The sequence below is a fragment of the Carcharhinus amblyrhynchos genome, chromosome 2 (assembly GCF_965287045.1).
Source record: "Carcharhinus amblyrhynchos chromosome 2, sCarAmb.v2.hapA, whole genome shotgun sequence".
Classification (NCBI taxonomy): Eukaryota; Metazoa; Chordata; class Chondrichthyes; order Carcharhiniformes; family Carcharhinidae; genus Carcharhinus; species Carcharhinus amblyrhynchos.
In genome coordinates this window covers 95,711,842-96,249,246 of record NC_137325.1, presented here as the reverse complement: position 1 = coordinate 96,249,246, position 537,405 = coordinate 95,711,842, and the positions used below count along the sequence as shown (strand labels likewise).

At 41.2% G+C, this 537,405-nt stretch overlaps 3 protein-coding genes and 1 pseudogene across 5 annotated transcripts; 1 reads left to right on the top strand and 3 right to left on the bottom strand.

Moving 5' to 3' along the window:
- Positions 1 to 31,887: 31,887 nt before the first annotated feature.
- Positions 31,888 to 103,139, top strand: vopp1b (VOPP1 WW domain binding protein b). Of its 2 annotated transcripts, XR_013889181.1 has the most exons (6): positions 31,888 to 32,040; positions 83,227 to 83,285; positions 88,385 to 88,462; positions 91,911 to 92,062; positions 97,729 to 98,462; positions 100,973 to 103,139. XR_013889181.1 is itself a non-coding variant. In XM_080209510.1 (5 exons), exons 1-5 carry the CDS (start codon positions 31,987 to 31,989, stop codon positions 97,920 to 97,922), a joined length of 537 nt encoding a protein of 178 aa, XP_080065636.1. In that variant the 5' UTR covers positions 31,888 to 31,986; the 3' UTR covers positions 97,923 to 103,139. The 2 variants fall into 2 exon arrangements, 1 of the variants encoding a protein (XP_080065636.1); XM_080209510.1 differs by having other exon boundaries at positions 97,729 to 103,139.
- A 24,188-nt stretch (positions 103,140 to 127,327) lies between these two features.
- Positions 127,328 to 184,482, bottom strand: lancl2 (LanC lantibiotic synthetase component C-like 2 (bacterial)). 2 transcript variants are annotated; one of them, XM_080209490.1, is made up of 9 exons: positions 184,155 to 184,481; positions 168,324 to 168,441; positions 164,577 to 164,784; positions 161,634 to 161,781; positions 159,123 to 159,269; positions 153,611 to 153,793; positions 150,280 to 150,456; positions 140,495 to 140,567; positions 127,328 to 129,015 (listed from the first exon to the last, which is right to left on the bottom strand). In XM_080209490.1, exons 1-9 carry the CDS (start codon positions 184,323 to 184,325, stop codon positions 128,939 to 128,941), a joined length of 1,302 nt encoding a protein of 433 aa, XP_080065616.1. In that variant the 5' UTR covers positions 184,326 to 184,481; the 3' UTR covers positions 127,328 to 128,938. The 2 variants fall into 2 exon arrangements, with proteins under 2 accessions (XP_080065616.1, XP_080065623.1); XM_080209497.1 differs by lacking the exons at positions 127,328 to 129,015; positions 140,495 to 140,567 and adding an exon at positions 143,033 to 143,638 and having other exon boundaries at positions 184,155 to 184,482.
- Positions 173,254 to 173,407, bottom strand: LOC145362147 (U1 spliceosomal RNA; annotated as a pseudogene).
- Positions 184,483 to 241,679: 57,197 nt separating the features above from the next.
- egfra (epidermal growth factor receptor a (erythroblastic leukemia viral (v-erb-b) oncogene homolog, avian)) lies at positions 241,680 to 501,968 on the bottom strand. The gene is made up of 28 exons (XM_080209479.1): positions 501,758 to 501,968; positions 331,169 to 331,320; positions 328,258 to 328,444; positions 324,674 to 324,802; positions 321,709 to 321,777; positions 319,525 to 319,643; positions 312,945 to 313,086; positions 311,586 to 311,702; positions 308,082 to 308,208; positions 306,887 to 306,960; positions 304,833 to 304,923; positions 299,939 to 300,138; positions 296,468 to 296,600; positions 293,566 to 293,656; positions 291,069 to 291,226; positions 290,503 to 290,541; positions 286,080 to 286,221; positions 280,748 to 280,870; positions 277,435 to 277,533; positions 273,667 to 273,852; positions 261,779 to 261,934; positions 260,179 to 260,254; positions 256,796 to 256,942; positions 255,169 to 255,266; positions 253,236 to 253,403; positions 251,431 to 251,475; positions 246,821 to 246,929; positions 241,680 to 246,400 (listed from the first exon to the last, which is right to left on the bottom strand). The coding sequence occupies exons 1-28, from the start codon at positions 501,843 to 501,845 to the stop codon at positions 246,000 to 246,002; spliced, it is 3,666 nt and encodes a 1,221-aa protein (XP_080065605.1). The 5' UTR covers positions 501,846 to 501,968; the 3' UTR covers positions 241,680 to 245,999.
- Between the last annotated feature and the right edge of the window lie 35,437 nt (positions 501,969 to 537,405).

Sequence of the window (537,405 nt, the reverse complement as noted above, 5' to 3'; positions counted from 1 at the left end):
CGATCTCAGCGCTGACAGATTGGTGCGTGCGCAGAGGCCCACTTAGTGCTATGCTGCCAGTCTCTCCAGCAGGAATAGTTCCCATCCACTGATTTTCAGCCTGATTCACACTAAAGTACTCCACAGTGCTCAGAGTATGGGAGATTCATTTTAAAAATCCGCTGAAGAAGCCAGCGGGACTTACTCCAGTTTTCATGCAAATTCGACACTTAGAATTTTTTTGGGATAATTGCCCTCCATAAAAGATTTGACTATCACCAGCAAGATTGTATCCAGGTGCAAGTTCAACATTGTTAGCCTATTCACCAGTGTACTGCTCAAAGAAGCCATACATATTTGTACCATGTCACTATATGGCAGCACGGTGGCACGGGGATTAACACTATTGCCTCACAACGCCAAGGATCAGGTTCGATTCCCAGCTTGGCTCACTGTCTGTGCAGACTCTGCATGTTCTCCCCATGTCTGCATGGGTTCCATCTGGGTGCTCCGATTTCCTCCCACAGTCTAAAAGATGTGCTGGCTAGGTGCATTGACCATGCTAAATCCTCCCTCAGTGTACCGAACAGGCGTTGGAGTGTGGAGACTCGGGAATTTTCACAGTAACATCTTTGCAGTGTTATTGTAAGCCTACTTGTGACACTAATAAATAAATTTTAAAACTATGGCATGGCAATCTACATATTGTCTGAATCTATATTTATTGAATTTATGAACTCAGCAACCAATGCAGTTGAAATCAGTTTTAATGATAGCATGCATGCCAGATAGATGGTGTTGCTATGAGATCCCCTCTAGGCACAGCTCTCATAAACATCTTTGTTGGATTCCATGAGAAGCACTTCTTTAACAGGATGACACCTAACCTTCTACCCTTTGCGTATTTCCGATACATAGATACTGGGTGGAATCCCCTGAAAAATTCTAAGTGTCATATTCTGTGAAAACTGAAGTAATAGATGCTGGTCTCTTCAGTGGGTGTTCAGAAAAGAATCTCTCGCACTCAGTGCACTGCAGAGGCCACCAGTGTGAATATCATTAAATTTCAGGGGGTGGGACTTATTCACACTGGAGAGGCTGAAATCCGCACGCTGAGTAGTCCACTGCACATGTGTCAATCTGTCAGCACCTAGATCGGCACATGCGTCGCAGTGGCCCCGCACTGATGGCCTCTCAATTGCTTGATTGCTGGCCAGCCCTGCAACCCCTACGATGTTGGCTCTCCATCCCCCCACCACCCAATCTCTGTCCCCCTCCAAACCATTCCCAGGCCCAGCCCCGACACCCCCTCTCCTGGCCCATCAAGATCTCTAGCTCTCCTCTCCTGACCCCCCAGTCACAACAACTCCCCTGCAGTGCCAAACACCCCCACCCTCAGCAGGCTGACCAGTTCTGCCAACTGACTCCCTCAGCCCACCCTGATGGCTGGTCTCCCTGCTTCCCCCACCTATCCCTATGCAGTGTGCCAGTGGGATCCCCCTCCTCGACTAATTGCCCCCTAGGCACCATCCCATCAGGCCTTACCCCCTTCAGTCCAGGGCCTGCTAATTATATTTAAATTATATTAAAATAACCACATAAATGGTCTTTGTACCTCCCCACTGATTTCCGGTGTGGAGCAGAAGCTGGGAAGTCCGGTGCTGGGAGATGCAAGCAGGGCAAAAACGCTCACGCGAACCCTGCAAGTCGACCAACACGAGAATCTTTGGTCCACTGCGCCAAAAATGTAGCATAGCGGGATGGGAGACATTATGTTTGCAATATTTAAATCTGCAGCTGCACATAAGAATTTCCTTACACACCTTAATCCACCCTGAATACAAATTCACTTTGAAATGGAACAATTAAATGAGTTCTATTTGTCATGTTTGTTGAGAAATCTGTCAGCAGGTTCTCTATTACTGTTTGCTGCAAGCCTACATTCACTGGTCAATATATGCATTAGGATTCGTATAGTTCCAAAGGGTAAATAATTGGTCTTATTGGCAGCCTTGTAAATAGGGCGGAGCCATTTGCTCACCATGCAACTTTGATGCTGAAATAGGGCACACAAAGCCATCTTACAGAATAATGGCTACCCTGATCAGATCATTGCTTGCAATGTATCATGTAAACTCATGAATGGGTTTAAGGCCACCACTTTTGGTCCTGAAAAGTGCCTAGTTTACCTCACATTACAAAGTACTGACCTTGTATGCAATCAGCCTGTACTTGCAAAAATAAAAACACGGGGCAAGGTTTTCCAGTCCTGCTCAAGCTCAGTGAATCTTTCAACGGTCTGTCAAATTTTCCATCCCACAGTGAGCGAAATCTGAAAATTTATCTCATAATGTCACCATTAGATGTGATTCTGCGATTGGACAAGTCTTGCTGAACAATCCTGATTGTGCTAAGAAATACACTTGCAATCAATTTAAGATTAACAGTTAGGTTCACAGTTTGGCTCACTTATGCATGCTAAAACTACATTTAGTCACACACAGGGCCCTGTCGTTTATAGACCAATGTCCATACATTGCACTTTTTTAAACTAAATAAAAGCTTGGAGTCAGCCATTCCCAGGATAATTCCCCATGGAAATATTTTAACCAGAGTTGATCTCTCTGCTTTGAATTTAAAGAACACTTGACAGTTAACTGCTTTCCATGGTAATGCCTCAACCAATCATATAAAAGCAAAATACCACAGATGGTGGAATCTGAAACAAAACAGGAAATGTCGGAAAAACTCAGCAGGTCTGGCAGCATCTGTGGAGAGAGAAAATAGAGTTAACATTTTGGGTCCATGTGACTTCTCCCTCTGCCATCATAGCCCACCTGCCAATCAATCAACACTTTCTTCTCATGCCATATAAATTGTTGTTCACTTTATTTTTGGTATCCTTGCATATTCTCTCTTAATAAGTACAAAATGAGATCAATACTCAAGTTCTGTGCTATCAAAAGCCTGGTTTTAATAAATTCAGATGAATATAATTGCAGTTTTCAGACAATTTCACCATTTAACATTCATGATGAAAAGTAAGTTTATTCTGGTCTTAAGAGAAATATACACTGGTCTAACAAGCAGTCAAGACATTTCTGTCTGATTTCACTGGACTCTGCGTTTTGTTTTCTTAACTTATGTTATAAATTGCTGTAACTTGAGATGAGTGGAGATAGGTTTACTCTTTATTTGCACAACCTTTGTATTAAGCAAAAATCAGGGCAAGAATTACAAGTTAAATTCAGAAATATTCTTTCCAATTAACAAGACTTTGTACACTTAATATGTGTTGATATTATTTGGCTGCTTCTGTAGAAACATACAGTTATTAGTCAGTGTTATCAATGTACTCCCATGTGACCTTGCAAACTGTGCAGAATGCATACCAGGAGATTGACAATTAGAAATTGAATTGTTATTTAATAAGAAATAATATTCCCTCCCCAAACATTTTGTTGGATCAATGAACTCTCTTTACAGTAATGCTAAAAGTACATTATGGACAGGATTCTCTGGCATCCCTGCAGCAATTTTTTCGGCGCAGGAGATATCATGCTGTTGGCCAGCGGCAGGATCTTCTGGTCCTGCTGCTGTTAATGGGACTTCCCATTGATTCCACCCCACGCCACCAGGAAACATGCAGCAGAGTTGCACCATCAGTGAGACCAGAAGATCCCGCAGGCTTGAAAAGATGGATTTGCCGTGCTAAATTGCTCCTTAGTGTCGGGGGACTAGGTAGGGTAAATGCTTGGGGTTATGGGTATTTTGGTCGGTGCAGACTCAATGAGCCAAACAGTCTCTTTCTGCACTGTAGGATTCTATGATTCTATGAAAAGCCAGAGGATCTTGCTGATTGACTTTGGTTCCAAAATACTGTAATATAGCCAGGGTTTAATATAATTCTATGTGCTCCTCATCTTAATTTGCCCTCTCCACCATTTTGATTAATATACTCCTGAGGTAGCAACATCTTTGATTACTGTCTTGTTTCCCTTGCTACAAGACAGTTTTTTGATCCTTCAGTTGGGATATGATCAGATTAAGGAGAAATAGTGACTAATGTTTAAGAGTAATTCATTAGTTTTAATGTGCTTTGGCATGCTCTGAGGATGTGAAAGGCACTAAATAATGTCACTTATTTTCTTAATGACTTTCTAGACTTGGTAAACAATGTTGCAAAAACATCACTGCATCATGATTATGATATTCTATGGCTTCCTTCACTCCTCAAACATTGTTATCATATTCTATTTCCTATGCCAAATGAAAAGGAAAACATGCATTTATATAGCAACTTCCATAATCTTGTAATGTCCCAAAGTACTTTACAGCCCAATGTAGCACTTTTAGAAGTGCAGTCTCTGCTATGATATAGGAAACACAGTGGTCAAATTTAAAACAAGTGTGAACATGCAAACCCAACTGAAGGATCCATATTCCATCAGGTACATGTTTCTTGTTTAAACTTCTAATTATATAAACATTATATTTCAGAGGCTGAATAAACTAGGCTTGTACTCGTTGGAGTTTAGAAGAATGAGGGGAGATCTCATTGAGACGTATAAGATGATGAATGGGATGGATAGGATAGAGGTGGAGAGACTCTTCCCACTCAAAAAAGACAGTAGGACTAGGGGGCACAGCCTCAAGATAAAGGGGGGGCGGTTTAGAACGGAGTTGAGGAGGAACTTCTTCACTCAAAGGGTGGTGAATCTCTGGAATTCTCTGCCCGTTGAAGTGGTGGAGGCTGCCTCGCTAAATATTTTTAAGACGCGGGTTGATGGGTTTTTGATAAGAGAGGGGATTAAGGGTTATGGGGAGAGGGCGGTAAGGTGGAACTGAGCCACGACAGATCAGCCATGATCTTATTGAATGGCGGGGCAGGCTCGAAGGGCTAGATGGCCTACTCGTGCTCCTATTTCTTATGTTCTTATGTTCTTATATTAAAAGGATTTTGAAAGAAACCTATATAAATTCAGGAATTTCCTGGGTCAGATGTACAAGCAATTTCTTGCTCTGTTCTGAGGAGCCAGAGGATTCGGCAAAGTTAGAGCTGTAAAAGACCTTAGGTGCCTGCATTAATATTAAAGGATCCTGCAGTCTCCCGAGCTGTAACAGATTGGAGGGAAAGGCAGCCACTTTAAGGAACTCACGACTGTTAATGCAATTTCCTGGAACTTACCACCATCATTCAAATGCTGGACCCAGGATGTTAATAAGTGGAACAGAGAGAAAAAAAATCTTACAACCAATTTCCATCATAAAGGACAGACAGCGAGCAGCTATTGAACAGCCAGTGCCAATCCTGGTGGGGATGGAAGGAGGAAAATTCTGCTTGGAGCTATTATGTATGATTGCAGAGAAAGTCATTCTTCTTTATGTTATAATATTACATCTTGTTTGTGCTCGCCTAACTGTGCTAACACATATATATATAGGAAAGTAAAAGTGTTCCAAACATCTCCACAGCTGACAAATCACTTTTTGAAATGCTGTTACATTGGTGTGTCCATACTTTTTTTTAAGCCAAAATTGTCACATTGGTTGAAATATACTTATCAAAAGATGGGTTTGCATTTTATCTCTGTAAGTACTTAATTAAAACAACAATCTTTGTAACTACTATGTTATTCTGTCTTGATATAAATGTGGCCTGGGTTAATATGCCTAACATAAGCCACTTGTGATGTATATGGTTCCTCCTTTAATCTCAAGACAGTTAAAAGCACGCATACACATATATACATAGGAAGCTCATGGAGAAGTCATTGGTTAAACTCAACTGCAGACTGCAGTGAAAATGTAAGATTTAAACAGAAAGGAAGAGATTTAACTTTGAAGAGGAAAAAACATAAAATACACCTGAAATTTTTTATCCTTGCAGGTTTGTAAAGACATTGCACAAGACTTTCTGGTCCTTTGAACTGATGGGATCTTCTGGTACTGCCAAAGCTAGCCCCCGTGGTGGGTTCCCAGCGGCAGGGTGGGTGTGCCATGCAAAAGCCCATAAACTCTAGTGAGACCAGAAGATCCCACCAGCAGCCAGTGGCTCTCTGCATCTGCTGCAAGGGCAGGGCTGGGGGGTGATTGGGCAGAAAATCGCAGACAAACACTTGAACTGAATATGTGCTCATCAATGGTTGCTAAAAGGGGCAAATATAAATTCATACACAAGAACCCATATCTGCAAACAGAAAAAAATGTTCAAATCTTGTGCCTTTTTGAATTACCAGCAACTGCCAGCAACACCCACATACCACAAAAGAATAAAGTAAAGTGTTCACAGGAAGCAATTTTTTAAAATTAGAGTGACAAAATAGAGTCAAGATATCTGTGTTATTGAAAATTAAAACTTTTTTTTGAGAGTTAAAGACTGACAAATACCTTACTTGCATTGGTAACTATGGAAACGTAAGAGATTTTATTTTACACTTGGTCTACTGTAGTTATTGCCACTGATCGACATATATTACATCATGATTCTAACTGATTGCAATTATCCATGGATGAGATATCTAAATATGTTTCCCAGATTGCTTCTGCCTTATCATCTCCATTGTTTAGAATGACTGAGAATAGCCACAAAAAAACACTTGTTTTATTTAGTCCGAAGCAAACTTTCCATTTTTTTTCAGTCCTGTTCTTCCCACAGCCATTTACTAATTGCAGAGAGAGAGGGAGGTAGGGTGAGTAGTCAGAGAAGCTAGCTTTCCAATTTGGCACTTTTCCTGTCTCCAATTAACACCACTATAACATGGCTCAGATTGTCATCATCTCAGCGTTGCAGCAGATTGAACCTGTTCCCAAAGCCCAGTTGTGCAGTGATGCATCCGCCACCAGCATTCTCATTATTCCTCTGGCTACAGCATTTCACTGAAACTAAAAGCTGTTAAGCACGGATGGCATTCATGAAAACTTATAAAATTCTAATAGTATTAGACAGGGTAGATTGAGAAATAATGTTCCCGTTGGTGGGAGAATCCAGAACTAGGGGTCATAGTTTGAGGATAGGGAGTAAACATTTTAGGGCTGAGGTGAAGAAAATTTTTTTCACCCAGAGTGGTGAATGTATGGGTTCACTACCACAGGAAGTAGTTGAGGCCAAAACATTGTGTGATTTTAAGAGGTGGTTAGATGTGGCTCTTGGGGCTAAAGGGATCAAGGAATATAAGGGGAAGATAGGATCAGGATATTGAATTTAATGATAAACCATTATCGTAATGAGTGGTGGAGCAGGCTCAAAGGGCCAAATGGCCAACTTCTGCTTCTAGTTTCTATGTTTCTATGGTCCTAGCAAAGTGTTAAAGATTTTACAGTCTAATTGGAGTTTCTTAGGAGTCAAGTGATCTTGAAATAACAAAAACTATTAGACCATGATGCCTTCCACTATCCTATCTATTTAATCTTCAGAGGCAAAGTTTTACATAAACTCCCTTAGACCAAAGGATAATCAATAAAATTATGAAATATACTTACACCTTTGCTGAACTGCCCTTAAATACAGTCCTCCATAGATAACACACCCCTCTCCTATAACCGCTGTTATACAGGGTTAATGTTGGACTGAGTACAGATGTGAGGAGGCACTTCACTGAGACCTAAGGTCAGTGTGGCGTTGACAAGAAATGGGTAATGGACATAGCTCCTTGCCCACACCTTTTACTGTATATATGGGCAGTACGGTGGCACAGTGATTAGCACTGCTGCCTCGCAGTGCCAGGGATATGGGTTCGACTGCCTGCCATGGGTGAACATACAGAGTTTTCACACTCTATTCATGTCTACTTGGGTTTCCTTCGGGTGGTCCAGTTTCCTCCCACAGTCTGAAGATGTGCAGGTTAGGTGGATTAATCAATGCACAGGGTTATGGAGATAGGGTGGGGGTGTGGGCCAAGGTAAAGTGCTCTTTTGGAAGATCGGTGTGGACCCGATGAGCTGAATTGCCTCCATTTGCATTGTAGGGATTCTGTGGGATCTGAATATAGTTACAAGTACTTAATAAAGACTTGCTGTTAACCTAGTAAAGACTACAAAGGCTTTATGACACCATTCTGTAACCAACACCTTCTCGACAACTATCCCCTATGAAAATTTAATCATCTTGTCCAATGCACTTCTCTATCATTTAAAACCTCATTACCAACCAGCCATGTATCTAAAATAAGCAAAATACTACGGATACTGGAATCTGAAACAAACAGGGCATGCTGGAACAATTCAGCAGGTCTGGGCAGCATCTGTAGGGAGAGAATGGAGTTAAAGTTTTGAGTTTGTCTGGCTCTGCATCAGAACTGAAAGAGGGGAAAATCTGTTCAAAATTACTGTAACTGGAAGAGACTGCACTAAAGGTAAACTTAAGATCAAGAGATAGATGATCAGGAGCCGGTTTGGTGGGGAGGGAGAGGGGGTGAGAAGAGGAGGAGTGTTTTTGAATCGAGGCAAAAATAAATGGAACATCAAAAAATGGGGTTAAGGTGGAGGAGAAAGTTGTAGGCAAGGTTGTCATGTGACTATGTGATGATGCAGTCATACCTAGCATCACATGGTGGGAGCGCCCCAGATTTCCCCAGGACCTCGGGCAGACCACACATGTTTTCATACGGCTGCAGAGTTAGTTCAATAAACTTACTGTTATTTCAGTCCTCGTGGTCAGTGTTACAGCGAACCACAAAAAACTACGTGGTGTCAGGGCTGGCAGCATGGTGCAAAGACTTCAAACTATTGACCCATTAATTTTCAATAAAAACATAGCAAACAACTGGGAAAAGATTGAACAGAAGTGGCACATAATCTGTGATGCAGCGCTTTATGACAAGTCAAAAAATGTACAGGTGTACACTTTGCTGAATTTAGCAGGTGCCCAAGCAATAGCAAAATTCTGACAATTAACCTTCGAATTTGATGACTAGAAAGAAAACCCTGAGATAATTTTGAAAATATTCAAAGCCACGTGCCTTCCGGTGAAGAAACTTTCTCAATCGCCTGTAATTTTCATTTCGCCACTCAAAAAATACAGAAGTCTATTCAATATAATGTTGCCACTTTGAAAAACTTAGCGACAATATAAGCATTTGGAAATTTTACAGCTGGGTTTCTTGGGGATTTGTGGAATAACAGTGATGCAGCCCAGAAACAATTACTATGACAAAATGATTTAATGTTACAGTCTGCAGTGGAAATGTGCATGCTCAACAGTCTGAGACATCAAGCATAGAATTTAGGTGGGAAATGGTGCAGCTTGGGTGGGATAATTTGTTTTTGCAGCATAGAGGGCGCCCTGCATCAACTGCACCATCTCCTCAAACAGAGCACTGTGTTTTGCATTTGGAAAAAAATGCAATCAATGCAACAAATGGAACAACTTGGCCAAAACCAATAGGCCCAACCGACAACAACCCCTTTCTGTTAATTGCAGCATATCCGCTAATTGATTTCTAAGGGTTAGGCGAATTAGCAAGATCAATGAATTACAATTCAACCCAAGTAGTGTGGTTACGGAACCAGCATCAACGATGTCAACACCAACATTGACATTATATTACGTAAGTGTGGAATCTGCCATTGAAAAGGCGAGATCTTCACTACCCTACATGTACTCTCTAGTCACGCCAGGCTTTGAGTTAAGACCAACGTTGGAGCAAAATGTAATGTTTTTGGCTAGGGAGTTATAGCCAAAAACTATTGGAGACAGATCTAGATGTGAAATTGGATCCTGAATAGTAGTCCGACCTTGTAGCTTATGATGGAAAGACAATCACTGTTGAGGGGGTAACCACCCTTTGTTGTGAATCAGAATGTAAATCCACTGTTAGGACTTCAAGATAGTATCATGCTAGGGTTCATTCATCTTAGTGCAGCATGCATAAAAAATGGCAGCCCAATAGCCTTTGTCTCCAGGGCATTCACTGACATTGAGATTCGTTGTGAGAAGGAACTCCTTGCATTAGTTTTTGCATGTCAGAAATTTCACAATTTCATACATGGTCGTCCCACAATCATCGAAACAAACCACCAACCACTCATAACCATCCTGAAGAAGTGTCTGCACAGTTGCCATGCATAATGTTAAAGCTATAGCATTATAATAGCAGTATCGTATACAAAGGCAGAAAGGCCTGATGCCCTCTCCAAGAGACTTCCTACCTGTGGACCATAAGAACATAATAAGAACATAAGAACAGAAGAACTAGGAGAAGGAGTAGGCCATTTGCCTCCTTGAGCATGCTCCGCCATTCAATAAGATCGTGGTTGATCTTTTAATAGATTCAGCTCCACTTACCCGCCCATTCACCATTACCCTTAATTCCTTCACTGTTCAAAAATTTATCTATCCTTGTCTTAAAAGAATGGATAAATAAGGGTCAGGCTGATCGTGAGGCAGATATAGATATAATGGAAATAGAGGCACTGTCACATCCAGGAGCTTAAGCAGGCTTTACAAGCAAACATGACATGCACATGACTGCTTGACATCATAAAGAAAGGTTATTGTTCATGAACTGCATATATTATTTGCCTTCAGAAAAGAACTAACCATACAAAATAGCCTGACCCTGCATAGACAACAACTTTTTATTCCACCTGCTCTCCAGTGGTACTATATCCAACTGCCGGACGAAGGGAACTCTGAGCTGGAAACAGCTAAAGCCAGGGCCATACAATTACTGTACTGGTCTGTATATGCTGGTATAGAGAGGACAGTATCAAGATAGGCACCTTGTAATTCACTAAAGCTGCTCCAAGCAAAGGAATCCACTACAACAGCATGAGGTCCCAGACCTCCCGGGAGTATTCACAGCAGTTGGTATTTTTCAGGGGAATGATAAACAGCACTTAATCCTTACTGACTCATATATTATGTGGTTCAAACTCAACTACCTTCTAAAGATGATCAGCAATTCATTGATTATCCAGCTCAAGAAATACTTTGCCACACATGACATCCCGTATCGAATCATGACAGGCAACACTCGAAAATTCGTCTCTGTGGAGTTTCAAAATTTTGTATATACACAGACTTCAAGCACATCACAAGCAGCCCCCTTCATCTATAGTCAAACGGGCTAGTAGAAAGAACTGTATGCTCAGCCAAACATCTCTTAGAGAAATGTGCATGGGACTACATCGAATACTATGTCGCATTACTTAGCCAGTGTAATCTTCCATAATAGGATCTGCCTTCATGTGTACGGTGACATTTTTCCAGGGACACTAGGACCATGATTCCCACTACCAACTCTCTGTTGCAGCACAAACTTGAATCTTATGTACAAGATGCACAGTTGCACTGCAGACTGCGCAACAAGTCATGTTACGATTGACATCTCATAGCTTTAGCTTCCTAGCACCAGGCCAAATGGTCCAGATCCAGACCCCACATGGCCATGACCAGTTGGCACTGGTCAACAACAAGGCCCCACACTATAACAGCTACATGATAGAATCCAATGTACATAATTGCTGTCACCTTTTGCGAGTTTCAGAACTATTACCAACAGCTAGCATTGCAACTCAACTGTCTTGCCTTGCCCACAGGCCCCCCATAACCACGTTCATGCAAACCCCATCAGAGTTTGATACAGAAAGTTTCACATTTGTACAACACACAGTCAACATGTCTCTTGAGTCCAGCAAAATGGCCACTGGCCATAGAACAGTATCTCCTTCACTTGTTGGTGTTATCTCATGCTTTGGGCATCTAAGCAATATCGAGATTTCGCTACCACATAGTTTGGGCTGATGAATATTGTGTTATCTTCTTGGTGTTCCCTCTTACCATGTGTTGAAAGAAAAGGGAGAAGTACATACAATGGGAAATGCAGCAAGTTGCAAGAGCCCAATTTGTGCTCCATTGTTCACACAAACTATTGTATGTGCGCTGTTGAATAGCTAACTACTTTTGTGCATATGTGACATATATAGCTTTCATTGTGTACACTGTTACATCCCATACCACAGGGGGCCCAAACTAACTGGGGAGGATGTAGACCAGGTCATCACATGATAACTTGATGACACAGTCACATTTAGCATCACGTAGCAGGAGTGTGGCAGATTTTCCCAGGACCGCAGGGAGAACACAAGTGTTCTCTTACAGCTGTAGGGATGGTTAATTAATAAGAACATAAGAAATAGGAGCAGGAGTAGGCCATCTAGCCCTTCGAGCCTGCCCCGCCATTCAACAAGATCATGGCTGATCTGAAGTGGCTCAGCTCCATTTTCCCACCTTCTCCCCATAACCCTTAATCCCCTTGCCTATCAAAAACCTATCTACCCGCGTCTTAAATATATTTAGCGAGGCAGCCTCCACCACTTCAACGGGCAGAGAATTCCAGAGATTCACCACCCTTTGAGTGAAGAAGTTCCTCCTCAACTCAGTTCTAAACTGCACCCCCCCTTATCTTGAGGCTGTGCCCTCTAGTCCTACTGTCCTTTCTGAGCAGGAAGAGCCTCTCCACCTCTATCCTATCCATCCCATTCATCATCTTGTACGTCTCAATGAGATCTCCCCTCATCCTTCTAAACTCTAACGAGTACAAGCCTAGTTTATTCAGCCTCTCCTCATAGCTCAACCCCCTCAACTCTGGTATCAGCCTAGTGAACCTCCTCTGCACTCCCTCCAAGGCCAAAATATCCTTGCGTAAGTACGGCGCCCAAAACTGCACACGGTACTCCAGCTGCGGCCTCACCAGTGCCCTGTACAGTTGCAGCAAGACCTCTCTACTTTTATATTCAATCCCCCTCGCTATGAAGGCCAGCATCCCATTCGCCTTCCTGACCACCTGCTGCACCTGCAGGCTGGGTTTTTGCGACCCCTGCACAAGGACCACGAGGTCCCTCTGCACCGTAGCATGCTGTAAAATTAACGTTACTAATGTTCTTGTTGTAGTCAGTATTACAGCAAACCACAAAAAGCTATAAACATAGTCCAAAGTTGTTTAACTCAATGTCTGGAATCTTGTGGCCATTCATGCTGATGGGATTTTCCCATCCTCGTGCAGTGAATGGACATTTTCTGGGTGTCAAATTCTCTGGCCTTGCTGCAGAGGGAGCATAGTATGAACATCTTGTAAGATTGTGCCCAGTGTTGAGCTCAGAATGCCGTAACCTACTTAATCGGAAGGTGAAATGCTGCTTTTCCAGCTTGCACCAGGCTTCATTGCAGCATTGCAGCAGGCCAAGGATGGGCATGTGGGCATGACATGTGGGCATGACAGCATGATGCTGAGTTAAAATGGCACGTGATAGGAAGATTGGGGTCATGCTTGTGGACTGATTAAAGGTGTTCAAAAAAGTGACCACACAGTCTGCTTTTAGCCTTCCCAATGTAGAGGAGACCACATTGGGGGCAGCGAATACAATAAACCAAGCAGAAAGAAGAACAAGTCAAATGCTGCTTAACCTGAAAGGAGTATCTGGGGCCTCAGATGGTAAGATGGGAGGAGGTAAAGGGGCAAGGGTTGTACCTTCTGTGATTGCAATGGGAAAAGGATTGATGGAGGAATGGACCAGGGTGTCATGGAGGGAACGGTTCCTGTGAAAGCTGATGGCTAGGGGGGAGGGGAAGATGTGTTTTGTGGTGGCATCATACTAGAGTTGGCAGAAGTAGCAGAGGACAATCCTTTGAATGTGAAGGCTGTGGGTGTGGAAAGTGTGGACAAGAGGGACAATGATGTGATTCAGGGAGGGAAGAGAACGGGTGAGGTATTTATCTCACTCCTGTTTTAGAGGAATTAAGTGATACAGCCTCAACTGCATTTCCTGAAAACCACTTTACAAATTTCTTAGAAAAACATAATAATATTTATTAAAACTGAATGCACTGACATGTGTTTAACAAAAAAATTTGTCAAATATGTGCTGATTGTATATCACAAAATAAATTTAAAATGAAAGGAACCCACGTTTTGTCTTCAGGTTTCTGGAGGGGAACATGAATCTCTCCTCAATCATGTCCTTTACAAGATTCATCAATCAATTCACCAAACAATCACAAAAAGCTCCTAGTAAAATTATAACACCCATTGTTGGCATCTGGTTACAAATGTCATCCAACATATATGCAGCACGTGTCATTACAATTAAGAGCAACAATGGTATATTCATTTGTGTGTGTTGTATAGGTGAACCCATTGAGACTATTAAACAAACCAGAGAGTACAAATTTTACGACAACAGCATCGTGCAATATTGTTAATTTGACAGGAAAATATCCCAATAGTTATTTATAACATTATGTAGACAATAACACTGATTTTGGTGGCTACCTCATTAACATGTTCTGCAAATTGTACCATATGTATACAGTGACAATGAATTCATAATTGGAGAGAAAGATTCAATTCTTTGTAAGAAAACCTTTCGGGTTTTGTTTTAAAATTTCAACTATCTATTCAGTATAAAAAAGAAAAGCCATCTCCATACTGCAGCTCACATTGTTTCATTGTTGGGCAGTTGTTGAAGGGAAAGAGGAGAGAAGGAGGAAGGGAGTGGAGGAGGACAGGGGATGGTCCCATTCACTTGCTCACACTTAAGCTCGCTCCTCCCTTGCTGGACACAATGATACTGCACTCATTCACCTTGTTCAAGATAACTCAGAGTCACTTAAAGTGAAGGTCCAGTTCTAGGAATATCTGGTGCTCTGGCTGCGGATGACAGCTGGATCTGGCCTGGTGTAAGGCTGAGTGACAGTTGCCCGAGGCCTGTTCCAGCCTTGTTGTTGGCAAAGACTCCCGCTTGTCCTTTCACTTTCTGTTCCCTCTCTTTGGCCTCCCGGCAGATGTTGTCACAAATCATTCAGTGCAGCCAAAAGACCCTTGCATGGTGACCAGCATGAACAGCTGCAAATTACAAAAACTGTATTCAGGTAATCTTTGTAACAAATTCAGATTAAAATGAAGCAGGCCCTTTGTGTGAGTGAGTGAAATCCATTTCGGATATGACGTGCTTATACATACCTGCTGTCGTTTACGTTTGTGTTTGAATTCTAAACAACCTATAATGTTCAAACTAAGAGGATTGAAGGGTCCAATTTTATTTTAACTAACCCAGTAGGGATATGCTTGGGTTGGATGTTCAATTCACACCCCTGCCAAATTTACTCTCCAATGACATTATTTACCTTTTTAATCGACCCTGCTAATGTCCAGGGCCAGCTCCGAACATTCATAATATATTATTTCAGGCTGTTACTGATCTGTGGGCAGCTTGATGATTTCCTATTGAGCTTTGAAAAAAAGAATTGGAACTGAAAAGCTACCCAAAGGTAGAAAGAAACAGCAAGTATCATTGAAACTAACTTGACAGCTCTGATTTTGTTTTAAAGCCAGTCTTTCAGATCTGAAGCTCTAGTTGCTGAGTCTGGTCAAGAGTATTGAGCAAAGATTCCCCCTAGCCTCAGGGCTCTGAATGTTTGTACCCTGGGGACTCCCCTCTTCCAGGCCCTGTGTTTTGACCCCAGTTGACATTATATTGGATGGGAAGGTCCCAGAATGGAACCCTGGCTTAAAAGCCTATAACTTTAATTTTGTTTTGGAAAACATGGATAAACAGAGTCACAGGAGTATCTTTAGGTTTTACCAGTGGAAAAACAAACACTGTAAATGTAGACTAAAAGACATTCCTCATTATGATATACAACATTATGGGCAGCATGAAGGCACAGTGGTTAGCACTGCTGTCCCATAGCACCTGGGACCTGGGTTCGATTCCCAGCTCGGGTCATTATCTGTGTGGAGCCTGCAAGTTTTCCCCATGTCTGCATGTGCTTCCTCCTAGTGCTCCGGTTTCCTCTCTCAGTCCAAAAGCCATGCTGGTTAGGTGCATTGGCCCTACTAAATTCTTCCTCAGTGTATGTGAGCAGCTGCAGGAGTGTGGCAACTAGGGAATTTTCAGAATAACTTCATTGCAGTGTTAATGTAAGCCTATTTGTGACAGTAATAAATAAACTGAAAATTTAAACTACTCTTCACCCTGATTATACCTTCTCAAATGTACACAGGTTTTAAGAATAACATGGGTCACAAAACACATCTTATGTTAAAATATTCTCAGTAAATATGCAGTCCATGTAAACCAACAGGCCAACTGTGGTCAGAGGTATCCCACTCTGAAACCAAGTAACAGATTCCACCTAATTGAACGTTTGTGAATTCCTCCCCAAATCCCTCCAGATGATTGTAACACTGCGGGTCAACTGGCCTCATCGGACTCTGATCTTCACATGAGTGTTTCCAAACTCCATTCTTGAAAAGACATGTCTTAGAATCTACCTCCAAACAATGTTTCTCCTCAGCTGTTTTCAGCAACAATCCACTTCCAGGATTTCCAGCCCTCCCAACAGTATTCCACTGTCTTGAATTTCCACATGCATATTATCTTCCACACAATCTCTTAGGTACCCACCTCACTGCTATTGCTTCACAAGTTGCAGTAAGGTGCCACCATACGTCGATTTAGCTCTGAAATCTGGTTCCTCGCTTTAAATCTGGTTACTACAGCTGATTATTAACTCAGAGCACTTTCTGTGTCTTCTACTTGTATTCCAATTAACAATATCTTGTTAATTGGAATACAAATATCGATAATGTTCTCAGTAAATATATCCAATATCGGGATAGGGATTGGCTCTAAGAGCTGGGTCGGTCGGGCTGGGGTGCGAAGCAGGGCTGGGCACGTGCTGTGGCTGGAGCTTGCTCTGCCCTCCGGGGGTTTTTTTTGTAGGAATTATGGTAGGAAGGACTACTACTTACATGGCGAAAAGTTGCAGCATGCTACAGTGCAGAGGGACCTGGGGGTCTTTGTGCATGAGTCGCAAAAACCCAGCCTGCAGGTGCAGCAGGTGGTCAGGAAGGCGAATGGGATGCTGGCCTTCATAGCGAGGGGGATTGAATATAAAAGTAGGGAGGTCTTGCTGCAACTGTACAGGGCACTGGTGAGGCCGCAGCTGGAGTACTGTGTGCAGTTTTGGTCGCCGCACTTACGCAAGGATATTTTGGCCTTGGAGGGAGTGCAGAGGAGGTTTACTAGGCTGATACCGGAATTGAGGGGGTTGAGTTATGAGGAGAGGCTGAATAAACTGGGCTTGTACCTGTTTGAGTTTAGAAGGATGAGGGGAGACTCATTGAGACGTATAAGATGATGAAAGGGATGGATAGGGTAGAGGTGGAGAGGTTCTTCCCGCTCAGAAAGGACAGCAGGACTAGAGGGCACAGCCTCAAGATAAAGGGGGGGCAGTTTAGAACGGAGTTGAGGAGGAACTTCTTCACTCAAAGGGTGGTGAATCTCTGGAATTCTCTGCCCGTTGAAGTGGTTGAGGCCTCCTCGCTAAATATATTTAAGACGCGGGTAGATAGGTTTTTGATAGGCAAGGGGATTAAGGGTTATGGGGAGAGGGCGGGAAAGTGGAACTGAGCCACTTCAGATCAGCCATGATCTTATTGAATGGCGGGGCAGGCTCGAAGGGCTAGATGGCCTACTCCTGCTCCTATTTCTTATGTTCTTATGTTCTTAAATTCCAGTTCCTTTTGTCCCTTTGACTTCAACCTCCCTGGAACCTCTCTCTTCATTCCATGGTTTCTAGAACTGCTTTTTCTTTAGTTTCTCGGATCTGCTTTCTTCTCATTACTTCATTGTCCTGCTTTTTGGAGAAGCAATGAGAGCTGTTTCCTCTCCAGCTACTAAGCTTCTACCCCCTTGGTCCAGTTAAAACTAAACTCAAAACATCTTTCTAACTTAAATATGGCTACCGGTTGCTAAGCAAGAGCTCAGCCCTTCTATGTTTTCTTTTCACAGTGTAAACTCTTTATTCATCTATGGAGCCTCAGTAATAGTTAGTCTGTTCTTTCCTTTTTAGCTAAAAGGGTTTAGGGAAGCAATAACAAAGGACAGGATTTTATGGGACCTGCAGGAGCTGGATAGGTGATGGGTGTAGTTGTAAAAAATAGGGTAGGTGAGCAGTGATGTGCCTGTAACCACCTATCACCATGGCATTTTGCCAACAGTGGGGAAGCTGGAGAACAAACTTTCAGCCCACAGCCAATTGTGCAACTTAAGTGGCTGATTAAGTGTCACTTCCTGTCAGCACTTATATTTTAATAGCGATGAATGGGCCCTATAGTGCATGATGAGTCCATCTGGTAAAGACTAGCGGCCACTCTACAAAAGGCCTACCTTTTGTAAAATAAGAATCTGCATGGGGTGGAGGGACAAAAGGACCTAGGAATACAGATTAACAAATCATGAAAATTAGCAATACAAGAGTACAGATGATGAAAACTGCAAATAAAGCATTCATGTTTAATTCTGGTAGAATAGAATTGAAAAGTAGACAGGTTTTGCTGAATCTCTATAGAACTTATTTAGGGTCATATAAATCAGCAAGTCAGGAGAAACTTCTTTATCCAGAGAATGGTTAGAATGTGGATCTTGCTACCAAAGGAAGTAGTTTCCATCCCACATTTCCAGCAATTTGTCATGTAAAATGTCATGAAAATTAAATGTGCAAGGCAAATCCAACTAATTATGAGTGCTGTTGACAGGAATTTTTGGACCATTTTAGGAAATACCTATATATGCAGCAAAATCTAAGTTCCATTGGAAATTGTAGGGAAATAGCCTGCTTCTTATGTCAAATAATTCAAATGACAGGCAAAAAAACCAGGATGATGTAAAATGCTGGAAGACCACTTGTCTTGTTCTTGACAGCTTTCTCTCCTATTCTGAACTGCAATGAGTAAAAGTAAAGTTTTAAAAAGTTGAAATGTTAATGAGTCATATACCCTTGATGAACAGATTTCCAGATTTCTGAACAACTGGTAAGTCATTGACATGTCTATTTTAGTGTAAATACAATGAGTATGACTGGAAAGAAAAACCATCAATAAATGAAAATAAGCTTGTGATATGCAGTGAAGCACCACCTATTGTCTGCAGACCAGTAACTTCACTGGGAACCTCAAAGTTGATACAGAAAAAAGCAATGCTGCAATCAGCAGCAACACCGTTCAATTGATTCTTTGCCTCTATTAGATGTACAACCATGTACAGAAGGATACTGCACATACAGGTGAATCATAAGTATCTCTGGGTACTATGAAGCTTAGAACCTTACAACAATAATATTTTGATCTGAATTATAGCAAGGTGAAAAGAACATCAATCTCGCTATCTCTAGCACAAATTAGATTGCAACATGAATGTGACAGATTGGCCGAGAGCCAACAGACATCAGCATTGACTTTCACCCCACAGCCGCAGAACAACAGACAACATATTGTGACAATATAGGCAATAGCTTTTGGGAATCAAAACAATTTGCACCATGCTATTTCTTTATTCCAGAATTGTTCTAAAAGTTGCAGTGGGTCCACCTACAAAATCGATGAAGGGTCATCCACACTCAGTACGTTGCTTCTTTCTCTCCCCACAGACACTATCAGACCTGCTTAGATTTTTCAGCGCTTTTTTGTTTCTGTTTCAGATGCCAGCATCTGCAATAATTTGTTTTTATCCACCTACAATACTCTTATATCCATTTCAATCCCTCTTCTTCACTCAAACAAGAAAAATGACATGATCATTACTACTGCAGAAAATGCAGATGCATGGGATTGAGGGTGATTTAGCAGTTTGGATCAGGAATTGGCTAGCTGATAGAAGACAGAGGGTGGTGGTTGATGGGAAATATTCAACCTGGAGTTCAGTTACAAGTGGTGTACCTCAAGGATCTGTTTTGGGGCCACTGCTGTTTGTCATTTTTATAAATGACCTAGATGAAGGTGTAGAAGGATGGATTAGTAAATTTGCTGACGACACCAAAGTTGGAGGAGTTGTAGACAGTGGGAATGGATGTTACAGTTTGCAGAGGGACATAGATAAGCTGCAGAGCTGGGCCGAGAGGTGGCAGATGGAGTCTAATACGGAAAAGTGTGAGGTGATTCACTTTGGTAAGAGTAACAGGAGTACAGAATGTAGGGCTAATGGAAGGACTCTTAGTAGTGCTGACGAGCAGAGAGATCTCGGGGTACATGTGCGTAGCTCCCTGAAAGTTGGCACCCAGGTTGATAAGGTTGTTAAGAAGGCGTACGGGGTGTTAGCTTTTATTGGTAGAGGGATTGAATTTTGGAGCCGTGAGGTCATGTTACAACTGTACAAAACTCTGGTGCGGCTGCACTTGGAGTATTGCGTACAGTCTGGTCGCCGCATTATAAGAAAGATGTGGAGGCACTGGAAAGGGTGCAGAGGAGGTTTACCAGGATGTTGCCTGGTATGGTGTGAAGGTCATATGAGGAAAGGCTGAGGGACTTGAGGTTATTTTCATTAGAGAGAAGAGAGGTTATGAGATGACCTAATTGAGGCATACAAGATGATCAAAGGATTGGATAGGGTGGACAGTGAGAGCCTTTTTCCTCGGATGGTGATGGCTAACACGACGGGACATAGCTTTAAATTAAGGGGTGGTAGTTATAGGACGGATGTCAGAGGTAGGTTCTTTACTCAGAGGGTAGTAAGGGCGTGAAATGCCCTGCCTGCAGCAGTTGTGGACTCATCAACTTTAAGGGCGTTCAAATGGCCAGTGGATAGGCATATGGATAACACTGAAATAGTTTAGGTTAGAGGGTCATTAGGTTGGTTCCACTGGTCGGCACAACATCGAGGGCCGAAGGGCCTGTACTGCGCTGTAATGTTCTATGTTCTATAATTACCGATGAAGAGGGCCATTTGGTTTGCTTTGAATCATACCATGATCCCTCTTTGTGAAGAAGGATTTTCTAATATTAGTCTTAAAGTTGAATCAATGCCCTTCAATGATCAGCACTGGACACAGTGAGCTGAACTTTTGTTCTGGATCAGGTGCATTTTTGGGTCCTGACGCTAATTACCTTTTAGAAGGTGGTGGTGAGTTACCTTTCAGAACCACTGTTGTCCATGTAGAATCATAGAACCGCACAGTGCAGAAAGAGGCCCTTCGGCCCATCGAGTTTGTACCGAACACAATCCCACCCAGGCCCTACCCCCATATCCCAACATATTATTACCCACTAATCCCTCTAACCTACACATCCCTGGACACTAAGGGGCAATTTCTTAGCATGGCCAATCAACCTAACCTGCACATCTTTGGATTGTGGGAGGAAACCGGAGTCCCCGGAGGAAACCCACGCAGACACGAGGAGAATGTGCAAACTCCACACAGACAGTGACCTGAGCTGGAAATCGAACCCAGGACCCTGGAGCTGTGAAGCAGCAGTGCGAACCACTGTGCTACCATGCCATGTGTTGCTGGAATATCTACAGGACTGTTAGAAAGCAGTTTCCAGGGTACCTTATGCCCAGCATGATTTTCTTTTCTCTCTGTAAAATATTTTTTAAAATATTTATTACTTTATGACGTGACCATTTCTTGCAAGGCCAGCAACTACTGCCCATCCTATTGCTCTTGAACTGAGTGGCTTGCTAGGCTATTTCAGAGGGCAGTTAAGAATCAACCACATTGCTGTGGATATGGAGTCATATGTAGGCCAGACCAGGTAAGGACGGCAGATTCCCTCCCTTAAAGGACAATAATGAACCAGATGGGTTTTTCCAATAATCAATGATAGTTTCATGATATCATTACTGAAGCTAGCCTTAGATTTCAGATTCATTAATTACATTTAAATGCCATCAGCTGCCATGGTGGAATTTGAAACACAGAACCTTCGTATGGGCGTTTGGATTACTATTCCAATGATATTATCACTAAAATTACCACCTCCCCTTATTCTTTTAGAAGTTTCTCCCAAGTCACAGTGATGGTGCTCACAAGTTAATGCAAGTTTTTTTTATTAACAGGCTAGTCAGTGGTCAGGATGTGCACTTGCCGCCCAATTAAGAATGCCTCTGAAGACTTTTTACACATTTCAAAATAAAACGAGGCTACAGTTGCCAGGCTGTCAGACAGAGCTCAAAACCCTGGAATTTGCTTTCTAATAGTACTGGGGATGTTCCTACAACACATGGACAGCAGTGGTTCAAGAAGCCAGCTCACCACCACCTTCTCCAGGACAAAAAGTGTTGGTTTAATCAGCAATGCCCGTTTTCCATGAACAAGTGGAAAGATGGTCTCCAGCTTCAGCTCCAGCCATTTAGCAATCATAGCAGGGATGGTGGGGTACAGCGCAAACTATGTGTTGGCACCTCTGCTCTGCCAATCAGTGCATGTACAGTAGCCTTATAAGGCACTTAATTGGCTATCTGCTGCTTACCAGTACCACATAAGAACATAAGAAATAGGAGCAGGAGTAGGCCAACTAGTCCCTCAAGCCTGCCCCGCCATTCAATAAAATCATGGCTGATCTGAAAGTGGTTCAGTTCCACTTATCCGCCTGCTCTCCATAACCCTTAATTCCCTTATTGATCAGAAATCTATTTACTTGTGACTTAAACATATTCAGCGAGGTAGCCTCCACTGCTCCAATGGGCAGAGAATTCCAGAGATTCACCACCCTCTGAGAGAAGAAGTTCCTCCTCAACTCTGTTCTAAACTGACTCCCCCTTATTTTGAAGCTGTGTCCTCTAGTTCTGCTATCCTTTCTAAGTGGAAAGAACCTCTCTGCCTCTACCCTATCTAGCCCCTTCATCATCTTATATGTCTCTATAAGATCACCCTTCGGCCTTCTAAACTCCAATGAGTACAGGCCCCATCTACTCAATCTCTCCTCGTAAGCTAACCCCCTCATCTCAGGTATCAACCTGATGAACCTTCTCTGTACTCCCCCCAAGGCCAATATATCCTTTTGCAAATAAGGGGACCAAAATTGCACACAGTACTCTAGTTGCGGCCTCACCAGTGCCTTGTACAATTGCAGCAAGACCTCCCTGCTTTTATATTCCATCCTCCTCGCGATAAAGGCCAACATTCCATTTGTCTTCTTGATCACCTGCTGCACCTGCAGACTGGGTTTTTGCACTTCATGCGCAAGGACCCCCAGGTCCCTCTGCACAGTAGCATGTTGTAACTTTTCACCATTTAAATAATAGTCCATTTTACAATTATTCCTTCCAAAGTGGATAACCTCACACTTGCCAACGTTATACTCTATCTGCCAGATCCTCGCCCACTCACTCAGCCTATCCAAATCTCTCTGCAGACTTTCCGCGTCCTCCATGCAATTTGCTTTCCCACTCATCTTTGTGTCATCAGCAAACTTTGTTATGCTACACTCGGTCCCCTCCTCTAGATCGTGTATGCATATGGTAAACAATTGAGGCCCCAGCACCAATCCCTGCAGCACGCCACTAGTCACCAATTGTCAACCAGAAAAGCACCCATTTATTCCAACTCTCTGCTTCCTGTTAGATAGCCAATCCTCAATCCATGCTAACACTTTACCCCCAGCTCCATGTACCATAATCTTCTGCAGCAACCTTTTGTGAGGCACCTTATTGAACACCTTCTGGAAATCTAAAAACACCACATCCACCGGTTCCCCTCTGTCACATCTTCATAAAAATCCAGTAAATTCATCAAACACGACTTTCCCTTCATGAATCCAAGCTGTGTCTGCTTGATCAAACCATTCTTTTCCAGGTGTCCTGCTATTTCTTCTTTAACGATGGATTCTAGCATTTTCCCAACTATGGACATTAAGCTAACTGGCCAATCAGCCGACACTTCCCCGAGTCTAGCGAATTTTGATAAATTACTACTAAGGCATCTGCTATTACTTCTGCCATTTTTTTCAGTACCCTGGGATGCATTCCATCCGGGCCCGGGGACTTGTCTACCTTTAGTCCCATTAGTCTACCAAGCACTTCCTCTTTAGTAATAGCAATCGTTTTAGGGACCTCGCCCCTTACAGTCCCACGACCGTTAATGTTCAGTAAGCTATTTGCGTCCTCTACCGTGAAGACCGACACAAAAAACTTGTCTAAGGCCTCAGCCATTTCCTCATTTCCCATTATTAAATCCCCTTTTCATCTTCTAAGGGTCCAACATTTACTTTAGCCACTCTTTTCCTTTTTATATATTTGTAAAAACTTTCACTATAAGTTTTTATATTTTGCGCTAATTTAGTTTCATAATCTATCTTTCCTTTCTTTATTGCTTTCTTAGTCGTTCTTTGTTGTTTTTTAAACCTTTCCCAATCTTCTAATTCCACACTAGTTTTGGCCACTCTGTACGCATTAGTTTTTAATTTAATACTCTCCTTTATTTCCTTCATTATCCATGGCTGGTTATCCCTTTTCTTACATCCCTTCTTTATCACCGGAATATATTTTTGCTGAGTACTGAGAAAAATCTCCTTAAAAATCGTCCGCTATTCCTCAGCTGTCCTACCAACTAGTCTGCGCTCCCAGTCTACATTAGCCAATTCCGCCCTCATTCTATTGTACTCCCCTCTTTTCAAGCAGAGGACACTGGTTTGGGACCTCCTTTCTCACCCTCCATCTGTATTAGAAATTTAACCATATTGTGATCACTCATCCCAAGAGGATCCCTCACAAGAAGGTCTTTAATTCTACCTGTCTCATTACACAGGACCAGATCCAAGATAACTTGCTCCCTCATAGGTTCTGTAACATATAGTTCGAGGAAACTATCCCGACAGCATTCTAAGAACTCTTCCTCAAGTCTGCCACATCTGACTTGAGTCAAACAATCAATATGCAAGTTAAAATCCCCCATGATTATTGTTGTTCTGTTTTTGCACGCATCCATTATTTGCTTGTTTATAGCCCGCCCCACCACAAAGTTATTATTTGGGGGCCTATAGACCACACTGATGTTATCTTTTATTAACAGAGCTACCCCGCCTCCTTTTCCTTCCTGTCTATCCTTCTGAAATGTCTGATACCCCTGGATATTCAGTTCCCAGTCCCGGTCACCCTGCAACCATGTTTCTGTAATGGCGACTAGATCATGCCATTGGTACTGATTTGCGGCATCAACTCATTCACTTTGTTTCAAATGCTACGTGCATTCAGGTAAAGTGCCATAGTAATGCTAGCAGTGTGCGGCTGGTAAAGGAAAATTGAGGGCCTGCCTGCCTCCATTGCTGCCAGTCTACCCTTGCAAATTTGAGTTTAGTATTTTAGGTATAGTCTGACAAGAGGACTACTGATTGCAACTCCCTCAGGTTTGTACCTGTTGTTTTGTTCTTCAACTATATATTGTAAATTACAGGTACAATTAAAATATGGCAGTTCATAGGGTGCAATACATATCAATTTAGTTAATTGCAATTCATCCCACTCTGAAGTGTGTCACTCCACTTTCACTGTATTTGCATTTACATTACATTAAATATTTCCTGAAACATTCAGCTCAAGGTGTTTTATACTGGTGCCAATTCCTTTGTTAATATGACAATATGTAACCCCAAACTGTGGACTTTTCCAACGGAGCTACTGCGACAGCTGGACCCAACTTCAGTGCATCCCTCAGCATAGTAATCCTGAACTTTGGAAAATATTAGCCTGCAACATTCTGCTGTGGACTGATCCTTGCTAAATTGGCTAAATAACAAAATCCACAAACTAATGTAGCACTTTCTGACCCAGAAGCCCAAGTTGAGGTGGAATAAAAGATTCTGCTTATACAATGTGTGACAAGTATGCGCAATATGGTGTAACAAGATATATAGCTTGTTCTTCATCTCTTATAGCTAAATGCATACAAGGCTGCACACCCTATTAGGAGGTACCTGAAATATTCAGAATATTCATTACATGTACCTAAATCTATACACCAGAGGAGCTGAAGGCATAGTACCATTTGAGACAATGGCTGGAATTCTCCACTGTTGTAATTGCAATTCCAAATTTTCCATCATTTTCATTAAAAGCTGACAAGAGCAGACGCCAAATATTCAGGTTTTGGCTTTTGGTGGCTGAATTACAAAGTATATCCCAGTGTTGCTAATTAATGAAAGGTGACTGTGTACCTGTGCCCTGGGAATACTGATACAGGTACACAGTCCACTTATATAACATCAACCTGCAATCATTAAAAGATATGTCACATGGTAACTACATAGATGTGTGCCAAGCTATGATACGTATTGTTGGTTTAGTTTAATTCCTGTGGATCAGATACACAGCTACCCATAGTGGATACAATACTGTTTAAAGGACAAGTGCTGGAAGTTGGTGGATATTGGTAACTGCTACTTTCAGTTGTTGCGTTCAGAAGCAATTACACTTTAAATGGATGACTGCAGAATAACTAGAGGGAGCAAACGAATGTGAATAGGTTAGGCAGCTTATATGGAGAAAAACACTAATAGAGGCTTAATGAGCTGAATGACCTATTTCCCTGTTTTCTTTTGTCTTGCTCAGAATTGAATAGGCTCATTAGAAAGTCAGCATGATATTTGGTGTATACTGAGATGATTTTAATCCCATCCTTGGTCAGTGAAAGATGGGTTAAAATCATCTGAATCCCCTTACTGGTTTGAGGCTGCATCAACCTTCTTATTGACATTTAATCTTCACCAATTCTGAAGTTGGCTGGGGCTTCCACTTCTTGACTGAGCCATTAACTTGAGCTCTTCTATTAGGGCAGTAAAAGCAGTGCTTTAAGGAAAATGAAAAATGGATGCAGTCATCAGCAGGGGACTACCAGGAGCAGTCAGAGAGCACAATAACATAAAATAAAGGACAAAACCTTGGAGCAGTACATGGGCCATTCCTTCATGGTGATGACTTCCTCCTCTGAGGAGAAACAAAAAGAACGCACAAGAACTCTATTAAGTAAAATTATTGATAATCATTACAGTACTGATAGATTCCAGTCCTTGATGAGTTCAGTAGTTACTTGCAGTACAGTTTATATCTGCAAGTCTATGTTAATTATCATGTTACTCATTGTGAGAGTCTCTAGTGAATTTAAACAACACAATGCACTCAAAACCAATTCTAAGAGATTTGGAATAACATTTCAGACTAGGGTATTATGTTTAGGAGCAAGGCCTGTGCCAGGTTGCTGATGGCATTAGTAGTTAGTTTTGGAAAAATGAACTGGAATTTCGTAGAGTCGGGAAGATTCCACGGACCTTTAAAAATAATGGGCAGGACCCAGATGGGAAAGTCCCATTTCCAAATGCAATTTTTGCTGGTAGAAAAAGGGAGTAGGGCATGACTCACACAGGAAAGAAACACAAACTCAGCAGGGCCATTTCAATTCAAACAGATTCCATTTTGGCTGTTCCAAGGGCCTTAATCTGCAGTGCCAGAGTCACAAATTGATGGAGTAGGTGTAGATGCTCTTGAAGGGTGGAAAATGGCTGTATAACTGTCATGTTTGATGAACTCTAAAGAAAAGAAAGAAAACTCCCTTTTTAATCGGGGATTGGGACCTGAGAGTTCAGAAGCTATGGTCCCAGTGGGCCTCAGCAGTCTCTGCATATGTGTTGATTGTGGAATGGCCACATATGCGCAATTCTGTGCAGTTCTTTCTTTTCATTTCAGGGTTTCTGTGCATGTGCCTGTTGGAGAAGAGTCGCCGTCTGGCGTGTAGAACCAGTAATATTGCCTTGCTGAACTTCAAAGTCTCAGTCTGCCTTTTTATTATCTGATTGGTAGCCCCTCAGATAAGAGAGTTCTGGCCTACACTGCGTTTGCTGGAAATTCTGTACTATCACCTATAAGACTGATTCATCTCTTCATGCCTATTTCACTGTGTGAAGTCAACACCACCAGAAAAGTGAATTACCCAGCATCAGTTTTTCACTCATTGACTTCTGTGAAGGATACCTCATTGGACTTTGATTCTAAAACCCTCATGAAACAATATTTATTTTTTTCTGTGGACTCTACACTGTAAATCTTTTTGCTATGCGTTTGGCAAGGTACCTCACAAGAGGTTATTGCAGAAAGTCAGGGGACATGGAGTTGGGGGTAGGGTGTTAGCATGGATAGAGGATTGGTTGTCAAATAGGAGGCAGAGAGTGGGGGTCAATGGGTGCTATTCGGATTGGCGGTTGGTGACTAGTGGGGTGCCCCAGGGGTCGGTGCTGGGGCCTCAGCTATTTACCATTTATATAGATGATCTGGAGGAGGGAACCGAGTGCAGGGTGTCGAAATTTGCTGATGACACCAAGATTGGGGGAAAGGCAAATTGTGCGGAGGGTGTGGAGAGTCTGCAGAAGGATCTAGATAGGCTGGGTGAATGGGCCAGGAAATGGCAAATGGAATTTAATGTTGGCAAGTGTGAGGTGGTCCACTTTGGTAGGAAGAATGGTAGGAAGGACTATTACTTACGGGGCGAAAAACTGCAGCAGGCGGCAGTGCAGAGGGACCTCGGGGTCCTTGTGCATGAGTCGCAAAAACCCAGCTTGCAGGTGCAGCAGGTGGTCAGGAAGGCAAATGGGATGCTGGCCTTCATAGCGAGGGGGATTGAATATAAAAGTAGGGAGGTCTTGCTGCAGCTGTATAGGGCATTGGTGAGGCCGCAGCTGGAGTACTGTGTGCAGTTTTGGGTGCCGCACCTGCGCAAGGATATTTTGGCCTTGGAGGGAGTGCAGAGGAGGTTTACTAGGCTGATACCAGAGTTGAGGGGGTTGAGCTATGAAAGGCTGAATAAACTAGGCTTGTACTCGTTAGAGTTTAGAAGAATGAGGGGAGATCTCATTGAGACGTATAAGATGATGAATGGGATGGATAGGATAGAGGTGGAGAGACTCTTCCCGCTCAAAAAAGACAGTAGGACTAGGGGGCACAGCCTCAAGATAAAGGGGAGGCGGTTTAGAACGGAGTTGAGGAGGAACTTCTTCACTCAAAGGGTGGTGAATCTCTGGAATTCTCTGCCCGTTGAAGTGGTGGAGGCTGCCTCGCTAAATATTTTTAAGAAGCGGGTTGATGGGTTCTTGATAAGAGAGGGGATTAAGGGTTATGGGGAGAGGGCGGGAAAGTGGAACTGAGCCACGACAGATCAGCCATGATCTTATTGAATGGCGGGGCAGGCTCGAAGGGCTAGATGGCCTACTCCTGCTCCTATTTCTTATGTTCTTATGTTCTTATACCTTTTTACGCTATTAATACAAAGGAAGCAGTATTATGATCCTCCTCCTGAATTTTGAGTGTGTGTAAGTAAACTAACCCTTTGGGTTCATCCTATCTTGAATTCACTATTAGTAGAAAATTGGATCACATCAAAGTTGAGTGGTTGAAAAATATGCCGCCACTTGTAAAAAGGGAAACAAATCAAAAACACCTTTCTGTTTGCAGGCAGGTGGTACAGTCTGAACTAACCTCCCTCCCGTCTATAACAAGGTCTATAAATTGAAAGAGCTTAATCAAAGTGAATAGGAAGAACCTCTTTCCCTTAGCAGCATAGATTTAATGTGATCGCACAGGAATAAAGGGAATTGAGATTTTTTTTCATCCAGAGGGTGGTTGGATTTTGGAATTCACTGCCTGGAATGGTAATGGAGGCAAAAACCTTCATTGCATTTGTAAAATACTTGATACACACTTCAAGTGCCATGATCTACAAGGCTGGAATAGGAGGTGAAAAGTGAGGTTACGTTGTTTGCTCTTTTTCAGTCCATACAGGCACAATGGGCCAAATGGCCTCCTTCTGTGTGGTAAAATTTCAATTAGCCATGATGTTGTTATTGATTGGGAACAATGATTTCATTACACCGGGTTACATGATTTTTGATCTCAATGAGAGGTGTTGGAAGAGAGAATAAATGGACAACTTAATATTAAGGGATTTTGCAATGCTTTACATTTATGACAAAGAATTAAATTGATTGGGATTTATATTGCATAATTAGAAGTGATAAAGAGATGGAATTACTTAAGCGAGAATTAACAAGTGTAACATCATTGCAGATTTCCAATTGTCCCTTAGTTCTTTTGCAAAATATATTTTAGAGGAAAGCATATGCTAGAAAATGCAGTACTGAACCTGTATATGTTAAATCTGTCAACTCCAGCTTCTGTGAACTGAAAATATTTATAATGCTGCTTTCGCTTTTGTCTTACTCTGCCAGACTCACTACTTTCTGTCTGAATGCTCTCTTATTTGGTAGGTTGCTCCTCTGAGTGTTTTGAGAATGCTTTTGCTTATCCACATTTGTTAATTTTATTCACAATGACTCTTGACTAATTGGATAAATACAAAATGATTTTCAATTTGTCATTAGTAATTTGAATATAAAATTAATTTTTCATGTTGCTTTCCAACACACTGTAGCATCAAGGATTTATAGTATATGGTGATAGTGATTTCAAATTCTTCTGTGTGGACTTCTTGAAAAGATTACCAAATTCACAGGGACATCCTATTCCTGCTCTCAAAAACCATTGTCAGCCATGCAAAAGAAAATAGTGTTATAATTTAAGAATTAGTAATGTATTTGTTTGCAGTAGCACTGTAACGAAATCTATAGATGGAAGGAGAGAGACCAGATGAATATGAGGAACCCACGAGAGACTCTTGCAGACCCAAGTTTGAAAGTCAGTGAACTATGGCAAGAATAAAAGATACCTCCATTTAAATTGCTCATCAATTTTGCTTTTGATCAATAAAAGCTGGCATAAGTAATTATTTTGAAACCAAAGTTATTGAGGACTTTACTGGACACATTTCCCAGTGGATGTCAAGTTAGTATTGAACTATGGAATTGCGTTTGTTGCTCTTTGATTTTCATGGTGGCATCAAGCTCTAACTTGTGTGTCACACTATGTTTAATTTTCTTCTCTTAGTGATGTCTGACATCAACCTTATGTTAACATAATATTTTCAATATACTAATCAGATCACCACTTATCCAAATAATGTCTCAAAAAACATTATCAAACAAGTATTCTACAGCATCCAATTCAGAAGACTCCTTAGCCGTTAGGTAACACTCTTCTCCAACACGTTACAGACAATTTTTATTCTTTTAATTTCAGCTTGACACTTCTCTAACTTTAAACAAGTGCAGCTACTAATCTTCATCCATTCCCTTAGTTCAAGTTAGTACTTTCCTGTTGCAGTTAAGGCACACACTCTCTTAGCACACATTGTCCAAGTTAACAGTCTCTTACACCCACACCTCAATTCAACATTTCCAGATTCACTCCTCTCACCCAAAAAGCTGCAATTCAGCTTCTGCTACTTTGTACTCTCTTTCATTGCCATATATTTCCTCCTTCTTCCATTTCCTGCCACACATTTTCCCATCACTTTCCTCTTTGTTGCTATCCATTTACCTGTTTACCACCCACTTATTTCCTTCAATTATCATTTAGTCCCCCACGTACATGGACATCAGCAACTTGCCAAGGCTTATACTGCAGCGCCCTCCAAATCTATGACCTTTACTATCTAGAAGATCAGGGACAGCAGATGCATGGGAACACCACCACCTGCAAGTTCCCCTCTAAGTCACACACCAGCCTGACTTGGAACTATACTGCCACTCTGGTGTATTAACATAACATGGACTGCAGCCTTGGTTCACCACCACCTTCTCTAATGGGCAATTAAATGCTTGCTTTGCAAACAACATCTTCACAGCTTTTTATGTAGTTAGGTATCCATTTCAATGCCCCTCCCTTTATTACGTTGATCTTTCTCTACACCCTAGCTGCAACTGTAACACCATATTCTGCACCCTCTCCTCCCCATGTACTCTTTGAACGGTATGTTTTGTCTGTATAATGCACAAGAAACAATACTTTTCACTGTATGCTAGTACATGTGACAATAATAAATCTAATCAAATCCAATTTGCTCCCTCATTAATCCCCCTCAGAGTAAGATGCTGCCACCCCGGCTGAGACTGGCTGGGATCAGCCTGCGCCCAGTTGGCGTGCGCGAGGACCGCTCCATTCGGGGCGACCGTTGGTCGGGCGCGCGGACACGGGAGGCGCGGCCCCGAGCCCGGCTCTGATTGGACACGAGCTTGCAGGCTCGCTCCCGCCGTTCGTTTGCTCGCTCGCGCAGCGCCGCCCCCGCCGGGGCTGAGGTCGCCGGCAATGGGAGACAGGTGAGCCGCTGTGCTGTGGAAGAAAGGCGCCATGCTCCCCAGGCCCAGCTCGGCGGTCAGCTGTCTGATCTTGCTACTGTTTGAGGTGAGGTATAGCGCCCAGGCCAGACCGGGGGGCAGGCAAAGACAGGTGCTGCTTTACATCTGACAGATCCGGCTCCGAGCATCTGTAACGGGAACCGGAGCGGCCGTTAGGGAGGTCGGGCTCGGTGCCTGGGGTCTCCGAGAGGCCGGGCTCTATACCCGGGGGCAGCGGGAGGTCGGGCTCGGTGTCCCCGGGAAGGGTCGGGCTCGGTGTCCGGGGGCAGCGGGAGGCCGGGCTCTATACCCGGGGGCAGCGGGAGGTCGGGCTCGGTGCCCGGGGACGGCGGGAGGTCGGGCAGATTGGGTCGCTTTAAACTGTCTGATCAGTCGCGGAACGGACGGAACGTTCCCTTCTTGCGTTTGAACCCAGTGCTGTCCAGAACCTCTCCCTTTCTCAGCATCTAGCTCCTTCCTCCACCTTCATTCCCCACTCATCGGAAAGTGGTTTGTGTAAGGCCAGAAGATTTGCAGACAGGATGCGATGTGATCATTGCTTTAGTAAACCACAGGTTGAATGTCAAAATTGTTCCTTTTTTAATTGTACGAGTGAGAACACTTCTGCCTGTTGTGATCATTACCTAAATTTAGAGCAGAGTTTGTGGTGGTCCCAGAAATGTGATTTCTATGAAACTCACCAGTACCCCAAAGAACCACATAACTCACACTCTTTGGCATCATCTTAACAATTTAACTGTTTAATTAAGCAGCTGCTTGGTTATGTAAATTGTAAATTATGTAAATTGATTATAGGGCAAGAAATTACTTTGGGCTAACCCTGGAATTTACTTTCCAACCTGTAACTCTCCCCATCTTTAAAAAAATCACAACTTAAAAAAAATGTATTGGTATACCTAACCTTGGCCTGAGATCACAGGCTAAGCTTTTGGGTTTTATACATGCCTTGCAAATACTGTCCTCTTCTCTGTACTTGGAGTTGTGTTACTGGGGAGGTCCCTGGTGAATGTATGCTTGGGAGTTTTTAAGTTCTTTTGTTTAAAATAAATATTTTGATTAATATGAGGAAGAGCTTTTGTACACGAAGGGTGGTGGGTGTCTGGAATTCACTGTCCAACTTGGTGGAGGCAGAGACCCTAAACTCTTTAGAAATTACCTGGATCTGTACCTTACGGGACAGGGCTATGCGCTAGTAGCAGGAAGCTGGGATTAGAAAGGGTACCTTGGGCTGACATGGACAAGAGTGACCAAATCTCCTCCATCTGTGCTGTGATTTTTCTATGGTTCTATTAGCAAGGTAACTATGTGGGGTTACAAGGTAAGCTTGGATAAAAGTTGGTGCAAGACTTGATGGGCCAGATGGCCTCCTGCACTGTAGGATTTTATGATTCTGAGGCTGCACACATTGTTTTCTTGAGCAGCATTGCTGAAGTAATGTTGGAACAGTATCTTGAATTAATATGGTACTCATAGCAACAGTGTTTTCACAGTGGTATTACCTAAGAAATTCTAGAATATTAATGAAGGAATTATGATTTATCCTTGTAAGAATTGTGCAAAAGTGTTGGAGGTGATGGAGGTTTTACAACATCGCTGCTCTTCAACTCCCTGGTGGTAGAGAATAATACTGTTGAAATAATTTTGTTGAGTTTTAGGAGATTGTCCTGTAGATAATATATATCTTACTGTGCTCCAGTGACTGTGAGAGATGGATATTGAGTAGATTGTAAGACATCTGATTTTAAAAAACTACTTCGCTCTGCTTTTGAGTTTGTTAAAAGTTCAGTTAACCAAGTTTATGGTAATTTTGACTTTAGCCATGTGAATGGTAGTACAGCTTTAAAAAGGCAAGAATTGAGCCACTTGACACACAGTATTCAGGCTGTGCTTTTTGAGTTGCGGTGCTGCTACAGCTTCTGGTCAAACATTACCTCTGTGGGGAGAGACCATGGCACTGTAGTAATGTCACTAGAATAGTAATCCAGACGTCCAGGCTAATGCTTTGGGGAAATGGGTTCAAATCCCACCACAATACCTGCTGGAATTTTTTTTAATTTTTGGAAAAAATTTGAATTTAACATTCATCTAAGTAATGGTGACCGTGACACCAACCATTGATTATTGTAAAAATTCATCTGGTTTGCTTTAGGAAGGAAACCTGCCATCCTTACCTGGTCTGACATGTATGTGATTCCGGCCCCACGGTAATGTGGTTGACTGTTAAATGGCCAAGCAAATCACCAGTTCGAGAGCAATTAGGAATGGCAGTAAATGCTGGTCTTTGCCAGTAATACCCAGATTCCACAAAATAATAAATGAAAGAATACATTTTAGCAGTATTGGTGCCATTGAAGGTTGGGAAGTGACTGGATGTTTTTTTTGTTCAGGGTGGTTATTACTTGGCATTTGTTTGGTGCGACTTCCATGATGGAGAGGTTATTATCTTGTGGAAAATGCTATGTTGGATTTGATACTTTGGGCTGAAGATGCTTGCAAATATTTTTGAATGTGGTTGTAAAAGCAGTAACTTAAGATGGCATGGCCTGGTGATCTACCTGCAGTATTAATTTTGCAATATTAAAATAAATTGAGCTCCCCTAATACCTCTACTGGTTAAGGGAGTATTGATGAGGAAGAGCTCTGTTGGGGTGCGCTCTGCCAGAATGACAGTAGAATAGCTACAATTGGCACTAATAATGGCTTGGGGGGAGGGGGAGGGGGGAAGAGAAAGACCGGCAGCAATCAGCCAGGTTTCTGATTCTGACAGTACAGCTATCCAGATGGAAGCGCATATGGTGTCACTTATAATCCAATCCCCTATCTATGCCCTCACATAGAACTGTATAATTCCCAAACAAGGAATCCATATTCAGTGCATCAGGGGTGGGGGGGTGGTGGTGGATGTGTTGGAATTCAGAGTTTTTCCACTTCAAGTCTACTTCTATAAACAGTTTTAGACCAAGCAATGGAAATGCAATGACCAAGTACACTCTGAAGCAACTTTGCAGTCTTGCATTCAGACATTGACACTTGAAATATGTTGGTAAATGAAAGTAAGCAAGGATTTTTTGAGAGTAAATTGTGTTTGATAAAATTAATGGAGTTATTTGAAGTAATGGGTGGGGAGGGGGAGTCTTGAGGATAATTTGATTGAAATTGTGTATAAAACTTTAAAAGCACCACAGTGAATTTATGAGCAAAATTACAGCCCTTGCATTAAAGGGACTGGCAATATGAATATGAAATTGAGGAGCAGAGTGCTAGAGAGTGGTGGTGAAAAGTTGATCTTCAGATTGCAGGGTGGTGTCCCCAAGGGATTGGCGCTGGAACCACCGCTGTGGGTTGATCTTCAGACCACAGGGTGGTATGCAGTGGTGTCGTCCAGGGATTGGTGCTGGTTCCACTGCTGTTTAATATACATTAATGCCTTTTGGCTAAGATCAAGTGTGGAATTGACATGCTGTGCTTGGTTGAAGTCATTAGGTTACAGTTTAGCTTCATTTGAAGCTGTTTTTAAAAATGGCATCTCGGGCTTTTGGCTAAGGTGCAAATGAGATCAAGCCTTGGAGGAGGAGCTATGCCTACTCCAATCAGCTTGGATCATGTCGATCCAGCCCAAGACAGGAGGTGAGAGCCCTGTCTTGTCAGCTTGGATTGGGAATGTCTCAACTCGTTGCAACTCTGAATTGGACTTGATTTGATTGAATTGGAATAAAAACAAAAAAAAATTAATAACCTAGACTTGGATATACAGGTTAAAAGTTTGTAGATGATACAAAACTCAAATGTCAAAAACAGTATGGATAATAGTAACAGAGGATGGGAACATATTGGCAAAATGGATAGACACATGTCAGATGAAACTCAATGCAAAGAAATGTGATCAGAAATACACTGTCTGAAATGGTGATGGAAGCAGAAGTAACTTTTAAAGGGAAATTAGATAAATACTCAAAGGGTAATGGCTTGCAAGACTACAGAAACGAGTAATGGGTGTGGAACTAATTGTATAGTGCTTTTAGAGAGTTGCTACGGCCATGATGGGCTAAAAGGCTTCCTGTGCTTTTTGCTTATCTGCAGTGATAGCCTTATGACCAAGGAAAGCTACATTTTGATCAAGGATAAGGTAAATTTTATTATGTTGGTACTTGATAAAGATGAGTTTTTGGGTATGAGCAAGTTTACTGTCACACAACACAAGCTTATATCATTGGAGAGTGCAGAGCATAAAGGCTTCAACTCCCAGTGGGCCTTGGAGCTTTTGTTTATGCGCAGACCAGAAGTGGGCTTCACATGCACGTACTGGTGTTTGGCTGGGTTGTTGAGAAATCTGTGGACTTCGCCATTTATTGTGTCAAATGGTCTGCTTGACTACAGTTGGCTTTTGAAAGGATGTTGATGTATGAGATAGATATTGTAAATTGTTTTATCTTTCTGATATAGTAAGGTTTATTTTTGTTTGTTTAAAACCCATGGAATCTTGTGACTTTATTCTCAGATGGTGAAATTTCAGTTAAATAGAAAGTAGAAATGGGATTAGGCCATTTGGCCCTTTGAGCCTGCTGTGCCATTCATTTTGATGATGGTTGATCATCAAATTCAATATCCTGACCCCCCCCCACCGCCATATCCCTTGACCCCTTTAGCCCCAAGAGCTATATCTAATTTCTTGAAATCAGGCAACACTTTGGCTTCAACTACTTTCTGTGGTAGTGAATTCCACACATTCACCACTCTCTGGGTGAAGAAATTTCTCCTCACCACAGTTCTAGAAGGTTTACCCCTTATCGTCAAACTATGACCCCTAGACTGGACTCCCTACTGTTGGGAACATTCTTTCTGAATCTACCCTGTCTAACCCTGTTAGAATTTTAGAAGTTTCTATGAGATCCACTCTCACTATTCTAAACTCCAGTGAATATAATCCTAATCGACTTAGTCCCTTTCCATGAGTTCAATAAAAAACCTGGAATCAAACGTCTAATGATGATTATGAAACCTTTGTTGATTGTCTTAAAAATCCATCCAGTTCAGTAATGTCCTGTAGGGAAAGAAATCTGCTGTCCTTTGTCTGGCTTGCATGTGACTAGGCAACTTTAGACCCACAGTAAGGTCTTTGACTCTTAAATGGCCTCTCAAACCAGCCAGTTCAAGGGTAATTGGGGACGGACAAGAAATTCTGGCCCAGCCAGTAATGCCACGTCCCATGAATGAGTAAAACTAATTTTTTTCCTTACAATTTGCAACTTCTTCGTGCTTCTGGTGGAAGATGCACCTGTTGGAAGTGTGCAGTGAAAAATAATGTAGGCTCAGCTTGGATCAAAAGCAAGTCTGTGCCTGCTATTCAGTCTAGATGAGCAAGACTCCACATGCCTACTGGATTGATTTTTTTGGAGCATTCATTCAGCTATGAGAATTTTGTTAAACTTTTATCTTCATGCGTTTCATATGACTATTATGTTTCACCTCTTATAGCAGTGCAAAATATTTTTCTGTTGTTGCATTGAATTTGTGCTGTGGGGGAGGTTTCCTCTGTGCATTGATGCAGAATTGTAAGCATGCCTTAAGTCAATATACAATTTTATTATAGGTAGCGCAACAGAGATGTATTCCATTCTATATTTTTTTCACAGTTTGACCTCATCAATACAATGCCAAATTTTGGAATATTTTACAGTCCAGTGAACTTTTTTAATTCTAATGTTTGCGTTTGCAATATGGTAGTTAACAAGAAAATCACTGGCAGTTGTAGACTGTGCCATTGAGCTCAGAGTGTGTAATAGATAAATAAATCTCAAATGCAGCGTGAGACAGATATACAGTATATTTATGCTTCAACCTTTTTATGCTGTCTAATAGCAAAAATTTCCACCTCCTCCCATGAATATCTAAATGGTCCTGTCAGTTTCCATCTATGTTGATTTTAGACCCTCTTTTTGACTTAACAAAAGGTTAGTAGACTTGAGATTTCCCAGTAACCAACAATTTTAATACTGTTCGATCAGTCATCATGAGATTAATATGAGCACTATTAATTCACCTATCTCCTACTTTCAACTCCATCTGCAACAGTGTGCTGGGGATCTAATGAAAATTATATGTTGGTGTCAAGTAGATTGTTGTCAGCTTCTGAGTTTGAAACTTGAACTGTGTAGATTTGAAGCCAGTAACTTTACTGTAATACAGCTGAAGTGGTAAGCAAGGTGGGGAATAACTGATATGTGGATTTGAATTGCATAATTGTAATTTGAGGCATTCAGATATTGTCTTTGTGAGATGACAGTGTGAGATGAGATTGACCTATTTATCAATTTTGCTTCAGTTTATAATTTAAACTGTAGTATTTAAGTTGAACACATTATGTTTTTTGTTATTTTTCATATTTAATGACAGCCACTAAAAAGAATCCATTGGACCTTGTTACTTAATAACATTCAGAAAATAAAACCTAAATATCTCTTGATTATGTCTGCTGCAAGTTTATATGGAAATAATCTACAGCTTGGTACCAAAAACTTCTGTTCTTAGACGTTATATCCCCCGCCCCATATAACAGTTGTTAAGAAACTTAGTTGAAAACGCCATATTAAGACTTGCCATGTTTGCTACCAATTTCTGTTATGTTATAGTGGCAGGCTGTATTCACACAGTAAGAACCTTAGTTTGTAATGTTTGTGATGGCAGTGGGGATTGTTTAAATAATCAATATTTAGTTTTCAGTTCTGCCATTTCAAAAGAATGGTAAGAGGCAGCCACTAACCTCTGCTTGCTACTGGAATAACAGTCAAATGCAGCAGTTAGAGGTGGATGATTTGTTGTTGTAGCCAGCCTCTTTGATCATGAATGTATAAATTTGTCATGCATAAACACTTGAATATGATGGGTATAATACTTGGACAATGCATACACTCATTTGTTTGTGCACTGTACACAAGCAGTACTGTATGGAAAATGAAGAACATTGACCAATGATTTTAACTTCTTGTAGCTTTCCCAGTGAATTAAAAACCTGATAAAAGTATATGCGCAGAGAAAACAAATGGCTTGTTGCGTGGAATAAAATTAATGGATATATGTTCACGGAAAAACCATTGGTGCCACTCTTGGAGGAGGTGCTGGGTTTGGGGGGAGGGGTGTGAGTGAGGAGTCCAAGGCATTATTAAACAAACAAAATTCAGTGAAGATAAATATTCGTATTAACTTTAATCTTGAGGGAAGTCAAATGTCAGTCTTTTTAATGTAAATTTAAATTATTCCTTAGGAGGCTAATGCTTTTGAATATATCTGAAAACTTAATCAAAATAAGTAATTTATTCCCTAATCCAAGCTGTCCTGACAAAATTAGAATGATAAGATATGATAACGAGAATTTTAGGTCTCTTATGGCAGGAATATGCATTTGTAATATATTCACATGGAAAATGCCTTTGATAGACATCAAGATTAATTCCCTTTTATTTTGAAAAGTGCATATTTTTAGTGGACAGTGTTAGTATAATGTAATTGTACATGTCAGTGTTTTGTGCTGTGTACAATCAAGAGAAAATGGTTAGAAAGACCTCCAGCCAACTGATTTAGAAAGGGTGTCCCAATTTGCAGCCTGCACAGATTCTTTCAAAAATAAAAGCATGTTCTTGAAATTTTCAGTGCTTTAAAAGGACAGACATTAATGACTAATAGTATAAAGATAATACATATAGCTCTTTTTTAAACAGAACTTATATATTGAAAAATCAGTGTTTGATAAGCATGGAAACCACCCATCAGAAGCTTTGATCTTGTAAATCCTGCTTTTATTCAAATCTGCCATTTTGGAATCTTTAAAACAAACTGTAATAACAGTAATTACACAATTAAAGTGAGTATTTGTGATTAGATGTTAAAATTCAATTAAATAGGACATGGAATAGCAATGATTCTGTGATACAGATGGCATATTTATATGGTGTTCACACTGGACTTAGCACAATTTGCTCTCAATAGCCATTGGATGGTATGCTGGAGGTTTTGTAGCTCGACTGAGTCAGACATGCTCGCCAGCTGCCATTTTTGGAAACGGAGATATTAGTGTATTCACTTTAGAAGTTATTTTGTATTTTTATTTGCAAAATAATATTTGAGGAACCACAAAATGACACATGGGTTTGGCAGACTACTCAATGCCACGTCCTATTATTTAAATCTAGCCTGTAGTAGCCAATCTTTAATCAAAATAAGTCTTCTGCTGCTTGCCAATTTGAAATTTGCTATGAATCAGACCTCCTACATTAAATCTGCTGAATTTTTATTTTTGAAGTACTATAACCACTGCATCTTAAATATGTTGAATTGTGAATTCAGCAACATCTTACTTGAGTTTTATAAGATTATGTTTTGATTTGTGTTTCTGAATTTTGAGTAAAGGAAGTGGGTTATGTGATCTGTTCTGAAGTCTACCTGACAGTAGGCCGGGTTGGGGGGGAGGGGAGGGGGTTGATTGTTAGAGAGTACATAAGAACATAAGAACATAAGAAATAGGAGCAGGAGTAGGCCATCTAGCCCTTCGACCCTGCCCCGCCATTCAATAAGATCATGGCTGATCTGTCGTGGCTCAGTTCCACCTTCCCGCCCTCTCCCCATAACCCTTAATCCCCTCTCTTATCAAAAACCCATCAACCCGCGTCTTAAAAATATTTAGCGAGGCAGCCTCCACCACTTCAATGGGCAGAGAATTCCAGAGATTCACCACCCTTTGAGTGAAGAAGTTCCTCCTCAACTCCGTTCTAAACCGCCCCCCCTTATCTTGAGGCTGTGCCCCCTAGTCCTACTGTCTTTTTTGAGCGGGAAGAGTCTCTCCACCTCTATCCTATCCATCCCATTCATCATCTTATACGTCTCAATGAGATCTCCCCTCATTCTTCTAAACTCTAACGAGTACAAGCCTAGTTTATTCAGCCTCTCATAGCTCAACCCCCTCAACTCTGGTATCAGCCTAGTAAACCTCCTCTGCACTCCCTCCAAGGCCAAAATATCTTTGCGCAGGTGCGGCACCCAAAACTGCACACAGTACTCCAGCTGCGGCCTCACCAATGCCCTATACAGCTGCAGCAAGACCTCCCTACTTTTATATTCAATCCCCCTCGCTATGAAGGCCAGCATCCCATTTGCCTTCCTGACCACCTGCTGCACCTGCAAGCTGGGTTTTTGCGACTCATGCACAAGGACCCCGAGGTCCCTCTGCACTGTCGCCTGCTGCAGTTTTTCGCCCCGTAAGTAATAGTCCTTCCTACCATTCTTCCTACCAAAGTGGACCACCTCACACTTGCCAACATTAAATTCCATTTGCCATTTCCTGGCCCATTCGCCCAGCCTATCTAGATCCTTCTGCAGACTCTCCACACCCTCCGCACAATTTGCCTTTCCCCCAATCTTGGTGTCATCAGCAAATTTCGACACCCTACACTCGGTTCCCTCCTCCAGATCATCTATATAAATGGTAAAAAGCTGAGGCCCCAGCACCGACTCCTGGGGCACTCCACTAGTCACCATCCGCCAATCCGAATAGCACCCGTTGACCCCCACTCTCTGCCTCCTATTTGACAACCAATCCTCTATCCACGCTAACACCCTACCCCCAACTCCATGTCCCTCGACCTTCTGCAATAACCTCTTGTGAGGTACTTTGTCAAACGCCTTCTGAAAATCTAGAAAGACCACATCCACCGGCTCTCCTCTATCCACTGCCCTAGACACATCCTCATAGAACTCCAGTAAATTTGTCAGACACGACTTCCCTTTAATGAAACCGTGCTGTGTCTGTTCTATCAAGCAATTCCCTTCAAGATGCCTCGCAATTTCCTCCTTAATGACAGATTCTAACATTTTACCTACCACAGACGTTAAACTAACCGGCCTATAATTCCCCGCCTTTTGCCTGGCACCCTTCTTAAACAACGGTGTAACATTAGCCATTTTCCAATCATCCGGCACTTCACTGGAATCCAGCGACGTCTGGAAAATAACCACCAAGGCATCCACTATCACCTCTGCCATTTCTTTCAGAACCCTCGGATGCATTCCATCCGGTCCTGGGGACTTGTCCACAATCAGCCCCTCCAGTCTGTCGAGCACCGCCTCTCTAGTAACAGTAATGTCATTAAGACCCTCCAGTCCTACCACCTTTCCATCGCTAACACCCGGCAAATTATTCACGTCCTCCTCCGTGAAGACAAAAACAAAAAAGTTATTCAATACCCTAGCCATATCCCCATTCCCTACCACTAGGTCCCCTTTCTCATCCTCTAAAGGACCAACGTTCACCCTAGCCAGCCTCTTCCTTTTTATATATTTAGAAAAACTCTTGCTATCCTTTTTTATATTAAGCGCTAGCCCAGCTTCATAGTTTCTCCTACCCTTTTTTTATCAACTTCTTTGTCAATCTTTGTTGACATTTAAACCTCTCCCAATCGTCTTCTCGCCCACTACTCTTAGCTACTCTAAATTTCTCCGCTTTTAATTTAACACTTTCCTTCACCTCCTTCGTTATCCACGGCTTATTACCTCTCCTCCTACTGTCCTTTTTGACCATCGGAATAAATTTCTGCTGAGCACCAAGAAAGATCTCCTTAAAGATCCTCCACTGCTCCTCAGCAGACCCTCCCTCCAACGCGCTCCCCCAGTCCACATTCGCCAATTCTTCTCTCATCCTACTGTACTCCCCTCTATTCAAACAAAGTACGCATGTCCGGGAACCCACTTTCTCCTCCTCCATCTGCACCAGAAACTCCACCATACAATGATCACTCTCCCCAAGAGGATCCTTCACCGCAAGGTCCCTAATTCTACCCGCCTCATTACATAGCACCAGATCCAAGATAGCTCGCTCCCTCATCGGCTCCAACACACACTGTTCGAGGAAACTATCCCGGCAGCATTCCAAGAACTCCTCCTCGAGCCCTCCGCGTCCAACATGGGTCGACCAATCAATATGCAGATTGAAATCCCCCATAACTACGGCCGTCCCATTCCTGCACGCTGCACTTATTTGCGCGTTAACAGCCCGCCCCACCTCCAGATCATTATTTGGGGGCCTACAGATGACACCCACCAGCGTCTTCCTCCCTTTGCTGTTCCTAATCTCCACCCACAACGATTCCACCCTCTGCTCCTTGGCTCCAATATCATCCCTTGCTACCACCGTGATGCTATCCTTAATCAGCAGAGCTACGCCCCCCCCTTTTCCCTCCTGCCTATCCTTCCTAAACACTTGATAGCCCTGTACATTCAGCTCCCAGTCCCTGTCACCCTGCAGCCACGTCTCTGTAATGGCCACCAGATCGTATTCATTTGTGTCGATCTGCGCCACCAGCTCATCCACTTTATTCCGAATGCTTCGTGCATTCAGATAAAGCGCTTTCATCCCAGCCTTCACCTGGACCCTATTTGCCGTAACGCCACCAACCATACTCACGCCCCCTACCCCCTCTATTATTGGGACATCCTCGGCCTCTTCCCTTACCTGTACCCTCTCCTTAACTTTAGACCTCATAACATCACCTACCCTCGCACCCTCCCCCCCCCTACTTAGTTTAAAGCCCTGCCTACAGTCCTCTTTACTTGATTCGCCAGCACTCTGGTCCCAGCGAAGGCTTGGCTTGTTTTATTGGGAAGGAGATGCAAGGTAATTACTTTTGAAGACAATAATAGTCTCTTGAGTTTGCAAGTCTCCCAAAGGTCTAGAAAGATGCTGAAGATATTGGGTTGTAAACAGTTGTGCTGTAAACTGTTCATTTACTTTTAAGATGAATGACAGTTGACATCAAGAACAGCTAATTAGCATTTCTAACTAGATGCAAATTGACATTGCAATGGGGGATAGAACAGCGGATTTTGTTTTTGAATCAAGACTTGAACTTGTAGGATGGTGGGAGCTTGGCCCTCTGTCTTGCGAGAGATGGCAGAGAACACATCACTGCTGATTTTGGCTGCCCTACAGCCAGTTTACACTCAAATAAGCATTGATTGGCGATGGGTGTGGCTTCCACTCCTCATCTGGGAGGCAGCTGTGCCTTGGGGAGCTACTTGCTGCAGTTGAGGCTGGGTGGGAAATGATCCTTAAGTGGCTAGTAATTTCACGTACCTGCCTAAAAAAACAGCTGAGGAGGGGAGTGTAAAATTCTGGCCCAGGTTACAGGTTTGAATATCACACAGCAGAGAAAAGCATCAGCTTGGCTTCCTAAATGCAATAGCCACATGCAGTAGGGAGCTGGTCTCTAGTTGGGGAGGTATATCCTACTGTCATCTAAAGATTCTTGGACATCCCTCCTAATATGGCAAGGGAGAGATGAATTGTTGGAACAGGTGTTACTGCTGATGGTGGATTAAAGGAACTCTCGGAAAACAAAGTGGTTAGAGACAGTCACTTGAAGTTAACATGAGGTGGAACGAGGATATGGTAACCCATTGGATGTTGGCAGCAATAGTGGACTGTTTTATTTAATGATTATGATACTGGGGAGAATGTACTATATGATGAGTACAAAAGAGGAATGTTTCTTTCTGTAGTTTGAAGTATATATTGCCTACGTACGAATTAGGATCAGGAGTAGACCATTTGGCCCTCGAGCCTCCTCTGCCATTTAATAAGATCATGGCTATGTGATATTAGCCTCAATTCTACATCTCGTGTCCCAATAACTTAGCATTCCTTCTTTACCAAGAATCTGTCAATCTCTGCCTTTAAAATATTGAAAGATTTTACTTCCATCATCTTTTCAGGAAGAGAATTCCAAAGATTCATGACTCTGAAAGCAAAGATTTTACCTCATCTCCATTTTAACTGTGTGACTTCTTATTTTTAAACAGAGACCCCCTAGTTCTGGATTATTCCCTCCACATTATTCTTGATTAATGAGGGGATCAAAGATTAAGGGGAAAAGGCAGGAGAATAGGGATGAGAAAAAAAACAGCCATGATTGAATGGAGGAGCAGACTTGATGGGCCAAGTGGCCTAATTCTGCTCCTATGTCGAATGGTCTTCTCCACCCTGTCAAGACCGCTCAGATAAAAGATGTCTTATTCTTTTAAACTCCAGATTGCTTAGCCTGGCAACCTTTCCTCATAAGACAACCCATAATTCAAGGTAGTCTGCTAAACCTCCTCTGAACATTTTGCGTTGCATTTACATCTTTCCTTCAATAAGGTGACCATTACTGTACACAGTACCCTAAATGTGGTCTCACTAAGGCTATACTTCAGTTAGACAAAGCACATCTACAGTTGTATTTGATTCCCCTTGCAATAAATGATGACGTTGAATTAGCTTTCCTAATTATGTGCTCTACTTGTAAACTAGCCTTTTGTGATTCATGCACTAAGACTCTGATCCCTTTGCATCTCGGAGGTTTACTGTCTCTCACTATTTAGGTAACATGCATCTCTTTTCTTCTTCCCTAAATGGACAATTTTACATTTTCCCCCATCGTATTCTATTTACCAAATCTTTGTCCACTTACTTGATGTGTCTGTATGTTTTTGTAGCCTCCTTATGTCTTTTTCACAGCTTACTTTACTACCTGTCTTTGTGCCATATGCAAATTTGGCAACCATCCCATCCATATTTTCATGCAAGTCATGTATATAAATTGTAAATAGTTAAGGTCCCTGTGGCACACTACTCATTACATCTTGCCTTAAAAAGATCTATTTAAGGCTAATCTGTTTCCTTTCCTCTGGTTCTACCCATGTGTTTTTATTTTAAGAACATAAGAAACATAAGAACATGAGAAATAGGAGCAGGAGTAGGCCTTCTAGCCCTTCGAGCCTGCCCCACCACTCATAGCTGATCTGAAGTGGATCAGTTCCATTTTCCCGCTTTCTCCCCATAACTCTTCATTCCCCTGTCTATCAGAAACCTATCTACCCGTGACTTAGGTATATTCAGTGAGGTAGTCTCCACCACTTCAACAGGCAGAGAATTCCAGAGATTCACACCCTTTTGACTGAAGAAGTTCCTCCTCAACTCTGATGTAAACTGCCCCCCCCCCCCCCCCCCCCGAGGCTGTGCCTTCTAGTCCTGCTATCCTTTGTAAGCGGGAAGAATCTCTCTACTATCCCCTTCATTATCGTATATGTCTCTGTAAGATCCCCTCTCATCCTTGTAAACTCCAACGAGTACAGACCCAGTCTATTCAGTCTCTCTTCATAGGCTAACCCCCTCATCTCCGGTATCAGCCTAGTGAACCTTCTCTGCACTCCCTCCAAGGCCAGTATATCCTTCTGCAAGTGCGGCGACCAAAACTGCACACAGTACTCCAGCTGCGGCCTCACCGGTACCCTGTATAGTTGCAGCATGGCCTCCCTGCTTTTATATTCTATCCCCCTCGCTATAAAGGCCAACATTCCATTCGCCTTCTTGATCACCTGCAGACTGGGTTTTTGTGATTTGTGCACACGGACCCCCAGGTCCCTCTGCACCGTAGCATGCTGCAGCTTTTCGCCTTTTAAATAATAATCCCTCCTACTATTATTTCTATCAAAGTGGATAACCTCGATCTTGCTAACATTGTACTCCATCTGCCAGGTCCTCGTTCACTCGCTCAGCCTATCCAGATCTCTCTGCAGACTTTCCACACCCTCCACGCAATTTGCTTTTCCACTCATCTTCGTGTCATCAGCAAATTTTGTCTCCCTACACTCAGCCCCCTCCTCCAGATCATCCATGTAAATGGTAAACAGTTGAGGCCCCAGCACCGATCCCTGCGGCACTCCACTGGTCACCAACTGCCAACCAGAATAACACCCATTGATTCCGACTCTCTGCTTCCTATTAGACAACCAATCCTCTATCCACGCTAACACCTTACCCCCAACTCCGTGAACCCTAACCTTTGTCAGCAACCTTTTGTGAGGCACTTTATCAGTCGCCTTTAGGAAATCTAAAAACACCACATCCACCGGTTCCCCTCTGTCTACTGCACTAGTTACTTACTCGTAGAAATCCAATAAATTCATTAAACACGACTTCCCCTTAACGAATCCGTGCTGCGTCTGCTCGATCAAACCATTCTTTTCTAGGTGCCTCGCTATTTCTTCTTTGACGGTTTCTAGCATTTTTCCAACTACAAGAAGTTAAACTAACCAGCCTATAATTCCCTGCCTCTTGCCTGCTACCTTTTTTAAAACAGCGGTGTAACATTAGCCGTTTTCCAATCTATCGGCACTTCCCCGGAGTCCAGCGAGTTTTGAGAAATAATTACTAAGGCATCCACTATCACCTCTGCCATTTCTCTCAGAACCATGGGATGCATTCCATCCGGTCCCGGGGACTTGTCTACCTTCAGTCCCGTTAGTCTATCAAGCACTACCTCTCTAGTGACAGTTATTGCATTAAGGCCCTCATCTCCTACCATCCTTCTATCTTTAATATCTGGCAAACTATTCGTGTCCTCCTCCGTGAATACCGAGGCAAAAAACTTATTTAAAGCCTCAGCCATTTCCTCATTGCCCACAGCTAAATCCTCCCTCTCATCTTCCAAGGGTCCAACATTCACTCTAGCCAGTCTCTTCCACAGTTATCTTTGATGTGGCACTTTTATCAAATGCTTTTTGGAAATCGAAGCATAGGACATCACTGGTTCCTCTTTATAGGCAGCACACGTTACTTCTTTAAATATGATTTCTCTTTCACAAAGCCATGTTCGCTTCACCTGATTACCTTGAATTAATTAAATTGCCCTGCTGTAACTTCCTTAGTAATATCTTCTAACATTTTCCCTGTAACAAATGTTAAGCTAACTGGCTTTCTTCCTCCCTCCATTTTTGAATAATAGTGATGTTTACTATTTTCCAATCTAATGGGACATTTCCTGATTCTGGGGAGCTCGGAAAATTAAAATCAATGCATTGCCTATCTCACTAGCTACCTTTTTCATGACCCGGATGCTTGTCAGCCTGCAGCTCTAACAATTTACTCAATATCACTTCTCTAGTAATTGTAATTTTCCTAAATTCATCCCTGTCTTCCTTTTCCTGGTTTTTACCTGCTTCTGGAATGTTACTTGTATCCTCTATAGCAAAGACTAATGCAAAATACCTGTTCAATTCATCTACCATCTCCTTGTTTTCTATTATCAACTCTCCAGCCTCATTTTCTATATGACTAACACTCATTTTAACTTGTTTCTTTTTAAAATATTTATAGAAACTCATACTTTCCTTTTTTTATATTTCTGGTCAGCTTTCTCTTGTAGCCTTAATTTTTTCCTCATTATTAGCCGCCTATTGCTGTTCCTTATACACTGTCAAGTCTCTGGCCTGCCACTTGTCTTTGCACAGTTTTATGCTTTTGCTTTAAGTTTGGATCTATCTTTAAATGTTAAGTTAAGCACAAATAGTGTGTCCATCTTTTGGACATTTTCTGGCTTGTTGGAATGTATCTATTTTCTATATCCTGAAATATCCCCTTAAATGTTTACAACTGCATCTCTGTTGATCTATCCCTTCACCTAATTTACCAATTCACTTTAGCCAGTTCAACTTTCATGCCCTCGTAATTGCCCTCATTTAAGTTTAAAAACATATTCACAGATCCACTTCTCTCTGTTTCAAATTGAATTTTTAATTCAATCGTATATTGTGTTTGCTGCTGCCTGTGAGGTCATTAATTAATCTCACAATGCCAGATCTAGTATGTTCTGCTCTCAGATTGGCTGAAGATCATGCTGTTCTAAGAAATTCTCCCCAAACATTCTATGAACTTCTCATCCAGGCTACCTCTGACCATCTAATTTTTCCAATTTACAAAAAAAAGTAGGTAGTCAGTAGTGCATTAATCATTTGTTACGGTAAATGTTTTAAAACACAAAATCTTATCCTTTTCTGCCAATAACTGGAAGTTCAAATTTCTTTTCAAACCTTATTGATTTCTATGAAGATTGTAACAACAGGCCTGCTTAAAATATTTATGATGTCTGTGTAGTAATGAGGGTGTAGAGCTTAAATCATTTTAATTGCAGGCAAAGGCCAAACTTACACCAGTTTTTTCAAACAGCACACTTTATAAATACACCACCAAATAGGAGTTGCTGTCTTTGCTATTAATTGTTTGTTCACCTTTTGAATTCTGGATTATTATATTTAGCTGAACTTCAGCAGAAAAAAATGCTTTAATAATAATGGCTGTCATAATGTACCATTGAACTGATGCACAGAACACACATACTGTTTATTTTTCTTAAAACATTTTCTAGTACCAAGCAAGTTTGCTAATGCACTCAATCTGCACATAGTTAAACTGAGGGAGAAAACTGGAGCACCCGGAGGAATGCAGACTCCACACACGGTCACCCAGGTCTCTGTTGCTGTGAAGCAGCAGTATTAACTATTGTGTTAACATGCTGCCACTCATTACTGGAACATTGTCTCTGAATGGTTTCTCATTCTTGTTGCTTTTCTAGTAATTTGCAGAATCCATTGTTGGAAGGCATTGTTTTCTTGATCACTCATTCCAGTATCTTATTAAGATAGAGATTTTAAAAAAGAATCTGAAGCACAATCAGTTTGAGTATGATGGCTGGTGAAAATTTTCACTTTACTACTGGATGGATCATCTGAAAAATCATGCGACATTTCTCTTTTATCAAATATGTCTCTTGCTTGTTGAGGAAGGTGAATATTGAAACTGGTCATTAAGATGTTCATGACAGAAATCTGATCACCAGGTGGAGGAAGCTGTCTTGGAGCTAATTACTCAAATAGGTGGAAAAATTGGGATAATCATTGAAGCCCTGGGAATTAAGGATAATTTATAGAATTTTGATTTCTCCTGAGGTTTTTAAACTTCAAAGTATTCGCATTCCAAAAGAATCTAAATACTAATGTTTCATTATAGCCCTCTTAACTGCATTTCTGACTATGAATGACTTCACAAGGCAAGTCATCCCGATAGTCAAGTTGATCTTTATAGTGTTTCTATACCTTGTGAGCTTGCAGTAGTTTCACCCAGCAGACTGGTTACTGAATATTGAGAGTTGTTGGAGTACTCTATTCACTTTCATACAGCATAGCCACGAGATGGGATGTGTAATAACAGTGATGATGCATCAAATTTCCTTCCATACAAGCCTGCGTAAGTTCACTTTATGGAATTGTATGTCACCATAATGTGACATCAGAGTCAACTATCCAAATTGTTGTCAGTCTAAATTGACTATAAGTTGTACTTGTGATTACAACAGGATTACTGCTTGGAGATTTTGAGATACTGCATTTGTATAATGGGTTATGAGGAAAATCCTAGTACAGCCATCTTGTTCTCTGTTACATAAACAGGTTGAAGCCCTCTTATTTAAAGAGATAAAGGTTGAAATCCCAGTTATCCACCAGGAGGATAAAGCCACAAGATTCCACGATTTTAAACAAAATAAACTTTTATGGTCAGAAAAGTAAAACAATCTACAATATCTACTGTATTCTTTAATATTCAGAATTAATGCGAGGTTAAATATGAATTAATGAGCAAAGTGTGATTGAACACCACATTGCACATAAATGGCAGATATGATGAGGTCAGATCCCACAGATTCCTTGGCAGCCCACCCAATATCAGTGACCACTGAGGTGTCATAAAATTTTGTTAAAACTCAGGTAGGAGACAGAGGTATTTCACTGGTAGGACCATTGAGTATAGAAACACAGAAGGACTTAGGTGTGCAAGTTCACAAGTCCTTGAAGGTGGCAGCACAGGTGGAGAAGGTGGTGAAGAAGGCATATGGTACGCTTGCCTTTATAGGAAGGGGCATAGTGTATAAAAGCTGGAATCTGATGTTGCAGTTGTATAGAACGTTGGTTAGACCACATTTAGAGTACTGCGTAAGGCTCACCTTGTCACTTGCGTTGGAGCTATTGGGGATCTTCCATTAATGTCTGTGTAGCCTGTTGTATTTCTATTTGTTTATTGATGTCTCCTTTTACATCCACAGGTGATTTGGTCTGCCTTGTTGGCCAACAAGGAGCATACACGCGGTGGGTCGTGCGAGGGTTGCTCTTGGATGTTGCTTCGAGAGTTGCCTAGTGCTTCACGTCCGTTAGTGTACGCTTAAACTGGACCAATTGACGGGCAACTCGTCCGCTCAGTGACTATCACTGTCAGTTGTGCAGTTACAGGGACTGGGTCGGATCTCAGGCTTGGATCAATGTCTGTGGGAGTTTGCACATTCTCCCTGTGCTTGCGTGGGTTTTCTCCAGGTGCTCCGGTTTCCTCCCACATCCCTAAAATGTGCTTTTTAGGCTGATTGGTGTAAATAAATTGTCCCTGAATTGGATCTCCCTTAATCTGGCGCACATATAATTCCCTAAATTTGCACCTCCTTTATTGTGGAGTTCCAATAGAGGTAGGCAAAAATTTCGATGATCGATGGAAGACTTGAATAAGGCACTCACTGCTAAAATGGGCGGCGCGGGCTTGGAGGGCCGAAGGGCTTGTTTCCTATGCTGTGCTGTTTTTTGTTCACTAGTTAATTTTGGGAGATACAGCCTCTGAATCCTCTCAAAAGATTTGGATTGTCTCAGCAACTGCTCAGATCCTAATGGTTCAATCACTTTTTCTGACACTGTGTCCCATGGGATTCACAAAGTTGCACTCCAGTCTGGGTTTCTCCAAATTTGAGCAATAAATGGCTTCGTGGATATGCCATGATAAAAAAGCAGAGAGTAAAGAAGAGCCAGGATGAGTCGAGTACCTTTTGCTGGCACGTAAACTAGGATCAAGCTGTGTCAGACCATTTAGGCATACTAATGTTGCACAGATTAAAATACAACAAGCAGCTTTAAATAGTAAATGCCTTTCATTTGGCTGATAGCTGTAGATTGAATCGTTCTCACTTATCTAAATGTTTAAGTATATCTAGTTTCTTTGATTGTCGTAATTATTAAGAAAGTAATGATTAGTTGATGCTTTGCCTCCAAAAGCTTTTACTTCAGCCCTTGCCTATATTCAAAGTACTTTTATTTATAAGACTGACACTGAGTTCTTGAAGCAATTTAAATAATACTAATTTGTGATGTTGTAGAACAGTTTGATGCTTGTTACACGAGGAATTTGCTCATATGAATTTTTTGGGAAAAGAACCCTTCAGAGAACTAGCTGTTTTAGGACATAGATCTATGTATGAAACATTTGTAATTCCACTGAATTTTTAGAATCATTCTATTTCGTTCACACATGGTTTATGATGTTAGGATTTGTTAATGATATGAGGATCCAATTGCTGAAAGAATCAGTGGAACATTGTTGGAAATCAAAAAGTTAGAGAAATTTGCAGTGCAAGAGTGATATGTGGAAGTTTTTTTAATTCATTTGTGGGACCTGGGTGTTGCTGGCTGACCGATATTCATTGCCCATCCCTCGTTGCCCTTGTTCAGAGGACACTTGAGTCAACCACATTGCTGTGGCTCCAGAGTTGCATGTAGGCCAGACTGATTAAGGATGGCAGTTTTCCTTCTCTGAAGGACATTATTTAACCAGATGGGGTTTAATGATCATCAATAGATTTTTAATTCGAGGTTTTTAAAAATTGAATTCAAATTCCACCATCTGCTGTAGTGGGATTCGAACCCAGATCCCCAGAGGATTAATTGAGTTTCTGGATTAATAGTCTAGTGATAATGCCACTAGACCATTGCCTCCCCTCGAATGTGAGGAAATCAGATATTTTAAAAATGTATTCTAATCATTTGTTCAAATGATCAATGAGAATAAGGTAAAGGGGGTTGCTGTTTCAATTGCTTATTTTCTCTTCCAATTGTGCCTGGCATTTTCATTTCCCTTTTCCTTTTAATGCTGATAGTTCAGGAGAATGTGGTTTGCGTGACAGTGAGAGCCAATGGCTCTTTGCCCATTGTTAAAATTTCTTCATTCTCAGAACATGATTCTGTCTTCACCCAAATGTCCATGCAAACACAGCCATTTTGCTCCTCTCTAACATAGAGACATTTGGGTCAGTCCATTATAAGCACATGGGTCTAAACTTGGGAATTTTCTAGTCTGTATGAATTACATCATTCATTTTGTTTAACCACAAAAAAAGTTTGCTCTCAAGTTGAGGAATGTTGCTTGGAGAATATAGCCCTTCTAATTTCATGCATTCCTCAGGCACTTCCAGGTCAGTTGGAACACAACACACTGCAGAGTAATGTTTCTTCAATTTTGCTCCATGAATGCACCTTTTTTAAAAAAATGGTCATAGGTTGTGGGCGAGCTAGATCAGCATTTATTACTCATCCCTAATTGACTTTGAGAAGATGGTGGTGAGATGCCTTCTTGAGCCATGTGTTATTGGAACATCCATAGTGCTGTTAGGAAGGGAGTTCCAGGATTTTGACTGAGCAACAGTGAAGAAACAGCAATATAGTTCCAAGTCAGGATGGTGATGTGAAGGGCAATTTGTAGGTGGTGATATTCTCATGCATCAGCTGTCCTGAGCCCCACTACGTTCGTGACTTTTTCCGTATCCCACCCCAGCAAAATTGTGGTCTGTAAGATTGTTAACTAATATTGATTGATGGATGTATTGGATATAATCCATACCAGCAAATGACTGGACTGAGACCTGCCAAACTAATTTCCAGTAGCTTGCAAACAGAAAAGACTTTCAATGACCCATTCGTGATTGTTTTAAACCCACGTACCAGACAGGTGAAAAAAAAATGCATGACTACCCTCAATATATAATTTTACCAAGTGTTAAGAAATTGGTTTTACAACCTAGCTTGTGATTTTTCTTCTTTGCAAGAGGCAGGGTTATAAAACTGGAATCTGTTCATCCTTGGCATGATACTAGAAGTGCTTTTTGAAAATATTTTTATTTGCCAGATTGTCAGTAGCTGAATTGCAGCATTCGAGATTCTGACACCATGAATGCAAAACAAAGTGTTTGTGATTCAGGTCCAGAGAAAAGGAACAAATTATGTAATTAAACATTGTTATAATTCAGATCAGAAACTCCAAAGTATTTTATGAAGTTTGCCTGGATCATAAGTTTGCATTTTGAATTTGGCTAGGGTAAGCATGAGATATTTTACCTCAGGTTTGATTCAAATGACCCACGAGGTAGGGAGTTTTTAATCAAACAACGTTTATTTAAATATACAGTTAACATGTATAGAAAGAAAACTAGCAATAATTTTTACCAATTACAAACAAGAAAAAAAATCATGATATTGTATAAACCTTAACAGTTAAGCACCAACCCAATGAAACAAATCCCATGAACAAAACCTTTGCCACAGGTTTAATAAAGCAAAATATGAATGCTCACATGATGCTGGAACCCAGTTCAATGGATGCAGAATTGAAACTCTGACTTCCCAGTCTTGTAACTTCTAGCAGCCCTTCGGATATACATCCAGAATAGTTTGAAGTCAGAACAGATTCCCAGAATACCAGGAAGAGAGAGAGAGACTCTAGGCAAGCCAACCATCACCAGCAGCAGATTTTCCACTCCAGGAAGGCCAGAAAACCTGCTTCCAGTTAGCCAGCAGACTCTATAATACCGGGGAGAAAGAGAGAAACACTGCTTTCGGTCTGATGACAACCCTCTTCCAAACCGAAAGTAAGTCCTTGAATCCTTCTGGGGAAGAACCAGCTGACATTTACTTGTTGATCAATGCCCCCCCTGCCTCCCCCCTCATAATGCAAGGTCATAAAAGATCCCAGAATAAAAATAAACAAAGCCCCATTTAAGCCATTGAAGTAGCAATTAAAGGACTTCTAGCAGACGGCCTGGCAACAATGAAAAAAAATGAAAAGGCCTGCTTACAACTTCAGAGAATATGACTTTAAAAAATTCAAGTGTTTGTTACAAATAACTTTTGGTACTCGAAATTGATCAAATGTGGCCTGAACGTGTCTGAGAGACAGAGCAAAAGCTCACTGCTAAAAGCATTGAGCCTTTACCTGTCTCTCAGACATGTTTAGGCCACATTTGAAATATTAGGGTTAGGGTTTTGTGCACTCCATTATGGGAAGGTTATAAAATCAATGGAAAAAGTTCAGTAAATAGTCTCAACATCAGTATATCTTCACTAAGATATTACCAGGAATGAGTGGGTAGAGTTGGGTTGATAAGGTTGAAAGATGGCATGAGATAATCAGAATTATGAAGATATGTGGTATATTAAATTTGATATTCAGTGGCATTACCATCACTGAATTCCCTGCCATCAGCATCCTAGAGATTATTATTGATCTGACACTGAGCTGGACTAGACATATAAATACTGTGATTACTGGAGCAGCTCAAAGGCTAGGAATCCTGCAACACATAACTTGCCCAAAGATGGTCCACGAACTACAAAGCACAAGTCAAGAGTGTAGTGGAATACTTCGACTTGCCTGGGTGAGTGCAGTTCTGACAACACTCAAGAAGCTCAACACAACGCCATCCAGGACAAAGCAGCCTGCTTGATTGCTACCCCTTCCCTAAACATGCCATTGGCAAACAGTGACAGCTGTGTGTACTATCTCCAAAATGCACTGCAGGAATTCATCAAGGTTCTTTAGGTAGCACTTTCTAAACTCGTGCCCTTCTACATGGTAGCGGTCAAGTTAGTACAGGTGTTGCATGTAGAAGGACAATTCAGTCATGTAGAGGGAATCTAAATGTAGAGCCAGAGGAAATGGGTAAGGTATTAAATGAGTACTTGGCGTCAGTATTCACCAAAGAGAAGGACTTGGTGGATGATGAGTCTGGGAAAGGATGTGTAGATAGTTTGAGTCATGTTGAGATCAAAAAGGAGGAGGTATTCGGGTTCTTGAGGAAAATTAAAGTAGACAAGTCCCTAGGGCTGAATGGGGTATACTCCAGAATACTGAGAGAGGCAAGTGAGGAAATTGCTGAAGCCTTGAGAGAAATCTTTGTATCCTCACTGGCTATAGGGGAGGCCCCAGAGAGTTGGAGAATAGCCAATGTTGTTCCTTTGTTTAAGAAAGGTAGCAAGAATAATCCAGGTAATTACAGGCTGGTGAGTCTTACCACAGTGGTAGGGAAATTATTGGAGGGGATTCTTCGTGACAGGATTTATTCCCACTTGGAAGTAAGTGGACGTATAAGTTGCCTGGTATGGGGGACATTAGCTATGAGGATAGGTTTTGCGTCTCATGAACTTGATCGAGTTTTTCGAGGAAGTGATAAGGATGATTGATGAGGTTAGGGCAGTGGATGTTGTCTACATGGACTTCAGTAAGGCCTTTGACAAGGCTCCTCATGGCAGACTGGTGCAGAAGGTAAGTCGCATGGGATCAGAGGTGAGCTGGCAGGATGGATACAAAACTGGCTCGGCCAAAGAAGGCAGGGTAACAATGGAAGGGTGCAGTTCTGAATGGAGGGCTGTGACAAGTGGTGTTCCTTAGGTATCGGTGCTGGCATCTTTGCTATTTGTTACATATACAAATGATTTGGAGGAAAATGTAACTGGACTGATTAGTAAGTTTGCGGACAACACAAAAGTTGGTGAATTTGCGGGTAGCGATGAGGACCATCAGAGGATACAGCAGGATATAGATCAGTTGGAGACTTGGGTGTAGAGATAGCAGATGGAGTTTAATCTGAAGAAATGTGAGATAATGCTTTTTGGAAGGTCTGATACAGAAAGAAAATACACAGCAAATGGCAGAACCCTTAAGAGTATTGAAAGGTAAAGGGATCTGGGTACACAGGTCACAAAGTGACAATGCAGGTGGAGAAGGTAGTCAAGAAGGCATATGGCATGTTTCCCTTCATCGGCTGGGGTGTTGAGTTTTAAAATTGGCAAGTCATGTTGCAGCCTTATAGAACCTTAGGCCGCACTTGGAATATAGTGTTCAGTTCTGGTCACCACACTACCAGAAGGTTTTGGAGAGGGTACAGAAAAGATTTACCAGGATGTTGCCTGGTATGGAGGACATTAGCTGTGAGGACAGGTTGGGGAATCTTGGTTTGTTCTCACTGGAGCAATGGAGGTTGAGTAGAGACTTGATAGATGTGTATAAGATTGAGAGGCATGGACAGAGTGGATAGTTAGAAGCTTTTTCCCTGGGTGGAAAAGTCAATTAGGGGCATAGGTTTAAGAAGCGAGGGACAAGGTTTAAAGGATATGTACGAGGCAGATTTTTTACACAATGAGTAGTGGATGCCTGGTGAGTAGTGGTTGCCGGAGGAGGCAGTGGAAGCGGATACGGTAGTGACTTTTAAAAGGCGTCTTGACAAGTACATGAATAGGATGAGAATAGAGAGATATGGTCCCCGGAAGGGTAGGGGGTTTTAGTTAAATCAGGCAGCACGGTCGGCACAGACTTGGAGGGCTGAAGGGCCAGTTCCTGTGCTGTAATTTTTTGTTCTTTAACAAGAACAGCAAATACTGGGAACACCACCATTTGAAGGTTGCCCTTCAAGTTATTCACCATCCCGAATTAGAAATATATTGTTCCTACAGTGTCATTGGATCAAAATCCTAGAATTTGCTCCCGAACAGCATTGTGGGTGTACCTACACTTCAGGGGCTGCAGCATTTCAAGATGGTAGCTCACCACTGCCTTCTGAAAGGCAAGTAGAGACGAGCAGTAAATGCTGACAAAACCAGCAATTCCCATGTCCACTAAATGAATTTTAAAAATGATTGAATTAGAGGTGAGAGAAGTATCTTTGTATAGGGGCTGGTGAGGATTTGAAATTTTCATAAACCATTGTTGAAACTAAGCTTTGTTTTGGAAATTTCTATATTTTGACAAACCAGAGGAACAATGAAAAGCTGTAATGGGCAAGCAAATAAAAAGTTGAGTTTGGCTAGAGAAAATTTCAGATGTATATTCAGTTTTGTTTTTATGCTGCACAATTCAGTGATGTCTCTTGGACAATATAAATACTGGGGATCAGTGACCACTATGAAATTAAATGTCTTTTTAAAACTCCTGTTTGTATTTTTAAGCCCATTGAGATCATAATCTGATCAGGCTGTGATGACCTAACTTAAATAAATCCGTGTGGATCATATACACTGTGCTTGCGCTAAGTGAGGTCGTGCATCAGGAGATATAAACAGTAAATTAAATCTACCGGAGAATTATGTCAGTTACTCATTGCAGCCTTCTTATGCCCCCTTTTATACAACTGACTTTCACTGTTAAAAAGCTATGAAGTGGAAAGAGGTTGGAATCTTTTTTTCTGTATTTCAGACAAATGTCCAGTCAGCTATCTCTCAAATAAGGGATTATCTGGATATCTGAGGGTAGAGTCTGACATAGTTAGAAGTGTACGATTTGGCTTTCAATCCTGCTAGGAGCTATGTGAAGATATTTGGTGTGGGAATGTAGGTGTTTAATTCAGGGGTTGCTAGTACTTCTTTCACTTACAGAAACACACACACACCCTTTCTTAGGGTAAGTGGTTAAATATGTTCAAGGCTGGATATGCAGATTTTTAATCAGTAAGGAAATCGAACATAACATAAGAAATAGGAGCAGGAGTAGGCCATCTAGCCCTTCGAGCCTGCCCCGCCATTCAATAAGATCATGGCTGATCTGAAGTTCCACTTTCCTGCTTTCTCCCCATAACCCTTCATTCCCCTGTCTATCAGAAACCTATCTACTCGTGACTTAAATATATTCAGCGAGGTAGCCTCCACCACTTCAACAGGCAGAGAATTCCAGAGATTCACACCCTTTTGACTGAAGAAGTTCCTCCTCAGCTCTGATCTAAACTGCAGCCCCCCCGCCCCCTTATCTTGAGGCTGTGCCCTCTAGTCCTGCTATCCTTTCTAAGCAGGAAGAATCTCTCTACCTCTACCCTATCGAGCCCCTTCATTATCTTATATGTCTCTATAAGGTCCCCCTCAGCCTTCTAAACTCCAACGAGTACAGACCCAGTCTATTCAGTCTCTCTTCATAGGCTAACCCCCTCATCTCTGGTATCAGCCTAGTGAATCTTCTCTGCACTCCCTCCAAGGCCAATATATCCTTCCGCAAGCGCGGTGACCAAAACTGCACACAGTACTCCAGCTGCGGCCTCAAAAGTACCCTGTACAGTTGCAGCAATACCTCCCTACTTTTATGTTCTATCCCCCTCGCTATAAAGGCCAACATTCCATTCGCCGCCTTGATCACCTGCTGCACCTGCAGATTGGGGTTTTGTGATTCGTGCACAAGGACCCCCAGGTCCCTTTGCACTGTAGCATCCTGCAGCTTTTCGCCTTTTAAATAATAATCCCTCCTACTATTATTTCTGCCAAAGTGGATAACCTCGCACTTGCTAACATTATACTCCATCTGCCAGGTCCTCGCCCACTCGCTCAGCCTATCCAGATCTCTCTGCAGACTTTCCACACCCTCCATGCAATTTGCTTTTCCACTCATCTTCGTGTCATCAGCAAATTTCGTCTCCCTACACTCAGCCCCCTCCTCCAGATCATCTATGTAAATGGTAAACAGACCACAAAGGTTTTGGGGATAAGTAGGAAAGTGGAATTGAGGATTATCATGCATGCCGACACATCGCTGGAAGTTAAACAAACTTCATACTGTTTTCAAACAAAAATCTTTTGGCCATTATCAAAGTGCTGCTTGGAGAAAAAGTGAACTGAAGCAATTTTCTTAGCTTTTTTTTAACTTATATAATAGACCATAAGCATAGACAAGGGTCATGGGTGGAGAGGGGACTCATAATGTTAAAATGGCAGCGCAGGCTCATTGGGCCGAAGGGCCTGTTTCCCGTGCTGTGTTGTTCTTCGTTCTTTATATCTAAGGATTGTGAGTTAAATTTATATCTTTGCAGAGTTGGTTTCATGCCTTGCAGCTCTTATCTGTTCTTAACAGTCATATATTGCAGCACTCTTTTGGAAAGATTTGCGATTTTTACAATTAAACCAGTAGATCTTTTATCAAATGTATAATCCTTAGTGGAACTAACCAATGGAATCAATGTGAAATGCTCCATTTCAATAAAGCTAGGTTTGTTTCTAAATATTTAATCTCAAGAAAATAAACAATGCTTGTTTGTATAAAACAAAGCATAGGAATAAGTGTTTTACGATTTTGAATGTTCTTGATATTTTGATATTGGCTTTATGGTAAAGTATAAAATGTTTCTGGCAGGCAGTTTTAGAAATAAATTCTTTATATGATGGCATTGGAAGGTCAGTATTTTATTTTTTAAAAGACATGTCTATCTTTGTGATGTGCTTTAACATCAGAAACAAGACTCAAAATATTTTTTTAAAACTGTTTGATTTTACAGATCAGAACTGTACAAATGCACTGCCTCGTATCAGAGCTGCACTGCTCAGTCTCCCGAACTAGAAAAGTTATTTCTTCCCTGGTCTTTGTCAAATGAGCTTTTCCCAGTTTGGAAATAGCTGAGTGCAAAATAGAGAATACATTGCACTTCAAGCCCATTAAAGGGAAAAATCAGTTACAACTCCAACTAGAAATTGAAAGTCCGTTATTCCCATTGATAATGCTGACAAGTGCAAGCTTGGAAAGGACAGCTTTTGCCTTGTCTGTGATGTCCAGTATTGTTGAAATTGCTAATTGTCAGTGTCCAAACCCATATGAATATTGGCCAACCAGAGAGCATGACCTAGTATTGTGAAATGAGATTGGAGTAATTAATCTCATAGTGAATGCCCCCCTAGATAGCTGTGACCATAATACGATTGAATTTTACATTAAGTTTGAGGGAGAGAGGAGTAGGTCTGAAATTATGGTTTTAAACCTAAATAAGAGCATTGAGAGGGCATGAAAGTTGAACTGGCTAAAGTGAGCTGGCAAATTGGGTTAAGGGATGGGTGAATAGAAATGCAGGGATAAATATTTAAGGGGATATTTCAGAATGCACAGAATAGAAGCGTTCCAACAAGTAAGAAAAAGTCGAAGGGACAGATCCTCCATCAATGGTTGACTAGAAAGGTTAAAGACAGAATCAAACTTAAAAAGGCATAAAACTGTGCAATGACAGGGCAGAGCAGAAGAATAGACAGCATATAAGGAGCGGCAAAGGATGATGAGAAGATTAATAAGATGGAAAAAATAGAGAATGAAAGGAAGTTAGCCATAAATATGAAAACAGATCATTAAAAAAGCAAATGAACAAAGTGAATGTTGTCCTATAGAAAGTGTGTCTGGAAAATTGATAATGGTAAAAGGAGATGGCAGAAAAATTGAATAGATATTTTGCATCATTCTTCACTATGAAGGATACAAGCAACATCCCAGAAGCAGCTACAAATCAAAGTGGAAGGAAAAGAGGTGCTCAGGAAATCAATAACTATCATATAGTTTAAACTAGTTTGGCAGGGGGTAAGACCCAAAGCAGTAGGGAGACAGAAGAGAGGTTGAGAATAGCATGCAAGTTAAAGAGAGCACATTAAATAGTAGCAGTGTCAGTAATCCTAGTACTAGACAGGTCAGATAAAAGCGGGGCAGAGAATAAGGGCAATGCAGAATAAATTGCATTTATTACAGTGCAGGAGGTTTAATGGACAAGGCAGATGAGCTCAGGGTATGGATGGGTTAATGACACTGGGATGTTATAGCTGTTACTGAAATATGGCTAAGGGAGGGACAGGACTGGCAACTCAATGTTCCGCGGTACAGTTGCTATAGGAAAGAAAAAACAGGAAGTGGTGGGGGTGTGGTGTGATGTTGATCCAGGCGAACATCATGGCAGTACTGAGAGGGGATATTTCTGAGGGTTTGTCCACCTGAGTCTATATGGGTAAAACTGAGAAATAAGAAGGAAACACTTTGATGGGATGTACTTTATGCCCCCAAATAGTCAATGGGAAATTGAGGACCTAATAGGTGAGGAGGTTACAGATAGTTCCAAGAAAAGTAGGGCAGTAATGGTAGGGGATTTTAACTTTCCCAACATTGACTGGGACAATCATAGTACTAGGGGCTTGGATGTAGAGAAGTTTGTAGAGTGTATTCAGGAGGAATTTCTCATTTGGTGTGTGGATGGCCTGACTAGAAAGGGGGCAGAACTTGACTTTCTCTTGGGAAATAAGGAAGGGCAGAAGGTGCTAAAAGTGTTAGTGAGGGATCACTTTTGGACCAGAGATCATAATTACATTAGTTTTAAGATAGCTATGAAGAATAGCTATTAAGATAGCTATGAAGGTGTTTGATAAGGTTCCCCATGCAAGACTTCTTGAGAAATGAAAGGGCATGGGATCCAAGGGGCTGTTGCCTTGTGGATCCAGAACTGGCTTGCCCGCAAAAGGCAGAGAGTGGTTGTAGATGGGTCTTTTTCTGCATGGAGGTTACCAGTGGAGTGCCCCAGGGATCTGTTCTGTGATCCTTGCTGTTTGTAATTTTCATAAATGACCCGGATGAGGAAATGGAGGGATGGGTTGGTAAGTTTGCTGACGACACGAATGTGGATAGTTGTGGAGGGATGTCAGAAGTTGCAGCGTGACATAGATAGGATGCAAGACTGGGCGGAGAAGTGGCAGGTGGACTTCAACCTGGATAACTGTGTAATGGTCCATTTTGGCAGGTCAAATGGGATGAAGGAGTATAATATCAAGGGTAAGACTCTTCAATGTAGAGGATCAGAAGGACCTTGGGGTCCGGCTCCAAAGGACTCTTAAATTGGCCTCACAGGTAGAGGATGTGGTTAAGAAGGTGTATGGTGTACTGGCCTTCATCAATCGAGGGAATGAGTTTAGGAGTTGGGAGATAATGCTGCAGCTTTATAAGACCCTAATCAGACCCCACTTGGAGTACTGTGCTCAGTTCTGGTTGCCTCATTACAGGAGGGATGTGGAAGCTATTGAAAGGGTGCAGATGAGATTTACAAGGATGTTGCCTGGATTGGGTGGCATGCCTTATGAGGATAGGCTGAGGGAGCTCGGTCTTTTCTCCCTGGAGAGATAAAGGATGAGAGGTGACCTCATAGAGGTGTGTAAGATGTTGAGAGGTATAGATTGGGTGGATTCTCAGGCTTTTTCCCAGGGCTGAAATGGTTGCTACGAGAGGACACAGGTTTAAGGTGCTGGGGAGTAGGTACAGAGGAGATGTCAGGGGTAAGTTTTTCATTCAGAGGGTGGTGGGTGAGTGGAATTGGCTGCCGTCGGTGGTGGTGGAGGCAAATTCGATAGGGTCTTTTAAGAGACTTCTGGATGAGTACATGGGACTTGATAGGATTGAGGGTTATAGGTAAGCCTAGTAGGGAGGGATATAATCGGCACAACTTGTGGGCCGAAGGGCCTGTTTGTGCTGTAGTTCTAAGTTCGGCCCAAGTTAAGATTCTGATTTGGGGCAAGGTCAATTTTGATGGTATTAATCAGGAACTTTCAAAAGTCTGTTGGCAGACAAGGAGATGTCTAGTTTTTTTTTACAGATAATTCAATCTTTTATTAGCTAGGATTACAGATGTTATGTCACAACTGGCAAAATGTTAAAGTAACAAAGTCAATGTACAGACCAGAGGAGCAACAAAAGAGGACATAGTGAGTGTAGAATGGCCACGGCAGCAAGCGATTATGTTCAGGCATAGCCTGGGGTTTATGGTACAATACTGCTGGTTAGTTTTTCCACCAAGATGGGAGGTCTGAACAGGCTGTTGCAGTTGGGTCTCAGTCTGCTCTGCTGTTCCTCTTCATACTCTGGATAATCGCCGCAGTTTGAATGGTGTCTATCCCTTGCCCCATCGGGAATGAATCCTAGAAATTCTGGAGAGGCAGAGACAGTACAGGAACCACTTAGCTTCAGCCACTGTGGTGGGGTTGGTCTCGCACGTGGCCTGTCGATGTTAGCGGTGTGAAGGTTTGGCTCCCCATCCACCACCTGTTCGGGAGCTCGCACACCCTCTCTGTTCCCAGCAACTTGCTTTAGAGCTCTTCTCATTGTATCTGGCAGGAATGAAATTTTTACCAAAGTTGCCACTCTGGAACACGAATGGTCTCAAGGCCTCTCTCAGAAGTGGCTTGTGAATCTCGGGCTCCAGATCCATGTCAAATCAGCTAGGAGATGGGCTTTGCTTGCAGCCTGGGGAGTTGGTTTGGCTTCACTCTCTGCACTGCGGTGACATTTCCAAACTCATCAAACGTTATGCTGTTGTTAATTGGCTGTTGGCTCTTCTGAATTTTTAGAACATTCTGGAAATAGGAAGTCATCTTATAGACTTCATAGGGAGGCATAGGAGACTCTTGAGTACAGGGTTCCAAGGCTTCCTGTTGGAACAACTCCTTTTCTGTCTTGTCCAAAGACTAGGTAATGTTCTTCCGCTTGTCTGAATATAGAGTTTCCTGAAGGGGTTTATACTTTTGTATTTTCTGCTTGACTATGATGGGTGTTTGTGGTTTGTCTGGTTCATCAGCTTCAACAGTTTCCTCAGCCGCCTCCTTTTCTGAATGTAGGTAGTAGCCCATTAGCTCTTTGCACAGTGGAGACATAGCCCCTTGGTGTTGGGGCTGATTACGCCCACACTCTGGTCTGGCTTTGGCCCCAGCAGGGATTACGGTCTGGCTTTCATCCTCACTTCCCAAACAAACGCGGTCTGCAGGAACCTCCTTGAGAGTTTCCTGTTTCCCCAAGGGTGGTGTTGATAGATTCCTTGTCAAAGGAATGGAGCCATGGGACCAGCAATCAGTGGTGCAGGCAATGGACTCCTTATTTTGCCAGGACGGATCCAAATAAACATTTCTGTCCCTGGAGTCTTGTGTCAGGAACTGCCATTCAATAATCTGCAGGATGGCATCCTTGACTTGAGAGATGGTAAATGGCAACAGCTGCTTTTCAATATAAACTCTGTAACAAGCATCCAGCGCCTGATTCACAATGTCATCAATGATGTCCCCAACGTGCATCTCATTTTTCCCATTGGCCACCATCAACTGCCAGTTGTTTTCTGTCGATCAACCTGATACAATTTTCTACCTGCGGGGTGCTCACTGGTGCTGGAACCATCTTGAGTTTTTTTGAGCCGAGACCTTTGTGCCGCAGAACATTGTTCTCTCTGGGTGTTGCTGCTCCCAAAAGAGATGTCTAGTAAGTGGGAGGCTTTCAAAAATGTGTTAAACAGGGCTCAGGATAAGCACATTCCTCATAGAGCGAAGGGCAAGGCTGGTAGATGTAGGGAACTGTGGATGACTTGGGATATTGAGGCCCTGGTCAAGAAGAAGAAGGAGGCACATGACATGCATTGGCAGCTGGGATCAAGTGGATCCCTTGAAGAATCTAGAGGATGTAAAAGTAGAGTTAAGAGCCAAATCAGGAGGGCAAAAAGGGACATGAGATTGCTTTGGCAGATAAGGCAAAGGAGAATCCAAAGAGCTTCTGCAAATACATAAAGGGCAAAAGAATAACTAGGGAGAGAATAGGGCCTCTTAAGGATCAACAAGGTCATCTATGTGCAGATCCACAAGAGATAGGTGAGGTCCTAAATGAATATTTCTCATCAGTATTTACTGTTGAGAAAAACATGGATGATGGGGAACTTGAGGAAATAAATGTCTCAAGCAGTGTATATATTTAGAGGAGGTGGTACTGGACGTCTTAAAGTGCGTCAAGGTAAGTAATTCCCCAGGACCTGATGAAGTTATCCCAGAAAGTTGTGGGAGGCTAGGGAGGAAATTGTGGGTCCCCAGCAGAAATACTTGAATCATTGACAGCCACAGGTGATGTGCCTGAAGATTTGAGAGTGGCAAATGTTGTGCCTTTGTTTCGGAAGGGCTGCAGAGAAAAGCCTTAGAATTACAGGCTGGTGAACCTAACATTTGTAGTGTGTAAGTTGTTTGAAAGTATTTTGAGAGTCAGGATCTACAGGCATTTAGAGAGGCAGGGGCTGATTAGGGATAGCCAGTATGGCTTTGTGAGTGGAAAATAATGTCTCATGAATTTGATTGAGTTATTGAAGGGGTAACCAAGAAGGTAGATGAGGGCAGTGCAGTCGAGGTTGTCTACATGGACTTATTAAAGCCTTTGACAAGGTACTGCATGGTAGGTTGTTGCATAACATTATATCTCATGCCACCCAGGGTTGGGTAGCCAATTGGATACAAAATTGGTTTGATGACAGAGAGGGTTGTTTTTCAAACTGGAGGCCTGTGACCAGTGGTGTGTCTCAGGGACTGATGCTGTGTCTGCTGTTATTTGTCATTTATATTAATGATTTGGATGCAAATTAGGAAGCATGGTTGGTAATTTTGTGGGTGATACCAAAATTGATGGCATCATGGACAGTGAAGAAGGTTATTTAGGATTGCAATGGGACCTTGATTAATTAGGCCAATGGGCTGATGAATGGCAGATGGAGCTTAATTTAGATAAATGCGAGATGGTGCATTTGGTAGATTGAATCAGGGCAGGACTTACTCAGTTAATGGTAAGGCACTGGGGAGAGTTATAGAACAAGAGATCTCAAGGTACAGCTTCATAGCTCCTTGAAAGTAGACTGGTGGACATTGTGATGAAGGCGGCATTCAGTGTGCTTGGTTTTGCTGGTCAGAACCAGTTGGGACGTCTTGTTGAAGTTGTACAAGACACTGGTAAGGCCACACTTGGAATACTGTGTACAGCTCTCCTCAGCTTATTATAGAAAGGATATTATTAAATTAGAAGGAATGCAGAAAAGATGTACTAGGATGCTATTGGGACTTGATGGTTTGAGTTATAAGGAGAGGCTGGATAGGCTGGGACTTTTTTTCCCTAGAGCATAGGGGCTCTTTGGGGTTGGGGCTCTGTCGGGTCTCCTAGAGCATAGGAGGCTCAGGATGATCTCACAAAGGTCTATAAAATAATGAAGGGCATTGATAAGGTAATTAGTCAACATCTTTTCCCAAAGGTAGAGGAGTCTTAAACTAGAGAGCATAGGTTTAAGGTGAGGGGGGAGAGATACAAAAGGATCTAGGGAGTCAGTTTTGTTCATACGAGGTTGAAAGTGTCTGAACAAGCTGCCAGAGGTAGTAGTAGAGGCGGGTACAATTTTGTCTTTTAAAAAGCATTTAGAGAGTTACATGGGTAAGGTGGGTTTCGAGGGATATGTGCCAAATGTGGGCAATTAGGACTCAATGGTTTAAAAAAAGGGCAGCATGCACACATTGGGCTTGAAGGGTGCTTCCATGCTGTAAATCTCTATGACTTTATCAGAGAAGTGGCATTGAGTAAATTTTCAGAGTTCTGGGCTGACAAGAGCCTGGGTCTTGATGGACACGATGTTAACTCCCCAGATTCGGGGAAGGTCCCATTAGATTGGAAGATCCATAGAATCCTTACAGTGCAAATTCAGGCCATTGGACCTATCGAGTATGCGCTGACTCTCTGATAGGGCATCTTACCCATGCCCTATTCCTGTAACCCCAAGTATTTACCCTGCCAATTCCTGTAATCTGTACATCTTGGGACACTAAAGGGTGATTAGCATGGTCAGTCCTCCTAACCTGCACATCTTTGGACTGTAGGAGGAAATTGTAGTACCCGTAGTAAACCTATGCAGACACATGGAACATAGAACAGTACAGGCCCTTCGGCCCTCAATGTTGTGCCAAGCTATATCCGAACCTAAGATCAAGCTATCATTCTGGTGCGCTCCATGTGCCTATCCAATAATTGCTTGAAAGTTCCTAAAGTGTCCGACTCCACTATCACAGCAGGCAGTGCATTCCACACCCCAACCAATCTCTGAGTAAAGTATCTACCTCGGACATCCCTCCTATATCTCCCACCATGAACCTTAAAGTTATGCCCCCTAGTAACAGCTACATCCACCCGAGGAAATAGTCACTGCATGCCCACTTTATCTATCCCCCTCATCATCTTATAAACCTCCAATAAGTCGCCTCTCATCCTCCTCCACTCTGAAGAGAAAAGCCCCAGCTCCCTTAGCCTTCCCTCAAAAGACCTACCCTCCAAACTGGGCAGCATCCTGGTAAATCTCCCCTGCACTCGCTCCAATGTGTCCACATCCTCCTTATAGTGAGGTGACCAGAACTGCACACACTTCCAAATGTGGTCTCACCAAGGTCCTGTATAGTTGCAGCATAACCCCACGGCTCTTAAACTCAAACCCCCTGTTAATAAACGCTAACACGCTGTAAGCCTTCTTCACGGCTCTATCCTCTTGAGTGGCAACCTTCAGAAATCTGTGGATATGAACCCCAAGATCTCTTCCTCCACATTCCTCAGAACCCTGCCGTTGACCCTGTAATCTGCATTCAAGTTTGTCCTACCAAAATGAATCACCTTGCACTTATCAGGGTTGAACTCCATCTGCCACTTTTCTGCCCAGCTTGCATCCTATCGATCTCCCTCTTGGTGTCATCAGCAAATTTCGACACCATACACTCGGTTCCCTCCTCCAGATCATGTATATAAATGGTAAATAGCTGAGGCCCCAGCACCGATCCCTGGGGCACTCCACTAGTCACCAACCACCAATCCGAATAGCACCCATTGACCCCCACACTCTGCCTCCTATTTGACAGCCAATCCCCTATCCACGCTAACACCCTACCCCCAAGTCCATGTCCCGTAACCTTCTGTAACAACCTCTTGTGCGGCACCTTATCAAATGCCTTCTGAAAATCAAGAAACACCACATCCACCAGTTCCCCTCTATCCACCGCACTAGACACATCCTCATAGAATTCCAATAAATTCGTCAGACGTGATTTCCCCTTAACGAAACCGTGCTGCGTCTGCTCTATCAAACAATTCTCCTCAAGATGCCTCGCTATTTTCTCCTTAATTACGGATTCAAGCATTTTACCTACAACAGACGTTAAACTAACCAGCCTATAATTCCCAGCCTTTTGCCTACTACCCTTTTTAAACAATGGCGTAACATTAGCCGTTTTCCAATCTTCTGGCACTTCCCCGGAGTCCAGCGAGGTTTGGAAAATAATCATCAAGGCATCCACTATCACCTCCGCCATTTCTTTCAGAACGCTTGGATGCATTCCATCCGGTCCTGGGGACTTGTCCACCATCAGTCCCTCTAGTCTGTCAAGCACTCCCTCTCTAGTAACAATAATGTCATTCAGGCCCTCCACTCCTACCATCTTTCCATCGCTAACACCCAGCAAACTATTCACGTCCTCCTCTGTGAAGACCGAAGCAAAAAAGTTATTCAAGACCTCAGCCATTTCCTCATTCCCCCACCACTAAATCCCCCCCCTCATCCTCTAAGGGTCCAACATTCACCCTAGCTAGCCGCCTCCTTTTTATATATTTATAAAAACTCTTACTATCCTTTTTGATATTTAGCGCTAGCCCAGCTTCATAGTTTATCCTTCCTTTCTTTATCGACTTCTTCATCATTCTTTGCTGATATTTAAACCTCTGCCAATCCTCTTCTCGCCCACTACTCTTAGCCCTCCCACTCCAGGTTCCTCTGCAGCCCAGATGCGACATCATGGACCCGAGCACCAGGCAGACAACACACCCTTCTGTGCTCTTTGTCATTGTGACAAAGGACAGCGTCAATACCCTTAACCACACTATCCCCAATTACCACTACATTCTTTTTTACCTTCTCTTTGTCAATGTTCTGTGTCTGCATCACTGTACTGTGTGCAGAGTTTAGAAGAATGAAGGGAGATCTCATTGAGACGTATAAGATGATGAATGGGATGGATAGGATAGAGGTGGAGAGACTCTTCCCGCTCAGAAAAGACAGTAGGACTAGGGGGCACAGCCTCAAGATAAAGGGGGGGGGGCGGTTTAGAACGGAGTTGAGGAGGAACTTCTTCACTCAAAGGGTGGTGAATCTCTGGAATTCTCTGCCCGTTGAAGTGGTGGAGGCTGCCTCGCTAAATATTTTTAAGATGCGGGTTGATGGGTTTTTGATAAGAGAGGGGATTAAGGGTTATGGGGAGAGGGCGGGAATATGGAACTGAGTCACGACAGATCAGCCATGATCTTATTGAATGGCGGGGCAGGCTCGAGGGGCTAGATGGCCTACTCCTGCTCCTATTTCTTATGTTCTTATGTTTGCTCACCTACCTCACAGCCCTTGCTCTTGTCCACACTGGAAGCAAGAACCTCAAATCTGTTATGCAGATTGAGAGGCTGAGGCATCCGGTCCCCACCCTCAGTCCTCCGGACCCCACCCTCCTCTTGTTCCTTACCCTTAGAGTGAGCCAGTCCTGGGGGGGGGGGGCGGGTGGGTGGATGACTCTTGCACCCCATTATCAATGGCACCCTCCCTCCCCCTGATGAGCCTCAGTGTCTGAAGCTCAGAGGCCAGCTCATCTACCTTGAGCTGTAGCTCCTCCAGCAACCCTGCACTTACTGCGGACATGGTTGCTGGGAGGGACCCTGGGGCCCACCACCTCCCACATCAAACAGAAACAGCACAGCACATCACATGCCCCTCCATTATTCCCCTTTAGTAATACTAAACACAGTTTTCGAGTCAAACGTACCTGGCCCTTTTCTCCAAAGCCCTTTGATCCTAAGCCCTAACTGCTCACTCAGCTTCCCTCTCACTCCGCTGCCCACTGTCTACAGCAGGCCTCCTTTTAAAGTTTGTGGGTCAAATGGCTGCCTCCTGTACATATAGGGATTTGATGATTCTATACAAGGAAGCAGACAGTAGGTACATTGGTCTTTTTTAGGTTGGCAAGATGTAATGAGTTGTGTGTCACAGGGATGAGTGTTGGGACCTCAACTGTTCACACTTCATAGAAATGACTTGAATGAAATGATGAATGGGAGGATTGCCAGATTTTTAGATGGCACAAAGATAGGTGGAAAATAAGTTGTGAAGAGGATATAAGGAGGCTACAAAAACACATAGGCTAAGTGAATGGCAAAGATGTGGCAAATGGAGTATAATGTGGGAAAATGTGAAAATGTCCATTTAGGCAGGAAGAGAAGCATATTTAAATAATGAGACTGCAGAGCACTGAGATACAAAGACATCAAGAGTATCTTAGTGCATTAATCACAAAAGGCTAGTATGCATGTCAGGAAGTAATTAGGAAAGCTAATACAATATTTTTATTTATTGTGAGGGGAATTGAACATGAAAGTAGAAGTTATGCTTCAGTTGTATAGGACACTATTGAGACCACACTTGAAGTACTGCGTATAGTATTGGTCGTCATTTAAGAAAAGATGTAAATGTGTTGGAAGCAGTTCAGAGATGGTTTATTAGACTTGATATCTGGAATGGGTGTGTTGTCTTACAAGGGAAGGTTGGACAGGCTAGATTTGTGTCCACTGGTGTTTAGAAGAGCAAGAGGCAACTCGATCAAAACATATCAGATCCTGATGGATCTTGAGAGGTTGAATGTGGGAGGGTGTTTCCTCTTGAGAGAAAATCTGTAGTTAGAGGGCCATTGTTTAAAAATAAGGGGCCAACTCATTAAAATGAAAATGAGGACAATTCTCTTGAGGATCATGAGTCTTTGCTAGTCTGTTCCTGAAAAGATGTTGGAAGCGTAACCTTTGAAGGTTTTGAACATATAAACTCTGCGTGAATCAGTGTCTGTCAGGCGGAAATGGGAAAGTGTGAGTAGCAGTTTAAGAACATAAGAACATAAGAAATAGGAGCAGGAGTAGGCCATCTAGCCCCTCAAGCCTGCCCCGCCATTCAGTAAGATCATGGCTGTTCTGAAGTGGCTCAGTTCCACTTTCCCGCTTTCTCCCCATAACCCTTAATCCCCTTGCCTACCAAAAACCTATCTACCCGTGTCTTAAGTATATTTAGCGAGTTTGTTCTGGGATCACACGTGCCTTTCTATGAAAGGTTTTGTTTATTCTCAGTCTAGCCATGGAAGGGACACCATTTTTAAAGAAATGCCTTTTGTCAGATGAACCATTACCACCTGGCTATTAGCATTTTGTTTCATCAACTTCTCCTTGAACCAAATCAAGCCACCTTGTATCAAACGTGAGCTACTGTTGTAAGGGGGGTAAAGCATAAGAAATCCCAACAAATTTTCTGAAATATGAATACACAGCAACTGCTATCTGTTTTGAAGTCAGATGGGGCATTTGCAAAAAAAGTAGTTAATAGCACAAGATAAGCAAATGTGCATTAGACTAGAGTCTGAACAACGATCCTTGTTCATCACAACTAATACTGATCTTATTGGTTTCACAGACATTGGCCATTAATATTGCTGAAGTTAGAAAAGCAGCAAAAATAATTTACTGAGTGTAGAATGGTCTATATCGAGGTTAGGGATCAAAGCCCAAGGTACAAATTGGAACTTTAGATAAATGCCAGCTATTACTGTATGCATTTTCAAGGTCTGCCATTTCTGATTCCAGTTCTTTGAGCATTAGAACATGCAGGAAAACCGTTCTGATTGCTCAGAATGCATGATGGCACATGCTGTGCCTGAAATCTTGCACTTAAGTAACAAAGGAAACTTGTTTTTGTAATTTTATATAATCCTTCTAATGCCTCATGCTGTGCCACCCACGACATACCAGCTGAACACTTATTGGGCTGAAAATGTGTTCTAAAGCCATTGTTAAAACACTCTCTAATTGATTTTCTTCGTTTTCATTTCCTCCCCAATTTGTGGGTTCTCTTGGTGCCAAGGCAGCCTAAAATCCAACACACTACACAGAATATAAAAATAATTTTACAAGCTATCTATACCTGTAAATGGATGTGCTATGTTATTACTGACGTAAAAAATATAAAGCTCCTAATTCAGTTGGGACTGAATTGGCTTTTCCTCTGGTTCTCACCCACACATGCACAAATGTGGGTGATGTTCTTGCCTATGGACCCTCACATTCTCTCCAGGCTGTGTTGCCATGGTGCCAACATCTTACCAATTTGACATTGGTAAGGATGTTGGACCATAAGTTGAAATTGAAACGAGTAACAGTTTCACCTATACAGTGAAACAGAGGAAAAATTTGCCTTTTTACCATGATAAAGTAAAACTTGGCAATGTGTTCCAGTTTTATGTTTTAAAAATGGATCCTAACAGATGTTATGCTAATAACCATGACTGTTTGAAAGTCTGGTTTGCAGTTTTGGTCCTAATTACTGTTTACCATAATATATACTTTCTAAGTAGATACCTGCAGGTTTAGCACTCATGCACTCTGGTTAGAAATTTTTTGTGGGCCTAATTCTCCGCTCTGCTCATCCAATTCCACCAAACATGTGGAGTGTGCTGTAAGACATGGGCACATTTAAGGATGGTTTAAGCACCAAGTGAGAGGACACGTTAGGTTTCAGGCAAGGCGCTGCTGGCCCTGTCCAGGAGGCCCAAAGGGAAAGGAACATCCTGTAGAGAGGAAGGAGTTCACCTCTTCCCCCCTCTATTGCTTTCCTCCAATGGCTTGTGCTGCTCTGCCTGGCTTAATGTTCTCCATACGTTCTTGCTGCAGACCAAGGGGTTGATGACCAAATGTTTCATTTCTCCTGCTGACCCTTAAATGTTAGAGTAGTGCAACAGTTGCCTTTTTAGATGAAGCCCTCAAATAACTTACAGAATAAATGTTGATAAAAGTCTTGACAAAATATCCTAAGAAGTCTTCCGAAGTGTTTCAGAAGTCTTTTCAAATTTCCAACAGTAAAATGAACAGTAAAGCAGTCTACCTTTCAGTCAAAAGAATGTAACACAAGAACTAAGAGCAGGAGTAGGCCAACTGACAACTCGACTTGAAATTCCACCTTGGCCGGCCCTGTGGTTCTCTGATGTGTAAAATATTCAGGGAAAGTTCTAACCACCGCCCCCCCCCCCCCCCCCCCCCAAATCCCCATCCCATGCCGCCCCACAGGGTTGCTTTCCACCTACTTTAGAGGGAGGTTAATACACCTGAGGAGCTATGTGTTGTGAGAGTGAGATTTCCCAACAAGAATTACGACTGTCAACTGTTTAACAAGAAAGGATATAATTGGAAAAGTACAAGTTTAATACGCACACCATTACTCGTACTCAAATTGTCTAGAATCTTGCTGGTGAGGAAGGGATGTCTTTGTATCACCACAAGTTGCTAGATTTGCTTCATTGTTAGCCTTGTAAAAATAGCTTTTTCTTGATCTCCCCTCAAGTTCGAGTGTCTGTATCTGTGCTTTAATTGCCAATTAAAGTTGCTACTTGTACTTTTTTAATGACTAGATTTATGTTTTTGCTGCTCAACCCCTTGAACTTGGATGTCAGGCTTTAGTAAATCTGGCAATGTGCATTGAGATAGGATTCATTAATGACTTAATGGTGAATGTGCCCCCAGGTAGCAATGACCATAACATACCTGAATTTCATATTCAGTTTGAGAGAGAAAGGAGTGGATCTAAGACTAGTGTTTTAAACTTAAGTAAGGACAATTATAAGGGCATGAAGGCAGAGCTAGCTAAAGTGAACTGCGAAATTAGGCTAATGGATGGGTCAATAAAGGTCTGCTCCAGTAGCAGACAAGGAGCAATTTCAGAATACTCAGGAAAGACACACGAGAAAGCGAGAATCTAAAGGAAGGACACTCCATCTGTGCTTAACGGAGGAAGATAAACATAGTGTCAAACTGAAAGAAAGAAAATTCCTCACAGAAGAATGGCAGGTCAGAAGATTGGATTGGATTGGGGGCTATACTAGATTTAGTTCTGGGCATTGAGCCGGGTCAGGTGGTTGAGGTTGCAGTAGGCGAACATGTGGCTAAAAGTGACCACAACTCCGTCTACTTTTGGATACGAATGGAAAAAGATGAGAGCTGTCCTAAGGGAAGGGTGCTAAATTGGGGGAAGGCTAGATACAGCCGGATTAGGCAGGAGCTTAGGGATACAGACTGGGATAGGCTGTTGGAAGGCAAGACCACGTTAGGCATGTGGGAGTCTTTCAAGAGAAAACTGCAATGGGTGCAGGAAAGGCATGTGCCGGTTAGGAGGAAGGATGGGAAAGGTAGGATTAGAGAGCTGTGGATTACTAGAGATATAGAAGACCTGTTAGGAAGAAACGAGAGGTGTATGTCAGGTCTAAGCAGCTGGGAACAGAGAGAGCGTTGGAGGAATACAGAGAGAGTAGGAGGGATCTCAAAAGGGGAGTTAGGAGAACAAAGAGGGGGCATGAGATGGCTTTGGCAGGTAGGGTTAAGGAGAATCCAAAGGCGTTTTACTCCTATCTTAGAGCAAAAGGGTGGCTAGGGGTAAAATCGGTCCTCTCAGGGACTGACGTGGGGAATTGTGCTTAGAGGCAGAGGGAATGGGGGAGATCCTGAATGAATACTTTGTGTCAGTATTCACAAAGGAGAGGGGCTTGATGTCTGGTACGGTCATCGAGGGAGTGGTAGACCAATTGAAAGATCTTCCGATTACAAGGGAAGAAGTGTTGGAGCTTTTAGGTAGCATTAAAACCGATAAATCTCTGGGGCCCAATGGCATTTAGCCTAGGCTGCTTAGGAAGGCAAGGGATGAGATTGCTGGGCCTCTGACGCAAATCTTTGTCTCTCCTTTGGACACAGGTGAGGTCCCAGAGGACTGGAGGATAGCGAACGTGGTACCGTTGTTTAAAAAGGGTAGGAGGGATAGCCCGGGTAACAATAGGCCGGTGAGTTTAACGTCAGTGGTAGGCAAGTTGATGGAGAGGATTCTTAGGGCTAGGATGTATGAGCACTTAGAGCGTTGCGATCTGATTAAGGATACGCAGCATGGCTTTGTCAAGGGGAAGTCTTGCCTTACGAATCTGGTAGAATTCTTTGAGGAGGTGACAAAAACGGTCGACGAAGGATGAGCCGTTGATGTTGTCTATATGGATTTCAGTAAGGCGTTTGACAAAGTCCCTCGTGGTAGGTTGGTAGAGAAGATTAAAGCTCATGGGATACGTGGCCAGGTATCTAGATGGGTAGAGAACTGGCTTGCAAAGAGAAGTCAGAGTAGTAGCGGAGGGGTCCTTTTCTAGCTGGAGGTCTGTCACTAGTGATGTGCTGCAGAGCTCAGTACTGGGACCTCTTCTCTTTGTAGTGTATATAAATGATTTGGAAGAGGGAGTAGGTAGTGTGATCAGCAAATTTGCTGATGATGCCAAGATGGCTGGATTGGCAGGCAGTGAGGAGCAGTGTCTGGCAATACAACGGGATATTGATAGGCTGGTTGATTGGGCAGATACATGGCAAATGGAGTTTAATCTGGATAAATGTGAGGTGATGCATTTTGGCCGGAATAATGTAGGGGGGAGTTATATGATAAAGGGTAAGCCCATAAGGAGTATAGAATCGCAGCGAGACCTGGGGGGTGCAAGTGCACAAGTCTTTGAAGGTGGCAGTGCAAGTGGAGAGTGTGATGAAGAAAGCCTATGGTATGTTAGCCTTTATAGGAAGGGGTATAGAATATAAGAGCTGGAGTCTAATGTTGCAGTTGTAAAGAATGTTGGTTAGGCCGCATTTAGAGTACTGCATCCAGTTCTGGTCGCCTTACTACGGGAAGGACGTGGAGACTGTGGAGAGAGAGTGCAGAGGAGGTTTACCAGGATGTTGCCTGGTATGGAAGGACTGGGTTATGAGGAAAGATTGAATAAATTGGGGCTCTTTTCCCTTGAAAGATGGCGACTGAGGGGGGATCTAATAGAGGTATATAAGATTATGAAGGGTATAGATAGAGTAAACAGAGGTAAGCTATTTCCTATGATAGAGACACATAGGACAAGGGGCCATGGGCTTAAGGTGAGTGGGGAGAGGTATAACACAGATATTAGAGGGAGGTTTTTCACACAGGTTAGTGGGGGTATGGAATGCTCTGCCAAGTAAGGTGGTGGAGGCAAACACGCTAGAGTATTTAAGAGTAACTTAGACAGGCACATGAGTGGGTTGGAGATGGGTGGATATAGGAGATTGTTTTAAATAAGGGTCATAAGCATTGGGGCGTCCCTGGTAAGGTAAATGGATATGGTACAATAATAATGTTTTTTTTTCCTTTTCATTCACAGGTTTTAAGTTGGTCCGCCTTGTGCCCAACGAGGGGCATACACGCGATGGGTCGTACTCAGGCTGCTCTTGGTTGTTCGAGACTGGCCTAGTGCTTCATGTCGTTAGTGTGTGCCTAAACTGGACCAGATACTGGGCAAGACGACAGCTCAGTGACTATCACTGATTGCTGTGCAGACACATGGATTTGGGCCGGTGTCTGTGGGAGTTTGCGCATTCTCCCCGTGCTTGCGTGGGTTTTCTCCGGGTGCTCCGGTTTCCTCCCACACCCCAAAGATGTGCTGTTAGGCTGATTGGCAGTAATAAATTGTCCCTAAATCAGTTTCTCTCAATCTGGATGGCCATAAAACATTAGACAAGGGTCGTGGGTGGAGAGGGGGACTGGTGGTGTTGAGATGGCGGCGCGGGCTTGTTGGGCCAAAGGGACTGTTTCCCGGGCTGTTTTTGTTTTTTTTGTTCTTCTTTGGAAGCAAAGAATGACTAAAAGATTAAGAAGTGAGGGATTAGTGTGAGAGAAAATTGGCTAGAAATCTTAAAAAGTAAGAATTTCTACAGACATTTAAAATGAAAGTAGATTCAGCGTTGATCCTCTAGAAAGTGAGAATTAGTAATGGGCATAAGGAAATGGCAGATGAATCGAACAGATATTTTGTATCCCTCTTCACGGTAGAGGATACAGATGACAACTCGGAAGTGGTTGTGAACTGAGAGATTAAGGGGAAGGAGGAACTTAAAGCAATTGCAATCACCCAGAAAGGATACTGAGAAAAATTTTGGAACTTAAAACTGACAAGCCCCCAAGTATTAATGGACTTCATCCTGAGGCCTTTAAAGAAGTGATTGCTGAAATAGATATTTTGATTTGAGTTTTCTGAAATTCCCTAAATTTTGGAAAGGTCCTTTTAAATTGAAAAGTAGCAAATGTGACTCCTCAATCCATGAAAGAAAGACAGAAAGCAGGAAACTACAAACCTGTTTACTTAACCTCTATTGTAAGAAAATTTCAGGAACTTCTATTGTAAGGAAATTTCAGGAATCTGTTATTAAAAATAAAGTTACAGTGAGGCACTTAGAAAATCTCAGTACAATCAGGAATGGTTTTGTGAAACTATTTTGTTGGAGACTTTTGAGAAAATAACAAGCAATATGGACAAGAAAAACCTGTGGATGTGCTGTACTTAGATTTCCAGAAGGCATTTGACAAGGTGCCACACCAAAGGTTACTATGCAAAATAAGAACTCAATGTGGTGGTAACATATTAGCAAGGATAGTGGATGGTTAGCTAGCAGGAAACAGAGTAAGCATAGATAGGTCATTTTCAGGCTGGCAAGATGTGATAGGGATCAGTACTGAGGTCTTGGCTACTTACAACTTGCATTTGGCCCTATTATCCTAGCCATTGATCTATGGTTGCTAAATTTGCTGAAAGCACAAATATAGATAGGAGAGTAAATTGTGAAGAGGGTATAAGGGGTCTACAAAGAGATATAGATGAGATTGAGTGAGCAAAAATTGGCAGATAGTGTATAATGTGGGATGTGTACTTGTCCGCTTTGGCAAGAAGAATAGAAAAGCAGCTTATCATTTAAATTGTGGAACCCTTGAGGTACAGAGGGATCTGGGTATCCTGATACATGAATTCCAAAAATTATGTGGGTGCAGCAATTAATTAGGAAGGCAAATGGAATGTTGTAATTTATTGCAAGGGGAATTGAGTACAAAAGTAGAGATGTTTTGCTCTTGTGATGTAGGGCATTCTTTGTCTCCCTATTTAAGAAAAGTTATAAATGTATTAGAAGTAGTTCAGAAAAGGCTCACTCAACTGATAACCAATTATTCAGGGCTTTGGTGATACCACACCTAGAATATTGTCTGCAGTTTTGGTCTCCTTATCTGAAGGAGGATGTTCTTGCTATGGAGGGAATAGAACTAAAGTTCACCAGACTGATACCTGGGATGATGGACATATGAGGAGAGATTGAAGTGATTAGAATTATATTCATTGCCGTTTAGAACAATGAATGGGGATCTCAAAAATCTATAAAATTCTAACAGGACTAGAAGGGGTATATGCAGGAGGGTGAGGTGAGGAAGTCCAAAACCAGGAGTCACATTCTAAGGATAAAGGATAACATTTTAGTGCTGAGATGAGAAATTTCTTCAGCCAGGGAATGGTGAGCCTGTGGAATTTATCTACTACAGAAAGCAGTTGAGGTTAAAACATTGTATGTTTTCAAGAAGACTTAGATAAAGCTCTTGGAATGATGGTTATGGTGGGGGGGGAGTGAGAGCAGGTTACTGAGTTGGATGATCACCATGACGATAATTACCACACAACAGACCTGTGTGAAAAGTTATAGCTCATAGAATACAAGGGACAGTAGCGATGTGGATACAAAATTGTTTGAATACTAGAAAGTGGAGAGTAATGGTCAATGGATAGTTTTCAGGCTGAAGGAAGGTGGAGTTCCTCGGGTTGGTATTGGGACCCTTGCTTTTCTTGATTATATGTAATGATTTCGATCATGGTGTGCAGGCAGTAATTTCAAAGTTTGCAACTGATGCAAAACTTGAAAGTATTGTAAACTGAGGAGAATGATATGGAACTTCAAAAGGACATAGTCAAGTTACTGGAGTGTGTAGATAGGTGTGTACAAGTGTGAGGTGGTGCATTTGGTAGGAAGAACACGGAGAGACAATATAAGGGGTACAATTCTTAAGGGGCGTGGGAGCAGAGGGTGTATATGTATATAGATGATAGGTTATAGGACAGGTTTTCGGAAAGAGCAGTTAATAAAGCATGTAGAATCCTGGGCTATATTAATAGAAGCAGAGCATATAAAGTAAAGTTTATTAGTCACAAGCAGGCTTACGTTAAACATCGCAATGAAGTTACTGTGAAACTCCCCTAGTCCCCACACTGGCACCTGTTCAGGTACGCTGAGGGAGAATTTAGCATAGCCAATGCACCTAACCAGTTCATCTTTCTAACTGGGGAAAAATTTGGAGCACCCAGAGGAAACCCATGCATACATGGGAGAACATGTGGACTCCACACAAACAATGACCCAATCTGGGTCCTAGGTGCTGTGAGGTATCAGTGCTAACCACTGTGAGGTTACACTAAGTTAGACCTCAGCTGGGTACCACATTATAGGAAGAATGTGAATGCATTGGAGAGAGTGTACTCTATTCTCTTTGAAATAAAGGCCAACACTCCATTTACTTTCCCTATTCCCTGCTGAACTTGCATGCTAGTTTTTTAGGATTAATGCTCAAGGACCCCCAAATCTCTCTGTCTTGCAGTTTTCCACAGTCTGTCTCCATTTAGATGACGTTCAGCTCCTTTATTCTTTCTACCAAAGTGCATAACTTTGCGTTTTCCTACATTATATTTCATCTGCCAAGTTTGGCTCACTCAGTTAACCTGTCTATCCTTTTGTAGAAATATTTTGTCTTCCTTATCACTTGCCTTCCCACCTATTTTTGTGTAATCTGCAAACTTGGCAATAGTATATTTACTTTCCTAATCTAAGTCATAAATATATAGTAAGAATTGTGGCCCCTGTGGCACTCCACTGTTAGCAACTTGTCATCCTGAAAATGCTCCTCTTATCTCCCTATCAGTTTGCCAATCCTCTGTCCATGCTAAGCTATCCCAAACACCATGGGCTTTTATCAAGTAGCCTTTTATGTGGTACGTTATAGAATGCTTTTTGGAAATTCAAGTATGTTACATCTGATATAATATCCATCGGGTGGCACAGTGGTTAGCACTGATGTCTCACAGCGCCAGGGACCTGGGTTTGATTCCTAGCTTGGGTCACTGTCTGTGTGGAGCCTCCGCATTCTCCTTGTGTCTTCGTGGGTTTCCTCCAGTTGCTCCGGTTTCCTCCCACAGTCTAGGGATGTGCTAGAGAGGTGAGTTTGCCATGCTAAATCCTCCTTTAGTGTACCCAAATAGGTGCCAAAGTGTGTAGATCATGGGATTTTCACAGTGACTTTATGTAAGCCTAGTTGCGACATTGATAAATAAACTTAATGGTTCCCCTTTATCTAGCTCAAAAAATTCTAGTAAATTCAGGCATGATGATTTCCTCTTCATGAAGCTATGCTGACTCTGCTTGATTATATGTATTTTCAAATGGTCTGCTATTACATCCTTGACAGCTGTTCCTTCTGTGCTGTAACGATTCAGTTAACTGGTGTCATCTGCTTTGCCATTGGGAAAAAAATCTAAGCAAGTCTTGTCATTACCAAGGATACTGATTAATAATTTTCGTGGAAAAATGGACAGAATGCAATATTAAATCCTGAAAATACTTGCAGTACTCTTGGGAGGATGAAAATAAAATGTTATTTATTCAGTCACAACAAACCAATTAATTGTCAAGTGTGACCCTCTACATAACCATGATAGAATTCTGAAATGGCACCCCAAACTATTGCTAAAAGTCTTGGTGTCCCAGCTAATAAACACAATTTAATTTATTTAACCTTATTGTGATGATGCTGGTCATTGATTAAAAAAGTAGAGATTATTCTGATGACATCAATATCAATGCATAATGTGCAGGGAGAAAAAGTAACCTTACCAGATAGATATGATCCCTGTATGAGCAAATTTTTAAAAATTGGTTAACACTTATCTACCAGTGAGGAGCAAGTGGAAGAGAAAGGCAAAACCTGGGTAGCAGGCTGGATGTGGCATTGGGACAATGGGAGAGAAGAGTCAGGACACTCCTCCAAGCATATTTGAGAGAGAAAAAAACACAAACATGTCATTACTTAACACAAAAGCATTTGAAAACAATCTAGTAATGACGCCTGTGTTTTATGTTAGATAATCTTTCAAAAACAACTACTGATGGGAGAAAAACCATTAGGTGATCTGTAACGAGAATTTCTTGGGGTGTCCCATTGTAGGGTCTTGTACTCAGCTGATCTCAGCAAACGCAAAGACTTGCGAAAGGCAGTATGCAGTTAAAGACGTTCTTCATTTGACCAGAGAGATAATCAGAGGATTCCAACTTCTCTCTGACCTTGCATTACATGGGTATAACAGATATATATTTCTAAAGATTTGATCTTTCCTGTCACCCAACTGGAGATTCCACTAATACATTTTTATTTACTTTGGTCAATAACTTCCAGCAGAATTAGGAATTTATTTGTTGCCAACCAAGCCAAAAGAATTCCCCCCCCCCCCCCCCCCCCCCCCCCCGCCCCACCTAGTAGCTTAGCCTACACAAATCCGTTCAAGGGTCGCCCCTAATACCTGCAGTCCTGGGAACCAGAAAGGAGTCATCGTCTCTGGTATGTTTGCTCTCCTTTTATCAGTGGGGTTGAGTTTGTTATTCATTACTGAAGCTGAATCCTTTTATTCATTTCAGTAACCTTGGTTGCTTGTAGTTGACTGTCCCGTTAATAGAATATACTTCATTGTTCCAAAAGAATGTGGTCTGTCTAATTAAACTTATTTCCCGTAATGCTAAGAGGTGAATTGCTTTAAGGTGAATTTGCTCACAAGAAAATACAAAAATACAATTTAAATCTATTAATACTTGTTCAAAAATGATTATATAATATGCTTATACAGACAATATCCTTGTATGATATATAAGTGAGGCACTGTGATACCTTTGGTATATATAAGGCACACTGTGGTCTCTATTTTAAACTAATCTGCTTGTTTTAGTCATCTCAAAAGCAACAATATCTGTATCCCCTGCTACGTGATCTTTAAAATTAAATAAACCCCTTAGTTTCAAAATGAAAAGGATAGAGGCCAGAGTGCTGAGATTGCAGATAAACAAGGGTAGGCAGGGAAAGGTGTTGCAGTCATGGCATCAGCTGACGTTTGATACATTGCAACGGGCTGTTGCAGTTGGTGAGGAGAGTCACTTCCTATAAACAAAGAAATATTGTCACTGTAAATATATCCTGGACATTTGATTGAAATGATCTACATATGAAATGAATCTCTTAAATATTATCCACAAGTAATGTACCTTTTTTTCTGGCAAGTTAGCACCTGATGAGTGAAGTACTTAATATGGTTCCCACTGATCTATAGGATGTCCTAGTGAGAGGATGTGAACAAAGTTTATAATAGGGTGGTAGCTAAGCTTAAATGAAATAGTCTGTAGTGGTAAATAAAAAATATGAACTTCTTAAACTGGCTCAGTAGGAAAAGTATTTGTTGTGTTAAATTATAGGTTTTGATGATTAAGTGAATGTACTTCTATGATTAATGACTTGATAATATGCTACCTTGCAGGGTTAAATTATAAGTTTTGATGATTAAGTGAACATGCTTCTGTGATTAATGACTTGAAATTTGCTACCTTGCAGGGTCCAATGTAACAGTGATGTTTTTATTATTTCCTCAGAGTGCTGCAGCTAAAAGATACTGCTGGTATGTGGATGCAGGATATCCCACTTATTTTATGTAAGTACTCTAATGAGCAGCTTAATGCATGTTCTGGAGCTCAGAACTTATTTTACCGTGGAAGTGTAAAGCTTAGAAGTACAAAACTCGCAAATGGGCAATGTGAAGAGATCAATGTCAGATTGGCATGCTGTAATTAGTTCCTCACTGATTCTAAACATTTTTACATGTTGATGTTGCTTCACTTGCTTAAAACCTATACATTTCTAACTTTTCCAGTTCTGATGAAAGGTCATCAATGTGAAATATTAGCTCTCTTTCATTCTTCACAGATACCACTTGAATGTCCGATTATTTTACTGTTTTATTTCAGATTTTTAGCATTTCCAATATTTTGCTGTTGTATTAGAACATATTTACATTCAAGACAGGAACATAGGAATATGAAACGAGTCGTACCGTTTAGACCGTTATGCTTATACTACATTCAATGAGATCATTGTTGACCTGTGATCTAACTCCCATATATCTGTCTTTGCCCCATATCCAATAAATACCTTTGGTTAGCAATCTATTCACCTTAGTTTTAAAATGATAGTTGATGCTAGACTAATCAATCTGTGCACAAGAGTTTCAAACTTCTATCATTCCTTTGCATGAATAGGGTCCTTTTCTTTGGTAAACGAAAGCTCATTAAGCTTTCTGCTAAGCAAACACTTGCATGGCTAAAATTAGTAATTATTCTGCTTTCCAGCATCTGCTGTATTCCTTCCAGAGGTACCAATTGCTTATAACAAAATACTGAATCTTAAAGTAGTCCCCTTAACATAAAATATATTAATAGCAAAGTATCATCACACCTAGTACTAGTTTCCCCAATGAGCAGGACCTGACTGTCAATCTATCTTGTCTGTTTCTCTTTGCACCTAAAACTTAAATGACCACTTAACCATTTATGTTCCACATAATACAATTTAAATTGTAAAGATTGCATCAAAGCCCATTGGATTTTAGCATTTCTCCAACTACAGACGTCAAGCTAACTGGCCTATAATTCCCTGCCTTTTGTCTGCTACCTTTTTTAAACAACGGCGTAACATTAGCTGTTTTCCAATCTTCTGGCACTTCCCCAGAGTTCAGCGAATTTTGATAAATAATTACTAAGGCATCTGCTATTACTTCTGCCATTTGTTTTAGAACCCTAGGATGCATTCCATCCGGTCCCAGGGACTTGTCTATCTTCAGTCCCATTAGTCTACCAAGCACTACCTCTCTAGTAGCAGTAATTGTATTAAGGACCTCACCTCCTACCATCCCTCTATCTTTAATAATCAGTAAGTTATTTGTGTTCTTCTCCATGAAGACGGACACAAAAAATTTATTAAAATCTCAGCCGTTTCCTCGTTACCCACCATTAAATCCCCCCTCTCGTCCTCTAAGGGTCCAACATTCACTCTAGCCAGTCTCCTCCTCTTTATATATTTGTAAAAACTTTTACTATCATTTTTTATATTTAGAGCTAGTTTAGCTTCATACTCTATCTTTCCTTTCTTTATCGCTTTCTTAGTCATTCTTTGTTGTTTTTTAAATCTTTCCCAATCTTCTAATTCCCCACTATTTTTAGCTGCTCTGTACGCATCGGCTTTTAACTTAATACTGTCCTTTATTTCCTTCGATAACCATGGCTGGTTATCCCTTTTCTTACAGTCCTTCTTTACCATCGGAATATATTTCTGCTGAGTACTGAAAAAGATCTCCTTAAAAATCCTCCACTGTTCCTCAGCTGTTCTACCAACCAATCTGCGCCCCCAATCTACATTAGCCAATTCCGCCCTCATCTTATCATACTCCCTCTGTTCAAACAGAGGACACTAGTTTGGGACCCTACTTTCTCACCCTCCATCTGCATCAGAAATTCAACTGTACTATGACCACTCGTCCCAAGAGGATCCCTCACAAGAAGGTCCGTAATTCTACCTGCCTCGTTACACAGGACCAGATCTAAGATAACTCGCTCCCTCGTAGGGGAAAAAAATGTACAAAGCTGCAAAGATTAGGGGTAGACTGGAAGAATGGGAACAGTTTAGAAACCAACAAAGGATGGCTTAAAAAAAAAGAGAGATTGAGAGAAATGTAGTAAGAAATAGAAAAACATACAGTAAAGGCTTCTGCATGTATATAAAAAGAGTAGCAACAGTGAATGTTAGCCCCTAAGTGGATGAGACAGAGCCCTTAATAGGGAACGAGGAAATGGTACAGACTTTAACCAAGTATTTTGCATCTGTGCTCACAGTGGAAACACAAAAGGCATCTCAAGATTAGAAAAGCAGAGGGCAAAATAGAAAGGAACTTGAACCAATCGCGATCACTAGAGAACAAGTGCTAGGAAAATTAATGGGACTGAAGGCTGACAAATACCCTGAACTTGATGGCCTGCATCTTAGGGCCTTGAAGGAAATGGCTGCAAAAATTATGAATGTTGCATTCTAGATGATGGAAAGGTCCCGGGGATTGGATAAACACAACTGTAAAGTCACTATTCAGGTCAGGAGCAAGACGGAAAGCAGGAAACTGGAGGCTACTCAGTCAAATATTTGTTGTTGGGAAAATGCTGCAATTCATTATTAAACTAAGTAGTAGGACAGTTAGAAAATCATAATTAAATAATTTTTAATATAGAGTATAGTTTCAAAATCAGCTGAATCATTTCAATTATTATCTGGCAATGAGCCAAAATTGCATTGTATTTGGCTAAGAAGACTTTTCAGTCAAAGTTTAAAAAGGTTGTTTCATATCTAGGGTGGAATTTTCTGTGCAATCTGCTGCATTTTAGTGGCCCACCATTGGCCGATGATGAAATCTCCTGGTCCCACCATTGTCAACAGGTTTTCCCGTTGAATGCACCCATCACCACAAGGATATGCGCCATTGACAAAACTGGAATATTCTGCGAGTGTGAATGGCCAGAAAATTCCAGCCAGTGTTGTAGTAATGCTGATTGTCATTTCTGAAAGCTGCAAGTAATTTGGACATCTTCACTATGGTTGAGTAACATGGCACAAATCTGACAGTAATTGCACCTGAAGTGACCCTAAAATAATATGATTAAGGTGGAAAACTTAAATTTCTCACTGTTCACTAAGAAGCATTAAGGCATGTTGGTGAGAAAAAATAGAAAATGATTTAATATTGGCAAAGCTATGCTATACCCTAACTATAAATTGTTGCTCACAGAGTAAAATTTAGAGATTTTCACTCACTACTCTCTGTCATAGACAAAGCACTCATCTCCCTGAAAATGTGCTGCACTAAGTTATAAGCGTTCCATGTATATTCAATCCTTATATTCACAGCCCTAACAGGACAAGGGATCAAATATTTCCCTCACCTCTCACCCTCTACCCCTCTTTTTAATGAAGTGAATGCAATCACATGGTAATGTTATATTGTGAATTTGTGTTGATTGTTTTTAGATAGATAAAGAACAAGAACTAAAAACATATTATATCTTTTTACTTGTAATCTATGGATGCTTTTTTTAAATAAATAAATCTCCCTTATTCTGTTTTCAAAACAATTTCTTACATAGTTGTAATTGCACAAATCACCGTTCTATTTCGTCTTCATTTGCTGTTTTGCCACTGACATGTGCAGGATTAACCCACAATTGTTAGACTTTATAACGTGGAAACAATAATGTAACCTTTACAGATTTTTGTTTATAACATATGAGCCTAAATTAGGTAAAGAAATGAAGAAAAACTAAGCAATTACAGTCAGTCCAGGGATGAATGACATCACTCCCACAGAAACTCTTAAGGCAATTATGGATATTAATTTTTTGCAAAAAAAAACTTCTCTTCCTGGAAACTCATTGAGGGGGGAATAAGACCAACTTTTAAGCTGAGGTGAAGATAAAGCCGCCAATATTCTGTAGTATAAATATATAGAATGATGCGGTGGGGAGGGACAAGGGAAAGAAAAGGATTGATGATCTTTCGATGGTAAATGTTAGAGCAATAGCATCAACAAGGGTGAGATGTGGAGGTGCTGCCGTTGGACACATGACTGCAGTGGCGTTAATCCCACCCTCAGTGATAGACAGCTTGGTGAACCATACCAACAATAACGGGAGGGGTGGCCCAACTGCTGATAGACAACAACGCATTCTAATTCACATCCAACCCCTCACCCTTGAACCATAACCACTGCAATTGGATAATCTAGATCTATCTGATTATTGCTACTGTTTCAATAAGGCAATAGTGGATTTACTTTTAATTCTGAAGTGGTGCTTTATCCCAACTCCCCTTTCTACGTTGTGCAAGAGACTTGGTGCACTCCACTGGATGAAGCAAAGAGGTCAGAGCATCAGCACCAGTTGGACTTCATGTGTTGCCACTCACTTTCCTGCTGTTTTTTTTCCTGCATTTTGGGCTTAGTAGTGAGATACGCTTGAATGTATCAGCATGAAGCATAGGAGAGAAACATTCTATGATTGGAGGAGCAGATTCCACATACTTCTCTCGTTGGTCAGTCAAGTGATTGAATTTTCCTATACCTTTTGAGAGCAAAGGGAAATCTTGTATTTTTTGAACCCTGAAGATCAGGACACTTCACAGACAATGAAATACCTTTTGATGTGTCATCACAGTTTTTGTGTAGCTAAACCTGGTTACTGAGTTGCACACAAGAAAATGCCGCAAGCTGAAATGAAATGTATGGTCAATTAATTGATGGAAAAATATTTCTCCACAGAACTTCCCCACTGCATGGGATAATTTCATGGGCCTTTTTATCTCTATTTGTCTGTTTGGACACTGGTCTAACCTTGGGTTAATGTCTTGTGTTGAAAGGTTACATCACCAGCAATGCAACGCTTTTTCTATATTATATTTGTTGTCAGCTTAAATAAATTCTTAAATGCTGTAGTAGGATTGAACCAGAAACCTTCAAATTTGGGCCCAAAAGAGCTAACATCTGAATAAAGCTGATACTTAACCTCAGAGAAAATGATACAGCAAAATAGTTAAGGCTGATATCAACTGCATTTATCTGTATTAAAAGGACTCAGTGGTAGGGCTATAGAATAACAGTGAGCTGTGCAAACTGCTAGTGTATTGACCGATGTATCTTACATAATGTGTTTTTTTTCATAGATGTCGTGCATATGAGGACTGTTGTGGCACAAGATGCTGTATGCGAGCATTTTCTATTCAACGGTTATGGTATTTTTGGTGAGTTTTTAAAAGAACAACTATTATGCACATTAAATTGGTAGATTTGGGGACAGGCAAGAAACCATATATCAGTACTCTCCGATCTTCTTTCTGTCTTCAATTTCCTGGTATAATTTGGAAAAAATTACTCGCACTTTGCAAGTCTGCCTGCCTTTTTAGTCTGCCTGCCTTTTTAGTCTGCCTGCCTTTTTAGTCTGCCTGCCTTTTTAGTCTGCCTGCCTTTTTAGTCTGCCTGCCTTTTTAGTCTGCCTGCCTTTTTAGTCTGCCTGCCTTTTTAGTCTGCCTGCCTTTTTAGTCTGCCTGCCTTTTTAGTCTGCCTGCCTTTTTAGTCTGCCTGCCTTTTTAGTCTGCCTGCCTTTTTAGTCTGCCTGCCTTTACTCAGCTATAGTTCTGGTTTACTCAAACTGATATTTACAGGCTGCTTAGCAATTTAATTGAACTTTTTAAATCTGTAAACTAGAGTTAGACTTTCTGATTTATACATTTATCAAGCATGCAAATTGTATGCAAAGCTTCTGAATGAAGGAAAGGAATTAAATGTGTTATACTTTGTGAATCGGAATGGCTAAGAATGAAAGGTTGTACTGTTTTCACTAAAAATTAATAGGTGGAAAGTCAAAGCAGTATCCGTGGCAGGGGTCTTGCCAAGAAAGTGATTTGGTTCAGAAGCAGTGGTGTACCCCAGGTTTAGTTTCATACCTTCATATTAAATTTTATTTCATTTTGGCCTATCCTCCCCCTCCTTTACTTTTCCCTCTCCACCTTTTAAAAGCCGTTTTGAACGTTTATAAAAACTAAATTGTGGCTGGAGTGTTTTTTTGCCTCAGCCTTATTGGACTAACATCATCTTGCAATATTACCCTCATTTCATGAAGTTCTCAGTGATGCTAAAATATATCCACCTTTCCATGTTATTTTCAAGGGCAGTGTGGAGAAAATTACTATTGTTTCTTAATAAACTTTCCACAATGGGCCTTGATGTTTTCTTGTGAAGTACCATTATCTGTTGGTGATAATTGTTCAGTACACTGACGTTGGTGCCTATAGAATAATAAAAACAAAGTAGATAACTAGAATTGATTTTTTAAGACTGAAACATAACTTCTAGGAAGGGCTCCAGCTGGTTTATTTTGGCAGTTCTGAACAGGAAAGAAATTAGAAATTAAGCTCTCAGGTTCTCACAAATAGCAAGAGGAGAGGAAGCTTGGGGGAGAAACACTTTCTAAGTTTGTTGGCAGGAATACTTCTCCAATTGAAGCAGGCCACATTGCAGTTTCTGTATACTTAGTAGGCCTGAAGACTGTTTTGTATGTCCATTTTGAATTGTCATATTGTTTCATCGGAGGTTTGTGAAAAGCTGATTAGTTTCCAACTGGCTTGCTAACAGGAGACAGAGTAGTAGTGGAGGGGTCCTTTTCTAGCTGGAGGTCTGTGGTGTGCCGCAGGGCTCAGTACTGGGACTTCTTCTCTTTGTAGTATATATAAATGACTTGGAAGAGGGAGTAAGTGGTGTGATCAGCAAATTTGCAGATGACACTAAGATGGCTGGATTGGCGGGCAGTGAAGAGCAGTGTCTGGCAATATAACGGGATATTGATAGGCTGGGATATTGGGCAGATATATGGCAAATGGAGTTTAATCCGGATAATTGTGAGGTGATGCATTTTGGCCGGAATAATGTAGGGGGGAGTTATATGGTAAAGGGTAAGCCTATAAAGAGTATAGAAACGCAGCGGGACCTGGGGGTGCAAGTGCACGTCTTTGAAGGTGGCAGTACAAGTGGAGAAGGTTGTGAAGAAAGCCTATGGTATGTTAGCCTTTTTAGGAAGGGGTATAGAATATAAGAGCTGGAGTCTAATGTTGCAGTTGTATAGAACGTTGGTTAGGCTGCATTTAGAGTACTGCGTCCAGTTCTGGTTGCCTTACTACCGGAAGGACGTGGAGACGCTGGAGAGAGTGCAGAGGAGGTTTACCAGGATGTTGCCTGGTATGGAAGGACTGGGTTATGAGGAAAGATTGAGCAAATTGGGGCTCTTTTCCCTTGAAAGACGGCGACTGAGGGGGGATCTAATAGAGGTATATAAGATTTATGAAGGGTATAGATGGAGTAAACAGAGGTAAGCTATTTCCTATGTTAGAGAGACACAGTACGAGGGGCCATGGGCTTAAGGTGAGGGGGGAGAGGTATAACACAGATATCAGAGCGAGGTTTTTCACACAGAGGGTAGTGGGGGTATGGAATGCTCTGCCAAGTAAGGTGGTGGAGGCAGGCACGCTGGAGTTGTTTAAGAGTAACTTAGACAGGCACATGAGTGGGTTGAAGATGGGAGGATATAGAAGATTGTTTTAAATAAGGTTCATTAGCATTGGGACGTCCCTGGTAACGTAAAAGGATGTGGTACGATAATGTTTTTCTCTTTTAATTCACAGGTTTTAAGTTGGTCCGCCTTGTTGTCCAATGAGGGGCATGCACGCGATGGGTCGTACTTGGGCTGCTCTTCAATGTTCGAGAGTAGCCTAGTGCTTCATGTCTTTAGTGTGTGCTTAAACTGGACCAGATGCTGGGCAACACGACAGCTCAGTGACTATCACTGTTTGCTGTGCAGACACATGGATTTGGGCCAGTGTCTGTGGGAGTTTGCGCATTCTCCCTGTGCTTGCGTGGGTTTTCTCCAGGTGCACCGGTTTCCCCCTACACCCCAAAGATGTGCTATTAGGCTGATTGGAGGTAATAAATTGTCCCTAAATTAGTTTCCCTCAATGTGGAATGCCATAAACAATAGATAAGGGTCATGGGTCGAGGGGGGGACTGGTAATGTTAAAATGGCGGCGTGGGCTCGTTGGGCCGAAGGGCCTGTTTCCTGGGCTGTTTTTGTTGTTGTTCTTCTTCAATTCCAGTTAAAGAAGTGGTCTGTGATAAAACCAATGACATTATTCTGGTCTGTGAGATTCCAGGTCAAAACAACTTGACACATGTTGCAACAACTGTAACAGTACACAGACTGATGATATAAAGTCATAAGATGCAGAAGTCTGCTTGGCTGGTCATACTTGTGTCAAGCTCTTTGAAAGCATTCTGTCACCCTGACCTTTTCCTCATATTCCTGCAAATCCTTTTTTTTAAATTTAAAGTATAAAACATTAAAACAAATATAATAGCATAGCTGAGTTTATGGTGGAATTCACTGGCCTTTCATGCCCCATCCCCGCTGCCAGCGAGGACAGAAGTGGCACTCAACCAAATCTATCTTCACTGCAGCAAGACCAGAGAAACCCACTGGTGTAAATGGCTAGAGAATCCCACCCTACCTCTCTTTTTATATACTGGCAACAATTTTTTAAACTTACTGTTCTATCCCTGAACAGAAATACATAGGTGAAATGAGCAAAGATGGTGATGCTAGCTTATATATATGATTCCTCAATCTGTTATCCCTTCTTGAAGGTTTCTGTTGATGATGGGGGTCCTGTTTTGTTGTGGTGCTGGTTTCTTTATCCGGAGACGACTGCATCCTCCTCAACTGACTGATGATCCTCCATTTACAGTGGGTTTCACCAGGCAACCTGTTAACACAACTGGATGTCAGACTGCAGGAAGTAAGTATATTATGTTAATTCAAATTCCAGGTCCAGGTGGCCTAAGTTAGAGTTTTTTTTTGTTATAAAAAGGTTTATATCTAACAGAATATTACATAAACAATGAAATAATTACCTGATTCAAAGTCCTTACATTGTTGAGTCTCCCTTGCTCAAACAGTTCAGTAAGCTTTTAGCTACAAAACAATTAAAGTAACAAGTTTGCTCAAATTCTGGGAATTGATTTATTGTAATATTGATCAGAAATTATTGAAACAAATAATATAAAAAACTGGTATTCACCATTCTTGCTGACATCCAACCCCCAAAATCTGGTCTCATTCCAGATTCAATGCTGATATGTCAGGAGCTCACTGCCTTCATGAGGAAATCCACTTAGTCATAACTGCCTCCCAACTCAACTCTCACATTGCCATTTCTCCACTCACAAATACATTATTATCTCAATGGAGCCCACTCCCTGATCCCTGTCCCTCTCCCAATCCAGATTTGACAGGTCAAATGCCGTTTCTTGACTCCATATTCACCAATATTTGTTGACCTCGCATTGTCATTGGACGTTGTGGACACTTTTTTAAGAAATATTGTACAACCCCTTCTCAAACAGCCCAAACTCAATCTTTTCACTTCCTTCAACTGCCTTCTCATTTCTAGTCTTTCAATGGTTTTGAAGTATATTGTTGCAATATCACTTTCCCTACATTTCACTTAAACTCTTGAATCTGGTTTGAGACCTGTCTACTTTACTGACTGCGTTAGTCAGGACCTCTTGTATTCTTTGATCGCTCTGCACCTTTGCTGCTATTGATAGCTTCATTTTTTTCTATCATCTTTCTTTGTCATGGATTTTCATGATGCTGAACTCTGTGTCCCATTGCCCCAATCTTTGTCCACCTCCTTTGTATTATCGATAGTAAGATCATCAGTTGCTGGGCCATCATCAAATCAGATCACTCAAGTAGCCATGTGATGGGCACCATTGGCTTTCTGCTTTATCTTGACTTTTTCAGTCCAAATGCCAAGATTGAGCTTGGATTGTATTCCATTTTTCCAGCTAATTTGAAGCCTATATTGTAAAGATCGACATGGTTGCATTGTATTTGTGACCAAATCTATCTTTAACATGCTTTTTAATGTCTAGATGGGATGGTCTCTTGTTGCAAGTAACTGGGTGATTGTTTTGTGATTATCAAAGGACAGGGTAACATTTTCTTTTGAAGCTGTTCTTTTTTTGTTCAGTGACTACTTTTCCAAATCACATGCTAACAGCTAGGTGATCTTTCAAGTTGACGTTGACCTCTGGACAAATAGCATGCAGATTATTGAGAGTGACTGTAAATGTTCTGGGTGGTATTATTGATGTGCTGTAAAATACAAATGATTGTAGCAGGCCCGAGGAATAAGTCAGTATTCTCGACTGTTTAAACTAAAATGGCAGGGGGGTGGAAACCTATGCAACTGAGTCAGGGAAGAGGGAAACAAGGACAAGCATAAAAGACAAAGGGGAATAAGAAAAGTGATAGGCAGAGAAATCAAGGGCCAGAATCAAGCAAGGCCAGAGTGAAAAATAATGGTAACAGGACAAGGAATGTTAAAAAGACAAATTTTAAGGCTTTGTGCCATAATGCACAGAGAAGTCTCAATAGAGTAGGTGAATTAATTGCGTGAATAGGTATAAACGGGTATGATATAATAAGATTTATGGAGACATGGCTTTCAGGTGACCAGGGATTAGATTTGATTTATTATTGTTGCATGTATTAGGGTACAGTGAGAAGTATTGTTTCTTATGAGTTATGTAGACAAAATTTACCATTCTTAGAGTAGGGGAGAAGCAAAGGACAGGGTGCAAAATATATTGTGTTTTGAAGAAGGAGTTAGATATCACTCTTGGGGCCAAAGGGATCAAAGGATATGGGGGAGAAAGCAGAAACCAAGGTTACTGAGTTGGATGATCAGCCATGATCATAATGAATGGTAGAGCAGGCTCAAATGGGCTAAATGGTCTACTTCTATTTTCTTGTTTCTGTGTAGCTTTTGTGCTTTGTAAAATGTAGCAGTTGTATAAATATTTCCACTCAAAAAATTGGTGCAGAAAATCCTCACCTTAAAATCTTATTCACAGTGTTAAAGATTATTCATGGGAACCTGAGAATTTACTCAAAGAATGCTATTTGCAAGAACAGATCAGATTTATGTGGGTACAATTTTGTCTTTTAAAAAGCATTGGGACAGTTACATGGGTAAGATGAGCATAGAGGGATGTGGGCCTAATGCAGCAATTGGGACTAGCTTAGTGGTTTTAAAAAAAGTTGGCATGGACAAATTGGGCTGAAGGGCCTGTTTCCTTGCTGTAAACCTCTGACTCTATAACTCTCTACTGCATTGAATAAGCAGGAAAGTCTCTAACTTAATCTGAATTAAAAACTGAATAAAATTTCATATGGAAATTCAACCTATTTTACTATAAAATTTGCAGATTACATATCTGAAATCTCAGTCTTGCATTGAAAACAAAATCAGCTTTTCATTTGCAAGTTTGACATTTACTGAACTGTAAAACTAAATTGACATGCATGTTCACTTGTCACTTTGAGGTTTGTTTATATCTTGCTGATAATGTTTGCTGATGGGCATTAGTAGCTTGACATCAGGAGGATTCCTCAGTGGAAAACACATAGAACAGAAACTGTTACTTGAAACTTATGAACTCTTTGTCCAGTAGCAGGCAAATATCCTGTTGGAACATTTCTGTAGATTTGAAAGCCAGCAGTCAACATAAATTGACTAAAAGGAAATTATTTTGTTTGAGGATAACAAGACTTGCAGAACGAAGATAATTTTCAAACCCACTGCTATTTCTGTTGTCAGAACTTTGCTAATGGTTTTGGCTAGGAAACAGGAAACACATGTATTATCATTTAGCTCTCAATTTTTAAAACTAAACATTTATTAAGAAAATAGTTAGAAAGCATTGTTGTCTCAGGGCCATTTCCTCAGACACTTAATTTGGTTTTCTTTTCTAGAAAAGTGTGTTCCATTTAGTGGATGTAGTTTATATGGACTTTAGTAAGGTGTTTGACAAGGTCCCACATGGCAGACTGATACAAAAATTAAAATCACATGGGATTCTGGGTGGGCTGGCTAGATGGATACAGAACTGGTTTGGTTACAGAATGGAGCAGCGCTCCGAAAGTTATTAATGGCGTTTGCTACCAAATAAATCTGTTGGACGTTAACCTGGTATTGTGAGACTTCTTACTTGGCTATAGAAGACAGAGCAGGGATGGAAGAGTTTTCTTAAAATGGAGATCTACAGTTGGTGGTATTCTTTACGGATCAGTGCTGGGACCTTGTTTGTAGTATATATAGATGATCTGGAGGAAGATATGGGTGGTCTGATTAAGTTTGTGGATTACGCAAAGATTGGTGGAGTTGCTGATAGTGCCGGTGATTGTCAGAGGGTACAACAGAATGTCGATAGATTGGAGACTTGGGCAAAAGAAATGGCAGTGGAGTTTAATATGGACAAATATGAGATGTGATGCATTTTGGAGGATTAAATTTAAGTCTGAATTATACTGTAAATGGCAGAACCCTTAAGGATATTAACATACAGAGGGAACTAGGTGTGCAGGTCCACAGTTCCCTAAAAGTGGCACTACAGGTGGCCAAAGCGATTAAAAAGGTATAGCGCATGCTTGCCTTCCTCAGCTGGGACTTTGAATACAATCATGTTGCAGCTATATAAAACCTTGGTTAGGTCACATTTGGAATATTGTATGCAGTTCTGGTCACCAAACTATCAGAAGCTTTGGAGAGAGTGCAAAGAAGGTTCACCAGCATGTTGCCTGATCTCAAGAGTGCTGACTATGAGGAAAGGTTGAATAACCTAGAATTGTTTTCACCTGAAAGACAGAGACTGAGGGGAGACCTAATAGTGGTCTACAAAATTGAGAGGCATAAACACGGTAGATAGTCAGGGGCTTTTTCCAAGGGTGGAAGAATCAATTACAAGGGAGCACAAGTTCAAGATGAGAGGGGGAAAGTTTTTAACGCAGAAAGTAGTGGTGCCAGAGGAGGTGGTGGAACCAGACACATTATAGGATGGGAATAAAGGGATATGGACCGAGTAAGGGCAGAAGGTTTTTTATAGTTTAGTTAGGGCATCAGATCAGCACAGGCTTGGGCGGCTGAAGGGCCTGTTCCTATGCTGTACTTTGTCGTTTGGACCCAAAAGCCACCTAAGAAATAAAAACAAAAATACAGCCCATCATGCTTGTAGCTTTAATTTATATTTATCTTTCATTAAGAATGAAAGAACGTAATATCCACCTCAGCACTAAGGCCTAGGCTTTATAATCCTAATCCAAACACAGCCCACTTTAATTGTTGGTGATATAATAGGAGAAGCTATGTCTAAATGTATTGATATTGTTTAAAGATAAAATACTTTATACACTTGTCCCTCCAAAAGATATATGGCACTACATAAAACCAAAAGAATAATGACCTTGCCAGATGTGACTTGTCCAGATCAGTCGCTGTTTTGCATATGATGTGGAAATAAAGCATTTATCCATTTTATGATGCTTTCTCAGTTTAACTGGACTTATGTATATATCTCACAAGAGCATACACATTGATCAGCTTTGAAATGTCAATGTTGGATTGTCTTGACCACATTATCCTATTGTCAAGAAAAAGCAGCAAAACATATCATTCTGAGAAGGTAGAAATCTGTAACTGTTCATCCTTTTTCTTAGATTTAACGCATTAAAGTGGCCAGGCTTTGGGTTTACCAATTCAGTACGTTTGAAAAACTGAGAGCACACAGGAACTTCTTAACATTTGTATGTTTTTAGCAAGACAAATAATGCACAAATAGAATATCTACCCATAGTCATTGTGTTAAAGTAGTTATTACACACCAAATTGTGCTAAAAGCATCATTAATTAACAGGGCCAACCATCACCTTTTCCTAGTTTCCTATCCTTTCAGGATGAAAAAGTTAAAGCCAGGAATACCACCTTCCCCTAATTCTGTCACTCGCCCAACTCCCAGCACTCTTATTCAAAGTTGTTCTCCAGTGCTAAACTGCATTAAGAGGTCTGTATTTACATACTCTTAAACTAAAGATCTATCTTAGCTCCAGGTGCAGAGAAAACTAATTTAAGCTAGTTCCTTTAGTTAAATAACTTGACTGCTCTTCATTGAAGTGCTAATGTATCCTTGCTTAAGCCTGGATGAAAATTAGAATTTCAACAGTATACTTTGTTAAATGTCAAATACAATCAAAACTAGATTTTTAAAAAGAGATTCAGATTCCATCACTCATTCAACTCTTGCCACTCTTGTTCAAAGTTGCACTCCAGTGGGACCTTATCCTTCATTATATGCATTCAAGTTGTTGCAGAAATACGACTGAAAATAATTAAATCTTACGTTTCTTAGTCTGCCTAAACCAGGCAAACAACCTGTTATTGTCACTATATCATTGAATTACATATTTTGACTGATTAACTTTCTACATGTAGTTTTTTTTTAGGGCATCATGATTGGCATAGGCTTGGGGGGCCCGAGGGCCTGTTCCTGTGCTGTACTTTTCTTTGTATTGCTTTTGAGTGCTAGTTATTTGTGTAACCATTTTTTTTTTTGCTTACAGGCAGTCAGACAGGAATGCAATATTACACAGAACCTGGAGCACCTGTTGTTAATCCCATTGCATCAACTTTTCAAATTCAGCCAAATTTTCCTCTACTCAACCCAGCCTACCCACCCCCACCAGCCTACTGCAATCAGCCGCCACCTCCCTATGAGCAAGTTGTAAAAACCTCAAATAAGGAAGGTGAAAGATAAATGTCATGTTTTAGTGGATATCACTCTCAGACTGTCAGCTTGCCTTCTACAGAATTATGGGAGAGGTGCACATCTCTCGGGATATACACTTGACCACAGTGCACCTCATGAGTTGCATTTAGCTCTGATGCTTTTGATAGATTAATGTACTGTAGATCCTCCAGCATATGTGATCAAAGCTTTGTAAGAAATAACCTGTTCTATTTCAAAACTGAGGATGTAAGATAGGGAATTGTATAATCTTTAGTAAACCTAAAATTCTGTAGAAACTTTGTAAAAAGCTATTTCCCTTGAAGATGGTTTCTAAGTAAATTCTGTTCACTTTAAATCACTATTGTGGCTATGTTTTGGTCAGATTAAAGTAGAAAAAAAATGCTTTCTCAGTTTAACTGGATTTATTTATTGGTGGTTAATGTACAATTGCCAGAAGGTATCAGTAATGTGGATCTGTTAATAAACATACTCAATTTGTCAGCCAATCTCAAGACATTTAAAAGATTTATGTGGAGGAAACTGAAATGAACAATGTGCTGTGAAGAAGTAAGTCAAAAAACGTTTTTAATCTATAAACCTTTTTTAAGTTCATTTAAATCTCAATCTTGTTCGCATACACATTGTTACACAAAATTCAGGTTTGCTATGACTAGCTACAGATGCTTTATCCTGGATGTATGAGATTACCCCATCCATTTTATTGTAGTGAATGGAGAATGGTTTGTTACCTTGAAATACAGTACGTTCATGAATAAGTAGACTTTACTAATTTGTTTTGAGTGTTCAATGTATTTTAAGTTACTGGTAATCACAGTGAGATGAAATCAGTAGTGTTACTAATAGAAAAAACCTTACATGACTTTTCAGCTGTAGCACAGTGCTGCTCTGAAAGCTGCATGACTCCATTTTGGTTATACTTATTTAAAAAAATTAAAAACAAAACTCCAGAAAATTTATAAATTGAAAATGTTCTATTTTAAAATAATAAAATATCTTTTTATTTATAAAATGTTTTCATGTTTGTCCTGAGTAATTTTGAAAATTAATTCTGCATACAATGGTGAAAAGAGATAACTTGGATTTTATTTGAAATCAAATTCAACAAATGATTTAAATTTGAATTTTTCCATAATTTTTCATTTAATGCAATAAAAAGTACTAATTGTTGGAGCCATACAGCTTGAGCTGTTTTGCATCAATGCTGTTTAGTCATTACAGACTCCTTTGTTAAAGGAACAAGTTGCAAAATAATTTTCTCAAATTCTGAAACTGCACCCGTTCCATGTCTTGTCAATTACTGGAACAGAAAGAACCCTGCTTCAGTGCAAAGAATCAATGTTGAATAAATCAATAGTTGCACCATGCTAACACAGCTGCTGCAATAACATGCATCAGGAAACAGAATCTTTCAAGAGCAACAGTACTACCAGGTTTTCATGTTTTTCTTTTTCCTAAATTGCCTACAAATTCATATGGCATTAAAATAAATCGTTCTCAATCATATCCCTGTACTTTTTTTTACAGGCTGCAGAATTGTTAATAGTCCAATCCTAGAGCTAAGTGTTTTGATTAGAAACCTATCATAAAATGATATGGCTTACAAAAAACTATACTTCTGTATACATATTCACACATACACAGTACTAAAGTGATGACTTTTGCACATAAATACAATAATTTGAACGCTGTGTGCAGATTTGGAGGCCTTATGGGAAATGTCTTGGTCCCCGACAAATGTGCTGACTTACTGGGCTGATGTTAGAGATGAAAGAATAGTTATAATAGGGAAAAAAAATGTAGGTCTGTAGGGTAAGAGTGAGTGAGACTAATTGCATCACTGTTTCAAAGAGTTGGCAAAGGCACAATTGACTGAATGGCTTCCTGCAGTGCAGTAAGATTCTGAATGTTGGAACCCGGGTTGTATTCGCCAAGAGGCTAATGGTGAATGTGGTAGAAATGTTTAAAGTTCTTGAAGTGTCAAGAAGTTAAACAAGAGACTAGGTTTGATTTTTTTGCTTCTGTTTGGGAGTTTAGTGCGTATCTTAAAATGTTAACATCCCCTATACACACTTTTTTGACTACTGATAATTGTATGTGGTTTGTCCTAGAATTTATATCATTTGCTGTACCCAAGGGAGGTTCCATGTTGGGAGGACAAAATTAAACATTAGCCTTGTAGTGAAAGGTTATTTCCATTGGGGAGTAAAGCAGTACTAATCCAAAATAAATATCTCTTACTAAGAACTAAAAGGGAACATTTCCCAATTTGTAACATAATATTTCAAAAGTACTTAATTGATTATAAAGAGCTTTGGGAGAGGTGTGAGATACACTATACAAATGCAAGTTTTTTTTATGGCAAAGGTATATTGGGTTACAGAATTCATTGAACTGGAATCAGTCACACCATTTTAAGAGGGAATTAGGTGAACACTTGAAACAGGATTTGGGGCAAAAAAAGGAATTTGGGTTAGAGTCGATTTGAATGATCTTGTGCAATTTTTGATTTGCAAAATCAGGAAAATGTCATGCGAGTAAATGGCTCTGAGGTGGTGCTAACATTGCACCAATATGATGGGCTAAATGATCTTTATCTGTGCTGATATTTCTATGATTGCATTTCTTTGCATTAATCCATGATGGTGACCGTTTTGTGTGCATGGCTGTGTGGCTTATTGCTGCATGTTTGCTTTAACCTGCGCATCACCCCCCCACCTCTTACCTAGTTCTGTACATTAATCAAAAGCTTATTGTTATTTACCACTTTTCATGATGTAGAGATATGATGAATTTTGCAACTTCATCCGCCTAGTCTAGATTTGTAATTCAAGCATGGAAATTGGTGAAAAATCCTGCAGATTTCTCAATAGTCTTCACTACTATTAGTGGTCACTTTCGCAGTTTTCGTTCCTTCCACTACCTCAATCCAAGCCGTTCTTTTTTGTGTAAGGTTAAATGAATTAAGTGTGCACAAGCTATTTAATTATGAAAGGAATTATGGCTGCATCTAATCCTAATCTTGTCCTTATTCCAAATCCTCGCATAATTTCCAACAGGCATTTATTTCGAGAAATAACCGCATGAAATATAACTAAAGGTACGCTGGGGATGAAAGGGGGATAAATTTTGCATTCAAAATGCTCATTTTCCTTTGCCTGTACTGCTACTACTGATGTGAATGACAGCGGTAAAGAGATTACAAGGACAGAGCATGATGGGAAAACGCAGCAGATCTGGCAGCATCTGTAAGGAGAGAAAGCTATTAACATTTCAAATCCTTTTGGCTCTTTGCCAGAATTGAAGAAAAGGAAAATGTATTAGATTTTAAAATGTAACACAGAGATTGCAACAAATGTAAAGAGATTGTTGTTTTGATTATACCAACTGAGTGGGCGTTTTGATAAAGTTACTGGCTTCCATATGTGTGCTGGCTAACTCCATGATTATCCAGCTTTTAATTTAAATGGACAGGAAAACCACAAACAGACAAGGCTGGGAAGGAAAGCCCAGTCGGGGCTCCAGACTTAACTTTTATCTGACAGTATTTGAAATTGTAAATGGTTTTGTAAAGTTGCAGTTTTTTAAAAAAAACATTTTGGATTAATAGCAAACATGCACAGAGCTCTTGCAGTTTGAATTCCAAACTCCCCTCTTTGAGTTTATTACAATTGTGGGATTCAAACTAAACTCAGTACCTTTTGTAAAGTTGTGTTGAAAATGAGTCCACATAAACTGTTGTTCTACTGCAAATTACTTTGGGACAGATGCTTTTTTGACTTACCACCGAGCAGAGATGCTTTAGTAAAATATTGTTCTAAAGCAGCTTGCTTCCTATTTCTTGCTTTAAAAACATTTTATTTGTTCAAAAACAGTGCTTTCAAGTGGAATAACGTTTATAGAAAATAGTAAAATATATTGGATTATGTTAAAGTGAATGTGTACAGTTGATTGTCCAATTTCTCAATATTGCTTGCAAAAATTGCACTTCTGTATAACAATTTTCTATCCATGATTTGTTCTGTAAAGATGAAAATTGGCCATTGTCTAGGTTATTGTTGTTAATATGTAAAGCTCAGGGTGCCCACCAATCTTTGAAATTGCTAACCTTACATATAAAAATTAGTTTAAGATGCAATATATTTAAAGTTGTCAGTTTAATAACATTGTCTTTAGGGGTAGACCCTAACATTTCTGTATTACTATAGGCTTGAATTCTAGTCCTCAATATTTTTAGATGGAAGGGGAAGTCTGTAGTTTAAATGTCTATTAGAGATGTTAACATTGGACTTAAATGGAGACTTTATGATTAGCGGGTTTAAGGGATGAAGAGTTGTAAGAGTAACTGAGGGACATTTTTAGTTTTGAGTGGCAAGTGGTTGAGTGCAAGCATAAAAATATGAATCAAAATGTTTAAGATTTCTTAATTTGTAAATTTTAAAAATTACATAATATATTGACTTTCGAGTTCAATTAAGGCATTCAAGGAAGTTTGGAAAAAATTCTCTTCAAAAATAATTATTAGTGCCCTGTTTGCATTTCTCCAGGTCATGCTTGCCAGCGTGTAGGTCACCAGTATTTACCCATGTTTGCATTGACCAATGCTAAGTGTGAACCTAATAGTAAAATTTAGCATTGATGCAATTAGAAATTTTATTAAGTAGAACTTAAATTTTAAAATTCAGAAGAGCTATTTTCTGTTGTGCAGTGAGACTTTTTAACAATCTGGCATTTACATCTCACTTTTAATGTCAAAAAAAATCCTAAGGCACCTCACATAAGAATAAGGAGTACTGAGATTTTAGGAGGGATGAAGAAGAGTTGGTCAAAGAGGTAGGTTTTAAAGAAAGTCTTGAAGAAGATGGAGAGAATTGAGGACATCTTTTCATATCTTGCCTCTGACTTGGGTATTTGAAGACGTGGCTGCCATTGGGAGGTGACGGGAGAGGCAGATAAACAAATGGCCAGAGTCAGAGGAACAATATTTGCACTTGGAGGGACATTAGTGAGCTGAATTATATAACAGAGATCAAGAAAGATTAAGTCATTAAAGAATCTCAATGTAAGGCTAAGAAATTTAAAGTTGAAGTTTATCTTTTGGAATTGGTACAGATGTTAGTTTTAGGTACAGAAAGTTGCCTAAACATTGCCTACAATGTTGTTAATACAATGTAACCTGTTAAACCTTAATGCTACTTTTACCTTAATAAAAAAAATGTTTGCGTGCATTGATTCTGTTTCCTTTATTCTGTAATGAACTGCAGCAAGAGAATTAGAGAATGATCCATAACTTTCCAGCTACAGAGAGGGTTATCCCAAAGATATGCTTGGGCATGCTCCCTCCATTGTAGGACATTGTCCAGTAAGTTCAAATTTTTGTAAGGCAATTGCCATACAATGGGACTGACCTATCTGCAAATACAATATAAATTGGGAGTCAGTTTAGCTCAGTTGGCTAGACAGCTGGTTGGTGATGCAGAGTGACACCAATAGCATAGGCTCAATTCCCTTACCTGAGGTTATTCATGAAGGCCCACCATCTCAACCTTGCTCCTCGCCTGAGATGTGATCCTCAGGTTAAATCACCACCAGCCACTTTCCCCCTCAGAAGAGAAGGCTATGGTCATATGGGACTATGGCAACTTTATCTTTACAATATAAATTGCAAACGTTGGATGGGCCCGACTGCTTCAGAGTAACAGTTAGCCAGAAATGGATAGAAGAATTGAAACTAACAACTTATGGGTAACTAACTAGTGCTGACTAAACCCTGATTCCCAACTATCCTCTCTCCCTCAGAGTATGAATACCCATTACTCTGTTCCACCAGTACCATTAACCCCCCCCAAACACCACAAGCTTCATGCTTTCATTCCTCTACCTCAAGCTGCCCTTTACAGAAAGCCTCGAGCAATATATCATTTTCACCTGCCATGAGTTGCAAGGTTGGATGTGAAAGAAACAGCTTCATTTTCAGATAAGTAACTAGGGATGGAATTCCCCCCAACTTGTCTGTGGCAAGAGGCTGTGGAGAATCTGGCAGGAGCTAAAAAGTTGCAAACATGTTGGCATAAAATCATTTTGCAATCCTCCTAAGGGCAGTTTGCTCTACCTGCTGGCTGATGTTATGAACAGCAGCTGCATTCATTTGAACAAAGAAAACAAAAACAGCCATTTTAACATTACCAGTACCACCGCCCCCCACTCCACCTGTGACACTTATCTATTGTTTTATGACAATCCATATTTGCATCTAATGAATGCTTATTAAAACAGCTAGTCACCAGAATCCTGTCGGGCCTTCCAATCTTGTGCCACAACTGCAGGAAATCACATCAGCACCAAACCCAACAGGTAAAGTGGCATTTACAAGGCAACTTCAAATTAAGTGCAACAAATGGCTACCTGCCAAAGTGCTGCACTGCTCCTGATGTGCTGAACACCTCTCTGCTAGGTAGGGCAGTTTGTGTTCTCCATCTCCATGCTGAGCTGATCTTAATGGAAAGTACTATCCTCCTATGGCACCATCTCAGTTCAGTACTAGACCTGGGGTTGGGAAGTTCAGGGTCAAACACACCTCCCCCCACTATCCAAGGCACCACACTAGACAACACTGGGCTTTGGGACTTGTGCAGACACTGCAACAAAAGTCCAAAGTTCAACCAGGGCTGATGAGGCCATGGAAGGAGGCTGTAGTGTGACAAAGACTGGGGAGGGGCCAAAATGGAAGGAAGGCCATACAGGGTAAGGTGAGGGGCAAGGTGGTGGATGAAGAATTGGAACAATGGAAGGCAGAGAGAAGACCGAGGGGTGGGAAGCTGGACCCTAACGTGGCTGCATGAAGCAGACAAAAAAAGGGTGGGGGGGGTTGTCAAATGGAAAGCAGCTGTTTTACTAGAAGGGGATGAATGCAGATTATGGGGTAGGGGCCCATTAGTGTGATACATTAGGGAAGGTTCATACAAACAGGTTGCGACTGCATTGGTTTGTGAAGATTACTGTTGTCAATTGTCCAGGAACTATAATCAAAGTTTCCATTTTAAGTTCAGTGGCTGACAGATGTAGACAGTCTTGCTGTGAAATGGAAAGAAGTCACACATATGGACAGTACAGGGGCTATTGACTTTGCAGTCAAAAGTGTGGGAGGATCGTTAAGCTAGGCTTTGGAGCTCCTTGGAATGCATACTCACTTGGTGCCACTACAATGGACAGGATCCAGGTCAATTACACAGGCTGCATACCCCATTGTCCTGGAAGTAACAGCGAGTCAGATTTCTGAATTTGTTCTTTTGAAGGAGTATGCACAACTCTTGATTCCTCGTATCAAAATTGGAAGAGCTTCATAGTGGAAGACAGGAATGAAACTTTGGACAGTGAAGGCTTTACTTAATGTGGCACAGTTGAGGGGAGGTGATGGCCTAGTGGTATTAGCTTGTTAATCCAGAAACTCATCTAATATTCTGGGGACAGAGGTTTGAATCCACAGCAGATAGTAGAATTTGAATTCGATAATGACACAATCAGGAATTAAGAATCTCCTGATGACTGCAAAACCCTTCTTGATTGTCAGAAAAACCCATCTGGTTTGCTAATGTCCTTCAGGGAAGGAAACCTGTGTCCTTATCTGATGTGGCCTACACGTGATTCCAAACCCCCAATAATGTGGTTGACTCTCAACTGCCCTTGGGCAACTAAGGATGGGCAGCCAGTTTCATTACTTGTGTTATCCCATCAATGAAAGGGAGTTACAGGTTAAAAGTAAGGCCATTCATCAGTGGCCAAACAAATTCCATTCATTCACCATGAGCAAACAAGTGTTTATAATTATGCTAAGTTGATGAGTGGAGGTTAATGCAATGGTTCAATTATGTGTATCACAAGCTATTCCTACCCCGGGCTCCAGCTATCACATCAATGGAATAGAATGCTGTTCACCATGTGTGTGTATTAAAATCCCAGCAGTAAGGGAGCATGAGGAACAATGCAATTTAAGTGCAATGCTTGGCTGCCCAACATAGCTCTGTCATTCATACTTTTATACTCAACGCTTAAACCTTTCTGGACTTCAATATCTTATTTCAGAGAGGAGACAAAAGTGAGAATAGATCTAGTGGTCCAGAGAGCTTTTCTATGAACCTTCATTCAAGGCAGGAGGGAACAGTCCCAGCATATGCCTCTCTGTATGTGGAACAAGGCCAGTGGAAGCATAAGCATCAACAGGAGGCTGAGGAACATAGACCAGACAATGGAAACAACTGGCAGCACCAAGGGTCTATTATCTACAAGTCTCCTTTCTATACATGAGTGAGAGGCAGTGCAAGACAAGGTTGTGATTGTCCTGAGAGTTGGTCTATCAGATATATACATGTTTTGAGAAAATATGAGCCTCTGTGGCTGGATTGGCGGGCAGTGAGGAGCAGTGTCTGGCAATACAGCAGGATATTGATAGGCTGGTTGATTGGGCAGATACGTGGCAAATGGAGTTTAATCTGGATAAATGTGAGGTGATGCATTTTGGCCAGAATAATGTAGGGGGAAGTTATATGATAAAGGGTAAGCCCGTAAGGAGTATGGAGTCGCAGCGAGACCTGGGGGTGCAAGTGCACAAGTCTTTGAAGGCGGCAGTGCAAGTGGAGAGTGTGGTGAAGAAAGCCTATGGTATGTTAGCCTTTATAGGAAGGGGTATAGAATATAAGAGCTGGAGTCTAATGTTGCAGTTGTACAGAATGTTGGTTAGGCCGCATTTGGAGTACTGCGTATAGTTCTGGTCGCCTTACTACCGGAAGGACGTGGAGACTCTGGAGAGAGTGCAGAGGAGGTTTACCAGGATGTTGCCTGGTATGGAAGGACTGGGGTATGAGGAAAGATTGAAGAAATTGGGGCTCTTTTCCCTTGAAAGATGCTGACTGAGGGGGGATCTAATAGAGGTATATAAGATTATGAAGGGTATAGATAGAGTAAACAGAGGTAAGCTATTTCCTATAATAGAGTCACGTAGGACAAGGGGGCCATGGACTTAAGGTGAGGGGGGAGCGGTACAACACAGCTATTAGAGGGAGGTTTTTCACACAGCGGGTAGTGGGGGTATGGAATGCTCTGCCAAGTAAGGTGGTGGAGGTAAACACGCTAGAGTCCTTTAAGAGTAACTTAGACAGGCACATGACTGAGTTGGAGATGAGTGGATCTAGGAGAACCTTTTAAATAAGAGTCATTAGCATTGGGGCGTCCCTGGTAATGTAAATGGGTATAGTATGATAATGTTTTTTTCTCTTTTCATTCACAGGTTTTAAGTTGGTCCACCTCGTGTCCAACGAGGGGCATACACGCAATGGGTTGTACTGGGGCTGCACTTGGTTGTTCGAGGTTGGCCTAGTGCTTCATGTCGTTAGTGTGTGCCTAAACTGGACAAGATACTGGGCAAGACGACAGCTCAGTGACTATCACTGATTGCTGTGCAGACACATGGATTTGGGCCGGTGTCTGTGGGAGTTTGCGCATTCTTCCTGTGCTTGCGTGGGTTTTCTCCGGGTGCTCCGGTTTCCTCCCACGCCCCAAAGATGTGCTGTTAGGCTGATTGGCAGGAATAAATTGTCCCTAAATCAGTTTCCCTCAATCTGGATGGCCATAAAACATTAGATAGGGGTCATGGGTAGAGAGGTGGACTGGTGGTGTTGAGATGGCAGCGCGGGCTCGTTGGGCCGAAGGGCCTGTTTCCCGGGCTGATTTTGTTCGTTGTTGTTGGTTAGGAGGCTTCCTCCTACCAGTGGCCCTGAAGAAGTCAGCAGCACTCAATTTCTTTGCCTCTGGGTATTTCCAGATAGCAGTTGGGGGATTTTGTGGTTTTTCACAGTCAGCAACACATCAGCTTTCCTGCTTCTTCTAGGTTCCTAAGAGCTCTGGAAGCAATGGCCTGCACCCATGTGTGTACAGGCTTCCTGTTAGCAGCCTTTGATGTGCGTCAACTACAAAAGTTTCCATTCAGTCCATGTGCACTTGTTGTGTGATCATTGGAAGCACATCCCAAATGTTTATGCATCGTTCTGTGGGTGTTGCCATGACTCCAATATCTTCAGTCATTTTCAGGTGCCTGGGACATTTGAGGGGCCAGAATGTCTGCAGGGGTCATTGCTGGGGATAAGGGCTACCCATTGAAACACTGGCTCGTGATTCTGTACGTTGCCCTTGGACTCCAGCCACGGAAAGATATAAGGTTGTTCATGCTGCCAAACACTTCCTCAGAATAGACGTAAGGAGGCTGCAGATGTGATTCAGATGCCTGGACCGCTCTGGTGGTTCTCTGCAATATATACCAGGGAGTGCTTACTGCATAATTGCAGTTTGTTGATCCCTTCACAATCTGACTATGCAGAAAGATAAAATATATTTGAAGGTGAACTGGAAAATGAAGATGAGAAGGTGCAAGAAGTCCTGGGATGTGCTGAGGGACAACATTGGCATCCTGACGTCATGCAGGTTCCAAGAGGAGAGTCCGATCATTAGAAGCCATCTCCTCTAACTGCTAAGCCATTTTCTGACTTCTGAAGGAATAGCCATATCATTGGTATGTGGACAGGTCTTGCATTCATACTTGGGCCTTAAGTGCTCATAGCTCTCTGGGGGTCAGATCTTAATTGTGGTGATTGGAGTCCTGATAATCCACTTTCTCTGTCAACTTAAAGCCCAGCAATGTGCATTGAGACTGGACGTTTTCTATACAATGAAAGGATGCAACACTTCTGCTAAGGAAGTGTGGATTAGCGTAGGACTCTCATTCTCAACATAAGAACATAAGAAATAGGAGCAGGAGTAGGCCATCTAGCCCTTCGAGCCTGCCCCACCATTCAATAAGATCATGGCTGATCTGTCGTGGCTCAGTTCCACATTCCTGCCCTCTCCCCATAACCCTTAATCCCCTCTCTTATCAAAAACCCACCAACCCGTGTCTTAAAAATATTTAGCGAGGTAGCCTCCACCACTTCAACGGGCAGAGAATTCCAGAGATTCACCACTCTTTGAGTGAAGAAGTTCCTCCTCAACTCCGTTCTAAACCACCCCCCCTTTATCTTGAGGCTGTGCCCCCTAGTCCTACTGTCCTTTCTGAGCGGGAAGAGTCTCTCCACCTCTATCCTATCCATCCCATTCATCATCTTATACGTCTCAATGAGATCTCCCCTCATTCGTCTAAACTCTAACGAGTACAAGCCTAGTTTATTCAGCCTCTCCTCATAGCTCAACCCCGGCATCAGCCTAGTAAACCTCCTCTGCACTCCCTCCAAGGCCAAAATATCCTTGCGTAAGTACGGCGCCCAAAACCGCACACAGTACTCCAGCTGCAGCTCACCAATGCCCTATGCAGCCGCAGCAAGACCTCCCCACTTTTATATTCAATGCCCCTCGCTATGAAGGCCAGCATCCCATTCGCCTTCCTGACCACCTGCTGCACCTGCAAGCTGGGTTTTTGCGACTCATGCACAAGGACCCCGAGGTCCCTCTGCACCATTGCCTGCTGCAGTTTTTCACCACGTAAGTAATAATCCTTCCTACCATTATTCCTACCAAAGTGGACCACCTCGCACTTGCCAACATTAAATTCCATTTGCCAGTTCCTGGCCCATTCACCCAGCCTATCTAGATCCTTCTGCAGACTCTCCACATCCTCCGCACAATTTGCCGTTCCACCAATCTTGGTGTCTTCAGCAAATTTTGACACCATACACTTGGTTCCCTCCTCCAGATCATCTATATAAATGGTAAATAGCTGAGGCCCCAGCACCGACCCCTGGGGCACTCTACTAGTCACCAACTGCCAATCCGAATAGCACCCATTGACCCCCACTCTCTGCCTCCTATTTGACAACTGGTTCAGGACACTAGCTGTAGCATTTCTTGTAAGACACTTGTTTAAAAAGACTTTTTAAGTGAAAAATTAACCTAAGTTAAATGAAAAAAGACAAAAATCTATGCTAGTTACAACCTCAGGAGTTCCTAAAGTGCTTCAACAACCAAGGAGTTTGATTTTAAAGTGTAGTCATTACAGCCAATTTATATACTATTGAAACTATATTAGAGCCTTATCAGCATTTTTGCCATATATGCACACTGGGTCAAAACTGGGAGTGTTTCTTCGGACCCTGGAAAATTACAATGGGCCATTGTTGCTGGGTCTATTTCCCTCATTTCCCCCCTCAAATGATCTACCTGAATGAGCCTCCCATCTGACTGGAAATCCTATGGGAAAACCAAGTGTGGCATCAGGCCTCACAATTGCAAATTGCTCTTCACTGTAAGTACTGGCAATTAGCTGGCTGCCAAGGAGTCAATATTAACCCCACCATGATTATCTATAACATTAAAGGCCTCGACCATTGTTCATGTTGTTGTTTGAGTTTTTGATGGTAGTGATTGAGGTTTAAATGTTGGCTAAGATTGCATCTTTGAATAATGCCAGAGAAACGTGTATGTTCACCCAAAAGGGTAGATGATGCTCTGGCTATATCTTTCATCTAGACATTGCATCTTCTGACAATACTATACACAATAGTGCACTGAATTTCAAACTACAAAAGGATCAGAGGGATGCTGATTTGAGTCTATTGTTCTGCCCATTTCACAATCTGGGCTCCACTGCAAAACACAAATGAGTTGTTCTGTGAATCAACATTTTTATATTTCACTGGACTAATTAGGGTTAAAAGTAAATGCAATGGAGTTTTGCACAGAGTATAAAAATAGGCCCAATTTTCCTGTGCTAATTCGCAGGGCAGTAACTAAGAACTCAGAGCTATGATGGAGACTGTTTCTAAGGAGCTCTTTTGGGTAGTAGCCAACAGCCTAAAATCAAACAAGCTATTTATAATGCTACAAGTCCTTAAAACTTACAACAGGACCTGTTTTGAGTGAGTGCCATCTCTAAGTGATTTGAAAGCATTTAAAGAGCATACTGCAGAACTATATTAGGGCCTATACATTTATACACAATGGGTCAAGAGTTTTGGAGTGTTTTCCAGACCACAGAAAATCACTATGGTTGTTGTCAGCTGGGTCCCCTTCCTTCATTTCCCCCTCAAATGATCTACCTGCATGAGCTTCCCATATGACTGGAAATCCTATGGGAAAGCTGAATGTGACATCTGGTCTCAAAATTGTGAGCTGTTCTTCACTCAGTACTGGCAACTACTAGCTGCAGTCCAACGCCAGCATACCCACATCATAACTACTAGCTGCCCAGAAGTCAACATTAACCCTATCATGATCATCTAGAACATTAAAGGCCTAGGCCATTGTTCATGTTGCTAAGCCTGGGTCTCTCATCTATTTGTAAGAATTGGGTTATTTTGTCATTGCATGTTGAGAACTCCAATTGAAAGAAAGTTGATTTAAAAAAAGATATTCCAGCACCAGGTGGCACTGCTGCTGCTCCATAATGTGTTGCCAATGGTTGTTCCTCAGAGGGTAAGTTCCTATTTTACATTTATTTTTAACTTCTCATTCTCTGCATGCAAGTTTTTAATTTTCATCAAAAAATATTTTACAAGCAGGTTGAGGCCAAATAGTATATGAAACAGGAGTGAATCTGGATGAGGTGGATTTAGGACAGGAGGAGAGTCAAGGTACAGCACAAGAAGCTTAGGGCTGTGTGGGTACGTGACGTAGCAACAGCACCAAGAGATTAAGGAGTACTGCAAAAGGAAAGCATAGAATTATGGAACAAATGGGTAGGATAGCAAGAAAGGATGAGGAAGGGACTTTATAGGAGTACCAGAGTAGGATACTGTTGTTGTTCGAAGAGATGGAAAGCAGATTTCTTGCATTCTGGTCAGATCTAGTTCTCTCAGCTCTCACCACCCCCAACTTGTAATGTGCCTCTGATCCTGATCAAATTCCCCCACATACACCTTGTACAGTTTACAGAAAGGAGCTACCCTCCACTCACCCCCTCACCCTGCCCCAACTGAGGCAGGGAGGGGGAAGCATAAAATTGCAAGGACAAGGTTCTGTCCGGGATCCCACCTGCTCTGACCCAGAGCAGTTTGACAGGGGACAGACAGAGCCTCAGACACAAAACCCACCCATAGCTTCTATCAAGGTCTTAAGTGGCCACTTAAACATCTTTTTCCACCTAGGCTCAGTTTTGTGGCTGGCAGTTACCAGTTGGATCAGGGTGCCAAATAGAGAAAGTTAACAATCTGAGTCTTGGGTGGGTAGCAGCACAGGGAGTTGAGTGGTGCTTCAAGCTGAAGGCCCCATCAAATTTGGGGCAACTTCTCCTCAGGGACCTGGGATCTCAGGCCCTCCCTTCATCCCTCCCCCACTGGTTTACCTCCCAAAATGGAGATTGCCTCTCCCTCCTGACCCCCAGGGCATCCCCTACCCTCTTGACTCCAAGTCTCCTGGTACTGAATTCAAGAGTGGTCCTGGGACTTGGGCTTGGACATAAGATTTTAAGACATAGGAGCAGAATTAGGCCACTTAGCCCATCGAGTCTGCTCCATCATTCAATCATGGATGATATTTTTCTCACCCCATTCTCCTGCCTTTTTTCCCATAAGCCCTGATCCCCTTATTAATCAAGAACCTATCTACCTCTGTCTTAAATACACTCAATGATCTGGCCTCCACAGCCTTCTGCAGCAAACAGTTCCACAGATTCACCACTCTCTGGCTGGATGAATTCCTCCTCAGCACTTTAGGTTGTGCTGTCTGGTTCAAGTTTTTGCCACTACTGGAAACATCGTCTCCATGTCCACTCTATCCAGGCCTCGCAGTATCCTGTAAGTTTCAATAAGATCCCCCCTCATTCCTCTAAACTCGAGTATAAACCCAGAGCCCTCAACCGTTCCTCATACGACGAGCTCTCCATTCTTGGATCATTCTTGTGAACCTCCTCTGGACCCTTTCCAAGGCCAGCACATCTTTCCTTAGATATGGGGCCCAAAACTGCACAATACTCCCAATGGGGTGTGACCAGAGCCTTATACAGCCTCAGAAGTACATCCCTGCTCTTGTATTCTAGCCCTCTGTACATGAATGCTAACATCGCATTTGCCTTCCTAACTGCCGAATGCATGCTAACATGGAGAATCTTGAACAAGGACTCAAGTCTCTTTGTGCTTCTGATTTCCTAAGCATTTCCCCATTTAGAAAATAGTCTATGCCTCCATTCCTCCATCCAATGTGCATAACCTCACACTGTATTCCATCTGCCACTTCTTTGCTCACTATCCTAGCCTGTCAAAGTCCTTCTGCAGCCAGCCCCCCTGCTTCCTCAATATTACCTGTTCCTCTACATATCCTTGTATCATCTGCAAACTTAACAGTGCCTTCAGTTTCTTCCACCAAATCATTAATGTATATTGTGAAATGTTATTTTCCCAGCACTGACCCGAGGCACACAACTAGTCATCAGCTACCATCCTGAAAAGGACCCCTTAATCTCCATTCTCTGCCTTCTGCCAGTCAGCCAATCCCCTTTCCATGCCAGGATCTTACCTTTAACACCATGGGCTCTTAACTTATTTAACTTTCTTCTATGTGGCACCTTGTCAAAGACCTTCTGGAAATCTAAATAAATCATGTCCACTGGTTCTCCTTTATCTAATATCTAACTTCCTTGTTACCTCCTCAAAGAACTTTAACAGATTTGTCAGACATGACCTCACCCTGACAAAGCCATGCCGATTCAGTCCTATTTTATCGTGCACTTCCAAGTACTCTGCGGTCTCATCTTTAATAATGGACTCTAAAATCTCGCCAATAACCAAAGTCAGGCTAACCTGCCTACAATTTCCCATCTGCTGCCTCCCTCCCTTAAATAGCGGTGTTACATCAGCTACTTTCCAGTCCTCTGGGACCCTCCCTGCCTCCAGTGAATCCTGAAAGACCACCACCATTGCCGCCACAATTTCCTCAGCTATCTCTTTTAGAACCTGGGGTATAATCCATGCAGTCCAGATGATTTGTCCACCTTCAGAGCTTTCAGTTTTTCCAGAACCTTTTCCTTAGTGATGGCCACTACACTCACTTGTGCCCCTGACTCTCCTGGAGCTCTGGCATCCCACTGCTGTCTTCAACTTTGAAGACTGATGCTAAGTATTCAGTTTGTTTGCTATTCCTTTGTTTCTTATTATTACTTCTCCAGCCTCATTTTCCATTGGTCCAATGTATATTTGTGTCTTTTACCTTACATTGAAAAAAATTCTTCCTATCTGCTTTTATATTACTAGCTAGCTTATACTCATTTCATCTTCTCCCTTCTTATTGCTTTTTTAGTTGTCCTCTGCTCGCTTTTAAAGGCTTCCCAATCCTCTGGCTTCCCACTAATTCTTGCCACTTTGCTTGCTTTTTCTGCAGTGCTGTGCCTGGAGAGGTTGGAGATCTGCTCTCCTATCTAATTGGCTCTCCAAGGCCAGATGGAAGTGCTGCCTGCTGCCAATCAATGCAGAATTAAGCATGAAATGGCAGTGGGCCTCAGAGTTGGCACTTACCATCCTGCTAATTCAGGCCAATAGTATCAAGCAGATTGCTTTCCCTCACTCCAAAAGAAAAACTGCCAATCTCATTGACCTACAGCCATGAAAGGATTGATGTTTGGAAACTCAGTCTGGTAATGTCTGAGAATTACTTCTCAGCCTAACTAATGTTGCATACTCACTGCAGCTCCGAGAAAGAAATATAAGAGGAAAAAGGAAGGAGACACCGAGGGAAATGGCAACAAAGCAGAAGATACCCTAGATTCCAATTTGTATTGGCTATTCCAGGGGTTAGGTCGCCACGACGATCTCATTTTTTAATGCCTAATGTGATGGCAGCACACCTTTTGTTTTATATACAACTAAATAGCAATAAGAATCATCTATATGAAGTTCCAGTAAGAGCACTACAATGCATGAATTATGAGTATGCGAATCCCGACGCAAGTCCGGTAATATATGCAAGTGACCTGGACTCATGTACAGGGCACAGTTTAAAAATTTGTAGATGGCACAAAACTTGGAAGTACAGTGAACAGTGAAGAGGATGGTCACAACTTTGAGACAGGCAGGTAGACTAGGAGGATCGGTGGCAAAATCATAGAAACCTACAGTGCAGAAAAAGGCCCTTCGGCCCATCGAGTCTGCACTGAACACGATCCCACCCAGACCCTACCACCATATCCCTACATATTATACCCACTAATCCCTCTAACCTACGTCTCCATAGACACTAAGGGGAAATTTCTTAGCATGGTCAATCAACCTAACCCACACATCTCTGGACTGTGGGAGGAAACTGGAGTACCCGGAGGAAACCCACACAGACATGAGGAGAATGTGCAAACGCCACACAGACAGTGACCCAAGCCGGGAATGATAACAGAATTACAGCAATACTTGGTAGAAGACCACAATTCGGTTACGTTCACCTTAGTGATGGATAGGGATAGGCATGAACCTCGGGTCAGTAGTTTTAGTTGGAGGAAGGGTAATTATGAGGCTATTAGGAGAGAATTAGGAAGCATAGGTTGGACTAGGAGATTACAGGGACTGGGAACGTCCGAAATGTGGAATTTTTTCAAGGAACAGCTACTGCGGGTCTGCAATAGGTATGTCCCTGTCAGGCAAGGAGGATTTGGTAGGGCTAGGGAACTGTGGTGTACTAAAAAAGTTGATTCGTTGGTTAGGAAGAAAAAGGAGGCTTATGTTCGGATGAGGCTTGAGGGCTCAGGTAGTGCATTAGAAAGCTTTAGATTGGCTAGGAGGGAGTTGAAGAGGGAGTTAAGAAGGGCTAAAAGAGGACATGAGATGACTTTGGCTGATAGGATTAAGGAGAATCCTAAGGCGTTCTATAGGTATGTCAAGAACAGAAGGTTGGTTAGGGCAAGATTAGGGCCAGTTATAGACAGTAGAGGTAAGTTGTGTGTGGAACCGAAAGAGATTGGAGAGGCATTGAACCAATATTTCTCTTCGGTGTTCACGCAGGGGGACATGAATGTAGCTGTGGAGGACACTGGGGTGCAGGGGTGTAAAATAGAAAGTATTGCAGTTGAAACCGGGGATGTGCTGGATATTCTAGAGGGCTTGAAAATAGATAAGTCCCCTGGTCCGGATGGGATTTACCCTAGGATTCTCTGGGAGGCTAGAGAGGTGATTGCAGAGCCTCTGGCTCTGATCTTCAGGTCATCGTTGGTCTCTGGTATAGTACCGGAAGATTGGAGGACAGTGAATGTTGTCCCATTGTTTAAGAAGGGGAACAGAGGCTTCCCTGGGAATTATAGACCAGTGAGTCTTACTTCTGTTGTGGGCAAGGTTTTAGAAAGAATTATTAGGGATAGGATTTATAGTTATTTGGAGAGTAATGAATTGATTAGAGACAGTCAGCATGGTTTTGTAGCAGGTAGGTCGTGCCTTACTAACCTTATTGAGTTGAGAAAGTGACCAAAGAGGTGGATAGGGGTAAGGCAGTTGACGTGGTATATATGGATTTTAGTAAGGCATTTGATAAGGTTCACCATGGTGGGCTTCTGCAGAAAATGCAGATGTATGGGATTGGGGGTAATCTAGGTACTTGGATCAGGAATTGGCTGGCAGATAGGAGACAGAGGGTGGTGGTTGATGGTGAATATTCGTCATGGAGTTCGGTTACGAGCGGTGTGCCTCAGGGATCTGTTTTGGGGCCACTGCTGTTTGTAATTTTTATTAATGATCTGGATGAGGGTATAGTTGGGTGGATTAGTAAGTTTGCTGATGACACCAAAGTCGGTGGTGTAGTAGATTGTGAGGAAGGGTGTCATAGTTTGCAGGGTGACTTAGACAGGTTGCAGAGCTGGGCCGCGAGGTGGCGGATGGAGTTTAATGTGGAGAAGTGTGAGGTAATTCATTTCGGTAGGAGTAACAGATGTGTTCAGTATAGGGCTAACGGGAGGACTTTGAATAGTGTGGAGGAGCAGAGGGATCTAGGTGTATGTGTACATAGATCCCTGAAGGTTGGGAATCAAGTAGATAAGGTAGTTAAGAAGGCATACGGTGTCTTGGCGTTTATTGGTAGGGGGATTGAATTTAGGAGTCGCAGCGTCATGTTGCAACTGTACACAACTCTGGTGCGGCCGCACTTGGAGTACTGTGTGCAGTTCTGGTCCCCACATTACAGGAAGGACGTTGAGGCTTTGGAGAGGGTGCAGAGGAGGTTTACCAGGATGTTGCCTGGTATGGAGGGGAGGTCATATGAGAAGAGACTGAGGGATTTGGGGTTGTTTTCGCTGGAAAGGAGGAGGAGGCTAAGAGGGGATCTTATTGAAACATATAAGATGATTAGAGGTTTAGATAGGGTGGATAGTGATAGCCTTTTTCCTCGGACGGAGAATGCTAGCACGAGGGGGCATGGCTTTAAATTAAGGGGTGGTAGTTATAGGATGGATGTCAGGGGTAGGTTCTTTACCCAGAGGGTGGTGAGGGATTGGAATGCCCTGCCTGCTGCGGTTGTAAATGCGCCTAGTTTGGGGGCGTTTAAGAGATCTGTGGATAGGTTTATGGACGAAAAGGGATTGGTTTAGATTAGTGGGTCAGTATTTTTTTTTTAAAAAACTGGTCGGCGCAACATCGTGGGCCGAAGGGCCTGTTCTGCGCTGTAATGTTCTATGTTCTATGTTCTAAGATAGAAATAAGACAATTTAAATTAGAGGCCAGAAGCCAGTATGCGGAACATTTCTTTGCAAACCCGAGTTGGGAAGTCAGGTGAGAAATATGCAGTTCCTGACTAGGGCAAGTAGTAACAGGAAACACACTAGTTAGAGACAAACATTGCTCTGGGCACAATCAAGACTTCAGGATGATGGTGTCGCCTCCCTGGTGCCAGGGTCAAGGACGTCAGAGCAGTTGCAGGACATTCTTAAGAAGGGTGAACAGCCAGAGGGCTTTGTACATGTTGATACCAACAATGTAGGTCGGAAAAAGAATGAGGTCCTGAAGTATGAATAGAGAGAGTTAGGCAGAAGCTAAAGTGCAGAACGTTTAGGGTAGTAATTTCTGGACTATTGCCAGTGCCACATGCTAGCAAGAGTAGGAATAGGAAGATTAGACAGATGAATGCTTGAGAGCTGGTGCAGGGGACAGGGATGATGTGTTCAAGAAGAACAGGTTACACCTGAACTGGAGGGAGTCTAACATCTTGGCGAGGATATTTGTTAGAGCCACTTGGGAAGGTTTAAATTAGTTTGGCGGGGGTAGGACCCAAAGCAGTCAGGAAACAGAAGAGAAGGTTGAGGATGGCAAGGTAATTAAAGAGAGCAAAGAGGGCAGTGTCAGTAATCCTAGTAGTAGATAGTCAGGCAAGAGAACTCGAGATTAAACTGCATTTATTTCAATGCAAGAGGCCTGACGGGCAAGGCAGATGAACTCAGGGCATAGGTGGGTATGTGGGACTGGGATATACTGAAACATGGCTAAGGGAAGGGCAGGACTGCAGCTTAACGTTTTAGGGTACAGATGCTATAGGAAAGATAGAACAGAGAGGAGGGGGAGTTGTGTTTTTGATTAGGGAAAACCTTATGGCAGTACTGAAGGGGAAAATTTCTGAGGGTTTATCCGCTGAGTCCATGTGAATGGAATTGAAAAATAAAAAAAAAGGGAGATCACTTTGATAGATTGTATTATAGGCCCTCAAATAATCAGCAGGAAATTGAGGAGCAAATATGTAAGATTACAGATAGCTTCAAGAAAAATAGGGTAGTATTAGTAGGGGATTTTAACTTTCCCAACATTCACTGGGACAGCCAGTGTTAGGGGCTTGGATGGAGAGAAATTTAAAAAAGTTTATTAGTCACAAGTAAGGCTTACATTAACACTGCAATGAAATTAGTGAAATTTCCCAAGTCACCACACTCTGGCACCTATTCGGGTCAACGCACGTCTTTGTGTGGGAGGAAACTGGAGCACCCAGAGGAAACCCATGCAAACACGGGGAGAATGTGCAAACTCCACACAGTGACCCAAGGCAGGAACTGAATCCAGGTCCCTGGCGCTGTGAGGCAGCAGTGCTAACCACTGTGCCATCCCATGTTGAGTATATTCAGGAGGAATTTCTCATTAGAGGGGGCAAAACTTGACTTCCTCTTGGAAAATAACGGCAGGTGACAGAAGTGTTAGTGAGGGATCACTTTGGGACCAGTGACCATAATTCCATTAGTTTTAAGATAGCTATGATATAGGTCTGGCCCAAAAGTTAAAATTCTAAATTGGGACAAGGCCAATTTTGATGGTATTAGACAGGATCTTTCAAACGTTGATTGGGGGAGTCTGTTGGCAGGCAAAGGGACGTCAGGTAAGTGGGAGGCTTTCAAAAGTTTGTTAATCAGGGTTCAGGATAAGTGCATTCCTTTTAGAATGAAGGGCAAGGCTGGTAGAAGAGGGAATCCTGGATGACTTGAGATATTGAGGCCCTGATCAAGGAGGAGGAGGAGGAGGAGGAGGAGGAGGAGGAGGAGGCACATGACATGCATAGGCAGCTGGGATCAAGTGAATCCCTTAAAGAGTATAGGGGGTGTAGGATTAAAGTTGAGAGAGAAATCAGGAGGTCAAAAAGAGGACACAAGATTGCTTTGCCAGATAAGACAAAGGAGAATCCAAAGAGCTTCTACAAATACATAAAGGGCAAAAGAGTAACAAGGGAGAGAGTAGGATCTTTAAAGATCAACAAGGTCATCTATGTGCAGATCCACAAGTGATGGGTGAGATCCTAAATGAATATTTCTCATCAGTATTTACTGTTGAGAAAGGCATAAATGTTAGGGAGCTTGGGAAGTAGTGATGTCTTGAAGAGTGTATACATTACAGAAAAGAGGTGGTGGAAGTCCTAAAGTGCATCAAGGTAGATAAATCCCCAGGACCTGATGAAGTGTATCCCAGAACGTTGAGAGGGGCTAGGGAGGAAATTACAGATCCTCCAGCAGAAATATGTGAATTATTGACCACCACAGGGCAGGTGCCTTAAGATTGGAAGGTGGCAAATGTGTGCCTTTGTTTAAGAAGGGCTGCAGGGAAAAGCTTGGGAACTACAGGCCAGTGAACTTAACATCTATAGTGGGCAAGGTGTTAGAAGGTATTCTGAGAAACAGGATCTACAGGCATTTAGAGAGACAAGGACTGATTTGGGACAGTCAGCATGGCTTTGTGAGTGGAAAATCATGTCTCACGAATTTGATTAAGTTTTTTCGAGGGGTAACCAAGACATTAGATGAGGTCAGTGCAGTCAATGTTGTCTATATGGACTTTAGCAAGACCTTTGACAAGTTCCCGCATGGTAGGTTATTGCGCATAGGATCCAGGATGAGGTTGCCAGTTGGATATAAAATTGGCTTTATGACAGAAGACAGAGGGTAGTTGTAAAGACTTGTTTTTCAAACTGGAGGCCTGTGACCAGCAGTATACCTCAGGGATTGGTGCGGCTCCACTGTTATTTGTCATTTATATTAATGATTTGGATGAGAATTTAGGAGGCATGGTTAGTAAGTTTGCTGGTGACACCAAAACTGGTGGCATAGTGGACAGTGAAGGTTATCTCGGATTGCAATGAGATGTTGATCAATTGGGCCAGTGGGCTGAGGAATAGCAGATGGAGTTTAATTTAGATAAATGTGAGGTGATGTATTTTGGTAGATTGAACAGGGCAGGATTTACTCAGTTAATGGTAGGGTGTTGGGGAGAGTTATAGAACACAGACCTAGGGGTACAAGTTCATAGTTCCCTGAAAGTGGATTCACAGGTGGGCAGGGTGGTGAAGGTGGCGTTCAGCATGCTTAGCTTCATTGGTTAGAACATTGGTTACAGGAGTTGGGATGTCTTGAAGTTGTACAATGCATTGGTACAGCTGCACTTGGAATACTGTGTGCAGTTCTGGTCACCCTATTATAGGAAGGATATTACTAAACTAGAAAGATTATAGAAAAGATTTACTAGGATGTTACCGGGACTTGATTTGAGTTATAAGGAGAGGCTGGTTAACTGGGACTGTTTTTTTTCCCCCTGGAGTACAGGAGGCTTAGGGGTGATCTTATAGAGGTCTATAAAATAATGAGGGGCATAAACAAGATAGATCATCAACATCTTTTCCCAAAGGTAGTGCAGCCTAAAACTACAGAGCATAGGTTTCAGGAAGGGAGAGGTACAAAAGAGAGAGGAGATACAAAGAAGGATCCAGAGAGGCATTTTTTCCATACAGCGCATACTGAGTGTCTGGAACAAGCTGCCAGAGGTAGTAGGAGAGGTGGGTACAATTTTATCTTTTAAAAAAAGTATTCAGATAGTTACACGGTTAAGATGGGTATAGAGAGATGGCCCAATTGATCAAGATCCCGTTGCAATCCGAGATAACCTTCACTGTCCACTACGCCACAGTCTTGATGTCATCTGCAAACTTACTAACCATGCCTGTTAAATTCTAATCCAAATCATTAATGGGATCAAAGGTTATGGGGAAAAAGCAGGATTAGGCTATTGAGTTGAATGATCAGCCATGATAGTAATGAACGGTGGAGCAGGACTAAATGGCCTCCTCCTATTTTCTATGTTTCTATGACATCACAGGGTTTACAAATGTGGGCAATGGGATGAGCTTAATGGTAAAAACTGGGCTGCTGGACTAGGGCCTGTTTGTATGCTGTAAACCTCTATTACTCTAAAGTAGAAGTGGTGAGCAATCCAACTGTGATTGTCACAGTTTTGTTATCTTTCCTATCACTGACTTTAAGCTATATGATCTATAATTCCCTTGCACTTGTTCAATTTCCCTTTCAAAAAAATAGGAATATTCACTGTGCACCAATCCTCTGGTTCATTTTCTAAAAAATTGTTTTATAGATATGTAAAAATGGTTCATAGCACAGCTATCTCCTAACTTTTAATACGCAGGGATGCATGCCATTTGGATCAGTTTTTTATCTTTACATTCTATTATCGATAGTTAGTTTTATCAATTGCCCTCTCAATATCTGATCTGAGGGCACACAGGCAATACAGCCTTCTTACTGATTACAGAAACAGGAACTTAAAACATGGAACAAAGCCATTTGAGATGTAAAATTTGTACAGCCCGACAAGGAGCCATCCAGTTTAATCCAACTTTCCAATTTTTGGTCTGCAACCTTGTAGGTCCCAGCACTCAAGTCCTCCTAAACCACTCTTTAAACTTGGCAGGGGACAGTTTTCAGCCCATGTTTGGTGTCAGAGAGAACAGTGACTTGTGTGGAAAATCTGGAGGGAATTGGGAAATGTGATTTCCCAACCCCTCCCTGGTGACATCACAAGGTTCACACCCACAAAGGCCAAGAATCTAATTTCAATATTTTGGAATATCGTTATCCAACACCCCCACCCCACAGCCATATGGTCTCCCCTTCAATGAATATTCAAACCTCACCAACAATGACTATTACCCGAATGGCTGTAAATTGGGTGAGGGAAGTGTGCAGTGGGACCAGGGCATTCTTGTGCACCAGTCACTGAAGGTAAGCACACAGGTGCAGCAGGTGGTAAAGAAGACAAATGTCATTTTGGCTTTCGTTGCGAGAGGTTTTGCATACAGGAGCAGGGATGTGTTGTTGCAATTATGCAGGGCCTTGGTGAGGCCACGCCTGGAGTATTGTGTGTAGTTTTGGTCTCCTTTTCTGAGGAAGGGAGTGCAGCAAAGATTTACCAGGCTGATTCAGGGGATGGAGGGATTGATGTATGAGGACAGATTGACTAGATTAGGATTGTTTTCACTGAAGTTCAGACGAATGTAGGGGGGGATCTTATAGAGACTTATAAAATTCCAACAGGACTAGACAGGGTAGATGCAGGGAGGATATTCCCCATGGTGGTGGCGGTGGTGGTCCAGAACCAGGGGTCACAGTCTGAGGATTCAGGGTAGACTATTTAGGATGGAGGTGAGGAGACATTTATTCACCAAAAGAGTGGTGAACCTGCGGAATTCATTATCACAGGAAGTAATTGATGCAAAACATTCAATGTATTCAAGAGGGGCTGGATATAGCACTTGGGTGGGATAAATGGGATCAAAGGTTATGGGGAAAAAGCAGGATTAGGCTACTGAGTTCAATGATCAGCCATGATAGTAATGAATGGTGGAGCAGGCTCAAAGGGCTAAATGGCCTCCTCCTATTTTCTATGTTTCTATGACATCAAAGTTTACAACAGCTTTTTAAAAAAAATGAGATTCTGTCGTGGGAATACTCCTGGGGGTAAAAGGTAAATATAGCTCCGGCAGTGAGAGACATGCCCAGGGACAAGTTAGCACTGACATGTTGGTTGTGTTAAGCTAGTAGTGCCAACTTGTGCTAAGGGAGCAGTGCTAGGGCTGGGCCATCAAATATTTGCTTTCAGGATGTTGGTGATATTGGCATAATCACATTAAATGCTCATCAATAGGTGGTCTGAGTTGATGACAGATCTTTTGCTTGAATCCTTGATAATGGTGCAAACTAGGGCTGAGTGGCAATTGTATTTATACTTGGAGTGATTTGCTAAGCCCTTTAAGATGACATTGAGAGAATGGAATTATTTGCAAGGTAGTGATAATAGGTTCCCTTCCCTCCAAGATACCACTCAACTAATTAGGTTTTTTTAGAGCAACTGAACAGTTTATCTAAAAAGAAATTCTATGCCAATATACTAGAGATTTCCCAGATTTACTGAATTAAATCTTACAAATAAGTTGCCATTCTGGAATTTGAACTAAAAACAAAAAATGCTGGAATGACTAAGCAGTTCAGGCAGCATCAGTGGGGAGAAACAGTTAACGTTACCTGATGAAAGATAAATATTTTCAGCATCTTCGGTTTTTAATTTCAGACTTCCAGCATCTGTTTTATTTTGCTTCTATATTAATGGAATTTGAACTGTTGTCCACTGAATTGCTAGACCAGTGCCATCACCACTGCACTTAATGAAAAATACTACTTTTACGTAAAGAAAATTAGTTAATGCATTGTTAGATGAGAATTTACAGCAAATGCAAACAGTAGATTGAAATGATCTTGCTTTATCCATTGAACAACTGCCAAGAACTTTGGTGCTGTTACTACAAAACAAAGTGATATATAACAAGTAAACGCACCTTGAGTTAGAAGATTATGGGTTCATATCAAACTCCAAGATTTAAGTACATAATCTAAGCTTCAATCTAACACTTCATATGTTAATTTGGATTATATACTTCAATTTTAAAGATTTTAATGCATGGTCAGACATGCTATCTGGTAGACATAATTAGAACCAAGGTCTGCATCAGCTGCTGAAATGAACATAAAAGATCCCAAGGTACAAATCAAAGAGCATGGAGACCTCCCACTGCTGCAGCAAGCGTTCATCTCTCAAGCAACAGTCATTTATCTTACTGCTACATCAAATACATGTTGTCGGCAAATTCCCTGCTGTGCTTGCCTACATAACATTATTTGTACTTCAAGATTAATTAATATGAAATGACTTGGAGATATTTCTCATACACAAGGGGCGGCAAGGTGGCACAGTGGTTAGCACTGCTACCTCAAAGCACGAGGGACCCAGGTTTGATTCCCAGCTTGGGTCACTGTCTGCAAAGTCTGCATGTTTTCCCCTCGTCTATATGGGTTTCCTCTGGGTGCTCCGGTTTCCTTCCACAGTCTGAAAGATGTGCTGGTTAGGTGTATTGGCCATGCTAAATTTGCTGGAGTGTGGCGACTAGGGAGATTTTGACAGTATTAGTGTCACAAGCAGTAAGCCTGCTTGTGACACTAATATATAAACTTAAAACTTAAAATTAAATAAAGACAAAGTCACCACAGTTTCAGAGGACCATAGGCTGCTCTCATTTGAAGGGGAAAGCTGACTGGTGGTGATTTAACCTGAGGATCACACCTCAGGCAAAGGGCAAGGTTGAGAAGATGGAGCCTTAGCCGATACAGGAACTGAATCCATGTTGTTGCTCTGCAACGTGAACCAGCCATCCAAGTATAAGCTTATCAACTCAAATCTGATGGATTAAAGATTTCTTTTTAGTTCTAGATAACTTACTTATTATATTCAAATTAAATGCAGCAAAAGACTATTTTTGGTATTTAGAATTGAAGTACACTGAATTATGTGCATTATGGACACAAATGATCACTTGCATTTATTTATACAGTACTTATAATAAAGTATCTCAAGGCACTTCACATAAGCATTTTAAAAACAAGGATCGACACCAAACCACAAAGGTGATGTTAGGGAGGAGGACAAAAGCTTCTTCAAACAGATAGGTTTTTATGGCATGTCTTCAGAGGTGAAGAGCAAAATAGAAAGGTAGGCAGGTTTAGGGGGACTACTCCAGAGTTTAGGGTCTAGATATCTGATGATGTGGTCACCAATGGTGGAATGATGGAGGCGAAGACCCTAGTAACATTTAAGAAGTACTTAAGATATGCATTTGCAATGCTAAGGCATACAAGGCTACGGGCTAAGTGCTGGAAATGGGATTAGAATAGTTAGGTGGTTGTCTTCATTTAAAATTTAAGTTTTAAGTTAACCAACATAGACACAATGAGCCTTTTTCGGTGCTTTATATCTTTATGACTAATTAAAATTTGAGTTGCTCAGAAGACCAGGTTTAGGTAAACACATATTTGTGGGTCTGGAGATTAGGAGGTGGGGCAGGACTTTAAACAAGGATGAGATGTTTGAAAATTGAGGTGTTGCTGGATAGGAACCAATATAGGTCAGTGAGCATAGGAATGAGGGGTGAATTGCATTTGGCAGGAACATGAACATAGGCAGAAGAATTCTGGATGATCTCAAGTTTATTGAGTAGAATGTGGAAGCTCACCAGGGTGCATTAAGATGGTGAGCTGAGGCAAGGTTGGATTTGAGTGGTTGTGAGAGGTTGAAATTGACACTGTTAGGTGATGGCATGAAGATGTGATCAGAAGAAGTTCATTTCAGGATCAAATAGGACACCAAGGTTGTAAACCTGTTCAATCTCAAGACAGTTGCCACAGCGACCGAATAACTTTCATTTTTCAAAAGGTTTAACTGAAGGAAATTTCTGGTCATCGCTGGTGGTCAAGAAAATGTGATGGTGAGGTAGAACTTGACACCGCCAGCAAACGTGAAAACCAATGTTGTGTTTTTGGATGATGTTGAGGACAGTAGGTGCGTGACAAATAGGAGAGCGCCAAGATTAGATCCTTGATGAACATCAAAGCAATGTTGAAGCAAGGAGAGAGATAATTGCAGAATAAGACAGTTAAGAATGGAATCAGGTGTGTACCCAACTGGTTGGCAGTGGAAAGGCATCCACTGAAAAATGGCTGAAAATCAACTAGCCTTTGGGTGGACAGGCTTATGACTGACTTTACAATTTGGGCGGTGCGCAAAAGAATATAGTTGACACCACATAAAATCCAGACTAGGGAGTTCCGGAAAGAATTGGCACAGATTTGGGAGGCAACAACTTATTCAAGGGCTTCAGAGAGGGAAATGAGGTTGAAGATGAAGCAGTAGTTTGCAAGAAAGGTTTTGTAAGAAGGTGATGACGTAGATTTAAAGGTAGAGGGGAACAGTAACTTAACAGTGTCAGCTAACATAAATCATGAAATTTATAAACCCCATTTTCTACATCAGTTACTGTGGGTCTCTGATGACAAAATTGCTAACATTGGCCATGCTAAATTGTCCCTTAGTGTCAGGGGATTAGGAGGGTACATATGAGGTTACAGGGATAGGACCTGGTTGGGATTGTCATCGGTACAGGCTCGATGGGCCAAATGGCTTCCTTCTGCACTGTAGATTCTATGATCACAACAGCCAATTCTTCATATAGTGAGAAAAAAAAGTGGGGAAGTAAGTCCCATTGTTTCAGCTGATTAAGAAGCAATTTGTTCTTTAGTAGTTTATGTGTATTTAAATTGGAAGTACCTGTAAATTGAAAGTCAGAACAAACATTCATATACTATACACAATCCTTATGGAATATGGTATGCTAAATATGGAAGCTTTTTAACAGTTTGTTGAACATAGCCTTTGGGGACATTAACCAGGCTTCAATAAGCAGTAGCAGTGACATTCAATTGTCTCGCATTTTGCTATTCTAATGATAATCTCCAAAGAAACTCCATTCAAAGATCTAAAGATCTTCATTGTTTATCCCCTTCTCAACTTCACTTAAAAAGGAAAGGAAATCAGTGGATGGTAGGTATTTTGCATGCACGGCCATAACTCCATCAGAAATACAAGTGTCGTGCAGCAAGGGTACTTCGCCTGGGTGAGATGTTATGGGAGTAACAATTTACTAATTTAATAAAACTATGAAATAAGAATATGATATGAAAGGGTACTTTGAACAGAATTACTCAAACTTTTCATCCCTTGAAAGCTACAACTTCCCTAACTTTTTTTAAGGAAGTACTCACCCATAACCCTCTGCTGTTACTTTTTCTACACTTTTATTGCTTTGTCTGAAAGATATAAGAACCATTTACATGGAATAATCAATACAGATGGAAAAACAAAGTGCTGCAAATACACAGCAAGTGAGTCATCAGCTGAACAGACTTCTCGTCAGAAATGTCTCACATTGGAAATACACCCTCTTTCACTTTTGCCTATTACAAAAGCATGGATTGAGGAAAATGTGAATTTTAACAGTCTATATAGAGCAATTCAGTTACGATAGTGGCCAGATCACAACATGCCTGTCAACCATTACCATCTTTCATCTTGGGTGCATCTCCAATAAATCAACAAATGAAGCAGTATTGGAACAGCAGAAGGAAAAATAAACAAATACAACACTCTTGCAGCTTATGCTACTCAAAAACCTGCATATAAAATTAGCACTACCATTAAAAAAAAAATCAAATGACAGCAAACGTCATAGAAGGTTCAGCTTGGTTTACAGTAAGGACAGTAGCAATGATAATCTACTATAATATAGCTACACTAATGACTGAGCTGATCAGTTCATATGTCACTATTTTTAAAAAGAGACTGAAAAGATCACATCAAAAAGACTGAAAATTTGAACCTCTATTTCACAATATTACTTTACACATTTGGCATTTTATGGTGAAGGAATAAACTAATTTTGTTTTAGTTACATGGACAGAATTGGCACTCATGTTTAAAAGGTTGGCTATCTTAACATTTTACTTTCTCTTCAACATCAATTCACTAACATTAATAAATTTCAGTATATTATTTTCCTCTAGCAAAACAATTGCTATAGGTAAACAAGCTTAGTTTACCGATTTCACAAAAAAAGCTTGAAATTCTGGAAAGGATAGTTCTTGTCCAAAAAACCCTTCCTCATTTCTGTAATATCTGCTCTTTTCCAATCCTTATAAAAAGTATTGAACCAACTGTTATAATCATGTAACACCTACTGTAATTCAACAAAATAAAGAAAGCAAGAGAGAAACAACAGAAAATGAGCAAGGGATCAAAATTACTGTTACACAAAGCTAGTGTGTAGGATTATTTTCCCTCGACATAAATCATTTGAGAGATTTAGCAAAGGTAAACTATGTTTAATCTTGATGCTAACGTTTTTTTTGCAAGTCTGCAATATGACCAACAACCCTGACTAATTGAACAATTTTATGAGCCTAGTTTTACAGGTACATCCAAGCACAAATCAAAAGTAAATTGGTACCAGGAAATCAATAATCACCAGTTTATGAGCTTCTTCACATGCACAAAAGGACATAACCACTATAATGGAAACTTTGCAAACAAGATGGATTGCATATAAACAAGAACAAAGACAGCCACTGACAACAGATTTTAAGCGTGCATACAATCAAACCCCGAAGTAAGGACATATTAAACTGATGAACTGAAGTGCCACACTAATGTTAAGACAAAGAAGTTATTCAGAACTTATGTTGCCTCCAATGTCTTGGTTCTTGAGATAGTGGTGGTTTTGGCCTGTGTATTCATAAAGGAGGCACTAATATGTCCCGCTCTCCACTGAAAAGAAGTCCTCCTAAATCAGATACAAAATCATTCAATCTTCTTCCAGCATAATATTGTTGTACTTCAGAGTTCCAAGGCTGGAAATCGAGATGTCTCTGGGTTCAGCATGTCCGACAAGAAATGAATAGCTCCAGCCATCCCTGCGGAGGTCAAGGCAGGATAGACAATACAATGCATAATTAATATTTTATTTACACAAGATAAAACAGAAAATATGCTTTAAAATGGCAATTAGCAAAATATGAAGCATTCTTTTTCTGAATGTATAGCAATAAAAATGCTGCCTGTTTTAATTGATTATGGTTTATGTAGCATCTCTGTACATGGCAAGGTCATTAAATATCAAGCATGCGCAAAATGAGTATAATTCAGCAAAAAAAATTACAGAACATTCATAGAATCATACAGTGCAGAAGTCGTCCTCTGGCCCATTGAATCTGCACCGACACATGAGGAATACCTGACCTTCCATCTAATCCCATTTACCAACACTTGGCCCATAGCCGTGAATGTTATGACATGCCAAGTTCTCAGCCAGGTAATTTTTTTTTTTAAAAAGGATGAGAGGCAACCTACCTCCACCACCCTTCCAAATCACCACCATCCTTTGAGTAAAAAGCTTTCCTCACAACCCCTTCCCAACTCCCCACACCCCCTCCTGCCCATCACTTTGAACACAGTCCCTTTGTGACTGACCCTTCAACTAAGGAGAACAGTTGCTCTTTATCCACTCTGTCCATGCCTCTCAATCAGGTTGCCCCTCAGCTCTTTTCTGTTCCAACAAAAACAACCCAAGCCTGTCCAATCTCTCTTCATAACTTAAATGTTCCATCTTAGGCAGCATTCTGGTGAATCTCCTCTGCACCAACTCCAGAGCAATCATATCCTTCCTATAACGTGGCGACCAGAACTGCACACGTTACTCTAGCTGTGGCCTCAAAGTTCTATACAACTCCAACATGACTTTTTTGCTTTTATAATCTAAACTTCAAATGATATAGAAAGTGTCTTTTTCACTATGTGTCTTGGTGCTTATGAATGCCTATGTGTCTTTTTACTATCCTAACATGCCCTCCCATCTCAAGGGATCTGTGAACAAACACGCCCAGGTCCCTTTGTTTCACAGAGCTTCATAGTGTCATGCCATTCACCGAATACATCTTGTCAAATCATTCCTTCCAAAGTGGATCACCTCACATTTTTCAGGGTTAAATTCCATCTGCCATTTATCAGCCCATTTGACCATGCCATCTATGTCTTATCGTAGCCCAAGATGCTCAGCCTCACTGTTAACCATCCAGCCAATCTTTGTGTTATCCGCAAACTTACTAACCTACCCCCTACAGTTATCTATATTGTTTATATAAATGATAATAATAGCGGACCCAGCACACATCCACTGGTATGCCACTGAACACTGGCTTCTGGTCACTAAAGCAGCCTTCTGTTCTCACCCTCTGATCCTACAACTGAGCCGATTTTGAGTCCACTTTGTCAAATTATCCTGTACCCCATGTGCATGTCATCTTTATCAGTCTTCCACCTGGGACCTTGTCAAAGGCTTTGCTGAAATCCATATAAACTACATCAATTGCACTACTCTCATACACACATCTGGTCACCTCAAAAAATTCAAATTTGTTAGACATGACCTCCCCTCTGACAAAGCCATGCTGACCACTCCTAATCAAGTGGATATTCATCTAACACAATCCAGAGTATTCAAACACAACATTCCCATCTGTAGCGATACCAGTTTCCAAATAGTCTTAATCTGTATTCTGCCCACTGCCCCTTTAATAACCAAGTACTTATCCAACTCATTTTAAGATTTTGGGTCTGCCAAGTGACGTGCTCAAACGCAATAACAAAACTTGAGAGGCTCTGAGCCAAGATCTTGAGAAATTCACATGCAATTTCATTCATCGAAAGTATTAAAATTACAAAATAGGACTATAGTAATTAGCTTGAATTAGCAACAGTTCTCAAGTGATGAGTGAAATGGCTACCTTCTCTGAAATTTCTATAATTTGCTGCTGTATTGAGCAATTTCAATGTTTGAAGAGGTAGAAAAGGGAAATAATTCCACCACAAGACATAAATTGGGGTAGGAGGGATGAACATAACACCTAATCGTTCCCAATGGCTGTTGCTACATGCATGTATTTATATATCATCACAACCTAGCTGATGTTATCTGCAAGGGTGACCCAACCTGGAAAACTGATTCATGCTGGTGTATAATTTTAGTTTATAGAAATGGTATGAGGAGTCATATACAAAATACAGTGAGAACAGTAGCCAGCCCAGTATTAATATAATGTTTAAAGACTATTTATTACGATAAAAGGATATATATGAACAGGACTATGATGAACAGGACTATGATTTGGTAGGAATAATAGTAGGAAGGACTACTACTTACAGGGCGAAAAGCTGCAGCATGCTACGGTGCAGAGGGACCTGGGGGTCCTTGTGCATGAGTCGCAAAAACCCAGCCTACAGGTGCAGCAGGTGGTCAGGAAGGCAAATGGGATGCTGGCCTTCATAGCAAGGGGGATTGAATATAAAAGTAGGGAGGTCTTGCTGCGACTGTACAGGGCACTGGTGAGGCCACAGCTGGAGTACTGCGTGCAGTTTTGGTCGCCGCACTTGTGCAAGGATATTTTGGCCTTGGAGGGAGTGCAGAGGAGGTTCACTAGGCTGATACCGGAGTTGAGGGGGTTGAGCTATGAGGAGAGGCTGAATAGACTGGGCTTGTACTCGTTAGAGTTTAGAAGGATGAGGGGGGATCTCATTGAGACGTATAAGATGATGAAAGGGATGGATAGGGCAGAGGTGGAGAGGTTCTTCCCGCTCAGAAAGGACAGCAGGACTAGAGGGCACAGCCTCAAGATAAGGGCGGGGGGGGTAGTTTAGAACAGAGTTGAGGAGGAACTTCTTCACTCAAAGGGTGGTGAATCTCTGGAATTCTCTGCCCGTTGAAGTGGTGGAGGCTACCTCGCTAAATATATTTAAGACGCGGGTAGATAGGTTTTTGGTAGGCAAGGGGATTAAGGGTTATGGGGAGAAAACGGGAAAGTGGGACTGAGCCACTTCAGATCAGCCATGATCTTATTGAATGGCGGGGCAGGCTCAAAGGGCTAGATGGCCTACTCCTGCTCCTATTTCTTATGTTCTTATGTATCCAAGATAGTTACGTATAGGGGCCACTAAACGCACCCATATAGGTTACGTAGAAATTATCTTTTTTTGATCCAAAGTATATTTACAAGATCTGAACTTTAAGACTTCCATCGTCCCAAACAACATCCAATTCAATAGATAAGTAAAGGCCAGCTTATGGTTACCATACTGTATATGATTGAGGAGTTATTCTGGGGGCCATTTCTTCTTGGTTCAGTGAAGATATGAGGTAGGATTTTATGGCCTTGCTCGACTAGAGATCGAAAAAATCCCGCCTGACATCAACGGGCTTTCCCCATTGTCCGCTCCTCATCTGCTGGTTCCTGTAGCGGACAGGGTGGTAGAATTCCAGCGATGGTTTCGCCTGCCTCCACAAAAGGTTTCTCCACTCTTGCTTCTGGTCTGCTAGCCTACACCAGTTTACAGGCTGTCAGATGGAAACTGCCAGTGCTGTTAAGTATGATGATCTGGGAATTTAATCCAACTAAAATGAAGAAACTGTGATACATTTCCAAGAGAGGATGGAAGGGAACAGGCAGATGATGACATTCTCATGAACCTGCCATCTTATCCTTCTAAGTAAAGGTTTTGGAAGAAGCCGTGGCAAGTTGTTGCAGTGTATCTTGTAGATAGTACGCACTGCAATCTCACCGTGCCAGTGAGGGAAGGAGTAAATGTTTAAGATGATGAATAATGTGCCAATGATGCAGGATGTTTTGTCCTGGATGATGTTTAACTTTGAGTGTGATCAGAGCGGCACTTGCAAATAGGATGTTCCATCACATTTTAAACTTGTGACTTGTGCCTTCTAGATGATGGAAAGGCTTTGAAAAAAAGCAGTGAGTGAGTTATTTGCGTCAGAATGACCAGCTTCTGACCTGCTCTTGTAGCCAGTCTTCATATGGCTGGCCCAGTTATGTTTCTGGTCAGTGTTGACTCCCTAGGATGTTGGTAGTGGGGATAGTCAGTGATGGCAATACCATTGACTGTAAATGGAGGGGCTAAATTTGCTCATTAGAAATGATCATTGGTTGACATTTGTTTCATGTGACTGTACTCTCTACAAGCCTGAAGGGGTCATGAATATAGGGAGTTAGGTAGAGAGTTAAGGAGAAACGCAAAGGTAGTAATCTCAGGATTGCTGCCTGTGCCACAAGAAAGTGAGAGCAGGAATGGAATGAGGTGGAGGATAAATGCGTGGCTGACGGATTGGAGCAGGGGGCAGGGATTCAGGTTCCTGGGTCATTGGGACCTCTTTAGGTGCAGGTGTGACCTGTACAAAAAGGACAGGTTGCACTTGAATCCCAGGGGGACTAATATCCTGGTGGGAAGGTTTGCTAAGGCTACTGGGGAGATTTTAAACTAGAATGGTTGGGGGGAGGGAATCAAAATGAAGTGACTGGGAGAGAGGAGGTTAGCTCGCAAATAGAGATTGTCGACAGTGTGAGAGGGAGGATAGGCAGGTGATGGAAAAGGGGATTGCTCAGGCCGAAGGGTTGAGATGTGTCTATTTTAATGCTCGGAGTGTTATGAACAAAGTGGATGAGCTTGGAAATGTGATGTGGTGGCCATTACAGAGACTTGGATGACTCAGGGGCAGGACTGGATACTTCAAGTGCCAGGTTTCAGATGTTTCAGGAGGGACAGGGAGGGAACCAAAAGAGGTGGGGGAGTGGCACTGTTGATCAGAGATAGTGTCAGGACTGTAGAAAAGATGGATGCTGTGGATGGACTGTATATGGAGTCTCTGTGGGTGGAAGTTTGGAACAGAAAGGGGTCAATAACTTTACTGGGTGTTTTCTATAGGCTGCCCAATAGTAACAGATATTGAGGAACAGATAGGGAAACAAATCCTGCAGAGATGTAACAGTAACACAGTTGTCGTGATCGGAGACTTTAATTTCCCAAATATCAATTGGAATCTCCCTAGGGTAAGGGGTTTAGATGGGGAGGAGTTTGTTAGGTGTATTCAGGAGGGTTTCCTGACACAGTATGTGGATAAGCCTACAAGAGGAAAGGCTGTACTTATCTCTCAGTGGGAGAGCATTTTGGGGATAGGGATCATAACTCTATCTCCTTTACACTAGCATTGGAGAGAGATAGGACCAGACAAGCTAGGGAAGTGTTTATCTGGTGTAAGGGGAATTATGAAGCCATCAGGCAGGAAATTAGAGGCACAAATTGGAAGGTTTTCTTGGGGAAAACGTACAGAAGTAACGTAGCAGATTTTCAAGGAACGTTTGTCCGGAGTTCTGCACGACAACGTTTCGATGAGACAGGGAAGTTTTGGTAGGTTACAGGAACCGTGGTGCAAGAAAGTTATAAGAATCTAGTCAAAAAGAAAAGAAAAGCGTACAAAAAGTTCAGGGAGCTAGGTAATGTTAGGGATCTAGAGGAGTATACAACTTGTAGAAAGGAGCTTAAGGAGGAAATAAGGACAGCCAGAAGGGTTCATGAGAAGGCTTTGGCAGGTAGGCTTAAGGAAAACCCCAAGGCATTCCACAAGTATGCGAAGAGCAAAAGGATGAGATGTGAAGAAACAGGACCTATCAAATGTGAAAGTGGGAAATTTGTATAGAACTGGTAGAAATATCAGAGGTGCCCAATGAATACTTAACTTCAGTATTCACAGTGGAAAAGGATCTTGGTGGTTGTAGTGCAGGCTTGCGGCGGACTGAAAAGCTCAAGTATGTTGACATTAAGAAAGAGGATGTGTTGCAGCTTTTGAAAAGCTGCAAGTTAGATAAGTCGCCAGAACCAGATGGGATGTACCCCAGGTTACTGTGGGAGGCAAGAGAAGAGATTGCAGAGCCTCTGGCAATGATCTTTGCGTCATCAATGGAGACAGGAGAGGTTACGGAGGATTGCGGATGTGGTTCCTCTATTCAAGAAAGGGAATAGAGATAGCCCAGGAAATTATCGACTGGTGAGTCTCACTTCAGTGGTTGGTAAGTTGATGGAGAAGATCCTGAGAGACAGGATTTATGAACATTTGGAGAGGTGTAGTCTGATCAAAAATAGCACAGCTTTGTCAAAGGCAGATCGTACCTTACGAACCTGGTTGAGTTTTTGTGAAGATGTGACTAAACACATTGACGAAGGACGAGCAGTAGATGTAGTTTAGATGGACTTCAGCAAGGCATTTGATAAGGTCCCCCTTGCAAGGCTTATTGAAAAAGTGAGGGGGCATGGGATCCAAGGGGACATTGCTTTGTGGATCCAGAACTGGCTTTCCCAAAGGCAGCAAAGAGTAATTGTAGATGGGTCTTTTTCTGTACAGAGATCGGTCACCAGTGGAGTGCTCCAGGGATCTGTTCTGGGACTCTTGCTCTTTGTGATTTTTATAAATGACCTACATGAGGAAGTGGAGGGATGGGTTGGTAAGTTTGCTGATGACACAAAGGTTGGGAGGTGTTGTTGATAGTTTGGAGGGATGTCAGAAGTTGCAACGAGACATAGATAGGATGCAAGACTGGGCGGAGAAGTGGCAGATGGACTTCAACCTGGACAAGTATGAAGTATGGAGAGGTATAGTCTGATCAAAAATAGCATGGCTTTGTCAAAGGCAGATTGTGCCTTACGAGCCTGGTTGAGTTTTTTGAAGATGTGACTTTTTGACAGGTGAAATGGGGTGACAGAATATAATATTAAGGGTAAGACTCTTAGCAGTGTGGAAGATCAGAAGGATCTTGGCGTCCGGGTTCATAGGACTCTCAAATCGGCTTTGCAGGTGGAGGATGTGGTTAAGAAGGCATATGGTGTACTGGCCTTCATCAATCGAGGAACTGAGTTTAGGAGTCGGGGGATAATGCTGCAGCTATATAAGACCCTGGTCAGATCCCACTTGGAGTACTGTGCTCAGTTCTGGTCACCTCATTACAGGAAGGATGTGGAAGCCATTGAAAGGGTGCAGAGGACATTTACAAGGAGCTTGCCTGGATTAGGTGGCATGCCTTATGAGGATAGGTTGAGAGAGCTCAGTCTTTTCTCCATAGGAACATGAAGGATGAGAGGTGACCTGATAGCAGGGTATAAGATGTTGAGAGGTATTGATCAAGTGGATTCTCAGGGGCTTTTTCACAGGGCTGAAATGGCTGCCAGATGAGGACACAGGTTTAGGGTGCTGGGGAGTAGGTACAGAGGAGAGGTCAGAGGTAAGTTTTTCACTCAGAGGGTGGTAGGTGCATGGAATCGGCTGTCAGCAGTGGTGGTGGAGGCAGATTCGATAGGGTCTTTTAGAGACTTTTGGATGAGTACATGGGACTTAGTAAGATAGAGGGTTATAGGTAAGCCTAGTAGGTAGGGATATGTTCGGCACAATTTGTGGGCTGAAGGGCCTGTTTGTGCTGTAGTTTTTTTATGTTCTACTTCCTAGAACTTGCTGTGTGTGGGTATGTCTTTATGGATTCAATACCTGAGGCATTGCAAGCAGTACAGAACACTGCAATTAGAAAATATTCTCACTGTGACCATTTGAGGGTGGAAGATCATTGTTTATGGTACCTCCCATAACTTTGCTAATGATTGAAAGTAGGGGGAAGGGGCATAAATTGATCAGGTTGAATTGTCTTGCTTTGTGGATAGGACATATCTATTCAATTTTTCACTTAAGTTGGCTTGATGTCAATATTATAGCTGTACTAGTAGAGGTATTGCTAGTTCTGGAGTACCAATCTTCAGCACTTCAGCCATTGTTATCAGAGCACATAGCCCTTGCTGCAACCATTGTGATTGCACATGGAGTGATTGAATTCACTGAAGACTGAATCATATAGACCCAAAACATTAACTCTTGTTTTTCTCTCCACAGATACCGCCAGACCTGAATCTTTCCAGCATTTTCTGTTTTTATTACCTTAGGAAGAGACTGAGGTGAACCATCTGCTTGGCATTTCTGGCTATAGATATTTGCAATGTTTCAGTCTTGTCTTTTGCATTAATGCTGGACTTCACGATCATTGAAGATAGGAATATTTGTGGAGTATCTGTTTTGTTGTTTAATTGTCCACCAACATTCACGACTGGATATGGTAGGACTGCAGAGCTTAGATCTGATCCACTGGTTGTGGGATTGTTTTGCTCTGTCCATAGCAGGTTTCTTTCACTGTTTAAAATGTACATAATTATATGTTGTATCTTCAGATTATCTCATTTTTAGCTATGCCTGATGCTGTTCCTGGAATCTTCAATAAACAAAAGCTTGATGATAATGATAAAGTCAGCATGGGTCATGGAGGTGGAATACAATTCTATTGCTGCTGAGTGTTTCAAGAAAGTCCAGTTTTGAGCTACTGGATCTGTTCTGCATCTCTCTAATGTGGTGTTGGTGCCACACTATAGAGGGTACCTTCAGTGAGAAGATAGGGGCTGTACCTCCACAAGGACCAACTGATGGTCACTCCTACCAATATTGCCACGAATAGATGCATCTACAACTGATAGGTTGGCATGGTGAAAGTCAAGTAGGCTTTCCCCTTGTGTTAGTTCTCTCACTACCTCCTTTCTCTCAATCCAACAGCCCTGACTGTCACGGTGCTGTCAAGACACTCCTTGTGATGAACATTAAATTCACTACTTAAAGTACATTGTTACCATTGGTGCTTCTTCCAAGTGCCATTCAATATGGAGTTATGAAATTTGAAGAATTAAATCTGAGTGCAATAAATCTGAACCAAAACTTTAGTGCGACAATCATTTTGTAGTCTGAGCCAATGTTATTGAGCATAATAAACTTAACGTGGTCAGAAGTTATTTTGTGCTTACACTATAAAGATATTTCAAGAACTAAAACCAGTTATTGCATTATTGGAAACCAACCACATCATTAAATAGACAGCCTCAAGTGTGAAATAATTAGAGAATAAGCAATTAATCAATATATGTATTAGTAAGAATGATAATATAATCAATACAAATGTTTATAATTTTTAAAATTATAAATGCTTAACAGTTGCTTTTAGAATAGTATTAAGTTATGAGAATTGTAAAATGCTGACTTCCCAAGCTGTTTAGAAAGATAACATGAATTTTGTTGGCCTTGACTGCATGAATGAATAGGGCTTTATTCAGGCTGTCACAATTATAAAAAATTGACAAGACAGGTTATGTGAACTGATTACTGTTCGACCCTTAGGTTATAATAAAAGTAATAACGCTGGAATGTTCCACTGTTTGCTGAAATTTCCATAAGTTAAAAATAATTTCTTGGAAGTGATCAGAATATGCAATTCCTCACTACAAAACTGTTCAGTTCATAAGTTTTAGAAGGGAATTGTAGTTGTTTTAAACAATGATTTTAAGAAAACAGGAAATGGTGTCCTTTGAATATTAGTTAACTCTAGTGGGAAAAAAATCTTGGATTAGAAAACGTCACAGCATAGAAACAGGCTAATTCCCCAACAAGTCTGCACAGTGTCCGTCCCCTTAAGCCAGCAAGTCTTCATTCTCCAGCTCACTCACCATTTCCTGTACTTTTAAAAAAGTAATTTTTTTTAAATGACTACAATTCCCTTCTCCAAGAATTTATGGACTGAACTTTAACAGTTTTGTAGTGAAGAACTGCATACTCTGATTACTTCCAAGAAATGTAATCCAAATGTCTGGATGAACGATTGGAGATAAGAGTTGGGGAGCCAGCTGTTGGGAAACTTAAATTCAGTTCATTAAGTTTGGAAAAAAATGTGATATCAATAATGGTAACCTTAGAACTATGAAGTTTTTCACTTCATGTCATTTCAGAATGAAAATCTGCTACTATGATCTGATTTGACCTATATGTGATTCCGGACCAACATCATCCTCTAATGACCTAGCAAGCCACCCAATTGTATGAACTGCTATGTAAAACAAGAATTAGAATAAAACTAGGTGTTTTCCAACTTCACATGACAAGTTAAAAGGTATTCTTCACTCTGTTCCTATGGAAATAAAATTCTCAGAAAACATCATGTTTTTCCAAATTGCATAATTTCTTTTGGTGTCCTTTACATAGCAACATGGAAACTTGCAGCACAGAAGGCAGCCACTTGGCACGTGATACCATTGCTGACTTCTTGAAAGAGCAGTCATGCTTAGTTCCAATATTTACACTTTTTGTCCGTAATCCTACAAATTCCTGTCCAACTCCCTTTTAAATTATCCATGGAATCAGCTTCCAAAGCCTTTTCAGGTAGCTTGTTCCATATATCACCAACTCAAAATTCCTTATTTTCCTTCAAGATCTTTTGTCAATGTTTCTAAAATTTATTACCTCTAGTTTTTGGCCCAGCATCATGGGAGAACAGTTTTCTTTATCTACTCCACTAAAATCTTATTTGACCTTGAAAATTAAGTTCTCTTTTAATCTTCTCCATTCCAAGATCAGTCTTAAACTTTTCAAACTTCAAGATCTTCATTTCTGCTAGACCTTCTCCATACCATTTCTAAGGTCTTTACAAATTTTCTGATGTGTTGTTCAGAATTGTTCATAATACTGCAGTTGAGGTCTAACTAGTGATTTATAAATCTGTGTTATAGTCTATGTCTCTGTCCACAAACCCACATAATCTATATACATTTTAACTTCCTTATCAACTTGCCTTGCCATCTCCAAGGATTTCAGACATGAAAGTCTCTCTCTGCTTACCTACATTTTTCAAAATCATGCCATTTATGGTCTGCTACCTTTCTGTATCCTTCCAAACTGCATCATCTCACTTTTCTACTTCCAAATCCATTTCTGTCCATTTCAGCATTCTTCAAGCCATCATGAGGCTTATAACTATTTACTACGTTGCTAATTTAAAATGTTATTTTTAGCCTACTTACTAATTTGGAAAAAAAAGGCAACGACATGTAAATTGTTCATGTTACTTTATTTGATTTGCACTATAATGTTGACTGTCAATTGCTAGTTTTGAAAAAACAATTAATTAGACTTGTGTAGACTATTTGTTTGTGATTGACAGATTTTTCTAATTCAGTTGTACTGTAACTCTTTCAGGAATGCAGTGTGACTTACACTTCTGAAGTGTGCCACTTTTAACTGATGTATATTCCACTCCACCCCTTAGAAATACAGTGACAACATTTTGGGGTTCAAAGGCCTATAACTGTGTAAGATTTTTCTTTGTACTGCTATCAGAACAACTCGCTGCTTTAGTACACTGGTAATACAGTTTGGAATTACAAGCAATTAATGCTAACAAGTAGTCAAGTTAAATTTGGAGCAAAGTTGCAATTCAGAAGCTAAAGTACTTTTCTTCAATGCTTCAGAACACTAATCCAAACATAACATTTCTGACAAACTAGTTAATTAGGATTTATCTATGCCCTAAATAAAACAGCTACAGTAGCACTTGTTTTCCCTAAACATATCACTGCAATGGCAAAACAAATTTGGATTTGGTTAACCTTAAAACATTTTTAAAAAACCCATATTGCTCAGGGCATTACCTTCAAACAAGGAATAGGGGCGGTCAGGGATACGGCATCCATGTGTTCCATAATCCAAGCACCATTCAGCAAACTGTAAAAGCAAGCAATATTTGGATGTTTCTTGCCAGAAGGATGAGTATCATTTGAAACATCATAATCACACTATTATGGTTCGGCTCCTCTTTGTACATTTTAAAACTGTTCATAAAAGTAGGGTGGGAACATAAGAACGTAAGAAATAGGAGGAGTAGGCCATCTAGCCCTTCGAGCCTGCCCCGCCATTCAATAAGATCATGGCTGATCTGAAGTGGATCAGTTCCACTTTCCCGCTTCCTCCCCAAAACCCTTAATTCCCTTGTCCATCAGAAACCCATCTACCCGTGACTTAAATATATTCAGCGAGGTAGCGTCCATCACTTCAATGGGCAGAGAATTCCAGAGGTTCACCACCCTTTGAGTGAAGAAGTTCCTCCTCAACTCCGTTCTAAACTGCGCCACCCCACCACCCCCCCCCCCCCCACCCTTATCTTGAGGCTGTGCCCTCTAGTCCTGCTATCCTTTCTAAGTGGGAAGAATCTCTCTACCTCTACCCTATCCATCCCCTTCATTATCTTATACGACTCTATAAAGATCCCCCTCAGCCTTCTAAACTCCAACCAGTACAGACCCAGTCTATTTAGTCTCTCTTCATAATCCAACCCCCTCATCTCCGGTATCAGCCTAGTGAACCTCCTCTGCACTCCCAAGGCCAAAATATCCTTGCGCAAGTGCAGCGACCAAAACTGCACACAGTACTCCAGCTGCGGCCTCACCAGTACTTTGTACAGTTGCAGCAAGACCTCCCTACTTTTCTATTCTATCCCCCTCGCTATAAAGGCCAACATTCCATTCGCCTTCTTGATCACCTGCTGCACCTGCAGACTGGGTTTTTGTGACTCGTGCACAAGGACTCCCAGGTCCCTCTGCACCGTAGCATGCTGCAGCTTTTTGCCTTTTAAATAATAATCCCTCCTACTATTATTTCTGCCAAAGTGAATAACCTCACATTTGCTAACATTATACTCCATCTGCCAGGTCCTTGCCCACTCGCTCGGCCTATCCAGATCTCTCTGCAGACTTTCCACACCCTCCACGCAATTTGCTTTTCCACTCATCTTCATGTCATCAGCAAATTTCGTCACCTTACACTCAGCCCCCTCCTCCAGATCATCTATGTAAATGGTAAACAGTTGAGGCCCCTGCACTGATCTCTGCGGCATTCCACTAGTCACCAACTGCCAACCAGAATAGCACCCATTGATACCAACTCCCTGCTTCCTATTAGACAGCCAATCCTCTATCCACACCAACACCTTACCCCCAACTAGTGCACCCTAACCTTCTGTAGCAACCTTTTGTGAAGCACCTTATCAAACACCTTTTGGAAACCTAAAAACACCACATCCACCGGTTCCCCTCTCCCCACCACACTAGTCACATCCTCATAGAACTCTAATAAATTTGTCAAACACGACTTCCCCTTAACAAATCCGTGCTGCATCTGCTCGATCAAACCATTCTTTTCTAGGTGCCTCACTATTTCTTCTTTGATGATGGATTCTAGCATTTTTCCACTACAGACATTAAACTGACCGGCCTATAATTCCCTGCCTTTTGTTTGCTACCTTTTTTAAACAGCGGCGTAACATTAGCTATTTTCCAATCTTTCAGCACTTCCCCGGAGTCCAGCAAATTTTGATAAATAGTTACTAAGGCATCCGCTATCACCTCTGCCATTTCTTTCAGAGCCCTGGGATGCATTCCATCCGGTCCTGGGGACTTGTCCACCTTCAGTCCCAATTAGTCTATCAAGCACTACCTCTCTATTGATAGTAATCGCATTCAGGCCTTCATCTCCTACCATCCTTCTATCTTCAAATAGGTCTCATGTAAAATCTCCTTTTCAGCAATTTCATGCACAATGATAAAGTGTTACACAGAACTAGAATTGCTCATATAGACTAATGGTGGACCACACCACTGGTTTGAGGCTGCCTGCTGCAAATTTCAAGTTGTCAGTGTTGCTACGTCTAGGCACCACAAAGTGTTGATTAGGAAGCTGACCCCACCTCTCCTAGCTTTGCCTGAGGCCACTGTACAGTCCATTTGATGGATTGAGAAGCCCTCTGGTTATAGGGCACTGTCCGGTGAAGCAGGAGTGAGCCATGTCTCTGTGAAATAGAGTACACAGCAGTCCCTCAGTTCTGGTTCTAAGTTCATCTGGCTTGTTTTCCAGAGATTGGACATTTGCAAACAGTGGGGGGGGAGGGGCTGCATTGTTTCACTCTCACCTACAGCCTGCACGTTTTCCACGCTTCCTGGTGTCTGCTTCTTTGAGCCTGGTAACTATATCTGTACAGATAGTACAAGTTACAAAATCTAACTCAATTTCCAAATGTTCAAAGTATATGTTTACAAAGTCCATGTAGACTAATAGATGAACCGTGATCAGACATACCACACTTCAAAACCAGATTTCCATGGATTTCTCAACAACCATCCTCCAGACACTTCTCACACTAAGCCAACTGTTCTCACCAAAACCTTATGTTTCCTCACAAGGGCTTCCAATCTCCACATTTGAGCAGCTCACCTTGGAATTCTCTCCAAAATGACGCTTTCACTCTGATGTTTCTGCCCAAAAGGTTTCAAACTCTATTTTCAAGGTTCCTTTTCCTGGATCTGTATGTGCATTCAAGCCGTACCTTCCATGCATTCTCCCAGATATTCTACTGGGCCAAGTAGAATAGCATGGCTCCAAATGCCTGCAGAAAGAAGTCATCAGATCTTCTGGCTTCTAGCAAGCCCACTTTGCTCCAAGTCTGCTCCCTACAAGCTCTGTTTCTTTACTTTGGAGCCCTTTCCTCTGCTCCTTACTTTGAATTTAATCAGAATCTGTTTCAGATTCTCGTCCTTGTTCCGTGACTACTTTTCTGGTACCCATTTTTGTGCCGCTCCCTGGTTTTCAACAGTTTCTTCTTTTCTTTGGACTCTGCTCCCCGTAGCTCCGGTCCTGCTTCTTTTAGTAATTTTGCAGAATATCATTCTCTTTTACGTCACCTGACCTTCATTTTTGCACTGTTTTGTTTTTGTTTTCTTTTCTCATTCTGTGCAGGTGTGGACCTGGCTTCCAATTAAAAAAAAACAAAAAGCAATGAAGTGCATGTGAGCAAGGCTGTTTACCGACCTGGAACCAAAAAAAAATGCACCAACACTGCATGTCTGGCCGTTCACTAGCCAGCACAGGTTGTAGGGTGGAGGGAAGTTGTTAAGGAAAAGAAAATCCATGGAGGCTTCGACAACGAGGATGGGAATTTAAAAATCTGAGCCGCTGTGCCAATCTAATCAGCGAGTTTGGTTCTTGGACAGGGGAAGAGAAGCAAAAAAAAAAATCACAATGGGATTGGACAGAAGAATGGGGCGAGTTCATAGCATCATAGAAACCCCACAGTACAGAAAGAGGACCTTCGGCCCATTGAGTCTGCATCGACCACAATCCCACCCAGGCCCCACTCCCACATACTTCACCTGCTAATCCCTTGAGCCTACGCATTCAAGGGCACGAAGGGGCAATTTTAGCATGGTCAATCTAACCTGCACATCTTTGGACTGTGGGAGGAAACCGAAGCACCCGGAGGAACTCTCACAGACATGAGGAGAATGTGCAAACTCCACACAGACAGTGACCTGAGCTGGGAATCGAACCCAGGTCCCTGGAGCTGTGAAACAACAGTGCTAACAACTATGCTATTGTGCCGCCCCAAAGATGGTACTGGGTCCAGCGTCCCCTGAAGAGCAAAGCAGCAGTGCAACAGGACAGGAGCAACCAGTAAAAACTGGGGACATTATTTGGATAAAGTGGTGAAAGAAAAATGTTGCAAATGGTGAATGAAGGGGCAGAGACTTGGGATTCGCATTGTTGATGCAGGACGGGAATGTACCATTGGTAACAGCCTGACATAGTGCTGTGAAGTTGGAAGGATGTTGCTGCTCCTCTGAGAAATGTAACTTTTTTTTTGTGTGCCCAGACTGCTCAGTGCCCTTGCTGTTGTACACAAGTTTCAAGTGACCCAGGCAGGGAGATAGCAGCTGCTCTTGCTATTGTACACAAGTTTTATGATAAGCCTGCTTAGAAATGTAGTTGACCCAGCTTGTAATTATGTTGTGTCTTTAATTTTGTGGACTTTTGCCTAATATAGTGAAGCCTGCACTAAAGATATATTTTTTATATTCATTATATACTGCTTATATGTGTCATGTACTAACATATTATACATATATATGTGTTATACAACTTATGAGCATAGATTGTTATACCAGCCCACTAAGCTTAACTTATCTTGCCAGCCTGTACGTTAGCTAAGGGCTAAATCACACATGTCAATTGCGGCCTCGAGATAACCATGAAGAAATGCCGAGGCAACCATGTTCCCATGACGGAGGACAACCCCACAGCCTGGGAACCTGCTGAGAATGAGAAGATGCGTATGTGACCAGTGGGGGGGAGGGGGGGAGGGGGTGTGTGTGTGTGTGTGTGTGTGTGTGTGTGTGTGTGTGTGTGTGTGTGTGTGTAAAAATATATGCTCTTAACTTGTATTCAGAGAGACGCCTGGGGAACCGCTGTTAGGTGATAGGTGTATCTTCCAAAAGCTTTTGAATAAACTGCTGTACTTTGACTCGAAGATGAGTGGAAAAGCGAATTGCGTGGAGGGTGTGGAAAGTCTGCAGAGAGATCTGGATAGGCTGAGCGAGGACCTGGCAGATGGAGTATAATGTTAGCAAGTGTGAGGTTATCCGCTTTGGCAGAAATAATAGTAGGAGGGATTATTATTTAAAAGGCAAAAAAGCTGCAGCATGCTATGGTGCAGAGGGACCTGGGGGTCCTTGTGCACGAGTCGCAAAAACCCAGTCTGCAGGTGCAGCAGATGATCAAGAAGGCGAATGGAATATTGGCCTTTATAGCGAGGGGGATAGAATATAAAAGTAGGGAGGTCTTGCTGCAACTGTACAGAGTACTGGTGAGGCCACAGCTGGAGTACTGTGTGCAGTTTTGGTCGCTGCACTTGCACAAGGATATATTGGCCTTGGAGGGAGTGCAGAGGAGGTCCAGTAGGCTGATACCAGAGATGAGGGGGTTGGACTTTGAAAAGAGACTAAATGGACTGGGTCTGTATTGATTGGAGTTTAGAAGGCTGAGGGGGGAATCTTATAGAGACGTATAAGATAATGAAGGGATGGATAGGGTAGAGGTAGAGAGATTCTTCCCGCTTAGAAAGGATAGCAGGACTAGAGGACACAGCCTCAAGATAAGGGGGCGGGGGCAGGCAGTTTAGAACGGAGTTGAGGAGGAACTTCTTCACTCAAAAGGGTGGTGAATCTCTGGAATGCTCTGCCCGTTGAAGTGGTGGAGGCTACCTCGCTAAATATATTATAGTCATGGGTATAGGTTTCTGGTGGACAAGGGAATTAAGGGTTATGGGGAGAAAGCGGGAAAGTGGAACTGATCCACTTCAGATCAGCCATGATCTTATTGAATGGCAGGGCAGGCTCGAAGGGTTAGATGGCAAACTCCTGCTCTTATTTATGTTCTTATGACTCACAATTAGTCTCAGAGGTATCTTTACCTACAACAAATATCCATTTATATGATTCATATGTTTTAAGAATGTAACTTTTAGTAAGGGGGTGTAAACTTTTACACAAACTAAATGAAAATGAATTGTACCTGGTTTAGATCAGTTTTATAGATTAGAATAGAATCCCCATAGTGGAGGAGGTGGCCATTCGACCCATCAAGTCTGCACCAACCACAATCCCACCCAGACCCTATTCCCATAATTCCACATATTTACTCTGCTAATGCCCTGACACTAGGATCAATTTAGCGTGCCAGCCAACCGAACCTGCACGTTTTTGGACAGTGGGAGAAAAACGGAGCACTCGGAGGAAACCCACACAAACATGGGGAGAACGTGCAAACTCCAGAGTGACCCGTCAGCGGTAAACCCGAGTTTACCAAAGGGTGGCCTATGTTTATTCAATAAAGTCAAAAGGTGGAAGTAGGAAAACGCTAAATCAAGAGTGGGTGACTCCTCTTAAGCTTCTGGGTCTCCGGCCTCAGGTGACTGTGTGGAGTTTGCACATTTTCTCAGTGTGGGTTTGCTCCAGACGCTCAGGCTTCCTCCCACAATCCAGAGATTTGCAAGTTAGGTAGATTGATCATGCTACATTGCCCCTTAAGGTCCCAAGATGCGTAGATTAGATAGATAAGCCACAGGAAATGTGTAGGATTATGGGGATAGAGCTTGGGTAAGATACTCTATCAAGAGTCAATGCAGACTTGATGGGCCGGATGGCCACTTCTACACTATATGGATTCTGAGTCTCACGAATGGCAAAAAACCCTGTTACAATCAATTGAGGAGGAAGGGTAAATCCTGACATGTCTCTTCATTGGTTGCAATAGCTGTTGAATTTTACCTGTGTAGGTTAGGTGAATTGGCCAGATTGGATTGCCCCTTTGCGTAGGCAGGATGGATAGGGTAGGGCGGAGGAAGGCAGCCTGTTGTGACGCTGCCGAAGAGTTGGTGTAGAATGCCAAAATGACCCATTCTCCATAATAGGGATTGTATGATCTTTTTGATAAGCAGGCAGTGAATAAATGTGCATAGTGTTACTTAAGAGGAACAAGAGAATTGTATAAAAGATGGAAGTTTACACATATACCTATAAATTTGAAAAAGGTCTTACTGAGCTAAACTCAATTGTAACAAGTTTGCGGTCCAATAAATCCAGGCCCTGGTGCTGATGTAATATTGTTAACCACTACTGCAGGTACTATAAGCTTAATAAACTATGAAAACTGAACTCAAAATGCAATTTATTGATTAAGAAGGTAGAATAGCCAAATCAAATAAAAAAAATTCCGCAACAGTAAAACTGGAGCCAAGTAGATCTGTGTGGATGGTTTTATGATTTGCTGTTAGGAGCTGCCCTTTTCCTTTACAAATTGGTCACCACATGCTCCTCACAATCCTACCCTTGATCCCTCTGATTTTATACTGTGCAACATATAAAATTATAAAAATTAAAGATCTGTAAATTTGGTTACTGTGATCTTCTCCATGGAGGACTGAAGCCAGATCTGCAGTATTCTTGCACTAGCCTTTTGATCTCAGCAAGTTAATTAACTCAAAGAACAAAGATCCATGTCAAATCCTCAGATATGATGCGGAGATGCCGGTGTTGGATTTGGGTAAGCACAGTAAAAACTCTCAACACTATGTTAAAATCCAACAGGTTTATTTGGTAGCACAAGCTTTCGGAGCACTGCTCCTTCATCAGGTGAGTGGTAGTTGTGCTCACAAATAGGGCATATAAAGACACAAACTCAATTTACAAGATAATGGTCGGAATGAGAGTCTTTACAGGCAATCAAGTTTTAAAAGGTACAGAATGTGAATGGAGAGAGGGTTAAGCACAGATTAAAGAAATGTGTATTGTCTCCAGCCAGGACAGTTAGTGAGATTTTGCAAGCCCAGGGAGTTACAGGTAGTGTGACATGAACCCAAGATCTCAGTTGAGGCCATTTTAATATGTGCAGAGCTTGGCTATCATACGTTATCATGTAGTATAGCAGAAGTGTTTTAGTATAGAAGAATTTTTTTTAAAATGGAGAAATGTAGATAGGGCACGCTGCTCCTAGCAGTTGAAAAGTAAATAACAAAGATTCACTTCTCGGATTAGTGGAGGAGGCAGAAATGATGGTAACATTTACTGTTAGGCTGGATGTAGCAAATTAAATTGAAGGGATATGGGAAAAGGCAGATAAATCTCCAACACTGGTTGGACCAAAGGGCTTGCTTCTATGTTGCAATATCTTTGTACAATTAATTTACGTAGCAGTAAGAGACTTCCATTATAAGGGACTGCTTGTAAACAGTACACATTAGGCTTTAATACAGGCTTTTGCAGCCAATAAAATCTAGGTCAGTATGTCTTTCCTTGCAAAAAAAATTGAAAACCGATCAAAACTGTGCCCCCCAAAAAAAGTTTCAATCTAATAGTAATGTTATTATGATTCTAAGTATTAAACAGCGAATTTTCATTGCATCTTAAGAATGAGCTCTCTCAACCCCTTTGTATTGTCAGACTGCTGGTCCAACAACCAAATCTGAATGAACCTCAATTTCCTCCAAGTAAACACGGGAATCTTTGGTCACTGCAAAATATCCTGCCCTCACTGCTTCCTGTCTATGGGGAAACCAGATTATTTGTTACTTCAACATCTCTCTCCCTAGTAATAGACTAAGATCAATCTAATTGGTTCACAACCTTTGTTATATTTTGATCCCCAGGTGAACTCCTGAACTCATATCCATGCCATCATTCAGACTGCCCTGGCTGGTCACGTACATTATCTTCCATAGATTAGATGTATTCAAAACTCTGATGCCCTTGTCTTAACACATACCAAGTCTTATTCCCCAGTCACGTCTGTTTGCTGACTTACACTGATTGCTTGACTGCCAATGTCTTGATTTCAAAATCTGTTTTTTTTTCAAACTCTTCATGGCCTCTGCTCTATCCATCATTGTCACGTTTCCAGCAGTACAACCTTCTGAGATATAGGCACTCTGATTCTGACTTCTTGTGCATCCCCAATTTTAGTTGCTCCATGATTGGAGTTTCCTTGCTTTGCCCCAAGAACTGTAATTCCCTCTCCAGCTCACATTCCTGTTCTAATACATTGCTTAAAAACAATCTCTTTTACTAAGAATTTGGTTATCTGATATATTATCCTTACCTGGCTTGGTGTCATTTTGCGTTTTATGTCCCCGTTGTGCCTTGGAACATTTCATTCTGCTAAAAGGCTCTTCAAATACTTGTTGTTGTTGAACGTCCTATTTGACCTCAAGCTGAGTTTGACACCAGGACTTTATATTTCCCTCTCCAAAATCACAGATCTCCTCCGCTGCTTCACTTACTGAAGCCTATATCCATACTGTTGTCAACTCTAGGCTTAATCATTCCCAGCTCTCCTGGTCAGATCCTTCAGTTCCTCATTTCCTACCTTGCTCACCCATCACCCCTATTCTTGCTGACTCTCCATTACTCAAAAAGGTGCCAAATTAATATTCTCATTTCAAACATGGACTTACTCCATTTTTGTAATTTCCACCAGTCTTCCAATTCATCACCATCTGACCCCAAAACTATCTGTTCCTTCCCATGCTTTCAGCTATCTAGGGGCCACAGACAGAAACTCCCTCCCTATTTCTTCACCTCCCTCTTCCCCCTTTTAGGCCCCTCCGAATGCTACTTTGACCAAGCATTTAATTACCATTCTATATTACCTCCTTTGTCTAAGCATCAATTTTTGTCTGAGTATCACTGTCAAGTGCCTTGCAAGGGCTGGTTAGTTTAGTTGACTAGAAAGCTACAGCGTGGTGCAGAATAATGACAACAGTATGGGTTCAATCCTGTACTAACATCCTGAAATGTAATATGGGGAGGGGGGGTGGTGTGTGCGTGTGGAAAGAAGAGGTTTTCAGCCACATCTGCCCAGAAAATTTCGCCTGAGGTTAACAGACTTTCACATGTTCCGCCCTTTGCCCGCTACAATTCCCAAGGCAGGCAGAACGAGAAAATTTGTTCCAGAGAGTGAGCAAAATGCCTCGGGAAGCTTTCCTAAGTCAACATCACATCCATTAAAATAAATTAAAGAATCTATATGTTTTAATTAGGATAATTTTTCATCTTACCTTACAGGCTCTGTAGAGATACTTTTTGTCCCGAGTTAACTTGTATAGAGAGAGGAAAGAGTACCCATTTCCTGCAGTTCCATGGCAGATTCCATAACCCTTTCGCAGCAGCCCTCGCTGCCAGATAACATCACTACACTCCAAAGCATCCTTCAAGTACTTTTCTTCTTTAAAAGTCTGTTTACAAAAAGTGAAACTGTTTAAACTTAAAGATATTCTCTCATCTGGTGAGACAAATGCCATAGATGACAACATGACTCTGAAGCCTCCAGAAATATTTCCAAAAACAGGGGTCGCCTTATAGAACAAATACACAATGTTAACCAATGGTGTGGATAACCGCCATGCATTTTCAAATGTGTGTGGGTGGGGCAGGAGAGAGAAAAAAAGAGAAAAAAGAGAGAAAGAGAGAGAGAAAAAAAGAGAAAAAGAGAGAGAAAGAGAAAAAGAAAAAGAGAATTCATACTAAATTAATATGGCACAGTTTATTATACAAATAATTACACATTTAGGAATTATACAGAGATACCAAAGTGTTTTTAAAAAAGTCAATTTAATAGTCTTCAGCATCCGATGCAAAGACTTCATTGGGGTTGAAGTTTTAAAGTTTATTTATTTGTCACAAGTAAGGCTCACATTAACACTGCAATGAAGTTATTGTGAAATTCCCGAAGTCACCACAGTCCAGCACCTGTTCGATTCAATGCACCTAACCAGCACATCTTTCAGACTGTGGAAGGAAACTGGAGCATGTGAAGGAAACCCACACAGACACAAGAAGAATGTGCAAACTCCACACAGATAGTGAACCAAGCCAGAAATTGAATCCATGCTGTCCTGAATTCTGAATCACTTTGGCTATTCCATCATAAGGCTCCCAACTCCAGGTCAGACTTGATGCTTTCACTTCCAGAATCATCCAAAACAAATCTTCCTGTGGCCACTGAATTAGATATTCTGTATTTCTGGATGATTCCCAAACACTTTGTGACACAAAGGTCATACCACGATTTGATAATAAAACCACACAAAACATCAGGCAGGGCAACACACATATTTCCAGTCTTTTGTGAAGGATTTTTCTTCATCAACCATCACCAATTCAATTTGGCATGATCACGAATCTTGAATGGCTTGTGGACACCTGCATCCAAAGCTTGAATCAGGGACATTAGACCTCCTGGTATAAACAGCAATGTGGATGTTATTTATTTGCAGGCATCTCTTGATATCTCTTCAGTCATATGGAATCTGAAGACATCCCACATTCATAAGTTGCATTTTTTTTTAACCTAGGACACACTATGGATGCATAACTTTACTCCATCCAGCTATTGCTATACACATACACAAAATCTCCTGCAGGGAACTTGGATGTTCGCCAAGTTCAAAAATTAGCATAGTTTTAAACTTTGTTCCACCACCGAATCTGGTCTTCTGATGCCCTGCTGTTTTAGTGAAAACTGTTTTTGAATCTTACCATTACACATTTTCGCTGCCAGGCAGTTCAAAATTCATGGGTTCTTCAGCCATGTTGCAGATGAAGCATAATAGGTACTTACGCTTTTTTGTCGTTTTCCAATGATTTGTCATCAAACACTGGTAATTTTGGCATCAAGGTCTCTTGTCAGTCACTAAACAAGGTTGATCTTCTTTAACAAAAACAGAAAATGCTGGAAAATCTCAGCAGGTCTGACAGCACATGAGAGAGAATAGAGCCAATGTTGAGTCTGGATGATTCTTCAGAGCTTGGTCTTCTTTTGCAACACTGGAGTATTTTGTTCCATAAGGCAGCTACACCAAAGTTTGTTCAGCTAGGATTTGATTTGGTCCGCTGACGTCCATGTTTAGGCACTGCATCTCTGATGACAATGTAAACATTCCAGCAAAGGACCCATTTGATAGATGCTTTGCAAGATTAGGCCAGCGGCTGGTCCTTGCCCTGATGGCATATTTGGTCTTGGGCATCTTTATGGCAAAAACCTTCTTCTGTTCTTGTACCAGTTTTTCACTTCTATTAAATTCCCTCACTATAGCACACTTGACAAATAAGTACATGTTACTACTTTTAGCTTGAAAGCAGTGTCATACTTTGGTTGAAGGGCCTATTTCTTTTCATCACACTGGTCTGTGTGTGGGCATATTTTAAATGCCCACTCACCTTTGCAACACAATCCACATCTCCTACTTGATCCCATGAGCCAACTTACAATATAAAAGTTAGCAAACATGCATTTATGGCAAAAAAAATTGAGGTTGACTAATAATGCAAGTTTTGAAAATGAGGTTTGGGGGGCGTTTATGCCATGTATAATAAAAAGCATGATTTTTGATGTTTAAGAAAAGGGTTGCCTCACTCATCAGGTCAGTCCATCGCAGTCTATGGTAGGTACTTAAGGTTCTTCCATGAGGTGTGGAAACTACTTGGTAGTGATCCTTCACTGCCCTTGAAAAAAATGGTGAGCTGCGTTCTTGAGCCGTTGCAGCTCACTTGGTGCAAGTACATCAATAGCGCGGTCAGAAACAGAGTGCTACAATTTTGACCAAGTGACAGTGAAGGAATGGCAATATTGTTCCAAGTCAGCAGGGTGAATGGCTTGACAGGGGAACCTGCAGGTGGTAGTGTTCCCATGCATCTGTTGCTCAAAGTCACGAGTTTGAAAGATGCTGTCAAGTGACTTGGTGAATGCTGCAGTGCATCTTGTAAATGGCACACTGCTGCCACTGTCTCAGTTATGGAGGGAGTGAATGTTTAAGCTGCAATAGCGTACAGGACGTTTTTAATAACACTTGCTTTTGAAGGTTTGAACTGCATTTAAAATGATAAGATGTCATGCTCATTAGACCATTACATTTCTTGAAAATGTAGAAAATCCCAGTTTAAACTGTGGGTGGATGCACTAGACATCTGTTTCAACAAATGCATACCACTAATCCATTCTCTATCTTGTGCACTGCACAGCATTGCAGTATTCACTGTCTTTATCTCTCAATATTACACATTTCTTCAGCCACTGCAGAACATCTATGACAGCAGCACAATTGTGTGGACATAGGATATCTCTGTCATCTCCTGTAGAGGATGGATTGGAAAGAATTTCAATTACATCATATTGTGACTAACATTATGCTAATTTATTAGACTCCCAAATAAAATACAATGCATGTTTAGTTTGCTCTAGAAAGCAAAGTCATCACCTTCAATTTGCCCTTCTAGTTGATGAATGAGAGCCATGAGAAGAAAAATACATAGTTATACTAAAGTGACTTTGGGTAACAAATAAAAAGCAAAATCAAACGTGAACTTTCCATGCAACCTTCAAATACTAACCTTATATGATTGTATCAACATATGTATAACACCAGGAGCACCATGGCACCAATGGACCAGTCTGTCAGTTTCATTGCTCAATGAAGAAGGATAATTTCCAGACCTAAACTTTTTATGTCGCACATAGTCTACACTAGGTTTTACGAGTTCCATCAAAGTCTCTTGGTCCAACTTTGAGCCTGGCTGGAAGAGGAATAAGTTCTTTTAAAAACAAAATCTAGTAAATGTCACTTAAAGCATCCTAGAGTTTGAAGAGATTAGATGACACCAGCTACAATTTCATTAGACTGAGTAGTAGGAGTGCAGCATGCATCCTGGGAGTTTACTTAGGAGACAGTGGGGGAAAAAAAAACTGAAGTACAGCAAGACAGAGGGCTTTAGGGAAATGCAGGACAGTGGGATCAGCTTTGGATTGCCCTAGCAAAGAGCCAGCACAAGCATGATGGGATAGATTTAAGAACATAAAAATAGGAGCAGGAGTAGGCCCCACCATTCAACAAGATCCTGGAGGGAGTGCAGAGGAGGTTTACTAGGCTGATACCGGAGTTGAGGGGATTGAGCTATGAGGAGAGGCTGAATAAACTAGGCTTGTACTCGTTAGAGTTTAGAAGAATGAGGGGACATCTCATTGAGACGTATAAGATGATGAATGGGATGGATAGGATAGAGGTGGAGAGACTCTTCCCGCTCAAAAAAGACAGTAGGACTAGGGGGCACAGCCTCAAGATAAAGGGGAGGCGGTTTAGAACGGAGTTGAGGAGGAACTTCTTCACTCAAAGGGTGGTGAATCTCTGGAATTCTCTGCCCGTTGAAGTGGTGGAGGCTGCCTCGCTAAATATTTTTAAGAAGCGGGTTGATGGGTTCTTGATAAGAGAGGGGATTAAGGGTTATGGGGAGAGGGCAGGAAAGTGGAACTGAGCCACAACAGATCAGCCATGATCTTATTGAATGGCGGGGCAGGCTCGAAGGGCTAGATGGCCTACTCCTGCTCCTATTTCTTATGTTCTTAAGATCATGGCTGATCTGAAGTGGATCAGTTCCACTTTCCTGCTTTCTTCCCATAACCTTTAATTCCCTAGCCTATCAGAAACCTATCTACCCATGACTTAAATATATTTAGCGAGGTAGCCTCCACCACTTCAACGGGCAGAGAATTCCAGAGATTCACCACCCTTTGAGTGAAGAAGTTCCTCCTCAACTCCGATCTAAACTGCTCCCCCCTTATTTTGAGGCTGTGCCCTCTAGTCCTGCTATCCTTTCTAAGTGGGAAGAATCTCTCTACCTCTAACCTAACTATCCCCTTCATTATCATATGTCTCTATAAGATCCCCGCTCAGCCTTCTAAACTCCAATGAGTACAGACCCAGTCTATTCAGTCTCTCTTCATAATCCAACCCCCTCATCTCCGGTATCAGCCTAGTGAACCTTCTCTGCACTCCCTCCAAGGCCAATATATCCTTCCGCAAGTGCGGCGACCAAAACTGCGCACAGTACTCCAGCTGCGGCCTCACCAGTACCCTGTACAGTTGCAGCAAGACCTCCTTGCTGTTATATTCTATCCCCCTCGCTATAAAGGCCAACATTCCATTCACCTTCTTGATCACCTGCTGCACCTGCAGACTGGGTTTTTGCGACTCGTGCACAAGGACCCCCAGGTCCCTCTGCACCATAGCAGGCTGCAGCTTTTTGCCTTTTAAACAATAATCCCTCCTACTATTATTTCTGCCAAAGTGGATAACCTCACACTTGCTAACGTTATACTCCATCTGCCAGGTCCTCGCCCACTCGCTCAGCCTATTCAGATCTCTCTGCAGACTTTCCACACCCTCCATGCAATTTGCTTTTCCACTCACATGTCATCAGCAAATTTCATTACACTACACTCAGCTCCCTCCTCCAGATCATCTATGTAAATGGCCCCAGCACCAATCCCTGCGGCACTCCACTAGTCACCAACTGCCAACCAGAACAGCACCCATTGATTCCAACTCTGTTTCCTATTAGACAACCAATTCTCTATCCACACTAACACCTTACCCCCAACTCCATGCACCCTAACCTTCTGCAGCAACCTCGTGAGGCACAATATCAAATGCCTTTTGAAACTCTCAAAACACCACATCCACCGGCTCCCCTGTCTACCGCACTAGTCACATCCTCATAGAAATCCAACGAATTCGTTAAACCCGACTTCCCCTTAACGAATCCGTGCTGCATGTGCTTTATCAAACCATTCTTTTCTAGGTGCTTCGCTATTTCTTCTTTGATGACAGATTCTAGCATTTTTCCAACTACAGACGTTAAACTAACCAGCCTATAATTCCCTGCCTTTTGTCTGCTACCTTTTTTAAACAGCAGCATAACATTAGCCGTTTTCCAATCTTCCGGCACTTTCCTGGACTCCAGCGAATTTTGATAAATAGTTACTAAGGCATCTGCTATCACCTCTGCCATTTCTTTCAGAACCCTGGGATGCATTCCATCCAGTCCCAGAGACTTGTCTACCTTCAGTCCCATCAGTCTATCAAGCATTACCTCTAGTGACAGTAATTGCATTAAGGCCCTCATCTCCTACCATCCTTCTATCTTTAATATCCGGCAAACTATGTGTGTCCTCCTCCAATGAAGACTGAGGTGAAAAACTTATTTAAAGCCTCAGCCCACCGCTAAATCCCTCCTCTCGACCTCCAAGGGTCCAACATTCACTCTAGCCAGTCTCCTCCTCTTTATATATTTGTAAAAGCTTTTACTGTCATTTTTTATATTTAGAGCTAGTTTAGCTTCATACTCTATCTTTCCGTTCTTTATCACCTTCTTAGTCAGTCATTCTTTGTTGATTTTTAAATTTTTCCCAATCTTCTAATTGCCCACTATTTTTAGCCACTCTTAACGCATTCTTGCTACCATGCCGCATTTGGGGCGGCACGGTAGCACAGTGGTTAGCACTGCTGCTTCACAGCTCCAGGGACCTGGGTTCGACTCCTGGCTTGGGTCACTGTTTGTGTGGAGTTTGCACATTCTCCTTGTGTCTATGCGGCTTTCCTCCGGGTACTCCGGTTTCCTCCCACAGTCCAAAGATGTGCGGGTTAGGTTGATTGGCCAAGAAATTGTCCATAAGTATCCAGGGATGCGTAGGTTAGAGGGATTAGTGGGTATAATATGTAGGGATATGGGGGTAGAGCCTGGGTGGGATTGTGATCGGTGCAGACTTGATGGGCCAAAGGGCCTCTTTCTGCACTGTAGCGTTCTACGCATCAGCTTTTAATTTAATACTCTCCTTTATTTCCTTCGATAACCATGGCTGGTTATCCCTTCTCTACCATCGGAATATATTTCTGCTGAGTATCGAAAAAGATCTCCTTAAAAATCCTCAGCCGTCCTGCCAACCAATCTGCGCCCCCAATCTACATTCACCAATTCCACTCTCATCCTATCATACTCCCCTCTGTTCAAACAGAGGGCACAGGTTTGGGACCCTACTTTCTCATCCTCCATTTGCATCAGAAATTCAATCATACTACGATCACTCGTCCCAAGAGGATCCCTCACAAGAAGATCCCGAATTCTACCTGCCTCGTTACACAGCACCAGATCTAAAATAGCTCGCTCCCTCATAGGTGCCGTTACATACTGATTTCAACTTTGCAAGTGAAATCAAGTGTAATGTCCAATGTTTTCATAGAGATGACAGTTAACTTTGTTTATATAATAAAGACAAAATACAAAAATTCAAGTGCTGTGGATACAATCAATAGGTCAGTCCATAACTATCTAGAGTGTAGACGAGTTCATTTTTCAGGTCTAGAATTCTGATATCACCATGGGTGCTGATCAATCTGAACATATTGCAACATTTTCTATTTTAATTTTGGAAATCTTAATAGATCCTTTGCACTGTTGGCAAATCCTCAACATTTGAATTTGAAAGAGAAAAGCCTGACAAAAGTTTATAGAAAAAAATCGTAGAATCCCTACAGTGCAGAAAGAGGCCATTTGGCCATCGAGTCTGCACCTACAACAATTCCACCAAGGCCCTATCCCCATAACTCCATGCATTTACCCTGCTAATCCACCTGACACTAACAGACAATTTAGCAAAGTCAATCAATCTAACCTGCACATTTTTGGAGTATGGGATGAAACCAGAGCACCCGGTGGAAACTCATGCAGACACGGGGAGAAAGTGCAAACTCCACAGTCACCCAAGGCCAGAATTGAACCCAGGTCCCTGGTGCTGTGAGGCAGCAGTGCTTACCACTGTGCTTCCATTTTTGTTATAAATACTAATTTATATGTCATTTTATAGTTACTGGTGGACCTGAATATTACCAATATCTGGAATTTTTATATTTAAATAAAGAATATGTCACAACTGCTGAGTCTTAGTAGACTTGTAATACTTACTTCTTGGGAGAATCAATTCTTTGTTCTTCTATATTTAATTGTTATGTTCAAAGAATTAAAAGAAACGGCATCACATTGGCTCAATAGGTTATAGTATTTGACTGAAGTTGTGTGCTTCAATGATTAGAAGGTAGATTAGCCCAAATTGTGTATCAGTGGCTAACAAATGGCACAGTTTGTTACACTTGCCCACAGAAAGTCTGTGGGTTTTTGCAAAGTGATTTTCAATTACAGAAAATCAAAATAGCTTGCCACCTTCTACAGATATAGACCTGAGAGAGAAGGGCAACTGAGAATGTATTTTCTTTACCAATAGATTGAAGAATCCTACTGATGCAAATAGGGGACAAGCCAGGAAGTGCAAGTTAGAATATTTGATTCAAAGTAAAATCATGCATAGAAAGTGAAAGAAAGGAGGCAAGAAAATTGGGATTGAAAGGAAAAAAAGACACAAAGAAAGTGAATTTCCAAACACTTAAAATTTGAAAACGAGATGCCACACTTTCAAGAATAACTTCCAATGCCAGAGAGATTGTTTGGAAATAATTAAGATTCAACACAGCATTAAAAAGCCACTTACACTCAATTGGATAAATCCCAAACTTTGGCATGTTTAGTGTGTAACCAGTGGGCAAATACCATAACTTCACACCCTTCAATGCTGAACCTGAGCAGGATACTGTTAAAGAGTGAACCATGTGGGGAAGCAGGGCAATCGGGATAGCAACTTCCAAATTTCCGTGTTTCATTTTGCATGTATCTTATTGGAAGTCGGCTGCCTGATTTACAATTTAATGGTAAGCACTGATTGCCCAGCATTATTTGTGCGGCCAAATCCAAACTAAAATATTTGCTGCATCTTGAGGATTGGGCCATTTTGACTTCCCATGCATTCATGCAGCTGGTCATAATGTTATGGAATTTTTTTTCTAATTTCACTAAAGAATATACCACTTGCCCTCAATCAATTATTATTGTGTCTATTGGACTAGTGAATTCTGTTAAGATAAATAATGCATTGATGCTGCATGGTATTAGAATTCATCTGCTTTGATTACATCTTTGAGGATAAATGAAAATCAATCCAAATTTTACACTCAAAACCAACCTGCATTAGCATATAGTAGATCCCTGCTAAACCATGGGCTGCTCCAACATATTGTTTTTTGTGCCACTGGTAGAGAAGAGGACAGCGTTCAGTTTTGCGTTCTTCCTTGGAAAGATTTTTGCCAGATTCAATAATGGCATTGACCACCTGATGCCAAAATTAGAGTGGGGGAAGGGGGAATGGAGGCAGAAAATAGAAAATTTGTGGTTAAAAAGTCTGAAGCAGTTGAAAAATGTTAGAAACTCTTATAATAAATGATTTGTAAGGCATCCTATCAACTAAAACATTCAAATATTAAAATGCAAATACAAGCACCATATGCTTCAGTCATCAATTCCTATAAGCCAAAGGTTGACAAAAGGCCTAGGAAACTAATGATCACAGCAAGACAACAGTTTTGAATACCACCGAATTTTTGTCCAAGTTTGCAGGACATAGCAACCTAGGTTCAGTGGCCAGTGTTACAAATCAACGTGTGATATAAAAAAAGATACCTGGGCAGGCATGTCCACTGTGTAAAGAGGTGGTGGGTAATATCAGTTGGAACTGAGAATGGATTACATATTCAACATTTACGGTAACAGAACAGGAGAAAAGTCTTTCCCTTTGGTGAATCAGTCATTAAATCATTGGTCCAGCATTTGCAGGCAGTGAAAAAAGCAAATAAAATGAAATGGATAGCTAAGGGCATGAGTTACAAATCTAAAAATATTTGGTCATGGCAAATTAACACTGAATATTTGAGCCATTGACAATAACCAAGAGGATCATTGGAGATGAACCAATAGATTGAAAACAGGCCAATGTGATGTCCATATTCTATGAAAATGCGACAAGCCAGACAACTATAAATGTATTCACGTACCAGGAGCGAACTTAAAAATCGAACCCCCACCTATTAAGTACCAGTTAACGTTGCTTTAGTGGAGGAAACATCTGCCTCGATTAGCCTCCTGAACTTGAGTAACTGACAAACCAAACACTATGACATTCTGTACTTAAACTTCCAAAAAGCATGTGATAAAAGTTTCAAATTAACAGCTGACACGAACTTAAATCTATGAAGTTTCAAGGCAAATTTGGGAATGGATAGGAAATTTGACCGGAATAAACTAAAGCGTAGTTGGGAACATTTGCAATTTACATCAACTTAGATTCAGGAACTCATGGCAAATACAAACAGTTTGCAGTTTCATACCAGAAACCAGAAGGAGCAGTGACAAATGAAGAAGATGGCTCAAACATTTCAGAATGAGTTAAATAACATGTGTAGATTGGCAGAATGGGAAATGAAATTTAATATAGACAAATCGGGTATATTTTAATTTTTGAGACATTAATCCACGAAGATCTAGGAGACTTAAGCATGTAGAAACAATGTAGGATAGCAAACAACTAATCCAATATAACCTTGGGAGCTACACAGACAAAACAGTTGAATAAAACAAAGATTTAGCAATCAGGCCACATCTCGAATATTTGATACAAGTTGCTGAAAAATCAGAAACAGATATTTAAGTGCAGAAAGTAGTAATAAGGCTAACCTGATAATCAAAGGGTCAATTTATGAAGATGGCAGAGTCTAGAAAGGAAATATCTGAAAGTAATCTTGAGATTATATAATTAAGCAAGTGGAAAATAAAAATTTGGAAAAAACAGATTCCACAACAGGGCTCCTGCAAAAGTCTTTTTTGGGGGGAGATGAATTAATTTGATCAAATCTCATGCACAAGCATCGGACAATAAATCAAGAATTGAAAGGAATGCAAGGTTGAGATTGAACTAGTGGTCCTCATGAGTGAATTATTTGTGGAGCACAGGAGAGAATCCATACAAAAAAGTACATATTCAAGATCTTGTGATTTTCCAGCAGCTTCCACAACTCATTAATGCCAAGTATAATGTCGTACTGGCATTACGACATTGTCCCAGAAGCTCAACCTCGACACAGCTTTAACATAAACAAGATAGCACTACTGTGCCCAACTGCAAATGTTGTGTCACGTGCCTTAATTCTGGTCTATCCAGTATGTACACTAACTTTCTTCCATTAAAATGTATTTCAACCAGTAAAGAAATTACTCCAATACCTTTATCTGATTCCCAGGGAGCGTATTATCTTTGTAGCAACTGTTACAAAAGAAAACATTACAATCAAAACTGCATTATCAAGACCTCATAATGAGCACTTCAAGTGAATGACCAGTCAATGTAGTCATGGAGGCATCCACTGAGGAAACACGTTGGCCAGAATCCTGGAAGAATGCTGCTTCTCTTCAGATAGTGCTGCAATATCTTTAGCACTCAACCGAACAAACAGGATCTCATCATCTCCAAAAGAAATGCTTTTCCAACAATGCAGCACTTCAGTGTATCACTTAAATGTCAGTTTAAGTATATGCTCAACTGCCTAAGTGACACTTCAACCCTGAACATTATGAATTGAGGAAAATCGATACTTGTAAGAAATATAACAATATAAACCTATTAAAAAAAAGGTAGTTTTCTTACCTCCTGAATAACAGAAAAAGGAACAGTATCGTGCCCAATCTCTGTATTCACATATAGTAAGGCATATAAATATCCAGCTCGGCCATATAGTAGCTCATCTGGGATATCAGAATCCAAACAAACAACAGTTCTCTGCAGTTGTAATAATCTAATAGGTGCAAGAAAAATAATGATCATCAAGAAAAAATAATCACACGCACCTGAATAACTGCCTTAAGGGTTATGATAAAATATTAAGCCAGTCTTGACAGAAAATTCTACACCAAAGCATTTTTACACAATTGGATACTTGTAATGCTGATCTCACTCTTGACATATTTTTTATGTCCAAAATGTCAATGTGATATGTCTAGTGTTTGGATGCAAAAAAGTCTGTGGTTTCTTTGCTTTTGAGTGGCTGTTTGCTTCTCATGTTAGCCTAATTACTGGTTAGCAGCAATGTGAAAAAGAAAGCCAAATGTTTAAGTCTCACCTCACGGGGAAACACAAATTGGGTCCCTTGCAGATTCAGGCAAGAGCTTCAGAGGAGGTCCAAAAATGCAGTGTGGAGGCTGTCTAGCATGTGGACATGCCCTGGCAATTATGAACAAACTCCCAATTATAGGTATATACTTGCGGATACCTCAGGAGAGTTAAAGGCTAAGAGATCCCTGACAAAAAAAATCTAGAGTTGAGTCCAAAGGTACATTGATGTCCAGATAGGTCAGGCTGGATCTTCCAGTCTCCAAATTGGTGGGAGACTCAACATACTTTACAAGATATGTTGTACACCCTGCAGAAGTCCAAATGCACTGGCCGTGGGAATTCCCCAGGAAATTTGAACTTCCAATGCACAATTCCCCCGCTCCCCAGGGCCCTTTGAAAAAAGTTATGTGGCAAATGCTATATCGAAAAATCCCAATTTCACTCCTGACTAACTACAGAACTAATGACTCAATCACTCACATTGAACTTCAACTTACATATTCCAACTCTGGGTAATGCTAGACCACTTAAACTCAAACACGGGGAACCAGCATTCCTACAGTATTTGCACAAACTTCAGTCATTACTAGTGGCAGGGAACAGTGCCCCAGGATATGCAGAGTGCAATGACTGTGGCCATGCACAAGAACAAAAGCAACAACAGCTATCGAGGCATCACCTTGAGCACAGTTGGTAAATTATTTGCCGATACTGCCCTCAAACTGCAAATTTTGACTGAACCCATCACCTCAAATCCCATTGTGTTTTCAGAAATGGAAAATCCACAATGAAATGATTTTTTTAGGCCAGCAACTGCAAGAGAAACGCCATGAACAAAGGAAATAATGTCTTCATCAATCTCGTCAAGTCTTTGACCACGTGAGCAGAGATGGTCTATTTAAGCTGCTGAGCTGCCTGCCAAAGCTGTTCAAGGTGATTTCTCTCTATGACAACACGATGGGCAAGAAAGCTATGACGGAACCCTTTGAGGTCCACAGTGCAGTCAAAAGGGTTGTGTTCTGGCACTAACATTCTAGCATTTTCCTCCCTTTGCTGTTGCTATATGCCTTCAAGTCATCTACAGAGGATGCCTACTTACAAACAGAACTCTTGGAAAGCGATTAATTCTCGCTCACTTCAGGTCTAAGACAATGGTGCTCCAAATCCTCATCAGAGAATTGCTCTATGCTAATGTTACCACATTTAACGTTCCTTGCAGAGGCACACCTTCAGTGGCATATGGACAGGTCGTCTCACACCTGTGAAGAGTTTGATTTAACCATTATCAGGAAGACAAATGCCATGGAGAGAATCTGGAACAACAGCAAATCTGACTGAGAATACCAAACTGAGTGTCTACCTAGCCTGCTTACTTGGTGCATTCCTCTATAGTGCTGAGACTTGGACAACAAATGCTAGGAAGGAGAAAAAGCTGAACACTGCAGTGATCATCCATCTGCAAAAGGAATAAGCTGGACCCAGTCTGTCTTCAACATAGGTTTAGTCACAAAACTCATTATGGTAGAAATGCAGACTACTTTCCCCATTCATAGTTTCTCCCACACAGTTGGGAACTGGTTCTTATATCTGTACCCCAACTTCCCAAGTAATATCAGTTTCACTTGGCATTCACTAAATTGTCACAGAATTTACACCATTAACAATTTCCACGTTGTGCGTCAGATATATTTCTCAGTGTCTCTTTGCAGAACAAGATCACTAATTCAAGTAGCCCTGGACTATGCTAATTCAATCAACACCCAACACTGCTAAGCCAACATCTGCGCTAGCTTATTGACATTCAATAGATGGGTGATGGCTTTATATCCAAAGGCTTTCTGTAGTGACCTGGCCACGACTTCCTGAATTAACATACCTCTGTTACAAGGACATCTGCAAACGAGTTACGAGATGGCTGACACTGACAACTGGCAGACAGTCACGGATAGCTGTGACCTCTGGTGGCTGACTGTTAAGAGGTGAACAGAAATGAAACACTCAACTGGGTGAGTAAAGGGCCTAGGTAGGAGAGGCCAGAAAACTGTATCTCTTTTCAACCCACGGAAAAGTCTTTCTCTGCAACAAATGTGGCAGAGATTGCCATGATATAATGCAGCTTTTAAGCCACACCTGGGAATCTTAGCACAAAGTCGACCACTGCAATCCAAGCCATTATATCAAGATGGAAGGCTGCCACCACCAATGCAGATTGAAAGCTTCAGTCAGAATTAGTAGTACGTTCAGCCAAATGCTTAGATCATCCATGTCAAATATTAATATGTACCCAATAGTGCTAAATAATCCAGTGTGACATTGTCTAGAAATGCATTTCTAAATAGCAACTGAAAAATACATAGGATAATGAGTTTGATTAACTTACTTAAAAATTGTAAACTTCTTAAAGTTTCAGATAACTAGATTATTTTTGAAATAAGTTAAACGGTGAACTTGCCAAAAAATTAAAATCGATGTCCTTACTTTGTGACACACTCCTGTGATTCAGTTTCATTCTTCAACTTGTGGTGTACAACAGCACCAACAGCTAAAGGTCCTGCATCACCACACAGAAATGTGACTCTTCGACCATTCAGATTACGCAGAGTCCTCTTCACATAATATAAAGATCGTTGGAGATGTGCTGTCTCCTGTGTTACACGGAAACACTGCAGATAAAGGAGGGCAATCCCTAGACCAAAAAAAGTTCCTTTGTAGTTAATTCAAGTCAAAATCTTCAAAACAAAAATAACATGTCATACTAGACCATGTAAATTTGTCTCATGATTAATTATTAATTCAAATATGTCAATCCATTGACATCTTTCGAAATTAGCAACAGACTTTTAATCTCCAGGTCTGAAGCTGATCTAGAACTTTGAAGGGTCCTAATTGTTGCATTTTACACCCAGACAAACTTATTTTCATTTCTGATAAATGAAAGTAGGCATGTTGTGTTCTTCTCTGATTTTCTGTTATATTTCTACGCATCATAATGATAATATTTAGAGTCCAGAACAATAAGCTAAATAGTCCGTTGCAGCAAGGGAAAATGAGCCTTTCAGAAATTTATTTGAAGTAATCTGCAATTATTGAAATAACTTCTCAACCCATTAATAATCTTCATTTACAAAAATTCTGATAGATTTTTAATCAATTTTTTTTCCAACGTTTTCAAAGTCAGAGCTCTGGAAGTGGAATGATTTTGATTTGTAGTAGGCTGAAGTCAACTGGAATACCCATCTCGGGGAGGGCAAGAGTCCAGAAGTTGCTGGAAGGACAGAGGATCAGCGGATTCTCATCTCTTTAAGGATCCTCCTCAAAACCTTTCCCAAGATACTGTCTAATTCCACTCCTGTGTGGTGTCTTGGGAAGTTTTCCTACATTTAAAGGATCCGTACTTTATTCCCAAAATGATTACCTTGCTTCCCCCCAACCCCACAATGATTATTAACTGGCATCAATCTCGTGCATTTCAATTTTACCAGTAACAAGTAAATGAACACAAGGAGAATCTGCATGCATTGAGATTACTAGTTTAAGGTACAACTGGACCGGAATCAGCTGGGAAGTCACAGGGAAAGAGTTAGCAGGAGATGCTTCTTGGATTGGTTGAAATTAGCAAATCGTGTTCCCAAGCATCTATGTTGCAGGACATTCTCTCTCTTTATATGTTATGCATGATTTGAGAATAGAAAATTTACAGAAGATAACGAAGGAAATGTAGTGAACTGTGAATCAAGCAAGAAATTGTAAAATGATACAGTTTAATGTAAATGATATAATTATCTCTATAGATACAAAATGGAAATAGAATGGGGGAGTGGTGTAGGAACCCAAAGATTCTGCTCATTAAAAACAAACTTAATTGCAAGAAATGGCATCACGGTGCCTTGACATAATGCTTTTAATGTCCCAAGACAGACAATGGCACATGACTAGAGGGATGATTCAAGGTCTAGCAATAGTTCATCAAGATGATACTAAGAATGAAAGAATATCATGACATAAGCTTGGGCTGCATTCCCTAAAGAGGTGTCGATACAAGAGATGGTCTTATTGAAAAATAATTTAAAAAGGAAAAAAAAAACTTTGCATTCACATAGCTCCTTTCATGTTCCTGCTATCTGATACTTCAGTGTAATCTTAAGCTCACAGGTCCCATCTGACTATCTTTGTTTCAGCTGGAAATTAAGCATTCTATGATACAATTCAAAGGACAAAGAACTCAATGGTTAAGGTCCTTAATCACCTTGCTTTTTGTTGAGCCAGAGGCAAAAAAGGTAATGCATTCAGATGATGGTAGATTTCTCAAGTACAACCAATCCATGAATAACTTAGCATTACATGTGTTCTCTCATGACCAAAGAGTCCTTTGCAAGATTGGCATGGACAGCCTCAGTTCTTATTGGATATTTGCCTTCCAAGTTGTATTTTCTGGAGAGTAGTCTCCATGCTGTTGAGTCCAGCACAATGTAGGATCATAGAAGAATTCCTACATTGCAGAAGACCATTCAACCCATCAAGTCTGCACTGACTCTGACAGAGCATCTTACCCAGGCTTTCTCCCAGTCCTATCCCTGTTAATCACCATGGTTAATTACTTTAACCTACACATTTTGGGATAGTAAGGGACAATTTAGCATGGCCAATCCACCTAATCTGCACATCTTTGGGCTGTGGGAGGAAACTGGAGCAGCCAGAGGGAGCCCATGCAGACAAGGAGAATGTCTAAGACAGTCACCCAAGGTAGGAATCGAACCTAAGTGCCTGGCAGTGTGAGGCAGCAGTGCTAGCCACTATGCCACTCTGCCACCCTCATTGTTTGCTATTTTGTCCTGCCATCAAGTTCTCATGATGGAACTTAGGTGTTTTTGGTGGAAGTACCCCAGTCTTCTTCGGTGGTGACTATGGCATACATGGAATTCTGTGCATACAGCATGATGGTTAGGGCATTAGAGTGGTATGGGTTGATTTTAATCTTCAGCTTAATGCTATCCTGCTTCCAGACATGATCACAGATTTGGCAGAGCAGAAACGCATTTGTCATGCAACAGAAATTTAATTGTAAAATACAGTTCATTGACAATTTCTGAGCTGGAATAAGATGCCATTAAAATGTAAATCAATCTTTGTGGCAAGAAACAAAGTGAAAATAAATAGTGAGAAAATAAATATGCATCTGAATAAATATTACAAGTTCCTATCATACGTGGACAAGTAACAACTGTGAGCTCATTTGTTAAATCAGGGGATAACACTGTCTAGGTAATAATGTTAACATTTAACTTTAAAAAGTAGTAATGTAAACATACAAAGAAAAATAAAAGGTAAAAATAACAAACTGATGCAAACCATTTTCAATGATTAAGAGTATGGTTCCAGCACAAGTAAACTGGGACTGTGGACTGGCTAAGCAAACCGCAAATGAGCAATGGAAGGTTTTCAAGGCAGAGGTTCTGCAGGCAAATTACCACATGGAGGAAAGTTAACTCCTTGGATGGCAGTGAGATAATAAATCAGATTTACAAAACAGGCTTATAACAGAAGTCAGGTACAGGAAACAGTGGAAAAGTGCAGAAAGAATTGGAGTATAGAACAAAGGCAAAGAGCTTGAATGAAAAGATAACTAACTTAAGAGGAAACTAAAAAATCTTTTATAAAAGATAAAACGTAAAAGCAGGTAAAATGGTGATGAGATTAATTAGAGATAAAGAGGAAATCGTTTTGGAGACAGAGGGCACGACAGATATGCTGAATGTGTCCTTTGCATCCATCTTCAAAACAAAAATATCAAGTTATGGTTGCAGTAGCAAATGAATGAGAAATACTGGATAGGATAAAAATAGAAAACATTTCTACATAGTTTGGCATCACTCAAAATGAACAAGTCACCTAGTCCAGATGGGATGCATCTTCAGTTCCTGAGGGAAGCTGGGAAAAACACAGCACCTGGACCACAATGTTTCAATACTTTAAGGATATGGGGGTGGAAGCACTGTAAGATTGCAAATGCTACACCCCTTTAAATAAAAAAAGGAAGTGGATAAAGCTGGCAACTACAGGCCATTCTGACTCATGTTCACACCAGTGAAGGGCCAAATCAATTCTTGTTCAGAGAAGCAAAGATTAACAAGTTCAATCCTGACATTTCCCATGTACAGTGGATAAATTTGGGGAATTATTTGAACTCATAAGACAGTGACTATAAAGATACTGCAATGTTCTCACCTGTCCAACCAGTATAAGCACAACAGTCATGAGGGTCTGCAGTCTTCAGACCCTCTTCCATCTGTATCAGGAGGTCCTTGATTTTATGTTTAATCCGCTTTATGAAGGCCGGATTGATCTGCAAAAAAGTTATTATTGTATTTTCATGTATTTTTCAACATTACAACTGCAGTAGTATAGCAAGAAAGCCTTGTAGTTAAACAAACTTTTTATTGCAATTTTTAAGAACTGTAAATTTGCCTTCCACATTCCAAAAAGGATAACAATTATGATAAATGTATACCCAATGTAAAAATATGATAGACCAGGCACAAACATCCCCAACTGGGATGCAAAGAAAATATACAGATTGAAGAAAGCAATTTAAAATTGTGAATGGAATTGCTCATCTGGAGCACTGCAATATTTGAGACCCCCACTTCAAGATATGTTATTGGAAAAAGTTCTGCAATTGGTTAAAAAGCTCAGATTAAATTCAGTAATCACAACTGCCTGTGCAATAGAGGGTTGTGGGTTTGATCTCCAATTGAGAGACTGGAAGTACATAAATAAGAACATAGGAAATAGGAACAGAAGACCACACAGCCTATTGAGCCCGGTTATTCATGATGGTGACTGATCTTGGTGTTCAGTTCTATTTTCCCACTTGATCTCCACATCCGAGACCCAAAAACATGTCTATCCGGCCTCAAACGTATTTAACAATGCTAGAAGCTACATATATTATTATTATTACAAATGGGCCTGTCCTTTGTACTTTTTCAACTAAACAAAAATAGGTGACAGCCATTCTCTGCTTCATTCTCCAGGGCCATGCTCTGACCAATCAGAACAAACCTACCTGGCTTGAACTAAAAAAAGCTTGCCAGTCAACTTGCATTCCCTCATGACAACGTCTATATCAATCATACTCCACTTGCCAATCAGCATTCCTTCCAAATGGATGACCCACTCTGAAATTTCATCTTTCTAACTATCTATCTAATACCTGGTTACTGTATATAGTGCAATATATGGAATTGAAATAAGATCTGCAATCTAACTGAAATAATAATGGATTCTGGAATACAGACCATTTGCGTCAAAGTAACAGCCTGAGTATACTTGTAACTTGGCACATATTTACAATGCTCGTTTCAGTGCAATCATACATTTTAAAACAAAAAGATATTTCTCAGACTCATCAAAACCTACAGCAAAGAATATAATCAAGTTTTTATTGGTGCCTTAGCCTTTTGTTTGGTGCTTTCTAATAGACTAATTTATTTTGCAATTAAGTGTTTTCAATTCTTAAAGTTATATCACAATTAAACCAGGTGTAATCCAAAAATTACTGACATCTATTTCCAGCCCCTTATTTTGTGAAAGATACTTTAAAAAAATAAAATCAGAGATGAATATCCAGCCTGGTGAACATTTGCCGCTTGTTGCAATAACCACTAGGGACTATGAGAATCCATCTGCTTACTACCATAACATGAGCTATATTTGGTTTAAGAAAACAACCAAAGAGATTTGATTCTCACAGATGGTGGTGACTTTTATGTCATTACACTCTCCAAAATACACACATTTTTGCATGTGTTCTGTTTTAAATGCACATGTAATGCATTGATCACATTTGTTTTCATTGATGTAAAGACAGTGTATTTGATAATTGTTCAACAAAATTGGATGGCTATTTAATGAGTAGCACAAGAATGAGAGTAGACTATTTCATGCCTCTAGCTTACGCTGCCGTTCAGCGAGGCTACAGCTGATTTGCAGTGTAATTCCACATACTCATTTTTGTCCAATACTCCTTAATATCTTGTAGATTGCTAGGTTTTTGTTGTCCCAATTAGAAATTAACAATTGACCTAGTATCAATTGAGTTTGCAAAATAGTTTCAAACTTCTGTCACACTTGTGTAGAAGAATTTCCTACTTCAATCCCAGAGAGATCTGGCTCTAAATTTTAGGTTTTGCCCCCATGTCCTAGATGCCTCAACCTACAAAAATCAATTCTCTCTATTCCAAATGTCCTCCTTGATATCTTAACTTTGACCAAATCACCACTAAACCTTCTAAATTTCAGGGAATACAACTGTAACTAGTGTAACTGTAACCTCCTTGTAATTTAACCTTTGAAGTAGCGCTATTGCTCTAGTAAATCTATACTGCACTTTCTCCAAGGTTGGTCAATCCCATCTACTATGTGGTGGCCAGAATTGCTAACAAGCATCTTGGTTTCTTAGTACCTATACAATTATTAGTGTTAATATAGTGAGCCATGCAACACAGTAATAGGATGTGGCCACCTACTAGATTACTGTTGTCCATTATATTAACCACTATATGTGGCTCATTGCATTTCTGATGAATATATAAAAAAAGAGAAATGGGTACAGTTGGGAATGTAATCTTTATGGTCATTCACATGGTGCATTCTGTGCATTTTAATTATTAGTGTTGGTATACTGATAAGATGAAAGCAGTTCAGATGAAAGGTCATAAACCTGAAACAGTAACTCTAATTCTTTCTCCACAAATGTGCCTCCTGATATTTCCAGAGTTTTCTGCTTTTATTTGATCCTAAAAGCATTGTGTGCCTGTGCTTTTTTTTAATTGATGTGGAGATGCTGGTGTTGGACTGGGGTAAACACAGTAAGAAGTCTCAACACTAGGTTAAAGTCCAACAGGTTTATTTGGTAGCAACAGCCACTAGCTTTCGGAGCGCTGCTCCATCAGGTAAGTGGGAGTTCTGTTCACAAACAACGGTATATAGAGACAAACTCAATTTACAAAATAATGGTTGGAATGTGAGTCTTTACAGGTAAACAAAGTTAAAGGTTACAAATCTTAAAGGTACAAAGTGGAGAGAGAGTTAAGCACAGGCTAAAGAGATGCGCATTGTCTCCAGACAGGACAGTGAGATTTTGCAAGCCCAGTAAAGTCGTGGGGGTTACGCATTGTGTGACATGAGCCCAAGATCCTGGTTGAGGCCGGCCTCATGTGCAAAACATGACTATCATTCTCTGCTCAGTGACTCTGCACTGTCATGTGTCATGAAGGCCACCTTGGAGAACGCTTACCTGAAGATCAGAGGCCGAATGCCCATGAACAATGATGTGTTTCCCAACAGGAAGAGAACACTCTTGCCTGGTAACTGTTCGTTCATCTGTGTTGCAGTGTCTGCATGGTCTCCCCAATGTACCATGCCTCGGGCCATCCTTTCCTGCAGTGTATCAAGTAGATACCAAGTTGCAAGAGTATGTATCATGTACCTGATGGATGGTGTTCTCACGTGAGATGATGGCATCTGTGTCAATGATCCGGCATGTGTTGCAGAGGTTGCTGTGGCAGGATTGTGCGGTGTGGTGTTCTCCTACTGTTTGTATTCCAGAAGGCAAAAAGTGGGGGTGTGGGGATGGCCTTGGTGAAATGTTCGTCTTCATCAATGACATGTTGAAGGTTCCGGAGAAGATCTTGTAGCTTCTCCGCTCCAGGGAAGTACTGGATGACGAAGGGTACTCTGTCCACTGTGTCCCATGTTTGTCTTGAGGAGGTTGGTGCAATTTTTTGCTGTGGCGTGCCAGAACTGATGATCAATGAGTCGAGCGCCATATCCTGTTCTTATAAGGGCGTCTGGAGGCGTCTGTTGCAATCCTCCTCATCTGAGCAGATCTTGCGTATACGGAGGGCTCGTCCATAGGAGGCGGCTTCTTTAACGTGTTTAAATGGAAGCTGGAGAAGTGGAGCATCATGAGGTTATCTGCAGTACAGTGAAGTGCTGAGGTGACCATCCTTGATGGAGATGTGTGTGTCCAAGAACGCAACCGATTCCAGAGAGTCTGATGGTGGGTTGGAACTTGTTGATGTCATATAGTTGATTCAGTGATTGTTTACCTTGAGTCCATAGGGGCTGAGGAGGATCACAACAGCTACAGCATCTTCTCCGGAGCCTTCAACATGTCATTCATGAAGCTGTAGGCCACCCCCAAACCCCCACTTCTTGCCTACAAACAACCGCACAATCTCAAACAGATCATTGTCCGCAGCAAACTACCCAGCCTCCAGGTGGACAGTGACCACGACACCACACAACCCTGCCACAGCAACCTCTGCAAGATGTGCCAGATCATCGACACAGATGCCATCATCTCACGTGAGAACACCATCCACCAGGTACATGTACATATTCTTGTAACTCAGCCAATGTTGTCTACCCGATACGCTGCAGGAGAGGATGTCCCAAGGCATGGTACATTGGGGAGACCATGCAGACCCTGCGACAACGGATGAATGAACACCACTCGACAATCAACAGGCAAGAGTGTCCTCTTCCTACTGGGGAACACTTCAGCAATCATGGGCATTCAACCTCTGATCTTCAGGTAAGCATTCTCCAAGGCAGCCTTCATGACACATGACAGTGCAGAGACTGATAGCCAAGTTCCATGCACACGAGGACAGCTTCAACCGGGAACTTGGGTTCATGTCCATAATCCCCACAACTTGGCTGGGCTTGCAAAATCTCACCTGTCCTTCTGGAGACAATACACATGCCTTTAACCTGTGCTTAACGCTCTCTCCACTCACGTTATCTGTATCTTTAAGACTTGATTACCTGTAAAGATTCACATTCCAATCATTTTGTAAATTGAATCTGTGTCTTTCTATGCCCTGTTTGTGAACAGAACTCTCTCTTGCCCGACGAAGGAGCAGCGCTCCAAAAGCTAGTGGCTTTTGCTACCAAATAAACCTGTTGGACTTTAACCTGCTGTTGTAAGACTTCTTACTTTTATTTGATCATTGACTGCTTTACTTCCTTAGTGACTGACTGGGTGCAAATTTAAACAAGTGAAATGCATTTGCCCAGATTATGTGAAGTATGACAATTTCTACTAACATTGGCACATATGGCTCAAATGATGCCGTACAACCACATTTATTACCAGTTGGCAACTTTTACTACCACAAATTTTGCAGTCAAGTATCCCGCATTTGGGGACATCGCAGGCGTCAGCACACCCAACGTGCAGTGGGCTAGCCTCATCCTGAGCGAACCACCTGCTTGATCATGGTTTCACCCGAGGTTAGCAGGAAATCTTGAGGAGAGAGTAGTAGTGAGTAGTAGTTAAATAAAAATTCCTTGCCCTTTCTTTTCTGCTCAGCTGCCTGTCCCCTGTAATAATTCTCCTGAGTGAGGGAGGAAAAATGGAAATCTTTAGAAAAGCTTCAGGTATCATATTAAATCTGCCTTTTACAAAAAAAAATCTAGATTCAAGTAAATAACTTGAATATGCTGATTTTTTTTGGAAATAAAGATGATCAAAAACACAATTGAAAAGCAACTATTTGAAGTGTTGCAATTTAAACTTGTTATACATCACTGCTTTTTGATTTCACCTGCCACTTTTAATTTCTAACTCTGAATCCATAACTGAAAAAAAACGTTATCTTAAATGGTATGTAATTATAATCTACAAATTAGCAGCTATACACTAAATTGCCTTTCAAGAAATTTTCCTGAACCTTGGACCATGAGTTCTCGAATCATCAGGTCTCGAGTGAAGAGGCTCAATCAAGTGGAGACTCCAATAGTACACTCTGCAACTGAGAGATTCACCAGCATACTAAAACTCCCAGACTGTATTGGTAGCTGCACACTATCACAGAATATAACTCCTAAGGGCTGCCACTTTCTCCTCTCTATAATACGTTACAGCACACAGAGGGTAGAGGGTGCCTGGAACTCGCTGCCGGGGGAGGTAGTGGAAGCAGATGCGTTAGTGACTTTTAAGAGGCATCTTGACAAATGTATGAATGGGATGGAAATAGAGGGATACAGTCCCTGGAAGGGTAGGGGGTTTTAGTTCAATTGGGCAGTGTGGTCGGTGCAGGCTTGGAGGGCCAAAGGGCCTGTTCCTGTGCTATAATTTTTTGTTCTTTGTTCACAGGGTGAGTTTATAACAGAATGTTGTACTATGTAATTTGAAACAAACTGTCTTGAAGTCCAGCACTGATTTGCTGATTGGATAAAATACAATTTTCTTTCATATGCAACTTATCATTTGGGAATTTTGTACCAAAGTTGCTACAGTTAATTCCTAATTCTACTAAACAGGCAAGTCTTAAAGTGGCTTTAATTCTATTATTTCCCAATTTAAAAATTCTGAACCGTAACCCATGACCAGCCCTTTAGGAGTGAAACATCAGAGGATTGACTAATTATTATGCATTGGTCCTTTTTAAGATGTCAGCTTGTCTTTTTGAAATGCTTTAGAAATGTTCTTTTAACTTTTAGGTAATATTTTTTCCTGTTCTTGGGATTGATTGTTTAAATGTTGGTCATAAAGCTAGGTGAATCCCCTAGATCCTAAATAGTGTCATTGGTTCTATTACATTTGCAGATGGGACATCTGAAATGTCTTATTCAAAGAACAGGAGTTGTAACAACAATATCCTCAGATGCTGCACCAATGTATCATTTTAGGTTATACAAGCATTACACTGCTTTTCAAGAAAGAAGGGAGAGAGAAAACAGTGAACTACAAGCCAATTAGTCTAACATCAGTTGTTAGGAAAGTACTGGAATGTATTATTAAAGAAATCTTAATGCATGTGAAAAAGCATGGTATGATTAAAATAAATCAACGTGTATTAAAGGGAAGTCCTGTCTTGGCAAGTTTTTTTTGAGGATTTATCTAGTACAGTAGCTGTAGTAGACAAGTTATCATTTGATAGTACAGAAAAAAGACATCAACCTTTTATCTTGCATTCATCAGCACAATTCACAAAAATACCAAATGTAAAGGGAACAACAATTTATACTGCATGCATGAATTTGAATTCAATATATAAAAAAATCTGGAATTAAGAATCTACTGATGACCATGAAACCATTATTTAATGCCGTAAGAACACTTTCAAGGAGCTATGAACCTGTACCCTTAGGTCCCATTGTTCTGTAACTCTCCCCAGTGCCCTACCATTAACTGAGTAAGTCCTGCCCTGGTTCAATCTAGCAAAATGCATCACCTTGCATTTATCTAACTTAAACTCCATCTGCTATTCATCAGTCCACTGGTCCAACTGATCAAGATCTTGTTTAAGAAGGGGAACAGAGACTTTGCCGGGAATTATAGACCGGTGAGTCTTACTTCTGTTGTGGGCAAGGTTTTAGAAAAAATTATTAGGGATAGGATTTATAGTTATTTGGAGTATAATGAATTGATTAGAAATAGTCAGCATGGTTTTGTAGCAGGTAGGTCGTGCCTTACTAACCTTATTGAGTTTTTTGAGAAGGTGACCAAAGAGGTGGATGGGGGTAAGGCAGTTGACGTGGTATACATGGATTTTAGTAAGGCGTTCGATAAGGTTCACCATGGTAGGCTTCTGCAGAAAATGCAGATGTATGGGATTGTGGGTAATCTAGGAAGTTGGATCAGGAATTGGCTATCAGATAGGAGACAGAGGGTGGTGGTGGATGGTAAATATTCATCATGGAGTGCAGTTACGAGTGGTGTGCCTCAGGGATCTGTTTTGGGGCCACTGTTGTTTGTAATTTTTATTAATGATCTGGATGAGGGTATAGTTGGGTGGATTAGTAAATTTGCTGATGACACCAAAGTTGGAGGTGTGGTAGATTGTGAGGAAGGGTGTCATAGTCTGCAGGGAGACTTAGATAGGTTGCAGAGCTGGGCCGAGAGGTGGCGGATGGAATTTAATGCGGAGAAGTGTGAGGTAATTCACTTTGGTAGGAGCAACAGATGTGTCGAGTATAGGGCTAACGGGAGGACTTTGAATAGTGTGGATGAACAGAGGGATCTAGGTGTGTGTGTACATAGATCCCTGAAAGTTGGGAATCAAGTAGATAAGGTTGTCAAGAAGGCGTACGGTGTCTTGGCGTTTATTGGTAGGGGGATTGAATTTAGGAGTCGCAGTGTAATGTTGCAACTGTACACTACTCTAGTGCGGCCGCACTTGGAGTACTGTGTGCAGTTCTGGTCCCCGCATTACAAGAAGGATGTGGAGGCGTTGGAGAGGGTGCAGAGGAGGTTTACTAGGATGTTGCCTGGTATGGTGGGGAGGTCCTATGAGGAGAGACTGAGGGATCTAGGGTTGTTTTCGTTGGAAAGAAGGCGGCTAAGAGGGGATCTTATTGAAACATATAAGATGATTAGAGGTTTAGATAGGGTGGATAGTGATAGCCTTTTTCCTCGGATGGAGAAAGCTAGCACGAGGGGCCATGGCTTTAAATTAAGGGGGGGTAGCTACAGGACGGATGTCAGGGGTAGGTTCTTTACCCAGCGGGTGGTGAGGGATTGGAATGCCCTGCCTGCTGCAGTTGTAAATGCGTCTAGTTTGGGGGCGTTTAAGAGATCTCTGGATAGGTTTATGGACGAAAAGGGATTGGTATAGGCTAGTGGGTCATTGTTTTTGTAACTGGTCGGCGCAACATCGTGGGCCGAAGGGCCTGTTCTGCGCTGTAATGTTCTATGTTCTATGTTCTAGATCCTGTTGCAATTGGAGATAACTTTCTTCACTGTCCACTATGCCATCAGTCTTGGTGTCATCTGCAAACTTACTAACCATGCCTCCTATATTCTCATCCAAATCATTAATATAAATTATAAATAACAGTGGACACAGGCATTTAAAGATGCAAGGACTGATTAGGGACAGTCAGCATAGCTTTGTGAATGGAAAATCATGTCTCACAAATTTGATTGAGTTTGTTGAAGGGGTAATCAAGAAGGTAGATAAGGGCAGTGCAGTTAATGTTGTCTATATGAACTTTAGCAAGGCACTGCATGGTAGGTTGTCGCATAAGGTTAAATCTCAGGATCCGGGGTGAGGTATCTAAATAGATATAAAATTGGTTTGATGGCAGAAGGTAGTTGTAAAGGGTTGGTATAAGATTTATATTAGATATAAGATTGGTTTGATGACAGAAGGTAGTTGTAAAGGGTTATTTTTCAAGCTGGAGGTCTGTAACCAGCAGCATGCCTCAGGGATTGGTGCTGTGTCCACTGTTATTTATCATTTATATTAATGATTTGGATGAAAATATGGGAAGCATGGTTAGTAATTTTGCAGATGATACCAAGATTGATGACAGTGGACAATGAAGAGTGAAGGAAGTTATCTCCAATTGCAACAGGATCTTGATTAATTGGGCCAGTAGGCTGATGAATAGCAAATGGAGTTTAATTTAGATAAATGCATCACCTCGCATTTTGGAAGAGTGAACCAGGGCAGGACTTGCTTAGTTAATGGTAGGGCAGTGGGGAGAGTTATAGAACAAAGAGATCTAGGGGTACAGGTTCATAGCTCCTTGAAAGTAGTATCACAGATGGACAGAGTGGTGAAGAAGGCATTCAACATACTTGGTTCCGTTGGTCAGAACACTGAATACAGGAGTCGGGACATCTTGTTGAAGTTGTACAAGACATTGATGTGGCCATATGTGGAATACTGTGTACAGTTCTGGTCACATTATAGAAAAGATATTAAACTAGAAAGAAAGCAAGAGAGATTTACTAGGATGCTACTAGGACGTGACGGTTTGAGTTTGAGGGGCTGGATACACTGGGACTTTGCTCTCTGGAGCACAGAAGGCCAATGAGTGAACTTAGAGATCCATAAAATAATGAGGGGCACAGATCAGCCAGATAGTCAACATCTTTTCCCAAAGGTAGGGGAGTCTAAAACTAGAGGGCATAGGTTTAAGGTGAGGGGAGAGATACAAAAGGGTCCAGAGAGGCAATTGTTTCCACAGATTGGTCATTGCCTGGAACAAGCCAAGGTAGTAGTAGAGGTGGGTACAAGTTTGCCTTTAAAAAGCATTTAGACAAGTTCATAGAATCATAGAAACCCTACAGTGCAGAGGGGCCATTTGACCCATCGAGTCTACACCTGCCACGATCCCACCTGATCCCTATCCCCATATCCCTCTAAATCTAAGCATCGCAGGACACTAAGGGGCAATTTTAGCATGGCCAATCAACCTAACCGTCACATCTTTGGACTGTGGGAGGAAACCTGAGCACCTGGAGGAAACCCTTGCAGATACGAGGAGAATGTGAAAATCCACACAGATAGTGACCCAAGCCAGGAATCGAAGCCAGGTCCCTGGAGCTGTGAAGCAGTAGTGCTGACCACTGTGCTACTATGCCACCCATTTACCCAGTTACATGAGTATAGAGGAATACTGGGCAAATGCAGGCAATTGGGACTAGCTTAGGGGTTTAAAAAAAAGGCAGCATGGATAAGTTGGGCCAAAGGGCTTGTTTCCATACTGTACACCTCTATCACTATAACCTGAGTTCTGAAATAGCAACAACTGCTCATTATTTGTTCTGGAAGCAGAACAAAACCAAGATTTGAAATGGTTCACCATTCTTTATTAGTTTTAATATGGACAAATGCTCAAGACAGGATACCCATTTTTTATTTTGGAATGCTCATGATTTCACAAAATTAGGAATCTCATTCATGAATTCAGAATGATGCTGAAGCTTCACCACTGACATGCTTAATTTGTCCATAAATAAAATCAGGAGTTTTGCTCTGGAGTTCTTGTCCAATATTTATTGGTGTGGAGAGGACTTTCTTACTGCCTTTGTTATCATTTGCTGTTCAAACAAGTCCAGACATATTTAATCCATTCTTATCCATGTCTAAAATCCATGTCTCCTGCATTGGGCTGTATTGTTTTATGGTCCCATAACACTAGTGTTCATATTTATGGATGATATCTAAATTGCCATACAGTATTTCATTCAGTCTCTCCTTTGGTCAATGCTTTTCTTCTTCCTTCTGAAAACTCAGGGATATGGGCCATTCCGACATGTACAGTATTATGTGGGAAACTTTTTTGGGGGTGGGGGTGTTTATATTCCTCCTCCTGTGCAGGAACTTTGCTCATCATGCCGCAACACCCAAAAAAACTTGGCTCAAGTTTTAATAAAGAAATCATTTGTATTTACTTTGTGCCTTGCACATTCTCCAACCATCCCAAAAAGCTCTCTCAGCCAATGAATTACTTACTTGTAGTAAAGTATGGAAACACAGCAATGTACACAAGATTCTATACGCAGAAACTAAATTAAGAGATATGTTTTAGTGCTAGGATTTGAGGGATGAACGTGAATAAGAAAGCTTTGACATTCATTCTAGGAGCTTGTGTCTTTTTGACTCAAAAAAAAAATGGCATTTCCTACACTGCAGTGGTCCAGGACTAGAAAAAAATGTCAGCTTAGATTCAACATCCCAGATGGAATGAACCCTTGACTCAGATTCAAGAACACATGATAATATTTTCATGTAAAATGCTTCTTTTATTCAAATTCTAGGAAAGCCACAATGTAGGCAAATGAATATTTTCAAAATGACAATTAAGTTTTAATATTGGCAGTAGCTGTTATTAAAACTGCTGCATCAGTTATCATCAGCTGTAGATTCAAGTGAGTCAGATAATCTTTGATTGCTTTGTTGTAATTGTCACCGAGAAAATCATTGATCCTTTTGAAAAATTTGTGAGCAGCCTAGAAGTTGTGAAGATACTAATGGAGTACATGGGTCCGTAGCAAGCTGACCTGCTTAGTTTCAAGCTAATGCTTTGCAATAAGCCCAAATTGTTCCAAAAATGAAAAAAAAACTATGTTTAAGACAAAAATGAGCTTTTAAGTGTCTCATGCCAAATTTGTAAAAGAAGTCAACATGCCAGTCAAAGGAAATCAACAGTGAATCAAGGTCAAGAATTTACCAAAATTAATGTAATGACAATAATAAAAACAATAATACCAGAGAATGACACATTCCCATGGCCAGATTTCCTCAATTTCCATCCTAGACTTTAAAGCAAGTGGGTGAGAAGATTGAAAATGCCCTAAATTTAAATCAAGTTTTCTTTGAGGGAGCCACTTCTAAAATTAGAAATTTGCACACCACTCCACAATGTTAAAAAAAGATGAGATGGGCAAAACAGAAAATTAAACTAGTTAGCCTAACTCCTCAGATAGGTCGAAAACATTTATCAAAGTATTGGGCAGAAAGTGACAGTGTACGTTGAAATGTATCAGCAAGAGATAAGACAGATTAAGTGAAGGAGCACAATTGCAGCAAATGGATTTCAACATAGGCCCAAAGTGGATAACTTCAGATTTGCCTAAAAATAATGGAAGAAGTTACTTTCTAAATGAACAAAGGCTAGAAGTAATGGTAGGCCAAATAAACTTGGGAGAGACAGCTACAATTTATGACATTTTAACAGTGAGACTGTGCATGTCACATAACTGATGTTAGCAACAGGTAACATATTTACTGTTCCCACAAAACAATGCATCAAAATTTCTGTGGTGAGCAATTTTGTATCCACACAAACTGCAGCAAAAATAGAAAATTACTTGATTTCCAAAAGGGTATTTCATTAAAATTCCAAAGTTGTGGCATTCAGGACAAAACTTGGGTATAGACAGGGAACTGTCTGAAAGGTAGGAAATGACAAAAGGTTAACATCAGCTTGGATGGCAAACACTGATGCTAATAGGTAGGGCATCTCAAGGATCAATCTTCAATTCACCACTGCTATTGACTATAATCAATGCCTTAGAACACAGAAAATAAAATACAAGTTAGTTAAATTTTCAATTAATATTGAAGTTGAAGGACTATAGGATGAGCTAGAAAAGTACAGCAAGAGCTATTTAGTCTTGGTCACTGAGAAAATTCAAACACTGGCAGTGCGGAGGCAGCCAAATGGTTGATAGTTTTATGCATTTAATTTAAGTATCTGGAAAAACTTAAGATCCTTGGGCTTTTCAGTCTGGGACAGAAGGCAATCGAAATGTGATCTTTTAAACCTACACAAAAAAGTAGCACAGTAAGAATTAATCCAAAACACTACTTTAAATTTAAAAGTAGAAACAGGACAAAGGCAGGGGTACAAGTTAAATGGTTATTTTCTCACAGGAAGTTCACGAAAGGATCAACCAATATTTATCCTAGAATCCCACTGCTAACAGTACTGTGGGTATACCTATACCACATGGATTGCAGCGATGCAGCTTATCACGACCTTCTCAAGGGCAGTAAGTCCTGACTGACCCAACAACATCCACATCCAATGAATGGACATTATAAAAACGTTAAACCTTTCAAAAGGCGTGTGTCAGGGCAAAAGATCCCAAAATTGTTTAAGACATGAGAAATGTACACACAATTATAGATATCAGAATCCCTACAGTGCAGAATGGGGCCATTTGGCCCATCAAATCTGCACCGACAACAATACCAGCCAGGTTCTATCCCCGTAACCCCACACATTTACCCTGTTGACCCCTCTGACCTACGCATCCTGAGACACTAAGGGGCAATTTAGCATGGTCAATCCCGTTAACTTGTTGTTCTGGGTTGATGAATTTAGATGTTCCAAACCTTCCTCATCTATAAATAGTTTTTGTGATCACTGATCTAAGCTAATTTCCCCCTTTTCTTCTCCCCTCCTTCCCCTAAATTATGATTTATTAAAAAAGTATACAAGTTGCCTCCTTTAACAGTTTAGTGTTTTTTGTTTAAAACAATGTCCCAAGACACTGGAACATGATGAAGCAACATTAGACACCAAATTACACAATACTGGTGCAACATGGGGGCACAGTGGCTACCACTACTGCCTCACAGCTCCAGGGACTGAGTTCCATTCCCAGCTTGGGTGACCGTCTACGCAGAGTTTGCACAATCTCTGACTGCATGGGTTTCCTCCAGTATCCTCCTACAGTCCAAAGATGTGTGGGTTAGGTTGATTGGCCAGGATAAATTGACCCTAGTTTCAGGGAACATTAGCAGGGTAAATGTGGAGTTACAGGGATAGGGTAGGATTGTTGTCAGTGCAGATGCAATGGGCCAAATGGCCTTCTGTATTGTAGGGATTCTATGAATATTAGAGCAGAAAACCATAAGCTTGGTCAAAAGGTGGTTCTTAAAATCTTAAAGGAACAGAAGGCATCCAGCTTCCAGAAAAAAATGATCAAGTTGCCTAGGAGGTAAACAATAGAACAGGGTCAACCAGAAGTTAATTATAGGGTTGTGTAGGTTCCTGGATCTGTGTTACAAGCAGTTTGAGTTTAGTTAGTTTTGAGCATGATGAATGCAGGTGACATCTCTTTCCCAAAGAGTTCAGTGGAAATTGTGTTTGCGATGGTTAAAAAAGCTTCTTTTTAAAAAATATGTAACTGAAGGACTGCATTACTTGAGAGTTGAACTTTTGGGATAACCAAACTGAGGAAGAGATTAATATGCAAGACTCCAGAGATTAAGAATATTAGAATCAATAGAATATTAGACCAAAGATCACGATGTTGAAAACGCAAGCAAAGCCCAGGTTAAGTAAGGAGTCTACAACCATGGGACGGTTGAAAATTTAGAGGGGAAATCTTACTAGGGGTAAACAGCAGGCCCAAGAAATCTCAATCTTGATATGAACTTTTGAAATAGTACTCAGACTATGTGGTTAATCTTCCAATTTCTGACAAGCACATGATTTGAATTACTGGGAGTGCAAGTCAAACATGTAGACTAACATACAAGGCTTTGAACCAAATGCTAGAAAATGGATAAGAGATCAGTGCTTGATAGTGCAGACACAATAGACCAAAGGGCCTCTTCCTGTACCATAAAACTCATGGCTGAGAAGGAAACTAGTCTAGATTACAATTATGTTCATAAAACTCAAACCATACTGAATGTTATAAATATTTATGTTCCTTTGTTTTCTGTCTAGTAAAAATATTTTTGCTTTAAACTAGAATGTTATAGCTTTTTCTCAGTAAATACTAATATGGCAGTGTGGTTAGCACTGCTGCCTCACAGCACCAGGGATCCAGGTTCGATTCCCTGCATGGGTCACTGCTTTTGTGGAGTCTGCATGGGATTCCTCCCAAAGTCCAAATTGGCTATGGTAAATTCTCCTCGGTGTACCTGAACAGGTGCCAGAGTGTGACGACTCAGGGATTTTTCACAGTAATATCACAGATGTTAATGTCTGCTTATTTATGAAACTAATAAATAAACTTAAATATTTCAGATACCCCAATCATGTGAAAAAATGTGTTTCAGATGTCACAATATGTAGATGAGAAATAAGAAGAATCTATCCTTGGCAGACGCCGGAGGTAGCAGCGTAGGAGCATGAAGAGAAACAGGTGATACTCTGGTTGTGATCAGATGGATAAGAATGGAACCAGGTAAGAGTGTTTCCACTTAGCTACATGACAATGGGGAGGTGCTGGAAGAGGATGGTATGGCCAACAATGTCAGAGGCTGCAGTCAGGTCCTGGGAAAAGGAGGGATATTTTACTTTTGTCACAAGCCATAGGATTTCACTTGTGACTTTAACTGTGTACACATTTAGTCAGACCTCCCACTGCAGCCCTGGAAGAATTCGACAAGACGACCAGAACACCCCAGCGTGCACCGGCATCAAGGCCAGCTCCCGGGGTCAGATAATCTTTTGGGCTGCAGTAACTTCACGTTTCCTACAACATTGTCAGTCACCAGTTTCAGCGGCCGATTTAAAAAAAGAAATAAATACAGGACACCCTCCTCCCCCCCACCACCACCGTTCCTCCTCCCTCTTCCATACCGAGAAGGGAGGGAATCGCGGGGGGGAAATCACAAACCCAAAGAGAGGTCTGCGGAGGATCAGCGGCGATGTATATATTTTTCCCTGTTGGGAGTTGGGGGGGTGGGAGAAGGAGAGACAGCTCGTCCCGCTCGCCCGGGCGGACAGAGGCCTCCCCGCTGTCCCCTCTCTAACAGTGTGTTGCGATTGTGCCTCCATTACCTTGCCCTGCGGGTCGAAGCAGTCAGCCGCCTCCTCTTGCTGCTGCTCAGCCCCAGCCACGCTGCTGCTGCTGGCGGCCCCATTGCCTCTGCTGTCCGGGTACGGGTTACAAAATGAGCGCTCCTCCATCTCCATCTCCGACTTCAACCGTTTGGACATGGTCTCTCCCATCACACCCCGGGGCTACGGGGGCCCCGAGCGGGACAAAAAGGGGCGGCTCGCGCTCTCCTTCCCTCCGCCCCGGGGGCAGCAGCGACAGCGCGAGGCGCCCAACCGCCCGCCTGGGACACTATACCTCTCGCGCCCAACCGCCCGCCTGGGACACTGTCGCCCTCGCGCCTCTCGCCGCCACTGGGAGGAGGAGGAGGAGGAGGAGGGAGGAGGTGCTCCTACAGCGGGTGCACCGTCTGCTCTCACTACACAACACAAAAATCAACAGCCACTCCCTCTCTGTCTCCTTTCTAATGTGCCCCTAAACCCTGGCTAAGTGTCAAACACCGCACATACAAAGCCAGGTTGTAAACAGTCCTGACTATCACCTCCACTCAATTAATTTGTAAGTCAATCACTGAATCACCAACCTCCTCCCAAATTCACTTATTTCCTCCTGGCTTTAATCACCTTCACGCAATTAATATGCAAGTCAATCGTTCCTCATCTTTGAATCAGCACCCCCCCCATTCACTTATTTCCTCATGGCTTTAATTAAAATGCACTGCTTCGCTTCCCTTCCCTCCCCAAATTTATTTCATCCCTCATATTTTGCACTGCAACATTATATGCCCTTCAAATGTGTGTTGGTGAGCTATTTTATATCAAAAGAATACAGCTAGTGCGCGTTTATTCCGTTTCTTTTCTATTAAATACAATGCAGCATGCACAAGTCACCATGGTTTTCCACAGTAATTAAGTGACTATTAGGTTTAATTCTCCCAACATATACTCTTCCCTATCAGTAAAACATGTCGTTAACACTTTTTTATTCATAATTAAGGCAGTCTGCATAAAACGACATGCATCCTCCCACATCCTTGATTTTAATAAAAACTCGAAGAACTGTGTTTGTAATTTTTTAATGCTGGTTTCTTCAAAGCAGGATTGTATTACAATCTTCTCTTTCTTATGCTAACAGAACACCACAGTCCACTTTCTAGCGCAGGAACCGTATCGCCTGTTGTATTGACAATGCAAACAAACCTTTCCATTTCTATTTAATCTCACATCAAACACCCTAGAGGTCATAGTGACAGATCGTTTCGTTTTAGAAAAGTAATTGAGGTACGAGATATTCAGAAAGGATTTTCATGAATTACTTTTCTATTTTGTTTTACTGTTGTAATACAGATGAGTTAGTGAAGGGGGTTGGGCAGCTCTACAGAGCCATCATGCTGTTTGAGGACAGACATTGCTCGACCGCTGGACCACTCACTACTCAGCTGAACAGATGGTGCTTTTCTTATTTCAAATGCATCACTCTCAATTCTACCTAGAGCAGTAAATTCATTTTTTAATTTTTTTTGTGTTGAATAAATTTTATTTAATCCAAATACAATAATTTTTGTGTTTTTTTTCTCCAATTTTCTTTCTGATTTTCTTCCTTCTTCCTCTTCTGAAGATGATCATTTATAATAAGGTAAAGTTTCAAGGGTAGCAGCAACCCTTTACTACTTCACTTCAAATTAATGGAAATTGAAAGATTTTTGGGCTGTGGCACCTATTATACCTGAACCCGAAACTGTACTTAACTGTGGTCCATATGTACGGTCTTTCAGCTGTGCTGGCTAGATACTGTGCCACATTTTCCCCATCTGAGTAGCACCAAGGTTAACTGAAGCATCATTCTATCTTATCTGAATAATTAACAGATTAGACAATTAACTGGGATTTTATGGGGTTTTAATTTATTTTTTCAGGGGAGGAGGGCGTAGTTGGCTAGGCCAGCATTTATTGCTCATCCCTAACTGCCCTTGAGAAAGTGGTGATGAACAATTCTCTTGAGCCGCTGCGGTCCATATGGTGTAGGTACACCCATGGTGCTGTTAGGAAGGGAGTTCCAGGATTTCAACCCAGTGACAGGTGAAGGAGTGATGATGTAGTTCTAAGTCAGGATGGCGTGTGGCTTGGGGGGGAAATTGTAAGTGGTGGTGTTCCTGTTGCCCTTGTCCTTCAAGGTGATGGAGATATGTGTGGCTTACTCACATCAATAATCAGTCCACTTAATTGTTCAATCTTTATGGCTACCAAATAATTTATGGCAAAACTATTGTCTACATTTTCTACTGAATATTTAACTAGCAAGACTGTTTACAGTAGAATCAACAGCACAGTTATATGATTAGATTGGCGTTCAACCAAGAACCACTGTAGTATTATAAAATCAGAATTTGTAAATTCACTTTGATTTAGTCCCTAACATCAGTTCAAAGGATTGATCCATATATTGGTACATAGTAATAATGTAAATGAACATCGGTTAATTGACTGAATGGCATCAGTCTAATCTGTCCTTGGACTTTCAACTCATACCATTAAGTAGATTTTCAATGCACCTGACTGTTTGAATAAACCTACTTATGGCATGTGAACTATCTCAATGCAATCCAGAGCAATTTTTTTGTTGATAGGAATGTTGAATTCTATGGGTGCAATCTTCTGGCACTTCATGCCGAGCAGGATCTTCACGTTCTGCCGACAGCACACACCCATCATGTTTATCCCAGCAGTGTGGGATGGAATTGACAGTGATGGGACCAGAAATTCCTACCATGACCATGACACCTTCTGCTGAGATAAATGCCATGGGGAGACCGGAGAATCCCGATGTACGGGCGCGAACTTCCAACTCTGTGGTTTCCCTGTGTGGGTGGAATCAATGGGAAATCCCATTGACAGTGATGGAACTAGAACATCCTGCCGCCGGCCAACAACATGACACCTCCTGGCACTGAGAAGAATGCTGCAGGGTTGCCAGAGAATCAAGGCAACAGGTTTTGAGGGCAACTCTGGTGTATAAGGGCATCATTTCAGTCCTTTATGTTCTAATTCCGCAGAGCTAAAATAAATGGATATGAGGTGGTTTTGTGCTGTACTGCATCATGAAATTCACTCTGAGGAAACCTTGATCTTATTTTCCTGAGCAACACGAACACTTGTGTCCCTGTAGCTACAATAACTTGCCTTTATATAGTGCTGTTAACATTATAAAACATACCAATGTTCTCTATAAGGAGCAATATAAAACAAAATAGGACATAGGAGTCACATCAGGCAATATTAAGTTAGATGACCAAAAAGAAGTAATTAACACATGTCTGAAAGGAAGCAACTAAAGACACAGGAAAGCTTGAGAGGCCTGAGAACAGATACCTTGGAGGGTTGTGGCGTCAAAGAGGATTACAAAGATAGGGAGAGATTTACAAAATAGAATGAGAATTTAAAGATCAATATGACCAGGTGCCAATGTGGGTCAGTGAGCACAGAGATTATAGGTGAATAGGACTTGATATGAGTTAAAATATGGGCAGCAGAGTTTTGGATGATCTCCACTTTACAGAGAGTAAATATGGGAGACCAGCCAGTAGTGCATTGGAATAATCATATCTGGAGGTAACAAAGGCATGAATGAGGTTTCAGCAGTAGATAAGCTGAGACAGGGGCAAAGTCAGGAAATGTTACAGAGATGGAAATAGGTGATCTTGCTGATGCTGTGACTATGTGAACGGAAGCTAATTTTGGGGTCAACTAGGAGACCAAGTTTGCAAACAGACTAGTTTATTCTGATTGGGAAAGGGATACTGTCACAGAGATGTGGATGAAAGTAACTAAGCAAAATTAAGATGTTGCAGATTTCTTTTCATGAACTCAATATCAACCATTAGCACCGCTAATGGTTCATATTGGGGTGCGCACGGCCTGAAAATCACACCCAACTGTTGTTTCTGTTAACCATAGCTACATGTCAGTCATGATCTAATTGAATGGTGGAACATGTCAAGAGGCTTCTGTTTCTTTGCTCCTCTAGCCATGGTTAGATGTTGCTTTCCTATTATACTGTGACTACCTTTATAAACATTAAGGAGAGAAAAGGAATTAGAGAGAGAATGGCATTGAATTATGATCCTGATTATATTGACGACTTATTTTTTGAATTGAAGTGCGGTTAATGACGTAAATAATAGAATCACTTATTCCATGTCTTCTACAAGGCCTTACTATTGCTTCTTAAATTTCCAAATAACTGCAAGATCAAAATTTGAATTAATCTTGAAATGAACATAAGGAGACCTGTCTTTCTCAGGGATCAGTGCTGGGTCCACTGTTATCTGTCAGTTATTTCAATGATTGGATGAGAATATAGGCGGCATGGTTAGTAAGTTTGCAGGTGATACCAAGATTGGTGACATAGTGGACAGTGAAGAAGGTTATCTCCGATTGCAACGGGATCTTGATCAATTGGGCCAGTGGGCTGAAGAATGGCAGATGGAGTTCAATTTAGATAAATGTGAGGTGATGCATTTTGATAGATTGAACCAGGGCAGGATTTACTCAGTTAATGATAGGGCACTGGGGAGAGTTACAAAACAAAGAGATCTAGTTCCTTGAAAGTGGAGTCATAGTGGACAGAGTGGTGAAGACGGCATTGGGCATGTTTGGTTTCATTGTTCAGAACATTGAAGACAGGAGTTGGGACGTCTTGTTGAAGTTGTACAAGACATTGATAAGACCACATTTGGAATATTGTGTGCAGTTCTGGTCACCCTATTATTAGAAAGGATATTATTAAACTAGAAAGTGTGCAGAAAAGATTTACTAGGATGCTACACAGACTTGATGGTTTGCGTGATAAGGAGAGGCTGGATAGACTAGGACTTTTTTCCGTGTAGTGTAGGAGGCTGAGGGATGATCTTATAGAGATCTATAAAATAATAAGGGGCATTGACAAGGCAGATAATCAATATCCTTTCTCAAAGGTAAAGGAGTCTAAAACTAGAGGGCATAGGTTTAAGGTGAGAGGGGGGAGATACAGAAGTGTTCAGAGGGACAATGTTTTCGCTGTCTGGAACAAGCTGCCAGAGGTAGTAGTAGAGGCGGGTACAATGTTGTCTTTTAAAAAGCATTTAGATAGTTACATGGATAAGATGGGTATAGAGGGATATGGCCAAATGGGGCAATTGGAATTGGCTTAAGGGTTTAAAAAAAGATGGCACAGACAAGTGGGACCGAAGGGCCTGTTTCCATGCTGTAAACCTCAATGACTCTAAGACACTTGGATAATGATACAGTGTGATTTCAGATCTAAAAATGCAGACAAATCCAGACCTCTTAGTTAATAAACTGACAATAAAAATATAGTAAGAAGTCTCACAGCACCAGGCTAAAGTCCAACAGGTATATTTGGTAGCACAAGCTTTCGGAGCAACATTCCGAAAGCTTGTGTTATCAAATAAACCTGTTGGACTTTAACCTGGTGCTGTGAGACTTCTTATTGTGCTTACCCCAGTCCAATGCTGGCATCTCTACATAATGAAAATATACCCACTAAGGAGGTAGACATTCTGAAGATAATGAAAACAAATATTGAAATGTTAGTTATTCAGATAAATGATCAATTCAAATTCAATGCTATAACTTCTCCTGGTACATAGAGGACACACTACTCTTTTTTTTATACCCAAGATGAGCTTCTGACCTCATATTTGTGCCATTGCTACAACTGTCTATTTCCATCTCTATAACATTGCCTCTGTCTCAGCTCATTTCCTGTTGAAAGTCTCATTCAAGCCTTTGTTATCTCTACTCATGATCCTAGTTGGTCTTCAATATTTTACCCTTCATAAACTTGAGGCTATGCAAAACTCTGCTATCTGTGCCTTAAATTGCACCAAATTCCATTCACTTATCACCACTGTGTTCGCTGAACTACATTAATTCCCAGTCAAGCAATTATTGATTTAAAATTCTCATCTTATTTTCGAATCCCTTAATTCTTTCCACCCTCCCTACCTCTGTAATCTCCTTCAGCTCCACAGCCCTTTGAGATAACTACAATCCTTTAATTATGCCTCCAAAGCATTCCTAATATTGATTAGCCCACCATTGATGGCTGTCATCAGTTGCCTAGGCCTTAAACTCTGGAATATCCTGTCTACACCTCCTCTGCCTCTCTATGTCACTTACTTCCTTTAAGACACTCCAGACAACCTACCCCTTTGACCAGGTTTTTGGTCCCAATATTCCTTACGTGGCTCAGTGTCATATAATGCTCTTGGGAGGTGTCTTGGGATGTTTTATTATGTTAAAGGTATTATATAATTATAATTTGTTTTGTTTTATAGATTTTATTTCCATACACCCCTCTATAATAATTTTCCAAGACACAGGAAAACTGTCCCTCCTTTTCTTCACTCAGGATTGCTGATTCAAGCTTGTTAAACTTGTAAGCCTGTATTTTATTAATGTTTACAAACCAAAGCCACCTTGCCATCTAGAAGATCATCTGATTTTCTCATTATCTTATTCTTTTCCATAACTGTATAAGAATACAGCCATACAAACGATACATAACAAATCTTTGCTTTTGTCCTATGTTATTCTTACTGTTCATTCTTATACCCTACTGTTTTTTTTTGAATAACTCTGGTTCATATTTTATAATTAAGTAATGAGGATTCTGCATCAGTAAAATTGCCTGTTTTCCCATTCTCAAAATCATACCATTTAAAACCAGGAGAACTGCGAATTAAAGAGAAATTTTAAACAATATCCTCAAAATATGAGGTAGTTTGTAACTCCTGTAGGCACAGAGGGAAACTTTGAGAGGAATTCTGACCACACTGAAAAACACGTTTTGCAGAGTATGAAAGAGTTTTCCAGCATTTCCTGTTTTTATTTTGTTATGAAAGAATTAATCCTCCCTGTCTGGACTCTGGTAGCTGTGCCCCCTTCAGTAGAGGTTGTCAAAATAATTTTTCCCTTAGTCAGAAATGGAGACTTCATTTTAGTGCCCTATTAAGCAGCACTCTCAGACTTAGTCGTGCCGACGTCCAAAGGGCATAGTTTAAATGCAATATTTCCAGGTAATCAAGCTGGATTTGAAACCTACAAAATAAGGTTTTGAATTTAGAGAAAGACTGCACCAATACATTATAACATGGAGAAATACTGCTGTGTCATTGTTGGTTGCTCAAAGTTAGCAGCTTCTGCTACAGACCACTGCAGGAGAAAAATCACACTCTTCTTAGGTATGGGTTTTAACTGGGCTTTGCTTGCTTTTAATAAAACAGTTTAGATTCCCAAATGTCTTTGTCTGTTTCAAATGAAGGCACATGCTTTGACTGACATGATTGCCTCAACAATCTTTGACTCTGCGAACTGTACTATTGATTTAACAAATTTCAACGAATGTGGTTTGAAATCCTCTGACAATTTTAGTTACGTTCTCCCAGTAGTGTACAAGACTGAATGTAATTAAACATTTGAATAATTTAAGCACAGTTGACAGAATGTGATGCTGCAACTGAAGATGATATAGGACCCAGAGTTGAACCATTAATTCATTTAATTAATCATTTTTGATGCAGTAAACATGTCCTGTGGTTTCTAAAGCAATCTTATTGGTCGATTGTGTAAAGGAGTAGTAAATTTGATTTACATAACTTAATATACATGCAAACTTTACCTATTATGTCTATAATAATTGTGAGCATAATGTGCTCTTCTCCCATTGAGAATAAAATGTAAAAGAACACACTTTCAGCGAACAGGTCAGGATTTTCTGGTATAGATGCAATTAATCACAGATGGCTGAACATGAGTGCAAAGATCAACTGAAGTCTGGTGAGCTGATTGCACATAATTTTCCTTAGTCAACATATTATTGAAATTATTCATAACTGTATTACCGTGCAGGTAGCTTAGCATTTGCATTGGACAATTGAAATTCAAAGATATGAGGATTTAGGGAACTTTTTTTGACAGCCTTTGGTAAGGCTCAAAAGACATTGCAACTTTGTGACTGCTTTGGTAATCTTAGAAGGGGAAGGAGATAAGAAGTGACAGAAAATGAGATGTTAGGAAACCTAATGTGCAGGCATAAAAGAAACAGAGTCTGGAAGGTGTGACAGGACAGTAAAGTATAAAAGCTGACCTACTGTTTGATGGCTTGAAATGGAGAAACTTGTGAGAATGGTAGTGCTGGTTCCATATCAGGATACTGCCCCAAAGATCATTATTGCTGCAAATCTGAAAGGAATTTGAGGTAGATTTGATGTTGCAGCTCACTACCTCTGATAGTGGAAGTGGCAGGAAGGCCCATTTAATCCACTGATTTTAATCCAGTGATTGGGTGACGGTGGTTCACACCATGTGGGCAGTCGACAAGCACATCCTGAAGCATTAGCTTGCAGGCTCACTGTGAGGGTCCCTCATTCAAAGGCACTCTGTACCTGAAAAGAAACACAGCATCAGCAACAGTGTGGCCCATCGAATGGGCTGCTGAGATAGGCCCCCGCCTCTGTTGTTGAGCTCTGTGAACTATCCTCTCTGAGACAGTCTTCCACAGCATTCAATTGTGCCTGGGTCTTTCCTTGTTCAGAAGCTTTGGGTGGGTGTAACACTGGCAGCATCATTGCCTCACCAGTGGCACTGTTGAGTACAGGAGTCAGGATGCCCTCCAACTCCACAAGATTCTACCCAAAAGAGTACAAAAGCAAGTAAATCATGACTAACCTTCACCCTCAATTGAAGCCTTGTGTCCAATTCAGTGCACTACACTTTTGGAAAGATATGAAGGCTTTGGAGAGGGCACAGGAGACTTATTCCAGCTTCTAGAGATGACAAACTTCAGTAATGTGAATGGATTAGATGAGCTGGGACTATTGTCCCTCAAGAAGACAATGTTCAGAGAAGATTTGATAGATATATTCAAAACCATGAGCGGCCTGGACAGAGTAGTTGGAGAGAACTTGTTTCTGTTGGCAAAAGGATTGGGAAACAGAAGGCACCATGTTAAGGTGAAAAAGTAAAAATCTTTTTCACTCAATGGTTGGGATCTGGAATGATCCACCTGAGAATTTGGTGGAGGCAGATTCAGACATGGCTTTAAAAAGGGAATTGGACAATAATCCGAAGAGAAAACTTTTCAGGGCTACAGGAAAACAGTCGGGGAGTGGGACTTTTTGAGGTGCTCTTTCAGATAGCCAATAAAAATGATAGGCCAAATGGCCGCATTTTTTGCTGCATCATTCTGTGATTCTATAAGTGTGTCCTTGGCTGCATGCTGGTTACAAGGTTTTGCAAGAAATGATGAGGTCTGCCTCTTGTTTTCGCATCTTGTGAAGACAACTCTCTTTGGATATTGTCATGAATATCGAGACCTACATATCTAAATTTTTCATAGCCTATCTCTGTGGTGCCTCTCAGCCCTATAATCAAACCTAAAACTCCACATTCAAGATTCCTCCACCTCTGTTTTTGCTCTGGCATTGGCAGCCATCAGAACACAGAGTGCTATCTTCTAGAAATTCTTCTCTAAATCCATTCATTTTCTCCATCTCCCTTTGTCCCTTTGAACCTCCTTGAAATGTACATACAGATTTTTGATCTACAGAGGAGGTTAGGGTTATGGGGAAAGTGGTGATAAGGCCACAATCAGACCAGCCATGATCATATTGGATGGAAGAGGTGGCTTGATGGACTGAACACCTTCCTATGCTTCTATTTCTTATCCTGATCATCTATTTGACCAAGTTTTTGGTCAAACAAAGCCTTCATTCTTTAGCTCAGCATTCATTTTTGTCTGATTGTGCCTCTATGAAATGTCTTTAAAGTTTTTAAATGTTAACAGTGTGATATCAATGTAAATTGTTGTTTGTTGTTGATGATGTTTCCTACTTTACAATAAAAAGCATCACATACAGTAATTGATTAGTCTTCTACCAAAGAAAATCAGCATTAACATTAGTTCAACCGAATTTTACCAAATTAGTCCTAATGTTATGCATTTCTTTTTAAAAATGCCCCAATAACATTTTTTAATGCAATTTATCCAGATGACTATTAACTGACTATAATGTGTTTTACTAGACTTGCCTAATTAGAATTTTGGACTTCTTATTAAAGCTATAAAATTTAATAATTAAACATTTTCACATCAGAACTTGAATATTGCAGAAAAGAGGCATGTTACTGAAACTTTTTGTCTTACATTCATCAGAACAAGGAAAACAAATTACAAATGATCACAATAATTTATACCACAAGAGGAAAGGGTGCTGCTCGGTTGACAAGTTGATTCTGATTAGATAAGGATTTGTCATGGAGAAAACAGGGAACTATAGGTTCCCCAAGCTCCCAGGCATGTCCAAAATTTTGCAAGGCTTGAACATATTAGGTAGAATTTTCTAGCCGCTCACTTCCTACCACCACTGCCAGCAAGGACAGGGAATTTGGTGCTCAGCTACATCTCCGTTTACTGCTGCAAGACCAGAGAATCTCACTGCCGTTGAACAGCTGGAAAATTCTGGCCATTCTTTTAGTTTGCAGAGAACAATTCCCTGTGTGTGATAATATGTTCCTTCTAGCTAGTGTAAATAAGCTATGTTATGACCTTGACTGATTGCTTTAAACTAGTTGTTAGTATAGCTGTAGCACACTTAGGATTGTTCAGCATATGTTTCCAAATTACGGAATCATATCCAACAATAGGTGTCGTGTTTTGGGTTTTGCAAGTGCGGGTTGGTTGGGTATAGTCTGTACTCTGTCTTTTACTCATAATCAAAGGATCACAAAAGGTCTCAGTGATTCGCTGATCAAATCAGACAGCATGTTCCTTCGGTTGCTCATAATAGGCAGGATATAGGCCACACTCAACAAGCCCGTGCTTTTAAAACACAAAAGAAAACATCTACTGATAGATGTGATTCTGTGATTGGACAGCACTTGCTGAATACTCCTGGGTGCTCTAATAGCTACACTAACAGCCAATTTAAGATAATCAGTCAAACCCATAAAGTGGCTCATTTACATTTACTAGAAGCAACATTAATTCATATGTAGGAATATTTTCTGTGCTAACAAAAGGAAGATATTCAAACCTTATGCCTTTTTGGAATTATCGGGGAGCTTGCTACAGTTTCTCATTGCTTTCCCCATGGCAACACCTCGGCCTATCAGAGTTGACTTATCAAACAATTAGCAACCCTTTCTTCTGTAGCATAAATTGTCGCAACTGTTTGCAATTTTACATTCTTGCATTTGCCCAGTTGAGTGCAAGATGAAAAGCATCAGCAAACTACCTCTTTTTTTCATAAGTGTTCTGATCGGTGCAAATTAATTGAAGCAAAAAAAAAGGGTCAATTCACCAATTCTTCTTCTTCTTTGGCTTCTTCTGAAAAGAAGCCAAATTGGAACCATGATAAAAAGCAAAATACTGTGGATGCTGGAATCTGAAACAAAAACAGAAAGTGTTGGAAAATCTCAGGCAGGTCTAACAGCATCTGTGGAGAAAGAATAGAGCCAACGTTTCGAGTCTGGATGACGTTGGCTCTATTCTCTCCCCACACATGCTGTCAAACCCAATGAGATTTGCCAGCAATTTTTGTTTTTGTGTTAAAGCGGAACTATATCGCTGTAAGTAAGAACATAGAAATGTAGGAAATAACTGTAAGAGCAAGCCATTCAGCCCTTCCAGCCTGTTTTGCCGTTGTGCTATCATACGATTATGGCTGATTTTCTACCTTGCTGCTTCAATCCCATATGGCTCAATTCACTGAGTATTCAAAATTCTATTGTTCTCTGCCATGAATATATTCAACATTTGAGCACCCACAGTTCCCTAGGATTGAAATTTCCAAAATCTACAACGCTTATAATGAGGAAATTTCTCCTCCTCTCAGTCCTAAATGCCCCTTACTCTGTGACCATGACCTCATGTTGTAGACTTGCCAGTTAGGAGGCATCTTCCCAACAACCAACCTGTATTTTTTTAATCCTTTTTTTGGGCTTTAAATGTCACTAGCTAGACCACCATTTATTGCCCTTCCCAGTTGCCCTTCAGAAGGTGGTGGTGAGCTGTCTTCTTGAACTGCTGCAGTCCCTGAGGTGTAGGTACACTCAAAGTGCTGTTCAGAAGGGAATTCTTCAATCCAACGACAGTCAAGGAATGGTGATACACTTCCAAGTCAGGATGCTGAATGACTTGGAGGGGAACATCTAAGCGCTGGCATTCCCAGGCATCTGCTGCTCTTGTCCTTCTAGATGAAAGTGAGTTTGGAAAGTGCTGTCTAAGGAACCTTGGTGAGTTTCTGCAGTGCATCTTGTAGATGGTACACACAGCTACCTGTTTGTCAATGATGGAGGAAGTGAATGTTTGTGGAAGGGTTAGCATCAAGCTGGCTGCTTTGTCCTGGACATTTTCAAGGTTCTTGAGTATTGTTGGATCAGCACTCGTCTGGGCAAATTGAGAGCATGCTGTTACAGTGGACAGGTTTTGGGGAGTCAGGAGGTGAGTTACGCGCTGCAGGATTCCTAGCCTTTGATCTGCTCTGGTAGTCACAATATTTTTGTGGATAGTCTAGTTCAGTTTCTGGTCAGTAGTGACCCCCAGGATGTTGATAGTGGGGGATTCAGTGATGGCAATTCAATTGAATGTCAAGGGGCAATAGTTAGATTCTCTTATGTTGGAAATGGTCATGCCTGGCACTTGTGTGGCGAGAATGTTACTTGCCACTTTTAAGCCCAAGCCTGGATATTGCCCAGGTCTTGCTGCATTTGGACATGTATTGCTTCATCCCTGAAGAGTCACAAGTTATACTGAACATTGATTAGTTATCAACGAACAGCCCTGCCTCTGATCTCATTTTGGAAGGAAGGTCATTGGTGAAGTAACTGAAGATGGTTGGGCCTAGGACATTATCCTGAAGAACTCCTGTAGTGATATCCTGGAACTGAGATGATTGGCCTCCAATCACCACAACCATCTTCCTTTGTGCCAGGTATGACTCCAATTAGTGGAGGGTTTTCCCCCTGATTCCCATTGACTCCAGTTTTGCTGGAATTCCTTGATGCCATACACTCCATCAAATGCTGTCTTGATGTCAAGGGCAATCACTCTCACCTCACCTCTGGCATTCAGCTCTTTTGTCCGTGTTAGAACCAAGGCTGTAATGAGTTCAGAAGTTGAGTGACACTGGTGGAGCCCAAACTGAGTGTCTGTGAGCAAGTTATTGTTGAGTAAGTGCTGCTTGGTAGCGCTGTTGATGACCCCTTTTATCACTTTATAGATGATAGAGGGTAGACTGATGAGTTGGGAATTGGTTGGGTTAAATTTGTCCTGTTTTTTGTGTACAGGACATGCCTAAGCAATTTTCTACATTGCTGGGTAAATGCCAGTGTTGTAGCTGTGCTCAAACAGCTTGGCTAGTGGCGCAGCAAGTCCTGGAACTCAAGTACTATTGCTGGAATATTGTCAAGGCCCACAGTCTTTGCAGTATCCAGTGTCTTCAGCTGTTATTTGATATCACAGAGAGTGAATTGAATTGGCTGAAGTCTGACATCTGTGACATTGGGGACTCGGAAGAGGCCAAGGTGGATAATCCACATGGTACTTCTGGCTGAAGATTGTTGCAAATGCTTCAGCCTTATCTTTGCACTGATGTGCTGGGCTCCCCAATCATTGAGGATGGATTTGTGGAATCTCCTGTCCACTGAGTTGTTTAATCATCTACCATAGTTGGATGTGGCAGGGCTGCAGAGCTTAGATCAGATACGTTAGTTGTGGGATCACTTAGCTCTATTACTTGCTACTTATAATGTCTGGCACTAACATAGTTCTGTGTTGTAGCTTCACCAGCTTGATACCTCATTTTCAAAAATGGCTGGTGTTGCTCCTGGTATGCTCTCCTGCACTCTTCTTTGAACCAGGGTTGATCCTGGTGTAATGATAGATTGGGGGTATGTCAGTCATGAGATTGTGGTTGAGTGCAATCCTTCTGCTGTTGATGGTCCATTGCACCTCATGAACGCCCAGTCTTGAGTTGCTAGATCTGTTTGAGGTCTATGATATTTAGCATAGTTGCATTATGGAAGGTGTTCTTAATGTGAAGTTGGGATTTTGTCTCCACAAGGACTGTGCTGTGGTCACTCCTACTGGTATTGTCATGGGCAAATGCATCTTCAGCATGCAGGTTGGTAAAAATGAGGTAAGTATGTTTTTCCCTCTTGTTGGTCCCTCACTTTCTGCCACAGTCGCAGTCTAGCAGTTATGTCCTTTAGGACCTGTCCAGCTTGGTTTGTGGTGGTACTACTGAGCCATTCTTGGTGATGGACATTGATGTCCCCCACCCAGAGGACATTTTGCACCCTTTCCACTCTCAGTGCATCCCCCAAGTGGTGTTCAACGGTACGTGGTAATCACCAGAATGCTTCCTTGCTCATGTTTGAGCTGGCACAATGAGATTTCACAGGGTCCAGAATTGATGCTCAGGTCTCCCAGGGCTATTTCCTCCTGACTGTATGCCACTGTGCAACCACCTCTTCTGAGTCTGTCTAGCCGGTGGCATAGGTTCTACTAGGGAACGGTGATGGTGGTATCTGGGACATTATCTGTAAGGTACGAGTCCATGAATATGAATATGTCATACTGTTACTTGATGAGTCTGTGAGACAGCTCTCCCAATTTTCACACAAATGCCCAAATGTTAGTAAGAATGACTTCAATGTCAGGTTCATTTTTATTCCATTTGTAGTGGCTTACTAGGCCATTTTAGAGGGCATTTAAGAGTCAACCACATTGTTGTGAGTCTGGACTCACAAACCAGGTAAGGATGACAAGTTTCCTTCCCAAAAGGAGATTAGTAAACCCGATGGGTTTTTCAACATTGTTAGACTTCTAGATGTTTTATTGAGTTTTTAAGTTCCACCATCTGCCGTGGTGGAACTTGAACCCGAATCCCAGAGCATTAGTCTGAATTGTTAGTCAAGCAACAATACCACAATTCCACTACTTCCCCTCAAGAAGCCTCTTAAGAACTGTAGATGTTTGAAAGAGATACCCTCTCAATTTTCTAAATCCTAGGAAACAATAGTCCAACCCATTCAATAAAAGCAAAAAACTGTAAATGCTGGAAGATTGAAATGAAGACATAAAATGTTGGAATAACTCAGCATGTCTAATGGCAAGAGAGAAACAGAATTAATAGTTCGAGTCCAATATAACCCTTCTTAGGAGATAGATCCTGAATACATCAGTGAAATCTTTCTCCCCGCTTTCAAAGGTAGTATATCTTTCCTTTGGTAACAAGACCAAAGCTGTCCTCAGGTAAAGGTCTCAACATAGTATGAATTGGAGATCAGCCTTGATCTCAACAAGGCTTCATTCAATTATGGTAAGACTTCTTCACTCACTTTTTTTTCATTTGCAAGATGTGGGCATCGCTGATTAGGCCAGCATTTATTGTGAATTCTTAATTGCCCTTATGAAAATGGTGATGAGCTGCCTTCTTGAACTGCTGCAGTCCCTGCGGTGTAAGAATTGCGTGTCTTTTTCTTCTGAAGCAATTGAATTTGGTAAAACCTAGCAATTAAAATGTGTGTGCCAAGAGCTGTGCAAAAATTATGAAATCAGCCTGTTAAAATGGAGGACAGATTTGCACATGCAAAGAATTAGATCAAGAAGATCGCCTTATTGTGAGATTTTGAACTAGTGTCCTCTGAATCAAAATGTATTTGTGTAGTTTTTATTTTTAGAAGGAAAATGTTGCCAAAGATGCCCAGCACTTCTACTGTGTTTAAGTTCATCAAGAAGAATTTACAGATTAAAATCAACTTCTTCCCTGTATCTGTATCGTGTCTTTGACTCTTTTTTTGCCTGCCTTTGCTGCACTGCACAAGATCTTCTTGTAAAGTGGCACAAAACATGAGACATTCAGCCAAGTCCCTCAGCCAAGTACTGTTCCTTACTTACCTGCTGTTCCCCAGTTGGTTGCTGCTGTCTTCAGGCTTGCTGTAGGCTTGCTAAGGGCAGATTTCCAACTTTCCATTGCATCTCAGCAGGTTACTTCCATTTTATGCTGCTTTGGCGCCAACTACTAGTTGCTACAAATGAACTGACCAAGGAAATACAAACGTGAGCACTGAGACAGGCTCAATTCATCGTTCAATGATGTAAAAAATGTTAAAGCTATCCAATGGAATATGCAGTGATATTTTGTATTGTCCAGTGCAATTGACTTTTTATGCCTATTTGAATGGTGGCATCTAACGTTCAGAGATCAGTTGCCTTTACCTTGCAGTGGCATCACTAATGACAGTACCATCTTTGGCAACAGTGTTGTTACATAATTATTACGGCTGTGCTGCCAAGAGCAGTGTGAATAACCTACCTTGAGAAACTGTTACCCAAACTATGAGTGGCAGCAGAACTGGAGCAGCATGCGAAGGTGCTGCCAACAGCAAAGTAGGCCATATGGAGAGATTGTACATTGAATATTAGATCTTTCCATACATTATCTGGTCATTATAACATTGCTAGTTTGTGGGACCATATCATGCCCTAAACAGCCACCCTGTTTTCCTGTAATAAAACTGATTTTACTTCAAAAGTATTTAATTGGCTATGAAACAGTTTGCAATGTCCTGAGGTCATTTTAAATGAAAGTCTTCTTCTTTGTCTTCCTTTCAGATTCTATAGTATCAACATCCAAGAAACACCATCACTTCTAGTTCAGGTGATTCTGCAAAAGTCAAGTTCTTTCTTGAAAATCATTCTTTTTACCAGCTTACACTGGAGTAACTTCTAAAAACCTACAATTAGATGCTTTCAACCTACTTCCTGCACATTTTGGTAAGCAGGCACAATGAACACCAATTCTTCCCTAATATGTGTCTGACCTATCTTGCTATTTCCAGCCTGAATCACTGAGTCAATTTTAGAGAAATATATTTTCCTCTTGGGAGGAAGCTTTAAAGCAGACATTGATTTTAAAAGATCTCTGGTTCATACTATTTTGTTTGAATGCTTCATTTGTATGTTTCCTTTGATTTACCATTCACCCTTACACTTGCTGTACTCCAGTAATAAGTTAAGGTGTTCAATTTGAGCGCAAAGTTGTGGTGGTTATCATTTGCATTCTTTAATTATGATATTCTGGTAATGATCTAAAATTGTATAAAGATGTAGAAAAATTAACATGGGTGAAATTGCCCAGTCCATCACACAAACCAGCCTCCCAGCCATTGACACCATCAAAACTTCTCGCTGCCTTGGAAAAGCAGCTAACATAATCAAGGACCCCAGGCACTCAATACATACTTCCACTTTCTTCTGTCAGGAAAAAGATACAAAAATCTGAGATCACCTACCAACTGACTCAAGAACAGCTTCTTCTTTGCTGCCACCAGACTTTTGAATGGACCTACCTCACACTTCGTTGATCTTTCTCTACATTCCAGCTTTGACTATAACACTACATTCTACACTCTCTCTCCTTGCCTTCTTTATGTACGGTACGCTTTGTCTGTACAGAAGAAACTATAATTTTTACTGTATACTCATACATGTGGTAATAATAAATTAAAATGAGTTGTCTTTTTTTAGGTGTTACATGGTGACCTAAAAAAATCATGAACTACTTAAAGTTTGGTTGCTGTCTGCCTCACGGTGCCAGGCCTTGGGTGACTGTCTGTGTGGAGTTTACATGTTCTCCCTGTATCTGCATGGGCTTCCTCCAGGTGATCCGGTTTCCTCCCATACTGTGGGTATGCCGGCGTTGGACTGGCGTAAACACAGTAAAAAGTCTGACAACACCAGGCTTTAGTCCAACCTATTTATTTCATAATATACTCACAAGCTTTCGGGGTTAGCCCCTTCGTCAGGTGAATGGAGAGTTCTGGCCTCAGACAGAGCATATAAAGCACAGACAGTTTAGAGATTACTGATTAGATTCTAATCTATTCATTCTAATCAGTAATCTCTAAACTGTCTGTGCTTTATATGCTCTGTCTGAGGCCAGAACTCTCCATTCACCTGACGAAGGGGCTAACCCCGAAAGCTTGTGAGTATATTATGAAATAAATAGGTTGGACTAAAGCCTGGTGTTGTCAGACTTTTTACTGTGTTCCTCCCATACTCCAAAGATGTGGATTAAATTGATTGGCTATGCTTAATTGCCCCTTGGTGTCAGGGGGATCAGCAGGATAAATACATGGTGTTAGGGTGATAGGGCCTGGGTGGGATTGTTGTTGGTGCAGGCTTAATGGGCCTCCTTCTACATTGTAGGAATTCTATAGTTGTAATTTTCAGCTATTTTGTAAAGTTTGAATATTGTCTCTAAGGAGCTGTCTAGCTGGTGCTGAAGTACAGGTGCATGGGCAGCAGTGGAGTGACAGGAATTCTCCATGGATCAACTCTACCCTGCTAGGGCAGCATCTCAGGAATTTTATTGATTGTTGGAGAGCAGGCTGATGGACCACTATAAGCCCTATTCAGGGCCAAGTGTTTGAGTTTGCGAGGTAGCAGTCTCAATTTCCACTTCAGCACTCAGATCTTGGAGAGAGGCTGTTTGTGCTACAATGGAACCAAGTGGTAGCAACCATCACATGCTGCATCATGGTGAGTCCCACAGTTGACGTGTTGGAAAGAATGGGCTCTAAACATTGTGCAAAACCCTGTACCAAGTTGGAACTGGATTCCTCCATCCTCCTTGACACTGAGCGCTGACTTTTTGGCAGGCTTTCCAGTGCATTGTGTAAGCATTTGTACACCCATCTGCCTCCTCCTTAACTTGACCCATTGAATTTCTCACCTGAGTCCTCTGCAGCAAAACTAATCTCTGACCTCACCTATTGTTGGGCTTGTATATTTGCCCATTCCCAACTCTCCAAACTTTAGCTCCTGTACACTTGTTCCCACTGTCTCGGGCAGCACGGTGACTCAGTCCAAAGATGTACAGGGTAAGTGGAGTGACCATGCTAAATTGTCCTTTAGTGTCCCAAGATGTGTAGGTTTAGGGGATTAACAGGGTAAATATGTGGGTAATGGGGACAGGGTCTAGTTATGATGCTTAATTGGAGGGTCGGTGCAGACACAAGGGACCAAATGGCCTCTTTCAGTACTGTAAGAATTCTACTCTAAGAATTCTATGTCTTTGTCTCAGAATGTGCAGATCCCTCCGCTATTCAGCCTCTAAAGCAATAGTGTCACTCTCTGAGTTGCTAGTTGAAAGTGTAAGATCAAGTAACAATGTATTTTTATTTTCCCTGTCTTCTTCCTCCACTAACTGGGAGGCTTCCAGTTCCTTTTGATTTGAATTGATTTGGGCTTCCAGTTCTTTGCTATCCGAAATGGAAAATGGACAAGGGTTTGATTATGGTTAAGGAAGAGAAGAAAAGTGGTTAAAACATTCAGAAACAATTGTCCTCCTCCATTTCTGCCTGCTGCTTCCTGTTATATGCCACTTTCTCTTGCCAGAGAGAAGGAAGTGTGCCAGAGACTGGCATGCAATACGCTTGAGTAATATGACTGTCATGTTTCATAAGTAGCTAATGGACGGAATTTAATCTGGCTCCCAGGAGCAGGCTGGGAGGTGGGAAGCTGCCAGCCATGTTGTTGGAGAGGAGGGCATTTTGTGGAATGCTCATCTACTTTCCATCTTCTGCAGTTCGGCCCAGGATGGAGCAGGTTGAGGATAGCTATCCCAGTCAGATACCACTCAGAGGCCTTCCTCTGGTTAATTAATGGGCAGTTAATTATGCCCGTCTTAGTGCCACAGGTAATAGTGGTGGAGGGGTCTTATGCCACATGGCGATGCTGCCCTAACAGCTGGCAGCATGCTTGTAGGCTCAGGAAGGGAGGGCCCTTTTGATCAGGCACCCTGCGTCCCATGACGGGCCTCAACTGTAGGAGTAGCCATCATCTTAGATAAATATCTCTTGCCTATACCAGTGACTCCACACCACTGGGGCTGCTTGACTAGCCCTATTGAACCTAATGCACTCACCTGTGATCTGGACCCTATTCCATGTTTGCTTATCTTCACTGGCTGCAGTACCATCAGTGGCCACTACTCCTGATGGCACTACTGAGACTGAAGAGCTACTAGCCCTCTGATTGGCCTGAAAAGTATGCCATCCCTGATGCCAGACAGTGAATTGCTTGATGGCTATGATTGTTTGGGGCCTTCAGGAATGGGCTGCAGCAGGGTTGTCCCAAGCTTTCCTGACCACTATCGGGGCCACCACTGCCTCAATTAAATTCAGCTCAATGTGTGTGAACTATGAGTGTGAGTCTTGCATGTGAAGGTGAGAGAAAGCATATGAATTTTGTGGTTGACTACTGTTAGAAATAGTCAGTAGATGGGTGATAGGAGGGAAATGAATTAAGCAGTGGTTGAGGCTTGTGGTATAGTTGGTAGGTGTAAAGATACTTGTTCACCAGTTTAGGGAAAATCAACTCATTCATTTATAGGTTAAAACTATATAGAGGCTTGCAGTCTCATGGCTGCAATCTGCTCCTGTTCCTTGATTTGGTTTCCTGGGTTACGTGATCCTTACTCTGCACATTGATCCTTAAATGAACAATCACCACTGTAGGATATAGCATTTCAGATAAGCTTACTCGCTTTGATAAGTCATGTCAAGTTGTTAAACTTCTTCTTGTACTGCATCCTCGTTCTTGCAGCAATATTTCCATCAACTATCTCTTCCACTATTTGTTCCCATGATCCCTCTCATCATTTATATAGATGGTGCCTTGCACCCTTGATGCCTCTCCTGCTTTTCACCTCTTCCACCAAGACTTCCAATGCATTGTCTGAAACTTTGATGAACACTCTCTGGCACGTTCGACCATTCTTCAAAGTATCACAAACCAGTTTGAATTTTGGTAAAACATCCATCATTTCTTGAAGCCACAAAGCATCACTCCCATAAAAGGTTCTGGCTACTTTCATGTAGTGCTCGCCAGTCATGATGCTGTACCTCCCAAATGAGCAGCAAGGAGAGCACTGGATGCATGCAGCAATCACTTAAAGGAATAGGTAGCACAAATGAAATGTAACAAACATAATTCCAAAAGTGTGCATGATATCATAATTGTATTAGGAATTTAAACTTGACCAACATCCCTTATTGAGATTGCATTATAATGATTACAGGCCCTTTGCTTGTCAAGAAGCCAAAATGCTTCATATTTATTGAAAAATCCATTGTGCTTAGCAAGCTCGGTTGTTATAAAACCAGCTGGCTTTTCGAAAATGTGTTCTCGAAGTCTTCACTTATCACAAGGAACAGAGCCATCTGGCAGCCTATTTAATACATTATATACAAAATAAATGATTGCTGTTGGAAAAGGTGAAAAATATATTACGAGGATGAACTTATACACACCTATTTGTCAAACTTAACTCTAATATTGATATGTGGAGATGAGATTTCATATTTGTAGATCTAGCCTAGTCACTATATTGGCAAATCTTTCTTCATCTCATTGCTGTCTGTGTGCAAAACAGCTTCCACATTTGCTTATATAAAAATAGTCATATCACTTTAAAGTGATTTGTAGCAGATAGTCTTACTTTTAAAGCTCAGGAGAGATGAGAAAAATTACCCAAGGTACCATCTGACCGAGCATTGCAGAATAGTACTGAAGCAATATTGAGATTAATGAGGATCACAAGAAAAAACGTTCAATGACTAAAGCCATATCCGGCACAAAGGAAGATCACGAAACTTGAAAGTTGCTCTTTAAATGCAACCTCATTCTCTGCTCCAGCAGCTGATTTCCCCACCATCAACATCTTGGGGTTTGACAGTGATCTTAAGCTCAGCTGGTCCAGCCATATCAACATCCTGTTTACAAGAGCAGGACAGATGCAGCACTCACTGCTTACCTCAATGGTGCAGCTTGAACAACATTGAAGAATTTCAACAACATCCAGGTCAGGGTATTTACTTGATTGGCACTCTGACTGCTGGTACACAGTGCTGCAGTATGTACAATTAGCATGGTGCATTGCAGCAACTCACAAAGGTACTTTTGACACCACCTCTCTAACCTGGGACCTTAACCACCAAGGAGAACAAGAGCAGCGAGTAATGGGAACACCATCATCACCTGCTCCCCTCCATGTGAGGCCAAACTCTGTAACTGCTTGCTTCTTCTGGAACTTGTGTGGAATGTGTCTTAAAGCTGTCAAATTTTCACACTCAGGGCAAAGATACAAATCTGCCTAACAAATTTGGCAAAAAATTTGACACAGATTAGTGAACAAGCAATGAAAGTCCATTACATTTGGTTGGATACATATAGAAAGTCTTTCCTGTAATGTGCACATATACTCGTGTTAACAAACATCATATGTCGTTGGCAATTTATTGAAAGGCTGTTAACGTAATGCAGACACAGTTGTCAAATGTAAAAAATAATGCACACTGGAAATACTCAGCAGGTCTCACAGAATCTGTGGATTTTACAAGTTGATGACCTGTCATCGGAACTGGAAAAAAATTAGAAATAGCATGGGTGGAATTCTCCAGAAGTTCATGCCCTGATGCTGCTGTCAGAGACAATGGAGAATTTGGCGAGCAGCCAAATCTCCGTTCATTGCAATGGGACAGGAGAATTCCGCTGGCGTGAATGGCTGCAGAATCCTGCCCTTCAGCTTTTAAATGAGTGAAAGGGGGAGGGTGATTAAAGAGCAAAATGGAAGGTCTGTGATAGGCTGGAAGACAGGAGAGATTAAATAACAAAAGGTTTCATGCCTTCTGCAGTCTTCTGATGAGACCCAACACCAGCTCAAGGGACACCACCTCTTTCATTAGCCATATTACAGTCTGCTACACTCAACAATGTGCTGACCATAATCACTACGCCCATTTCTTTCCATTTTCTTTGATGTTTCAGTTTTACTTGACTTTATCTCTCGTTTTTGCTTTTGGACAGCAACTGTTCATCATTTTGACATTCACACCTCCTCAAGATACATACTTTATTTCTTGGCCATGCACTACCAGCCATTTGTCATTTAACTTTACTTGCTAAAACCTATTTTTTTTCCAGTTCTGCTGAAAGGTCATCAATCTGAAATGTTAACTCCATCCACAGATGCTGCATTATCTGCTGAGTATTTCCAGCACTTCAGCTTTTACTTCTGATTCCCAGAATCAGCAGTTATCTAATGTTTTTTTCTTTAGTGTTTCTTCAGCTGCTGGAGGCAAGTGATTTACAAAATACTTTAAATTTTTTGGTTGGTGTCTTGTCCTTGATCTGTGCAAATTCTGAAGTGGCCAGGTTGCTTTAACTTCTATGCCGCCTTGTCACCTGGCAGAAATTTAAATCATTGCAGCACTCCATTCAGCAAATTTCCCTTTCTCTCTGTCAGAAGCTGCAGGTGTAAGCAATCCCCTTTGAAGTCCTCTGACAGAGACAAGATGTAAACTTTACCTGAGGGTGGGGTGGGGTGGGGGTGTCCAGTTTGCACAGCTGTGCACTCAGCCCCAATGTACGCACATAGCTTTAATTTGAAGTTGCTGAGGCTTCCCAGAAAGCTGAAGTTGCTGAAACTCTCTCCATTGCATGTGAAACTTTTGATAGTTAATAAATTCAACGTGCAGTGCCTTGTAAAAGATTCAGCTTTCAGCCCAATGGACTTCTATCATTCTTCAGCCAGCCTTGTTTTTCTTTATTTCCCTTCATAGTTGATTGTACATCAAGTACCCCCTTGATCCTGACTGCAATGTTGACAGAGTCTAAGCCTGGTTGACAATCTGTGGTTTAATTTCCTCTTTGAAATGATTTTCAAAAGAAGAAGTGAAAGATCCCATCCAAAATATTTGTTTCCCTGCTTCTGCTATTCCCTCATTCCCCATGACAATTTCTCCTATCTCTGCTTCTAAGTGGTCAACGTTTACTTTAGCTACTGTCTTCCTTTTTATATACTTGTAAAAGCTCTTACAATTTGTTTTTATATTCCTGGCTAGTTTACTCTCATGTTCTATATTTTCCCATTTTATACATTTTTGGCAGCCCTCTGCTCTTTCTAAAACACTCTCAGTGCTCAGATTTGCTATTGTTTTTTGGAACATTGTAAACCTCTCCTTTTAATCTAATACTTTCCTTAAATTCCTGAGTGAGCCATGAATGGGTACTTCTCATCTAGATTTTGTTTTTTGAATGCAATGTCTATTTGTTGACCATTTTGAATTGTTTCTTTGAAATGTTTCATCATGTTCACCTGATGAAGGAGCAGCACTCCAAAAACTCGTGCCGCCAAATAAACCTATTGGACTTTAACCTGGTGTTGTGAGACTACTTGCTACGCCCACCCTAGTCCAATGCTGCAACTCCACATTTAGGATTTTAAATTTAGGATACTTGATAGTGATTGGAATATTTCACTTTCAAATTTAACATGGAAGTCAATGGCATTGTGATCAAGCAGCTTTGTTTACAGGGCTCTTTGGCTTTGTTTAACAGTGACATACCTGTTGCTAATCATGCTTCACATTCTTCCTAGTGTCATTTGTCCTTCAACCATTCTGATCTTCTCTACATAAGTCTGGTAACTATACATAGTTAGCAATCTCCCAATTCCCAAGCCTGCCTGTCTCATCCTGTAGCTCAATGTTCCATTGCAACATACTTACTTATTTTCCCAAAGTGAACAAATTTCTTATCTTCTAACCACAGATCCCAATTCCTTATTCATTCATCCATTCACAAACTTTGAGCAATTTCTTGTCATACAACTACGAAACAGTACTTAGGCACCAATTAGTCACTTTAAGACATTGTGATTTATGTACTGGATTATCATGTTTGCAAAATAAAACAGAATTTACACCAATATAAAACAAAGCACAATACTAAACAAGTGGATTTATTCATCAATCATGTTAGTTGAAGCATTTCTCCCGCTGCTCTGCTTAACCTTTTCAACAGTACTCCATTAATGTCTCAAGTTCTATTAGCTATGATTTGAAAAAAAAAATCTTTCATGGGGTTTAGGCATTACTGCCATGCCAGTATTTATTGCCAATCCCTAATTGCCCTTGAACTGAGTGGCTTGCTAGGACATTTCAACAGGAGTTAAGTATCAACCTCATTACTGTGAATCTAGAATCTAATGCATGAATATGCATAAAGTATTTTGGATTGTATTAGGTTTTTGGAACTTTAGTGATAAGATAATTGTATATTCAATAAATAATGATGTGGATCATTAAAAGGAAAAAGAAGCACACTTTCTGTTCATTTTGTAACTGGGATTTAAATTTATTGTTAAGGACGCTGCTGATGGTAAATGCCAAGTTTGTTCAAATCCCAGAAGGGAAACTTGAAACAACTACATATTTTGCAGTTTGTAAAGAGATTTGAAATCCAGAAAATAATGTCCTGACTCTTTGTGATGATTTTAATAAAGTAAATTCTTATTAAGAATTAGAAAAAAAACAACTAAATAAACTAGAAGTACATTTAACTAATATAATGGCTTTACATGGTATCACTTTTTAAACAGTTCCAAACAATTTTAACTACATTCAGAGCTAATTCTCCCCAAATTGTTCCACAATCTTTTAGATTTTGAGATCTATAAAATCTGGTAATTGTTACCACACAGAGCATTTATATCTCTTGATAATGCTCCTGAGGTAAACCAACAGCTTGCTTTCCAAATCAAGCTTTCTTCTCGCACACTGCTTGCTGAGAGGTAAACAGTTGCTTTTGCTGTTAGCTGAGATCTAAAGAAACAGCTCCCTGCACAAGTTTCAGTATCTCCTTAAATACATTTCTCCCCCAGACTTAATCATCTTCATCTCTTTATTTTAGCTTTTAGAGTTTAAAAGCAAAGTAAACTCAGTTTATGCAACTTCCCTTTGACATCTTCCCTTCACACCTAGTATTTCTTCTTTTGATCCCTTAACAACCTATTCAAACCCATTCATGTTCTGTCCCCATTATTACTAAATTGTCTTAGGTTGACATCTGTTTGCAGTATTGCTAGGCTCATGAACATATTAAATTTCACAGTCTCTGCCTCAATTATCTTACAATTTCCATAGTGTAATATATAAGGAGCAGCAGAAGATATTCCAGTTTCTTGGATTTCTCTGATATTTCCCTGACACTAGTTCATACTGATGGAATCAATGTTTTCTTGCTTTACAAAGGTTGAAATGAATCTTGAGCAGTATCAATTCCGTTCCGAATGGTCAAAGTTCACAGCACAGCTTGCTTAATCACTAGAACAAATGGATACTAAGTTGACAGTTCAGCTCATATGTATCCATGTGAATGGTGTGAGAAATTGAAAACTTCCATTGTAAAAATAGGGATATTATTCAATGTTGTGGCTTAAAGGAGAGCATCAGGGCAGAGCAAAAGAGTTATATGTGAACTGGGAGGACTTGATCCAGTCACTGAGGAACAAAAATGAGCTGCCTCTTTCCTCAGAAAAGAAATCAAACAAACCTTCAGCAAAAAAATGAAAGTGATTATTGGATTGCACATAGCAATACAATGAATATTGAAGAATATCTCGAGGGAAGCCTAGTATGCAGTAGATTGTCAACATGTTATGCCAAGGGTAGCGTGATAATGAGTTGGTCATTCTTCAAAAGAGTATCCAGTCAGTACTGAGTGAAACTGATAATTGGGGATGAACAAACATGGGTTGATCTTGTGTATCTGCTTTGGTTCATCACATAGGAGCATCGGCAGGAGCTGGGGTAAGTTTGCTATTCACCTTTGGCATATATGAAGAAACAATAGCCCCAACCTTTACTGAGGTGAGATTTGCAATTATTGAAGGAAAAATTCTGGTTGGGGATCACCATGAAGTTTTAACTCCAGAGTGTGCATTGTTTTGTCAACATGTTCCTGCCTGGAAGCCAAGCTGATTGCCAGACTTAGAAACATAGAAATAAAGAAACATGGAAAATGTATAGCACAGAAGTAAGCCTTTCAGCTATCTGAAAAATAACTATTCAAACGAATCATTTTCCAGTTCTTGGTCCATGGCCCAAGGTTACAACTTCAATTGCTTTTCTAAGTATTTTTAAATATAATGAAGGAGTCTACATTTCTGCACTCCCTTCCAGGCAGTGAGTTCCAGAACATCAGGTGGAAAAGTTTCTCCTCAATTCCCCTCTAAGCCTTCTGTCAATTATTTTCTCTGCCCCTGACTATTGACCTCTCTGCTAAAGGAAATAGGTCTTTTTATCCACCTCATAAATAGGCCTTTTTAAAATCTCAGTTGAATCTTTCCTCAACCTCCTCTGTCCCTAAGAAAACAAGATCAACTCATTCAATCTTTCCTGATTGCTCAAATTCTCCTTTCCTGGCAACATCCTTGTAAATCCCCTCTGTTCCTTCCCTATCATGATCACGTCCATCATATAATGCAATGTACTGTACGCAATACTCTAAGGCCTATCTTATTCTAGCTTAACTGCTTTCATATTCTATGCCTCAGTTAGTGAAAGAAATTATTCAGTATAAGTTTTCAATGATCTTATCTATCTTTCTGCTATTTTCAGGGATCTGGCGTTATGAATGCAAAGGTCTTCCTATCTCTATACTTCTCAGAATCCTACCATTTATTTTGCATTCCCTTGCTTTGTTTGCACCTACCCTAACCCCACAATGCTTATCTCGGGCTTCTACAGTGTGAATTCCATGTACCACTTTGCTGTCCGCCTGACCACTCCATTGATATCTTCCTGCAGTCTGCAGTTTTTTTTCACACTATCAACCAGATGGACTAGTTTTGCATCATTCTGCCCCCTGTTGAGCTCTGGAGAAGAAGCCATGGCCCAGGAGCAAGAGATATTATGCAGCTTGGGGTACAGATTGCAGAAAGGTGTAGGGAAAGGGCTGGGGGGGGGGGCAGGGGGGAGATGTTGATTGTGAATAATGCGGTTTTTAGAATCTCTGGCTGATTGTGGTGGTTGGACAGATATTGAAGGGAGAGATAGGTGTTCAGAGAGAGATCTGAGGGAGCGATAGGGCTTAGAGAAAGATAGGAAGGAAAGACGAAGTTTAGAGAGACATTTAAGTGATGTGATGCTAGTGAAACTTATGTTTTTAAATCATATTATTTGAAGTTAAGCAGCTTTAGTTTTGTTATTGTTGCTGAGGTGTCTGCTCAAAGTCCTTTTATTGCTGTTTCAATGATTTAAATGGGTTTTTGTTTATTTTTAATTTGGGTCCAATGCACTAACTTGGAATTTATGATTGGTTGGCAGGTCAAATATTTTGGACAGTTTTTTGTTTCTTCAGTTGGAAAGTGTTTGGATTTAAACTAAAAAGCAGTGTTTCTCTCTCTCCCTGGTATTGTGAATTCTGCTAGCTAGCTGGGTGCAGGTCTCCTGGCCTTTCTGGAGTAAAAATTTTGCTCTTGGTGGTTTGCTAGTCTCTCTCTCTCTCTCTCTTTCCTTGGTATTTAGGGAAGCTGTTCTGACTTCATGTTTGTCTTTGTGTACCAAGAGAACTGAAGCCTCCAACCAAAGGACTAAGTTCCAGCATCACACAAACATTTGTATTTTCTGTGCTAAATCTGTGGCAAGGGTCTTGTTGATGGGATTTGCTTGGTTGGAATGGTATTTAGCTGTTAAGGCTTATACAATATCAAGATTTTTTATCTTGTTTCTAAATTGGTAAAAGGTTTTGCTAATTTTCTTTCTATAAATTTTAACTGTATTCTTAAGTTAACTTTGTTTGATAAAGCTCCCTAATGGGTCATTTGAATCATACCTGAAGCGAAACATCTCATGCTTACCCTAGCCAAATTCAAATGGTAAAACTTGTGATCCAGGCAGACTTCATAAAATACTTTGGGGTTTCTGACCTGAATTATAACAGTCACTAAATGTATTCGAGAAAAAGTTTTTTTTAGATTTTAATGGCATCACAGACTGTGGGGAGAAAGCAGGAATATGGCATTGAGAGGGGATCAGACATGATCACATTGAATGGTGGAGCATGTTTGAAGGGCTGAATGGCCTACTTCTGCTCCTAGTTTCTATCTTTCTAGTGGAGGAAGAGATGGGATCAGGGAGAGATCTAAGAGGAGATGAGGAATCATAGAGAGATCTGAGGGAGAGATGGAGCATTAGAGAGAATGATCAGAAGGCACAATAAGGAGTTTGATGAGAGTGATTGATTGTCAGGAGGAATCAATGATCGTGGGGTTCTGGGGGGAGCTCATTGAGGTGGGGAGGTTTTACAGGTCAGCTTGTTAGGCCTGGAGGAAACACACTTGCTCCTCCTACTCCATTAGTAGTGCTGTTAATGTAGTTACCTAATGGTTCCAACCCTTCTTGTCTCCTATCTGCTGTACTTACCGAGGCTCAGAAAACTGAACAATTATGGTTAAAAATAGAAGGGTTGTTAAAATTGAGTCACAAAGTCTCCTTAACAGATTTCAATGAACTCAGGATCATAGACTCATAGAATCCTACAGTGCAGAAGGAGGCCATTTGGCACATCGAGTCTGCACTGACCACAATCCCATCCGGGCCCTATCGCCATAGGCTTTATCAAACATAGTTAATTTAAGAATGCAGTAAAAATTTATAGAAAGAAAATTAGCAAAACCTTTTACCAATTTAGAAACAAGATAAAAAATCTTGATATTGTATAAGCCTTAACAGCTAAATCCGATCCAGGCCCTATCGCAATATACACTTACCGTAGCTAGTCTCCCTGACACAAAGGGGCAATTTAGTATGGCCAATCCACCTAACCCATACATCATTAGGTTGTGGGAGGAAACCAGAGCACCTGGAGGAAACCCACACAGACACGGGGAGAATGTACAAACTCCACATAGACATTGACCCAAGCAGGCAATTTGACCCAGGTTCCTGGCGCTGTGAGGCAGCAGTGCTAACCAGTGTGCCAGCATGCCACCCAGGTTTGGAATGTAATGTGGATTGATAGGATGGTAGACGTCTACATTTATCAATATTGGGCCCATTTTTATGGGCCTAAAACGGACACAGCAATAATCAATTTAGTGGTGCATTTTGGCCACAGCGAGATTGGTCAGGGACTTTTGAACAAATGGCCCTAGAAGCCTCTTGAAATTAACCCAGGCCTCGATTCAATGCTGAAATGAAACCTTGCCAAGAATTCAAACTGGGGTTTATAATTTCATATACACACAAACTCTGGCTGGAATTTCTGGATCTTGAATAACTTAGCCAGTAATCCTCAAAGGAGGTAGTGCAAAAAAAAAGCCCAAAATCTTTAAACAGTCTTGTTCTTGTTTTGTGGATTTGGAAGAAGCAGGAATATTCCTGCTGCCTTCACAAAACAAACAGCAGGCCATCATTGGCCTGCTCTTCCCTCATTGCCACCCCCAGCACCTACACATGGCATGAAATTGCTAAGCTCTGAAGGGCAAGCTTTATCTCTGTACTTGATTAATAATTTTGGGAGACTCACATTAGCATGAGTCCACATTATGTATCTGCCCAAAATTTATGACCATTTGTGAATCTCTCCCAGAGTGACTGGTGAAGGAAAATTGGTCAGAATAAAGTTCTGATGAAGGGTCATCCAGACTTGAAATGTTGGGTCTATTCTTTCTCCAAAGATGCTGTCAGATCTGCTGAGATTTTCCAGCATTTTTTGTGAAATAAGTGGAAGAATGTTCATTCTGTAGCTGCAAGCTTTTAGAATCTGACCTTGATTCTGACAATACAGGCAAAGTGTGAATTGCTTTTGACAAACAAACCTGAAGGATAGCTATATCATATTTGATAAATGTTTTTAAAAGTTGTAACAGCAATAAAATACTTAGCAACCGTCCTTGCAAAATTTGAAATCAGAACTCGGCTGCTACTTAGTATAATCATGAAGATTTACAATAGCACTGATGGTGTTCCCTGCTGTGTAACATGTTATGCTGATGATATTACTTAATTCAGCTGCTTCGAAACATTCAATTCACTGGCTTCCCATCTTGGTTGCAGAAATTTTAACAGCCTGCTTAATTGAAAGTTGTCAGTTTTTAATTTGCTGTGAGACTTCCAAGATGAATTACATTGCTTGTTACTCAGAAATATATCAGTGCTCAGTTCTTTACCGCATGTTCCCTGGAACCCGTTGCGAGTGTTCCAATTCTGGTTTAGAGTCTGTCTTCAGACAGTTCTGATGCCTTTACCTGGATACTTGACTTACCTGGATAGAAAAGTCTTATTAGAACCATAGAAAAACTACAGCACAGAAGGAGGCCATTTGGTCCATCTTCTCCATGCCAGCCTGAGGACACCCAGGCGCCCTTTCTAATTCCACCTTCCTGCACCCAGCCCATAACCCTAAGGTGCAGATCAGGTACTTTTTAAAAGTGTTTAGGGTCTCTGCCTTCACCACCAACTCATGCAGTGAATTCTAGACACCCACTTCCCTTCACCTAAAAAAAATTTCTTCCTCATGTTCCCCCCCCCACCTGACTACCCCTCCCAACCTGACCAACACCCCCTCACCAGATTACCCCTCCTGATCCAACTACCCCCCCCCAACCTGACTACCCCTCCCAATCTGACCATCCCCATCCCAACATGATTACTCCTCCTAACTCGACCACCCCTCCTGACCTGACCATCACTCCCTGACCTGACTACCCCTCCCGATTTGACCATCACCCCCTGACCTGACTACCTCTTCCAACCTGACCATCACCCCCTGACCTGAATACTCCTCCTGATCTGACCATCACCCCCTGAACTGACTACCTGTCCTGACCTGACCATCACCCCCTGAACTGACTACCTGTCCTGACCTGACCATCATCCCCTGACCTGACTACCCTTGGTAAATCTACGACATTCAGCCCAGTTCACATACTGACAGGTCCTGGTGGAAACATCAGAATAGGTTCCCTTGGAGCTCATACAGGTGCACCTCAACTTCTAAGCTGTGTGTAAGTTGCAGCATTGTTGCAGCCCTCAATCATGGCAGATTTCTCAATGTTGACCAGGTACTGGGAACCACATGAATCGGGCATTAACTTATACTCCTCAAAGTGAATTGCACCCACAAAATGTTTTGTGGTGATATTTATTCATTGCTGGATGAGTTTTATAGAATAAAGAATTCAAAGTATGTGGTTGATTAAGAAGAGTAATTATCACCTGAAATGCTTGTGTTTAATGTGGCCAGTTTGTCTTTTAATTCAAGAGGAAAAGTTTGCCACCCACATAATGGGATCAATTTTGTTTCCAGCTTGCAATGGGCAGGTAGTGGGCGGCTAGTGGACAAGTTGCCCACCCAAGAATAGAATCTTCCCCTCCTGCCATCAGCAGGATACGTAGCAGTTGGGTACGAAAAATATAGAGGGAGGCAAAAAATCGGTTTCCTGATATCCAGGAACCAGGTAGGAATTGTTTCATCCTGAAATTCATGGCAGCCTGACTGTAGGTTAGGTCTCCAGCTTCAGCCTTCTGGGAGCTCATTTTGCAACTCATGTGTTCTCATTAACATTCCAACAGACTGGAATTGTGTTGGTGGATAAAAGGTGGTGGAGACAATTTGAAATTAAGCATGCACCGGCCCGAGACAGAAGCAGCTCCAAATCAAGGCAATGTTCAATGTCTCTTTTTCACATCCACAGGTGATTCGGTCCGCCTTGTTGGCCAAAAAGGGGCATACACGCGGTGGGTCGTGCGAGGGCTACTCTTGGATGTTGCTTCGAGAATTGCCTAGTGCTTCACGTCGTTAGTGTACGCTTAAACTGGACCAATTGACGGGCAACACAACAGCTCAGTGACTATCACTGTTTGCTGTGCAGATACAGGGACCCGGGTCGGAGTTTGCACATTCTCCCCGTGCTTGCGTGAGTTTTCTCCGGGTGCTCCGGTTTCCTCCCACACCCCAAAAACGTGCTTTTAGGCTGATTGGTGTTAATAAGTTGTCCCTAAATTGGATCTCCCTTAATCCGGCTCACATATAATTCTCTAAATTTGCACCCCTTTATTGTGGAGTCCAAGAGATGTAGACAAAAGTCGTAGGTAGAAGGAGGATTGGAATGAGGCACTCACTGGGTGTTAAAATGGGCGGCGCGGGCTTGTGGGGCCGAAGGGCCTGTTTCCTGTGCTGTGTTGTTCTTTGTTCTTTGTTCTCAATGCCCAACTGCAAAACATCAAGATGTGGGGAGGGTCTGCTCAGGTGGATGGACCTACAGGGAAACCCAATAATCATGTGGAGAATGGGATGGGAACTTTCTCATTTGCCATTTGGTGAAGGCCATATTGCAGCAGGTCTGGTCTAGAGAGTTCTCATAGCAACAAGTTCACAGCAAGGTGAAGAGTTGCCGTTCTCTCTGAGCCACTGGCTGCTAGCTCCAGGCAGGCTTATGGAAGAAGGGGAAGGAATTGGAGGGACCTACAATGGGCACACTGGTGAATTATTGCCCACTTGCCCACTGTGAACATCCATCCTCATTCAGGGGATGTGGACATCACTGACTGAAGCAGCATTTAAATGTGCTTGAACTGAATAGTTTGCTAGGCTGTTTCTGGAATCACTGGAATCTGGAATCACTTTTTTTTATTCATTCATGGAACATGGGTGTCGCTGGCTGGTCAGCATTTATTGCCCATCACTTGTTGCTGGTCGAGGGCAGTTGAGAGTCAACCACTCTGGAGTCACATATAAACCAGACCAGAAAAGGACGACAGTTTTCGTCCCCTAAAGGGCATTAGTCAATCAGATGGATTTTTACAACAATCAACAGTGGTTTCAAGATCACCATTAGACTTTTTTTATTTAATTCAAATTTCACCATCTGCCATGGTGGGATTTGAACCCAGGTCCCTAGATCATTATCTTGAGTCTCTGGATTACTAGTCCAGTGACAATGCTAATATGCCATTGTGTCCACTTAATCATAACAGCGCATTGTTTCTTATTGATTGTTCCTTATCCTGTCCAAACATTATAACAACTGGAGGAATTGTCTAACAATCACAGGTAAAAAAACTGAAGTCAATGGGAATCAGAAAGAAAACTCAGTTCCTCAAAGTAGTGTCCAAGGCCTAACCACTTCCAACGGCTTTATCAATGACCTTCCGTCCCTCATAAGGCCAGAAGTGTGGATGTTTGTGAATGATTGAACAGTATTCAGTAGCAATCATGAATCTTCAGATACCTTTTGAGTCTGTGTCTGCAAGCAGCAAGACCTGGACAGCATTCAGGTTGGGCTGATAAATGGCAAGTAACATGTGAGTTGCAGAGAAGGGAGAGGTTCAGGGTAGGTATGACAGATAGATATGTTTGAAACTGGAGCACTAAATTATGTATGTCTGTTATCACTGCAGGATTTGTACATACCTATGAGTTGAACATAGCTTTATGTGAACAATTTTGCAGGCCTCCTTCCATTAATCCTTACATTCATACAATTACTTGCCAAAGGTAATCCCATGGCAGTAATGTTTACATCACTGGTTGTGTTATCTGTTTTCCCCATTATGAGGAAAAAGACAGACTTTTGTAGATTGGAACTCAAGGTCTCAAGAGCTCTGGGCAAAGCTTTAATGGTGCAAGTGATGTTTGAGCTTGGACCTCAGCCAAAAAGAGCTCTGCTGATGAGACCAAAGCTGCCCAGGTTCTTAGGAAGTAAGGTGAAATTGATAGATTCCTGTAAAGATGCCCCAAACTGTGCAGGCTGCTTGGCACACTCTCAAACAACCACATAAATGCTGATGCTGATCGAACTATCAAATTACAATAGCTGATGAGCTGAAAACCCTGTACTCAGCACATGTTACACTGCTTCTCTGACCAGAAGGCTGCCACTCCTCTTAATCTATTTATGGTTCATTATCCTCGATAAAATTTTGAAGTCAACAAATGTTGTCTACTGTAATTTACTGACTGATTTTCTCTCCACTCACCCCACCACCCTTCGTCCAGACTGAAGGATTTCTTTCAGCCCCCTTTCTCAATGATGCAGCTCCTAGTTGGAATCATATCGCTGTTCTTTCACTAATACTTGGTCAAAATTCTGGAACTGACTTTTGGAGAACACCATGTGTAGCCATATAGACTGCAGTGATAAGATGTCTTGCCAGTACATTCTCAATGATAATTACTCTGACTCTTACTCCTCCTCCTGTCTTGTGCAGCTGAGCTGCACACACAGTGTCATGAACTTGGCCATGGCTGCGCTCCCCAGAGAAACTATTGCTCTCACCCTTTTCCAACACAGATAAATGGTTCATACATGAGATGCACTCTGGAGCTTTCCTGGCTACCTTCCTCCTTCTGACTGGTGGTCACACATTCCCTTTCTGACTGCACTTCCTTAAGCTGTTGGGTGACAAGTAAAGCACAAGGAACCACATATATGAAGCATGATACATTTTGCATTTATGAACATATGAAAGAAGAGCAGGAGTAGGCCATTCAGCCCCTCAAACCTGCTCCACCATTCAATAAGATTACAATTGATCTGATTGTGGCCTCAACCCCATTTTGTTTCATATCCCCCATCGTCTTTGACTCCTTTGCCAATCAAGAACTTACCTGATTCAGTATTAAAAAATATTCAATATTCAGTATTAAAAAATATTCAATACCTCTACTGCTCTCCATGGAAAAGAATACCACGGATTCACAACACCCAAGGGAAATAAATTCTCCTCATCTCCAAAGCCTATCTACCATCTACAAGGCACAAGGTCAGGAGTGCGATGAGAACTCCCCACTTGCCTGAATAGGTGCAGCTCCAACAACACTCAGGAAGCTTGACACCATCCAGGACAAAGTAGCCCGCTTGATTGGCACCACATCTTCAAACACCCACTCCCTCCACCATTGACGTTCAGTTGTAGCAGCGAGTACTATCTACAAGATGCACTGCAGCAATTCACCAAAGATCCTGAGACAGCACCTTCCAAACCCACGACCACTTCCATCTGGAAGGACAAGGACAGCAGATACATGGGAATATCACGACCTGCACATTCCCCTTCAAGCCACTCAATGTCTTGACTTGGAAATATATCACTGTTCCTTCACAGTTGCTGGGTCAAAATCCTGAAATTCTCTCCCTAATTGCAATATGTGTCAACCACACTGCATGGACTGCAGCAATTCAAGATGGCTCACCACCACTTTCCTGGGGACAATAGGGATGGGCAATAAATGCTGGCCAGCCAACTTTGCCCATGTCCCATGAATGAATAAAAAAAAGGAGACCTCTTATTTTGAAACTGTGTCTCCTAGTTCTGGTATCTCCTATTAGAGGAAGCGTCCACCCTGTCAAGTCCTCTCAGAATCTGCTGTAATTCAATAAGATTTCCTCTCATCCTTCTAAACTCCAGTGGATACAGTCTTGTACTTCCCCTCATCAGTCAAGTGAATTTTCTTAGAACAGCTTCTAATCCAATTATGTCCTTTCTTGTTACATGTACCTAGGTGGTTTTGAATTTTAAGAAACTTTCAAGAAGAAAATCTCAAATGTACAACGCTAGAGTTGTTTAAGAGTTACTTAGATAGGCACATGAGCGGGGTGGAGATGGAGGGATGTAGGAGACTGTTTTAAATAAGGTTTAGGAGCCTTGGGACATCCCGGGGAATCAAGTGATTCCTATGGACCTTCCAACATATTTTCTGGCTCACATGTTTCACTTGGGGATTCCCTTGAATGTGTGTATAAGGATGTGGATGATACTAATGTTTTTCTCTTTTAATCCACAGGTGCTTCGGTCCGCCTTGTTATCCAACAAGGGGCGTACACGTGATGGGCCATACGAGGGCTGCTCTTGGATGTTTCAAGAATGGCCTAGTGCTTCACGTTGTTTGTGTACGCTTAAACTGGACCAGATGCTGGGCAACACGACAGCTCAGTGACTATCACTGTTTGCTGTGCAGATACATGGATTTGGGCCAGTGTCTGCGGGAGTTTGCGCATTCTCCCCGTGCTTGCGTGGGTTTTCTCCGGGTGCTCTGGTTTCCTCCCACACCCCAAAGATGTGCTATTAGGCTGATTGGTGTAACAAATTGTCCCTAAATTAGTCTTCCCTCAATGTGGAATGCCATAAGCATGGATAAGGGTCATGGGTGAAGAGGGGACTCAATGTTAAAATGGCAGCGCAGGCTCGTCGAGCCGAAGGGCCTGTTTCCCGTGCTGTGTTGTTCTTTGTTCTTTGTTATCCGGACACCAAGGAACTTTGGGAACTCTATCTTCAGAAGTCATCCTAAAACTTCAATATGAAAGTAAAGGGCCAGCTGACTAAAATAAACTATTTTGTTCCATCTCTGAATCAGGCTGTGGAATGAAGACCATGTGGCCAAGGCTGACACTCAGACAACCTACTGAAGACATGCTTCACTGTCATCACTTAAAAAAGATGTTAACTCCAGATCTTGCTCAGGTGACATAGGTACAAGTTAAAGGTCCAACAGCACTATTTCCTTCTTGATAATTGGTGACCATTCATCCATTAGCCAGCACTACGAAACAATTGACTTTTCAGTGGAAATCCCATTTACATTTGTAAATTTGATTCCTGCTGAATGCTCATCAAAGTTCGGACAACAGCAAGGAATAGTCCTGATGAGATTTACCCTCTTGAGCTTTCATTGCAGCCAGCATAATCAAGGACCCCATGTACTCCGGACATATTCTCTTTCACCATCTTGCGTTGGGAAGAAGATACAAAAGACTGAGATCTGAGATCAATTGACTCAAGAACAGCTTCTTTCCTGCTGCCATCAGACTTTTGCATGGACCTAACATATATTAAACTGATCTTTCTCTGCACCCTAGCTGTGAATGTAACATTATATCTCTTTTCCTTCTATCCTATGTACTCTATGAACTGTACGCTTTGTATAGAGTGCAGGAATCGATGCTTTTCACTGCACCCCAATAAATGTGACAATATTAAATCAAATCAAATCGTTGTTGCGTGGCAATAACTGGTAGGTCTGTCCATGTAACATTGCTATTGTGCTTCAAAGTTGTGAAGTGTTGAGATGCCTTATAACTGTAAGTGTCTCTTTATTGAGTATTTTTATCTCTGCAAGATCATTGTTTGAAAAATACAAATTTTATATTTTCAGTGAGAAAGCTATGCTGCTCTCTTATATTTAAGTAATTATTGATAAGGCGTAGTTTCTATGTGGGCAATTACATTAAGTAAAGCAAAAGTTCAACAATTAATTATAGCAAAATAAAAGTGAAGTGCAATGCCAGGCTGGACCCAAATAGAATAAAAAAGTTATTAAGATGTGCAAGCAAAAATGTTTTTCTCCCCATTAAATTTCTCTCTGCAGTGATTTCTCAGAGTATGGTTTCCCTAGTACCTTGCTCAAAATGACTATTATCCTTAGCCTTGATAACAGGTACAGTCAGGCTATTATATCACGGTTAGCATTACAGCTGATTCTAATGTTCTCACACATGCACTGCAATAAGGGTCACTGGGAAGTGATTGGTAGCGAGAACTTTACCCAGTTTTTTCCATCCATATCCAGAGACACTAGGGCCTCATTTAATTTGATCATCGGTCAGCTGACAGTCACTAACTCAGCACAGAACCTGAAACCTACCCTGTATGTATGGCTTAGCTACAACTAGATAAACTTCACTGCCTCACCAGGGGAATTGCACAAGTGCTATTTTGATTTCACTAATGCAACACAAGGTTAGCAAATGAAGTTAATATATTAAGTCACAGCAGGCCATTCCATCGTGACAGGAGATGGCATAGCATGGTGGCTCACCTGGATTCATTATAACAGAATAATGAGGGGAGCAGATTTAGGCAGATAAAATATACAGTGCTTGAACTGTATAGAAAGAAGTGCTGCAAGTTTCACTAGCAAGAAGACAGTAATGAGAGACAATCAATGTCTCCTCTACCCCTGTCCATATGGACCCTCTCAAAACAAATATTAAGGTGAAGGAACTGCAATTTTGTGGAATAAAGCAGTTTCACAAATGACCTGATTTTCCACTTTTTGTGTTGATGATACCAGCTGTATAAATTTGGCACGGCAGTTTTTAATTAAGGGCGCCTTTCATTTTGGGCATATCTGGAGATCTGTCCTAAATGAAATGTGATGTTCCCCGACCCCAGAGGAAATGCAAATTGTAGTGATTTTTTTCAATTTGACATTCATAGAATCATAGAAACCCTACAGTACAGAAAGAGGCCATTTGTCCCACTGAGTTGACACCGACCACAATCCCACCCAGGCCCTACCCTCATATCCCTACATATTTACCTGCTAATCTCTGTAACCTACGCATCTCAGGACACTAAGGGGCAATTTTAGCATGGCCAATCAACCTAACCCGCACATCTTTGGACTGTGGGAGGAAACCGGTGCACCCGGAGGAAACCCTCACAGACACAAGGAGAATGTGCAAACTCCACACAGACAGCGACCTAAGCTGGGAGTTGAACCCAGGTCCCTGAAGCTGTGAAGTAGCAGTGCTAACCACTGTGCTACTGTGCCGCTATGATATTGCAATCATTGCACTGACAATGCTGAAGACTGATGAGTACAAAATGTTTTCCATTTCTCTTGGTTTGACTTGATTAATGGATCATACATTAAAGAAGGATTTAAGTAAATAAAGTAAGAGTGATCATCATCGTTTCAAAAATGAATTTCAGTGACAGTGCAATGCCAGGTACTTAAGCCATATGTTCCAATAACTAGTAGATCATTTCAGAAAGCACATACATCCCTTTGGCTGTTGACAATAGCCAGAGTATTGGCCATACTCAACAAACCCATACTTGCAAAACCCATTATGTCTTCTGTTAGATGTGATTTTGTCATTGGACAGTACTTGTTGAACAATCGTGAGTGCATTAAGAATTACACTAACAACAAATTTAAGATTACCAATTGAACTTGCAATGCATGCTAAAATATATATATTTATACAGTAGACTGGCAGACCCCCTCCCTCCTCCCATGGACACTGGGACCCCACCTTCATGACAGCTTGTTCCCCCACCCCCTCCCCAAAATGGGCCACTGACATCGGAGAATTGGAGCCTTCCTGATGGGTGCCCTGCCTAACCCCTGACATGCCCCGCCAATGATCTCCAACATGCACCCCCATCATGAATCCTGACATACCTGCCATCAAGAATGACTTCATGTGCCACCCATTTACAACTGCTCTATCAGACCCTGTCCCCTTACATCCCACCTTCATGACCCCCATTCAGCCCTTAACCCAACTGGCACACTACCAGGGTGTCTGGTCACCACTGCCGGTGTGCAGACTGGGCATTGGCCAATGGGCACTTCCCAGCCAAGTCCCCAAACACCCGAGGCTTCAGTGACTCCTGAGTTCCCTGGTGTGACCATTGTGCCAGGTCTCTGCTAGTCGTGATTTGTGGTAATGTGACCTTCTGCTGGAGAGGTGGGAACATTCTGGGAGGGGGTGATCACGTTCCAAACTCACTAATGAGATTGAAATGCAGTCAATTTCCTGCTAATTTGTGTCGTGCCCTCTTTGGGTGTGATCTTGTTGGCACCAGTAGAAAGGCACCGGGACGATTACAAACTATTTGGCGCTGGGCAAGAATCGATTATTAGGTCTGGATGCTATTTTCCAGGATCAGTGCGATCTGTGCCAGGCTCAGCGAGGTCAGAAATCCACCTCCATTGTCTCTGCGGCTACCTGTTTTAGAACTCTAGGCTCATCAGATCCCAAGGATTTGCTAGACTTTAGTAGCTTAAATTGCTCCAATACGTTTTCTGTGCTGATATTAATTTTTTCATGCTTTTATGCCCCAAGGCTGTGTCAATTTCTGGTATGAAACTTGTTTTTTCCTGTTGTTAAGACAGACATAAGTATTTGTCTCCGCTGTTTCTTCATTCCTCACAATAATATTTTCTGCCTCTGCTTTGATTGAGGGGGGGGATCAATTACTTTAGCTACACATTTAAAGCTCTTACAACTTGTTTTTAGACTAGTTTGGCTAGTTTCTGGTTAGTTTGCACTCATGTTCTATTTTTATCTGTTTCATCAACATTTTCAAGGTTGTTTGCTGGTTTCTAAATCACTTCCAATCCTTCGACTTGCTACTATTTTATAAGTGCTTTTTTTAAATCTGATTCTGTTCTTAACTTCCTGGGTAAGCCACAAATGAATTTTTCTTGGTGATTTTTTTGTTTTTCAATGGAACGTACATTTGTTGAACATTTTGAATTGTTGCTTTAAGTGACTCCCACTATTCATTTACTTCCATGCTTTTTGTCTATTTACCCAATTAAGCTTAGTGAGTTCTCCCTCCATACCTATGTCATTAGCTTTGTTTGAGTTTAAGATTCTTTGTGATTGGAGCATCTTATTTTCAAACTTCAGTGGTATTATGATCACTATTTTCTAGTGGATCTTTTATGGTAACATTACTAATTAATTCTGCCTCATTTCACAACAACCATTCTCAGATAGCTTTATCCCTAATTGGTTCCACAATATAATGCTCCAAGAAACTTCTAGACCACTCTAACCATTTGATAGATCCCATCTATATGAAAACTAAAGTCCCTCACAATTGTTACATTGCCTTTGTTACAAGCTTCAATAATAGTTTGTTTAATGTCATGTTAATGACATAGCTATTGTTAGGGGGGCTGCAAACTACTTCCACCAGTGTTTATCTATGTTTGCTAATTTCCATCCATATTAATTCTACTTCACAATCTTCTGAGGACAGGTCCTTTCTCATTAAACAGTTGGGATTGCTGCAGGGTGAGTCATCGAGGATTTAGTGAGCTGCAGGCAGGCCAAACGTAAAGGATGAATCATTTATCAGCTCACTGGAGGGCAAGATCACAGATGGGTTCTGCTGCAGAAGACTCAGATGAAGATCTCAATGGGGTCACAGACAGGAGTATGCTGATTAACTTGCACACTGAAGTGCTGGGTATTGAATGGCCTGTAAGGCCATTGCCGCTTGCCACTGTCAAGGAACATGAAGAGTCCGGCCCCCAAGTTGGCAGAGTGCATGGAGCACTGCTTGCCCTCCCCACAGCTTCTGCTCCATCTCTCAGTTGTGTTGTTGACCAAACAGCGCTATTAATGCTGCTCCTAAACCTACTACAACCTACTCTTCTGCCCAGTCAATGTGAGCATATGGCAATACTCCATGGCAAATCCAAGAACTCATCATAAAACCTTCAAAACACTCCAGTGTACTTTAAAACACTTTGCAATAGAAAGAAGCTCTTTAAAATCATCTTCCCTTCAATTTGGGTGTGTGACCCTATAAACAATAGGTGTTTTTTATAGCAGAATGCCTATTGTTTGCAGAAAAGAGTGAATTTATTATATGGACCTACATGGTGCAGATTTGCTACCCTGTAGTCACATTTAATGGCACTATTTGTAAGAAAATTTCACCCCCAGAAAGTCATTCTGCAATTAGTATTTTGATAATGAGAAGATAGTGTGTCCATTTTGACACTGATAGGAATAATGAGAAGAGTAGTTTATGTGAATGATGGTTATAAAATACTTTTATCTTTTTTCTTTGAGTTGTGTTACAGATTTCACCCAATGTCATATTTAAATAATACTGCTGTCAATACCATTAGCTTCATTGCCCTATTATTAAACAAGGTTCATGGGTAAAGATTCTAAAGGGACTGCAGCTATTTGTGCTACGTAAGTATGAAGTTTTCTGGCCTATCATTGGATGGGAGCCCATAGAACACAGTCTCCAAAATCTCAAGCTGCTTGATTCAGTAATGGCCTTGTGAGTTTGACATACTGTATGTTTAAGCAGGAACAATGTTTACTAGATCAAGATGAATCAAACGGTAGCAAAACTTTCATCAGGGAAATTAAGGTCAACGATAAAAGTCTTAACTAGCCATTGCAAAAGTCTATGGACAGAAAAATAGCCATATATAAGTTGAAATACAGCATGAAAAACTGATAGCCCAAGGGACAACTCTTCCTGAAGAGTAAACAAACTGCTGCCTGAGGAAGAGACTAGTCATTGATCTGAATGGGGAAACCTGCTGACACATGTCCCAAACACATCATCAGTGTTTTAGTCATTCATTTAAAGTTATTATGTGTGATTTAGTAGAATAGGCCTGGTTGGGTCCAAGAGAAAGAAAACTAAGATTGAAGGTAAATAGTTCTTACCCGTAAAATAGTGCCACAATTAAATTGCATGGATGGAGTCTTCTCACCGGGTTTTCCCTAACACATTTTGAAAGATTCAGCATAGGTACAATGAGCCTCTTCCTGTGCTATATGGTTTTATGAGTAGCAGGAGTGTGATCAACAAAAGCTTTCCAAGATGTGCATGTTGATTAACAGTAACTGTGTTGGACATCAAACTTAACACTCTATATCTGAACAAACCAGCACTCCCTAAAGCAGCAAGTCTCTCCTGGTCACATGGCAAATATGCTCCCCCACTGCCTCAGCAAGATTATTTTTTAAAATATTTTTACAACAGCTAAACAGATGTTTTGTTCTCTGTAATTCAAAATGCTCAAGGCCATCCAAATATGTTATAGATGATCAAACTGGCTTTTAATTAAAGCTTGGAATTTAATTATCTTTGGTTATACAAAAACAGTGACAGTGGAGCTCAGGAAGTCGTGTTGTTATGTCACTTTCTCTGATGGGAATTTCAAAATGCATTACCAAGGTAATTTTAACACTTTCCAGTGAATTCAAAGGGATCTAATGAAAGAAAGCTTCTATTTGCTTTTTGTGGGGACTTATTATGTGAAAATTAGCTTCTCTAGTAATCTACATAACAAAGGATTGTATTTCAAAAGCAACAAATTGGTTGTAAAATGTACAGTATATTTTGATGGTGTGCAATTCTGCCCTTTCTCTTCTGCCCCTCCTCTACCTCATCCATCTGTGTAGGCATCACTGACTGGGCCAAAAATTATCATGCATCCCTTATTGCCCTGGAAATTGAGTGTTAGGCCATAAAAGAATAACCCAGATCACTGTGAATCTGAAGTCAAATGTAGCAGGACCAGGTAAGGATGGTAGATTTCCTTCCCTAAAGGACATTAGTGAAACAGATGGGTTTTTATGACAATCAACAATGGTTTCATGGTCATCATTAGACTATTAATACCAGATTTTAATAAACTAAAATTGCACCATCTGCTGTAGTAGGATTTGAACCCAGGTCCCCAAAGTATTACCCTGGATTACCAGTTCAGTGACAAGACAACCACACCACCATCTCACCTGCTGTGCTCAGAGAAACAATAAGAGACAACATGTTCTTATGGCTGATTTCTGGAAAACTATGGTTCCATTTCTTCAGTCAAAGAAGGGCAGTGAAGGTTTAGGAAAGGCTTCCAGAATCATAACAGCAACAGCTTGTATTTTATATAGTGCTTGTAATGTAATCAAACATCCTGAGACACTTCACAGAAGCATTATAAAATGACACTTGAAATTAGGGCAGATGGCATAGTGACACAATGGTTAGCACTACTGCTTCACAGTGCCAGGAATCTGGGTTTAATTCCTGGCTTGGGTCACTGTATGTGCGGAGACTGCATGCTCTCTCCGTGTCTGCATGGGTATCCTCCAGGTGTTCTGATTTCCTCCCACAGTCCAAAAATGTGCTGATCAGGTGCATTGGCCATGCGAAATTGCCCCTCAGTGTACCCAAACAGGCACCAGAGTGCGGCGACGAGGGGATTGTCACAGTAACTTCATTGCTGTGTTAATGTAAGCCTACTTGTGACACTAATAAATAAACTTTAAACTTTAGGTAATGAAAAGCTTGTTCAAAGTGGCAGCTTTGAAAATGTGTTGGAGCAAGTCAGAAAGTTTCAGGGAGGGAGTTCCTCAAGTTGGCAGCTGAAGATGTAGATAGTAATGGTGGAGCAATTGCATGGAAAATTCTCAAGAAAATTTAATTGGAGGAGTCCAGATATCTCAGAGCATTGTGGGGTTGGAGGGGATTGCAGGAAAAGGGAGGGCTGGAGGAATTTGAAAATAGAGATGAAAGTTTTAAGGTTGAAGTGTTGCTTGACTGGAAGCCAACGTAATTTGGTGATCACAGGAGAAGGGTGAACAGGACTTTAGAATTTTAGGATATGGGAGGCAGAGTTTGGGATGACTTCAAGTTTACATAAGAGAGAACACTGGAGGCCAACCAAGAGTGCATTGGAATAGTCAAGTCTCGAGGTAGCAAAGGCATGAATAAGGTTTCAACAGCAGAAGACTGGGGGTAGAGCCTGGTGATGGTACAGGGGCTGCCTCAGTGATGGTGTGGATATGTGGCTGGAAGCTCATCTTGTAGTCAAATGAGACTTGCAAACTATCTGGCTCAGCCTTAGACAGTTATGAGGGAAAAGGATGGTGGTCAGGGAATAAAGTAAAGGAATAGAATAACACAATCATTCAGTGCAGAAGAGGCCCTTCAGCCCATCGAGTCTGCGTCAACACATGAGAAACACCTGATGTCCCACCTAACCCCATTTGTTAGCACTTGGCCCATAGCCCTAAATCTTATGACATGCCAAGTGTTCATCCAGGTACTTTTTAAAGATGTGAGGCAACCCGCCGCTACCACCTTCCCAGGCAGCATATTCCAGACTGTCACCACCCTCTGGGTAAAAAATGTTTTCTTTACATCTCCTTAAACCCCCTGCCTCTTATCTCATGACTGAATAAGAGGAACAGCAGCTCCTTCACCACGCTGTCCATTTCCTTTGTAATCTTGTACACTTCGATAAGGTTGCCCCTCGGTCTTCTCTGCTCCAATGAAAACAACCCAAGAACATTATCATAATAAACCTAAATTAAAAGAGAAAATACCCTGAATCAGTATACTTTACTGTATATGCATACTCTTAATGAACCATGTTTAGATAATGTTACAATCAATGGTTTTATATCAGATCATAAGAAATAGATGCAGAGTAGACCATTCAGCCCATCAAGCCATCAGTACCATTCAGCAGAAAACAGTCAAGGGGTTCCTGCTGGGCCCTCTGGGAAGCTCAACTGAAGGAGGTTCCCATTATGTGTGTTGGAAGCGGGTGGAGCACAGAGGCCTTTGAAGTGGGAGGGGCACTTGGCTTTGATGGGGGAGCAGCCATTGAAGGGGGAACATGCATGAAACCATTGTCAATTGACATAAAAATACATCTGTTTCATTAATGTCCTTCACGGAAATCTGGCATCCTTACCTGGTCTGGCCTACATGTAACTCCAGATCCACTGTAATGAGTTTGACTTTTAAATGCCCTGTAGAGAAATTGAAGATGGGCAATAAGTATTGGTCTGGTCAGCAACGCCCACATCCCAAAAATGAATAAAAAATAATTCCTTTTTTTCCTCTCTCTCCATTTGAATGGCACCCTGCACCATCATGCTGTGGTCAGTTCGCTCACTACCACCTGCAGATTCAACTCTTGTCCTCTCAAACTGAAAGAACATTGAACTTGTTGCACAATTGCTAGGGCTGGGGCTCCTCCATTGTTATCTTCTGGATCCCCAAAACTGCCTCTCTTATAGTCAAATCCATCTTTTCCCAAGCACTACTATATTTGAAAAAAGTATTCGGATGGGTGTGACTGTCTCCTGTAGCAAAGTGGCAATATTCAGATAACTATGGACCATCAGTTATTATATTATATGGCAGATTTTGAATAGATTCAACACTTAGATAAATTATTCCTAAAACCTTACTAAGGTAGTGAAACAATTCTATCGGAGTGAAAGCAGCCTCAAAAATTAAAATAGTGTCTATTATAGAGGGTATGAATCATAGAATCCCTATAGTGCAGAAGGAGGCCACTCAGTCCATAGAGTCTGCACCGATCATAATCCTACTCAGGCCCTATTCCCGTAACCCCACATAGTTACCCTGCTAATCTCCCTGTCACTAGGGTTAATTTAGCATTGCCAATTAACCTAACCCTCACATCTTTGGACTGTGGGAGGAAACCCAGGGGGAGAAAACGCAAACACCACACAGACAGTAACCCAAGGTCAGAATTCAACTAGGATTCCTGGCACTGTGAGGCAGCAGTGCTAACCACTGTGTCTACTATTCAGTATTATAATTTTTTTGTTTGGTATAGAATCCTACAGTGCAGAAAGAGGTCCTTCGGCCCATCAAGTCTGCACCAAACACAATCCCAACAAGCCCTACCCCCCTATGCCTACATATTATACCCAGCAATCCCTCTAACCTATGCATCCCTGGACACTAAGGGGCAATTTCTTAGCATGCCCAATCAACCTAACTCACACATCTTTGGACTGTGGGAGGAAACCCACGCAGACATGAGGAGAACGTGCAAACTCCACACAGACAGTGACCCAAGCCGGGAATCGAACCCAGGTCCATGGAGCTGTGAAGCAGCAGTGCTAACCACTGTGCTACCGTGCCGCCCTAGCTAACGTAGCTAATATCTAATCACTCTTGTAATCTGCACTCATTTTTCTAGCTCTTGCATTAAACTGTTGCTGTTTACATGCTGTATTTTGACATCCCACATCAATTGAAGATATTCTTTGTATTTACACTTTGGAAGAGTTCCATGGGGGAGGAGTGGGTGGGGGGAGTTTTCTGACCTCGCTGCACCATTAGTAGATTGCACGGATCATGGAAAATACTGCGCAGGCCTAAAAATCTGTTTCGTATCTGATACCTAACAGTTCGCGATTCTCCTTGCCTCTTTCTAATGATGTGAACTGGTTCTTCCCAGAAAGGTGTGAGGCTGATTAGCATATTTAAAGTAGCAATTAAATATACATAGCCTGTTCAAATCCCAACCAATGGAATTCACTGGCCTTTGGGCACAGCTCGACAGCGGCGAGTATCACTACTGGCGCAATGATCATACCAGAGAGGTCAAAAGCCACTGAAGCTGTTGGATGGTCAGGGGCATGGTGGCACAGATGGCAGTGCCCAACTGGTGCTCTGATGGTGCCCAGTAGTGGTCACTGGACAACCTGACAGTGCCAATAGAACACAGCCAGTGTGCTAGGGACAGTGCTGAGGTTGTGGAGCCTGAGTGGAGGCCAGCATAGGATTGCAATGCAGTGGGGGGAGGATATGATGGAGGTGGGGATTGTGCAGGGGTAGATTGTGAAGGCGGTCTTGATTGGGGAGCATGTTAGGGCTGGGTAGGGGGCTCATCCGGAGGGCTCGGATCTGGCAATCTGTGTTGGGGAGTGAGTGAGGGATAATGCCGTTGATGAGGGCAGATTCTGATTTCCAAGGAAGAACGAAAGGGGTCTCAGTGCACTGTGAGATTGGAGCGCTGTTGCGAAATGCTACCTGAGCGCTCAGAAGCCAGGCTCACCAGTGTTTTTAGGGCTCCCCTCGCCCTTCCCCTCCACCACTTCCCCAGTAGTGATACAAACCTCCCGACTCTCCAAACAAGTGATGTAGTGTGGGAGGACTGCGATGCAGTGCCCACCTGAGAAACTGCCCCATGTTTTATATCATATGGTTATTCCTCATGTGAAATTACTTATAGCACCTCCTAATTCTGGAGCAGGGCTAAGTGATTTATTTCGGAATTGGCAGTTGCAGAAACTTCAGTGGTGAATTTGATAGTTCACATTCCCAAGCTCAGTAGTCCTGTTACTGTAAATGGTAGCTGCATATAAATTTAGGGATATGAAATAAACAACAAAAAGTTCCTCCAATGCTTTAATCATTTTATACAGTTACAAGCTGAGACAGGGTGGGCATCAGGTACAAACTCAGGTTTGTGTTGCTTTTGCTGAGTTCAGTTACAGCTGTAAGCTTTTGTCTGAGTGTTACAGATCACCTACAAAAGGACTTGAAGTCATGGATGATTTGAAAGCAGTTCACTAAGAAGCAGCTATGTCGGTGTGGTACTTAAGTAGTCAAACAACCACCCTTTTCGGATTGGTTGAAAACTGGGAACCCTTGCATAATAAGCAGGAGCAGTGGCAAAGAGTAGCAAAGGGAGGAAACTGGAGAATGTGAAATGTGGAAAGTGGAATGGGGGAAGTTGTGATTAGCAAGCACAGCAGGGAAAAGGAGATTGTGATTGGTGGATCAGAGAGGGTGGGATTGCTGTCAATGATGCATGTATGTGCGGAGGAGGTGTGGGCAAGGTCAGTAAACAACTACTTCAGAACATTCTCGGAGTTTCAGATTCATTTGTGGAACTTTAGGCACTTGTGGAAAGTTGCTCATATCATTTTAAAGCTCTATGCAATTTCAGTTCAGTTTTATGTTGCTCTAGCTTGCCTGGTGATTGCACTGGCCCTGCTAGTTTGGCACATATTGAATCAAAATTGAGAAGGAAGAGTTCATAGGAATTCACAGACATAGTGTTAGGGATTGTGTTTTGTTACTGCTTGGGACTTATTCTTGAAGTTCATAGCTACAGGCTGACTAACTGTCTCGCTGGAGTAAATACACATCTCTTTAACCTGTGCTTAACCCTCTCTCCACTCACATTATCTGTATCTTTAACACTTGATTACCTGTAAAGACTCACATTCCAACCATTATCTTGTAAATTGAGTTTGTGTCTGTATATGTTTGTGAACACAAGTCCTCACTCACCTGATGAAGAAGCCTGAGACTCTGAAAGCTAGTACCAAGTAAATCTGTTGGACTTTAAACTGCTGTTGTGAGACTTCTTACGATGTCAATAGATCCATGGCATTCAAAAATGTCTGCTGATCTGTATAGAGCACTTTTATTTTTGAGGTTTGGAATTGAAGCATGTGGAAGAACTCTCAATAGCCAGAGCAGCAAAGTTTCTGATGGTGGACATGTAGATCATGTGGTTGTGTAGATTCAATGTGATTATCTCTTAAAGCCCTCAACACAAACACAGATGGGCAATAAACCCCAGGTCTGAATTACTGCAAGGGGTAAAAAAAAGAGCAACTTTAAAAATTTTACATCACTGGTTGAGGAGCTTGCTTTAGTCAGTGGAAATGTGGAAGTGAGTGTAAAGAAGGACAACTTTTATTACACTCAAACGTTTTGCAGACACATTAACATAATAAAACCTAACTTCGGCACTGAAGTGGGAAAGCACCAAAGAACTTGAGTAATTGTGACATTTGATAATCTGAGGTTTTGTTTGCAAAGTCTTATAATTAGAAGTTGTTATAATTTTTGGGGTGATATGATTTTGAGGAGGACTGTAAGTGTTGCACTCTGTCAGATTGCATATGGCAAGTGACTTGTTTTAGTATTCATTTGTAATCCCAACACGGACAGCCAATGGCACAGAATAACAGATGGTGCCGATTGAAGACAGAAGGTTGCAGTGGGGGAGGGGACAATGTTGCTTCAGAAATACTAACTTTTCTTCTGTACAAATTTGGCAGAAAAATCTCTTCTTTTCCTCCAATTTGCAACAGGAAAAAGCCAACATAATACATAATACAAAGGCAAATACTGCAGACACTGGAATCCATAATAAAATCATTCAATACTCAGCAAGTCAGGCAACGTCTGTGCAGAGAGAAGAAACAGGGTTAAAATTTCAGGTCTTTGACCTTTTATTCAAACTCAATCCTAATGAAAGGTCACAGGCCTGAAATGCTAACTTTGTTTCTCTCTCCACAGAGACTGCCAAATTTGCTGAGCGTTTCCAGCATTTTCTGTATTTATATTTAAGTTTTAAAGTTTAAAGTTTATTTATTAGTGTCACAAGTAGGCTTACACTAACACTGCATTTTCACTAGGTGAAAATCCCCTAGTCGTCACACTCTGATGCCTGTTCAGGTACACTGAGGGAGAATTTAGCATGGCCAATGCACCGAACTGTTAAGTCTTTTAGACTGTGGAAGGAGACCAGAGCAACTGGAGGAAACCCATGTAGATATGGGGAGAACATGCAGACTCTACACAGACAGTAACTCAAACCAAGTATTGAACCCAGGTCCCTGGCACTGTGAGACAGCAGTGCTAACCACTGTGCCAACTAAATATATAATTATCACATTGGTTTCTAGTTTTCCCTTACTTGGACTAAATGATACAGGAAACCATGTAAAGATGGGTCAACTTGGACATGCTGAAATTGGAATCAAAATAACAGACACCCTGCCAAGAGACCTTGATATTCTCAATGAAAGTACAGAGGTCATGATGGGAATTACATTTTAGTGAACTCTTGTGCGACATTGCATTAAATATTTATCATGTCTCAACAGGAAAGGGACAGACAGCAAAAGAAATGAGGCAGTTGGCAGGATAAAATAAAAATCTGATATATTTTGGCTGCAATCTTTCAAATGTTATGTGATTTAAGAAAGTAATATGAAATTAACTTGAACAGAGATAAGTCAAAACATAGAATGTGAAGAATTCTGGGAATGAAGGTGGTAAGGCAATTTGTTGTTATAATTCGTTGCTCATTCTCCGAGTAAAGGACGAATCTGGAGACAGCCTTTCATTAACATAGGTTTATTTATAAAACCCATAAAATCCTTTTTCCTCGCACCTCCCCCATCCCCCCCCCCCCCCCCCCCCCCCACACACACACACACACACACACACATTCTTACATATGTTTAAGAATGATGCCCCAACCTTTCACCAATCAGTTGCAGTTGCTCCCACTTACAACTACAGCATTCACCTCGTTGTGACAGGATTGCATCATTAATATTTATTAGTTTTATACTAAAAAGAAATGGATGTCTATAGAATTGCCAGAAAGAGGGCATTCAGCCCATCATTTCTGTGCTGGCTCTATGTGAGATCAACTGATCTGGTCCCACTCCTGCATCCTACCCCATAGCCTGCAATTTGTTTTCTTCAGGTAATCATCCAGTTCACTTTTAAAAGGCACAATTTAATCCACACCACATTCTTAAGCTGTGCATTCTAGATCCTAATCACTTGCTGCATTAAAAGGCCTTTTGTCTTGTCACTGTGGGTTCCTTTGCCAATCATCTTAAATCAGTGTCCATTGCTTCTTAACCCTTACACCATTGGAAACAAGTTCTCCTTATCCACATCTCCAGATCCTGTGTAATTTGGAACACCTCTATTTAATCTCCTCTCACCATTCTCTTCTCCAAGAACAGATCCCGATTCTCCAAGCTATCCATGTAACTGAAATCTCTGACCCATGCAAACACATGTGAAAATCTTTTCTGTACCCTCTCTAAAGCCTTCACATTCTTCCTAAAGCGTGGTGCCCGGAATTGGACTACTCCAGCTGTGGTCAAACAGTGTTTTAGAAATGTTCACCATAATTCATTGCTTCTGTACTCAAGGATGGGAATTTATGACCCAGCTCATCTTAAAACTGGAAAATCCTACCCAAGGTTAACAGACCTTTCTATGGTCAGCCCCTGCCCGCTCCGATTCCCAGGCCAGTGATATTCCGGCCAATACCGCTATCGTAAAACCCAGGAACACTTTTTAACCAATTTATCAATGTGATCTTCCACTTTTAATGATTTACGTAGTGACATAGAAAATGGGAGAAGGAGGAAGCCATTTGGCCCTTCGAACCTACTCCACATTCATCATGATCATGGCTGATCACCCAGCTCAGTAACCTGAACCCACTTTCCCTGCATATCCTTTGATCCCCTTCACCCCAAGAGCTATATCTAATTCCTTCTTGAAAATATGCAGTTTGGTCTGAACTGCTTTCTGTTGTATTGAATTCCACAGGCTCATCACTCTCTGGGTGAAGAAATTTCTCATCATCTCAGTCCTAATTTGTGCATACACAGCCTGTGAGGGATTTTTCTCTCTTTGGTGGTGGAAGGTGGTGCACTGCTTGTTTGCAGCAGGATCTTATGTTGTCAATGGGGTTTCCCATTGAATGTATCCCTCGCTGCTGGGGAACCTTGGTGAGTGTGCGTCGTGAACGGCAGCAAGATTTCAGCACCCAAATCTCTTTGCTCCGACTCCCTCTTTAGAATTGTATCCTTTAATTTATATTGCCTCCCTTGTTCTTCCTACCGCTGTATTACTTCTCATTTCTCCACATTAAATTTCATCTGTTACATGTCTGCCTATTCCACAAGCTTGTGTCTTTTTGAAATCAAACCCATAGATTAACACATTTAAAGACAATAAAGCAGATTAAAAGAAAATATTCTCCAGATTTATGCTCCACTAACTGAAGATGAATTTGAAATAAAAATAGAAAATACTTCAAATGTGCACTGGGTGAATCATATTTTAAAAAACTAGGTTTATTATGCTACAATGGCATACCCATTTCACTGGCAATGATTTTAGAATTCAATCTCACAGTCCAAGCAGTGCTTTTCCCAGGGTGGAGTTTAGTTAGCAGTAGAATTCATTGCTGGTGAACAGCACTGGATTAAAAGCAAATGCAATTCTCAAGCATGTCTTGCAGCATAACTTTAGTATTTAATTACCATATTCAACTATTTGGTGCCACCCAGTGGTTATCTTTTAATTACTTCCAACAGATGGTTCCACAGCAACTGCATGGGATGGATTTTCATTTTTTTAGGAAAATTTTGGGGCATTTAAATTATAAAATGCTGTGGAAGATCTACCAACTGAAATGTGCCAAGGAAATTGTATCAGAACTTTTCTCAAAAATGCCATCAACCCCTTTAATGCCAGCTCGGATATTAAAATCTCTGCAGGCAGCATGGTGGCACAGTGTTTAAGCTGCTGCTGCCTCACAGCGTCAGGGACCCAGACACGATTTCGGCCTTGGGTCACTGTCTGTGTGGAGTTTGCACTTTCTCCCCATGTCTGCTTGGGTTTCCTCTGGGTTCTCCAGGTTCCTCCCACACTCCAAAGATGTGCAGGTTAGTTGGATTGGCCATGAATTCCAGAGGTGAGGTAAGAGTGACAGCTCGTGGCATTAAGGCCGCAATTGACTGAGTGTGGCATCAAGGAACCCTAGTGAAACTGAAATCAATGAGTATTGGGGGCAAACTCTCTGCTGGCTGGCACTTGGAAAAATCGTTGTGGTTGTGGAAGGTCAGTTATTTCAGCTCCAGGATATTTCTACAGGAGTCCCTCAGAGTAGTGACCTAGGCCCAAATATCTTCAGCCGCTTCATCAGTGACCTGCCCTCTGTCATAAGGTCAGAAGTGGGGATGTTCGCCAATGATTGCACAATGTTCAACACCATTCATGACTCCTTAGATGCTGAAGCAGTCCATGTTCAAATGTTACAAGATCTGGACAATATCCAGACTTGGGGTGACTAGTAACATATACACACACGTATAAATGCCAGGCAATGACCATCACCAATAAGAGTGTTATAATTCAGGTCAGAAACTCCAAAGTGTTTTAAGTAGTCCACCTGGATCATTAAGTTTTGCACTTTAAATTAGACTAGGATAAGCATAAGCTGTCTCACTTCAGGTACAATTCAAATGACCCACTAGGCATTTTTTTATCAAACAAAGTTTATTTAAGAATACATTTAGAATCATAGAATAGAATCATAGAATCCCAAAGTGCAGAAGAAACCCATTCAGCCCATCAAGTCTTCACCGACCACAATCCCACCCAGGCCCATTCCCGTAACTCCACATATTTACCCTGTTAGTCCCTCTGACACTAGGGTCAACTTATCATGGCTAACCCACCTAACCCATACATTTTTGGACTTAAGAATGTATAGAAAGAACATTAACACTAACTTTTATCAATTACAAACAAAAAACAAAACAACCAAGATAATGTATGTCCCTTAACAAAATATCTAAAATGTTCCATCTCAAACAAAACTTCCAATAGACAAAAAAACCCTTTTTCTGAGTTTAACACAGCAAAGATTAAACTCATGTAATACTGGGACTGAGTCCTTTTCAATAAATGATGCAATTCTCTTGAGGCCACACACAGACAGCTCAGAACAACCTCCCAGTGCATCAGAGAGAGACTCTGGTTGAGCCACCAGCGGCAGATTTTGTACTTCAGAAAGACATGAAGCCTTGCATTTGGCTAATCAGCAGAATTTCCAAAAAAAAATAGAGAGCTAGAACCATTTTGTTTCAGCTTGATGTGCCTTCCCAAACAGCCAAACAAAAATTCACTAGGAAAGAAAAAAAACGATCCAAAACACATGGCTTTCCTCCTAAAAATACAGGGTCATAAAAGATCCCAGAATAAAAATCAACAAACCCCATTTAAATCACTGAAAAAGCAATAAAAGGACTTCTACAGACAACTCGGCAACACTGAGAGCTGCAGAGAACATGATTAAAAAAAAAGCATTTCTTAAAGGTACACTAACATCTAAAGACACACTCTAACCACCATCCCTTGACACTTAATAGTGTTACCATCGCTGAATTCCCCACTGTCAACATCCTCAGGATACCATTGACCAGAAACTCAAACTGACTTGCCATATAAAAACAGTGGCTACAAGAGCAGGGAAGAGGGTTGGAATACTGCGGCAAGTAACTCACCTCCTGACTCCCCAAGGCTTGTCCACCATCTACAAGACACAAATCAGGAGTGTGATGGAATACTCCCCACTTGCCTGAATGGGTGCAGCTCCAACAAGATTCAAGAAACTTGACACCATCCAGGACAAAGCAGCCTGCTTGTTTGGCACCACATCCACAAGCATCCATTCCCTCCACTACCAATGCTCAGTTACAGCAGTGCGCACTATCTACAAGATGCACTGCAACAATTCACCAAAGATCTTTAGACAGCACTTTCCAAACCCATGACCACTTCTGTCTAGAAGGGCAAGGACAGCATGGGAATACCACCACCTTCAGGTTCCCTTCCAAGCCACTCACCATCCTGACTTGGAATTATATTGCCATTCCTTCTCAGCCGCTGGGTCAAAATACTGGAATTCCCTCCATAACATTGTGGGTCAACCAAAAGCACGTGGACTGCAGCAACTAGGGCAATAAACGCTGGCCAGCTAGCAACCCCCATGTCCCACAAATTAATTTTAAAAATTGCCCCTTAGTATCCACAGATGTGTAGGTTAAGGGATTAACCATGGTAAATGTGTGGGGTTACTGGGATAGTGCAGGGGCTGGTCATGGGTAAGATGCTCTTTTGGAGAGTTGGTGCAGACTCAATGGGCTGAATGGTCTCTTTCTGTACTCTAGGGATTCTATGGATCTATGGTAATGATAGGGGCAGGCAGGCACAATCCAACATGCCATTCCACATCCCCTTGTTAACAGTACAGGTGTAAAGTGTATCTAAACAAGAAGGCAAGTGGTTTCCGGTCAACTGGTACTGCTACCAAGAGCTTGTATGAAAGTTTTAGATATAATAATTTAGAATTCACCAACAATTGAGGTGGACAGACATGGGATGAATTAGGAACACAGTAGAAAGATATAGTGGTTCATGATTCTATCAGATACTAGCTAAATGGGTAACAAAAAGTAAGCCATAAGTAGGTGGAATTTCACCGTTGGGTGTACTTGATTCTCTGAAACCTCTTAAATTGTGAAAAGCTGCAACAATCAGACAAAATGATGGCATTTGGAAGAACATGCATCATCAATTCTGAGTATGTTCCTAAAGGGAAACACAGGCAGAAGTAGATTGAAAAGAACATGAGGAAACAACTAAGAAAAATCAATTCAAGGGATGTTGTTCAACAATCCTACAGTCATCGACAATTAGAACGTTTTAAAACAATGATGCTGAAAATGCAAAAGAAACACATTTCCAAAATCAATAACCTCTTCTCAAATATGATCCTAAATAGATGGACAAAGTATGACTGAGGTAAAGCAGTCTCTGTAAATCTTACAGTGAGCAAGGAGAAGGGTCTCATTGAGATTAACAAATGAAAATGTAGAAACGTATTAAAAGGTTGATCGGAATATAAACTATTTGCTGAGATTAAGTGCAACCATATTTTCCCTCTAATATATGAATGTTAGGAGGGCAGCCAGAGGAGGGAATAAAAATTAGTTGCATTTGGCCTTGAAACAGAGGACTAACATGAGCTAGTATTCTAACTGAATACTTCCTCCAAGGATTGATAGGGAAAGGCATTAGCAAGACTCTCAAACAAAGATATCCACGTAAGAAAGTTAAATTATATTGAAGTCCTGCACAGATTAGTGGGTTAGAAAACAAATAAATTCCCAATGATATATGGTATTTATCCCAGAGTTCCAACAAATGAGGGAGCAGAGGGACTGACAGTCACTTGAGACTGTCACTGGGTAAGTCACCACAGATAGGAAATAGGCTAAAGTGATGCTAATGTTTTAAAAAAAGTGACCAAACAGATGACAACATGCTTATTCCATTTCCAAAATAATATTGTGGGATTTTACTGACTTGCCCGCTCCAGGCTCGTGGAACGGAAATCTCTGTTGGCCTTGGTTGGGATTTTATGATCTCACCCGAGTGAGGTTGTAAAATCCCAGACAATATTTCAAAAAACTCATTCTTTTGAACACCTGTCACCTTAACCTGCCTGTTTCAGTATTGACTGTCCTAGCTTTTTGTTTAAATTATTGCAGCTGATAAATTATAAAAAAATTGACATTCAGACAAGAAAATTGTCCACTAAAATCAATTAGTAACAAAAAGATCAACACCAAACCAAGCTGTGTCCATGATGTTTCACAAATCTTTTATTTCATGCGCTAGTGGTTTTATATTTCTGTGGAAAAAAAACAAATTTAGTAAAATATATGCATACAAAAATGTTACTGTCATGTAAATACAGCATGTAATTGGATTTTATGCCAGGAGTTTATAAAATGGCAAATACAGATGATGCTGGATTGGCAGTGATCTGTGGTAATGTTTATTTACAGAAAGGCCAGAGTAACCTACTGCTATACGTAATTGTGAAGAGTCAAATGATTCCTGTTAAATCTAGCAAAACTTCCAAATATATCCATGAAAGTCAATGTGCTTAAAATCTTAAATGTCTGTCTTATCTTAAAGTAGCAGTTAAAATATTTGACAAGTTGTTGTTTACACAGTGGCATACATTTCATTCATGTTTTTGAACTCAATATACATATAAGCATTTACTGTTTTCTCATTATCAGTACATCATATAAAAAGGATTTCACTTTTGTACAAATAGTGCATCACATCAACATTTTTCTTAAATTACTAAATCTCACCAACGCTTGCCTGCAAAAATATACATTTCAAAAAGGTATGCTACCCATATTGTTGATGTTTTCAGTTACCCTCATTTCTATTATCCTTCATCCATATAATTCAGCCATCTTCCACACTTTGCAAACGTTACGTCACCTTAATCAAATTTATTAACACATAGAAGCAGTATATTAATGGTCATCATGTGAAATTGGTTAGGAAAAGCTGAAGATAGAACCAGAAATTAGGAAGGCCACAAAATAAAGTTCAGCTATGAGTACTGCGTTGGGATTGTTCAACACAGCACCACAGATCACAGGCAGATGAGACATCGGACAGGGAATGGAGGCAAGGAGATCAGAAGAAAGGGCAAGAATGGCTCTCAGCAGGTTGCCCTCTTCTCGATGCTAGGTGCCTTGATCAGACCGATTACCTGCTCTCCGGAAGCCCACATCCAAGGTTTGCTTTTAGGACTCTGAAGTGGCAATATCACACCATCCCCACCTCAACTGCTGTTTGAATAACTGTGAACAGTTGTGAGATGCAGCCCTTAGATGGTCATTAATCACTTAAGGTGCTCAACTGAGATTAGGGTGGGAAGATAGTCCACAAGCCTTCCTACCCCAGATGTATTAAGATAGAGGCAGGAAGGTGCGGGGTTCTTACCTGACACCCTCCCACCCAATTAAATGGCCTCCAAAAGCGGCTCAGGGGAGTGCAGTAAATTCCACCCATACACCCCATTCCGTTTAGCTCCACCTGAGCATTGTGACTGGCTGCAGCAGTCACAAGTGAGAGGTTTGTGGCACATCCTAGCAGTTGGTTACAAGAAACAGTGGCAGTAGTCAGCATTCTTGCCTTCTCAGTTATAAGATGGCAGTCAGAGAAGAAAATATATTTCAGCTTTGAATGAAACCAGCCAAGAATAGTCAGCACGGAGGCTGGCTGGGAATTAAGTTGCTAGATGCAGCTTTTTGGTTACCCTGACCAGATTTTCTTCTGTTGAAAGGAGATAAAATAGATGATTTGAAGGATAATTTAGATTGAAATTAAGGTTTCAGTTAAACTATAGCGTTTGATGAACACATTATAGGAAAATTTGGATCTGGGAAACAAAATTGATGGGATGATGGAGATCATTTGTGGTAAAAAAAGAAATTAGTGCTGGTCACTGAGCAATTTGGTAGAAGGAAGAGGTTCCTGCAAGCAATGGATTACTGAGACATCATGAGTGGAAAGGGTGCTGAGATCCCAAATTCTGATTTGTTCACATTTAAATGTTAACTTTTGACAATTTCCATCTGAGCACCATTATTTGAATATTCTGACATTGAAGATGGGAGGATCATTAGTCTTATTGTTCCCAGAATCACGGAACGATAAAGCATAGAAGGCAGCTATTTTTCTTTTAAATTTCCTTTTACGGAATGTAAGTGTCGCTGGCTGGGCTAATGGTTATTTCCCATCCCTAATTGCCCTCCATTTCAGAGGGTATCTTAGAGTCAATCATATTGCTGTGTGTCTGGAGTCACACGTAGGTCAGACCAGGCCGCCAGATTTCCTTCCCTAAAAGACATTAACAAACTAGTTGGGTTTTTACGACAACCGACAATGGTCTCACAGTCATTATTAGACTTCTAATTTCAGACTTCTTTGGAATCCAAATTTCACCGTGGTGAGACCTTGCTTTGGGTCTCTGGAATACTACTCCAGTGACAACACAACTGCGTCATTGGTTCCCCCTACTTGGCCCATTCTATATCTGCCTGCTACTCACTAAGAATCATTTAGCAAGCGCTCCTAATTGAATGAGATTCTGGCTGTTCATAGCAACAAATGCAGTTAAAATGATTTCTACTTTGTCTCACAGCAATTGTCTGCCATGGCTGCAGACTGTTGATGACAGGCGCACAACCACCTAAATTGGAATGTTCACCCAAGAAATTAGTGAGTGAAAAGTTGAAAAAAAAGACATAATGATTACAATTAGCAACAGGTGCACTCCTGACCCGGGGGAGAAACGTTCAGTTCTGTTTTGCCCATTCAGTCTTTCTAAGCATCCCAACAGAAATCTGATTTAGGTGTCATTCATTTTCGTAGGGAGAAAAAGTGACGATAAGGATGTTGGTCAGGATTGTATGACCCCATCTGACCAGTGGGGTATTGCAGACCTGCCAAAGTAAGTGGTAATTTAGATGACCCACCACATCCACCAACTGGGGGATGTGCTGTGATGGGGCCATAAAGTCTTGACCATTGCCTTTAAAAGTTACACAATTAAGTTTGGATCCTCTAACTCACCAATGACAGAGGCCTTAACTGTGGCACAAATGCTGGCCTGAGGCAATAAAGTGGGTATGGAATCTTGCTCTGTATTTTAAGTTCTTTCAGGGAAAGTGATCAACACAGATGCTCAAATGTGAGGTTCAGAAGTAATGTATCACATTGAAATAGTGGTAAAATAAATAATGTGTTAGTTTAAAAAAGTAGGTGAAATTTAAGATCTTTATATTTAGTTCTAACCTAGACTACATTTTACAGACTAGTCATACTGTATTGTAAAAATGGATACCTATGAATAAAGGCAGAACACACTAGAAATACTCAATCGGACAGCATCGTGGAGAGAAAGAAAGGGAGGAAGATAAAGATTTGGACAAAGGGTCACAAGTTCTGTGAAGTTAATTAACATTATCTTCCTCTGTACAGATGCTGACTGACCTGCAGAAAGTTTCCAGCATTTTCTGCTTTTGTTATAGGTCTTCAGCACCTGTGGTATTTTACCTGCGATATGAATAAATTTGGTTTCATCTCAACGATAATCGCTGTTACATTTCAGAACCTTATTCTCAATCATGACTTTGCAACAAAGAATGGAAAGAAGCAAACTTAAAGGCTGTAGTAAAAACAGAAAATGCTGGAAAGCTGGGTGGTATATTGGGTTAAGCTACAAGGAGAGTTTTCTACTTTTAGAGTGGAGGGGGCCATGCTAACACAGGAGAAGATTAATATTGCACTTAATCACAGTCATAGGTAAGATTTGGGTAGTTTTGGGTAAAGCAAGTTGTGATTTTACCCCATATTTAATTGAAGGGAAAGTAAAGTGGCAAGTTAATAAATTGTAAAGTCTGAAGATACATAAATCAACAGGAGGAATCAGGAGGAATTAGCTTATGTGACATTCTACAAAACACATCACTGGTACTTTGTTTATCTTGCTCTTTGATCATTGTTGTGATTTTTCCCAGTGATAGCCAATACATTTCAATGGCCATTTTACCTGGATGTTGAGATTTATATCACATAATCATATATATATATTTATACATACATAGAACCACTATATTGAAATACTAAGAAAGAATTTTTGTAAAACCTAAATTACTTGCATGTTATATGGTATTGTGGTGAGAAGAATCTGTTCAGCTATATGGAAGGAGACATTGTGAAACAAAACTTGACAGTATGCACCAGTTTCTGAAATTTGAGTTATGACTGATTTCACCTAAAACTTTACACATTATCTACATATATCAAAAGTGTAATTTAGTGATAAAAAACAAAACTGGAATGTTTCTGAAAAAAAACTACAGCCTATTCCATTTCTAGGTTGCTTAAACCTAATTTGAATTGTCAGGGTAAAGTTCCATCACCAGTAATATCTTAATGATTTGTCATAGTTAGGAGGAAATATTCACATTGCCTCTTCTGCCTAGTCCCCTCCATGGAAGGATTTGTAACTGCACCCCAGCAATAGTTGCACCATGCAATCGAGAGTCATCAGTTGGTGTGTGTTAATGTTCTGCTTGGCCCATGTCATACTGTAGAATGTATCTGACCAGTAGGTGGCAATACAACACCAAGATACTCTGGATTCTCTGCTGCAGCATTCAGGATGTGACCATTCACTTTCGTGTGTTTCGGAAAGAGATTCTGCTGGTATTCAGGATTGTCCAGGCTCACATTGCGGCTTGTATTCTGGCCCCAGTGATTCGGATGCTGAAACCCCGCTTTGCTGTTGGGTTCGCAAGCATTCACATATTCTGGGTTCTTCCCTATGTCGGGGAATGAGTTCAAATACTGGGAATCAGTAGCAGGACCACTGCCATTATGGTTGAGGGGTATAACAAGCTCTTGGTAGCCTGGGTTTTCCATATCAGAGACTGGGCTTCTCAAACTATTAGGAAGCGGGTTTCTTTTAATTTGATTGATGTATTCTGCAAACACAAAAAGGGAAAACAAGTTAACAGTCTCAGCCACAGAAAATAGCATTCACCTCTCCTTGCTCCATAATTGTGAACAGGTAAGACAAACATATCATATGTTGGGACAGATTTTCTGATTTTTTTTATGTCACATAAATGAGACACAGCTTAAAAACCTACATTGACAAACATATCGTTTTTATTAAAATTGTTTAAATTCTCATAAATTGATCAATTGAGGCTTATTTGTAGTGAAGTAAACAACTGATTGAATTACCTGAATCAAAAAATCAGCCGAGTACAGCAAGCCATTGCATTTTCCTCAACGTTTAAGTAATGGTACGAAACAATGCAAGTCACAAATGTATTCATTGCCAATGATTTATTTCAAGTGCCAGAAGAGGACAATAATATTGCATTAGTTGCACAAACCTGGGGCTGGTTGGAAACATGTATTTATGTCAACGTCATCAGGGGGCATTGTTGGATCAGAGCTGTAGCGTAAAATTTCACTGTCTCCTCTCTTTGGGATTCCTTGGTGCTGCACAATTAACAATAAAAAGGGAAGAAAACATCATGGAATTGTTGACTTGCCTTACACAACTCAGAATTTTACATTGCTAGCAAAAACTAAGTCATATTAGAATGAATTGCAATATCATACTTTCAGTTCCTTTCATGAATATGCAAACAGATGAATTAGGAGCAGGAGCAAGTCACTCTCAAGCCTGCTCTGACATTCACTGAGATCCTGGCAGATCTAAACTTCACATTCCCATCCACCCCAATTAACTTTCACCTCCTTGCCTCTCGAGGGTCTATCTACCTCTGCCATAAAAACGGTCAATGACTCTGCTTCCACCATCTTTACAGGAAGAGAGTTCCAAAGACTTACAACCCTCTGAGTAAAGAAAAGTCTCCTAATCTCTGTTTTAAATGGGTGACCCCTTATTCTTAAACAGTGACCCCAACTTTTAGATTCTCCCGCAAAAGGCAAGATTCTCTCCACATCCCCCTTGTCAAGACCCTTCAACATCTGATATGTTTCAGTCAAGTTGCCTCTTATCCTCCTAAACACCAGCGGATAAATCCTAGGCTGCCCAACCTTTCCTCAGAAGACAACAAATTCCAGGTACTAGTCTAATAAACCTTTCCTGAACTGTTTCAAATGCATTTACATCTTTTCTTAAAGAAAGAAACCACAGTACGCCAGATGTGATCTCACCAATGCCCTGTATGACTGAAGCACAACCATTCTACTTAATATTCAATTTCCCTTGAGCTTCCTTAATTATTTTCTGTATCTGCATACAAGCCTTTTGTGATTCAGGCAAAAAAAGCAAATGCAATGTGAGAGAAAACATTTTTACACAAGTGGTTTGGGTCTAGAATGCACTACCTGGAAGTGTGGTGGAGGCAGGTTCAATTAAGGCATTTAACTGGGCATTAGATGATTATTTGAATCAAAATAATGTGTAGGGGCACAGGGAAAAAGCAGGAGAATGATCCTAAGTCATAATGCTCATTTTGAGAGCCAGTGGAAACATGGTGGGCCAAATAGCCTGCTTGTGCACTGTAATAATTCTGTGATTCTATTTACCAAGAGACCCATATGCCTCTGCATCTCAGAGCTCTGAAATCTCTCACTATTTAGATAATACGCTGTTTTATTACTCTTCCTTCTTCACATTTTCCACATCATACTCCATTTGCCTGATTTTTCCACTCACTTAATCTATTTATACAATTTTATAGTCTCCTTAGGATCCATTCACAACTTATCTTCCAATCTTTGTGTCATCAATAGATTTAACTATATCTTTGGAAGGTCAAGGTGTAGGGGCAATGTGTGCAAACATATCTTTGGTTCTTTCACCCAAGTCATTTCTCTAAATTGTAAAATGTTAAGGCCCTGCACTGGTCCCTATAGCACACCACTCGTTATATCGTACCAACAAGAAAATGACCTACTCTCATTTTTCTGTTAGCTAGCCAATCTTCTATCCTTGCCATTACATTGCCCCTACACCTTGACCTTCCATTTTCTGCAATAATCTTTGATGTGACACTTTATCAAATGCCTTCTGGAAATTTAAGCACAGTACATCCATTAGTTCTCCTTTATCCACAGGAAGTTCTTCAAAGAACTTCCTGGCACTCACATTTCCAACCCCACATCTAATGGGCTGGAAAAAGGCAGCCCAAAGTTTTCTATTTACAATAACTTCACCATCTCCAAGCTGCACCATCATGAGCCAACTTCAAAATTCTTGTCCAAGCTTTCATATTTCTCCATTCTCTTACCCTACTCAATCTTCTCCTGCCTCAAATGAGTGGCAAATGTTGTTCCTCTCTTCAAGAAAGGAGAAAGGAAAGACCCTGGTAATTATAGGCCAGTTAGTCTTACTTAAGTGGTTGGTAAGTTAGTGGAAAGGGTCCTGAGAGATAGGATTTATGACCATTTGGAAAGATGCAGTTTAATCCAGGATAGTCAGCACAGTTTCGTGAGGGGTAATTCCTGTCTCATAAATTTGATTGAATTCTTTGAGGCGGTAACTAAGTGTGTGGATGAAGGTAGAGCTGTTGATGTCGTATACATGGATTTTAGTAAGGCGTTTGACAAGGTTCCCCATGGTAGGCTCATTTAGAAGATAAGGATGTGTAGAAGGAAATTTGGCTGATTGGATAAGTAACTGGCTGTCTCATAGAAGACAGAGGGTGGTGGTGGAGGGAAAATTTTCAGACTGGAGGCCAGTTACCAGTGGTGTACCGTAGGGATCAGTGCTCAGTCCTCTGCTATTTGTGATTTTTATCAATGACTTGGAAGAGGGGACTGAAGGGTGGGTTAGGAAATTTGCTGATGACATCAAGATTGGTGGAGTAGTGGATAAGGTGGAGAGCTCTTGCAGGCTGCAAAGAGACATTGATAGGATGCAGAGCTGGGCTGAAAAGTGGTAGATGGAGTTTAACCCTGATTAGTGCGAGGTGATTCATTTTGGTAGGACAAACTTGAATGCAGATTACAGGGTCAACGGCAGGGTTCTGAGGAATGTGGAGGAACAGAGAGATCTTGGGGTTCATATCCACAGATCTCTGAAGGTTGCCACTCAAGTGGATAGAGCCATGAAGAAGGCTTATAGTGTGTTAGCGTTTATTAACAGGGGGTTTGAGTTTAAGAGCCGTGGGGTTATGCTGCAACTACACCGGAAGTTGGTGAGACCACATTTGGAATATTGTGTTCAGTTCTGGTCACCTCACTATAAGAAGATTGTGGAAGCATTGGAGAGAATGCAGAGGAGATTTACCAGGATGCTGCCAGGTTTGGAGGGGAGGTCTTATGAGGAAAAGTTGGGGGAGCTGGGGCTTTTCTCTCTGGAGCACTGGAGGATGAGAGGTGACTTGATAGAGATTTATAAGATGATGAGAGGGATTGATAGAGTGGATGTGCAGAGACTATTTCCTCAGGTGGATGTAGCTGTTACTGGGGGTCATAACTATAAGGTTCATGGTGGGAGATGGAGGAGGGATGTTCGAGGTAGATTCTTTACTCAGAGAGTGGTTGGGGTGTGGAATAGACTGCCTGCTGTGATAGTGGAGTCGGATACTTTAGGAACTTTCAAGTGGTTATTGGATAGGCACATGGAGCACTCCAGAATTATAGAGAGGGGATAGCTTGATCTTGGGTTTGGACATAGCTTGGCACAACATTGAGGGCCGAAGAGCCTGTACTGTGCTGTAATGTTCTATGTTTTACATTTTAAAATAAGTTTGGTTGTGAAGTTACTAAGACCTGAACTTTTGCTTCGGGTATGCAGAGTTGGGAGAATTCCAGCAGTTTAGATTTTATGGGAGTCTTGCATCAGCACTCACCCCCCCCAACCTCCCCACACTCCTCATGTCACCCTCCCCCAACTCATCCCCTGGCCCCTCACGCCAACCTATGCCCCTCCACCCAACCCCTACTGCCTTTATGTTCCCTAGGTGGAATTTTCCACATTCCCCCCGTGGCTTGTTTTGTGGCAGTGGAAGCGTCCCATCATTGGTCAGTGGTGGGATCTTCTGGTCTGATGTTGTCAATAGGGTTTCCTGTTGTATTCACCAGCACCTCTCCACTCCCCCCCCCACCCCGCCACCCCGTGCTGGGATACCCGCAGTGGGGTTCACTGTCGGCAGGACCAGAACATCCTGCTGACGGGAATGGCTGGGAAATTCCAGCTCTATCTCAACTTAGTTGATGGAGAGTCTCTATGTCAGTGTGCAAATTCAGGCCTATGAGTATATGGGTAAATAATGGCAGCCATTTGCACAGCACCAGCCAGGCTCCTATGTTACACTACCCTGCTAATTTTAAACTTTAGGAACCAAGATGTTGCACCAATACCTAGGGCTCTAAACAAAACAGAATTAGGGCCATTGTCTGTTGGTTTGGGTTCAAAATTGTATTCCTCAAATGTACTATATTAATAACTGCAATCTGAGTGGTTTGGTGAGTTGGCAAATTGTTGCCTGCATCCAAAAATCTAAATAATCTGCATTAATCGACAGAAAGAATGTAGCTACCCTGAAAAACAAATTCCTCCTTCTACTCTTGATACTTGAAGGCAACTGAACTAATAAGCGAGTTAATCAACCCTCCATCTTATCTATTAGATTTTAAAAACAAAGATCACTGAATTTTGATGCTATTTTTATTTTTTTTATCACCACTCATTTTAATTAACTTAAATAGTCCTTTACTAAGTGAGCTTGCATTGAAACTTTCACAGTAAATGACCTTGTGGGATTTATAAGAATAGAAGCACTTGTCCACTTGCCAATCTGGAAAACGACATCTTTGGATCTGTCTGAATTAATTGATTAGGTTAGTAAAGTACAAAAAGCTTGGTTAGGTGCTGAATGTTGTTAAACTAATGAGGTCTTGTGTGGCTAAATTCTCTATTGATTGAACAAAATGCAACTACTGTTTAATGTTTCTTTTTATCTGTGCTGATAATTAATGCAGCCATAGTAAATCGGAGGCATAAATTTGCTGTTCTACTTACGCCATTTCTGCTAATTAATGTTGATGAGTTGTTGCTCGTCATGCTCTGTGGGCAAAAATCACAAGGAGAAGATGAGTGATGGGAAGAAACATTGAGGAAACAAAAAATAGCATTCAAAGCTCTTGTGGCAAGATCCTTTTAATTACTCGGTTCTGCTAAATTAGAATCTGGCTTTTGTTTGCCAAATGGGAGCAGCTTGTGGGGTAAGGTGATGTGCTAACTGCAAGCAGGAGTAATAGTACATCATGCTGTGCAGGACCATCAATCTCAGCATTTACTGTGTAAACCATCAGACAAAATTGAATGTCAGTGACATGAATTCACAGGACCGTGATCCGTGTTCAGAATTTATTATCATGGGGACAGGATCACATGATTCAGGCATGGGAGTGGCTGCATTTCTGCAAACTCTGGTGTTCCTCATCGTATAATCCATTTTAACATCCTGACGTACAACCCATAATTATTTCATCCTGATGTGTGTAATCTCTCCTGGAAGATCCTGATCAAGTTTTGGTGATGGAGAGATGTCAGGAAAATCCACGTTTGGTTGAGGCAGTTGGAGACGGCCAGGGTAGGGCTCAGTTTGCAGTGGCAGTTTTGCTGGTGAGTGGGCCTACACTTTGGTGGTGTTGTAGATCTCGGGATAATGGGTGTATAATTGTGAGTGAAACTGTGAGTGACAGTCTCGGTTCCCCAGCACACACTGTCAGTGCTCACATTGATGAACTGTGAGATATTGTAACTGTGCATGCCCACCACAGGTTTCCTGATGGCGAGGGGTGCATTCAACAGGAAACCCCATTGACAACAGCGGAGCCATCAACAGTGAGTGCAGCACTGCCTCCTGCTGCCATGAAACACACCCCAGAGGGGGAGGAAAATCCCACCCATTGTTTATTTGACTTGCTGTATTTCTTACTTCAATCTTATTGCCAGCTTTCTTTCACTTTTTTTAGTTCCTGTTCATTGCATTTAATTAACCATTCTAATGTACATTTCCCGTTTAAGACTGCGCTGCTCAGTAATGATTCTTCAATCTGAATGGTTAATGAAATAGACTATTACTTGCTCTACTTACATGGGTCCCAGATCCCCTGTGAACAATACAATTCAGGAGCAACAGTAGATGATACTGTGCTTCTCTGAATTTCTGATAATGGCAAGATCCAGGGCTTTTGCCCACAATGAATGTGTGGGCCAGTGTAATAGTGTAATTATCATGAACGACCGGTGGCGTTCATTAGCCGCTGACTGCAAAATCTCGGCAATTAACAGCATTTATAATCATAAGGTATTGAAAAAAGTATTTGCATATTTTTCCCAACAGCTTCGACTAAGCCCTGAGCCTGAAACATGAAAATGCAGTGATAGTGAAAGCTTTACAATTCCATACAGATAAGTAAATTATGACTATAATTGCCTTTTGTTTCAAAATTGCATGGAATTAAGTTTAACAAAATCTGCAGTTAGCATAGAAAAATCATTTACACTTGCTTTAAGAAACAATTATTAGGACTGCAGCCTTTGAAGCTTTGAAACAAAGGTTGACCTTACCAGCAATGCTCACATCCCATGAAAGAATAATAAAGAAGGAACAGAAGTAGGCCATTCAGCCCATCAAGCCTGCTCCACCATTTAATATGATCATGGCTAATAGGATATTTGAATGTCTTTTACCCACACTGTCCCCATAATCCTTCACATCATAGTTAATTGAAAATCTATCAATTTTGTGGCAATAGATTCTACACAATCATGCCAAAACGATGCTGTGAAATTAATTCAGAAATTGAGAGACTCACTAATGATGCACATAATGGTGTCCTTGATGTGGAAGGGCTATTGAAGAATCCTGGATGAGGAACAAGGTATTCATCAGCATCCACAATATCTTCCATTTCTTCTTCCTCCATTATGGTGCGATAAAATCTTGAGTCAGTTGGACTTGGTAGGTGCATGTGGTCATCACCCTAGCAGAACAATCAGCCTATTAAAACTTCCTTCCTAACCCTGATGCAATTAGAAATTGGTTTCTATATACACTAGGAAGTCAGAGATTCAAAAGAGAAAAGAAACTCCACAATTTCTGAAGGTTTCCAGAAAGACACATCTAAATATCATTTTTTGTGATGCTATTCCAATCTTGTACAGTTCTTAAAGTAACACATAATAATTTATGTTCGAGCACTAATACCTTTTGGAATATTCTCTCTGGAAAACAACCAGAGATGGTAGGTTTGAACTCCACAGAGCAGCAATTAGAGTCAGATTGCCATTTTACCCCTAGTTTCTTGCCCCAAAACCCTTCCGGTCCTTTCTCACCCAACTTTACAAGTCAGGCAGGTTGAGAGCTGTATCATGCAGTGTGCTCCTGGAGACTTCTGGATTTGTAGGTAAGGAAGCCATGCCCCCTTTTTTCACAGAAACATTTGCTGTAAATCAGGTAGGTTTAACATTCTATCACCTTTCGAATCAGGGAAAAGATAGATTTGTGAGATGAGTAGGTAGGATCTGGAGGTGGGGGAGGTGGAGGAGGTCAGAGAAGTCAGATGGTTGGAGGGCAGCTTTTGGATGGTTGGTGGGAGATGTGGAGGTCAAGCAGTGAAATACAGTTGGGGATGTGCATAGATGGGTATGTGCACAGCAGGGGTGTGCACAGGGGTAGGCACAGTTGGGGACATGTGCAGTTGTGGGCATATGCAGTTGGGTGTCGTTGGGGAGAGGTTGTTGTCAAGGGTGGTGGAATGTCTCGTGGGAAGAGAAGTTGGGGGGTCTAGCGGATATTGGGGATGGTCAGGGAAGGGTGGGGAGGGTTGTGATCCTCTGGGAACTTGGGGATGTGGAGAGTCCTTTGTGGGGAGTTGAGGGAGGTGTCCTTTTGGAGGTCCTGGGGTTGTAGTGGGGTAGGGTGAGGGGCATTCAGGGGTTCTGTGTGAGTCAGGGGACAGGAGATTAGTACAAGAGTTACCCAGAAGTCTGAAGTAGTTTTAATTCTTCTAACTTTTTCTGGGCTGTATGACAGCTGGAACAATCCAAAGTTTGTGATTTGAGTCACATTTTTGGATAGTTCCTAGTGCAGGGCAACTTCCGATGGGAAATTTGCACTTCCTGGCCAATTGCTGTGCAAACCATACTGAGGAACTTCGACTGGGGTGGGGAGAACTGTTTGTGGTGTTCCCCAGCATTTCTTTGAGGTCTATCCAAGATAACTGTCCTGGAGTTTGGAGATTATGGGCCTATATTTCGAATGATTGCCCCATCTTGTTAGCATAGACAAGCATTTCACAATTTGCAATGTCATAACTGTAAGCTTCAGAAAATACCAATGTTTCGTTTGGAACATTTTAGCAAGTTTAAAGTCTTACAACTGACAGATTCTAGTCAAGCTATCAAGATATAGAATGTGATGTGATCTTGGGAGTGCTACCAAATAACCTAGTGTTGTGAGACTTCTCACCAAGATATAGAACACCTTTCACTGAGCACTCTGCCTGAAGTGTTTACACACTACACCCATCACATTGAAGCTCCTATACAGAGACCACATTAAGATATCCAATGAAATAGGCAGTGATGGTCAGGACCCACTTGTCACTTTGACAGCAGTCAACTGTCACTCTGCTAAAGTTCATTTGCTTACTGGAAATCTAGAAGAAGAATTTGCCTTCAGATGAACAACACAATAAACAGCTTTCTTTGCTCTTGTCAGTGATCTCTGATATCAAAGTCCCTTACCTGAATAACAAGGTAGCGTGATGGATCTCGGGCCATTCTGGTGAATTCAGACGTTAGCTCACGGAATCTAGGCCGACTTTCTGCATCAATCATCCAACCTAGTTCACAAACATAATTAAGGAGGCATTTCACTCGGAAGTTACTGATGGAAATGTATAATCTCGAATTTCACTGGATTAAACTCCTAGTCAGCACACATTACTTGTATAATCCCAATTCCAGTAGAAACATGTTTAACTATTCATTGTCCAGCATTACAAATCCAGCATTTCAACCCAGGCCAATCTCTTCCTACTAACCACCTACTTGTAAAGAACTAAAACTCACGTCTAACTAAACTTCTTCAGTTAGATTCAGCAGTTACTTGAGTGGAGTGGCACGGTGGCACTGTGGTTAGCACTGCTGCCTCACAGCACCAGTGGCCTGGGTTCAATTCCCGGCTTGGGTCACTGTCTGTGTGGAGTTTGCATATTCTCCTCGTGTCCACGTGGGTTTCCTCTGGGTGCTGCGGTTTCCTTTCACGGTCCAAAGATGTGCGGGTTAGCCATGCTAAATTGCTCCTTGGTGTCAGGAGGACTAGCTAGGGTAAATGCATGGGGTTGTGGGGATAGGGCCTGGATTGTGGTTGGTGCAGACTCAGTGGACTGAATGGCCTCCTTCTGCACTGTAGGATTATATGATTGAAGGTGCATTGATGAAAAGCCAAATCTACTTGCTTTGACTCCAAACTTGTAGCACGATAGGCACATTGATTGTTGAATGATAATTACTCATTTATCAGGATTTATTGTTGCACGGATATGCGAGGGGATGACATTGTTCTGATGAATGTGTTTGAATTTTATTCATCATGTTGAGAGAGGAGGCAGAAGCTGTTTGCGTCAAACAGCATTCAACCAGAGCTAATTAAAATACACAATGTAACATCAGATATGAGTGCCTGACCATAAAATACCTATTTACAGGAACAGATCGTTCATTTTTTGAAGACCATTGTAGATAGCCAAATAAATGAGGACTAGAAACAGGCGCCAAAAACCTCTGACCTTGCCCGTGGCTGGGATTGTCTGGTGCCGCTGCAGTGAATAGGGTTTTGGCTGAGCACCAATTTCTCCATTCTGCCTGGCAGTGGGACGGCCACAGATGAGATCGGAGAATCCTGCCCAGGGTGTGTTTCTTTTCTCTTATTCTTCTCCCCAGTTTCCCCTGCTCCACCTGGACAATTTTGGGCCAAACTCAGTTCTAAGTATTCATTTATGTTGAGGCAAGATTTCACTTTTCAGCATCTTACAGAACTAGTGATTCCCCATGGGTGATCTTAGGAAGAGGGTGTTGGCAGGTTATTTGACATTGAAACACATGATTATTCACAAATTCACCAGTTCACTACAGATTCAGAGTAAGAACCTGACGAATTATAGTAAACCTCTTGAGATCAATGAATTAATCAAATCTCAGGGATAAACAGCGAGGTTTCTTGGTATGTAGGGATTGTTTCCAGAATAAATAGTGCATTTACAAAAGTACCACTGGGGAAACAAAGATTTTTCAACTGCCATATATGCCTTCTCCCCACCTCCCAAAAAATAGGAATATTTTGATTATATCTAACCTATGAGCAACTTACATTTAACCATGATCATGTACACGTCAATTGTACAGATTGGAGGCTGTGGTAGCCGTTCACCCTTCTCCAAGATAGATGGTATTTCACAGGCAGGAATTCCATCATAAGGCTTAGACCCAAATGTCATTAGTTCCCAAACGGTCACACCTAAAAATAAATAATGTAGCTCTAAATATGGAATGCTTAATCGCAGGTCTCTGGATAGTAAGCAAAACAATTAATTTCTTTATTTTCTCACTTCAGAGTTATTGAAAGCAAATTGTAGGCCTTTAATCTTCGATACATCCCCATCTTCAGTGAGACAGCCAGCCTTGGAACTAACCATTAGTCCTTCCATTTGCACTCTATAGTAAATAAGTGAGGTACTTACCACATCTTTTAGTCTTCTCTAAATGGTGCAACTAGAATCCTATCAGACCATTATGATCATACACAGTCTAGACAGAACAAGGCCACCAAGTCAAAGGTCCCAGAGTCTGCTAATTTGATCAACATCCACTCATTTCTAAGCAATCATGTGCACTGATTTGGCCAGATGCATCAGATGGATGATAGTATTATGTTCAAAGAACCCCTGCATGGTGACCTGGTCACTGGATCACGTCCTACTGGGTAACTGTAACTCTACATGGAGGCTCTGAAAGTGATACCTGAAGATGGTGGCCATTGACACTGACAATTGGGATAGTTGCCGATGGTTGTCACTTCTGGAAGCTGTTTAGAAAGGCACTGAAAGAGGTGAGCAGAAACAAAAGTTCAGCTGGCCAAGAAGAGGGTCAAGAAAAAACCCAGGTCAGTGAATTTTGCACCCTCTCAGCCCACTTTCTTCCGCAGCAGCAAATGTGGTGGAGACTGCCATATCAGAATGTTTAATGAAGGATTGATCACCATTTGTATAAATTATAATCTCATGAGATGGAAAGGGTAAACTACTACTACTGCTTCAATATGCAGTCAATTCAAAGAGGTTAAAACAACTTATTTAGAATTTAGGTCAGAGGCTAGGAATACTGTGGTGAGTAACTAACCTCCTAACTCCCCAAAGCCTATCCACCATTTAAAAGGCACAAGTCAGGAGTGTGTTGGAATACTCTCCAGTTGCCTGGCTGGGTGCAGCTCCAACAATACTCAAGAAGCTTGACACTATCCAGGAAAAAGCAGCCTGCTTGATTGGCATCACATCTACAAACAGCTACTCCCTTCACCACCGATAGTCAGTGGCAGCAGCGTGTACAATCTACAAGGTACATTGCAGCAATTCACTAAAGATCCTTAGACAGCATCTTCCAAACCCATGACCACTTCCATCTAGAAGGACAAGGGCAGCAGATACATGGGGACGCCACTGTCTGCAAGCTCCCCACAAAGCCACTCACCATCCTGACTTAGAAATATATCGCCGTCCTTTTGCAGTCACTGAGTCAGAATCCTGGAATTCCCTCCCTAACGGCATTGTGGGTCAACCACAGCACATGAACTGCAGCATTTCAAGAAGGCAGCTCACCACCACTTTCTCAAGGGCAATGAGGGATGGGCAATAAATGCTGGCCAGCCAGCGATGCCCATGTCCCACAAATGAATAAAAGAAAAAGGCATTTCCCACGGAGTCTGATAACCTGGCAAATATTTCCAAGAAGTCGTCTGTTCTAGACTCACAATACAATACCATATAGGAGCAAAGTCATTTCAATGTCAACCTCACAGAGTTCAACTTTGCTAAAAAAAAGACATAATTTTTATAAATTAACACTCAGTACAGAATCTTGTTTGAAAGGAGAACAAACTGGACAATCGTGGGTGAAGGTCAAAACCCCAATTAATGGCCCATTGAATGAAAGTGGCTTAAAAACAAACAACATAAGGGCCAGAATTTTCCAGCTGGGCCACCAGGATTCTCTGGTGCTGCTGCAGTGTACAGAGATTTGGTTGAGAGCCACATTCCCCATCCTTGCTGGCAGTCGCAGCCTGAAGAGCCAGAGAATTCCAGCCAAGATGTAATCCACTGAGAATAATGTTCAGTCTCTGCTTCAGATTGATGGTCTTTGAAAATACAGCTGCCAATCAATCAAATTTAGAGTCTTATGCTTTAGAGAACGATTTGACAAAAATATTTCGGGTTTCGAATATCTAATAATGAATAAAAGCAAAATACTGTGGATGCTGGAATCTGAAACAAAAACGGAAAATGCTGGTAAATCTCAGCATGTCTGACAGCATCTGTGGAAAGAGAACAGAGCCAAAGTTTCGAGTCTAGATGACCCTTCATCAGAGCTAATGAATATATCTAATAATGAATGTTTAATTTAGTTAGTCTCAAGAATAAAGAGATTCTTGGCTATTTTTAGGGTCTGGTCATCTCTGACCTTACTGTCTCTCACCACTCACATCCATACCATTCCTTAAATGCTAATCTTTAAAAAAAAATGCCCCCCAAGTCACAGCTGGATTTCTGAACTTTCAATGGTCTAGTCTTTGCCCTCCATTCACTTCTACAGCTGCAGATCTACAGACCTCACTTCTCATGCCACCCTCCTGCCACCTCCCTCCCCCTTAACCTGTTCCACAACTGGTGCTTAGGGAAATTTTTACTCTTTCACTCTGCTCAATCCATCTGGTCCAACCACATAGCATGAACATAAATCCCTAATTTTCACTTTTCATAATCTCAGGGCGTTTCAATCAAGTACTACTGAAATTCAGTCACTGTTGTAATGCAAGGAAATGTAATAGCAAAAATCCAACAGCAATGTGATTAATAGTCAGATAATCTGCTATAAGGGGCTGGTTAGCCCTGTTGACTAAATGTCTAGTGCATCGTCTGGAGTAACACATGGGTTCTTTTCCTCTTTCTGCTGATGTCGACTGGGCCTACTCACTTGCCCTACCCGGTTATAAGTAAAAGGCATTGGCAAATCAGCAACTTAACAAAACAATCCGCCAAGAAAATAGCTCAGGAGGAAGCAGCAGCAGATAATAATTGAAAGACCTGACTTCAGGCAGAGCGTGCATCATCATTATCAATCTGTTACAGCGGTGATGACTGAGGAAGGATTGGCTGGCCAGGACACTGGGAGAAGACCAGGTGAACTCTGTTACTTCCATGAGATTTTTTTACCTGAGGTGATAGACAGGGCATTGTTTTGCTGTACCATCTAAAAGGACATCTCAGTACTACATGGTGATATCAGCATACATTTTGTACTCATTTGACTAGGGTTTTATTCCACAGATTTCTGACTTCTAGCCAAATGCGATCGCTGAGACAAGATTTAAACCTTAGTGAGGATAATAAGCCTCAAAATTCAGAACACTATTACTAAGCCAGTGTTGAAAGGCAATGGAGCATTTCCCAAATTTTAATAAGTGTAACTACTATCACTTACCATAACTCCAGATGTCACTCTGATGGGTAAATGTCCTTTGAAGGATCGATTCCAGTGCCATCCATTTGATGGGTAACTGCAAAGAAGAGGAAGATAATTTTTATTTTGATAATTGACATCAAAATTAAATAGTTGATTCACAGATCCAGTTATTAAAGGAATTTGTAAACAGATGGAAACTATTTACACCAGTGAGAGGGCCCTGAATAAGGGGGCACAACTTTAAAGTTAGACTTCAGCCACTCAGGAGTGAACTCAGGAAGCATTTCTTCAGACAAGGGGTAACGTAGAGCTCTCCCCCAAAAAGCTGTTGAGATTTAAGTCAATTGAAAATATTAAAACTGAGATTAATGGATTTTGATATTCAGGGGTGTGGAACCATGATGTATATGTGGAGTTGAGCTACAGATCAGCCAGGATCTAAATGAAGGGCAGTACAGGCTTTGGGGACTAAAGGTTTAATCCTGCTCCTAAAAATTCTTTGTGATTTATGATAGAGTTGAAGAGCAATATGGAATTGTCAAATCTGTTTAATATGAACAGGTGGAGCAGTTGTGTAAGGAGTAACAGATACATAGATTTGAACTCCAGAATGCCAAGAGGCTGATCTTCTTGTCCCTTGCACCCCCCACCCCCTCCACACACACACACACAACCCTCCCTCTCCTTTAAAGAGTTGATCTTGTTAATTTTCAATTCAGTTAAAACGAACAAAATAAAGGTCATCTTGCTTCGAGGGAAGCAGTGGTATCAGGGAACCAGCTCACTAATTAATGAGCATTTGGCAGGACTGACTTTATATTTGTTAGTATAACTTTTAACTCAAAGTAGTTTAGGATGAATATTTCATATTATTGAACTGTGCTTGCCTATTCAACATCAATAAATTTTATGCGCAGCGAAGATGCAAGTCAGAACTTCCTTTGCATTGTAAATCATGTTTAAGTGTTTAAAATACAACATGGAAAAAACAATGAAATTAAGCAGACTTGTAATTAATTGGGGCGGCACGGTGGCACAGTGGTTCATACTGCTGTTTCATAGCGCCAGCGGCCTGGATTCGATTCCTGGCTTGGGTCACTGTGCAGAGCCTACATGTTCTCTCTGTGTCTGCATGGGTTTCCTTCCACAGTCCGAAAGACATGCTGGTTAGGAGCATTGGCCATGCTAAGTTCTTCCTCGTTGTACCTGAACAGGTGCCAGAGTGTGGTGACTAAGGAATTTTCGCACTAACTTCATTGCAGTGTTAATGTAAGCCTATTTGTGATACCAACAAAATAAACTGGAAATAAAATTTTCATATGAGACTCTTTTTTATTGTTACTTACTTTTACATTTTAAATACCTTGCACACTGATCAGCGCTCTGCTACACTGTTCTTCTATTTCTTTGCCAATTTTGTACTGCAAGATTAGCCATTCAGTGACAAGAGTTTTTGGGACAGATGGTCAACAGTCACCTCTTATTTCTCAGTGAATCCACTACCGATGTTAAGTGACACTAGTGTTGAATTACAGTGGAACGCACAGTATCACTATCCATCAATAATTCATCAGTACACCTGTGCTCCATTCTAGCCTCTTATTTTGAGAGTTCTTACTTTGCCACCATCTTCGTGGTATTCTTTTTCATCCACATCCAGGAGCCTGGCAAGTCCAAAGTCAGTAATTTTTATGTGATGTGGAGTCTTTACCAGGACATTCCGTGCAGCCAAGTCACGATGTACCAACCTTCGCTCTTCCAAATAGCTCATTCCCTGAAAAAACAAAATATGTGTTTGTGCTGTAAAACTTTGGAAACCAACTTTAGAGTTATTTCCACTAAACTCCCAAACCAGGAAGTATGAAAGAACGCTACCATTCCCCTTAATTTTTGCCCATATTGTCTTTAAATCTATATACCTTCTGCAGGCAAAATAACCAGACGCAACATGATTGCAACTTTATATCAATAACCCTTTTAGACATGCCCTAACCAAGGGGGCCTCAAAGGGACGCAGTGGCCTAGTGGTATTATCACTAGACTATTAATCCAAAAACTCAGCTAACATTCTGGGGACACGGCTTTGAATTCCGCCACGGCAGATAGTGGAATCTGAATTCAATAAAAAGAATCTGGAATTTAAAATCTAATGTTGACCATGAAACCATTGTCAGAAAAACCACTTTGTTCACTGATGTCCTTTACAGAAGGAAATCTGCCGTCCTTACCTTGTCCGGCCTACATGTGACTCCAGAGCCACAGCAATGTGGTTGACCCACAAGTGCCCTGAATAAGGCCAACCAGGGATGGGCAATAAATGCTGGCCAGCCAGAGACACTCATATCCCATGAATGAATAAAAAAAAACACTGCTTTATGACTGCTAGCAACTTTCCCTTTGAAAGTCCTTTATTCCCACCAAAAAAAGGGAACTAGAGCACATGTGCCTTCCCAAAACAAAGAGGTTGTGTGTGCAAATTCAACTGAGGAGGGGAACTGAATCTACATTCCTTCATTTAATGGCCTGAATATGGATTATGTCTCAATAAAATAATTTTCTTAAAATTTATAATTCAAATATTAATTTAATAGAAGCTTGCCTCATATCTTGGGACAGATTTTCCTTCCAGGGTTGGGAACTCTATGGTGGGACTGTTACTGGGTTTGATCCTGCCTTGGGGGCAGGGGGGTGTTGTTAAACAAGAAGCAGTTACAGCCTTCAATTTTCATGGCAGCAGGCAGCTAATGGCTGTAAGAGGGGTCGGGTAGAAAATTCGTGGCCACTGGCAAGAGAATGGAGATGTGAAAGTGCAGGTCTGACTTAAGGCAGGGCATGGTATTACTCCGTCTGGGAATTGACTGTAGGAATGAGTGCAACAGTAACCAGCAAGGAAAGGTAAAGAGCTGGCATGTTGAGTACGACCACTGGTCTCTTTGCAAATGTCAATTTAGAGGTCCTTCATGAATAAGTGAAGGAGGAGGAGGAATTCTTCCTTCTAGAGGATGGCAGAAGAAGGCCACCCTCCCAAGTCAGGCAGTCACAGGCCAAGGTTGCTGAAAATATTATTAGACAAAGTATCATCCAGAGGAACCACATCCAGTGCTGATAAAGATTCAATGGCTGGCAACACAACATTATTCACTCTGGCAACATAAGTTCAACGTTAGATTCTCGTGACAAACCTCTTGAGTATTCCTGTATTCCTGTGTCCTGTAGACACTCTAGCTGAGAGCCTAAGGGTGCTTGCTGTCTCTGAATATTGGAGGACTGTGTGCCCAGGGTACTAATAGACCCTTCAGTGAGGCTCAGTGCTGTTGAAGACTTACTAAAACGGATATATGTAGCTTCCTATCTTCATGTGCTGTGGCATTGATCACAGCCAACGAAAGAGAGGGCATTTCCAGGACGAGAGGTGCCCCATATCATCACTACTACAAAGGAGGAAATGACGGTGATTACCAGGGTGGCATTCACAAAGCAAGGTGGGAACAGCAAGATGGATAGTCCTGGTGGAGAGGATGAAAATATATTGCAATTTGTGGATGAGCACTGCAGCAGCCAGTTCTCATAATCTCTTGTTGTGTCTCCCACAAACTCTGATGTTGAGAGGGAAGGACAGTATCCTGTGTCTGCATCAGGGCAAATGTCAACATCAGAGACAGTGGGTGGGATTTTCCAGCCACGTTCCAAAACCGGAAAATGTCACCTGAGGTCAATGGCCCTTTGCATGGTCCGCCTCCGCCCACTATGATTTTGGTGGCGGGCGAGAGGAGAAAATTCCCCTCAACAATTCACACCTTACAAGCATCCTTCCACCAGCTCAGTCACAACAGTGTGTCCTTGAGTGCAATTAAATGGGTGTGACTGGATGACAAGCAGATCACATATGAATTGGACGTGATGAGAAAGACAGAGGCAGCTGTGGGCAGCCTGCAAGGGATGGAGGACAGCTCCATCTGCTCAGATGGTTGCAGATAGAGGTCCTTCGAACTATAGGAAACAAAGATCTACTTAGACCAACAGCAACTGATTTGCCCACATACATCAAAGCTCTCCAAGGCCATAGGTTGAAAATGGAGAAATCCAAATGGTTTGTGTGCATGGTCTTGGTTCAAGATTTTGAGCTTTCACCTTGAGATAGTGGCCAAACCTCATGGAGAGCCCATATGTAAACAATTGTGGCCCCAGCTTTGATCCCTGTGGCATCCACTAATTCCTGGTTGACATCCTGAAAATGCCCCTCTTATCCCAACTCTCTGTCTTCTACTAGTTAGACAACCTTATCTTATCAAGTAACCTTCTGTGAGGTACCTTATCAAATGCTTTTTAGAAATTCAAGTATATTTCATCTACTGGTTCCCCTTTATTGATCCTGCTCATTACCACCAGAAAGAATTTTAACAAATTTGTCAGGCATAACTTCTCTTCATGATGCCATGCTAACTTTGCTTGATGTATGTATTTTGAAATACTCCGCTATTACTTCCTTTATTAAAGATTCTAACATTTCTCAATGACAGATGTTAAGCTAACTGGCTTATAGTTCTACCTGTTCTAAGTTGAAAATAGTGGCTTGCATTTTCCCTCTCAGGTCAGGATCGCAGAGTTGGGAAATTTCCAGGCTCTGCAAAACTGATCTAGCAGAAAGTGGCCTGGAAGATCAGATTTTCATCCACTGCCTTCCTTCATATCCTTCCCATCTGAAAACCTGTCACCATGGCATTGTGGATCACAGGGGCCTTGTAATCAGGCAGAAATTCTGATTAGCTATCCTTTAGACCCAATCTCCCATTCTATTCTACCACGAATTTAACTGGACCATTCAAAGCACAACTGTTTACAATCTGATATACTTAACACTTTTGTAGGACTTTGAAGACTCACAGTCTATCCACTGTTGGAACACAAACTGCTGCCTTTGTTTCTAAGTGTCAACTTCTTGCACCTTCATTCCAATTCAAACGTCCTGGGTCACCTTACCCAAGGCTTGCTGTTAGGCAGACTTCAGGACAAGTCACATTTGACCTTGCATTTTACCTTCATTTTATCTTAAACATAGTTCTAAAACCTAACAATTTTATACATCTCAGAATTGTAACATTATAATTAACACTGAAACAAACTGACTGCAATAAAATTCACGTTCTAATTCACAACAGCGAAGACTGTTTTGATGTCATTTTCAAATTAACCTTTTAAATTAACCTTATTCTGGTTACAATAAAACCAGTTAACAGCAATACTGCATAAATTATTAGTGTACTGTAGATGTGACCCACACTTGCTGCTCGATTTGCCCTGAGGGAAAAGGTAATTAGCTTGGACAACTGAAGTTGATGAGGGCAGCAAGGTTGAACACAAAATCGCAACTGAGTTAGGAGAGTTACAATTTAGAGTGCAAAATGCATTCCACCAAAGAGGATATTTGTAGAGGCATTGCATCAGCAAGCACAATGAAATATTTCTTGCACTCCCAGAAACAGACGAAATATTGGTTCCATACTAGCAGAGAGCTGCAAAATAATTGCAGTCAAATTAGTATCTTTACTGCAACAGTATTTCTTTAAATATAGGATTTCTAGTTATTCCTTCCCAAATACCTCAGCACACTCAAAACATCTCACTCTGGAAAAAGCTACATAGAGCTCTCCATGTGTAAAGACAGGCCAAGAGATACGAGGGTTGTGATTTGTCACAGAGGGGGCAATTCTCCCAGAAGTGCTGAATTGTTGAGAAAACTGGATTAGATCACGACTGTTTATTTAGTGCAACTTCACATGCAAATATCCCCACACTGTGCAGTGCAGAGGTCACAACTGTGAATACCACTGGGGGGAGGGGGGATGGTGGAGGGGAAGGGGGAGGGGGAGGGGGTTGGGGGTGAGGGGTGGGGCTTATTCATGCCAGAGTCTGATAGTTCTGGAACTCTGCGCATGTGCAGTGGCCCCGATCTGTCAGTTTCTCTGGCACCACCACAATGCTGCCGCTCCAGTCCCCCCCCCCACCACGGCCTGATCGCGACCCCCCACGACAATTTCCAGGCCAGGTCCAAAACCGCCCCGGTCCTGGAGCACTCCGTTGTCCAACCCACCCACCTCATTCCAGCAGACATGCCCCCCACCCCCCCCCACCCATCCGGGGTCAGACTCCTCCCACTGGGAGGCAGACTGCACCCCTCTTCACCAATGGAATGTATTCTTGTAATTTCTCTAGCAGATTTTCTAAAAGCTTTTCACTCAAATCAAGCCAAACCTCCTTTTAGCATGAATAGCTTGTCAATAATAAGTTATATCAAATAATTGTCCATGTCATTTTGTCACACTTAATGATTTCCATCATCACATCCAACCGCCCAGGCCATCAACTTTCATTTCTTCCATTTCCAACATGTCATCCTCACCCTGTTCTTCCCATTCCCATCCCGCCCATCACTCCTACCCATTGATGTTTCTTCACTGTCGCTGGGTTAGAATAATGCTACTCTGAAGCTTGAATTCTTATCAAAGACTTAGACAGGGAGAAAGCTTGGTAGTTAGGATGCTGTTTTCTTCAATGGTCAATGCTAAAAAGATAACAAGCAGATTTCTTGGAAAGAGAGTGTTCAAATCTCTTCAGCCAGGGTAACTTTGTTGTTGGGTTTCTTTTACCTCTTGCTATGTTTGTTCTTCACTACCCTCCAATCTTGTTTCTACCACCGCTACCAACCATTGGCAGCCGTATGTGTGACACACACTTTGGTCCTAGGTGCGTTCCACTTATCTCCACGTATGCAAGGCACCACCCACTAAATAAATCAACCAATAGAAATGTCCTTAAAATTGACCAATTAGAACAGTCTGGGTAGACGAAAAAATGAGTATTGTTACAGGTTTTGGAAAAAATGCATCACTACTAACAATTTGCTTTCGTTCCATCATCACATTTCTTAAGTTTGTTCCATTATAATGCATAATTGAATACCACCTTTACTAATGAAGCGTACTGTCCAATTAATAATGTAAGTCATATTATGAACCAAATAAAGAACTGTCAGGATAGCTAAGCATCATTATAATTAACTGCACTGAGGAGATAGCAGTTGAAATGAATGTTTGCCTGGAATTGAAATGTCCTGAACTGAATGTAGATTTACACTGGCTATACCACTTGTACCAAACAGATTATCTCAGTTTTCCAGCAATTTGGTGAACGTAAATACATTGAGTAGCTTAAAATCTATTCCTGTTGAAGCTTAATGATCCCTGTAGGCTGCTGAAAACTTCCTTCCTTGAAATCTTATATTAGGCATCTCTTTGGACCCCTTTAGAGACAGAGTGGGCTAATAGTCTGTCTTCAGAATGGGCACGCCCTATACCTGGTTTGTTCATCCCCCTTTGAAGCTTTATGTGCAATATTCCTGTTAAGTTACGCAAATATGTGACCATGTAGAGCCTAACAAGTACTGTGCAGGCATTTTTCTGTAATAAACAATGTGCTACGCGAAAAACATTGAATGGATTGCACACTGAGCCCAAATGGACTGCACATAACGGCTAAATTTTAAAGGGAACACTACTCATGTGAACTGCAATTTGAAACAAAATTGCATAGTGCCCATGTTATGTCTCCTGTGAAGCCATACTAATAAAAGCTGTTTTACATGTTGTTAGTAGCAAAGGCTGTCACTGAATACTCTTTAACCAAGGTACTGGGCCTCTATCCTGCTCCCAAATAGCTTCTGAAAAACAGATGCAAGATAGCAGTAATGGGAACTAATCTATTGCTCCCATTTTGCTTCTTAATGGTACTAAACACAAATTTCCCCTGTAGATTTTTCTGATGTTTCTGCTTGAAGAGGACTCAGCAATGTAATTTTCATCCAAGTGAATGATTGAGAACATTGCATTCGATAGTCTCTTTTACAGCACCAGCAGTTCAGAGGCAAACTATTCATTAAAGAAAACCTAGCGCTACTGAATTCAACACCTTGTACCATGCCATCAAGAATAAAAATAATAAAGCCTTGCATTCAAACCAGTGGTACTAGTAGTCTGTTATAGTTTGCTCAGGGAGTCCAGGTTGCTGTGGCAACTCGCACTTTTTATACGCATGTTGAGTCTGGAGTTATAAATGGTGATGGTGGCGGCTCCAACCTTTTTTTCCATTACATGGTTGATCTGGAATCTCTCCCACTTTTACTGCCTGCCAGCGGTTTGTGTTGAAAGAATTTTCAGGTTGGTAGTCAACTGTTTGGCCATGTTATGAATGCATCTTTTAAAAAAGTAATTTGCTAGAATGTGGACTTTGCTGGTTAGGTCAGCATTCATTGTCCATCCCTAATTGAGAAGGTCTTTCTGTGGCCATCTATCCAGGACTCAGACTAAAAGTCAGAGCTTCTGGCTCAGAGACAGAGAGGCTAACCACTTTACCATAAGATCTCCCTATTAAAACTAGTACCCTCCTCCATTTCTATTAGTGAAGACTTTTCAATTCATCCCATAATGGGAGAGAAACCCCAGGTAGTAAACCTATCTGAACTCTCCATTGTACAGCAGCTAAATCCTGATTTAGAGCCGCAGTCCACAACATTAGCTAAACACACACAACTTGCCTTAAACACTCTGTACAGTATCAGTCTATGAAATGCCATAGCCTGCACTTTGGCTGAACCCGGTGAGTAACTGTATCCAAAAATTCATGCTTAACACATACTTAATGAAAAGTGGCAAAGTTTGAAGGATTAAAGAAGGAATAGTTTAAGTGCAAAATTCCTGAATAAAGTAATAAAGGATGCACTTAGAGATAAATTCTTTTCTGACATGTTATTTTATATGTCAAAATATGTGAACTCCTTTCTTAGACAAACCTTTTCAACTGTATGTGGACAAATTTCAAAATTTAGCTATAGTTTATTCTTCAGACAGTAATAGGTTACTAAATTACTAAAAAGCTAAGATAGGGGAGCTGAACTATCAATTTTTACACCATAGGCCTTGGGGGAAGCAGTTACCATGCACAGAAAGAATATTTGATTCCAATCAAATGATCCTGATTTAGCAGATCTGTTCTGTCCTTTTTACTGGAATCTGAGTCCCAAGAAATACGTTAACGGAATAGTTTATAATATAGTCAATCGAGGTTTATTAGAGCTGCAATACTGCAAATATCGACAACCAGCAGTCATGCTGAAACAAGGAAATCTTGGAAACACTCAGCAGGTTTGTCAGCATTAGTGCAGAGAACGAATGAGCTCTTTCAGATTACTAGAATCTGCAGTTTCTTTTGTTTGTCATGGCAAAAGTTATTATATGTGGATATACTTTTGCTGTGGGGTTGATAAAATAATTGGGTGTTAACCTTTGCATCTGCTTTGAAGCTTATGTGGAAATGATCTACAGACACATTCAGAGCGACCTGCATCACACCAGCACCACTGCTTTGATTACTGGAGATTTTGATGTTATTGTTGCCATTTTATGTCACAAATGCACAATTCCAATATGGGACAAGCCTGATGCCAATTTGGTAAACACCAAACAACTGGCACTCTTTACCCACTGGCACCTTATTTTGCCATTTTACCCACACTGTGCTAAGGGCCTTTGTTCAAATAGGGAGATCAAAGAAGCCCCAGAGTTTGGGTCTCTGTGCTCATCATATTGTAGATCCTCCAGTAGAACCCTGCGCAGTTAGTGTTCTGATTTCCAGGTATTTAATTGTATTGGATCATGAGAAGGAAATAATGGGCCTCTTAATCTGTTATCTGAGTTCAATGGGGAACTGGGTAGGAAGATCATTGGCCCTAGAGTACTGCTGGGGGCTTGGAAGTGATGTCGGGATGGAGAGAATGGGATTGGGGGAAAGGTTGGGCCTGGGACTGGCAGGAGATTGTAGGGGGCGGGGACAGCTGGAGATGGGAGATCCTGGGGTCGGAAGCAGAAGTGTATATGCATCAGATGCCATTTTGTTCCCCAAGTGGTATCTACAACACCCAGACAATGGGCATTATTTATTCCAACTGCAGGTCCAATGTCTACAGACATTATTAGAATGTGGTTATTGAGCATTGGAGAGGAGTTATGGTCAGGAAATCCAGAATAGTAGTTTTCCCCAAATACTGTGGAATCTTAACTCCAGGGCATGTAAAACAAACATCCAGACTAGAAGCAGGAGTAGGCCATTTGGTCTCTCAAGCCAACTCCACCATTTAACAAGATCATAGCTAATCAAATTAATACCTTAGCTCCACATTTCTACCTACCCCTGATAACCTTTCATCCCTTGCTAATCAATAGAATCCTGCTCTAGAATATTCAATTCCAAAGACTCTCGATCCTCTGAGAGGACAGATTTTTCCTCACCTGTCTAAAATGGGCAACCCTTTTTTAAACAGTGACCCTGAGTTCTAGATTGTCCAATGAGACGAAACATCCACTCCACATCCACTCTGTCAAGACCCCTCTGGATGTTAAAGGTTTCAATCAAGTCACCTATTACTCTTCTAAACTCCAGTGTATATACAAGCCTAACTTGTCCAACGACCTTTAATCATAAAGCAACTCATCTATTTATTCCTGGTGTTAGTCCAGTAAACCTTCTCTGAACTATTTTACATCTTTCCTTACACAACGAGACCAATGCTCTACACGGTACTCCAGACATAGTCTCACCAGTACTCAATACAACTGAAGCAAAACCTCTCTACTTGTTCACTAGCTTGCCCATCCTACAGCCAATCTGCCTGATAAATTTGATTGCAAGCCAGGCACAGAAGGCTGTCTACATGTAGGTTCAACAATGGTGGTCATTTGTGGAGAGTGGATAGACCACGTTGGGATGGGGGCAGGTTTAGCGAGCATTGGAGAGGAAAATAAAAGATGTTGTGGGAAGATCATGGAAGTGTGGTCAGGGGAATGAGCTCCTTTACTGCATAGCTTGTTACACCTGAGGGAAACACCAATGTCATTTCAGTTGCTTACTGTTACAAAAAGCTATGCTGTAATTACACTTATCTTGTGGATTCAATCTTTCTAGCTGCCATGGGTTTCCAAGACCAAGAAAATATGGATAACAGTAGTTAAATTGAAAATCTTTTTAAGATAGAGGTATTTCTTGAAAAGATTTCAATCTCTGATCTATCTGCTGAAAACGTGTTTGTCATCTGTCCCTTATCCAAGCTCCATTAAAACTTGGGGTAGGTGAGCTCGAGGCTGGTTGGGGTTGTGTTTGAACTTTCTGACACATATAATTCTCACCTTTCCTAATCCTCCTGTTTCAGATTTTTAAAGTTACCACCAATTAATTTTAATGTCATCTCACAGTCTGTGGACTTGCATTCATTGGCACTTTAAAGAAATATTGTTTAACCACAAAGCAGACATTTTCTTGAACAATTTCTGAGTATACACAGTGCCATTAACTGTAAAAGTCTCTGTCCAAAACTATAGACATAACTGAATAATAATTATTGATCATTCTCCTGACATAGACACAAAGGTACTCCTCAGGCTGAGCTAGCTGAGACTCTTTATAAATCAGGTTCAGCATCTTCATTTGAAATAAGAGAAAGAAAAATCACATGTGTATTTCCTTACTTGAAGCTAAGTTGTCTTTACTTTGGATATCTCCTAAGCCATTGTCAGAGTTTGATCCCATGCACCTCTAAACAGGTTACCACTGTGGTACGTGATAAAAGCTACGCTGACAGATATTTGTTTTCTTCCCAAACCACCACATCTGGGCTGCAGCTCAGGGTTTTAATTTTGCTATTAACAATGATATTCATCATAATAGAAACATAGAACATTACAGCACAGTACAGGCTCTTCGGCCCTCAATGTTGTGCCGAGCTATGTCCAATCACAAGATCAAGCTATCCCCTCCCTACAATTCTGGAGTACTCCACGTGCCTATCCAATAACCGCTTGAAAGTTCCTGAAGTGTCTGACTCCAGTATCACAGCAGGCAGTCTATTCCACACACCAACCATTCTCTGAGTAAAGAATCTACCTTGGACATCCCTCCTATATCTCCCACCATGAACCTTATAGTTATGCCCCCTAGTAACAGCTACATCCACCCGAGGAATTAGTCTCTGTACGTCCACTCTATCAATCCCTCTCATCATCTTATAAATCTCTATTAAGCCGCCTCTCATCCTCCTCTGCTCCAAAGAGAAAAGCTCCAGCTCCCTCAACCTTTCCTCATAAGATCTACCCTCCAAACCAAGCAGCATCCTAGTAAATCTCCTCTGCATTCTCTCCAATGCTTCCACATTCTTCTTATAATGAGGTGACCAGAACTGAACACAATATCCCACATGTGGTCTCACCAACATCCGGTATAGTTGCAGCATAACTCCACGGCTCTTAAACTCAAACCCCCTGTTAATAAACGCTAACACACTATAAGCCTTCTTCATGGCTCTATCCACTTGAGTGGCAACCTTCAGAGATCTGTGGAGATGAACCCCAAGATCCCTCTGTTCCTCTACATTCCTTAGAACCCTGCCATTGACCTTGTAATCTGCATTCAAGTTTGTCCTACCAAAATGAATCACCTCACACTTAAGGAATTAAGGGTTATGGGGAGAAAGCGGGAAAGTGGAACTGATCCACTTCAGATCAGCCATGATGTTATTGAATGGTGAGGCAGGCTCGAAGGGCTAGATGGCCTACTCATGCTCCTATTTCTTATGTTCTTACTTATCAGGGTTAAACTCCATCTGCCACTTTTCGGCCCAGCTTTGCATCCTATCCATGTCTCTTTGCAGCTTGCAAGAGCCTTCCACCTCATCCACTACTCCACCAATCTTGGTGTTGTCAGCAAATTCTTCCTATCATTTCCCAAGAGTGGAAATGGGAGGCGCAGTGGCACAGTGGTTAGCACTGCTGCCTCTCAGCACCAAGGACTCAGGGTTCAATTCTGGCCTTGGATGACTGTGCAGAGTTTATATGCTCTCCCGGTGTTTGCTTGGGTTTCGTCCAGGTGCTCCGGTTTTCTCCCACAGTCCAAAAATGTGTGGCTTAAGTGAATTGATTATGCTAAATTGCCCCTTAGTGTCCCAAGATGTGTAGATTAGATGATTTAGCAGGTTAAATATGTGGGCTCATGGAGATAGGTCCTGGGTAAGATGTTCTGTTGAGGAGTCAGTGCAAATTCAATAGGCCAAATGTCTTCCTTCTGCACTGTTTGGCTTCTATGACTCTAAAAGCTTATAATTGTGAAACTTCTTACGTACAAGGTATCAAGTGATTCAATATAATATGATCTCAGGTGAAGGTGTAGGAAAATTGCATTCATCTGATACCTTACTGTGCTTTAAAATTGCTGATTAAAGGCAGCTAGGAGTAAATAGTTTTGTAAAATTCTTCCTCAGTTAGATTACGAATTTGCAGTCCAGTTGTCACAATTAGATTTAGCATAGTTAATTCACATATACTATAAAATATATGCTGATTTGTTGACTACTTAAGAGGCAAGAACCAAATCTTTAACGTTAATTGAAGAGTTGCTACGTAAAGCTACCTTTGCTATCTGCACACACCAGTTGAGGAGGTACTGGGAACCAATATGCTCTTTGTTTTCCCGCATATAGTCCAGGAGACAGCCATAGGGCATCAGCTGTGTGACAAGTTGTACAGTCGAAGTGAGACAGATCCCCAGTAGTCGGCATACATGGGGATGGTCGACACTGGCCATCACGTATGCTTCCTGCAGATAAAAAACAAACAAAAAAATGATAACATATCCTTGAATTAGGTAACCGAGGCTAAACTGTTATAACACTAGAAAATAAAATTACGCGGCTTCTACAATGGTTTGGAGGATTAATGGTATATGTAAGGCTCCAATTCAATTTCTAAGACTTTGAATTCTCCCCTCTATGCTGCTCCTCAGTGAGATCATTCGAAAACAAGACAGGTCCAACATGTATGCTGATGGCACCCGACTCAACTCTCTCAACCCCTCCATTTCTCTAAGTTGTCCGATGACTCATCTGACATCCAGCACTGGATGAGCAGAAATTTTCTCCAATAGTGGGAAGACTGAAGCCATTGTTCGGCCCTGAGTTAACAACGTGATCCCTCCTCCTGACATTGAGCTGAAGCTGAACCAGACTATTTGTATTTTAAGCCCTGATTTTTGCAGAGGTGGAAGGATTCCAGAGCCATTTAAATATGGGAGGTGGGGCAGGATTTCAGGACTACCTCCCCATTCTCATGGCTCTCAATTTTCATTGCCGCAGGATACAACCTTGCACCTTGCATTCCCATTGCAGCATTGAGATCAGGGTTGGATCACACTTCAATTTTCATGGAGTTGGGCCTGCTCTGCCATAATTTTTGGCTCACGGATCTCAGAGGAGGCGTGAACCATTGTCTGGCTTTGGGAACCTCTTGAAAGCTAAGTTCAAAATAACTTACCCATGTCCCCATGACCCCTCCATGCCACCCTATGGACCCTTAAAGCTCTTAGTCACCTGCACTAATATTTCCTCATATGACTATCTTTTTAGATTTGATAACTCTCCTGTGAAGTGCCTTGGAGCTTTACCATGTTAAAAGCATGATGGAAATACAAGTTGCTGTTGTTGTTGTTGGGGCTTGTGGGATGCAATTTTCCCCCACAGTGTCAGCATTTCTAGGCTGAGGGAACAAATGATGCAGGGCTCCTGATCAGTATACATAAAGACAGGACTGGGCTAGACTGTGATACTTGGCCCTCATCATTAATGTCTGCATATGCTTAAGTGAGGAATCAGAGTCACCAGTACTTCTGGAGGCAAAACTCTAACATGGTCGTTTAATTATGTTACAAAAGATTTAGAAAAGAAAATTCAACATCGACTCACTGTCTTTCCTTAACAAATGCAACGTTTTGCCACAATATGTTAAGGGAAGCTTAAATGCCTTCGGTTTCCCAGAAATCGATAAATGCCTTAATCCATGTCAAGCACATAAAGTTTGATTAATGGTCTGTTAAATTCTCATTGCTACCTTCGATAAATTGTGTGTGCTTTTTTCTGAAGGTCTCCTCAAATCCTGCTTTCAGGCCATCATTCTGTGCTTATATTTGCTTATCCAGCAATCAGTGCACAATGACCTTGCTGTATTATGCCCGACATTCCTGGAAGCTCTCCTGGGATTTGCTTTGCAGTAATTAATTTGTGGACAAGTCACTGGCAGAAATATGAAGATTATGAGAATGGTTCTGTCTCTTCATCTTGATTATACTATTCTTGGCATCGAAATTATTAATAACCCTGCTAGGCCTCAGCCTATGGTGGCTCTGATAAATGACTCTTCTTCTGTGCAATTTTGTAACATTTCCCCCTATCAGAGCTGAAAATGATGTAATTTATAAAATGTCAGTATTGATCTCAACCAGTATTATGATTCGAATTTCTTGTATAGGAATACTAGCCTTTGCATCTTAATTGACATTAGCTCTGTTCTGCCTGCTCTTTTTGAGTATGTCCCTACACCTTATTTTCTAACCCATGAGCCATACCACACAGGATGGACTAGTTATGATAGATTTTCCTACGTGAAGCCACTTTGGAAAAATGTCAACCCAAAAGTACTATAGAATGGTGCATAATAGGTCTTGTGAATTAATATGAAACTTCTAACTTATGGAAGTTAGGCCACTGGGTTTTTATCAGTTCCATCTTATTGTTACTACTTATTTTTATTAAAGGTATTCCACATACTGTTTTTCAAATATAGTTGAATCACAATGTAGAATCAATGGACAGATGAAATGTGCAAACTTATCAATGTGTTAGCAGTTAGTTCCTAACATTCTAACATTCCTTTCGAGTGATCTGCTCTATGGAGGTAGGTCAGTGATTACAGTATGTGAATAAAGCATGGTTCCACTGTTTTGGGAACCATTTGAATTAAAAGCTATGGCTGATTTTACCAGGGTTGAGGAAACACAGCAGTTAAAGGGAGGCTGCCATCACCATCCAGGGATGCTTTTGGTCAGGAAGACCGTTTCCTTTCAGCAGAATCTAACCTACCTCCTCACTGTCATCCTCCAAGTCTTCTCACTGTGCCTGAGTTTTACCACTGACTTACCCTCCCAGCAGCATTACAGCCACTCAACAGAGTAAAAACAGAGTTAATTAGATCTTGCTGTTAAATTCTGCAGCATCCCTGCATTCCTGGAATTGCCATGATGTGGCTGGCGATGTCGGTGTTGCACTGGGGTAAGCACAGTAAGAAGTCTCACAACACCAGGTTAAGCAGACTTCTTCCTGGAATTGCTCAGTTGTAAAATATATGCTCACATCCTTCCCATAAATATTGGGAACATAGGATTTACATTTGCCATTTCTATAGCTCTCTGATTGGAGCTGTCAATTCTAATCCAATTTTCCTTGCCTATTTCAAACTTTTTATCTTTTCCTCCTCTTATCCAATTCAAATTTCTGATTTTGGTAGCCAACTGTGATGAAGTATTCCGTGCTGTGATAAGTACCTGAAGAAATTGCTTCTCATGTTGTCTTTCATTCTTCTTGCAACAATCTTAAGTCTATGTCTCTTGTTACTCATTCAATCATCTTCAATAGTAATGCTGTCAAAACCTTCCTTTGTCATTTATGAACTTACAAATAGTGTATCTAAATGTTGATGTCTCTGATAAGGTAGTGCTATCGACAGTACAGAGCAATGGTTTCTTGAGAAAATACAAAAACTACTCCTGGAACCTGCCCCATGACAACAGCTAGAAAACTTTTCATACAATTGCTCACAGGAAATCACTGCATAATTCATAGAGCCAAGAAATGTTATTGCAGGAAGCAATTCTTGTGTGCTTGCCTGAGCGAACATATGAATGAACAGAGATAATTCCCTTCAATAAAACAAAAAAAGGAAATGCAGGATTTATCAGCGAGCATCTGCATATTGAGAGCTGCACTTGTATCTGTATCAACTTGAGTCAAAACCACAATCAGACCTTTTTTTTGGTCAAAGTAAAACAGTAAAACTGGTACAAATAGATGAATCATGAGCTTCAGCCAAGCTTGAAGACATAACCAAACAGAGCCAGAACGGAATTTGAGCCCTGGAAAAGAGTGTACAATAGAAACATAGGAAATTGAACGTTGCTAATGCAATGTGTCATAAGAAGGAACAACTGTCATTTAATCAGTTTGGATTTAACTAGCAGCAGTAGACTTCTATGCATTTTCCCGTATCAAGTCCAAGTTGATGAATAAATCCTACCATTGAAATACAGGGTAACAAGATAGCTGGCATTGCAACAAGCACAATATCCACTTACATCAAGGATTTCTTTATTCGCTTTCGGCGAGGTTGCTTCTCTCAATACTTTGATGGCAACGGGGATTTTGACATTTTCCCCCTCTGGATTCCACAAGCCCTGCAGAGGTAATGAGATTTTAAAAGGAAATCAAAAATCTCTTGCCTCATTCAAGCATTGTGATTGAATCTTTCAAACATACACTGAACACAATATTAAAATGAAATTTCTTTCTTTCACTGCCCACATTTGGTCAAACCATAAAAAGAAGCTTCTGTAGTCAAATATGAAAATTTCAATACATTTTACAGCAGTTAAATATAAAAAAATGCATGTTTATTTTGCCAAAGAGATTAGATGAAAAAAACATCACTGCAGTGGTATCAAAACAAGCTTGGAATTCAGCAGGCCTTTTGAATTTGTCCACTTGAGTTCTTTAAATGAAATAAGCAATGAAAATGAAGCGGACAGAAAATATATCAAATGAATAAAATTCAGAAATAAAAATCGCTGCTTAAAACTGCTTAAAATGGTTAGCACTACTGCCTCACGGCACCATGGACCTGGGTTTAATTCTGGCCTTGAGTGACTGTGTGGAGTTTGCACTTTCTCCCAGGGTCTGCGTGAGTTTCCTCCAGGTGCTCTGGTTTCCTCTCACAATCCAAGGATGTGCAGGTTAAGATGATTGGTCATGCTGAATTGCTACTTAGTGTCGGGGGATTAGAAGGGTAAATACATGGGGTAACAGGGATAGGGCCTGGGTGGGATTGTGGTCGGTGTAGACTTAATGGGCTGAATGGCCTCCTTCTGCACTGTAGGGATTCTATGATTCTAAATCTATTTGACATCTTTTACACATGTGCTATAAAAAAAGGTCAGTTTTTAAATGGAACTTTACCTGGTGGGAATGTCCTTTGGAAATTCAGGTAGAGTCTCAAAAAGACTTCATGGGATTTTCAACACTAAAAATGGACAGAACATCCTACAGGGCTCACTGTCCTCTGCATCAAATTTTTGATTTGACCTCCAGTGGGAAAGGTTATATGCCAGCGGGACAGATCTGCTAAATTTTCCGAGATCTCAAAAATCTATTAGCTGTTTCTATTGAACAGCAGATTTTTTTTTTACCTTGAGGAACTGTTTTACAACTTAATAATGGGATGTAGTTTTAGATCTAAACTCCTGTTTACTTTATAGGAAGATTACAGATGAGGCACACCATCTTAATTCTTTCACCCAGAAAGATCTCGCACTGTCACTCCAATGTGCAGTTTTATCTTGAATGATTCTAGAGTTTTACCTTACTACTTCATCAGACTCTTGTGATTTACTTTTAAAAATTTATTCATGGGATATGGATATTGTTGGCAACGCGAGGGTGGTACCATAGCACAGTGCTTAACACTGCTGCCTCATAGCACAAGAGAGTTGGGTTTGATTCCCATCCTGGGAACTTTGTGTGGAGTTCTCCCTGCGTCTGTGTGGATTTCTTGCAGATGCTCCAGTTTCCTCCCACAGCCCAACAATGTTAGGTTAGGTGGATTGGCCATGCTAAATTGCCCCTTGGTGTCCCAACATATGTAGGTTAGATGGGCAAATATGTAAAGTTTTGGGGAGAGGCCCTGGGTGGGATACTTTGTCAGAGAGTCAGTGCAGACTCTATGCCAAATGGCCTCCTTCTGCAACGTAGGTATTTCATGATTGTATTGTCCATCCCAATTTGCCCTTCATAAGGTAATGGTGAGCCTCCTTCTTTGACCACTGCACTCCTTGAGCTGAGTTCCCAACAATGCTGATAGGTAGGAATTTTAAGCACTATTCTGAACTTATCTTCATTCCCTTAACAATCTTGCTTAACTCTACTCCTCCGCTTCTCTCTTCATTCATCTTGCCCCATACTGATCTGAGATCAGTCTTTATTTACAGTACACTTGTCTCTCACTAGTCCCATCAATGTTGAACTCTATCCCTTGCTCTCTCATCGCCCTAGTTAGCCAACACTTGAATATTAAACCCTCCCTTCTTGACTAATATTCAAGGAATATGGGCTCCCTTTGCCCAGACATGGTTGTCCTATCCAAAATCTCATTCCAAAAAAATCCCACTTTATAATCTCCTAAATCCATAAATAAGGTTTGTCACTGAGCTCTGTGATCACCTCTCATAAAATTTTCAAACCCTTTGATCTGTTTTCCATCTTGTCCACAAATGAGACTTCTTTAGTGAATGGTCATTGGTGATATCCAGTGTGATGCAATTTCTTGAAAGTCTGATTCAACAATGTCCTAAACCTCCTCCGACTTGACAAAAGCTTTGGGCAGGATTTTCTGTTCCTTCCGCATGCCGTGATTTCCGTGACAGAGGTGGTTTGCCATTGGACACCAGTGCGGTCTACTGGTCCTACCGCTATCCATAGCGTTTGTGTGGCTACAGGTCCCACTGCTGGGGAACCACTGCGGGGCTCTCCTTCAGTGAGACTGTAAAATCCCACTGGCAGAAACAGCTGGAATATCCTGCACTTTGTCGCTAGTTTTCTATCCTGCAGCATGTCCCATTTGCCCAGTGCCCCCTTTCCATACCAAACTGCACTGACTCCCAATCTCCCAGAAGGCCAAATTGTAGATCACTGTCTTCATTTACAAATTCTTCTATGACCTCATGCCACGTTACCAATGTAGGCTCCTTTTGTTCTATGTCCTAGCTTGTCTCCTGTACCTCCCCAACTTTGTCTCTCCTATGTCTCTCCCTTTCTTGTGATCCTCCCTCATGGTGCAGTTTTCACTTATGCTAATCTCAATAAAATTTCCTCACATCATTTACCCATCTGTTTTCGAGCATTCCCTCAAATTCACCTTTTCAAATGTACTTTCAATTAATTCAACTCATCCACTACTGTTTTGCCAAGTGAAAATGTTTGGGAAGCTTTATCAGGTTAAAGATTTTGTGGAAATGCAGGCTGTTGATGGTTTAACAGGAATTAGTTTCTCTCCAATCCATTCCATCTTTAAGTTTAAGCTTACTTATTAGTGTCACAAGTAGGCTTATATTAACACTGCAATGAAGTTACTGTGAAAATCCCCCCAGTTGCCACACTCCAGTGCCTGTTCGGGCACACTGCCAATGCTGCCAACCAGCACGTCTTTCGGATTCATGATAATTATTAATAATAATTTGTTGTGCACTTTCCCTTTAAAAATGACACATGGGTCAATTGCTCTGCCTTTCCCACTACAGTTGAAGTTAATAATGATTTTTGTTATACATCTGGAAAATGTAACATTTGAATTCTTCAACGATGTTCTCTTTGCTGCAGTATGCCTGACAGATCGCTTACCTTGTATACTGTGCCAAATGCTCCAGAGCCAAGCACTTTAATTTTCTTGAATTCTGTCTCTTTAAGGATCCTTAGAAGGGCCTGATTGGGAGCAGCTCCACTGGGGGTTAGAGGCTCAACCAGCTGCATCAAGAATAAACTCACAGTCAGGAAGGGCCATACATACTCACTCCCTCAATATTACAAGTCACACTGTGAATTTACAATCCTTTTTACTTAGCGTGGGGAAGGAGTGCTCTGATTGCTACGAACACTGACTTTATAAACTGCTTTTGTACCGTGGTCTAAATTGTGGGAAAGTGAGTTAAAATGGACTGCTTTCCCATGTCTGATTTTGGAAAGTGTATTTGGTATTCCTGTTGACTTGCTGCACTGGAGTTTGAGATTTGGTCAAATGCTGCATTGATGTCAAGAGCAGGCACTCTCACTTTTTGAATGAAGCTCTTTTGTCTCTGTTTGTACTAAGGCTGCAGATTGTCAGGAGCTGAGTTTGAGATTCCAAGGGCATACAGACTTTTAGTCTGTGTATGTGAAACATCATGACAACATTACTAATACACACTGCTGCTGTATCAGCATGTTTACTTGCCCCAGGAAGATCACCAGATGTGGAGAAACATTTAAAAAAAATCTAGTGCCCCAGTTTACTGACATGGGAAAGGAAATTCCCAAATACGCCTTCATGTTGTTGCTGATTGCATGGGATTCTTTTCTGGGAGACAGCAGCTGAAATATAATTTAAAAGCAGCTATGTGTACAGCTATAAAAGAACAGGTTTATGATTTTAGCAAACACATGTGTCTTGAGCTTATGCTCAGCGTTGAAGCTCTGCCCATTGTTGTTGCCCGTGAAGATTTCTGCAACATGGCTATTTTGCAAATTTTTCAGCCAGAACTTCCAATGCCACTTGAAGCATTGATGGGTCAGTGCCAACATCCATGAGCAAGACGGTCAAGCACAAGGAAAAATGTTTGAAGGCAGGATACACTGTATTCAGGTGAGTGGTTAAAGGTCTCAAGTCTTTCAGTAATGAATGGGTTAGTGAAAGGATGAATAGGTGAATGGATGAATGGGTGAGTGGGTAAGTGAGTGAATGGGTGAGTGGGTAAATAAGTGAATGGATGGGTGAATGAATGGGTCAGTGAGTGAATAGATGAGTGAATGAATGGATGAGTGGTGAATGGGTGAGTGGGTGAATGGCCTGAATCAGGTGGAGAAGGCAGTGCAGTCCCCACCCTGGACCCTCCCACCGATTTAAATGCTTCCTACATCCAAACTTGCAGGAGGTGATAATAAATTCTACTCAATAGGTGGGAGATAGTTTAATGGTGGGTGAGCACAATGATGTGGAGTTAAATTGGCAAATATGCAAAAGTCCAATCCAAACTGCCACAAATGTACTGATTTCCACTTTAACTGAAGCCTGTGGGGGAGTGATAACGTTCTGAAGAAGTCAGTAACCGGCCAATTTTAGGTTTCAATAGGCCCGTGGGTGCTTGGGCTGCCCAATCCCTCCACTGGGTTACATAAAATTTCAGAGAGGTCAGGGTTGGGCAGATAGCCCCTGACTTAAGTGAATGTAATTTAGTGTTTATTTTTAAGAAAGTGTGAAACTCTTGATGGATTCACGTTACACAAAGGCTGGAATTCTCTGACCTCGCCCATGGCTGGGATTCCTGGGTCCCCTTGCAGTGAATGGAGATTTGGCTGAGCACCAAATTCTCCATTCCTGCTGGAGACGGTAGTGGGGCACATGAGGCCAGAATTCCAGCCAAAGTGTTTGTACATATGGGTGCTTCACTTCACACTATGTCTGTATTGTGCTTAGTTTACAATGTGAAAAGCAAACGGAGCATAGAGAAGGACTGAGCTCTTGCTCTGCAACATGGGCCACATTTAAGTTAGAAAGACCTTGTGGCAAGAACCTTTTGGCTGCTCATGCCAACAGGATCTTCTGGTTCTGCTGACAGCACACTCCCGTCGTGGGCTTTATGACAGCGAAGGATACATTCAACAGGAAACCTCGCTGACAACAGGGGAACCAGAATATCTCAACACTGACCAATGGCTGGCTGCCTCTGTCACCAGGAAACATGTGGCATGTTGTGTGGAAAATCTTTGAGTTTAGTTTTAATAGGACCCAAGGCAGTTAGAGCTTAGCAGCAAGAAAGGAAACAATTCTCACAGTTCTGCCAGAAGCAGAAGCAGGACAATGCAGTAATGGGAATAAAAGCAAGTCTCATAAACTAAAGAGCAGATAGTTCTAGGAACCAGGGAATGAAAAGAGAGGTTCTAAGAAGAATGAAGTCAAAGGGACAAAAGGAACTAGAATTTGTACATTGAATTCAAGTAAAATGCAAAGAAAGGGTTCTGTGCTCACAAGACAGTTTCAATAGTCAGATTTGAAATAAGGAACCAGATATCAGAGGTAAAGCAAATGTTTGGTGATAACTTACTACAGCCAGTGAAGCAGTATAATTCTCTTGGTGTGGCTGGGTACCTAAGAGATTGTATGGAAGCTTGAATATACATGATAATCCAGGACACAGGAATACTGAAAGGAGAGTTGGAAATCCTGAAAACAGCTCAGAGAAACCATTGTTTGAAAGAAGATTCTAAGGCATGTCTTTTCAAGAGCAGAGTTTGGGAAACACTCATGTGGATGTTTTTCCATCTTGGTGATTCCCTCACCACCTGCCACAGACTTAGTCTGGCAACTATGACCTTTGCAACTTGGCAGCTCAGACAATACTTGCTGACAGATATTCAAGTCTCCCACCCAGAGTGGGGGGCGGGGTGGATTTGAATGTCAATCACTAAAATTCTGCACCCTTGCCATCTTCAGTGCTACAAGTCAAGTGCTGTTCAACATGTAGAGGTGCTGATTCATCAGCTGAGGGGGGGGTGGGGATGGTGGTATGTGGTAATCAGCAGGCAGTTTCCATGCCCATGTTTGATCTGATGTCATGAGACTTCACTGGTTCCAGAATCAATATTAAGAACTCCAAGGGCAACCCCTTCCTGACTGTATACCACTGTGTCACCGTCTCTGGTGGGTCTGTCGTATTGGTGGAACAGGTCATACCCAGGATTGGTGATGCTGGTGGCTGGGCCATTGTCTGTAAGCTATGATATTATGGGTATGATCATATTGGGCTGTTGCTTAAGCCTGGGACAGCAGTCCAAATTTTGTCAAAAGCCCACTGATGTGGTAAAAGAGGATGTTTCATTGTTGATAGGGCTGTGTTTACCTTTGCTGTTTCCACTTACTGGATCATCTGATTCCACTCAGATGAAAGTAGCAGTCAAGTAAGCTGATTTACTGGTAATTACCACTGTGGAAAAAAAAAATCAGCAAAGGGCAATTGCAAGGCAAAAAGGGAAAATAAAAGATTAGTTCAAACTGATGTCCCTTTCAGATATTTGAAAAAAATTAGACACAGGAACCTTGATGTGCCACTGTGGGCAAAGCCTCACCCAAAGTCACAACATATGAAGTGGAAACTTACTTCTGCAATTATGGAAAAATTGATGAAGTTGAACAGGCATGTTGCCTGATGTCAATCTGTTCCTAAAGTATAGGTGGCAAAACATAGTGCGCAGCAAATAAAGTCACACAGAGTTCATATGCTTCACCCACCATTAATAGCACCTCACAAAATCAGCTCATAAAGTGAACCAATTGAGACTGGGAATTATTTGCTACCTCGTTCGATTGTTGTTTTCACTCTATCAACCTTTGCGTCTGTTACTGAAGTGATGTTATGTTCACTGATATGGATTGTTTCATACCTTACATACTATTTTACTATCAGAGCTGACATGACAAGTGGGATTTTCCAGCCTCCCAGCCATGTGTTTCTCAGCGGCAGGAGGTGGCACACTATTGCTGTCAGCGGGATGCTCTGGTCCCCATTGATGTCACCCCAAGCCGCCGGGAAACCCGCAGGGGAGGGTGTACTGCTGACGGGAGCATGGAATCCTGCTGGCATGAATGACCAGAGAATTCCAGCTGACATTTTTGTTCATAGCTGTCATTTTGCTGTTTTTTGTAAGCAGTCTGATTGCCACAATCGGCATTTTGATCAAAGTGAAGTTTTCTGCACCTGTGCTATATATGGTTGTTCCACTGATTCTCAGGCTCCCTGAGCTCTGTCCTCTCTGCCACTGACTTCCTTCAATGACAAAGTCACACATAGACAAATAAATTCATCATTGCCTCCAATGGGCTAGCTCAGCTGAATGAAGAAAATAATATTTGAGGACTGTGATCTCAGATCTGAGACTAAGGCCATGATTCGCCAGGCAGCAGTGATCCCCAAACTCCTAAAACTTTGAAGACTTGAAAAACCTATTGCAAGCACCTCAAAGCTCTGGAGAAGTACCACAAGCGGTACCTTCACAAGACCCTCCAAATACAGTGGAAAGAAAGGTAGCTCAATAGGGGCGTTCGCTCTCAAGACGACATGTCAAGCATCAAGGTACTAATCTCCCAAAAGCACTCCACTGTGAGGACATGTTGTTCATAAGCCTCAAACCAGATTCCTGAAGCAACTCTTCTATTTGGATCTTGGTCATGGCAAGAGACTGACCGAAGAATGGTGGAAATGCTTTATGAAGTCCTCAAAGCATCCCTAAAGAGATCAAACATCCCTGTTGGCTGCTGGGAGTCCTTGGCTTGTGACTGACCAGAATGATGAATGAATGAAGGCACTGAACACATCAACAGACTTTGTCAGGAAAACACAGAAGTGGAGTCGAGGCATTTGAAAAGCTACTGAAACTTCCAAACATCCCATTGGATCAGCCCTTCCAACACCATCCTCCCCACAGGCAATAGAGGCTGCAGATCGCACATTGGTCTTGGTTGCCATCTCAGAAGCAATGAATTGAAGTGGAAGCAAGTCATTTTGTTCTTGAAGTGCTGACTAAGAGAAGACTTATTACCTCTCCATTTTAGTTGTATGGTCATTAAGTGTCCAGTATGTAGTATAGGATTGAAGTCACACATAGACTAGGTCAGGTAGAGGTGGTAGGTTCCCATCCCAGAAAAACCCAGGAATTCTGATGGTAATTCAGCAGATTTCAGTGTCATGTTCCAGTGTTAATCTACAAAATGAGTGGATTTTTAAAAGATTTTGATTTGCTATTGCTATGTTGGAATTTGGCCTGTGGAGTACCATCACCGACAGATTATACAAACCCCTCCAATAAAATTACTAAACTGAGTTTTAAAGGGCAAAGGTTAAAACTAGTTTTTATTTATGAAGCCACCAAATCACCATGGCTTCAGCCTTCAGTTTTATGAAGAAAAATTCTTGTAGTTGGTTACCTCTCGTTCCTGCAACAAACGTCTCAATGTACGTTTCTTTCTGACATGCCTTCTCCTCATGCATACTGCAATTAATAAAGCCACCATGACTACACCAAGAAGGCCACCGACAATTCCAGCAGCAATGGATGGGATACGAGAACTGGAAAAGAAAGAGAATCTATGAGAACAACATTCCTTTGCTTTACATTAATTTAAGTTTTCACAATTTTGTTCTCGTAAGTGTTGCCCATTTCAAACGTAATTGAGAAATGACATAGCCAGGTTTAATAGTAAACTGGATATTTGCACTTCAACTTATCACAATGTCCAGGGTTGGGATCTTCTGGTCCCGCCAAAGGCAACCTCCTGTGACAGCTTCCCTGATGGTGGAACAGACAAGCCGTGCAAAGTGCCGTAGACATCAGAGGGACCAGAAGATCGAATGACACCTCTGCTGAAGGGAAATATGCTGCGCGGGGTGAGGGGTGGGGGTTGCGTTAGTATCCTGTCCCTACTGTTATTCTATTATCATAGTTCTTAAATCAAAATAGAATAATCTAAAAACATTTCTGTCTTTAATATTAGATCAGGGCTGAAATGGTTGCTATGAGAGGACACAGGTTTAAGGTGATGGGGAGTAGGTACAGAGGAGATGTCAGGGGTAAGTTTTTCACTCAGAGGTGGTGAGTGGAATCGGCTGCCATCAGTGGTGGTGGAGATTAAGTCATGATTTAACTTGCTGAAGAACTCAGTGCCAAGTATAGGGTTTTCCTGTCATCTGAAGGAGCTGTTTACCTATTGTGAATATTGGTTAATTAAATGGGCTCTTAGTAGACAGAAACAGATATTCCTGAGTGACAAAAATTTGTCTACAGATTACCAAAAATCCTAAATATGCATCCATTTCCTTTTGTTGTGAATTTTTATGAAATTTTTTTTTGTCAATGTTTCAAATGATCACCAAGAAATAGTTGCCTGTCACGATGCAGTTCCAGGCTTCAATCACTTATTGGCATGTGATTCACATCCTCTCCAGCAATAGTTCGTCTTTCTACCTTTGTTGGGAGTTTGCCTCTAATTTTCAGATGTTTAAATCCTATTTTTTGGCCAACAGACAGGATACATTGATTGCAATCTTGTATTATGACCCGGATTCTGGTTAACTGTCAGTTGATTTAAAATCACAGATATAGCAACCCTATTCAAGAAAGGAGGGACAAAGAAAAATAGGAAATTATTGGCCAGTTAACTTAATAACTGCAATAGGGAAAATGCTGAAATCCATTATTAAAGAAATAGTAGCAGGACATTTAGAGGAACATAATACAATCAGAAAGGGTCTACTTGCTTTTACAAAAAGAAAACTGTGCTTGACAAATTTGTTGGAGTTCTTTGTGGATATAACAAGAAGGATGGATAAAGGAGAACAAGTAGATGTAGTGTATTGGGATTTCCAAAAGACAATCAATAAAGTGCCACATAAAAGGTTACTACATGAAGAGACGAAGGATGAGAGGTGACCTGATAGAGATTTATAAGATGTTGAGAGGTATTGATTGGGTGGATTCGCAGAGGCTTTTTCCCAGGGCTGAAATGGTTGCTATGAGAGGACACAGGTTTAAGGTGATGGGGAGTAGGTACAGAGGAGGTATCAGGGGTAAGTTTTTCACTCAGAGGTGGTAAGTGGAATCGGCTGCCATCGGTGGTGGTGGAGGCAAATCGATAGGGTCTTTTAAGAGACTTCTGGATGAGTACATGGGACTTGATAGGATTGAGGTTTATAGGTAAGCCTAGTAAGTAGCGATATGATCGGTGCAACCTGTGGGCCGAAGGGCCGTTTTTCTATGTTCTACATTTAGATATCTTATCTACCAGATAAGAGCTCATGGTGTTAGAGATGAGACATTAGCATTGATGGAGAATTGCTAACCAACAGGAAACGGAGGCGAGATAAATTAGGTTGAAATTGTATCTAGAGGTATTCCACAGGGGTCAGTGTGACACCTCAACCATTCAGAATCTACTTTAACGACTTGGGTGAAGAGGCTGATTGTATTGTAACTAATTTTGATATGATACAAAGTTAGGTAGAAAAATAAGTTGTAAGGAGGACACAAAGAGCCAGTAAAGGGATATAAATAGGTTTTGTGAGTTGGCAAAAAAAGTGGCAGATAATGTGATGTTGTCTACTTTGGAAGGAATAATAGAAAAGCAAAATAATATTTAAATGGAGTGAGACTGCAAAACATTATAGTATAGAGGGATCTTGGTGTTCAAGTACATGAATCTGAAGAAGTTACAAGTAATTAAGAAGGCAAATGGAAAGTTGGCCTTTTTTACAAGAGCGATAGACTATAGGGAGGTCTTGCTACAACTGCAGAGCTTTGGTGACACCTCACCTGGATTACTGTGTACATTTTGGGTCTCCTTACTTATGAAAGGATATACTTACATTGGAAGTTCAAGAAGGTTCAATAGACTGATTACTGGAATGAAGTGGTTGTCTTATGGGGAAAGGCTGAACAGATTGGGCCTGTACTCATTGGTGTTTAGAAGAATGAGGGGTCATTCTGTTGTAACATATAAGATTCTGAGGGGACTTGACAGGGCAAATGTTGGAGGATATTTCTTACCGGGGAACCTTGAATTGGGTGCTTAAAAAGAATAAGGGGTCTCCAACTGAGATTTTTTTTTTCTCTCAGAGTCATTAATTATTAGAATTCTCTTCTTCAGAGAGCAGTGAAGGAAGGGTTATTGGCTAGAATTTTCTGGCTGTTCATGTCCTGCTGCTGCTGCACGCGAGTTCAGAGCATTTGGTGCCCAGCCAAATCTCTGTTCATTACAACGGGACCAGAAAATCCTGTTGGCGAGAACAGCTGGAAAATTCTGGCTATTATCTTTCTCAGTCTTAAATATATTCAGTTTTTTTGAATCTACAATGGAGTCAAGGGTTATATTGGAAGTGGAGTTCAGGCTGCAATCAGATCATCCACAGTCTTACTGAATGAGAGAGCAGGCCCTTTGGCTTGAGTGGCCTATTTCTTGTAGTATCTAATTACACAGTCAATAAATTTATTGATTTTTCTGCTATGCACTTCCCTATTTGAATTCCCTGCGTTTGCTGCTTGAGAAATCAAGGGGGTATCTTGCAATAATGTAAGACCTTTCATGAACTTGGGTGTTCATGAGTATTTTACAACCAATGATGTATTTGATGTAGCGCTGTCATTGTTGAAAATAGGAAGCACAGCACAGATACTGGCCAGAATTTTCCAGCTGTTCTCGCCAAAAAGATTTTCTGGTCCCGTTGTAATGAACGGAGATTTGGCTGGGCCCATTTGGATAGAACAAGGATCCACAAACAGCAATGATGTTTTAGTGATGATGGTGAGGGATAAACATTAGACAATAGGGAGTATTTCCCTGCTCATCTTCAAAATACAGCCATAGGTTATTTTTCTGTCCACCTGCAAAGGTAGATGCAGTCTCAGTTCAACTTATTTGAAGTATGGATATGTTGGCTGGAATTTTCCAGTCCCGCTGACGGTGAGCTCCCGTTGCTGGTTTCCTGGCAGTGGTGGTCCATACAATGAGAAGACAGATCCTGCCGCCGGCCAATGGTGGGCCATCTCCACCACTGTGAAATGTATGGCGGAGGGTACAGAAAATGCCGCCCATTGTTTTAGTGGTTCTGACAGTCTCATAAATTTAATAATTGACTGATGTCTACTTAACTGCACTGTGATTGTTCATAGGTATCACTTTGTTGCCAGTGAGCTGGGATGTATTTGGTTTAGGCTGGCTTGCATTGGTTTTTGTGAGTTTACTGAACCAGCTGTGATTCCATGGTGTTTAAAATAAGTTTTTTTCCAGTATTTTTAAATCTCTGACTGCAGTTGGCATTGTTTCTTTCAGCAATTGTTACTGGGTGAATTGTTGTTATATTCTTTCGAGGTTATGGAGATGAAACTCCTCAAGGTCTTGTTTCCCAAAGCGCAACATCATAGGTGATCCACTGGTAGAATCATATGTTTAAATGTATAGCATTTATCCAATGTGAATATTAATGAAATATTGCTTGGTTTGTTTAGCTGAAATTTGACTTTAAAAGTATGAGGCTAAACAGCAGATCTCTGAAAGAGCACAAGAACTTCTGGTCCAAATATGCAGATTACATTATTATAACACTTGAATAGAATGAACTATGGAAGTGCATCTGCTTTATAATCATAGCATTAGGACAACCCACAGGGAAACATCACCAACTATCTTTCCTGCTATTTTCCCTCTGAGTCATTAATTGTTTTTATTTGCAAATTTGCTGCCATGCTGATTTTTAAAATACTAAATGGTGACAATTATAAACTGATGTCAAAAATTAGCAGTGATCATCAGATTTAGACAAGATTATTGAAATCATAAATTTGTTGGAATACATTACCTCGTATGTTCACAATCCTCAAGTTTTGGTCCTTTACACCTGTGACATAATAAACATTGAATTAAATACAGATAAACAAATATTAAATTACTTACAACAATTTCAAATCTTACTACAATTGAATCATTCTCCCCGGCACAGTAGCACAGTGGTTAGCACAGCTCCAGGGGCCTGGGTTTGATTCCCAGCTTGGGTCACTGTCTGTGTGAAGTTTGCACATTCTCCTCGTGTCTACATAGGTTTTCTCCAGGTGCTCTGGTTTCCTCCCACAGTTCAAAGATGTGCGAGTTAGGTTGATCAGCCATGCTAAAATTGCCCCTTAATGTCATGAGATGCATAGGTTAGAGGGATTTGTGGGTAAAATATGTAGGGATATGGGAGTAGGACTGGGTGGGATTGTGATTGGTGTAGACTCGATGGGCCAAATGGCTTCTTTCTGTACTCTAGGGTTTCTATGATTTCTATGATGAATTCATGAAGGCATTCAAAATTAGTCATTCAGCATCCTTTAGCATCAATTTAAATAAAGTAACTTATAAATTAACATAGAATTAAACAGTGCTTACTGTTGGGTGCAATTTGGGTGACATTGCTGACAATTCTTTTGCACATCGGGGTATTTCCAGATCAAAGTATTATTTTCTCCTGAGATTCCAGAGGGGCAACTGCTTACACAGCGTGGGCCATCTTTAAAATTTGCACATTCTTTACACTTTTCGTTGCTCTAGTTAATGGAATGAATAAATGAAGACAGGTGTCAAAAGACAGAAAAGCAGCGTATTATCAAGTCCTCTTGAGCATAACTTGCAAGAGATAAGTTGGATATAACTTATTTAACAGATTAACAGTGACTTCCATAAAAGCAAACAGTATCTTTTACATTATGAATCAACAGTGTTAAATCTATGGTGCGGTAACAGGAAATTATCCTTTAGCTGCCCAGTAAGAGCAATGGAAATAATTTTTCTCCATTTGATTCAATTCTTTGGACTTTACCGCAGATCCTGGTACATCGCTTAGACTCAAAGTTGAAACTAAACTCTCGCCTCAATAGGTCTTTAATCAAATAGAAGTTAACTTTATGTGCTTGATTTGGTTATGTATTTGTTAAAGCGACTCATCTTTCAGTTTAGCGCCACCATTCACTTTTCAGATACCACCATACCAGCGGAATAATATAAAAAGGATGAAGTACTGACATATCGTGGTATTGGACACATCCAGAAACAAAACAGATTCGACTTTTGGAACCTTCATCAGAAATTTATAATTCAATTGCAGTTGCAAAACTTTAAAATTATTTGTAATATTCAAGGAAACAGCAAAAAAATCCTTTCCAGAAACTGATTTCTGAAAACAATTAAAGATAGGTGCCCCGCGAACTAAACATAGCAAAAAATAACCTTTCAGGAACGGAACCTGTTACACAGCAATTCTGTCCTTCCTTTCACAAATAGTTTTCTGAGGAGAATTGTTGAGATATGCCAGTTACCCTCCACCACTACTGATCTATTAATTCATGAATGTGTTTATATCCACAAATTCAATACCATTAAACGAGTCCGCCTGATTGGCCAGGAAACCATCCTTCCAGTGGAATGGTGGCACAGTGGTTAGCATTGCCAACTCACAGCTCCAGGTTTGATTCCAGCCTTGGGTCACTGTCTGTGTGGAGATTATATATTCTCCCCGTGTCTGCATGTGTTTCCTCCAGGTGCTCTGGTTTCCTCCCATTGTCCAAAGATGTGCAAGTTAGGCGGTCTGGCCATGGTCAATTGTCTCTTACTATCCCTCGGTGTGTAGGTTAGATGGATTGACCATGGTAAATGTGTGGGGTTACAGGCATAGGGTGGAGAGAGAGCCTGGGTAAGATGTTGTGTCAGAGAGTTGGTGCAGACTTGATGGGCTGAATGGCCTCTTCTGCACTGTAGGGATTCTGTGAGAGATACCCAGGGTCTGGATTTTCAAAGTGTGGTTTGAACTTGACACCTGGAAGGTCCACAACACCCTCCTGAGCCCATTTTAAAATCCAAATTGTCCAACTGACCAGGAGGTGAGCTCAGCAACAAAATTCAAGATGCTGCAAACTGAACTACAACTAAAATATGAAAACCGACATGAAAATGTAGCTTTCCATGCAAATTATGGAATGATACGATAGTTGTTTCAAATTATGAAGAAAAAGGTTGATGGAAGCAGAGTAGTGTGGGATGAAGAACAATGCCATGCTACAAGATTATATGCAAGAACAGAGAACAAAATAAACAGTTTTTCTATACAGAGAGTGGGAGAAATTGGAACCACTGCCTATTTCTAGGTGTAGAACAGGGACAAAAATATCAATTTCCTGGTGCGGTTTTGTGAGCATCAAGGATATCTAAAATCTATCCAACATGACAGTGAGTTCAGTGGTATTTAGGCATCTATATCAGAGTAGGCTGGATATGAGAATTCCCTGCCCCAACCCAACACCCTCCAAATTATTTTTCTCTACTTTCCCCAGTCTCACTGACCACAGAATAATTATGGCTGAACTGTCGCCAGGCTTCCACTAATACTTTTAGAATCGCACTAATTCAATGAGTATATTTATTTCCAGAGAAGAGGCAATCTTTGTTTTGTTATATTAGAAATCAAACATTTTCCCCATCAATCTGCAACACCATTGATTGGCATTCCAATAGTCTGCTACACTAAAATTATTCATAGATATTAAAAGTCTCTTAAAAGCAACATGCTCTCCTTCGTGGTGTTTTACCTATTCCCCACCATTTTAGTAGTTCTGTTTTGAGATGTAGACACAACGGATGGGATTTTACGTCCTCACTCAGGCAAGACTGGAAATTCCCGCCCAAGGTCAATGGAGATTTCCATTGTTGGACCCTCACCCATGCCGATTCTGTGGTGGGTGAGGTGGCAGATTTCCAGCCACCATTCTGGTAATTTTATTTGCCGTTGTATGCAGTGATTTAGCATTTAATAGTGAATAGCTCCATCGTGTGTCAGCATGTATTTGAATACTGTGTTATTTTTCAATTTTGCTCATTCCTGATTTTGACTTACAGAACCAGTGCAGGTTTCTGACCCATTCTGTGGTTTACATTCTGCATCACATCGAATGCACTGTTTTTGATCCACATACTCTCGTATCTCCCTTCGCAGAAAAAAAAGAGGACAAATTAATAGTTCAAAATTTAAAATCTGAAGAAAAGTGTTAACAATTACATGTGCCTAAACATTTTGATACCAATATTTCCTCCATATAGATTAGTGCACCCCAAGGCGTTGATTAGATAAACTTAAATAAGTAATTTTGGAATAATCTGAATGCAAAGAAACAAGAAGGTGATGTTTTTATCAATTTGCATTGCATGCAGAGAAGAGGTGTAAGGGCCCATAAAATACAGCATGTGCTCAATCCACCTATTGTTTTTTGCCTATTGTCTTATTATCAGGAGCACGTGAATCCTGGTGACCATACCTTCCACATGAAACAAGTAGTGGCCATTAATATTCGCAAACAAGGGTCAGATTAGATCATTTATTTCACAAACCATTTCCTCCATGCCTCCTGCTAATGGTCACTTTATGCTCCTACTCAACAACCCTGGGTAGCCACTGCATACAATATTAAAATACATCCTTGGTTGCTTTTGAGAGATGTCTAGAGTTTTTGAGTTTTTCTCTCATTAGGCTGTGCTTTCACCTTTAAAGTTTGTGAAAGTGCTTTTAGCTGCTTCTGTGACTCTTAAATTAGATTGGTTGCTGCTTCACATTGCTGCATCAGTCTGCTGTGTAAAAGTGCACCTCCTCTTTTTGTTACTGCAGACCCCTTGAGCAGTGCTTATGCAATCTGAATTGGCAAGGTGACTGGAACTGACATTTCACAACTCATCTAGTGACCTGTGGAAAAAATGTATGGACCAGCTAGTGTTTTTGCCACTCACCTCATGCCTAACACTTTCTCCCATTTACAGTTTGTATGTAGAAAACGCCTTCCAAGGATACAACAGAGCATTGAGAGAAAGAAAAATAAACTCGAGAAATAAGGTCTAACCTGCTCAACAAGGGTTACTTTTCCTCTTTGGATGTTAAAGACAATAGATTTGAGAGAATTATGTCTGTTATTGGATTTTAGTAAAGCAATACTTGCAATATGGATCGGAATTCTCTGGCTGTTCACACACTGCCACCGCTACAAGCAAGAATGGAGAATTTGATGCTCAGCCCAATCTCTGTTCACTGCAGCGGGACCAGAAGATCCTGCTGGCATGAACGGCCAGAGAATTCCGGCCATTGTCTTTTCAGAATAAAACTGGCCAATGGAACAAATCAGCTGCTGTCCAAAGTGGGAATTATTCTTACTTTATGCTGATATTTTTGTGCGTAGAAAAGGAAACTCAAACGCTTAACCCAACATAAATCCAGGGACTTGTTTCACCCCAATAACTTACTCAATCATCGTCATTTCAAGGATTATAGGTTACATCCGATTTCTCTGTATTTGTGAATGTGACGGGGCTACAACCATCTACACTTTAGTCGAAAGATTTTCTTGCTTTTTATACTCACGATACAAAATATCTAAATTTAAATAATCTTAGTTGTTTATTGCTATACACAGACTGATTCCACTGGGAGAAATGTTGCAGAATAAATATTTACTGCAGAGTATCTTCTTGCCTATAGCAAGGGCATTTACTTTGCTGAAATAGATGAATGTCAGACTCCTGGGAAAGTGCATTATTGTCAAGCCAACACATGAAGGGGAAGATATCACTCAAGTGTTGATATTAGCACAACAGGGCAGAATAATTATGTTCAATTCAAAGTTGTTTAATTCAACTTCTCACACAATTCAATTTCTGGTCTGAAATTACCATTTTCCTTTTCAATTTACATTGTTAAGTTGTATTATGGTACAATACAAATTTCAGCAGGTTGTACTGAATCCAATATCTAAGTTCTCAACGAAATGACAGGTCCATCTGGTAATGGGTTTTGGCAGATAAAGGTGTAGGGAAGGGTTACAAGAGACACTTATGTATCAATGATTTTTTTTCAATTTGTTGGACTCAGCCAAGGCATATACAATGACAATAGCCCTTATCCTCATGCTATACAAAGTTATTTTTAGTGGAGATTTAAATGGAAATTTTAAATGAGTTTTACTGATATATATTGGCCAGAACACATGGAGAACTCTCTTGCTTCTTTTTAAATTGTGTCAATGAATCATTTGTTTGAAGTTAAGTTTTTAAAGTTTTTTTTAAAGTTCATTAGTGTCACAAGTAGGCTTATATTATCACTGCAATCCCCTAGTTGGCACACCGGTGTCTGTTCAGATACACTGAGAATTTAGCATAGCCAATGCACCTAACCAGCACATCTTTCAGACTGTGGGAGGAAATCGGAGCACCCAGAGAAACCCATGCAGACATGGGGAGAACGTGCAGACTCTACATAGACAGTCACCCAAGCTGGGAATTGAACTCAGGTCACTGACGCTGTGAGCCAGCAATGCTAACCTCTGTGAATTTGTGTGCATTTCAAAGGGTGCCTTGCCTTAGCATGCCATCTGATAGTGCAGTGCACTCTCAGTACTGCATTGAAGAAGCAACCTGATTATGGGTGCTATTATGCATCCTACAGTCCAAAAGATGTGCTGGTTAGGTGCATTCCCCATGCTAAAAAAAAATTCTCCTTCAGAGTATGGGGACTAGGGGGACAGTAAATTCACTGCAGTATTAATGTAAGACTACTTGTGACAATAAATAAATAAACTTAATAAACTTAAATGGGTTCCAGATTGCAACAAATTTGGCAGGTTCCACCAGGGTTGTCACTGGCTGCTGGAAAGTTAACACTTTGGATGCCTGTCATGCCCCCCAAAACAATACTAAAACATCTTTTAAAGGAACTGTGGCCTCATCATATATTCCAGTTCATGTTACATTGTACTTACCCTTCCAAAATGTTACATCTCTCAACACACTCTATTCCGCGGACATAATATCTGCAGGAGAAGCATTGTGAGGGTCCAGGGCCCCAGCAGCCATCGTCGGAACATAGTGAGTGGCAGACTTTATTTTCAGCAACTAGGCAGGTAGAAACAAGAAAGAACTTCCACATTTGAAAAATGTTAACAGTTATGTAGTATGCAAGAAATACACTGAACTAGACAAATGTGACTCATCTTAACTGATAATAAACAAGTTGACAAGCTTAGTGCTTCTTAACATGAGTAGAAGTTGCCGCTAACTGTTGGGATTGTGTACTCGGAGGTGAGCTTCCCAAAATGTATCAAAATTTTATTTTCAATAAAACAAAAGTCTAAACAAAAGGTGAGTTGCAGTGGAAAATTAAGTAAACACTAGGAAGCAAATATCAATGAATTGAGAAAAATGGAGGGGAATAATATTCCAACAGATAGATCACACATAGGAAGCCTGTGTCAGAATACGCACCAAAAAGATAAATGTGTGGTTCTGTATCAGACTTTCGAAAAATTCTAGAAAGTACAGAACTAAGATTTGGTCTATTGATCTGGTCTTTACATCTGACAGGCAGGAGTCACCAAATAATCAAATCCATTGAATCTACCCATTGGCAGAATTTCTGCACAGCTACATACTATCTGCCAGAAGGGCCAGTATTTGAGTTGCTGTGCAAGATGCGGTGGGCCGATTTTACCATCAAGTTGCGCTTGTTTTCAGGCATGAAAACTTGGTAAAATCGAGCCTGAGGCGAGTAGCGCAATCTGCACCCACCTCCACACTGGTTCCCCCTTTAACAAGACTTGAAAATGAAAGTGGGAGGGGTCCGCTGCCACTCTGCCTGAGATCAGTGAGAGAAAGGGGTTCACTGCCTCTCTGCCTGAGATCAGTGAGAGAAAGGGGTTCGCTGCCTCTCTGCCTGAGATCAGTGGAGAGAAAGGGGTTCGCTGCCTCTCTGCCTGAGATCAGTGAGAGAAAGGGGTTCGCTGCCTCTCTGCCTGAGATCAGTGAGAGAAAGGGGTTCGCTGCCTCTCTGCCTGAGATCAGTGGAGAGAAAGGGGGTCCGCTGCCACTCTGCTTGAGATCACTGGAGGGAAAGGGGACAGAATGAAAAACAGATGGAGAAATGTGCTTCAAACATGGAAGCTACTCCAAGCTGTTAGCCTGTCAATGAGAGTCTTACTGGACTAGTGAAAATTGCTGCAGGATGTGCCAGGTTGGCACTGGCATCATCAGGGTGCCAGGGTACTGCCAAGGGAGTGGGGCCTGAGGGGGCCAGGAAGGGGATCATGAACAGAGTGATGAACGGGGGGGCATGAAGAGGGTCATGAAGGGGATGCATGAAGGGGATCATGAGGCAGGGGGATGAAAAAGACTCATTTGGAGGGCCCCAAAGCCCTGATGACTACAATCTATCTTGAGGGAGGGGGGGTACATCCCTTCAGTGAGGAGGGGGGAGTTCTGATGTCTGTGGGAGGAGGAAGGGGAGTCTTCAATTTCATTTTGAGATTGGAATGCTCTTTAAAAATGGTGCCTGATAACTGTGAAGTTGAGCTCTCTGAAGGGTGGGGTGCAAAACTTGCTCCTCTCCTCAAAAAACAACTCAGTAGGAAAATTGCAACCTGATTCATACATACACCGCATTTCTCTCCCAAAATGACACTTAAGGTCATATTCTCCAGCCAGATTCGCCAACTCACCCACAGCTGGGGTTCTCTGGTCCCACTGCAGCGAACGCACGGTTGGCTGAGTGTCAAATTCTCCATTCTCGCTGGCAACAGTGACAGTCGGAGAATTCTGGCCTGAGCCATTTTTTGGGAAAATTCTGCCCAATGTTTTAGTCCTTTTGACTTCTTCAGAGTTTTGTTTCTCTGTTTTTCTCTCTCCACAGATGCTGCCATACCTGCTGAACTTTTCCAGGATTTTCTGTTTTTATTTCAGATTTCCAGCATCTGCTATATTTTTCTTTTATCTTATTATGTATTACTGCCTGAGGACGCCAACATCAATTTAATGAGATTGAGATATCATGTTTAATATGATCAGGACAATAAATTAAGATTCCAGCATATTGCACATAAATACATGCTGGATACCTATACACTCCTGGCTTGTTCCCAAAGATATTGAAATGCAAAGATTTTCTTAAAATCATTCAGTAATTATTATGTTACTGAAGTATTAAAATTGGTGATTATGGGCATTAATCTTACCAAAAAAATGGCAAAATGTCAGGATCTGACTGATCACCAGATAGAAACATAGAAAAGTACAGCACAGTACAGGCCCTTCGGCCCTCGATGTTGTGCCGATCTCATGGCATTTTGTCAAAAAAACACAGGGAGGCATGACTCACACCATCATGTTGAGGGGCAGGAAAAGCCCAGCTGCAAAAAAAAGGGAAAAAAAAACTCTCCCCTGCAACCCACCTCCAAGGTTTCAGGTACTCCCCCATCACCCTAAGCAATCAATGCCGGCATTGGACTCCAACCCCCTTCCCTCAACCCTCGCCAACAGTCAATGCTGCCATCAAACCACCGCCCTCCCAAACATAGTCAATGCTGGCATTGGCTCCCCCTTACCAAACAGCCACTGCCGCTATCTCCAAAGCTCCAACGTCCACTGCCCCCAACACCACAAATAATTGAGACCATTACCCCTCCCTTGAGGCTCCCACTAAAGTCAGCCCCTGGCACTGTCAAGTTGGCATTGTCAAGTTGATATGGTGCCAACCTATGCCAAGGACAGTGCGGGCCACTGCCTGGCCATGTCCCTCTTCCGTAGGGGCTATACACACTTTTGCATTGTGTGTGTGTGTTGGGGGGGGGGTGGAATCCCCACCAAAGGTTCCCAACTGGATGAACCTGTTGTAAACATTGCAGATGTGAGGTTTGAAAACACAGCAAGAGATCAATATATGGTTGTGGAGGTGGGGGGGAGTCTTTAATTATATTAAAATGTATGTTAATGTATTGATTGTGTCGCTTGCAAGGGGTGGCGAAAATCTGAGATCTTGATCTCACCGGTGAGATTTCTGGTTTTTGTGTTTTGCTGGATCTTGAGCCACCGCTGCTGATCCCACAGACGGAGAACATGGGCTCAAGATTGCTCCCTATATGTGTAAACCTGGAACAGCCATTTTCTGAGATATGATTCATCATTCCTCCAATTAAGGAGTAAAATCCAGATCTAGCTTTCTTTTAAAAATATGCTGGTGCATTAAAATTATTGTGAGCAGCTTAGTGTTCATTCCACATTCCAAATGGCATGAAGCTTTACTTTAGAAAGAAGTTTATTTAGCAATCCTTTTGACGTATTCAAACAAATCAAAACCAAAGTAGTTTCCAGAACTCCAGGGCCAAATAAGATTTAAACAACTTCTAAGTGACAACACAAAACTCCCAATGCCAAGAAGTTTTTAATCAAAGTTATCCACTTACTGCATTTTTCCTTTGGTTTATTTTGTGATATTTTTGATGATTGTCTGCTAGATTTGAAAAGCTGCTCCCAGTGTATGGTGTCAGCATAGCAGAGTCTCACGTTATTGACGACATTGACTTGACCATCACTAATCTCCTTAAGTGAACGCAATCCCAGAGAAGTAATGTTCAGCTTCACCAAAGCGAATGATATGCTGTTACTAAACATGCACAGAAATGCAAAGATGTGAGGCAAAGAAAACTACACCATATTAACAGACAATTGTTTAAATCCAAGCTTAAAGGTAAGTCATACTCACTGACACAAACGAAATGGACAATCATACATTTTACAAGTAACCTTGTTCCTGAGTGAAGTACTGCACTCATCATCCATTTCTACATTCTTAGTGCATTATACTTACAGTTTTTAATGTTCAAATCAACAAAAATCAGTTTGAAGTACATTTATTTGTGCAAACCCATATTCCAATTTCAAACTGCGTGGCACATTTATTACGAACCTTGTTAATTTATACCCATAAAAGAACCCAACATCTTGTATGGAAGAAAATTGGCTGTACATTTTCTGCATTCCAGCAGTGAATAAACTACTGCACTGGCAGTAAATCACTTTAGGACATCCCAAGGTCATGAAATTTCATTTCTTCCTTACTTTGTCTTCAGATGTGATGCAAAATAAATACTAGACTTAAACCAGCTACCAAAACTAATGAGAATTCTAAATAAATTCCAGTTTTATTTAGAAAAATGCTGCAAGAAAAAATGCCTGAGGGTTTAATTTTACATTTTTGCTAAGCTTTATTCCCCCCACTCTGGCTGTCCATTCAGGATTGTTTTACTTATCAACACTGGAATTACTGAAATATCTAGTCTGTGATACTACAGATAAATCTCCATCCATAATATGCAACCATCATTTTTGGCTACTATCTTGTGACAGGAATCAACTTATCAACAACCCAGACACAAATCTGAAATTAAGACTAAGATTGCGAGCCTGGTATTTTGAGTTTGTCTTATAACTCATTAATGCACTGACTCATTTCTGCAGTTGGCTTTTTTTAAAGAGGGAGATGGAGGTTTCTTTTAGGTCTTTTTACGTCACAGTCCATTCCCTAATTAGGGAAGATAGGTTATCTACAAATTCTATCCTACTTCTTAACTGGCCAGAAGGATTCATTGTTGGATGCAGTGTCTTTGGATTTTCAGAAAGCTTCTGACAAAGCCCCACATAAGAGATCAGTGTGCAAAATTAAAGCGATGGGATTAAGCTAATATATTGGCATAGACTGAGAATTAGTTCACAGACAGGAAACAGAGTGGCCGATTCTGCACCCGTGTTCGCTGTGAGCGTAAATGCATCCTGGATACAAAATCATAGAACCACAGAATTATAGAGCATACAGCGCAGAAGAGATCTTTCGGCCCATTGAGTCTGCACTGACGTAATAGAAACACCTGATCTCCCACCTAATCTCATTTGCCAGCACTTGGCCCATAGCTCTGAATGTTATGTGCCAAGTGTTCATCCAGATACTTTTTAAAGGATGTAAGGCAACCCTCCCAGGCAGCGCATTCCAGACCGTCACCACCCTCTGGGTACAAAGGTTTTTCCTCGCATCCCTCCCTAAGCCTCCTGCCTCTCACCTTGAATCTATGTCCCCTTGTGACTGACCCTTCAACTAAAGGGAACAGCTACTCCTTATCCACTCTGTCCATGTCTCCCATAATCTTGTACACCTCAGTCTGGTTGCCCCTCAGTCTTCTCTGCTCCAACAAAAACAACCCAAGCCTACCCAACCTCTCTTCATAATTTAAATTTTCCATCCCAGGCAGCTTCGTAGTGAATCTCCTCTGCATCCCCTCCAGTACAATCACATCTTTCCTATAATATAGTGACTAGAACTGCACACTGTACTCTAGCTAGGGCCTGACCGAAATTCTGTACAACTCCAACATGACTTCCCTGTTTTTGTGACCTATGCCTTGATTGATAAAGGCAAGTTTCCCAGATGCCTTTTTCACCACCCTACTAACATGTCTTTCCGCTTTCAGAGATCTGTGGACAAACATGCCAAGGCCCTTTGTTACATGGAACTTCCTCGTGTCCTACCGTTCATTGAATACTTTCTTGTCAAATTACTCTTCCAAAGTGTGTCACCTCTCACTTTTCAGGGTTAAATTTCATCTGCCATTTATCTGCCCATTTGACCATTCCATCTGTATCTTCTTGAAACCCAAGACACTCCGCCTCACTGTTAACCACCCCATCAAATCTTTATGTCATCCACAAACTTACATCATCAATGTCATTTATATAAATGATGAATAATAGGCGGCCCAACACAGATCTCTGTGGTGCACCACTGGACACTGGCTTCCAGTCACTAAAGCAGCCTTCTGTCATTCCCCTCTGTCTCCTACAACTGAGCCAATGTTGAATTCTGGATCCCTTGTGAATTTATCTTCCTTTAGTCTCCTATGTCGGACCTTATCAAAGGCTTTGCTCAAATCCATGTAAACTACATCGACTGCACTACCCTCATCAGCTCAAAGATTTGTTAGGCATGACTTCCCTCTGACAAAGCCATGCTGACTATCCCTGGTCAAGCTTTGACTCTCCAAGTGGAAACAGTTGGTCTCCTTCAGAGGTTTCTCTAATGGTTTCCTTACCAGTGATGTGAGACTCACTGGTCTGTCGTTCTCTGGTTTATCTGTACAAACCTTCTTAAATATCAGAACCATATTAGCTGTTCTACAGTTGTGTGGCACCTCCCCAATAAACTTGTTGGACTTTAACCTGATGTTGTGAGACTTCTTACTGTGTTTACCCCAGTCCAACGCTGGCATCTTCACATCTTGAGATCCCCTTGGCCAGAGAAGAATTGAAAATTTGAGTCAGAGACCCTGCAAGCTCCTCCCTTGCCACCCACAGCAGACTAGGGCATAATTCATCTGGAGCTAGAAATTTATCCAATTTTAAGGCTGCCTACACCTCCAATACCTTGACCTTCCCTATTTGCTCAATTTGCTCAAAAAGCTCACAGTCTCTCTGCCTGAATTCCAGACCATCGTCCTCATTCTCTTGGGTAAAGATGGATATGAAATATTCATTCAACACTCTACCAATGTCCTCTGGTTCCACCCATAAATTTCCACCTTGGTCCCTGATGGGCCTTACTGTTTCCCTGCTTATCCTGTTCCCATTGATATATTTATAGAATATCTTGGGATTTTTCCTACTTTTACCAACCAGAGCTTTCTCATATTCCCTCTTTGCACTCTGAATTGCTTTCTGCACTTTCTATACCTCCCTAATGGCTCCACTGATTTTCTCTCTTTGTACTTTTTAAAAGTCTTTCTTTTCCTCCTCATTGCCCCACTCTGTCAGGTATAAATCACAGCCCCAGATCTTTTCTTGTCAAAGTGGCTGAAGATCTGGTCTGAAAACTTGGATGTGCAACTGGAGAGACTCACGCCTGCCTTCAGTCAGAGCCTGACACTCTGACAAATTATAGGAAAATTCCACCCAGAGAGCAGCAATAAATGGGTCTTTTCAAAGTCACCGACAGTGACTAGTGGGGTTCTGCAGGAATCAACACTTGGGCTCCAGTTATTCACAAAACACATCAATCATTTAGATGAGGGAACCAAAATTATTATTTCCAAGTTTGCTGATGACACAAAGCTTGGTGGGAAGATGAGTGATGAGGGGTATGTTAAGAGGCTTCAAGGTGATTTAGACAAGTTGAGTGAGTGGGCAAATACATAATACTGATGTATAATGAATTTAATGGATGCAGCTAATATGCTGTGCACCTTCCTTTCCAGATGTTACAAGTGTGGCAGCTATGGTAACATGAAACAATTCTTTAATGAAAATGTACACTTTGATTGTGTTCGCAACACAATTAACTTAATAAATGACTTCCTACCATTAATAAGTAGTTCTTCATAGAGTCATTGAGTCATACAGCACAGAAATAGGCCCTTTGGCCCACCATGTCTATGCCGACCATCAAATATCAATGTACGCTGATCCCATTTACCAGCACTTGGTCTATAGCCTTCTATAGCCTTCTATACCTTGGCAATTTAGGTGTTTGTTCAGATGCTTTATAACAATTGTGCGAGTTCCTGCCTCTACCACCCTCTCAAGTAGTGCGTTCCATATTTTCACCTCTGGGTGAAAAAATGTTTCCTTAGATCCCCTCTAAGCCACTTACTTCTCACCTTAAACCTATGGCCTTTGGTCTTAGACACCTCTGCCATGGGGAAAGGATTCTTAAAATCTACCTTAGTTATGCCTCTCAGTTTTGTATATCTCTATCAGATCCCCTCTCAGCCTCCTTTGCTCCAGGGAAAACAAACTCAGCCCATCCAGTCTCTACTCATAGCACAGGGGTGGCACGGTGGCACAATGGTTAGCACTGCTGCCCCACGGTTTCAGGTTCGGGGTTCGATTCCCAGCTTGGGTCACAGTCTGTGTGGAGTTTGCACATTCCCCCCATATCTGCATGGGTTTCTCCAGGTGCCCCCATTTCCTCTCACAGTCCAAAGATGTGTGGTAAAGTTGATTGGCCATGTTAAATTGCCCTTTAGTGTCCTAGGATGCATAAATTAGACAGATTAGCAGGGTAAATTTGTGAAGTTATGGGGATAGGGCTTGGGTGGGATTATTGTCGGTGCAGACTTGATGGGTCCAACGGCCTCCTTCTGTACTGTAGGGATTCTATGGTTTCTATGTTTCAATAGCTGAAACTTTCCATCCCAGGCAACATCCTGGTGAATCTCCTTTGCACCTTCTCCAGTGCAATTGCGTCCTTCCGATAAGGTGGCGATCAGAATTGCACACAATTCCTATTAAACTACAGCAAAATGTATCACTTACCGATGTTGTGTCCGGCCACGTATAATTTCAAGATTTTCAAAAACTCGAAGATCTTCATAATGGCTTGGCCAACTTTGAATGAACAAGAACCCTTGTGAAAACAGAAGTATGTCAATAAGGAATTCCATCATCAAGTTTGTGAAACTTCATGTCACTAATCTATATATTGAAGAAACTCAACAAATATGACTGCATAGATTTAGAGTTTGTCAATAATCTGTGCTTTCCAGTTTGATTTCCCCATTTTAAATTGGCTTTAATAAATAGTAAGTCAAATATACCTATCTTAGAAATGAATCGTCTATACATTGGTTCTCTATTTCTAACTTTCAGAGAAATCCAATATGTACAACATAGTTTAGGAACGCAGGAAGAGTGACTGTACTCAAAATTGGTTACCATGGAAGAGAAAACTAGTAGGGTCGAGCCATTGCTTTCTAGTGCAACTAAGTAGCCTGGAAATGGGAAAAGATATCTCTCCAAGTTTTCATTGGGATACTGAACAGTGTCAAACAAAAGGTAAGCAGTCAAATTAAGTAACAAAGTGGATGGACGACCTGGCTTAATTAATGAGCTGGGCAAATGAAAGGCAATCATTATTACAGGTTTACAAATGCAAAATCATGACATTGGGAAAGGCTAATAAAAAGTGGCAATATAAACTAAATGATAAATTACTCTGCCCAATCATATTATGATTTTCTAAGTGCCCCATTATCATGCTTTTATTAATAGTTTCAAGCTCAGAAAAGAGAGGGTGAAAAGACTGATGAAAATTAACTACTTTATGTAGAGGTGGTGGCACACAGGTTAGCACTGCTGCCTCACAGCGCCAGGGACCCGGATTCAATTCTGGCCTTGGATGTCTACTTGGGTTTCCTCTGAGTGCTCCAATTTCCTTCCACGGTCCAAAAGATGTGCTGCTTAGGTGCACTGGCAATGCTAAATCTTCCCTCAGTGTACCCAAACAGGCGTCATAGTGTGGCGACTAGGGGATTTTCACATTAACTTCATTGCAGCGTTAATTTAAGCCAACTTATGACACTAATAGATAAGCTTTGGAGAAAAAAACTAGAGGGTAGTGAATGTATTGAATGGACTGACAAGGGAGACATGCAAGCTGCTTACATCTGCAAATAGAGATTTGGATAAGTATTGGGAGAAAAATGTATTAGAGGGGTCCAAAAGCTCATATCCCATCATATCCCTAATGGGATATGTTTATAAGACAGTGAAACTGAGGCCATGATCTGTAATTTTTTTATTCCTCCTGTGTACATATTGCACTGTTCTGAAAGTTAAACACAGCACTGCCTAAAGTATTAAAAATACATTAATAAAGAAAATCATAATATCGGTGTGTACACATTCCTTTGTTCCAATATGAAAATAATCAGAAACGACTGCCTCACATTTCATGCCTTGTATTATTTTTCCACAATGATACAGCTATGATTGGTACTTTTCATGTGGGAAATTACAGAGCCTTCCATCTATAGAGAATTTTTAACTTTGAACGATGTCCTCAGGCATTTCATAACAATGTATTAAAAACAAGCATGCTGAAACATTCTGAAGCTCAAACACATTTCATCACTACTCTGATCTAAGTTAGAGCCTTGATTCCTTTTTCATATGAACAATTATAAAATATAATGCTTGAAATATATTTTTCATAGCTTTTTTTTCTCAAATCAAGCACAGTCTTGTATTTTAAACTTAAAATTTGTTTTGCTGTGGTCGAAATGGACCGCTTAAGGGCCGACTTAGGCTCAAGGTCTGGAGTGCTGCTTGAAACCTCCCATTGCTCTCCCTCCCCCAAATAAAACTAAAACTTCAGGCAGGTCAGAGGTGGGTGGGCAGGTGATGGGCAGAAAGGCCACCAGCTGGATTTTATGTGCTCTCTTGCCTTCAAACCGGCTGACAGGGGAGGATATATTCCAGCCTAGGGTGTTGAGAAAGTGATAAATTACATTCCTGGATCTCTGCAGAGCATATCTTTACAAATAAAAGGCATTTTGTTTTAACTGGAAGCAGTTTTTGAATGAACCAACCTGTTATTTCTTTCACAGTTCTGAAGACATTCAGTTTCTCTAGAGACAGGGCTGTTGTATTTGTGAAAGGATCACTAAAGTGGGAAAGCATGAATTACTATGAGTAAAACAATCTGGTTTCAATTGAATTTACACACATGCGGCAGCAATTCCTGTAGAGTTGCAATAGTTCTTCTTGCAAAATTTGCCTGAAACCAGCCAAATCAGCGAAAATAATTGCGAGTCGAGATGGCGTCCAGTGTAGAGTATCTGTAATTTTTGCAATTGCTTTTTTCTTTAACATTAACATGTAGGTGTTGCTGGGAAAGTCAGCACTTATTGTGCATCCCCAGACACCTCCAGAAGGTATGACGGAATTTTCTAGCACCTTCTACCAAGGGGCTACCGCGCCATTGAAATTTCCATCCACATCGGTACAATCGGAAGATCCCAACTGTGCAAAGAGCTGGACAAATCCAGCTGGAGCTTTTATTCATAAGTGGGTCATCTTTAAACAAATGGTCGAGATGAAAACAAACTAAAAGAATACAATACAAGAGGATCTACAATTAGGTGTTTTCTCCTTCACAATTTGAGGAAAAGAGTGAGAAGGCACACTTCTCAGACAAATTGTCAAAGGCAGGACCATCGTAAGATCTTCTGTGTGAACAGAAAATGTTAACAAAACTCAATCAATTCTGGTGAATAGACATATATAATGGGGGAGTATCATTCAAACAAGTCTAACTTGGAATGTGATAACTTATTATTGATGTATATATAAGTTTGTAAAATATCTATGATGAATAGGGAAGGGGTGATTTTTGCTGAATCTGGGAATGCAACAAAAAATTTTAAATTAATAGTTATTCAAAATGAACAAAGCAGAAACTAAATTTAAAAGTCAATGGAATTTTACAAAAAATCATATTTAAAACCAACATCTTGCGGACCAAAGTTTTATGCCTCAGCGACTAGATGGATGAAGAGATAGATAAGTGGCTTATCAAAAAATCATCACGGCTGCAAGTGCTGAATATTGCGGATGATACAAAATTCAGCAGATTTAACAAATTTCATGCTGGGTTGACTAATTTCAGAACATATGCCACAAGTAATCTTTAGTTCCATCCCTTAAACCTGCAAGGAATCTGCTCAGTCATTCACCAGGCAGGATGTAAAGTTACAATATTTGAAGAAAAAATAAATTATTTACCCTCTGAAAGCCAATTCCATAATGACGACATTGCCATTAATTTTGGTGCAATTTTTAAAAGAATCAATGTTTGAAGAATTGATTGACATTGTATTCTTGAATGGTGGCACTCCTAATCCATTGCAATCTGAGAGAGAAAGGAGAGAAAGACATTTATAAATGAGCAAATAGTAAAAAGTGGCATGTGCATTTCCAAATCAAGACTTGAATTTATATAGCGCTGCTCATGACTTCTGGATAATCCAGAGTGCTTTACAGACAATACCATACTTTTGAAGGTTAGTCCCTGTTCTGACATCAGAAACGTGGCAGCCAATTTATGCACAGCAAGGTCCCACAAACAGCAATGAAAGATTGACCAGATAATCAGCTTTAACAATGGTGCTTCAGAGAAATATATTGACCAGGGCATTTGGAAGAACTTCCCTGCTCTCTGCAATGGTGCCATGGGTTTTTTTTTTACATCTACATCAGAAGGCAGGCAGAGTCTTGATTTCATATCTCATCAAAAAGGCAGCACCTACAGTAATGCAGCATTCTCTCGGCTCTGCACTGTAATGTCAGTCGAGATGATGTGCTCAAGTGTCTGGAGAGAGGTTTGAACCACTTCTTGTGATAACTTGAAATGTGTGGCTTGAAGGGGTAGTGGAAGCAATTTCAATTATTATCTTTCAAATGGGTACTGGATACATATTTGAAGGGAATTGGGGAAAGAGTAGGAGTGTGGGATCATCAGATAGCCCTCGTAAGGAACTGACAGAAAGAGAATGAGATGAATGATCTCCTTCTGTGCTGTATTATTCTATGCTTCTAAGTCACAACTTTCGTGTTGAGCTTTGGCAGACACCATGAATGATTTACCCCTAGGAGCTAATGGTTTACAAAAATGATGGTGTGCAATACATTTTTTCTAATGGTAGTCATCCCAATTTAAGTGATTAGTTCACATTTTCTTTACATCAAAATTAGTCAATCAGCTATGTGATTACTTAGCTGGAGAATTTGAGATGTGGGGGCAATCTTACCAAAATTTGGCAATGTGATGGTTCCGGCGAGAAAAATAGAGCAGATCTCAGAGATAACCCTGGGAACCATTCAGAGAAGTTAGAACTCAGGAGAAGTCCCTCGGAATCTGAAACCATGGCAGAGGATTGCCGGTTCTGTACTGGAGATGGAGCACAGGTGAAATCCAGGAAGCCATTTATAGGTTGGTGCAGCCATGAGAGGAATCCATGGGCAATACCAACTTAATAAGGTCAATGGTCTGTGAAAGAGTTGGAAGTAAGCTAGTAGTTAGAAGCAGGAGTGCAGTTTTGTGAATCCCATGGAATGCAAACCCAGGACAAGAGAATTAATCATGAGACGATGGTCCTAGTCAGATTAGCTATTGAAAGAATTCAGGGGCTAGATTTTCAAAATTGAAATGTGGAAACCCCTTGTGAGAGAATGAGACTGTGATTCATAATGATCACTGATGTCTAGTTGTGAGAAATTGGGATGACCTACCATTAAATGTGAAATATTCAACCACAGTTTGCCTGTGAATTCATATTTACCTCATGTTAATTCTGAATGTTAGAGTATAAGATATATATTGTAAATTGATTTACTTTTAAGATGTTGTATAGTGAAGTTGATTTTGTTTGTTTAAAACCATGGAATCTTATGACTTCATTCTAGTGGGTATCTAGGCTTTCACATTTTATCTACTTTAAACCAAAAGTTACTGCTCCCCAACTCCTTAATTTTGTGCTATTTGGAATTAAATCAAAAAATTTACAGCAATTTAAAGAGAAGAGGTATATAGTTGCTTGGAACATATGATTTTCTCTTGTACAGGATAATAAGATGGGAGATTGAAGTTCTATAGTGCCACCAGTAGCTAAGGAGTGTAATTATTAGGCAATATGTTTATGTCTGCAGCTTCCATTATAAAGCTGGTCATCGAATTCAAAAGTTGACACATCTTTAGAGTTCTTGAAGTAGGGTTTTGTAGACAAGGATATTTTTAAAATATTGTGTTTATCATATGAGGGATTTGACATATGGAGAGAGGTTGATAAAAATAAACCAATATGCCTGTGAGTTTTTAAGAATGAGAGATGACATAATGGAAACATAAAAAATTCGACACAAAATTCCAACCCCAAGTTAACGGACCTTTAAATCATCCACCAAATTTTCTGTCCTGCCTACTACAATTCCCATGGCGGGCAGGACAGGAAAATTCTGCCCAATATTTGTTGGATACTCAATGCATTAACATTCATTGGGTTGGACCTACATATGATCACCATTACAACATTCATCTAGATCAGTAATCCACTTCTCCTGAGTAAATAGAGATTCTTATCCATTAATATGCTAACTGGATGTGTTGCTTAATAAATTCTAAATGTGTCTATTCAATCTTTTGTAGTTCTTTCATTAAATCTCTCAATGTGAACATCATGTAGAATCAAAAGGTTACAGCTTATAATGAATACCCTGAAGATAATGAACGCTTAATCAAACTGTGCATCTCTCATTTCTCCATATAGAAAGATAAAGTACACAATTCCTAACATTAGATAAGGCAAACATGTAAATTGTATAAAACCCAATAATGAATTTCTAGCCTGGTGCCTGTTTTTAAATATTAGTCACTAACCATTTTCTACATATTTTCTCTAATGTAGCATGCTCAATCTACATACGGATGAGTGAAAAGGAGAATTTTTCATTTGTCCCTCTTACTGGGGTTGCAATTAAATAAGGTCCTCAGTCTTCTTTGACCCTAGTTACACATTCCAATTAGCATTTAATAGCACTCCAGAATCTCAGAGATTTCCATCAGCTATCAATTTCCTTTGCCTTATAAACCCTTGCAGAGCAGGTTATATAAATATTCTGTTCTTCTTCTCTTGGAAACAAGTTCACAGACAGTCGCCAGAAGACATCAGGAAAATCAGTGTCACATGGAAGATGAATTGAGACGTTTATGAGGTACCAAAACTTGAAAGTGGCACTAAAATAGGAGGTAGGGTAATTCTTTAGAAGTCTAAAGAAAATTGTGAGGGAATACTCAAAACGCTGGAGAAATCAGTTAAAAGTGGCAGACGGAATTCAACATTAGTAGGTATGGGGTATTCTACTTTGGGGATGGTCTAATAAATATCTTCAAAGATGGGGTAAGGAAAAGGGAAACAGGCCATTTCCAGTAATTGAGGGGATGAAAAGATTGGCTGTAGATACAAGATTAAATACTATAGAATTAAAACAGAGCAAGAAAAACTTATTTTCATTTAAAAAATGAGACTATTGAAACTGTATGAAACTATGTCAACATTCAAAATTGGATTGGAGAGGTGGATGAAGGAAATGGGAAGAAAAAGAGTTGGGAGCAGGATGAATAAGAATGTTTGTATAGAGAGCAAACAATAACACAGCTATTGCACAATACAACAGCTGATTTGCTTAAAGTCATACTTCATGTTATATAAAGGATGGTTCAGAGATACCTACCTTTTGGACATGGTCCATCACATTTCTTACACCTTCTCAGGTTCCCTTCATCCACTTCATATGTACCAGGGCTGCAGGTTCGAACACAGGAGCCGAGGTCTGTTACCACAAAGTTATCTAAAATATGAAGAATGGAGGTTGTTACAATATTCACAAGTGGCTTCAAAATTCAGTTTATGTTGTTCTGTGAAATTCAACAGGAAAACATTTGGCTTCATAGTTTTGAGCCAAGTGTAAAGCTGCTCAGGTGACTATAAATTATGTTTATTTTCATATTTAAGTTAACTCTATCTTTAGGGGAGACAATGACATGATGGTAATTTACTGGACTGGTAATCCAGAGATCTAGGATAATGCTCTTGGGCCATAGGTTCAAATCACACTACAGCAGAATTTAAGTTCAATTCATTGAAAAAAAGCAATAATTGAAAGTCCATGGCAACTATCACTGATTGTCAGAAAAATCCATTTGGTTCAGTAAAGCTCTTTAGAGAAAGAAATATGCCTTCTTTACCCGGACAGGCCTATATACGAGTCCAGACCCATAGTAATGTGGTTAACTCTTAACTTTGAAAATAGTTTAGTAAATTGCTCATTTTGAGGGCAATTAGTGATGGGCAACAAAGGCTGATCTCATCAGTGAAATCCACATTGCATCAAATAATTTTTAAAAAGATATTTTTGTCAAAGCTTTTCACCTTGCACAAATCAGGACAGTTTGCAAGAATATCAAATGTAAACTGATCAACAATTTATACTGTATGAGAAGAGAATGCTGATCAGTTGGCAAGTGGGCTCTGATTGGTAAAGGTTTTGCCATGGGGAATGCACGACTTGATGGTGACAAACAGCTAATGTAAGATATTCTTGTTAATGTATGGTATTCTTGTGAATATCCTGATGAGTGCAAGAAGAAAAGCTTCAATGAAAATGTCTCTTTTTCAGCAAACTCAAGTTCTGTACTACCAAGTTGCTACTTATTAAAAAGGCACATTCTGATAATGAACCTAGCATAAATATCAATGTTAATCCCAAATATTTTCAACTGTGCGTTCATCTTTGTATAATATACTCCATCAGCCAATTTCACCTCAGGATTCTTGGTTCCCTTGACCCCCAAATCCACTGGGAACTAGACAGCTCCCACAATTTGGGTTCTCATGTTGTTTGACAGGCAATAATGACAAATAATTCATACAGAGGGCTTACAGAGACCAATAATCTCCCAAAGCAAGCCATTAGCTGTTAACTGTGAACATTCAATATCAGTCTATAGTTAGTCTGCCATTTTCATACAGAAATCCCTATTGGTATCAACTACTGCCGAAAATTAATATTTCCAGAACTTATACAACTTACGGGGACACTTTTTTACACAGGTTCCTCCATAACTGTATTTTCCTTCTGGATTTGGTATCATTTGAAATGTGCTTGAATCGTAGATTTCCAAATGAGGACATGACTCTTTACAGGTGTTTCCATCACTGAACCTCTGACATGCCTGAGAAAAGAAATCACATTCAGCACATTTAATATACTTGCTTTCTTATGTCAGTCCATTCAATACACTTGGTGCTGACAGTACCATGCTTTTATTATTAGGGTCAGTGCAATACCATAGAAAGCGGCAAGTTATGTTAACATTCCAGGGCAGTTTTGAAGGTCACTAGAAAACAAAACTGAGAATTTCATTTCACCTTAGACCCATAAAGCCAGCAGTCAGAACAGAACGTTGAAATCCAGCTACTTGTCTTTAATCTATAATGAAACTGGTTACATAAATCACAGTTTAGATGATTGGTAGACTTCACTGTAAAAATTATTGTTGTCAGGACAGCAAGAACTATATTACCTTTTGTAGCAAACGGGCTTGCTTTTGGAAAAAAATACACAACGAAGCAAGGAAGTTGTGATAATCCTTTATGAAACACTTGAGTTTTGTGTCCAAGGTTCCTTAGGCAGCACATTTCAAACCCATGACCATTACCACCTAGAACGGCAAAAGCAGCAGATACCTGGGAACACCACCATCTGGAAGTTTCCCTCCAGTCACTCATCATCCTGATTTGGAAATATATCATCATTCTATCACTGTTGCTAGGTCAAAATCCTGGAACTCCCTCCCTAACAGCACTGTACACCTCAGGGACTGCAGCAGTTGAAGAAAGAAACTCACCACCATCTTCTCAAGGGCAACTAGGGATGAGCAATAAAAATACTGATTGAGCCAGCTTTGCCCACATCCTCTAAAATGAATTTTAAAGAAAATTCTATTTCACTGGTGTGACATTATGGGTTTCATAAGCAAGATTCCCTATGCTGTTTGCAGAATCATAGAATGGTTACAGTATGGGAAAAGACTATGCAGTCCATTGTGTCAATGCTGGATTTCTGCAAAAGCAATTCACCAAATGCCATACCCTTCCTTCTCCCTAGAGTCTTGAGCCTTGTGAACCTTTCCTCCTCACATAATCATCTAATTTGCTTCTGATTGAACCTGCCTCAACCACCCTCTCAGGAGGTGCATTCCAGATCCTAACCACTCACTGCATAAAAAGAGTTTTATTCTCACTTTGACATTGCATCTCTTGCCAATCATCTTAAATCTGTGCACCTGAATCTTGGTCCTCCCATCAATAGGAACAGTTTCTCTCTATCTCCTCTGTCCAGAACCCTCATGATTCTGATTGCCTTTCTCATATCCCCTTTCAACCTTCCCTCCACCCAGGAAAGCAATCTCAACTTGCCCAATCTACCTACATAGCTGACTTATCTGATCCCTGGAACCATTCTTGTGAATCTTTTCTGCACCTTCTCTAATGCTTTCACATCCTCCCTAAAAAGTGGCATCCAGAACTGGATGCAATACTCAAGTTGAATTTTATACAGATTTAACATGACTTCATTTCTTTTGTACTCTATACTCCTTTTTAAAAAGCCCAGGATTTATTAGTTGTGCTCTACACCTGTCCTGCCACCCTCAATGCCCCGAGATCCCTCTTCCCCTGTACCATGTTTAGAATTAGATCATTTAGTTCATAGAGCCTCCCCTTGATCTTCTTATCAAAATGTACCACTTCACACTTTTCTGTATTAAATTCCATCTGCCGCATGTCTGCCCATTCTACCAACCCATCTTTAGCCCTTTGAAGTTTATCAAAGTTTTGTACCATCCACAACTTTTGAAATTGCATTTTGTACACCACAGCCTAGGCCATTAATACATATCAAGAAAAGCAGGAGTCCTAACACTGACCCAATTCTATCTTCACTTTAAACTTTCCTCCTGTCCAAAACAACTTCATCACTACTGTTTCCTGTCACTCAGCCAATCTTGTATCCATGTTTCTGCTGTCTTTTTTCATCAGTGACTTCTAACTTTACTCACAAGGCTGCTGTGTGGCACTTTATCAAATGCTTTTTGGAAGTTCGGTCAACTCATTACGTTTATCTACTTTCTCAGTGCCTCATCAAAAAAAAAGCAAGCAAGTTAGTTAAACTTGCTTTTAACAAATCCGTGCTAGATTTACTCACTTAGCCTGCATTTGCATAGCTGAGCCAGGATGGCTTAGGAACCCTTTGAAAATGGCAGCTGAGAGCTGACTCCAGCTTTCTTCCCAGCGCTCACCCTCTGCTCTGCACCATTCATGTTTCCAGCATCTTTCACCAGCAGGATAAGGTATGGGCAGATATCCCATATACAACATTCCAGGTCTTGATGGCTCCATTGCACAGTGCGCAATTTGAACATCACCCCACCAATTTTAGAAAAGTCAGGCCCCTTTATCAAGTAGACATAGTTTGTGGCCTCTAGTGGCCACCAGTCTGAAGTAAAGAATAAAACAACACTGCTCCTGGAATTCTTTCATTGACAGGTTTTCAGATATTTTAAAAAGATCTTTCAGTGCAGAATGAGGCCATTCAGCCCATCAAGCCTGCACCAACAACAATCCCACCCAAGTCCCATCCTTGTAACCACCCCCCCCACCCCCCGTATTTACCCTGCTAATCCCCCTGACACTAAGGGGCAACTTAGCATGGCAAATCAACCTAACCCGTACATCTTTGGAGCGTGGGAGGAAATCCGGGAGAATGTGCAAACTTCACACAGACGGTGGCCTGAGGCCGGAATTGAACCCGGGTCCCTGGTGCAATGAGGCAGCAGTGTTAACTACTGTGCCACCATACCATCCTTTAGTGTCACAGGTGAGATGCATTTTAATTGCAGTGATTGATTATAAGGATTTTTCTTGAAAAAGAGTGTTGACTGTTACATTGATCAGCATTGTGTCAATGTTGAGTTGCATTAGATTACTTCCCCCAGTGGGAAAAGTGCTATTATGCATTCAAAATTGAAGAAAAAACTGTCTGAGACCTCTAATGTAATAACATGAAGTGATTTAAATGCCCAGAGCACTTTCAAAATTAAAAAAAAATCTTCTAAAAAGTTCCTTGATAGAGAAGAAAAACAGATCCCAAATGCTGGAATGCAGTGACTGACAGGGCATCCAATGCAACTTAGGAAAAATATAGCCCTCTGCTTTTGCAATTTCAATAGATTTTATTGCTTGTGAACTGGAAAACTTTTTTTACAAGATCGAAGCCCATGAGGAATGCTTGACCGGATTTCAAAAGTCCAGAATCATAGCTGAAGGCTGTTCAGACATTTCGATTGACAATTTTAAGAGGTTATGAAAGGATTATCTATCTTTAATGTAGTTAGTAAATTAGATGTCTTTTTTTTCCAACAGATTAGCCATTTGAATGGATTTAATTTTTTTTGGAATGACTTTTTTAAAGGAAAGTCTTCTTCAATTTGGTGTTTGTGAATGAGATTAGATTGTTAAACATTTTTAAAATATTCATTTTGAAGATATCCTGAGGTTTGCCCATAATACATACTGTCCATTGAGGATCCATGGAAGGGTGAGAGAGTACGGAGAGGAAATAGAAGATATAAAGATTCACAGGATATATTGGGGAATGGGGATATGAGGAAGTATGACTGCATAGGGCATATGAGGGGTTGTCGAGAGAGCATTGGGGAATAGAGGTGAAGGGTAAACATTTGTGAGCCTGGCATTTATCAGTAAAATTGAGCTGAAACCAGAAAAGAGAGATGATTGTTCCAGCCTGCTGGCCCAGTCATCCACCCACCTTCTTTGCACCTCAGGCCTGAGGTGATAGGCCTGAGTCGATCCCACCCCGCCTCTCTGGAATGAAAATATGACGACAGATCCCTTTTAAAGGGGATGGGTCTGACAAGTCAGGAAGCTTCTTGACTGGATCTTCCTATCACCACCACGAAAATCTGGTCTATTGTTTCTAGAAGGTTCTCCACCACTGACATTAAACTGGCTGTTCTGTATTTGCTGGCCTTATTTTTACAACTTTTGTCCAAGATGTGTAACTTTACAATTCTCCCATTCTGTGGCATCACACCTGCCTCTAAGGAAGATTGGGAAATTATGGCCAGTGCCTCTGCAATTTCCACTCTTATTTCTCACAGTGTCCTTAGATGTCTCTCATCTAGTCCTGATGACTTATTGTATTTAAAATAGCCACCTATCTAATACCACCTCCTTATCAGTTTTAACCCCATCTAGTATCTCAATTACCTCTCTTTCACTATGACTTGATAAGTCATAAAGATAGATGCAAAGTACTCCATATAGTGCAGCAGTCACACACCATACCTTCACGTGCAAATTCCCTTCTGAATCCGTAATCTGCCCTACTCCTCCTTTTACCACCCTTTCACTATTTATATGGTTTTGTAATACTTTTGGATTCCCTTTATGTTAGTCTCTTCTCACGCTCTTTTATTTTTCAATTCCCCTCTGAATCTTCTATTTCCAATCTAATTCTCAATTGCATTATCCACCTGATATCTGTCTTCAGCATCCTTATTTTCGATATCTTTCATCATCCAGGGAACACTGGATCTATTTTCCTGACATAACAGCCCATGAGTTTGTACCTTGACTGTACCTGAACTATTTCCTCTTTAAAAGATGCCCATTGTTTAGTAACAGTTTTGCCAGATAATCATTGATTCCAATTTATTTGGGCCAGATCCATTCTCATGTCATTGAGGTTTGCCCTTCCCAATTGATTATCCACAGTTTTGTCTGTTTCCCATCCCTTTCTACAGCCAATCTAAATCTTATAACACAATAATATTGTCCCTTAAATCTTCTTTGTTGACACTTGATTGAATTAACCAATCTTATTCCCGAGAACTAGGGTTGGCAATGTCTCCTTTCTCATTGGACATGTAACATGCTGCTGAATAAATGTCAGGAACTGCCCCTCTCTGCCATTTACATTATTACTATCCCAGTCACTATTTGGATAATTTAACTTTCCAATTATAAATACTTTAATCAATGCATTTCTCTGCAAATTTATTACTCTGCATCTTTCCCACTAGTTGGTGACCTGTAGGGCATGGTCGTAGTGGTACTGTCTCTGGACAAGTGATCTGGAGACCCAGAGTAATGTGCTGAGGATCTAAGTTTGAATCCCACCACGGCAGATGGTGAAAGTTGAATTTAATATAAATCTGAAATTAAACCATTGTTGTAAACAAAGTAGACATGTAATGCATTGCCACTGCCTCTCAAACTTCCACTGCTATTTAACGTCCATTTGCAGTGAGAGTTCCTGGAACTCCAATGTCCCTGGGGCCCGGGGGTGGGGGGGAGGACTCCCCAACTAAGAGGGATATTCAAAGTAAAATGCCTCCTCCTCCTTTTCTGCCCAAGGTGTGGAAAAGTTTTATTGTCACTTACCCACCCTATCTGGACCCCTCCCGCCAACATAGAAATTGATGCTGAATGGGATAAGGCCCTAATGTGGCCACTTGAAGATCTTACTAGATGAAAGGACGGGTTTCTCATCTGAGGTCCTGCCCACCCAAGCACGAAATTGTGACTGGGTTTGGGCAGGAGAGTTCCCATCCATTCAACCTCCCGCCTATGTTTTGTACATCATGAAATGTTCCGGTTTACGTTTTCTTCCTACACAGTAAGCAATATTACATTTTTATACTTGGGCAGAAGTTGGACTTAATATCAATCCAGATTCTTTAAATCCCACAGCAGATAATCCCACAATAGGGACAGCATGGTGGCACAGTGGTTAGTCCTGCTGCCACCCAGTGCCAGGAATCCATGTTTGATTCTGTGCTTGGGTCACTGCCTGTTCAGAGTTTGCACATTCTCCCCATGTCTGCATGGGTTTCTTCCAGTACTCCAGTTTCCTCCCACATCCTGAAAGACGTGCTGGTTAGCTGCATTGGCCCGAACAGGCACCGGACCGTGGTGATTGGGGGAATTTTATGGTAACTTCATTGCAGTGTTAATGTAAGCCTTACTTGTGACTAACAAATAAACTTTACTTTACAAACACCATCATGATTAATAATAGCAATTAGATGGTTATTTGATGCACCATGGCATCTTAAATCCTCACAGTCACCCAGGGAAAAGGGAAGTAAGAAAATACACTTTAATCTTAAAGGACACTTTAATACATTTTTAAGACCATGCCGGGCTGCGCGGTAGCACAGTGGTTAGCAGTGCTGCTTCACAGCTCCAGGACCTGGGTTCGATTCCCGGCTTGGGTCACTGACTGTGTGGAGTTTGCACATTCTCCCTGTGTCTCTGTGGGTTTCGTCCGGGTGCTCTGGTTTCCTCTCAAAGTCCGAAGATGAGCGGGTTAGGTTGATCAGCCATGCTAAAAAACATTGCCCTTAGTGTCCTGAGATGCATAGGTTAGAGGGATTAGTGGGTAGATATGTAGGATTTTGGGGGTAGGGTCTGGGTGGGATTGTGGTCAGTGCAGACTTGATGGGCCGAATGGCTTCTTTCTGTACTGTAGGGTTTCTATGATTTCTATGAATTTATTAGCAGTGATAGATTATTAAATTACTTACCAGACAATCATATTCTCTTGGTCCAGTGCATCCCGAAGCACACTGATTGTGGCAACAGTCGCTTGGGTTTGGTCCTCTACATCGACCTGAGCACTGCTGAGCGCAGATCTTCTTTGTGACTGAAAATGTGGCAGAGATTGGTAAAATAATTTCCATTACTTCTGATGAAATAATATAATTCTTATATAAACCCTTGAGGCTGATATCCAAATAAGCACTGTTGTCATTGGTATCATTCAGATAGTGCACTCACTGCATCCAACAGGGACATTGCTCTAACTTTCTATCCCCTGCATTTATACAGGGTTCAAGGTTGAATGATGGAAATATGAAAATAAGTGAATACTTTAGACTTTTTTTTCCATTACCTTTTGAGAATCAGGGAACATTATGCTGAAATTACTCTCAATTGGTTTCAATGTATGAGGTACAGTCTGCAACAGAGTCACTTTAAGATGTGATGGAAAATGGAGATGAAGGGCAAAAGGGATTTGCTTATTCAAACATTTATGTATGTAATTAGCATTTAGCATAATCATTAGTATGAGGAGGCAGTGGCGCAATGTTATTATCACTGAACTAGCAATCTAGAATCCCAGGGTTATGCTCTGGGGACCTGGGTTTGAATCCCACCATGGTGAAATTTGAATTAAGTACAAATCTGGAATTAAAAGTCTAATGATGACCATGAAACCATTGCCAATTGTCATAAAAACCATCTGGTTCTCTAAAGTCCTAATGGGGATGGAAATCTGCCATCCTTACCTGTTCTGGCCTACATGTGACTCCAGATCCACAACAATGTGGTTGGCTCTTAAATATCCTCAGGGATGGGCAATAAATATTGGCCCAGCCAGTGATGCCCACATCCCATGAACAAATTTTAAAAAACTTGCACAAGTGCATTTCCTTATTTTAAATTTCATATTTAAACCATAGGTAGGTTTATTGTAACATTAAATGCTTAGAAAAATGAAAACATTGTAATATTTACCTTTCCAGAAAACTGGTTCTGCCATATAAAACTGAGATTACTTGTCTAACAGCAATACTAGTAGCAGCTATTTTGGAGTGCTGACTTTACGACTATCATTAAAACAAGAGACCAATTGTTTACCCCTCAAAGTTAGGCTAATGTGAGCTCTTATACACAAATCGTGGAAATCCTTACTTGCCTCAATATTTTCCTCCAGTTACAAATCTTCAAGCTTTTAGAACCCACGATCTGTATTAATTAGTTGATCAATAAGTACTGATGACTTTGTTTTCTTCCTTACTTTTCTCAACATTGGCAGCATTCTGCAATAAGTCTCTTCTTGGCCTTTTATCTTAGTTTTACAATAACCAAACTGAAGTCATATTTATAGTTAAATTTAATATACAGCAGTTTAGCTATATGTTCAATATTTTAAAACTCCTGATCACATTCCCTACAAATCTCCTTTCCTCCTCATAACTCAAGTGATCTAAGCCACAACATCAGCTGTATTGTCCTTAGTTTTACCCTGGGCAAGACAGCAAGACATCTTGGACTTAAAGCAATAACAGCAACTAAGCTAATAGAGGTTTCATCTTGCTCCATTATAAGGAACTTATCATGCAACATTTTGCATGGCATTTGGTGGTAATCTCTATTCCTCTGTGATTCATGTTTGCTGCACATCAACCATGCAAAATATCACTCAGACATTTATGGGATGACAATTGCCCTAATTATCACAAATGATGACTAAACTCTTTTTAATCAAACCTATTCTGGAGACCAAATCATTGGAGTTTTTAGGTTAAATTTTTAAGTTTAATGTTTATTTATTAGTATCACAAGTAGGCTACATTAACATTGCAATGAAGTTACTGTGAAATCAGCTGAAGTTTCGGTTTAAACAAAAGGGACAAGTACAGTGGGATCTCGCTGAAAAGATTGCTAGCGTGGACATGGCAAGATATCTTTCAAAATGGCAAAATCTTGATTTAAGCATGTCTTAATTTCTCAACTGTCCTTGGAGTAGATATCCTGTACACTAAAGGTGATGCACGAGTCTCTACATAGCGTGGTGTTTAAAAGCTGCTAGTTGAATTCCCACTGATGAAGAACAATCCAGTAAGAAACCACAACTAGTATGGTTGACTTTTTAAACCTGAAGTTACAAATCATCATTTGGCAGTCGAAAAGTTCACACTTACATTTCTGACAGTTCTCTAAACCTGCGCCCCAGCATGCTTTATTTTGGCACTGTGAGTGACATTCTGAACCTGTAATCCAAAGAAATAATGATCATACAACTTTACTACAAAACAAAATGAGTCCTAAAGATCAATATTAAAACATCAGTTATAAAATAGGTGGCTGAAATATTAATTATCTTCCTCCTAAAATGCTGAATCAAAATATATGTGCCACAATTGACGATGAAGGAAAAACAGCAGATTTAATTACTTTCTGTAAGTATTCAAAGTGAAACAAAACAATGCATTTAATATCTTGAAGTATTCTGATCTTCAAGGATTGCTTTCCCTTGAATATGTAAAACAACTGTGTGAAATTAATGTAAGAAACAACCAAAACATTTACATTTAATAATATACATTATGTCCTAACATACAGTATGGGAGGGTAGCAAAATGGTATGTTGCATTCATATTTTAACATCCTTTGTCCTGCAAGGATAAGATGTGCTTAGTGCAAAACCTGCTATCCTGCTGACTCTCAATTCTCTGGGCCATTGTGACTTGTGATCGGAGCTAGTGAGCCCGGAGAATCTCTCCCCTTGTCTTGTGGAAATAAACATTATGCAATTGACAGTATAGATCAGAGAAACAAAACTGTCAATAAAGCCAGGTTTTCCCTGAAGCTCATGCCTTTCAACAAGCTAATGGATTTCTGGGCTCTCAGCCAAGCTTCAGAAGTACTCTTGGCTGAAAGCCCAGGCATCCATTGGAGTACTGATTAATTCATTGTTCATTGCTGATTCCATTGAAAGATCTGAGCCAACTTCTTTTGGGAATGGCTTTGGGCTTTTTAACATTCTCCCTCTAGCATCATCCTCTTTCTGCCCAGCCTTGGACTAGTTAAGGCAGCGGCTGCCAGAAAATCCTATTCCAGGCAACCTGGCAATGCAGCCAGCTTGCGACACCAGGATTAGTCCTGTTTCCTGATTTTTGCCTCCAAGATGAAAATCTGGTCCAAAACATCTGGCTCAAAAGTGTGTCTGAGTGGGTCTCCTCCGGTTTCCTCCCACAGTCCAAAGATGCATGGATAAGGTGGATTATCCATGCTAAATTGCCCCTCAGTGTCAGGGGGACTAGCTAGAGGAAATGCATAGGATTATAGGGATAGGGCCTGGGTGGGATTGTGCTAGGTGCAGACTCAATGGGCCGAATGGCCTGCTTTTGCACTATAGGATTTGACAATTTTATGATTCATTCAAAATCTCTACCATTTCTTGTCTCACATTGTTTAAGGGACCAACATCACCTTAGTTACGCTCTTCCTTTTTGTATACTGTTAGAGGCTTTTACCGTCTGTTTTATATTTCTTGCTAGTCAGTTTCATGATCTATTTTTGCCCTTTTGGTCAGTCATCCTTTTCTGAATTGTATAAATATTTTGGCCTCACACTTCTACATAGTGTACACCTTTAATTCTATTTTATACCATCTTTAACTTGTTTAGTTAACCATGGATTCTTCTAGAGTCTTGCTTGCTGAATGGAATATGTCTTTGTTGAGAATTACGAAATATCTCCTTAAATGTCTACCAACTACCTCTAATGGTTTAATCTATTTTCCAACTGACTGTAGCCAATTCTATACTCATATCTTTGCAATTGCCTTTATTTACGTTTAAGACACTAGTTTCAGACTGGGGTTTTGCACCCTCAAACTGAATGCAAAATTCTATCGCGCTCTGATCTTTTCTTTATTAGGAAGTCATTAATTTTGAATTATTACACATTACCAAACCTAAAATAGCTGGTTCCTGGTTGGTTTCTATGACGTATTATTCTAAAACACTATCCTGAATACATTCTATGAACTTGTCCTTGAGCAGGCTTTGTTCATTTGTTTTGTCCATTCCGCATAAAGTTTGAAGTCACCCATGATTATTGGAAACCTTTCTTACAACCCCCCATTTTTTGAGTTGTACTCTATCCTAGAGTGTAGCTACTGTTAGGGGTCCCTATTGCTTAATCCTGACATTGATTACTTTGCCCTACTCTTTCTTATCTCCAGCAAAGACCTTAATCTTGCAAACAAAGATCATTTCTCACTGCGGTACATATTTCATGCTTTATTAACAGAGATACTCCATCTCCTCTTCCTTTTTGCCTGTATTTCCGAAATGTCAAGTAACCCTGAAAAGTCATTTCCCAACTTTGGTCACCTTCCAATCATGTGACATTCTGTACCCAGAACAAAAATCAAAGCTGACACTCCAGTGCAGTACTGAAAGAGTATTGCACCATCAGAAGTCCTGTCTTTTAGGTAAAACATTAAACCAAAGTGCTATCTGCCTTCTCAGTTAGATATAAAAAATTCTTTGACACTATTTTGAAGAGAAACCGGATTAGTAACCACAGTGTCCTGAACAATATTCATCTCAACCAGTTTCATCAAACAGTTCATCTGTTTACCACATTGCTATTTGTAGAAGCTTCCTGTGGCCACATTGCTTCCTACTTTATAATAGTGACCACATTTCCAATGTAGTTAATTGGCTGTAAAACATCTTATGACATCCGATGGTCTTTCTTTTTTTAATGTTTCCTTCTCCTGCTCAATATCCAGAAGCCTTGTGAAGTAACAAACACAAGGTGTACCACAGAAATATAAATAGCAGCCCCCTGTAATTCTGCAACCCTTCATGAAGAGGAAAGGCTAGCAAACACAATCATAAAAAACTGCAAATATTTACACAAATCTAGTTCATGCAAGACCAAGATATAAACTGAAATTAGTTTTGAAAAGTAAAATGCATCTTTACTTTAGTCATTGTTGCTCAAGAAGTAATGTTGAATGTAACATGTATACATCAACAGGTTACAGAATGAAATGAAAAGATCACTGAAACTATGAATGGTCTGTTTTTTTCCTATTTCAGTCTGATTCTCATTTTCATGAAAATAGGTAAAAATAAATTTTTTGCTTACAATTCCTCGCAGTGAAGTTCATTACCATGTTCGCCAGCATGCTTGGTTTCAAAATGTCATCCCACTGAATGGATCGCAAGTGACAGAGCTGCGGATTAGAGGCAATTTTAACACTGCCTGATAAAATTTCTGAAAGTTAAAAATAAACAAGTTAGTCAAAACATGGCCACGGAAGGATGTGAAATTACACAGTCTTCCATCAGTTGAGGAAAAGATACAAAAGTCTTAGGTCATGTACCAATCGACTCAAGAACAGCTTTGTCCCTCCTCCAGCCAGGCATTTGAATGGTCCTTATGTTAAGTTGATCTTTCCTGACACCATAGCTGTGACTGTAACACTACATTACACTTTCTCTCATTTCCTTCCCTCCATGTACTCCATGAATGCTTTGTATGTATAGCGCACAAGAAACAATGCTCTTCACTGTATACCAATAGATGTGACAATAATAAATCAAATCAAATCTTAAGTCCTTTTTATCCAGCCTTTCTCCAGCTCCAGTTGAAGATAAATTCATTCTAATTCTTCTTGTGTTCCTGACACAGTTGCATTTATTGCTCAACCCTGTTTGCCCTCAGATGTTAGTGACAGGCACTGAAATTGAGCTTCAGCCAAGCAATTTGATGGAACTTGGTAACTTATAAGGCCAATTAAGAGGACAGTTAAGATCCAACCATGTTTATGTCGGACAGAAGCCACATATGGACCAGGCTGAGCAAGGATAACAAGTTCCCTTTCCAAAGGGTGTTAGGGAACCAATTAGGAGTCTTACAACAATTGAATAGCTCTATGATCACTTTCATTGGCACCAGATTTTTACTTTCAGGTTAAAGGAAACTGTAGTCAACTTCTCAAATGTGGGATTCAAACTTTTATTCTCTTGATTATTAATCCATTATTTGCAATATTCCTACACCACCACTAAATGAGATATAGGAACATCATTCTCTCCTTCCTCTCCCAATGGCTATTCTTTATGTGTAAGCTTGGACAGTAAGTTTTAGAAGGCTAAGTGATGGTGGGACAACATCCCAAAAGCTTGATCCTCCCAGTTGTACATTTTAAGGCCTCATCAGATCACAATCAAAAACAGAAATGTTGGACAGTTTTCCTTCCTGTAACTCAGGAGTATTGAATTTTAATAATCACTGCCTTGGTTAATTCTAGTGAATTTCACAAAAACATGATCAACATGTAATCCTCCTGAAATATACATTTAGGTTAGACATAGATATAGAATTCTACAATGCAGAAGGAGGCCATTCAGCCCATCGAGTCTGCATCAGCCACAATCCCACCCAGGCCCGATCCCCATAACCCCATGTATTTACCCTCGCTGAAACTAAGGAGCAATTTAGCATGGCCAATTTAGCATGACTTAATCCATACGTCTTTGGACTGTGGGAGGAAACCAGAGCACCTGGACAAAACCCATGCAGATGCAGGGAGAACATGCAAACTCCACACAGACAGTGACCCAAGCCGGGAATTGCACCCGGGACCCTAGTGCTGTGAGGCAGCAGTACTAGCCACTGTGTCACCCAAAGTTACTCATTGGCATAGCAGAACCAGCCTCTTTTTAAGGGTTCTCAATACATGTGGGTGGGCGATGAGCATATTTGCCTTTGAAAGCGCCAAAAAATCTGCAAAATTCAACAACAAGATAGCAAATGAGAGAAAAGTCACTCCCCTACGTGGAGGAGGCAGCATCTGTGAGGAAGGTTCTGTCTCTGCCAAGTTGGCTTCTCCAACTCCTCTAATCACAGTTTTCCTTCCTCCCAATCTGGCTGACCTTCAAATGACAGAATCGATGATCGGAAAAGCAGCGAAAAGAAGAGAAGCAGTGATTGGAGGAGCTGGATGAATTATTCAGGCCAGTTCCATCCCTGTTATAGAGGAAATGTTTGGCTTGCACCATCCAATTAATGGATAGCATCCAGGAGGCCAAGGAGAAGAACTAGGAAATGAAAAGGGAAAGGAGAATCCACTGGTATAGATGCCACAGCAGGCCTGGGGGAGTCATCACAGCCTTGCAGGAATGTTGAGTGAAGTGACATGACCTCTAATTCTCAAGGCAGTGGTGGTGTTCCATATTTAGTAGACGTGAATCATCTAACAAGAATCACTGTATGCAGGAGATACATAATGTTTCCCAAACTCAAAGTTGAAATCAGAAACATACTACATTGTCTCAATGTTTCTCTTTTACTTGCTTCAGATTCCATACCAATAGACATGCCTGGGATTTTTTCTCGTCAAAGAATGTCTGCCCAGAGGGACATCATCAGCACTGGAAGATTTATGCAAGTATAGAAGATAAACATGGTATGGGCAAACAGTGGGAACTGAACATTACCTGACAGAAGAATGGATACAGCTGAATATTTTAGATGCAACTGCTGGTTCAGATTTTTTTTTAAGAAACAGCAAGACAGGAAATAGAAAGTTTCTATTTCAGGAAACATGTGTTATATAACTGCCATATGATCATCTGGCTGGCAAATCTGTCCTGAAGTGATGTCAAGCAAAGGGGAGGGAGTTTCCAGCAAAGTAAGTTTGAGTCACTTTTATGCACTTCGTAGTAGTTGATTAAGAAGGAGCACCAGTAATATTACAACATCACGATAAATGTAATACACTACAGTGGCTCTGGTAATTTTCTAAGAAAAACTTATGTTGTTGATATTACATATTTATTTCATAGAAAAAAATGTCACCAAATATGTGTCTGTTTGTTTTAATCTGGAATAATACATCTTCCTGGTTCATTTATAGTCATGCCAAAGTCAAGACTCTACAATAGGCCAGCTTTGTGCTCCGCTATCATTTAGACAACATTATTCTGCAGTGATGACTTATGGTGTTCCAGTATATGCTGAAAATCCACTTAAATGTTTCGAGAATATCCTGTGAGAACACTAAATGTACATTCTATAGGTTACAAGCTACTGTAGAATGCTACAATTCATCAATTAATTAAAATATCCCACTATTTAAATGACGTATTACCACAATGTGTATGTACTAACACAGTTGACTTAGAGATTACTTTATTTTTCTTCCTTCCCAATGGAGTTTCTGCTATCAAACATCATTGGTTGATGGTGGGATGAAGGCCCATTCCCAGGGTTCAACCAATGAGGCACAGTTGCCAACTGCTGAGGAGAGTGACTCTCGAAATTCCCTTACCCCTTTTCCTCTAATCAATGCTCCTCTGAATCAGAGTTGAGATCAAGAATTCACCATGTGGATAACTGGAAATGCAAACTCATCTTCTTCCATGTGATTGTACAAATCTGTCATCTCTACCACCTAGAAGAGCAAGGACAGCATGCAAACACCACCAGCAGATGCTTCTCCAAGTCACACACCACCCTAACCTGGAAATATATCCAATGTTATCGCTGGCTCAAAATCCTAGGATTCCCAAACTAACACCACTGTGGTTGTACCTACACTGCATTGGTTCAACCAGGCAGTTCACCACTGCCTTCTCAATGTCAAATAGGGATAGGAAATTTACTTGGTTGTTTCGTTTAAAACACATTCATCATTTTGCATTGATAAAACACATCAAACGAACCTGTGAGATTTCGTAAAGGTAACTCATTAAGTCCAATTTTGTCTTCCTGATTATAGTTTAACAAAATAACAAGAGCAAAGCTGTCTTCGTAAAGCTGGTGACCGCGGATGATCCTAAGGTTCTCCAGTGGGATCCTTGAAATTTCATTGAGGCCTATGAGGACGTAACCTGAAACTTCCTGAATGCTCTGGAAATCAATAGAACATACATAATGTGTTACACACTCTGAAAATCATTTGTCAGTAGAAGCTGGTCAATGTTAAAGAACGTCTAATGATACATACATTCAAAATGCTGCAAAAGATATACAAGTTATAAATGTGGAATACTTATTCATGTTTGCAGTCAATTTCTCTCTTCTAATTTTCTGCACTGATCTCCTGCAAAGATCCTTTGCACAGGTACTATACACAAGGCATCAGTCACCATTCAATACCTCACTAAAGTTCCTAAGGTTTTCTTCGCCTCTACCAAGGCAGAATGTATCACAGTATGGACCGTAATGCGAAGTTCATAAATGTAGAATGGAATCAAAGGAAAATGTTGGATAGGGTCAGATGATGAATGGGGGAGATCATTAAAATGTGGGAGAAGCCATAGAACTGTACCACAGAAACTGCTGCCGAGACTGGTATTACTTACTTATCTGGATTTAGAATACTTGTTGCTTTGAAATGACCTGTATAAATTTGCCGATCACCAAATTCAGCAGAGGGGATCAAAAATAGAATTGTGGCCAAACAAATAACATATGCTAAGTACACCAGGGAGAAGCTGAGTGCATCAGGGAGCTAGCTCAATGGGTAGCAAAGGCGTTTACTGTGGCTAAATACAAAGTAAAGTGAAGGAAATAATCAGTGGGAAAATAAGTGAAACTTTTCTGGCTCCAAGATGCAGCATGAGGAAAAGACCTGAGGGGTTTCATGTTTCAACATTTCTGCCTATTTTTCATGGAAGAATTTTGGAGTAACTTATATTAAAATGATATTTAGTTAACATGAAGGTTAAATCCACTTGTCTCAACAACCTGAGAATGTAGGTTAGAACTAGACAAGAAAGCTGATAAAGCAATTCTTCCATATGTAACTTCAGTCTGAGGTGATTGAAGTTTATTTAGGCATTCCACACCTAAGCTAGAACTGCCAGTGTCTGGAACAGTCCATAGGAGCAAGTAAGACTGCCAAACCTTTCATTTAAGTTCAGGTTTCACCAGTTGCAGTCAATTCTCTAGTCTGAAGATTGCAGTTAGCCTCCCACCACCTACAGTGTAGGATAATTCTTATTTTCTATATTATGACGTGTATTACGGCATTATGCCGGAGTTGAAATTTGCTGTAATCATTATTCTATTTCCTTACTTATTGCTTGTAGTTAAAGCAATGTAATAAATTATCTTGGCCTCAATGATGGCAGGTGCAAACTTACCATACCCAGACCAAATAAACAGCAGTTATAATTGCTACAAGAACCAGGTCCAGCACATGAGACAATAATAATACATGAGGTAACAATGAGTCTGAAACTTAAGATAAATGAGACTTCTTTTTAGTGGACTAAATGGGACAAGTATACACACAGTTTCCAACGTTATCAAGTAACACTGGATTAGATTATCACTCTATAATTTCACTTGGCGACTCCTGTAAACATTGGTTATATTTTGATACCAATTATGCGGTTTGACGATTCAGTGAGTGGCAGTGAGCAGATGTCCTCTTAACGAAAACATTTACCTTCAGCTCAAGCTCTGATTAGTTCGACAGACATTCTGCAGGATTTACATTGATAAACAGGTAAATGCCATTGGGTTCTTCTTCCCACTGTATTCAGTGTAGCCAATTTGAGCAAATATACAAGTAGGTATTGAACATAAAAATGTTCATTTCAATTTACATACAGAATTTAATTTTTACCTTTCTTTTTCAATTTTCTCCCTTTATGTTCACTTCCGACAATTGACCTTTAGTTGCAGGGTCTCTGAGTACTTAGTTAGAAGCCAAGGTTACGCATTGTTCTACATTTATGTTTCATGGCACCTACGCATGTTGATTTAGCTTTTGCAAATTGTAAAATGTTACATTTCAGAACATGGTGCATTGAAACTCTACGGTTGTTCTTTAAATTATATGTTAAAAAATCAGGAGTTCATGCTCCATTTCAGAGACGTCAAAATACAATTTCAGCTGACACTTCAATGCAATGTAGAGGCAGTGCTATATTGGTGAGGGTGCTATCTTCCAGACAAGACTAGGCTAAATTTGTCCTCACAAACAGACATAAAAGATTCCATGGCACCAAAGAAGATCAGAGCAGAGGAATTCCTCTACTGTTCTATCTAATATTTATCAGATTATCAGATCATTAATCTCATTGCTGCTTGTGGGACCTGGTTATGCACAAATTGGTTGCCACATTTATTTACATTAAATGGGCTCAAAAGTACTTCACTAGCTGAAACATTTATGAACATTCTGAGTTTATGTAATTTTTAACAGTTTTTCTACTTGAGAATTGACAAACATGTGGCAAGTGAATTGTTCATAACTGTCATAATAAGTGCAAGAACCTATGTCCAATAACTCACAATTCCTTTTCTGGAGAGCACTGCTGACTTCCCAAGCCATATGATTGATGTTTTTGGAACATTTTGACTTTAACGCGGCTAATTAAGTGGAAAAGAGGGAGAGAAGGAGAATGAAGAGAAAGGCAATGTGAATAAAGAGAGCAAGCAAGGCAGAGAGAGAGAGGGAAAACAAAGAAATTGAAAATAAATATGTATCATGGAACAGGCAAGTCCATAAGACAACATGACAGGCATGTTACACTATTTCTGCTGCTGAAATACATGACTGAACTCAGCTTTGAATGTGAAAAACATAAATAAAGCATAAATTTAAAAGAAATATTTTACCTTAAGGAAGGACGCATCGTGGTATGGTTGCAAGAAGGTTATCTCTAGATTGCCCATCACTACCTCACAAGCATTGTAAGTTCTGTAAAGAATGTTGTAATGTTCATCCACAGTTGACAACAAACTTAGTTTGTTTTCAGTACCCGAACAAACTGCAATAACAAAAGAGAAACAAAATTAAGGAAACAAATACTTACATATTTGAACAATCATTAAGCTAAAACAAATTTATTGCAATCCATTCCGATCCAACACAAATGGGCAGCATGGTGGCACAACGCTTAGCAACTGTTGCCTCACAGCGCCAGGTACTTGGGTTCAATTCCGACCTTGGGTGACTGTCAGTGTGGGGTCTGCATGTTCTCTCTGCATCTGCGTGGATTTCCTCTGGGTAGTCCAGTTTCCTCCCATAGGCCAAACGTGTACAGGTTAGGTGGATTGGCCATACTAAATTGTCTCTTGGTGTAGTTTAGGGGGATTAGCCCTGCAAATATGTTGAGTTACTGTGATAGGCCCTGAGTAAGATGCTCAGTCAGAAAGTTGACGCAGACTCGAAGGGCTGAATGGCCTCCTTCTGCACTGTGGTGATCACAGGGAAGTGGGGGGCAGTGAATTGCCTACTCTCTAAAGAACATCCAGTAGCTTTCCAAACCAGGTTTAGTACTGCACTGCATGTGGTACTAGAAGGAAGTGGTGCAAGAAAACTCCTTTCAAGGTGTTTCCAGCTGGAGTCTGCTTGAATGTGGAATTATATCGTGCCAACCTTAAACTGACGATGTATCCTAATGTTCAATTTCAACAATTTCTCTGCAACTTGTTTATAAAGTACCTTTGTAGTTTGGAATAGCATGATGTTGTAATGATCAACTCTTCAGTCTGCAGTTTACTTCACAACTGCACTCAGATACACAGCATTCAAGTTGCAAACCCCAAAATTGTGGAAATTTGGATATTATGTGCTTAATTACAATGCGCCCAAGTATCACTGATCTTTTACGTCCATCTGTCGAACTTTCAATCTGGACAAATCTCTGCCCATTAAATTTGCCTTGACTTTTACTCACAATAACCTCTTGTTTAGGGGTCTCAAAATCATAACCAGTCTTTCAAGTGCAGCCTGATGGGGAGGTGGGTGAAAAGTTAGTCACAGCTCCTATTCCCGATATCTATCTACAAAAGGAATGTATATGAACATCAGGTTAAGATAGGATTGGGCTCAGCTATGAAGTACCTGACAGATGAATATTGCTGACACACGTGTCTGGGCTGCTGTTAGTTGCCACTGGACAAGGTGTCCAGAGACTGTCAGTGCCCGTGGCACCATTCATCAGTATCGATCATTAACTTCAGGAAAAGGGAGATGCCGAAGGAAAAAGGAAAGGTTCTAAGGTTACCTGCTGTGTCACTTCTAAAATATCTAACACTTCCTGAAATCAATGGTTTACAGCTGGGACATTGTGAAACATTGTCTGAGGATTGCACAAGCGTTAGATGCAGTTACAGATAATATATCATCAATCTGCCTGGAACACCTTGGGCAATCTTCCAACACAACCATGCCTGAAAGAGTGGCACTCTTTTTTCCCAAAAGTATACACTAGAGATCAATCTTCAACTCATTAAACACCTTGTAGCAATGGAAAGGATGCAACAAACGCACGCACTGTACAAAGTTATTAAATCGGTGTCACGCCTTCACATTGTCAGGTTTGCAAGCTGAACAGCACTCAATGGCAGCTTTTCAAGCAATTACATTTCTTAATTTTTAGCAAAATAAGATTGGTATCTTATTAGGTAATAGTCCAAAATTATTTTGTCCATTCGTATTTCCATTAATAACAATTTTTTCTCAATTTTCTTGAACTTAGAATCTGAGGACTCGTTCATGAGGATACCATTACAAACAGACACATACAGCTCTCAGAAAAGTGGTTCAATGGATTTCCCCTCCACCACAATAAGAACATAAGAACGTAAGAAACAGGAGCAGGAGTAGGCATCTAGCCCTTCGAGCCTGCCCCGCCATTCAATAAGATCATGGCTGATCTGAAGTGGATCAGTTCTACTTTCCCACTTTCTCCCCATAACACTTAATTACCTTGTCTATCAGAAACCTATCTACCTGTGACTTAAATATATTCAGTGAGGTAGCCTCTACCACTTCAATGGGCAGAGAATTCCAGACATTCACCACCCTTTCAGTGAAGAAGTTCCTCCTCAACTCTGTCCTAAATTGCAGCCCCCCCCCAACTTATTTTGAGGCTGTGTCCTCTAGTTCTGCTATCCTTTCTAAGCGGGAAGAACCTCTCTACCTCTACCCTATCTAGCCCCTTCATTATCTTGTCAGTCTCTATAAGATCCCCCCTCAGCCTTCTAAACTCTAACGAGTACAGACCCAGTCTATTCAATCTCTCTTCATAAGCTAACCCCCTCATCTTCGGTATCAGCCTGGTGAACCTTCTCTGCACTCCCTCCAAGGCCAATATATCCTGTCGCAAGTGCGGCGACCAAAACTGCACACAGTACTCCAGCTGCGGCCTCACCAGTACCCTGTACAGTTGCAGCAAGACCTCCCTGCTTTTATATTCTATCCCCCTCGCTATAAAGGCCAGCATTCCATTCGCCTTCTTGATCACCTGCTGCACCTGCAGACTGGGTTTTTGCGACTTGTGCACAAGGACCCCCCAGGTCCCTCTGCACAGTAGCATGCTGCGGCTTTTCGCCGTTTAAATAATAATCCCTCCTACTATTATTTCTACCAAAGTGGATAACCTCACATCTGCTAACGTTATACTCTATCAGACAGGTCCTCGCCCACTCGCTTAGCCTATCCAGATCTGTCTGCAGACTTTCCGCGCCTCCCACGCAATTTGCTTTTCCACTCATCTTCGTGTCATCAGCAAATTTCGCCTCTCTACACTCAGCCCCCTCCTCCAGATCATCTATGTAAATGGTAAACAGTTGAGGCCCCAGCACTGATCCCTGCGGCACTCCACTAGTCACCAACTGCCAACCAGAAAAGCACCCATTGATTCCAACTCTTTGCTTCCTGTTAGACAACCAATCCTCAATCCACGCGAACACCTTACCTCCATCTCCGTGTACCCTAACCTTTTGCAGCAACCTTTTGTGACTATTGTTATGAACAGATTAGGAGGGATGAACTGACTTGACTCTTTGTTCCACTCAAGGGTTTGTTATAACAATATTCTTTAAAAAAAATACTCCCAATTTAGTTTACGTACTTGACTGCGTATAGTTCAGTAGGCAAAGATGCAAAAATTAACAAGAGGTTTAAAATGTACAAATATGTCTAACTACTTATTAATGCATATAACCCACGCATTACTCCCACCACCCCTTCCCGAGCAAGAAAAGAAATTAAACTCTTCAGAGTACCAGGGGTGGGATTCTCCGGCCATGCTCGCCCCAAAACCACAGTCAATGGACCTTTGCATGGTCTGCGCTCCCCCCAACCCACCTGGCCGGCTACGATTCCCGTGGTGGGCAGAGTGGGAGAATTCCCTCCCTGATCTCAAAACTTGGTCAAGTGAAATAAAATAAATCATGGATTGTCTGGGTGTTTGTTTACAGTTGAAGAGTCACTTTCCACAGAAGCTGCTGATACTTGGTTTCCTCACCAGAGCGGTCATGGCTGGTTGATTCTCTGCTCTTGGAGACAGTGATGTTGATTCAGAATTCTCCTTTAAGAACTCTCAGTTTGAAGCAAAAGTTCTTCTGGCGGGTTGTCAAATGACAAAACAGCTCATTTTGATGAGAGAGGTTTCAGACAGAGAGGGTAAGACTATTGCCCCAGCAATGTCAGCTGTGGCAGCTATTTACTCAAATCCAGTTCATTGTACACCCAAGAACTGGTTCATGTGACTTCTCTCTGGTTGCAATCTGGGCTTACCTTCACCACTCTTTAAAAACTCTCTAGACTATGGGTGAAATTTTCCTGAATATTGGCAAAGGTCCATATTGGGCAGGAAAAGCAGCGTTAAAGCCACCGGTGTTGACAGTGGTTTTCTCTCCTGTATTGTCCTGGAATTGATTAAAAGGAAGGCAAGGGGCAGGTCCCACAATGTCACACTAGTCACCCATCCAAAGGCCACACCAGCGTACAAAAGCTAAACAGGAGCCTGCAACCCCCCAACCCAGTTAGTGCCAGAGGCAAGTGCCCAGATAGTGCCTGGAGATGACCCTTCCCTCCCCCTGAAAGATACACTCCAAGAGCTACCCTGAAGGGTCTGCTTGCTAGGTATAAGCCTTGGGGGACCAGTCATGATTCAGGCCAGTCTACCCTCATGACAACATGAATGGACTTTCTTACAGGGTGAAGGAGGAGTTGTGATTCAGGCATAGAGGCCTGATAATGAGAAGGAAATTACATTCAATACCGGGAATCCCGTTAAGTCACTGGCGAGAGGAGGGGCCATTCATTTTATATTTTTATGTCAGTGTGGCACGTGATTTAGGCTTCGTGAAATTTTCTGCTCTTGCCACTAAACTGGCCTGAAAAAAATGGGAGTGAAAAGCTTCCATAAAGTAGCTCTTGTCCTTCACAAAGGTAACATAGTGGCTGCTGAAGGTTAGTGTTCTTTGCTTAGCAAAAAGTATTCTTCTCAAAAGTCCAATATATGTATTATATGTTATATAAATTACTTACGTATCCATATGTACTAAATTATAAATATTTTTATATGTCCAGTCAATGACATTATACATTAATATTCCACACAGCACATTTTCCTAACATGATGGAATTTCCTGTTAGTCAAACACCGACTAATCTAATAATTTACAGGATTCCTTAGAACCTGTGACAAATTAACACGACTGGCAGAATAACATATTGAGTGGTGTCAACATTTACAGGCCCTTACTCCTTAATCGGACCTACTTACTATTGAAAGCCAATTTATCCTTGTAGGAATAAAGCGCAGCATGAACCGAGTTTTTAAGGCATTCCCTCCCAGGAATTTCAATTAACAAGTCTCCAACATGTTAACCATGTCTCCTTTAACATAGAGTTCTGTTTTTTTTAGTCCTGATGGTTGACTGGGAGCTGCAGAGAACCAAGCATCAGCATCACATAGGGAAGTTTCCAATGGCATAAATAGAATAGCCAGTTCCAAAGTCTTTCATTTGTCCACTTTTTTGAACAGTACAGTGGTTAGCTGAATATTGGCAAAGGTCCTATATTGGGCAGGAAAAGCAGCATTAAAGCCAGTGGCGTTGACGGTGGTTTTCTCTCCCGGGTTTGATTCTGGCTTGGGCCACTGTCTGTGTGGAGTCTATTAGTCATGCTAAATTCTCCTCAGTGTACTCGAACAGGTTCCAGAGTGTGGTGTCTAGGGGATTTTCATGGTAACTTCATTGCAGTGCTAATGTAAACCTACTTGTGACATTCACAAATAAATTTAAATAATTAGCAGTTGAAAACAAAAATGTCTAGATACAGGTACTATCAATTACCTCACCACTGTTCACACATCTTACTTGGCAATTGCAAGCGGTCAGGTGGCAATGACTAATGACACTGTTTGTGTCATTTCAAATTAATAAATTGGTTTTGAAAATGTTCAATGTGTACACAATTCCAGGTAAAAGTGTTTTTATTGGGCTTTTGGTTTAGTGTAATGACGATTACGCAAAACATTTGCACTCTGTCCTCTTGAAATGTGAAAATACATCCAATCCTTTCTAACTTTATGCCTGGAGAGAACATCTTGGTGTTTTTTCCATGAATGTACTGCCTGCTGACAGAGATGGAAGAGGAGAGAAATTTGACTTGATCTCTAAGAGTATTGCACAGCTCTAAACCATATTAGTTGAGGTGCATTTCTTTCTATTTCATACCAAATGATCTTATTCCAAATTACTGCCCAGGTACATTTTGAGCTTATTTTAATACATATCACTCAATTAATCAAGCAATACTAATTAATATTCATAAGACCATAAGATCATAAGATATAGGAGCAGAGTTAGGATACTCAGCCCACTTAGTCTGCCCTATCATTCAATCATGGCTGATATTTTTCTCATCCCCATTCTCTTGCCTTTTCCCCATAACCCCTGATCCCTTTACTAATCAAGAACCTATCTATCTCTGATAAGCAATATCATCTCAGAGAAGCAATGTCAAACAAACCAATGTGTACCAGCCTCTCCAGGTTAGCAACATTTGGTTATGTCTCCATGTAGACAGATTCCAAAATCAGTGGGTGGAATCATCTTTAATATCCAAAAGGTCCGATGGTGGGCAAGAAAACGGCAGCAATGGACAGCAACAGCAACTTTTTACATTCTATTGTGCGGCACATAGTTGAAAATATTGGCATGTGTTTCACAGGCAGGCAGCCTTTGAATCACCCACCCTGCCATCACTTCAGCACTTCAAGTATCTGGGCATGATATTGAAGGCCTCCCACCTGCACACTTCAGAGTTTGCCTGAAAGTCTTGGCTGCCAGACCCAGGAAATATCATACACCAATGTTCACCCCTGCAAACCACTCCCCAACTCACCTTCCAATCATTTCCCCCACTCCTGGATCACTCCCCATCTTCCACCGACTCACTCCTGTTGACTCACTCAACACCTTCCCGCTTTTTGCCCCTGAAGGTGCAGAACAGTTCTACAAGCACTGCACTCACCTCTGAGCTCTGCTCAGGGTTCTGCTTGCCAGATGCATGCCTTTTGAAACCTCATCCCGCCAGTCTGATATCAATTTGCTGTGGACACAGTATTTGATGTGGGGGTTTGATTCCTGCGTATGGGCCCAATAACAAGATACCAATGTATTACAGTGAGGCTTCCAATGTTAAATAGTGGGAAGTGGGTCCAGCTATTGACGGGGGAAGGAAGGGTGACAGCATCCTTAATTTACATTGATGTGAGACACAGCTTAGGCATTATTTTCTATTCTTGTTGCCAAACCTGCCTGATGTGAACGAGAGTGGAAAACCCCAGTCTGTGATACCGCTATTCAATGCACATGTGGGATCTCCTGATACGTACAGCAGATAGATTTGGGAATTTGACACTGACTTGATTTTTGTGGAAGTTTTTATTCCAAGACTCTGATCCCTCCTTTCCAGCTCTCAGCCTGCCTACTTCTGATCCCCACTTTCCAGCTGAACTGGTGAGAGATACATGGAGCAGTCATTGCATCCCTGCAAAGTATTCCAGAAGCCATTGTGGCTTTTCCATTAATGGAATTTAATATGCAGACTGACCTATCCTTGTAAATCCATCACTTCATATCAACACAGAAAAAAACAAAAATGAGGAACTTGCACTTGATAATCCAGACCAGATGAGCAGAAGTGAACCAGATGTTATTCTATTCACTACATTGACACATACATAAGACACCTCCTTCCACAATGACATGACATCCTTGACTTATGCAATGCCACAAGTAGTAACAAGAAGGAAGAGGAATAAACAAAAATGTCTTAAATCTATTTGAAATTTGTGCAGGTTACAAGAACAAGGTCAGAAAATAATTTTATTCTGTAGGTGTTCACAATTAAATTTTTACTTTTGCAGGCAATGTGGAAAAATATATTAAAGCTCTATATTTAAAGATGGTTTCTTGGTTTTCCTGTGAGCAGTATTTGAAATATTGAAATATCCAATTAAAAAAAAGACTTAAAAATGACATGAATGGGCTAACCTGACTATAACAGTGAGCATAATGTTGCTTGGTGATTTAATTTACACTCGCAGTAATTGATGCTTTTATTTTACATCTGAGGAGTATCACACAATACTAGATTACTTACTACTGAAACACATTTAACATTTGGTACTTAAACACAAACTTTAGTTGCAATTGTTGACTGTAAATTAATTTCCTAAAGGCAGGGAAATAAATCCACTTACAGCAAAACATCTGATTAGCTAACGAGGAACTTGGTAAATACCAGTCTCGTCAGATTCCACACACTCCAAGTCAGTAATTACTGTAACTTAACTAAACCACAAAAAGTCACTTCTTAATCATTTTGATGATTGAAACCTTGTAGGGAAACACATTGCCACAGAAGTGCAAACTAAAATACCTGCCCGCTGGGCTTTAAATTAATTCTGGTAAACATTAATAACTATGTTGTATAGGTTACATACAGTGGATTGCCAAACTGAATTAAATAATGGGAAAGCTATCAACTGTAGTAACAAAAATACCTCATGATATCCCACATCATATACATGCTTAAAGTTTAAGTTTGTTTATTAGTGTCACAAGTAGGCTTACATTAATACTGTAATGAAGTTACTGTGAAAATCCCCTAGTTGCCATACTCCGGTGCCTGTTTGGGTACACTGAGGAAGAGTATAGCAATGCCAATGCACCTAACCAGCACGTCTTTTGGACTGTGGGAGGAAACTGGAGCACCCAGAGAAAGGGGAGAATGTGCAGACAATGACCCAAGCCGGACATTGAACACGTGTCTCTGGCATCGTGAGACAGCAGTGCTAACTATCGTACCACAGAGGATTTCTTACATGTGCATTCTGATGGAATGACTAAATAATTATGGCTTCTACATGCAGAGAGTGATTACAGTGTTTCATGATGAAAACACAGTTTTGTCTTGTTGCAGTTTGCTATTTTCATTGATTACAATGGTTTAATTTTTAATCCATAGATTTCAGTGATAACTTTACATTTATAGGGAAAAATAAGCTGCAAACATGTTAGACCAGTCACTTCTATTCGTTGGACAGAATAATTTGATTACTCGAAAGAAATCACAGATGAGACAGGTCAAACATGCTCGTGAATATTTAATGAAGAGCTTGTGTAACAAACAGTCACACACATTGGGTGAACAGATTCAACAATGCTAGGTTCTGTTTTTAAAAAGTCCTAACAGTTTCGTCAACCCAATTTTCGATTACAACTTTGAAAAAAAATTCATAAGTTGTGCCATTAGTAATGGTGCACATTGCTTTAACTAAATCCAAACCAGCAAGCCAAATATATTTTCTCGAAGCATTAGAGTAAAACTTGAGTTCAGGTATGTTGACTTAATTATGACATTTACAGGAGAGCAAATCAGAAGACAGTTCTGTTGAAACAAGCACTCAACTTTTAATTAAACAGCTCCTGCTTAATTAGGAAAGTAAAGTAAAATTTATCTATTAGTCACAAGTAGGCTTACATTCAAATTCTAATAAAGTTATTGTGAATCAATTTGGCAAAGTTGATTTTTATTTTGTTTGTCGTGCAACTCATACATCATTTTTCTTAATTTGGCCATTTAAAGCAAGGCCACTTGGAGGGATTCTCAAGACAGTGCAGTTTTATCATTTTCTCACCAGTTAAACTGCTGCTCGGAATGACTATGCTACGATGAACTTCATGGGATCATTAAATCTTGAATGGTTGCCGCATGGGAAGAGACAATTTGACGTGGATTTTCACAGAGTTGGGAGTCATTTAAAATGGCTGCTGGCTCCCGATTCCAAGATACCCAATTCCATTCCTGGGGCTTCCAATTTTCAGGAAATCTTTCAAGTGTATAGGCTAGGTTAGGTCAAAACTCTGCACCCTTGATCTAGCCAGCTTCATTGTGGGAGTCAGCATGCCCCAGACCTCCATAATTTTCATGGAATCGAGTCAGCTTTTAAAAGAGTTATGGTTAACAGCACCTCGAAGATGTCATGAATCATTGTCTGCATGAAGGGACCCTTTGAAAGTTAAGATCAGAAGATTCTCCTAATGCCCAGCATGCCAACCTATGCCTCTAAACTACCCTTATGACCCCTCATGCCAAGCTATGCCCCGAAACTTCCCTTCATATCCCACCATGCTAAGCTATAGCCCCCAAACAACTGTAATGCCCAAGTTCCCAATGCTAATCCATTCCCTCCACCAACCTTCTATAGCCCCCAAACCAAACTTTTCTCCCAAATATTCCAATGGCTCCTTATGTCTCAGTCATTTATTGATAACTTTCCACTTTTTTAAAAAAACACTTTTTTATTGCAGCCCAATAAAAGTGTTAATAGTCCACACCCTTTCAAGTAGCAGTAGAAAATGCAAGCATTCATACATTTTTATCTTGCATAAAGAAATACTGTGAAATTGACAACATAGAGGGAGGCAGAGTTGTCACTTAAATAATATTTTCAATAGGGCTCAGGATTTTTTTGCAGGCGAATGGAATTGTGGGTTCTCAGCCAAGCCCCATTATGAATGGAAAAAAGTTATCAATGCATGACTTTTTAAACCTTTTTTACACATCCTACAGTCACTATAGGTTACACAGTTTGCAGTGGATGAATGAGCATCAAAATGCCATAGCTTGGCCTGCAGAAGGGGCATGAGGGACTCTAGGGTATATATGGGAGGTGTAGCTTGACCTGGATGATATTACGGGCTATAGCGGCATATCCTGGCTGGGAAGGCATTAGGGGCTGTGGCAGATGGTTGGGAACATAGCTTGGCGGGGGGGCGCATGAGGGTCTATTGGGGGTGGGTGGGAACATGAGGTGACACAGACGGGTATGGGAAATGTGTGTGGGGTGGTGAGGGCTTGAAGGCCTTCGTGTGTTTTTGCTTTAACTGGGACAAAATCTCACAGTATTGAGGCTGGCCTTTTATACAGCCTCAGCACCCAACTCTTCTGAGGCTACCCTCAAACTTTTCCCTGGGTGGATTGGCTCAGTTGCAGCCCATAATCTGCCCCCCCCACCCCCGCTCAACTTCACTCCACTCCATCCCTGTCACCCTGTCTCCTTACCCACACCCAGGAATGAAAATCCTGCCCTGTGTGCACTTTCTCTTGAGGTGGGTGAGCCAGGAATTATCCCGACTACAGCTATCTGACCCGAGGATGCAAATCCAGTCTGTCATGTCTGCGCTGGTTCTCTGTCACAACTCAGCTAGTCACAATCTCCCACCTTTGTCCCATTGCCCTACAATTCTGTTTTCTTCACAATCTAAAATTGTTCCAAACAAATCCCACACACTTCCTAGTTAAAATACACTACACCAGAGAGATCAAAGACTTTCATTTTGGAAGGTCATTTCATGTTTACAGTCATGTTTCCATTAATTTATATTCATTTTAGGTTGCTAAATACTCCTAAATCTCAGTGTCATGTTTAAGCTTTAGTCACAACAACACCAAAAACCTTCATTCCAAACCTTTAGGCACAGTAAATTCAAACTATACACAACAGTAAAGAAAAAACAAAAGTTTACTAATATTGTATAGCATATACTACCAGATTCCTTGGGAAACATTTGCAGTTCATGAACTGCAATCTGGATCCCACCCACCCTTACTGATGGTTTCCAATGTTCCAACTACAACATGGTGGACAATGGTTAGCTTTGCTGCCTTACAGCGCCAGGGACCCGGATTCGATTCTTGGCTTGGCTCACTGTCTGTGTGGAGTTTGCACGTTCTCCCGTGTCTGCGTGGGTTTCCTCCAGATGCTCCGGTTTCCTCCCAGAGTGCACTGGCCAAGTAAATTCTTCCTCCGTGTACCCGAGGCGCCGGAGTGTGGCGATTAGGGGATTTTCACGTTAACTTCATTGCACTGTTAATGTAAGCCTACTTGTGACTAATAAATAAACTTTATTTTTACTTTACATGGATGAAAATAAAAATCACCATTGAGTATAATCTTGAGTGTTATGTTCTCATTTTTTCAAACAGAAAATGGAAAGTAAACGGTGTATAATTTTAAAAGGAGGAAGGTCTCAAATGGCCACTGATGAATGTGCTGCCAAAGGACAATACTCAAGCATATGGACCAAGGTGGCTTGGTTAGGTTGTTAGTTTACGTTGAAATGACTGTACAATTGTTCTCAGTACTTTGTGGTCGGGAAAGAAAAGAAATCAACTAGGATTTCCTATTTCTATCTGCTATCTAGCAACTTCTGTTCAAAGACAAGATTGGGCTCAGCTCTGATGATCCACCCATTGCACACAAATCAAATTGTCCACCAAAGCTTATGATATTTAGTCTTGGCTACTTGAGTGAAACAGAGGAGAGAGGAAACATTGGCCCCCTACTGCATCTCCCAGAAGAATAATTACTAATTGTAGGCATGTGGTCTAATGGCTCTTCTTTCTTTTCTCATAAATGTAACTTAATTTATTAAATGAGATAGTATAATAAATGAATTGAATTATTTAAGAAAAGAATTACGTGAGGACAAAAGCTGGAACTGATCAGGTTCATTACCCCGAAGAAACAGGAAACAAAATAGGACTAGCCACAGAAATACATTTTAGGGTTTGATTGCGAGTGAATATCTGCTGCAGGATAGGGGGTTGCCAATGCAATAATAGCTATTTTCAAGATAGAAAAAGTTAACTTGGTTAATTTCAGGCCAATTATCTTAATATCTGAAGGGGGGAATATTTAGATATTTAATGATGAACTTACAATACAGAACATAACTAAAAACAGCCATCAAAAAGAAAATTGTGCATGATAATTGACCTCATACATTTCTTTGGTGAGATGATAGGTATGATGATTGGAGAACATTTGGTATTCTCAACCTAACGAGTATTATGCAACAGGAGATTGATGATTTGGAGAAACAATATGGTAACCTGTGAAATCTGATGGGCAGTCAGTAATGCTGTTCCTGACGTGCAACAAACTTTGTTATCTGTAAGCTAGACAGAGAACACTGGGGAGACCAAACTCAGCCTGCATGACCATTTTGCAAAATACCCCTGTTCAGTCCACAAACATAACCTGCACTTGTTATTTTAATTCTCTACCTTGCTCCCATTCAATTTCACGTTAATTTAAATGATCTGACTTAACAAGCTTTACAAATCAAAATCAAAATCAGCTCCTTTGTACTGTTAAAAAATATTCTGCACTACCGCAGTAAGACTTTCAACTCCACGTAGCACATCATTAGGTTATCTGTTCCAAGTCTTAAATTTTAATTGAGGCAGCCTGTGAGTCACATGATGATGCTAGATACCAGGATGCAATAACTCAAAAAGTCCTGACTAAATCATTGAGCATCTTAAATGAATTTATTGCGCTCTGCACATGCATCTAGCAACAAAATCAGTTTGTGGAAATATTTTGCTCCGATAACAAAAATGTTTCAGGAACACAAACATCTGTGTTCATAGTCCTGGATTCACATCCACAAGGTGGGCAGCAGGATTTGGGAAAAATCCTGACTCACCCTACCCGCCTTGAGAGAAAGTGGCAGCAGTGATGGGAGTTTCACTGTGGAAGGGGCAGGATGGGTACATGCTGCGAAATGTTCTGAGGCAGCCACAGGAACTGTTGAGCACAGTGGTGGGCTGTTTAAAAGCCCCACATGAGTGTTGTGGGGCATTGTTACAATTAAAAAAGCTGGCCTGATGACATGAAGATTGCAGAGGATGAGGACACGTCCATCATTGGAATATATTTGGCCAGGCTGCAGGCTCACAACATGAACCAACATGCAGATCAAAAGGCACTCTCAAAAATCAGAAACCTTGGGAATGGGCTTGGGAATCCTGCAGCAAGCTTCTGGCTGCCAGCACCCTGAAGGAAACCTATGCAATCTATAAGGGGCTTGCATCAGAAGGGTTCTGTCACCCAATTGTGGAATGGGGAATAAGTGTGCGGTCCTTACAGCTGGCCCATGCCTTTGCAGCCAGAGCGATCCTGGTGCTACGGAATGAAGAGACCTATTTGAATGCTCTATAAATGGTGTAAATAGCAATAAACCCATTGTTGTTTGTTTGCTAACCAATGGTCACCAATCATTGTACTTATTACAACCTGAACCCAGAGATTCATAGGCAAAACTGCTACCAACTGAGTCACAGGTGGCACAACTAAATACATTCATAAAATGGAACATGGATTACAACAGTTAAGGAATGAAGAATAAATGTACAAAGTTAATTGAAACCATAGAGAGCATACATTCACTCGGATGCTGCAGAGAAAGTAGAAACCCAAAGTTAAGAGGTGTAACTTTGCAGTCTGGGACTATTTCCCCTGCAGCACAGGATACTAGCAGGAAATTAATAGAGCTGTTTAACCTAATGAAAGTTTTTAATAAAGTGAATAGAAAATACATACTTGAAACAGACCCAATTAGAAGTAGCATTCAAGAGTAGGTTGTGCTGGGTGGTTCTGGCAAACATCCAACACAGATGTAATAGGCCAAACGAACACCTTCTGTCTTGTAAATCTTATCAATTCCAGAAGTAAACCTTGTCATGCAAGTTTTGAATTTGCAATTTGATACTGTTACAATGCAGCTATTGAAAGTTCCTTTAGAAATTGCATATTTTTCACATCTTACTAAAATCCATTTCCTTCCTCCATTTTCTCCTCCATCCCCACTTCATCTTAATCATGTGGTTTATGAATTTTCTTTAGCTGGAAGTGTGGACATCTACCCACTTCCTTCTTGCTATCCATACCATCTCCTGGAAAGCCAACAAAACACAACAAATCTTCGGTCAATTTAAGAGTGCTGGGAAATTCCCCAGTGACTTAACTAATGTCAACCAAGTTCCAGAACAAATGAATATACAAATTAGGAGCAGGAAAACAGTTTTAAAATTTAAAAGGTCCTGTTTAAAAGGAAATGATGTTAAACCAAGGATCAAAGCACCTCTTCAGGCTGACTTTAAAAAATCAAGTAGCACTATTCAAAAAAAAACTAGGAAACTTGTTGACATTCTTTGCTCAGCCAAGCTCATTTACATTCACTGATCTCACATTTATTTCTGTACTGAAGATTTGGTGTGCCAAATGACTGCTGAATTCACTTACATAATACCAACTAACTGACTTCAAAGAAATTCTTTCTTATACTTCAAGTACTTTTGTAGTTCTGAGGGTAAGACATAATGAGAGTGGCAGTGCCATTCTCAGCCAAGGGGCAGTGCCAGGGCATTGCCAGGCTACTGTCCGGCCATGCCCCTCTCCCTCAGGGGCTACACTTATCTTTATGCCCCCGATGATAGGTTCATATCTGTGTGGGGGTGTTTTAAACTGCAGTATCAATATATGGTAGGGTATCAATATCTACTGAGGAGGTGGGTTAATAACATTTAAATACATTCAAGTTCATGTAAAGCCAGTTCAGGCCAATGACATTGCCAGCGGAGGGCAGGGAAGATTCAAAATTATGAACTTGCTGGCATGAACTGCTACTTCCGGATCTTCAGCCCCAGTAGGTATCTGTATGGACGGTGAGCATGGGCTCACTATTGCCACTGGGTCAGTTTGGACAGTTTTAAGGTATTTACTAATTAGTTACTCAGGAAATGTTAGACAGAAAAATCTGAGTCTAACTCCTGGGTAGCTACAGAACTGATCCCTCCTCCACCACCCCAATCACTCACAGTGATTCCCCCAACTATTTCCTAAACACGCTTAATACCCGTCCCCAAACCCCTCTGGCTTCCTGACCAACCCACGCTTTCCCCGGCCTGACTACCCCTACTGACCGTTTAACTCCCCCTCTCCCCCACGACCACCTGACTACTCCCAGACCAGAACTGATTAGTCCTCAAACTCACCCAGCGATCCCCACCACCTGACTACCACCACCAGCCACTGTCTACCTAGCCCCAACCTGGCCTGACTATCTACTCACAACTGTTCACCCAACTTGACCTGACAAGCTTCTGACTTGACTAACCTCTGATTGGCTTAGCCCAACTGGCCCCATTATCCCTCCTGACCCAACCCACCTAACTTGACTGCCACCTCACACCCCATTTCCACCCTATCAGATGCCACCCTACGCATCTCTCAACTCACCAACTTGCCATCCTACCCACTTACCCCACCCATCTTAACCTATTGTCCAGTTACCTCACCCACCTACCCATCCTACCACCCTGCCCATTCACTCATTCATCCACTCGCCCATTCACTCATTCATCCACTCACCCATTCACTAACATTCACACTGGGCTGTCAAACTTACCTAATGGCAGCTAGTGCTGTGAAAAGAGACAGGGGTTTGTCACTCCCCCAACATTACAGCCAGCACTGCAACTTTGTGGAACTATACATTTACGATGAAGATGTAGTCAGACGACCCACACAGAAGTGCGGAGCGTTGTCAGGGCATTGAAAACTTCGAGTGGAGCATCAATGTGACCATGGTTGCCCCTTAGGAGAAAATGCAGGCCAAAGCCAGGCTTCTTAACTGGCTGAACATGTTCCATCAGTCTTTTCAATGTGAGATTTCCTTGCAGTGAAAATAATTTATCTGGCTTGCATCAAAGTAATACAAACACTTGCAACTACAAATGTAATTTTTGATCTGATTTGATTTATGATTGTCACATGTATTAGCATACAGTGAATAGTATTGTTTCTTGCGCAATGTACAGACAAAGCATATCGTTCATAGAATACATAGGAGAGAAGAAAACAAGAGAGTGCAGAATGTAGTGTTATAGTCATAGCTAGCATGTAGAGAAAGATCAATTTAATATAAGGAGGTCCATTCAAAAGTCTGACAGCAGCAGGGCAAATTTACAAAATTCATTGCAGATGCTGAAAATTATTTTAAACTTTCATTATGAGATCAGACCAAGAGCACAGGAAGTGCTTGGGCAGATTCTCGTGTTTGGAATGTTTTGGCTGTGGGAGGGGGAGATGAATGGCAATCAGTTTGGAATAGGGTAAAAGGTGACTGTTCTAGTAATGTTCCTGGTTGTTTGTACAGCCTTTCAGTACATTTACCGTCAGGACAACATGTACTTTCCATCTTGCTCTTTTGGCTAAGATCAAGTGTCAGATCAAGTCCAAAGTGGGGTGCAATGCCTTATCTTGTCAGCTTGGATCTTGTTCGTCTCTCTCGTGGAGACCATGAATTGGATTCAATTGGCATTTGAATTTGGTTTTTAGAGCAAACGAGAAATGGATTTGAGTTTGCTTGGTCAATTCTGAGCACTAGCTTTGGGGGTGATGACAACACATTCAAAGGACAGTGAGAAAGACAGCATCTGAAAAGAGGGAGCCACATTAGCTATCATAGGACAAAAAGGGGAAGTTAAGACGTCAACATTTGGACCATTAGTGTTAAAAACCCAGATACTTGTGATTGAACAGGGCTTAAGATTTTCATTGGTCTTTAATGGATAATTTGCTTAATGCTCATCATGCAACAATGATTTATTTGAAAATTGCACCAAGCAGAGGCACAGCCGAACTCTGATAGCTACTTCTGTGCTTTACCCACATTTGATTTTGTGGCTGAAGAAACCAGAACTCATGAAACCAATAATCATAGAGAGCAATGACAGCTTTATTGGTGCCACAAAACCTATACCAATGTTTCAAACTGCAACATCCATTAAAACACGACCAGTCAGTTAGAGGTTAATTATGTCTATCAGCTTAATGATTTTCATTTCTTTGTTTAACAATGGAAAGCATATTCATAGAATTATACTGTGAATGTAATGCTATATATCAGACAAATGCTCAGAAAAGCACTCAGTCACCTGGTAGTACAGATCTTGAGTATTTCTGACAAGAGAGATATGTTGTTGAAGTTCAGATTGCGCCTATACCAAGACCAGACCCATCCAAAGCCGACGGATCTTTAAATGGTCCATCAAATTTTCTGTCCTGCTGGTGACAATTCCTGCAACAAGCAGGACTGGAAAATTTACCCCATCAGGACAAACATAAGAATGCCAAATTTCAAACAATTGCACCAATTTATACTGCAGGAGATAAGGCTGCTGATTGGTTGGCAAGTTGATTCTGGTTGGCCAAGGCACTATCATGAAGAAAGCAATAGGGAACCATAGGATCCCCAAGCTTCTGGGTAATCCAAAAAAGGCACAAGGCTTGATCGTGGGCAGGGTTCTCTGATCTTGTCTATAGCTGCCCTACTGCAAGTCAGACTGGAAAAATACTGTTCCAGCCAAAACTCCATTCACTTTCAGCAGCATGAGGGAATCCCAGCCGCGAAGGAAGACAGAGATTTTTGACACATATTCTTTTTGTTTGCAAAGAGTAGGTCTTTGCCTATGAATGTATGTCACTTTGAGCACGTGTAAATGAACCACATTATGAGCTTGACTGATTATCTTAAATCAGCTGTTGTGGTACTAATGCAGATAAGTTGCATATGGTCTGTAGTCTGCCTATAAATGCATTCGTAAGTCTCAGTTGTATAAGAACCGATATTTATTCATAAAAGGAGAGCTGTCAAAATAATTTAGAGGTATGTTTATGCCACACTCACTCAGCCTCAGAGATGCTATGATAAACAGTGTGGCAGTTTCCAAAGGAGCTCATGTACAGGAATATAATCTGAGATGCACAATACATTGTGATCTTTAATTATGAACTTGCTTTCCAGAAAAATTCAAGAATATAACAAACTTAACAAAGTTTAGTCTGAAGCATCTAAGGAGGCTCAAATGCAAAGTGCCTGTAATCAGCTAAATATTCTGAAAAAAATTACAGCACAGGTTTATAAATATATTGCAGCATTTTGTGAGAAGGTAGTATAAAAACATGTAATACTTAAAAAAAGAAATGGATGTCATATCATTATTATGTTAGCCGTTTGGGTTGTTTGGAACACCCGGATGCAGAAGAGCTAATTTCTTATTTGAAAGTAGGAATTAGATGATGCATGGCCTTTAAACTCATACTACCAGATTAACTACACAAACATCCTCAGTTTATTATGAAGAAGATGTTATAAAACTGGAAGAGCAGAACTTGGAAATTCAATACCACTCTTCAATTAAAGTACATTTTGACCGCTACAGAGCTTCACAGACTTGACAGATTCACAACAAACATATTTTGAATGAACATAAGCTTAAATAATCGTTACCATCTGTAAAAGGCAGATTTCCACTAAAAGTCACATAGAAAAAGCCTGGAATTAAACAACAGTATTTGAAATATTGTATTGCTTGTTAAAGATTATTAGAGTGGTTTACAAAAACAAAAGGATAGCTTCCATGGGAAAACACTGCCATAATGGACACTGTAGTTAATTTGTGCTGTAATTTTAATCAGAGGATAGTAACCAGCATTATTTGCCAAAGTTATTTCCTGATTATTACTGAGAGCACTGTGGGGTCTTGAAATGTTGTTATGGTACAAGATCTGTCTGTGGATTTAAGAAGGCTGGAAATAACTGTTGCAAAACAACTATGAAACTGATGTTTATATTAGGGGGCATGCACTTTTCTACACAGAGAGTGGTAGGTGTCTGCAATGTGCTGCCGGGATGATGGCTTTTAGATAAGCACATGAATATGCAAGGAATAGAGGGATATGGGCCAAGGGCAGGCAGAAGGGATTCTTTTAATTTAGTGTGTCATGTTTGGCAAAACATTATGTGCTGAAGGGCCTGTTCCTGTGCTCTATGTTCTATGATTCTATGAAAGATTGCTAAAATGCCAATTCTGGTGAAGTCAATAGCACAAGTAAATATTGGAAGATAATGGCACCAAACCATTTTATGGCTGCTTTTTAAGATTAAAGGAAATGCGTAGGCCTGCTGGAAAAGAAGCAAAATTACAGAAAATAAAACAAAAGTGCTATGGAAAGCTGGACAAAATTTAACAAAGGAGGGAAAGTACAAACGGAGTTCAGCTCAAAGCTGCACAAGTGACATAGAATAGTGAGTCTTACTGATACTGATGGTAAAAATGGCTGATGTAAGAAATAGAAAAATTGAGATCACTGCAGGTTTGGATGCTGTCCTGAGCTGGAGTTGAAGAGGAGAAAAGAATAGAAGCTGAAACTTCAGAGGGCAAAGCTTAAGATTACAATATTGTGTAACGTTGAATTTGGAATCAGTTCACGCCAAAATGTTTCTAGTACCAGTGTCTTTTACTCTGAGGATGTCAAAAACCCAACAGTTCAGAGTTCAAAACATATTTAGTGAAGTATTTTATTCTAGGCTAAGAATGTCAACTCCTACAGCTGGCTCTGTAAAAAGAGTGACTCAGTTACTGTCTCACACAAGTTCTTCCAATAATCAAGAGTGCCTAAAGTTGTGTACAATATTTCAAATGAAGCTATATTAATGATCTAATAATTAACTAGAGTGGAAAAAATTTTTAAAGTTTAAAGTTTTTTATTAGTGTCACAAGTAGGCTTACATTAACACTGCAATGAATTTACTGTGAAAATCCCCTAGTTGCTACACACCGGCACCTGTTCAGGTACACTGAGGGTCAATTTAGCATGGCCAATGCACCTAACCCACAATCTTTTGGACTGTGGGAAGAAACCGGAGCACCTGGAGGAAACCCATGCAGACAGAGAGAGGACATGCAGACTCCACACAGACAGAGACCCAAGATTTGCTTCATCTTACAGATGTCCTTGAAATGCCTCCTCATACTTAGTAACTTTGATAATGTAATATTAAAAGAAGTTTCTGTCTGGATATACTAGAACCACTGAAAGAAATACCAAAACTTTTCTGCCTTTAAACAAATAGGTGGACTTAGTGCCTGCCCCAATTCCAACTAATAAGATACAAAATTAGTGAAATATTAATTAGGGTGAGACTTAAACACTAAACACAAGAATTTAAGTTCTTTCTTCAATGTAGTCTTTTAACAGTAATTATATAATTGTTTGGGTAGCACAGAATATGAATATTGCTGGAAAAGAGACATTTCTTGGTGAAGCTTTTCATCTTGCACTCATCAGGACATTCCCAAGAATACAATGGCCGGAGCTTTCTGGCCATTCATGCCGATAGGATATTCTGGTCCCGCCAATGGTGTACCCTGCTGCAGGTTTCAATGCAGCAAGTGGTGCTTTCAATGGGAAACCCTCCTGACAACGGCGGGACCAGAAGATCCCACTGCCAGCCCATGGCAGGCCACTGCCCACTGCCATGAAACATACAGTAGATTGTGTGGTAAATCCTGCCAAACGTAAGGAAAATCTGCAAATCTATATTGCATATGAAGAGAATGCTAATTGAATGGCAAGTGGATTCTGATTTGTACAGGCATTGTCACTGAGACTGCACCAATCAATAGTAACCAACAGTTAACTGGCAAGTATTGGTTGAAATTTAAACCAGGCAGTTTGACTCTGATTGGTCAAGGTAGTATCCTAAGGAATGAACCGGCAAATGGCTGTCACTTATTTGTTTAGCTGAAATAAGCGCAATGTGTGTAAATGTTCTTTCTGTCTGCAGACACAGCCCTGTGTATTAATATATGTACCTTGCAGTAAACATAAGTGGACCTCACTGTTAGCCCATTGTCAAACTTAAATTAGTTGTCAGTGCAATTCTTAGCACCCTGAGGATTATTTGCATGCATTGAATTAATTCACAGTTGTCCAAGTGATTGTTAATTTTGTTCATGATTATCATTTCTCAAGGCTTTTCTGTCACTTAGGTTAAACTGACTGTACGTGCTGGGTTTATCCTTACACCCATTTTGAACATTGTATAACTAATGTAAAAACATGGCAGCATTATATAATCATGAGCTAATGATGGTTGGGTAAAATCACTAGTATAAGCAAATTGGAAAGATAGGTGCTTGGAGCCCCACCTAATGAACATTTACTTTTTTAATAAAATTAAACAATATTTGTGCAGACCATAGCTGAAGTGACCATCAAGCACTGTACCTTAGAAAGTACTGAAGTTTGTTTGCTAAAAACAAGTCTCTATGGAGTGGCCAACCTATTCAATTGAAGGACATTATGGGAGATAACAAACACGCAAAAAAAACCTTAACAGTTCAGTAAACATACTTGGATCTGTTGTAGTGAACTTGTAATGTTCTTGCATAAACATCTGTAACCAGTGTGCAGTATATCCAATATATAAAAGCTGATTTATGGGAGAAGGATCATCTGTAATTTTCAGTACGTGCAGAATCAAATGCTTCTTAAAAATTCTCAAGCAAGAATTCAGACTATGATAATGCAACAGACTGCTTAAAAGGATGCTTTATAATAATGTACATAAAATCAATTGGATTTGTTGCTGTAGATCCATTTTGTAGTCACTATGGAGTACATAACAGTGATCTTATAATTGGGATTTTGCTGCATGCCACATCAAATGAGAGATGAAGGTAAAACTACATTAAAATATGCAATCAGGAATTGCTGAATCAGCTCATTAAATTTTGATTTACATGTTTTAACTTTTGCCATATTAAATGGTTCAGTGCTCAAGAATATCTTCTCTTTCATAAAATAGATTTTCTGTGATAAATGTTAACAAGTGTATTGACATTTGGCTAATATTGAATTTTCCAACCTCTTGCAAATAGTATAGACCAAAACCTGAAGCTCTCCAGTGTGAAGCTGAGCTACTTTTCTTCATGCTATATAGTTGGAAATATAAGGCCTTCTTGAGCCACAGGAATGTTAATTAAAAGATGTCATAGAATCCTATAGTGCAGAGGGAGGCAATTCAGCCCATCGAGTCTGTACTGACCACAATCCCACCCAGGCCCTATCCCCTTAACCATGTGCATTTACCCTACGTAGCCTTCCTGACACTAAGGAACAATTTAGCATGGCCAATCCTCCTAACCCACACATCTTTGGACTGTGGGAAGAAACCGGAGCATCTGGAGGAAACCCATGCAGACACGGGGAGAATATGCAAACTCCACACAGACAGTGACCCAAGCTGGAAATTGAACCAGAGTCCCTGGTGCTGTGGGGCAGCAATCCATCCATAATATTTAATATACAGGCCTTCCTGAACTGAAGGTTTGATTTTCCGAATTTCCTGCATTAGCTGATTTATGGGATGTATGGCCTCTGTGCAAGGAATGGCTTTTAGCTGGGTGGGAAAGAGATCAGCCAGAGTTTTTGCTTTTGATAATTATGCAGTAACTTCTGTTGAAAATGAGGATGATGGCAAAGGACAGGATAATAATTAAGTTGATGCTCCCACAGTCGAATGACTTTCTTGCCCAGCTCTTCAAAGAAAATGCGTCATGTGGACAAAACTCTGGAGAGATTCCACTCTCCTTTCACTCCTGTGCTTGCTGACCCTCAATGGTTCCTGTTCAAGTAGTATCTTGATTTTGAAACTGTCATTTTTGTTTTCAATTCCCTACATAGCTTTGGCCCTCCCCAACTTTGTCATCTCCTCCAGCCCAACAACCCTAAGGTATCTTCACTTAGCTAATTCGGGCCACTCGTACATTTCCAATCATAATTGCGCCATCATTGATGACCATGTCTTCAGCTGCTTGAACCCCAGGCTCTGAAATTCCCTCCCTAAGGTCTCCACCTTTTCCTCTTGCTTTCCTCCTATAAGACGCATCTTAAACAATGTGATCAAGCTATTGGTCATTTGACTTAAAATATTCTTGTCTTGCTGGGTGTCATATTCTCATTTATAACGCTCCGTCAAGAGTCTTGGGATGTTTCATTACATTAAACGTGCTCTATGAAGATAAGTTATTGTTGGTGGTGCTTTTGGAATCTGTACGTCATTACAATTCACTACCTTCCGATCAAAAATGTTATTTCTAATATACACCATCATATTATGGGTGGCACGGTGGTGCAGTGGTTAGTACTGCTGCTTCACAGCGCCGGGCACCTGAATTCAATTCCAGTGTAGGATGGCTGTCTACGTGGAGTTTGCATATTCTCCCTGTATCTGCATGGGTTTCCTCTGGGTGCTCCGGTTTCTTCCCACAGTCCAAAGGTGCGCTGGTTACATGGAATGGTCCTGTTAAACTTGGTGTCGGGGGATTAGCAAGGTAAATATGTGGGGTTGCAAGGATAGGGCCTGGGTGGGATTGTTGTTGGTGCAGTCTTGATGGGCCAAATGGCCTCCTGCTGCCCTCTAGTGATTCTATGACTGAATATATCCTCAGTTTAAGGAACCTTGACTGAATAGTTACAGAATTATGAAATACATGAGAGTAGGAATCAGCTGCGTTCCAGTGAGTAAAGGCAGCCAAAATAACATTCACACTACTTGGCTAGAGGGTAAGACACTGTAAATGACAATGAACAGGATTACTGGACTTCAATCCAGTTTGTTTTTAATTCTGAATGGGTGACGACATTTCCTACAAGTTATATCATTTACAATGACAGTGTGTTCCAAAGAGAACAAATAGCAAACAATGAAAAACAACTCTCAGCCACAACAGCTGGGAACAACACCAATTGGTTGCGTCATTGAAACCAAACCATTGTTTTAGCTGGGCTGCTAGTATAACTGGACAGATTAAATGTTGCCTTCCATTAATAATTAACAGAGTTTTATTCCAGGATTTGACAGAAGGCATATAAGAAGGAACTGAATTTTGTTTGTGCTCACCTTTACAGGTAAAATTCTGGACTTTTGCAGGCTTTTTCACAATTCCAGAATCTTATCACCATTCATGCCAGTGGGATTTTCCCATCCTGTTGTAATGAATGCGGATTTGGCTGGTTGCCAAATTTTTCCAACCTCGCTGCAGCAGGAGTGTGGCGTGAATGGCAGGTAAGATCGTGCCTTCAGAGCAACTGCCGAGGATGGATTTAGCATTGATCTGCACGGGCATTAGAGCTGTGTGGTATATACAGCTTATTGCTGGCTGGTTAATTCTAAATTCCTCATCACTGTTACACTTTTACAGCTTTTACAGCATAGAAATGCTTAATACAAATTCAGCCAAACTTTAGAAGCCATTTTGCTATCAGTGTACTGTAATCAAAAGAAGTGTAAAATGTGTCACTTTTTCAAGTGCTAATTTACCCTTTCTTCCATTTTCAGAACAGTGCTTAAATAACATAGAATCCAAATAGTATCTTTGGACATCACTTTAGGAATTATATTGATACTGCCAATTGTTTTTAGCTGCAAGCTAACTTGGAAATTCCTGCATCTTCTGTGCCATTCAGTTCTTTATCATCTGGGTAAAAGGAACCAGATAGTCATTGTAAAAGTGGTCTATCTGGTGAATTGAAGGTAATACAGTTTAAATTTACTAATCAATCTCCTTCACAAATATTAATGTTTCGCCCATTTATTTAGTCACAGAATCATAAGTCTCTTCACCTGGATAGCAATTCTGATGAGATATTTTGCTTTCTATGGAGCCAAAGTTTCTTCAGTTGAAGCCCCATTGTGCTTAAACACAGTGGTCTGAATTTTACCACCTCACTCACACACTCCCCACCGCCCCCCTGCCCAAGAATTGGGGCAGGTGGGCATTCTCCATAGGTGTTGGGTGGGATTTTACCAGCCTCGGGTGGGTGAGGTGATAAAATTCCAGCACATGTGCATATTAAGATTTTAAAATTGCACTTGCTTGTACTTATTGCACTAGAAGTTATCCTACTACACTTTGCAATCTTGCTATTACACTTCCAGGCCTCCACAGACTGCCTACAACTTCGGGCTTTACTTAGAGATATGTTTCGGTGCAATTGTAGTTAGACTGCTGGAATAGAATTCCAGGGACTTGGACTAATAATTCAGAGAATGAGTTCAAATAATGCGATTGCAGTTTGAAATTTTTGAAATTTAGAGTCTAAAGTTTATTTATTCCTGATGAGACAGAGTACAGAAATGAGAAAAAGGATCTTGTGAATTGGTGCGGTGACAATACTCTCTCCCTCAATATCAACAAAACGAAGGAGATTGTCAATGACTTCAGGAAGCATAGAGGAAAACATGCCCCTGTCTACATCAACGGGGGTGGAATAAAAAGGGTCGAGAGCTTCACATTTTCAGGTGAACAGATCACCAACAACCTGTCCTGGTTCCCCCATGCTGACACAATAGTTAAGAAAGCCCACCAATGCCTCTACTTTCTCAGAAGAGAAAGGAAATTTGGCATGTCAGCAACGATTCTCACCAACTTTTACAGATGCACCATAGAAACCATTCTTTCTGCTTGTATCACAGCTTGGTGTGGCTCCTACTCTGCCCAAGACTGCAGCAAACTAGAAAAGGTCATGAACATAGCCCAATCCATCACACAAACCAGCCTCCCATCCAGTGACTCAGTCTACACTTCCTGCTGCCTCGGCAAAGTCGCCAGCATAATTAAAGATCCCATGCACCCTCAACATTCTCTCTTTCACCTTCTTCCGTTGGGAAAAAGATACAAAAACCTGAGGTCATATATAACACAAGAACAACTTCTTCCCTGATGCCATCAGACTTCTGTATGAACATCCCTTGCATTAAGTTGATCTTTCTCTACACCCTAGCTATGATTGTAACACTACATTCTGCTCTCTCTCCTTTCCTTCTCTATGAATGATATGCTTTGTCTATATAGCATGCAAGAAACAATACTTCCCACTGTATGCAAATACATGTGGCAATAATAAATCAAATCAAAGTTGGCTTACATTAACACTGCAATGAAGTTACAGTGAAAATCCCCTAGTCATCACACTCTGGTGCCTGTTCAGGTATACTAAGGGAGAATTTAGCATGGCCAATGCATCTAACCAACACAATTTTCAGACTGTGGGAGGAAACCGGAGCACCTGGAGGAAAGCCATGCAGACATGGGGAGAACATGTAGATTCCACACAGACAGCGAACCAAACTGGGAATCGAACTTGAGTCCCTGGTACTGTGAAGTAGCAATGCTAACCACGATGTCACCATATCGCCTTCAGCTTAAATCTGGAAAAAAGACCAATCTAGCTCACTTTCATCCTTTCAAGAAACAAAACCAAGGGTAGATAATAAGGATGGCGAGTGATTGGTGCTCGCCATTCCGGGAATCAGCAGCCAATGAGCGGCTGTTGACTCTCAAACTCCCATTGCCATTTAGCACTCACTTGAGCGACGATTAGGACGTGACATCTGTCCGCCTTTGGAAGGAAGACCTCCCCCTCCCCTTTGAGATTTATCGACCAATTTGATTAGCCAACAGCTCTTCAACCCAGTCAGGCACAGCACTGCAGTGGCCAGAAGTGATACTGCAGAAGTCTGCCTGGGACAAAGTTCCTGGACCTTTGAAATGATAAATCTTGGGGGTCCCAGAGATGAAAGGCGAGGGGATGCCTGGGGAGGAGCATTGGGAGGGGAAGATCACAGAATCAGGAGGTAGGCAAGGTGGTGAGGGGGTCCAGGGGCTACCATGTTCTGAAGGCCATTCCAACTCTTAAGGGACCTTCAGAATGAGGCACGCTGCCCTTCCCCCTTCCCCACCTGAGATGGGGAAAAGTGTAAATGTCACTTTCTTATTCTACCTGCACCTGCTCCTACTAGCCTAAAAGTTGAGCCTTATTGGGTGAAAGGGCAGGTTTCCTGCTGCCCATTTGTGAAATTGCATCTGGGTTTGTGTGGGTGGGTTCCTGCAAGGGGAGTCCTATCCCTTCAATCTGACACTCCCTCACCTCCTCCCCACCTCAGAATCCACCTTGGGGAGACATTAAAATTCTACCCCTAGTTTATATGTCACCAGTGTGGTTGGCTGCCCTCTGAAATGGTCCAGCAAATCACTTAGCTGCGCAAGAGAAACTAAGGACAGATAATAAATACCAGCCTTATGAGCCATATGCCCATGTCCAGAGAATGAATTAAAATAAACACTAAACTCAGCCAATAACTAATAATTGTAGAAGCCCAGAGGTCAAATAAAAATCTTCATTACTGTGCAACTGCATTCAGCTCACTGCATATGTCACACAGAACCACAAAATCCCTGCAATGCAGAAGGAGGGCATTTGGCCCATCGAGTCTGCATCAACCACAATCTCACCCAGACCACACCCCCTCAACTCTACCTATTTACCCTGCTAGTCCCTCTGACACAAAGGCGCAAGTTAGGCCAATCAACCTAACCTGCACACCTTTGAAGTGTGGGAAGAAACCCATGCAGACACGGAGAGAATGTGCAAACTCCTCCACATAGGCAGTGACCCAAGCCAGGAATCGAATCTGGATTCCTGGCACTGTGAAGCAGCAATGCTAACAGCTGTGCCATCATGCTGCCCTGTCATGAGCACTCTTGGTATGCTTTGTATAGTGTGCAAGAAACAATACTTTTCACTGTATACTAATACATGTGACAATAATAAATCAAATCAAAAGCAAATCAATTCTGATTTTGTTAATTGAATTTAAGTTTCACCAGCCTCCATGGTGGAATTTGAACCCATGTTCTTGGAGCATTAGCCTGTGCCTTTGGATTAATGTTCGAATGGCGTCACAAATACTTCTGGGCTGATGTAGGTGGGGCCAGATGCTGGAGATGGAAACACATTTCTCTTTTTCTCCTTCATTCGTGCTCCTTCACCATCTTCAAATTCAGACAGGCATTAGTAGACCCAGTGGAATGACCAGCAGCTCTATACATACCAAGGCTATGATGTGGAGATGCCAGCATTGGACTGGAGTAAACACAGTAAGAAATCTCACAACACTAGGTTAAAGTCCAACAGGCTTATTTGGTAGCAAAAGCCACTAGTTTTTGGAGTGCTGCCTCTTCGTCACCTTGACGAAGGAGCAGCAAGTGCTCCGAAACCTAGTGGCTTTTGCTACCAAATAAACCTGTTATACCAAGGCTGGCAGCCAGTAACTATGATACTCATATTGCAGGATGTGTACAACAAAACAGTTCTGAATTGCAAAAAAAAAGGCAACCAGAAAAAAAAACTTAAAAAAAAGTCAATCTTTACCAGTGTAGGTCAGCAAGCACCAGGTGATAGGGGAACAGAACTTGGTTGGAGTTAAGGTCCAGACAACTGGATGATTTCAAGATTACAGAGAGTTGAATGAGAGAGACCAGCCAGGAGTGGATTGGAATAATCAAGTGTAGAGATAACAAAGACATAAGTGAAGATTGCAGCCACATATGAGCTGAGGCAAGGATAAAGCTGGGTGAAATTATGTTATACAGATGGAGGTGGCAGTCTTAGTGATGTACGGATTTGAGGTTCAAAGCTAACCTTAGAGTCATATGTGACACTAAAGTTGCAAACAGAGGGCCTAATCTTAGCCAGGGAGAGGAATGGAACTGGGAAAGTTTAAAGTTTATTTATTAGTGTCACAAATAGACTTACATTAACACTACACTGAAATTACTGCAAAAATCTCCTTGTCGCCACACTCCAGCACCGGTTAGGGCACACAGAGGGAGAATTTAGAATAACCAATGCACCTAACCTTTTGGAATGTGGCAGGAAACCGGATCATGCGGAGACAACCAACGCAGACACGGGGGAACGTGCAGACTCCGCATAGTGACCCAAGCTGGGAATCGAACCGTGGTCCCTGGTGTTGTGAGGCAGCAGTGCTAACCACTGTGCCATCATGCCTAGCATAGCACCAGGGAATGGGAGTTTGGAACAGGTTGCAAAATTTCCAATATTTAACTGGAGGAAATTTGTGATTTATCCAGTACTGGCTGCTGAATGAAAAGTTAGCCACAGTGGCGGATTCGCAGAAGGTGGTGGTGAGACAGAGCTGGTGTCATCAGCAGCGTACATGTGAAAACAAATGCTGTGCCTTTGAATTATATCACAAATGTTTAGCTAATGAGCTGTAGGGACAAGGTCAATCTGGTGCTTCTGCAAAGATAGTCAGCTGGAATTACTTCAACTACATATTGTGAAAACACTATCATTCTGGGAATGCTTCACAATTCCTCCAACATGTTTGATGATACAAATTACATCAATATATCAAATTAAGAAATTACTAACAGAAATGACATACAAATTTGAAATTTCCCAGTGGGAGGCTGAAATCCCTCATCCTTGTATGACTGTATTTGTGTACAAGCCACAACAGTAGGTATGAATGCAATAGAGCTCTGACCATGCATGCATGCACAGATGCACCAAGAACGGAGTTACATTTCATTTTAAATTTGAATGTACATTATAGATAATCATTGCAAACATGGAGAAACCAAACAATTTAACTAAATCTCTGATTTCCAACAGTTACCATACTGGTAAATTACTCAGATCTTGCTTTTAGATTTGGAGGCTTCATTAATCAATTATCCTTCATTAATGCTGAAGCAAAGCATCTTGCGGGTGCACCGCAGGTTAGACATTCTCCCCACATCTAAACTTGATACAATACTTGCACCGCAAATCACTGGAAATGAGACTGGATAATAGCGAGATCAATTGGACATCTGGGGCCTTGGTGAGTGATAAGACCAACAAGTCCTTAATTAAAGATTGAAGGATCGAGAAAAAAACAGAGCAATGGAAAATAAATGTCCTCCTCTCTAAGAATTTCTGGACAATTTGTTATACTAATAATGACATGTGCATTAAGCCGGCTGCTGTTTTCCAGTAAATTCTGGCCCTCTCATTTCCAAATGCTTCATATTGAATCTTTAAACAAACATCAGTGCTGAGACGATTCAATAGCAATAGGTCAATTGCAGTTTTAATTAATAGTCTGCATAACCGCACAACATGCACCATAACTTGTCTAACACACTCGGATACTATTGTAGTAAGACGAGTCAATCCTGAAAATTTGGTGTAGTACTTCTGTTGCCAACCTGACGTGTGCCAAATAAGCTGCAAGTCCTGAACTTGTGTTGTTTCTTTTTCATGATAATTGTCATTTTAATTAGCAAAACACAATCCACTTTGTGGTCTTGTGAAACTTTGGCTTCAGGCAAGGGATAAATTCTTGGCCTTTTGGCTAAGATTAAGCTTCGGATCATGCGGAAGATCAGGTGCAGTACCTTTTCTTGTCAGCTTGGATCTTGTAGGGATCATGAATTGGATTCAATTGGAATTGGAATTTTTTTTGGAGCAAGCAGGGAAGTGGTTTAAGGGTTTGCCCTGTCCACTCTGGCATTCTAACTCTGAGAAGTGTTGCCAAATTCTGGTCAGATTCCACCCCCCTCCATAAACTCAGGTAGAATGTAAAAGATCTTACGGCACTATTTCAAAGAACAGGAGGAGAGATTTGGCATCCTGGCTAATGTTTAAGCAACATCATTATAGTTCAGTGGTCGTGATCTCATTGCTGATTATGGTACCCTGCTGTGTGTAAACTGCTGTTGCATCTCCTACATTGCAACAGTGGTAGCATTTCACAACATGTGTGATTGCAATTACAGCAGTTTGGCGCTGAGGGAGGTCATGCAAATGCAATATAAATGCACACACCTCTCTTTCTCTCTCCCGCTCTCTTTCTTTCCAAAAGCAACACTGCTATCCATAGCAATGCATGCAAAATTGAGAGAGAGCGCAAAATGCAGCACAGGCACAACCCCAAATCCAGAGTTATGTTATTTGAAACCAAACGAAGAAATGCTGGAAAATATCAGCAGGACTGGCAGCATCTGAAAAGATTCTGTTTTGAGTCCAGATGACCCTTTGCCAAAGTTAAAAAGCATAGAAAGTGGGAGGTATTTATACTGTAGGCTGAGGGAATGAAAGATGAGTCATAGCCACAAAAACAAGAGGAAAGGCTAAGCAGTGCCAATGGCAGTCCACAGAGAGAATAGAAGGTGTGAATGGCCAAACAGCAGAGAAGCTGAAATCAGAGGCTATGCTGTGACAGATGAAGATGTGGGGTGAGGGGGGAGATGGGTGGGAGAAAGTTAAGATTGAGAAAGGGGAGGGGAGGGGAAACATGGGGAGAAAAGGTAAGAAAAGGGAGGATACAATCGGGAGAAAGAGTTGGCGGGGGGTAAGAAAAATAAAGAAAGACAATAAAGAGCTATGTTATTTGCTTTCTGTGTTGTGGTTGAAGAGATGCAAAGGAAGAAAAAGTAATTTTTCTCTAGTTGGTGGTGCTGCCCAAGAACACATCTCTCAAATTGAGTACTTTCTTCTGTCACAGGTAATGAGATATCAAAAATACTTCATTGGCTGTGAAACATTATTCTGAGGCAGTAGAAGGTGCTATATAAATGTCAGTCCTTTTTTCACAAGTACATTTTGTTGACATTCCTGTTCAATTGGCTCTCTGTGTACAGAACTTTACAAAGTAAATAGCCATGCAAATATTTAATTACTGCCTTTGGTGAAGTTTACTCAAGTCAATTGTTTTGATTTTAACTCTTTCACTGGGCAATCCTATTAATCAACAAATGCCAGGTGACTAAAATACAACAATGAAGATATTAGTCATGGTATCTGCCCTAACTAGGGGGGATTGCAGTTCGTTTCCTGGGAAACATTCACAAATTAAAACATAACCAGATGAAGTGATGAAGTTGTGACAATCCACTTGTCTTTTTTTAAAAGCAAACAGTAAGTCCATCATTGGGAAAAATGCTTTGGTGCAAACTGACCAGGATCCTGTATGTGTTCTTATTTCAGGTAAGTGAATTTTTACCAAATACATATGACAGTATAAAATTTATGGCCTAATCTATACAGACAACAGTTACATTAAGTGTAACTTCAGTACCAGGAATGCTTTTTGTTCCTGAGCGTATTTGGTTTTTCCCAGAGTCTAGTTTAGGATTACGATTGGAACACACAATCTGAAGTCTCTCATTCGCTATGGAATGACTCATTACTTCTTCCAAATTGCTATGCCTTACGGCTTACACCACGGATGCTTTCATATCTTTAATTCTGGGTCTCATATGATTAATTTCCAGCTTTACCTGCAATCCTTACTACAAGTTTCCAACCAATGAAAGATGTTTCCTGTGGGGCTTCTACTGATTACATCCTTAATATGGCTGAAGTTTTAAAGGTTGAATGACAATTTAATCTAAGCATATCATAAAGCCTCCTGGCCATCTGTCATTCAGGATAAACCATAATTTATTTTATAAATCAGTAACCAAGTACAGTTTTTTTTGTTTCTTTTTCTATATTACATGGTAAAATCAGCTTGTACATTATTTGAATAATATTTTCATTTAATGTGACATGATTTCTATTTTATGTTGAACTTTGGAAAAATAGACACATAGCATTAGGAAGCCATATACTGGTTTACCAGATATTCACTTTTATAAGATATTCCTTTGACAGGCTTGAAGAAAATAAAATTTTATTTAAGTTTGTAAAAATAATTATTTTCAAAATATGTAAAAACATTGAACTGTTCCTTTCAGTAAATTTTGTATGCTAATTGTCCAAGCTCACCATTAGAAAATTGTAATCAAAAAACTTCTAAAAATATCCTGTCAATATACATCAGCTATATTTTAAAGGCAGCTTAGCCAATTCCGAAGAAGTTGGTATAAAAATACTTGGGCCTGAATTTTCCCTCTTGAGCAGAGTTGGAACATTTCCTGCTCCGCAAACCTGATTCTGAAGAAAGTGGTCCAGAAGTTTGGATTTTTGATAAAGGATGAGTTCTCTAGGAGTCTGATAGGAAGCCCTGGCTGCATAAGCAGGCTGGCTGAAGGCCTGCCTTGGGGCTTCAGCACTGTATCATAGTTTAGTATAAACAATAATGCATAAAACAGCGCTCACCCATGCCACCAGTTGCCATACCCTATCCATGTTAACCCACCCATGGCCCCTGATACTCTCTATGCCAACAATGCCTCTCTGCCCAACCCCATGGTTGTATTAGCTGCTATACCAACTTAGTGCTAACTCATGCCTCCTAACTACCACCCTTCACCTACTATCTCAACTGACTCACTGTCCACCATGGGAAAACCTTAGGAGCCATGCTAAGATGAAATAAAGTTCTAAATGATCTTTGCTAACTTTATTTTTAAGAACACAAATATTCATGAAAAGTCAGTTACATTCCTTCAATTACATAATTCCTTATAAGAACAAAAATTTCTTTCAAAATTTATTTTCGTCGCCCGCACTTACACAAGGATATTTTGGCCTTGGAGGGAGTGCAGAGGAGGTTTACTAGGCTGATTCCGGAGTTGAGGGGGTTGAACTATGAGGAGAGGCTGAATAAACTAGGCTTGTACTCATTAGAGTTTGGAAGAATGAGGGGAGATCTCACTGAGACGTATAAGATGTTGAATGGGATGGATAGGATAGAGGTGGAGAGGCTCTTCCCGCTCAGAAAGGACAGTAGGACTAGAGGGCACAGCCTCAAGATAAAGGGGGGGGGGCGGTTTAGAACGGAGTTAAGGAGGAACTTCTTCACTCAAAGGGTGGTGAATCTCTGGAATTCTCTGCCTGTGGTGGAGGCTGCCTCGCTCAATATTTTTAAGACGTGGGTTGATAGGTTTTTGATAGGCAAGGGGATTAAGGGTTATGGGGAGAGGGCGGGAATGTGGAACTGAGCCACGACAGATCAGCCATGATCTTATTGAATGGCGGGGCAGCCTCGAGGGGCGAGATGGCCTACTCCTGCTCCTATTTCTTATGTTCTCATGTTCTTAAATGAATAATTGTTTAAAAAAAACCCACTGGAATTCATAATCCCACTTCAAAGAACCTAGAAGAAATGAGAATTGTCGAACTGTGAATTGATAGGCACTCTACTTTGATAATGGAAGGTTGTGAAATCAGTCATACAGCATTCATCCAGTAATGATAACCCTCAGGCTTATGCCAACAGACAGAATGAAATTGTAGGCAACGTTTTTCTAAAAGCACTCCAGACTTTTTTGCCAAAGATTTTAAGGACAGGAGTTTTAAGTGCCTTGACAACTTGACATTGCCTTTGATAGCACATTTTGATACTTTTGACAGTTCCAAAGAGCTTGACAGTTAATGAGTTTATGTCATGCACTTTTTATACACATTCGTGTCTGTGTTTCACAATCCTAACCTGACTTCCCTAATGGGCATCTGGCCACCTCTTTGGGCATCTTATCTCCCTCAAATGTATCCCAAAAACATACCTAAAGTAGTACTCTAGGGGCAGGATTTTCTGGCTGCACTTAGATGAAGGCCAGAAATTCCCACCCGAAGTCAACTGACCTTTGCATGATTTATCCTTGCCTGCTACAATTCCTGTGGTGGGCGGGATAGGAAAATTCTGCCCTAGATCTCCAACAGGATACCCTTCCTCTTGAAAGGACTCCACAAAGTTCTGACCTGCTCCTACCAGGCCTAATCTGTACAGTATCTCACAGACCTAGAATACTAAAGTTGGACATGCGTGGGGGCAGCTGCTGATCTTTATGAACAGCTACATCTGCTACATGTGCCAAACACAACCTATCACCATTCCTGTTTCTGTGAAAATGGTAGGTGTTGTGCTCAGGATGGGACTTCTCATTTTTGGCCTCATCTGCCATTTTTGCAATGATAAAGAAGTCCCCTCCGCCCCCACCCCCACCATTGTGAAAATCCAGGCCTTAGCATTTAAAGTAGCTCAGAAGCACACAGGATTCAATTCCTAACTGCAAGCACTGGTGGAATTGGCTTGGCTGCTAATGCTGAACATGTACTCCCGATGTTTGCCTCTTTTAGATGACAGGGTAAGATGTTTCGTCTCAAAGATTCTGAGGAAACCAGGTTTAATTCTCACCCTATAGAGCAGCACTTTGTGGCAGTAGTTCAAGAGGGCAGAATTCTCATTCAACAGAAAACAAAAGCAACAAGTCAACATTGCAACATGTTAAATAAGAAGATAAGATCGCTCACTGAAACAAATTGCAAATTGAAGTAGTTAATTTTCTGTAGCGTGAAGTATCTCAACAGATGTTGACCAGTGATGAAGTGGCTTTTGAAAGTCTTCAATAATAATTAGAGAGTTATGCTGTTTGGAATGTGCCATGTCATTCATATGATTGCAGCAATTTTTCTGGTCTGGACAGACAACCACGAGAGTGTTTACTTAATGCACAAGCATTCTTTGGTTGTTCTAGAGATTTGAAACTGCAAGGTTCAGTTTAATCTAAAGGGAAATGCTATAAGGAAGCCATTAATTTACAGTTTTCAAAAGTTTCTTTTCATTATGTAACAATTATTGCTGCACCATGCTAGAGCAGTGGTTCCCAACCTTTTATATGTCATGGCAAACTTTTACACTATGAAAATGTTTTGCACACACCTCCTATCTTCTCTCTCTTCCTTTACTGGGAAATTTATTTTTAACTTCCTCCTGTCCTCTTGCCTGTTTTTTAAATCCTCTCCCTGTCCTTTGCTTCCCCTGGGTTTTTGGACCCATTTTGAGTTTTCGCTTTCTGTGCACGTTCAGTGACCTTTGTCTTCAGCTCCCAGTCCCGTTGGTCATGCGTATGGGCCCAACCAACATTAAAAAATCTGAACTGCGCATATGTGGCTCCTTCCCAGCCGGCCCATGCCCAGGCGGCCCAAGATCCATCAGATCTTGCAGATGTCAACCACAGAACTGAAGACGAAGGTTAGTTTTAGATTAATTACATGAATTTAGAATAATTTTGAATCTTTTTTTCATGGCACACTTGGGGAGTCTTCACAGCACATTGTTGGGAATCACTGTCTTAAAGTACATCTATGTCTTACACAATATACTTTAACCAGCAAATTATCAGCTACTTTTACCTTCGTATCACCTCATTAGTTCTGCATTATCTTACTCCATTTAAAAACACAATTCATCTCAACAAAATGATATTTAAATGATCTCATTCAAAACAGTTTTCATTATAAATAAAACAGATAAAAGAAATTATGTGTTCGATCCCTTTTAAGTGGAGATAAACAATTATGGGGCATTGGCAAACCTTTGTGATACATAACATTTCTCTGGACACATCTTGCCAAAAACTTTCTAAGTGCCCATTGAGCATGAAAACAGGAAAGAATTGCACCCATTTTTTTGGCAGGCTCTCAGAGATGAACCTATGCCACTTAGAACAGAAAAAAGTATGATTTACACCAGTAGGGGGAGTGGAAAGAGTCTATTGTCAGTCAGAAAGCCAGCTGCTGACATCTAGATAGTGCCACTGTGCACATGCTGATCTCTCGGAGTTCTGCATACAAAAGTAGATAGAACACAGAGATCTGTCACACACTCCAGATATTGTCACCACCACCCCTGCCCCCCCCACAATCGTTGGCCTCCCTGGCCCATTGCCAGCCTATTGCTGGCCTGATTCCACTCCACCTCCTTAGCTGATCACCACAATGATACCACCCCCTCCCAGCAGATCATCACTCAGATACCCCTACCCCAGTCAATAGGCACTCTGGCCAATCCCCGATTCCAGAGGGCACAGACCCTTCCCACCCGCCACCCTTTAGGCCCTGTCTCCTTCTGGCCCCACTCTTTCCATTAGGTTCCGCCCTTTGGCACTTCCCAGTGCCTATAGGGCACTGCCAGGGTGGCCAGCTAGCAGTGTCAAGCTTGCACTGCTCAAGGGGCACTGTCTGCCCCTGGCCCTAACTACCCAGGGGATTCAGCGTCCTCCAATCTCACCGCCAAGGCCGTCACGTCTCCCCATTCTCGGGGACCATACATGATCCTCGCCAGTGAGGACCTTCACCAGCAAGGCCGTTAAGGCAAGAGAGCCCAAACAGTTGCGTCCTGGGCTCACGAATAATACTAAAATAAACTGATGAATATTTAAATTAGCCTTGCACCCTCATCACACCAGCTTCACAGATAATGCAGAACAAATGAGATGATATGAAGGTAAAAGTAAATGGTAATTTGACCTGAATGCTGGTTAAAGTATATTGTGTAAGACAGATGTACTCTAACACAGTGATTCCCAACAATATGCTGCGAAAACTCCCCAAGTGTACCATGAGAAAAGATTCAAAATGATTCAAAATTCATGTAATTAAACTAAAACTGACCTTCGTCTTCAGCTCTGTGGTTGCCATCTCCAAGATCTGATGAATCTTCGGCTACCTGGGCATGAGCCAGCTGGGAAAGAGCGTGGTTCAGATATTTTAGGTTGGTCAGGCTCACCCTCATCACACCAGTGAGAAACCAGCACCTAGCTGGCAAGATTGCCCCCCAAAAAACTCAAATTTATACATTAAAAAAATTAATACCAGGCAACACAGCAGTAGGCCACTAATGTGCAGCAACAAGTTCGATCCACACCATCACTCAAGTTGTCAGTCCCAATAATACAGCTGTGGGTGAAGATATTTTGCACTGTATCATCCATTTTTCCTTCCAAGACACCCTCTGACATCCACTAATTGTCAATCCAATCCTGTCCTGAATATTCAATTACTTCTACTTGGCCTAATGCTGAACATTTGTTCACTTGACCAAACATTGTCCCTTCTCTTCAATATTGTTAGCAAAACATCCATCCTGGCCAGTCTATCCTCCCCAATTATTACTTGTATGCTTTTGTTTCCTATCTTAAGGCCCTCAAGTGCGTTATGGTCACCCAAATTTGCACATTAGTATATATGAGCCATTTCAATTTGCCTTTTATCCTGTCCATGGCACCAAGACTACTGTAGAGAAACACTCCAATGATATCATACGTCTCAATATTGCAACCATAACATGCACTTTGAAAAGTTCTGAGTCAAAACAAACAAGATTTTACACGTCTGTGGTTAAGACGAGGGTTTTTTTTCCCAGACAGGGACGAAAGCCGAGAAATGAAGTAATTGGAAAAACTAATATATCGGAATAGTTATTAATCAAAATCTTCCCAACAAGGCTGAAGTCATAACTTTTACAACAAGGCTGAAGTCATAACCTTTACGTGAAGGATATCGTGATAAATTACACATATAAACATTTTTTAACCATATACTAGAGGATAAAAGTTGATGTGGTTGACTTAATAAGGAACAGTGTTTCTCCTGGCATGGACACAATGTTACTAAAGAACCAAAAGAGAAACCTCCCGGCTAATCCCATCTCATCTGATTATTTACAGTTTTTATCGTTTCAGATTGTTTTCCTTCTCAAATGTTCACTTGATCATACATGTTGGATACTGACCACAGGAGAAGAACAAAGGTAAATCTGTATGATCTGAGTTGGAAGAGTAGCAGGGGAAAGAATGTCAATGCATAAAGCCAGATGTCCGATTGCATGGTTTAATATAAAGAGGCTCCTATGGTTGCTCTAGAGTCCAGACTGAATTGCTTGTTCAAAGTGCCAAAATCTGACTTCTCTATAGCATATAGTTAAAGCAAGAGAAACTGCTTGCATAGGACAGAGTAAAAAAACAGTTAAGGACAACAATATATGTACCATTGTAAAAATGGCCTGACATGCTTCAGAAGAGGATTATCAAACAAAATTTGAATTCAAACCACATAAGGAGAAATAAGGACAGATAACCATAAGCTTGTCCAATGAGGTAGGTTTTAAGCAGTGACTAAAAGGAGGAAAGAGCTGTAAAGACTCAAACGTAATTCAAGACCTCAGGATTGAGACAGCTGAGGGGACAGCCACCAATAAAGTCAATCCTATGTTCCTAACTGAATTATCAAATGATTGCTACGACTATAATGCCTCTTCCCACCCCCACATCCAGTTTCTTTCTCACGTAGCTTTACCTTCCAAATCAAGAGATTGAATTGCATTCTCTTTATTAGCCTTTGTAAGAATCCAGTGGGAGTCAATGGGGAATAAAAGAGTTCAGCACACCATTTAATTTGTTATTCTCTGTTTTACTGCAGTTCACACCTTTCTACACAATAAAAGTGCTCAATATTTTAGGTACAACCATAAACTCTACCAGTCAATGCCACATACACAGGCCTCAAGACTAGGTTGATCTTCCCTCCTTTCAGGGATCCCGGTACCAGTCAGAGGTTTCCCTCCAATAACAGACCTCCCACCCTCACCACTCCCCTCCAGTTTCCCTCTCCCCTTCAATACATCTGTTCTCAGATGGTTGCAAACCGGCCTTCAGAGTCATTTGTCAACCAAGCATATTCAAGTTACTTTTTGTAAACTGATCCTACCTCAAAACTTTAAATCTTAGAATCCCTGAAGTACAAAGGGGGCAATACGGCCCATCGAGCCTGCACTGACAACTATCCACCCATGCCCCATCCCTGTAATCCTGCCCATTCATCCTGCTAATTCCCCCAACACTGAGGGGAAATTTGGCACGGTCAATCCACCTAGCCTGCAGATCTTTAGGCATTGGTGAGGCCGCAGCTGGAGTACTGTGTGCAGTTTTGGGTGCCGTACTTATGCAAGGATATTTTGGCCTTGGAGGGAGTGCAGAGGAGGTTTACTAGGCTGATACCGGAGTTGAGGGGGTTGAGCTATGAGGAGAGGCTGAATAAACTAGGCCTGTACTCGTTAGAGTTTAGAAGAATGAGGGGAGATCTCATTGAGACATATAAGATGATGAATGGGATGGATAGGATAGAGGTGGAGAGACTCTTCTCGCTCAGAAAGGACAGTAGGACTAGGGGGCACAGCCTCAAGATAAAGGGGGGGCGGTTTAGAATGGAGTTGAGGAGGAACTTCTTCACGCAAAGGGTGGTGAATCTCTGGAATTCTCTGCCCGTTGAGGTGGTGGAGGCTACCTTGCTAAATATTTTTAAGACGCGGGTTGATAGGTTTTTGATAAGCGAGGGGATTAAGGGTTATGGGGAGAGGGCGGGAATGTGGAACTGAGCCAAGACAGATCAGCCATGATCTTATTGAATGGCGGGGCAGGCTCGAAGGGCTAGATGGCCTACTCCTGCTCCTATTTCTTATGTTCTTATGTTCTTATCTTTGGACTAACCAAAGGGTGAGACACATGAGGAGGAATAGAGCAAGTTTAAGGTTTGAAAGTACGATATGGGAAAAATGGCAGAACATATTGATCGAGAGAATAGATGGAAATGAAGAAAAGCAGGTCAAGCAAGTTAAAACATTTATTGTTATTTAAAATGATGCTTTATGTTATAGAACAAAAGAACAAAGAACAAAGAACAACACAGCACAGGAAACAGGCCCATCAGCCCAACGAGCCCGCACCGCCATTTTAACATTGAGTCCCCTCTCCACCCACGACCCTTGTCTATGCTTATGGCATTCCACATTGAGGGAAGACTAATTTAGGGACAATTTGTTACACCAATCAGCCTAAGAGCATATCTTTGGGGTGTGGGAGGAAACCGGAGCACCCGGAGAAAACCCACGCAAGCAGGGGGAGAATGCGCAAACTCCCACAGACACTGGCCCAAATCCATGTATCTGCACAGCAAACAGTGATTGTCACTGAGCTGTCGTGTTGCCCAGCATCTGGTCCAGTTTAAGCATACACAAACAATGTGAAGTATGAGGCTACTCTCGAAACATCTAAGAGCAGCCCTCGTACGACCCATCGCGTGTATGCCCCTTGTTGGACAACAAGGCGGACCGAAGCACCTGTGGATCGCAAAGTATTCATTCAGGATCTCCTCCATTCCCTTGGACTCTAAGCACAGTGTGTGTCATATGGAATTAACACAACAGGAATAACATTACACCTGATGTTTGTGTAGCTTTGCTCATGTGTTTCTTTTAAATATTGTCATGGATGAATTAAGGATTAAAACAATGTTGTCAAAGACCTGCTGGTAATGTAAGGGGTTAAAATCTAATAATGTTACACCCAACCAAATTTGGGGAGGAAGAGAAAAATGGATACCATCCACTTGTTAACTAGAGATGACATCTTCTGACAGCTATTCAGAGCGACATGGGGGAGAAGCTCACAGGTGGAGCAGTTGTTCTCCAGCCCTGTACAGAATGAATGCTGGGAAAAAACCTTCCCAGGAACAACACTTGCGAGCAACAAAAAACAGTTGCACACACATCTGGAGAAAGAATGCTCCCTCCCTCAAATTTGTGAAGCTTTGGAAAAGCAATTGTTTGTACTGAATTCATTATTTAAGGTGGTGAACAGAACATAGCAACATTGTAAATAAGATACTGAACACTTAACTTCACCACAGAGAGCATGATATGTATGTGCGTAACATTTTCAGCCTTTTTTGCTGCCCTATGTATATTACCATTCAGTGTGGAATCCTAAAATGAGCCTTTCAGATCCTGTGTGCATTGCATGCGTTTGTCTAGATGGTTCTTGATTGGTTTTGAAGTCTATTGTAATCTGGAAACAGCCTTGACTGGTATGGTGGTTGCAGTGATGGTTGTTTTCTATTTATAAATTCACTTATTATTCATTGTAAGTTCAGAATAGAATAGAATCCTACAGTGCAGAAGGAGGCCATTTGGCCCATTGAGCCTGCACCGACAACAATCCCACCCGGGTCTTATCCCTGTAACCCCATGTATTTACCCTGCTAATCCCCCGAGACTAAGGGCATTTTAGCACGGCCAATCAACCTAATCTGCATATCTTTGGAGTGTGCGATGAAACCGGAGCACCCAGAGGAAACTCATGCAGACATGGGGAGAAAGTGCAAACTCCACAGAGACAGTGACCTGAGGCTGGAATTGAATCTGGAGCTGTGGGGCAGCAATGCTAACCACTATACCACTGTGCTGCCCATAGAGTTTGTAATACTTTATTCTAAACTGCATTGCATTGAAATATGTATAAAATTCTCTGTTTTCAATTTCCTCCAATAAAAATTCCAACCAAGATTTTCAGGCTTTCATTTAGTCATTGGCTAATTCTCCAACTTTGAATGAAAAGTCCCTTTGATATTTTATTACCGACCCAGGAGCAGAATGTGAAGCATTTGGAGTACGTATTCTTTGCAGTTTGATTTTTGGCACACACAATTCTTTAATGCCATATTTTGATTTATAAAATGTAAGTTATTGAATGCCACGTGTGGGTCAGTAACAAGAGAGCAGTAAATGATTCACCCTGGCTGCACATCATTATGACAGCAAGGTTCGCAATGTACCTATACAAATCTAAGCTAATGCTACTCTGTCCCATTTCTTCCTCCACCATGTTGGTCACAAAATACAGTTCCTTCTTGTTTATGAAATGATCACAATCATTTTCCTGTGAAGCAACTGATATACATCTTGGTGATGTTACTGGACCACCCTACCTGTGTCCCAAAAGGCATCCCACCAGTGAGAACTGGCACCACAATATTTTCCCACAAGAATATTGCATTCATTCCTTTTCAAAAAAATAACATCTGCATTCAGCCCACACGTCTGAAAGAAACATATGTAATGATCAGAAATGGAATCTGCAAAAAAAACACTCATGGGGGCTGTTTGGTTTGATATCTGATTTTGGCAGTTATGGTTATTTAATGTATTTCCTCAATGAACCTTTCCACAAAATGCAATCTGCTGCATCTGTTAAAATAAGAATCAATGAAGAAGGTGGCATTTCTAGTCACTGGTTCCCATGTCAGAGTGCCACGATGTGAGGAGTCAATAATAAAGGTTGTTACTCTCAATCTCATATAAAAAAGATTTTTCAAGACTTTTCCTTACAGCAAAAATAATGGCCCAACTACGATTCTACAGAAACATGCAACAGCTACTAACATCCAGGCATTAATTAGATTTATAAAATTCACTGATCTGGTTCCAAATTATGTCCAACTTCTTTTTCTAATTTCCATCCAAAGTTTTCAGATTTAAACTAAAGATATTTTTAAATTGTAGCTTTGTATTCACAATTAGATGCATTGCTATTAACTTAACCGACAAAATAATGAAGATTACTTTGCAAAGCTTCAATTTTCCTCAAATTATTTTTAAAGCTCTGTTTGATTAGACATTAATCTTGAAATATCATTTCACTTACAGTCGACTGAATTCATTACTTTGCATGTTGGCAGCTTATTACATTGCTCTTTGAAATAGATTTCTAACTTCACAATACGATTGTGCTTAAAACTCTGTAGATAGATAATTTTCTATTTCTCATAGTTTTCCAAATTAGTTTGGAGGATACTCAACTCCTTCAGCACACTTCTTCAGCAGTATCTCCCAAACCCATGACTGCTACCACCTAGAAGGACAAGGGCAGCAGGCACCTGGAACACCGGCACCAGGAAATTGCTCTCTGAGTCGCTCACCATTCTGACTTGGAAATAAATCACCATTCTGTCACTGTTGCTGGGTCAAAATCCTGGAACACCTCCCTAACAGCACTATGGATGGACCTACATCTCAGAGACTGCAGCAGTTTAAGAAGGCAGCTCACCACCAGCTTCTCAAGGGGCAATTAAGGACAGGCACTAAATGCTGGCTTAGTCAGTGACACTCATATTCCATAAATGAATAGTAAAAACAATATGTCTGAGCAGCATCTGGTTTAGATATATATCTGGGTCAGCTCATACCGACCCAATTAAATTTTATCAGAACCAAAACATAGCTTTTTCAACAGAATCGCATACTTGAATTTGATTTCCTCAGACAATTAAACAATGTTGCATTCAGGATGATGCTTTAAGATCACAACCCAACTTGGAAAGGTACCTATCCCAATGACTTTTAAAATAAATTACACAGAAGGTGCTGCAGTAAAGCAAAATACAGTTTGAGCCAAGACAAAGCACAGGATCTTTAAATTCAATGCGCTAAACCTATTGCGTCATCCTGTCAGTAAGGATGCTAAGCCAATGGGCGATTCTGCCAGTGATTTAGAAGAAGTCCAATCATGCAACAGATCTGACCAACATTCCAATACAAATAAAAGCAAATTACTGCTGATGCTGGAAATCTAAAATGAAGCAGAAAATGTTGGATAAACACAGTGATCTGGCAGCAGCTGTGGAGAGAGAAACAGAGTTAACATTATGAGTCTATAGGACTCTTCTATAGAACTGAATATGGGTTAAAATGTGATGGATTATATAGTTGGAAAGGGAACAGAGGTGGTGGGGCAGAACAGAAGGTCAGGGATTAGCCACAGCTAAGAAGAGAGTAACAAAAATGTCATGGACATAAGACAGAGGGGGTATTAATGGTAGCATTAAGGACTGAAGAAGATGCTGATGGTGCCATAAAGGCAAGATAGCAGAATGTGTTAACAGGAGAATAAAGATCAGCGTTCAGTGAAAGCAAAACTAAAAAAAAAGTGATAGATGACCCTATGGGTTAAGGGCCCCTTTATCTTGTGTCCATGACATCTTTGTCAATCTCTCCTTAGCTCTGACCTATGCTTGACTTTCTGTTGTGGTCCACTCCTCTATCCCCTTCCAATTATATAATTCATCACATCTCTATCCCTCTTCAATTTTGTAGAAGAGCCAACCAGTTTCAAACAGTAACTCTGTTTCTCTCTCCATGGATACGGCCAGACCTGCTGTGTTTATCCAACATTTTCTGTTTTTACTCCAATGCAAATTGCAAATTGTATTTAACACAGAATTGTGTGGGAAGCAGCAAACATTGAAGACGTTAGGAATCTAAAATTAAAACAGAAAGTGTTGGAAACACTCAACACAATGGAGAAAGCATTTCAATGCAGAGAGGGTGAATGTTGTGGGTCAAGACCTTGTATTCAATCCTCACTCAATGTGACTGCAAGAAAATTGAATGTAAAATGACTAAATATAAACCAGTGTTCCAGATAATTTACCATTTCTAATGGTCGCTAATACCCTCATCATTTAGTCTGCTGACAGATTTATTCATTTTTTTAGCTTGAAGCTAAATCGAGGATTCTTTTATTAATGAATAAGGTCACTTCATTATAGTCTTGGTTACAGGGAATGTTTGATTTTATGTATATATTTTGAAGGTTGTCTCGCAAAACTGGTACACACAGGAAGTAGTTGAGGCAAACTAGGCTGATACCGGAGTTGAGGGGGTTGAGCTATGAGGAGAGGCTGAATAAACTAGGCTTGTACTCGTTAGAGTTTAGAAGAATGAGGGGAGATCTCATTGAGACATATAAGATGATGAATGGGATGGATAGTTTAGAGGTGGAGAGACTCTTCCCGCTCAGAAAGGATAGTAGGACGAGGTGGCACAGCCTCAAGATAAAGGGGGGGCGGTTTAGAACGGAGTTGAGGAGGAACTTCTTCACTCAAAGGGTGGTGAATCTCTGGAATTCTCTGCCCGTTGAAGTGGTGGAGGCTACCTCGCTAAATATTTTTAAGACGCGGGTTGATGGGTTTTTGATAGGCAAGGGGATTAAGGGTTATGGGGAGAGGGCGGGAATGTGGAACCGAGCCACGACAGATCAGCCATGATCTTATTGAATGGCGGGGCAGGCTCGAAGGGCTAGATGGCCTACTCCTGCTCCTATTTCCTATGTTCTTATGTAAACAGCACGGATGCTTTCAAAAGGAGACGAGTGCATGAAAACAAACGGAAAAGGAATATATGGTGAAAGACTATGCGGTATGTAAAAAGAAAGAGCATCATTAAAGTAATTGTTGGTCCCTTAGAGGGTGAGGCTGGGAAATTAATATTTCGAAACGATGAAATGGTAGAGACTTTGAACGTGTATTTTGTATCTGCCTTCACAGTAAGAAGTTTTACAACACCAGGTTAAAGTCCAACAGGTTTATTTGGAATCATGAGCTTTCAGTGCATGGCTCCTTTATCAGATGAGTAGAGAGGTAGGTTTCACAAACATGGCATACATAGACAAAGGCACCATTGCAAGATAATGGTTGGAATGAGAGTCTTTTCAGGTAATCAAATCTTTACAGGTACAGACAGTATGAGTGGAGAGAGGGATAATCATAGGTTAAAGAGGTGTGAATTGTCCAACACCGGCATCTCCACATCATGGCTACCATTGACACCACAAACTGCTAGCTGAAACTGGAGAGGATCTCCAAGATGATCACGCATATTGGCATAGACACCCTCCCCCAGTCCAACGCTAGCATCTCCACTTCACGGTAAAAAACAGCAAAAGCATCTAATGGTAGTAGAAACTCAATGGGCAAAAGAAGGAACTTAAAACAAATCATTTGAGAAACTAGGGGACTAAAGGCTGACATGACCCTAGAGCTGATTGCCTGCACTGTAAGGTCTATAAAAGATGTGACTGCAGAGATAGTGGGTGCTTTGTAATCCTCCAAAATTCTCCAGACTCAGAGATCACAGTGGATTGGAAAACTGCAAATGGACACCCCAATCAAGAAGGTAGGGAGACAGAAAGCAGGAAACTATACACCAATTGGCTTAACATCTGTCACTGGGGAAAATTCACTATGAAGGAATGAGTAGAATAGCATTTATAAGATCATAATCAAATCAAGCAGTCAGCTTGGTTTTAGGGAATCATGGATAACAAATTTATTACAGTCCTTTGAGGATGCAACAAGCTGAGTGGATAAAGGAGCATCAGTAGTTGTGTGTGGATTTCCAGTAGGCATTTGATAAGGGGCTTTACTTAAAAAGTTACTACACAAGATAAGAGTTCATGGTGTTGAGGTAATATATTATCAATAGGGATTAGTCAGCTAACAGGAAACAGAGTTGGGATAAATGGATCATTTTTAGGTTGGTAAAGTGCAACGAGTGGAGTGCCACAGGGATAAGAACTAGGGCCTCGACTATTTACAATTTATATTAACGACTTGAATGAAGACACTGAGTATATTGTCTGCAAACTTGCTGGCAACAGAAAGATTGGTGGGAAAGTAAGCTGCAAGGAGGACACAAAAGGGTTGGATTTTCCAGGCACCAATTGAGGTCAAACGGAGGCAGGTTATTAAAAAAAACACTGCAACATCGCACAGTTGGAACTCCCAACTTCATTTTCACCATCTCTGATATTTCCCAAGAGCTTGGGAAAACATTAGCCTTGGAACAGACTCACACTTAATAAGTCAGCAAATAACATTGTTAAGCACCTGTAAGCTTTTAAACTGTCCCTGTGGGGACCTGATCTTAGCAACTAACTGAATCAGACCAGCTGCATGGAGGCAAGGATCATGAGCTAGCTTTAACAATGTGCCAAAATCCTCAACCCCCGCAGCTAAATATTCAGTGGGACAATCCGTTATCAGCTCAGATGATTGCCTTGTGGCCATTTGACACAGTGTGAGGCAATAATTGAATGGAGGCAGGACTCTGTAGTCCCAGCTCTGTAGTCCCAGCAATGCTAACAGTTGTGGTGGCCACTGTTGGTACTACAAGCAACCCCACCACACTGATGGGACCCGGATTGACAAGTGAGACTGGGGTGCCACTGGGACCAAGTTGGCAGACCCTAGAGATGGGGTGAGGGGTGTTGTGATATCACTTTAAGACATGCTAATGAGTAAGTAGGCAGGATGTAGACCATATGACCAGCACGCACTGTTTAGAAGAATTGCAGTTAGCTAGCAGCATGTGGTGTGAAATAATTACAACTGTACTCTCCTACTACCAGCAGCTGTTGGAATTTTATAGTAAATCTGCTGTGGAGCAAATCTGTGCTACATCTTCATACAAACCAAACCTACATTTAGTTCACCAGTCTTCAGTGAGATTGATAAGTTTGTTATTAGTAAATGTAGAAATACAACAGGGGTGAGGGGAGGAGGCACATTGGATTGGTTAGGAAGGAGAGAAAAGGTGGGGGGTCACTTTTGAGGTTGACCAGGATGCCCACAAAGGAGGCCCCCTTTCCTTGCCTGGCACCAGCTTACGTAACTAAAGTTACTGGACTTCCCGACTGGCATAGACTTTCCCCTGCCTTGTTTATACTACTAGCAATGTTGGAATGAGGCACTTAAGCAGCCATTAATTAGTCACTAAGGGCTGCAATTGGCCCAAGAATAGTCAAAGGCCTCCCAAGAGCTTCCACATTCCCCCGTCTTCATGCAGTGGTGCCAGATGTGGGCGATTAAGTGTCAGGTACAGCATCCACTGGATTTTATGTGACCCTGCACCTTAAAATTTGCAAGTGAGGCAAGTTTATAATCCAGCCTCAAGTCTGGGGCAAGTCATCGAGGCAGGAAGAGCTTAAAAAGACAAGTGAAAAGGTTTTTTAATTGTGAAAAGGACTTGCCCCTTTAGAATTGAAGTTGCAGAAGGCCAGCATGGGTCAGGGGAGGAGACAATGTTAAAACCTTGCCATTACTCAGACATGGGAGCATCAGCATGGCTGTTTGGACTTCAACTGAGTGCCAGAAAGGCTTCAGTTGGAAATGGGTATTGCATCCTTAAAAATTAAGACCACTGGAAAGAAGGAACACCAGCCTGCAGAGGAAGGGAAGAGCGTTGGGTATCAGGAGGTCAGAGGAGGGACCAAGGGCATGAACCCTAAGTGTAGAATTCATAGGCAGAACTGAAGGTGCCTGTAGATGGTTCAGAACCAGTGCCAAAGGAAACTGTGACTCTCCAGGCAGGTAGCTGCATACTGGAGCACGACACTGTACCAGTGTGATGCTGATCAACATACCTGGATCACAACTGATGGGGCATCACAAACTCAGAACCTAGTGGGTGGTACCCATGCAACAACTGCCTGCAAGAGTCTCAGGCCAAAAGATGGCAGGGTCAATGGAATGGACTACTCCTGCTCCTATTTTCTATGTTCTTATGAGATAGGGGGGAGGCTGGTATGAATATAAACACCAGCAGGAGGCCTGTTCCTGCAAAGTATAAATGAGTTGACTATGGAGGTCTTCTCTGGGTATGTCAAATTTTTGACTTGTAAATATTCAAGGTGTGTGGCCTTACTCCCAAGTATCAGTCTGATTCCTTTAAAAAGTCTTTTCAAACTGATTAGTAGTTCACTAACCCAACTCTTTTGCAAGAAGAGCAGGATTTTTCTCAGCTTGTGGTGCCTCAGCATAATTCCCATGACTGTACCTCAGTTGACAGCCTGATGAATCACAATGGGAGATTAGTTACTCAGAGTTCATCCTTATTCTGCATTACTTCCCACAACCTATTAATCTGGCCTACGGTAAGTCATTTTGTTCACACTCCTTGCCTTGGAACAATTGCCATGCCAACAGATTAGCTCGGTTGCTGGTCTGTCAACCGTATTAAATTCTTCTGTGACCCATCTGAGGAACATTTTTGGTTTTATTACAAAGTTAGATATTTAATTAAAAAAACCCAATAATTTAATTAAATGGCTATTGGTTATGTTAAAGACTAATCAGGACGAAGACACAGATTTCAACGTATCATTAAAAAAAAACCCCGAGGTTAATAGCTTTGAAAAGCTTTTTTCTAAATATATAGTTCCTCCCTCTCTTTGCCTCCTTGAGCAACTCTCAAGCTCTAGCTTTGTCAAAGAATCTTCTGGATTCAAAACGTCAGCTCTTTTCTCTCCTTACAGATGCTACCAGACCTGCTGAGATTTTTCAGTATTTTCTCTTTCGATTTGAGCAACTCTCAATCTTGCTAAAGTTGTGCTGTTATAGGGTACTGAGAGTTTCAAGACTGATGTATAGATTTAGGCTGGGGTGTGGGGGAATTTACCTAGCCTCATTTCCTCCCATTGACAGAGCCAAGGTGGGACACTGTCTGTGGGAATTCACTACATGAACTGGCATTCTACTGCTTGAATGAAACATTGGGTGGAAATTTTGGTTTGCATTGATGGTGTCACCAGAGGGCTGGAAAATTGGCCTTGGAGAATGGTATGCTGATTTGCCTGCATGTTTCGGGCTCTGGGCCATTTGAAAAGTGGATAGTTGGGTGAGGCCTTCCCACCCACAGCAGGCAGACAAATTTACAGGGTCTATTAGGAGTATGGGGGATGCCGACTACAATTTTTCAGTTGGCAATCAGGCCCCCTGTGACAGTTGAAACACAACTAAGTGCTGGAAGCTTGGAACTGCCACCCTCACCACCCACCACTACCATTCAGCTCCGGTTGTGGAAACACAGCCAATGGAAGGCCTATCTCTCCATGACGATGACCTTGCTTGGGCTTTCTAAACTTTGAAGTTTTCTTACCTTCTCTTCTGACAGTCTCTCCATTATGAGGTGCTCCTCTCTCTTACATACTTTGGCAACTCCCACATTGGACACTGATTTGCCCTTCAGCCTCAGGAGTCTGTCACCATCCTGAATTAGATAGTGGGTGTGCTCCCTGGCCTCTATTTGGCCAGTTAGACACCTGACGCTGACATAGGGTTGAGACCCAGAAGTTGGTGTCAGGGTCCCAATATTAAAATGCAGCTGATGCAAATGTTGCAGCCCAGCAGTAGCGAGGTTTGAAAGGTAACTATCAACATTATTTCTTGAAACCAGTGAAAATTATATTGAACAATGAGGAGTAATTTCTTACATCCTTATAGTTTACACTGTAGCCACAACAATCACTTAATATCCATATACACAATCCTTCAGCTTTATCATATATACTGATAAAGTATAAAAACGCAAGATTTACAGATAACAATTTGGTTCATCATTTCTGTGAATTTTAGTCATTTTAAATAGTCAGAGATTTAGGAAATCGAAATCTTCAAGCAAAGGTGCTTCAGTTTGGTCAGTCTAATGTGTCAGATTTGGCAGGACTTTTCAGATATACATCACTCTGAATAGTAATCAGAAATTATGAACAATGGAGCACTCCTATACGAACAAAAACATTGTCTGGAAAAGAAATCGTCCAAATATGCTTTTGTTTTTTTTATTTAGTACTCCACCAGTCTTCAATGCTTTTATCATTAAAAAAATAAATGATGTGTTTCAGTGATTCAGAAAGGAACTAACTAATTTGGTAAGGCAGTCTAACACTCTGATGAGCCCTTAGGGTGGCTCTTTAGATACTGTGCACAGGAAATATTTCCTGTTCATTTTCTTAAGTAACATTACACTGCCAACAACCCAAATGCTGAATTTCCTGAGACTTAATCCAGCTGCTGTTAATTGTACCACTGGGAAGGTGATTTGAAGAACATTTTGTACTACTAATGTCAGGAAAGTAAAAATGTTTCACTGCTCATGGATTCCAAAACTGATACTAGAAGCCAAAGAATAATAATGACACTTCCCTATGTTTTGAAAGATTCATTTATGGGATGTGGGTGTTGCTGACTAAGCCAGCATTCGTTGCCCATCCTTAATTGTCATTGAGAAAGTAGTAGCGAGCTGCCTTCTCGAACTGTTACAGTTCAGATGTCTAAAACTTACGTGGTGTCTTGCTACAATAGAACCAGACATATGATTGTGTGACAGAAAGATGCAAAGCGGACCTACCAGCTACTGTCCAGATGCAATGAAATTTCTGAGCAAATAAAGTACAATGTAGCATTTAAATAATAATAAAATGCTGACAATCAATCTAAACAATTGTCATAGAAGTGACTTGTTGAGAGGATTATATGTTCACGATTATCAGAAAACTAGCCAATGAAACACTTGATTAGAACTGAATCAGAATTATGACTGAGTGGCTATAACGAGTTATTTGCGTAAAATAGTAACTCACACATGTACATATTCAATTTGCGCAATCTTACAATCGCTGCAGTGGCAGATTTTTGGACATACTGGGAACCACATTTTAAAACTCAGTCCTATGCTATAGTGTCTTGCCAGACAAAACAGTGATTCAATACGGCCTAAATTAAATGGGAACAGGAAATACTGTGATCCTATCCCAGGAAGCCTCCTGCCTACTCGGCTGCTCTGCAGGCAGTTTCAATATTCCTCCAGTTACCGGCTGACTAAACATTGGAAGACCAGTAAAGCAAAGTTAGGAGTCCTGACAGCACTCAGAACTGCCAAAAGTGTCTCATGGCTGGCGACGCAGATAGTTCTGTTTGTTCAATAACTTCACAGAGTTGTCCATGAATTGTACTGAATTGTTTTTTGTAATATTAGGAAGTTTTATTACTTGCTGGAAAGGATAAGATAAAACAATTTCCTGTTCCATTCAGATGAATTAATCATTTCTTTTCTTTATAAGTGACAGAAACAAGGCATTCCAGTAAGTCTTTCTAACGTTTTAACTGTTGGAAAATTAAATGCTGCATAATATATCCTGATTCATGTCATATTTGTAACATAGGGGCGAATTTTCCCATTCCTCTCACCACGGAAATCTTGGCAGGTGAAGGGCAGACCATGGAAAGCTCTGTTGGCCTTGGGTGGAATTTTCTGGTTTCTGGGCAAACGCAGCAGGAAAATCCCGTCTGTGGGATGTGAGCATTTCTGGCAAGACCAGCATTTATTGCCCATCTCTAATTATATCTCACCTTCTTGAAATGCCTTAGTTCCTTTGGTGTAGATACACCCTGGGTTTCACCCTAGTTCCAGGCTTTTGACTCAGCGACAGTGAAGTGCTGGCAATATAATTCCAAATCAGTATGGTAAATGACTTGGAAAGAGAACTGCAGGTGGTGGAGTTCCCATGCATCTGCTACCCTTGTCCTTCTAGATGACAGTGGTGGCAGGTTTGAAAGATGCTATTCAAGTTTTGATACAAACTGACCTAAAATACCAGTTACACTGCATTTGATATTGGGATAAAATTTGAAAACTGCAATCTAATTTTAGCATTCAGATGAAGAGTTAAAGCATAACACAAAATAGGCTTCGCAGAGACCAGGGTTTTCTGGACCTGCCCGTGGGGAATGGGCCTGGCCAGCCAAAACTGCCATTGACTTTCAGCAGGGCCCAAAGATTCCAGTGCTGGCCAGAGCAAATACTTCAGATGGGCTGAAAATAAAGATAATACAAGCGCTGAGGGTGGATAGTGCCCTGACTGTTAACCCTACTAATTTTTTAGTGAACAAACACAAAACAATATGTTGTGAAATATCACTGTGAGCTGACAGGTAAAATTGGTGGAACAGTGGGACCATCAGATGTAGGAGCTGATCTAGGCCATTCAGCCCATCGAGTCTGGACTAGGGGATCCAATGGTTTAGGCTTAACACTGAATACAGCCAATTGATGCAGCAGAATTCATTTTGACTAATAACAGACATGTGGAATGTCTTAATTTTTTCTGGTGAAAACCATCGGCCTGAAATGCTACCTCAAGGGGCGACATATTGGCACAGAGGTTAGCACTACTGCCTCACAGCACTAGGGACCTGGGTTCGATTCCTGGCTTGTGTCACTGTGTGGAGTTTGCACGTTCTCCCCATGTCTATGTTGGTTTCCTCCGGATGCTCCAGTTTCTTCCCACAGTCCAAAGATGCGCAGGTTAGGTGAATTGGCCATGCTAAATTGTCCCTCACTGTACCCGAACAGGCACCGGAGTGTGGCAACCGGGGCATTTTCACAGTAACTTCATTGCATTGTGAATGTAAGCCACAATGGATGGGGAAAAAAAAGCTTCTCCCAGCCCGTTTTTTAGGTGAGCTTAGTTGAATGAATTTACAGCACTCTGTACTATAGAGTCAATCAGGGGATTTACGACAGTTGGGGGATGGGGTGGGGCTAATTCTGCCTTACAGAGGGTTAGTGCACATACATCGATCATTCCCATGTATACTGGGAGGTCGGTTGAGAAATGTCTTGCCCCTGCACCCCAACGCCAGTCTCCCGATCACTGCACTCATTCCCTACACCACCCCCCCACCGCCCCCGCTGCCCCCACCTTCATAAGGTCCAACTTGCAGCAGAGCCTTCATCCAATTTTCAATATCTATGATTAGTTAAAACTAGTTGTACTGATTAAAAATATTATTTGTTCACACATTGCCCTATTATTTCACTAATTTGGCTTTACCCATATTGTTTGAATATGTAGTTTATGTAATGTTCAATATATTTTGTTTTCACATGAAGTCTGCCAAGATGTCATCCAGTTAGCTTCCATAGTAACTTGGTGTTTAATTAGGGAAAGCTGCAACCATATTTTTTACTTAACCAAATTCCTATAGCTTCGACTAATGGGAAGAGCTAGCAAAGATCATTCCCATTTAATGTCTGACAGGTCATGGAACTCTTGGAATTATTTTCTGGTCCCGCCAACACTGAATCCTTACCATGAATTTCTTGGTGGCGGGGGGTGCATAGAAAGGGAAATCCTGTTGACCCCACTGACAGCCAATGGTGGGCACTTCCGCCACTGCAGGAAATCATGCCCATAATATGTCTCAAAATACAAGATAACTTTCACACGCATGCTGGCAGTGGACAAGAGATTCCTTCTACCCATTACCTGAAAGTCTCCACTATCCAATTATGGAAATAGCTTAGCTTGAAAGTACTTTATACTGTCAGGAAGAAACTTTTACTTTTCTTTACCTCTCTAAGATCTCTGCGCTCCTCCAATTCTGTTCTCTTTTCCATCCTTGATTTTAATCGCTTGAATATTAAAGCTTAACAATCTAGGCCTCAACCTCTTTTTTAAGGCGTTGTTAATAATCTACCTCTTTGGTAAAGTTTTTTTGTATTCTGCCCTAATATTTCATCTGCGGCTCAGTGTCAACACTTTGATAACATTCTCGTGAAATGCTTTATGTCAGAGAAAATATACAAAAGCACACTAATGTTAACTGTAGAATATTGACTACAAATATGGAAATATTTGGCTCATTCAGGGTAGGGTAAATTTTTCCACAAGGGATGGGACACATTTCAACCATCTGGGTGCTCAGATGTTGTCCCAGAATACTGAGAAGCAATGCAGAGGGATTTAAACTAAGTGAAACTGTGTTCACTTCTGGTTAACTTGAGTGTAAGCCAGTCAGGATAAAGAGCATGAGAAAATATATTACTGATTATTAGATCAAATTGGAATAAACCACAAGAATCAGTGGTATAAAGTCAAGGGGAGTTCACAGGAGCAAGTGAACAGAGCATGAAGATGCTTTCTGTTAAATTACTTGAGAATAAATAAGTTAGTAATAGAGTCATGTGCAGTTATAAAAAAAAGTGTTGCTTTTCAGTCTGCTTTCTGTGAAAGGATAGGATAATGCAAGTGGCAGTTTCTGAAATCTTTCATTTGCCAAGGGTTCTCCATTCCCTAGACCATGGCTGGAATTCTGCAGCCTCACTACTACTGACAGGGAGAACGGAGAATTTGGCGCAGGCACAATCTCTGTTCACAGCTGCGAGACTGGAGAATCCCAGCTGCGGGCGAGGTTGGAAATTCTAGAAATGTAAGCAACCGATGCAATGAAATAATCACAAATTAGTAAAAAAAATCCATGATGCAATTGTGTTATCAGTGAAAGTTGTTAACAAAAATAAGGTCATACACGTAACCTTGATAAGTTCTATGGCATCAAACACTAATAACATGGATATTACTGTGGACTGTTAGGCACCATGGTGCCTGTGTTTAGCTGAATGAAAATTTTAGGGACTCTCATGCCCCCATTATCCAAGGTTGAAACTCATGAATAAAAATGTGGCATCTTTAATCAGATTTTACCAATTAGGAAAAGCACATTAATCTTTTTTTTTCATTTTGTATTTGTTGGTATTGCGAAACTTAGTTTGTAAATAGTTTGAAATCTGTCAAGCAAGGGGGTGCAGAATTTTGGAGACAAGTTCAAAAAACTACAGAAGCACACAAATGATTTGTAAAATTGTTTCTCATGATTTCCATCAATACAGTGTACTAACAACTCAATGCCGGACTTGTGCTAAGTATTTGAATTATCCAATCATTTGAATTCAATGATTCAAAAGCACAGCCAAGTGAGAACCCAGTGCAAACATTGTTGAAATGAAAGGAGGAGACAATGTTTACTGCTTAAAGACAGGTAGAGAAAGCTGATGCACAGAAAAATAAACTGCAACCAGGATGCTTCCTCAGTAGCTTTGTACTTCCAGACAAGCAAGTTATTATAGAACATAGAACATAGAACACTACAGCACAAATAGGCCCTTCGGCCCACAAGTTGCGCCGACCACATCACCTACCAACCTACAGACCTATCTATAACCCTCAATCTCATTAAACCCCATATACTCATCCAGAAGTCTTTTAAAAGACCCCAGCGAGTTCGCCTCCACCACCACTGACGGCAGCCGATTCCATTCACTCACCACCCTCTGAGTGAAAAACTTACCCCTAACATCACTTCTGAACCTCCCTCCCCGCACCTTAAATCTGTGTCCTCTCGTAGCGACCATTTCAAACCGGGGAAATAGCCTCTGAGAGTCCACCCTATCTATTCCTCTCAACATTTTGTAAACTTCTATCAGGTCGCCTCTCAACCTTCGTCTCTCCAGGGAAAAGAGTCCCAGCTCCCTCAACCTAACTTCATAAGGCATGCCTCCCAGTCCAGGCAACATCCTTGTAAATCTCCTCTGCACCCTTTCAATAGCTTCTACATCTTTCCTATAGTGAGGCGACCAGAACTGCGCACAATACTCCAAATGAGGCCTGACAAGGGTCTTATAAAGTTCCAGCATTACCTCCCGACTCCTAAACTCAATCCCTCGATTAATGAAGGCCAGTACACCATACGCCTTCTTGACCACCTCCTCCACCTGCGAGGCCGATTTAAGAGTCCTGTGGACCCGGACCCCAAGATCCTTCTGCTCCTCAACACTACTCAGACTTCTGCCCTTAATAGTGTACTCGTTCATCCCGTTGGTTCTGCCAAAATGGACGACAACACATTTATCCGCGTTGAAGTCCATCTGCCACTTCTCCGCCCAGTCCTGCATCCTATCTATGTCCTGCTGCAATGTAGGAATAATGATTAATGATTATGTAGGAATAATAATTAAAATTAGATTAAAGCAAATTACTACGGATGCTGGAATCTGAAAACATAAGAGAAAATGCTGGAAAATTTCAGCAGGTCTGGCAGCAACTGTAAGGAGGGGAAAGAGCTGACATTTTGAGTCCAGATGATTCTTTGTCAAAGCTGGTCATCTGACAGCTTTGATAGAGGGTCATCTGGACTCAAAATGTCAGCTCTTTTCTCTCCTTACAGATGCTGCCAGACCTGCTGAGATTTTACAGCATTTTCTCTTATGATAGCATCCTCATTCATCCTTTCCAACACCCTCAGCCAGAGTTCACAGTACATTTGGTCATATTTATTTTGACATTTTACAACATTGGGGTTGCTTGCAACTGGCACCATTTAGAGGATTTTGGGCTGGGACCCCGAAGCCAGGGACAAAGTGGGTCACAACCCCACACTGTGGGCAGAATTTGAATGCTCTCCCCCTTGGTGAGTTTGGTGGCTAAGGGCTGTTTAAGCAAGTGGAAGAGTGGCGGATGGAGATCATAATGCCCTCCCACCTCAAATCAGTAGCATGAAGCCAGGTGGATAGCCTGAGCTCAATACTGTAAAAGCTGATGACATTAACCTGTGCTCCATTGTCTTGAATACACAGAGAATTTGCATCCAGAACATAGAAAACAAACCAACAAATCCTCAGTGGGGCATGTTTATCACAACACCTTTTAGATAGTACTCAGGTTATTTTGTAGTGAAGGATTAACTAACCTGATCCAATGTTTCAATTTTTTTCAGATGACACAATATCCTAATCAGTGTCCACTGATCTGTGCAACAGGATAAAATGCATGAATGCATATCAATACAATGGGCTTCCACTTAATACTCAACCGATAGCATTCCAACAAATCAACTTGTCTTTCAAAACAAGACCAGGTCCTCCTTGGTTCTTAGGAGGCCTATTCATTCTAATATCATTCAAAGTAAAATTAATTGATTAAAACTCAAAATGTATTTTGAGTTGGCTTGGAAGACTAGTTACACTGGTGACTGGTCTCAAATTTTTATGCCAATATCAAAAACACTATGCATATAAATAATTATCCATGCACAGATCCAGACTTTTACTTCTAAATGCTACAAGAGTGCCTGCAATCAAAATATCAACTTCTTTTTCTAAAATATAGCTAAATTATACTGCACCCCCTTTCCACTGACAAAATGGACCAAAGCAACTCAGATTAGGATCAGACACAACTACCACAAGGACTGTTCCTCACATATAGACAAGTGCCTCCATTGCTTTACAATAAAGGAGGAAATCAGATACAATTAACATTGCATATGGTCTACAGGGGTAGAGGTAAAGAACTGAATGTACATCAAGGAGAGGGCTTTAGGAAGGTTTTTGGAAACACAAACAGAAATAGCGATGTGGGAGGAAATAGATGGGGAAATACAGAGTCAGCAACATGGTGGCTAAAGAAATTGTTACTGGTCATGCAGTAGATGGATGGAAAGCAGGAAATTATTGCTAAAGTAGGGGGAAGGTGAAATCAAGGCATGATTAGAGAAAAGGACAAGAATTTTCAACATAATGGTGGGATAAAAAAAAATCTTTCAGATTGGGGATTGTGATTCACGACCTCACTGATTTCATTGGTGGTGGCCAGCATGTAAACTTGAAACTTCCATCTCATTATTAAGAAGCATCTGCTTCACTTCTGGTTGCTTCTTGTTACTGTTGGCTGCCTTTGTGCTTAGTAGGGTCTGGTCAGCATGGTGCTCCTAATCAGTGATAGAGCCGGCCCGCTCTTAAAGACAGTTTGTCTGTCTTAAAAGAAAGTTGCACTAAATAATAATGCCGTAGTTTAAAACATGGAAAAAATCAGAGAAAATTCTTGTCCTTTTCTCTAATCATGCTTTGATTTCATCTTTCCCCTACTTTAGCAATAATTTCCTGCTTTGCATCCATCTACCGCATGACCAGTAACAATTTGTTTAGCCACCATGCTGCTATCTCTGTATTTCCCCCTTTATTTCTTCCCACATTGCATTTCTCTTCATGTTAACAAGGGCAGAGAGAGAGAACTCGTGTGATGGGTGCAGCACTGGGAGAACTGGTGGAGGGGATGACAGGAAGTCATGTCATGGTTCCCTGGCAGACTAGAGACCGTCAAGAAAATCCCTCAGATGCAAGTGGGAACAGATCACCCAGGCGGTTAATTTCAAGGATCTGACAACAGGACCACAGGAAGTCCAATGACCCCTCAAGTGGGGAATTAACAACCATCTAAAAGCTTCTTCCTGCCTTCACTGCAATCTTCCCAGCTTGGCACCCCTGTCCTTGATGCCAACCCCCTGGTCTGCCTCTCCCCCTGCAGCAGCAGTAACCTTTTTCCTGGGTTGCTCATTGTGCTAGGACTTGGGGGAATGTTGCTCCTGCAGTAGCCATGGCCTCTTCAATGGCGCTGCAGAGTATAAGAGCTGCTGGCCTCTAATTGGTGGGCTGTCGTTGTGGGCGGGAAGTGACTTCCAGGGTTCTCAGTTTGAAGGAAGACCCACTGTTGTCCACTTAACCTCCTGATTTGCAGAAGATATGGCTGGTCTTCCTCCTCAGAATCCACACTGGTGACTCGCTGCCTTTTCAAGCAGTGAGCAAGGCACCGGCCATGAATGGAAGATCCAGCCCGTTAACTGTCTTTTCATTTCCAATGGTGCTGTCTGACCTGCTGAGAATTTCCAGTTGTGTTTGCTTTGATTTCAGACTTCCAACATTCACATGATTTTGCTTTTTGTAATAAAGGAGACTGAGTAGGTCCAGGTGGATTCAGTTCCTAGGACGTCCTGCTGAACGTGGTTTGTTAAAATTTCAATTGCTTTTGTGTACTTGTGCAATCAGTATTAAGTCTCAAATCCTCCCCTAGCATACAAAGGAACAGAATTTGTTTTAAATATATGCAAAAATGGAAATATGGATAAATAAAAAGCCGCACTGATGTTCTAAGTCAAAATGATGGGTTGCCCCTCTGGGCATGTTTTTGGCAGCAGGCACCCTATCAACTTCCAACCCACTCCCGAGCTCACCCCCAGAGCACAGGGTGGGCATGCACCAAAATTGGCAGCTCACTGGCCGTATTGAAATAAATAATCAAGGGTCAATAGGGCTTGTTAACAAGCCAAATAACACTGATAATACATTGGTGAACCATAAGGCAGCTGGCATGAGCTGTGGCATGGGAGTGGGCAAGCTGCTTGTTAAAAACATTTTCAAAGGGTGAGAAGGGAGTGGGGTTCTGCGCTCGGAAGGTTGCCCTTTGTAGATTGGGGGTAGGTCACATTCATTCTGTCAAAATGGATTTCTAATTAAAGGGAACATGTTCTGGATTAGAATGATTCACCAGCACTTGGATTATTTTGAGGGTGTAGCAGCCACAAGAACGGAGAGGTGACCTGGTGTCTTCTCACTTGGGAGCTGAAAGGGTAGGGCAGGTAAGTAGCACCTGTTTTTAGTTGCCAAGCCGAAACTCTAACTTTCCCAACATTCTCCATCACAGCTCTCCTCAGGAAAACACACATTGCAGCTCTGCTCATTCCTGTTTCTTCAGGCATCTCCTCACATTCCTACCTGAATAGCCAACACTCACCCTTATCCTATTGTCCTCTCATACCGATGCCTCATGGTTATGCTTCAAAAATAGTATCCTCCCTTCCTCTCCACAACAGAAATAAAAATAAAACAAAACCATAAAGAGAAAGGAAACAGAGTGGAGACAAAGATTAATTAATAAATTGCTGAATTCAACATTTGAGACTGAAAGTGCCTCATACAAGGATGAGGTGCTGCTATTCAAGCTTCAACTAAGCCTCACTGGGATACAGAGCAAGCATTTGGCCCGAGTCTGCACTGACCACAATCTCACCCAGGCCCTATTCCCATAACCAATATTCCTCTGACACTAAGGTCAATTTAGCATGGCCAATCAATCTAACTCGCAAATCTTTGGGCTGTGGGACAAAACTGGAACATCCAAGGAGAACTTGCAAACTCCGTACAGACAGTGACCTGAGGTTGCAGTTGAACCCGGATCTTTGGCGCTGCGAGGCAGCAGTGCTAACCACTGTGCCATTGTACCATTCTTGTTGAGTTGGATTTTCTGGCCGTGTGCAATCCAAAACTGGAAATTCCTGCTCCAGGTCAACAGACCTTAAAATGAACTGCCACATTTTCTGTTCCACCTGCTACGATTCTGTGGCAGGCAGAACTGTAAAATTTCAGGGGTGATCTGCTACATTACAGCACATTGCAACAGACTGGACTTCAATTTATTTATGCACAAGCTTTAAGCAATGTCCCAAACATCAAGTACAAAACTACAATGATCAGTTTAGTGTACTTACTTTTTAATTTCAAGGCTCACAGCTGGTTATCAGTTAAACATTTTCAGAAACATTACTCAGTAATCATATCTATAATTTCAGAACACATATATTTGCAAGACGGCATTATGTGTTCAGCATTTTCATTAGGGAAGCTGGTCGAACTCATGGAAGAGGCATTTTGGCATCCTGAAGCACTGGTTAACTTTCAGACAAAGGTTTTCCCAATTGCTTGTTTAAATAAAAAACCAGCAGTCTAAGGAAGGAAATATAATTTCAACATCCGTTGAATTCTTTGATAAAGGAAAAAAATGCACGTTTCCTTAACCCATGCCATGCATTTTTCCCCTCAAAAGAAACAACATTTATTGATGTTACATGAAGCTATTTACTTAAATACTTTCTGTGCACAGATTAACCTTTTCACTTCTGGAACCTCTTATTAGAAACTCTCAACACTGAAACAGAGTAAAGTGCCATTTACCCCACTGTAGTCAAATTTTCTGAGCTGCATTTACTGCTTCTTGCTCAGTTTAATTATTCCTCCGTGAACTCAATCAAAAAGCTTCATTCAACACTGTAAGAACTAACATGCTCAAAGCTTGGTACAAAAATCTACAGACAATGGAGCAGTAGGCTCCTCTGTACTTGGATAAGGCAGCCTCATGGCTCCAAAACAAAACAACTTAACAAGGTTTCAGAAGTGAAGACTTTGCAGCTACAAAGTGTGAAAAATTGGATTAGAAAATAAGCATTTATTGTGGGATTATTTAAGAGGATTAGGATACGTAAAACTAGTGACAGAATAGGAGGATAAAATAAGATTAGACAGATTATTTTGGAACATTGTATAATTTACTTTTGGAGTAGGGAGGCACTGTGAAAAAAACTGAACATTTCATCAGGAAAATGCTCACTGCTCCAAGTATGTATTCCTTGAACGGATGTCCACTTTCCCTCGGAGTTTCCTTCAGGGGAAAAGTCCCTTGTTGACTTTTGAACATTGAGACTGGAATGGAGATACATTCCACTGAATACTACATCAACATCTAGTCTTGACGCACAGCTCGCCAACCACTAGTTATATGCCATAAATAAAGACATATGTCAGTTAAAACCATGCACCACTCAGAATTTTAATGTGTGTACAGAATGAGCAATCAAGATTCAAGAGAACGAACATTAGCAACCAAACATTATTCCACATCTGTTTAGGTAAGGTGTAGACTCTGTGCATTGCAGTAAGAACTTATATCTGAGAAGTATTATGGCTATTAAATCTAACCTCAAATTCCTTTGCAGCACATTCGAGAAGATTTCTTTATTCATTAACAAAAGGGGAACTGAATCAACATTAGTTGACATAAAGTACTTATGCCCATACTGTGGTATGTCAGGTTAGCACCTGTATATTTTCACTGTTAACTATTAGTTCTGGATTGTATAGTGGCCAAATTATAAATGCAGCTGATCGAAAAGAGAAAGAACAATATATTTTAAAAGCCTGTCCAGATTTCAAGAGTAATCAATGACCATGTACAGTATGGTGGCACAGTGGTGTTCACTGCTGCCTTACACACTCGGTACCTGGGTTCAATTCCAGCCTTGGGTGACTGTGCGGGGTTTGCACATTCTCCTTGTGTCTGTGGGGGTTTCCTCCCATAGTCCAAAGATGTGCAAGTTAGGTGGATTGTCTTTGCTAAATTGGCCCTTAGGATGGAATTTTCCTGTCCTGCCCACCACAGGAATCATAGCAGGTGGGACACGGACCATGCAAAGGTCCACTGACCTCAGGTGAGATTTTCTGGTCTTGGGGCAAGCGCAGCTGGAAAATCTCACCCTTAGTGTCCCAAGATTTGTAGACTAGCAGGGTTAATAGGGTAAGTGTGTGGGGTTATGAGAATAGGGCCTGGGTGGGATAGTTGTCAGGGAGTTGGTGCAGACTCGATGGGTCGAATGGACTCCTTCTGCACTGCAGGGATTTTAAGGCAAAGATGTTGCTTAAGAAGTGAAGACTGATACTTAATTCCAATTCATTTGTAATTTACAGTGGAAGGTAAACTGTGTGAAGTAACTGAAAAGTAGTTGATACTGGAAGTAAATACATAAAAGCGAGCTCTGGAAAAAAGACCGAAAATAGAAAACTCCAGATGGCATACATGCCACAATATTGAGGGAGGTAGCAGAAGCATTTGAGCAGCTGAGGTATGCCAAATGACTAGAGGGTATTAAATGTTGAACTCTGATCAAGAAAAAGGAAAGCCACAAGGCAGTAAGATCTGGATTAATTAATTGCAGACAAACTTCGATAATATAGATTGAAATTAGTGAATTACAGAAAAATATGCACTAATTGGCGTGGTACAGATCAGGCTGTGTCTGAATTCAATTTGAGTCTTTTCAAGGAAACCAAAGTGTGCACACACCAAGTTACAGCAGTGGATAATGTATGTGTGGACTTTCTAAAGTGTGAAGGTGCTAAACAAAGCACTTACTGCAAATGAGGCATTTGGTATGAAGGGAAATTTAGTGCATGGATAGACACATGGCTAAATGATGGAGAGAGAGAGATAAATTCACATTTTTCAAATTGTGGAGGATGGGGATACAATGTAAATATCAGAAGAGCCAAATGACTTGCTGTTCTGAACCTCCTCACATCCCATGACATTCACCTGATGAAGGAGCAGCACTCCGAAAGCTCGAGATTCCAAATAAATCTGTTGGACTTTAACATGGTATTGTGAGACTTCTTACTGTGTCCAACCAATCCAACACTGGCATCTCCACACCACAGAATTGGGAGAGTACTGTTGACCCCAGAAATAAAGAACAAGTTTGCATGGGAAAAGGGATAGGAAATTATCCAAAGCCTGGGAGAATAACAGACAGGAAAAATCTTTAAGTTGAAATTTTGGCCTGATTCATAACTTGAGAAGCATTGTCCAACACATGTACTATCAGAGCGAGAAAACATAAGGATACAATATCCCAGTGGTTTTACTTCAGGTCAAAATTCCCTAATTTAGGCTGCTTAATTTTGTTACTTCAACCTCAGAAATGGAAAATCTTTGTCATGCCTACATGGAAAATAGATCAATTTTAAAATTGCCGTACATAGAACTGTAACATTCAGTATACATCTAGAAAACCTTCCGTTTTTTGCATGTTCAGATTTTACAATAAACACGGATGGCATGCTCAATATCTTTGTTTATCAATTTCAACCCCCCACCCCCCCCAAAAGTCAAATAGTTTACTGGCATGTTTATTACACTAAGCAAATGGCAATTTGCTTATACTTAAATTGGCCAATAGTTTAAATTTTTATTCAGCATACAAACCACATAAAATAAAATAAGTTATTTTTTTCTTTATTAGTGTTGGATGTTTAGCTTTTGGTGCCTAAATTTGGATAAGCCCCAACAGGAAGAGCTACTTTTAGATCTAAAAATACTGGAAGTTCCTATAGCCTAAGCAAACTCTGACTATTAGATAATCACATCATTATTGCACTGTAGGATTTCCTGAATAACTTGGAACAACACAGAATGCAGCTATTCACTCATGCAGACAACAAAATATTGTAGGAGCTAAAGACGTAAGTGGGAGACAGACCTTTAACACATTAGTGATGTTTCTAGTTGTCTTCCTCAGTCAGGAAGAAAAACATCGATTGTGGCTGAATGTCCACCTGTTTTACACATTGCCCCAAGAAGGGAAGTCAAATGCCCATGAAATCATTGCTCTGCGCTGTATCCTGGATTCCTGACCGTCTCAAATTAAATCTCTAGCAATGCTGTGATGCAAAACAAGATTAAACCAACAAGAAACCTGACACTTTGGGAATGAGGAGAATTGCCCAATAAAGTTTAAGCACTGGATTACATATTATATTCCAATGGCTTAAAGTAACAGCATAGCTACCAAATTTTCCTCCAGAGGCAAGCCATTGTTCTCTGTGAACTTGAGAAATGGAGTTTTTTTTAAAATCACTTAAAATTTGAATGATAATTACAGGGATATTACTCTGCAGGATCTCTGTCTGATCGTAAATTTAGAACAAAAGGAACCAGGATTCAATCTACTGGATGATCAGCAGTAATTGTAATGAAAGGCAGAATAGTCTTGGTGGGCTGAATGGCCTCCTCCTGCTCCTACGTCAGACAAAAGCACAGGAGACATGAATCATTGGGATTGATGTTAGTTACATCAACAGCAGTAGGGGTTAGGATGAGCTGATGTTTATGGAAGTTGAAGAATGGGATGTCTAACAATTGAATACTCAAGTCTGGGGGTGTAAAAGACATGTGAAGAAGCAGATTTGAGTTTGGAAGCTCTGTTCAAAGCCCAACAGGGCAGCAAGGTACCAAAAAGTTAGCTTAAGCCTGAAGCAGATTTGAGAAGAGGAATAGAATTGCTATTGTGGTGAGGGTGGGAAGAAGATGGCTTCTCTCTACCCGGGTCTGGGAAAGTGGGGGAGCAGGGTGAGGAGGATGGGTTTGCTGTACCTGTACCTGGGGGCAGGTGGGAGTGGGTGGAGGCTTTGCTCCACCCATAGTTTAACTGGAGGAAATTGTGACTCATTCTGGGTTGATTGAGTGTTAGATAAAAGACTGAAAGCATAGGAGTCACATGGTGATGGAGACATACAGCTAGCTTACGTATGGAACAGGAGGACACCATAGCTATGATTTTATCTCTCTCTCTCTATAAGTAATTGGATGGGGTAGCCAGGAAGTTAAAATAATGCGAGTCACTTAATCCCCTCTGTTTTCACTTCCTTCCAAACATGTTCTGATATTTGCCTGTTCTTTTGAGCAGGTGAGGTGGATATCTGCAGGAAATGAGCACAGAGCTACTTTAAACATGCAGATAGATGGGTGATGCATTAGGATCTAATCTATAATTTTAACCTCGAGCCTGAGCTGGCTTGTGTTAGATTCTCTGCCAGGTATAAACTGAGACTTGTTAATGTGTTTACCCCAGTCCAACGCCGGCATCTCCACATCAGGTATAAACCTGCCATGAATGTGATTCTGGCCTAAAAAATCCACTTAAGCTTTGAAGCTATATTTGAGGTTTCCATGGAGGGGCAGAAGTGCTCCACTGGGTTACACAAGGAGGCTTCCGACCTCCTTGCTATAAGGTTATTCTCCCACCCACCTCCTCAGCCTTCTGCCTCCTTTGATTGCACAGTAAGAAGTCTCACAACACCAGGTTAGTCGCTCCCATTCTGAGGTTAGTGTTATAAGAAGAAGAGGCCAAAGATAAATCCTTGATGGCTCCAGAGGCAACAGTGTGTGGTGGCAGGATAACTATTGCCTCACCCCTTTCTATTTCTGTAATCTTCGTCAGTTCTAGAGCCCTTCTGGGTACCAGGTACCCTTTGAGCAATCCAGTTTTAATCCCACCACCTTTGGCGGTATGCCTTCAGTTACCTAGGACCCAAAGCTCTGAAATTCCCTCCCTAAATCTCTCTACTTTGTTTTCCACCTTTAAGACATTCCTTAAAACCTATCTCTTTGACCAAACGTTTGCTCATCTCAGCTACTATCTCCTTAATGTGATGTTGTGTCACATTTTGGTTTATAATGGCCCCATGTAGCAATTTGGGACGTATTATTACATTAATGGTCTTAGATAAAAATAGGCTGCTTATGTTGAGATGCTCTGGCTGGAATGATAAGAATGCAACCAGGTGAAGATATGTCTGTCTGCTGTAATCATGATGTGGGTATGCCGGCGTTGGACTGGGGTAAACACAGTAAGAAGTCTGACAACACCAGGTTTTAGTCCAACCGATTTATGTGGTAAACTCACAAGCTTTCGAGGGGACTGCCTCTTCGTCAGGTGAATGACAAAGAGGCAGTCCCCTTGAAAGCTTGTGAGTTTACTATCAAATAAATCGGTTGGACTAAAACCTGGTGTTGTCAGACTTTTTACTGTGTCTGCTGTAAAACAGAGGAGAGGAGCTGCAGGGGATGATATCATCGTTTATCACCTTGGTGCATCATGATCACAGTTACAGCTGACGCCCTGTATAACTTTAATTTGGACTACCGCTGTGTGTGACTGGAAAGAGGTTGTAAGAATCCTCTGAGATATGTGCTCTTTGTCAATTCCAGCCTCTTTAGCAGCCCTGATTATAACCACTGCACCATAGACTGCTAAGGCCCGGATCTCAGGAATTCCCTCCTTAAACCGTCTGCCCTCTGTGAAGATGCTCCTTTAGAATCATGGAATGCCTATTGTGCAGAAAGAGGCCATCTGACCCATTGAGTCTGCACCAATTCTTCAAACGAGCATTCCACCCAGGCCTTCCGCTCGGCACTGTCCCCGTATCCCTGTGTGTTTACCATAGCAAATCAATCTCATCTACACATCTTTGGACTTTAAGGGGCAATTTAGCATGGCCAATCCACTTAACCTGCACATCTTTGGACTGGGTAGTGGTGGGGTGGGGGTGGGGGGGGGGGGGCGTGGTAGTGGTGGGTAGACAAATTGGAGCACCTGGAGAAAACCCACACAGACAGGGGGAGAACATGCAAACTCCACACAGACAGTGATCCAAGACTGGAATCAAAGCCTGGTCCCTGGCGCTGTGAGGTAGCAGTACTAACCACGGTGCCAAAGTGCCACCCCCAACTCTTTAAACCCCTAACTCATTGACCAAAGTTTTGATCAATTAACCCCCTTACGTGACTCAGTGCTAATATTTGTTGGATAAATGTTCCTGTAAAAAGCTTTAAGATGTTTCACTATCTTAAAAGGGCCAGACAGTTGACCATTGTTGTTGGATTTGGGATACCAGGAGTGAGCAAAATCCAAAGGCTAATTACAAATAACTGTTACATCGTGCTCTCATACACACATTTATTTGAAATTCAAAACATTGCTATCACACATGTAATGAATCTAATTATGCATTTTCCTTGTAAAAGTTCTGCTATCATGGAGATGGTTTGCCCTTTTTATTCATGTTGCCTTTTGTATGAGAAGTAATTGCATTTTACTGATGTCTTGTATTAAATTTGAGAAATCTGACTGAATCTGAGCTAATATTATGCAGCATTATCACGTTCTATATTTTAAAACGTTTGACACTGCTTTGTTATTTCTTATGAAAAGTAGGTTTAGAAGCTTTGTCTCAACTATTTCAGATGAATTATTCAAATTCTTGAAAAAGCACTGAGATTCTTGCACTGGATTATGGGATTAAAGGGAAGAATGAATCTGCTGTAATACTCAGTTTATACTTAAGCAGATCTGCAGCTAAAATAAATCTCCTGTGAATTTAAACAAACCCAAATCAGAGAAGCTGTCAAGCAGGTAAATATACTTCCCATATGCAAGCTGGCAAAGCAGATTTCACTGCAAAATCTCAATGTGAACACAGCTTTAAGCCATAAAAAGTTCAATTGGAATTTCAGACAACATTGCTTCAAATGACAATACACTACTATTAACTACAGAAGTTAGAGTGATTTTTAACATTCAAGTGAGCACTCAGTTCGACTGTCCTACCTCTGTAATTTATGAATTAGCTTCCTTCTATTAAATTCTAATTTCAATATTGATCAGTGAATTGACACAATCTGGCACGGTAACATGGCTGCCTCACAGCTCCGGGGACCTGGGTCCGATTGCCAGCGTGGGTCACTGTCCGTGTGGAGTCTGCATGTTCTCCCCATGTCTGCGTGGGTTTCTTCTGCGTGCTCTGGTTCTGCCCATAGTCCAAAGATGTGTAGGTTAGGTTGATTGGTCATACTAAATTGTCCCTTAATGTCCCAGGATGCATAGGTTAGCAGGATTGGTGGGGGGAGGGGAAGTAAAGATGTGGAGTTATGGAGATAGGGCCTGGGTGGTTCTGTTGTTGGTGCAAACTCAATGCGCCAATTTGCCTTCTGCTGCACTGTAGTGTTTCAATGATTTTTCCACACCTAACTAACATCCAAGTTAAAATGTTTCATGTGAATGGTACATAGAAGTATCTTTCATGAGTCTCAATGCCACCGATGGACTTTTTAAAAAAAACTAACAGAAAGTTTGCAGATTTTATGTAGAAATTAAGATATTCAAACAAAACTGTTTGTCACTTTTGGATGTTTGCCACAGACAGTTCAAGGCATGTAGTGTAATGACAGCAATTCACTTCGGAAGTCTGGATTAAAACCTAACCAGACATTTTTGACATTGCTAACTTAAGAGACATGCTTGCAGACGTAGCCATAATATAACTTCCAGTTTAGTTAATGGGCCTGGAGAATTTTGTGAAAGAAAATTCCCAAGTTTGTTCTCAATGGAATACAAGGACAGAGATCCTCCTCTCAACAGCGTCTCTGTACAAGGCACGAGAAAACAGCTGCTGACCTGCAAGGAAAATGAAGCCGCAGTGACGGCTGAACCACCACTGCATGTTTGCTTTGCAGCACTAATATAATAGTAGCAGCAATAGCATCAACTGGTCCCAGGTCATGTGGGGTAGCCTATGAGAAAGGAAAGATGAAGCAGCAGAAAAAATAAGCTTTCATTAAACAACTCCAATTTGTTAGGACACTTGGAAAAAAATCAATTCACGAAAAGTCACATTTCTAGTTCACTGCAGAAAGAAACGGGTAGAAGAAACTTGCCTACATCTAGCCCATTAAAAATCATGGTTAGCAAGATAATGATGACAGATGAGCTTGAGACAGATAATTCAAGTTTACATTGGATGAGGGGGGGGGAGGTTCAGCCAGCATTCCTCATGGGCAAAAATGGCAGTGCCGATGGAAAATTGTACAAATGAGTACCTCATCAGCAAGATCATTTTCCCGGATTTTCCCCACCTTGCTCGAGAGACACAATGAGGTCCCTGTCATTTTGGATGCCAGTACCAGGGGCTTGTGCCAGGTGTGGGTACACTTGGGAGTCCTAATGGAGGGGGCGGGGGGGAGAGGGGGAGTTCCTCCTATGTGCCCTTATGTGTGTGTTGGGGTGGGGTCTGAGGAGTGTCCCAATGCTTACTGGAGGTTGGGACATGATGCCTGAGTGGTGTGTGGTGGAGGTGTCGTTCTCATGGCCTGTGTGGTGTTGAGGGTAGGGCAAGATGGAATTCCAATGCCTGTGTGGTAGGATGTGGGTAACCCTAATACCTGTGTGTGTGTATGTGTGGGGTGGGGGGTGTTTAAAGATGGCACCCCAATCTCTGTGGAACCAGCCTTGTTGGCTCTATCAAACCTTGCCCCACCAGAGTGACGCCAGAAACCACATCCCTATATTCTCTGTGCAGTGTGCCAAAGAATCTGCTAGCTGTGCAGATACATGGATTTGGGCCTGTGTCTGTGGGAGTTTGCGCATTCTCCCTGTGGTTGCGTGGGTTTCCTCCGGGCGCTCCGGTTTCCTCCCACACCCCAGAGATGTGCTCTTAGGCTGATTGGTTTTACCAAATTGACACTATTCTCCCCTGAATCTGGCTAAGTCAGGGGTTCTATTTGTAGATACGCAGGGTAGAATAGGTGTAGGGTGATGCGGCGGCGCGGGCTCGTTGGGCCGAAGGGCCTGTTTCCCGTGCTGGGTTGTTCTTTGTTCTTTGTTTGTTCTTTGTAGAAAACCCGGTTGTGCACTGACACTGACACTCTGACAAATTGTCGGAAGATTCCACCCAACAGGTTTGAAGGAAAAGTGGTTGAGATGAAAGGAAACAGGATGAGTAAATGGGAAACAAATCAGTAATTATGCAGGCACAGTCTTTGAGAGGACACTCAGTAGAATGATTCTTCCTGCACTTTATTTTGAAGATGTTTGCCAATACTTGAAATTTTAATGCTAAACAAAGTAAATATTGTGATAAATGCTGCACATCATAAGAAGGTTATGTTTTAAAATGCTTCATTTAACTTAAGGTAAATTTCACAATTCCACAAGTACCACAGCTCAGAGACAGACTTATGTGGTCTGGTTGCCATGAGGATGGAACTCAAACAGAAATCTATCAAAATCCAATGACAATTTTCACACCTTTCCACAGCCACACAGTAAAGGGATACCTGATTTGTGAGATGTAATAGAGAGAGAGGGAGAGAGAAAACAGATACTGCAGCGGAAAAACAGGATGCTTGCAAATAATTTGTCTTCTGTTCGAAAGGAAGGGATCAGAACAGCTGGGACCTTTGGAGATTTAAGAAACAAGGAGTCACCAAGGTGGGCCTTGCTAATGGAAGTCTAGTTTGGAATACTCAGACTGAATGGAAAGACTTTCAAAGGACACTAGAAATTGTAACCTGGCATACCGGAGAGAAGTGAGCATACAGGGGGACCGGGAATAACACTGGACTGGTTTGTGTAATGCTGGACATCTGCAAGGAGTGCAGCATAGGATCAAAGGTGTGCAGCACTTGTGGATGGCATTTTTGGTTGCCTGTTAATTAATGTTTGTTTTATGCTAATTTTAGTTTGTTTGGTGCAATGAAAATCTCCATGCAACTTTTTCCTTTGGTTATTTCAATTGGTGGTTATCTGTCTCTATGAGGATCAATATTTTGACTGTTACTTTTGGTGTGCAGTAACATTAACCTTAATGGGAAGATGGGCCTCAGTCTAATATTGCATATGAAAGACAGCACCTCTGACAATGCTGCACTCCAACAGTACTGCACTGAAATATCAGCCTCGATTATTTGCTCAAAGGTGGAATTTTCCCATAAAATGGCAAGTGTCAGGTTTTTACTGAAAGCCAGTGTGTTTCTGCCCAGCTTTTCTTTCCGGATGTTCTGACACTTCATCAAATGAAAAGCAGAAGGGCACATTTTGTGCAATCATTCTTCAGGGGCGTGCCTAAAGAGCCCACTTCCACAGAGATTTGGGCACCATTTTTAAAGAGATAGGGTTTCCTCTCCCTCACAGATATCGGGCACCCCCCCCCCCACCCCAATTCATCATCGTCAGTAATCTTCCCACCACCATCCATCATCGCTGGCCATCTCCGCCCACATCCATTATCACCAGCAATGTCCACCCCCATGTCAGCCCGTCTCTTGGCTCTACCACTTGGCCCCATACTCAGGCAGTGCCAACCTGCCAATGCCCCCTGGTAATGCCTACCTGACAGGTTAATACTGTCAAGTTGCCAGAGTCATGTCCCTGACTACCCAAGGGATACACCAGCCTCTGCATTCATTTAGGCTAACCAGGTTCACACCCTCGCTGGGCATGAATATGATTATGTCACCAGCAGGGGGAGAAGGGATGATCTCATTCTAAGATTGCCCTGATGCAAATCCCATTATGGCCCTCTCACAAGAGTTAGTGGCCATAATGGGATTTCTGCCTATGGTGGAGGCCAAATCTCTGGATTGGGATTTGCACCCAGGACCTTTTGATTCTGATGCAATTGTTATCACTAAGATAAGTTTGACCCCAAATAGGTTTAGCAAAAAGTTAAGTAATGTTAATCTTTAATCGCAGCATGGCAGAAAATGGTACTAAAAATGTTATGAAAATGAAAAAAAAGGCTAAAAACTTGGCTCATGTTGGAACTCCTTTGCCATGCTGCTTCCCTGAGGTGGATCCATCATAAACCCATCAGAAAGAGAAATGGAATCACACAGCTCCATTTAAATACAACTTGGTCTCATTTAAGCTAAATAATTCTAAAATAAAATGAGGAAGATGTCAGCCATATGAAGCTAACTAAATCCCCTAACATACCATAACTTACTCTGTACTGTCATCCATACTAACTGGAATAAATATCTTACAGTGTCTTGTATGAATGTTCTATGTCAATGCAACCAAGTAGGAATTTCATGTGCTCACAGGTAATCTGAAAGATTAAAATATTATTTTCTTTCAATGTGAGCACGGCAATAGATTTACTGGGAAAAGCAGCTGACTTTCATTTATCTCATGTGGGAAGTTTTTCCAGAATGTGATTAAGGTACTGACATTTTCTGCAACTTAATTAAAGTACTATCCAGACACTGTCAATATGTCTAATGTGTCCATGAGGAGGATAGCTGATCTTTGTCCCCAGGGACTTCGTATGAAATGATTTGTTTGGTGGCTGGCTGAGGGACAAAGAAGTGATGTCCAAAAGATTCAGCTAACCAGATGGTTTGAACCAGATGCTCTGTTAAGCTTGTGATTCAAGCAAAAGAAAATCCAAGCATTTAGAAGACATTCTTCCAGCAGAAAAACTATCCCTGAAAGCTTGCTGCTATGGTAGAATTTTGAAATGATTCCAGCTGGGTGCTCTCCAGTTTTGCCAGGATTTCCAGTTGAACAGAGAGAACCGTGATGTTTGTCAAATCCATGCAAAGAATCAAAATCTTTCCTCCGCTACCAAAGAATAAAGATAAATGGCTGTCACGTGTCTGCTCTTTAGTAAGTGTTATGCTTTAAACTCTGTTCATGCTTTGTGTGCAGTGTCTCATATACTCGCCATTCCTCAATACTTTAATTCATGCAACAAAGCCCTTAAGGTTTTTACATTTGTGATGTTTTAGTGCGTGCACAGAAGGTACAACAGTGGAACAAGTTAACTGATCATAAAATTATGCTGTTTTGTTTTTCTGTATTACAATAGTGAAGACACTCCAAAAGTAATTCATCAGTGACAGGCAGTGAGATTTCCTGAAGACGTGAAAGGCAATATATAAATGGAAAAAATAGTTTTTTCTGTAATTTCTTTGATGATTACTCAGAGTGAACTGCTCATAGACATCTGAAGTTCAATTTGTAGAGGTCAGTACCAAATAGGATCAAAAGGAGTTATATAAATACTCGCCAGTTTGATAAATTGAAGCCATTCTTTTGCAAATTCCTGAGAGTAAAATTTTATGCACTTACAAGTATAAAGTTTAAATAATCCTAAAAGAGAATAAAGTAAATATTTGTGAGTCTGTCTCATTGATTTCTTCCTCTGCCCATTTTGAAATCACTTTGCTTCACTGTCAACTCTTTATTCGATGTGATCTAAAGAAAAGCTCCTAAAGATGGCTTATTCTAATTTGTTATTGTGTTCTAAACACATTTATTTCTGAAGTTTTGCTTTCTTGTTAAGTATCTGAAACAATAAACACAAAGTTGCAATGTAATAAAGAGAGTGAGGTAACTGAACCAAGACAGAACAGGTATGGGGAGGAAAAAAGGGATGGAGCAAAGCGAGAGGCATGGAGATGTCAGAAAAAAAATGAATAATAGGGAGAACGGGGAGGAAAATGAGATGGAGAAAAGCAGGAATTAGGAAAAAGGGAGAGAAAGTAAGGGAAGATGAATGATGATGGGCTTTATCATTTAACGGGGAATGAGGCTGTTGGGTAATTTTGTCTCTGGAGATGTTGGGACTGTGAGGATTACTATTACAGGAGGACATATGCAATAAAGTTGTATGCTTTTTAGTCATTATATCTAACAGGATGATTAATGATGTGTCACCATGAAAATAATGTGTGTTTCAAACACATCTAAATAAAGCTGGTTCTAGTAAAGCATTTCAAATCAAATGCAAAAGAATATTTTCATTGCAGGACTGTTTCCACTAAACTCAAATTACTGAGGCAGAAGATAAATGTAAAGAAACTCCTGAAGGAATGCAAAGTGCAGCATTTGATAACATGTAATGCATTGTCAATCTCCTCCAATTGTCTTAGATTGAACGTTGATGCACAATTTTCAGTGTAGTGGCCTGATGGCCCAGTGGTTAGCACTGCTGCCTCACAGTGCCAGGGAACTGGGTTCAATCCTAGCCTCGGGTAACTGTTTGTTTGGAATTTGCACTTTCCTCCCATGTCTATGTGGGTTTCCACCCACACTCCAAAGATTGCCGGTTAGGTTAATTGGCAATGTTCAATTGCCTCTTAGTGTCAGGGAGATTGGTGGAGTAAATTCATGGGGTTACGTGTATAAGAGCTTGGGTGGAATTGTTGTCAGTGTAGACTTGATGGGCTGAATGGCCTATTCCTGCACTGTAGGGATTCTATGATTAACAAATGAAGCTCCTTTAAGCATCTGGACACACAAATATCTCTCGTACCACAGTAGGAATTAGGTTTTGGGCTTTCTGCAACAACATAATAAGAAAGTATTTCTTGGAAATACTAGACAAGGAAATTAAATTCAGAATTGAACATGGATAAAAAAAAGATAAGTGAACAGGCCTAGTCACAAAACTAAATCTATTCCCAGCACATTTTAAAGTTATATCCCCAAATATATCCACCTTTTGACAAGCCTCAGGGAACTTTTGCAGTTAAATAGCAATGTAAAAAATTCAATGAATATGGCAACAAATTGTAAAAGGCAACTTATTAAAAGCATTGCGCAGCATCCGAATTGAGTAAAAATTAGTTTGAAAATCTGTTTGACAAGATACCGAAATACATCTAAAACTGTGTGGCAAATAATCTCCACCAGTCATTATTAATCATACAATTGACTATTGATCTACTTAGGAACACATTCAATGTCAAGCTTGTAAGCAAGATCATAAGAAATGGAACGAGTAGACCATTCAGCCCATCAAGTGCATTTTGATGGGATGTGGCTGTTGCTGGCAAGGTCAGTATTTGTTGCCCATCCCTAATTGCCCTTGAACTTGCTTAGTCATTTCAGAGGGCATTTAAGAGTCAAACACATTGCTGTGGGTCTAGAGTCACATGTGGGCCAGACCACGTAAGGATGGCAGGTTTCCTTTCCAAAAAAGACCAAATGAACCAGAGGAATTTTTGTGACAATTGATGATTGTTTCTTGGTGGCCATTACTGAAACTAGCTGTGAATTCCAGATTTTTTGAAATTTAAATTCCACCAGCTGCCATGGTGAAATTTGAACACATGTCCCAGCCCGGCCTCTGGATTACTAGACAGAGACATTACTATGCTACCATCTACCCCGAATGTCTGATCGGATTGTAGGTTTAACTTCATTTTCCTCCCTCAACTTCCTTGTTAATCAAAAAACTGTCCAACTCAGCTTTGAACGTATCCAATGACTCAGCCCCCACAGGTCATCATGGAAGAGAATTACATGACCTATTTACCTGTTACTAAATACTTTTTGGAAATACAAATATACTATGGGGAGAGGGTGTTGGCAGAACCAGAAAATCCCGTTGGCATGAAGAGGCAGAGAATTCTGGCCTACGTCTTCTTGCTTCTATTTATTCATTATGCTTGGTACATTTTCAAAGCACTTAATTTGTCAAACACAATTTCCCTTCCACAAAACCAGTATTATAATTTTCTAAATTATAACTTAGTGGTTAGCATTGCTGCCTCACAGCGCGAGGGATCCAGGTTTGATTCCGGCCTTGGGTAACTCTGTGTGGAGTTTGCTTATTCTCCCCATGTCTGCATGGGTTTCCTCTGGGTGCTCCAATTTCCTCCCAAAAATGTGCAGGTTAGGTGGATTGGCCATGGTAAAGGCACAGGGGTTACGGGGATAGGGTGAAGGGGAGGACCTGGGCATGATGCTTCTTTGGAGCATTGGTGCAGACTCAATGGCCTGGAGGGCTTCTTTCTGCAATGTAGGGATTCTATGATAGGGATGCTAAATGTTCTGCCACTTCTTTAATTATGGATTCCAGCATTCACCCAATGACAAATTGAAACCCACAAAATACTTAGATAGACAAGGTAGATGCAGGAAATAAGGTTCCCCTGGTTGGGGAGTCTAAAACCAGGGAACGTAATTTGAAAATCAGGGGGGAGCCTCACCGAGATGAGGAGAAGTAGTGAAGGGCATGACTCTGTCTACATCAATGGGGATGAAGCAGAAATGGCCAAGAGTTTCAGGTTTTTAGGTGTCCAAATCACCAACAACCTTTACGGGTCCCCCCATAGTTATAGTTTCGCTTTAGTTTCTCAGGAGACTAAGGAAATTTGGCATGTCTGCTACAACTCTCATCAACTTCTACAGATGCACCATAGAAAGCATTCTTTCCAATTGAATCACAGCTTGTATGGCTCCTGCTCTGTACCAGACTGCAAGAAACTACAAAGGTCATGAATGTAGCCCAGTCCGTCACACAAACCCGCCTCTCATCCATTGATTCTACACTTCCCACTATCTTAGAAAAACAATCAGTAAAAATCAAGGGCTCCATGCAAGCCTGACATTCTTTCTTCACATTCTTCCGTTGGGAAAAAGATATAAAAGTTTGAGGATACATACCAACTGACACAAGAACTGCTTCTTCCCTGCTGTCATCAACTTTTGAATGGACCTACCTTACATGAAGTTGATCTTTCTCTACATCCTAGCTATGACTGTAACACTACATTCTGCAATCTCGCCTTTCCTTCTCTATGTACGGTATGCTTTGTCTGTATAGTGTGTACGAAACAATACTTTTCTCTGTATGCTAATATTTGTAACAATAATAAATCAAATCAAATCAAAATTGTTTTATTCAGAAATTGTGAATCTTTGGAATTCTCTACCCCAGAGGACTATGGAAGCTCAGTCATTGTGTACGTTTAAAGCAGAATTGACAGATTTCTAAATATCAATGACATAAAGAGATAAGGGGATAGTGTGGGAAAAAGGCATTGAAGTGAATGATCAGTCATAATCATACCGAATGGTGGAGCAGGGTAAATGGGCTGAATGGCCTATCCTGCACCTATGTTCCTGTTATGATCTCTTCTACAGGTTGCTCATAACAAATATAGGATTTCTCATACATGTCACATCATTTTGAAACAGAAAATTTGCATAAATGTTCCATAACAAGTTAAAGATTTCCAATTCACATCTCCATGGGTCCAGTTTGCATCACATGAATGATCAGCCTCATTAACACTGAGAAGTGGCACTCCTTATAGTCTTGCTTAAAGGCAAGGAGTGCCAAGTGATAACATCAGTCTATTCAAGAACGAAACGAGAAACAAAATGGAACAAAAGAAGCTGTTATGAAGAAAAAGCAAAACAAGAGCATAGGTACAGTCTGGGACTTTTCAGGCATAATTTTCAAACAGCCAATTGTACTTTACTGTTACATGTTACACTTCTAGGCAATAAATTAGATCTTAGATGCATATGATCCCCAACATTATGCACCTTATATACAAGGTTGCTGAAGAACAAAACATTCTGCAAATGCGCAAATAATTGGACAGCACCTTTAAGTGTAGAAAACTGTCCAAGGAGATGGTTGAAAAGTCGGGTTTTTTGGCAAGCTTTTACTTTAAGAGTCAGAGAAGGAAATGGAAAGGTAGGAGTACAAGGATTTAAATGTGAATTATAGACTCATCTGTAGATGGGAGGGTGGATACAATGGTGCCAAAGTCAGAGTGGGGTGCCTAAAATGCCCAAGCTGCTCAGCCAAAAGCTGTGGAAGGCAATATAGAGCTGGAGATTGTCATGGTGATCGGATGGGACAAGACTATGGAGTGTTTTGAAGAGGAGGGTGAATATTTCAAATTTAGCTGCGACTGTGGATAATCATGAGAAAGACAAAATCATCACATTAAGCACTTTTCAACTATTATTATGAGACAGTAGCCAGGATATTAATCATAAACCGCTAAGTGCAGAAGGAGGCCATTCGGCCCATCAAGTCTGCACCGATCACAATCCCATCAAGGCCCTATTTACGTAACCCCACATATTTACCCTGCTAATCCCCTGATACTAAGGGGCAATTTGGCATGGCCAATTAACCTTACCTGTACGTCTTTGGACTGTGGGAGGAAACAGGAGCACCCAGAGGAAACCCACGTAGACACAGGGAGAATGTGCAAACTCCACACAGACAGTGACCTGAGGCCAGATTTGAACCCAGGTCCCTGGCGCTATGAGGCCAGCCGTGCTATGCCACTGTGCCTCCATGTGTAAAACCACCGTGCTGCCATAAATCATGTTTATCTGTACACTGTGGAAAATATATGACCATAACCACATCAGAACATAAAAAAAAGACACTAGTCTGGTGATAGTGGACTACTATCAATCCTAGGGTAACATAACTGCAGCAAAGGATTTTCCATTATTTTATAAATACAGCTGGAATTATCTTCCAAATAAATCAACTGGTGCAAGATTAGCTCAGCATTCCATTCTGTATCATGCTGCATCTTCTTGCAATACTTTTAAGGAAGAAAATCACCAAGCTAGGTCAATAGATTCAATTAAGGAATTTGAATACAAGTTAGCCAAACAGATAGATTAAATATTTAGAAAGAAATGCAGGATTGCCAAAATAAAAGCCTAGGTACAGTGCAAAATTTCACAATAAGTCACATACCAATGGTATGAAATCATTGCAAGTTATTGAGCTGCCTCACCTCCCTGCTGCTTGTCAGCAGGTATGTATGGGCCTGAACACACATTCCTGCAAATATCTACCTTTTATACTAAAAACTCACTTCTCAGCTGGTTCCTAATCTTACATGTAGGCCATTTTAATTGAACTGCTGATTAGGTTTTGCAAACTACTGGCTCAGCTGACACTGTTTTCTTGAGTAAAAACATGTTCTAGAAACTGTAGATTGATATTTCAAGGGCCACACACTGTATTCTGAGACAAGAAACAATTGCAAATCCATGTCTTTCCTCCTCAAGATATCCAGCCAAGAACAACAGATTGACCTTATTGGATAAGGGTGATGGACCCATAGCTCCCTTCCTGTCCTTTGTCTTTCATATGTCTAACACAAGCAGAATATTTTTTATATTCGTGCATGAGATGTGGGGGGTGTCGCTGGCTGCTAGCAGTTACTGCCCATCCCTAAGGAGTAATTTTGAGTCAACCACATTCCTATGAATCTGGAGATACATGTAGGTCAGACCAGGTAAGGATGGCAAATTTCCTTCCTTAAAGGGCATTAGTAAATCAGATGGGTTTTTATAACAATTGACAACAGTTTCATAGTCATCATTAGACTTTTTTAATTCCAGATTTTTATTGAATTCTAATTTCACCATCTGCCGTGGTGGGATTTGAACCCAGGTCCCCGGAGCATTAGCCTGGGTCTCTGGATTATTGGCCCAGCGTCAATACCACTATGCCATCACCTCCCCAAAAACTATAGTTTGTAACATTCTTCATTAGCTTACTTAGATTTTAAAATAAAGCTGGAGATTTCCAATGTGGATTTTATTCTCATGCAAAGTTTTTTTAGGTATTTATGACTGAATGAAGGGCAGTATTCTGTTCACACTCACAGTGAAGCGAATTACAAACAAAATATAAATTAGAAATGACAGAACATGTTTCACAGCCCCGCCCTCAAGAACTAGCTATAGAGCATGAGATTTCTTTACAAGATTCAAAGCTCTGTTTCAGTAGAAACTGTATTCTGTAATCAGTCTGGTGAGGTGAATTGTTTACAGTCTCAATCCAGTAACTTGTCACATTTACAACACAGAATTGTTCATTATTTATTAGTAATTTAATCATTGCACTTCAACAACACTTTGATTATAGGTGTGAGAAGTTATTTTTAATTCATTCCCAGTATATAGATCCTACTGGCAAAGGCAGCATTTATTGCTTGTTGCCAGTTGCCCTTGGCAAAGTGGCAGTGAGCTGCCTTCTGCAAGTACAGCAGTCTGCATAGTGAAAGTTCTCCTACAATATTAGCAAGTTCCAGGATTGCGATCCTGCAATGGTGAAGGAGTGGCTCAACTCGGGATGGTATTATACCTGGAGTGATAGTGCTCCTGTGCACATGCCCTCATCCTTTAAGTGCCAAAGCTGGCTAGCCAGCTGCTGCAATGAATCCTGTGAACGGTACACATGACCGCCACTGTATGTCGATGGTAGAGGTATGTTTAAATCAGTGGATAAGGTGCCAATCTAGTGTACTCTTTGTCCTGGATGGTGTTGAGCTTATTGAGTGTTGTTGGAGCTGCATGTATCCAGGCAAGTGGAGATTATTCCATCATGCCCCTTACCTGTACCTAGCTGAGGATGAAAATGATTTCAGTTTCAATATTCAGGCAATGAACCACTCATCTCAACATAAGTAGCCCTATGTTTTTTATTATTATTGTCACAAGTAGACTTACATTAACACTGCAATAAATTACTTCGAAAATCCTGTAGTTGTCACACTCTGGTGCTTGTTTGGAGAATTTAGCATGGCCAATGGACCTAACCAGGACATTTTTTGGCCAGTGGGAGGAAACCAGTCCAGTTTAGTTTCTGGTTAATAGTCACACACGGGATGTTGATGATGAGGAATTCCACAATGGTAATGTCACTAAATGTAATGGGAGGTGGTTGGGCTCTTCTTGGAGTTCATTACTAAGTGGCATTTGTACTGCACAAATGTTCCTTGCCACTTATTTGCCTACACCCACATGTTGTCCTGATTTAGTAGCATATAGGCATAGACTGTTTCATAAGCTGAGAAATTGTGAATAGAACGGAACCCCCGTAAAATCATGAGCAAATATCCCTAAGTCTGACCTTATGATGGAGGGAAGGTCATTTATAAATTAGTTGAAGATAATTGAATGTAATGTCACAGGGGTTAAGTTAGTTGGTTTCAAAACAACCATAAATTCCTTGATGTTAGGTGTGACTCCAGCCACCAGAATATTTTCCCTGATCCGCAAAGATTTCAGGTTTATTCAGCCTCCTAGGCGCCACACTCAGTTGAATTCTGCCTTGAGGTTAAGGGCAGTGTTTCTCACTTCACCTCGGGTATTCAGTTCATGTCTATATTTGGATCAAGGTTGAGCTCCATAGTCGAGAGCCAGGACCGCAAAGTTTTGACCTGCTGACTTTTCAATGCCTATAACATTTTGATTGTTCTGTTTAATATGCACGGAGTCCGTGCATATTAACCAGGTTTACATGGCATTATCTGTTTTCAGTAAGCACTTCTACACTCCTATTGAACTGGGGTCATGTCAGGTGACAGATGGAGTAAATGGAGTGCTGAGCATGAGATTACAGATTGTTATTAGAACATAGAACATAGAACATAGAACACTACAGCACAAACAGGCCCTTCGGCCCACAAGTTGCGCCGACCACATCACCTACCAACCTACAGACCTATCTATAACCCTCAATCTCATTAAACCCCATATACTCATCCAGAAGTCTTTTAAAAGACCCCAGCGAGTTCGCCTCCACCACCACTGACGGCAGCCGATTCCATTCACTCACCACCCTCTGAGTGAAAAACTTACCCCTAACATCACTTCTGAACCTCCCTCCCCGCACCTTAAATCTGTGTCCTCTCGTAGCGACCATTTCAAACCGGGGAAATAGCCTCTGAGAGTCCACCCTATCTATTCCTCTCAACATTTTGTAAACTTCTATCAGGTCGCCTCTCAACCTTCGTCTCTCCAGGGAAAAGAGTCCCAGCTCCCTCAACCTAACTTCATAAGGCATGCCTCCCAGTCCAGGCAACATCCTTGTAAATCTCCTCTGCACCCTTTCAATAGCTTCTACATCTTTCCTATAGTGAGGCGACCAGAACTGCGCACAATACTCCAAATGAGGCCTGACAAGGGTCTTATAAAGTTCCAGCATTACCTCCCGACTCCTAAACTCAATCCCTCGATTAATGAAGGCCAGTACACCATACGCCTTCTTGACCACCTCCTCCACCTGCGAGGCCGATTTAAGAGTCCTGTGGACCCGGACCCCAAGATCCTTCTGCTCCTCAACACTACTCAGACTTCTGCCCTTAATAGTGTACTCGTTCATCCCGTTGGTTCTGCCAAAATGGACGACAACACATTTATCCGCGTTGAAGTCCATCTGCCACTTCTCCGCCCAGTCCTGCATCCTATCTATGTCCTGCTGCAACTTTTGCCATCCTTCCAGATCATCCACAACACCACCGACCTTCGTGTCATCAGCGAACTTACTTACCCATTCCTCCACTTCCTCATCCAGGTCATTTATGATAATGACAAACAACAAGGGTCCCAGAACAGATCCTTGAGGCACTCCGCTGGTGACTGACCTCCATTCAGAAAAAGCCCCATCCACAACCACTCTCTGCCTTCTGCAGGCAAGCCAGTTCTGGATCCACAAGGCCAAAGGCCCTTGGATCCCATGCCCTCTCACCTTCTCAAGAAGTCTTGCATGGGGGACCTTATCAAACGCCTTGCTGAAGTCCATGTACACTACGTCCACGGCACTTCCTTCGTCAATGTGTTCAGTCACATTATCGAAGAACTCAACTAGGCTTGTAAGGCACGACCTGCCCTTGACAAATCCATGCTGACTATTCCTGATCATGTCAAACCTCTCCAAATGTTCGTAAATCTTGTCCCTCAGAAGCCTCTCCATCAGCTTACCAACCACTGAGGTCAGACTCACCGGTCGGTAATTTCCCGGGCTATCTCTGTTCCCTTTCTTAAAAATAGGAACTACATCCGCAATCCTCCAATCCTCTGGAACCTCTCCCGTCTCCATTGACGACGCAAAGATCATCGCCAGGGGTTCTGCAATCTCTTCCCTCGCCTCCCACAGTATCCTGGGGTACATCCCATCTGGTCCCGGCGACTTATCTACCTTGATAGAATTCAAAAGTTCCAACACATCCTCCTCCTTAATATTCACGTACTCAATCCTTTCCATCTGCTGCAAATCCATAACAAAATCTCCCAGATCGGCTTCCACCGTGAATACTGAGGCGAAGTACTCGTTAAGCACCTCCGCCATTTCTTCTGGTTCCACACAAACCTTTCCCCCCTCACCTTTTATCGGTCCTATCCCTTCTCTTCTTATCCTTTTACCTTTCACATATTTATAGAAGGCCTTGGGATTCTCCTTAATCTTACTCGCCAAGGTCTTCTCATGACCCCTTCTGGCTCTCCTAATTTCCCTTTTAAGTTCCCTCCTACAGTCCTTATACTCCTCAAGATCTTTAACATCTCCTAATTCCCTGAACCTCTTGTACACCTTCCTTTTCTTCCTGACTAGGTTCAACACATCCTTTGTGCACCACGGTTCCCTCGACCCACCAAAACCCCCTCGTCTCATCGGAACGTTGTCATTCAGAGCTCCAGACACACATTCCTTGAATATCTGCCACCTTCCTTCGGTACTTTTCCCTAAGAACGCCTCCTTCCAGTTTATTTGTCCAAGTAACTTCCTGACTTCTTCGTATCTCCCCTTACCCCAGACAAACACCTTCCTAGCCTGCCTGATCCTATCTCGTTCCAACGCAATTGTGAAGGAGATAGAATTATGGTCACCATATCCAAGATGCTCTCCTACCGAAAGATCCATCACCTGCCCTGGTTCATTCGCCAGTACCAGGTCAAGTACAGCCTCTCCCCTCGTAGGCTTGTCCACATACTGCGTCAGGAAACCCTCCTGAACACACCTAACAAACTCCTCCCCATCTATACCCCTTACCCTAGGGATATTCCAGTCGATGTTTGGGAAATTGAAGTCTCCCATCACGACAACTCTGTTATTAAAACATCTCTCCAGAATCTGTTTCCCTATTTGCACTTCAACTTCCCTGTCACTATTGGGCGGCCTATAGATTACACCCAGCAAAGTTTTTGACCCTTTGCTGTTCCTAACTTCCACCCACAGAGATTCTGTAGACAATCCCTCCACGACATCCTCTTTCTCTGTAGCCATGACACTATCCCTGATCAACAGTGCCACGCCACCACCCCTTCTGCCACCCTCCCTGTCCTTCCTGAAGCACCTGAAGCCTGGCACCTGAAGTACCCAGTCCTGTCCCTGAGACATCCAAGTCTCCGTAATGGCCACCACATCACAATCCCAAACAGCTATCCACGCCCTAAGCTCATCTACCTTATTCACTATACTCCTTGCATTAAAATATATACACTTCAGCCCCTCAGTCTGGGCATTTCCCATCTCCACCACCTGTCTAACCTCCCTCGCATACTGCCTGCGGTCCTCCCCTACCTGGGAGCGAACCTCCTCCGTCCCAGTTTCCCCAACACAGTTCCCTCCCCCCATCCTTTCTAGTTTAAAGTCCCCCCGGTAGCCTTAGCCAGTCTTCCCGCCAAGATACTAGTCCCCCTGGTATTTAAGTGCCACCCGTCCCTACTATAGAGGTCCCACCTACCCCTAAAGAGGTCCCAGTGATCTAGGAACCGAAATCCCTGCCCTCTACACCAGTCCCTCAGCCACGCATTCACCCTCCACCTCATTTCATTTCTTCCCTCATTCTCCCTTGGCACAGGCAGCAATCCTGAGATTACTACCTTTGCTTTTCTCTTCCTCAGCTGCCTACCCAGTTCCCTATAGTCCTTTTTCACAAGTGCCTCCCTCTTCTTACCTACATCAGTAGTACCTATATGTACTACTACCTCCGGTTCCTCACCCTCCCCTTTCAGGATGTCTGGGACCCGCCCAGAGACATCCTGGATCCCAGCCCCAGGGAGACAAACCACCATCCGCGACTCCCTTCTACGTCCACAAAAACGCCTGTCTGCGCCCCTCACTGTGGAGTCCCCTATTAATACTACCTTTCTGCTTCCCTTTTTGATTTTTTGGCTCACTGGCTCAGCTCCAGAGAGCTGGCCATCGCTTCCTCCCTCAGATGAGCTGTCCCCCCCAGTAGTACTCAGGCCGGAGTACTTATTTTGAAGGGGGACATCCACCGGAGTGCTCCCCATCACCCGTGTTTTCCCCTTCCTAATGGTAACCCAAGTGCCCTCATCCCGTTGCCCTGGTGTGACTACCTGCTGGTATCTCCTTTCTATAACGTCCTCACTCTCCCTAACTAGCCGAAGGTCCTCGAGCTGCATTTGCAGCTCCTTAACCTGGTTTCGTAGGGCCTGCAACTCCACACACCGAGCACAGGTGTGGATGTCTGGCAGGCCAGGAGCCTCCAAGACCTCCCACATGTTGCATTGGCAACAACATACAGGTCTCACACTCATATTTACCCCTTATAGCAACCCAAAGGAAAAAAGGAAAAAAAAAACTTACAACTTACCTTATCTCTTTGGCCCTGTGAGCCAAAGCACTTACAGCACACACAAATACAAAAGCAGTCTTACCAGCTCTCAGACAGAGCAATTGAGAACAATTGAGAACAATTGAGAAGAATTGAGAACAATTCTTTACTGTTAATTTCTCACAGTGCTCTTAATTTATTCCATTTTGTCTGGTGGTGGTGCCACACAATGCAATGAAGAATGTCCTCAGTTTGTAGACAGAACCTGTCTCCACAAGCACTGTGTGGCAGTCATTTCTGCAGCAAGTAAACTGGTAAACTGCTTAGTGTTGGTTCCCTCCACTTGCTATAAGTTCAATATGGCAGCAATGTCTTTCCGAACGTTCCAGTTTGGTCAGTGATGGTGCCTGTTGTTGACCGGCTTTTAAGTACCCAACCCAGAATACAATTTGTGTCCTTGCTAACCTCAGTTTATTTTTCAAGTGGAGGAATATTGACTTAGCCGAAAGAGGGCACTTGGTGGGAATGAGAATGAGGCTTCCTTGTCTGTCTTTAAGCAGAAGCTATAAGGCTTTATAGGGATTGTAATCAATATTGAAGACTCCCAGGCTGGGATTTTCCAGTCATGCATGTAGTCAATGAACTTTTGGTTGGTCTGACAAACTTTCTGGAAAATCTGGGCACCAGGGGCTATTTTAACCATCTCACCTGGCTGCAGGAGGACAGACCAGTTTCTGCTAGAGGGACAGATCATACCCAGGGAGGACAAGAAGTGGTAATACTCAGAACAGAGGGCCAACAAAAGACTGTTGGAGAAAATGCCTATTGGTCAGCACAATGGAAATTAGATAATGACTTATGGCCACAAGGACACAAGTGTTCTATCACCAGGACTGCTGTCTTTCAACCTGATAATCAACGATTAACAAAAAACTATCACACATCTTTGAAAACAATATGAAGTATACAGTGAAGACTTAAATCATGGACTAATCACCTGTGCATACTCCTGGAGGTATATTTATTTATAAAGATGACTGATCCTGTGCCTAAGCAATGTTTCGCACACTAAATGCATTGCTTTCAGTAATGGATAATGCTCTCACAAAATAACATTGGACAGAAAATTATAAAGTTACAAATTACAGCATCAACAGTATTTTTGAGAAAATGTGACCTGCCTACATAATATTAATTTTTGAGAGCCGCTTTCTTGGCTGTTTCTGTTCACTTTCGTGGTCTTCCAATGCCATGAACCTCAAGTGGTAAAAGTGGCTACCCAGCTTTCAGACATTCTACCACACGCTAGCATCTCACTAAATACAGGGAAGTCAACAACAAGTTTCCTTTCCTCTTCGCCTCCCTCTCGGTATGGTGCTATCCAGTTGGTGTTGCAACACAATATTACCCGATACAATTTTGTTTTCCAAGGTTTCTGGTAAAAGTGGGCTGAACATTTTCATTGTGGCTTTAGTCATTTTTGAATTTGTTTTTAGTGACAACTCTTCTCATTTGAAACAGATTTTAGTTTAGTTGAAGTATTTTGGGTGTGTACAGCAACTAGGCCAGTACAATTGCAGCAACAGACAACTTTCAAAAAAATCCTTCAAACAATGTATTTCAGGGTTGTATCATTTTATCTGATATACTGTTGTGAACAAACAAGTGTTTAGTTGAACAGGTGAGGTTGGAACTCTTTCTTTACTCTGGGATCCAGTGGAATACTCAGCATTTGTATTTTTTAATTTCTGTTAAGTGCGTGAGACTCTTTCTACCACTAAACATATCTACACATACATTTTGGTCAGTTTGGACAACATCTCATTGCACATTCTTGAGTTATCCACACATACCAAACAAAACCAAAAACCTCTAATAAACTGATGCATAATTACAACCGCAAACCTCAAAAGAACGACAAGAATTGTTCAGCGAATTTATCCATTGAGTACACCAGGAATTGTCGAGATTTGATTTCTGGTCTACGCTGATTTTGATAATCTCTTCTGTCACAGCAGTGGGGGAATGATATCCTAGCCTTAACACAGCTGTGGGAGAAATAAAAGAATAAATATCAATTTGGTCGTCACTTCTACTGGTTATTCAGTGAGCTCTCCCTGGCAAAAGTGCAGATTTCTGGTGAGAGCAGTTTCGCCCAACTGGTTCATTGATTGCTACCTCAGAAGATTCAGAGAGGGAACTATCACACCTACACAGCAACATTTTTCAAACTTTCTTTCCAACGACCTGCTTTTACAAAATGGCTGTCCCCTGTGACCCAAGCCACATTTAGTTAATACTTAATGTGACAGATGAGTCTGCTTGATCCTCACGATCTCACCAATCAGGTTTACAGGATGAGAGGGCAGCGCACATTTCAGGTTCAGAGTTCAGCCGGTTCTTTCGTGCTCTCTTCACCTTTGTGGGGATGGGAAATCGCATCTCGCACACATAGATCATTGTGAAGAGCAATAATCACAATAGCAACATGCGTGTTTTACTCAGCACTGGACACTGCTAATCCAGAACGATGACAACCTCATAGACTTGTGACGTGTTTTTAACGTGTTGGCACCAGTCAGATCCAGCAGCTGAGTCTCCTCATTTGGAGTCAGTTGTAGGTTAATGACCAGTTGCAATGAGAAATCCCTCATTAATTTTAACCAAGAAATAAACTATAATTCTAAATCAAAGTTTATTTATTAGTCAGAAGTAAGGCTTACATTATCACTGCAATGAAGTTACTGTGAAATTCAACTAGTCGCCACACTCCGGCGCTTGTTCGGGTCAATGCACCTAACTAGCACGTCTTTCAGAATGTGGGAGGGAATCAGAGCGCCCAGAGGAAACCCACACAGACAGGGGGAGAATGCACAAACTCCACACAGATAGTGATGCAAGCTGGGATTGAACCCCGGTGCCTGGTACTGTGAGGCAGCAGTGCTAACCATTGTTCCACCATGCAAATTCTCAGCAATATCACAGATTTGACGAAATGCTATATTTTCAGTGAATGGGGTGCATTTCAGTTTTTCAGCTGACTTCTCATCAAAGACTGTGCAAACTGTATCTAATGCTGCAGGGAGAATTAAATTCTCTGCAACAGTGTGGGGCATTTTCTCTTTAGCTACATGGTAAGCTACCCTGTAAGAGGTTAATTATGCTTTGTCATTCAGTGTTAAATTTCTGCTCAGAACTTGAGCTGATGATTTCAATTTTTGACGCATCCTTTGAAAAAAATCCAAAAATTTGTTCTCCAGATTGCCATGCTTAATCTTCAGATGTCTTTGTAGTTTCAAAGATTTTAAACTCTCATTTGCCAGCAATTCCCCACATGACACACGTGGGCTCTGCATCCTGATTTACGTTAGTGCAATGACAAAATCACACCACAAAAAAAATTATCTTTATACTGCCTTGCTCCTGATTTCAGTTTTTCCTTTGCAGGTATTCACCAGAGGCCCTGGCGTTCTGTTCATTGCTAACATTAGCACTGCTCTGTCTTGTCATGGGCTTGGTGGGTAGCTAGCACTCTTTCTGGCAGGCTCAGATATGAGATCCTGGCCAGTAGATTTATTGATGTCTCTGGCTCTCTCTTTCACTTAACAAAACAATTCATGTCTGCAATTGATTTACTAGAAAGGGAAAGAAAATTGGCGCCAAGTGCCTGTACAGGGCATGCATGACCTGTTTATTCTTGTCTCATGCCGTCAGACACTGTACTGCAGTGAGAATTCACCCAGAAAGGCTGAAAAAAAAGTCTGGTGATTTTTGGGGATCATTTTTGATGACCCATTTTCCAACATTTCGAAACCCAACCACGGTCATTATGCCCACTTTGGAAAACACTGCTGCAGAGGCATTGGACCTGAATTGCTTCTTGAAGGTTTAATTTTGCAAAACAAATAATTTGATTAGCAAACTGAAAGTGACAATTCCACATGAACAGGATTACAAACGATACCAAGAGAACAGAGCAAAGAACAAAGAAAATTACAGCACAGGAACAGGCCCTTCGGCCCTCCAAGCCTGCACCGACCATGCTGCCCGACTGAACTAAAACTCCCTAACCTTCCAGGGACAATGTCCCTCTATTCCCATCCTGTTCATGTATTGTCAAGATGCCCCGTAAAAGTCACTACTGTATCTGCCTCCACTACATCCCCCGGCAACGAGTCTCAGGCACCCACTACTCTCTGTTTTAAAGATCTACCTCGTACATCTCTTTTAAAGCTTGCCCCTCGCATCTTAAACCTATGCGCTCTAGTAATTGACTCTTCCACCCTAGGAAAAAGCTTCTGACTATCCACTCTGTCCACGCCCCTCATAATCTTGTAGATTTCTATCAGGTCGCCCCTCAATCTCTGTCGTTCCAGTGAGAACAAACCAAGTTTCTCCAACCTCTTCTCATAGCTAATGCCCTCCATACCAGGCAGCATCCTGGTAAATCTTCAAAGCTTCCACATCCCTCTGGCAGTGTGGCGACCAGAATTGAACACTATATTCCAAGTGCGGCCTAAGGTTCCATAAAGTTGCATCATGACTTGCCAATTTTTAAACTCAATACCCTGACTGATGAAGGCAAGCATACCGTATGCCTTCTTGACTACCTTCTCTACCTGCATTGCCACTTTCAGTGACCTGTGTACCTGTACACCAGATCCCTTTGCCTATCAATACTCTTATGGGCTCTGCCAGGTACTGTATATTCCCTATCTGTATTAGACCTTCCAAAATGCATTACCTTACATTTGTCCGGATTAAATTCCAACTGCCATCTCTCCACCCAAGACTTCAACCGATCTATATCCTGCTGTATCCTCTTATGGTCCTCATTGCTATCCGCAAATCCACCAACCTTTTTTACTAATCAAACCAGTTACATTTTCCTCCAAATCATTTATATATATTACAAACAGCAAAGGTCCCAGCACTGATCCCTGAGGAATGCCACTTGTCACAGTCCTCCATTCAGAAATGCACCTGTCCACTGCTACCCTCTGTCTTCTTTGACCGAGCCAGTTCTCTTTCTTGTTCTACTCCTGTTCTGTTAAATCTTAACACATCTCAGTCAGAAACTGACCTCAGCAATGCCGGTCAGTTTGGAGACGGAGTAAAGTAATAAGGCCAGAAAAATATAATAAAGTATCCCGCTTCTGCCTCCATCCAGCATCTCCTGATCCTGAACATGCATGGACATCAAGTAAGGACCAGGTTCAGCTGACCATAAGGCAAGGGAGTGTAATACCTTCCCAATACCATAGTTGTCCATTACGGTAGCTATAGGAAGCTGCCTTACATCTATGGAACTGCATTCCAAAAGCAGGGACAAGAGCGAAGGGAAAGTAATATATGGAGAAATAGTTGAGGGGCCAATAAAGTACTAGACTCAACAATGTTATACTTAGAAGAATTCAGCTGTTCTAATTGCACTAAATTTTCAATTGGGAGAGAGGGGATGATCAAAAATATTCAATAAAGTCGTCTCACTGGATTTAGTTTTCTCAAGTGTATATATTTTTGGCAACTGTACATTGTACATTACCAGATGTTCAGAAGAACATTAGAAATAGGAGCAGGAATAGATCATATGGGTTGTCGAGCCTGCTCTGTCATTCAATACAGTTGTGGCTGATCTTGGGCTTCAGCTCCACACTCTTGCTCGCTCTCCATATCCCCTCGATTCCCTGAGAGACCACAAATCTGTCCAACGCATCCCCTTAAAAATGTTCAACAATGATGCAACAATAAACCTCTGCAGCGGTGGGGGGGTGGTTGGTGGTGGAGGATAGAGAATTCCAAAGATTCACAAGAGCTATTGTCGGTCAAATCTGAATCTACAATGTTTATTGGAAGTGTGAATTTTCAAACAAATTCAAGCGCATTTACCAGAGATTGAATTTGCTTGCTTCACTCTACTTCAACAAAGTGTCAGTCAGTGAGGCTTGTCCAGCCAAGAAACCTGTGCTGGTGATCGTAAACCATTAATAGTACCACGTCACAAAAAAATTAATTTGCACAATTTTTGTACTGCAGTGATATAGCGATAAAGGAATGGTAGTTAGCCAGAAAGGAGAACATTTTAAAGCTATTTCTTTTGTTAGTTTAACAACTTGGAATACATCTGGGCCAAAAAAACGCAAGTCCAAGTTCAGTGACTGCATAGGTGAAATTAATGACATTAAAATGCCTTAAATAATACATCTTTCTATTAGAAAATAATAGAAGGCAACATCAACAGATCTATCTCTATGTTAACAGAATATGATCAACTACATAAAAGGCATATGTGGACTACAGATAAAACAGCACTGGGTTCAACAATGATGATCCTCTGTATCAAATAGCTTGGCAGCAAAACATATCTTAATATACACAAGGCAAACATTGGCTGATGTGAAATGCTAGAAGGAAACAAAAAGAAAAGCCATGCAGGATAAACATCTTATCATTTATTCAAAGGCTAAAGTATTTTTGACCTGAAAATTAATAACATTTTCCAAAATAGTTTTACTACATAATTGAACAAGTATTCAGTTAAATGAAAAAAGAACCTTCCGTACACCCTGAGCCCAGTCTTACCAGATGCTCATGCCACGCTCCCGTTGCAATGAGGTCAGAGAATTTGGCAGCTAGCCAAATCTCCATCCGCTGCAGCAGGATGGGAAATGGTGTGAATGGTGGTAACATTCCAGCCTCAGTGTTCAAACTTAAGACAATGCTTTATTTTCTGAAGCAGACCATACAGAACCTTGCAAGTATTTGTCGCATAAATTCTAATTCTTTCTTTATTTTTACGTGTGATGTGGCTGTTGCTACTATTTACTGCCTTTCAACTGATTGGCTTGCTAGGCCCTTTGCAGAAGGCAGTTAAGAGTCAACCACTTTGCTGTGGAATCTGGAGTGACACGCAGATCAGACCAGGGCCAAGATCTTCTGACTGTTCATGCAAATAGGATCTTCTGGTTCCATCGATAGTGCATCACTGCCGTGTTTTCTGGTGCCGTGCGATGGATTCAATAGGAAATCCCATTGCAAGACAATCATACTGCCAGCTGACTGTGGGCTGCCTCATGCCGCCAAGGTATAGGGAAACTAGCCCCAGGTTAATGGCAGCAGATTTCCTTCCCTGAAGACACTAATAAGCCACGTGGGCTTTTACAACAATTGATGATAGTCAGTCATGGTCACCATTTTTGTGGAAGGCTAGCTCATATCATACCATAAGTGGCTGTGCTGGGCTTTGAACCTATGTCCCCAGAGCACTAGCTTAAGCATCTGGATTCTAGCCCAGTCACATTGCCACTACACCATCATCTCCCATGAGATGACATATGATATACATGCAAACATTCAGTCTTCAGCTCACGTTAATTTCTAAGGCTAACTAACTTAATAGCTAGTTCTTAGAACAATGACTTTATTTTAGCAACAAAATCACAGACATGTCAATCCAATATGAATGGAATTTAGGAGTACAGTATCAAATGCCTTCTGCAAATCCAAGATGTTGCAATGTATTAATGGAATGCTGTAAATGAGTATGAACTAAACAAAGAGCTCTCTTTCAACAGAGCAATTCTGACTGCATCAACACTAATGCTGCTAATTATTCAAAGTTAATTTGCCGGTGGAGTCAGCTTGCAAATATTGGCTATATTCAATAGCCAGTTGTATAACACAACCAAACATAACTCTGGATGACTTAAAACATTAAGGATGATCACCGACAAAACAGTTCTGTATGTAGAAGTTATTGGTCTGCCTCAAGGTTGTTACATTTTGAGCTAGTGTATGCTTTGTAAAGCCCTGCAAATCTTGCACTTCAATGTCTTTTTTTGAGTGCTTGTGATGAATTGTGATGGGGTGAATCCATTCCATGGCACCAAAAAACACGGCAGGGGTGCACCAACGATGGGACCAGAAGGTTCACAACATTCACTTTGGGTAAGAGTCTTTCAGAATGGGCAATTAGTTAACACAATAAACTGCTGGAGGAAGAGGGAGAGAGGACTGGATAAGTTAGTTCACACTAGCCTGTGATGTCTACTGCTGTATAATACAATTTTTCCAGGAGTCAGGCAGCTTTCAACCTCATCCACCTGTAGCTGTTCTTCAGCAGAGGAATGTATGAGTTGATAAATTGAATTAGATTTAGTTTAATTTGTGAGTATAACTTGCTATCTGTTACAAGTCATAAAAATGTACAAAAACTTCAGTTAGAAGTTACTTAATTACATATATCAATGATGCCTTTGATTTGAGTCAGTGGTGTTGTGTGGTTGATACTGTAGGAATATCACAGAAATAGTTCTTATTTAAATGCTACTTATTCTTCAATCTTTCTATTATTTTATGTTACATAGAACATAGAACACTACAGCATAAACAGGCCCTTCGGCCCACAAGTTCTGTGATTAATTGTTAATTATCTTACTATTAAAAAAGTTTTTTTTGGATTATAATGTTATTAAGACACTTAATTAAGGTAAATACATAATATTTTCAACGCAATCAATGTGTTTTAAGCATCGCAAATAGTGTCAGATGATCAAATGCCATGTGGCCAACTGTCACGTGATCAAATCTCCAAAGAAAGTTTCAAACTAGAGTTGGCTGGCTATTGGTCACAATGAGTTTTGTGTGTTTTATATGTTAATATAACTCTATTTGCAATTCCTGCTGCCTTGGAAAGGCAGCCAGCATAATCAAGAACACCATGCACCTTAGACATACTCTCTTCGCCCTCCACCTTCTTCTCGTCAAGAAAAAGATACAAAAGTCTGAGATCACATACCAACTGACTCAAGAACAGCCTCTTCCCTGCTACCATCAGATTTTTGAATGGACTTACCAGTTATTAAATTGATCTTTCTCTACACTCTAGCTATGACTGTAACACTACATTCCGCACTTTCTCCTTTCCTTCTTCCCTTTGTGCCCAATTAACAGTATGTTTTGTCTGTTTAGCATATAAGACCAATACTTTTCATTCTATACCAATATATGTAACAATAATAAATCAGATCAAATAATATGCTTCTGTTAAATTAAATTTGGTTCATCAGGGATTAAATACACAGAGTAACCAGGTGATGAGAGATGCAAATTAGATCTGAATGAAAAAGCTGGCGCCATGATGCTCCCTGTGATCACGTCAACTGAAGACAGTAAAAATTTATTAAAAACATCCCAGCAAACATTGACATAAGAAGCGTTGGATTGGATGAACTGAGCTCAGCAATGGTCAGCTTACAGAAGCCTGTTGTGGACAGGTGGTAACAGGTTTGATGGCAGTTTAGTTGGTTGATTCTTAGGCTCAAATTGCAGGGATGGGATTAGAACTCAAGTGCATGGTTTCTTGCCAAGTATAAACAAAGGAAGCAAACAGCTTAATTTGGAAGATGAAGTAAAAGCAAAGAACGGAGTGAGAGTGCTTGCTTTTAGGCTTCAGGTTCAAAAAATTGCTGGTTCAAAAAGTTATATATTGGCCACAACAGGAACAAAGTCGTCTGCTTTGTTATCTATATTGTAAAACAAGCTACCATTCATTGTAATTACAACTCTGATAGTGTTGGAGAAAAACAAATTAGCTTGTTGATTGATATTTGGTCATGTCTCACTAAAATACTTTTTATTCATATAAATAATGGGAATAATAATGTGATAAAAACATAGAAACATATAAACTAGAAGTAGGAATAGGCTATTTGGCCCTTCAAGCGTGCTCTGCCAGTTATTTTGATCATGGTTGATCATCAAATTTAATATCCTGATCCCCGCATATTCTTTGATCCTTTTAGCCCCAAGAACTATATCTAAATTCTTCTTGAAATCACACACTGTGTGATTTCACAAGTAGGGTGACAGTACCCAGTCATAGAACAAATACTTTATCATGTAAATTCCCGCTCATGTTATTCCAGGGTATAGGAATTGGCTGTAAAGGTATACCCCTATTTTTAAAGGGATGCAAAATTTCTTTATAACCATTGATACTGCAGTGGATATTTCCTTAAATTCAGTCAAGCATTAAAAGGTTTGAAATTTCAAAATGACAGGCTGATGAATGCAATGGTAACAATTACATGCAGATTCTTTATAGTGAAAACCTTGACTGTTATGTATCATACAAAATACGGCATGATAAGGAAGAAAATTGCAGTCTTTAGTTACTGATAGCAGACAAATGGCTGTCGTTCTTGTAACTGTTGACAATCTGAATTTCTTTAGTCAAACACATCCTTCGGTTTGGAACTTCTTGCCATGCCATCCATCCACTATTTGTTAAATAAATTTTTCCAAATAAATTTCAAACTCCTATCAACCAGCGATTAAGGTCATTATTGTTGCATCCATTTCAAGCCTTCTAGAAATGTTGCCAAGAGGACAAAAATGTGTGGGGTGACCCATCTATTAGGAGGTAGTGCAGCAATTTGTTTAATTGACACCACTCCGACTGGGAATCTTGCTGCACAAGTGTGGAATCCTCCTATTGTGAAATTAAGTGCCTGTCCCGTCGACCAGAATAGTGGGATCCAGTGCCTGATTCTGCACTTGAAAACTCAATAATTATGCACAGGTGAGTTCCCCTCCAACTCTCCTTTTTGATTTGATTTTGATTTAATTTGTTATTGTCATAGGTATTAAAATACAGATGTTTCTTGTGCACTATACAAAGCATACCATTCATAGAGAAGTAAATGAGTGCAGAATGTAGCTAGGGTGGTAGAGAAAGATCAACCCAATGCAACATGACAGATTAGTCCGCCCACCCTCATCTGGCAGTTTCAGAGGTCCTGGTGCCATATTTAAACATCAGTCCACTACTCTCACTCTCCCCAACCCACCTGTCGTCACCAGACTGCACAGGATGTCAGCAACTCAGAGGGAAAAGCAACTCCAAGAATAAGTCTGTCCCTTGATTCAATCACCTTTCCCCACCAAGTCCATCACTTGTGAAATGCCCTTTCCCCACATAGGCCTCTATCCCCATCTCTGGAGTCTTCATCCATTCCCCTCCAGTAAACAATATGGTTTCCTTTTGACCTCCTTCTTTGTGAGCTTTTCATGCAGTGTTGTCAGGATCCAGTTTCCCTCCCCTCAGTCTTCTCTCTGCCTTCCATTGCTTTTCTCCTTCATCCACCTTTTTGCCTCTGAGCCTGCCAATTGTGAGTCTTTGCCTTCCCCCTCCCCCTCCAATATAAAATCAGAAGCAAGAATCAAACAGTTATACAGATTTGGATTAATGTTGTTGCTGTGTCGGATCTTTTAAATCACAAAGAAATTAAATGGTAAATACAATGATTTGCACTTGCACTGCCCTTTTTCCACACCACCCCTCTAGCCTTCATCAAGACACTCCACTGCCCCAACCTGCACCACACCCTCACATTGCACTCCACCCCCAGCTGAACTTCCGACCTTTGTTAAGGTGGTTGTATGAGTCCTGCAGCACAGTGCTGTCCAGGCAGACACTAGCGTGTGGCACCAGAAAGACAGGAGACCCCTGTACTCCCCAACCCCAGGGGCAATATTATACTGTGGCACAGGAAGGTCACAGTGCTGTTCATGAAGACCAGTTTGCCTTGGAGATAGAGGGCAGGAACCAGTTTGCCCTGGCAGAGTAGTGAATAACACTGCACTATGGCAGAAAGCTTTGTTGCACTCACCTCAAAATCTCTTGCCAACTGAGGATAGTCTTGTGAACACCATTCTTTAGCAACTGAGTTTGATGTTGAAGATTTTTTTATTTCGTTTTATCCATTCATGGGCCAGCATTTATTGCCCATCCTTAGTTCCCTTGGATACATCTGAGTAGCTTGCTAGGCTATTTCAGAGGGCAGTTGAGAGTCAAACACATTGTTGTGGCTCTGGAGTCATACATAGGCTAGACCAGGTAAGGATGGCAGATTTCCTTCCTTGAAAAGATGTTACTGAACAAGATGGGGTTTGTACAACAATCAAAGATAGTTTCATGATCACCATTACTGAGGCTAGCTTCAGATTCCAGATTTATTAATTGCATTTAAAATCAGGAATTGAACCCGGGCCCCCATAACATTAGGTGCGCTTCTGGATTAATAGTTCTGCGATAATACCACTAGGCTATTGCCTCCCCCTTAAAGTAATTTCCTGCTGGCATGACGCAAGATTGGAAGGTCTGACAGGACACTGACAGCCAGCTGTTTTAATGAATATTCATGAGGTACAGATAGCTGTAAACGTATTTGCGCCAGCTGCTAGCAATATGACTAACCTGCCATTAACACAACTGCAACATAATTCTATGTTGGCAGGTTTTTAACTTTTTGGCCCCTGCCAGATACTCCGCACCTACTGCCCATGGGTTGAGAGAATTCCACCCAATGAATTGCGATACTGTATCAAAGCACCATTGAATTTGACAGACAACAAGGTGATGATCCAGAAGAGAGATTTAAATCTTAAAGAAACTAAGCAATTATTCAAGTTAGTTGAAATGTTTACAGTCATCATCTAAAATTTTTATCCATACAAGATCATGCACCATTGATTAAAACAGAAAAATTGCTCAGTTGATTCATAATATTCAGTATAAATAAATCAAAAACTAACTAGGCTGTAAGAGATATGAACAGCAGGTATTGCCTCACCATGTCAACATCACCTCAATTAAATTTATCAACTCTATAAAAGATCTGCAGCAAAAATGGTTTTAAGAATTTTGGGAACGCACACTTAGAACTGTAAATGTCAAATGAGCTATTCTAATCACCAAAGTTTTGGCCAAACCAACTTCATTTCAGCAACATAAACATACTTTGTTTGCATTGCTTCACCCCATTTGTTCAAACTTTTCCTAATCCAAACCTGTATTAGATTTTGTGGATGGAAAACTATCCCCAAAAGCATCAGCAAAAGTCATCATCTCTTGATTTTTTCTGTTATTATTCATGAATAGATCAGCCATGATCTAATTGAATTGCAGGGTGGGCTTGAGGGGCCAGATGGCCTACTTCTGCTTCTAGTTCTTATGTTCTTATGTTACCATAAAGGATTCAATAATGGACCACCAAGATGTACCTATTTTCTAACATCCTATAAACATTTCATACATTGTCCAGAAGCCTGGTAACCAGCAATCTTTCTTGCATAGTTTAAGAAAACTATCAATAAATATGAAAGAGGTGGCTGATGTAAATTAGACAACAATTTTCCATCCTTGGAAAAACTACACAGCCTTTAACTGGTCCAATAATTATTGGCAACTCACCTGATCCATCAACTGCAATTTAAGTGACACTCTAAATTTCTAATACGGAAATAACAACAAGCAAAAAAATGCCTCCTCTGAACTGTTCGAGTTAAGTCTACTTTGAATTGTAATCTATTTGTAATTTGTAATCCAATACATATATTAGTGAGAAATATAGTGGGAAATTTGGTGGTAAAATAAGACACTAGCCATTCATTCATATGGCGGGGTGTCAAATATATCCCACAAAGATAAAACAACGAAGAGAACAAACAATAATCTATTCTACATATCAAGATATTGCTTCAATGTCAGAACTATTTCAAAGAACTAAAAATAAGACCAAGATATTGACTATAGTTAGCTAAAATTTTTGCTAAGTCGAATAGTTGACAAAGGACAGTTTTACACTGATTTGCAAAATATCATAGCTGTTAATTTTTTGTGTCTGTCTTAAAATTGATTGTGAATAGATATAATTTAAATTAATCCATTGGGTTTCATGAGGAAGGCAATCTACAACTATTAAGTGTCCTGGTTGGTGTCAGAGGTAGGGGAAAGCCTGTCAGGTGATTTAAGACATTTCCATTGATGGCCTATATTTACAAATGAAACTTTTCTCATCTTTTAAGTCTTTAATTCCTTGAAAAATTTGCAGCTGACCGCAAGATTGTCTGGAGTTTTTCACAAAACTAAGTTATTTGATGTGCAAGTCAAACGTCAAAAGTAAAAAGAAGTCAATAGACAAAATGAAGGACCATTCTTTTCATTCCTTAGTTGGAAAGTTCAAATTGATTAGTGACAGAATTTCCTTTCTAGTGGGAATTTCTTTGTTCTTGTCTGTTCTAAGGTTCCCTAGAGACAGAAAGATTTCTGAATCTTTGTTCTGGTCTCAATGAATTCTTTAGTTTTTATAAGAGCAAATATTAGCTATATCCTGAACAAATGTGGCAATTTCAGCCTTTCAGAATGGACAGGAGTCTGAGGAAATTACCCATTTAATACCATAGTGAGGCCATCATCACTCCGGTGCCAAGTGATTTCCTCTGCAGCACAGAATTTTACCAGTTTCAGATGCAGACCTGCTTATGGAAACTGTCCTTTAGCTGTGAATCCAAGTAAAGTCCTGGGGGAATGTTTGACTTGTAACATCTACTTGGCTGATGTATTGCTTCTCAAAAAAATAAGAATTTGCATCTATAAAGAAAGGTTCACAACCTTTAGATGTCTTAAACTGCTTTACATCAAATGAAATGCTGCTATTGTTGAAAAGTAGGAAATGCGGCAGACAATTTGCAAACAGCAGGATCCCACAAACCACAATGTGGTAATGATCTGATTGACAAACTGATTTTTTTAATGACATTGAGTGAGAGATAAACATTGGCTGGTGCAGGGGAAACACTCTCTGCTCTAACTTGGAACAATACCATGCCCATTGGATAGACTTAATGTTTTAGCAAAGGTACATCCTTGAACAGTGCGGCACTCCCTTAGAGTTGTAATGGAGTCTCAGCCCAGATCATGGGCAAAATTATAAGCCTGCATTCACCATCTGTAAGGTTGCTGGCAGGGCTGAAGATTTGAAAGTTGCTGTTCTCACTGGTGAGAATGCGAGTTCGGATCTTCCCTGTCCCTCGCTGGCGACATCATCAGGTTCACGCCTATTTGCATACATTTTAATCTCATTAAACACCCTTGCCAGCAGCTTACAATGGGTTCACACAGATGTGAACTTGTTGTGAGAGTCTCCCAGGGTGGGGGAGGTAACTATAGCTTCAGGGGTTGAGAGACATGGCCAGGCAGTATCCTGGCACTGCCCCTTTCTCCATTCACCTGACGAAGAGGGTGTCCCTCGAAAGCTTGCGAGTATATTATCAAATAAATAGGTTGGACTAAAACCTGGTGTTGTCAGACTTTTTACTGTGTTTACGCCAGTCCAACGCCAGCATACCCACGTCATGACTGCCCCTTGGCACAGACGGGAACTGAGGTTGGCTCCAACCTGATGGTGCCAACCTGTGCCATGAGGTGGGCCCCAGTTGGAGCATCAATGTGTGTGTGTCTGTGTGTGGGTGGGGTGGGGGGGGAGGGGTAATGCAGCTGTTGTTGTAGAACAGGAATGATCCAGCAAGCAGGGGATGCCAGTGATGGCCGTTGCTAGGGTGAGGAGTGAATGGGAGGGGGTGATGATGATGGTGGGGGCAGGGGTCTGAGTGAATACTGGCTCCGATCAACGAATCAGCGGAGGGGAGGGCTGCCTCTGAGGCCTAAGTGATGGGATGGGGACAGATTTATTGCCATTCTGATCACTTTTGAAGATGGCGCCCTTTTCTCTGAGCAACCGGGTTTCGCTGGTATGTTTAGGCCCCGCCCCCACTATGTGATGGTGTGAATCATCCTCCCTTAATTCGTGTTTTGGCAGTGTGGTAGAATCTAGAGAGAAACATGTTGGTTTTATATCCAGAAACAACACTCTGCCATTTTCTGGGAAGATTTCTCCCAGTGTGTTCAAGTCTTTCCCAAACCTGAGAGTTGGGAATTGAACATATAAGTAATTCAGAGATTAGAACTGTGACTGACAGTTAAACTGCAAAGTTATTTCTTTTTACCCTGTATAAACAAACGTACTTACATTTCACCAAGTTTAAAGTTTGTATCTATCTACTTTCAGTACAATATTGAACTGACAATAGAGAAATTAGAGTGAATTCATTCTATGCTTCATCATCAGTTTGCCATTAAGAGACAAGTATACCCCAGCATCTCAAATGAACACAAATCTGCCCCTACTAACAAGCAAAGTCTGGGCTTTGGTCATCAAGATGAAATGTTGTTCCATTATCTTATCAACAGCCCTAACTCTATAGTCCACACTAAACATTTGGAGATGAACCAATTTGTACCTTTATGATGGTTTTTACAGCTATGAAGATTACTTCAATTTCAACTAGCTGTGGGCTGAACTAATCCAGAGGCCATTTATACACCATAAAAGATATATTTACATTTCAAACAATAGATAAAGACCTCGCACCACAAATTCGATGAAAATGATGCAATCACACTCCCATCTGCACCGCAACTATCAATTTGGAAGATGCAAGTACTCTTCTGTCTACACCACAGCTATAAACCTGGGCTGGATCTCAATTCTTCCAGTCAAAGATCACCAAATTAACCAATATACTAAATCAACAAGCAGTTCACTTGATAACAAGTCTACCCATATACAGCAATTACTGGTGGTGCATTGGCTGTCTTGAAGAGGAATCTTCAAAATGACATGTGATTCTTACTTGCTCAGTCATGTCGGGAGCACTATTTTTGCCTGGAGCCACTGTACAGCTCCTGGCGCTCCACCCAACTTCAGTCTTTCTGAGTCAAGTAATAGGAATTAATTTCCAATCACAGCATATTGTGCATTAGTGCATTACATCTAAGCAAACATATGAGAAGAAAAAGCATGATATCAGAAGTAAGAAAAAAATAGGATGATCAGGCTCTCCAGCTCTTGAATGCAAAGGGCATTGTTCAACTTAAAACAGCGTGCTTTCTTTTACTTCTAATCATATTCTCAAGTTTTATTATTTAAGGATTTGTTGCAAACAGTTTTAAAGTTTGAAGTGTATTTATTAATGTCACAAGTAGGCTTACATTAACACTGCAATGAAGTCACTGTGAAAATCCCTGAGTCGCCGCACTCCAGCTCCTGTTAGGGTACACTGAGGGAGAATTTAGCATGGCCAATGCTCGTAACCAGCACTTTCTGACTGTGGGAGGAAACTGGAGCACCCAGAGGAAACCCATGCAGACACAAGGAGAACATGCAGAGTCCATACAGACAGCTACTCAAACTGGGAAGCGAATTCAGGTCCCTGGAGCAGTGCTAACCACTGTGCCACCTGCTCAAGCACAATCTTACTGATCCTTTTCATATGTAGGATTACATAGATAGGATATAGGATGCAGGAACAGGCCAGTTGGCCCAACCAATCCATGCTGGCATTTATGCTCTATTCACGTTACCTCCCATGTTGCAACATCTAAATGTGCCATTATAGCTCTTTATTTCCTCCTTCCTGGTATGCTTGTCCAGATTCCCCTTAAAAGCAGCCAACTTACTTGCTTCAGCCACTTCCTGTGTAGAATGTTTTCACCACTCTTTGGGGAAAAGGTGTCTTCTGAAATCCCTGTTGGATTTCTTGGTAAACATCTGATATTGATGAACTCCAGTTGTACTGTTGCCCAAAAGAAGAAACATTCTTTTTCTATCCAGTCTATCAAAACATTTCAGAATTTTAAAGATGTCAGTTACGGCACCCTTCAGCCATCTTTTCTCTAGATACATAGGGTGTGGAAGGTTACAACAGAGTAACGCATTCACAAATCCTAGATTGCATAAACCGGGCTTGTATTTTCTGGAATATAGAAAGCTAAGGGTGATTTGATAGAGATTTTCAGGATTTTGAAAGGAACTGATAGGGTGAATAGAGAGCAACCTTTTTTGGTGGGACAGTCTATGACAAGGCTATTCAGGAAAACTGTTAGAAAAATCTCATGCAAAAAGTGCTGGGGTGGCACAGCACCAGGGACCTGACCAGCTTGGGTCACTGTGTGTGTGGAGTTTGCACATCCTCTCCCAGTGTCTGCTCTGGTTTCTTCCCACAGTCCAAAGATGTGCAAGTTAGGTGGATTGACCATGATAAATTGTTCATTAGTGTCAGGGGGATCAGCAGGGTAAATATGTGGGGTTGCAGGGATAGGGCCTGAGTGGGATTGTTATTTGTGCAGGCACGATGGACTGAATGGCCTCCTTCTGCACTGTAGGGATCCTATGATTCTAAGTGGTAGAAGCATTGAAATCCTTCCCACAAAAAGCAATCAATTTTAGCTCAATCCATAGATTTTTGCTGGATAAGGATATGAAAGGATACAGCGCAAACACAGTAGGAGTTACAAAGCAGACCAGCCATGGTTCTATTAAATGGAAGAACATACTTAAAGGATTTGATGTCTTGCCCCTACGCCTATATCCTGTTAATCAGACTATGTGGCAAAGTCAGCAATCTAGCCAATTTTCTAATCCTAGTCGAGGGTTATTACAGTTCAGAACATGCAAGAATAGAAAGTAAAATAAACAATAGTTGTCAAGCAACACATCATAAACAACTCAAAATTAGCAAAGGAAATTCTGTGTCATAAAATGAACAGCTTTCTGGAGTAGATTCAATGTTTTCACATCATGTTGATGAGAGCTTACTGCTAAGATTGGCAGATTGCTACAATAGAAACTATGCTGACAAAACGGCATGTTGATGCAGAACTGGCAACTGGCTGGCTGCCTTCAGTTGTTCACTGGAATGCACAGACCAAAGGAAAACTTTGGTAAAATTACAGCACTGAGAGAGCTTATAGTTCATTTGAATATTGACATCAATAAATTCTTGACACTCCGGTATGCCAATAAATTGAAAGGATCATCGGTTTATTAAGATAGCCGACTGAAGCTGAACATTCTCTGTGTTTAACCGATTAACCGCAGCGATATGAAACCTCCTTGGGATTAATACACAAAGAGTCCTTCTAAACCAGATTCCAATTACATTTCTCTAATAAAACATATGCTGCAGCAGTTAATCAGTATTGCTACAGGCAAATTCCAAACCTTGGTATGATTGTACAGTTAACTATTTAGTGTTAATTTTAGAAACTACAAATGTTTATGGTTATTGAAAAAACTCGATGCAAAAAATAAAGCAAAATGCTAAAATGTTGCCTGATTCCTGGAGTGAAATTAACCAAAGAACTGACTTGCCTTAAAGATCGTAGGAAGCTTGTGCAAGATGTTTGTGCTTGTGATAATCTTAATGATAATCTTAATCAGGTTAACAGCAAGAACTATTTATTAACCAACTCAAACTAAGTACAGGGTGTTTCAATATGTGTCTTCTCCATTTCACTCTAGGACAATTCTGATGGTAAAAGTCTGTGCTCAGCCACGGGATTTGCGCACTCCCATCCCATTGGGCAATTGGGTCACATGGCCCTCCGAACACTTGCTCCTTAAAGAAGTTTGCTACTATACTAATGACGAATAATATCAGGTCATAATGTCTGTACTCCCCAGTGTATCCCAAACTTACACAGCAATTGTCCAGGAATGCTAACTTGCTCTGGGCAATTATGCTGCACAGTGAACCATTTGAAAATGCAATTTAGGTTGCTAACTTCGGGTGGTTCCACCAGGATTGCACTAATGATTTCTCTGTAAAAGTTTGAAGAAAACCTCTTGTAACTTCTGCATAACTATTTCAAACACTTAGACCGATCCCCACCCCCGACATTCATTCATTCTCCCCCCAACCACTCCCCCTTGAACCTGAACTGACTCTCTCTCTTTCTCTACCCCCATCTCCACCACCCCTGGTGTCTGACCTCTCTACCCTGATGCCTACACCCCCCAGGTGTTCAATCCTGCCCATAAATCCTATTGACTGGGAAGGCAAAGGGACGTCTCGTAAATGGCACGCTTTCAAAAGTGTGTTAACCAGGGTTCAGGGTAAACACATTCCTCTTAGAGTAAAGGGCAAGGCTGGCAGAAATAGGGAACCCTGGATGACTCAGGATATTGAAGCCCTGGTCAAGAAGAAGAAAGAGGCACATGACATGCGTAGGCAGCTGGGATCTAGTGAATCCCTTGAAGAGTATAGGGGGTATAGGAATAGAGTTAAGAGAGAAAACAGGAGGGCAAAAAGGGGACATGAGATTGTTTTGGCAGATAAGGCAAAGAAGAATCCAAAGAGCTTCTACAAATACATAAAGAGCAAAAGAGTAATAAGGAAGAGAGTGGGGCCTCTTAAGGGTCAACAAGATCATCTATGTGCGGATCTACAAGAGATGGATGAGATCCTAAATGAATATTTCTTATCAGTATTTACTGTTGAGAAAAGCATGGATGTTAGGGAACTTGGGGAAATAAATAGAGAAGTGTACATATTACAGAGAAGGAGGTGCTGGAAGTCTTAAAGCGCATCAAGGTTGGTAAATCCCCGCAACCTGATGAAGTGTATCCCAGGACATTGTGGGAAGCTAGGGAGGAAATTGTGAGTCCCCTGGCCGAGATATTTCAATCATTGATAGTCATGGATGAGGTGCTTGAAAATTGGAGAGTGGCAAATGTTGTGTCTTTGTTTAAAAAGGGCTGCAGGGAAAAGTTGGGAAGTACAGGCCAGTGAGCCTCACATCAGTGATGGGTAAATTGTTGGAAGGTATTTTGAGAGAGAGGATCTATAGGCATTTGGAGACACAAGGACTGATTAGGGAAAGTCAGCATGACTTTGTGAGTGGAAAATCATGTCTCACAAATTTGATCGAGTTGTTTGAAGGGCTAATCAAGAAGGTAGATGAGGGCAGTGCAGATGATGTTGTCTACATGGACTTTAGGAAGGCCTTTGACAAGGTACCGCATGGTAGTACTTGCATAAGGTTAAATCTCACAGCATCCAGGGTCAGATATCAAAATGGATACAAAATTGGCTTCTTGACAAAAGTCAGAGGGTGGTTGTAAAGACTTGTTTTTCAAACTGGAGGCCTGTGACCAGCAGTGTCCCTCAGGGATCAATGCTGGAGCCACTGTTATTTGTGATTCATATTAATGATTTGGATGAGAATATAGGAGGCATGGTTAGTAAGTTTTCAGATGACACTAAGTTTGGTGGCGTGGTGGACAGTAAAGAAAGTTATTTCCAATTGCAAATGAATCTTGATCAATTGGGCCAGTGGGTTGATGAATGGCAGATGGAGTTTAATTTAGACAAATGAAAGGTGATGCATTTTGATAGATTGAACCAGGGCAGGACTTACTCAGTTAATGGTAGGGCACTGGGGAGAGTTACAGAACAAAGAGATCTAGGGGTACATGTTTATAGATCCTTGAAAGTGGAGTCACAGGTGGACATTCAGCATGCTTGGTTTCATCAGTCAGAATATTGAATACAGTAGTTGGAATGTCTTGTTGAAGTTGTACAAGACATTGGTAAGGCCACACTTAGAATACTGTGGGCAATTCTAGTCACCCTATCATAGAAAGGATATTATTAAACTAGAAAGAGTGCAGAAAAGATTTACTAGGATGCTACCGGGACTTGATGGATTGAGTTATAAGGAGAGGCTGGATAGACTGGGACCTTTTTCTCTGAAGTGTAAGAGGCTGGGTGGTGATCTTATAGAGGTCTATAACGTAATGAGGGGCACAGATCAGCTAGATAGTCAATATCTTTTCCCAAAGATAGGGAGTCTAAAACGAGAGGGCATAAGTTTAAGGTGAGGGGGAGAGATACAAAATCGTCCAGAGGGGCAATTTTTTCACAGAGGGTGGTGAGTGTCTGGAACAAGCTGCCAGAGGTAGTAGTAGAAGCGGGTACCATTCTGTCTTTTAAAAAGCATTTAGATAGTTACATGGGTACGATGGGTCTAGAGGGATATGAGCCAAATGCGGGCAATTGGGATTAGCTTGGGGGTTAATAAAAAGAGTGGCATGGACAAGTTGGGCCAAAGGGCCTGTTTCCATGTTGTAAACCTTTATGACTCTATGACTTACCTTGAACACAAATCTTCTTCCTAGCCTGTTATTTTTAGTTGCACCTTTAAACTGACCTGCACTACAGCAGCTAGTTCAGTAAAAAAGCGGTGTGGCTTCCTTTGGCTCTCTGAGATGTTGATGTTAGGTTTCAGGGATGGCTCCACAGCTTGGATCGTGCCCATTTTGAGTCACAGGTTTGGGCGAAACAGGCATAGATGAAATCTGATCCAGGTTTGTGAGTATGGAGTGGAGAATGACATTGATTGCCACTCCAAGAAAGATTCAGCCCATTATTTATCTTTTCCCAACAAAACAGTAGTAATGTTTAGATGCCAAACTGCAAACTTGCAAAATAAGGCATTATGATCAGAATGAATTTTTAAACTAAACAATCTCAGTGAAGACACAGGTCGACTGTGGTGTCTAAGTCATGATGTGGATGTGCCGGCGTTGGACTGGGGTAAACACAGTAAAAAGTCTGACAACACCTGGTTTTAGTCCAACCGATTTATTTGATAGTTTTACTAAGTCAACCCAGCATATGTCTTCCTCTCCTCCTTCGCTGCACCCACCATCAGCTTTTCCGTAGGGTCCGTTCTCTCTGGGACACCCTGGTGCATTTCTCCATCACACCCAACATCTCACTCCCTGCCTACGGCATCATTGTCTCTTCTTTGGACACAGGTGAGGTCCCAGAGGACTGGAGGATAGCTAATGTGGTACTGCTGTTTAAAAAGGGCCGTAGAGATAACCCTGGTAACTATAGGCCGGTGAGTTTGACATCAGTGGTAGGAAAGTTGTTGGAAAAAATTCTTAGGGATAGGATGTATAAGCATTTGGAGCGTTGCGATCTGATTAGGGATATGCAGCATAGCTTTGTTCAGGGGAGGTCTTGCCTTACGAATCTGGTAGAATTTTTTGAGGAGGTGACAAAAACAGTTGACGAAAGACGAGCCGTTGATGTCGTTTATATGGATTTCAGTAAGGTGTTTGACAAAGTCCCTCACGGTAGGCTGGTAGAAAAGGTTAAGGCTCATGGGATACAGGGACAGGTATCTAGATGGATTGAAAACTGGCTAGGCAACAGGAGACAGAGAGTAGTAGTGGAAGGGTCCTTTTCTAGCTGGAGGTCTGTCACCAGTGGTGTGCCGCAGGGCTCAGTACTGGGACCTCTTCTATTCGTAATATATATAAATGACTTGGAAGAGGGCGTACGTGGTGTGATCAGCAGGTTTGCAGATGACACAAAGATGACAGGATTGGCGGAGAGTGAGGAGGAGTGTCAGGTGACACAGCAGGATATAGATAGGCTGGTATATTGGGCAGATAAATGGCAGATGGAATTTAATCCTGATAAATGCAAGGTGATGCATTTTGGAAGGAATAATGCAGGGAGGAGTTACATGATAAAGGGTAGACCTATTAAGAGTATAGAAATGCAGAGGGACCTGGGAGTGCAAGTGCACAAGTCTCTGAAGGTGGCAACTCAGGTGGAGAAGGTTGCAAAGAAAGCTTACGGTATGCTAGCCTTTATAGGAAGGGGTATAGAGTATAAGAGCTGGCATCTAACGCTACAGTTGTACAGAACGTTGGTTAGACCGCATTTGGAGTACTGCGTCCAGTTCTGGTCACCTTACTACTGGAAGGACGTGGAGACCCTGGAGAGAGTGCAGAGGAGGTTTACCAGGATGCTGCCTGGTATGGAAGGACTGGGTTATGAGGAAAGATTGGGTAAACTGGGGCTCTTTTCCTTAGAAAGACGGAGGTTAAGGGGAGATCTGATAGAGGTGTATAAAATAATGAAGGGTATAGATAGAGTAAACAGTGGCAGGCTTTTTCCTAGATTGGAGACAAATATCACGAGGGGCCATGAGGGGGGAGAGGTATAATTTGGATGCTAGAGGGAGGTTTTTCACACAGAAGTTCACGGGGTATGGAATGCACTACCAAGTAAGGTGGCGGAGGCAGGCACTCTGGACTTGTTTAAGGTTTACTTAGATAGGCACATGAGCAAAACAGGGATGGAGGGTTATAGGAGACGGTTTTAAATAAGGGTCAGAGCCTAGGGACGTTCCTGGAAATCTAATGCTACATGTGTTGATGTTTTGACTCTTTTACTCTGCAGGTGCGTCGGTCCACCTTGTTGTCTAACGAGGGGCATGCACACGGTGGGTCATGCGTGGGCTGCTCTTGGATGTTTCAAGAATGGCCTAGTACTTCGCGTCGTTTGTGTGTGCTTAAAACTGGACCAGCAGATGGGCACCACAACAGCTCAGTGACTATCACTGCTAGCTGTGCAGATACATGGATTTGGGCCTGTGTCTGTGGGAGTTTGCGCATTCTCCCTGTGGTTGCGTGAGTTTCCTCTGGGTGCTCTGGTTTCCTCCCACACCCCAAAGATGTGCTCTTAGGCTGACTGGTGTAACAAATTGTCCCTAAATTATTCTCCCCTGAATCTGGTTTCCAATGGGGGTACCATAAGCATAGACATGGGTCAAGGGTGGTGTAGGAAAAATATATTGTTTAGATGGCGGCGTGGGCTTGTTGGGCCTAAGGGCCTGTTTCCCGTGCTGTGTTGTTCTTTGTATTCCATATAATCATAGAAAGTGTAATACCTGCCCCTTTACCTCATCCCTGCTCACCATCCCAGGTCCTAAACACCCCTTTCAGGTGAAGCAATGATTCACATGCACCTCCTTCAATCTGGTCTATTGCATTCGCTGCTTCCAATGTGGTCTACTCTATTTCAAATACTCTAAATGCAGACTGGGTGACCGCTTTGCTGAACACCTTCCTTCCATCTGCAAGCAGGAACCAGACCTTCCTGTTGCTTGCCACTTCAACACATCACCCTGTTCTCCTCCCACATGTCGTCCTTGGGCTTTTGCAATGTTCTAGTGAACCCTAACACAAACTGGAGGAACAACACCTCATCTTCCGATTGGACTCTTTACAGCCTTCCAGACTGAACATTGAGTTCATCAACTTCAGAGCAAGAACTCTTTCCTCCACCTTCACCCCATTTCCATTTATTTTATTCGTTCTCTTTCTTCTTTTCATCTCATTCATCCATTTTATCATCATTCTTTCTCACTTCCTTTTTTTCCACTTCTCCATTCCAGCTCTCCTTCTTGCCCCCTTCCTCCTCCATCCTGTTCAGACTAACTGACATAATCCTCAGGCAATCCCTCAACCATCTGTAACTCTCTTCTGCCATTCACACATTCAGATCTTAATGGACACTTTTAGCACCTTTCTCTGACTTCTGTATCCTCATTTCCATTTCCTATGTCCTATTCCAGCACATGGTGTGGGTATGCCGGCGTTGGACTGGCGTAAACACAGTAAAAAGTCTGACAACACCAGGTTTTAGTCCAACCTATTTATTTGATGATATACTCACAAGCTTTCGAGGGGACTGCCTCTTCGTCAGGTGAATGGAGAGTTCTGGCCCAGAACTCTCCATTCACCTGACGAAGAGGCAGTCCCCTTGAAAGCTTGTGAGTACATTATCAAATAAATACGTTGGACTAAAACCTGGTGTTGTCAGACTTTTTGCTATTCCAGCACCCCAGCCCCCACCCTCACAGTATAAATCTCTGCTGATTCTCTTTGCTCTTAGTGCTGATGAACGGTCATTTAACGTAAAACATTGGCTCTATTCTCTCCCCACAGATGCTGGCAGACCTACTGAGATTTTCCAGCATTTTTTGTTTTTGTTTTATACAAGATGGTCCCATTTTTTCATCTTTAAAATGCATGTTTAGGTCTTTATTCAGAATAAAGGGTGGCATGATGGCACTGTGGATAATGCTGCTGCTTCATAGCGCCGGGGCCCGGGTTCAATTCCAACCTTAGGTCACTGTCTGTGTGGAGTTTGCACTTTCTCCCTGTGTCTCCATGGGTTTCTTCCAGTTTCCTCCCACCGTCCAAAGATGTGCAAGTTAAATAGATTGGCCATGCTAAATTGCCCCTTAGTGTCAGGGGGACTAGCTAGGGTAAATGCATGAGTAATGTGCTAGGGCTGGGGTGGGATTGTGGTTGGTGCAGACTCGATGGGCTAAATGGCATCCTTCTGCACTGTAGGATTCTATGATTCTATAATATGGATTCTATGATATTGCTCAAACCCCATTTTTCGACCAACAAATGCATCTTTAGGGCTATAGTCACATTTGGAGTTAGTTTCAAATTTTCAGCTCAAAGATATATGTTCAGGTTATATACTTAATATGTCGACGCATAGGATCAAGCAGGCCATACAGTCCAAAGTTGTCAAGATGTGTCGGAATTTAAGACTAGCTCACACAGGGCAGACCGCGCATGGTAAATAAAGAAAGAAGTGGATCCTCCACTACCAACACCAGCAGTTCACATTTTATTATCTGTGTAAACATTCTCCGCATTTAAGAAATAAACTTTATGAGGCAGCATTGGTTGCATTGAGGCAACTATGATTGAGATACCATGCACTTCAAAAACAAAATGCACAAAGTTCACAGAAATTATTTTATAACATTTCAATCTTCTATAACTTAGCTGATTCCCTGAATTCCTCTGCATTATAACATTTCAATGAGCAAAAGTGTCTCTCTGAATTGCTCATAATACAATATTGACAGTACTTTAACATTTAATTTAATGGTTATAATAGTGTCACAAGTAGGCTTACATTAACTCTGCAATGGGTTAGAGGTTACTGTGATGATATATCTTTATTCATGAGGCAGCTTTCTATATTCAGAGGTGGCTAGATATAGCACTTGGGGTGAATGAGATCAAAGGTTATGGGGAGAAAGCAGGATTAGACTATTGAGATGGACAATTAGCCATGATTGTGATGAATGGCAGAGCAGGCTCGAAGGGCCAAATGGCCTCCTCCTGTTCCTATCTTCTATATTTCCCCATGTATGAGATAACAAGCTTGTAGTTAAATGGCGTCTTCAAAACAAAATGTAAAAGGAAAGCCCTTGTATCCACAAAGTAGCCAGCCGAGTAGAACTCAGTTATTATCTACACTCTATTTCCACGTGACGATCTTCATTCCAAGTACTGGTAGAAACTAATGCATACATATTAACTCAAATATAAACAGTGTATCAAGTGCATTAAAGAGTTTTCCAACAACAATGTAATTGTTTGGTACTTCAGCTTCATGGCACTCTCTAACTTTATGAATGTTCTGTTAAATTGTAGTACATAAAGAATTATTGATTTCTCTGCAGCATTAAACAACCAGCTGTTATTTTTTAATCAATACTCAAAAATAGCAAACTGGACATTGTCATCATGGATTTCACACATCAAAGCACTCCAGAACTACTGTCCACAGTTGAGTTGCACCATGGGCCATTGCTTATTAAAATGCACCAGTCACCATCCCAACAGTTATCGCTGTAACTGGATAAGGATTCCTTAGTGTAGCCATTGGTTTTATATGGACTTAGAACTAATAACATTAACCAAAAGTACAGAGTCTAAGGTTCCAACTTTTGCAAAACCTTGTGCACAGTATATAATGTCTTATAGAACTAGGGCACAAGCTCAGTGGGATTTCATTCTGGGATTTATAGTATGGTAAATGAAATCTTTGCAGCCACTTGACTACATAATAGATTTTAATGAAACTGTGTGGAGTTTGCACTTTCTCCCTGTGTCTGCATGGGTTTCTTCCAGGTGCTCTGGTTTCCTCCCACCTTCCTAAGATGTGCTGGTTAGGTGGGTAGGCCATGCTAAACTGCCCCTTAGTGTCAGGAGGATAGCAGAGTAAATATATGGGGTTACAGGGATAGGGCCTGGGTGTGATTGTTATTGGTGCAGGCTATAATAATGGCCTCCTTCTGCACTGTAGGGATTCTATGAAATTACTATTCAATAGAAATTAGTTAAGTGTCAGCCTTGTTTAGTTGGTGTTACCCTTGCTTCTTGGTCAGGAAAACATTGATTTAAATTCCATGCTGGAGTTGAACGCTGATTTAGATTGATATTGCAATGTAGTACTAAAGGAATGCTGCATCATTGGTTACAAAAAAAACTGAGGTTAATTTTGAGGTGGATCTTAAAGATCCATACTACTATTTGCAGAGCAGGGAGTGTTCTGACCAGCATGACTCCTTCAGCTAATATCATCAAGCAATCAATCATCATACAGTCTATGGAGTCATGCAAAATGGCTTTCGTATTTACCCACAGAACAAGTGTAATTGAACTATGTAATTATTTGGCTTTTAGATGCGTTCGAACATTTGAAAGGCGTAATGAACATTACAAAAATCCAAATGTTTTCCCCTTAATTTAAATGAACAGCAAGCAGTATTTGTACAGTACTTGCACTGCAGGAAAAACAGACACTAAATACACCACAGAAATATAATTAGGCAGAAATCACCTCCGAGCAAAATGAGGGGCAAATGAAAGCTTTGTTTGAGTTAGTTCTAAAATGGAGCTTAAGAAAGTGAGGTGGGGATAGAATGATTAAAGGGGGGAATGCAGAATATTGGGAGTAGATGGCTTAAAGCTTGGCTGTGGATACTGTGACTAAGGAATGGGAGGCATGCATAAAAATTGGTGGAGCACAAGGCTCAGAGGACTTTAGGGCTGGACTATTATGGAGTTAGAGGAGAGGAAGTTATTAAGGGATTTAAATGCGCAGATAATAATTTTAAACTTGAAACATTGGGGCACAAAGAGCCACTGGTAGTGAGCACAGGGGTGACAGTTGAGCGAGATTTGGTGTGTGGGTGGGATATGGGCAACAGAACTTAGCATAAACTTAACTTAGTGGAACATGGGAGGTCGGAGATCAGTCTACAGAGCATCGGAATGATCAAGGCTGGGGGTGACCAAGATATGGATGACAGTTTCAGCACCTGGTCTGAGGCAGGGAAGGAGGTAGGTGACATTCTAGAAATAAGTAGATGAAGAGGAAACACAGCTTGCAACCAAACTGGACAAGATCAAAAACAGTCAGTATCAACGGAACATAATAGCTGCAGAGACTGAGACAGTGGCCAAAGACAATGAAGGAAATTGTTGCCAAACCAGAATTGGATGTAAGACAAGACATGTGAGAAAACAGAAGTATTGGAGGAGTTAAGAAAGTTGATGAAGAGGATGGGGGGGGTGGAGGAGTTGGATGCCCTCAACATATATCGCAAAGCTGACCCCCAGCCTCCAGATAATGTTGCTAGGGGCAGCATATAGATGAGAAAAAGGATTGACTAATAACAAATCATTGGGAGACTGAAAGTGAAAGAGGAGAGCCAGAGGGTATCCTCATCTCAAAGAAGTAGCACTGTACCTGTCCTTAGTTCCACTTCATTCAGGCTAATGTTATTTGACAGCATCAGGAGTAATCGATGCTCTTTTGTCCTTCTGGTGAGAATAGGGGGGCAGTGAGATCTCAGCCTCCAATATGAGTAAAAATGTCAAACTGCAACTACTTTGTCATCCCGCATACTGGAGCTTCTCACTCATCTGTGGGGTCTAGCGTTGTTCTACCTCCCTTGAATGCCACCTTTCTTTTTTCTAATTTGAGAGCTAGATAGTCAAAGGAGGACCTTTGGAAACTGACATTCATTGCCCAGCCACCCAGCCAATGAAATAAAGGCACAGTGGATGGTAAGGAAATGATTGAAGCTGCAGATTGAGCAGAGACATTAGAACAGTGGTGGGCAACCTAGGCTAGTGAGTGGGCTGCATGAGTGGCCCTCCTTCACCTCAGTGGGCCACAAGATTGAAATCAGGCTTGTTCACTAACCATAACCCCATGAATAAGATTAAATACATTTAATGCACGCCAAATACTTCACAACGAGATATAGAAAATGCTTAATCATTTACATATTAATAGAATTATCACTGACTTCAAATGGTAAAAACAAAATAAATATTTACACTTTGGACAGAGAGGGAGTGCAGAGCTCTCACAGTCACTGTTGCGTACAATCACCAAGTACCTCACTTTACTTTGCATTATGTGCATAGTACTTCAGTCATGCCAACAGGGAAAAGAACCTGGACAGAAATCAACGGAATGTGATAATCCTGCCCATGGGTAACAGTCAATAAAACATAAGGCTGCACGTTGCCCCCTGGGCCACAGATTGCCCACCACTGCATTAGAACATCTGCAGACCTAAAAATAATTTATTACTTAAGAAATAAAATACATTTAAATAAAATATACTACTGCTTGCAACTTTTTTAAAAATATAAGGAATGGAACGACCTGTTACAACTTGAAAACTTAGCATTCCATTATTGTCTCCTTACTAAGACATACCACTGAATTCTCTAATCAACAGAAACAAACAACAATGCAACTATTTTTCTAAATCCCAGACATAGGCCACAACTCCTGCCCTTGCTGAGGGTGAAATAGAAAGTGACATGCTCAAGAATTTAGCAGGTTGGTGTTGAGACCAATACCTGGTGCCAACTTTTGCCAACCCACTAAGTTTCAGGTCTGCCCACCTCTTTCCTTGTCACTTGCAGGGCAGAAAAATATACCCATTATGCCCGAGTTTTACATGTCATTCTCCTTTTATTATCTATCCCATGTTTCCACATGAACATGTCCAACATCAAATTATTCTGACATTGTCATCATAGCTGATATAATAGTAGCTGCAGGTGCAAGTTAATGGTCTCCAAATGTATTGTTCTAAAATGTGCAAATTACCTAGGGTCATAGGAGTCAACAGGTTTCCACAACCACTCACAAATAAATAAAACTACTCACAAATGGGCTTGGTCTTGCACACTAACTCCTTTGTTATTTTAAAGCATTTGTAAAAGGTTGTTGGAAAGTGAACTGTAGTGGTTGCTCTCCTTATTACAATCAATTAAAAAAAATCCTGGCATTTCACAGCACAGCAGGAGTGGATGCAACTCTGCCAATGCTACAGTGCCAGCTCTTTCACTCTTCCACTGCAAAGCCAGACAAAGGAAAAGTGAATGTGCTGCTTAAATTACTGACTGATGTAAATTTCCAGCCAATACTGGTTCCCCTTCAATTCACAGATCATTATTCAGACAATTCAGTTACTCACAGCACAGCCAAAAAGTAAGTCAAAGTTGTTAATGTACATGGAATAGATCTGCTCTATGCCACTGGATGGGAAGTCATTAAATAATATACCAAAACAAAGGCGGGTTACAGAAAGGGTGTTCTTGATTGCTTCACTCGTGACAAAGCAGCTGTAAACATCATACATGCGTGAGCAGCCATTATAACACAATTAAGTGAATCATTCCAATGAGTGAAATTCAATAAAAGAGGTGCCTACATAGCAATATAATTCTAAGTGCAATTTCATTAATTTAAGACTGTCATAAAGTCCATGGCAGAAATAATTAATCATTGAAATACTTGCATTGAATTTGGGTTATCTGCTTTAAATGTGTTGTTGTTTTTAGCCACATGCAGATTTATTTATGCTTGGCACATTTAACACTTATTGCCAATTTAGTTGAGTTAGTGACACTCTCTTGCCCTTGAGTCAAGAGGTTAATGTTTCAATCCCTATTACAGCATATAATCTAACGTGCGACAGTGAGGGAGGTGCATTGTTGAATAAGATGAAATGTTAGTCAGAATGGATAGTAAAAGGAAATTTAAATGATTTTAAAAGGTCCCATAGCACTATCTGAAGAAAAAGTTAGAGAATATTCCAATGTCTTGTTCAATATTCTTCCCTCGCCCAACACCAGTAAAAACATATTCACTAATCATTAATCTCACTTGCTATTTCTGGAATCTTATAAACTTAAATGACCAAACTGACTACCATAACTTGATGTAATAAAGCATAGTGTAAATGCATCTCCGTCAAATGAATACCAATTTAATTAATTTAAACTTTTGGTTAACATAAATGTTAATTGTCAGATCAAATGACTATAGATGTGTTGCTTATTTACAGTAAGAACTAGGTGTAAAGCAGCTTGCTTGCAAAGAGCAAGTACCACACTGGCTCATGCTGATTTACTTCACTCCAAACTGATTAAATCAATTATAATGTGAGATTATACAGTGCAAACAAAAATTAATGTATCTGTTACCTTGCAGCTGATCAGAACTATAGTTTTAATAAAGGCTATAAACTTTTACTTTCTAAATCTATGCTATTCAATCCTTTTCTAGAAGCATTAAGATTTACTTCAATGAACTGAAAGATTAAGGAAAATATAAACTTTAAAAATAAAAGTACAATTTTTTGTAAAGACGGGATGAATGAGCATTTGAAGTGGAAGCCATGCAGGTGTAACGGCTCTTAAACACGAATATCAAGCAGAATTGTGGAAATAGTCAGCTCACAGGTTTCCGTTAAGTGACAGAAGTCCTGAAATATTTACTAACTTTACTCTCACACATTAGTAACAGTTAAAATCATCTTACACCCATCTGGAAAAGCTTTCATAACAGGGAGGTTATGATGGTGTGGTACAAAACACTTGTTAGGCCATAGCTAGAGTACTGTGGGCAATTCTGGTTGCTACACTATAGGATGGATGTGATTACACTAAAAAGGGTGCAAAGGAGATTCACTGGGATATTACCTGGCCTGGAGCATTTCAGCTTATGAAGAGAGGCTGGATAGGCTGGGGTTGCTTAGGTTAGAACATGCTGAGAGGGGATCTGACTGAAGTGTACAAAATTATGAAGGACATAGATAGGATAGAGGAGGAAGAAACCTTGGTAGAGGGGTGAATAATCAGGGGCATAGTGTTAAGGCAAGGGGCAAGAAATATGGAAGAGATATGAGGAAAAGTGTTTTCACCCAGAGGGTGGTGGGAATCCGGAATTACTGCCTGAAAGGATGGCAGAGGTGAGAACAATCTTTAAGAAGCATTTAGATGAGCACCTGAAATGCCATTGCATACAAGGTTACAGACCAAGTGCTAGAAAATGGGATTAGAATAGATAAGTGCCTGATGGCTGGCGCAGAAGTGATGAACCGAAGATCCTCTTTTTGTGCTGTAGAACTCTGTGACTAGAGCAATATATAGCACTAATTCTTTAAGAACATCCCTTTTACCATGTTTTGGACTAAGATGTTATGTGATGGGTTAATGTGAAACCTAACTGAAGATATTGTGCTTTGGCCATTACAAATATTAAAATCATTTGCAATAAAAAATTATTTTCTTGAAGGTTGGCCTGAACATCAAATACAAAAATAATTACTATACAAGAAAGCATGCAGGTCCATTCTCCAATTGCTGCTGACTTGCAATGCAAAAGCAGTACTGGGACAAACCGAGTTTAGCTTTTCCTTGTTCATTTGGGAATGTTAATCTGCTGAGCAGTTTCCCAAAAAGACCTGGGTTGGAGAGACAGAGAATATGGAAAACGAGGGACAAAGGGGGAACAGAAGTAGATCATTGCCAGACAGGCAACTCATAGAATTCCCAAGCTAATGAGTATGTGCAATTGGCTAAGAGCCTTCTGTGCTTGTGCAACAAAAGCAATATCTGCAAATACTGGTAGCACAACACCCAGGCTCCCACTTAAGTCACAATACACAGTTCATGTTCATTGTTTAGCAAATATTCAAAACTGATTGTATGAAAGTTATTTAAAAATTCAGAAGTGCAAATATCTATTGCTCCAGTCCAAACATCACATACAAATAAATGGCTTAAAACTTAATGAAAAAACCTTCAACACAATAACCACAAGTCTCCTGACTTTCTTTAGTGTCTTAATTCATCACTCACCAATAGTTTACTCTTTCACTCTTTTTAACTTTGCTGGTGTAGTGCCCTACGGGCCTTAGACCTTCACCTTGTTTTTTCAACAAACAAAAAGAGCTGTAATAAGTAATGTTTAGCAAAGTCTATGAACTCTTTTTTTGTAACTGAGGTCACGGGGGAGTGGGATTTGTTGAGTTGTTTTTGCAGAGAGCTGGAGCAGGCAGGCAGACCAAATTACCACCTTCTATGATATATCCATTCTATGATGCTGATTCCCATCATATTTCCACCTTGACCTGCAATGGCATTACCATTGCTGAATCCTCCACATTCAGAGGGTTACCATAAACCAGAAGCTGAGCTGGACCAGCCATATAAATACGGTGGCTGCAAGAGCAGGCCAGAGAATAGGCGTATAACTCACCTCATCACTTCCCACAACCTGTCCACCATCTAAAATGCTTTCCATTTGCCTGGGTGAATGTAGCACCAACAACACTCAAGAAACTCAGCGTCAGGACGAAGCAGCCCCACTTGATTGACAATTCTTCCACCAACATTCACTCCCATCACCATCAAGGAACAGTGGCAGTAGTGTGTACCATCTGCTCACCCAAAGCTCCTTAGGCCACATCTCCAAACCCATAACCACTGCCATTTAGAAGGAGAAAGGCAGCAGAAACATAGGAAAACAAGTGTGAGGTGGTCCACTTTGGTAGGAAGAATGGTAGGAAGGACTATTACTTACGTGGCGAAAAACTGCAGCAGGCGACGGTGCAGAGGGACCTCGGGGTCCTTGTGCATGAGTCGCAAAAACCCAGCTCGCAGGTGCAGCAGGTGGTCAGGAAGGCGAATGGGATGCTGGCCTTCATAGCGAGGGGGATTGAATATAAAAGTAGGGAGGTCTTGCTGCAGCTGTATAGGGCATTGGTGAGGCCGCAGCTGGAGTACTGTGTGCAGTTTTGGGCGCCGCACCTGTGCAAGGATATTTTGGCCCTGGAGGGAGTGCAGAGGAGGTTTACTAGGCTGATACCAGAGTTGAGGGGGTTGAGCTATGAGGAGAGGCTGAATAAACTAGGCTTGTACTCGCTAGAGTTCAGAAGAATGAGGGGAGATCTCATTGAGACGTGTAAGATGATGAATGGGATGGATAGGATAGAGGTGGAGAGACTCTTCCCGCTCAAAAAAGACAGTAGGACTAGGGGGCACAGCCTCAAGATAAAGGGGAGGCGGTTTAGAACGGAGTTGAGGAGGAACTTCTTCACTCAAAGGGTGGTGAATCTCTGGAATTCTCTGCCCGTTGAAGTGGTGGAGGCTGCCTCGCTAAATATTTTTAAGAAGCTGGTTGATGGGTTTTTGATAAGAGAGGGGATTAAGGGTTATGGGGAGAGGGCGGGAAAGTGGAACTGAGCCACAACAGATCAGCCATGATCTTATTGAACGGCGGGGCAGGCTCGAAGGGCTAGATGGCCTACTCCTGCTCCTATTTCTTATGTTCTTATGTTCTTATGAAAACACCACCACCTGGAAGCTCCCCTCCAAGACACTCGCTATCCTGACTTGGAAATATATCGCTGTTCCTTCACTGGGGTGCATGATAACACAATGGTTAGCACTGTTGCTTCACAGTGCCAGGGACCCGGGTTTGATTCCTGGCTTGGGTCACTGTCTGTGTGGATTTTGCACATTCTCCCCATGTCTGCGTGGGTTTCCTCCAGATAGTCTGGTTTCCTCCCACATTCAGAAACACATGCTAGTTAGGTGCATTGACCCGAACAGGTGCCAGACTGTGGTTACTAGGGGAATTTCACAGTAACTTCATTGCAGTGTTAATGTAAGCCTTACTTGTGACTAATGAATACATTTTAAAACTATCACTGGGTCAAAATCATGTAACTTCTTCCCAAACAGCACTATGGATCTACCTACACCACAGGACAGCAACAGTTCAAAAAAACAGTTCACCACCACCTTGTCAAGGGCAGTTAGGGATGGGCAATAAATGATGGTCTAGCCAGCAATGCCCAGATCCCATTAAATGAATACAGAAAAAAACATGAGTAATAAGATCAGGTTTTCAATTTTAATTTAAAGCTATCGAACCGTTCTTCAGTTTTTCAAAATCGAGAGGACTCAAATTTTAAACAGCTCAATGAACGCAAATTTTAAATCTCAGGGAACTGTCTACAGGACAGAAACTGTACGTATGGATCTTCTAATCGTAACCAGGAGTCTCTGTCAACTTGATAGCCTATTCTGAACAATATACCAACTATTCCCTCCGACTTATCGCTGTGACCCCAGATTTTCTCATGGGTTGAGGTGGCTGAATAATGACTTCAGTAAAAAAAGAACAGCTAATTGCAGAACACAGGGGTTTGCTTTTTAATGAAAATATTGCAAGAGATTTGCACAAGGTGAATAAGAGCATTTAACATTTTTCTGTAAGAAAAGGGTTGCACTGGATACTAATCCTCTTGGTCATTCATACCAATTATAATCATGAAGTGTTTAACTTCCAAAATTAAAAGAAACTCATTGTGATTTATTTTCCATATCCATTCAGAGGGACTTTGTTGATTCAATTCAACCTACCCTGGCCTTCAGAGATCTCCGGTCAGATGCAGCAGCAAATCTATAGCTCCAGTAAGTTTGGATTTAGTGGCAAGAAAACAGGAAATTTCTGTAGCAGATTTCCATCTTGGGATAATTCAAAGGGCGGCAGTCGTTAGTACTTTGATAGCTGGAGCATGCCAAACTGGTGCTGATGCTTAAGACAAAATGCCACATTAACACACAGGTACAGTAGAGCTGCTATGGCTGCCCATTGGATACCGGCCCCTGGATTTCACTGTTAAAATAACAGCAAGGTGTTCATCTTACGAAGGCAAACATCAGGCAGCAACTTCAGCTGACTGCACTAGCAAAATTAAGTGTGGAAATCAGAAAGTTGCTGTCCAGAGGAGTCTCGCTTCTCCACCAACTTCACAATAAAAGTATCTATCTGCGGATGCAATGGCCTAGTGGTATTATCGCTAGATTTTAAATCCAGAAACTCAGCTAATGTTCTGGATACCAGGGTTTGAACGCCACCATGGCAGATGGTGGAATTTGAATTCAATAGGAAATATCTGGAATTAAGAATCTACTGATGATCATGAAACCATTGTTGATTGTTGGAAAAACATATCTGGTTCACTGATGTCCTTAAGGGAAGGGAATCTGCTGTCCTTACCTGGTCTGGCCTACGTGTGATTCCAGAGACACAGCAACATGGTTGACTTTACCTTGTTTTTTCAACTAGGGATGGGCAATAAATGCCAGTTAACCAACAATGCCCACATCTGATTGACAAGTTAAAAAAAATTGTACTTACAAATAATAGATTGCCTGCAAACTTTTGTATCTTTGTACATATGTTCAGATAGATGGAAGGGCAGTGAATTTGGTGCATTGATTGATACTGACTAAACAGCAAAATAAGTTAGGGTTTGTCTGTTTAAATCTTTAAAGGTTTAATAATTCTTAATTACTGACAAACAACTTCTCTCGCATTGAAAATTTAATATAACCATCATTAATTCTTATTACTTCATACTTTATTTTTTGAAAAAATAAAACAATTGAACTTAAAAAGTTACTTTCTCAATGTCTGGTTTCTGTCTCTGTTTTTCTCTCTCTCAATCCCATTTTTTTTACACAATTCGGCATTGAATGATCAAATCTAACTTACACTTTCTGCTTGAGACCCTGTAGCCTGGATATTCCCCTGAGGGGTGTTGGGGGTAAGAGAGAGAAAGTGTTGAAGTTTAGATAGGAAACCTATGATTCTGGGTTTTCCCATAAACAATGCGCATCTTGTGGCTGTGTTACGTTCCCTGCTCTCTGAATTGATATGGAGCACTCTGGGACAGGCTGCTGGACTGAGTAGGCCTGATCCCTGACCTCAGGGTCTTTGTATGAGAGAGGAGGGCCCAATTGAACTTTGTAAAGAGCTTATGGAAATGGTGGGGGAGCACTCTCGCTCTTTCTGGCCCAAAGTAAAGACACTCATCTTCACCTTGAAGTTGACCTTTTTTGTTCAAATGCAGAGTTTCCCAAAGCCTGGGAAAACCTGGCCACTAATAGTAAATCCGAGGCTGCCAACTTCCTAATTTAATGCTTACTCTGCATGCAAAATTGTGCTAAAACTCCCCCTGCGTGTGATATTGAGAGCTCATGAATCTAGAGCGATTAAAAAGAAACACAATTGTCTGCACAGGTTGTAGATCCCCTGTAGATTCCAGTTCTGGATTTCCAAGCACTGCAAGTACCCGTGCAAAATTTCTGCACAAATGGAAATTTGCCAGGCTACAAAATTAGGGCAAACCCAAATGCTTCACACACAATACACATATCAAAGTTTTATCTTCAGATTCAACACTCCCGGCAGTGGGACTCTGCCAAATTTCACAAACACAAACCCAAGCATAGAATTAACCCTCATGAGCAGAATATAGTTAATCCCAATGAGTTTCTATCACTTCATGGGAAATCTGTACAATGCCCATTAAAGTCTCAAAGTTTATTGCAAATTACCAGGTTAAATTTAGGAGACATATTGTAGTTAGTTGACTATATCTGTACTTGGTTAAAAAAAAACCTTTGTTGGATTTTAAAGCACATTATTTATAGAATGGGGTGGCAGTGGCATGGTGATATTCTCACCAGGCTAGCAATCCAGAGATCCAGGGTAATGCTCTGGGGACCTGGGTTTGAATTCCACAAAGGTGAAATTTGAATTCAAATAAAAAAAAATCTGGAATTACTATTGTTGTTAAAAACTCATCTGGTTCACTAATGTCCTTTAGGAAAGGAAATCTGTTGTTGTTAACCTGGTCTGACCTATATGTATATAACTCTAGATCCACAGCAATGTGGTTGATTCTGAAATGCCCTCAGGGATGAGCAATAAATGTTGGCCCAGCCAGTGACGCCCACATCTGATTGACAAATATAAAACAAAATTACATGCAAATAATAGATTGTCTGCAAATTTATTTATGGTTGTACACCAGATGTTCTCACTTTTATAGGGTATTACAAAGTCAAGCTTGTTTTTTTTTATATATAGCTTTAGTTCTTTCATTTAAAATGATTGCAAAGGTGTGTCAATAGCTACATTCTGCCTCTTGCATCTGACCCCTTCCTCTTCCAACTCCAGCCTTAGAAATCACTATGCAAACAATACTCCCTCGAACTCCTGTTTGCTGTTGACAGCAGGTTTGTTGCATGGCACAGTCCCTTTAAGATTGATGTGCAGCTGCACTGACCCGAAAGGGACTGTTACCCGTGTGCAGCCATTCACTTCTAGCTCAACACATTTTGGATTGCTGTGCAAAATAACAAACTGGAATTGAGCACTAGTCTAACAGTAAAGAAACACTTATGTGAACATAATAGAATTTCGTATTAGATTTGAAAGGGAGAAGAACGAACAGCTGTAAAGTTTTATATTTAGGTAAGAACAACTTGGAGGGATGAAGCAGGAGTTGGCCCAATTGACTGGGCTGAATGATCAGTGGATAAAATCACAGACGAACAGTGTTATTTGTCATTTATATTAACGATTTGAATGAGAATATAAGAGGCATGATTAGTAAGTTTGCAGATGATACTAAGATTGCTGGCATAGTGGACAGTGAAGAACGTTATCTTCAATTGCAACGGGATCTTGGTCAATTGGGCCAGTCGACTGACAAATGGCAGATGGAGTTTAATTTAGATAAATGTGAGGTGATGCATTTTGGTAGATTGAACCAGGACAGGACTTACTCAGTTAATGATAGGGTATTGGGGAGAGTTACAAAACAAAGAGGTCTAGGTGTACATGTTCATAGTTCCTTGAAAGTGGGGTCACAGGTGGACAGAGTGGTGAAGAAGGCATTCTGTATGCTTGTTTTCATCGGTCAGAACTTTGAATAAAGAAGTTGGAATGTCTTGTTGAATTTGTCCAGGACATCGGTAAGGCCACACTTGGAATACTGTGTGCAATTCTGGTCATGCTATTATAGAAAGGATATTATTAAATTAGAAAGAGTGCAGAAAAGATGTACAAGGATGCTACTGGGACTTGATGGTTGAGTTTTAAGGAGAGGCTGAATAGACTGGGACTTTTTCTCTGAAGTGTAAGAGGCTGGGGGGTGATCTTATAGAGGTCTATAAAATAACGAGGGGCACAGATCAGCTAGATAGTCAATATCTTTTCCCAATGGTAGGGGAATCTAAAACTAGAGGGCATAGGTTTAAGGTGAGAAAGGTGAGATACAAAAGTGTCCAGATGGCAATTTTTTTCACACGAAGGGTGGTGAGTGTCTGGAAAAGCTGCCAGAGATAGTAGTAGAGGCGGGTACAATTTTGTCTTTTAAAAAGCATTTAGATAATTATATGGGTACGATGGGTACAGAGGGATATGGGCCAAATGCAGGCAATTGGGATTAGCTTAGGAGTTTTAAAAAAAGGGCAGCATGGACAAGTTGGGCCGAAGGACCTGTTTCCATACTGTAAACTTCTATGATTCTATAACAGTGGAAGATACTTCTGTTCTACTTCTTAGAATGCAAGCTCTCTGCATACTTATTAAAGGATAAGTGTTGTACTTGTGTAAGTAAACAACCATGATGAACAAGAGAAGTGAAATGTTTACAAAATGAAAAGAAGGAAAGGGCTGACAAGGCAAAAAATATGAGAGATCCCACAGACTTGGAGAGATATGGAGAACAGCAAGAAGATACAACAGAAGTAGAAGGAGCTGCAAAGAGAGAACACAAGTTAAGACTTGCAAATGATATCAAAGGTAAAATTAAAAGGTTTTTATAGATATATTAACTGTGGGATTTTCCAGCTCCTTTGTTTTCTGGAGGCAGAGGTAACTCGCCAATGGTTGCCAGCTGGGTCTTCCGATCCCACCAAAGTCAATGCAGATTTGTGTTGCTTGCACCCTCCACTGCCAGGATACCCATCATGGGGAGGTTACCATTGGCAGGACCAGAGCTTCTGCTGTGGGAAAGGCCAAAAAATTCAGCCCAGCGCACAGCAAAAAAAACTAGTTCACCATATGTACCCCCAGGCACATATGGCACTATCGGACTGGCACTATCAGAGCAAAAATAAATGAACAGACTAATGAAAGGTTAGTCTTTATTTTCAGTGTGACTGGAACACTAAGGATTGGAAGTTTTGTGACAGAACCATAGGGCTGTGGTTATACTCCATGTGAAGTACTGCATTCAGTCTGGGTACTGCACTTCAAGAAAAATATATTGACCTTGGAGTGGATACAAGGCAGATTCACAAAGGCCAAAAGGGTTTAAATTATGACACCAGCTTGCCTTTTGAGGTTCTTATTACTTGAATATAGATCAAGGTATGATCTGTTTGAGGTGTTCATGATGGTATGAATGTTTGATAGGCTAAATAAAGAAGAATAATTTCCTCTTGATTGAAGAGCCTAGAATAAAAGGGAATGGGGGTGATTTTCCCAGCCCACTGCGCTGCTCGAGCAGCATAACGGGCCAGAAGACATCAGCAAAGGCCATTTCACAGGCTTCCTGCGGGCGTCACGGCCTCCATGAGTCTCCGGAGCTACGTTGTTTGGAGTAATCAACTCCATGCTGGAAATCAGCGTGGAGCTGATCTGAATATTTAAATCTGGATTTCGTTTCTATTAACAGGCCCGGGCCTGAAGTCTGCTAGCGTCATCCCGTACCCCACCAGGCATGGTTAATTCCAGTGGGGTTTATCACTACTCCCCACTAACAGGGAACAGCCGGCCTGACCCTCTGGAGTGAAGAGAGGCCATTGAGGTTGGAGGTAAGGGGATGTCTCCTGGGCAGTGCCAGCCTGACCCCCTGGCCCAGCTCGAGGAGCAAAATGGCAATGCCCAGGGGAACACTGGTATTGCCTACCAGATATCGGGCAGTGGCAAGGCAATGGAGCTAGTGGGGACAGGGCCTATGGAAGGGCAATCGGTGGGGGTGGGGGGTCCCACTACAAGAGGGTTGCTGGAAGGGGGTAAACAGGGCTATGGGAGTTTGGGAGGGGCTTGCCCAGAGAGGTCTGGGAGGCCTGTGATCAGGGGATAAGGGATTGGGGGTCAGCGATGAGGGGTTGTGGAGCTGGCCTGCAATCGAGCTGGCCAGTAGTCAGCAAGTCAACAGTGTGCGACTACTGTGCACGTGGCGATCTCCATTCAGAGATCAGCACACGCGCAGTGGCCCACTCAGTGCAATGCTGCCAGTCTCTCCAGCAGAAATAGGTCCCATCCCCTGATTTTCTCAGTGAATCACGTGAGGGCTCTCTGAGATTCATTCTGAAAATCCCGCTGAATAAAAAACAGCAGGAATACTCCAGTTTTAATGTGAATTTTTTTTTTGGGAGACCCATCCCCAATATCTTTAGAATTAGAACTAGGTTGCTCAGGGGTGATTTTAGGCAGCATTTCCTCATAGAAAAGGATGTAAAATCTGGAAATCTCTCCCTCTCGTTTGTTACTGAAGCTAGACCAATTGAAAATTTCAAAACTGAAATTGATAAGATTTTTGTTAGGTAAGGGTACAAAGGGTTAGGAAACCAAATTGGTAGATGGAATTAAGATGACAATCAGCCATGACCTGATCAAATGATAAAGAGATTGAATGGTCTCCTCTGGTTCTTGTGTTCTTAGTTGGGTGCTTAATAATGTGGTACAGTACAGAGGCACTACATGAACAAAGCTGTATTTGTAACCGTGTTTGTAAAGCAGAGAAACAAAACTGATGCAAACATTCCTAAAACTAAAATAGCATAATGCAAATCATGTCACATCAATCAAAACTGAAGCCCATCTCTTTGATGACAGATTCACTTTTCACAAGTTGCCACAGAAGCAAAGCTGCATTACACCAGTACTAAACCTGTGGACAGGATGGATGGGATTTTATGGCCTCATGTGAGTGAGACTGGAAATTTCTGCCTGAGGTCAATGGACATTCCTGTTATCAGCCCCTTGCCTGCTCCGATTCTCTGGCCGGTGAGGCAGTAGATTTCCGGTGTATAAGTCAGGGTGAGGTGTCAAGGTGTCTCTGAAGCCAGGTGAAGTGAGATAACTTCCTCCATAAAGTCTTGCCCTACTTTGGTCCAGGGTCTGGTCAAGTTCTCAAACTGAGTTCAGATGACATTTACCATATAAAAACAAGCTGACACAAAGCAAAATCACTTCATACCAACATCGTAGTTGAAGTGTAAATGCACCAGATTTTGTCCACTCTAATTCTTTCAAAGTAAATAATAACAAATAGAAAGTGGCAGATGTTTTGTATATGTGCACATATTGTTCAAGGCGCCAGGATAGATTGAGAAAGTGGGTAAAGAGGCATGCAGTATCCTAGGCTTTATAAATGGGAACAGAGGGCAGGATATTCCCATCCAGAATCCGGATGAAACAAAGCTGGGGCAAAGAAGAAATGGCTGGGACAGTGAATGGCTGGAAGCTCCACTATTTTTCTGTCCTTCTTTCCTGAGTGTGGGGGAGGAAGCAGTTCACTAATCCCACCTACTCACATCAACGAGGCCAATTAGATTATTGTGAGCTCCTTTAGAGTTCACGGGCGGGATTTTATGGCCTTGTTCGCGTGAAATTCCCGCCCAGGGTCATCGAAGATTTCTGTTGTCAGGCTCTCGCCCGTTCCGATTTGGTGGCGGGTAAGGTAGTACAGTTCCAATGTACAAATTTTCAAATTTTCAGTAAGGCAGCTGGGGTTCAGCAGCTGTTGGGAATCAGACCAGTTCAATGGAAGTGGAACAAGTCAGCTGTAAGCTTCAGTGAGAAGTTGCAGTTCAAAATTAGTGTACAAAAGTAGGGAAGTTATGATGAACCTTTTTCAAACAACTGGAGTACTCTGTCCAATTCTGGGCACTGCTCTTCAGGAAGGATGTGACAGCTTTAGAGAGGAGACAGCATGGCTGAAGGGTTGAGGGGTTTCGGATCTGTTGATAGATTGGGAAGCTGTGACTGTTCTCCTTAGAGAAGAATAAAAGGAGATTTGATCTAAGAATCATAAGGGGTCTGAACAGTGTAAATAGAGAAATTGTTTCCACTGGTATGCAATGATAGAGAAGTAGATAACACCCAGTTGAAGGTGATTGGCACAAGAACAAAGAACAAGGAACAGTACAGCACAGGAACAGGCCCTTCAGCCTATCAAGCCTGGGCCAATCATATTGTCCTATCTAGACCAACTGCCTGTATCCCTCGGTACCCCGCCTATTCATGTGCTATTCAGATAAATCTTAAATATCGCTAACGTATCAACCACCTCGTCTGGCAGTGCATTCCAGGCTAGCAAAGGAAAAGTCTTTTATGCAGCAGTTAGAATTGGGAATGCACTGATTGAAAGTGTAGCAGAGGCAATCACAACTTTCAAAAAAAAATTATATAAGCCACTGAAGTAAAGAAATTACAGGTTAATGGAGAAGCAGGACCGTGGTACAACCTAAATTTGATTTTAACTAAAAACAAAAACTATTGTTTTTTGAGCGCTGCACAGACTAAATTGATCTTGCAGACAGCTAGCACAGAAACAATGAGCCATAAGGACTTCCTCTGTGCTGTAAACCTCCATCTCAACTGTTCACTTTTTCCAGCTTTCTTTCAGTGATTTCCCTCCTTATTCTCCAGTCCTATGTCCAGTAACACATCTGCTTCTGGTGTTTTGAGTATTTTTGTTTGGAAAGGAGACTATTTATCTTTTTTTTCCTCAGAAGCAATCAAAAATTAGTAACATGGCAACAAATGAGTACCGATCACAACCACCAACATAAATTACGATGGACAAGAGGGGGAAAATCTCTGATGGTTCAGTGAATAAGTGCACCACTCAGACCAAGGCAGCCTCAGGTTAAATTTTTGGTTTAAATTAGTTAGCTGATTGAAGCCAGGGTGGCAATTACAGCTGGCCTCAGCGTCTCTGCCTGAGGTTCACAAAAATACCATCAGCGTCTTTCTATTGATCACTATCCAGAAACTGACTGGGAACAAACATGTGTGGGCAGGTTTGGTTCCACTGTGACATTCTTCATGGAGGAGCTGGGCGAGTGAGTACTGGAGATTTGCCCAACATTGAGGAATAGCCCAGAGGGTGTGAGAGGGCCAATGGAACCAATCTCTGCATTCAGGAGTTCAAATAGGGCAAGAAACAAAATAAGCTGGAAAGCAGCAGCATGGAATGATTGGTATTACATTACCAAACAATTCCTAAGCAGTATGAAATAACAAAATGAAATGCTGGGTAAACTCAGCAGCTTAGGCAGCATCTGTGGAGAGGAACAGAGTTAAGGTTTTGGATCATTCGACAGAGCTCTCTACAAGGGTTATTTGAACTCGAAACTCTAACTCTGTTTCACTCTCCAGATGCTGCCAGAGCTGCTGAGTTTATGCAGTATTTTCTGATGTTATTTCAGATTTCCAGCATGTCTACCTGTGTTGCACTTCATTATAATTTTGCAACACAACCGCAAATGGACTCCTTCTGTGCTGCAACCATTCTACGATTCGAAACGTCCCACCTTTCAGAGAGGACACAGCAGTGGTTTGCAATCCACCATGCAAAAGTAGCAGCAGTCACGCATGCTGCTGACTGGCATCCTATTTTGCAATTTGGAATTCTTAACATTCCCTGCCCCAACCCACCCCACCCAACAAAGTGGCGCGGCCGAGGGGTAAATATTAACCCTGTCAGCAATATCATTAAAGATCACAAAATGTTCCCGTTCTCGCACACCACTCCCCGCCACCCCATTAGTGAACTGGTACCATTACACGCCGCTATTCTCAAAGAAATTACATCAGTAAGGCTGCCCAACACCTCAGGCAAAGAGGCAGAAAGCACTGACAGCTTCATTATGAGAAATATGTAGACATGCACAGACAGAACTCAGCCGGTGTTGTTCTTTCAGATCAATGATTAGGCAGTTAGTTGGAAACTTCAGTTAAAAAGAGGGACACAAAAACACATTTTATCCTCACTCCTCAGAGAGGTACCTCATGTGAACCACGTTTTAAAACATTCACAGTTCTTCACTTCTTTAAGTAGTCATTATTATTGCAACCCTGGTTACTGTTTTAAGTGCAGTGCAGTGAAGATCATTGTCCAATCAAGTACATCTCTAAAATGTCATCTTGAAAATGAAATCACCACTGATGCAAAACAGTAATCAGCAGAATTGGAGCTGCTTTGATTTAACCTCACCTGACAAAAGCTTGAATGACAGAATAGGATTGAGGTGCTGAATGGTCCACTTCTAATTTGCATGTAGGATTGTATATTCGAATTACTTCAGTTTCATAGAATCATAAAATCCCTACAGTGCAGAAGGAGGCTATGTGGCCCATCAACAAATAACCCATCCAGGCCATATCCCCATAACCCCATGTATTTATTCTGCTCGTTCCCTTGACATTAATTTAGCATGGCCAATCAACCTAACCCGCACATCTTTGGACTGTGGGAGGAAACCGGATTACCTGGAGGAAACCCACACAGACACGGGGAGAAGGTGCAAACTCCGCACAGACAGTGACCCAAGGCCAGAACTGAACCTGGGTCCCTGGTGCTGTGGTGCTAACCACTTTGTTTTTAAAAATGTATTTAGTAATTGTGGTTCATAAATTTGATGACTGTTTCTCTATGCTGTGTTCCTTAAATATCAAATGGTCAACAAATAGATATGGAGTTGCCGGCATTGGACTGGGGTAGGCACGGTAAGTAGTCTCAGAGCACCAGGTCCAACAGGTTTATTTGGTAGCATTTGAAGGGGCAACGCTCCAAATGCTCGTGCTACCAAATAAACCTGTTGGACTTCAACCTGGTGTTGTGAGACCACTCACTCAACAAATAGAGACATGAGCTTCTAAATTTTGAAAGTTATACATAAAAGGAAACTAATTTAATATACTTCCTCAAATCCCTTCATAGAGTTTAAATTCTTGGGACTATCTATGCTCTATTGATCCACACATTAATCAGAAAAAAAAAACACATGGGCCAGAATTTTACATTCTCCTATGGTGTGCTTTAGGCAGAGGGGATTGTGAAATTAGAGGGACAGTATTCCCTTCAAGTTCCTGCCTGTATTCCCCATCTTCCCAGAGTTGGGATTCCTTCCCAGTGAGCTTACCAGAATTTGGCAGAGTGTTGCTTCTGGTGAAAAAAACAGCGTGTTGGGTTGGTTTTCTTTCCAGATTTTAAAAGCAAAACAGCTAGGCGAGCCTGACAGCAGCTTGCAGGGTTGGGGAGGGTGTACCTAAACACAACCACAAAGCTTGGCTGCACTAAAATCGGGACACCATGTTTGAAAAGTGCTCCAATCAGAACATCAATTATCCCAACCCCCCATCTCACCCATACCATCCTGGTCAGGGCCAGCACTCACCCCTAACCCAGCCCACACTTGCCCCGAACATCGGCTATGTTTCCCCCCCACCATGGCTCACCCAGTCAATGTCGGCACTCATCCACCCCCTCCACCATGAGACTCCCATTGGGATTTGCCACTGACATTGTCAGGTTGGCAATGCAAGTTTGGCAATGGTGTCAACCTGTGCCAAGGGGCAATGCCCAAAGGGGCTACACTCACTTTTACACCTCTGCTGGGTCCCCACAACTGGTTCACATCTGAATGAACCTGTTGTAAACAATGCTGACATCATGCCACATCAGTGCGATGTGAATATACAGCAGGGGATCAGTATCTGGCAGTGGAGGTGGAGTGGGGGGGACAGTGTTTAATGGTATGGAAATCTATTACAATGAGAGTCGGTGAAAATCAGAAGTCATGGTTCACTGTTGAGATCTGTGACTTCTGGGTTTCAGTGCACCTTGAGTCCATGCCAGCAATCTCACAGATGGCGAGAGTGGGCTGAAGATCCTGTCCATTGTTTCAGGCAGCTCTGTGCAGTTCCTTTCCTGGCCACTGCAGCACTGTTGCTGGAGGGACTAAGGAGCTGTGGGTCAACCTAATTATCCAGCAACTCCCCATGGCAAGTATTTGTCCAGAGGGAGGGGCAGAATTCCTGTCTGATGCCAATCGACACTCACTGGAGCATAAAATGGCAGTGGGCAGTTGGAGCTGGCTGAGTCCCCACCATCTGAAAAATTCAGACCATGAACTTTCTTTTCTCAACTAGCCTGAATTCACTTTGGTTTGGACTATAATCTCCTTGGTTTAACATTTATGTTGAAACATACAATCTGTAGAACCTTTGTTTAAAGTTCATTCCCTTAACATTATTCTCAAACCATTTTGGTTTGGACAGCTTAAAAAAGTGTCATCATGGCCAGAAATTCTCAAATAGAACTACAAGCTAAAAGAAAGGTTGTTAATAACGAAATAATTACTTCATATATAATCATGAGGTCAATTAAATCATTCACTCCCACAAGTGACTTGTACAACAAATGTAGATTTAAATTAAGCTTTGGATAGTAGTTTGAAATGTAAATGCTATGCAAAATAGAATCATAAAATGCGTCCAAAAGGGGCCATTTGGCCTATCGGGTCTGCACTGTCTGTCTGACAGTGCATCTTACCCAGGCCCCTCTCCTCCTCCCTATCCCCGTAACATCACACTTTTCCCATGGCTAATCCACTTAACCTGCACATCTTTGGACTCTGGGACGAAGCCAGAGCACCCAGAGGAAACCCACACAGACTTGAGGAGAATATGTAAACTCCACACAGATAGTGACCCAAGGTCGGGATTGAACCGGGTCTCTGGAGCTGTGAGGCAGCAGCACTACCCACTGCTACTGTGTCATCCCAGCGAGAATCAGCATTCTCAATATCACATTTTGTCTAAAGAATCCTTTAGTTGTTGTAAAGTTGTGGGCAGGTTTGAACAAACTGCATCAGGGCAGCATGTAAGTATTCTTGCATTCAACTTCCCATTGCTGTTTTTGTGTACACTCAACACATTTTCAAATTCAGTGAGTTTGAAGTAATGAACTCAAAACAAATAAACATGTATTTATGCTTCAAATTTGTTTTATAAATATCACAAAAACAAAACCAAGTGTGATATAGACCTGTTGAGTGAACATGAGAATGTCTCTGAAAGTTGATGTCAGGGCAAAATAAATCCAACGTACTGAAATACTGAAAGACCTAATTTAGTAATTATATGAAATAATGTATAGTGAACTCTCATCCAGCGAAAAGAAAAACATATTCTGCTCATACATAAAAATAAATCATGCCAACACAATAATTAGTTTTTTTTGGTGGTCAGTGTTGAGCATGAAGCATTTCTACTGTCACGGTTCTGTGGGTATTTTCACACACCACAGACATGACACAGACTTACAGAGATTCTGCCAGCAGTTCATGGCAATTAAAAAACTAACCGAAATGCAGCAAAGCTCTCACAAGGAATTCATGTGGAATGAATGAAGGATAAAGCAGTTTATTGAGGGGATATTTCTACTAGGGTTAAATCTTAGGGAAAAATAGATAATTATTCCCTGGGAAATATTTAAACCAAACTAATTTCTGACTTGCACAGAATCATTTTGAGATTCAGTGAGCCAATCAGCTGACATCAGCCATTGACTCGGCAAACAAGTAGCTTGGAAAGACAAGTGTTGATCAGTGGTATCTTTCATTTTCCCAAGTCAAATTGAGTCTCCAAGACAGGAATTCAGCACAGATGAGTATGCAATGCGAGTTGATGCTTCCCAACTGTGACCTCATTCAAATCAACAGTGGGATAGAAACAAACATCATGGTTGCAACTCTCTCCTCCCGCTGCACTATTTTTTTAAGCTCAGCCAGCCAGGAAATTTTCATGCTGGCCGATTTGCAGTGCTCGCGCAAGCGTGTGCTTCGCACTTGTGTCTCCCTGCGTCAGATTTCCAGTGGCGTCTGCTCTGTGCCGGAAATCGGTGGGGAGGCACCAAGACCATTTAAGTATAATTTAAATATAATTAGTGAGCATGGGACTGAAATCTCCAGGCCCGCTAGCATCTCCCCCATTTAACAGCTGTGGACCTTGGCTTGAGGCAGCACTTGCAGCCTTTTACCAAGGGGAAGTCTGACTTCCAAGAGCTGTTGGTGGATCAAATGGTCAGAAGGTCTCTACACCCAGCGGTGTCACTGCAACAGATCCCGGGGAAGGTGTTCAGTTAATGGAGTCCAGACTTTGAGGTGAGTCCCAGGTCTTGCTAGTGCCTGCCAACTTGCCCCGGTAAAGGGAGAAGCAGGTGAGGGGTTTGGGGGTCAGAGGGTGACTGGTCAAGGGTGGCAAGGGGGGAAACATAGGGAACCTCACACCTTAGGTAACCTCTGAGGGTCACAGAGGTACCCAACAAGAAGGCATTTCACACCCCCCTCTTCCCCTTCCATCCCCAACCAACACATCCACCAGGTCAACAGCTGTGGCTGGCCATTAAATTTCCATTTAAGGGTCTCAACTGGCAAATGGATGAGTGGTTCGTCCACACCATCCCTCCCATAAATAAATTACTCACAGGGCAGACAACAGGCATGTTGCCAGTGGCACAGCAGCCAATTTTATCCCCCTTCTGTCATCCTGCCCTTCTATAGGGGGGAAGGGGTGTAATATTCTACTCGAATTGCAGTCATTAAACATAGATATCATCAGAGGTCCACACATTAGCTGCAGTATCTGCTGAAATTTTCATTGATTGAATAAACGAGCTTACAGGTAGTAGGTTCTTTTAATTTCCTATTTCAGATAGATGCTTCAATTTACACTACAGATGTAAGAGGTACAAAACAGAACTGCTTAATTGGCTTTTTTCAGTTAATAAGCATTTGCTTTCCAAAGCCCAAAAGACAAAGCTAGTTCATCAGAAGCAGTTGCTATGAAAGGTAATTTAATGACTACATATTTTTGTTCCTGTACTCTGAAGTGAAGGTGACAGTATAGCTCAAAATTCCATTTAATCTGTAAGCAGGCAAGGGTAATTGTTAAACCCGCAGTTCAACCAAGTTTGCAACATCGGCTTCCAGAGTGTTAGGTACAGTTCCTGCCTGTGGAAGCTTGTGTGAAATGGTTTGAAGTGAAAACCGTTCCCCTACAGTTGTTCTAACCCCAACATGCACATATATTAATGCAGAAAATTCTCTGGCCTCCCAGCCATGCAGTTCTCGGAGGCAGGAGGTGGTTGTTCACTGGCAGCGGGATTCTCCGGTCCCGCTGCTGTCAATGGGATTTTCCATTGATGTCACCCCACATTGCCATGAAACCCGCTGAAGGAGTGCTCTGCCAGCAGACTGGAGAATCCCACTGGTGTGAACAGCTGGAGAATCCCCCTATAGTATCATAAATATTGCAAGGCACTAATTAAATGGCAATGGTCAGGAGAAAAGAAAGCTTCAATTTGTAACAAAAGACCTGACAATGACACAGTAGTATTGTAACTGTACTAATAATCCATCAAATATTGAATTCAATAAAAACCTGGAATTAAACGTCTAACAATGACATGAAACCATTGCCGATTGTCATAAACACCCAACTGATTTACTAATGCCCTTGAGGGAAGGAAATCTACCACCCTTCCCTGGTCTGGTCTGTATATGACTCGAGATCCCCAGCAATGTGGCTAACTTTTAAAAACCACACAGTTGAAGGACATTTAGGGATGGGCATTAAATGTTGGTACAGTCAGCAACAGTTACATCCAATTAATTGAAAAGGGAAAGACAGTCACATTTATCATTGTACACATGTTGGAAATTGGGTCAGGCTGCAGGTGTACAATTTCAATACACTTGTTGCATTTTATTTGGAAAACTTCTATTCCTGTAGTTCAACATTAAGAATTCAATAACAAACAGCAATTAATACCTTCAGCTCATGTGAACCTTTGTAATATGGAAACCTTAACCTCACGGGTTATTCACAACACAGCCTTACAGATAGTTAACGTGCATCAATTGCAGTGTTGCTCTGCTTTTACCCTCTCACAAAAGGTGTCCACTTGCTCACAGATGAACATGTGCCACCTTATGATGAAGATATCAAAATTGGCTGTGAAAATCTAATTTATTATTAGTAAATCCAATTAAGAGCCAGCACCAGGAAAATCACACAGGTTCTGCATATTCCTGATTTATGAAAATATCACAGACTGGCATATTTACATCAGGAATACTGAGCATTAGCATCACTTGGATTATGATTATAATCAATTCTTTCACTTTCTCATAGTCTCTGACTGAGCCAAAACATTTTCATATCATGTGATGAACATACACGGTGAGGGTTTTCCACTTCTTCTCTCTGATGGAATTTTTCAGACCCTCCAAAAGCAATTCCGTGTCACAGGTTCCCTGGCAGTAGGACAGGTTAGCCACACAAAACGTCTCAGACATACGCAGGACTGGAAAATCCCATCTGTACCCAATGTCAAGCCACCTCCATCGCCAGAAAATAGGCCGTGAGGGACACGAAAATCCCACCCTTATATTCAATTTAAGAAAATAAGAAGGAGCTCCAGTGTTGTATGAATAGCATATTATTTTTAAGAGTTATAGACAATAAATCACTATTGGTCTTAGCCCATTGCTAATTCTCATCCAAAAGGCAGAGATCACTGGGTTCAAACTCTCCCCAGAGACTACAGTGCATCATCCTTGCAAACACTGCAGTGCACTAGCAGTACAGAGCAGTGCTGTATTGTTGCAGGAGCTATTTTCTGGATAAGACATTAAACAGCAGCTTTGTCTGTCCTTGGGCGGATTTAAAACATCCCAAGACATTTAAAAAAACAGAGAGGTATTGTCCTAGTACCCTCGGCAACAATTCACTTCAATCAACATTATGAAAACAGATTATCTAGCCATTTATCTCATTGCTGTTCCTGGGATCTTGCTGTGTGCAAATTGGCCATCATAACTGTCTAAATTACATTAAAAATTACACTTCAAAAACAATTCATTGGCTGTAAAGTACTTTGGGATACCCTCTAGACTATGAAACGTACCACGTACATGTAAGTTTTTTTTCTCTTAATATATATGGTACCTTTTCCCTGCAGCACCAAGGAAATGTTGCATGGTCCCTAATAGGTACAATAAAACAGGTACAAACACCCATTCCAGTGGACAATAAAAATAAAGTCGTGCTATTTAAAGAGCAATAGGCAGATCTTGTATTTTGATTACTTTTCTGTCCAGTAATATCAATATTACAGACAGAGATGAGAGAGAACTGAAATCACTGTTCTCTTTCCTTCAGTCCATAATCAATGTGAGTTTTGAAAAGGAAGAGGTTTTGTTCCTTAACCCCTGAGTGTGTGGACAATTTGAACTACCAGAAGCAAGTTTTCATGGATTTTAATAAAGAAGATTATTTATTTACTTCAAGATAGTCAAAGAGAATTGTGCACTTTTATAAACGAATTATAAACAAAAGAATAGTTCGTAATTCATGTTATTGGCTCATCAAAACTCACAGTGCAGTTCTGTTGAAGAGAATGTAGTTAGGGAATTCAATAGCCAGTCAAAAATCATAGATGCTGCAGGATTCTCTTGAAGAGCTGACTTACTGCAGGTCACAACATTAGCTAGTTGCAGTCTTGTTGTACTGATGGATTTGAAATCAAACAGGCTTGGAGACCATATGATGTTGCTGTTTCTAGGTCTTAAAGTATAAATGCTGCTCTCCTCTCTGCTGCTGCTGTTTCTGCAGTTGTTGTTGCGTATTGCAGACTGGCTAAAAATTAAAAAGACCAACATGGCTGCCTTACCACATGGTTTGTCGCAGTCCCCTTTTACAAATATGGTGTTGTGCTTCAATGGATTAGCCACAACCAGGTCTATTGTTTGTGAAAATTCACCCTGAAGGTTTGAGACAATCATTGTCTTGTTTTCAGAATGACCCATTCAAGTCAGGAAACACCTCGTGGATGGTTTCAGAAGATGAGTGGTGACATTTATTAATCTGGAATGTGTCCTTTTGCCATTTTGACTCAGTCTGGCAGTATAGACCCACGGACCAAGTTAAGTGACTGTCAATGGCCATCTTTTGTAGCATTTTAATGTCCATTTTAAAAAGGTCAGCTTTAGAAGTTATGGGTAGCATTGTGTATGTGGTCTGCTATTGAGACTAATGATAAACCACAAAGTCAGTGGTAATAAACTAACTGGAACAGTTTAGTAACAAGTCTTTATCCTAGCAAAGTTAGCACAGGACTGGCCAGGCCAGCGCCATCCAGGATGGAGCTTGAGTCCTAGGTCTCATGCCCCAACATACATAACAGGCAGGACATGACTTTATTGGGCATGACACCAGCAAAAACAGTTTAACTACTCATTCATCCCATGGTAAGACACTGAATAAACATAAGTAGTTTTATTGTTTATTTTCTTGTAGATGTTCTACATGTTGTTTTTCCTAATCATCTGCCCCAGGGCAAACAGTTGCAGCTAAAGATTGAAGCATTTTGTCCCTCGCATTCAGCGTTTTCCTGGAAATTCATACCACAAGTACAGACAAAACCTGTGTCGAACATTGCTCAACTTGGTACAACATTGAAACGGCACAAATAGTGTATCTAATTCATCTTCCAAAACAAGAAAATCAAACCCGATCTCTATCCGCCACCAATACTTCAGAAGGTAAAAAGAAAAGGTTACATAATATCTTATTTATTCTCAAATCTGTCATTTTCTTAGGCAAAATTTTATGAATAAAGTTCAATCTTAACACTTTAAAAGATATTCAGTAATAATTTTAGGAACGTAACAATCATTAACAGGTTAAAGCAGCACTTTAAAAAATATATGTTAAATTTGAACCTTTATGCACCATCTTTGTCTTTTGTATTTTGGGAAAATCAGCAAAATGATACGTATTCCAGGAAAACAAATTGGATTGGTGAGATTGGATGTTGCACATATAAGGGGTGCATTTGAACCCGCATTTACCCTCAGCATAAACAGCCATGTGGGCCCAACACCCTGCGAGAGTCAGGAAACAAGATTCTCACCAGCAAGATCTCCTTTCCTGATTTTTCCCTCTCCTTGCCTGTGGCATAATGAGGTTTCCACCCAGAACGGATGGGAAATTCATTTCCATACATTCCAATAAATTTCAATCTTATTAAAGAGCTTCCCAGCTGTATGATTCCCTCCTCATTGAATATTCACAGCGGTGAGGTTTGCAACAGCTATAAAAAAATGGGAATCAGTTGAGGGGAACCAGTTGGGGGCACCAAGGTAATTATAGCAGCCCCTGGTGGGTGGGGCGGGGGGTAGAGGGACATGCCCTGGCATTGCCCCCCAACACAAGTTGTCACTGCCCCCAGCAGTCACCTGGCATAAGTTGGCACTGCCCTTTCCTGGTGGGTTAAACAGGCCAAAAGTGGGACTTCGGCCCACTAGTAGGAGGAAGACCCACCCTCAACAGCTTTGAGCCAAACTGATTGTCTGGCAGTCTCAAAGCCAAAGTGGGTTCTGCTGGGATCGCAAGCAGGCCTGTGAGGAAGGCAGTCATGGCATCCAGATTCAGGTATGATGGAGAATGATCAGGCTGGGGAGGGGCCTAGGAAGGTTGCAAGAAGGGTGGGAAAGCATGTTTTGGAATTCGAGCAGGAATAAAAGTGCAGTGTTACATCTTGGAGTGTGTATCAAATGCACAAAGAGCTCTCACCAAAGATGTGCTCTTCTTTTCTTCCTGCCTTCACAAATGTTTCTAAAAATCTGCCTGCCTACCCCCATGCCAACCAAGTTCAACTTATGCTGAATTATTTAGATATGGTGGGGGTGGACTGCTGATCTTGGCACCTGAGGGACAGTTTAGGGTGGGCAATTAGGTGGTAGACTTGCCACCCCCTGAACTTCACATAGCCCTGCGACTGAAAACACACACGGCAGGGAATCATAAAAGCGAGCCCCCAGATTCCGCTATAGTCCTTCTCAACTCCTTCCACTGGTGTATACATATGATAGCCTTAAGAGGACTCACCAAAGATGTGCTCAATGCAATTCTCAATATAAACTACAGAGGGTAAGGTGCTCAGTGTTTAGCACTGCTGCCTCACAGTGCCAGGGACCCGGGTTTGATTCCCCAGTTGGGTGACTGTCTGAATGGAGTTTGCACATTCTTTCCATCTCTGCACGAGTTTCCTCCAGGTGCTCCAGTTTCCTCCCACAGTCCAAAAGTGTGCAAGTTAGGAGGATTGGCCATGCTAAATTGCCCCTTAGTGTCACGGGGATGAGCTAGGGTAAATGCATGGGGTTATGGGAATAAGGCCTGGGTGGGATTGTAGTTGGTGCAAACTCAATGGACTGAATGGCCTCCTTCTGCACTGTAGGGTTCTAAGATTCTATGATTCCACAGACCTCTCCTGAATGCTACATTGTTGAATACCATAACTCACCTCTACTTTTTGATAAATGCTATACCAGTAGATAGGTATTACATGGCCAAGTTTAAATTATACTGGTTGTATTTGTATGTACATGCACAGTGGTTCTTCAAATTTCATTGAAGCCAAGACATGCAAGTTTATGCCACAAGCACAGCCTTGTCAGCAAAACTGATCACTGGTGAAGTATGCCCGGGAAAGCAATTTAAGTAAACATTATTCGAAGTTCAGAAAAGACGAACAACAAAACTGAAAATTATAGATCTACTTATCTAATATCCCATTATACCAGATGCTAGTAATATTTACCTGAATAGCAAAGAAATGAAAAGAATAGTTGGTATGGGTTCAGCTCATCAATGTAAAAATCAGTCTCTGCAAACTGGGTATGTTGGTTAATTAATTATAAAACCCAGATGGATAAACATCTGGATGCAAAAGGATTAAAGGCTACAGGCATAAACACAGATGAATAGGAGTTGTTTTATTTCTAATGCTGGACAACAGATATTTTGATCAAAAGCGAGTCAATGATCTTTACACAAAGGGCCAGGAATGTATTGATCCTACTGGCTGTTGATGCAGAATCAATTGAGGCATTAAAAAGGAAATAGGTACGAACTTGGGAAGTAAGGGTAGAGAAGTTGGGATAAAAAGATAGAGCTGCCAGTGGCTAACAGATGGGCAGAGCAAGCTCTGTAGACTAAATGACCTGCTTCTGTTTCTGTGTTTGTATTGTCAATTGTGGAATGTTGCATAGCCTGTAGGTTTTAAAGTGAAGCCAGCACAGCTTTGTTCTATAGCTAGGCACAGGAGTTAATTTAATCAATGTGCTTTGGATATAGAAACTCTTTAAATTTTTTTTTGTTACACTTACATTGATTGCTAAGAGCATACTAATGAAACAAAAATGCCAATATAATTGGGAATTAAATGCAGCTGTCCTAAAACAAGCAGGGCTTAAACATTTTTTATAGTATTGCACAGCAAGTCTATCTGGAAACTTAGCCATACAGACAAAGAATCCCCCAACTCTGATCTTCAGAATGTGCTAAATTAGATGATCTTGACCATGCTATCAGTAGTACTACTGTTAATAGTTACAAGATACCTGATTGAGTCCTTTCACTACCGTGTCCTCACCTGTCGCCTGGATACATCTTGGCAGGCTTTGTTGCCGCTGGACGGCGGAGGTCCCCAATGGAGGTCCCTCTATGGAGGGATCTCCCCCAATTACATTGGGGACCTGGGATGGAGAGTGCTGCACACAGCGGTGCTGTACAACCGTAGGTTTTTCCCGTACATGCGCTCCCGAGACTGCCCTTTCTGTGGCCTCAAGGAGTCTGTGGACCATGTCTACATTTTGTGTTATAGATTGCACGCCCTTTCTGGCTTTCTGAAACACCCTTTACTGATGTTTTGTTTGCACTCCAGTCCCTCGCTCCTCATCTATGGGCATCTGGTGTGGAGAGGGGTGGGTCGAAATGCCAATCTCCTTGTGAACCTGCTCCTGGGCCTGGCGAGACGCACCATCAAAAGGTCCAGGCAGTGGGCAATCGACGGGGTCATCCACCCAGACTGTCTGCCACTTTACCGCAACTACATTCATGGCCAGGTGTCCCTGGAGAGGGAGCATGTGGTGTCCACAGGCGCAGTTAACGCCTTCCGTGCCCGCTGGGCATCACAGGGGCTGGGGTTATTATCGGCCCTGACAGTCACATTCTGATTTAACGTTTTAAGTTTCCTTTGGACTTTATTTTTTGTTTGGGCCGTTCCCCCCTTCCTTTCTGGCAGGCTGCCCCTTTTAATTTGTCCCTAAGTTAATTTGAGTTTGTTTACTTGTTTGGTATGCAAAAGAGCTACCTGATTGAATGGGTGGTGGAAGCAGCCAGCAAGCCAGACAACCACGGTAATCCAGTGACTTGTGCTGAAAGCCTTTAATGTTTGTGGATATCAGGTAAAGGGGCAGGTTTGGGTGTGATGTTCCCAATAGCTGACTAGTATGCTGATATTAATTATCCTGGCTCTTCTAAGAATGATCACTTCGCGAATGTGCAACTGTGGATTATACTCCCAATAAAGAGATACTGTCTTCAGAAGAGGAGAGAAGATGATTGATGAGAGAAAGAAAATGCTCAATAAATTGACGTACTTAAGACTTTTAGCAGAATTTCCTATTCCTTTCTTCATTGTGCTTGTTAGCTTCTCAGATAGATCTACTACAATATATGGTTATCAAAAACATATGTATGCAGGAAACTAGAAAAGATTAAGTTCTCCTGCATTGACATCCGCCACTTCTATTATACATGTGCTAGTGTAATAATGGAAGTTACAGTATAATAGGTCTAATCATATTCATTGTCAAATAGCTTATCCGAAGTTTCACAAAGAACTTGCACATTATACATATTTGATATTGTCATGATCACTTCCAAGCACAAGCATGCATGACCAGAGTTTGACAGAGTGCATGGAAACTTGGAGCATTTGCATAATACTTGTTAATAATTGTATAATAACTTGTTAATAGTAATTGTTGTTTGTCATGTGTGAGTATTTTGGGCTTCTGAAATGACCAACGAGGTTTAAAAAGTAATGTATACCATGTTTACACTGAGGTGACAAGTCAATAGGAAAGAAGGAGTATCATTCCTTTAGGCACCATTTAGGACATAGCTTGATCCAAAGAGTTCTTTCACAATGAGAAACGAAAAACAAATGGCTCAACCAGCATCATATTGCTTTTTTCATCAGTCAGTGCTTGGAATAAAAACAAAAAACAACTTTATGAAATGTGTAATTTTAGGCTGGAATTGTCCGGCCGTTCATGTCCAGCAAGAATGGAAATTCGGTGCTTGGTCAAATCTCAATTTACTGCAGCAGGACTGAAGAATCCCAGCTGTTGGTGAGGTCGGAGAATCCAGTCCATACACTGCAACATAAGCATTCTTAAAGAATATTTTGTTCCGCTTCAAACTTCACATAATCTAGTTTTGGACTTAAAGAACAACTGTGTTCATTTCATCATCTGATCATATCAAAGCTGAATTGTATCACAATTCCTCAGACTGCTTACACCACAGATGCCGATCATCTAAGGCATTAAAAAAATCTAGCCCCAATTGCCAACTAACATCCACAGGAAGCTGCCAACTGCAAAACAAATGGTATTCAATATCCAATTTCAAAAATAAGCAAACAACACAAGTCATGTTCGGATCAAAACCTTAAGTCTGTTTTTCTCTCCACAGATTCTGCCAGACCTGCTGAGTATTTCCAGTAATTTCAGTTTTTATAACACAAGGGCTGGCCCTGACCCAGGACATTAGAATGCCTTACCTTCTGTGAAGATTAAAAAGAAGCAAAGGATCATCTCAAGTTTTATTGTCAGTAAGATAATGTATGACTTTCCCCTATGCTTGTTTTCCTGGTACAAATTTTACCTGTACTTGTTCTCCTGATCTGGATGTGTGATTCTAATGTCTAACAATTTTCCAGTAAATATTGTCAGATGACTACAGAAAGGGTCTTCTGCTTTCTGTCATACTTCTGGATAGTAGGGTCAGATAAAATACCTGACTGGTTATTTTAGCCAAGTACTGAAAATACATTTGCTCAATTGTTTTTGGTGTAGCCTATTAATATACTTGATGGTAATGGAAATAGTGTACACTGATATGCATGTTTGGAACTGTTGCTAGACCATTCTTAGTACTGAAAAGAGTTGGATGTGCAATGTGCTGCAATATTTATAAGATAGAACTAATGAGCTGCTGAAGATTAGTCATTGAATTTGATCCCATATGCGGAAAATTACGGTCAGTAGTATTCTATGGTATGCAACCAAACCACAGAATATAAGGTTCACACAACTAGTATTTTAACACTGTGGGTGGAATTTTACCAAAATTTGTCTGAGTGCCAGATTCTGATTGAAAGCCAGTATGCATCTCTCCTGATCCACAGAAAATCTGGAGGCATGGTTTACACCGTCACTCTGGCAGGGCAGGGCCAGATCGAGCTGGCAACACCAGCTCTATAGAGATCAGGGTGCCACTTTTTAAGGGCACCTCCATATATGTTAAACATAAACTTATCCCCAACCCCCCAATAAACACAATGAAGCCCCCCTCTACATAAGCATGGGGGCGACACCCCACCACAACAGAAATATCAGGGGCTTTCCTCCACCCTTCCACAGCCATGTAAATATTAAGGACCTTTCTATGCAGGAACCTTGTTATGTCACCAGCAAGGGGTTGGGAAAGTTGAAAAATGAGATTTCAGCCAGTGAGAATCTCATTTCCTGACTCGTGGAAAATTATGTGCCCACACTGCCGCCAGGAAATGGCAAATGGAATTTAATGTTGGCAAGTGTGAGGTGGTCCACTTTGGTAGGAAGAATGGTAGGAAGGACTATTACTTACGTGGCGAAAAACTGCAGCAGGCGACGGTGCAGAGGGACCTCGGGGTCCTTGTGCATGAGTCGCAAAAACCCAGCTTGCAGGTGCAGCAGGTGGTCAGGAAGGCGAATGGGATGCTGGCCTTCATAGCGAGGGGGATTGAATATAAAAGTAGGGAGGTCTTGCTGCAGCTGTATAGGGCATTGGTGAGGCCGCAGCTGGAGTACTGTGTGCAGTTTTGGGCGCCGCACCTGCGCAAGGATATTTTGGCCCTGGAGGGAGTGCAGAGGAGGTTTACTAGGCTGATACCGGAGTTGAGGGGATTGAGCTATGAGGAGAGGCTGAATAAACTAGGCTTGTACTCGTTAGAGTTTAGAAGAATGAGGGGAGATCTCATTGAGACGTATAAGATGATGAATGGGATGGATAGGATAGAGGTGGAGAGACTCTTCCCGCTCAAAAAAGACAGTAGGACTAGGGGGCACAGCCTCAAGATAAAGGGGAGGCGGTTTAGAACGGAGTTGAGGAGGAACTTCTTCACTCAAAGGGTGGTGAATCTCTGGAATTCTCTGCCCGTTGAAGTGGTGGAGGCTGCCTCGCTAAATATTTTTAAGAAGCGGGTTGATGGGTTCTTGATAAGAGAGGGGATTAAGGGTTATGGGGAGAGGGCGGGAAAGTGGAACTGAGCCACGACAGATCAGCCATGATCTTATTGAATGGCGGGGCAGACTCGAAGGGCTAGATGGCCTACTCCTGCTCCTATTTCTTATGTTCTTATGTTCTTATGTTCAAATACGAACGCAAAACACCTCCCCTATAAGACTATATGGTAACTTTAAATCTAGGAAGAATGCCCCTCTAAGAATTTAGTAGTAACGGGGCAGTAGAATGGCTAACCAAGCCCAATGCTACCAGGATAAATCCACATTGTCTTAATATTTGGGAAGAAATTATTCAGCAAAGGAGTAAGATACACTTTTGAGAAGATATTCATTACATCCACGGTCCGTTCCTCCTCCCAGTTCACTCAAAGAAATTTTGGAGTAGAACTAATTGAGTACAAATGTTGAATGAGCAACACAGTCGCTATGCTACTATGTCATCTCATAATACTGCGATTCAAACCACTGTCCCAAAATACAGTTGTAAGCCCACTCTGGAATGGTGATTTTGTGCATCATCATTTATGCTATGTCCACTTTTACCAGAAGTAGCATTGAAGAAATGCTTTAAAAGAAAAGAGTGGGAGGGCAAGCATAATTGAACTATTTGTTCTGGGCAGTATAACCACAGCTACAAAAACGTTTCTCTTGTCTGAACGGTTAAGGCAAAATCTCTCACTTTGCCAATGACTAGGGATAAATTAATTCTGTTAAGTGTACTTAATGTCGAGAGCTGATTTATATCATTGTAAACTGAGTAGGTTTGTGGGTCATCTACACTTTGTTAGCAAAAGCTCACTGAGGAAGCAGAATAAAATGTGAATGTTGGTCATAGCTTGTCAGACATTTATAAACTCTAACAATCATTTAGCTCGTGACTCACATCGCAAAGTAGAAATTTCTTTCAGAGAATGGAACACCAAATAAAATTTCTAACTGACTGTAGGTGCAACAATTCTCAAAGATCCCTGTAGCTGGCTCCACAGATTCTGGTTTTGGGAAACTGTCTTGCTTCAACTCCTGTCATGCGCCCAAACGTATTCTCAAACATCTTTCTTTATTTCTCTAGACATTTTTTTAGCATGTTCTTGTCATCAACTGATTGGTTTACTGCTCCCCAGTTAAACTTGATTTTGTTTAACTGTGCTGTTCCAAAAAGTGCAGGAAAATTTCCTTTAACTATCTGCAGGGGCAATTCTGCTGATTCGACCATTAGTATCATGATATGTCCCATCAGTGGAACAATGTCCTCGGTGTAAGTTCACAGGATTACATTTGATGGTTTTAGTGGTAGATGTTTGAACTTCTGATTCTATATAGTTTCTGTGATGAGTGGTACAGCTGTTCCTGCATCTAATTCCATCTTTACTTCCTTCCTGTTTAACACTGGATAAACCCTGTTGATATCCCCTTGCACGGATAAGATGCCTAGCTTAAGTTCTTCTCTAGTATGGTATCGTTTTGGGAATTTTGTAGACCCTTTTTGTATATCGTTCTTGTGTTTGTACACCTTTGGTTTGAGATGTTTGTTGTGTCCAATGTGCCTTTGTCATGTAGCCTTTCTTGCCAGTTTCCAACATTCATGTGGCGAGTTCCCCACCTGAGCACACATATGACATTGCATTTTAAGAAATTTATTTCTGGCAGTTCCCATCTTGTGTATTTTGGCCTGAGCTCCAATTTGGCAGCCAATTTTATGGACACCGCAGTTTCAATGAGAGGTTTTAGCTTTAAAAACTTTCAGTGAGCAGGCACCTTTAAATTGCTTCATTTTGAAGTCCACAAACGAAGCTGTCCTGCAGAACGTCTTTGAGCCAAACTCACAGTTCTTCATTTGCCTTCTTAATGTTGGGTAAGAAGTCTCACAACACCAGGTTAAAGTCCAACAGATTTATTTGGTAGCCATAAATTGCAATATAATTTCATCCTCCTGCTGGGTCCATCGATGAATCTGAATCTCTCAGCAATTTTTAGTGGTTTAGGTGAAAAGTGATTTTTGAAAATCTTGGTCAGTTCCTCGTAGCTTTTTCCACCAGCCTTCTTGGGATGGACAAGGAAAGTAATTACTTTAATTTCATCCCATATCCTGTTTTCTGCCAGATAAAATTGAAATCTGCCTTTCTAAACATTCCACATTTCCATTGAATGCTTCCAAGGCGCTGCCTTTGCCCACCATTGCAGTTACCCTTTCTTTGGTCATGGTATCACTTTAACTTCCTCCGCTTTTATTTCTTTCCTTTTCAGTTTGTTTTCGTTTGTTTTTTTTTGAGCTGTAGATTTTTTTAAAACATGCAATCACCAAGCCAATCCAAAACAAGAAGATTAAAGCAATAATTCCCATTTGTTTTCATTAATATGACTTTATTTCTGGAGCTGTCGCTTTCCTCTTGATTTAAGAGTGCAGGCTCTCTCTCACTCTCCCTTTACAAGCATGAGCTCCCCACGCTGCAGCCCGTCATGTACAGGAGCTCGCAGTCTGGAAAAGTCTCATCAGGTTTACCGATAAGTAAACTGAATTTTTAAAAAAATGTTGTATCTACTGGTTTGCTCTGACTTCTGTTACAGCTGATTCACTGGCTTTGTCTGGTTTCCTGCCTCCCTGGGGTCATGGCCGAGAGAAAAGAAAATCAGGATCAGTCAGGAGTACTTTATTTTAACAAATGACTGCTACTTTTAGCCTTTGCTAACACCGGATTCCCACAGCCCGTTTTACGGTAATGCAATTGATGGTGGTGCTGTCTGCTGGAAACCATTCCTTGATGCCAGGTCCAGATCTGCATTGATTTCTATTTTACTATTTTGTTGGAAAAAGCTTCCCGTCACCAGTTTTGTCTAAAACTGGTCTTTGTCGACAATCTTGCTGGAAAACACACCTCACCACCAGTTTTATCTTCTACTGTTATATATCAAAGTGGTCAGCTCACTTGTACAGAAAGACAAAAAGATGATAAGGTTGCCACACGTGAGTTACTTAACCAGTCAGTCCAGCTTTATTAAATAGGTGTTATTTGCTTACAGTCCAGGATGGAAGGGAGGGAAACAAACATTGAATGTCTCTGATGATGTTATGACATGTCATGTGACAAATCAAACAGCGATGGATTGGTTTACAATGCATAACACAATCCCTGGTCTAACTTTTATTGCCCTCATCTGCATCCTGTCCAAAATCCCAAATGTGCGCACAATCACACTTACCAGAATTGAACAGGACACTCAATATTTTAGCCAAGCCAATGGCATTACAATCCCATAACTAACTGATTTACGTTTAGAATGTTATTTTCTGTCCATGCTGGTTTTCTTTTTAAGTAATTCGAAGCCCACAATGTTGAAAGGAAAGTACTTTCTGTTACTAAAGAGCCAATGATAGTTCCTATCCCAACTTTGTGTTCCTACACAAATGTTATTTGAACCATTTTGTACTCCTTATTAACACAATCAGTGGATTTATTAATGTCAGTAGAAAACTCAAGTCTCTGAAAGCAGCTGGAAGCGAGATTCCCAATGACTTTTCTGAATGGAATCTTTCAGCTTGAAGATCCTCAAATAATAGTATTGTTGATATATTATTTAGTGCACAATGTTGAAAAAAGAAAAAGATGGAGTTCCAATTTCAATAAAAAATTAATGAATCCACAGCATGTAAATGTAGTGTATAAATGTTTGAAAGCATGCATTAGTAATCAAATAGGGTTAACAGCAGGTAGTTATCCAGCTTTTTTCTATACTATAATACTCATACCTAAGTTTCAAAGCAATTTTGACCCAAAACATTTGAAAAAGGAACAAAATGTTGTCTATAAGAGACCTATGTAAATGAACAGGATTTAGTGTTGGGCATATTCCTTTAATCTTAATCGGTTATTTAAAATTTGAATCAAGGTCTATTGATATGTTGTGAAATATGATATCTGCAAAGTTTTATGGAGTACAACTGAAATGCATTATGATTTGTAAGAAAGTAGAATCAGGAATTTCTATTCTTTAACAATATCTTGTTCCAACATACAGCTCTTATTTGCTTTAATACGTCATACATTTCTCTTTTCCATCCTGATAGTCTTGAGCTAATCATATAGAAGTTAGGATTCTGCCATAAATTATAAATGAGCACTGGGGCGACACAATGGCAAGTACTGCTACCTCACAGCACCAGGGACCTGGGTTCAATTCCCGGCTTGGGTCACTGTTTCTGCGGAGTCTGCACGCTCTTGCTGTGTCTGCATGGGTTTCCTCCAGATGGTTCAGTTTCCTCCCACAACACAAAAGACCTGGTTAGGTGCATCAGCCAAGCTAAACTTTCCCTCAATGTACCTAAACAGGCGCCGGGGTGTGGTGACTAGGGATTTTCACAGTAACTTCATTGCAGTAATGTAAGCACACTTGTGATATTAATAAACAAACTTGAACTTTAAATATCAATTTAAAAACATTGTAAAATTTATAAAATGTGTGTTGATGGTCAGATTTTTGTTTTAGGTGATCTTTGCTGAGGTCCTGCCTCCTCAGCTATCATGTCCAGCAATTACAGAAAAGGGTGCAAATCTTCCGTGTGATTAAATGTCAACCCCTAATTCAGAATTAATCCATTGAAATCAATTTCCGATAACAGCTATTAATACCAAATCTACAAATGCAATCTTTGTAATGAAGATTGCTTAAAAATAAATGGTATCTCAGTGCAACATCAATACCACTCTTAATTGTCATTTCAGGTAGAATAACCATGGGCTGAATAATATTGAGGGGGGGGGTGTGTGAGAGAGGGAGACGTGATGGCACACACTCCATCGGGAAGCAAAGTCGGCATAGGGCTGACATGCTTCATGCCAATCCACCACCAGCCCCCCAACCCCCGCCCCGCCCCCCCCAAGCCATAACGTACCATAAAGCAATGCTGGTAAACTAAGGCAAGAGCCAAGTTGGACATCCGCCCCTCTGGAGCTGCCGACCAACTGGTTTGGCCAACACCACCACTGATCCCAGCTGTGCTAAGAGCGCATCAGTGGTCACTGCCGGGACTGCAGGCGAATGAGGAAGAAGACCCATGGATCCCTGGAGCATGTAAGCTTGAGCATGGAGAGTTTGGGCAGGTCAATGTTCGAGGTGGGGTGGCGGGGGCAAGGGGAAGGGAATGGATTTAATGCTGCTGCTGGATAGGAAGAAAGGGGGAAGCCTTTAATCTCAGTGGGCAGCTCCCCTCCACTCCCCCAAGCGGCAAAGGACAGCCCCTGCAGATCGAACCCCACTCCCCTTCCTTCCCACGCCTTGTAAACTTTGATATAAAACTATTGGGTTGCCCTCTCCTGCCTGACTAGCCATGCCAAACAGTTTAAAGTGCAGGCACCATATTATCAGCATCAATTGGCTTGATAACAAGATTACTCGACTTTTGATTATTTATTTGAATATGGTGAACAAGCTACCGATTTCAGCTCCCACCCATCCCTTTGGATTTTGGTGTGAACTGAGAAGTGGGTGGAAAGATAGTGGGGTGGCACCCACCCTATTTTCTGTGCCCGTGCCCCAAACACACCTGGCGGGGGCATATAAAATACAGCCCCATATCTTGTACTTATACAGCATCTTTAACATAACAAAGCATAGCAATGATGCAGCAAAAAATACAAGATATACAGGAGACTGTAATTAGAGGAGTGCCGAGATCACAGATGGTTTTGGTGCTGAATGAGATAAGAGAGGCAAGGAAGGACAAGACTATGGTTGGATGTAAAAACAAGGACTAGAATTTTAAAATAAGAGAGTTGTTGTCACTAACGCAGGCCAGCAAGCACAGTGTGACAGGTGAATGGGGTTTTCATCATCGAGAGTTGAAAGACATCTGAGATACAGTCTGATGAGTAAATAGAAAAACTAAAAATAAAGCTTAAAATTCTATACAATTTGCAAATTGACTCATTCTTGGGTGTTTTCTGCTTGGATATTACTGAAACTGAATTTGATTGTAGGAACAACCCAAATTCAGTCTGTTACAGCAACCAACCTCTAGTTTAAAAAGTTCTTTTTCCAAAAGTTATTACAACCTTCAGAGCAAATGATTGGGAGGGTCACTGTTCATGAACACTAAAACATCACTGTCCACAGACTTGTAATTCAATTACCCAGCCAACTCTCCTTAAAGAGTAATCGCAACCTTTTCCTGCGCACTATCTATCTGAAACTGATAAGACAATCTGTTCCTCCAATGTCCCATGCTTCATTGTACTCTCTTCAATTTAATGACACACTTCACCAACTTATCTTCACTGCACAGATGTGTTTCACAAGTATAACCGGTTTGAAATCATTACTGCAATGTTAAAACATCAATACGTTCTTAAGTTTCTACAGCAGTACATTTATTTTACCTATTTGATTCATTACAATATTATATAGCTTTAAAAAGATTAATCTGATTTGAATAGTTTACAAACCTGATCCATAGAAGCGTAGAATCCCTAAAAATGCAGAAGGAAGCCATTCAAGTCTGGCTAATCCACCTAACCTACACATCTTCGGACACTGAGTGGCGATTTACTGTGGTTAATCCATTTAACCTACACATCTTTGCACGCTAAAAGATGATTTGCCATGGCTAATCCACATAACCTACACATCTTTGGACACTAAGGCACAATTTAGCATGGTGAATCTACCTAACCTGCACATCTTTTGACTGTGGGAGGAAACTGGAGCACCCGGAGGCAACCCATACAGACACATGGGAGAATGTGCAAACTCTACACAGACAGTAACCCAAGGCCAGATTTGAACTGGCATTCCTGGAGCTGTGAGACAACAACGCACTGTGCCACCCTGCCACTCTATCATCATTTACATATCCGTCTATCATTTGCACCCAATTATTGTACATGCAAAATGACCATAACTGGACAGCTAATTGCCATGGAAATTTTTTAAATGATTCACTGACATTGCAGCAAGAGTGGTAAACTCCAGATTAAATGCTATGGCTGAAATTAACGCCCACATTTCAAACAAGAGCCCACATCAACACATTTCTTTTCTGGGCCATTGATTGAACATCGCAGAATTATTATCTATTTAACATGTAACCTTTAACTAGAACTTGAAACATTTTGTGAGGATGGCCAGCAATGTCACTTAGAAGTAATGTGACAAGAATGTATTAAGGTTGAATTATTCCTCCACAATAAGTCAAATGCTGGGCTGTACTTGTTAATTGGTAGATATAAAAGTCCATATTTAGCTTTTGACAAGGAAAGAATGGCATGCATTATTGGCTGTACTAAAAGTTTCCCCAGAGCTTTTGTGGACTTTTGAACATAGAAACCGAAATCAAGCATCCGATCCAGCACAGCACCCTCTCTGCGTGGCACCTGTGATGTCTGTAAACATGTGAAACAAGAGTGAGGCTCTTCAATTAGGGAGACTGAAGAATCACATTGAGAAGTGACTTTGAATGAGTTGAAATCAGGCCAACCAAATCTAGATTAGTAACAATAATCTATATTATTACCAATAAACCAGGAATGATGACGTAAAATTAAACCATACATTGAAATAGAAATTGGAATTAAGAGGAGATAAATGAAATAGGCAGAAGAAGCATAGTAAAATTATTTTTTAAAATATCCATCACTGATTAAATTTTGAAGGAATGAGTCTTCACATTTGTAAATTTTAATTTTCCAGGTCAGAGAGGTTGTTTGACAAAGATTTGTTATATGTTGATGAATCATGCCATTAAAATATTCCTGTACATCTGAATGCACCAAATCCTAATTTTTCCTGGCACTTTTGATGGGTAATGAGTGGGTAACTACAACAGTTTCATGCCCTTTCATTGCTTTCAATGGCATGTTTAATGATAAAGAACTATAGAACCATAGAAACCCGACAGTGCAGGACGAGGCCATTTGGCCCATTGAGTCTTCACTGACTTTTTGAAATAGCATTTTACCTAGGCCCAACCCCCATGCCCCCATGCATTTACCATGGCTAATCCACCTAACCTACACATCTTTGGGCACGAAGGGGCAATTTAGCATGGCCAATCCACCTAAACTGCACATCTTTTGATTGTGAGAGGAAACAAGAATGTCTGGAGGAAACCCAGGTGGACATGGGGAGAACATGCAGACTTCACACTGGCAATTACACAAGGCCAGAATTGTTGCTGTGAGAGCAGCAGTGCCACTCCCTGTGCCACCATGCCACCCCAGTAGAACACAACTGTGGAGGAGCAAGGTAACTCAGAAAGCAATTTCTGTATTTTCACATTTAAGATGATAATTATTTATCATCTTTAAAAGCAAAATGAGACAATAGGCTACAGCTAATTAGGAATTGGGCAGCACAGTGGCACACTACTGTCTCACAGCGCCAAGGACCCGGGTTCAATTTCAGCCTTGGGTGACTGTGTGGAGTTTGCATATTCTCCCCATGTCAGCATGGGTTCCCTACCTGTGCTCTGGTTTCCTCCCACAATCCAAAAATGTGCATGTTAGGTGGACTGGCCATGTCAAATTGCCCCTTAGTGTCCCAAGATGTGTAAATTTGGTGGATTAGCTACGGGAAATACCCAGGGTTATGGGGATTTTGGGAGGGAGGAGAGGAGGGGGCCTGGGGTAAGATGCTCTTTTGGAAAGTCAGTGAAGGCTCAAATCTTCTGCACTGTAGGGATTCTATGAAATCCTAAGCCAGGTATAAAATGTTCTAAATTTGCCTGAGACTGAATGTGGTGTCAAAATAGTGAGTCAAATTTTTATTGTTTTCTACTCTGGTCCAATTAGCAACTTTTTTTCAAATTCCTGTTAAACCAAGTTTCAGTAATTATCTTGTTCAAGTAGCAACCAAAATTAAATTGGGGAGTGTTTTTCTCTAAATGGAACCAAGGTCACAGTGCTAACGTGGACTTTACCACCCAATTGATGCAGGCTGTTGACATCCAATTACTATGGTCTACAGAGTGTAGGTTCTGTAGCAAGCTGGCCATGAAGCACTGTTTCATTTACATCATTCAAATTTGTTTGGTTTCTGGCTAGTTAAAATGCATCCATGTTGAGAGGTGGGTAGCATCAGCATAAACAAGATTGTCTCATTTCAGTGGGATGTTTTTTATTTAGAACAGCTGTAGGTTGGGAATAAATCTGCTCTTGCAGCTGCTTGGTCTGTTCAGTACCCATGGAGGTCCAATACTCTGAGGCACTGACTTGCAGTTATCTGCCTGTGGTGTTGCCATCAGTTTTGAAGTGATCTTTCAATATGTAAACTTTAGTTCCTGTGTTTGTGAGACCGACATCCAACATTTCTTCATGTAAAGTAAACCAAATGAACATTGCCTTTTAACACATGCTGGGTAACATTTATTCTTGTAAAGTAAACACAGCGAATGCTACGCAACAGATACACTCTCATACTTGGCTAAACTTTTCAAGGTTTGGTAAATAGAAATGGGTAAAATAAAGTTCCCTTTCAAATGTGTGTGTGTGCGTGTGTGTGTGTGTGTGTGTGTGTGTGCGTGCGCGCGCACTGCCATGCAGTAATCGTAAAGGGACCATACAGTATAATAGGCTGTGCACAGTGAAGGGAAATTAGCAGGGACATTTGTAAAAGGATGTCTAATTTTTGTCCACATGGAAGTTTGGTTATCTACATAATTTTTAGTTCATTATCAGGATTAGCAAAATTACTGTAGCCTAAATAACATGTTCTACTTTAATCACTGACTTTCAGGAGGCTTTTAACGAGGTTCCGTGTAAGTGATCGGTACGTAAAATTAAAGTGCATGGGATTGGGGGTAGTGTATTGAGATGGGTAGAAAATTGAGTGGCAGACAGGAAACAAAGAGTAGGAATAAATGGGTCTTTCTGCAAGTGGCGGGCTGTGACTAGTGGGGTACTGCATGGATCAGTGCTAAGACCCCAGCTACGCACAATATATATTAATGATTTAGATGAGGAAACTAAGTGTAATAATTCCAAATTTGTAGATGACATAAGGCTGGGTGGGATGATGAGCTGTGAGGAGGATGCAGAAATGCTTGTATGATTTGGACAAGTTGAATGACAGGCCAAATATATGGCAAATGCAGGATAAATATGAGGCTGTACACTTTGGTAGCAAAAAACAGGTAGGCTGATTATTATCTGTGTGGCTATAGATTGAGAGAGGGGAATGTGCAATGAGACCGGGGTGTTCCTGTACTCCAGTTGCTGGAAGTAAGCATGCAGGTACAATAAGTAGTAAAGAAGGTAAATGATTTGTTGGCCTTCATAGCAAGAGGATTAGAGAACAGGAACAGGATGTCTTGATGCAATTATACGGAGCTTTGGTGAGACCATAACTTGAATATTGTGCGCAGTTTTGGTCTCCGTAACTGAGGAAAGATACTCTTGCTATGGAAGGTGTGCCAAGAAGGTTCACCTGACTGATTCCTGGTATGGTGGGACTGATGTATGAGGAAAGATTAAGTTGGCTAGTGTTGTATTTGTAGGATTTTGGAAGAATGAGGTGGAATCTCAGTGAAACATGTAAAATTCTAACAGGATTAATGGCTTGATGCAGGAAGGATGTTCCCGATGGCTGGGGGATCTAGAACAAGGGGTCACAATCTGAGCATACAGGGTAAACCATTTAGGACAGAAATGAGGAGAAATTTCTTTACCCATAAAGTAGTGAGCCTACTACAGAAATCAGTTGAGGCCAAAACATTATATCTTTTCAGGAAGGAGTTAGATATGATACTTGGGGCTAAAGAGATCAAAAGATGTGACTCTTGAATATGATTCTTTTTTTCTTCTACTTCATTTTCACTTTTAAGCCTTTATCTTGCATTGGTAAAAATGGTTTAGAGTTGAAGCTAACTCGGAAAATAATCCTGTTGCCCCATGTTCATTCTGAGTGAAAACCCTTGACATCTGTACACATGCAGCTGGAACATCTGCCAAGACAGACTGGCTCCCCCGAAATGGTATAGGAGCTTTCAGTTCTTCATGGAAAAAGTTCGAAAGGACCAGTCATGGGTGGAGTGGAAACTCAGACCAGTCTGCCCCTGATTCCAACAAACAACAACGGATCTGTTGTACGCTCAAGGTTGCTAACTTATCACAGTAACAACCTTCAATGAAACATAACAATAGGTTTCAAGGTGCTGAGAACATAAATATTGTCATCTGGAAAAGACCATTCAACACAAGATTTTCCCACCATTGCATTAATATTTCCATCATGGCTTGGAATAAGATTTTTGATAACCTCAATGCTCTTGTCTCTATTTTAATGCTGAGTACATTATCCTAAACATTTACCATGCTTTTGGTAAAAAGGATTTTCCTGGCATCTGTTTTAAATTTACCTATGTGTTCCAGTCCTATTTAACTTTGATTATTTTTATGCAGGACATTTAAAATAAAACTGTTAAAATTCAGTACACACTATTTCAGAAATCACACAATCTAGTGTAACAAAGTGTGCATAGATACAAAATTATTTATTTTTGTCAGATATGTGTTACCCGAGAACAGTCAATTTAGAATTCTTTCACCTAGGTGAGAAAGAATGTCGCAGAAGTGAGGCATGGAGGAATATTTTGTGCAAAAATTGACTTATTTTCATGGAAGAAAATATAATTCATTTATTTTAATGTTAATACATTCTGATTTCTCTTAATCCTATAAATATTATTAGCACATTGATCATCAAGTCGAGTTGTCCTCCTGCTGGGCCACATTATGAAATGTCTTTGATCTGTGTGTTCTCTCCCAAACTACTTGGCCATGGGAAAAAGTGCTACTAGCAAACATTTTATACTTGCAAACATTTATACTGGACACTTATTCACCTGAATATGTTGCACGTAAAGAAGGAGAATAGAATTTTGTATGTAGTCCATTCCTTTATCACTTTTGAGGTACAAATCTGTAATATCTTTGTAATAACTCCATGGAGGTGAAAGTCCCAACACCAAGTTACTTTATTTACACCATTCATCTGTACACAGCCAGCTCTCCAATTGCTCCCTGTTGAATGCAGGCTGGGAGTCTGATTTAAATAGGGAGCATGAGACTCCCTGATTTAACCATGAATTAGGACTCATTGGGTATCTCTTTTGCATACCAACCAAATAAGGACTCATCGAGTAGTTTATACTCCAGCAAGCCAACCTCATTAGCCTGGCTGAAGTCATCATAATCCTCTACATCTTTTTATTGAAGACTATAAATGTGAACTGAAATAAGCCAAATGTATGCATGTGTTTTAACATACTCGCTTACACTGCATCTTTATTACTTTTAATTCACTAATATTGAAAGTTTCTTAATCTGACTAAAGAACCAAGGGAAACGTTGTTTTTGCTATTGTTCTCAAGGGTGTTGAAAGCAGCTCAATTCTTTTATCAGCTTGTTATTTTCATTCATTTGTGGGACATGGACGTCACTGGCTGGCCAACAGTTTTGCCCATCCCTAATTGCCCAAGTGCAGTTGAGACTTAACCATGTTGCTGCGGCTCTAGAGTCACATGTAGACCAGACCAGGTAAGGATGGCAGATTTCCCTCCCTGAAGGGCATTAGTGAACCAGATGGGTTTTTCCGACGATCGACAATGGTTTCATGATAATCAGTAGATTCTTAATTGCAGATATATTTTAAATTCAAATTCCACCATCTGCCACGGTGGGATTTGAACCAGGGTCCCCAGAACATTAGCTGTGTTTCCTGGATTAATAGTCTAGCAATAACATCAATAGTCTATCACCTCCCCTGTAGCTGTTTTCTACCCCCACATCATAGAATGCATTGATGGGCTGGTTTTCCAACGGCAAGTTTTATTGTAGCTCATGTACACTGGCATACCAGAATCATTTAATCCAGAGGACTATTAGTTTGTGCTGCCCCACCCCGCAGTATTCTCATCTCTCAGTCACAGGAATGTGGGTTTGAGTGCTGTTGTGAGTCAGTGGACAGTATCCCACTCATAATTGGCACAGACATGAGGATACAAATGGCTTCTTTTTGTGCCATAAATTTTCGATGAATCTATGTTAGTACTTGCACTTATTGCAAAGCTCTCAACCAGCGTAAGTAATATTCAGTGTAATTTAGTGCAATTTAAAAACCACTTTGTGCCAAGATACAGCACACGATACAAGTTACCAGGGTTCTTAACCACATTATTCCAATGTGTGAAATGGTAGGAATTTCGAATGTTTCTAATGCAGAATTGTCTGTTAGTTTTGACTCAGTTAATTGGCAAAGGCCAACATCCTAAAATATTTTTGAATCTGTCAAATATTTAAATCAATTTTAGTGTTTTTTTCTATTAACAACATTGCAATTAAATAGTGTCTTGCCGTATCCTCAGGCACACAGCCACTCACAAACAACAAGTTTCACAAAGAGCAAATGAACAAATGACCAATAGAAAATCTGTTTTTAATAGTGTTAGTTGAGAAATAATATCAACCAGTTACCAAGAGAAGTCCCTGTTCTTCTTTAAGTAGTGTTCTAGGATCTTTTACATCAGTTTGAACAGGCATACAGGACTTTGTTTAATGTCCCAGCCGGAAGTCAGCACCTCTGATTCTTCAGTATTTTCTGAGTATTGGGTTCAACTGTCAGCATCAATTATTTGCTCAAGACTTTAGCAGCACTGGAATCTACAATATTTTACCTCAAAGAGCTATAAACTGAGCCAAGTTGGGAAGAGAATTTGATATACACCACCAACTAAATTGAATTACTCTGATTTTCTTACTTTGTCAAATGTCCACAGGCAAGGATAAAAGTGGAAGTAACAGCAGAGTGAATTCACAAAACTGGTTCAGAGAGCTGGATATCAGAGAGAAAGAGATACTGGCTAAAGAACATTGGCTCACTTATTTGTTTTGGGATTGGGATACTGAAATGGCTGACTTTCTGGGTCCTGACGCCATGTTGTGTCAGCATCTGATGTGCTTTTGACGAGCAGGTTAATTAGTGGCGGAGGTGCGCGCTCACTGTACTAATGAAAGATGGCCAGAGGGCCCCAGAGGCTGAAGGACTAACAGGAGGCCCTTCTGCACTCTCAGATTGGTAGCCCCTGTATTGTGGGCACTGCTCAAACAGTGGAAGAAAGAAAGGATGAAGGTGCTCTCTATAAATCTTTAGCATTAAAAATGGCCATAGCTGCAAGGCTGTCATTGTGGATGGGCTTTCCCTCCATTGGAAGGCTAGCAGTCAAACCTGTGGCCCTACTGACCTGGTGGCAGATGCTTGAGGGATTTCCTCACTGGATTGAGTGTTGCCCCCTCTTCCACCATTTGATGTTAATTGTGTTTTGGCCTCAGTGGGAAGCCTGGATGTTAAGTGTAAAATCCTTATCAGTGTGTGGAGAGTGGATGTAGAAGGTCCTTCAGTTGGCCTAATGGGCTACCTGTCACTTGCATGGTTGTAGCAGTCACTATCCCCATACCAGATCACCATACAATCCTCCCAGCGTGGAGGTGGACCAGAGGTAGGACCATGACTGCTGATCAGCAGGCTAGCCAGTGGCAGGAAATTCTGGGGCTGTCTGCCTCCAGTCCAACCTCTTAGCCGATTGATAATTCAGCCCAGTAGGCTTGATGCACTATTGAATTCTAGAACTGTGTGCCTATAAACAGAGGAGGTTTGCCAAACATAATTCAAGATGGTGCTGTGTTACATAAGAAGGTCAATCATCACATGTCAAATTTTGCTTAATATTTATCTTGTTGGAATAATTTTACCAGATATTCCCTTTTTTTTGGCAAAACCAGTGAAGTGTACATCTTCCTGGAACTGCAACAATTTAATATCAAAGAATAAGGTCAAAAGAATTCCTGCTCAGCCTGCCACACAGATACTTTTTGTGTACATCATGACATGTACACCATAAGATAGAAGAGCAGTCCATGAAACAGTATTTATCAAAGCACTGGCAAATAGTGTGCTGATAATGCAGCTTTGCAAAGCTGAAAAGTACATTGTTAAAACTGGACTTTATAATAAGGAATTTTGGCATTATTAGACAATGATAAAAGATTTTGTGAATAATGCCCACAAGAGGCAATGGTCTCACAGAATCAGTGAATCTTCCATTACTAATAAAAGACCAACAGATATCTAAAAACAATGTATTTATTGAATTATTTGAAATATATTGAACAGTCTATTGAACATGCAAAGCAAGGTGGCACAAACCTAATTCTATTGAAGACATACACCATCACATTAACAGTTCTGATTTCAGCAAGATCCAGCTTTCATTTTAACAAAATTTGAATGGAAAGGCTTCAACCATTTCACAATAAAAAAAATTTACAGAACATTAACAGGTCATACAGCCTAACTGGTCTATGCTGGTGTTTATACGGCTCATCCTAATCCTTCTGTTTTATCAAAGCCCTTCAACATACCTTTCCATTCCCTTTTAGAGTCATAGAAGTTTACAGTATGGAAACAGGCCCTTTGGACCAACTTATCCATGCGCCCATTTTTTTAACCGCTAAGCTAGTCCCAATTGCCCATATCCCTCTATATCCATCTTCCCCATGTAACTGTCTAAATGCTTTTTAAAAGACAAAATTGTACCCGTCTCTACTGCTATCTTTGGCATCTTGTTCCAGACACTCACTGCCCTCTGTGTGAAAAAATTGCCCCTCTGGACCCTTGTGTATCACTCCTCTCTCCCATTAAACCTACGCCCTCTAGTTTTAGGTTCCCTACCTTTGGGAAAAGATGTTGACTGTCAAACTGATCTATTTTATAGACTTCTATAAGTTCATCCTTAAGCCTTATACGCGCTAGGGAAAGAAGCCCCAGTCCATCCAACCTCTCCTTATAACGCAATCCATACAGTCCCAGAGCATCCAATTTTCTCCTATTTACTTTTTGGTTCCCTTTTGAAAGCATCTAAGCCATTTGCCTCAATCCCTTCCTTAGTTAGTGAGTTCCACAGGTTGAGCCACAATGCTTAAAAATATACTTTGAAGAATACAATCCATGGAATGTGGCTACAAGGCAGGTCAGAGGCTGGGAGTTCTGCAGCAAGTAACTTGCCTCCTAGTCCCCAAAGCCTGTCCGCCATCTACAAGGCATAGGCATGTGATGGAATACTCTCCACTTACCTTGAAGAATGCAACTCCAATAACACTCAAGACATTCATCACCAGATAGGATGAAGCAGTCTGTTTGATTGGCACTCCATTCATCAACTTAACTATTTGCTCCCTTCACCACTAACATACAATGCAGCAGTATGTACCATATACAAGATGCACTGCAGCAACTCACCAAGGCTCCTTTGCCAGTACTTTCCAATCTGTGACCTACACCAGAAGGACAAGGGTAGCAGCCACATGGGGACACTACCTCCTGTAGGTTTTGCTCCAAGACACACAATCAGCCTGACTTGGACCAATATTGCCATTCCTTCACTATTGCTAGGTCAAAATCCTAGAACTTTCTTCATAACAGCATTGTGGACTTAACAAACTTCAGGGACTGCAGTGGTTCAAGAAAGCAGCTCACTATCACCTTTTCAAGGACAATTAGGGATGGGCAATAAATGCTGATCTAACCAGGAATACCCACATGCTGCGAACAAATACATTTTAAAAAGACCAAAACAAATTAATATTTATTTTTTAAAAAGCTTGAATTATCTTCAAGTTTAAAAAAAATCCTCAAATCTTGAATCAACCTATCAGCAGGCTGAATGATGAGGGCATTAAGAACATAAATGGAATGTGGTTTTATATTTAATGGTTTTACATTAAGTTTTCCAGCAATCTTACTGAATGCATTTCTAAAGAAAAGTCATTGAACTGAAATATTAACCCTATGACTCTCCCTCTACAGATGTTGCTTGAACCGCTAAGTTTTCCAATCATTTCTGGCTTTTAATTTTATATTCCCAATAAATCTTCAGCATTTGCCCTTCTCTCTCTTCCCTCCCTCACCACATGTTAAATAGCTATTTGCCTACACATAATTAAGCTACATATACAAACTGGTATGTATTACTGACATAGCTAAAAGTACTTTAAAGTTGAAAAGACATATGCTAAGCACATAACATACTTCAAGGTCCCAATTATGTCTGAATAGAATGATCTCAATAAAACTTATTTCTCACTAACCCATTTTGCTAAAGGTTGCCACTGCAGTTAAAGAGCAGTTAACAGTTTGGCCAAGTTTACTTCCCTTCTCAGTCTGACGATACAGCACTCCAGGTGCACGTACCTACAATTCTTGAAGTTTTCATTTACTGTTAGAAAGTCAACTATTTCCTGAAAAAAACCAGATAACCCTTAGATCCGCTAACATAACTGTAGTGTGCTGCAGGTTTATTACAGTGTGATATGAAAATGTCTTGAATCTACATAGGACACATTACGTGCACAAATGGCACTCAGAAAAACTGAAACCTACACGTGAGTCAATGTATTAAATGTTTCAATATGTATGCTGAATAAAGAAAACATGCATGACTTTAAACAGAGTTCTGTATCTGAAGCATAGAATCACAGAATCCTACAGTGCAGAAGGAGACCATTTGGCCCATCGAGCCTGCGCTGACAACAATCCCACCCAGACTCAATCCCCCTAACCCCATGTATTTATCCTAGCTAGTCCTCCTGACACTAAAGAGCAATTTAGCATGGCCAAATCACCTAACCAGTACATCTTTGGACTGTGGGAGGAAACCGCAGCACCCAGAGGAAACCCGTGCAGACACGAGGAGAATAAGCAGACTCCGCACAGACTGAGGCCAGATTGAACCCAGGTCCCTGGTGCTGTGAGGCAGCAGTGCTAACCATTGTGCCACCATGTCACCCGCCTGCAAGCAATTGTAAAGTAAGATCCATTTTCATGGATGATATAACTGGATAGTTCAAGCATTAAAATTCAACCTATCACTGTTTCTGATTACACCAATCCCTGCAGTATTGTGCACAATACAAATGAATGTAAAAATGCTACAAAAACTATTGAACAGTAAGTCACCTTTGAGCGTTTTAAAAACCGGAAAACTATTAAGTTTATGATGAGAGGAGATTTTTAACACTGCTTAATTTAATTGCACTTTATCTGTAAAATTCTTCTGAAGTGATAAAGTTAATCATTGACTGCCAGTCATGACCTCCCCTGTGACTAAACTCATCACCCTTCTGACAATGTCACACAAAGCTATATAAAAATATGAATGTGAAGAGAATTCTGTTATTTCAGGGGGGAAAAACACAACAAATGAAGGAAAATTAAATGGGTGCACATATAGGTACGCATATTATTTCGTTTCACAAATGACATAATGGAATGCACTGCCTGGGAGGGAGGTGGAGGTGGGATGTCTCATATCCTTCAAAAAGTACCTGGCTGAGTACCTGACATGCCGTAACATTCAAGGCTATGGGCCAAGTTAGATTAGGTGGGCAGGTCAGGGCATTTCATATGTCGGTGCAGACTCGAAGGCACTGTAGGATTCTGTGACTCTGTGATTTATTCGGGGGTAAATCTAATTCAGTGCTGAATTGAACTTATTTTTTCTGGCTTTGTAGAAGTACCTAGGACCTTAACTGCTGAGTTCGCCAGCGTCTGATTTGGGAGAGGGCCCCTTGCAGAATTTCACAGATAAGGATTTGCAGAGCAATGTCCCATAAGTGCAAACTTCCTCTGGGCAATTTCACGGCATTGGAAACCATCTAGCAATTTGATTTAAATTGCAAACTTCAGATTGTTCCGACAAGGTTACACCGACAGTTACCCAATAAAACTTAAAAGATATTAAAACCGTTTCTAACTTTTGGGTAACCATTGTAAAGACCTGCATCGACCCCTCCACAGGGCTTCCCCCATTCCTGCAATCCCAGGAAACTCCTCCCGTACGCTGCACAGCAATCCCCAAACCCTGACCTCTTTGTGGAATTCCGTCCACCCACACAGAACTCCCCACACCTGATCGCTGGCTGAACCCACCACCGCCTCTGCAGGCCCAACTCAACATTACATCCCCCCAAATCAAGCCGACTCCCCCACGCCTGACCTGAGTCCTCCATAACTGACTCCCGCCCCTCCATATCTAACTCCTGAACCCCCAACTCCTGACAGACCCGGCCTCCAAAATTCCAAACCCATCTCAACCCCAGCCCCCTCGACCTCCAATTCCTACCCTAGACATCTGAGGTCCACCATTGACCCCCAATCCCTCATCTGACATTGATTCAGGGTGGCATGGTGGCACACAGTGCCGGGGACCCAGGTTTAATTCCAGTCATGGGTGACTGTGTGGAGTCTGCATGTTCTTCCTGTCTCTGTGTGGGTTCCTTTGGGTGCTCCAGTTTCCTCCCACAGTCCAAAGATGTGAGGGTTATGTTAATTGGCCATGCTAAATTGCCCCTTAATGTCCAAAGATGTGTAGGTTGGGGGGATAAGTCATGGTAACTGTGTGGGGTTTTGGGAATAGAGCCTGGGTAAATCAAACAAAGGTGGGTCAGTGTAGATTCAATGGACCAAATGACTTCCTTCTGCACTGTGGGGATTCCATAACCCCCCCCTCCCCAAATTTTATCCGCTTACCTCTTCCCTGGCCTGTCACTGTCAATGGGACCTTTAACTTATCTGGTTAACAGCAACTAGTGCTGTGAAAAAGGGGAAAGTTCTCCTTCACTTCGATGGAGTTGGGCTTCAAGCACTGCAGTGCTGTTTGGTCCTTGCCCGGCCTTAGTTGGATGGTAAGACGAGACAGGCATGGAAGAAAATCCACTATGGTAAATGAGCTTGGAGAGGCAATTTGATGCTAATTACCACACTGAGGGAGTTACGGCCCCTATATTGCAGCTTTATTGCACACAGTGTGCTAACCAAACATTGATATTAATTAATAACATGTATTGACACTAAATTGGAGAGGCACTTATCTTTTTTCTCTGAGCTAGGTTTACTCCAGAGCGGGCTGATGTGACTAAAGACTTTTGTTCGCGGTGGTGTTTCTAATTTCAATGTGTTTGGACAGTTTTACAAACCAATGGGGCTGTACAAAATTGGCATGATTCAGCATTTCAGATATGAAACTCAATTTTAGTTAGAGAGGCACAGGGACAAATTGGAGCAGTGGTAAAATAGGCCATCCTCTAGTGAGCTCAACAATGGGATAGACCATATTTGTGATTTCACCCAGTATCCTATAAGATCATAGAATCCTACAGCGCAGGAGGTCATTCGGCCCATCAAGTCTGCACTGACTACAATCCCACCCAGGCCCTACCCCCATGCATTTACCCTAGCCAGACCCTCTGACACTACAGGGCAATTTAGCATAGCCAATTCACCTAACCAGCACACCTTTGGGCTGTGGGAGGAAACCAGAGCACCTGGAGGAAACCAATGCAGACACGGGGAGAATGTGCAGACTCCACACAGACAGTGACCCAAGCTGGGAATTGAACCCGGGTCCCTGGCACTGTGAGGCAGCAGTGTTAACTAACCACTGCATCAACATGCCGCCCCGTGATGCTCTGAAAAGATCTAAGCAAAAGAACAAGTGATGACTATGGCAAAGAGAACATGTGAACATGAATGATGGGTCATTCAACTCAAGCCTGCTCTGCCATTCAGTGAAATAACTGCATCTTAACACCTTCATTTTGCCACCTGTTATATTCCTGTTTCACAAAAATCCATTCATTTCAGTCCTAAAATTTTCAATTGATGGAGCCTCAACATCTTTTTTCAGGCACTACAATAAAGTTCTAGATTTTCACCATCATTTGTGTGAAGAAGTGCTTCCTGACATCATCCCCGAACAGCTTATATCTAATAAAAGTTTAATGGCCCCTTGTCCTTTTGCCTCCCCCACCAGAGGAAAGATTCTCTCCATCAATTCTACTAGATCCTTTAGCCATTGTTAACACCTCAATTCAGTTCCCCTCTAATCTTCAATCCTCAAAACAATATCAATTTACACAACCTGTCCTCATAATTTAACCTCTTTACCCTCGTACAATTCTGAGAAGAGAGAAGGAGATGGATTGGAAATGTATAGAAGTTATAGGTACTTGTTTGAGATTTTTTTCACACATTGAATTATCCACAAAATTTTAATGGATTTTAACACTAACTCCTCCAGTAAAATTATTCTTACTGTAAATGTGAGAATCACCATGTGTTCCTTCATATCCACTGCAGCCAAAATGTTATCTTTATACCTTATACCATATTGAAGTAAATTGCTGTGAGATTATTGATATTTTTGGGACAGAGTAGTGGATTTCATTATGTACCTAAACTAGCCAAAGTGTTTGATATCAACATTATGCCATGAATGAAAAGTGTTTCAACTTGTTAGAACCATTATTTTCTTCATCCTGATTAACACAGAATAGTAAAACAGCTCACTTGCAAACATCTGATTCACCATTATGGGGCAACTCACAAAGACACCACCTCATTCTTGCACTTCTTTGGAGTTAAAACTTCCTTTACAGATGGAATTAACAGACAGTTGTGCTATCACACCTGTAAGGAACTATGAGAATAGAAACAGAAAAGGGTGGCACGGTGGCACAGTGATTAGCAGTGCTGCCTCACAGTGCCAGGGACCCAGGTTCAATTCCTGGCTCACTGTTTGGAAAATGCATGTTCTCCCCATGTGTCTGAGTGGGTTTCCTTCGGGTGCTCCGGTTTCTTCCCACAGTCCGAATGACATGCTGGTTAGGCGCATTAGCCATGCTAAATTCTCCCTCAGTGTACCCAAACAAATGCCAGAGTGTGGAAAATTGTGTATTTTCATAGTAACTTCATTGCAGTGGCAATGTAAGCCTACTTGTAGCAATAATTTAAAAGAAAAGAAAATCAGGAAGTCCTCAGCAGGCTAGGCAGCATCCATAGAGAAAGAAACAAAAGTTTACATTTCATCAACCTACACAAATGTTATCTGACCTCCCGAGCATTTTCTCTGTTGGTTTTAGATTTCCAGCACCCAGGTTATTTTGCCTTACTATAAAGAACTCCTTCTTCCAATCCATTTAAAATGGAAATTCAAACTTTGAAACTAACTGGATGGACAGGTATCCCACAGAGAGTATCACTCAGCAGTCAGATATGCTGACAGGTCTTGAAACTAAACCTCAGTACAACATGATAAATTATTTGCATCTGAAGCTGGCTTCTCACAACTTCGCCGCTCTTGGCTTTTATAGTCAACTCGAATTGCAAGGAGTATTCGTCATCTTGATGAGGTACCAATGGACATTTGGGTTGCGTTTCGCAGAACTCAGCACTAAGGAGCTATTACTGCAGATACTCGCTCCACCCCTAATTCCAGAGGGCATTTGGTACTTCAACCAATTTGAAAGGTAAATGTACAGACTGCCTCACTGAATGCAACTTCACTTCTTCCGTAGAGTATTGAAGACTGAGACGGAGCAAGATGATACTTCCGTGCAGGGTTACAACTGTTGACGGATTGGCAGATAAAGACAAAACAATTCACACATTTTGGTGCAGCTAATCAAAATGGGATCAACTGGATCATTTTTCTCGCAGACTCCTTTACCTGCAATAATCTATGGTTAGACCCTGAGCTCCTTTACGTCTCAGTGACATAAGTTTCTGTTCCTATTTTGGAGCTGTGCTTTAAGTGACAGTTAATCGTAAATCGAAAGAAGAAAACTAGGGGGAGGAAATCTCTTCCATCAGCAGCGTGGAATTCTATGTGCTTGTTTAGGGAAAAGCAAACTTTTATGACCTTCTCCCGGCTGCATAAACATCCGATAACTCAACTGCTGAGAGTTCCTTACAGGTTAAAGTCCTTTTTAAAGAGAAGGAAATGGAGCACTAGAGAGAGAGAGATTCAGCCTTAACTTATTGACTTAGATTGTCAGAAGATTCGGTAGAAGCCACCCCCAGCTCTCCCGATGAAAGCAAAGGGTTGACAGCCCGGAGGAATTGACTGGAAGTTCCCGGGAACACAGTGAGTTCCCAGACACCGGCTGAGAAAGCCGAGACCGAGCACGTTCTTGCACTCGGGAACCTCGCTCCTCCTCTCCTTACTGCCCTTTTCCTTCAAACCTTCTGCCCTGACATGTTCCTTCGAGGAGGTGTCTCGGAAGCAGGGGGGTTGGGAGCTGCAGCAGCCACTGCTTTGAAAAGTTTCTCTCTGCCTGTGAACCTTACCTTCCCTGGACAGGCACACGCTGCCCAGACTCCAGAGGATCAGGAGGTGAAGGTAGCCGGGCAGCTGGGCGCACAGCGAGCCGCTCATGATTCAAATGTTTCGCTCCAGACGATATCCCCGTGTTGAGTCCAGAGCAGAGTTGGGCTGACTCTGGCTTGTCCAGCCCCAGTGTGTGAGGATCTGCGCCTCCCCTCCTTGTGTCAGCCTGAAGCCAGCACTCACTCAGCCTGACGTCAAATCACTGGGAGGAGAGAGAAATACAGGTGAGGCTGACACTCACTGGGTCCTACACTCCCCACACACTCACTGAACACTCCCTTACATTACTGTTAACACACTCATCTGCGGTGTTAGCTCATCAACAGGATGGGACTTGACAGACCAGCAAGATACCTCAGCACACATTAACCCTTCCTGTACTTGAGCAGAGAGAACAACGGAGATTGGACTCACAGCACGTACACATCTGTACAGCAGTACAGAACTTGTTCCCCGCTATTTTCTATCTGTGCTCTTCCACTACGGACACGTCTGAAGGCGAGAGATGATTCTGGCAATGTGAATTTTGGTTTGCTTTGATTTATTATTGTCACATGTATTAGCGTACTGTGAAAAGTGTTGCTTCTTGCACACTATACAGACACAGCATACCTTTCATAGAGAAGGAAACGAGAGAGTGTAGAATGTAGTGTTACAGTCATAGCCAGGGTGTAGGGAAGGATCAACTTAATATTAAGTAGGCCCATTCAAAAATCTGATGGCAGCAGGGAAGAAGCTATTCTTGAGTCCACTGGTAAGAGACCTCAGATTTTTCTATCTTGGAAGAAGGTGGAAGAGAGAATGCCCGAGTGCGTGGGGTCATTGATTATGCTGGCTGCTTTTCTGAGGCAGTGGCAAATGTGGACAGAGGGTGGAATTTCACCGGCATATCCACCCGCGTTTCGACAATCCCACCCAAGGCCAATGGAGAATGCTGTTCTCCGAGCTTTATCTGCCCTCGGAATCAGGGTGGGCGTGTTGGTAAAATTCTGGCCAGAGTCAATGGATGGGAGGCTGGTTTGAGCGATGGACTGGGCTTTGTTCACAACCCTTTGTCATTTTTTGTGGTCTTAGAGCAGGAGCCATACCAAGCTGTGATACAACCAGAAAGCATGCTTTCTATGGTGCATCTGTGGAAATTGTTGAGAGTCGTGGCAGATACGTCAAATTTCCTTAGCCTTCTGAGAAATTAGAGGCATTAGTGGGCTTTCTTAACTAAAGCGTCAGCATGGAGGGAACAGGACAGGTTATCTGGACGCCTGGAAATTTGAAACTCTTGACTACTTCCACTTCATCCCCATTGATGTCGACAGGGGCATGTCCTCCACTACGCTTCTTGAAGCTGATGACTATCTCCTTCATTTTACTGACATTGAGGGAGAGATTATTGTCATCACACCAGTTCACCAGATCCTCTATGTAACTGTGTATACAAGATGTCAAAATGCTTGGAGCAAGAGAGGCAACATAAGGCAGAGTTGTATTTGCATTGACCCTAACCTCTTCAAGCAGTACTAGTGACAGTATCTTGTGAGTGAAAAGGTAAGAACTCATCCAGATTTTAGCTATCAGATGTCAGTATGTCCACAAGTGCATCACTTACCTTTCTCAGCATGTTTAGTGACCTCACCCTTATTCTGGACGAGGAAACATACTCTAGTGTGATTTGGTCTTACTGACTCCTAAAGTTCAAAACCTATTTAAGCAATCCAAGTATATTGTTTCTCTCAATTGGAAAGAAGAAAACTGAAAGAGGGCAAGGTACTCAGCACAGATTGAGACTCAAGGTGTGCACTTGTTACTTCGAGTATTAATTAAACATTATCAGATTTTAAATAAGGTGAATATTTTTTCAATTGACAAAAGTAATTGTGCATATTTCTAAAGTTAACTATTATGAAGTACAGTAAGAAGTCTCACAAACCCAGGTTAAAGTCCAACAGGTTTATTTGGTATCGTGAGCTTTCAGAGCACTCCTCCTTCATCAGGTGAGTGGTCTGGTAGCCACTCACCTGATGAAGGAGCATCGCTCCCAAAACTTGTGATAAAACCTGTTGGACTTTAACCTGTGTTGTGAGACTTCTTACCGTATCCATCTTAGTTCAATGCTGGCATCTCTTTATAATGAAGTAAAATTGGCATAGTGTGTTGGGAAATAGAAAATACCCTTTCTCAAACCAAACGAACTGAAAGAAATAGTTTTTGGTTTAGGCATAAAATAAAACTTCAGTCTTCAAAAATGTTAATTTGAGGCAAAATATTATCTATATATACCTCATTAACATCAAATTAATGTTTCAGTTTGTTGTAGAGAGGTAATTTCTGTTATAATATCAAGACATCATAGAGATGCTGATTTTTTGCTTTTTGCATGATTTTATTCGTTCACAAATTGTGGGTGTCACTGACTCAGTCAGCATTTATTTTCAATCCCAAATTGCCCTTGAGAAGGTGAAGTTGAGCTGCCTTCATGAACCGCTGCAGTCCACATGTTGTAGGTATGCCCGCAGTGATGTTAGGAAGAAAGTTCCAGGATTTTGACCATGTAATATGCCCACAAATGATTATTTCTATTAAAAACAACTAAGCTACACCAGCCACAGCTGCATGCAATATTTTTGAATACTTTTACTCATAGGCGGGATTTTACGGCTTTGCTCATCCCAAAACCTTAAAACCCAATCAAGGTGTGGCACGGGGGTGGCACGGTGGCACAGTGGTTAGCACTGCTAACTCACAGTGCCAAGGGAGAGGCTGAATAAACTAGGCTTGTACTCGTTAGAGTTTAGAAGAATGAGGGGAGATCTCATTGAGACGTATAAGATGGTGAATGGGATGGATAGGATAGAGGTGGAGAGACTCTTCCCGCTCAGAAAGGACAGTAGGACTAGGGGGCACAGCCTCAAGATAAAGGGGGGGCGGTTTAGAACGGAGTTGAGGAGGAACTTCTTCACTCAAAGGGTGGTGAATCTCTGGAATTCTCTGCCCGTTGAAGTGGTGGAGGCTGCCTTGCTAAATATTTTTAAGACGCGGGTTGATGGGTTTTTGATAAGAGAGGGGATTAAGGGTTATGGGGAGAGGGCGGGAATGTGGAACTGAGACACGACAGATCAGCCATGATCTTATTGAATGGCGGGGCAGGCTCGAAGGGCTAGATGGCCTACTCCTGCTCCTATTTCTTATGTTCTTATGTTCTTATGGACCTGGGTTCAATTCTCAGCTTGGGACACTGTCTGTGTGGAGTCTGCATGTTCTCCCTGCATCTGGGTTTCCTTTGGGTGCTCAGGTTTCCTCACAGTCCGAAAGACATGCTGGTTAGATGCATTGGACATGTTAAATTCTCCTGCAGTGTACCTGACCAGATGCTGGAGTGTGGCGGCTAGGGGATTTTCACAGTAACTTCATTGCAGTGTTAATATAAGCCCACTTGTGACACTAATAAATAAACTTTAAAAAACTTTAAAAGATCAATGAATCTTTCCATCGTCCATCGACCCCACCTGCTCCGATTCCCATGGCGGGCTGAGCAGTAAAATTCCAGCCGTAATGTTTCATTTCCTTGCATTTGTTTTGAACTTTTGGTATGGTGAGAATAAACATCATTGTTAAATAATTACATTTTGTGGAATGTCTGTTTTGGATATAAACTTTCAAATGACTGGCAATTCCATGGCATTATTTGAAGATAAAAAGCATAGATCATAAAAAGTTCAGACTTGGTTATTCAATTAACCTAGACCAGGAAAGTGTGTTTGATGGTTTTTAAATATAGTGGTAATGCTTTATGGCTGCTTTGCTAGCTGGGAAATGCAAGTATATTAAATAGAGAAAGAAGGAAAGGATCAGCTTTATTTTTTATACTAATACAGGGAGCATTTAGTATAACCATTATATAATTAAATACATGAAGCTGTGGAAAATAAGGTATATTAATGCCATTACTGAAGCATAGTTCCTACTGGGAGGTAGTGGTGACAGTAACCTCAGAATATACAGGTGTCTAGAAAAAAAATCAATGTAGAAAGCAAAGAACTGATATTAACACTCATCAATAATATGTATCTTGGAACAGAAGAGTAGACAGCAAAAACAATTGGGTAGAGATTAGCACTATTAAATTAAGCACCTTCTGCACTGTGGGAATTCTGTCAAGTGCTGCAAATGTGAATGAGCATATAATAACAACTTACATATTTATAATGCATTTAGTATAATAAAATGTCCCAAGGTGCTTCACAGAGACATTATAAAAAAAAGTGATACTAAAGCACATAAGGAGATACCAAGGTCAAAGAGGTAGTCTTTGAGGAGTGTTTAATGTGGATAAATGTGAGGTTATCCACTTTGGTAGCAAAAACAAGAAGGTAGATTATTATCTGAATGGCTACAAATTTAGAGAGGGAAATGTGCAACACGTCCTGGGAGTCTTCATACACCAGTTGCTGAAGATAAGCAGCAGGTAGTAAAGAAGACAAATGATATGTTGGCATTCATAGTGAAAGGATTTGAGTAGAGGAAGTTGGATCCATGATCATAATGAAGAATGGAACAGGCTCTAAGGGCCGAATGACAAATTCCTGTTCCTATTTTCTATGTTTCTGTGTCATACAGGAAGAAAACAAAGAAGAGAGACAGAAGTGTCTAAAGAGAGAATTCCATAGCATCTCTACAGTGCAGAAAGCGGCAATCCGGCCCATCCAGTCTTCATCAACTGTCCGAATCAGCATCCCACTAAGGCCCTCCCCTCGGCCTTATACCCACAGCCACACGCATTTACCCTACACTAATCCACCTCACCTACACAGCTTTGGATACTGAGGGGCAATTTAGCATGGCCAATCCACCTAATCTGCACATCTTTGCATTGTGGGAGGAAACCAGAGCACTCGGAGGAAACCCAGTCAGAGCTGTGGAGAATGGGCAAACTCCACACAGTCAGTCACACAAGGTGGAATCAAATCCGGGTTCCTGACACTGTGAGAACGCAGTGCTCACCACTGTGTTACTATGCCACCTGTAGTTTGGTATCTAGGGAGCTGAGGCCTGGCCACCAATGGTTGTGAGGGAATTTAGGGATACTCAAGAGGCCAGAATTAGAGAAACATAGATATCTTGGAGAATTGTAGGTCTGGAAAGGATTACAGAGGTGAAGAAGGACTCAGCCATTAAGAGCATTTTAAACGAGAAAGGAAATTTTAAAATCAAGGTGCTGCTTAATGAGTGAGCACAGGAGTGATAGATAAATGGGATTTGATGTGAGTTAGGACATGGGCAGCAGAAATTTGTATAACCTTTTGGAGGTTCGAATGTAAGAGACCATCCAGGAGTGCGTTGAATTGGTAACAAAAATATGAACAAGGATTTCAACAGAAGTGGTGTCAAGCTATGCTATGGAGGCAGGAATGGTGTCAAGCTATGCTATGGAGGCAGAGGTGGTGGTCTTAATGACGGTGCAGATCGTGCCCCACCATGGCGCGTTTTGCAGCAAGACAGTCAGCCCAGCATTGGCCAGCAGCGGAATATTCCAGTCCCCCGCTGTCAATGGTCTTGCTGTTTGCACCCTCCCCTGCCGAGGAACCTGTGTCAGGGGATCATCCAGTCCTACTGGTGGGAATGGCCATAAATTCCCATCCACAATATGTAGCTGTAAGATCACTTCAGGGTGAAATATGAAATTGTGGTTGCAATGGAAAGGAATAGAGTTGGTGGCATGGAATTAAAGTTAATGGAGGGGACGTGTTATATTGGAGGAAATTTCTGTTCATCCAATACTGGATGTCAGATAAGCAGGGTAGGTGGATAGATCACAGCAAATTGCCCCTTAGTGTTCAAAGACATGTAAGTTATGTGGATTAGTCATGGTAAATACGTGGCGCTACAGGGATTGTGGGGGTGGGTCTAGATATAATGCTGTTTTGGAGAGTCGGTGCAGATTTAATGGGCTAATGGCCTCCTTCTACACTGTAGGGATTCCATGAGACAGTGGAAGGGCTGAGAGAGGTGATGGTAAGGCAAAGTTAAGCAAGTAAGACAGTCACAGCGAATAATGTAATGATCCTTGAATTTTCAATATCACACTGTTTCAGTGGCCAGGTCAGATATATTCAGAAAGGAAAGATGAGACAAAAAAGAATCACTATTTCTTAATGTTGAATGCAAAATGATTGCTACAGCAGATGTTGCATCAAAGTTATAAATTAATAGCCCACAAGGACTGGTTACTAACTCAGAAATCAAACATTCAGTCTGGGTTTTAATCTAGCCCAGCCAAAGCAAATGGAGCAGACAGGGGAAATTAATACTGTGTTCCTGATACAGTTATTCTGCTGCTCTTTTTGCAACAACACTTCTTGGCAGGGGTGAGTCTTTACCACCACTGCTTGCCTCCAGGTCTTTCGCTGCTCTATCATTCCCAGAAACCTTTCTCTCATCACCTTTGGGGCTGTCATTATTCATGTCTTCTGCATGGAGAAATTGTTGGAGAAAAAGAAGCAGAGTAGTTTCTGCAGCCTCTCACAAGACACCAGCTCTCCTTGCAGAAGCCCGGACTTAGCACTAAGGATCTGTCTGATGAGAAGTGCTTCAGAGGATCTCTGCTGTCTCCTGCAACAGGCTCTGTTGCCTATTGCCTACCAGGAGGCCATGCTTTTGAAAATGGTTCACAACAGTCCCAAGCATTTTTGCCAATGACTCCTTCCAGTCTTCTACAAGGAATATGAATATATAAACATGCATGTGAACATATGAATTAGAAGCAGGAGTAGGTCACTTGGCCTTCGACCCTGCTCTGCCATTTAATAAGGTCATGGCTGATCATTTTGTAACGTTAACTCCAGATTCTCCCATGTCTGCAAAAACATTTCACCCCCTTGTTTATCAAGAACCTTTCTACCTCTGCCTTAAAAAATATTCAAAGATTCTAATTCCACTGCCTTTTGAAGAAGAGAGTTCCACAGACTCACAACCCTCTCAGGGAAAAAATATTATCTCTGTCCTAAATGTGCGACACCTTATTTTTAAACAATGACCCCTAGTTCTATATTCTCACACAAGAGGAAACATCCGCTCCACTTCAATCCTGTCAAAACCCCTCAAAATTTATATATTTCAATCATGCCACTTCTTGCTTTTCTAAATACAAGTGGGCATAAATCTACCCTCCCTAATATTTCTTCATAAGGCAACCCACCTAATCCAGCTAATAATTTACTAAATCTTCTGTGAACTGCTTCCATTTACACCTGGAGGCAGTTTAAATATTGATCTCCTTAAATAAGGAGACCAATACTGTACACTGAGGCCAGATGTGGTCCCACCAATGCCCTAATTTAATCTTAACCTTAACCTATATAACTGAGCATAACCTCGCTATTTTTGTATTCAGTTCCCCTCACAATAGGTGATAACATTCTATTAACTTTCCTAATCACCTGCTGCACTCATGTACTAGCTGTTTGCAATTCATGCACTAGAATACCTAAATCCTTCTGCATTTCAGAGATCTGCAATCTCTCGCCATTTAGATATTATGCTTTTTAAAATTTTTCCTGCCAAAATGGATAATCTTGCATTTTTCCACATGATATTCCATTTACCAGGTCTTTTCCCGCCCATTTAACCTATCTATATCAGGTGGTCAGGAAGGCGAATGGGATGCTGGCCTTCATAGCGAGGGGGATTGAATATAAAAGTAGGGAGGTCTTGCTGCAGCTGTATAGGGCATTGGTGAGGCCGCAGCTGGAGTACTGTGTGCAGTTTTGGGCGCCGCACCTGCGCAAGGATATTTTGGCCCTGGAGGGAGTGCAGAGGAGGTTTACTAGGCTGATACCGGAGTTGAGGGGGTTGAGCTATGAGGAGAGGCTGAATAAACTAGGCTTGTACTCGTTAGAGTTTAGAAGAATGAGGGGAGATCTCATTGAGACGTATAAGATGATGAATGGGATGGATAGGATAGAGGTGGAGAGACTCTTCCCGCTCAAAAAAGACAGTAGGACTAGGGGGCACAGCCTCAAGATAAAGGGGAGGCGGTTTAGAACGGAGTTGAGGAGGAACTTCTTCACTCAAAGGGTGGTGAATCTCTGGAATTCTCTGCCCGTTGAAGTGGTGGAGGCTGCCTCGCTAAATATTTTTAAAAAGCGGGTTGATGGGTTCTTGATAAGAGAGGGGATTAAGGGTTATGGGGAGAGGGCGGGAAAGTGGAACTGAGCCACGACAGATCAGCCATGATCTTATTGAATGGCGGGGCAGGCTCGAAGGGCTAGATGGCCTACTCCTGCTCCTATTTCTTATGTTCTTATGTTCTTATATCCTGTTGTAGCCTCTTTGTGCCCTCTTCACATCTTACTGTCCTATTATCTTTGTGTCACCCATATCTCCCAATTTGCATCACATAGCAGTTTAATAGAGGTCATCAATGCTCTTCACCGGGTCAGACCTGTCCATTACCTTGCCCATTAACCATAGATTAGCAATAGTAGCCAGCTTCCTTACCATCCAGTCATCATGAACTGCACATCTATTGGCATAAGTGGACCAGAACATCAGTCATTAATAGAATCGAATGTTAGTTAATGCATGTCTAGTGCCATCAGAGATCATAGAAAAACAATTATGCAAATACAACGTACCCAAGCATTGATCATAATCCATGTTTTCTGAGATATTTTAATATCTGAGTTTAGCAGGAACATGAGAGGATGGTTGCTAAGCAACAAGGGATACCCCACAGCCCCAAACAACACACACCTAATCAATGCCGTGTAACTACCAAGATGATTGTTGAACATATTGGAGTACTGAAGCAGAGGTTCAGGTGTCTAGACGAGTCTGTAAACTCCCTATTGCGTGTTCTGTGAAGAGTCTCCCATATAGCAGTTGTATATTGCACACTACACTACTTCAACCTATGGCGTGGTCTTTCCTGAGCTGACTATTCCACAAATTAAAGTTGTTGTCGATTCATGCTTGTATCTCTCAACATAGACATCCCTCAGGCTGACTGTCTAACTCATCTGGAGTGCCACTATCTGAGCTGGGTGTCTGCAAGGGATTGAACACTTGACAGGATGTATCTATTTTCTGGAGGAGGAGGATTTGCTGCTGTAAAAAAATCTAGCGGGAAGGGAAACTTGAAAGAAATAGGATGGCAGATAGAGGCCAGACAGAAGCATTTTACAGTGTTTAGAATGCACCTTGAAGAAGGGAAGCTTACTGGATATCTGTTGAAGTGATTAAAAGGTTACAAGTAATGTGCTGACGCCCTACTCTGGAATGTGATCAGCCTCACCTTCCCAATGCTTATGGTTCTACCTGAGCCACTGCTCCCCAGGGGGTGCAGCTCTGCTTTGATGATGCCAGTGACGTCCAGTACACCTCCCCCTTTTTTGTTACTTCTCTCATTTGCATTTTGGGTTGTTCCATCTTGCAAAATTAGAGTTAAGAACATTGGGCGGGGAAGCAGAGATGTGCAGGGATTGTGCATGCAGACTCGAAAAAATCTGTTTATCTCGGCCCTAGATGCTGCCAGACCTGCTGGGCTTTCCAGTATTTATTTCAAATATCCAGAATCTACAGTATTTTGCTTTTATTCAAACAAAATTTGTTTTATTAACAATAATTTAGTGGAATATTTGCAGTTCACTGATTTTTGTGAAGATGTGCAGGCCTTGAGCATTTATATCTATTCTATATCGTATGTATCGATAATAAATATCAATTATAAACAATATGAGTTTGAAAACAGATTACATGAATCACTTAACAGCTGAAATAGGAGCAAAATAATGTGAATGAACTGATTTTGATTACTTTGAAATATAACAGGTAGTTCAAAAAAGGATGTAGTTCCTCTAAGATATTCAACTGTTTCAAAATAAGAGGTCAGCCGATTAGGACAGAGGTGAGGAAAGCACAGGGGCAATTCTCTCATTGTGACCCGTAACTTTACTCGCGGGTTGGGGTGGGAGATATGCGTCGTTGGCCTTGTTCCGGGATTTGCGCATGCGCCAGGAACGCATGCGCACGTCCCAGAGGCGGAGAACAGTCACTGGTCAGATCACGTTGGAAACCGGCAGGAAGGCAGGTAAGCTTTTAAAATCTATTTTTAGTGTATTTTAAATATGTTTTACATTTCATTATCGGGAACTTGCCGGTCCTGATTGAATCTCTCACCCCGCCACGGTACTTCATTTTGGTGCCGTTTAGAGTAGCTCCCCATGTTTGGGCAATTCGTGGGAGACCCCGCTAGAATGAATTGGGACCCCCAAGGGGGTCAGGCGGCAGGAGGGTGGTGCCCCCTAGGCATGGGCATCCCAGCAGTGCCAGCCTGTGCCCCGGCACTGCCCAAGGAGCAAAGTGCCCATACCTAGGAGGCACCTTAGCACTGTCCATCGGGCATTGGGCAGTTTGGTGGGGGTGGGGAGTCCTGCTGCCACTCTGCATGGCGATCGGTCTGGGATGGAGGGAGGGGAGCGATGGGGGAGGGCAGGGGAGGGTCTTGTCTGCTGGAGGGGGCCTACCTCCTGGGGAGTCTGACCCCAGGAGGGATCAGTGGGGTGGTGTCTGCTGGGGTGAGGGGGGTGGGGGGATTGCTACTGCGGGGGAGGGTGTGGGCCGGACACTGGGGGCGCTCTGGGGTGGGGGGGGGGATCGGACCTGGCCCACGAATTGTTGTGGGGGGTGCGATCGGGCTGTGGGGGGTGGGGGCAGCACTGTAGAGGTGCCGGGCTGGCCAGCAGTCGAGTTAGCCAGTGAACGGGAAGGCCGACAGATCAGGGTCACTGCACATGCACAGAATTCCCGTGTGAAAAGGCCCCGCCCTCCGGGTTTTTAATGATATTCACGATTGTGACCTCTGCAGTGCACAGAGTGCAGAGATTCGAGTGTGATGTTGAACTGAGAAAACAGTCGTGATCTAGACCAGTTTTCCCACCAATTCAGCACTTTTGGGAGAATCATCCTCACATATTTCTCTCACAGGATTGTGAAAGTTTGCGATTCTATTCCTCAAAATGTGATTGAGGCAGAGTCTTTGAATATCTTTAAGGCCGAAGTAGATGGGCTTTTGATAAGTCAAAGTGTAAGAGGCTACTGGGAATGGGCAGGAATGTGAATTTGAGGTTAAAATCAGATTAGCCATGATCTTATTGAATGGTGGAGCAGACTCGAGGAGTAGAATGGCCTACTCCTGCTCCAAATTCATGTGTTCGTATGTATATTGATGGATGATGGAGAGGTGAAGAGGTGTCCTCAGCCTTGCTGCTCTCGTGAGGTCATGGAACTTCTTCTGGGGATGATGCGAATGGCCTCCCATCTGCCCAGTACCCCACTCATCCTGAACATACTGCTAGTTAGAATTTAAGTTTAAATTCCAATTATTGCTGTATAATAGATCTGATATTATGACAAAGGCAAAACAAAAAAGATGTAAAACTTCAGAAAAAAATGGAGTAAGGAAGGACCTCTAAATGATCATAGAGAAAAAGTATATTCCAAGAGATTAGAGAAAAACATTGCAAAACACATTGACTTTCGTAGTTGAATAAAGTCAAAAATGGTACTGCTGAAGTTCAAATACATTGAAACACATGGAGTAACAAAAAGTAGTGAGAACTGAGAGACGTGTGGGAGTCAGGTCAGGATAACCAACCCAAACATTGGATAAGTTTGCCAGAGCTCTTCAACACTGGACAATGTGGACAATCTTCTGCATCCATTCATCTTAGCTCAAGAATTTATTACGGAAGTTGAAGTTTGTAAAGAAAATCCTATGAAGAAATTTCAAGCATTTCGTAGAAGCACCTGGTTCAGATAGGACAAACTCTAAAATTCTGAAAGAAGTTGGCAGCTCCTAGTTAACATTTGTTTTAGGAATTCCAAATATACAAGATCTGTATCTTATGGAGGCAACTAAATGTTTTGATATTCAATAAAGGAGAGAGACATGAAGCTGCAAATGGTGGTCCTGCCGACTGAATGGTGTTTCAGTACTGACATTGTTTTATAGGATGTCAGTGTTTCTATAAAATACCAGACACACAAGACATGCTACTACAGACTTAGAGGCAATGCATCACAAATCTACAATGATTTTTTGACTAAGTAACTAAATTAATAAACATGCGGCAAGGTGACGCAGTGGTTAGCACTGCTGCCTCACAGAGTATGGGATCTGTGTTCAATTCTGGCCTCAAGTCACTGCCTGTGTGGGGTTTGCACGTTCCTCCATGCCTGCATGGGTTTCCTGTGGGTGGTCCCGCAGTGCAAAGATGTGCGGGTTAGGTTCATTGGCCATGCTAAATTGACCCAAGTGTCATGGGATTAGCAGGGTAAATATGTGGGGTAATGAGAATAGGACCTGAGTGGGATTGTGGTCGGTGCAGACTTGATGGCCTTCTTCTGTACTACATGAATTCTATGATTCTATGATGAGTTGGTTGTGGTATAATTTATTCACATTTTGAAAGGCATTTGATAAAATTATACAATAGAAAATTTCAAGAGATATCATGAAATGAATAGCAAATTAGCTAGCTGAGTGAAAGTCTGATAGCTGCAGGCAGCAGAGCTAATGATTAATGGAAAAGGTTGTGCCTCGAGGACAGTGACTGGTGATATTTTGCTGGGGTTTTGTGAGAATCACCCACTGTTCAAACTTCATAAATATAAATTTACATGTTGTAATACACTTCAACGACAATCATTGAATCTACAGAGCAGTAGGAAGGCTTTCGGCCCATCAAGCCTGCACCGACAACAATCTCACCCAGGACATATCCCCATAACCTCACTTATTTACCCTCCCACTCCCCCAACACTAATGGGCAATTTATCATGGCTGATCAACCTAACCTGCACATCTTTGGACTATAGGAGGAAACAAGAACATGCAGAGGAAACCCATGCAGACATAGGAAAAATATGCAGACTCCACTGAGTCACCTGAGGCTGGAATTGAACCCGGATCCCTGGCATTGTGAGGCTGCAGTGCTAACGACTGTGCCACTATAAAATTGATAATGGTTTCATGGTCATTGTTAGAGTCTTAATTCCAGATATTTTACTGAGTTTTTAAATTCTACCATCTGCCATGATGCCATTTAAACTCGGGTCCCTGGACAAGTGACAATGCCACTTTGCTACCACCTCCCCAGTAATACTTACCTATGTGGCTGGGTGTTGAATATAAGGGGGATAAGTACCATTTTGTTGTTTCTAATGAATGTGAAAGCATTATAAAAAAAACCCACAATACGTCTTGAAGCCATTTGACAATATGTTGAAAAAATGTGATCCAATTTTGCGTAGATCACTGGTCAAGTCACCTTATCATGTGTAGTTGTCTGTATCATTCAAAAGAAAGTTGACGTACTGGAAAGTTTTAAAGAAAAGAACAACAAGAATGATTCTTGAAATGACTTAAGGGAAGAATTTATTTTCATTTCACTGCAAAAATTAAGTAAGGACATGAACTTGGTGACGAAAATGCTGACAGGTATACATAATATCACTACAATCAAATAATTTAATTTTGGACTTTGAGCTGAAAAACTGAAAGATGTAAGTATAAAATGAACAAGCCTCAAGGTGCAGTTTGTTGGCTATATGAAATAGATGCCCAAATAAATCTGCATTGATTAACCATTTTACTCAATTTGCTTTGGGGGAACGGGGAATATTTTTCCATCAGGATTTTAAATGGCTAGGTTACTGATAATAGGGTAGACTAGGCATAATCCTTTTGAAAGGCTGAATAGTCTTTGGTTCCATATTTTCTTAAAATGCTGTTTGGAACATTGTACTGAAAATACACTTGAAGGTTTGATATATAAAAATAACTCACTCAAGTTCCTGGGTGGCACTGGTGGCACAGTGGTTTGCATTGCCATCTCACAGTGTCAGGGACCTGGGTTCAATTCCTGGCATGAGTCACTATCTGTGTGGAGTTTGCACATTCTCCTCATGACTGTGTGTGTTTCCTCCAGGTATTCCAATATTCTCCCACTGCCCGAAAGGAGTGCTGATTAGGTGCTAAATTCTCCCTCAGTGTACCCAAACAGGTGCTGGAGTGTGGTGACTAGGGGATTTTCACAGTAACTTCATTGCAATGTTAATGTTAGCTAATAAATAAACTTTCCTTTTCTGGAGGTTGCTTTCTATACATTTCTTCTAAAGTGTACTTTATAAAATTTTATTTCTGACAGTTGTTAAATATTATAATATGCTGCATAACACTTATAAATATAGAATATAAATTGTTGCAAAAGATTTTAAGATAGAGTTACTTTAACTTTAGTTGAATCTATTGAGCAGGATTGGGATTCTCATTTTTAAGGAAAAGAACAGTAAGTGAAGACCTTGCAGAAGCTTTTCAAATTACGAAGACATCAACAGGCTGAATGTGGAGGAATTGTTTCAGTTAATGGATGAGTCCAGATCAAAGCATCATCAATATATGATAACCATTAATAGTTAAATATAACAAATTTAGGAGGAAGTCATTTATGCAGAGAGCTTTGGGAAAGTGGGACTTTTTGCCATTTGGAAAGGTTGAAGCGGATAGAATTAATGAGTTTAAAGACAGGCTTGTTGCATACAAGAGATAGGGGAATGGAAAGATAGAGAGATAGGCTGAACATAAAAACTTACAAGCGGGATCGTATGTTGTCTCTTGAGCTGTTCCAGCATTCAGTAAGACCATGGCTGAACTTCTACATCAATTTCACTTTGCTGCCCTATTTCTATCTCGAAGTGGTAATCAGAGTGGAAGAATGATTGTATAGAGTATAGGTTAGTATAGACTAGTTGGACTGGATTGCCTTTTTCTAAGCTGTAGATTCTGGCCAGAATTCTCTGGTCTCGCATGCCCGGCTGCCACTGCCAGCAAGAACGGAGATTTTGGTGTTCAGCCAAAACCCCATTCACAGCAGCGAGACCGGAGAATCTCAGCCATGGATGAGGGCAAAGAACTCCAGCCTCTACCTGATTTTCGAAGTGATTCTGTGTAATTTGCTAAATAGTAAACTAATGTAAAAACACAAAGTGACATTAAAATATGAAAATGAACAGAAGTGTCAATATTTAGCACAATTCTAATAATTGTACAAAAACTCATTATCAAAGCAAAAGTGACTGCAAGCTGATTTATATATACAGAATATGTATAAATATTGACAATGTTTGAGGGCTATTGTGACAATCCATTTTCCAGACAATAACAAAAGTAACAGTTTGTTTTGATCCCTGAAGTGTTTGACTTTGAGCATATAACTGAAGACAGTTCATAGACAGAAACTGAAACAGTGTGTTGTTGTCTTATCCTAAAAGACAGTCAATGGTATGGTTTGATATATTGTCCTGTAGCATTAATGCATGCACATAATTCATGTATAAGCAAGGATAATTAGAGCTCAGGAAAATGAAAAAGCCTACAACAAGATTTTGAAACACAATTTTGACTGATGCTTAGAAAGATTAATTAGGTTTGCTGCTTGTACTTACATGTGTAAACAGTTATCAGTCTTATCACATTGGATATAGGTAATTTAAGACAACAATTCTTAATACTAATCTGGTTTTAAGTAAGATGACTACACAGAAATCTTGAAGGTCACCAACAAGGCTGAATAGAGCTTCTTTTAAACATTCAAATTATATTTGAACATTCTATCAGATAGACTTGGACGCAAGGTTCAGTGTCAGCATTCACTGCTCAATATATCATTTGTAGAGAATTGAATAATAATGCAAGAAAACTGTCATTCATCTCTGTGTGTCAAGAAGTAACACCTGGCTGAATCACAGAAGTCCTCTGAGAAAGGAAGTGTAAAAATTAAGTGAAAGATAAGAAGAATGAGACAGAGAGATAACCAATTAGATATCCTATAAGGCATGCTTATCAGCTTCTTTACTGACCAACTTTAATAAGGCTGATGGAGATATACAAATAAATTCATTACCCAGCTGCTCTGGTGCAGAGATACTAAAAGGCATAAACTTTGTAGAATGCTACAACCATTTTGAAAGGATGAGTGACTTTTAAATTGCAATTTGCATCTTTATATTGCTTTTTAATTGTAGATTAAAACAGTAGTCCATGTGGCATCCACATGTGCTGGGCTCTATGCCCTTGCCCATTATTTTCATTGTACAACAATACTATACTAATGCTTGAGACAATAATAAATCAAAATCAAATTAAATCTCAACTAGAGTCATTGGGATCATTTATACCATCATCTCTTGAACAGAATGCTTGTTGAATGGATTGCCTACCTGTAATAGGACTGATCTGATTTTCATTGAGAATTGAGTAAGTTGGGTGGCATGGTGGCACAGTGGTTAGCATTGCTGCCTCATATCACCAGGAACCCCGGTTTGATTCCTGGCTTGGGTCACTGCCTGTGCAGAGTCTACACATTCTCCCCATACCAGCATGGGTTTCCTCTGGGTTCTCAGGTTTCCTCCCATAGTCCAAAAGATGTGCGGCTTAGGCACATTGGCCATGCTAAATTCACTCTGATGAAGGATCATCTAGACTTGAAATGTTGGCTCTATTCTCTCCCCACAAATGCTGTCAGACTTGCTGAGATTTTCCAGCATTTTCTGTTTTGTTTCAGATTGCAGTATCCGCAATATTAAATTTTCCCTCAGTGTACCTGAACAGGCACCGATGGGTGGCGACTAGAGAATTTTCATAGTAACTTTATTGCAGTGTTAACGTAAGCCTAGTGGCGACACTAATAAATAAACTTAAATGGACTGTGTGTTTTATAACCGGCCACAGTCCACACTGCCTATCTCCTACTCCCAGCAGAGAGTGGAAAAATTATCCTCAAAAATACTTGAACTCATATAAATAGAGGGAACAATTTAAACCAAGTAGCATTACAATAGATAAATATTTGTAGAAATTTGTTCAATGTAAGAACACTGCCATTTATGAATTAATGTTGTCAGGAAGTACCCTCAATTACAATGTAAAATCAATTTCTGATGTGTATAGAAGCAATTGGAACACAAATGTTTCAGACTCATATTTATCTTAGCCCAAGTTGAATCAATCTTTTTTATCTGTTTCTCCAGGGCCTATGTCTGCAGGCCCAATGCTCTCTGTCATCCAAATTCCAAGATTGCGATGGAGTGTGGTGACTTCTTGCAAGCTGTGCCCAGCATACCCTCTAATTCTATCTCTTTGAATGATTAAAAGAAGCTCTATGCTTCTAAAACTTTATTCTAACTCTTTTAAACTCACTGACAATGATGGACCACATTAAGTCAATCTTTCTCTATACCCTAGTTATGACTGTAACACTACATTCTGCACTCTCTCCTTTTCTTCGCTATGAATGGTATGCTTTGTCTGTATAGTATGCAAAAACCAATACTTTTCACTGTAAACTAATACATGTGGCAATAACAAATCAAATCAAAGCATGGCTTTACCTTCATGGTCAGGGGAAGTACACACAAATTTCATGCAATTGTGTTGTTTCTAATAGGTGAAAATGTACACCTAGAATTTTAAGCACACAGGGATTCATAGTCACTGCATCCTGACAGGAATCAATCGAAAGTATTCAGGCATTCTCATGCTGTGCACTGTCATGTCTGTTTCCAGTGTGCTTTCATCACATACTGTATTGTTAGTATTAGCAATCCTTGCTGTTAGAGTGGAAGAGGAAGAGGAATAGGCAAACTAGAGACTGAGGCCCAGGGATAAAAGTAGCATGACGAAAGACATCGGACCATACTTAGTTATTCCCCCCAACGTAGGCTGAGATTGCCATATGAGGAAATGATGAAGGACCTGACTGTCCAACAGCTACAATTTATTAAGGAAACCATTGGCCAACTCTGCAACTTGTTCTGCAATGATCTCCAGCCCTCACCCCCTACTGCCAGCTGCACATCCTGAGCTGTGGGAACTGGTACAGGGCATATTATGTATATGCAGGAAGCATAGCTTTAAGAAGGCAGCGTGATCAGAAGGCAGGTTATGGGAGAGATCTTCATTGGCTGAGCAAGGTATGAATGTGGGTGTCACATTTGAATGTATTACAACTTTAGAAAATTTAGCAATTATTTACAATTCCACTTCCTAAAATGTACTGGACATTGTAACAAAGTTTAAGATAGTCACTTGATAGTCACTGCAGAACTTGAATATTGCTGAAAAGAGAGATATGTTGCCATAGGTTTTCATTTTGTACTCAAGAGGACAAATGCAAGAATACCAAATTTCAAACAATGACTGAGCCATGTGGCTCATTTATGTTTGCTTGAAATGACATACATTCATATGTAGGGACCCATTCTCTGCAAACGAAAGGAATATGTTCAAGTCTTGCACCTTTTTTGAAATATCTGGAAGCCTTTTAGGGAACCATTAGTTTCCTGTTGCTTTCTCCATGACAATGCCTCAACCAATCACAGTTGACTTGTCAATCAATCGGTATCATTTTCCCCTGTAGTATAAGTTGTTGTGATTGTTTGAAATTTGGTATTCTTGCATTTGTCCTAGTGAGTGCAAGATGAAATGCTTTGGCAACATGTCCCTTTTTTCAGTAAAATTCATATTGAAGTTAATTTTAAAGATTGCCAAAAATAACATTTTCTGTTAACACCCACAGTGGTTAGAAGTCTGCAATATTATTTTTGCAATAATCTGTAATTTTATAACCAAAGTGAATGGCATCATTGCAGAAAATAGATAAGAGGTAATTACTTAACTATGTGACTCATGTGTGGTCAGTATCCTTGTTAAAAATATTTGCTTCTATACTGATCTGGTTAATATTGATTCTGGAGGTTGTAATATCTAAGTTTAGAAAAAAGCACAGAAATGAGAGGTGAATAGTGAGCATCAGGAATCTCATAGTTTTGTCAGATCAAAGGGGAAAAAGCATGAGAATATACTTTCAGGTGGTTCATAGTTGGGCAGTTGTGCTCCTCCTACTGGTTGCTTTGCAGAATGGGATTAAGTGAAAATCTTACAGCAAAAGGTTGTGTTTTAAATTACCTTTATATTGGCCCCACCCCCATTAATACTGATGTTGCATCAGGTGGTGTCCTCTAGCACTGATCCAGTAGTAATTTGTAGGGTCAGTGGGAAGACAACTCATTTACATTTGAGTGGGGGGAAAGATGCTAATATAAGGCTGAATTTTGCCAAATTGGTGTCCCAATACTGAGGTCATCTGCAGTGGTGAGTGGGAGCCAGTGCTGGCCAGCAATTTGATGATACCATAGTTAAAGGTCAGTCTGCAGGCTTTCACACAGAGAGGCAGAGGAAAGAGAGCAGAAAGGTTATTTTCCCAGTGACCAGGTGGAGGAGGCCAGCAAAGCTGAAGAAGAAGGAGGCATGGCTGGAGGTGGCTAGAGGAGGATATTGACTTCGAATGATCAGCCATGATCAAGATGATTGGCGGAGCAGGCTCAAATGACCTACGCCTGCTTTTAGTCTCTATGTTTCTAAGTCTGCATCCACTTTGGTGGTCAGATGAAGATGGGTGCAGCTCTGGAAGAGATTAAATTATCTTATGAGCTCTGGCAAGGTGAATGGCATGCATGACAACCCTGAGATGTGAGGCAAGGTGCCTGCCCCATGCACAGTGAATTGGCAAGGACCGCGGTGCATAGTGAGCTGCAGACTTGCCGCACAAAGGTGGACCAAGGTTTTCTTTGCAGTAACAAGGATGAATAGTCAAGTGCAGCAAGCTGCCATGTGGCATGATGATGGATATTTCAAGTGGCACAGTTTGGCATGCACAGCTGGGCTGTAAGAAAAATGTGGAACTATGTATTTCTATTGTTGCAGGAGAAGCAAATTCATTCTGCTGGGGAGCAGAGATACACAAATGGTGTCTGCTTCATTACTGTAGACACACAATTGGAGAAGGAAACAATTAAAATTGGATGGGCTGCAGCAGACTAGGCTGTTGCAGAGGATGAGGCAGTTGATGGGTACGTGGGGCCCATAGGGTTTGAGATAAGCGATCATAACAGGCAGCAAAGTATTGAGAGAATACCAACCTTCATGAAGAGCCATATGCAGCACACTACCGAATGGAATCAGGAGCTGTGCGCCAGCGTTCACAATATGGCCTCATTCAGCTAGGCAGCTAAATGCATGTGGGCCTTGAAATGCTTGGGGGCAGATACCTGAAGCCTTTGAGGGCTCTCTTCAAGGTTCTCTGTATATTGACAGTGGAGCCTTGGCCCCTTTGATGACACAAATGCTGCATGCTGCCAAAAAACAGAGGCTGCCATAGTACAGAGGAAGGTGGCATAGCTGTCACGGGGTTCTCTGGGCCTGCGCAATCTTAAGGCCTCTCAGCACAGGCATCTCATGCACTGAAGTAGCAACACCAACAACCTGCTTCCATCTCAACACAATGTAGAAGTACCAGAAGCACTGATGGCACGGTGGCACAGTGGTTAGCTGCCTCACAGCACCAAGGACCTGGATTTGATTCCATCTTGGGTGACTGTCTGTGTGGAGTTTGCACATTCTCACCATGTCTGCGTGGATTTCCTCCAGGTGCTCCGGTTTCTTCCCACACTCCAAAGATGTGTAAGATAGGTGGATTGGTCATGCTGAATTGACCCTTAGTGTTTCAAGGTATGTAGGTTAGGGGAATTTGCTGGGTAAATGTGTGGGGTTACAGGGATAGGGTTGGCCTAGATAAAATGCTCTGTTGGAGAGTCAGTGCAGACTCAATGGGCCAAATGGCTTCCTTCTGCACTGTAGGATTCCATGATTCTATGTGGAAGCATTTGGGATGTTGCTAGGGGGCATTTATTTGCTGCATGTCACTGACCTATTGCTTTTGCACCTTAACATTTTGTTAAATGCATGCTTAAAAAGTTTGCCTGCTTGTTTCTGCCCCAGTAGGTGGTGACAGGATGTTGAGCTTTGAGAAAGATGGCATGAAATGGTGGGAGCTGAATATAGGCGAGTGTTGGACAAAATAATGTCATGATGTGGCCAGGTTAGGATAGGTCATCATAGCGACCACTGAGCGATGTCTACCCATGTCCATTGGCATTGTAAGGAATATCAGGAGAAAATTATGCGGATGAGGGAGATATGTGTCACCCTTGCACGCACGTGAATAATTGTGGCCATCGAACCTGCAGGTGCATAGCTATTGGCCGCCAGACCTCGATGTGCACTGCTCACATCCTCCTCCTCTGTGGAAGTGACATTGTCACCGTGGTCATCAGTCTCCAATGCTACCCCTCTCTAGTATTCCAGGTTGTGTAGAATGCAGTATACCACAATGATTCTGATGGCCCTTTGATGGGACATAATACAGAGCTTCCAGATCTGTCTACACATCAAAATCAGATTTTCAGAAGCCCAACTGACTGTTCAATGGTTGCCCTGGTAGTCTCATTTTTTAAAATGTAATTGTTCATGGGATTTGGTGTCACTGGCTTGGCCAGCATTTATTGCCCATCCTTAATTGCCCTTGAGGAGGTGGTGCTGAGTCATATCCTTGATCCGCTGCAATCCATGCGGGTAGAACATCTAAAATGCTGTTAGGGAGGGAGTTCCAAGATTTTGACCCAGTGACAATGAAGGAATGATGATATAATTCCAAGTTAGGATGGTGCTGTGTGTCTTGGAAGGAAACTTGCAGGCAATGATGATCTCATACATTGCTGCTCTTGTCATGCTTGGTAGCAGAGGTAACAGGTTTGAAAACAGAAAAAAATAAGAGTAATGCACATGAAGAAATGATAATTTGATTCAAAATGATGGTTTCAACTGAGATAATCTCAATTGTACTCCTTATATTCCTGAATATTAACATAGATTACATGGTAATGGCAAACATTTAATTCCGTTGTATTGCATAGCAGCATATTTGCATCCACATTGAGTGATAAAATGTCAATAACTTTATTGTGAAATACAATTTGCTAGTAATGAAAATTAGAAGCTATTATTTCAATAGTTTGGAAATGTATCTGAAATCTGTTGATGCATGACCTGCTACAATTGAGAGTAATATTATTCTAGCAACGTTTTAAAAGTTAATGTGGTGAATTCTTAGCAGAAAATTATTCACTGACATAATCAGACTCAGGCTGACAACTGGACACCAAAGGAAGAAATAGTGGGCTGAATTTTATCACCCTGGGGGTACAGGGCAGGACATGCCCTTTAAGCAGCAGTAGGAAGGATGGACAATTTTATTGGCTGTACCTCATTCTTATATCAACTACTACCATTTCAACCAAATGGGCTGTGATGTCAGAAAAATAAAGAAAGACCGGCATTTATACAATACCTTTCACAATGATAGGATGTCTAAAGCATTTTCACAGACAATTAAGTACATTTGAAGTGAAGCCATAGTAATAATATAGAAACATGTGGAGCAGCACAATGTACTGGTGCTTCACAGCACCAGGGACCCAGGTTCAATTCCCGGCTTTGGTCACTGTCTGTGTGGAGTTTGCATATTCTCCTTGCGTCTGCGTGAATTACTTTCACGTGTTCCGGTTTCTTCCCGCAGTCCAAAGATATGCGGGTTATGTGGATTAGCTATGCTAAATTGCTCCTTAGTGGGGGACTAGCAAGGGTAAATGCATGGGGTTATGGGGATAGGGCTTGGACGGGATTGTGGTCAGTGCAGAATTGATGGGCTGAATGGCCTCCTTCTGCACTGTAGGGATTCTATGAAACAGCAGCCAATTTACACACAGCATGCTCCCATAGAAAAAGTAAATGAGCTATGTGGAGGTGGGATGGTGGGGGGGATTTTATGGCCTTGTTTTTCCCAAAAGCGTAAAACCCACTCAAAGTCAATAGACCTTTCCATGCTCCACCCCTCATTCGTGGGACACTAAAATTCTGACCATTATCTCTGACTAGCGACAGAAAGTGATTCAACAAATCTCACTGTGTATAGAACTTACATATCAGTCATTAGCATAGTTTCAATTAAAGGTTTCAGGAGTGCAATGCAACTGTACAATAAGTTGCACACTTTGCCATTTTAAATACTTACAATTCATACAGTTTTGGCGCAAAATAAGTAGCTTTACATCCTGCCTTGCGCATCCATAAACATGATCTTTCTGCAAGATAGCCTTAGTGGCTTCAAAAGTGATTTTGTTGAACATTTGCATCTCTTGGCTATTCATAACATGCAGCATTATGGAAATACTGTGCTATTACTGTTGAGATTTTGCTGACTAGTGACATTACATGTGTTAATGGAGATGATGCTGAATACTGATTCCAATAGAATGGTCATGCTGTGAGGATTTCATTTTGTTGACCACAACCTAAAAAGAAGTAAAAATGTAAAAACTTATATTAGAGAAGATTAATTCATTTATTGATTTCCATTGGATGAAGTCAAATCTTATCAATAGGTTTTTATTTAAAAGCTATAACATAATAATTCCAAAAGGTTGAAGCATTCTGTAGCAGCTGTTTCAATGCAGAGGAAAATGTACTAAGATACATGTCCAGATTCATGTCCAGGAAGGACGCAAGCCTGATCAGTATATTTCACAATGAATTTGTATGTAATTATAGGGCTTAATACCACGACTCTCACTCTCTCCACATTGTGCCACCCACTAGTGAATCACTATTGGTTTTCAAAATCAAAAATCAAGCGTGATTACCATGTTAGGACCACACAGGAAGATATAGACCCTAGGTGTTGAGGGACATGGCTGGGCAGTGAACTGGTGCTGCCCCTGGCATCCTGGCTGTGTCAGGTTGGCACTGTCAAAGGTGGACCCTCTGGGGAGCTCCATTGGAATGGGGTTCCCCTTATGTCTGCTGATTGGGCCACCCTGATGCCTGTGAGGGGGAAGGGCTGATGCCTGTGGGGAGCAGTGCCTGATATTTGCGCGCTGGGGGAGAGTGCCCTCATGCATACTCAGGGGCTGGGTATCCTGATGATTGTGGGGCTTCCTCTGTGCCTGTGGGAGGGTTGGAAGAAGTTCATTTTAATACACATCCCTTTATAGATGGTGGCCTGATCTCTGTGGAGCTAGCCTTTGTGGCTCTATCAAGCATCACCTCGCTGCAATGATAGTGTAGATCACAGCCCGAGATTCTCTGTGCACTGAGTGAAAATGTAGCTGTGTATCTGAAGAGATACTCTCCAGTTTTCAGTCTGAACCTGGCCCTCTTCCAGATTTTGGGAAAATTCCACCCTGTGAGTATACATTTCAGTTTGCAAAAGTGTCAACTTAGCTCAGTGCTATTAACCCTTGCCTTTCAGTTAGAGGGTTGTTGACATAAGTCATAATCTTAGACTTCAGTGTACACACCAGGCTGACACTTGAATGCAGTATTGAGAGAGTGCTATATTGTTAAAAATGCTAATTTTCTGATAAATAGAAAAACTGGTTACCCTTCCATCTGTACAAGTGGATGTAACAGTTTATATGGCACTTTTCTTTTTCCACAGTGAACTGTAATGATCTGCAGAGCACAATCTGAGAGGGTGGTGGAAGCAGGTGAAATAGCAGCATTTCAAACAGAACTTTACATATCCTTAAAAAGTAGAAAATTACAGAGCTGCTATCAAAGAACTAGCACAGCCCCAGTGGGTTGATTGTTCTCCTTCTGTGCTATATGACTTAATGCTTCTAAGAGCAGCAGATTTTCAGTATGTCTTTCCCATATTCACCAAAACAGGTTAAAATGTCTTTGCTTCATTTGCTCTTTGTGATACGAAATTGTGTTCAATGTGCAGTTACTTATATAATGACCATCATTACATTTTATTTGTTGGCTGTGAAACATTTGTGATGTGCTGTGGATGCGAAAGACATTATTGTGTAAGTCCAAGTTATGTCTTTAGTACAAAACAAAACAGAAGATTTCATCATTTCAATTTTTGGAATATTTTCACCCTCGTGGGCAAGGGTAGAGGAAAATGATCGAACACACAAAGGAAAACAGAAAGGTTTGATTACAAGCATTGATATAAGAGGAATAAATGATCTCCCATTGATAGTCTGGTCTATGACACAAGTAACAATCACTACAATCTTGTTTATTGCTTGTAGGATTATTTTGAGGATCCAGAACAGCAACATAAAAAAAAATTAATTTCAGACCATGGCTTTTTAATGACCAAAGTTACTCATCCTGTACATAATAAGAACTTATCATTGGAATTGGAGTCATTAATGTTTAATGAGCACAAAGATAGTCACTCAGTGCTAAGTGTATGGTCAACAATGTGGTTTCGAGCTTTCTAGGATATTCATATCACTTGTCTGTTTTGGTGAACATCTTGATATTCAGGTTTCCCATACAAAAGGACAAAGTGGTGGTTATTGGGTGAGTATCAATCTTCATTCTTTTTATAACATGTGTGGTAGAAAGAATTATCTCATTTTCCTTTCACATCTGGGAGTTGGGTTTAAAATCCTGCTCACACTGATGGTATCAATCACTTTCTGCTGACCATAAAATACATTTGGATGGTTTCAACACACCATCCTGTTGGATGTAAGTCCAGAACTCCAAAAGATTAACAAGCTAGAATTAGTTTGTATTCATTTTGCCATCTCATTCAGATAGATAGACGAAAAATGAACACATAGGTAACATTCTATACTTTTCTGCAGTTTACATTGAAGAACATTTGACACAAACAACATAGCTTGATTCCACTAGATAGTCATTCTAAATTTGACCTGTGACTCTCCTAATGGCTCACTTGATATATTTCTTGCCCTATAGAAAATAGTGGAAAAGCCTGATCCGTAGAAGGGTGGCAAAAGCAGAAAGTCACTTATCACATGAGGGTGAAAGGAATTAAGTTTAAGAGTTAGTTGAAGTAGGATAGGAAGATGTTCATGCAGAGCATTAATATTGGCATAGACCTGTTGGACAGAGTAGCTTGACATTGTGCTATAAATTATATGCAGGTAATTACATAAATTAACTTTGTAAACAGAAAGAGGAGCAACATTAATTAGGATTTCTACTATCGATTGCCACCCAGTGTGGACTGTTGCAAAATGAAATTCTATCATGCCTCATAATAAAATTGTACAGTGACTAGATTTATACATGACATGTGAACGCTGTAGTGAATGTAGATAACAACTGAATTCTCTGGCTGTTCTGGTCCTACCAATGATGCACCTCTGCCACTTGTTTCCTGGCAGCATGGGGTGCAGTCAATGGAAAATCCTTTTGACAGCGATGGGACCAAAAGATCCCACCATCGGTAAGTAGTGCACCGCCTTCTGCTATGAGAAACACGCTAAAGGGATACCAGAGAACCGTGCCTATTTGTACTGTGATGTAAGTCAACACCTTCTAACTAGGACAGAAGGAAATCTGAAGGATTTCCAAAGAACTAAATTTGATCTGTGAATGATTGACTGTGACTGCCAGAATGATTGGCTACATTTTGCAGTTAGTGTCAATGCAATAATGCACAACGCTGAGGCTGACCTTGAGCTACTCACAAAGGCCTAGTGATCTCTGAGGCATGATTTTCCCTACGTAGATGGGTCTCCACATCCTATGCCAACTTCAGGTGATTCCCTGGCATCTAGCATCAAACATATGGTATGCAGCCAATCGTATTAAAGTATTCTCACAGATAGCAAACCAGAAAGTTGAAAGCATGGATAAATGATTATGCGTGCATTAGGATAAACACGAAAATATCAGTATAAACTTCATAAAAATGTGTTTTTATCACAATGGCTAAAGTTGACATTCCACAAATATAATAAAAGCTCATTCAGGATTAGTGAGGATACTTTTCAATAATTATGAAGTTAGTTACATCTCCTTCAACAAGTTATAACTTTTTCAAAAGTTTTACAGCAAGTCTAACAGTGTGAAAGTAGAGGTTTTTTTTAATCAAACCACTGATTGTTTAGGGGTTGCATTCAGGAGAGAATTTTAACAGTGCACTCTCTTCAGCAACTTAGTCTCGTCGATTACAACTTCTGAATTTCTGTGTCCTTCTGCTCATGTGTGGACTCCCAAAGTTGTTGTTAATTTCAATGGAGTATGACCAGCAAATGTTAACAGTTTCATCATTATTACCACCCCAAAATTTAGGCTGATATTTAATTCCTCTACAGTAACACCAACCTATATTTATATATGGCCTTTATCGTAATGAAATGTTCCAAGGCACTTCACAGGAACATTCTACGAACAAAGGCTGATACTGTGCCACATAAAGAGATATTGAGTGGAATTTTGCCATCCTGCCCACTGCAGAAATTGGAGCCAGTGAGGGGCAAACCATGGAAAGGTTCCTTGATTTTGAGCTGGATTTTCCAGTTGAGGGTAAGCGAGGCTGGAAAATCCTGCCCATTAGGGAAGATAACTAAAACATTTTGGTTCAAGAAAGCCAAAGGATTGTTTTAAAGCAGGAAAGTGGGAATGGTTTAGGGAGGGAATTCCAGAGTTTGGGGCCAAGGCAGTGTAAGGTATGGCCACCAATGGTGGGGCAATCATACTTGGGAAGACACAAGAGGTCAGAATTAGAGGGGTGCAAATCTCTGGGAGGCTATGGGGCTGGAGGAGATTACTGAGGTAGGGCAGAAGGAGAATGTGGGGGGATTTGAAAATAGGAATGAGAATTTTAAAGCATTGGTATCCCATAATAAGAACAAAAAAGAAAAATATATCAATGAAAGAAGGAGAAAATAGGAGATTCTACAGGTAGCCAGCAGTCAATGCATATTTGTACAGAGACGGATTTAAGATAGGAATGCTTGTAACTATCAATTTTATTTTGTTTGCAGAAAAGACACAGGAAAATGAATTTTCTTGTTTGGAATTCCTTTTCTACAGAGCTTGCAATGGAGTGCTAAATAGTAATTTTCTTTCTCCCAAAATGATCTTTATTCATTTTTATAAGCAATTCACACTCTCAGCACATGGCCTGATACAGTACCAAGTTAGTTACCCTCCACTACTTGAAGATACAGACATCAAGAGTCATATATAATGGGGTGGCATGGTGGCACAGTGGTTAGCACTGCTGCCTCACAGTGCCAGGGATCCAGGTTTGATTCCAGCTTGGATCGCTGTCTGTGTGGAGTTTGCACATTCTCCTTGTGTCTGCATGAATTTCCCCTGGGCGCACTGGTTTCCTCCCACAGTCTGAAAGACATGCTGCTTAGATGAATTGGCCCAAACAGTGCTGGAGAATGGTGACTAGGGGAATTTCATAATAATTTCATTGCAGTATTAATGTCAGCCTTGGTTGTGACTAATAACTAAACTTTACTTTAACTTCTAAATTATACAAGAGGAGTTTATCAGTGCTGGGTTGTAGGTGATCTTTTACAGAGGGAAACTGGTGGTTTCAAGTGATGGTGGCGGAGGGGGGACATGAGGAACTTCGTTAAACTTCTGTTTGAGACAGCAATTCATGTTAGTAGAAGTTGACAATTTACTGAGAGCTGTCTCTGCAGCAGTTAATTTGGAGGTGAATCCAACTTTGGGTGCAGATGGGTCTACAAGAAGGCTCCAAATGTTTTTCTCACTGCATGTACAGCCAATACATTACTTGCTCTCATTGCCAAAATTCCTTCTTGTTTACATATTTGTCATAGGCATATACAGCTATACCACTGCAGAGAGTACAGCTTCTCATTGCCAAGAATCAGATCTGCTCAAGCCTGAGACGGAGGAGATTCCATACTGTGATGGAAGAAGGCAGATTATATACATATGTTATTAAGCCTGAGGATGACTACACCAACCGTAGCTTTAATGATCCCTGGGAGTTTCATGCAGAAAAGTTGGATTCAGTCCAAAGTGTGTTATATTGGCTGCAGTTCCACCAGACAAAATGTTCTAATTTTGCGCAAGGTTGGAATTTCTGAGTTGCCCTGCTGTCATTCAACTGTTTGTTAAGGTCATGAAGTCTACTCTCAGGGTCTTCATCCCATTGTGAAAATGGATGCTTCACTTCATGAACCTAATTACCAGAGAAGTTTTCTCTACAGTTTGGCATGAAGACAGATGCTATTAAGTAGAAATCTGAGAGATAGCCATGGGACAGTTTAATTTTTAAGACAGCCAGATCTAATGGGGTACATTTTCATTGAATATTAAAAGTATGATGGACCCTTGCAGCAATTGCCAAGAACAGCATCAACATCTTGAGAATGTGGGGCTTGAGGTGGAAATATTCCTTAATTATGACAGAAAGTAGTGGTAGTCAGAAACATATCTCAGGGCAGCTCGGGATGGTAAGGTTATGAACAACCTAGTCAAAATAAGGTAGTGATTAGGAAAGGGGATGAAGGAAATAGTGAGAGTTTGGAACTTTTGCTGGCAGTTAAAGGTTATAGCTTCAGTCATCTCAATGTTTAACTGGAGGAAATTGCAACTGATGTGCAATATCATCCCAACCCCCTCATTCTATCTCCTTAACCCTAATAAAGCACATCATTCCTCTCACCAATTTACCTTGCCAGTGCAACAATTCTTCTCTGTCTAAGCACTTACTTGTGCCTTCATCTAACCACATCCATTCACAATCATCCGAATGAAATGTCATGCCTACATCTCATAAACACACCCAATAAAATGCTTTCCCTCCATCAGATAAATACATTCCATACCAAGACCAGGGAGTCCTGAATCTCACAAAGCTAACTATGATGGCATAAGGCATGAGTTGACTATGACTATGGGAAACATTAATGAAAGGAAGGACCGTGGACATGTAATGGTAGCATTCGAGGAATGAATAGGTGAACTCCAAAAGTTGTTTATTTCTGTTTGGTGCAAGAGTGGAAAGGGAACTGTGGCCAAACCATGGCTTGCAAGGGAAATTAGAGATAGTATTAGATTAGAAGACACATACAAATTGGCAAGAATAAGCAGTAAAGCTGAGGATTGGGACCAGTTTAAAATTCAGCAAAGGTGGACCAAAGGACTGATTAAAAAGGAGAAAACAGAGCATAAAAGTAAGGTAGTGGGGAACGTAAGAGCTAACTGTAAAAGTAAAGGGAAAAAGATTGACAAAAACGAATGTAGACCTCAGAGTAGAAACAGAAGAATTCATAATGGGGAACAAAAAAAAAGCTGAGGAACTAAATTGATACTTTACTACTGTCTTCACAAAGGACGACATGAATAACGCACCGGCAGTTTGAGAAACACAAGCTTTAATGAGGAGCTGAAGGAAATCAGCATTAGTAGAGAAATGCTTTCAGGGAAATTAATAGGATTGAAGGCAGATAAATCTTCAAACCCTGATAAACTTCATCCCAGAGTAGTCAAGGAAATGGCCCTCAAAGTAGTAGATCTATTGGTGATCATATTCCAAAATTCTCTGGACTCTGGGATGGTTCCTACAGATTGGAGGATAGCTAATGTAAACCCGCTATTTAAAAAGTGCAGTAGAGAGAAAACAGGGAATTATAGACCAGCAAACCTAACACTAGTACAAGGGAACTTGCTATGATCTATTATCAAGGATTTCATAATATAGCATTTGGAAAGCCGTGACATAATCAGACAACGTCAGCATGGATTTATGAAAGGGAAATCATACTTGACAAATCTATTGGAATTCTTTGAAGATGTAACTAGTAAAGTTAACCAGGAAGAACCAGTGGATGTGGTTTATTTAGACATTCAGACGGTTTTCGACAAGGTCTCGCCTAACTGATTGCTATGTAAAGTTAAAGTGGATGGGATTGCGGGTAGTGTTGTGAGATGGATAGAAAGTCAGTTAGCAGACAGGAAGTAAAGAGTTGGAATGAATAGGTCTTTTTCTGATTGGCAGGCAGTGATTATTGGGGTACTGCAGAAATCTGTACTAGGACTCCAACTGTTCACATTATAGGTTCATAATTTGGAAGAGAGAATTAAATGTGTTATCTCCAAATTTGCAGACAACATAAAGTTGGGTGGGGAGGATGAGCTGAGAGGAGAATACAGAGATGTTTCAGTATGATTTGGACAGGCCGAGTGATTGGGTATATGGATAACAGATGGGGTATAATGTGGATAAATGTGAAATTATTCACTTTGGTAGCAAAAATAGGAAGACAGGTTATTACTTGGATGGGTGTAAAATGAGAGAAGTGGATGCTCAGTGAGACCTTTGTGTCCTTGTGCATTAGTTGCGATAAGTAAGTATGCAGTTATAGCAGGCAGTAAAAAGGCAAATGGTATGTTGACCTTCAAAGCAAGAAGAGTTGCATATAGGGATGGGGATGTTTTCCGCATTTGTATCGGGCATTGGTGAGGCCATACATTGAGTATTGTGTGCAAGTTTGGTGTCCTTATCTGAGGACGGATGTTCTTGCTGTAGAAATAGTGCAGTGGAGGGTTACCAGCTGATTCCTGGGGTGGCAGGTCTGTCATATAAGGAGCGTTTACATCAGTTAGGATTATATTCACTGGAATTTAGATGAATGAGACGGAATTTTATATAAACTTACAAAAATTTAACAGAATTAGACAAGATATATTGAGAAAGAATGTTCCCAATGGTGGGGGAATCCAGAACTAGAGGTCATAGTCTGAGGGTAAGGGGTAAACCTTTTAGGACTGAGGTGAGGAGAAATTTTTTCACCCAGAGAGTGGGGAATCTGTGGAATTTGCTACCACAGAATATAATTCAGACTATAATGTTTTGTGATTTCAAGAAAGAATTAGAAATAATTAGAAAAAGTGGCAGCACGTTGGCACAGTGGTTAGCACTGCTGCCTCACAGCGCCAGGGACCTGGGTTTGATCCTCAGCTTGGGTCACTGTCTGTGTGGAGTTTGTACATTCTCCCTGTGTCTGCATGGATTTCTTCCGGGTGCTCTGGTTTCTTCCCACAGTCCAAAGATATGTGGGTTAGGTGGATTGATCATGCTAAATTGCCTCTTAGTGTTGGGGGACTAGCTAAGGTAACTGCATGGGGTTATAGGGATAGGGCCTGGGTAGGATTGTGGATGGTATAGACCCGATGGGCTGAATGGCCTCCTCCTGTACTTTAGGATTCTATGATAGCTCTTGGGAATAAAGGGGTCAAGGGGGAAGGTGGGATCAGGGTATTGAATTTGATCAGTCATGATCAAAATGAATGGCAGAGCAGGCTCGAAGGGCTGAATGGCCTGCTCCTGCCTCTATTTTCTATGTATGTTTCCATATTTCATTCTCACAATTGGTCAGCTCTTTTCCCCCTTGAAGAAGAAGAACGCAGAGAACATTGAGGAGGGGCAGAGGCCTGGAGCTGGACTTCCATCCATCTTGAATTAATATTTGCACGGGAGGATGCACTGGAGATTAATGTCTTATGATTGGAGATGGGAGATAGGCCTGCCAGGTAGCTACTGACAGAATTAAATGTCTTGCAGCCACAGGGCACACAATATTCACTCATGTTAACATGATGACAACAGCTGTTGAAATATGCTTATCTGCATAATGATAACTTCAAGCACTTTCACAATGCTCTCATGTCTTTATCTCCCAAAAGATCTGAATGCGTTGCACAGATTGTAGACTAGGAGGCCCGTTATGACATGAGACAAACTCGCTCTCTCTGAAGGTGCAGTGTCACAGGCCATATGCAGACCATACACCAATGGCATTTGACACTTGAGTGGGACAAGTTAGAGAGATAATTGGTTTTCAGATGACAACTCCTACTTCACAAGTGAGCAAAAACAGCTGGTGTCAAGGATAGCAGTGGAGAGTCAGCACTTCTCCAAACTCTATACAGTTGGAGGCAGATCTGAACCCTGTCAAAGGAGCAGATCCTTCTGGAACAGCAGCAGGGAATGTGTAAGATCCTGGCAGGGCTGCCAGCTACATGTTGCATTATAACAGTGAGTTTTAGGAGTCTGTCTAAAGTATGAGTGACAAGATGTTGTAGGCCTTTGTGATGATGTCTTGTTGCACGGAAAATATAACAAATTGGGTGGAGCATTTTCATGTATCCAGGCCTTCACCAGTAGTTGGCAAACTCTAACTACCAACTTAAACAGGATGAATAACACACGATCCTTGAACTTTCACTATGCCACACAACTGCAGCAAAGTATTTTCAGCACATTATCAGTAGGAAAATGCAGCCAGGCCATGACAGGAATGACTGTGGAAGGGTCGTGAAGATGGGCACTTGGCCCAAAGTCTTTCCACGTCTGAGTGACCCCATTGGCCAAGTGCACAGTTGCAGATGGAGTGGTTATTGGTGGGACTGTCACTGGCACCAAAACACAGAGAACATGGTGGAATAGCATCACAGCCGTCAGAGCAGGAGTCACAGCAGCCTGCCCCTAGGTCTCCTGAAGCCACATGGATTCAGTTAATTTATGTCAGGTCAGGAGGTGGATTTGAGACCATGGAGAGATCAGCCATGATCTGATTAAATGACGGAGTAGACCTGAAGTATTATTTGCCTAATACTGCCCTTAATTCCTAAGTTCTATTGAAGTGCTAGGAAAATGAAGAGTAATTTTATGAGGGTATGCACTTGGGAATGTGAACCATTGTTAGAATCTTAAGCTTCCATTATCTATCTGAATCACAGATATATTTTTGTACCGTGTTTCTGCTATGTTTAAAGTGGGTACCTCTTGTTGCCAAACCATCAGCCAGTATCTCTCCTTTCAGGTGCAAAGAGATCAAAGAGCTTGGACTGCAGCAGGATAAAAGCATCATGGTAGCTGCCAGTGAATTTTACACACACCTGCATCAAGATCTTTTTGTGGGTATACAGCAGTTACCTGTTGATGGAATAGAATATCTTGTGGTTGATGAATACTCCTGGGTGACCTGGGGCTGTTTAATTGCTACATGTCTGCAGTTGATAAAGTCTTCAACCTGTGGTAGTAAACCACAGCCTCAGATTTGAGCATCTGCTCATTCTAACTGGCTTAATCTCAAGAAAGGTGTACAAACCCGCCCGTCCTGATAAACAAGACAGTGGTTATCAGTTTTATGTATTAGTGGAACATGACTGCAGCATCCTGCAAATGTCTCTGGCAGAACACTGGAAGGATCCAGAGGCAACAAAGCTGAAAGAGATGGTGACCTTGATGCCCACTAGTTAAGGATAGCAAGCAGGTTCACTTGGCAGCAGATTTTGTTTCAGCACCAACTAATGTGGTACTGTGAACCCTGTCTGATACACTGGTGTTCCAACATTTCGAGGAAGCTCATTCTCTGCCTGTAGACTCTGTGAGCTGGGTATGGCCTCCAGGGAACTGCACTTCTTTACCAATCTCCTCTCTAGTGTAGAGCTGCAGGTCTATAGGCAGCAGGCTATCATTAATGGTGGTGTTGATGCTGTTGTTGCTGTTTGTGATGCTGCCTATCCAGCTGCTGTTGGTTACGTTGGTCCTTCTCTGAGATCCAATAGCATAACTAGAATCATTGCAGATCTAATACATTGTCGCTATTCAAAAAGATTTTCAAAGAACCAAAGTTGTAAAATACTTTCCCAATTGTGTACAGTAATTGCTAAAGTGTGTCAAATTATCTCGCAATAAAAGAACTGGGAACAAACCTTTTCATACAAATAATTTTAAAAGCAGTTCTGAGGACAGAGTTGTTATTGACATTTCTTTCTCCTTCAATTACCGCTGTGTTCTCTCCTTACTGTACTATCACTGCTGAGTTCCAAAAAGTCTGGGAAACTTGTGAATGCAAAATGGATGTGTAAAACCCATGTCAGTATTGCTTTAATTGATCGATTAGCATTGGTCAATTGACAATCCTCTTCACCCGAAAGGGTTATGCACATGCAGCATAACGCATTAGAGTGAAATGTAGAAGTCAACAAGGAAGCATCAGATCAAGCTCAAGATGGAGGTGTGATGCGTCATCTTGTCAGCTTAGATCTTTTTTTGTCTCTCTTGTGGGGACCTTGGATTGGATCTAATTAGATTCTGAATTTGGCTTTTGGAGCCAGGAATGGATTTGGATTTGCCTAGTCCATTCTAAGCATTGGCTTTAAGGGTGGGGTAAAGAAACAGGTTGGGGGCAGCTTCACAATGCAATTGTATTTTTGCCAGATAATCTCCCACCTACTCCCAACTCCCATTGCTGTTCTAGTTTAAAATCCACAGGCCCCCGCACGCCCCAATTTCTTTACTACAATCCTGATTTTTTTGTTCATCATGGTTTCAGTACAACTCAAGAGGATCTGTGCAACAGATGTTACTCAAAATTAAAATAAAACATTTCTGGAAGTATCTTGCCAAATGCTGAGCAGAATTAAGTTGTGCTGGAGAATGTGCACAACTTTGATGTCTGTAATAACAATCAGTGCTATAGTGATACTTTTGTGTTCTTCCAATGTTAACTGACCCTTTTATACAAGAGAGCAGTTACACTTCCTGCAGAGCTGCCGTGTAGGCGAGTAATTTCCTGAGTTCAGATAACATAATATTGAACACCACTGGTGACACTCTCTTTAAGATCAACAATGAGATTCAGCTGCATTGTTGTTCATTTTAGATCCTGATGATAACACAACTTCTTTTTCTGACATCCTGGCTGGAGGGAATAGATTCAAAGTCATTTAATGTGATTGGGTCAGCGGATGGAAGTTGACATTTGGGTGACCAGAAGCCTCAACTGGCAGCAAGCTAAGGGCTTGTGGGCAATCTGGCAA

Bases quoted from the DNA above. Each gene is read 5' to 3' on its own strand.
- vopp1b (XM_080209510.1), top strand. From the start codon at position 31,987: ATGCTCCCCAGGCCCAGCTCGGCGGTCAGCTGTCTGATCTTGCTACTG. The intron at 32,041-83,226 runs GTGAGGTATAGC...TTATTTCCTCAG, and splicing joins TGATCTTGCTACTGTTTGAG to AGTGCTGCAGCTAAAAGATA. The intron at 88,463-91,910 runs GTGAGTTTTTAA...CCCTTCTTGAAG, and splicing joins CAACGGTTATGGTATTTTTG to GTTTCTGTTGATGATGGGGG.
- lancl2 (XM_080209490.1), bottom strand. From the start codon at position 184,325: ATGGGAGAGACCATGTCCAAACGGTTGAAGTCGGAGATGGAGATGGAG. The intron at 153,794-159,122 runs GTTGGTTTTGAG...TTCCTCTTCCAG, and splicing joins TCTACTATATGCTAATGCAG to CCAGGCTCAAAGTTGGACCA. The intron at 129,016-140,494 runs GTAATGCCCTGA...TGACCTCCGCAG, and splicing joins CCCCTATTCCTTGTTTGAAG to GGATGGCTGGAGCTATTCAT.
- egfra (XM_080209479.1), bottom strand. From the start codon at position 501,845: ATGAGCGGCTCGCTGTGCGCCCAGCTGCCCGGCTACCTTCACCTCCTG. The intron at 291,227-293,565 runs GTAAGTCAAAAT...TCCATTAACTAG, and splicing joins CAGAAACCTGCACTGGTTCT to AGCAACGAAAAGTGTAAAGA. The intron at 246,401-246,820 runs GTTTGTGCAACT...TTGTGTTTGCAG, and splicing joins ATGTTTCCAACCAGCCCCAG to AATACATCAATCAAATTAAA.